Below are 515,778 nucleotides of genomic sequence, written 5' to 3' on the forward strand. Positions count from 1 at the left end.
TTATTTTTAGGAACACAATGCAAATTGGCATTTCTGTCTTGACTGTAACACTGATAACATCATTATTACCACGTCTGGCAACCAGAGGCAAGGTTTGCCCTAATAAAAGGGAGGACTCCCAGGGAAATCAAAAAGCTGCTGATGAACATTCTTATCTCTTTTCAGTAATTCAGTATTTGACAGATGCCAATAACCTGAATTCATCATGAGATACTGGGGTTTTTTACTGTCATTTCCTTTGTTCCTCTCATACAAATCACTTCCAACCCTCTCTTACTTTCCACTCTCAAAAACAAACAAAACCCTCAAAAATCTATTTCTTGCTGAGGTTCTCAAAGGTCAAACTTGGAGAACAAAGGGAAGACCATGCCTGTCCTAAGAATATTACAAATCAAGGAGCAGATTTTGTCTTTCCCACATTGTACTGAGTTGTAGTTTACTTTATCACTTGCTAAAAAACACAAGGGAACATGAGCCAGGGTAGGAAAGTCCATCCCAAGGCAAGGACATGCTACACCAAGAGTCTGAGCTTGTATAAGTCCCAGAGTAAAACATTATTATTTCATTAAAAGCTTTAAAAATTAATTCAACTTCCAGCTATTCTAATGTGCTTGCACAAGATGTTTATTCTAACAAATTTCCAGATTTAAAAAAAAATCACATTCTTTTTGTCAATACTTAAATCTTTCTAATATACTTGCATGGGAATGAAATGTGCCCGGCACTGAGCTCCTGAGTGCAATGTTTGCAGGGCTCAGGCCAGAGCCACTGAAGGCTTATGACTCACAAAACCCAAGCAAACAATCTCAGCTTTATTTATTCTCTGCTGCTGGGATTCAGCTAAAGCCTGGAAGTGTGGGACTCAGATTCAGTCAGAGAAAGAAACTGAGAGTTTCTAGCCGGGCAAAAAGCCTGGGAAAGAGCTGGGAAAGAATGTAAATAATTCTCTGTCTCTTGTTTTTCACATTGTTTATAGTTAAATTCTATCACTGTGCGTCAAGCACTGTACACCAATGCATTGCGTTGTTTTCACTTCAGAACCAATGGAGTTGGCCCTCACAAAGCTCTGTATAAAAGAGCAGTGTATTTTGAATAAATTGGAGTTTTACTCTCAGCAGCCTTATAATCTAAGTCTTCTCATTCCCATCCTGCCTCGACAGCGACATGGAAGAGGAAGAGATTTGGGGGATTTTAACGGGAAGTGCCTGCTGAGGATGTGCTGCCAGTGAGATTCCAGTGCTGGGATGTGAGCTGAGCCTCCCTGTGTCCTGTGCCCTGTGCCCTGTCCCTGTGCCCTGTGTCCTGTGTCCTGTGCCCTGTGCCCTGTGTCCTGTGCCCTGTGCCCTGTCCCTGTGCCCTGTACCCTGTCCCTGTGTCCCTGCAGCCTGGCGAGGGGCAGAGCAGCTCTGCTGCCCTGCCTGTCCCTGCCAGCTGCAGCAGCTCCGTCACCCTGGTGCCACCAAGGAAGGACCTTCTCCCTTGGCACTTTTTGGGGTGTCTCCCACCCTTTGCTCTCCAATCTGCTCCCCCAAGTCCATCCCTGAGCAGCAGCAAGGAGCATTCCTGGCCCTCAGGCAGCAGGGGTGGCACTGCTGTGACCCACAGGAGCAGGGGTGACACTACTGTCACCCATGGGAGCAGAGCTGACACTGCTGTCACCACAGGTTTGATCACACTCACTGCAGTCCCACCACAGCCACCAGTGACCCCTCAGAGGCTGTTCAGAAGGGATTTGCCCAGAAAAGCACTTTCCTTCCCCAAAATGCAGCCGGAGCCCAAGCAGAGCGTTGCAGATTTGGGATTTTAAGAGTTTTCCTAGTTTGGGGCAGTCACAAGCAGCCCCCCTGCCCCCTCTGGAGCAGCACAGGGCCAGCTGCATCAGGACTTCTGGTTTTGTTTTCTCCTCCCCAGGAACCCGAGGGCTGTGGGCACGGATGAGGTGAGATCCAGCTTGAGGCAAGTGTGACAATCCAGATTTCCCCCTGCTGAGACTTTCCCCTCCTGGACTTCCAGGGGGAGGTGGGCACTTGGCTGCTCCATAAATCACAGGGGCATTTCTCAGCTTCTCAAGTGCTTTTATTGCTGTTGCTTTCTTCAGGCTACTTGGGAGAGATGTTGAACACTGAAATATTCTGTTGTCACCCCTCCTGACGCATGGCCTGCCAGCAGTGCCACTTGTAGGCATTCATCACAGACGGGCCACAGTGCACTCGGTCCCTTATGTGAAATGAGCTTTCCATCAGCTCTCCCTCAGCAGAACCCGAGTTCTAAACTTCCTTCAAAATCCCCATTCCTCTCTGACTCCGTGAACATATTGTTCCAAACTGGCAGGAAATGTTATTTACGTCTTTTAGCACCAACAGAATGCTGAGCTGTATAAACAGCGCTTATTACTAATCAGAAGGTGCTGGTAATTAGGAAAAGAGACCCTCAGTTCTCTGTGAGCCTGAGTGGGATGAACTTTATTTCTATTAAGAGGATGAAGTGCATCCTATCAAACACAGCATCTGCAAACAATGATGCTCCAAGATCTCTGAAACCTAAATTTGGCCTCCAAGCATTTGGGAGGAGGGTGGAGGGGGATTGGAGCAAGCTGTTTGAAATAAATAGCCCTGAACTGCTTACAGCTCCTCAGAGGAAAATATCCCGAGGCAAATCCTCCTGTCCCCATTGGAAGCAGGGATCCAGAGCAGAGCAGCCTTGTTCCTCAGGTTTAACTCCAAAATGGGATTTGGATCAGGGAGGGAATGGGGAGGGCAGAGCAGCTTTAGGTTTCAGAACTGCTCAGATGAGTGAATTTTTCAGGATTTGTCACACACAGCTCATATCAAAGGCAAATGACTTAAAAGTCTGAAATTCCATCAGAACTGTGGAAGGGTGGGGGGTCAAATTGCAGTTTACAGCTCAGTGCCTGCAGGGGAGCTCACCTCTCACCTCTCCACTAATCTGGAGTGGTTTTTCACCCAGGACCATTCTGCAGATCCCAGATTTGCCATCAGTCAGGAAACCTCAATCCCACTATAACTAAAACTCCAGAGGATTAAAACCCCAAATTCAAACCCAGTCCAAGAGCAGATATACAGAAGCGGGGAAGTTAAACCCCTTCATTAATGTGAGAATTCCCAGAGTTCTCACAAAATCAGTTTGCAGCTGATTTTGTTACTGTGGGTAAGGTACAAAACAGGCCTTTGATTTTCTTCTCTTCTGGGAATATTTTGGTGTCAGAATCCGTGGTATTGATGATTCTGAGATTGTAGAAAGTCTCTGTCTGTCAGCCCCCTGCCAAAGCAGAAGCCATAATTGGTCTGTGCTGGTTTCCAGGTTGTTTATTCTGTTTATCTCTCACATGTTCTGCTGCCCTGCCCAGCTCTGTCCTGCAGGGCAGCGTGTGGGGCTCTGCCCTCAGTGGGATGTGACAAACATTAAATACCAGAAACTCCCTGGGCTGGATTTACAATAACGTGCCAATATCTGTCACCTACGTTGGACAGTGTGTCCCCAGCCTGAACCAACAGAAAAATGCCAACACCACAGTGAGACATGGAGGGTATGAAGAAGGAGAAAAAGGACAAGGCACACCCAATTTCCTCCATCTTGTCCCCTTTGGACCCCTCATCTAGAATCCTAAAATTTTACTTTTGCACCCATGGCACACTTAATTATTACTTATATCAAACACTCAGAGCTGGTAATTCATCCTGTAAGATTGAAAACTCTTTTCCATGGACAGAGATCACAGCCAGTGTCTCTGGGGGCTCTGTCCAGGGGGGTTCCTGACCCCTGCTAGGGTCCCAGACCTGCCAGAGGGAAGCCCTGGATTCTCACATTTTGGGAAAGGAAAAAAATCTCTCACTGAAACAATTGCTGTGATAGAAAGTCACACTTGTTGCAGCACTTATTTTGCTTTCAGCCCCAGGACAAGCTCTGCCACCACTGGAAAACTGATGGTATTTTCTCCACTTATCTCTTGCAGAAAACAAGCAATCCCAAAGTGGCAGCTGGCTGAGCCTTCCCTGCCCCTTGATGAAGAAGGCAGCACATTGCTGAGCTCAGCTCCTGGGAAGAAGCTGCCCTGTGCTGGAGACTTGTGCCACAGGCTGCAGTTCCTGCTCTCCCTGCCTCCAAACCCACTGCTGAGCCTGCCCATGCCTGCAGCACCCGAGGCAGAGCTGGCTCCTGGATGCTGACAGGGCAGCCCTAGATCTGCTTCTCCAGGAATCCTGAGAACACCTCCCCAGTCCCAATGAGGCCCAAGCTGAGGGAGGCTCCTGGAGCTGCACTTTTGGCCTCAGCAGATTATGAGAACTTTGCTGATGTGAACTCCACCAGGGACACGGAGAGCGAGCAGCTGGAGGGGTCCCTCTCGTCCACCATCGCCCTCATCGTCGTGCTGGTCATCCTCTTCTCCCTGGTGATGACATCCCTCATCACCTACTGCTTCCACAAGTGGAAACTCAGAGGGAAAAGACTGCAGAAAGCACAAGAGGAGTATCAGAGAGACCAAGAAAAGAGCGTTTGCCAAAGCACACCTGGACTTGTTTCATAAAAAGAGAAATCCAGGATCCACCATGAAGTACTCTTGAATTACCTGAAAATCATGAGAGAACTGCAAATTTGAAATTTCCAAGCAGATACAGCCTTGTTTTATCTCATTTCTAAGAGTTGTTAGCAGTTTGGAGATTTCCTACCGCTTTATTATACATATATATATATATATATATTTATACATTTAGTCTCATTTGTGCAAAGTAAAACCAATGCAATTATGTATTTTTAATCTCTTCTGTCATTTTAATCCTCGCTGGGCAAACTGTGGCAGTGCCAGTGAGGGTGGGCAGGCCCTGGCACAGATTCCCAGAGCAGCTGGGGCTGCCCCTGGATCCCTGGCAGTGCCCAAGGCCAGGCTGGACACTGGGAGGTGTCCCTGCCATGGCAGGGCTGGAATGGGGGGAGTTTTTAGCTCCATTCCAACCCTACCCCCAATTTTCAGTGTGTTACTGAACCAGTACATTTCAACCTGCTGCTTTCACTCTTTCCCAGCCCCGCTGGAAGGTGAAGAGGCAGATTTGGGGTGTCCCAGAGCAGCTCAGCTGTCCAAAGCAGGGCTGCAGGGGCTGCAGTGAGCGGGTCCCAGCTGCTCCTGAGCCACACTTCAGTGACATCTCAGTGCTGCCTCCACACCAGGGTTGTGCTGAGAGCTGCTCCTGCCATTCCCACGAGCGGATTAAGGACATCCAGTGTCAGTGGAACTCAAATTCCTAAGGGAAGAGACAGCATAAACTCCTTTTTTAAATTAGGCATCAAACCCTTTTTAAACCACCCATACCAATGAGTGTTTCTATTTCCATAGCCTGGCCTGTGATGTCACAGAGAAATGACAGATTTCTTGTGAGTAGCACATCTAAGTCATCTTTTCTAACCAAGTGATGGATGTAATATTAATAAATGTCATTGTTTTATAAAGTAAAAACTATGTGAAGTTGCCACCAGCCCCCTGCTCAAGTCTACAGCTTGCTTGCAATTACCAGTACTGCTGTATGTATTTTTAAACAAGCTATAATACTGTGATGATGCTGTAAACTTACCTCTGTAGGAAAAAAAATGTTCTATTTCAAAATGTCAGGATGAAGGATGTAAATGTTCTGAAAGTGCTATCAACAACAACAACGAAAAAAGAATTTTCACAGAATATTCTAAAGGATTCTGTTACGTGCTACAAATTTATTTTACAAGGGTATTTATGGATCATACAGCCTAGTCTGTGAAAGCAGTACTATTTTATTACAGAATAAATAAATGAATAAATAAGCAGTGAATATCCATGCCCAGAAGCTGGAAAATGTTTGGGTTTTTTTTAAGTACCCTGATCAAGTATTTGGGTAATCTGGAAGATGGGGGACCCTGACAGAAGGAATCCACTCCCCCTCATCTCCCATCCACACCCTGGTGTTGTCAGAGCTGCCAAAGATCTTCAAAATCAGTTGTGGAGGAAAAAAAAAGGACAAATAGTTGCATGAAAACAGTGCAAATATGGTGTTGATAGGATTAATACCTGTTTTGGCACCATTTAAAGGCAGAGCAGTCAGGAAAGCAGCCCCGGGGCAGGCAGGGCTGAGCTGCACACACCCAGGGGTGTCCCTCAGAGGCACAATCCAAAATCACTCCCTGAAAATCCGCATCCAGTGGTAATAAAATCACAGCTTGAGGAATGCGAGGAGATTGGAAAATGCTTGAGGGATGCAGAGCAGCACTGCAGCTCTTGCTGGAGGATGTGTGGATGGTTTGGGGGGACTGCACTCAGCTCAGGGCTTTGCTGAGAGCTGGCTGCAGGGGCAGCTCCACACCTCGTCCTCGGTGCCACCAGCTGAAAACTTCTGTCAAGTTCCCAAGAGGAAGTGTTATAAATGAAAATTTGTCCAGCCAAATTAATATGAGAAAAAATTAAAATATTTATTTTGCAATCAAATTCTATCTAGCCAGCCGCAAGGAAAGGACAGAGCCGAGCCCGGGGTCGGCCCTGGGTGTGCAACAAGGAGTCACCTCAGCAGAGGTTTTCCTCTGTGCCCACACACCTCCAGCCTGGCACAAGGTTTTTATAGGGAAAATTCCGCCTGAGGCCAAGATTTCGGCAGTCAGTCTTTTCTTCCATTCAGAGTCCATAGGTTAATAAGATTTTCTTTTGTGGTGCTGAAGAACAATTCAGTGTCAGGAGTTGGTGAATCTCTTGATGAAATTTATGGGAACGCTGTATTCCCATGGATCTGCCCGAGGATTTCCATGAGATCAGTGCCTGGGGTCCATCCTGTATCTCTCCAGCCATGGCCCATCCCCATCTCCTGGCCAAGCCACATTTTTTAATTGTAAATCGGGTTTCAACATACACCAGGTTTCGCCTGCGAGGGTGGGGGGAGTCCTAATACAAACGTGTATATTCCAAAAAATATTCAATATCACACATATCATATTAGAAATGGCACGAATTATATCTACTACACATAACAGGAAGAAATCAGTTCAGCTCCTTTTCTTGGAACCTCACCAAACTGGCTGTGGTAAAAAACAGAACTAAAAAAATACCCAAGTCTCCCCACACCCCAAGCCAACCCCATGAGGGGAATTTCTGAGGAGGCACTGAGGGGCTTGGAGCATTTCAGATTTTTCTGTGACTTCAGAGAAAAGGCTCAGGATTAATGGAAGGAGGCCACAAAGGTGCTCTGAGGGCTGGAGCCCCTCTCCCCTGAGGAGAACCTGAGCACTGGGAGCGTTCAGCTGGAGAAGGGAAGGCTCCAGGGAAACATTCCTGTACCTGAAGGGGGCCTGCAGGAAGGATGGGGCACAGCTCTCAGCAGGCCTTGTGTCCTCAGGACAAGGGAGAATGGCTTTACCTGCTGGAGGGTTGGTTTAGACCAGGTACAAGAAGGATTTTACACTGAGGGTGGGCAGGCCCTGGAATAGAATTCCCAGAGAAGCTGTGGCTTCCCCTGGATCCCTGAAAGTGCCCAAGGCCAGGTTGGATCACCCTGGAATAGTGCCAGGTGTCCCTGCCAAGGCAGGGGGGGTTAGGTGGCCTTTGGAAGGTCTGTTCCAACTCAAATTCTTCTGTGATCCTACACTGGACCAGTGAGACCACAAAGGTTTTCCTCAGTAGCTGGAAATCCAAATTCAAATATCCCAGAATTGTGGAATGGTTTGGGTTGGAAGAGACCTTAAAGCTCATCCAGTGCCACCCTTGCCATGGGCAGGGCCACCTTCCACCAGAAGAGGTAATTTGTGGATGCTCAGCTTTGTTGCCAGCTCATATCCAGGGAGTTAATGACACTGAAACTTCATTCCCACTCAGAGCTGGGCTAGCAGCCTGCTGGGACTGAGATGGAAGTTTTTCCTAGAGATACAAACTCCCAGAGCTGAAGAGATGGCTGGGAAGGAGACAAGGAATGAGGGAGCCAGGAGTGCAGGGTGGTTTTTTATAAAGCTGGAGCAAGTGGAAGGGAAAGTCACAGTGCTGCAGCTCATGGAAGCTGATTTTAATGAAAATGTGAGGAATATAAGTTTCTCCAAAGGGTCAGTTCTAAAATCCAACCCCCCAGAAGTGGATATCAGCATACACAGAGCATGAAACAGCTGAGATGGGAGAAACCTTCTCTGTTAGCACAGAGCAATGAACCCCACCACATCAGCAATCATCCAGAAGATTAAATCATCCAACTCTGGGTGGCACGAGAGCCACAAAGGCAAAGCTGCAGAGCACTTTGAAGAGGCAGATTGATTTGTTTCACAGCCACAGCTGCTTTTCCCAAGGAATCCCTCTTGAGCCACCCTGCTCCTTTCATGCCCCAGCAAGCACAAACCAGGCAGCAGATGAGTCAATATTCCTTGACCAGAGTTTTGAGGTTTCTTCAGATCAACAGAAAAATCTGCTGCTGGAGGGAGGAGCTCCTAGAAGGGGAAAAAGGAAGACATATCATCCACCTTCTTTCCCACACCCTCCCTGGCAGAGTTTTGGATCTCCAGCCTCAAAAAGTGCAGGATTAGAAAATAAATTATTTAGGGGCTCGGATCATTCATTCCATTGAATATCTCTAAGAGCTGCTAAAGAAAACGCTCAGCTCTCAGAGTCATTGCTGATAAAAGAATGAAACAACTGTAGTGAGCAGCAGGAAAATGCATCCAACAGCCATCAGCAAAATCTACTTTGATTTTCCAGAGGAGTTACCTGAGTTCTGTTTGTAACATTTATGCAAACAAGAGCTGTGCAGGCACTGTGTGTGAGCAGGCTGCTGCTGCACAGACAAATACTGTCAGACACATAACCCAAATAACTCAAGAGTTCAGGATTTACAGAAAGGCTTGACAGCAGCTGCAAAGAAATTTCAGTAGCTCTAGAAAGCTTCTGTGTTCTGAAAACAGAAATATCAACATGTGCATGGAAGTCACTTTTTGTGGGTCTGCAAGGGCTGAAATCTGTGCCACAAAATGACATTTTCATAGGATTCAGTTCCTGATCACCTCCTGTACACCTGGCAGCCCTTCAAGGCTCCACCTGAAATCCTGGGTGCCTTTCCCAGTGTTTGCAGACTTCCAAAGGCTCAGAGAACCACGGTGTGCAGACCAAAACAAGTAAGGAACAGAGGTGGGGCATCCATGAAGAGACTGGAAAGCAGGAGATTTAAGGGATTTAAACATTTCTAAGGATTCCAGAGCAACAGGAAGGAACAAGCAGAGTTTATTCATCACCCAGGTGCTCTGCAGGGACAATTCAAAAGGGGATGCTTTTGGAGGAATGTTTTTGATGGACAATTAAAGCCGTTTGCAAGGACAAGCAGCACTGAGTAGCTCAGGGCTGGGCTGGGCTCCCACTTGGTGCTTGACCTGCTCAGGATCCACTCCCAGGGAAATCACTCAGGGCAGATTTTTAGGCAGCAGAAGGCAGAACTTTGCTAACACTTCTGTTTATATCCCAGCATTTCCCACCAGGTTTTCCATTGGTTTGTGGGAAGTGAAAACAAGAGGCTAAACAGCCCTCAAGGACTCTGATAAACAACACAGAGCTCGAGGAGGGGAAACAACCCCATGGAATACTAAGCCCACTTCAGCAGTGAGGGCTCTTGTCCCAAAAAGGGGGAAGAAAATGCAACAGGGGGATTTAATTCTCTCTGCTTTGGCACAAAAATACAGTGTGGGTTCATAGATAGGGATAGCCCTCCAAGATTTCCACAGAGATGGGAATGCAGAGAAATCAGGAAATGGGAGGCTGAGGAGAGTCAGGCCATGGCTGGAGCAAGGGGCTGAGCCCCTGCTGCCAGCCTTGACCACAAAGCAGCACCAGGCTTTGGAGGCCACACTGAGGATGATTTCATTGTCTAACCCAATGATTCTCAGCATAATTCCATTTTTTTGGATGTGTACTGAACCCCAGATCCAATCTTTGAACAACGATGATTTCATCATCTTGAAAAATTACAACAATTTCCAAAGTATTTTCTTGCAATTCTTATCCCAGTTTTAATCTGTTGCTTTTTTTCTCTCTATCCTATATAGATTCCATGATTCATTTATTATCATTTCTCATCCCATTGGCATCCCCAGTCCTGCTGATTAATTTCAGTTACAAACTCATTATTTCCCTTCTATAAATATTGCATTTTCATTCTACTGCTTTTTATAGTCAACTTTGCTTTTTGTCCACCTGGGGCTCTCACTTTCAATTTACCATGAGGCAAAGCCTGAGCTGAAATGCAGTAATTACACCTCCCTGCCCTGGCAAACGGAATAATTTATTTTCCTTATGGATGGAAGCAGCTGCTCTGCAATCCCACAGCAATCCCACAAAAAAAAAAAAAAAACAAACAAACAAAAAAAAAAAAACCCAATACTTCTGGCTGGCCAGATTAATAATGGAAACTGTTGGCTTCTGGAATTTGAGAAACCTATGGAGATGGATTGCAATATATTGCAACATTTGCATTGAGGAAGGAGGAAGGGTTGACTCACACCCCAGCCAGGTAGATCTGGTTCCACCTGCAGGAATATTAAAGCAGCACCCAATCCATCACTGCCAGAGCAGCTCAGGTCCAAACCCATTGGAATTCTGGAGCTGACTGCCCACAGGAGGCTCTCCCAGTTCTTCACCCACTGGAGTTATGGTTCATTCAGTCTTTCCACTCTTGACCCTTCAGCCTTTGCCACAAATCCCTGGGATCCTCTGAAGGTTTGGGAAAGTTTCTGAGTGCTTCTCCTAGAAGTGTGAGCATGTCCTGAAACAGAAAGGAAACATGGAATGATTCAGGATTGTGTTCCTGCCATTTCTCATGGCCTGGAGCACACACCCAGTCACTCAAGCCCAGCCAGGTGGGCAGCACTCCTCCAACTCCACAACCCACAATTTGGTGGGTTTGAAAGGATTCTGTTTAAAAACTCTGTCCAGCAGCATGGCCCAAAAAGCAGGATTCTTCCCTAATGAGGAAGGGAAAAGCAGCTGGCCTTTCAGGGAAGCAGGGGGGAAAGTGGGAAAAAGTGAAGCCTCACCTGAGACTGAAGCTCTCCAATCTGAGCTATGGTGTGAGGAATAGACAAAATTCTGGAGACTGGAATTATTAGGAAAGAAAGGAATGTGTGGTACAGCACAAACTTCCAGCCTGCTCATCAACAGGGGAAGAGAGCTGGGAGCTGCAGGAAGGCTCCTGCCCCCTCCCAAGGAGGGAGAGAAGAGCTCTTCCTCCAGGAAAACCCTCCTGAAGAACAGCCACAGGAGACCCAAGGAATTCTGCACATTTCACTGCTCCCCCAGCTGCTCCAGAGGCACTTCCTGCCAACAAAGCTTCCATCTGTGGGACACTGGCACAGAGACAGGAATTCCAAGAAGCAATCTCAGAGTATCCCAAGGCCTCAGCCTCCATCACATGTTGCAGGTGTGGAATCCTTGCACATTCCAAGACTCCCATGGCCAAGGATGAGCAAAGAAGCCCAGTATGGGCAGTTCCCTCCTATCACATCATTTAATTTGCCATTTCAGCTTGGACAGCCCAGCAGAAAACAAACTGGGGAGAAATAATCAAAAGAGACCCAAATTCCAGGACTTCCTGGCAATGACCTTCAGCTTCCATAAATCAGGCATAAATCTCCTCAAATGACTTAAGGAGAACATTGGTCCCAAGCATTTTATTCATGAAATGGACCCAAATTCTATTTTGGTTTGCACTGATCTCACTGCCATATAATCAGGGAGAATCTGAATTACAGATTCTTTCATTACAGCACCTATAAAATGTAGCATAATTTTTTTTTTTTTCAACAATATTTGCTTACCCTGGAGTAAAACTTTTCTTCCAATTTCTCTTGGATTAAAGCACCTTCCAGCAGAGTCTTTTTTCGCCTGAGAAAGGCAACCTTGGCCAGCTCTGCTTCCTTCTGCAGGCAGTCAGGACAGGTTGAAGTCTCATGGATTTCAGCTTCTGTCACCTGCAAGAGGAAACGTTGATGCCATGAGCAATGTCTGGCCTGGCAACTTTGAGAACAATTAATAAAAATACACAGAGCTACTGTCTAAAGACAAAAATTGGCTTTTTAGGCAGTGGTAAAATAATTCTGAGTCATAATTCCATCGTCTATAACTATTCCTATGCTGACTGTGTGTAAGGCCTTAAGCAGCAGCCAGAGGAATTATGATTACAAATTATATATATACACATTTTATAAATAAATTAAGATGCAAATAAACTCTGGAGCCATTAGTTCAAACATGCAGCTCTGAGCCAGAATCCAACCCAGACTCTGCAGTTCTGTCTGTAAGAGAATCAGTGCTATTCAGTGATTCCTAGGTCAGTTTATCCACCATGAAATCTTAAAGCTTATTTAACAGCATTACACAAATCCCAGGGCTGGTGCTTTTATGAAATATCAATGGTTTTATCTGATCTAATTGACTCAGATTCCTTCTGGCTCCATAAACACATTAAATTGCTACAAAAGCAGGGGAATCAACCTAAGGCAGTCCCATCACAGACCTCTCTGTCCCCTTTTCCCTGACTTTTCTGGATAAAATGTTGTTGTGTGGAGCTACAGACAGAACCAAGCAGAAGAGCAGATGAAACTACTTTTCTCAGGGAATGTATCCCACAATGTAAGACAAGTAAAAAGCAAATAAAAAATTCCATTAATTTGCAAGGTGGGTTAGCATTAATAGAAATCTAAAAAGCAGATGGCTGAAATGTCAAAATTGTTTTAAAAGACAAGGAAGCCTGAAATAATTATCACACCAGAACTGACTTTTAAGTGTTATTTTTAGGTGCAGGGATGAGGGGAGGAGCTGGGGCATAAAACCCATCCTGTGATGGGAAAAACCCACTGGGCTGGTGACAAAAAAAAAGAAATTTGAATTAGCTAAAGATGATACAGAGACTTCTTAAGCAGGGACTGAGGTCAGCAAGATTTTATTGGAACTGCTTTTATCAATATTATCCAATACCTAAGAAAGCTGGGAGCACAGGGAGGTTTTGTCTTTGGAATTCTTCAAATCCTGGAGTCACAAAGACTTCACAACAAGTTATATGCAGAATAATTTGATAAATAATTGGGACAAACATAATCAGAGAAAGATGCTTTCTCCTTCAGCTGATCCAGGGCTTTTTATAAAATAAATGATGACCCCAGCCTTCTCAATCACACAAATCAGGATTTTATCAGCAGAGAATATTTTATGGTGGTTATTTGATAGCAACAGTTCTACAGTGATGTCTAAGAAAGGAGAAGGATAAATCTTAGGTTGTCAATCCAAAACCTCTTCCAAAGCCCTGAACCTGGCATCAGGAAGGTCTGCCTGACTTGATCCTGTTATTATGTCTCTTTCTCCAGTGGTTCTCCCAGAATTTAGGGAAAATCTCCCTTTCTCTCCCCCAGTACCTGTTTCACGGCCTCCCTGGTGTTTTCCAGCAGGATCCTGTTCATCAGCTGGGCAGGAACAGCACAGGAATCTCGTGTCTCAGCGTGCCTTGCTGGGCCTCCCCACTGCAGCCTGCTGCCCGTCCCTGCCTGCTGCTGCTGCATCCTGCTGCTGCTGCTGCTGCAGGAAGAGCTGAGAGCAGCCAGCTCTGCATGGGCCAGGACAAACCAACGGGGCAGAGCGTCAGTGCCTGGCTCCGGGAAAGAGGAATTGCTGCCCTTCATCTGGGCCACCTCACCTCTGCCAGGGAAAACCCAGGGCCAGGGTCAGGCCCTGCCTGCAGCAGCAGCAGAGCACAACTGAACACAAATGGGATGGGAGCTGTAGGAACCTGCACAGTAAATGGCTCTAAAATCAGAATTTAAACACAAGTGGGGATGGGAGCTGTAGGAACCTGCACAGTAAATGGCTCTAAAATCAGAATTTCAACACAAGTGGGGATGGGAGCTGTAGGAACCTGCACAGTAAATGGCTCTAAAATCAGAATTTCAACACAAGTGGGGATGGGAACTGTAGGAACCTGCACAGTAAATGGCTCTAAAATCAGAATTTAAACACAAGTGGGGATGGGAACTGTAGGAACCTGCACAGTAAATGGCTCTAAAATCAGAGTTTGAATAAAAATGGGGATGGGAGCTGTAGGAACCTGCACAGTAAATGGCTCTAAAACCAGAATTTCAACACAAGTGGGGATGGGAGCTGTAGGAACCTGCACAGTAAATGGCTCTAAAATCAGGCTCCAAAATCAGAATTTCAACACAAATGGGATGGGAGCTGTAGGAACCTGCACAGTAAATGCTCTAAAATCAGGCTCCAAAATCAGAATTTAAAGTGGGGATGGGAGCTGTGGGAACCTGCACAATAAATGGTTCTAAAATCAGAGTTTAAATAAAAATGGGGATGGGAGCTGTAGGAACTTGCACAATAAACAGCTCTAAAATCAGAATTTCAACACAAATGTGGATAGGAGCTGTAGGAACCTGCACAATAAATGGTTCTAAAATCAGAGTTTAAGTAAAAATGGGGATGGGAGCTGTAGGAACCTGCACAGTAAATGGCTCTAAAACAGGCTCTAAAATCAGAATTTCAACACAAATGGGGATGGGAGCTGTAGGAACTCTCACAATAAATAGCTCTAGAACAGGCTCCAAAATCAGAGTTTAAACACAAGTGTGGAGAGGAGCTGTAGAAACTTGCACAGTAAATGGCTCTAAAACAGGCTCCAAATATAGGAGGAAATAAAAAGACAAAAGGTTAATGGCACAGGATAAATAGATTAGCAAAGCAAGCAGTTAAATACTATGACATTAAATAAACTGGCTGTCAATAATACAGATTTAGCACCTTACTACCTGAAACTGCAACTTGCTAAACCCAAATTAATTAATATATCAAGAGAGCTCTTCATCAATAACTCTAAGGAGCAATTTGTAAGAAAAATTAGAGGCAGTGTCCACTGAAGTCACTCTGGAAACACCTCCAATAAATTCCACAAACTACAGAAAGGCAATTTTGTTTTTTTGGAAGAAATGCAATTAGAAAACACTTCTCACCTAAAGCTTCAACAATCATTTCCTAAATTCTTTATAAGAACTTATTTCAAAAATATCATTGCCTCTTTCATCTTCTCTTATCCTTCCCAGAAGCACATAAAAATGAATAAAATCGAGATTAGACTTCAGCTGGGCGGGTTAGGATGGATTTACAACTTCATTCAGGGCTTTTGGGGAGATTTTCCAGAGGCTTAGAGCACAATCAGTGCAGTATTTCATGGGGTTGGTGGGGTGGGGACATGGAAACTCTGCAGGTTTCCATGCCCAGATTTCCCCCAAAGTGTGGCCAGTTGAACTCCAAGGATTCACACCCAAATTCCTGCTGGGAGGTTGGGTTGTATCATTTGAACAACCCCTCCACATTCTGTTTTTTTTCAGATTAACTTCAATTTCCAGATAGGCACTTGGCATTCCAGTCCCACAACACAAATCCTCAAAATACGGAACAATGGGAATATAAAATTTCCCCTAAATTCCCTGGGATTTCTCCTCAGAAATACAGTATTTATAAAGGAGAAGGGAATCCATAATTAAAATTAAACAAAGCAGGAATTTTGTGGCTTCATGGACAAGACGGAAATTATGTTTAAGTTCAGAATTGAGCATCACAGAACAATTTACTCCTCCTAAGAAGATGAGGTATAAAAATTATTAAAAGGAAAGACATGGTGACAATTTATGGACACATAAATAGAAATGTAATTTAAAAAAAATTCTGAGGGTGTATCATAAATATCTGAGTGGAAACTACAATTTCAGTCATCAGGTGATTTTCCTTACAAGAACCATGTAAAAAAGTGGAAATCATGTGCCACTACTAGGTTTAATCACATTAATAAAATATTCCTGGCAGGTTAATTTATGCTGGACATAAAATGAATAAAAATATTAAAAAGTCATCATTGTGAGGGCGGAAAAAGACCAGAATAAAAGCATTTGAGTACTCAAAGGGAGAAGTAAAACACATCAGGTCCACTGAGCATTCAGTGACAGTTTAATACCAGCCTGAATAACTCACTTAAGGTTCTTCTGACATCCACGAGTACAATTTTATTAAGAATTGGTTTCTAATAATGCATAAATCCTGTGCTGCCACACACCCACCCATCTGCTCATCTGCACCTCCAGACTTCAGAAGAAACACTGGCAAAGGGAACAGCAATTTTTAAACCTCACTGCACGACTCAGTGCTGGAGCTACTTCATATTAACTCATGCTTAACAGGAATTTCAGAAAGGATATAAATTAGGGATCAAGGACTAGAATTTTTCTGAAACAAACCCAAAGTATGATGAGAAAAGTCTGTCTTTTAAGTGAAGTATTTACACATTCAGATCTCCCCCAGGTGTGGGGGGTTCCCCTGCCCAGGGGATCTCAGCTCTTGCTTTGGGGTTGGGTTTATTCCATGTCTCTCACAGATTCCCTCTTTTCCAGGTGTGATCCAGACCTGCTGCAATGCTCCTTCTGCAGCTGGGGTGGCAGATGTGAGGTCAGTGCAGAGAACCCCTGCCAGTGCCAATGTCTGCTCCACAAGGACATTTTCCTGATGTTTGGTTGCTCCAAATCCAGTGCTCCTTTCTTCACTGCAGGCAGAGGTGTGTGACAAGAGCAGCCCAAGTGACACCAGCACAGCATCAATGCCAGCCCCATCTCACCCAGCAGGAAGGTCACAGAATGTGAAATGTTTGGGCAGCAAAGCCCCACAAAGTGCACCAGGAAGCTGCTGTGATTCCAGCAGCCCAGGAGAGACAAGCTAATCCTCGTATCTGCATCCCAAACCCTGCTGAGGGGGTGGAACTCAGTGACCTCTGTGGGTTTTGTAGGTTTTCTCAGTGACCTGTGTAGGTTTTTACTCCAGCCTTAAGTGTAACATTTGAAATCCACAAGGAGGGAGTAGAAGAAAATCTTTATGAGTTTGCTTTTCCTTTGATGTCTGACTTTGATTTAATAGGAAAATTGACAGGCGTTTTGTTGTTATTATTCTCTACTAATACTCTTATTTTAAAGAGGGTAAAAAGTAAAAAGAGATAACTGCGAAAGGCAAAAATCAATAACTGCTCTTCAGTAAGGTTTTACCTCTGCAGCTCCAGATAGCATCTTCATAATTACCTAGATTAATTTTACAGTTTCAGATGAACATGCTGACAGCCTGACCAGCAAAGAACATGACAAAGACCACTGCAGATAACACAGAACTGAGAGAAACAGGCTGAAATGTCAGGCTGTTCATCACAAATAGGAATTAAAAGTGAGTAAAACTCCTCCAGCACAGTGAATCACCCTAGAGTCACACAACAACCTGGGCTGGAAGGACCTTAAAGCCCATCCAGTGCCACCCTGGGACACATCCCACTGTCCCAGGGTGTTCCAAGCCCCATCCAACCTGGCCTTGGACAGTCCCAGGGATGGGGCAGCTCCAGCTGCTCTGGGCAGCTTGTGTCAGGGCCTGCCCACCTTCCCAGGGAGCAGTTACAGGAACAGTGCAGAAAAATAAACAGCAAAGCAGATCATGGAGACACATGACAAAAGTGAGAGGCAACTTGTAAGCACAGCACCAGCCAGGGGGTTAAAGAGCCCCACCTGAATTTTCAGATACATCCAAGCTGAAGAATTGCCTTTTCCTGAGTACATTTTAAAGATGACTAACATGGAGCAATCTCTGTGGAACTGAGATTTTACAGTTGTGCTGTGATGCATTTGCCTAATAACAGCTCGTGCTACCACACTGGGGTGGAGGGACAAAGACAACTCTGATGAAAATTTCTCACCTCTCCTGAGACCAGTGTGTTTTTCTTCTTCCAGCCCACAAAGAAAACCATGAAAAATAAAAATGACATTCCAGAGCACTCCCACAGGCCAAGCAGAACCCTTTGCTCTCCCCATCACATTTAAGCCTATTAGTAGTAAGATGAGAAGGAAAGTCTTGAGGCAATAAAACAGCCCCTAATTCAGAGTACCCTGTGTGCTCAGTGCACACGATTCACTGAGCTGAGTGTGCTGAGGCGACTCACTGTGCAGCAATCCATTTCCAGGTGAGCTCATCTACTGCATTAAAAAACATCTCCAAGCTGCTGAAACAACACAAAAATTGGGGGCTACCAAGTGCTGAAGGATTAAGTCCAATAGAAACATGTATAGATATCAGAAGACAAAAGCTGCTGTGCTTATTTTATGGTAACATTCTGCAATAAAAAAAGGCATTATGATTGATTTGGGGATAACATGGCTGGGTACTGTGTTTGCATCAAAGAAAATCATGAACCATATTTTGTGCTCTTCATATGGATCATTGGAAGCACCAATGTACCTGAGGCTGCCACAGGGACAAGTGACAGGACAAGCAAAGACAAGCCAGCTCAAGATTGTGGAACAGGACTGTGGGACTCAGATTCAGTCAAAGAAAGAAACTGAGAATTTCCAGCCAGGCAGAGGCCTGGGAAAGAACTGGAGAAGAATGTAAATATTCTTTATATCTCTTGTTTTTCATATTGTTTATAGTTAAGTTCTATCACTGTGTGTCAAGCACTTTGCACCAATGCTGTGGGTTGTTTTCACTTTAGAACCAATGGAGTTGGTCCTCACAAAGCTCTGTATAAAAGAGCAGTGTATTTTGAATAAATTGGAGTTTTACTCTCAGCAGCCTTATAATCTAAGTCTTCTCATTCCCGTCTTGCCTTGACAGTGACACAGGACTTGCTGCCCATGCTCAGTGACCGCTCTGACTCCCCCTGCCAGCAGCACCCCCCAGCCAAAGGCAGAGCATTCCCCGGTGCAGAACTACAGGGATCTGCAGGTGGTTCTATGAATGAAATCCTTCAAGGGAAAACATCCTCAGCCTTCAGCTGTGGTTCAGTGCCTCTGAACTCATCAGTTCCCCTCACAGTCTCCAGGAATCGGTCACAGGACTCTGATGTATTTTAGGAAGAGTCTTTTGGCCAGGAGAAGCCTCCCTGGTGCAGATGAGCTGCTCCACACTCATGCCTTCCCTCGACTGCAGGAACAGGAATGCAGGAGAGGAGTCAGGAGCCCCAGCACTGCCAGGGTTTGGGAAGGAGCTCTGTAATTCACACCAGCCTGGAAGTGACCTGAGGAGCTGTTTTTTAGGACAGTTGGGTGCTTTGAGGATGCTGGTACACAAATCCCATGCCATGAAGCACCCAGGCAGGAGGATCACAGTGACCTACAAAACTCCAAGTTTGCTCACTTCCCATCACCATGTAGATTGAGGAAGATTCCCCGTCTGCTCCCATTATTTTTTGCTCAGCTACAGCTTTCTTGCTCTTTTTTCTTAATTAAAAATAGCATCTCTGACCCACTTTTTGACAGACTTTAGCAGGGCTTGCATCCCACCATCTGCTGTCACAGTTCCTTGCATAACCAGTACATGGAAATGGATCCTTCCTTCCTCCTTTCCTTCCTCCTCCTCCTCCTCCCTACACTCCATCATTATTTGGGTAAAGCTGCTCCATTGTTCCTACCAAAATTGGTGCCCTACTGCCTCCCTCAGCTTGGGAAAGGAACTAAAACAGGGCAAACAATTCAATTATCAATACTGTTGATTAACAAGGGGGAAAACCCATTTCACACAATAAATTCTGAAGTCATGTTTGCTTTGGAGGGAAAAGTGCCTGAATTTCCTAGTACCTCTACAGCAGGAGATAAAAAGCCTGAATTCAATTAAACAATTAAATGTCAAACATGGGGACATTTTTAATGTACTTTTCCAGGTTTTGTGGTAATGCATCACCAGGATAATGTCACTACATGGGGGGAGCATCAAAGCCATGTGAGATATGGGAGACAAACTGCTCTCCAATAAAGCATAAAGGAGAAACTTTGTACTTAATTACTTGGCTAATTAGCTGGCTTAAATTTTATACACAGGTTGTTAAATTAAGTCAAGTTTACATCTCCTTCCAAAAGCAACAATTACAGCCTCTGCTGAAGTTACCCAACTCACCAGCAGGAGTTCTGAGGGAAGATTTGTCTGACCTAATCCCAGTGTCTTTATTTTTCAGATCAATCCGTTTTCCCATGGCATCAATCCATTTTCCTATGGCAGCTCTTTCCATGGCTGCAGGATCCACTGCTTCAAACTCCTCCTCTGCAAGGAAAAAAGGCAACTTTGAAGACACATTGTGAGGAAAGCAAAGTGGGAGGCAAATAATCCTCCACTTGAATGTGCCAGTCCTCCCTGCTAGGGAGGAGAAACCCTGAGCCACAGCAATACACAGATGAGGCCACAGATTTCAGCTTCTGCTTTATCCCTCATCTCCTGCAGCTTTAAGGTCCTACCCAGCCCTCTTCAGTATTTCAAATCATGGAACTACCCCATGAAAAAAATTGTTTTATGGCCCAGCTACTTTTCATATATGGTAAAAAAGTGAGATAGCTGTAATTATGGGATAAAATTCTTCATTAAAAAAATTAAATGCAAATTTCTCCCTTTCTAGTATCTAAAAGGAACTTAAATGGAAGAAAATGTAAGACTATTTACAACAGCAGGTAGCGACAAAACAAGATACTTTTCATACATGGAAAAAAGTAGCTTGGAGAATTGTTTTTTAAGGGGCCAGCAGAATTTCAGCCTCACAAGATTACTAGGGAAGGATTTCCATGGCCAAGTCCTTCCCATGGAGCTGTCTGAAGCATGGATCTGGAGGACACTTTGCACAGCAGGGACATTGCATGCAATTTTCACGTTTATTTTTACTGATTCAAGTCCCCACTGCACTGAGTGACTGAAGCTGTGGAAGGCAGGCCCCAAGCAGGGAGAGCTCTGCATACCTGCAGGACTTTGGCCTGCCAGTGATGATGAGCTTTCCAAAGCCTCTGACGCAGCTGCCCCCTCCAAATCCTCTGTGGAACACCAGGATCCAGGTGTTTCACTCTCCTGCTCCTCGCTGAAGGACTCAAAGGTGTCCCCTGAATAGTCCAAGGCAGGGCTGCTGTCACTGCGGCTCAACCCCAGCCCCTTCCCGTGGCTGCCGGAGCTCTCTGCTGGGGCAGCTGCCATGGGACTGCACTGCAAATAAAAACCAAAACAGGATCAGTTTCACTGATCACTTACAGCAGCATGGGAGGTACATTGGGATGTTACAGTCACATCACAGCAGATTAAACAGCACAGCAGATGGGTAAAATCACAACTCAGTCGTCATCAAGCCAAAGCAGGATTAGAGCAGCACACGGTCAGATCCACCGGGTAAGCGTACAGTACTGAACATTAGCTGTGACACCTCAGCAGCATTCTTTTCAAATCTGTAGTGGATTGCAGTAATGCTTGGATAAAACTCTTCATTTTAAAAAAATTAAATGCAGATTTCCTCCTTTCTAGCTACAACAGCAGGTAGTGACAGAACAAGGGGGAATGCGTTGAAATGGAAAGAGAGTATGGATAGATGAGATGGTGGGGAAAAAACCTCCCAGGCTGCTCCAAGTAAAGTGTACAGTGGCCTTGGGCACTGCCAGGGATCCAGGGGCAGCCACAGCTGTGCCACCTCCCAGGGGACAATTCCCAATTCCCAATGTCCCATCCATCCCTGCCCTTTGGCAGTGGGAGCCATTCCCTGTGTCCTGTCCCTCCATCCCCTGTCCCCAGCCCCTCTGCAGCTCTCCTGGAGCCCCTCAGGCCCTGCAGGGCTCTGAGCTCTCCCTGGAGCTCCTCCTCTCCAGGGGAGCACCCCCAGCTCTGCCAGCCCCGGAGCAGCTCCGTGCTGGGCAGCTCCCCCACCAGGGCCGTGCCGCCCTCGGGGGCTCCGGGAGCCGCTCTGCCCTGCCCTGGCTCCCCCGGCCCTCAGGGACGGGCTCGAAGAGCTGCTCCTCGCTCCTCCGACACACCGCACCTCGCTCCTTACCCCGGCCCGGGCCCCGGGGAAGAGGCGGCCCCGGCGCTGAGGGCGGAGCGGGGAACGGAGCGGGGAACGGAGCCCGGAGCGGGGAACGGGGAACGGAGCGGAGCCCGGAGCGGGGAACGGAGCTCGGAGCGGGACCCGGAGCCCGGAGCTCGGAGCCCGGGGTGGGGAACGGAGCCCGGAGCCCGGAGCGGAGCCCGGAGCCCGGAGCGGGGAACGGAGCCCGTAGCGGGGAACGGAGCCCAGAGCGGGGAACGGAGCCCGGAGCGGGGAACGGAGCCCGGAGCCCGGAGCGGAGCCCGGAGCCCGGAGCGGGGAACGGAGCCCGGAGCCCGGGGTGGGGAGCGGAGCCCGGAGCCCGGAGCCCGGAGCGGGGAGCGGAGCCCGGAGCCCGGAGCCCGGAGCGGGGAGCGGAGCCCGGAGCCCGGAGCGGAGCCCGGAGCCCGGAGCGGGGAACGGAGCCCGGAGCCCGGAGCCCGGAGCGGGGAACGGAGCCCGGAGCGGAGCCCGGAGCCCGGAGCCCGGGGTGGGGAACGGAGCCCGGAGCCCGGAGCCCGGGGTGGGGAACGGAGCCCGGAGCCCGGAGCGGAGCCCGGAGCCCGGAGCGGGGAACGGAGCCCGGAGCCCGGAGCGGGGAACGGAGCCCGGAGCCCGGAGCCCGGAGCGGGGAGCGGAGCCCGGAGCCCGGAGCGGAGCCCGGAGCCCGGAGCGGGGAACGGAGCCCGGAGCCCGGAGCCCGGAGCGGGGAGCGGAGCCCGGAGCCCGGAGCGGAGCCCGGAGCCCGGAGCGGGGAACGGAGCCCGGAGCCCGGAGCCCGGAGCGGGGAACGGAGCCCGGAGCGGAGCCCGGAGCCCGGAGCGGGGAACGGAGCCCGGAGCGGGGAACGGAGCCCGGAGCGGAGAGCGGGGCCCGGTGCCCGGAGCCCAGAGCCCAGAGCTCGGAGTCCGGAGCCCGGAGCGGGGCACTGAGCCCGAGGAACGGAGCCCGGAGCGGGGAGCGGGGCACTGAGCCCGGGGAGTGGAGCTTGGAGCGGGAATTGGACCCCGGGGTGGGGAGTGGAGTCCGGGGCGGCCGCGGCTGAGGCAGGAAATCCGGCCCCGAAATAGCCCCGGGCTAATGGGATTGGCGATGTGCGGCACATCCCGTGCCAGCTGTGCCCCACATGGAATCCCCCCGGGTTTGGAAGGGGCTCTGAGGAGCTGGAGCGTGTCCGCCGCTTTGCGAAGGGCTGGGAGGGTGTGGGAGCACGGTTGAGCTTAATCCCACCAGCATTATCGCAAAAACGCTGCTAAAGGGCTGCCCCGAGCTGTGACACTGGCTTTTGCTAAAAACACCGCAGGGTCAGCCACAGCTCTGCTTTGCCAGAAGGACAGAAAAGGCAACAGAAACACCAGGGGATTTTTAATTTTTTTTTTTTAAATTTTTTTTTTTTACCTTTAGGACAGTGTATTACACCCAAGAAGATGAACGCAGATGGCCTTGGATATGGCACTTCATGGAAATAAGATGCAAAAAGTGTTCCCGGGTGTGAAAAACGCCAATCACTTGGTTTTTAAAACTTAAAAATTTAATAATAATAAAATTGTTATAAAAATAGTAATACAATTCGAGTAATAAAGTTCAGAGTTAGGACAATTACAAGGCAATAAAAAGCAAAGAATTACTGACATCTGGATGTGACACTAAGTCAGGAAAAGCATGACTTGGGAACAAAGGAATCACCCTTACACCAATATACTTGTTGCATATTCATACATCCTTCATGGTTATGCATACATTCTATTTAAAACAAGAAACTCTGTCTGTTGTACATCAATCCCCACGGCATCTTTGAGTCTGAGCAAGGCCTGAAGAAATTCGCTTTTTCTGATAAGAAGCCACAAATTCCTCTCCTTTGGAAGATTTAGGTGTTCCTCAAAGCAAATATCTCATTCCTAAAAAACAATACTTTCCCACATACACAGTCTCTATTTTAACATTATGTTGGAACCTAAAACTATATTTAACACACTCTTGAGAGAATCAATCCAGCATAACTTTCTAACATTACACATATAATATTCATTGTAACATTTGCGAAAAGCTAATCATAACATATGCATTTTTCACAAGGGCATGAAATCTTCCCATATGTTCAGGTACAATTTCCATAGGTTATGTCATGATAAAAGCAGCTCTTCTGTATTCTGAGATCTTGCTTTAAAACTGCTATTTCAGGTTAGCTGATATTACCTCTTTTTGTTTTGTTTCAGTGAAGTTTTTTTTTGTAAGAAAAGCTGATTCTTCAGTCCTGGGATGCAGAGTGCGTTGTCTGTCACTGGGATTTTATCTTCATGCTGGGTTTGGACTGCCTGGCCAAAGGACAAGAGGTTTTCTCTTCTCTCACGTGTGATGAAGTGCAGCAAAAGTGATCTTGTGTCTCTTGGAAGAGAGAGCTCAGTGCTGAGCTCTACATTAAATATAAAGAAGGATTGGGCAGCACGAGATGGATGCAGGAGAGTAATAAATCCATTGATGCAGTGGGGTGTAAAGCAGAGGGGAATAAACAGCTCTGCCTACACATGGTTCAAGTTTTAACATTCAGTTGTTTGCTGAGTGGGCTGCTCGGGGCTGGCCCTTTCCTTGTACTTTGCTGCAAGAAATTAAAATAATTTATATGGGATAAACATTTCTTGTACCTTTTGTGCCCGTACAGATGAGAGGAGTGTGTGTGTGGAAGGGCACAGCAGGAGCCAGCTCAGTGCCAGGAGCTCGTGGAGGCAGGAATCTGGAATTCTGGAATTCTGGAATTCTGTGCAGTTTGGATCAGCCAGACCTGCCTTGTGTCCTAAACCTCTCCAGCCCAGAGGTTCACCTTGCATTGGCTCCTCTGAGGTGTTTTCCTTCTCAAGAAGATACCGTGGCAGCCAGGCTGGGAGAGGTCAGGATCTGGAAGGATCTGGAAAATAAAGTGAGAGATTTCATGCCCTGGGTTAAAAACCACAGGGAAAAGGGCTGGGAGAAACATTTCCTTTTCTTTAAAAATCTAATCAACATGCACAGAGAATAACACGGAGTAACTGAGAATAACCCAGATCCCCACAGCTCCCACTAAATGCTTTGATTATTTATCATTGCCCATTTTTTATGGAAACAGTTGACATTAGATTATTAGTGACCTGGGTGGTATTTGATTTTTTTTCCCCCTGGAGGTTAAAGACTTTGTAGTTTCCTGTTCTAGGTCCTTTTTAAAATTCATTTTACAACATGAAAAATATATTGTTCCGTCAAGTTTATTTCTCTGACATTTATTCAGTGCAGAGTGTGATCCTAATATTAAAGGTTTTTGATTTGAAGCTCAGGACACAGACAAAGCTTTTCAGTGGTCTTCCCTAAAACAGGGTATTTCATCACTGCCTGGGAAGTTATTATGTTGGAACAGCATAATTGTTTGAAGGAGTATTTGTTTTTCAGGGATTTGTGGGTGATATTAGGTGGCTCAGCCCAGTTGTGTCACGAAGTATTAAGGTTGCTGCCTGCTGAAGCCATGGAGCTGGGCCTATATAGAGCCATAAATAATATTGTGGGAGAGCCAGTGACAGACTTTGACTCCAGCTCAACTCTTTATTACTTGTTATATTAAATTTAAACACAATTGTTGAATTTCTTGCTGTGGGCAAACGCTTTTTGATGTCTCCTTCTATTAAAGTTGTACTATCCCTTTTAGCCTGTGAAACTCACTCTTGCCAGGTGTGTTTCTGGAATAATCAGCCCCTCATTAATGATGCCAGCAGAATTAATTGGGCTGTCAGCAGGAGGTTGGGTATCCAGTTGGAGATTATGGGGCGAGGCCAGTGGAATTAAACACATTTTGACTGTGGGGAAAGTTCATGGGGCTCAATAATGAGATGTTCATGGGAGTTACTCTGTAGGAAAAGGCAGTTTCAGGCTGGAACACTTTTTAACTCTGGAAATATGAAGGACAAATGCAAGAACTCTTATGAAATTTGAAAGCATTTGTTGACAATTTGAGATACAGTCAAGGTTTTCCTCTTTATCAGCACAGAAAGTACTGCCAAGCAGCCCCCAGACACCATAAATCATCCAGGAGAGTGCAGAGGCTGAGAAGATTACAAAGGAAAGGCTCTGGGGCAGGCAGCACCCTGAGAAGTGATTGTTTAGGGCCTGCTGGATTTAAATTGGTCATTTCAGCTGCCATTAACTCCTATCCCTAATTAGAAAATGGATTGATCTTTGCTGAAAGTTGCTGGAGACTGGCAGGTGTCCCTGGCAGATCAGAGCTCTGCATACAAATGAGATGGTGAACATGTCCACTGAGTTTCAGAGAGGGAAAAGAAAAAAAATCCATATTTGTAGGCAGCTGTTGTTAATTTTGCTTTGGGATTGGTGTTGGAAACAACACTCCAGTCAGCAAGGCCATGCTCTGCCTTCCTGATTTTCCTTGTGCTTTCAGCTGGATAAACATCCTTCCTAAGGAGGTGGGAAAGGGCAAATTTTTATCTTCCTCCTTTGGTGCCTGCAAACTGCAGATTTCCTCATGAGTCCTCTCTTCTTGCAGGAGCAAGAATTTCAATTTCAATCACCCCGTGGGAAAACAGCAGAAAATGCAATAAAGTTCCACGAGGCAGCATTATCAAATCTCCATTCACAGGGATGGATATCCATGTGCATGCAAACATCCAGATCCTCACTGGACACTGAATTTCCAAACCACATCTTCCCCAACAGCCTTAAATCTTTTGTGTCTGAATAAACCAGTGCTGCTTGACAACTGCAGCCTGGGAAAACCTCAGATCCTGCTGCTGCCAGGGACACCCAGAGGGGTTGGTTTCTAGATCAGTTTGGTTTCTTGTCTGCAGCTTTGCATCAGTTCTTTTTGCAGAATTGTTGTAGAGAGTTATTGTAGATGCTTTAAATAGCTGGATGTTGGAGAGCAGTGGTTTTTCCTTGTTTTACCAAGGAATATCACAGCCTGAACATGACATTAATTCATGGGAAAGAGGAGAATCAAAAGCCCATCTAGTGAGGGCTTAAAATTCCTTCATTTTCTTCTCTCCTTTTATTATTTTTGCCTGATGATTTCCCTGTGGCACATCCTGCTGAATTCCCAGTGCACTGCAGTGGGAAGAGCTTCCAAAGGCATCAGCAAAGGCATCCCATGCTCTTGGCAGATGAATACTGGCCTTATGGATCAGTTTGCTTTGGTAATAGGTTGACTCTTTTGGGAATCTTTCAGCTTCAAGCTGATGAGTTATTTTGCCAGTTCAGCAAGTGCTTTAATTTAGAAATGGCAGCTTTTCATTCTGACTCTGTGTTTAGCCTAAAACCACAGAATTTATTTGTTCCTTAGCCAATTTCTTGAAATACTGAAGTGCCCTACACCTGCTGTGGGTCATATCAGCAAAGGATGTTCTGTTTTCCTTTCCAGTCTTTTGCTGGTGAAATATTATTCTACTTGAGAACCTGGATTGATTTTGTAGTTCAGAGAACTTTTATAATCTCTCCTGAGTTTAAGCTCATTTCTGAGAAATCTCATAGCCCTGAAGGAAGGAACATCAATGTTGCTCTGAGCATTTCCCTTTTGGGAAGGGGGTGACTTGTTTAGAGTGGTATTTTTTGGGAAAGGACTTCTCCCTTCATTTTCTGGGACCATTTGATAACTCCGAAAATAAACATTAATTTAAAGTTTGGACGCAGTTTGTGCCACTTTTGTGTGATATTTGAGGACTTCAGTGGCAGATCTCCTCAATAAATGTAGCTCCTATAATCTTAAACAGTGATTTTATTTGTGGACCACGCAAATTCCTTGGTGCTTTCTGGAACATTCCTCAGGTCTCTGTGCTCAGCTACTGAGTAAACCTGTCCTTCCCTCTGGTTATAAACAAAGCAACTGTAAAATTGGTAACTCTCAACTCTCATTAATAGAATGGCCCTCAGGTGTCAATTTTGGTCCCAAATTATGTCAGGCTTTCTATTAGACTTAGGAGCATGCAGATGCCTAAAATGGCCTTAAAACCCAATTAAGGATACAAATGGGAAGACAATTTCTACTGACTCATATAATTTTGAAGAACATTTAAAACACTGATTACTCTCCAAAGATAGGGAAAATAAGGATGAGTGCTGGGAAATCAAAGGCATAAAGAATAAATGGCTCCTGTAAGGTTGGAGTGACAGCCTGGATTCTCACTGGGGCACTTCTTGCTGTGACAGATGCATGTTATTCATTATTAAGCTTTGAAAATTGTCTAATTGCTTGTGGTATCATTTGGAGTGAACCACCTTTCTCATCCTCAATATGAGAACCTCACAAGTGCTGTGCTTTCCCCCAGGTTTCCTGAGCTCACTTGTGGGTATTTATGAAATAATTGTGCCCCATTTGAGAGGCTGAACCACCACAGCAGGAGAAGGTTGATGGAAGGAAGCTGGCAGTGAGTTTGGCAGGCAGGTGAGACCCTGCCATGCCAGGAGATTCCCAGGTGTGGGGATAAAGGGGATTTCAAAGTGCAGAGCATCCCAAATGTTATAGATATATATTATAATATTGGCTTTTTGCAAATATTTAAATGGATTCTATATGTGTGGTGTTAAAGTAATTATTATAATGATATTGCTTTTATTTCTGTTGTTCATTAAGCTTAGTGCAATAGCTGATATAAGTTTGCTTGTGTTAAAATGCCTGCTTGGATGGGATAACATCCAGTGAACACAGGATGAGGACACCTGCACAGAGCTGCCAGCTATCAGCACTCACTGTCTGAAGACAGTGTGGGCCAAGGCCCAAAAATTGGAGATTATAAGAATGGACTAAAACCACAGCCAAGGACTCCACATGCTCTAAAAAGGTGGAACTGAGGAGGAGCCATACTAAACAATTCTTGGAACATGGAAACTAGTTTTGGGGAAAAGTTTACTGTGCTTAATTGTTTATGAATATGTAAAGAGGCTGATGCAACAGAAATGGGATATAAAGGGTGTTTCCAAACTAGCAGGTGTGCTCTTGGCTGAGTGCCATGATAACCTTTGCTCTATGGTCCTTGTCTCCTATGGTCCTTTATTAAACTTTTTACATTTTCACAGGAGAGTGAACGTGATTTTCACACAAATGCTGTCAGAGCCAGCCCAGGTCTCCTCGGGGGAACCACAGAGGTCCCTTCTCTCTGAGATGCTTGAGCACAGCTGTGCTCATGCTCCTTCCATCTGACATCTCACTGATCTCTGCTGGGAGGGGGAGGGCTCTCCAGAAAGAAAAAGGGAGGAAATGAAGCCCAGGATTTCTGTCTGAGACATTTCAGCTGAAGGCTCCTGCCCTGCTCGGGCTGTGCAGGGAGAGCAGAGGCTGGTTCCCTCTGACTCCATCCAGAGGCACAAGCAGATTTCATCCAGATTTCCTGAGCTCTGCCTTCCCAGCCTTCCTCTCTGGGAGCTGCCAGCTCAGCTCCACATCCACAAGAGCCACTGGACCTTCTTGAGCTGTTTATTGAATTTCTGAAGTATCAGAACAGCACTAAACCCACAGACTCAGCTTGGCCCTGGTGTGTGCTCTGGAGTAAATCACCCTGTCCCATGCCAGGAGACCAAGGCTCCAGCAGAAAAGGAACTTGATGATCTGATTCTAATTAGTTTCTTGATTTAATGGCAGTAATTTTACTTTCATGATGGTTGCCATTGCCCCAGCTAGCAGGGATAATAGACTTGGTTTCCTCAAAGGCTCATTTCTGATGCAGCCTCTGTTGAATCTTAAGCAATAACAAGCAGAAGCCCACAGTTACTTCAAAATTATGGGGTTTTGGTGGTTAAAAATGTCATGTTCTCTCACCTGAGTTGTTGACTGGGAATTGCCAGTATAAGAAAATGAACAGTCATAAAATTAAAATATAGCCTTAGTTGACTCCATTTCCTTCTAAGATGATCTTTTTGTTTCCTTGCTGATTTAAACACCTGCAAGTTAAAGTCCTCTTGAAACCAGAAATGGGCAAATAAAATTTTTAAGGAAATTAAACAGCATGGCATGGGATGTGTTTACACCAGTAGAAAACCAGAATGACTCCACAAAAGATAATGAAAAACAAGGGAAATAAATGGACTGATCTTAATGACCTAATGGGTGAAATATTATTAAAGTAACATTCAGTTTTGGTTACCTGAACGAAAATGCTGTCAAATGTTACACCTGAGCTGCAGAACTATCAAAACTTGTAGCTTTAATTATTTTATTTTCATTTTTAACTTGTAAAAATTTCACTCTCCACAGCTGGATTAGAGTTGGATGAGGGATCTTCACTTTTCCCCCTCTGTGATTTGCACAATCCACAGATGGATTCAGCTGGGGAAAGTTGTCTGAAGGTTTTGCCTGCTTTCCTCCCTTCATGAAGGGTAATTCTACATCTCCCTGCCTTTGTCCTGCATTAAATGGAATTTCCCATTATTATTTCTTGTGCCTATTTAGCTTTCTAAATTCTTCAAACCAAGGAGTGCTTACAGCTCTGAGGCCTTGAGCTCTCCAATTCCTCATTCACAGAACACCTGCTGACTCCTGTGGCTAACTCAAAAGCCTCTGCTGGATTGTTCCTGAATTTTGAAAAGCAAAATACATTCACAGTCCTCCCTTAGTTATGAATAATAATAATCCAGACTCTGATCCACTGCATACTTATTTATGTGTTAAGGTGTAGCCATATGTATAGAGCCTTGGGATTAGCTTATTTTAAAAAAGCCAAATTGATTCAATGTTGCATTTTCCTCTGCTGTTCATTAAATATTTTGAAGTAAAATAATTGTAAAGAATGTATGAAGAATGTATGATGAAGTTCTGCTCACCCACCCAAGAACGTTCAGCAAGATCAACCTCAATATTTGGTTCCTCTCTCTTGAGTGGTGAAAGGAGAAAAGCTGCCCTGGCTCCCTGGGATGGATGAGGGCTGTGCAGGGATGGAATGCTCCAGAGCATTGTTATCACAGTGAAATACTGGGAGCTGTGCTGGTGGCAGGAATTAGTTTTATTTACAGCATGAAGAATGTGAGGATATTTGTTGTATTAGCTGTGCTGGTCAAAAGAAACAACTCCACGCTCACTGGGATAATCGTGAAGCCATTATTCTAAAAGATGGGCTGGACCTGCATTTCAGAGGGGGAGAATCCACTGGAGAATTTTAATAACTCAGACAATGTGAGACAAAAAAATATTGTGGTTATGTTTTACAGCACATTTTACTTTCCTTGGTTGAGATTTTTCATCCTGATGAGATAAGCTTCCTTTTAAAGCAAAATTTCTCGCTTTCCCAACATATCCACTTGGGAGGTTTCAGCCCCTAGGCTGTTTGATAATGGGATTGCAGATGTTTGCTTTTTTAAACAGATTACTGAGGTGGCTGAATGTGATATTGAGATTTAACAGTTGTTATTAGCACTCGTCTTCCTGCAGGTCCAGGGTGGGAATTTCAGTTTAATCACTACAACTCAGAGTTATGAAGTTCAGCTAAAATAACTATTTGCAATTATGTGGCTGGAGCCTCTTGAGAGAGTTAAAACTCACCTCAGACTGAGATTCAGTAAACAAATTTCCAGCCCTTCCCTTTCTCTCCAGGAGCTCAGGTGTTTATCCCCTCTCTGGCTGAGAGAGGTGATGGGGCCAGGCTGGACAGGGCTGGGAGCACCAGCGGATGGTGGGAAGTTCCTTGAGGAGACAGCCAGGAAATGCAGAGCATTTTGTTCTGGAATGCCTTCAGGAGCCCTTAGCAAGGGATTTAGAATTATTTGACTTGAAAATATGACTTGGTTAAACTTCCTGGATGGATGTCCCTGCTCACCTGAGTGGGGAGGAGATTCGGAAAAACCTTCCTTGATGGAAGCTGTGGCAGGTTTCCCCCATTTTCCTCTCTGCTCGCTGTGATGTGTTTTGCCCTTTCCTTTGGGGATCTGAAGGAAACTCTGCCTGTCAGAGCAGATTCCACCTGAGCAGAGTGAGAACTCAGTGAGTGCCCCACATATGGAATTAACCTCTGGAGAACAGCACTGAGCACCACCCTGCCTCACTCCAGTAAAACCCAGGGCCATTTTCTCCATGGAGCAGTGAAGAGTGAGGAGCACTCCCTGCTGACCTGTGGAAAATGGGACATTCTTTCTGGGAGGGAAGGTGTGGTGAGGACTGGGTGTCCTGCAGGCTCCAGCTCTGCAATTCCATCAGCATTTTGGATGGCCTCTGGAGCTCTGCCACCTTTGCATCCCTGCATGCCCACCTTGCCTGTTGTGCTGGAATCTCTCCTGTTTTCAGCTGGCCTCACCTGGAACAGACTGAACTCCAGCCACAAAGCAACATCCTCTGGATTTTCTTGTAGGAGACAGTGTTCTGCAAACCCCAGAGCTCAGTAAAACTTCAATTACTGAGGCAAAGACCTTGGGGAGTTTCAAATAAGGATTAGACAATTATCTGAATACGAATAGGTGAGATAAAAAGATAAAAAGGCTGTTGAGTTGCCTGCATCTGCTTATAAATTCCTCACCAGGATCCAAGGAAAGCAGAAATCCCACAAGCATTGGCGCCAGTGCTCTCCTGCAGCAGTGACTTTGGGGTATCTCTGAGTTGCTAAGAGATGTTTTAAACAGCCCTCATTTCTCAGGTTTTGCACTCTCTGTCACCCAGGTTCCTTTGTTGTGGGAAGAGATGATGCCTGAAATAGCTCAAACCCTTGGAATGCCTGTTCCCTGTGGAACAAGAAGGGTGTTGCAAATCATCTGGGGCTTAGCTGAGCTCCAAACAGGTTGATTTTGCTCATATTTTTAAAATTCTGCCTAATATATGTAGCAATTATTCCCTAGAGCCTCATGGAAGGGAGCAGGACCCCAGCAGACTCGGCACTACACAAATGCTACAAAATCTGGGGGAAGAGTTTTGGTTTTAGGTTTATCTTCCCCCAGGTGCCTGATAGTGAAATGTCCTTCTCAGAGGGGCAAAGGGGTGCAGATCTCTGAGGGTTGCTGCTGGTAAAAGCTTGGTTTGGTGTCTGAGTTCAGCTCCTGCAGTGTCTCTGTCCAGGTTCTGCTCCAGGGAGAAGCAGAGCTGGGATATCCAAGTGAAGCTGGAGTCCATGGAGGCTTTGTGGCTCTCCTGCCTACACAGTTCCCATCCCTCAGCCCAGCTCTGTCCCCCTGGGCTGTGCCAGCCCGGCTCCTGGCTGGGACCAAGTTGGAATGTGTCCCAGCATCTTTTGGGATGTTTCCCAAACACATCTGTCTGTTTTCCCCTCTCAGTGACAGCCCTGACCCATTCCTGGGCACTTCCCAGTGCCAGCAGCACACCCACAGGTCACAGACTGGCAGGGGTGTGTGTTCAATTCCCATCTGCCAGAGCTGGGGCAGTTCTCTGCTGTTCTTTGGGCAGTTTTCTTAATCTCTCCACAGCCAATCCTCCCTCCAGGAGATCTCTTCTGTTCATGGGCCATTAATTAATTAATTATTAATTATCTGCTGTTCAAGGCCAGTGAGGTTCCCTGCATGGCTGAGAAAATTCCATCATCCATGGGGAGATGCTCTGCCCAGGGGAGGAGCCAAACATTCCTACCTGGATCCAATCTGACCTGGGAACAGCACAGCAGCCTTTGCCCCCTGCATTCCCAGAGAAGCAGCTTTATCCCTACTGCATTCCCAGAGGAGCAGCTTTATCCCCACTGCATTCCCAGAGGAGCAGCTTTATCCCCACTGCATTCCCAGAGGAGCCCAGGCCCATCTCCCCCAGCCCTGGAGCTCCAAGGAAAACTCCCCCCTTGTGCAGATCCTGCTCCAGCAGAAGCACAGCTGGCACTGCAGGAGGGCTGAGCCCCCCTGGGATGGGGCTGAGCCACCTCCCTGACACACAGGGGGACAGGGCATGTTCTGATTCTGTCAGGGGTTTGTTCTCTTTTTTTGTACTATTGATTTGTATTTTCTTTTTGCTAATAAAAATCTGCTATTCCCACTCCCATATCTTTGCCTGAGAGCCCCTTAATTTCAAAATTATAATAATTCAGAGGGAGGGGGTTTACATTTTCCATTTCAAGAGAGGCTCCTGCCTTCCTTGGCAAAACCTGTCTTTTGAAACCCAGACAGTCAGCCAGATCCTCCTGAGGCAAAAAGAGGTTCCTTCTTCCCAAAATGGGAATCCTTTCCCAAGAAATGGGGAATACATTTCCCTGAGGTTGTGTCACCCCAGGATTTGTGACACACAGGAACAATTTGGTTCTCTCCAGCAGAACAATGTTGTTCCCTCTGGTTTGTGAAATGACACTCACTGAGGGGCTAAACCCACAGAAATAATATCTAACAATATCTAGTTATTTTAGACAAATCTCTATCTGAATTACCTGCAGACAGCTTCTCTCTCACTCTTCCCCTCATTTCATACATCATTGGCCAATCATGCAGCCATCTCCTAATAGAAAGGAAAGATTTCCTCCTAGACAAGGGGAAAAGAAATGAAAATATTACTTGCTTGCACAGATCATGTGGAGCAGAGAAATCAGGAAGGATTGTTTATTCAGTAGAAGCACCAATGACAAAAAATAATTTATAACCCAGGAGACACATTTTCCCTACAGATGGAATCTTGCTTTTATTTGTTGTGGTTGTTGCGCTGATGTAATTGTGATTTCCTGTTCTGTTGTTATCAGCCAGGAAAATTTCAGGGTTGCTGGATGGGCATCTTTTGTGATTGGAACTTGAATAGTTGTATTTGATTTATCTCTGAATAATCAGTTCCAATAATTATCTAATTGAGCAGGGCATCCTGCAGGTACCTCTGACAGGGTTTCCCTCTCCTTTAAGCTCTCCCAGCACTCTCTCCATGCCAGGACTGGTGACCTCAGCAGCTCAGGGACATGTCAATGCAGTGTCTGGGGGAATGAACTCATTTCCAGCAGCTCCTGTGGCAGCCAGGGCTCAGCACCCAGGGGATTTCCACACCTGAGCTCTCACCAGCCCCAGGGAGGTGCCAGGAGCTGCTGAGCGATCTCCTGCAGGGCACAGTCACCCAAAGGCAGCAGTGCAGCCTCTGCTGCTGTCCTGTTGGAACTCAAAATGTCCCTCAGACATTTTTGGAGGTTCCGGGCCCAGGTCAGAAGCGTCTGAGACCCTGGCAGGCAGCTGGAAACAGCTGTGATTTTGGTTTGGAACCATGGAATGATTTACCAACCTTGCAGGAAGAACAAGAAGTCACAAAAGTTTAGATGTTATAGTAGAAGTCATTACAAAGTAGAGGGAAGAATTTTTTTGTGTTGTACAACAGGGTTTTTACTTTGTACATGGAGGTCAGAAGTTTTAAGATGGGGGGATTTGGGCCTGCCCTGTCCTCCCTCTTTCTCCTTCCTTACCTCCATGTTCTTGGTGATGTTGGCACTCACAGATTGGTTTAGAGTAGAAAAGCACCATTTAATATAGGTAATAGGCATTGGGAAAAACTGTAAACATGTAACACGTAATGTACCATATAAAAGATAGAAAAGCACCATTTAATATATGTAATAGGCATTGGGAAAAACTGTAACCATGTAACACGTAATGTCCCATATAAAAGACAGCAGCAGCCCTGGTGGGGAGAGAAGAAGCAGTCGGGGTCAGAGAGGATGTCAGGGTGTGTGTGTGCCTCTGCCTGAGCTCTGAGCAAACCACAGCAGCCCCAGGAGAAAATCTTTTAGATAAGTTGCAATAAACTGCAATAAACTGAGGAGAGACTTTTCCAGCACACGGAGCCCTGAACCAGGCCTGGGTTCTGTCACCGTCCTGCTGCTCTGCACAGCCCCAGCCCTTCCTGCCACTTTCTTTAGGCTCAGCTCAATTCTGTGGAATTCCCAATTCACCCCCCCTGAAAGAACCAGGAATTATCAAATTATGACTTTTTCCCTACAAATGAGGCCACTTGTATATAATGAGTGTGTGAAAAATGCATATTTTATGATTGGCTTTTCGCAAATGTTACAATGAATATTATATGTGTAATGTTAGAAAGTTATGCTGTATTGATTCTTTACATTTTGTGTTAAGTGTAGTTTTAGGTTCCAACATAATGTTAAAATAGAGACTGTGTATGTGGGGGAAGTTTTTTTTAGGAATGAGATATTTGCTTTGAGGAGCACCTAAATCTTCCAAAGGAGAGGAATTTGTGGCTTCTTATCAGAAGAAGCGAATTTCTTCAGGCCGTGTTCAGATTCGAAGATGCCGTGGGGATTAAAGGAAACAGTTGACATACAACAGACAGAGTTTATTGTTTTAAATAGAATGTATGCATAACCATGAAGGATGTATGAATATGCAACAAGTGTATTGGTTTAAGGGTGATTCCTTTGCTCACAAGGCATGCTTTTTCTGCCTTAGTGTCGAGAGCATCTGGACTTCTGTAATTCTTTGCTTTTTATTGTCTTGTAATTGTCCTAACTCTAAACTTTATTACTCTAATTGTATGATTATTTTTATAACCATTTTATTATTATTAAATTTAAAAAGTTTAAGAATTAAGTGATTGGCATTTTTCACAAGTGTAACTGTAGGACTTTGTGCTCACCACAACTCTGATGTAACACTGAAGTAAAATAAATCAGTGTAAGGTCATATTTATTTATCCAAAGTCTGAAAATGCCAGAAAATTACCGGAGACTTGTCCATAGTTTTTATCTTTCCAATCTGCTGTTGGATAGGCAGCACTAGGAGGGGTGAAGCTCCAGCATTTCCTTCTATACAGATAAGATTTTTAAGGCCTCTGCTCCTGCTGGTGACACCTGTGGAGTCCTTTTAACAAGCCAATCCCTCAGGATTCCCAGCTGGCAGGAGCTGTTAAAACCCTCCAGCAGTGACTTGTGGATTTTGACAACTTCTTCCCATCGGCATCCCGCCAGGAGCTGCTCCTCAGGAAAAGTGCCTGGAATCTCACTTTGTTCTTCCCTCACCCTTTAATTCCTCAGAAATTTGGAGTGCCCAGTTACGGAAAGAAAGGGCAGTGCCCAGGGCTGGAGGTGGCAGTGCCAGCAGGGAGGGATGCTCAGGGAGCACAGGGGGCAGTGCCCAGGGCTGGAGGTGCTTACCTGGCACAGGTGTCCTGGCACGGGCAGTGCCCAGGGATGGAGGTGCTTTTTGCTGGGAATCAGGGGTACAGACCCAAATCTGACTCTGACACGGCTTTCGAGCTGAACGTATTTTATATTCTATCATTACATAACTCACATATTAATTATTAAACTTATATTGTTCTATTGTATACATTGACATGAGTTTCTCGCGATCTTTCTTAGGCCCCTGACCACAGTTTCTCATGATTATTCTTATGATTAAACAGTAATTATATTTAATTCCTAAACAATCATCACATCTAACAATTATATCAATTATCATGTACTAGCTACACGGTGCAGTTCTAGCAAGTACGAGTTCTCCAAGTGCTTAGGGTGTTTATTTTTCCAGGGCCTACTAGGTTTATTTTTCCTTTTAACCCTTAATCCCCATGATTTTAAAACACTTTTATTATCACTGGGACCTGCCCTAATCCCCTCCTAGCAACAACAAAAGGAGCCGCTAATTGAAAACCATTCGCAGCTCCTCCAGCTCCGCCTTCCCCATTTCCCTCCTGCATTCCCACTCCTATTCCTGCTGGAGGTGGCACAGAACTGGTTGGACTTTTCCACTTCCAGGGAAGCGGGATATGGAAAACCCCGGTGCCAAAATTCCATTCCTTCGGTGGGGGCAACACACGGTGACGAGCGAGAAATCAAATTTCTACAGCAGGAATAAAACACAGGGATATCAGCTCCTAGTGAGCTCTGAGGTGTAACTGATTCAAGGTGATTTTTACCTGGATAACATGGGTAATCCATGACATAAATATAAAGATTTTTTGTCTGAAAAGGTAGGAAAAAGATAATCTTGAAAGCTTAAAGTTGCTTTGGTTTCTGACTCTGTAGTTGAAGAACTGGAGGCTGAAAATCTGAAAGGGTCTTTGACACTTCTGCTTTGCCTACACAAGGTGCAATCCCCGAGTTAAACCCCGGGGGTCAGGGAACAAAAAGTCTGTTTGAAGATCTCCAGAAGATTCATCTACACAGGAAAACCTGAAAATATTCCAAAGACCCCCTGGTAGCACAGGAATGGTGCTGCCCTATGGGAATAAATCACATGGACTCCATTTTCTTCATGGTGAAAAGCCCCTTCTTTATTCACATAACTCGTTTTTTTTACAGTATTACAGACCTCGTGGTGACTCCAGCTGGTCAGTAGCTTTATTGCCAATTACTTTATTGGTTTGTAACAAGTTGTTATTCTGTATTATTCAGTATTCGTTGGTCACTGAAACCCCCGGGGTGTACGTGCAGGAAAAGTTGTTTGTGAGAGAGTTTTCACTTTTCTATCTGATGGTGTAAAAAGAGTTCACACAGGTGCTGGTTGTTTTTCACGCAGGAACAGGTTGTTATGTTAACCAACTGCTCACACCAGGATTGCTTTCACATGGGAACCTGCAAAGTGTTAGTATCAGAAGGGCAGCCATCGATTTTAACAGAGCAGGCTTGATTTTATAAGGCTTTTCTTTATAATTTTTCTACCTTTCTGCAACAGTGACCTTTTCAGCTTTGAACTAAAATTAAACTCAGACTGTTTGGGTATTTCACAGCCCTCTGCCATGTCCAATTGCTGTTGGATTGCCAACAGCATCCCTTGTCTGGATGCTCCCTTGAAGACCCCAGACATTGAATGTACACAAAAGCTGGGCCCACAGGATTTTTTTGAGAGTGTTGCTATTGATTGTTAAAGGAAGCTGTCCAGTGATGCCAACTTTTAAAAAGATTTGCACAAAATTATCCCCTTTCTGATGGTTTTTGTTTTAATGTTTGATAACATCTTGTGCATTTCTGCTTTATTAACTACAGTGTAAGTTCAGTTGAGTGGAAATTCAACCTGCTTAAGACATCAGCTGCCCATCACCTCTTGTGCATCATTTTTAATTGGCTTTTTGGCTGTCCTCATTAAAGAGATCCTTGAATTCCGAGTTGTTGAATGTTTGGAGTAGAGACACATCGGGATGTGCCTTTGCCCTGCTGTAAGGTTGGCTGCCCACATGGGACAAATCCTGTAAATCCCTGGGAATGATTGAGGAAATCCTGAGGTATTTCCAGCCAGCCAGGGCTGAGAGATGAGCTACCAAATCACTCAAGTGATGCTGCAAGTCCAAAGCTCCATTTGCCTTCAGGTAAATCCCCCTTCATTCCCACATCCAACCCCAGCTCTCTCAGCCCAGACCAAAAACCAACTTTCATTATTTGTTGTTGTGGGAAAAGCAGCCTCAGCCAGGCTCCTCCAAGTGCTCAGAAGAAAATGGACCTCAGTGAAGATAACAGGATGCAATTATTTCCTCCCATTCTCCAGGTTAAAGGAGTTCAAAGCCTCCTGCCAAGACAGAAATTCAAATGCAGGAGATTCCTGGAGGTGAATTCCATTAACACTTTGCTGCCTGCCCTGGTTGATAGCCTCTCTCCATGCACATCAATGTGAATTATTTTCCCTCCATGGGATTACCCTGCCTCACTTTGCAGGGATAAAATCCTGGAAACTAAATGGAGGGTTCTGTTCAGGGTCAGAGTGTGTTTGGGTAGCTTTGTGAGAGGTTTCTCTGTGTGTTTCAGAGGGCATTTTTACCCCATTTCAAAATATTTCACCTTTATTTTGCCATGGACTGTTGTGTGTTTCAATGTCATTTAACCACTTCAGGAGCAGATGTATAATTGAGTATAAAACTGTAGAATATCACATAGGATTTGTATAAAATCATGTGTTCTTACATAAAATAGGATTCCCTCTGAGTTCTGCCGGGATCAAAAGGGCTGCATGGATATTGGGATGATGGCTGTGAATTACCAGGTGAAATCAGGAATATTTTTCCCAATTTTTTTTCCTAATTCCTGCTGTTCTGACACTCAGCTTTCTTAGGCTTGCTGCTGCCAGGATGGAATTTTGCAAGCTTGTCCTCTGCCAGCTTTGGGGAGGTTTTAAACCAAATCCAGCTTGATTTGCATGAGAGGACAGTGATGGTTTCATAATTTACAACAACCTTGTTACCTTTGCCAGTACCCCTGCAGCCAAAACAGCTGGAGCATGGCACTTACACATTGCCATGGAAATAGCCCTTGGAGAGAAGCCTTTTCCATGTGAGGCTTGTTTCTCTTATTTAGGGAAATGCACATTCCTCTCCTGTCAATTTGATGTAGGCAGGAAGGTGATTAAAAATTCCTGTTATTCTCCAAGCACAAACTTAGAACTTCCTGATGTGCAGCTGCTCTGCCTTCCCTGCAGAAGCAGAGTCTGGAATCAGGATTATCGGGGGAATTGTTGAGTGAAGAGAGGCTCAAAAGGGAAGAGAGAATCACATCTGGCTGAGCAGGGAAACGGAATGAGATGGAGGTTGGGGGCTCATCCTTAGCAAAGAGAGGGGCACAGGCATGGCTCAGACCCATGGATTTAACCCCTCTGGGAGTTCCCGTGCTCAGATCCATGGATTCAACCCCTCTGGGTGTTCCTGTGCTCAGATATATGAATTTAACCCCTCTGGCTGTTCATGTGCTCACATCCATGGATGTAACCCCTCTGGGTGTTCCTGTGCTCAGATCCATGGATTTAACCCCTCTGGGTGTTCCTGTGCTCACATCCATGGATTTAACTCCATCAGATGTTCCTGTGCTCAGATCCATGGATGTAACCCCTCTGAGTGTTCCTGTGCTCAGATCCATGGATTTAACCCCTCTGGGTGTTCCTGTGCTCAGATCCATGGATTTAACCCCTCTGGGTGTTCCTGTGCTCAGATCCATGGATTTAACCCCTCTGGGTGTTCCTGTGGTCCCTGCTGGCTCTTCCCAAAGTCTGCCCAGCCCAGGGGCCTCTCCTGAGGAGCTCCACACCTCTCCCAGGTGGTGGCAGAGCTGATGGAGATGGAGATTCCCCAGGGGATTTGGGAATCAACCTCAATTCTCTGCATTGTTCAGACACAATAAATGTGATTTTCCAGAGGAGAGTCCTGGTGGCTTCTTTGGGAGGCAGCAGAAGCTGCTGGAACTATGTTCAAGGACCAAGTGAGCTCAGTCTGTGCTGGAAATTAGCTAATCTTTAATGAGTTGTTTTAATTAATGGTAAACCATGCCCACTTTTAGCAGCGCCAGTTCAGTTTGTTCACAACTCTAGTTGTTACATTGATCATTAAATCACCAAAACATTAAGTCTGCTAAAACTAGCACTGTTGAGCTTCAATAAGCAGAGCCAAAGGGAGGTGTAGGTTGGACATCTGGGATCTTAAATTTATGACTCTCTAAGGATGTTGGAATAACCAGAAGATGTAAGAGATTAAAGCCAGAAAAGTTGGAAATTCCTTGTCTGAGCTAAAAAGGACAGAAAGACTAAAGAATGTGGCTCACCTTAGCTTGAAGAGAGAAAAAATAACCAACAGAGGATTAATTATTAATTAATACTGATTATTAAAGAGAATTATGTGACTTTGAACCAATGAACATTCATTTCTTTGCTAGAAATATACAAATTAATATAAAAAATTTTTGCATCAGAGTCTGTGAGGAGGCTGGAAGTTCATCAGCCACACACAAACTCAGGCCAAGAGTAAAGTAATGCCTGACTTGCAGTCACTAAAAAAGACACTGCAAAGTTAGAGGAACTCTTTTTTTTCCTCAGTGTTTTCAGGGGATTTTGGTAACATCCATGGTTAGCTGTAGCCCAGGTGCTGCTGAACATTGCAGGTGGAACCAAAAATCAAACCCAGGAAGAGCTGAACCAAACCTTTGCTGCCTCAACGTCTTTGGACTTCAAACAGGGCTGGAGATTTTCTCTGGTTAGGCAGCTGTAAGTTTTTCTTTCCTTTTTTGAGATGCAGCTCCTCCAGAATTGAAAGGATTAGAAGCTTGAAATGCTGCAAATCTCCCAGGAGAACCTGCTCTTAAAATCTCCAGCTCTGAACTGGCTGAGTCTCTGACCCCCGGGGCTCTGATTATTTTCTGCTGAATTTCCCTGCAGCAGCATTGCTGAGCTGAGTGTCAAACACTGCTGCCACAGCTTGGCTTTGCAGCTGAGCTCCAGGCTCTGAGTGACCCTGGCAGCTCAAAGTGTGCTGAACTCCAGCTCTCTGCAGCACTGGGGCTCTCCAGAGCACGGCTCTTAGGCTGGGCAAGAGCAACTTCATTTGTATTTCTGGGTGTGCATTCCCTGTCAGACAGGAGAGCTGGGCAAGGTGCTGCAAAATAACCCAGCAATGATTTTCTGAGGAGCTGTTTGATGGGATAGGGGGGCTGTGGATCAGCTCAGTGTGAGCTGCAGCTGCCAGCACAGCAGAGAAGCCTTGGAGGAGGAGCTGGCAGTAGTTACAGGCACCTTCTCTCAATCAGGGCAGTGGAAAGTGCACGAAAACCCAATTTCACTGAAGCTTTAACAAGCTGGAGGCTTTCTGTGGGCTGCCAGGGAACTGCAATGAGCAACCTCAGAGCAAAAGGTGAAGAGCAATCATAAAGGTTTCGGAAACTGGTTGAGGAAAAGGCTGTGGAGATGCTGGAAATAAAGAGAAGAAACTTCTTGAAAGGAAAACATCAGTAGGGAAGACTCAGTGAGAGGTTGGAGCAGACAGAACTGGGTTATATTTATCAAGGTGATAACCATAACAATATGTTGGAAGTCTGGCAGGGCTGCTCCTAAGAACACTTGAAACACTGAAAATCAAGACAAGAAAATTACCAGCTAATTTCATGCAGGAACACATCCTTCACAGTTATGTTAAGAAAAGAAGATGGGATAATGGAGAAGCTTTGCTAAATGGCTTTTTTTTTTTTTTTTTTTTTTTTTTTTAAACAATGGAGATTTTTTTAAACAATGGAGATTTGGGACCCCAGAGCTGCAGGACAGACACAGAGAATACACAAAGCAGCAAAGAGAAGTTCTGAATAAAACACTCAGTGTGCAAAGGCCATGAAACTGGGGACAAAACCATGAAACTGGGCTTGAGGAGGCTGCAGAGTCTCCCTCCAGGCTGTTTATCCTGATTTCTCCCAAAACAAAGCCTGGGCAAACCCTGGGAATGTGGATGCTGTTTCATATTCCAGCCCCACCACCCAGGCTGGAATAAAAGTAGGACTCAACAGGCTACAAAACCTGGGATACCACAGGGATCAAATCTTTTCCTAGTGTCCCTCTATCCTTTTCCCTCAAAGTTACACCAGGGATGAATTTGGATCTGGAGATCTTGAATGTCCTGACAAGGACACATGAACACAAAGCAGTGAGCTCAGGAAAGAAAAGCAGCTGGGAAGTTCCTGAACCACAAGCTCTGGCATGTCCAGTAAAACTGAGCACGTGGAATTTAAGCAAAGGGAAATATTTATGGCCAACAGTTCACCAGACTGTGCCCACAAATATTTTAGGAAATTCAGAAAATTTCCATTCACTCAGTGTTTTTACTGTATTTTAATTTTTGCTCCATGGCCATTAAAATAAAATCTGATTGATTTTGAGTAGAAAAGGAAGCGAAATGGCCACATTTCCTTATATTCCTATGTCCAAAGAACAACAGAAAATGTTGGAAAACCAAAATGTCCTTCCTGTCCTTTTCAACCAAGAGGCCCAGAGCATTGCTATTTAAAGATAATTGATCAGAGCCAAACATCAACCTCTGAGTCTCTTTCAGCTTGATCATTATTACTATAACTGATGTTTTAATTTTCATCTAAAGCCAAGAAAAGTGTTTTATTCTCCCCAGCTGGCCCAGAGTTAAGGGATTGAATCCCCAAAGATGAAGTCATGGAGCAGTTTTCATGTGTTTCTTTATTCCCCTGCTCAAAGCCCTTCTCCTCTTCCCACTGATCTCTGACAGAATTCAAAATAATCAGAAAAGAAGATGAGGGTTTAAAGTGTGGCTTTGAAGTCTATGCCACGATCAGGGCTGTGGCCCTTCCCTCTCCAGCCACCTGAGGGGTAACCCAGATCCCTGAATTCCATCAGGGAACACTCTGGGAATTGAAATCTGTGCTTTCACTGGGATTTGCTCTGATTTCAGCCTGTGCAGGGAGGCTCTGCCATGCTCCCAGCAGAGATCAGACCTTGGCTGGGTCCAGGATCTTGCCAAGACCCACCACAAGCCCGAGAGCTCCAGGAGAGGTCCAAGCAGTGACTTCAGTGCCAAAAGAAATTCCTCTCAAAGAACCCAGCTCTGCCCTTGGTGCCTGAGTAATAAAATCCTCCCTGAGAGCCCTCTGACACCAGAGGGTGCCAGGCACTGGGAAACATGGATTTCGAGCTCCTTTTTTTTCTTACCAGCCCTCTAGAAAGACCAAGGTGAAAAAACACCAGGCTGGAGCTTGTTTTGCCTTGCCTGATATCAACATGTGGGTGACAGGAATTTCAGGTGCATACCCAGAAGTGAAATTCCCTCGTTTTCAGATCCTGTTCCCACTGAAACATCCCCTGACAGTGGCTGAACATTTGAAATGAAGGGGGATGTTTGGTCTGCAGATCTTTAATGATCAAAGTGTGGGCTGAGCATGGAGAAACATCCATGGGGCGAGTCTGTATGTGCTGGGATGGGGATTTACTGGCACACAGCGGGGCTGGGACTCTGGCATGAGGTTTTATTTCCCCTTTTATTTTACAGAGCTCCCATTTGGCGCTGTAACAAACCCCTGAGGTCTGCTGGAATGTCAGGCAGGAATCACCTGCAGCAGTGAGGGGCTGGGGGACAAGGACAGGGACAGGAAGCCATGGCAGAGACAGGCAGAACTGCAGGACTAACGGGGCAGCCTTCATGTGCTCAGGGGAGGCAGGTATGGTACAGGAATGAGTCTCAGCTGGCTGACATTTCCCAGCTGCAGAAGTGTCACCGCAGTGATGGCACTGTCCCCGCAGGAGGATGTTGCCAGGGAGGGCTGGTGATGCTGGCCCAGGCACTGTGGAGCCCTGGCACTGGGTTAAGGCAGAGCTGTGTGGGCAGTCCCTGCCCTGCCCTGGCACAGAGAGCTCTGAGCACGCCCTGGGAGCACTGGTGGCATTCCTGGCACCACCAGCAGCTGTGGCAAAGCTGGGCTCTGCCAGCTGCTCCTTAACCCAGGAGCTGAAACTGAACTTAGAGAGGCACAGAATTATGCAGGTTGGAAAAGCTCTCTGAGAACATCGAGTCCAACATGCCCCAGCACTGCCAGGTCTCCCAGTGCCACATCCACACAGCTTTTAAATCCTCCAGGAATGGGCACTGCCCTGGGCAATTGTGCCATGGCTGGAGAGACTTTTCCAAGATGGAATTTTTCCCAGTGCTCCACCTAAACCTCCCCTGGTGCAACCTGAGGGTGTTGCCCTTGTGCTGTCAGTTGTTATAAAGGAATGACCCCACCTCACAACCTCCCAAACAGCTCCAGCAGCCTCTGGAGATGTTCCTGCCCAGGATCAGGGAGCCTATGCTCTGTGCACAACTTTCCTTGGTAATGACACAGGAGACGTGGTTCAAGAAAAAAAAAATCCTCAAAAAATCCTCATATATCCAAATAAATAGCTTCAAACCAAGGGGACGTGGCAGAACATCCTCCCTGCCCCCCAGGGGGCTTTGCTCCTGCTCTGGGGGTGACGGGTGGGCTTTGAGTCACACAGGGACTGAGAGAAATCTCTGCTTGGCACGAGCTCCCCAGCCAAGCTTTTTCTGTTTATTGACTCCCAAATTGCAATCAAACCTTGGTTCTTGGTGAAGCCACTGCTGTCCCTGATGGCCTTGGAGAGGGGGTGGCAGCTCCCACTGGGGCACATTAAACTGGCCCTGGGACACACTGATGGATGGCTGGGCTGGCTGTTTAAGGCTTGATGTTCTTCCTCTCTGTCTTTAAATTGCTCTGGTTTGAGTCTCACAGCTAAAAGGAATCAATACAATCCACAAATGTGCATGTTAGGAAAAAAAGGTATAATAGGAGAGCACAAGGGGATGTCAGCTTTAGGGCTCTGAGACCCAGAAGCACAGCTCATCTTGTGGCAACTTTCCTTCCTCCTGCATTTATCCAGACTTTAATGTAGATAATTATTATACTTCCATTAATTGACCCTGTCAGCAGTGAGCAGAGGTAGCATGGAAGTTCTGGGATGGTACTCCTGGGAAATGGAACCTAACAAAGCACTTTCCCCTCTGGAAGAGGCAGGCATGGCTCAGGGTAGCTGACTCTGGAAAGATCAAGGAAACCCTTGGCATCAGGGATGAGTGGGCTGATCTTGGAAAGAGCAGGAAAAACATCCATGTTCAGTTTGCCTTCCCGTGGAGCTGCCATTGTCCCCATGGATAAAGCCACAAAGGTTTCAGCAGAGTGTTGGCTTTACTGGGTAAGGACAAAGTCACCTCGCTGTCATTTCTCACCCAGAGCCTGAGTCCTCCCCACGCTGCTGGTGACACACCCTGCATTTGTCCCTCTGTCCCCTGGGTGCTCCCCTGACCCTGGGCTGACTCAGCCCAGCCATGTGTACTGAGTGAGCACAATTTCACAACAAAATAATCGGTCACTTCTCAAAAAGGGGCAAATTTACTCAGCCACTTGGAAGAAAAAAGGGAAATGCAGCCTATAATTCCTTTTATTTACAGTGAGAAATGAAGCGTGAGTAAGATGATTAGAACTGTAATTAAACAAGAGAGTCAAACCCACAGATTGGCACAACATGGAGAAGGAGGCTCTTGGAGAGACAGCATCCTGAATCCTGAAGTATTTTTCCCACTGCAAGCCCCAGGAACACCTCTCCTTAATTTGCTGTCTACCAAGAAGCTCTGCCCAAAAGCCCCTCTGTTTACCTAGGAATGAAAGCTGAGCCCAAGGAAAAGGTCGAGTCAATATTCTCACTGAAATATCCTGCACACAGAGACATGCAGAGATCCTGAAATCTGAGCTTCATTACAAAGGGGAAAAAACAATTTCCTAAGGATGACAGGGGAAAAGTCCAGAGATTCTGTCTGCAGCCAAGTAAAGCTGGAGTCTGGCTCCAATCCTGAATTGCAGCCCTCTCTGGCACTTGCCAAACACCAGCTGAGCTCTGCAGAGGCCATGAACATCCTAAACCCATGTTGCATTTCAGTCCCATCGCTGCTCTCCTTCCTGGGTGATGCAGTTCTTGGCATGTTGTCCACAGCTCTCCCAAGCCCACATCTGAATTCCCTGGGATAGCTTTCAATGTCTTGCTGAGAGGCAGATAATCCACCCTTTGTCACTAGGGATTGATGCCTGTCTCAAAAAAAAAAAAAAAAAAAAAAAGAACAACTCCATTGCATCAAAGAAAAGCAGTTAGGAATAAATTTGCCACTGCTGACAAGCTTGACTGGGGCAGAGCTTTGTGTGCTGGAACAAAGAGTTTAAGACTCTGGAACATGTTTGGATTGCAGAGGAAATTCCATTGAGTCTCAGGAATGCACTGGATCTCTTGAGTTTGTAGATCAGCTCTTGCACTGGAGGAAGATCAGACCCTTACAGGGCACCTGCTCTACTCTAGAGTTGGTTCAGCAAGATCTGGGGTTTTTTTGAGGTGTCAGTGGCAGAGAGAAGAAACCAAATTTAGCACAGTGCCAAGGGGAAGACAGTAATTCCCAGCTGTGTCATTGGCTCTTTCATCCATGCAGGGCTTAAATCCAGTGTGCAATGGGAGCTGGGAAAGAAGGGTTCCAGGAGACAACTTTGGCACTTGGCAGCAGGGCGAGGAGAGCAGCTCTGTCCTGGGGGATCGGGAGCGCTGGAGACTGACGGGCTCTGCTCTGCAGCAGTGACAGACACGCTGCACTGCCTGAGCTGCAGAGATTAGTCTGGAGCTGTGAACACATCTGCTCTGGCCTTGCTCAGCCCTCCCTCCCGCTCCGGTCTGTCAATGTTCATGCCAGGCACTTCTCAGGAAGTTGTCTCCTTGGGAAAGGCAGACTGATGGCTGTTTGCTCAGGCTCAGAGCAAGGAGAATTTCTCTGTGTGCCTTGGGATGCTCAGGAGGCTGTTCCCATCCAGGGGTACAAACCACGCCTCCAAATTATTAAAAACAAGAAGTGCAGCTCAAATTGAGAGACAATCAACGAGAAGAATCTTGTAGAACAATTTTGAAGCTGAGAGTCATCACAACCTGCTCCTGGCTGTTCACTGGAACAGAGAAGGAAGTTCCTTGTGTGAGCTGTTTGTTCATACATCCAGTTCAGCCCCAAGAGTGACAGTGAAACTCTGTGTTCTTCACTTCCCTTCCTGGACTCTGCTGGAAGAGGACACAAGTGTCAGGTGATTCCATCACACCCACCCACTGAGATGACATTTTTATCTTCTTTCCATTAAAGCCATCCGGCCACAGCAACTGTGAAGGGAAAAAAAAACAACTCTACCAAACCTTTGCTTCCCTCACAGCCCCTCAGTGATTTTCCATCTCTGCAAGTGATCCTTTAATTAATGACACCTCTGCCTGGGAGCAGGGTGGGGGCCTGTCCCAGAGCCCCAGCACAGCGTGGGGAGCAGGTCATTAATCCAAGGCAAAGCAACACAACCAGGGATTCTAAAAATATTCAGGACACCTGATTGCTCCACCTGATTGTAGGATGGGGAATTGAGATGAGGAGAGTGATGGGCCCTGCATGCTGAGTGCTCGGGGCTGCTGCAATCACAGCCCCTGCCTGCTGTAAAACCTCTGGAAGGGGGAGCAGGGGCTGGAATTTTGTGTTACTGCAGCAGGATCAGCTCAGAGGCAGCACCTGTGGGACTCCTTCAGAAGCACAAGGGATGAGCTGATTGTGTTGGGTCCAGCAGATCCCTGGATATCCCATGGCATGGAAATCCAACACCAGCATCTGCTGCACTGCCTAAGATTCGTGGCACTAACATCATCACTATCCAGGGATGGCAGCAGGAAAAGGTGGAAGAAACAGCACAGATTATTTTCCATGAGCTACTTTCAAAACCTTCAGCTGCATGATTTCAGGTCTGACAGCACAGGCTGTAATTACAGTCCCAGAATCCCAGACTGGTCTGTGCTGGGAGAGACCTTAAAGCTCATCCAGCCCCTGCCGTGGCAGGGACACCTTCCCTAGCCCAGCTTACACAGGGATGTGCAACTCCTCACAGGGACCCTGACACCACCTCACAACTCACTTAAAAATCCCTTGGGGATAAGGAGAGTTCCAAGGGTTAAAGTCCACAGGAGCCCCTGCCCAGCTCTGCTTTCATTCCTCTCAGCAGCCTCATATCCCCTGGATTAAGCTCCTTGTGTATTTTTCCTCTCTGGGAAGATACTTCACAATCGATTTGTGGCAGTCAAAATTCTAAAATATAAGCAGGATGTGTTCTCCCTGAGGCTCTTTTTGAGACAGCTCTTTTTTGACTATCCCTCAAGTGAGGAAAACAAACTCCAAAGGCTGAATTCTTGCTGGTGTTTCGGCTGGCCTTGGCACCCCCTGCACATTCTTTGTCTCTCTGCTTCCCAAATTGCAGGAGCCAGTGTTTGGGCAGGTGCTGGGGGTGGAATTGTATCTAAACTCATCATCTCAGGGTATTTTTGGCAGCATTCTCCCGATGACACTTGTAGACAAGGCTCTGCAAACAGCCCCTCTGGCACTCAGTGTGGGTGTCTGGTAATGCCCCCTCCCACCTTCTCGCAGTAAAAATAGCACAAAAAATTGTTCTTTTCTCAAACATCTCCCCCCAAAATGTCATTTTCATCTGCATCACATGAGATTTCACTGTTTTCTTCATAGAGATTCATTGTGTTAGATTTTATCTGCCTGTTAAACACTTCCTAAGTGGGGAGTGAGTAATAAAAATGAGATTACAGGAATTGCTTGGTGGGGAACAGACCAGACCTACAATTTAGCTTGCTTGTTCCTGTAAGCTGAGGAACTTCAAACTGATCTGCAAATTGCAAAATAAATGTAGAAAATCACTTTTCTAAATTTTCAGAGCACAAAGCCTGTCCAGCACAAGGGTGAATGGCAGAATCAATGTCAATCTAAGGAACTCAGAGCAAGACCAAAAGTGTTGCAGATTTCTGTAGGAATTCTGGATTAAATGTGACTTCAAATGACAGCAAAAAATGGGTATCCTGAAGATGCTGTGGGGTGTACTCAGCAGTTCATCCGGGATGGGACATTGGTTTGGTGGCCTTGTACAGGACATGTGCTGCATTGTGCCAGTTCTGTCACCCATCTGTCCATCATCTTCCTTCCTTCCCTCCCTCCCTCTTTCCCAGCTGGAGGAGAGGTGGAACCACCCCTTCTAAGTCCAGTTCATTTCTGATCTGGGTGGGGTTTTATGCATTCAGCTTCTTCAGATGTACTCAAAGTGGATTTTCTAAGCTTCACACCGTGGTTTATTTTCTTCTGATACCTGCCTTTTCCTCATATCCTCAGGCTCCAGAAATGTAGATTTCAGAGAGAATATGGGCACAACCCATCAATGACTTGGGAAAAGCCCCCTGGAAGAAGTCAGCTCTCTTTATTCCCCGAGATTCCCGCTCAATCTGATCCCTATGGCACAAGTTTGGGGAGAACTGTGAGGGTGGCAGTGCCTGGCTGAACAGTGCAGCTGTTCCTTCAGCTCTTCGCATCTCCACATCCTTATTTCTTCCCTCATTTTTTTATTTTTGTCTTGTTTTTGCACTTTCCTTTGGGAAGAGGAGGAAGCTGCATTGCTATTCCACAGGTACATTTTGTGCAGTGCTGCAAGGTCCCCTAAGTGATTCCCACTCCGTTTATTTTTAATCTTATAAACCATCCTCATCCTTCTGCAAGCCCCAGGAGAAGCTACCGGGCGAGGGGAAAAACGACTTTGGATCACGTGGAGCACAAGCACAAAGCCTTAATTAACGAGCGCTGCCCCCACTAATTGCACAGGAGGAGCCTGTGCTGCTTCGCACGGGGAATGACAGGGAATTACAGCCCGCGTGTGTCTTCTTTCCTTGATCTGAGGTTGTGTGGGTTTGTACGAGTGGTAGAAATTATAGAATATGGAATAACACCCATGGAAGGTGTCCCAGCCCATGGCAGGGACTGGAACTGGATGAGCTTTAATGTCCCTTCCAACCCAAACCAGCCTGGGATTCTGATTATGGTAAAAATTAAAAGCTGTCAATTCTCATGCTTGATACAAGATCACCAATAATTAAAACCTGTAAATTTTCAGGCTCGCTACAAGGTCACCAACAATTGTAACCTGTACATTCTGAGGTCCTGAAGGGAATCTTTTGGCAATTCAAGGTTTGGGTTGGAAAAAACTCCTGGGAACAGGCTGTTTTTGGGGATGTGAGACATCAACACTCATGGCAGGAGTGACCAGCAATTCCAGCAGCTCCCCGGGATCCGGGCGGGGCACCCACGGGACACAGCATCGTGCTCGGGATCTAAAATACACGGCAAACAGGAGGGACAGGTGTTACTAGCTGTGGGAAGTGTGACAAATGTGCCTCCAACCCCTTTCTCCAGGGGAAGACGCTGTCAGCCTGCTGCCCATCCAGACAGCGCAGCTGATGGCCGCACGCTTTGAGGGGGAAAAAAAAGGTGTTTTTTCCTGATATATTCCCTGAGAGATCGCGAACGCCGGTGCTGGGAGGGGAAAAGACGCGAGGAGAGAGAGGGAGTGTAGCAGGATGGAGCGGAGGATGAAGGGGCTCCCAGAGGCTCCGGCAACATCCCGGAGTTCCAGGCGGATCTCGGGGGCTCCGAGCACATCCCGAGGGCTCGGGACACAGCCCGGGGGCTCGGGGCACAATCCTGAGGGTTCGGGACAGTAGGTCGGAGCGCACCCTGTGCTCTCCGGGCCCATTCTCCGGGCCCATTCCCGGCTCTCCGGGCACATTCCCAGCTCTCCGGGAACAATCCCGGTGCACATTCCCAGCTCTCCGAGCACAATCCCGGTGCACATTCCCGCCTCTCCGTGCCCATTCCCCGGGCCCATTCCCGGCTCTCCAGGCATATTCCCGGGGCCCATCCCCAGCTCTCCGGCCCCATCCCCTGCTCTCCAGGCACATTCCCCGGGCACATCCCCGGCTCTCCAGGCATATAATCCCGCGGCACATTCCCGGCTCCCCAGGCGCATCCCCTGGGCACATTCCCGGCTCTCCGGGCCATTCCCCGGGCCCATTCCCGGCTCTTCGGGCCTATTCCCGGCTCTCCGGGTCCATTCCCCGGGCCCATTCCCGGCTCTCCGGGTCCATTCCCCGGGCCCCCTCCCGGCTCTCCGGGCCCGTTCCCCGGGCCCATTCCCGGCTCTCCGGGCCCATTCCCGGCTCTCCGGGCCCATTCCCGGCTCTCCGGGCCCGTTCCCCGGGCCCATTCCCGGCTCCCCGGGCACACTCCGGGCCCATTCCCGGCTCTCCGGGCCCGTTCCCCGGGCCCACTCCCGGCTCTCCGGGCCCATTCCCGGCTCTCCGGGCACACTCCGGGCCCATTCCCGGCTCTCCGGGCCCGTTCCCCGGGCCCCCTCCCGGCTCTCCGGGCCCCCCGGCGCAGGGGCGGGCGCTGCCCTCAGCGCTGCCCTCAGCCGCGATGGCGGCGCCGGCGCGCGGCTCGGGCGGGGCGGGGCGGGGCGGGGCGCGCGCGCCCTGATGGCGGCGGGGCGGCCCCTCACGGCGGGGCCGGGCGGCCATGGAGCACATCAGCACCCCGAAGGTAACCAGCCCCGCGGGCCGGCCGGCCCCGCCGCCGCTCCCCCCGCTCCCCAGCCGCGGGACGGCCCTCGGCGCTGCGGGTGGGGGTCGCAGCCGCGGTCCCCCGGTGCTGGCGGCGCTCTGTGGGGAGGGGGTTGCAATGCTGGGCAGAGCCCCAGGTGGTTTAGGGAATTCTGGAATGTTTTTCTGTCAAAGCGCGGAAATTCCTCTCAGTCCCTAGGAGTGAACCAAAGGGGTGTTTTTTTTTTTGTTTTTTTTTTTTTTTTTGGGTTTTTTTTTTTTTTTTCTCCCATTGAATTAAGTCAAACAGCACCTCCGGGCATGCTGTAGGAATTGCATTTATCCAGGCAGCAGTTGATAATTTAATTTTATCCTTCACTGCAGTGAAGGTTATTGTTTCTCGCTTTATTCTGTAGGTTAGTTTGGGGATGCTCCTTACCCCCTGCTCTGAGGTGCTCTGCTGGTCCTGCATGTCTGTAGTGCCTTAGAAAGGGCAATATTGTATTTTATAGTTATATCTGCTGTAAAACACGACTGAGCCCAGGCCTCAGCTCTCCAGTTTATTTGCTGAGATTTTCCTTGTGTACTTAAGACATAAGAAAGCTCACACATTAAATACCCAGAACTAATCTATCATTAACTGCTAAAACATTTGTTTTCATTGTCCTTCCAGTTATTTTTTCTTATTATTTCTGCTTAACAGTGAAAGAAAAATTCCATCTGCGTTCATTAGGCAGCAAATAGGCCAGGAGAAAAATCAATCCAGTGCTGTAGCATATTCTATTATGTCTGTGCTGAGTTCTTTAAAGCTGTTGTTTATTAATTGGCTTGGTGTGGTTTGTGAAATACTCTTGGAGGCCAGGAAGTGAGTTACAAGTAGCTGCTAACAGGGAATGAGCCGTGGGAAGTCAGACTGGAGTGGGCTGTTCCTTTCAGAGCAACATGTTGATCACCCTGAACACTGGCAAGCCTTTCCTTTGCAGTTCTTTGTCTTGTTATTTCTGCAGCCTCACACAGCAACAAACTGTGATCATCTTGGCTACAAATCCAGTAATCCTGTTAGGGTTTGCTGGTGCTGAACCACAGCTGTTTGCTTAACCTTTATGGCTTTAATTCTCGGAGAAATAATTTGAGTTTATGGTGTAAGACTGGCTTGGTGTTGCAGGGGGGACTTAAAATTTTTTCTGTCTTGCTTCATGAGCTGTGTATTAGAAGTTGAAAGAATGGAGTTCAACAGGTGTGTAGGCAGTGCTTCTATCAAAGCTGGACTTGGAGGAATTTCTCCATGGAAAGGGTGGTCAGGCCTTGGAAGGGGCTGCCAGAGAGGTTTGGAGTGCCCATCCCTGCGGGTGTCCGAGGAGCAAGTGGATGTGTGCTGGGTGACAAGGTGGGAATTGGGCACAGGCTGGTCCCAGAGGGTTTTTCCAGCCTGGCAACCCCGGGGTTCTGTGGTGTTCTCATGCCGTGTTCCTGCTGCAGGTGGAAAACGTGAAGTTGCTGGATCGCTACGCCAGCAGGAAGGCAGCGAGCGGGACCCTGTACCTGACAGCCACACACCTGATCTACGTGGATGCCTCTGCTGAAGTCAGGAAGGAAACATGGGTATGGTGGGCTGCAAACACACCTGGAAAAGCTGCTTCAGGTCTCACAGGATGGATTGGATGGGGAGAGACTTGAAGGATCGTCCCATTTCACCCCTGCAGGGACACCTTGCACTGTCCCAGGCTGCTCCAGCCCGGCCTTGGGCACTGCCAGGGATGCAGGGGCAGCCACAGCTGCTCTGGGCACCCTGTGCCAGGACCTGCCCTGGAGAGAGGAGGGAACAATTCCTTCCCAATATCCCATCTATCCCTGCCCTCTTGGCAGTGGGAAGCCATTCCCCCTTGTCCTGGAACTGAGTGCTCTCATTTCCAGAATGAGCAGGTTCGGGAATTCCAGAGACATAGTGGTCTTTTAGAGCATTTTGGTACCAAATGCTTCCCAGAAACAGCTGGTTTAGAAGGAAGTGAGCACAATGGTGATGTGACTTGATATAGTTCACTCATGGAATTAGTGTCAGTTCAAGGAATATAAAAAAACTTCTGTTTTCCTATCTAAAACTCCATATACAAGACCTTTAAATGTGACTTTGCAGCTTTTAGAAGTGCAGATTTAGCCTGAAATGAGCTTGTTTTTTTAATTCTAAGGTGAAATGGAAATGACAGAATGTATTTCATATGGAGGTGAAAGGAAAGCAAAGTGCACCAGGTAAACTGAGCTGCACATCTGTCTCTGAAAGCAATTTTTGTAAATCTGTGGTTTTTCAGTCCTGCTTTAGTTCCCTGGGTTTTGAGTGCAGTTTATGTTTGATATCACAAATAAACTCATTTCCTGCTGCTCCTTAGCTGCAGGAAGCATAAACAGCTGATTGTATTACAAAAGTTTCCTACCTGCTTGCACTGCTCACAGCTTTATCAGTGACAAATGATGTTTATTCCCTTTTCTCCAGATCCTGCACCACCACATCTCCAGTGTGGAGAAGCTGCCCCTGACCACGGCTGGGTACCCCCTGCTCATCCACTGCAAGAACTTCCACGTGGCTCACTTTGTGATTGGGCAGGAGAGGGACTGCCACGACGTGTTCACCTCCCTGCTCAAGCTCTCCCAGCCAGGTGCTGGGGTTGGGAATGTGTCCTGGGAATCTCTGGAATGCTCCAAGCTGAGCCCCCTTGGGTTTGGGAGGGAGGGAGTGGGATCAGAATCAGCTTCCAGCAGCAGGGACAATGGCAGGGCTCAGGGAGCTGAGCTCTGTGGGGCAGGACGTTTGCTTCCAGATTAAACACAGTCTTGGGAGCTAAGATAGATGGAGAGGGATTGTTTACAGGAGCTTGGAGTGCCAGGACAAGGGGAAATGGATTCATGCTGAGGGAGCAGGGCTAGGTGGGCTATTGGGAATGAATGAATCCTTCTCTGTGAGGATGGTAAGGCCCTGGCACAGGGTGCCCAGAGAAGCTGTGGCATTGCTAGAAGTTCCAAGGCCAGGCTGGACGCTGGGGCTTGGAGCAGCCTGGGACAGTGGAAGGTGTCCCAAGGGTGGCACTGGATGAGCTGTTGCAACCCAAACCTCTCTGTGATTCTGTCACTCTCTGGCAGTGGGAGTGACGTGGTCTCCAATGAGGAACTTCTGGAGAGCTGTGCAAAGTTCATATCCCAAACCTGGCCACTGTCAGTCCCTTGTGTCACCCAGCTGTTGGCTGTATGCAGTTCTGCCCTTTCCAGCTGATCCAGGCATTCACAGAATTCCCAAATCCCACAAACTGGCATCTTGGCTGTGTTTCAGCAGCGTGGTTAGGCTGCTCTGCTGTGTTTGCTCAGTGAAGCCTGTGCTTCACCCTGCTCTGACTTGGAGTCACTCTTGCAGTGTGAGCCAGACACCCTCAAAAGCCTGTGCTCTCTTCTAGCTCCAGCTTTTTATTCCAGCATGGATGAATCTTCGTGCTTTTCTTGCAGGACAGCATTCCATTGAGCTCCTACCTGGCTTCTGCCTCTGGCAACCTCTGCTTTTGGGATGCTGGAACCTGTATTTGGAGTTGTGTTATTACAAGGATGTCATTTGTAGTTGCAATTTGTGATGGTGCCAGCAGGCTGAGGGAGGGGAATTAATGGCACCAGGCAGCTTCTTGCTGGCCTTCACACAGAGCTGGGCTGGAAATCCTGTAGGAGAAATGGGCTTTGCTGAATTTAGATGTTTTTCATTTTGATATTAAGCCCTGTGTCTACTCCCAGCAACCCCTTGTGCTTTTTGGAGTTTTCTTAGTTCTGAAGTTCTGCCTGTGATGACGTAGGTTTGTGATGTTAGATTTAAAAATGGTCACTGCTCTTTGGGGTTTGAAAATTGGAGGTTTGGGTAGTGCCTGAAGCATGGGAGGTGTCACTGCAGCGCCTCACACCAGTTTCCTTTGGTCTCTACTTAACTAAATGCTGTTGCTCTTTCTTTTCTTCTACTTCTGAATGGTAACAGCACATTTTTGTTCTTTTAAGATATCTGAGTGTGCTCCCTTCATGGATTTTTTGGCAGCGCACATCATTACTGATGATTTGCACATGTGTGATGGACAGCTCTGGCTTACCTGTTGGGTACCCAGCTGCTTTATCAGCCTCTGACAGGTTTCCCTCTCTCTGGAGCTGCCTTGGCAATCAGCTGGATGAGCTGTTGGTTGGATTTGCATTTTGTGAAGAGAGGGAAGGAGGTTGGGATGGTAAATGGGCACTTGACAGAGCCAGTCTGAAGCCTTTGTTGGGCTGACAGCAATATTCCAGCCATCCCTCAAGTTTTCCAGTCTCAGAATTTGTTGCTGAACCCTGACCTTACAGGTGTGCAGGAGCCATTGTATGAACTCTCCACAGAAAACAGAACTTTTAATCCATGTTTTCATGTGTGGCTTAATGGCTATGATGTAAATCCCATCTAACAGGCTTACTACATTCAGGAGTTCAGGATGAAATCATTAGCTTATGAGAAATTGCTTCTTCCAGCTTGGGCTAAAACACTTCATTAAAATTAATGTATTTGCCTCAGTTTGGGAACTGAGTATTGGAAATTCCTGAGGATTTCAGGATGAATTTCAGCACTTGGTACTGTCCCAAACCAAAAATCTGTAAAAGGTTGGGAAGTCTTAAATACTTTGAGTACTTCTCTGTAGCACTCAGTCATTGATTCCCAGAAGTTTTGGCCTCCCTGGATGTCTTTGCATCTCTGACTTGTTGATCTTTTTCTTTCTCCTTCCCAGTGAAACCTGAAGAACTTTATGCTTTCTCTTACAATCCTAAAATGTCCAAAGAGAGCCGGGAGATGGGATGGAAACTGATTGATTTGAAGCTGGATTACCAGCGCATGGGAATCCCCAACGACTCCTGGGAGATAACAGATATTAATAAGGACTATGAGGTAATTCCTGCCCAGAGGAGCCATGCCATGCACTATCTCCTTGTTGTTATTAATGACAGCCCTGCTGCTGCCTCTGGAGAAGAAGGAGCTCGTTTAGTCTGAGTCAAAGCACATCATCTTGATGGGGAGTTGCAGATGATGCTCCAGGAGAGTCATCTTGTTGTGTCTGATCCCCCTGGCAAGGGAGCAGAGTCTTGTTTTTCTGCAGAAATGTCAACCCATCTGTTAGGCAAAGCTTCAAGTACCCTGAGCTGCTTTTGGTATTTCCAAGGCCTGTCCCACCTGGCTGGTGACAAATGTGGAGGAGAGAGGGAAATGGCAGCAGTTTGGATTGGTGGGAAATGAGGCAGAGTGGAGAGGGACTAGGGAAAGAAGGAAGGAATAGAAAAACAGCAGTGGAAACCAGAGGGTTTTTTTGCTTTCTCATTTGGATCTTCTGCTACCTAAGGGCCCCCTGTCATTTCAGTCTAAGCTGCCTGCTGCTGTTATTTTCCCTGAAAGGCCAACTTGGATCTAAACAAGATAAAACAAAAGCATTTGTCAGCAAGCTTGTTCAAAATCCTACTCCACAATGTTTCCCTTTTTGTTTCCTCTGGGGCTGTGTGCAGTCAGACCTGGCTGTTGAAAAGCAAGGCAAGCAACTCCAAGAAAGACACCAAAATATTCATAACCCTGAATCCCTTTCCCTGGTAACTTTCTTTACTTTAAGCTGTGGGTTGAAGAAATACAAGCCTGTGCTGTCAGAGGTGACTGTCAGTTTTACCTGGCTCTGCCTGTGGGGGCCTGAATTGAGCTCTGATGGGAGAGGTGCTGTTTCCAGTAGCTGCTGTGGCCATCTCAAATCATCAATCACTTGGAGGTTCTGCTTACTGCAGTGGAACTCTCAGGTGCTTTACTGTTTCCTCACAGTTTCCAGCCTGTGTTTTAGAATTATCAAACGTGATGTCAAGCCAGGCTTGGAGAGCAGCTTATCTTTGAAGTCCATGCTGCAAAGACTGTGCTTGTTTGAGGAGAAAGGATGAAGCTGCTCTCTGAGGATTCCACCTGAGTTCTGGAAGTGCCTTTCAAGTTGCATAACATTTAGAGACAACTTTTTAAGTGGAGTTAATTTCTCTTTTGTGGAAATGAATTCTTGGCTGTGAGGGTGGGCAGGCCCTGGAATAGAATTCCCAGAGAAACTGTGGTTGCCCCTGGATCCCTGGAAGTGTCCAAGGCCAAGTTGGATGGGGCTTTGGAGCAGCCTGGGATAGTGGAAGGTGTCCCTGCCCATGGCAAGGAGTGGGATGACTTTAAATGTCCCTTCCAACCCACCCCATTCTGTGAATCTAATTTAGAAACATCCATCACATTTATGGATTTAAAGGACTTCTTTGAATCTGCTTTGTGCAGTCCAGTTTTTAGGTTCAGCTGCAGAGTTTATTACTTCCTGCATTGCTTTCCTGAATACTTCGTAACCTAATAAGCTAAAGATGAATTTTTCATGAATTTTGAGGTGCTCAGGAGCAATATCTGGTTTTTTTCTCTGTTCTCCCTCAGGTTTGCAGCACATACCCTCCTGAGATCGTGGTGCCTCGAGCTGCCACCAAGGCCGTGGTGATGGGAAGTTCAAGGTTCAGGAGCCGAGGGCGGATTCCGGTGCTTTCTTACTTACACAAGGAAAACAATGTTAGTGCTTCACTGCCTGCTGCTTGGGGGGAATGAGGGCTCTCCTTTTTGTCCAGTTCCCTTCTAATGAAAGGAAAGAATAAGATAATTATTAGATTTGAGGCTTTTGAGAACTGTGCTTCTCTTAATGGCTTTTATTCTGAGTCACAGAATGAGCTGAAGGCAAACACTTGGAATGCATCCAGAGCTCTGCCAAAAGCACAGAATTTCCAAGCTTCCTGTTGGGAATTTTTTCTTAATCAGCTTTCAGCAATTCCTTCTGATGTGGGGTTTTTAAATCTCCTCTTTAGCTATATTGAACAATGTTTTATCGAGTTATATGTTGACTTGGCTGGATTTTCTTAGTATTGAAGAAAAGGAACCACCCTAAAATAAATCCCCACTACTTCAGATTAAGTGATGGTTTCATTTTTTTTTTCCACTGAAGACCAGAATGTAAATTTGTAACTTTGCTGCCTCAGCAGTGTTTTAGATGCTGATGTTAGGAAAATTCAGTCACAGCCAAAATGTTGTTTTCCTGAGGAAGTGTGCCTTGACCTGGGCACTGCCTGGAGTTGTGCTGGAAACTAATGAAATTTCCTTAAAATACACCCAGTGCTGCTCTGAATGTGCAACAGCAACAACTGATACAGAAAACTCAAAAGAATGGTTTGGAAATAGAAACCAAATGGAAAACATGAGAAATTGCTGCCTTCCAGTACTTTCAGGAGGCTCATGGAAAAGAGGGAGGGGGACTTTTATACAGCATAATGACAGGGAAAGTGGGGGTGTTTTTAAACTGCCAGAGGGCAGGGATGGATGGGATATTGGGAATTAGGAATTGTTCCCTGGGAGGGTGGGCAGGCCCTGGCACAGGTGCCCAGAGCAGCTGTGGCTGCCCCTGGATCCCTGGCAGTGCCCAAAGCCAGGCTGGAGTGCCTGGGGACAGTGGAAGGTGTCCCTGCCCGTTGCAGGTCCTTTCCACCCAACCATTCTGGATTCCTTGAACTGCCCAGATTTAGGGTGGTGACCATCAGGCAAAGCAGGTGGAGTCTCCTCACCCTCACTACTCCAAGTTCCCCCAAGTTGTCGCTTTGTGAAACGTCCCGGTGTGTGTCCCCCACAGCAGCAGCTCCTCAGAATGAGCAGAGGGGACAGTTCAGCTGTGACTCTGCGGGGTGTGGGGCAGGAGGAGAGGCTGAAGCTGTGAGGCCAGAGGGCTTTGGGGAGGAGGGCAGTGGAGCAGGGGTGACTGTGTGTGTGTTGCAGGCCGCCCTGTGCCGCTGCAGCCAGCCCCTGGCCGGGTTCAGCGCGCGCTGCCTGGAGGACGAGCAGATGCTCCAGGCCATCCGAGAGGCCAACCCCGGCTGCCCCTTCATGTATGTTGTAGACACGAGGCCAAAGGTACCTCCATGGGCTCTGGGCTGCTTTTAAATCCCTTGTCTGAGTGTGCAGTGCTGTTTCCAGTTCATTCTGTCATAATTCTGGGTCGCTCCTGCAGCAGGAATGTGGGATCGGGCTCCTGGTTCAGGGTGTACAACTGGAATGTGAAGTGATCTGAGGAGTTTTGCCATCTGGAGTACCTGGGTTTGAGGTTTGTGTTCAGGATGACCTGATGGAATTGGCAGTTGTGAACCTGGCTGGGACAGTGAAGCCTTTTCCTGCAGAGTCTGAAAGGATAAAGGAGAGAACTGGACGTGGAGTTGGAGAGAAGCCTCAGGATTCAGTTCCACGAGGCTGAGGTGCTTTTACTGGCAGATCTGGGAGGAAGTGAAGCTGTGAAAAGCAATTCCTCCCTTTTTTTTCCCTTTTAAAAATAAGACTCATGATGGAGCTTAATACCGCTCAGCCCTACTATTTGGGGCTAGAACTTGAGAGCTGAGGGTTTATTTGAAAGGAAATATTTGCAAAATGAAAATTTTAATGACTGTCATCTTGAGGAACTGAGTTTAAAAACCAATTCTAATGATTCTCTTGTAAATGTATGGGTTAGGAGTCTTGTTAGAAGCCAATTAGAACACAAGAATTTTCATAGCACACAATTATTTAAAGGCAAAGATTTATTTTGCTCTGATTATTTGAAAATTGAGCTTTCTGACAATCTGCTTCGCTGTTCAGATCTTGCTGTTATTTACATAAACTTCTGTTTTATATAAACTACAAGTTTAATTAAACTATGGCAAGGGGAAGGAAGAAAAAGTCTTTTTGGGGAAAATAGGGAGTGTTTCACATCTTGCTTCAGTGTGTATTTTGTCTTTTAGTGTGACGTTTCCTAGAGATCCCCTGTTCTGCAATGATATTTGCATTTCTTCTGGTACAGACAGCTGCCAGTAGCAGAGATGTGCCACTGAAATCCTTCACTGGTGTCAATTTGTGCTAAAGCATTTGGTGACAAGGGGAGAATTTATAACTGGTGACACTTCCCTTCTAAGCCAACCTGTCCCACTCTGGCAAAACTGAGGCACTGGGGTTATTTTACAGTTCTAAAGGTGTCTGCACCATGTCTGACTATTCTCTCCCAAAAGCTGCCCAGATTGATAAGAGTTGGGGGGGTCGAGCTGCACTGTTTTCTGTCCCCACCAAAGATGTCCTGCTACCTCTTGAACTGGTTTGGGGACTGTTAGAGCAACTGGCTTCTTTTCTGCTTCTCTCTTGCAGTTGCTTTGTTCTTTCTCCTCAACTTGAATGTTTCTGTTTCCCTCAGGTGGCTTAATTTCCTCTGTGCATGTATGTTTGTGAAAATTGGAAATTCTCTTATTATTTCTATACCATGTATGTAAAAATGTTAAAAATTGCTTTCCTGTGCCTGTCTCTGAATTTCCCTAGGAAAACTCACAGTTAGGGCAGTTTTAGTATCTCTGATAGCAGAAACTGGGGGTTTATACTACCCTAAGCAGGTTTTAATGAGCCTCTGACTAATGAACTGCAGTAATTTTAATGAAACAGCTGAAAGAACTGTCTGGCAGGTGGGGAAGTACAGCTGAGTAACAGCTTTGTCCAGTACATTTTCTGGGAGATTTAAACAAAAAACAAAGGACTTGCAAAACAGCCTCTCTGAATTTTGTTGTGATTTTCTCTTCTGTTCCTTGAATTTGCCAGTTGAATGCCATGGCAAACAGAGCTGCTGGGAAGGGCTATGAGAATGAAGATAATTATGAAAACATTCGTTTTAAATTCATTGGCATTGAGAACATCCATGTGATGAGGAGCAGCCTGCAGAAGCTGCTGGAAGGTGGGTACAGCCCTGGGAGGGGTTTGTCTTTCTTACCCTTCTGGACAGAACTTCCTGCCAAATATCCAAATGTTCCATGCATAAACGTGTTCTGATGGAAGCAAAGTCAGCATCTTGCTTTGTTTGCTGCATTCAGGTAGCTGAAATTATTAATGCTGTTAAAATGCTTTCCTGCTTGACATTTTCTTTGTTCTTGTGCTTGATTTTATAGTGGTTCAAAAATTGCAACTAATACTAAAAGCATTCCTTGATGCATGTGCCAAATTAATAGAAAATGGTTAGAGAAATATTACATTTTATAGCTAATACAGTCATTGTTGCTTCATGACTTATTGAAAGAAAACCAACAGAGGTTGTTCAGAAATGCTTTTTGAGGTTTGCTGTATTTGGAGTATTAACAGTATTTCTGAGTTGAAATGCATGATCTTCCAAAGACTTGAGTCTCATACATACTTTGTTCTAACTTTTCATTTATTTCTGATTCCTTTTAACCAAACTCCTTTAAAATATATTAAATTAATGTTTTAATATATAAATATATGAAAATGCAGAGTAATTAAACTGATTGTGATCATAGGGAGGAATGCAAAGCAGGGCAAAAGAGTCACCTAAGCTTTGGGGATCAAGAGGGTAATGAGGCCCAGAGTTTCATCGATAGAATTTTGGACAATTTTGCAATTCAAGTGCTGCCATCCAAAATAGGAGTTTAATATTTTAGTACCCACAATAATGCTCATCTTTTTTCAAAATAGTTGGGTAATTGGTGCTCCCAGGTGGCCCTGCAGGATCCATGGTGACCTTGGACAAAAATGGTGCTGCTCCACCCAAAAGAGTGGCCTGATCACAACTCTGAGTCCTCAGTTGCCTCTTCCTGGCAGATTTTTTTTTTTTGTGGGAGAAGAGGCAAAATAAAAACTTGCTTGCTCCCATGTTCTTCTCCAGCAGTGATAAAATATTGTTCACTGGGGCTTATGGACTGTTCTGAACTTTATTACTCTTAAGTGTTCTCTGTGCTGGGTTTCATTAGAGCAGCTGAGTTGCCTTCAAGGTTAGATTTGTTATTTTTTGTCTCTAAATTAGAGAGAAATAAGTTAAAATCTTTGGGAAGTGAGTGAGTGGTTGTAGATGTGATAGTGATTTAGAGTGAAGTTACAGCTCACTGCTGAAAGAAACACAGCTGAATAAATAATGAGTTACCCTTTAAACAAAGAGCAGGAGGAGATTTCCAGAAAAACAGCTATTTTTTAAATTGTGAATTTTAGATACACAACCATTAGACAGGATGTTGCTGGAAGCAGTTAGAATTTTCAGGGGGATAACGAGGAGGCGCAGGGGGTGCTGTTCTGACTCTCTGTGTGCTCCCAGTGTGTGAGATGAAGTCCCCCTCCATGAGTGATTTCCTGACGGGGCTGGAGAACTCGGGCTGGTTACGGCACATCAAGGCTGTGATGGATGCAGGTGTCTTCCTGGCCAAGGTAAAGCTGCTCTCCAGCTGCATTCCAAAATGTCTCCTGCTGTGTTGGGGGCTGCTGCGAGGTTGGGAAGGTGGCTCTGAGGAGAAGCTGTTGTTCAGGTTGGCTTAATCTCTCCAAAAATGTTGGGTCGTGCAGCTGCTGGGCAAATACAGGTCCTGTGTCATGTGTTGTACCAGGGTTTTATTAGAGCTTATTTGAAACATCACAAAATGTGAATAAATTACCTTTATAAGCCTTTTTATAGTGCAAACAACTCCTAACCCTGTGCTTGTTATTCATCCACTGCTCTGCTTGAATTGAGGGGTTGTTTTGACTTTTATTTTTTCCTGTTTTGATGTGATGTGGGCACTAATTTTGATTATTCAACACAGTCCTTATTTCTGCAGAGCTGGTGGCTTTGCAGGTCAGGCAGAAGGGAGGAAGGAAGTCAGGAGTAGTATAGGGTGTGCAGGAAGTGTGTGGTGAGAGGAGTGAGTAGTAAACATTGGTTGTCTCTCACAATTTGCCCATGTCACGAGCCAGAAACTTTTATTTCTCTCCTGCCCTAAGTGGCAAAAATAATGGGATGGGGGCAAGTTGGCATCAACTCTTCTAATTTGTCTTCGGGTTCTAATCCCTGGGTGTCCAACTGTTTTTCACTCATCCACCAAATTTTTTCCTCAGAGGAAGAGCCTGGGAATCCTTGGCCTTCCTGAGATCACAGGGGCTGTTTTTTACCAGCCTTCTGCAGCACTTTGCTCTAGCTGGGGCTTCTCTTGATGGACTGGTGCATTTCCACAGGCCAGAGGAGGCCTGACCACCATTCCCCTGGGGTGTTGGGATGATGCGGGGAGGGACAGCCTTTCCCTGAGCTCTGTGCTGTGTCCCTGGCAGGCTGTGAGGGAGGAGAGGGCCAGCGTGCTGGTGCACTGCTCCGACGGCTGGGACCGCACGGCTCAGGTCTGCTCCCTGGCCAGCCTCCTCCTGGACCCCTTCTACAGGACCTTCAAAGGCTTCATGGTAAGGACATGCTGCAATTCCAGTGCCAGCAGGCCCTGGGGAAGGGCTCAGGCCATTTCCTGGGACAAGTGAACTACATAAAGCAGCTTTGGTTCTGTAACGAGCTGGAATTGCTGCGAGCAGCACGGCAGCAGCTGATTGACAATTCCCAAATCCTTGTTTCCTGCAATGTCTACATGGCAGCCACTAATGAGAGATCTCAGCAAAGGATGCAGCTCTGGCAGCAATCCACCAAAAAGTGCTGGAGGAGTTTGTCCTGCAAGTCTCTTATCTCCTGGGATTTGAAATTGGGTGAACCCAGCCCTGTCCCCTGTCCATCAATCAAATCTGCATAATTTTACACCTTTTAAAAAGCCATTTCATTTTCTGTTGGCTGTTGCTTCTAGTGCAGGCTTTTTCTTCATTTGCAGCCATCCCTGCATGAATTCAGGGCAATCTGTGATGTTTTTTCCATTCATCTCTGGTTAAATACCTGAAGAGTTGCTCTGTCTCAGGAGAGCTCCTTGAAGGAGTCCCTGAAATCAGAACAATGCAGATTTTGCCTTTTCCAGTGCCAGGACTTTCTTTGCATTCCATGCTGGTTTTATTGTTTCTATTTTTGTTTCTGGATTATACTGCAGTCTTTTAACAGTTAAAATTCCATCAGCACATGAAACATCTGCCTGGTCTCTGAACAATCCTGCTTGAACTGAGAACAGGATTTCACTCAGGAGCAGAAGTGACACAGACAAATCCTTGTCTGTCCTCATGGTTTGTAGGCACAAGTCCTCTGACGTGGGGTTATTCCTAAAGGAATTCATCAGCAGTGCAAGGAATGGAAAAATTCAAAAAGCAATTTAAATGAAGTTTTCTAAGAACTTTGTTGTGAATTTCTGCCCTCCTCCTCTTAATCTGGATGATGATAGCAGGAATTATCTTCAGATATGATCCAGCAAAGTAATGATGGATGCAGCTTTAGTCATGTGGTTCCTTGTGAGACATCTGTAAGGAAAACAGATTATTTTATCTTATTTATCTGTAAGGAAAACAGATTATAACAGTTATTATTTTCTATTTAAAAAATGCCACACAGTTGTTCAAATTTCATCCTGAACTCTTCATTATGCAGTTGTACTTCATATATTTCTTTTTGTCTGTTAAGCATTTGTTGAACTCCAGTTGCTGATTTATTTTGCTGAGTATCACAACACTCTTTTCCAAATTAAATAACACAGTGTAATATTAAGCTGTTAATTCTTTGAGCTCAATATATTTATATATTATGATTTTAACAACTTAGAAACTCTCTCAAAATGATAGTTTTGAAATGAGTTCTGATTCCAGCAGGGCCATTGCCTTGGTAACTGGATAATCTATAAATTACAGTTCCCATTAATTTCTGGGGGTATATTTATAGCAATAGGGTCAGCAGGTTGTCAGCTTTTTAGGCTTTAACATCAAAGGTTTAATTTTCCTTTTTTAATGAAATGAATGCTCTTTTCTTAATCCCCATTTTGAACCTGCAGGTCCTGATAGAAAAGGAGTGGATTGCAATGGGCCACAAGTTCTCACACAGGTGAGAGGGGCACGTTCCCCTGGGGGGAGTGAAACCAAAACTGTCTTCAGGTTTAGGGGATCCCATCAAAAATTGAAATGAAAAGGAGAAAGCATTGGGAAAATATTGGCATTGGTGACATAGAGCCAGGGTCTGCTAAGGCTGTTATTTCATCACTGTGTTTTTATTGCTTCACTAAATCATGGCTTGAATTCTGGGTGTTTTCCTACCTGCAAAATTCTATTATTTGAGGAGTGCTAATCATGGAATTACAGAATCACAAAGGCTGGAAAAGACTTCCAAAATCATGAAGTTCAGCCAGCAGCCAGCACTTACCCATGTCCCCAAGTGCCACATGCACGCATCTCTTGAGCACTTCTAGGGATGGTGACCCCGCTCTGTCCCATCCACAGTGCTCCAGGCAGAACTGGGAATTCTCCTGCAGACATCCCTGGGAGAGGATCTCTGCCACTTTCTCAGGACTTTGCAAAGTTCAAGCCATAGACCTGACCTGGAAGAAAACTGATGGCAAAGGGATGTTTTGTGGTGGGTGACAGAAGATTTATTCTGCTTTTTGCACCTCTCTAGGTGTGGCCACCTGGATGGGGACCCCAAAGAGGTGTCCCCGGTGTTCACACAGTTTGTGGAGTGTGTGTGGCAGCTGATGCAGCAGTTCCCCTGCTCCTTCGAGTTCAGCGAGCGCTTCCTGCTGGAGATCCACGACCATGTTTATTCCTGCCAGTTTGGCAACTTCCTGGGCACCTGCCACAAGGAGAGGGAGGAGCTCAGGTGAGCTGGGGCTTCCTGGAGCCAGCAGGCCAAAGATCCCTTGGAATGTCTGAAAAAGGGTGTGCTTTATGGAAGTGGAGATTGTGGAACGTAAGCATTTATCAAGATGGTGTTACCCTTAACCTACAGGAGAAAAGAATTTTAATTATATCCCAAAAACAATGTTTTGGTTGGGAGCACAACAATAACTTGCAGATATCCCTTCTGGACAGGAGAGTGTCCATTTTAATATCCTGTGCTTATAAAATCAATCAGATACAGCACAAAAACAATTCTTAGCTCCCTTAATCTAATCCTGCTCCCAACAGTTGCAGTTATTAATCCATTTGCTGCTTTTTTTAGTGATCAGATGTTCTTTGTACTTGCCAGAATCTTTGAGAAGACCCATTCCCTGTGGCCTTTCCTCTTACAGAGGAAGCAGGAGTTGAGAAATCCTTTGTACAGAGGATTTACAGCTTACAAAGAGCTCCAACCAAACACTCTACCTTTCAGTTTCCAGTAAGTGTCTCAGCTAAGAAGGGGAAGGGGGGAGACGCTTCTTTCATTGATAACTCAGGTTAAATCAAATAAATTTCCACTGGTTTTGGTTTGTTTTACTTTTCACCTCCATTCCTCAGGCATAAACTAAGAAGAGCAGTGCAAAGGTGAAATAAATTTGGATGCTGTAATTCAAAATAATATTTGTAATTTGGTGTTGAGAAAAGAGGGTGGGGCAGGGCAAGGGAAAGCAGAACTTCAGACAGAACCACACACACCCCCTGACTGCTTGCTCTGTCACATTGAAGTGTTTGAAAAAGTTCCTCTTTTTCTCCTTTTTAATGTATATTGAGGAAGTCTTTCAGGCAAGAATTTTGGTGCCCAGTTCAGGGTTTTTCCCAGGTTTTGTTTCTGCATCACTCCTGGGCCCTGCTGAGAGAGAGGGGGATGAAAATGGGATTTTAAGTGCTGTATGTGCAAATGAAAGTTGGGAGGTGGGGCTGATGCCTTGTGAAGGCTGCCCTAGAACAGAGGCTGGATGGAGCTAAAGAATCAAGCAGGAATTTATTCAGAGGATCTCCTCCATGGATCCACCTTGGGCAGCACAAGATCCCAGCCAGGGCTGCACCCAAGATGAACCAAAATGGTCCCAAATGCACGAGCGCTCCCGGGGCTCTCCCTGGGATCAGTTCTGCCCCATTTGCACCTTGGAGTTCATTGTCCCATTCCAGCTTTAGCCCAGGCAGTCCCATCCTGATTGTTTTTCTCTCTTCAGCCCACATTGTTTGTGCTCTTGGGGCTGAGATTTGGATCATTTGTCCTTGGTCCCCAGCTGGAGAAAGAATTCTTTTGTCTCCCTGCTCTGTGCAGAGTGCTCACCATCCCATAATATGAAGCCCAGACCCACACACCAAAGTAGAATAGAATCTGAAAAATATCAAATATGAGGCATCACCGGGGGCAAGATTAAGGAGTGGAAGATAAGCTGCCCAAGCTTCCAATAAATCTGCTATTAAAAAAAAAAAAAGTATTTTCATCCTATTTGAATATTTACTGCCAGTTTTTTTAACTTGAAGAAAAATTACCCGTTGCTACTGAATTGAATAATCCAAGGCTGTGACAGGTTTTAAAATTAATTCCTAATCTCAATTTATTAACAATATTAACTGACGTCTATCTGTTGGCAATGATGTCCAAGTGAGCCCCTGATTCCTGGTTTTGTTGCCTGTTCTGAGGTTCTGGTGTGGCATGTACAACCGCTTTGACAAGGGCATGCACCCCAAGCAGTGTGTGCTGGACCAGCTGCTGAGCTGCCTGGGCCACAAGGTGACACTGGAGGACAACGCAGCCGAGCTGGAAAACGTGAGGCAGGGGACTGCAGGACCCCGGGGGGTGGGGAAAGCTTAACTGACATTAATATTGGCCTTATCATACACATATTAAAATGGAAAATGTAGATATTGGCCATTAAAAATGAAATTGTACATGTATTTTCAATATATAATATATAATATATAATATATAATATATAATATATAATATATAATATATAATAAATATATAATATATAATATATAATATAATGATAATATAATATAATGATACATAAGTATTAGCCATTAAAGATAGAAATTGTACATGTATTTTCGATATATAATATAAATAGATATATATGACCTATATAATATTTATAATATAAATATATGGTATAAAGTTATACATATATATTATATAAATATATAGATTCTGGCCATCAAGTATAGAAATTGTGCATGTATTATATAAATATATATGATATGGAATATAAATATATATAACTATATATAATATAAATATGTAGTATAAAATTAAACACATATTATATAAATATTGGCCATTAAATTTAGAAATTATTCAGTATAGATATATATGATAAGAATATATATATTTATAACTTATATAAATATATTGTATAAAGTTAGACATATTTATAAAATATAAATATATAAATATTTTCCATTAAATATATAAATTATACATATATTCTAAAATATATATTCTATAAATATATGTATAAATGATACATATATAATATAAACATTTTAATTTAAGTATTGGCATTTATTTCCCCTCTTCCCATCATATAAAAACAAATCAGATAAATTTACTGACAATTCATGCAGATTTATTAAACAGCTCTTAAAACAATGTATGCAAAAATGCCTCTTCATATCTCTCCTAGGAAAGAGAATCCTGTTAAAGTTTTAGTTTAAAAAATATGAGTGGAGTTGCTTTTTGGGGATTTTTTTGCCATTCACTGTTGTAGGGCCAGGATCCAAGTCAGCCTTTCTCTTCAGATGAAGTACCATCCTTATTTTACTCCCAACATAAATACTGTATGTCCTGTATATTATTAAAAGCTTCATCACAATAACTCGTGTTTATGCTCTTTCAAGGTGCTGGAGCTTTGTTTTGTCCCTGTTCTTCAGGGGACTGCCAGAATCATTTGGCTGAGGTCAGGAGATGCTGACACCAAGGCAGTCTAAATGACAGATGAATCAAACCAATCAAACCCACAAAACCTCTGTGTGTTAAAAACCCCAAAACAACTCCAACAAATTAAAATACGGTTTTTAAAATACACCGGTGAGAAGAACATCAGTGTCCTTTGCTGGTGTAATGTGAATGCTGAAAACTCCAGCTTTATTAATGAAACACTGATGTTTTGTCAGACATGGCAGGATCTGTGTCCAGGTATTTCTGATGTTTGTGTCAGGCATTTGAGGATTTGTGTCCAGCTACTTCAGTGCTGGCTTTCAGAGCTGGGAAAGAGGCAGTGCCACAGGGCCGTTGTTGTGTTGACACCTGGTTTTTGTCCCTTTCTGGCATCAAGGTATTAATTATTTGTTTTTATGCCTTTCTATTTGTGCAGAAACTCCCTATCCTCGACGGCCCCTTGCCCAGCAAAGGCTGCACCTCACCCAAGGCAGGAGCTGCTGCTGCCAAAGCCCCAACTCCTCCTCAGGACTGTGCAGGGGGAGCAGCCCCTGTGCTGAGCAATGGCCCCTCCCTGGGGCACCAGAAGCACAAGGAGAGCCCAGCCCAGCCCCGGGATCTCAGAGCCTCCAGGGAGGATGGGCAGGCTCAGCACCAGGAATGAGCTCTGGGAGCTGCTGGGAGAAGCTCTGGGGAGCTGCTGCAGCCCCCATTTGCAGCTGAGTGTGAGTAGGGGTGTGCAGGGCTGGGGGAGCAGCTGCTGGGGGACACCTCCTGCAGCTCAGGTGATGCAGAGCTGCCAGGAGCCTGCCTGGCATTCCTGGGAACTTGGCTTTCAGTGGCAACACGTGCATTTCTGAGGGTTAGGGCTGCCTGCCAGCTCTGCTGTTTGAGGCTGGAAGAAATCTTGCCAATTCCATTGGAGGAGCTGGGCAGTAACTGCAGGAGGAAGAATGCAAATCCCTCTGTTCTCTGTGGTGGTCCAAGGTCATCTTAAAACCAGAAAAAAATTCAGTCCGTCTTCAAATGATAAAAACCCCCCAACCTTTCTTAGCTGTGAATGAATCTCTGCATGGACCCTTGCCTTGTAGCAGAACTGATTCATGTTTTGTTTCCTATGCATATTTGTTACACAAAACCAAGCCCCCTGTGCCTTCTCTGAGACTGTGTCCATGTCCAGCCAGGCCACTGCAGGTTTTGTGCTGGAGTTTGCAGTGTGCTGTTGGTCCTGTCTGTAGTCAGTGTTTGTGAGGAGGTTTTCTTCTGCTGCAGCTTCTCCACGGTTTTTGCTGTTCCCCTGAGTTCAGCAGCTTCTTTCCAAGCTGGCCTCTTGAAGAACCAGCTTTTGTGGGCCTCCTTTATTGATGGAAGTGCAGAACCAGCCCATAACACATGGATTTGTCATAAGAGGGAGGACTGGAAATGAGGAAAGACAGCAGAACATTTATGTGGAATTTTTCTTATTTTATGATCTTGGTTAAACTGAAGCAAGAGAAGTAACTCTGTTCCAAGCTGGAATCATTGATGAGACAGCAATTACAGATGGAGCTGTGTTCTGGTATTGAAATGGGGCCTAAAATGATAAAATCACTTGCTGAGTGATTCTAGGGAATATTCAGATTCCGGGAACTTTAGGGATGTTATGTCTGTTTCATGAACAGTATCTCTCATGGCAATGAACTTGGGAAGAAACAAGGACTTCTCTCCCAGGGATTGGGTGTCACAAGTGAGTGCTTGAAGGTCACCCAGAGAATCCTTGGGAGATGCATCAGCAAAAGCAGGTTTGATATAAAAAAGTGTGACCAAATTCATTGGCAAGGTTCACTCTGTTACTTTTTAAATGGTTAAAGCACACAGAGAAAAACTAAAATAGAGAATGAAGCAATCTAAAATCAACCAGTGTGGAGGCTGGGGATGGAAAATGGTCAGGATGAAAGAAAATGAGGGAGATTCTCCTGTTGAGTCACAGGGTTCAGAGTGCAGCATCCTCCCAGACTGAGCCCTGGAATTACCAACAGTTCAGGCCTAAAGGTTTCCTGGAATCAGAGAATCAGTAGCAGCACTTGAACTCAACAGCAGAGAATCAGCAGGTAAGGAACTGAACAAGAGGTTTATGTAGAATTCCCTATAAGCACAGCAGGAGCTCCCTTAGAGGCTGAACTCATAAATCCAAAATACTCCATAATCCAGGAGGGCAGCATTCCCAGCTTTGGCTCTGGCACAGCCCCAAGGACTGGATCCAGGTGTATCCCTGGGAAAAATTCCCCTCAAGTTCCCTGTTTACAGAGAGTTGCTTTTGTCAGAGTCACTTTCCAGCCTGGCTGCAATTTGGATCAATATCTTCCTTTGAAAGGTCAATAACAAAAGTGTTCCACTTGGGTCGTTATTCAGGCAAGAAAAATTAGGTTCTAGGGCTGGTGGCTAAACCCAGGAGTTTGTACTCCAGCCCTGGGAGCAGCCAATGTTCCTGATAAGCTCAGGGTGCTGCTTATCAAGGTCAAGGCCTGAGGACATTTCTGAGATCATGGTGTGGCTTTGGTGGCTTGAAGGATTCCAGAAAAGCTGTGCCTCTGTCCTTGTTCTGTGCTGAATTGCACAGAATCCCCTTGTGCACCTTTGTTCAGGATGCTGCTCTGCTCTCTTCTCAAGCTGTTGTTTCAATTAGGTGCTGCCATTAAGCTTTCAAATCAGTGTTTCTCTTTTATAAAAAGTTTGGAAGCCAACTGAAAATATTTGAGGCTTCCCAATCTCCAGAGAAAGTAGAAACATTCCATTGTAACACCAGAAAGTGCAATAACTCTGCTCATGTGCTTTTAACCCATGGTGAAATCACTGGGTAGATCCAGTGTCCAAAAACCAACCAAAACCTCCCTGAGTGGCTGTTCTGGGTAGGAAAATACCTATCTTATAAAGCACATTAAAGATCCAAGGAAAAAGAGAGCACAGAGTTTCTCCACTGACTGAAATGGCAAAGAGGAATTTTTTTAGTATTGAGGGTTTGTCAGACTTAAATGAAGTTTTTGCCAAGGAAGGAGTTGGAGCTACAAGAGTGATTGATTAAAAATTAAATCCTGGAAATACTGACCCAGGTGTGACTGATGGATCAGTCCTGCTTTTTCTTTCCAGGGGATAATGGGCATCATTCATACCCAAATCTGAGAGAAAATGGAACATGAAGCCAAGACAGGCATTTTTAGGACCAATTATTCTATGAATCTCCAGTTCTTTGAATATTATTAATAGTCTAATTTTCATTAGCAATCCAAAATTGGAGAGGGTTTTGATTGACTACTGAAAGACTTAAAGGTGCTATTGGTTAATTATTGTACAAATCCAGCTTGCAGAAGGCTCCTGGAAGTGTTTGTGTGGTGCTTTGCCTTTGGAATTGCCATTGGAGGAGTTTAATAATCTCTCCTTGTTCCTAAAAAGGTTGTCTCCACAAAACTCCAATGTTGCTACAAGTGTGTACAACCACCACAGGTTACTCAGTGTTGTAAGCTTGGAGTGATCTTGCTGCTTTTAACTCCAGTGGCAAAACAGAGCCAAATCCAAAAATTAATGTCTTTTAAACCTCTTGGATTTCATGTGTACAGGCTCAGGCCAAGGCTGCAGAGTATTAAAAGGCTTTCATGCTGATGCTGGAATTTAGGAGCTGGAAAAGATTCCAGGGTTTCCTCTTTTTCCATGAGCCCATGGTTTGAAAACAAATGAACGAGAAGCTTTTTGGTTTTGGTGGCAGCTCTGGGCTGTTTGAAGAGCAGAAGTGAAGAGCTGCTCAGAGCCCTGCAGTGTCCTGAGCTCAGCTGGGATCTGCTGCCCAGGAAAGCTCTGTTCCCTTCTCCTGGAGCATCCTGGAGCATTCTCTGCTGCCCAGGAAAGCTCTGTTCCCTGCTCCTGGAGCATCCTCTGCTCCCTGGAAGTGTGGAAGGAATGGAAAAACTGTTACTGCTATTTGGGATCTGCTACTGCTGGGGAAAGTTTCTGCAACTGATTTATTCCTAGGGGAACAGCCATGCTTTGTGAAGTCAGAAATCCTGCTTTTATTTGGAACAGTGCAGTTCTTTCCATTTGGATTCTTGTGACTGGGAGAACTGGGAGGGAAGAGGGATCTGATTTGCTGCAGATGAGCTCTGCTTGTGGAAAACTCTTCCTTTTTTGGAGCTGCTCCTGCTTCACCAGGACATTCCATGGCTTCACCAGGACATTCCATGGCTTCCTGCCCTTTCCCAGTGTCTCCTGTGCTACAACCAAGTGTAACCTTGTAGTGGGCCTGTCATATTCTGTGTTAAAACTACTCTGAAGCACAAGAGGGACTAATGGAGCTTCATTTGAAATATCTTAAATGTGAGCTTTGTTCTGTGTGTTCTTAAATTGGGGTTTTCTTTTGCAGTTGTCACCTGTGGAAGAGAAAATCCAATTGGTGCTGTTTGCTCTGCAGGGAAAAAGTGGGAATAATTGGATTGTCCATTGTTTTAGTTCTCCATGGCCTCTTTAGGGGTGAAGAAAAGCAGTTTGTAAAAGCTTTTAGGTCTGATTTACTCTTGGTCTGTTCTTGTGCTTAGTGATTGCCTTTCCAAGTTAATTCCTTGGAATGAAAGTCCATCTGCTCTGATCCAGAGCCATCCTGACTGGGATGGAGAAGGAGATGGGCTTGGAAGGAGCTGGGAAGTTTCAGGAGCTTCCTCAGTCCTGCAGAGTGGGATTTGGCAGGAGCTGAAGGTGCCCAGAGCTCCACAGGATCTCCAGGTGGGAATGTTGGTGAGGAGCAGCCCTGGGGGTGTTGTTTCCATCACCTCTGGGAGCAGAGAGCCCTCAGAGGTGCTCCCAAAGCTGAGGCACCCCCAGGAAAAGCCATGGAAAGGGAAGAGCTCCTGGTCCAGGCTCCTTCAGCTCCTAGCAGACTTGGCCTTGGTCAGGCTCAGGGCCCACAGGAATTTGCTGGCAGGATGCAGTGCTGCATATCCAGGAATGCCCAGGCACATTCCAAAGGGGTTTTCCTCTCCTCCCACCCCCTCTGCTCTGTGCTGAGGGCTGGGCTTGGTTTCATAGGGATCTCTCCCAGCTGTTCCTGTTTCTGTCCCTTCCTCACACACATCCAGGCATTCCCTGGGGGAAGAACCTGCTCTGAATGTCCTATTTTTGTTTAATTATCACACAGCACTTGATTAATTAGCTGAGGAAGCAGGGGATGGTAAAGCCTGTGCTTGGGACCAGGCAGCCAGCTGGGCCATTCGTTAGGGCAAGTTTGCTAATGACATTAATTACTGTGACCCCCTGGGAGCTGCAGGAGCAGGGCAGGACCAAGGGGTTTCTTTTTATATCATTTCTATGTTTCCATCTATTTAATGTAGCAGAAACTACTGGAGTAACTCGGCACTGGATCCCATCCTCTGGCTGGATTTTCCTTGGCATCCCCAACCTGATCCTTGTAGGAATGTCCCTAAAACCATGTGTAGTGCTGGCTGGGAATGTCCCTGTTGTTGCTTGTGTCTGTGTCACTGCTGAGGGGCATTTGTGGGGGGTGAGCCCCAGTTTGTGCCCTGAGGGCTCTGTGGGGCACTTCAGTTCCTGCACTGCTTGAAGCTGATCTTGTCTAGAGGAAAATTGTGTCTTTTCTCTCTGTTTGTCCCATGGAGTCTCTCTTGGATTCCAGGTATTTTTATTCCCTACAAAAATAAACACTTGGCCTTTTTAAAGAAAGTGGCTGCTCTGTTTATTGGGTGAAACTCAGAACCCCACATTTGGAAAGGTGGAGTCAGCTAAAGGACCTTAATTAATGAGGTGAGTGTGGAGCCACTTCCCCTCTACAGAACAGAAATGGGATGATCCCCCTGGTTTGGGGGAATGGGGAGTGCAGGGTGTTACAAACAACCCAAAAAGGAACATAACGAGTGGAAAAAAGGGAATGTAACCAATGGCACTGTATCAAATCTCAATGTCTTCTGCAAATTGTGCCATTCTGGGTCATTTTTTTTTTAAATTTAAATTTTCTTTCTGTGTTCAACCCAAGTGTCTCCTCAGTGTTTCCTAGCTCCTGGAGAGCTGTCTGTCCCTCACTCACTTGGCCACAGGTGTCTCCAGGCTGACTTCCACAGCTTTCTGAGGAGCAGCCAGAGCTTCTGGAAGGAGCCGACTCCCAGCTTCGTGGGTCCAGTGAAGAGATGTTTTCTGATGGCTTCAGAATGAAGAACCCACAGTCCAGCTGCTGATGGTATCTTGGAAAAATACTTTTTTATCCCAGTTTTTCAGTGATGGGTAGTGAGGTTAGAGATTTGAGTGCAGACTAACTCAGCTGAGATGGGAAAATGCTCAAGAGGGAGATTCCAGGTACAAAATTTCCCTATGAATCTGGGAACAGACTCCAGACCCAGTAGCCAGCCCCTGATGAATATCTTCCCCTTAAAAATGGGTATTTTCTATGTTTTAAGGGCCTGGCACCGGGGTACACTCAGTCCCTGTGTGTTCCTCAGGCTTTTCCCCTTCTTGCTAATTTTAATTGTTATTAATGCTGCCAGTGAAATCCTTCATTTACCTTAATAAGACTTGCCTTGCATTTAATTGGATTATTAGCATTAACACTGGCTAGAATTGATAAAGCTGCAGTTTAATTTGGGGAAAATTTGGACAAAAGGTGTGGTAATTGGAGTTTCTTTGGGCTGCAAACAGCTCACGGATTCCAGTGTTCTGGAATTTTATTTCCCTTCTCTTTGGAGAAGTGGAAGGTATGGGAGGGGGATACAAAACCTCTCTCTCAACAACAGCTCTTGGAGCTGTGGGAAAGAGGGAAGGGACCCAGTGTGAATGGGAATCAATAAAAATCTATAAATAACCTCCATGGATGGAGCAGGGAGCTCTGGGCTGGGCAGCTGTGGCTGCCCCTGGATCCCTGGCAGTGCCCAAGGACAGGTTGGACACTGGGGCTGGGAGCAGCCTTGGGACAGTGGGAGGTGTCCCTCCCCTTGGCAGGGCTGGAATGGGATGGATTTTAAGGTTCCTCCCAATCCAAACCATCCTTTTATCCTGTTTTACAAAAGGGAAGGTGCAGTGGAAGTAAAGAGATGAACTTCTGGAGCTTCAGTGCTGCCAAAATTCCTCAATTAATGACTCGTGGAGGAGAAGAAACATTACTGGATTCCTCCTTCCTTTCTAATTCTGTATTTTGTGTATTGATGCACCAAATAAATCGGGAATTTCCATCAGCAGGGTCTTGGCAGGGACGTGCAGTGCAGCCAAGGGATGCTGGGGTGCTGTCTGTGCCCTCTCCTGGGTAATCCCTGGATAACACCTGGCTAATTCCTGGCTAACACCGGGTGCACGGTGCTGCTGGAGGGTGAGCAGGCAGCCGGGAGAGCCCCAGGGCTGGGGTTTGGGATGCTGGGAGCAGGGGTGAGGGCACAGAGGGAGATTCCAGAGCCCAGAGCTGTGCTCTGGCAGTGACTCCTGGCCCAAAGGCAGGAGACAACAGCCCCATTCCCCAGCTCTGTTTTCCCGACCTTGAGCGCTGTTAGTAAATCCCTAATCCCTGCAAAATCATTTATTTGGGACTGTTTAGCTCTAAACTTTTAACTGCTTAGCCCTGTTAAATCCACAAGCTCATTAGCCCTCTTCAGCTGCGTTAATAACAATAATCTCTTTAATGGAAGCAACTCTGGACAGGATTTACCTTCCCAAAAAACCCATTGACTGGCATTCAGCACCCTTCTGCCCTCTGATTCCTGCCCAATTACCAGGGAGCTGATCAAGAGCTGCTTGGCTCAGGCTCTGTGCTCAGGCAGAAGGTGGAACCTTTTCCTCCTCATCCTTCCCTGGAGTTTGAAGCAGTGGGAAGCTCATCCCAAATGGGCCAGGTTGCTGTGTCACCCTGCCTGGGCTCCTGCTGGGGCTGGGCTGGCTCTGCTGCTGGGAATATCCCCCGGGATGGATGGAAAGGTTCCTGCTCCAGGAGTGTCTGGGCAGGATTCCAGATGGGCTGGAGAGCTCTCGGGTTTGCCTCGTTAGAACTGGGTTTAATCTGCTCCTTGTTCCTAAGATCTCTCCTGGTTAACAACTGAACAGCAGCAGCAACAACAAAAGAATAAGCAGTTTATCATTAATTTGCCATTCAAGGATTTTCCTTTCATCTACAAGTTTCCTACATTTCACATTTTCTAGTACTTCTGTTGTCTGCGCTCCCTTTTTTCCGTTTATAACACTGTCTTTTTAATGGCTGCTTTGATTTCTGTGGTTTGTGGAAAGGGTTTCCAGCCGGGCTTGCTTTTTGTGGCTGCAGCATCCCTGTTGTGGTTGCACCTTCCTGACACTCAGGAAAAATAACCCCAAACTCCCCTCTCCTGCTCCAGGGCTCATCCACATCACACTCCGTAATTCCATTCCTGCTGCTGGCTTTGGGGAATTGACCTCCATGAAGCAATAATCTATTTTTGAGTGAATTTGGAGAGGAAAACCAAAAGCCTAAACCAAATCAATGTTGACCATTTTCCTGCATTCCAGGCTTTCCATTGTGAAGCTCCAGAGCAGGAATGTAGTGGTGGCACAGATCAACACACTTCACAGAGCACCCTGATTTCTCTTCTTGCAGCAGTGGGGATTTTCCTGCTGGATAATTTGGGTCTCTCTCCTTATCTCATACCACGATAAGGCTGCCCCAAACCACCAGCCCATTCCTGCTCCATCACTGAGGAGTTTGGAGAGGGTTTAAAGGGAGCTGGATAAAATAGGATTGCACTTCCCAGCTGACAGCTTTTGATAAGAGCCCCAGTGCTGCTCTCCACTCCTTTTGTTTGCCCTGGGAGGTTTCCTGCCTTCCTGGGTCCTCAGGAAGCCCTGGCTGTGGTTCCTTCTGGCAGGTGCAGCCCAGAGCAGCTCAGGTGGGAAATCTGGGCCATCTTCAGGACCTTTTGTCCTTCTGGTGTCTAATAAATAATTTTGGAGGTTGCAAATGGCCATTTGTATCACTCTGAAGAGGGGGAGGGAGGGCAGGAGAGGGGTTAAGAGGGAATTTGAGTGCCTGGCAGCAGTCAAGGTAAGGTAGAGGCTGGTGCTACCCTGGCAGGGACCCCAAACCCCCTTGTTCCCTGCAACTTCTATGGGGAAACAGTGGAGAAAAAGCTTTGTGTGTGCTCAGAGGGGTCAAGCAGCCTCCAGCACCTGTCCCAGCCTCCCCCCACCCCGCTGCCCTCTCTATATTTACCCAGGGGGAGCTTTCCAAGAATGGAAGTGGTAAGATAAAACCCCAGAGGGGCTAAAATTAGCCCCGGCGCCCCGGGCTGGTGCTGCCGTGGCATTTCAGCTGTGAGCTGCACAGCTCTGGCCCCACACAGCCCCGTCCATCCCAGCCCTGCCACAGCCTCTCGCTCTGCTCACGGGGCTTAAACCACGGCTGGACTCCCCATGGGACCCCCCTGGCCGCAGCTGCTCTGAGCATCCCCCACGCCCAGGTAAGGTGGCACCGGGACCTGGCAGGGTGAGGGAGGGGACTGGACCCAGAGGGACAAATGTGTGCTCTGTCACATCCTCTTTTTGGGGTCTGCAGTGCTTGGACAGCTTCTGTCAGCTCAGGGGGTGGCAAAGCAGTGAGGGTGGGCAGGCCCTGGTGCCCAGAGCAGCTGTGGCTGCCCCTGGATCCCTGGCAGTGCCCAAGGTCGGGTTGGACACTGGGGCTGGAGCAGCCTGGGACAGTGGAAGGTGTCCCTGCCATGGCAGGGGTGGGATGAGATGAACTTTTAATTCCTTTCTGAACCAAACCATTTTGTGATTCCACAAATTCTGGTTTGGGCTCTCCTGGTTGAGGAAGCTCCCTCAGCTCCCCACACAGGATCTCAGGAACCTCCCTTTGGAGGTGCTGTTCTGTGTTCAGGAAATGTTACAGCTGCTCTTTTACTTTTCCACACCATTTCCCTTGGGGATCTAACTGGGAACACAACTGTCTTTTTGACTCAAAACTGCAGTAACCCCCAGGCCGTTCTCCATGAGGGTGGGATGATCCCAAAGCTCCAGAGCTCATCACCGGCGTGTCCAATGAGGAACAGCAGCATTAGAATTTCTCACATTTCTGTATAAATTGAGCTAATGGGTGACAGCCTGGCAGAGCTTTGCTGCTGTCAGACTTGTCCCAGTGCCCCAGCTGTGCTGGTGGCCTTGCTGAGATCCCGCTGAGCTGGTGGCCGTGTCCCCGTGGGTGATGGGGGACAGGTCCCCTGTGGCTGCCCCGGCACCGACGGGCTCAGGTGCACAACGAGGCCATTTGCTCACTTCTCCTTATCAGATAATTAACAGTTTGCTGCCGCTCCTTCGCTAATTAATTGCCCCGTGCAGCTCCTTGGCTCCTCCCAGGACAGGTCAGCCTGAGGAAACCCGAGCTGCCCCAGGGCTGCCGAGAGGTCCCTGTGCCCATCCCGAGCGTTTCCAGCTGCTCAGGTGCCAGCGGGGACATCCCATTCCTGTCCCCGCTGTCCCTCGGCTCCTGAGGCCACATCCTGTGTTCAGAGCCCAGGCAAGCTGCCAGGGTTCATCTCACTCAGTGTGAGCATCTCAGCACTTCCATCCTTCCTCCCCAAAATTCCTCAGCAGAAACATCCCAGACCCTTCTGCAGCCACGATCATCGGGCTTGAGCAGGCAGGAGGGAGGAAAACAATGGGATTCTAACACTGGCATCATTTGGGAAGGGAGATGCTGGAGGATGTTTGATCCCTAATCAAACTGACTACTTCACATTGACCTCATCCCTCAGGACTGGGGAACAAGGGGTGGAGGGACAGGACACAGGTAATGGCTTTCCACTGCCACAGGGCAGGGATGGATGGGAGATTGGGAATTAGGAATTGCTCCCTGGGAGGGTGGGCAGGCCCTGGCACAGGTGCCCAGAGCAGCTGTGGCTGCCCCTGGATCCCTGGAGCGCCCAAGGCCAGGCTGGACACTGGGGCTGGAGCAGCCTGGGACAGTGGGAGGTGTCCCTGCCATGGCAGGGTGGCACTGGAGGGGCTTTCAGGACCCTCCCAACCCAAACCAATCAATGATTTTATGGGATCCTGACTCACGTGCCTACTGAGCAGTGCCCACTGAGCTCCATTGTTCCCTCAGCCTTTCACCCACGTGGATTTCCTCACGTGGTGCCAGGTCCATGAGCACATCAGCAGCATCCTCATCAAACATTGTCGAATTTTTAGAGAATCTTCCTGATGTTGAGTATAAACTTGCACTAAAATGCAGCTGTCGGTGTCAGGGACTGGTTCTAACCCAGGGGTGGTGCTGGTTCTGCCATCCTGTAGATCTTTGGCCTCACCCTTTACCATGAGAGCGGCACATGGAGCCCAGACCCGACAAAACGACCCTGATGGACATCAACAAGATGTTCTCCCTGCTGCAGCCCAGGGATGACGAGGAGGACAGCGGCGACAGCGAGGAGCTGAGCCGGGCGGTGTGCCAGGACGACCACGAAACGTTGGCCAGGCTCCTGTCCCAGGACAGGTACAAGAGGCTCATCAACCGCAGGAGCGGCTGGGGTGTGCCCAGCACCCCCCTGCGCCTGGCGGCCACGCGGGGCTGCGTGCGGAGCCTGCGGCTGCTGCTGGCCCACGGCGCCCAGGTGGACAGCCTGGACGTGAAGGCGCAGACCCCGCTCTTCGTGGCCGTCAGCAACGGGCACGGCGAGTGCGTGCGGCTGCTGCTGGAGGCCGGCGCCAGCCCCGCGGGCAGCGCCTACAACAACTGCTCGCCGCTGCTGCTGGCAGCCAGGGACGGCCACGCGGCCATCCTGCGGCTGCTGCTGGAGCACGGCGCCGAGGCCAACGTCCGGGCCAGGCTGCCCGAGTGGGCGGCCAACTCGGCGGCCTGCTCGGGGCCGCTGTACCTGGCGGCGGCCTACGGGCACCTGGAGTGCTTCCGCCTGCTGCTGCTGCACGGCGCCGACCCCGACTACAACTGCACCGAGCAGAGCGTCCTGGCGCAGATCCGCGAGCCCAAGACCTTGCTGGAGACGTGCCTGAGGCACGGCTGCCACAGCGACTTCGTCCGCCTGCTCATCGACTTCGGGGCCAACGTGTACCTGCCCGGCGTGCCCGCCGGCGGGGCGGCCCCGCGCAGCGAGGGGCTGGAGCTGCTGCTGCAGGCCAGAGGTGACCTGGCCACGTGCCCGGGGCTGGACGGGCACGGCTTTGCTCTGATTCCCTCTTCCCAACAGCCACACGCGGGTTTTCCTTCAGCCTCGGCTGTGCGGGTCTGTGGCTGCCCCTGGATCCCTGATGTGTCCAAGGCCAGGTTGGACAGGGCTTGGAGCAACCTGGGGTAGTGGAATTCCTGCCCACGGAATGAGATGAGCTTAAATTCCCTTCCCAACCAAAGCCCTTCTGTGATTCCGTGGTTCCCACAGCCTGGGTTTCCCCTCACTTGGGTTACCCCCTGCTTTTCACCCTTGCTCTTCTTTTTGCTGCTCAGCTTGGGCTCTCCTGTACTGCCCAAGTCTAAAATCCTGCACTTATTTCCATGTGGGGATGGGAGATTTCTTCTCCATGCCCAGCCCTCGTGGGAGCTTGTGCCTGAGTCCATAGCCCCAGCCCCAGCACAGAGGTTGAGTTTTCACAGGATCATGGAATTTTCATAGGATCATGGAATGGTTTGGGTTGGAAGGAACCTAAAGATCATTTTGTTCCAATGCTGTCTGGTTTGCTCAATCCATGTCCCTTTCCTTCAGATAATGCTGGGTTGGAGGGCGGCAGGGTTGCGTGTCTTGAAGGTGACCATGTGATTTTCCTTCCACAGCTCATCCCAAATCCCTGCTGTCCCAGTCCCGGCTGGCCATGAGGCGTCTCCTGAAGCAGCCCAGCTGCTCGGCCACCCTTGGAGAGCTGGAGATCCCCAGAGCCCTGGCCAAATACCTGCAGCACCAGCTGTGATCGCAGCCTGCCCCAATTAAAACCTGCTCCACCTCCCGGAGTGAATCCCTGAAATCTGCAGAACCGCTGGGAATTTGTGGTCACAATTTCATTTTTGCTGCTGAGGTGTCTCCAGAAAGCAATGCCCATGTGGAAAAGTGGGAAGGGAACAGAAGGGAAGGTGGAGGAAGAACAGGAGACCTGAGCTCCTGATTTGCAGCAGAGGATAGAGCACAGAGCAGGATCTGATCCCCCTCGGTTTGCCTCAGACCGTCTTTACTGAGGGATTTTACACCTTTAGCTGATTTTGGTTGGAGAAGGGGCTGGGAAGGAGCGTGGAGGAATTCTTGGCTGTGAGAATGAGAATTCTTCCCTGTGGGGGTGGGCAGGCCCTGGCACAGGTGCCCAGAGCAGCTGTGGCTGCCCCTGGATCCCTGGCAGTGCCCAAGGCCAGGCTGGACACTGGGGCTGGAGCAGCCTGGGACAGTGGGAGGTGTCCCTGCCATGACAGGGGTGACACTGGATGGGCTTTGAGGTCCCTCATGATTCCACAATTCCCAGAGAAGTTCCCAAGTGTCTCCTCCACGTGGGAGGGGCAGGATTGGGGCTGGCCCTGGCCGTGTGTGCCCACCCCAGTGGGGGCAGAGCCCAGCACTCCCAGCTGGCAGCACAGGAGGGGCTGGGAGATGCATCCAGAGCCCAGCAGCCCCACTCCTCTCCCTGCCCCAGCTCTGACCCTAAACATCATCTCCTCACCCCAAAAGTGCTTCCTGTTGTGGCCGAGGGTGCTCTGTGACTGGGCAGGGCTGGGGTTTGGATTAAAAGAGTTCTGTTCTTGGTATGAAACTGTTGTGGCCTGTCTGGTGAAATATCCCATGTCGGGCAGCCCTGCCAGGATGGCTGGGAGGGGAAGAGGGAATGGCTGTGCATGGGGAATTCCAGGCTGGAGCGGGGCATCCCAGCACCACCTTTGTGTCCCTCCATCCCTCCCGTTCTGGACACCGGGATTGCCCTCACCAGTGGGGCTGGAGGTGCCTTCCCAGCTCTTCCCACAGCCAGGAACTGATGGATCAATGCTGCTGCTCCTTGGCAGCTCAGCGTCCACCCAGCAGTGGTGTTCTGGAGCACTTTGGAAGGGTGTCCCACGGTTCATTCCTTCCTGCCCTGATCCATCCCAAAGGGAAATGTTCCATGGCTCAGAGCCGAACACAGGCACCTTCCTGCAGGATTTACGGGCTTGTGTCAGGGGTTGTGGGATCTCTTCGTCAGCATCTATTAATTAATGAGGCTGTGGGGCCTCTCCCAAGGGCAGCATTAGGGCTTGGAAGCAGCCTGGACAAAGCTCCACAGGGCATGATGACATTGCTGCTGCTGGTCCCCATGCAGGTGCCTTCAGGAGCACATCAGGAGATGGCAGCTGGGAAAGGCTGTCCCGCGGGGACATTGCCACGCCCTGCTGTGGTTCCCACTCGTGGCATCCTTGTTGTCATCCTCACGTGGAGATTGGAGGGGCTTTTGGGATCTGGGGGTCCCAAAAATGGGGAGGGGTCTTCCCTACCGGGCTGCTCAGTTGGCTGTGGGGCTGTGGGTGTGAGCAGCCGCGCAGCGGTGGGTGGGTGGCAGCGGCGTGGCGCGGGTGACACGCCCGCGGGTGACACAGCAGGCGCAGGGAGGTGTCCCACGGCAAACACGCCGTGTCACCGGTCACACACTGTCACAGCCCTGGCCCCGCGGTGTCACAGACAGGCCAGGCCAGGCCAGGCCAGGCCAGGCCGGGCCATCCCCCCGTGTCCGTGACCCCGCGTGGCCCGCGGCTGCCGCGCCAAGGCCACGCCCCCGCCGGGGTGACCGCGCCCCCTGTCAATCAACCGCCAACGGGGCCACGCCCCCAGGGCGGGGCGCGCCCTGAGGCCACGCCCACTGCCCCGGGCCACCGGGGAGGACACCGGGGGCGGCCCCGGGGGGACACCGGGGCCGGCCATGAGGGGACACCGGGGCCGGCCATGAGGGGACACCGGGGTCCGGCCCCGGGGGGACACCGGGGGCGGCCATGAGGGGACACGGCGGGGAGCGCGCCCAGCGCTCAGCGCGACCCCGCCCGCTCCGCTGGGCCCAGTGTGGAGACCGCGCCCTCCCTCACGCAGAGGCCCCGCCCCTCCGCCGCCGCGCCCTGTCAATCACCGCGCCCCGCCCGCCAGGCCCCGCCCCGGCCGTCACGCGGCGCCGCCCCTGCCGCCCGCGCCGGGCGGACCCGCGGCCCCGCGCCCCTCGCGCGGCCGGGGCCGGGCCGGGGCTGGACCGGGAGCGGGGCCGGGAGCGGGGCCGGGAGCGGAGCCGGGAGCGGAGCCGGGCCGGGGCTGCCGCGGTGCCGCCGGTGAGTGCTGGCCACGGGCCGGGTCTGGGGCCGGGGCCGCCGCCGGTAAGTGCTGGGCACGGGCACGGGCCGGGGCCGCCGCTCCCCGCGCCGCCCGCCGCCTGGCCCGACCCCCTCCCCGCCCCTCGCGTTTTCCCGGATCCTCCCGAAAGTTGGGGAGCGGGGAGGGCCGGCCCGGGGGAGCGGCCCCGTGCGGGGCGGGGGTCCCTGAGGGGCTCCTCTGCGGGTGGAACGCTGCGTTTCATTGTTACCGTGCTGCTTTTTCTTGCTTTTAAACCTTATCTTTCATGGTCTGTTGGTCGTGGCTCTTTGCCCTCGGTGTACTTGATTTCCGCTTTCTTTCATTTTTATCTATTCTATTTTTTATCCTACTCCAGCCTCCCCTCCGCAGCAGTGCCGCGGTGCTGACGTGGAGCTGGAGAGGAATGATTCCCAAAAGGAATTTCTGTAATGCTGGCTCTGTCTCGTGCCCTTCCCCGGCTGTTTTCCAGCAGCCCCAGTTTAGGTGCAGGTTTGGGGTCATTTCACCCCCATTCTCCATCAGCCCCATTCCAGGTGCAGTTTTGGGGTCATTTCATTCCTTTTCCATCAGCCCCAGTTTAGGTGCAGGTTTGGGGTCATTTCATTCCTGTTCTCCATCAGCCCCATTCCAGGTGTAGGTTTGGGGTCATTTCATTCCTTTTCCATCAGCCCCATTCCAGGTGCAGGTTTGGGGTCATTTCATTCCTTTTCTAGCAGCCCCATTCCAGGTGCAGGTTTGGGGTCATTTCACCCCCATTTTCCAGCAGCCCGATTCCAGGTGCAGGTTTGGGGTAATTTCATTCCTTTTCCATCAGCCCCATTCCAGGTGTAGGTTTGGGGTCATTTCATTCCTTTTCCAGCAGCCCCATTCCAGGTGCAGGTTTGGGGTCATTTCACCCCCATTTTCCAGCAGCCCCACACGTGTCCAGTGCAGGCCTTTCTCCCAGCCCCTCTCTGCAGAGGCTTTGGAGGCTCCTAGGACTTGTGGTGGGCTCTGGCAGAGCTGGAAAAGCCCAGTTTGCCACTGGGGAGGTGGCTGTGCCAGCCAGCTACGCCCCAGCTGCTGCTTCACCAGTGGGACAGGTGAACGTGAGGAGTTATCAGCAATCCCAGGATTCCAGAACCATGGAATGGAATGGGTTGGGAGGGACCTGGAAGCCCATCCAGTCCCAGCTGTTCTGAGCGCAGCGATGCCAGATCAGTATAGAGGCAAAGCAACCCAGACCTGAGGAATAAAAATAAACCTGGAATTGCAGGTTTGCTGGGGGGCTGCAGGAGCAGAGAGCATCGTTTGGATGTATTTTTAATTTGGGATCTTTGGCTAAACACTTTGGGAAGGTTTCCTTGGCCTCCTGTCAGTCAGAGCTCAGCCTGGGGCATTACAGCTTGGGAGCACATTAGGATTTTATTGCATTTAATTTCTCCACCCTCACCTCTGGAAGAGAATCGTGATTATAATTGTTTTATTTCTGCTGTTCATGACAGCAGTCCAGGGTCAAATTTCAAACCTACCTCTCTGCTTCTGGGATAATCTGATCAGGGTATTCACAGTTGGTGTTTTTAAGGCGATTCTCTCTGGCTGGACAGATTATTTTAAAAACAACTGAAATCTTCTATTTAAAAAAGCCAGGGTAGTAAGTAAAGTGGTTTTTCCCCAGACTCGTGCGTAGGGGGGCTGTGTCCTGGTTTGGCCTCCCTCAGGATGCTCTTTGGAGCCTGGCATGAGGCCTGGGAGAGCTGGGAGGTGGTTTGGGAGGTGCTAGCTCTCACTTTAAGGTAGCCAAACCTGATCACCCTGGAGGTGAAAAATCTGGGAAGCTTTAGGGCATGGAGCGAGGAGGTGCAGGGGTCAGACCTGCTCGTCCCTAGGGATTCTAGCCGAGGGAGATGTGTGGTTTTCCTGCTCTGGCTAACTGCTACATTTAAGCGACATTCTGGTGCCTGAATTTTGGAATTGGAGGGAGATTTTGGAGGCTCCTCCAGCCGGTGAGGGAGCCCCGAGACTCCGGTGCCTTCAGCCGTGCCCCTTCCGCTGCCGTGTCCTCACCTGTGCCCTCTCCCTGTGCCTCAGGTCGGCGGTGATGTGTCCATCCCTGCGCCCGGAGCACCGCGCTGCCAAAGCCGCCTCCAGCTAGATCCAAGCCCGCCCGCTGCCATGGAAACGGGCAGCCCGGAGGAGCGGGACGGAGGGGAGCAGCGGCGGCAGGAGGGCGGCGACGCCCCTCCCGACAGCGCCGACGGCTCCGTGGTGGCAGCGGAGCCGCAGCAGCCGCCCCCCGGCAAGCTGCGGAAAACGGCCTTCAAGCTGTTCGGGGGCAAGCGCAGCATCTGCACCCTGCCCAGCTTCTTCGGCGGCCGCGGCAAGAAGGGGCTCAGCAAGTGCAAGACCCACGACGGGCTGAGCAGCGCTGCCTGTGACAAGGGCGGTGGGACAGGGCCGGACAGCCCCTCGGAGGGCAGCAGGGATGGGCAGCCCGGCCCCCTGCCCGGCTCCCGCAGCGCCCAGCTGGCCGTGGACACCGGCAGCAGGGGGGATTTGGGCCAGCAGGACGGCTCTCCCCCCGGGAGTATCGAGGGCTGTGACAAAAAGCCCTCTTTCCCCAGACCCAAAAAAGGGCTGAAAGGGTTTTTTAACAGCATCCGGCGCCACCGGAAGAGCAAGGCTGCCGAGAGTGAGAAGACAGAGCTCCCCGAGTGGAACGGGGACACGGAGGAGGCTGGGAATGCTCCTGGAACGGCAGTGGAGAGCCGAGGGGCTGTGGAGGGCAGGGGAGCAGGGCCAGTCACTGAGACCAGAGCTGGCCCAGGGGACTCGGGGGGTGACTCCAGCTGTGGTGAGGCCACGGAGCCCACGGGCCCCACAGCTGATGGAGGCACCTCCGAGGGTGGCACGATGGCCGTGCCAGGGAATGGGGACGTTCCAGATACAAAATCAGAGGCTGAGGCTGCTGCCTGCGCTGAGTTTGACCGTGAGAGTTTGCTGCTGGCCTTCCACCCTGACTTCATGGACAGCGAACCTCCCTGCCTGCACTCCGGGGACCTGCTGAGCCTCATGCTGGGGGATGTCACCTCCCTGAAGAGCTTTGACTCCCTGACGGGGTGCGGGGACGACATCGCCGAGCCCGACATCGCCGAGAGCAGCATCTCGGTGGAGCGCAGCCGTGACGCCGCCAAACGCAGCTCCTGCCTGGTCACCTACCAGGGCGGCGGCGAGGAGATGGCCATTCCTGAGGAGGCTGAGGAGTACCTGCACCAGGTGTGGGACAGCGGCGTGCCAGGGGACAGGAGCTACGGGGCCCAGGTGTCCAGCAGCAGCCTGGAGACGCACACCTCTCACGAGGCAGACGCCCACCCCTACGTGGGGGATGCCATGGATGGTGTTGACCTCCTGACTCCCCAGAGTGACCAGCAGGAGTCTGCCCCAAACAGTGACGAGGGGTATTACGACTCCACCACGCCAGGGCCAGACGATGAGGCTGGAGAGGAGCTCAAGAAGGACCGACTGCCCCGGGACAGCTACAGCGGCGATGCACTTTACGAGTTTGACACCCTGATGAGCCCCTCTCATGGGGAGGAATCCCTGTTCGAGGGCAAAGTCCCACGCCAGGGCATCTTCAGCTACTTCATGGACTTCTGCCTCCCTGCGGAGAAGAGCCTGATCCAGCAGATGATGGATCAGAAAAGAGGGCTGATGGAAACTGAAGAAGAGGGGCTTGCAGCCATTCAGAAAGAGCTGCTGTACTGGGAGCTGCAGAGGGAGCCAGTCCTGAAACGCCTGGATGTCTCCAGCAAGAAGTGTCCCCAGGAAAAGCAGTGCATTGAATGTAAAACCAGAGCAGCCAGCTCCATTGGCAAGAGTCAGAGTGGCCTTGGGAGCGAGCAGGTGGCCTCACATACCCCAAGCCGGGCTGTCAATGGTGGGGTTGCAGTGACTAGGGCTGAAAATCCAGAGTGGAGGGATTTTTCAGGGACTCTGTGTCTGGAAAACTGTTACAACAGCCAAAAGGCCCCCGGAAATTGCCTTATTCAGCTCACAAAGAACAACCCGGGGTTCGATGCAGACCTGGACTGTGGCATGTTCGGGGACTCCATCCACGGCAGTGTGTCCCCAGCCAAGGCAGGGATGTTCCCTGGGTTCAGGCTGCCGGAGCAGGAGCACGGCGGCGGAGCAGAGCCCACCCCTGGCGAGCCCCAGGTGGGCAGCGAGCCCGAGCACGCCGTGAGCTTCTCGCAGGCTCTGGTGGAGTTCGCCAGCAGCGGGACCCTCTTCTCCAGCCTCTCTGAGAGCCTGGGGAGCTCGGCCTCCAGCTCCTCCTTCACCCAGAACCTCCCTGCCCTCCCTACCATGGTCACCTTCGATGTGGTGGACGTGGAGCAGGACGGGGAAGGGGAGTGTGAGCAGCACCCGGAGCTGACCGCGGGCGAGGACATCGCCGAGGCCTTCGATGATGGCTATGGACAGAAAGAGTCGTTGGCTGAATGTGACGAGAGAATGTCCCTGGGCTTCTCCCCGGGCTCCTTCCAGAGCTGCAACTGGGGGGTGGCCAGCCTGCCCCGCCACCTGCGCCTGCACGGGCTGAGCCCCTCCATGCCCGCGCCGCTCTCCGTGGACCGGAGGAGCCGCTCGCTGGACACGGAGAGCCTGGAGTTTGAGCTGGCCGAGCCACAGGGGACCCGCAGCGGCCCCCAGCCCTGCCGGCTCTGGGCCAGGCATGAGACTGGCAGGAAGGACTCTGCTGGAGCCAGGAGGAGCAGGAGCAAGGAGGAGGGTGAGCTGGTGGCTCCCGAGGGTGGCTCGAGCTGGCCGGGCCTGCGGCACCTCCAGCACGGCGCTGACACGGCTCCCGGCGGCATGGAGCTCTGGGACTTCGCTCCGGCTGGCGCTGTGGAGAGTGTCTGGGAGCCATCGGAGCCACCAGAACCAGACACCGTGTCCCCTTTCCTGCCTCTCTCCCGGGGTGGCATCGGGGAGGCTCCGGAGAGGCGGCCCCAGGAGCCGGAGCTGAGCAGGCACCCGCTCCGGCCCTCCAACCTCCCCCTGCAGCCCGAGGCGAGGCGGGCCCGGGAGGCGGCCGGGTCCTTTCTCTTCCACGGGGATGTCCCCAAGCTGTCCTGCTTGTTACCCCTGGGAGAAGCAGAGCTGCCCCCGAGCTTTGGCTTTGCCTGCTCCCCGGAGCACCGTGCCAGGGGCAAACCTGTGGGCATTGCCCAGGGTGTGCCGCAGCATCCCGGGAACAGCAGCGGGGACACCGAGAGCCCGGAGTGCTGCACTGAGCCCCTCAAGGGCAGGGCCACCCTGGGGCACGGCAGCTGCCGTGGCACCGTCTGCAGTGTCACTGATGCTGAGTAGCTGCAGGAATGTCACCGTGTCACCCGCTGAGGGGCTGCAGGAATGTCACCGTGTCACCGAGGCTGAGTATCTGCAAGAATGTCACTGTCACCAAGCCAAAAGGCTGTAGGAATGTCACTATGTCACCGTGCTGAGGCTGCTCTGGGCAGGGGTGAAAGGGGAGCAAAGGGAGGAAGAAAACGTGGAGCAGTTTGGGGAGGACTTGAGTTGGAGCTGGGCTGATGCTCCTCTCCTGCAGCCATGCGTGGCCTTGCCCCTGTGGATGCTCTGGAGGTAGCTTGGAGCTGCCTTCAGGATTCCTTCATCACCACTGAGGCACTTTCTGGTTTTCCAGCCCCCTCCAGCACCAAGTGCAGCAGCAGCCCCTGGCAGAAGCTGGGGATGGACCCGTTGCTGGTGTGGCAGGTTGGGGTTTGTGCAGGCTGGGGGAACAGGCCTTGGGCAGACTTTTGAGGGGAAATGGGGCTGTTTTCCTCTTCTGGGTGAAAGGTTTTGGTTCAGACTCACTTTGAATGTCTTCCAGCCCAGGCTCAGTGTGGGGAGCTGGGAGGAAGGGTGCCACTTGTTCCAGAGCAAGGAGGGGCAGCTGGAAAGGGGAACTGTGCAGCAACGTTTTTATTTATTGGATTTGTCCTTGCCCCAAAGGGGGAAGCAGGAGCTTTTGTGTGTGTGCCGATAATGTTCTCCAGGTCTAGTTTCAGTTTGCTCAGAAAGATGTGCTGTCCATGGTGTCCCTTTGAAGAACAAAGTGTTGGTCCCTTCTTTGTTGTGGTCTGTCTTCACAGTGCAGAATTCCTGGTTGAAACCTTTCCCAGGCTTTGTCCTGGGCTCCTGGCCTCTCCAGGGCCATGGGGACAGGGATGAGGCCTTTGAAATAAGCTAAATTTGCATCATGCCTGTAGCTGTGAAGTGGCAGATGATGTTACTTTCTCAAAAGGAAGCTTTGTGGCTTTTTAATTTAATTTTTTTTACAGTTGTTTTATTTGCATAAACCCACAGGAGGAAAGTTTTGTGTTCCCCAAGGAACACAAAATTTGGGATGGACTGCAGCTACATTGGGCTTCACTCCTCCTGTCTGGAGGGAACAAAAAGCCTGGAAGCTGCTGGAGGTTTGGGATTTTTTTGCCTCTTTGGAGGAATGTGGAGGAGGGACACAGGCTGAGGGGACAGATTCTGTCCTGTGAGCTCCTGTGACATCTGTTCCAGGCTCCTGGTCCCTCTGTGATCCCAAACCCCCTCAGCTCTGATCCAAACCCCCAGGCCATGACACAAAGCTGCTTCCCTGTCCTGTCCAAGCTCTGTCTTCTGATTTAATTCCGTTACCAGTGATTTTTGTTTCCCCCCACCTCATTGCCCTTCCTCTATTTTTCTTTGCAGCAGACTTTGTAGCATTAAAAAAAAAAAAAAATCCCAAAGTAGAAATACTGGAGTTTTACCACATTTGTGGAGTGAGGGATGGCTCTGCTTGGGCCAGGCTCGATTTTCCTGCTGAGTCCTGCCCTGCTGGGTCACTCTCCTGCTGCTCTCCTGCTCCACATGGATGTGGCTCCATCAGTTGCTCCCTGCCATCCCTGGATTTCCAGGCACAAGGAGCTGGTTTGGGTTTGATGGGTTTTTTTCCCCCCACCAAGCAAAATGAGGTCTTGATATTCCTTTTGAGAAAAGATTCCTCTGCCCTGTCCTTGGATGTCTGGGAAGGGCAGGGCCAGGCTTGGTTCAGCCTCTGTGTGTGATGCGATTTTTCTGCCAAGGCAGAGCTGATCTATCTGTGCATCCACAGGCTCAAACCTGAATTTTTCCATGTTTTCCTGCCAGCCTGCTGCAGGGAGTTCCACGGGAACCTGCCGTGCCATGGCTCTTTTCCCTCATCCCTCTGGGACACTGGAGAGGATTTCCTGGGACACACCTGGCTCTTGGTGCCACTGCCACACCCCGAGAGGAGAATGTGGTGAGCCAGGGGAAGCTGCCCTCGCTGGGAGGTTGTCTCCCCTCGTTAGCACAGCTGCTAATGAACATTGGATATCCCTCCCTGGAGCAAGGACAGGGCCAGCTCTGTGCCCATCTCACCCCGCTCCCAGCACACAAACCACGGGCACACCCTGCTGGGGACACCACAGGGACATTGTCACCCCCTCACGCCCCTGGCTGGGTTTAATCCCTGTTTTATTTCCTTTCAGCATCTCACCAAAGGCATCTCGGGGGTTCCAGGCTCTGGAGCTTTGTTCAGCCAAAGTCCTGCTGAGGGCTGGGAATGTCTGGGTGCTAAATGAATGTTCCAAGGTGTCCATAGGATCCTGGGGTTGGGTGTAGGTACGAGGTGGGGAGGTTCAGTGGGAGCAATACAGCCAAGGCTTGGTAATCTGACTTTATACCAAAGGTTTCTCCTCTTAATTCGATGGGAATTCAATGAGGCAAATGTCTCTGGAATTCAAATGAGTTTTCCTAATGCAGTTTAGTCACTAATTTGCTGGATTATTGGCAGATTCTGCCCCGTTAACCCAAAGAAATTGGAATTTCTGGTGCAGTAATTCAGCCTGTAAATGATCACTGCAGTAGGGATTGGATTTCACTGCCTGCTGAGCCACTCTTCCCAAAAAACCCCACTTGGGATCCATGGGAACAAACCTGGGCTGGAGCTGGGTCAGTCCAACACTGCCTTACCTGAGGAGCTCACATTTGGGGGTGGTCACTGAGGCTTCTTATGCAAAAGGACTTCCCAACCAGAAACCACTTGGAAAAGTCAGGATCAGCAGAATGTCCTGCCAGGATATTTAGGGAAAACTTGAGGAATTTGCCTGTTCCTTGCAGGGAAGTGAGGGACTGGGGCTGTGAAGCTGTGGTGGAACCACTGCCATTGGGGTCAGCCTGCCGAGAGGTTCTGGGTTCCATTCTGGGGACTTGGGGGTTTTAGTTTGTTTGTTTGTTTGTTTTTATACATATAAGAAAACGGTTGATTTTCTCTATTTTTGTATAGTTTTGCATTTTATAATCATGGGGAAATTTTACAGCCTGTTCTTTTACTCGTGTGTCTTGTCTTTCCAAGTGGTGTGGTTTGCTTTTCCCGTGGATAAAAGGCCGTTCCTGCTGCTGCCATGCCCAGATCCCACCCCGCTCCCTGGGAATGTGCTGGGGCCTCTGCCCAGCCCCTCCAGCCCCTCACAACCACACTTTGCACACACTTGAGATGTCCTTAACCCTCCTCTGTCACATTCAGCTGTCCCTTCTTTGCTTTTCAGTGTTGTTTTTAATCTGAATTTGTGGATTTTGGTGATTTCTCCCTCCCAAGTGTTTTTAAAAAGCCCACAGGATTCAGCTGAGGCTTTTCCCGCTGTCTGCTGATGTTATTTTATCTAAAATTGGGGCTTTTCTTCAATCCCTGTGCAGGAGATGCTGTTGGCTGGTGCATGGAAATGCTCTTGGACAGGTTTTCTCTCCCCTCGGTGCTCCCTGGCTGAGCTGGGAGCTGGGATTTCACCCTGGTGCCTGAGGATTGCTCCTTAAATAATCCTGGAATTAGCAGGGCTTCCCCCTTCTCCTCCTCCTCCCTCCTCCAGGGAGCTCCAGCCCTGTGCTCTGGATCACTGAAACATCTCCCTGGAATGACACTGCCTTGAACTTTGGGATAGAGGAGAGGAGAGTTTCTGGAATGCTAAAATCCAGCCCAAAGCAGATTTCCCCCCGTTTTTTTTCCCTCAGTAGAGGTGGCAATTGTCACTGATTTGACTCTGCAGAGATTTTTTTTTTGTTTTGTATTCTAATTAATGACTTCTCACCTAATGGTGCTTCTAAAAGTTTTTCTGGATTGGGTTTGCCCCATTCCCCACAGGGATGGACGGGAAGGTTTCTCATTGAACATTCCTGGGGCACTCAGACCCACCTTCCACATTCCCTCTGCCCTGGAATTCTGGGCTCCCTCCTCTCCAGCTGGGGTGTCATGCTCTTCTCACCCACACTGAGTCACCCCAAAGCTCCATTTGGGTGAAGTGAGAAATTAAAATCCCAAAAAGCCTCTCAGTTGTAAGGAAATAATGACTGAGCCCTTGTCCTCAGCTGCCCCATCCCGCTGCCAGGCTGGCAGCTCCTCCCAGGTGGCCAACCTGGCTGAATTTGTTTTTTTTTTGTTTCCTTCCTGGTCTCATTGCTACTAGTCCTTTCAAGTTTTTAATGTATTGATTGTGTTTTAAAATGAATGTTCCTTTCACTGAATTCTAATGAATAAACTGCAGATTTTTAGAGAACATTGGATGTTGCTGGTGGTTTGGTGTTTTCATGTTTATTTTATCCTTGATTTAATGTTTTTCTTTCCCTTCCTCTTTGTCTGTTGGTTATTTGCCACTGAGGTGGAATTTTCCATGGGAGAAGGCAACAGAGACCCTTTGGAACAGGGTAAGACTCCTCAAATCATCATTAAATGAGCCCTGGGAATTATCAATCCTTTAAGGCTCCAAGGCAGATTTTCTCTCTTCTCTGGGTTCCAGCTCCACAGGGAGCAGGGATTCCCTGGCTGGGACATCCCTGGAATGGCAGAGAAGGGCTGGCAGGGATGGTTTTATCTTGGATCCTGCTGATTGTGTTCCTCAAGTGCCTCCCAGGATTTCCAAACGCATTGGGAGACTCGGGAGAAGAGTCCTGCCCTCCCCAGGCAGAAATTGAATTTGTGAGAAGCTGTAATTATCTGGAGGGCCTGATGAGCTGCGCTGTTAATGAGCCCTGGGGAGGCTCTGTCCTTTCCCCCTCCATCCACCGCAGATCCCGGCCACCATCGGGCTGGAGGGGCGGGCAGAGCTCTGCCCTGGGGGCTGCGAGCCTCTCCTCCCCTCCTGCAGCCCCAAACCTCCTCCCGCTCTTCCACACCCTCTCTGGGAATGCCGAGCTTCCATCAGAGCTTCCCCAGGGTTGCACCGTGGAGATTTTTTCCCATCCTGGATCTGTCCCTGCTTCATTTCAGAGTCAAACAGGCTGTGCCCTGGCCACGGGTTCTGCTCCTGGGCCAGCAGATGTGGCTGAGCAGCTGCTGGAAAAGCCTTCCTGTGCCTTCAGATACTCTCCAGGCACCTGAGGAGCTTTTCCAACATCCCAGTGCAAACCTCCCCCTGTGACCCCACAGAAAGGGCTCAGGTCTGCCCCAACCCAGCTCTCCCCTGGAGCAGTGGTTGCTTCTTAGTATTTTTTAGTATTTATCGATTAATATATAATACATATATAAAATATATAATTACATATATTTATTTTTGTATATGTATGCTTTTAAATAGATATGCTTTAAAATATTTTGATATTTATACATAATAAATATGTGTTTATATAAACATATATAATGACATATTTATATATATTTTCTATATATGCTTTTAAATATTTAAATCCATATACTGTTAAGTATTTTAAAATTTTTATTTCACTATATTGTTTTCTGCTGCATTTCAGCTGGGAATTACCCCCCTCATCCCGCTGTCCTGCCAGGATATTTAGGACAAACTTGAGGAGTTTGCCTGTTCCTTGCAGGGAAGTGAGGGACTGGGGCTGTGAAGCTGTGGTGGAGCCACTGCCATTGGGGTCAGCCTGCCGAGAGGTTCTGGGTTCCACTCTGGGGCCTCTGGGAGAAGCCTCCAGCAGCTCCCAAAGCTCCGGTGCAGAGGGTGTGGCTTCTCCTTTGGGCTTAAATAAGGTTGGTGTGGCGCAGGAGGAGCTGTGTGACACTCGTGTTGGTCACAGCTCTGGTGGCTTTTACCCCAAACTGGAGCTGGGGCAGGGGGCCTGGGGCAGCTCCATCCCTGCTCTGTCCCCGGGAAGCCTCCCCAGCATGGGGACAGCAAGGGACAATGGCAGCAGCTGGGGCCACCCCTGACAGAGAGCAGAGAGGGACCAGCACGGGGCAGGGGCCACCAGCCCAGCGCTCCGGTGGGGATGGGATCCTGAAAAACCCTGGGGAATTCGGGGAGGGAGGAAGCTGCCCAGGCAGGGCAAGGGCAGAGGGCAGGAGCTGATGGATGAGCTCTGCTGATTTTCCTCCATTTTAAACGTGGGAAGAGCCTGGAAGACAATCAGCTGGGAAAATGGCAGGGCTGGCTCAGCACTGCCAAGGTTGGAAAAGTCTGCCAGAGGAGCCAAAACAACTGTGGAAAGGCTGGGTAGGGGTGAGTGTGCTGTGCCTGAGGGTTCCTGGGCCATGAGCTCAAAATTCAGGCTTCAAACTCCCTGTCTGGAGCTGTGATCCCACCCAGCCTCCCTACAGCCTGCTGGGCCCTTATCCCAGGCACCCTCTCTGCATCCCAAATCCTTCCTGGCTTAAAGAACATCCCCCAAAGCCCCGGGGCTGCCTTTCCACATCCCACTTTGAGGTCTGAGCCTGCAGAAGCTGCAGGGGCATTTTCTCCGAGGTGCTGGCAAAGCTGGGGTTCCCTGGCAGGGGCTGGGGTTATCCAGGGGATCCTGACTCATGCCTGGGGGTGTTTAATTCCCAGTTTTCCGTGGTGCCAGAGGAATATTCCCCTTGGCTGCACCCCAGCTCTGGCAGGGATGGATGCAGGGGATACAGGAGATGGATTTCACCTGGCCCTGGGTTGTTTTCTCCTTCCCCCAGCACCTTCCCACTGCTGCACGTGGCAGTGGAGCGTTGGTGATGATGAGGACAGCGGGATCAGCTCTTGGGATGGCCCATCCCACTGGGAACGCTTCAAACCCTCAGCTCTAATTGCCTCCTTGTAAACACAAATTGACTCGTTTGCTGCAAACAAATTCCTGCAGACAAAACCTCCCTGGAAGTCGCTTGTCATCACAGGAATGTATCTCACACTTTGAAGTGTTTCTTTTTTTTTCCTCTTTTTTCTCCAAAGTGATTTGAAAAGCACCGACACAACAACTTTGCTCTGTGAGGGAACACCAGGGGTTTGTGGCACTGCCAGGGTCCTCAGGCTCCTGTGCCCAGAGGCTGCAGGGAACAGCTCTGCCATGGCCTGGTGACCTGTGTGTCACCTGTCACCCCTGGGGCAACTGGTTTAGTTCCCTATTTCCATGGATCAAGTGGAGCTCATGCCATGCCATGCCATGCCATGCCATGCCATGCCATGCCATGCCATGCCATGCCATGCCATGCCATGCCATGCCATGCCATGCCATGCCATGCCATGCCATGCCATCCCATCCCATCCCATCCCATCCCATCCCATCCCATCCCATCCCATCCCATCCCATCCCATCCCATCCCCAGCTGATTTTATGAGGTCAGTTCCCAGCTGGTGGCACAGCAGGGACAATCCTGGGATACCTGTCCTGGGGACACAGAGTGCCCCCACCTCACCGTTTTTGGGGGTTCCTGGGGGTTCCCCAGCTCAGCCCAAGGTCCAACCCCCAGGGCAGGCCCCAGCCCTGGGTGCCACATCCCCACAGTCGCTCCATGCTGGAGGATTATTTCTAATCCCTCTATTTTTAGAACAATGCTGAAATCTGTTTAATGCTGGAGGGATTTGGGAAAGAAAAAGACAAACAACAAAGAAAGAAGAGTAATTTTCTTTCTGATGCAGGAGCTGTGGGTGGAGGGGTTTTTTGGCTATTTTTATTTTATTTTCTGGGAGGGTGTCTCTTTGTTGAGTTGCATTTGTCTGTCAGAATAGAGGAGGGAAGGAGGAATTCAGCCGTAAGGAAAAGCTCTGGGGGGTTGTCCTGGCTGTTCTGGGCACGGCAAATTTCACAGCAGCAGTAGCAGCAGGACCAGGTCATCCTGCTCCCCAAAATTTGGAGCTGGCCAGGCTTTCCCCAGGCAGGGCGATCCCCCGGGTGGGGCAGACACAGAGCACAATGGAATGGAGCAGGAGAGGACCTGGGAGAGCTCAGATTTTGGGAATATCCTTTGGCAACACTGAGGGGAGGGGTGCAGGCGCTGGGGACCGTCCCTGCCCACCCTGAAGGGTTTGGTAACCAAACGCCAGCCCTGGGCAGGGATTGCAGAAACCTGCGGGGAATTTGGGGCAGGTTTGGTGCTGGGCTGACCTCTAAGGGACAGCTCCGATATTGCAGCTCACGGAACCCCAGAATCTCCGCGTTAGGAAAACCTTAAAGTCCATCCCGGGACACCTTCCCCTGTCCCAGGCTGCTCCAGCCCTGTCCAGCCTGGCCTTGGGCACTGCCAGGGATCCAGGGGCAGCCACAGCTGCTCTGGGCACCTGTGCCAGGCTTGCCCACCCTCACAGGGAAGGATTCCCAATTCCCAATGTCCCATCTAAATCCTCTTTCAGTTTAAAACTGTTCCCCTTTGTTCTATTATTATGTCCAGTGCTGACCTGGGTCTCCCCAGTTCCCCTGAGGCAGCCTGGCGTCCTGGAGCACTTTTTGGGGATGTGACAAGGGAGAACACAGAGATGAGGCAGAGCTTCACATCCCCTCAGTGCCCTGAGCCTTCAGCACCAACAGCTCCGAGTCAACCCAGTGTGAGGGGTCTGTGACACCCTGGGGACAGACGGGGAGGACAGGAGCTGCCAGGGGGCAGGGCTGGATGGGACATTGGAAATTAGGAATTCTCCTGTGAGGGTGGGCAGGTCCCAGCACAGGGTGCCCAGAGCAGCTGTGGCTGCCCCTGGATCCCTAGAAGTGTCCAAAGCCACGATGGACATCGGGAATTGGAGCACCCTGGGACAGTGGGAGGTGTCCCTGCCATGGCAGGGGTGGCACTGGAGGGGCTTTGAGATCCTCCCAACCCAAATCAGTCATTCTGACCCTGGAGAGGTTTGGTGGCTTTGGTGGCACCTGAATTGGCACCTGGGTGTGAGGGGACTGCAGCTGCTGGGAGCTGTGGGGGTTTGTGGGGTCTCACACCGTGAGGGGACCCTGGGTGCCAAATCTTTGTGACTCCCCAGGGACAGGGACCCAGGCAGGCACAGCCACCTCTGCGGCGTGCCAGGCTCTGGTGGCACCCGAGCCCAGCTGCTGTGCCCCCGGGACGGGCACTTGGGGAGCAGAGCTGCAAAGCTGTGCTGTGTCACAGCCCCTCACACCCACACTGCTGCCCCGTCCCACAGCACAGAATAGAGCAGCTGCTTTATTCTCTTTGGGATTGCTTTATTTTGCTGGGTTTTCTCTCCTCTGGAGCTCGCTGAAGGTTGGGTTGCGATGCAGAGCCGCTGGCAGCTCCCGCTGGGATGGAGGAATGCCATCCCACCCCAAACCCCAGTGTGGGCACCACAGCCCCCCTGACCCCCACTCCCCTCCTCCCGGTCCCCCCAGGCTGGAACTGGGAGTGTGTGGAAGCAGCCCAATGTCCCGGCAGGAAAGTTTGGACTCCCTGGCTGCCCCGGGACATCCTGGAGTGGAAGCAGGGCAGGAGCTGCCAGGCACCAGGCACCGGGCACCGTGGGCATCCTCCCTTTCCATGCTGCCAGCCAAAGAGCAAATCCTGTTTTCCACGGGAGGCGGGCTGGGACACGGAGTGCCTGAGGCAGGACGGGCTCGGCACGGATGGGAGGGAGCTGGAGGGGCTGGAAAATCAGAACGAGGATTTGATGTCCGAGCACTGCCCGCGGTTAACGAGGGATTGTTCCAAGCAGAAACTTTCCAAAAAAAAAAAACCACCCCAATAAATGAGGGGCTGAGTTCCTCAAGAAACTGCTGGAAGAAGCCATGGAGCCCCTCTGGAGCCGGGCTGGCAGAGCTGGGGGTGCTCAGCTGGAGAGGAGGAGCTCCAGGGAGAGCTCAGAGCCCTGCCAGGGCCTGAGGGGCTCCAGGAGAGCTGGAGAGGGATTTTGGGTTTTTAGCACTGGTTCCAGAGCAGGAAGCAGTGATGGAAATCTCCCAGGGCTCTGCAGGGCTGGGAAAGTGGCTGGTGTGAAGGTCAGCATTGTCTGGATGGGACCTGGAGCCGCCGTGGGAGCCCTGGGAGTGATTTACAGGAAGCACCTCTGAGATGAAGGAATGCCAAAGGCAAAGGAGACTCAAATCTGATTTAAAAGTGATGAAGGCTGTCTGTAAAACAGGAGTAGAGGAAAGAATTCCTACAGGATAAACAGAAGGACTTCCCTGCAGGGTCAGCCTGGGGAAAGGGCTTGGGCCCCTGTAAGGGCTGCTGAGAGCCACAATGACCCCAAGAGTGGCCAGGCTCTCCCTGAGCCCCAGCTCCCATCAATTCATCCTTTTTTTGGTCATGTCATCTTCCTCCTTCCCCACAGGATACCTTTGGAGACAGCCCTAAACAGCCTCATGTGGGACCACACCCAGGGACCCAGGAGCACATTTCAGCCCAGCCCGGCTCTCCCTGGGCTCAGAGCCCCGTGGGTGATGGATTCCCAGCCTGGTGAGAAGCTGCCTCATCCTCACTGGCGTGCCCTGCTTGGCCTGGGCCACCTGCCTTGTCCTGCTCAGGTACTGTGGGCCAGTGCTGAGGGTGCCACCCCTGCTGCCATCCAGTGTCCCTTGGTGCCACCCCTGCTGCCCTCAGATGTCCCCAGAAGCCCCTGAGGGCTGTCCTGGGGCCAGGCCAGGCTGGGGCAGGGATGTCACAAGGGCAGGAGGGTGCCAGGGATACCCCAACCCTTTCCAGAGGCCCCAAGCCTGGCTCCCTCCTCTTCTCCCCCCTCTGGGCAAGCACAGGAAGCATTCCTGGGCACTACCTGGCATCTCCCAAAAGTGAGCAGTGATTTTCCACCTCCCTTTCCCTGCTCCCTCTGCTCCCCGTGGGATTTCTCCTTCAGTCACTTTTCACAAGTTTGGCTCCGCTCTGACTTTTTTGTTTTTCCCTTGGGAATACCCCACCCACCACAGAGGGGCTTTGGAACCTGCTCCTTCTTGGAGCTGTGCTGGGAGCTTCTCCAGCCCCTCTGGGAGCTGGGCCTGCCTCCCTGCTGGGACAGGTCCTGCTGGGACAGATCCTGCTGGGACCAACCCCACTGGGATCAACCCCACTGGGATCAACCCCACCTGGGTGTCCATGCTGAGGGCTCGGTGCTGGGAAGAACTGGTGTTTCCTCCCTCAAACCCAGGTGAGATTGGGCACAACTCCTGTGGCAGCTCCCACACGTGTTTCCAGCACCTCTGAGAACCTTCCTCCTCCTCCTCCTCCTCCTCCTCCTCCTCCTGCTGCTGCTCTGGTCACTGCCCCGTGGGACAGTGAGTTGAGGCTGTTCTAGCTTTGATCTGGAGGTTTGTTCTGTTTGATCTGAGCTGTTTGATCTGATTCCTCCCCCCACACTCCGCTGCAGCTTTCCCTGTGCTTTTGTGCAACCCAGGGAAGTTATTCCGTGTGTGCCTGAACAGCCTGCCAAGGATGTGCTGTTATCTCCCATCTCCTTTTGGATAAACTATTTGTTTATGATAATAAGGTGTCTCTTGGTGTGAAACCAGGGGGAAAAAGTAAAATCTGGAAGAGAGCCAGGCCCAGGGAGGGAGGAGTGCTACTTTCTGTTGTTGTGTCTTCCCAAACAGCCCCAAGAGCCAGTCTAGAACAGAAAACTCCCTGGCGTGTGCCTGTAGATTTTCATCAAGGTGACACTTGGAGCTGGGAAGTGCCAATGTTTGAGTGCCTGGAGCAAAGCTGGGTTTTGCTGCTCCTACTCCACATCCCAAATGTGTCTCCTGCCCTCGTGGGGTGTTGGTTTTGCTGGGCATCTCCCTGCTCAGGTGCCTTGGGGGGGATGGCACAGCTCAGCTTCTCTGGGCTGCCACCTGCCCCAGCTCCGAGGCCCTTCTGGGGATGGGTTGTTGCACTTTGCTGAGCTGCATGTGAGAAAATCCCCCAGTTTTGACCCAAAGCAGCATCAGCTCAGGCATTTCTGAAGGCTGGAGCAAACTGCAGCTCTGCAGGGCCCTTCCCTGGCTGGAGCAAGGGTGGATTTGGGATCAGGGCAGTGCCCTGGCTGTTTTAGTGGCACACCTCAGCTGTCAGCCCCTATGCAGCGCCCATTTCCCTCTCCTTGAATCCTCTTGTACCCTTGGCTACCCTGGGAATATGTTTTGCTTTCACACAGCATCCTCAGCTCCTTGTTTTGGGAGTTCTGAGGCTCCTGAGACATCTGTGCCCTGGGGGAAGGGGAGGCAATGAGACCTGGGACCTTTGTTCATCCAGGGGAAGGTTCATTTCCATTCCTCTGCTCTTCCATTAAACAAAAACTGCCCGACTGTTTTCTGGCATCTGGCTCTAGGGGGACACTGAGCTCTGTGGAGCAGGAGAGCTGCAGTGGCCACAGAACAGAGGCTGTGACCAGGAATTTTTGGGACTGGGCTGATTTATGGACATGACACCACAGCAAGGAATTGTGAAGCCAAGGTCACCAAGGGTGTTATTGGTGCCTTGGGGTGTGTCAGCCACCACAGCTCCGCACTGGAGGGGCTGGATCTCCCCCCTGGCTGGGGTGAGAGGGACCTGGGGGATGGGGATGGTTCTGAGGGAGCTGGGGGTGCTCAGCCTGGAGAAAAGGAGATCAGGGGTGACCTCAGCACTCCCCACAGCTCCTGAAAGGTGCCTGTGCTCAGCTGGGGTTGGGCTGTTCCTCCAGGAACTGGCAGAACCAGAGGACACAGCCTCAAACTGCACCAAGGGAAATACAGGTTGGATGTTAGGAAAAGGTTTTTATAGAAAGTTCTGGAATGTCCTGCCCAGAGAGGTGGTGCAGTCCCCATCCCTGGATGTGTTTAAACAAACCTGGATGTGGCACTGGGTGCCAGGGTTGAGTTGAGGTGTTGGGGCTGGGGTGGACTCGATGATCTTGAAGGTCTCTTCCAACCTGGTGATTGTGTGAATTCTGGGGATGGGGTTGGGGATGGGATGGGATGGGATGACCATCCTGCTGGATGAAGGAGCTCCATCCATCACCTGCAACCACCCTGGACACTCCTGAACAGCTTAGCAGCTCCCTTCCTCCACAAGGCTTTCCTGGGGATTGTGGCTCCATCTCCCCATTGCAGGAGGAGCTGCCAGGACTCCAGGAAACCCTTCCAAGGTCTGGCTGGGAGTGGTCGTGCTGCTGCTGTGGTGTTTGAGTTTGCTCAGGGGAGAGCCAGGGCTGGGAGCTGCGGGGCAGGAACCTCCCCAGACACGAGGTGCAGGATTTGCAGAGGGTATTTGGCAGCTGAGGGTGCTTTCCAAGGTGGGTGGGAGACTCCCCATTGCTCCGAAGGCTTTTATTTGAAATCGGGTGTTTTCTGCATTGTGGGTTTTACCTCCAGGGCAGCAGTAGGTGAAACTCTGCGGTTTCAGAGTAGGCTGGATAAATAAAATTATTTCTTTCATGCTGCAATATTTTTCAGGCTACTGGGACCCTCCGTTCTCCCCTCTTTTCCCTGCTGGAGCTGCACCACCGCAGAGCCCACGGAGGAGATGGATCCTAGGGGGATATTTCTGGGGGATGCAGAGAGGAAAGGGCTCTTTGCCAGCATCCCACTGTGTTTGCCACCTGTCTGCATCTTCCCTTGTCCCAAGCGCTGGAGTGGCCGTGGCCGGCCAGGAGCTGTCCCGGGGTGTCCCGGTGGCTCTGCCCGGATCCCGGCGCTGCTGCAGAGGCAGGGCGTGATTCAGGCTGCAGAAATCTGCCCGGGGCTGCTCCGGCTCCTGCCTTTGGAGCCCGTGCCCATCTGCAGCGGGCACGCCGCGACTGGTCCGGGCAGAGCCGCTCCAGCGGGGGAATGGTTTGGCACCCCCGGCACGGGGAGAGCCCCGGGGCTCTGCTCGGGCTGCCCCCGCTGCTTCCAGCTCTGATCCCAGCCCGCCTCAGCGGGGTGGTCCCACAGGCCATCCCCTGTGCCTGGAGAATTTGGGATGAGCTGTGGCAGGAGGGTGTCCCTGGAGAAACGTCTCCTCACAGGGAGGGCAGCAAAGGATGGACACCGAGGTGGGGAAGTGGGGTTTGGGTCCCCTCGTGTCGCTCAGGGGTGACTTTGGCTGTCCCCTCTGTGCTCCTTCTGCCCTGCTGGCTCCCAGCACCGTTTGCTTGCCAAGACAGGAGAGCACAGAGAGAAAGGAGTGAGATTGCAGGAGGTTTGATGTTCAAAGTGCCCTTCCCAGAACCCCGGGCTGGGGAAGCAGGGAGAACGTGGGTGTTGCCCTGATCTTCCCTCGGTGCTGCTCCCCCAGAGGTGTTTGCAGGGCAGCTGCAGAGATGTGGTTTAGAGTGGATCCCACCAGGACCAGCCCCTCCTGGGCACGGAGGGGTGTCAGGGCAGCTCCTGGAGCCCCAGCCATGGCTCTCATCCACCCTGTGCTATTAATAACCCCTGTGAGGCTGCCAGGCCGGAGGAAACGGAGGAAATGAAGTTAATACAAGGAAATGTTTCCTTGTTTTCCCACTTGCTGCTCGGGGCTGGCCTGTTGCTCCCTGTCCCTGCCGTGCAGCCCGGGGTGTGCCTGGGCTCAGGGGCTGGGTGGTGCTTCTGAAAGAACCCAGCTGGGGAATGGGGATACAGGAGGGAAACGGAGTGTTAGGTGTGTTAGAGCTGCTTAGAAACAGGGAGAGGGCTGTTCTTTGGGGCAAAGGGGGGAAAAGGTGCCTTTCCTGGTGGATTTGGGGCCAGTCCCGTGCGGGATGTGGAGCCTGGGGTGATGCTCCGTGACTCAGCCCCGCCACCCTTCCCATGCCAGGAAATCCCTTCCTGCAGCCACCGGCACAGGCTGGGCCCTGCTCTGCCCAGGCTGAGCCCCCAGCCCCCTTCCCACCTCTGGGGTTATTCCTGCCCTTCTGCAGGTGCGTGCTGTCCTGGGATGCTGTCCCTGGGATGCTGTCCCAGGGGATGCTGCTGTCCCGGGGGATGCTGCTGTCCCCGGGGATGGAGTCCCAGGGGATGCTGCTGTCCCAGGGGATGCTGCTGTCCCGGGGGATGCTGCTGTCCCCGGGGATGGAGTCCCAGGGGATGCTGCTGTCCCAGGGGATGCTGCTGTCCCGGGGGATGGAGTCCCAGGGGATGCTGCTGTCCCCGGGGATGCTGTCCCAGGGGATGCTGCTGTCCCCGGGGATGGAGTCCCAGGGGATGCTGCTGTCCCGGGGGATGCCGCCGTAGCCCCGGCTCTGACCCCAGGCACACCTCGAGGCTTCACCTCGGCAAGCAGCAGCTTCTCCCGCAAATCCCAAAGCCTGTGGCGGGGCAGAGCACGGCTCGGCCTCTCCTCGGCGTGGGGTGGATGTGGGGGATGTGCTAACTCCTGCTGCTGTTTGTTGTTTCTCGCTAAGATCCTCCCCAGCGCGTTCCTGGGTGGAGCAGAGCCGAAGGATGGAGCTGGAGCCAAGGACACGCTCTGGGGTGGAAGGAGACTCCTGCAGCGGGTGCACCACGTGAAGAAACCTCCACAGATGGAGCAGCACATCAGTCCTCCAAAGCCAGCAAGAGAAACGGGGACATCAAGAAACACATCCAGCAAACTCTCTGCTGAGTTATGGAAAACCAGCCGGGAATTGCAGCAGGAAGGATCTCCTGGAGGCAGAGCAGCTCCAGGGATGTGCCCCACGCTCAGCTCTCACCTCGGGGGGCTCACCCTTTCCTCCAGGTTTCCCTCCCTGAGTTGATTTCCTGCCGTGGTTTGCCACCGCTGGGCTCTGGCCCTGTGGGTGACGCTGAGGCAGCTCCTGCTGGTCCAGGGATGCACCCCCAGGCTCCTTCCCCTCCCTAAAAGTTATCCTTGCAGAGAAGGAATCAGCAGAGCCAAGGACAAGGACAGGAGTCAGGCGTGGATTAACACGGGGTGGGTGCAGGGGGCAGGGGCACAATGACCCCTCATTACAGCACCCATTAATGAGCGGCTTTGGTAATGAGCTGAGCTTTTCTCTGCCCCATCCTGCAGCCACTGAAACGTTAAAAGGAGGCAGAACCAGTCTCTATCTCCTGCTGTGAGTGGGCCTGCCTTGCCTTATCTTATCTTAGGGAAACCAAACCCTGGGTGGTGGGTGCCAATGCTGGGGTGAGGGCACCACGGGCCGAGGGCATCTCCCCCTGCACCCCCTCCCAGTGGGGCTGGAGCCAAGGGGCTGAGCTTTATTTAAAACGTGCACTAAATCTGCTGCTGGGCCCTGGGATGTGTGTGCAGCCCACTGTCCCTCACCTGGCATCACACCGGCCGTGCCTAAAGCTGTCCCCATCCCTGCCCCGAGCTCGTCAGGGCCACCACACCTGGCCCATGGGCCCCTTGATGAATTAATTGGAGGCTCTGAGAGTGGCTGTTGGGCTAAGGAGCCCAGGAGCACCTGAATTTAAGCCTCCCCTGCCCAGTTGGAGGCGTTTGTCCATCCTGAGAGCCAGGGGGAGTACCAGAAGCACAGTGAGGTGGGAAACGGCCTGGGTTTAGGAGGACCTGTCTGGGTTTGACTCCCAGGGTGGGCTGGGGGCTGCAGGGAGTTCCTGGGATTCCCTGCCTGCATCAGGGCATGGCACCAGCTGCTAGCCAGGCAAAGCTCAGCCTGTGCCCACCTGGGAGCTGGGATTTGATGCCCAGCTCTGGTGGGAGGGTGCTGGGCCCCACTGTCCTGCCTCAGCTCAAATGCTCTGAACTGAATGTGAGAGAAAATGAAAGGAGACAAGAAACTGCTGGGACCTAATCAAGGTGAAAGTTTAGGAATATATTGGGAGTATGGAAGTGCTGAGCCCTTCTGGGCAGGGCAAGGAGCCTGCATAACCTGGTTTGAATGAAAAACGAGGATTAAGGAGTCTGTGAGCTTGTGCTGTCATGGATTTCAGGGCACTGTGAGAGTGGCAGGGACTGCAGGTTATGGGATGGGGTGACACTGTGGGTCCCTGCCCTGGGGACCTACCAGGAGAAGCTTATCAAAACCCTATTTTATCAAGCTGGGTGTTTTGTGAGCCACTCCTGACCTGACCCAGTCATGAATCTGAACCCCTGCAGGAGCCTGAGGTCCCCTGGCCAAGGCAGCTGCAGTTCAGTAGGACTGAGCTCCTCACAGGCACCCTAGCAGGGAGCGGTGGGGATGTCTTAATCACATTTAATCACATTTTCTGACTCCTCCATCACTGCAGAAACGTTGTTTGGGTTTCCAAGAGGCTGCTAATTCCTTATCACTTTTGTTTTCTGTTTTTTTTGCACTTCAGAGACATTTCAAGAGCCCTGTGGGGGTTATGTCCTTGGATGGCTCTGGAAGCAAAATGTCAGCTGGGGGAGAGGTGAGGAGGGAGGAGGGGACTGTGGCTGGGGAGGCCACCCCAAGGGCCAACCCTGCCTGCTGGGTTATGTTTAAAATTTCAGGGTTACATAATCTAAACTAGGGTTTAGGGGGGAAAAGGGCTGGGGTTGTGAGGTGTTACCCTCCTCCATTTGGACACATCAGTGTTACTGCCCCTGGATTTTGTGCTATTGTGGTTTTTGTTTTTCTTTTTTTAATGCATCCAAAGGTTTTCTTCAAGCCCAGCTTAGGCAGCTGTGTGACCCCCTCAGAGTCTCACCTTTCCTGGAAAAGGGAGGGACCTTTTAGCTGTTTCCCCTGAGGAGAAAACCAGGAGACGACACCACTTAATGTTCTGAGTGGGACTATTAAGCACAGTTTGGAGCAGAGCCCCCATCTCCCCAGTCCCAGGTGTCTGATCCCCAGGACAGCAGCTCTGTGCGTGCTTCCCGTGGTGCCAGGTGTTTATGGGATGGGGAGGGGGCTGGATGTGACCCCTGTGTGGCACCAGCAGGGCTGAGCTGTCCTTGGGAGGCAGCTCAGCCTCAAACGCTGCCCTGCCACAATGCTGCTCCATCAGGTGTTGGTTCCTGGGAGGAACTGGGATGGAATTTTGCCTCTGAGATTAACTCCCCATCAATGGGCCAATGGCACAGAAAGTTAAGGAGTTTCTTGCCGCCCCTGGTGAATTTCAAGTATTTTCTTTGGCTTTGATGCATCATGGAAACCATCAGAAAAGCAGGTGGAAAACTCTGCACTCGTGCTGCTCCAAGGAGTGATTGATATGATGCTCCCAATTACACTTAATTGTGGTTATCCTATTAACAACAGCCTCGTTCTGTGGCACACAGCTGCCTCTCCATGGGAAACACTGTTAACATAACTTAAAACACCAATTACAAGCAGCAATTAAATCCACTAAGCCTTGTCCAAATAATTATTTCATTTCCTTGTAATACTTTTCATGTTATGAAGGCAGCTTCTTCAAAGCAATCCTTGTATTTGTGTGATCTCCTGTTTATCCATGTGGGAACATGGGTGGAGAGCAGGCCTGGGTTTGCAGGGATTTATGGAGAGGGAGATGTATGGTCAGGGTGGGAAAACTCTGCCTTGTCCTGTTAAGCTTTCAGTGTTCAAAAAATGTGTGGATGTGGCATTTGGGGACATGGGTGAGCGGTGGCCTTGACAGTGCTGGGGGAATGTTGCAGTGGATGGTCTGAGAGGGCTTTTCCAGCCTTGGTGATTCTTGGTTCTGTGGGGAACCGGGCTGGTAACGTTCTCCAGGTGTTTCTGGTTTCAAGGGCTGGTGAGGTTCTCCAGGTGTTTCTGGTTTCAAGGGCTGGTGAAGTTCTCCAGGTGTTTCTGGTTTCAAGGGCTGGTGAAGTTCTCCAGGTGTTTCTGGTTTCAAGGGCTGGTGAGGTTCTCCAGGTGTTTCTGGTTTCAAGGGCTGGTAACGTTCTCCAGGTGTTTCTGGGTTCAAGGAGTGATTTGAAGCACCTGCTCAGGCCCAAACGAGCTGGGGTTGCCCAAGTGGGTTTGTGGCTGTGTACAAGGTCTCCTCTCCCAGCAGGGGAAAGAAGGGCTCTTCCTCCCTGAGACAGGGAACAAGAGAAGCTTGAAAAAAAACGACATCACAGAAGATAATGGAGTTAGAGCAACTCCATTCGGGAATCAGAACCCTGGATAAAATCGAGGTAAATTTAATTCCCACCACGTGGGCTGCTCAGTAGTGATGGAAGAGCTGGTGTTGGGTGTGCCCTAGGCTAGGCAAGGTGTCCCCTTGTCACTGTGGAAGGGATTTTGGGGATGGTGTGGCTGGAGCGGCCGGGCACCTTTTGGGGAGCCGCGCAGCGCTCAGCCCGCGGGGCCGGGGGTGCGTGGGACGGGCCGGGGCTTCCTCCGATTGTTCTTCTGGCCGGAGCGGGGCGGGGACACGGCGGGGACAGCGACCCCCGGGCGCTGCGTGCGGGCATCGCCCGCAGCCCCGAGCAGCTGCCGGGACAGCGGGGCGGGGCCGGGCGGGGCGGGCGGGGGCACGGCGGTCCCGCAGCGCGGCCGGCACCGCACGGAGCGGCCGCTTCGCCTCGCGTCGCTCGCCGTCGGTGCCGGGTGCGCGCAGCGGCGGCGCCGGGCGGGCCCCGACGGGACGGGGCTGCGGGGGATGCGCGGAGCAGCACGGGCCGCGCCGGGCCCCGGCGGCCGCCCCCCGAACCCCGCTGCCCGCGGGCGGGCGCCGGGGACGGCCCGAGCCCGGCTCGGGGGGGGCCGCGCCGCCGCCCCCTGAGCGCTCCGCCGGCCCTGCCGGGGCTCCCGGGCCGGGGCCGGCGGGGAGCGCCCGGCGCCGCCGGGAGGGCGGCGGAGCGGCTCCGCAGCGGGGCCGCGTCTGCTTTCACTCGAGTCCCTCGCAGGAGCTCGCACCTTCGGGCGCTTTTTAAAGTTTTATTTTGTTGGGTTTTTTTGGTATTTTAAAACTTTTTTATTTTTAAGCTTTTTTTTGTTGTTGTGTTTTTTTTTTTTTTTTTTTTTTTAAAAACATTTCAACTTTCTGACGCCAGCACAGAGTTTTGCCCCGATCGCCGGGACGGCGGAGCTGCGGCGCCGGGGCCATGCGGTGAGCGAGGTAAGAGCGGGGCCGGCACCGGCACCCCCGGAGCCGCGGCTTCGATGAGTGAGGTGTCGCATCCCTCCTCCTTGTGCTCTGACCCCCGTGTCACCCCGCGCAGGTACCTGCAGGACAAACCCTCCTGTCCCCCGGAACGCTCACAGAGCCGCGAAGTTGGGATTAGTTTCGCAGAACCTCCCTTTTTTTATATAACATCACGTGGGAATCTTTTCTTTGTTGGGCTTTTTCGGCTGCGTGGGAGCTGCTGAGGAAGCACCGGCTCGAAGCTGAGCCGGGGCCCGGGACTGGGTTTATTTTCCGCCGTGTGTGTCAGAATTGAGCGGTTTGAGGCTGGTTCGCACCCTGTGAGCTCCCGAGGAACTGGGTCGCTGCTCGCCCAGGGTGAATCAAGGCGCCTTTGAGTCCAGGGGAGCATTTCTGGGTTTTGGTGGGAGTTCCGTGCCTGGGAGCGTTCGCTTCTTACTGGTTTGAGTGGTCTTGGGGAAGCTGATGGAGAGAAAGTCTCACTCAGGTGTTCACAGACCCTGAGGGTTCCTGTTCCCACCTCCACCTTGCTGGGTTGGTTTTACACATGAGCATTTATGAGGTGAGGGATTTCAAAACACGGGGATTAATGGCTGATATCACCTCCCTGCTCCTCCCTGGGGTTTTGTTATAAAACAAGGCACGAGTCTTCCCGAGTGACGCCAGATCCCGGCTCCGTGCTCCGGCGGGGCCGGGCTGCGGTGCCCGGGCCAGCCCTGGCTGCCTGCAGCTGGTTAAACCCTCCCTGCCGGGTCCAAACCTACTGTAACTCTCTAAATCCAGTATTTATGGAATGCTGCTCACTCCCTTCCCGGTATCGTCTCCGATTGGCTTTGGGGAAAGTCAAATTGCCAAATTTAGGTCTGTTACAGTAAGTGCTGGAGCAGGTGGATGCTTTGCTGGAGCTCCTGCATGGAGGGTTTGGGTGCCCTGCTCCAGTGCTGGCAGCACGGCTCATTCCAGTGGCTTTTGGTGCCTCATTGACCAGACAGGGACTGGGAGTGCTGAATTTCTGCTCTGCCACCTCATTTTCCTGGAATTAATCTGATTTCTGTGCGTTGCAAGGAGAGCTGACCGGGTGTTTGTGTAGGGTGGCGAGGGCACACCGTGCTGCCCCTCATCCTTGGTGTCCAGGGTACGGACTCGGAGCTGCTCCGAGCCCCCCTGTGTGGCACTGAGGTGCCCACTGTGGCCTCAGGGAGGGCTCTGTCCTTCAGAGGGGTGACAGTGACCTCGCTGCCTTGCTCTCCTGCACACAAGGAGCTGTCCCAGAGCTCAGGAGCTCGTCCAGGTGGGACTCCCAGGAGCCCTGGGTGGTGGCATCACTGGCACAGGTGGAAAGACATGGTCCAAGGGAAGAAGCCGCTGGTGGGGAGGAGGAAGTCAGGTGCATCATCATAAGGGAGAGAAAATTCATCCCCTCCTTGAGGGAGCCTCCTGATAAATTCAGCTGGAAGTGCTGCAGAAAAGTCTGCTTTGGAAAGACGAATCTGGAAACTAAAAGCCACAGGTGCAACAAGTTGATTTCTGATCTTTTGCTCCGTTTTTGGTTCATCCCACAGCTGTTGTAAAGGTAATTTCTTCCCATCCTGGTTCCTGAGCTCAGGAGGCTCCTGCCCGCTGTTACTGCTCCTTTTCCTGAGTGCTAATTGCTCTCAGCCATCCTGTTCAGTGGGTTTTTGTTCTCTTCAGCTTGCAGCCTCTTCTGAAACTTCCAGGTGAAGTTTGAGAATGGATTTGCTTTTCAATTTTCCTTACTAAGCCTCAGCAATAGTCTGGGGCATCCCAATGATCTGAGTCGGGGAGCTGAAAACCCCACAGTTAATTACTGCGACCCAGTGCCACTCGGAGCAGTTATTTTTGCCTGTATTCCTGCTGCTGTATTTGTGTCTGCTGATCCCAAAGACTTCCCCAATATTTGCACTGATATCAGCTGATTTTATAGAATTCCTCTGCCTCAGGATGGGTGGGAGCTGCTCCCACCCCCACCCCTCCATGGGCTGGGTTCCTGCTGGCACCACGAGCCAGGGATGCCACCGCGTGTCCTGCCCCATGGCCCCCTGCCAGCCTTGTTTCAGGGCATCAGCATCACCAGCTTGGATTTTTGTGAGGTGTTTTTTATGAAAAGTTTGTTGTATTTGGCCTTCTTGCATCCAGCGTGCAATAGCTGTGGGGAGGAGGTTTTTTCTGGCTTGGTGCTGACATTAGGACACAGGATTAATTTTCCATTAAATGACAGATTTATCTGAGTTTTCTTCATTTGCACAGCCTGACCTGAAAACCCGAGCTGGAATTTGCCAGAAGGGGGCATTTTGCAAACATCACAGGATTTTGGTGGCGGGGAGATGGGCAGGGTGAGCTTGGCTGGAGGATTAGGCAGCGATGCATGTCTGGGAACTGCAGAGTTTTGGGGAAAATTCTTGTGCAAATAAACACTAATAAATGAATTTTGGGTCATTTAGGGCTTGAGTGCAAGGAGACCAGCTCCCAGTCCCACTGCAGCTTAATGGCTCCATGTAGCTGGTAAAATAATAAACTGTGGAGTATCCTTGAATTTTTTTTTTTTTTCTCTGAGGGAACTCTTTAAAAATGTATTTTCCAGTTATCTCGCAGTAATTGTTCCTTGCTGTAGGTTGAGCTCTGAGAGCTCTGGTGTTCTTGGTGAGGTTTCTCTGCTTTTCCTCTCTGGAAAGAGGGTGTGGAGCCCACAGCTCCATGTCCCCTCTGTCGGGAGGTGGTGCTGAGCTGCCCATTGCTCATCCTGACCCAGTCCTGCCCAGTAAAGCCAGGCCTTCTCTGAGGCACACCAGGAGCTGTGCTGGGCTCTGGGGGTTGTTTTTTTGTGTGTGTTGGATTTGGGGTCCCAGGCAGTGTGTTCAGCATCTCTGTCCTCAGCTCTTCTGTCCCCATCCCAGAGCCCTCCTTAATCCTGGCATCAGGGCTTGGCTTTCTCTGCCCTTCAGCCTTTACCTGCTGCAGGTGCAGGGGGGTTGTAAAGGCTGCTTGTAAAGCCCTGCCCTGGTGCCCACAGCTTGGTGGGAGCCTCGTCCCCTCTTCACCCCTGGGGAGAGCAAGGCAGAGGCAAATTAGGGGAGTGATGGAAGAAATGGGGTGAAAACCGTGGTTCTGTTTCTCTGGTTCCCTCCTTGATGTGCCAGCTGCTGGGGTGCAGTCTGTGTGCTAAATCCAGCAGGAAGGGACTGAATTGGGCCACTTGTGTTCATTCCAGGAGGTCTCATGGAGGTCCTGGAGCATCCCCAATGGTTCAGGATTGTGCTAAGCCAGGCTCAGGTGCCATCACCCCTTTCCTGAGCTTTTTCCTTCTGCAGTAAATGCTGATCTCTCTGCACATCCAGAGTGATGGGCTTCCTGGAGGGATGGGGAAGGTGTGCAGAAATAAAACCAGATTTTAAAAACACCTTCCTGCTACTCCTCCCTTCTTCCCAGGCTCGACTGCTTTCCCAGTTTCTTCCCTTTGCCCCCCTCGGAGGTGCAGGGCGATGGAGAGTGGTGGCTGTGGCCAGTTCATCACCTCGGCTCTGCCTCTCCTTCCTTCTCAGGGCACTCCTTGTGCTCTTCCCCTGCTCCAGCCTGAGCTCAGCCACCATTCCTGCTTTGCTATAGGAGCTTGTCCTTGGCTTTTCTCAAGGTGAGGGGCTGTGCTGATCCCTCCTTCCAGACAGATGCTCCAACACTGGAGCATTTTGGCTGCAGTTGCAGCCTCTGTTCTTGCTGCACCTGTGCCACCTTTCCAGGAGAGATGGAGAGATTTCCACGGGCCTCCCAAACCCCAGCCTGTTCCGTGCTGCTTTCCCAAGCACTGCAGGATAAGAAACATCCGTGAGAGAAAAGCCAGGTCCAGATGTTGCAAGAGGCTGCTGCAGTCATGGATCATCCACAGCCATTCCCGGCCTGGATGGCTCCTGTTCCAAGCCACTGGTGTGGTTTTTTCCCCCTTCTTCCCAGCTTGGGCTCGGTTGTGGTGCTTTCCCTGATGCCAAAGGAGCATCCCAGCACGGGCAGGAGCTGCCCTGACGCCGTGTTCCCGTGGCAGAGCTTTCCCAGGGTGTTTTCTCCCGGGAGCTGGCGCGCGCTGCCGCACAGGAAATTCTGGTTGCACCATTATTGCGGAGCCTATTGTTTGGGGCAAGGGCAGGATTCGGGCTTGCTCACATCCTCCAGTGTCTCGCTGTGCTGAAAGGATGTGGTGGGGTAGCCAGGGCTGCAGGAGGAGCACAAAGCTCCGAGCTGGTTTTGTGCAGGATTCACACTTAGCCTGGATCTCTTAGTTTCTGACCAAACCCGCCCCTCTGGTTTTTCATGGGAAACCTCGGGGTTAAGGAAAATTGGAGTGAGGGTTGAGCAGGGCACAGCCCTTCGTTGCAGTTTGCAGCGTTTTGCTGCTCTGCCCGCTCCTGTCTGTGAGTGGTGTGTGCTGGGCACCTTGTGTAGCCAGGTGGGGCGGAGCAGGTGCACCCTGAGGGGTGTAAAATCAGGATTTTGGGGATGCAGAACCCACCAAGGGCTGCCTCGGAGATGCCAGCACACGAGGGCTGGCTCTCGGGGTGTGTGTAGGCAGGCAGAGCACGTGGCAGCTCTGTTTTCACCTGCCACAGCCCCGTGGCATGACCAAGGCCTCCTGTTCACCCTCGGTGCCTCAGTTCCTTATCGGGGTGTTGGAGTGAGCTGCTCTGCCCCTCTGTGCTTTCCCTTTGCCTTTCCCCCTGCACTGATCTTTGTGGCTTAGATGCTTGGCACTGATAGCTGCCTTTCCCAGGCTGGGCTCTGCGGGTTGCAAAAGCTGCTCCTCACTCACCCGTGTGAGCCACAGCTCCTTGCAGGCTGCCCGGGATGTTTTGGCTGCCGGCAGGAGCAGGAGGATCCGAAAGCTTTGTTGTCCAGACTGTCAGGGATGGCTGCTCGCCCTCCTCGGATTTTTCATTCCCTTTTGGCTGCCATCCCAAAAGAGGGAAGGCACCAACCCAGGGCGGGTGTAAAGAGCAAAGCTGCACGTGTGGTGTTCCTGCCCTGCTGCGTGCCAGGGCAGAATTCAGCTTGGAGGTTCCCAGGGCTTTTGCCCGAGCTGCTCCCGCCCCAGCAGAGCCCTGGGCAGGCTGTGCTGGGTTTGTGGAGCAGGGTGGCTGAGCTGGCACAGAAAGGGACCCGAGCGGCTCTGTGCCGTGCCCGTGCTGCCACGTGCCTGGCAGAGGGACGGGGAGCCTGGCAGCAGCTGTCCTGTGTCCCCCAGCTGAACAAGCCACGCTGGCAGTGGCCGTGGCTCTGCTGCTCTCACGCTGGCACAGGGCACCAGCTGATGCTGTCCTGCTGCCACTGGGCTGGCATTGTCTGCCAGGGGCCTGCTGCACACTCGGGGCTTGTTTGAGAGAACCATTAATCAGTTTAAAGCTGCCTCGTGTCACTCGTGGCTGTGAGGAGTGCCTATTGTGTGAGGGAAGAGGCAGCGATGTCAGCGGCCGTCCCGGCACGGGACTGTGTCACTGAGGGGCGGTCACGCGTCCTGCTGGCCTGTGGTGGCCCCAGAGCCTCTGGAGAGGAGTTTGGCCGGGCACTTGGGCTCCACCACAGCACCCCCCAGCCTCCTTTGGCCAAGGCTGGGGCAGGCTTGGCACCAGGGCCCTGCCTGAGCTCGGCACTGCAGCTGAGAGCGAGAGGAGGAGGAGGAGGAGAGCGTTCAGTGGGTCTTTGAGTGTTGGGTTGGCACTGGAAGGGCACTTCCCATCAGGCAGCCCAGGGTCTGTTACCATCTTCCCATCCCTTCCTTGCACTGCAGGGAGCTGGACAATGTTCCTGAGTGCAGAGCACGTCCTAAACTGGACTTCTACCCTGTGTACTGGAGCTGGGAAAGGCTCTGAGAGCAGCACACCCTGTGTCCCTCTGCTGTCACACTGCGAGCATCCACCTACAGATAATGGGAAAGCTGGGACAAGCAGCAGGGCTCGGGGTGATGTCCTGGCATCTCCACAGAGTGCCCTGTGCTGCATGGGGTGGGTGATGGCAGCAGGATCAGGGTGACTCCTTGGTGTGGGTGATGGCAGCAGGGTCAGGGTGACCCCATGGTGTGGGTGATGGCAGCAGGGTCAGTTTGTCCCCATGGTGTGGGTGATGGCAGCAGGGTCAGTTTGTCCCCATGGTGTGGGTGATGGCAGCAGGGTCAGTTTGTCCCCATGGTGTGGGTGATGGCAGCAGGGTGAGGGTGAGGCCCCATGGTGAGGGAATGCTGAGCATGGCTGGGGTGGGTGCCTGGGAGCCCAGCTGAGCCTGGGGGATGCTCTCTGTACCCAGTGTTTTCTGTCTCTCTGTGTTTTCCAGAGAGATTTCACACACCACTGGCTGATGAGTTGACTTTATGTGGTGTAAGTCCTGCCAAAACAATTTCTTCCTGTTATTGCTGCTCCAGTTTTAGAGGAGTGATAAGAACCTTTTGCAGGGACCTGGCTTGTCCCAGGGGCTCTGCTGCTCTGAGCTGGGAGCTTTGAGCAGCAGTTCCTGGGGTGACTTTTCCTCAGTCTTCCAGTTAAATTTTGGAGTTAGATTTAGTTAAATGATTTAAGGAATGCCTGAGTATAGTCTGTGTAAGGTCTCTCCACAGCCAGGTGGATCTGATTCATTTTGGATGATATTTCCTATAAATTATCTCTTCAGTTGCTCATGGAAGTGGTTAATGAAGAGCAAAGAGCTTGGAGACAAGGCTTGTGTTAAAATGAGAGCTGAGACAATGTGAGGCTGTGTTTGGATGTGGATTGAGTTGTGGGGCCATCCCAGGTCTCAGCCCTGATGCCTTCAGCTGACAGTTCCTTTTGTCACACTGTTTTGTTTCCATTCCTGCAAAGGCAGATTTTTAAGGCCAGACCTTAAATATTCCAGTGGGAATGGGGGTGGATCTTAAACCCCCTTCTGCTTGGGTCTTAATTTGTTTTGAATGAACAAACTGAATATAAAGCAGAGAAATACAGAATCCTAGAATGGTTTGGGTTGGAAGGGATCTTAAAGAACATCTTGTTCCAGGCCCTGGATGGGCAGGAACACCTTCTTCTGGAAGGTTTGCAGGGCTGCAGCGTGGGCCTGTGCCAGGCAGTGCTGGATCAGCTGTGCTGACTCAAGATAAGGGAATAATTTTGGGTTTCCCCGGTGCCAAAGGGAGCTGGGAGGGCTCTGGCCACTCGGGGCTGAGCAGGCTGCACTCCTGTTCCTGAGAGAGGGTGGCTGGGAGGAAGGAAAACAGGAAAAAAAGGGTCACTTAGTCATGGGGTGAGGTGCTGCCCCTCTGCTCGGGGTGGCAGGGCTGTCCCAGCACCTCAGGTGTGGAGGGTGAGAGAAATGGGGGAGACAAAAGCCCCTTGTGAAGGCAAAGGTTTGAGCCACGAGGATTCTGCCAGGAAAAGGAAGGAGCTGAACTCTTCAGCTGGGCTGTCCCCAGGAGCCTCTGGCCAGGTGTGATGCTGGGAACTGTGTAAATGAGCTGGTGCTTGCAAACGGGGATCCTGCAGAAGGGCTCTGCTGCAGCAAGAGCCCAAACTTTGCTTCTGACCCTGCAGGGGTTGGTGTTTTCTCACTCTGGGATGCAGCAGCAGTGCCTTGGAGAAATTCTCCAAGGGCAGGAACTCTTCTGTGGCCTCTCTCTGGTCTGTTATTCGTCCCTGTGACTTCTTGCCATAATAATTAAAACCAAGTAATTAAATAAACTTTTATGAAGATAGTTAATGAGTTCCATTAGGTGGAAATATTTGCATAAAATGGAAGTAAATAAATGACATAACCTAGCCCATGTTTGACACAGCTAGAAGCAGTTTTCTCCAAGACACGGATTATTCCATAATTGCTCCTTAATGAAGTTCTTGCCTCCTTGCTCTGAAGGGTTTGCCCTTGTCCAGAGCACAGGAGGAAGCAGCAGTTATATGGAAGTTACATGATCCAGGCTGGCATGTTCAGACCCCTTAAAGCTCCTCTGTGATCATTGGTTTTACACCCATAAAGAATGAGGGCAATGCTACAAAGAAAGTCTGTAGGAAATACAGGGAGTCCATTCCTGTGATTTCAGGCTGGAACACTGTGTGTGATAATTACTCTGAAATTTTTCCAGGCACCTTGCTTTGATTCCTGGAAAGTCTCACCTTTATTTACAGCTACAGCATGTGTTAATTAAGTTAGTCGAAAACGAAGAATTTTATTTGGGAAGAGCTTTACTGCAGAATGCTGCGGGACAGCTCCATGGAACATGGATTGATTGCTGGTGCTCCTTGAGGCACTGCTCAGAAGAGCCAAAGCATTGCCCATCTTCCCTCAAACACACAAAAGGAGGTGCAGCTTGGGTTGGAAGCAGGAAGGAGCCATGGATTTAGGTGGTGTTGGAGGACCTTCCCTGGTTCTTTCTATCCCCTCTGCTGAATGAGGATGATACATGGGGAGAATGAATACTGAGATCCCTAATTTGAGTTTAGTTTCGTCACCTAAATATACATGTTGGCACACGTCAGTGGGAAATCTGATTTTGGTGTTACAGGCACAGCTTTCCCCCTGGTGATGCCTCAGGTTTCAGCTTTTATGTTTTTCAGATTCTGAGCTGCTTTAGTGTGTGGGTCTGTGCTTCATATTAGGGCATGGTGAGCTCTGTTCATAGAGTAGGGAGACAAAACAATTCCTTCTCTAGCTGGGGACAAAGGCCATGATCCAAATCTCAGGCCCAAGAGCACAAACAACGTGGAATGAACAGAGAAAAACAATCAGGATGGGACTTAATGGGCTGGAGCTGTAATTGCACAATTAATTCCAATATACAAATGGAGCAGAACTGATCAAAGTGAGAGACCCTGTGAGCGCTTGTGCATTTTGTGACTGTTTTGGGTTCACCTGGGGTGCAGCCCTGGCTAGGCTCTTGTGCTGCCCAAGGTGGATCCATTGAGGTCTGTTAATAAATCCCTGCTTGGTTCTTTAGCTCTGTCCAGCCTCTGTTCTAGGGCAGCCTTGACAAGGCATCACTGGGAGGGGCTGGATTGGGGTGTTTGGGGACATTTCCTGAGTGTGCAGGGGCATCTCTAGAGCAGCAACAGTCTGGAACAGGATCTTCTGCAGAGTCCAGCCAAGTAGCCAGATTAACAGAGCCTGCTGTTAATCTGCTTTTTTGCTGCTGGGAGGGCTGGGGTTCAGCCTCACTTAAATTGTCATTTCTAATTGTGGAGGTGTGGGGATGCCACATTTAAAGCTGGATAAATAACAGTTGGGTTTGGTCTGGTGGCTGTGAAGCTGCATTGCTGTAGAGATGGGTCAGAACTTTGTGTTCCTGAGTTGGAAAGGACCCACAAGGATCACTCCTGGCCTTGCACAGGACAACCAAAATCACCATATAACCCAGCTCCCAGATGAGGGGCTGGATTCATTTCTCTCTTCCTTTGCTCCTTCTCTGCTTGTACCCCCAGTGGAGGGGCAGCTTGGGAGGGAGGTTCAGTACAGGCTTCTGCCAGGCTTGGAACAAATGAAACAAGGGTGATGCCTTGGATGTGAGGGTCTCAGAGATTTCAGTGGGTTTCACTGATTTTCAGTGGGTACTTCATTCCTCCTCCTCCCTGCCCTGCTGGACCTGTGCTGTCACCCCCGGGGGCTGTGGGGCAGAGGGTCTCTGCCTGACCTGTGTTTCTGTGTCCACAGGCAGGACTGAAGCACTCCCCTGCCCTGTGCCAGGGCTGGCTCCTTGCAGCCCTTCCCAGCTGCTCTGTCTTTCAGGGAGATTATTTCTGGCATGCTCTGTCAGGTTTCTTGATTTTCTTGCTGCAGGTAGTTGTGAAAGAGCAGCTGTTCTGTAAGTGCCACTGCTGGGCTGGCACTCGCTGCCTGCTCCTCTAGGGGAGAGAGTGAGTGAATTAAGGACAGACAAGAAAAAGAGGGATTAAAGTCAATGGAAGGTCCCTCTGCTTCTGTGGGAATTGAGTTTTGCTCAGGTTTTCTGCTGGACAAACCCTTATTCTTTAATGTTTTCTTTTGTGAAGCACGTCTGTTGTTTCCTCTGAAGGAAGAAGGGGTCACTTTTTCCACACTGCTGACGTGAGCTGTGAATCACAGTGGTTTTGGGAAGGTGCTGTCGCTGGGGCCAGTCACCTGTCAGAGTATTTGCTGCCTTCACCCCACTGTCCTGAGGCATTTTGCATGTGCCAAAGGGCTGGGTATGAGCCCAGCTCAGAATGCACTTCTGCTGCTTCTCCAGGGGGCTGGGCAGGAAGGATTGGCTCCTTAGAGGTCTGGGTTTCCAGGCAGCCGTGGAGCCTATGGATGGGAGGTGATTTTACTACAGGAAGGAAATGTGTCAGCACGGAGCAGAGACCCAGCACATGGCCTGGAAACCAAGGGGGTTCTGCCTTGGTGCTCCAGCCACAGAAGGGCACAGCTCTGGAGGGTTGAGCAGGTTTTGTGGATGCTGGGAGCTCCTGGGAGCTGGGGCTGGTCCTGCCCTGCCTGTGCAGGCACGTGGAGCCTGCGTGGGAGTTCCTGCAGCAGCCGAGCAGGGTTTGAAACCCAGCACTGAGGAAACACGAGCTGGGCTGCCCTGGCTCACTGCACCCTCCACAGGGGGCACATCCTTGCAGAACTCATATCCTTGTCTTTACTGAGGATTTGCAGCCTCATGCCTGGCTGCTGTGCAGCTCCAGGGCTTTCCAAAGCTGTGGAGGTGTATCACTGCTGCTCAGCATTGGCTGAACTCTGTCTCCTAGAAAGAATTTAGGTTTGTGTGACATGAGCTGGCAAATCAAGATGTTGTTTTTTTGCTTGGTGGCAATGTTTGGATATCCACGCTGTGCAATTTCCTGCAGAAACTAGATATTGCCTGCACGTGTTCCCAGACTGTTTGTGTTTTAAAGCCTGGGTGAAGCTGCAGGTGTGCCGGGCTCATCCTTGGATCTGCAGCTCAGAGGGGATGGGCACTTTCTGGGTGACTGGCCCTGTCCTCCCTTGCTTGTAATTCTTTTGTATAGACCTTTGCCACACATGGCAATGAATTTGTTTGCTGTTGAAAAGGAGTCCTTGGAGAGACTGTAGAATATACAGAACACAGAAAAGGGTGAAGTAGAAAGGTGCCTAATACTCAAAACACAACCCCCAGCTCCTTGTAAAAAGATTCAGGGTTTGTTCCATAAATAGGGACAAAAGGAACCTTTAGCTGCTCCTGCTCTGCTGAGTTTTGATCCCTAATAAAAAGGGGTGAGCACCCTTGGGGGAGAGCAGGATGGGCAGGCAGAGGACACGGCTGTGTGGCCACCTGTGCCTGCTCAGCCTCATCCCTAGGGCAGGGGCAGGAGATGAAAAGCTCATCAGCAGTGATGCTAATTGGGTGCAGTGGCTGGAGTGAGCCCTGGAGCGTGAGCAATGGGAGCTGACAGCCCCTTTGGCAGGGCAAAGCCGTGCTGGGGATGGCCAGGCAGGGGCTGTGCTCCCTGTCCCTTCAGCTCAGCTGCTTTAGTGTCCCTGTGAGGTCGTCCTGGAGGGCTGGCCTTGATGAACTGTGGCTTTGAAGCCTTGGGTTAGGAGATGAGGAGCAGCTGGGCTGCAAAAATGCAGGATAACTCAGAGATGGCAGCATTCCCACCAGGGCATCCCCCACCCCCTGTAGCTCCTGCAGGGCATCGCTGTGTGCCAGCCTGGGCTCAGCGTGTGCTGCTGGCTGGGGTGCAGTGCCTCTGGATGCAGATAAGGGTGAGTTTTCGTTGTTGCTGTTGAGGGGGAGAGCAGCAGAAGAGTGTCAGCCTGTCTAGGAGGCACCTTGTGACTTTGGAGTGTTTTGCACCAACCTCCTGAGGGAAAAGTAAGGTACAGACAGGTATCAAACTACTAAAAGTTCTCTGTGTGACTCCTAAAAATGCCTTTCTGTGGTGAAAACCCCCAGCCTGAGAGCAGGCCAGGCACGTGGCAGTCACTGTGGTTTGCTAGAAACACCAGAGCAGTTCTTTCATGTGCTTAAAGGCAGTTTAGTGCAAAGGCACTGGCCTTCCTGAGCTGGATATTCCAGCATGCTGCAATGGACAGAGACACAGCAGGTGGCATTGGCCTGTTTGGGACATCAGACCTTCCAACAGCCAGAAACTGGATTGATTTTGTGGAAAAACAGTGCAGAAGTCTCTTCAAGGAATTGTTTGCTGCTGAGGGCAAAGTCACTTGTACACTTGATACCCGGGGCTCTAAAGTGAGTCTTGTCACCAATCTCAAAGCAGGGCAGGGAGGTACCTCACCTTGTAGTCAAAAGGCTATGCTGGATGAGGTGTGTTTTCCACAATGAGGTGCTTGGGGAGTAGAGAGCCAAACCTTGTGCTTGTATGGTTTTGTTCAACTGCTCTGAGGAAAAAGGGAAAGGAGGACAAGGGTAAATTCCACCCATGCAGCTGCCTGAGAGGAACAGATCACTTGGGATCTGTTTGGAGGTAGAAATAGGGCTGGAAGTGAGACAATGAAGTAGAGGTGAGGTGTTCTTTGACATCACCAGGGCCACATCAGGGAGTTGCTGAGTAACCTGCTGAAATGTAACCTGCTGAAATGTAACCTGCAATAATCCTTGAAAATGTTTGAGCAGAACGGGTTGCTGCCTGTGCTCCGAGTCTCTGCTTGTGAATTTGGGGCTGGTGTCGGCACTCAGCTCTTTGTTTCTAATCCTGATCTGAATGTGCTGAACCTACATTAGCACAGAATCTCAGACTGGGAGGTCTGTAACTATGGCAGTGTCCTCCAAACGTGACCCTGTGCCCTTCATCTCGGCGCTGGCATCGGCGGGCTGCCATGTAAGGTGGCACTCCTTTCTTCTAGTAGTAATTCCATGTCAAAGAGGAAATATAAATAAACTCCCCAAACAAAAGAAGCAAGGAAAAAATAATTCTTTCAAACATTTGAGCAGGAACAATAGGGTAGGATATGCACTCTCTGGGGAGGGCTAATGGCTGATACCGATAGGAGCGCAGTGCTGCCTTGCTCTGTACCTAGCTGGGCTCAGCGAGGATTATTTATAGCAAATGTTATAGCAGAAGCATGTGTGACCTGCAGGCTCCCAGCGAGGGGAAGAGCTTTCCTGTGCTGTCTCTGGGATACAATAGACAATTATTTAGACACTATCTTTGTCTCAAGATATAAACAATTAAACGCTGGCTACTGATTTCTGCTCTGATGTTCAGACCATGCTTTCTTGCTTAGGGATTTGTGGGGAAGGCAAGGATTTTTAAGAAACGTCACAGATGTGAAGTTCCTGAGGTGTCCCTACCAAACTGACTAATTTGGAATGCAGAGTAATGTCTCAAGCACTATGAAGTTGTTGTTTCCTAAAGGATGGCAGCCAGTGGTTCATTGTTGTTCAGCTGACATTAATGGGGTGTGGATGGGTGTAGACCCCTGAATCTGCCTGTTCCATTGTGTTTTGGCTCATCACTATGATATCAAAGTAACTACAGCTGCTACTGGATAGTAATTAAATGTTCTTACATATAATTAACTACTTTCAGTTGACTACTGAACAGCTTAAATAATCTACATGTAATGGCAGATATTTTGGTATTAGGTTGGTGACAGTTGGTGCCAAATAGCTGGAGAGGTTGGGGAAACAGCTATTATGCATCAAACCAACCTTGTGCTGGCAGATGACTCCACCTCCAGGCTCCCTCCTTTTCCTGGGGGTCCCTGTCCATCCTGGGCACCAGTACCAGAGGATCCTTTTGGATCTCTTCAGGACTTGCCTCAGGTTTATTTTCTGTAGAGCAGAAGAATTTAGAATTGCAAAAAAGAGGGGATGTGGAGGGTGCTGTTGCTGAGGCTCAGTGGGCAGAGGGTGAATCTGCATCTGCAGTTCCTGGAGCAGCAGTGTGGCTCTGGAGGAACATTTAGCACAGGTGCAGTGCCAGAGGTGTGTGGGCTTTGTGAGAGGCTTGGTCTGAAATGCACCTTCAGCAAGAGCTCATCTGTTCTGTTCATTATTTCATTCCAGTTGTATTCCAGGGATTTTATATCTCTGTGTTTTTATCTGGAGCTTCTGCTCAGCTTTGCAGAAGGAGCTGGGTGCTGGCTCTCTCCTTCCCTGTGTGTGTGAAGCTGATCCTGGCTTGGTGTAAGGTTTTAGTGCTCCGTGTGCTGCAGAGCCCGGGGCTGGTGCCCTGTTCAGCTGCCTGGCACCTCCCTGCAGTGCCAGCCCATCTCCAGTGTGGGGCTGTGGTGTTTGCAGTGAGCTGCTCCCTGCCTGGCAGCACCAGCACCAGCCCAGTTTGTCTGACAGATGCAGTGGAGCAATTCTCTCCCTTGGCTGCAGGCAAAATGAGTCTCCTGCTCTAATTTCATTGTGTTTAGCCATCTCACAAACTCTAAAGCTCCCTGAAATGGGAAGGAAGTAATGTTTAAATTTTACATGAGTGAACTGATTTACTCAGCCTGAAGTTTTGAGTTCTGTCCTTACAAATATAGGGCTGGAGCTATCAGTCTGTGCATCCATCCGTCTGCCTGGTGAATATTGAATTAGCAGGAGCACAAATGCAGGTCCAGGACTGTAAAAGCTTTGGCTTAAACCAGTGCAAACCGTGTAGGGCAGATGCTGCTGCCACAGGAAATGTGTTGTATTTGCCTGGGGTTATCTTGTCTGCTAGTCTGCCCTCAGTGATGGAGCAGACCATTGCTGCAGGGTCCCTTCTGCCACTGGCAAGTGGTGAAGTCGCTGTCCCTGGGAATATTTAAAAAGTGTGTGGATGTGACTCTTGAGGACATGGTTTAGTGCTCAACATGGTGCTGGTGGTGCTGGGTTGGAATCGATCTTGGAGGTTTTAGCTAAACTTTAATGATTCTGTGATTCTAAAACTCAGTGTTTGATAATGCCTGTCCACTCCCGACTGGGAAGGGATTCAGACTGCTCCTCTGTCTGTCTTCTGCTCCTAATGGAGGGGTTTAGCTTCCTGTGGAAGGGATTTTGCAGCGCATGTGAAATGCTGGTTCAATTCTTTGGTCGCTTCCTATGGGCACCGGCCCCACGCTCCTTGGGGAGCCCAGTGCCGGAAAGTCGTAACTGCGCTCGCTGATGGCCTGGAGATCCCTTTTGCAGATGTTTCACCCAGGTCTCTCCTTCCACCTCTGTGAAATAAATGAACAATCAAGCTGCAGTGCTGCCATGCCTGGCCGGGGCCCAGCAGCAAACCGTCCTCCTTGACCCAGAGGCAAAGGATGCTGGAATTTTGTAGGGGCTGCACTGGTTTGTGGGGTGGGGATCTGCTGGCAGGGATCTGCCAGGTGGGCAGGGACTTGATATCAGGCTGCATCCTCAGGGTGTGCTCTGTTAGCAAACACAGCTCTGCCCTTGATCCTTGGATGTGGCACCCAGCAAGTCTGAAACGTCTGTGGAGACATAAACAGAAAGGGGGAGAAGTCACGATTCTCTCCCTATTTGTTTGACCTAAATACACTGAAGTAACTGTACCCCCATGAAAGAGATAATTTCCTGACGCTGGAGAGCTTAACATCTGTTTCCTCCCATTTTTTTTCAGTGGTAGAACATGGTAACGGAAGAACTGGCGGGCTTTTCTTTCCTCTTTTTCTTTTGTATAGCAAGAGGCGCTGCATGCTTGGGCTAAATACGCTCCCCTAGAGCAGACAGGTTTCTCTCAAGGGTTATATGCTCATTTGTTCTCTATTTTCTCTCCTTCCTGCCTCCCCCCGCCCCTCCTGGAGAGGAGCGGATACAGCGAAGCCCAGGCAGGACTTCCTCAGCTCAGCCATGCCTTCTGGCAGGCTGCGCCGCGTGCCCTCTCCCTGTCACCCCCCTTCCCCGAAAAACAATGGCCAAAGGCTCCTTCTTGTTTGTTATTTTGGATCCTGCAGAGGAAGAGCCGAGTGGAAGATCATGTCCCCGGGGCCCTCGGTGCATTCCGGCTCCGGCAGCGCCCGGCGAGGCTGTTGGCGCCTGGGCCGCTCCGGCCCTGTGGTAGGGGGGACCCTGCCTTTGGAAGCAAATTTAGCACTGCTGAGAGGTGAGGAGAGGGATGGAGAGCCTTGGAGGGGTGTCTGGAGTCGCTGCTCCACAGTGAGTGCAAATCCTGTCCTTGGAACATCCAGCACAGCGCAGGTTGTCACAGTGCCAGGAGGAGCTGGGCTTTTCTACCGACTGTTCCGACATTGTTTGAGACCCCATCTTCTCCTTTGCTCATGGGTGCAGTGAGCCTCAGACCCTCTCTGGCTCCAAAACCTTCCAGGAACGAGCTTAGGTCTCTCCAGGTGCTCTGAGCCAGGTTCTGTGGTGGAGAGCACAGTGTCTGGCATGTGATCCTGTCTAGGCTGCCCCAAGGGCAACCCCACCACCAGTTTCCTCTTTGTTCCCTTCAAAGGTTTGTTGTTTCTCAGGGCCCCAGTCAAAATAGTTCTTTTGGGTCACTTGATAAAAGGGATTTACCATTTGCCTGGAACCTGGAATATGCATGCTCCAGAATCCCACAACACCAAGGGATCCTGGAAGCACAGAATGGGTTGGGTTGGAAGGAACCTTTGAAATCATTTTGTTCCACCCTCTGCCGTGGGCAGGGACAGCTTCCACTGTCCCAGGTTGCTCCAAGCCCCAGTGTCCAGCCTGGCCTTGGACACTGCCAGGGCACCCTCTGCCAGTACCCTCCTGGTGTTTCAGAGCACTAAATATATATTTTTAAAATATATTTTTATATATTTATATTTTATAAAAATACATTCTGCTTGTTGCCCAAAATCTGCAGTGATCTGAAGATTTCGGGGCCTGTGTGGTGCCTGCCTGGCAAACAGCCTGAACTGTGTGCTGTTAAATGGGCAATTTCTTTCCATCATTAGAGTCTCTTGAGGAAACTCAGCCTGGATCAGGCTAATCCTAATTTCCTAATCGATGCTTCCTTTTTAGTAGGTCTTGCTACCCTGCTGCCTTTGGACCTGGTGTCATGGTTTAGCCTGGTTAAACAGCCTGGTTTTGCTCTGCTTGTGGATAACCTGTGTAGGGCAGCTCAGCAGCAGGAGATTGCCCGTGGGAAGTGTCACTCCCTGAGGGGTGGCTTGTGGCAGCCCTGCTTGCTTGGGCCTGATTCAGTGTCCTTTAAGTCTATGGGAACTGTCATCTTCAGTGGGTGTTCCTTGGGCCCGTGCTGTTATTTCTGCTGGCTGGCAGCTAAATCACACTGAAAAGGAGCAAAATTGCTCTTACTCCCACCTGTATCATGCAGGAAGAGCCTGTTGCCAAGGGAATGTTGTGCAACCACGAGTGAGATACAGAGCACCTATTTCTTTCTTAGAGATAGGGATAATGCAAAAAATATGGAAAGAATTTGGAGGGGGAATCATGGATGTAGATACAGATGTTTGTGTAACACACCTGGTGCCCTTGGCTGGGGATTTTATTAGTCTCAGCTTATTCATCCCCCTCAGTGACCTGGAAAAGGAAAGTGAATTTTCAGAATGAAGGGCTGCTGCTTTTGTGACGAGAAGAGCAGGGCAAGGCAGGGACCCACACAGCCCCTGTGCACTGGAGCTGTAGGCAGCGTTTGCTTGATAGCTGGAGTTTTATAAAAGCATCTTCCCCTCCAGGTGAGATTCTGTGTGTTTTGGAGAGCAAACACATGAGCCTTTGGTCTCCAGACCTGGCTGAGCCACCCTCTGTAGGCTCAGGTAATCTGAGGGCAGTGGAAGAGGTGGAAGGTAATTGTGTTTTCTGTGGTTAAAGCCCTGCTCTAAGTGATGGTAGTCCCAGCTCAGCTGCTGGCTGGTAACTTGCTATGACTTGACATCTGCAGCTGCAGTTCAAGGAGGAGAAAAATAAACATGTGGTTGACAAGTGGTGTAGTTTTCTGACTAATAGCTGTTCCCAAAGCGTTTCTTCAAAGCCTCTTTTCTGTGAACCCCAGAAAGGTGAGCAGTGGTTCATCAGACACTCTTGGGGCTGCTTTCCTCCATACTCGGATTTTGTTTTGTCATGATGGGCCCAATGCCCCCAAGGCCACGTGCTTTGGTTCCTGAAGCCACCTTGGCCCTGCTTGGCAGGTGGGAGGTGCAGGTTTCCCCAGGCAGTGCTGCAGGTGTTTGCACAGCAGCGGATGCTGCGTTGCAGCTCCAGCAGGCAGTGCAGCAGAGCAGATTTTGGCTTCTGCTGAGGGAAGACTGAAGGAAGCTGGCTGAAATTTGCCTTGGGGGTGGGAGGTTTGCTCTGGGTGAGGCAGTGCCAGTCCTGGGGCTGGTGCTGGCTTAGGGGCAGTGCTGGACTGGGGGCACTGAGGAAGCTGTGCTGGGAGTTGGCTCCTGTCAAGGTCAGCCTTTGGTTTTAATGCCTTAAGTTTTAGTTTTCATGTTTTCCAGACTCTGTACTGCATTAGGATATAACTCTGAACTTCATATTAAAGTGTTAGCACGTTCTCCTCACAGTTCAGTCAGACAAAACAATCCTTTTCCAGCCCCAAAACTGAGGACACCGCTGCAGCTTCAGGCCCAGAAAGTGCAAAAACAGGGAATGGAGGAGAGCAATCTGGGAGGATGGGACTGCATCACCTGGAGCTCTAATTGGACAATTAACCCCAAAATGGAAATGGACCAAAACTTTAAAAAGTGTGAAAACTCCTGACTTGGGTCCATCTTGGGTGTAGCCTCAGCCAGGCTCTTGCACTGCCCAAGGTGAATCCTGTGAAGGCTTTTTAATAAATCCCTGCTTTATTCCTTTAACCCTGTCCAGTCTCTGTTCCAGGAGCCTCTCAGGGCATCTGTTTCAGTGTGTGCAGTCCTGCAGGTGTGACTGGGGGGAATTCAAACACCAACAAGGTGGTTTTGGAGATGAGGAGAGGTTCAGGTGAGGCTGTGGTGGGAGATGGAGAGGAGGAACCAAACGCTGGTTAGAGAATGGGTCTCTTCTCTGCTTAAGAGTGCTTGGGTCTGGCTTCATGGTGGCAGCTCTAATTTACATCTGCTTTAAAGCTGTTTAAAAAAAATAATACAACCACCCCTCATTTAATTTTAAAGCCACCCATGTGCCCTGTGATTCTGGATTCTGTTGCTTCTCTGGGGAGGGCTGTGCAGGCTCTGTCCCTTGTTATGGGCTCTCTTTTGCCTGCCACATGAGGAACAGCCTGTCTCTTCTGTGCTAGCATCCCTCCAAAGACTTCACAGGCAAGCCTCTTCCCTTTGAATCTTCTTTCCTCATGCAGGATCCACCCAGCCAAAAACAATAAAACATAAAACTGGAAAGAGAAAACAAACAAAAAACAAGGACTGTTTGTGATTTCTGTCTTTTGCTGCCAGTTGGCTGCATGACTTAAAAAGACTAAAGTACTCTTTTTTTCCAATCCACTCCTTCCAACCCATTCCAATGTGTGAGTCTTTAAGTTGCAGCAGGAATGTCTGGGAATAACTCGCATCCCAAAGTGACAGCCTGAGAAATGAGGAGCTGGTCTCCTCTTCAGGCACCAGATGGAGGAACTGTCCTGCTCAACCTTTGGTTTTTTGGGAACAAAAGCTTCTGTGGTCTCTGCAGGGACCCATGACAGCACAGCTCCCACATGAATTTCTGCTACAGGGTTTAAATGGAGGCAGGTGGTGCTGAGGCCCCAAAAGTGCCTGGTAAAGGAGGTTCTTTCTGAAAACCTCCATGGTGGTGGGAACAAGAGGCTGAGTAAAGAGACAGCTAGAGCAGAGCGGGGCAGTGTGTGGAGCATCAGCACTGTGCTTGGGCTGGGTAACTGGGGTGTAATTGGAGGTACCCACTGAGCTCTGTGACTGCATGGGTGTGGGGAAGTGGTGGCTGGGCTGGGGAACTGTGGGGTGTATCTGGCAGTGGGCATTTAGGATGTGTAATTGTAGGGCCTGTTTGGCTGTTTCCAGTGATGCTGTGCAGCTCTGGGGGTGTTTTAGGCAGAGCACATTCAGGATGTGTAATTGTGGGGTGTATTTGGCTGTATTCATTCAGGATGTGTAATTGTGGGGTGTATTTGGCTGTATTCATTCAGGATGTGTAATTGTGGGGTGTATTTGGCTGTATTCATTCAGGATGTGTAATTGTGGGGTGTATTTGGCTGTATTCATTCAGGATGTGTAATTGTGGGGTGTATTTGGCTGTATTCATTCAGGATGTGTAATTGTGGGGTGTATTTGGCTGTATTCATTCAGGATGTGTAGCTGATGGGGTATATTTGGTAGGGTACATTTAGGTTGTGTAACTGTGGGCTGTATTTGGCAATGTACATTTAGGGTGTGAAGTTGTAGGGCATGTTTGGCTGTATCCAGTGGTGCTGTGCAGCTGTGGGGTGTATTTGACAGTGCACATTTAGGCTGTGTCACTCTGAGGTGTATTTGGCAGTATTCCATCAGGATATGTAACTGTGGGGTATATTTGGCTGTATCCAGTGATGTGTTGCTCTGGGATGTATTTGGCAGTGTACATTTAGGCTGTGTGAGTGTGGGGTGTATTTGACTCTATAGTATCAGCTTGTTTAATTTTGGGGTGTACTTGGCTGTATTTCATCAGGAAGTGTCACCATGGGGTGTATTTGGCAGTGCCCATTTAGGCTGTGCTACTCTGGGGTGTGTTTGGCAGTGCCCATTTAGGCTGTGCCACTCTGGGGTGTATTTGGCTGTATCCAGTGGTGCTGTGTCACTCTGGGGTGTATTTGGCAGTGCCCATTTAGGCTGTGTCACTCTGGGGTGTATTTGGCAGTGCCCATTTAGGCTGTGCCACCGTGGGGTGTATTTGGCAGTGCCCATTTAGGCTGTGTCACTCTGGGGTGTATTTGGCAGTGCCCATTTAGGCTGTGCCACTCTGGGGTGTATTTGGCAGTGCCCATTTAGGCTGTGCCACCGTGGGGTGTATTTGGCAGTGCCCATTTAGGCTGTGCCACCGTGGGGTGTATTTGGCTGTATCCAGTGGTGCTGTGTCATTCTGGGGTGTATTTGGCAGTGCCCATTTAGGCTGTGCCACTCTGGGGTGTGTTTGGCAGTGCCCATTTAGGCTGTGTCACTCTGGGGTGTATTTGGCTGTATCCAGTGGTGCTGTGTCACTCTGGGGTGTGTTTGGCAGTGCCCATTTAGGCTGTGTCACTCTGGGGTGTATTTGGCAGTGCCCATTTAGGCTGTGTCACTCTGGGGTGTATTTGGCAGTGCCCATTTAGGCTGTGCCACCGTGGGGTGTATTTGGCAGTGCCCATTTAGGCTGTACCACCATGGGGTGTATTTGGCAGTGCCCATTTAGGCTGTGCCACCGTGGGGTGTATTTGGCAGTGCCCATTTAGGCTGTACCACCATGGGGTGTATTTGGCAGTGCCCATTTAGGCTGTGCCACTCTGGGGTGTATTTGGCAGTGCCCATTTAGGCTGTGCCACTCTGGGGTGTTGGGCACAGGCAGTGCCACCAGCGTCTCCACCACAGCCAGGGCAGAGCCAGCAGCAGCACTGGCAGCACCTCACACGATTAAGGAAGGGCAAAATGGCCAGGATGCATGAAAGGGAGATAAGAAAGGGTGAGAAGCCGCTCTGTGAGCACTGGGGCTGGTGAAGATGGTGAGGATGAGGTGCTGAGCAGGGGGTGATCCCTGGCAGGGGCTGTGGCCTGTGCAGGCCCCAGCAGGTTCTCCTGACAGGAGTGGGACCTGTGATGGCTCCACAGCGCAGGAATGGGACCTCTGGAGGCTCCACACAGGAGCAGGGAGATTTTCCTGGTAGGAATCGCACCCTGTGGAGCTGATTCCTGGCAAAAATTGTAACCAGTGGAGGCCCCAGACTGGAGCAGGTTCTCCTGACAGGAACCGGGGCCTGTGAAGGCCCCACGGGAGCCTGGGATGAGTGTGGGAAGGAAGGACAACCATCATGTCCCAGCCATACCTCTCCCAGTTCCCAATCCTTCTGCACCCCTTGGCGTGAGGTAGATCCCTCAGAAGATGGGGAAGTTGAGCCATGGTGGGTGGGGGTAAGACATTGTGTTAGTTTTATCTTTGTTTCTCATTATCCAGATCAGTTGGCAGTAAATCAAATGGACAGGGATTGGAAAGGGATAGCTGTATTTTTATAGCAGCCCATCAGATCTTCCCTCTTATTTCCCCCTTGCCTTGGTGGGGCAGCACAGTGAGTGGACATCTGGCAGCCCAAACACTCATTTCTGCTTCCCTAAGCACAGCTGGTGCCAAAAATGCTTGGCACAACCCCTGTGGCAGGGCTCTTGGAAAGCCAGATGACTGCTGTCCATGAAAAAGGGGGATGCTGGTTGTTTCTGCTGGCTGTGCTCTGCTTCTGTGGTGCTTCTGCCATCTGGGGGGGTCTCACGGGTTATCCCTTGTTGAGGCAGACATGGTGGCAAGGTAGAAACAGACTTAACTGACTGAATGCAAGGGTCATGAGATGCCCAGGGCAGTAGCTGCTGCATGAATAACCTTAGTTTTAAAAGAAATAGCAAATTTAAATGTTTTTAGTAGATACGGGGCCTATTCACATCGCTAGTGTGGCTCTCCTGCTGCTTGAGAGAAAGTGGAGAGTTTCTCTATGGTCAAATCCATGTCTTGGGGCCTCACTATTTCTCTCTTCTTCCTCCTGAGAGTAGGATTGGAAATTGAGGGAATTTAACCCTGTTGAGTGCCTGGCTTGTAGTTCAGCTTTCTAGACAGCAAACCCAGGACCAGCAGATCCATCCCCAGGAAGCTGTAATACTGAGACAGGGCAGATGTATTCCAGTGAAAGGGAAGCTTTAGGAGCTGAGCAGCTGTATTCCCACAGCTGCTTCAGAGTGGTTTCCATTGCTGCTCCGGATGAGGGAACTGTATTTTTAATCCTGTCCACTGGAACTCACTTGAGGGGAACGTGTTTTTTGTAGTGTTGAGTGGTGGCCAAGCAGCTTTCATTGAACAGACCAGTGCCAGGAGGGATTCCTGTGCTGGTGCCATCACTACTGTATGAAAAACCTGGCTTGGATAGTCCATGAGTTTTCTGATGTTGTAGTATTTTAGAGTTGTATTGCTTCCAGGAAAAGGCTCATCCTGACTTTTCTTTGAATGGCTGCCTGGAGAGACTGAGCATGGTGCCAGTTCCTGGCAGATGGGGATGGAGGAGATGACAGTGACATGTGCAGGGGCACTCATTGGAATTTCGTCTCACCTCTCTGCCATGAACTCTGATGAATTTCAAGTCTCTGCAACATGCTAAACGAAGATGTAATTCATGGGATTCTGAGCATGCTTTGTGGTAGCTTTAGTAGTGCAGGAAGTTTATTTGTGGTCACTAAACGTTCAGTCATTTAAAGCAGATTTAAGTAGCTTTAAAATTTATATAGCTTGGAAGCAAAATTTCAGCATCCCTGGAACCAATGGGGAAAACCACCACCGCCACTGGGATAAGGTTTGACTTGTGATGCTGTAAGAAATGTGTCTTCTAAAAGTTTTCTGCTCTAATTGCATTCCTTTGTTCTTTTCCCTTAAAGTCTTGTGAAGAAAGCAATCTGAGGACCATGCATCCGTGACTCCTGGAACCAGCCTGTGAGCCAGGGCGATGGAAGTGCTAGAGGGCCTCCAGCGTACTGCTTCCATGAGCATTCCCAATGGATGTGCCAACAGGATTTTCCAAGGAAACATGGAGGGAGGGAGCACTGATGCCTTGGAGGCCTGTGGTGCTGAGCACTGCGCCTCTGGCGACGCAGTCTCCAGCGAGCAGGAGGAAACACACAGGTATAAAAAGACAACCAAGGGCAGCCGGATCTGGAATTTCGTCAGACGAAGGAAAGGACTCTCTACAAATAAAGACAGGCCCCAGTCCATGATTTTGCTGGGAGTTACCTCTGAGGTCTCAGAATTAAAAAAGCCATCCTTCATGGACAGGGTACGCTCATCAAAAAAGGGAAGATCCTCCAGGACACCCAAGAACGTGGATTTGAGAGGTTCCAGAGTGCAGGACGTGTGTGACCCTGAGGAGGACCTTCATGGCAGCGGGCAGAGAGCTGTCTACAGGGTTAGGAAGCTGGGCGATGGCCGGAGGCCCTCCCGCCACTCCTACGCGGGGTACATAGAGGATTTGGACTCTTCTTTTGAGGACATAGAGCTGAACATCAGCATTCCTGAACTTGATGCCACTGAAAGTAAATGTCTCAGGGATATCAGTGGCAGATTACACAGTGAGGATAATGATGGTAACTGCCACAGAATACCGGCCAGGAAGAGCGAGTCTTTGAATTTTGAACACATTAAGAGTCCTGCAATTACAGAAGGGGACAATCAAAAGAGGTGTGCTGTGCTCCCACAGGACAGCAGGAGAGGAAGGAGCTCTGATGTCTGGAGCTATCTGAAAGGAATTTCATTAGCTAGCAAAGATAATTCAAAGCTCCCAGATCAAAGGGCTGAAACCAATTGCCAGAACTTAGAAAATACAACTGATCATTCCGCTTCTTACTTTGACTTTGATACGAGATGTGAGGAAAATCTCAGCCAGCGAAAAAAATCAAACGGTGCTGCCAAAGCCACTCACTTTGGGGGCGTAGTGAGGTTCTTAACCAGCGTGGCCGAGGCGGCTCGGCGGCTGCGAGGCTCCTCGAGGGCGTTCTCCCCCGATGAGAAGAGGCCTCAGCGCAGTTTCCGGGGCCGCAGGCAGGATGTTGCCTCCCCCAAAGAGGACTTGGTTATCGAGAATGAGAATGCAAAGGCTTTCTGCACGGTGGGAGCGTGTCTGCAGTCCCCGGATTCAGGCACGTGGGAGAACCTGAGCTTTGAGAGTTTGGCGGGGAAGGAGCCCGCGCAGCACTGCAAAACTGCAGACGGGCTGAAAGGCGTTGGTTCCTCTGGCCTGGACAGTGGCAATGACAGGTTTAATGAAACCTCACCTTCTCCCTTTGGGCCAGAACCATCCATGTCCCAGCTGGCAGAGCTTGCAGATGGCTCTTTCACTGAGCTGAACAGCAAAGACCCTTCTGAGGATCTGGCTGAACTTCCACAGACAACTTTGGCTGAACCAATTGAGGTCTTGGGCACTACTCCAGAGAAGACCCAGGTCATGGCCAGGGACCTGCCACTCTCTCATGATCTTCCTGTGAATAGTCTGGATACTGTGGACCTGGGCTGTTCTCCAGCTGACAGCAGGGACTTTTCTGCAGAAACTGAATTGCAGACTCACGTTCCACAGGCGTCACCAACTAAATTTGATTCTGGGGATGTGGCTTGTGCCCCAGTGGTTGCTAAAGACATGGATCCCTCTCTAGCAGTTGCTCAGGAGCTTTCAGAGACAGAACTGGATAATCAGGACTTGAGAAATCCTGAGCTGCCTTTGCAAAACTTGTCTGCAAGTGAGCTGGAGTTTCAAGACACAGGCAGTACCCTGGAGAGGGTCGTGGGCAGGGACCTGGCACCTTCTCCTGATCTTCCTGTCAGTAATCTGGATGCTGCAGGCCTGGGCTGCTCCCCAACTGCTGATGGTGCCTTTCCTGCAGTGACTGAGGCTCGGGCCCATCTTCCACAGACATCACTGACTAAACTTGATACTGAGGACATGGCTTGTGCCCCAGTGATTGCTAAAGACATGGATCCATCTCCAGCTGCGGCTTGGGAAATTTCAAGGACAGAACTGGATAATCAGGACTTGAGAAACCCTGAGCTGCCTTTGCAGGGCTTGTCGGGAGGTGAGCTGGGGATTCAGGACTTGGGCAGTACTCCAGAGATATCACAGGTTGTGGACAGGGATGTGCCACCTTCTCCTGATCTTCCTGTGCATAAGCTGGGTTCTGTGGACTTGGACCATTCCTCAGCTGCCAGTGGTGACTTCTCTGCAGCACCTGAGGCTCTGATCCACCTTCCCCAGGCAGCTCTGACTGGAGAGATCCAAGACACTGTCAGTACTCTGGAGAAGAGTCAGGTCACGGGCAGGGACCTGCCACCTTCTCATGACATTCCTGGGAACCTTCTGGATGCTGCAGACATGGGCTGTTCCGCAGTTGCCGACGTGGACTTTTCTGTAGTGACTTTTTTGAAGTGTTCCACAGTGAAAAGACAGGGTTTGGAACAGCCTGGTGGCCTCATTAAAAAGCGGGGAAGCACTTCATTTGTAGAAGAAAACTCTGTGGAGGTCATGGACAGAGTGGAAGAGTTTGACTGCAGTACGGAGTGCAGGCCCTTCCAGGTGCACGTCTCGAGGATTGTCTCTTCCGGACGCCTCAAAAATGGAAAGGTAGGAGCAGCTTTGTAAGGTTTTCAATAAGACCACACTGTTGTACATCTCAAAAAGCTGGTTTGCACTTGAAAGCATTTTTTAACATCCCTCATTGTGATTTGCAGCTAAGAAAGTCGTTCTGTTAATAGTGGCAGCAGACACAGCTCTTAGATGAGTTTGAGTCTGAGCTCTTAAACCTCCAGAGATGCTTCTCCTAAGATCCTACATGTGTATCAGTGTCTCTTGAAGAGGGTGTAGCAGTTTATGTATTCCTTGACACTAGCTTAAGTTTTGTTTTCTTCTCTGCATTTAGGTTCATTTGAAGTAGAAGCTCCTAAGAAGAGGGATTTTAGCAAACTGAGAGTTAAGTGTGCTGTGGACAAACAGAATTCATCAATTGCATGTTGACCTCTGTGTTTTCTTACCTTAAAGAGTTGGAGTGATGGGGTTGGGTGATGAATGAGACGTGGGCAATGCTAGTGGCTCCAGTAGTCATGGCAGGATGTTCCTGTCCGGTACAAGCAAGTCCTTCAAAGCCCTTAAAATCCTCAAAACATGTAAGTGGACATTGCATTTTTGGCTAGGTTCTGGGTGTCAGAAATCTGTCTTGTCCAGCTTATTGCTACAAAACCTCAGAAGTCCTGTGGAGCCAGTGTGAAGCCCAACTTTAGGGTTCTTTTGGGTATCTGCTGGTTAGCTGAGGATGGAATGAGGATTTTTTACTTTTTTTCAAGGTGCCAGGTAGAAAAATTACGTTGATTTGTGAAGAAAATTTGTATTTTCCTTTTGGGTTTGGAGAGAAAAGAGATACTCCGGAGGTGGTGACACTATTGCCTGTTGGAAAAGGGGTTGCAGTAACTTCTGAGGCAAGAGGGGAAGTGTTTGAAAATTGGCAGCAGATTAGAAATGCTGGAGGAAAAAATCTGAACTTCTGACTCGCAGCTAAAAAAGGCAGTAGTATTGTTAGTTATTCCTGGTTTTGTTTTTCTGCTCCATTTCTGTGTAATACAAAGAGTTACAGAAGCTCTCTGTGTAATTGCAGGCGCTCCAGGGCAGTGAGCAGTGGTTGGTCACTTCTTGGGGTTTCTGGAAGAAACATTTTTAGGAGGAGCTTGAGAGGGCTGTGGTTTCATATCCCTTCACATGGACTGAGCTGAAAATATTCTGGGCAGGAGCAAGATGAGAGAGACACGGAAGGATGGAGTGGAGCAGAGGGAAATACCAGCCAGGGACATCCCAGAGCAGCCACATCCCTGCTGGGAGGGCAGGGGCTGCCTGTCTGATCCCAGTGCTCTCAGGGCACAATCCCAGTGCTCTCCCAGCTCAGCTGTGTTAACAGGAGATGCCCTAAGTCCCAGCTCAGCTGTTGCAGCTTACTAACATGACCAAGAAACTTAAATATGGTGCTTGAGATAACCGGACAGGAAACCTCCCCCAAGTTCCCGTGGAGCGTGGTGATAGCACACGACCTCCGGGCTGCCGTGGCTTCCTCTGGCTGGGAGGGCTGGCTGGCTCCTCCTGGGCAGGAGCTGAGCAGGGGCCTGGGAAAGCACACAGCCCACCTGGGCTCTGGACACCTCCTGCACCCCAGGAACTGCTGCTGCAGGTCTGGCAGTGCACAGAGATCTGGTGGTGGCACCAAACCCAGAGCAAGGGCAGGCTGAAGGAGGGATCTCCTGGACAGGAACAGCCCTGGTGGGTGATGAGTGAGAGGTGGGGGTGCTCTCTGCCCTGGAGAGTCTGCCAGCAGCTCCAGTAACAAATGACCTGAGATACCCCAGGGATTTGCTCGACTATCTCCCATCAGGGAGCGGCACTCGGAAACACTTTACTAAAAATAAACATGGAAGAGGAGTAACTTCAGCCTGAGCGTGACAGTAGCAGCAAACTCCAGCCTCTTATTGTTTTAGGGCTCAGTCCATGTCTTTGCTGGCACCTGTTTCTCAGGACAGTTGCTGGCCCTGCTGCCTCCACTCCAGGCTGCTCTGATTAACTGTATGATTTGTATTTCAAGGGAAGTGCTCAACCACAGGCAGGAGAAGGTGATGCCAGGATGAGGTGGCTTGGCCAGGCCAGCTGCTCTGAGCAAGTTCCCAACAGTTTTACAGTGTGTGAGCAGAGTAGGGCAGAAAACATTTCCCAAACAACTTAAACATTGTCCCAAGAAATGCATAAAAGTGCCTGTGGGGAGATGGTGTGAGAAACTGAGGCTGGTGTAGCACAAGGGGTGGTGGAGTGGGATTTAGGAGATCATCTGTACATTGTACACAGTAAGTAAATCTGTTTAGTTGTACCTGCAGTTAATGCCCCTGGTTTTTTGCTTTCCTGGTCTTGTCTTTTAAAATTCTAATAATGTTTTGGGCAGGAGCTGAGTGATGGTATGGGCAAATAGTTTGTTAGGATTTGATCCTGGTGCTTTAAAGGAAATGGCATTGAAGCAGGATTTAATAAAAGCAGATGCAGAAAAGTAGAAAAGCACATCCCTGATAGTCGCTTTCAGACCCCATCCCAAATTCTCATGTGTTCTGGGAACTTGTGAAACAGTGGGGATAAAATGTTCTGAAGAATTGGAAGAACAGTAAAGGTCAAAACAGTCACTGGGAAATGCATTGCTCCATTCACACTGCTCAGCTCTGGAACCACAGTGCCATCCTTATTCTGAGACATGAGAAGTGGAGTAAAAGATGACATGAAGGTTTCACTAGTTTTTGGACAGAGTTTCCATATTTCATGACTCCACTGTAATGAATTATCTCCTCCAACCTCTAAAAACACCACTGCATCCCAACAGGGAAACTGCTGCTGCAGGAAGTCAGGCGTAGCCCCAGGAGTTATCCTTGAGCCTTTCCAGTAGCTTGAGATAGTGTTTAGATGGAAAACAGCTTGATACTATGTATTTTGCAATTCCAGCCTTCCATCAGGGTTTCAAACTGGCTGGTGTGTCCACGGACAGGGTTTATGGATGATTTGATCCCTCCTTTGGAGTGACATCAGGAAACGTTGCAAAACAGGCATCTGAATTCACATTTCAGGTATCAGTTTGGAGTTTTTAGGACCCAGAAACAAGTGCCAGGTTTATTTCTGGCAGAGAGATCTGCCATGGGGTGAGGTCCCTGCTTGTCCCAGGGCCGTGACCAGGAGCATCGCGGAGCCTCTGGGCTCGTGTCACCCTCGCAGTGGCAGAGCAGAGTGCTTTCACCGCAGTCTTCCTGTGCCCTCTGCTGGCTTGCTTGGGAAATAAGAGGTTGTTTTGATGGACCAGAAAGCCTTATCTATTCCTCGGGGTTCAGAATTTTATCTCCAAAGGGTTTGCAGGCTGCAGCTTGCTTCTGGCTGTTCTGCCCATAGACCCCAGTTGGGTTTGTGAGGCCGTTCTCTGGGGGAATTAGGATTGCCAGAAGTGTGCAAATGAGATTTTTACAGGCTTGTCAGCCTTGGCAAAAGCTGTGTGTCCCACAGGATGAGGTGCCAGGCTGATGGGATGCTGTGTTTAGTTTCAGGGCTCTGTAAGAGGCCGTGTGCTCCAACTCCAGCATCACTCCAGATGTTTTTACCCGGAGCAGGCGTTGAGGTTGTTCCTCCGAGTCCTGGACTCAGATCCAAACTGTCCCAGTGGCACAAAGTGGCAGAGCATGCTGCTGTTCGGAGTGGCCCACATGGACGGGGTGCTCTCAGGGTTTTTGGGGTTCCTGTGCCATAGGTGCTCCGTGTGGGAAGGCAGGAGCCTCTCCCTGCGGTGGGTCCGACTGGAAGCGCAGGATTGCTGATTTGCCTGGGTGTGCGCATGCCAGGGGATGGGTTTGCAGATCTGCTGCCTGATAGCTGGGGCAGAGCTCAGATCCTCCCACAGCTTTGGGATTTGGCTTTAGTGCCGCTCCAAGTGCCTTTGCACAAGAGGAAGATCGAGCAAAGTTCCCTTTTTTATCTGTGTCTGTGGAGAAATTGCAGGTGATGCCTGTAGTGACTTTTAGCTTGAGATTGGTTTATTGTGGGAGCAGCTGCAGAGATGGGATTGCTGAGTGGATTTATCCCTTCTCTCCCAGTGCTCAATGACACTGACCAGGAAATAGTATCTGGGAGAGTTGATCTTCAGAGCTTTCTTCATCTTCTGGTTATTCAGCTCTTGGGTTGTGTCTCAGCCTGCTGTAACAAAAGACTTTATAGCCCTTCCAAATTAAGAAATAGTACTTCACTTTCTAAATCCTACTGTTGCCAAAAGAATGCTGTATTCCTTTCTGCAGCGCGGTGCCATTTACTTGCAGAATGAAGATTTTGGATATTTTTGGCTTTTAATATGGTTGTGTCTGACAATCATTTTATTTTTAGAGGAGACAAAACCTCTAAAGTCTATCTGCAAGCTGTTCAGATTCTTGTATTCATAATAACCAGGAGGTGCTTGCAAAATCTTGAATTAAAGCCTATATTTAGTGCTATCTATAGTGGGCTAAGGCTTTTTGGGAAATGTATTTTTAACATCATCGGGGAAAGGCAGGTTGAGTTTGCAAAGCTGATAGGCTTTGCATGTATATAGAACCAGCCATGGAACACATGGATATTTCAGAATTCCATGTTTTTTTAAACTCGTGGTATGGCTTTCCTTTATCCCAATTCCCAGCTTCAAAATTTTAAACAGGGGATGGGAAGAGGTGCATCTGGGCACTGCTGGCCTTATGCTGAAGGGACTCTCTGTTGCAAATTCCCTGGATGGCAGGTTTTCTTTGGCTTTTACCTCCTCCTAGCTGTTTTCCAGCCAAGAGAAATGTGCTGGCTCACTGGATATGATGCTGGTGCTGGGAGATAGAGCCTTAATTCATCCACAGCTTTCTTTTGTGGTAATTACAGCCTGTCTGCTTTGTTCAGCATCTGTAAATGAAAATAACAGCCCATCAGTGGAAATGAGCTGCTGGAGTCCTGAGGATGGATCCACCAAACCATCCCAGGCACCCAGTTATTAGCAGGCTCCTGGAAGTGTGAGAGATGTGTCTCTGATTGAGCCTAGAAACCTCTTAGAGAGGAACACCTCCTGCTTGCTTCCTTTGACCTTTGTCAAATGATTCTTCTTCTGATTTCTTGACTCTAAGATTATGCTCAAGACTTCCATGGTGTCACATGTCACTGAGAATAAAATGAAAAGTAGGAGTTTGAATTGTGATGCTTTTAAAAAGAACATTCCATTCTGCAAAATGTCACTCTACAATTGTCATTTTTCAGGAACTTTTACTCCTGGAATATTGTAATAAAAGTTGGAGTGAGGAAAACACCAACATTTTTCTCCACTTAGCTGCAAATGCCAATTCTTTGGATTAGTGTTACCAAGAATTAAGGTATAACTGAGGTATTTGACCATTTTGTGGGTGCTTCAATCAATTGCAACTGTTTTATTCAAGTAGGTATTTTGTAGTCTATAGATGCAAGGACATGGTTAGCTGCTGTTGTCATCAGTGAGCTGCCAACCCGTTGGGCTGCTCTTTGCTGTTCCTTGGAAGCAGCCAGCCCTTGCTGGTATGGGCTCTTCAGCACCAGCTAATTCTGGGTCTGGGAATGGGAGAGTAGCCTCACCCCCTGTCTTGGTTTGAAAAGACAGGAATCTGTGAAGGAAGGCAAGAGCGTCCTGTGAAATGGAAAAGGTAAACACCCTCCCTCCAAATTATCACAATTTCAAAATTAAGAGGCACTCAGGCAAAGATATGGGAACGGGAACAACAGTTCTTTACTTGGAAAAAAAACTAAATTAAAAAAAATGTAACTGGTACAAACAAAACTAGTGATAGAGTCAGAAACCTGACACCCTGAGGAGTCAGGGTGTTGGGAATAGTCCAGTTAAATGGTGGCAGCTCCTCCTGGAGTGGCAGATGAAATGCTGCTGGAGCAGGAATCTGGAGAAGGGTGGAGTTTTTTCTGAAGATCTGGTGATGGAGTAGATGGACCTGGTCTTCCTCTGGGGATCCAGCAGAGAAGAAGCTGCTTCTCTGGGAATCCAGTGAAGTGGCTGCCAGTGTCCCAAAAAATGCTGATTTTTTTATCCAGGTAGGGCTGCTTGGCTCCTCCCTCTGGGTGGAGCATCTCACCATGGGCTGATGGAACTCTACCGGTCATGCAGGGAGTCATTAATGGCCCATTAACAGAAGATATCTCCCCGAGGGAGACATTGTTCATGGAAGAGATAAGAAAACTGCCCAACCTCCAACAGATGGCAATAGAACACATGCTTATCTTACAAGCCAGGACACCCCCAAAATGCAAAGCAGCAAGCAGGTCTCTGTCAGGGTCACTCCCAGAAGTTCCTGGGACACTCAGTGCCACTGGAAGCGTTGGGCTCAAAGCTGTACAAGGTCTGAGCCCCCTGCAATGGGGGCACTGGGGGCTGCACACCAGGGCCACCAGGTCCTGGCCTCGCAGTCAGAAACGCGCGGGGTGCCGATTGCAGCGAGCTGTGCTGCCACAATTCTGTGTGGTATTGCTGAGATTTGAGCGCTGTTGGTAAAACTCTTCTGTGCCCCTTCTCTTGGCAGCCAACGTCTCGCCCTCCGCAGCCGTGCCCGCAGGCAGAACCCTTCAAGGCGCTGGTGGAGCGCTGCCGCTCCGAGCCCCTCTCGCAGAGCACCCCCATGGGGCTGGACCAGCTGGGGGGGCGCATGCAGCACCTGCTCCGCAGACGTGGTGAGTGCCTCTTCTCTCTTGGCTATTTGGGTGTCACCATGCTGCAGAGCCATGGCGAGTGCCTCTTCTCTCTTGGCTATTTGGGTGTCACCATGCTGCAGAGCCATGGCGAGTGCCTCTCTTCTCTCTTGGCTATTTGGGTGTCACCATGCTGCAGAGCCATGGCGAGTGCCTCTTCTCTCTTGGCTATTTGGGTGTCACCCATGCTGCAGAGCCATGGCGAGTGCCTCTCTTCTCTCTTTGCTTTTCTGGGTGTCACCCATGCTGCAGAGCCATGGTGAGTGCCTCTCTTCTCTCTTTGCTTTTCTGGGTGTCACCCATGCTGCAGAGCCATGGTGAGTGCCTCTTCTCTCTTGGCTATTTGGGTGTCACCATGCTGCAGAGCTATGGTGAGTGCCTCTTCTCTCTTTGCTTTTCTGGGTGTCACTCATGCTGCAGAACCATGGTGCGTTGTAAATGTAGGTGAACCCAATGGGAAGAAATGATGATGTCTGACTCAATTCAGAAGGCTGAATGATTTCTTTATTATAACTATGCTAAAATACATGAATATACTATATAAAAAGGAAGATAGTAAAACTACATACTACTTTCTCTGACTCTAACACAACTTGTGACCCTCTTGCGAGAATCCAGCCCCAGGTGGATTGGATTGGCCATCAGGCTCAAACAATCCTCACCAGATCCAATCAAGCACTCCAGGTAAACAATTCTCTGAACACATTCCACATAGGAAAAACAAGGAGCAGAAATAGAAATTGTTTTCTCTTTCATTTCTCTCTGTGCACCTCTATGAAAAATCCTGAGAGTGAGAGAATGTGCTTGCCACAATGGTGAGTGCCTCTTCTCTCCCAGCTTTGCTATTTAGGTGTCACCCATGCTGCAGAGCTGTTGTGAGTGCCTCTTCTCTCCCAGCTTTGCTTTTCTGTGTGTCACCCATGCTGCAGAGCTAGCCAAGGGCAGCAGGGTGGAAAAGTCAGGAATGTGTTTTGCATCCATGCTGGTTACATCCCTGACACCAGGTGAGGGAGCTCCTAGAGCCACATGCTGAGGAGTTTCTTGCTGGCTAATAGGATCTTCTTGTGTACAATGTGTTTATGAAATAAGGCTGTTTTCTCTCTCTAATGTCTCTGCACACAGTCCCCATAATCTGGGTATGAGAGGATGAACAGGGGTTGGCACGTGATGTGTAAAAGTTGTTCAGCAGCTGCTGTGTGAGTTTGTATTTGGTGGTTTTGTCTTGAATTCTTGTTCTCTAAGAATCCTGTGTGGTGAGTACTCACCGAGTACTCACCATTTGGAGGTGGTGAGTGATGATGGATACTGAGATCACAACTCAAGTCTGATGTTTGGAAACACAAGAAGTGAGGGTTTTTTTTCCTCTTGTGCTTGGGTACTTTTCATGATGAAGGAGGGAGTCTCATGAGCCAAAGACTGGGGTGACCTCTCTGCATTTGTTCTGCTCACAGTGACACCAGAGAGAGCACCGTGGAATGTATTTGCTGGCAGGGTCTCGTGCTGGCTGATGGCTGAATAGATGATATCATTTTCTGTACCTCCTAATTAAAAAGATTGATAATGAGAGAAAGGAAATGATTTCCTGAAGGGCCACTGCTGGCATGAAGGATCCTGTGATTTAGTGATGGGCGAGCACGGAAGCGCTGCCAGGTTGTGCTGGCATCGCTCGGGAGCGCTCCAGGGATCCGGGTGGCTGATGGATGGTGGCAGCACATCAGGGTTCAGAAGAGCTGGGGAGGACAAGGCCAATTAGCTGCCTGTGCTGTTAATTGATGGCTCTGCTGTGGGGGTGCAGTGGTTCCCAGCACAGGGGGGGTCACACAGCCCCTCAGAGTGAGCATTCTCTGTTTGCACGCCGCTCCCAGCGCTGCTCCATCCATCGCCTCCTCCTGCTGGAACCAGCACCGTGCTGCAGCCTGGCTCTCCAAGAGTCTCCAAAGTGAAACGTGGGCTGCTAAAAATAGCAGCAGGCTGCCTGCATCAGCATTGAGGAAATAGGTCTCAGTGCAATCTCTCTCCCAACAACACTGGAAGAAAACCAGGATGGCTGCCCAGCCAGCCTGCAGCAGCATCCCAGCCCTGCTTGGCTTGGGGGTCTCCACTCTCCCAAAGCCTGGAACCACATATTCTGGTCCCAAACCTCTCAGGACTGACACAGTCTGAAACCTCTGCCTGCTGAGAGGTATGTCAGGAGATAGAAATTGAGAGTTGTGCATTTTTTAGGGAAGAACTCCAGAACGTGGCTGTTTTCTGTAGGTCTTTGCTCCATGACTGGAATGAGGAGCCTCCAGGTGCTGGGATCACCTGTGGGGATACACATACCACATATGTGCACTGCCTGGATTACATGTACCTGTGCTTGCAGCTGCTCTGGGGGCACCAGTGGTGCTCAGCTCTGTTTCATTTCCTCCAGCCCAGGGGAGGGGAAGAGCCTGATGGAAGAAGGGATTAAAATCCAAGCTTGCCAAATGTGGGAGGGAAAGCATTATGTATGGTCTCATACATAATGGCAGCTTCACCCCAAAAAGAGAGAAATAGGATGTGGAGCTGAAAATTTTGGTTGATTGGAAAAGTAGAACTCATTTGCCTCTTTTTCACAAGCTGCTTTGTGCCTGGGTAGTGCCATCTGTATGCCAGGTTGGGGTCTGGTGTGAGTGGTAAAGCAAGAGCAGAACTGCATCCATGAGGGCTTGGTCTGAAATGCTGGGGGTGAGAACCGGCCCAGTTTCCTTAAAAAAAAAACCCAGCTTTTATGGCCTTACCCATTTCTGTTTTGTGTGTAGATTGGAGGGGTTGTTTCTTTTGCAAGGCCTGGCATCCTGTGGGCCATGGTGAGCGTTGCAGCTGGGATTGCTGCAGGTGCTGCTGCTGGAGCAGTTGGGACCCAGGGCGCTGCTGCCCTGTGCACACTGGTGCAGGTGGATGAGGGGCTCCTGCTCCTGGCAGAGCATCCTCACACCCAGTTGGGCTGACCCCACCTCAGGATGTGGCTCCCAGCTCTGCCTTTTTGTAGTATCCAAGCTGCACTATTTCTCATGTATCCCAAGAGCACTGAATAAAGCACCTAAATATACTCTGTGCTCTCTTTTTCTGAAGGAGAGGTTGAATGAGTCTCTTGCAAACAATTTTGTTTCTTTCATTTAAAAGAACAGCCTCCGCCCCCAGCCTGAGCTAAAGCACAGCATTTATCTTTTGTCATTCCTTTTTATTTTTTTGTTCCCGTGGATTTTCTCCTGGCAGCTGAGAACGAGCAAGCTTCAAAGACCCTGAAGGTGCGCGGGAACTGCAGGAACGGTGGCCGTCGATGGAACCTCTTCAAGCCTGGAGCTGAGAAGCTGCAGATCGGTCGGGTAAGGAGCTGTGTGCAACTGTGTGCCTCTGCCTGCTTCAGGGCTGGGATTTGCCTGCATTGGGCTTTGTGTTTATAACAATATGCTTGACTAGCAGCTTCCTCAATCCCTGGGTTCTTCAGCCACAGATGGGGATTTTTTTTGGTTTGGTATTATTTTGTTGCAATAAAAGCTCAGGTGCACTGTCTTTTCCCCAAATCAGTATCCCTTCAGTGTACAGCAGAGGCTGTTGGACTGTCCCTGGGCCTCCTGTGCCTGTGGCTCAGTGCTCCTTGCAGGTGGAGGGAACTGTGACGTTTCACATCGCCTTCAGATCTGCTCCGTGCTTTTGATGGGTTTATTTTTTCTCCTTCCTTTTTTAGCCCTGTGTCCTTTGGGTTTGGTGCTGCTCCCAGCACCATCTCGGTGGCAAATTCATGTCGATGCTTCTTTCCCAAAGTGTTTTGCAAATATAGGCACAATCCACTTGGTTCTTTTTTTGTGAATGATGCTTCTAGTGAGGGAAATAAAAAACAGTTGGGGGCCTGGGAAAAATTCAGAAAAGATGGCAAAAATGTTATAATTTGTCTGATCCGTTTCCTTACTTGGGTGAGGGGTTGGTTTTTTTGCTGTGCTCTGTGTTTCAAGTCTGGAAGCCTTGGTTATTTCATGGTCTCGTTTTAGATTTCTAGTGCTCATGGGTCTGGTTTCACTGTACCCAACAGATCCGGGTTGTCCCAAAGCCGACAGATTTCCCAGCCTGCACTGTGATGGTATGGCAGAAGAGGTTCAGCCCTTGTTGTTCCTCTAGGGCACAGGAACAAAGGATGGTCTGGGAGGCAGGAATTTCCCTGCTGGAGTGGAGAGGGGAACTGACCTTCCTCTTGTGTCTCTGTGGCTCTTTCCCACCCCACTGCTGTCCTTTCTTACCAGACCTTTATTGTATTCCCTTCCCCTTTGATATTTGATGAGCTGCCTTCCTGAAATGTGATTTCCAGGAGGTCCCTGGCCTCTGTGTGTGCTTTTCCATCACAGTAAGTTGGCAGTGAGTGATGCTGACTTCTCCACCCTCCTTGTGTTGGGTGTTGCTTTCAAGGGAACATGTGCAGGGATGGACTGCTGCATTTTTGGTCACTTGTGACATTCTGGAATTCCATCTTGCATCACTTCTGTTTTCTTTGCCGAGTTTTTGTGGGCTGAGGTACAAAGGAGAGATAGATAAGGAGTTCAGCTCTTCTTTTTCTCTTCCTTCCCTTTGGGTCCTACCTCGCTGCTGAGACATGAACTGCTCCTTTCAACTCAGGAGAGCTGTTCTGGCTTCAGACAAGCTGAACATCTAAAGCTTTGAACAAAGTTTTCCTGGAAGATGAAATGATCCATATCCAATAAAGCTGTTTGTCCTTGGGGCCAGGATAAAGGCAGGTGACTGCAGAGCAGTGAAATACCCTGTTGTGCAGTGTGCAAGCCCTGCCTTGGAATGTCTCAGGTGTGTTATCCATGAGCTGTGTCCATGTTCAGGGTCTGGTACTGACCAGTGCAGGGATGTATTTGGGCCCTAATTAGTCACTTTATTACACCTTAGTTAATAATTTTATTAATCCTTTAAGAGGAGCCTTTCATAGCTGTCTTTGTGGCCCTCCTGGAAGCCAAGGTGCTGTTTTGACACAAAATTGCTCCTGAATTATCTGTGCCATGAGCATCCTGATAAAGCCAGGCCTGTTTCAGATTGCAAACAGAGCCCAGATTGCATCAGAGCCCCTTAGAGAAGCTGTGGAAAACTGAAACCTCAGCAAACCAAGCACCCTGCTGAAGTTTGGGAAAGGTTAGCTAAGAAACTGCTTCTCCTGTGCTGATAGCTGGGAAGGATGTGGAGCTGGAAAGGGAAGCGAGCTGCTCAGAAATCTGTGGGTGCTCTTTGGCTCAGACATGGCCATGCCAAAGACCTGTGGCCACCCTGAGGCAGAAAATTTGTTTTGGGGAGGTCTGTTCAGCTTGTTTTTAAGTCATGGTAAGCAGGCAGCTCTGAAACCTTTGGTTTATAAATCAGAGGTGCTGTGCAAGTGCTGCAGGAGCAGGATACAGAAATGTGGCTCACAACAGCAGTGCTGGAAAATTCAGCTGTCACCTCTGCCCCAAGCTCAGTGAAGATCTACAGGGCTGCACATCACCTCTTGGCCAGAAAGTTTCTGCTCTGGCAAGATGTGTACATTTGGGGTGACATTTGTGGGCCTGGGTGTCTCTGGCCAGGTGCTTTCATTGACAGCTGTCACCAGTGAGGTGGCAGAGCAGTGCAGAAAGCAGGGATTTGTCCTTCCAAGAAAGAGTGCCTGAAATCTGGGCTCAAGCTGGAGAAGGTTTTTATGGAGTAGATAAGGTTATTGTTCCACTTTGGAGGTGTGAATAAGAAACTGAAGCACTGAAGTGCATGTGGAGCCATACAATATTTTTTAAATTTCTCTCCTAATTTAAGAAGCAAGTAAAAATGAATAAGGTCAGACTTCTAAAAATTTTCAGACTTCTAAAAATTTTCAATCTTTAATTTTTTTTCCAGTGTACACTCTTCAGCCTGGAGAAAACTCTGTGTTAAAGCAGTTTATGTGCAGATCATTTTGGTTTAGCACTGAGGTCACTTAAAGCCTTTGCTTTTATGGGAGCAGTTTGGCACAATCAGAACCAACTTGCAGGAGGCCTCAAGGTGCCCTGAGCTGCTTTGCTGTGCAGAGATCACAGAGTGCCCTGAAAGGCTGCCCTGACAGGACCCTCAGCATCTCTCCTGCCTCTGATTTCCCCTCAGGCAGGTCCTGCCAGCTGGGATGTGCCTGATCCTTGGAGCAAGGGGAGCAGTGAGTTCCCTTCTGCAGCCCCACAGCGGTGCTGGGAGGTGTTTGGTGGTCTGGATGTCAGAAGCAGAGGGTGACAGTCCCATCCTGACCCAAATCACTGGCCTCTGCTACCCCTCGTGAGGAAACTTTAGCTTCTTGTGAGCTGCCCAGTCAAAATCATCTCAGCTTTTTCCAGAGAGATGCTCTGGGGATGTGCTCCAGGAGGAATCACAGAACCCCTAGATTGGAAGAGACTTTTAAGATCATTGAGTCCAACCCATGCCCTAACACCACCTCAACTAAAAACCATGGCACTGAGTGCCACGTCCAATCTTATTTTAAAAGGAGGGAGATTCAGTCCTTCCTTCCTGAAGCCTCCTCTCAATGTGTGTTAATTCTCTTTATCTTACCTGAGAGTTTTCATTTCCAGCCTTTAAAGATGACTGCAGCCATTCCTGTCCTCTGCTCCTTCCTTCCCTTCCTGCCCTGTGTACAAGGCACTAAAGCCCAAATTTATATGCTGGAGGATGCCACTGTTAATTAGCCAGACTGGAAACTTTGCATGAGAGGAGCTTCTTTGACATCCCTTATACTAATAATAGGCAGGCCTGCTGTGCAGAGGTGTTGAATATTCACAGAACCCACCCCCCAGCCTGTCCTTTCTCCTCTGGAAGTCAGGAGCTCTTTCCAGAGCCTGGTGGGGGGTTGCCAGAGCGATGATGGTGGATGTGCCAGTCTGCAGCTCCCCAGAGCTAAATCCCCACTGGCTGTGTTTATGAGGAATAGGAAATTCAGACAACGTGCAGCCTGCAGGAGAGCAGAGTGAAGGGGAAGTTGATTTGGGTGAGAATGCTGCTTGGTATTCAGGGCCAGCTCTCCTGCCTGCTATTTTTATCCTCTCACATAGTGCTGAGTGGGCAGTTTGGGCAGAGGGGGATTTTTTTCCTTTTGCCAAGTGTCCTGCCCTGTGTTCCTGTGTACTTGGGCAGGAAGGGGGTTGTGCAGGGGCTCCTGGGCTGCAGCATCCTGGGATGTGAGTGGGATGTGATCACAGCCAGGTTTTGGAGCCCCTGAGTCCCTGGGAACAGGCTGGGAGAAAAGCACAGTCCTGAGGTTTTTCTGGTGCTAATTAGTTTAAATATCAGTGTGGTGCTGCAAGAGGTTTATGTACACGTATGGAGGGCTGCCAGGAAAACAAATCCTAACTGAATCTCTCTTCCCTCATCTTAAACATGGAGTATTTATGCTGGCAGGGTATGTTGGAGCCATATATTTTGGGGAGGGCTGCTCTATATCTTGATAAACCTATTCTATTGCTCTACTTAGCAGTGCTGTGAAGTCTTTATGGAGTTTTTTTAAATTTTATTTTAATATATTTAGCAATTTATAAATGTTTTGTGCAAGTTCTGAAAAACCCTGTGTGCTGTTGTTCAAATAATTCAAAACTGGCTTGCTCATTTGAGGGGGAAGCAGGGATTGAGCTTCAGACTATGGCAGTGCTGTGATCCAGCCCCATCTGTCTGTGTGAGGAGTGCCCAGGCAGGGTCCCTGCACTCCTGGCTGCAGCACTGCAGCCTTTTCAGCACCTGATGTGGCTGTGGGAGCTGGCAGAGCAGGCAGAGCTGAGTGTGAACTGCAGGTCAGCCCTGAGCCCGTTTGCATCCCTCTCGCATGAGCGGCCCTGCTCTGGGCTCCCTCCCCAGGGACTGGCATGAGGAGCAGTGTAAAGCACACATTAGGAAGGCAGGAACTAGAAATGAGTGGTATTTCCAACCTCACCATGCTCTGGGTATTCAGAAAAACATTCAGCAGTGCCATGGTTTTGTGTAGAGCAGACTGGGGGGGCGTTGGTGGCTTGGGTGTTGCTCCATCAGTGCCATGAGCCAGGTGTTTCCCAGCACTCCTGGGGACAAACAGGGCTCCAGGGACTCTGAATCTTGCAGGAAGGAGAGGTTTGAAATGACAGATGGTCACCTTTGAGTTGTGGGTTTATGTGCTGGGGAGCACAGGAGAGATTTGGAGTTTCAGACTCCTCAGCCCTTCAGCAGTTATGTATAAGTCCATATTAAGAAGAATCTCAGCTTCCAGTTGGTGATGGTTTTTATAGTGCCATTGAACCTCGGGGTGTCTCTGTGCAGCTGCAGGTGGTAGGTACTGCATCCTACATGGCATTCAATGTGTGCAGGGGTGACTGTACATAATCACTTCTGTACTTCAAATGGAGCTCTCAGCCTAACTTTAAATAGCTCTTTGGAATGGCTCCTTTTTCCTATTGCTCAGTAGTTCCACCTTGATTGCTCTGCTTCAACTCATTACTCAGCTCTGTCACTGTGTTTCACTCTGGGATATGGTTTATACAAAAGAAGCTTTAATGTAAACTCAATTTGTGTTGCATTGCTAAAACCTTAATGACATTTTGCTTGGCAGCAGCATAGACTCTGTGGTTTGCCCTTCCCCAGTGCACTGTGTTCCCAGTAAACTAAAGGCCATGGTAGGTGTAGCATGAAAAATCCATGAGTAAATATTGGAACAAATGCTTTTGTAGTGCTTCCTAAGCCCTGGATGTGCTCGTGATTCAGGGCCACTGTGGTGTCACCAGTGTTTAGCTGAAAAGGAGCTAAATTTGGGAAGTTCAGGCAAAAGCACAGGTCCGAGCTCCAAAATGTCTTCTGCAGCTGCTGAGGTTCGATTCTGAGATGGATCAGGTTTGAGATGCATCCCAGAAGTGCTGCTGGAGCCACAAGGTGGGTGGATGCACCCAGAAGGTCACCAGAGGATGGTGGGGAGTGTTTGTGTGTGGTTCTCCAGACTCTGAGGTGGGCTCTGGGTGCTTTACTGCATCACCAGCCTGACATGGCCCAGGGCAATTCCCATGGGATCCTGGAGAGGCAGGAGCACTGTCCTGCTCCTGTGAGGAGCTCTGTGGTCCCACAGTGTCCAGAGCACTGGTTTGGTTCTGTTGATGACCTGGGAGGAACATTTGGGACGGTTCCCCTTTGCTGCTCAAATGAATGATCCTCCTGCAGTTTGCAGGGGGTGTGTTCATAAACCCCAAATTCAGAGCACCCGCCCACGCTGCTGAGGGTGGGGGCACCTGAAAATTTGGGCTCACAGGGAAACTGCAGCTGCTCGGACTTTAGCTCTGCCCTTGGCATTCAAGAAGCTGAAGTGGATTTGGTAACAAGCTGTCCCTAGTACCAAAGGTAGGAATAAAGGGTCTAATTTTGTCCCTGGTTTTGTCCTGCAGAATTTTGGAGGTTTTCACATGTGAAGTGAACTGGGATATTGACCCAACACTGTGCTTGTACTTGGAGTTTGAGATGAGCAGGATAAGAGGCTGCACAGGGGACTTGGGTATTCTGTCAGTGCAGTCACATGGCCTGCAGTGAGCTCCTCGATGGAGCAGGGGAAGCTTCATCTCAGAATGGACTGCACAGAATATAGAGAATAATTCCCCTAATAAATCTCTTTCAGTTTCTAATATCTAGAGAAATATATTATCCTGTTGTCCAAAAACCTTGCGAGATCAGTCTTTTCTGGACAAGAATAGATATTTCATGGTGGCTCTGCTGTGATAGGTTCAGGGATTGCACTGGCAAGGAGATGGAATAACAACTGGCTGCAGTGCTGCTGTTCCCAGTGTGAAATCCCATTTGCCACCCAGGACCAAGACAGGCTGTGCAGCAGCACATGCAGGGAGCATCCTTTGGGGAGTGGAAGGGTGCAGGGATTGCACCACTGTTAATCAGCAGCAGCAGAGACACAGCACAGAGGTTGTGGCCAGTGGGGACCACTTTTGGAGGGCCTTTGGCCACTGGCCTTGGAGCACTCTTGCTCTCAGCAGTGGGGTGAACCTCTGAGTGTGGAGAGCTGCTTGGGCACAGCTTCCATCCCAGGTGAAGCTGTTTTTCCTGCAAATCTCTGAGCTCAGCCAGTGCTGGTGTCCCCTGCGGGGCTGTCCCCAGGGATGCTGTGTGTCATCTGGGAAGCAGAACAATTGCTGCAAGCCAGCAAGGGGCTGCTGCAAGCTGCAGCTGGAGTGGGATGCCCAGGAAGCAGCTCCAAGAGGGTTGAGTCCCTGTGGGATGACTCCCTTTCCACTCCTCCTCATCCTCCAGTGCTCTGTATGGTGGGTGCTCCTTAGCTCTGCCTCTTGACACGTTTCCAGATGTTGAGGTGGGTGTAACCTTGCCTGGAGAAACAAACATGTCCCACCTCAGTCAGAAAGGGATTTGGCTGTCTTTTAGAGGGGACTCGCTGTGCTGTGGGGTACTTGGTGTGCCTGAGGTGCTCAGGTGTGGCAGTGGCTGTGTCAGATCAGTGGCAGCCTGCTGCTGGGAGGGGACTGAGCTGAACAGGGAGCAGCACAGTGCAAGCAGGGCCAGGCCTGCCTTGCTGCAGGTGTCTTCCAGCCACCTGAGCAGGCTGCAGCCAGGAGAAATCCTGCAGCAAGCAGGAAAACAGAGACAAAGGCAAATGAAGTGTTTGGAGCCTTCTGGTGGCAGTGATGCCATGGGGTGCCCTGTGAGCTCTGGACTGGTGATGCCTTGTGAGGGCTGACTTGGAGCCTGGAGGGAGTTTATTAAAGTAGGGATTTATTCACAGGCTTCAATAGATCTATTTTGGGCAGCACAAGAGCCCAGCCAGGGCTACACCCCAGGTGAACACAAAATGGTCCCAAAATGCACAACCGCTCACGGGGTCTCTCACTTTTATAAGTTTTGGTCTATTAATATATGGAAGTTAATTATCTGATTACAGCTCTAGCTCATGAAGATTTCACTTTCTTGTTTTGTGAAAAATACAAAAGCCAAAACTTGAAGCATCAGTGGCACTGGCAGTGCTGGCAGCAGCTGTGCTGGGGCATTGCCTTTGCCTTGGGAGCAGGGAGCTGTGTGTGCCACTGCTGGCTCCAGCACCTCTGGAGGTTCCCTAGGACAGGCACTGGGAGGCCTCCACCCCACAGTGACCCCATGGAACCATTGAGACACCAAAGCAGAGCTCTGTGAACATTTGTTTGGCATTTTGTTGCCATCAGAGCTGCTGCACTGTGTGCTGTCAGGTGTTTGCCTGGTGCTTGCTCTGTGATTCCCTGCTGGAACACAGCACGGCACAATGTTGTCCTTCCAGTGCAGGCTAAGAAAGATGTTTCTGGACTCTCCTCCCATCCCTGGCAGCCCAGGGATTTGTACAGTGAGAAATTCCTGCCTAGAAATGAGGAAGGAGAGCTCACAGCCTCTGTCCCTGCCCTTCACTGTGGCTGGGTGTGGAAACCCAGGGCACTGGGAATATTTCTCTGTCTTTTCTGGGGTGTCCTGACTCCCAGGAAAGCACTGACATTGACCCTCATTCATGGAGAAAACTTCCAAAACCTCAAGGTAAACTAGAAACCACAAAAGTGTGAAATAGATTGCAGAGATTGTAGAAAGTAGTGGAGTATGTTACATGGGCGAGGAACTTAGATTTTAGGATTTTTAGTATGTTATAGATGGGTTCAAGATAGAGGATATAGGGTGTTGTTTCAAGTTCATTTTACTTGCTTCTACTTCCATCTTCTTCTTGGGTTTAGGTGGTATCTTGTAATTGGGTAGAAAAATCCACATTGCGGGTCTTTAGGGGTCAGTTATTGGGTTAGAAAGGAAAATAATTGAGGTGTCACTTCTTAATTGGGTAGCTTAGTTTTTGATTAGGCTTAAAAGGCCTTGTAACAAGAGATTGTTGGCCATTTTTGTGCTGTTTTCCTGCATGCAGAGTCTGGTGCAGACAGCGTGCTGAAGTTTTGATAAGATAACCATAAACAGAAATTGAAGACCAAAAAAGTCCAATGCATCTCTAGTTTCTGACACAGAACTGCTCCAGGAGGATCTCCCCTGCCAGGAGAGCCCCCAGGGAGTTGCCCAACCTGGGTCTCCTGAACTCACACCTGGGTTTTGTGGGGTTTGAGCTGCTTGTGTGGCCTCCCCTCATTAACCTTGAACTCCACCCAGCCGTTGCTCTGTGACTGCCCTGGAGCCTGGGAGTGTGGGAAGTGATGTTGGATGAGGGATGAGGGGAGGACAGAGAAGGGAGATGTCCCAAGTGGACCTGAGCAATAATCCTGCCCAAATGTGGAGTTCCTGCTTGGGCAGCACCATCCTGGGAGTGAAGGAGAGACCTGGTACTTCCAAAACATCCTGTGCTAAAACAAAAATGGCCAATCCCCCTAGCTCAGTTGGCTGTGCAGACTAGGACAGTGTTCATCCCACCTTTACAGTGCTTTGCAGTGACAAAGTTCTTGCAGAAATGGATTTTGTCCCTCTTTGCCAGGAATTGAGACTTGGACAGGAAGAACCAGCAGAACCCTTCTGTACGCAGGATTTATTTCCATCCATTCTTTATTTAAGCCATCTCTTTATTTTCTAAGATATCTCACATTTTATTTTTAATACTGGACAAATACCAAATATTCCTCAAGAGAGATCTGTGATTGCAGCTCAGCTCTGACAGTTGAGAATAGTCCAACGACGTACTTGCCTCATCTGAAATGCTGCTATTTTGAGCTGTGCTTTTGTTTTTAGCCATCAGTGATAAGTTTGCATTTCCTGCAGATGATATTTTGGGTTGACGTGAATTGTTAAGGCCCCACTGTATAAAATGGTTTTCTTCCTGTGTGACTTTAAGCTTGTCTTTTCTGGTTTGATACCCTCATCCAAAGCAGAAGCAGAATTAAATCCCCACATCCCAGCTGGTCATCACTAAATAATTTGTATTACATCTTGCTGAAGCATTTTATAAGTGATGCTGCAGAAAGGCTTGTTTCCTGTTTTTTTTTTGTTTGTTTGTTTGTGGTTTTTTGTTTTGGGTTTTTTTTGTGGTTTTTTTTTGTTTTCTTTTCCTTTATTTTGGACTTAAGATAAAAGCAAACTGAACTTTGCAGGCACTTATTTGGAATCAGACATTTTCCAGCTATTATTTTGCAAACTATTAGAGCGGCAGATCATGAGGTGGGAACCCAGTTATGCAAACAAAGCCACGTCACTCTTGGCCAAAAATAGCTTCAGTACATGTGCAGTAAGGTGGAAACGAAGGCCTTTGGTGTACACAGAGCAAACAGGGAGGGAGGCAAGAGGGGAAGCTGCAGCTTTTTGTTTAGAGCCTCTCATGTTTAGAGCAGAGTGTATTTTCCAGAGACAGAGTGTTGCTGCTTGTAATTTCAGTGGGATAGGAGTTACTCCCTTCCTTACAGATGAAGGGGACTGAGGGTTTGAGGCATGGCACTCTGGTCCCAGGGGTGTTGGTCATTTTTACACCCAGGTCCCATGCAGAGCATGAAGAAATGCTGAAGGAAGGTTAAAAATGTTCCCTTTCCTTCCTCTGCACAGCATGGGGAAAACCTGGTCCTTGCTGTGTTCCCCTGGGATTCTGGAGAGCTCTGGGGGCTGGCTTCACATCTCATGCAGAGATGCTGCCTGGGCTTAAGTCTTCATCTCCTTTCATTTCAGCCTCATCCAGCACTGCAGTGCCCTAAATAATTTCGAGATCACCCCAGTGGCTGTTTGCTGTGCACTCAGGAATTTGCTGCCTGGGAGTTTTCTGGGTGTTTGCAGCAGGGCTGGGGTCTGGCTTCCTTTACAGTGCTGCAAGTTCCTCTCCACCAGCCTTAAAATAATCTTGTGTCTTCCTTCTGTACCATCAGCATCCTGATGGTACAGAAGGAAGCTCCCTTTGCAGTGATGTGGTTAATTGCAGTTTGTTATCGAGCTGTTAGGAGATGGTTTTGGGCCAGGAGAGGAGATAAAACAGGAACTTGGCTATGGAAAATGCAGCTGTAGGTGTGCAGATGTAGTTTCCATTGGATTAAAGCCTCCTTTTTATGGAGACTTGCAATTTCTTATCTCCCAATACTTTTCTGGGATGAGGCAGAAGGGGGCTATAAAGTTGAGCAGAGGCTTGATGCCTCCTGTAATGGGCAGACTGATTCCCAGGCTCATTCCCTATTCTTCACAGACAGTTTTTGTCTCAGAAATGGTGTTCAAATTATCTCTGTATTCATCCAGAACTGCAAGTGCCTATCAGAGCATCTCAATGGCTTCAGCTGGGATTCTCTATTCCTGCTCCTTCTCTTTCCAAAGGTGCATCCAAAGTTTTAGTCCTGCCAGAATTCCCAAACATGGGTTTTTATTGCTCAGGTCCTCCCTTCCAAGTTTTGTTACAGGTTTCAAGGTTTGCCTGGAGTGTTTTCCGTGCAGGACTCCCGTTCATGTTGCTGCTTAGGTTGTGCCAGTGGAATGTTGCTGAATTCCAAAATAGCTGCACATCAGCATGCACAGCTACACAGAGAGGGGAGATTAGTGCTGATTTATTGGCCTGTCAATTAAAGAGGAGCACGAGGATTCTCACTGCATGGCTGAGGTGAAGTGTTGTGGTGGCAGCAAAAGATCAGCGTTCTTAAACCTAACTGCTGGTTCCTACACATTTCTGTTTAATTAAAGTGTTCCTACATCCTGCACTCCTCAACATTAATTCAGGGATGTATTTTGAACCAGTGCCAGGGGAATACATTGTTATGGCATCCTCTTTCCACATCTATTAGCAGGAAGGGGATAATTGAGGAAATCTCACACAGATTTAATTGGAGACTGAGGGCAGGAGCGGGGAGGGGGAGAAGCACAAGGCAGAAGTAGGTCAGAAGTTGGGTAACTCTGCCTTGGCACGGAGCAGTGAGCAGAGCTGCTGCTGATGGGGGGTGACCAGGCAATGCTGGGGTGCCACAGGAGCTGCCCCCCATATGGCTTTGTAGTGTCCTGCAGCTGTGGGCACCTCTGCCGGGGTCCCAGGGACGCTGATCCCTCGGGGAGTGGGGTGGGATGGGGAAGGAACGGGGGCTGGGGCAGGATTTTGCAGTTTTAAACTCTGATCTGGAAGGGGAACATTCTGCTCCAGTTTGCAGCTGCCTGTGCTGAGGTGGGGAGCAGGGTCCTGGCAGGGCTGAGCCCAGGGAAGCAGGGTCCTGTTAGGGGTGAGCCCAGGGAAGCAGGGTCCTGTTAGGGGTGAGCCCAGGGAAGCCGGGTCCTGTCAGGGGTGAGCCCAGGGAAGCAGGGTCCTGTCAGGGCTGAGCCCAGGGGAGCAGGGTCCTGTCAGGGATGAGCCCAGGGAAGCAGGGTCCTGTCAGGGATGAGCCCAGGGAAGCAGGGTCCTGTCAGGGCTGAGCCCAGGGGAGCAGGGTCCTGTCAGGGATGAGCCCAGGGAAGCAGGGTCCTGTCAGGGATGAGCTCTGGGGAGCAGGGTCCTGGCAGGACCTTGAGGGGATGTGGAAGTTTGGCGTGGGAAGTGGCAGGAAAGCAGCAGAGGGGGAAACAGCACAGCGTTGGTGACTGGCAGACTCTTTAGCAGCTCACTTTTGGTGTTTGCCAGCCCACCCTGCAGCATGCTGGGTGTGGGCAGGGCTGGGTTAGAGCCCCACAAACAGCAGAGAGTCACAGCAAATGGGGCTGTTTTGTAATCCAATTTTGCTGACTCAATGTGTGACACAGGAAAACTCCCAGCTTGTGCTGCACTTGGGCAATCCCATCCCTGGCAGGGGCAGCACAGCACGGCCTCCACTCATCCCAGTTTCTCACACAGAGTGGCTGGGTACAGGATGTTTCATCTGGTTTGTATCTTTGGGGCTGTGCTGCTCAAGGCTCTCCCATGTCCCTTGGGATTTTTGGGTGACTTGAGGGGAGCCCAGCACTGCTGGGAGGTGAACTCTGGCCCTGCTGGCTGGGATCACCATGCCCAGGGATGCTCCAGGTGCTGCAGGATGCTCTGGGAGCAGAGGATGGCCAGGAGCAGAGCTGGCCTCGGGAAGAGGCAAGAGAAGGGGATTTTATCAGTCCTGTGTGCAGGGAGGGCTCAGAGCACCCAGAAATGGCACCAGAGGAATGGGCAGGGAGTGATCCCAGCGAGTTCCACCTGGGCACGAGGAGGAAATTCTTCCCTGTGCAGGAGAGAGAACCCTGATTGCCCAGAGCATTTCCCTCCCTGGGGATATTCCAGAGCAATCCTGTGCTCTGGCATGGCCCTGCTGGAGTTTCCCTCCCTGGGGATATTCCAGAGCAATCCTGTGCTCTGGGGTGGGCCCAGAGCCCTCTGGGGTCTCTTCCAGCCTGATCCAGGCTGAGATCCCATGGACCAGGTGCACTTTGCCATTGCCCCCATAACTGGAGCTGGGCTAATTCCATGCCTGGTGCCTTGTGCAGGCCTGGCCCTGTGGTTTTGCTCCAGGCTGGAAGTGGAGCAGCCCATGGAGAGGTGTCCATGCTGTGTGTTGGGCTGGCAAAGCTTGTGGCACCACTTGGGGCCGGGTCTTTTGTTTTAAGCTTGAGCAAACTGCAAGAAACAGCATTTACCCTCAAGAGTCCACACTGCAAACACAAACACTTTCTAACAGACAAAACATGAGAGGAAAAAAAAAAAAGTTTTGATTACAAATCTTGCTGTTGAATATTTTTACTGGCTTTCCTGAAAGCCTCTTCCATCAGCATTGCCAAGCTGAAGCATCAATAAATACAGTTCTGGCTTAGAAATTGGTATAATTTGGAAATGCAAACACACAGAAAAAGGTGGGGCTATTTACCTGGTTTTGAGCCTGGAAGGGAGGCTTTTCTCAAACTTTTACATCCAGTCACACAGAGCAGAAATATTTTCAGTTTATATTAAGGTTAATAAAATAAAGAAAAATTATTCTCATAATAGCAGCAGGTCAGAGGCTGTTTCTCAAAGGGGCAAAACCCTTGTGCCACTCAGGGCTGTGGCTGCCATGCTTCCCTGCCAAGGTTTTGGGTTTATTCCCCCATTCCTGCTTTCTAGGATTCTCCTTCTCCCCCACTGCAGGATGCTGCTGGGATGGGTAACCTGTGCATTTTCTCTGGCATGAGTTTTTCTCTCCAGCTACCAGTTGTAAAACCCACTGGGGCTGCAGATGCGCCAGCTTGTGCAGGAACAGAATGTACAAAATATCCACTCCTCAAGGACTTGGCTTTGTGTACTCCAGTGGCTGATGGCAGAGCGTGGAAAAGGTCTTGTTTTCTCCGGAAATCTTTATTCTTAATGTGCAGTCGAGACAGAGAAGCAGAAAAGTGTGTTCCTCTAAACCTAAGTTAAGAAGCTTGTTCAATTTTTAAACAGTTACATAAAGCCATCAAAGTCTGACAGGAGAGAGATGCAAGTTGGTGCAAAAGAAAATGGGAAAAAGAAGCTGAAATGGAGTGTTAAACTAATTCCCCCAGGCTTATACCTAAAACAGCCTTAACTCATCGATGAACCTGCGCCTGTGCTTTCATTTTTTTTTCCTTCCTTTCTCATTTTTTTCTTTGTCTTGCCAGCTGTGGTCTTCATGTTGCTGAACCGTGGCTAAGTGTGAATGTTTCTTGGGCCGACACTGCTGCTTTTACCAGCCAGCTCTGGGTCCAGATGAGCATTTCTGTGCTGCTCTTGGGGACACAAACCTGTGGACAGGAGTGGTGGGAATGGGGCCTGGCTGAAGCACAGGAAAGGATGCTGGGCTCCTGAGTGGTTTTACTGCTTTAAGTGAAATTCCCTGGCTTTGCTGCTCAGCAGCCAGGTGTGGGTGAGATTCCCTGTTTTTGCTGCTGCTCAGTAAACATTTGGGATACTCAGCAGCACAGATTCTCAAACCATGGTAGGGAACAAGTGCTGCTTTGGCCCATGGTTTAAAGCCAGCTGAGCCTTCCCAAAAAGATCTGTCAGTTCCTGATGGAGGCTTTGTCTCAGTGAAAGGGGGATTTGCAGGGTTAGCATACTGAGCTTGATGCAGGGATCACTCTGAGCACTGCTGGGGAGGAGTTTGGGGCCCATTCATGGGGGTCACATTCCCCCTTCCCAAGGGAAGGAGGGATGGTCTGCAGGGACAATACTGCAATCACACTGTGTGAGTCCCTCAATCAAATCTGCCTGGGAGAGAGCACAAGAAACAGCAAGCACACAAAGTTTGGGTGCTGTTCCTGCCCTCACTAGGTTGGAGGCAGCTGGAGCTGAATCTCTTTGGCTCTGTGCTGTCCGTGGACCTGCACTGGGGCATTCCCAGGAGCTCTGGGCACAGCAGCCTCCCCTGGCACTGGGGGAGATGCTGGAGGAGCTCAGTTCATACCTTGGCTGGGCTGTCACAGGATGGGAAGAAGAATTTCTTTGGAGTTCAGAGTCAGGAATTCACCTGCTGCCTGTGAGGGTCCTGAAGCACAACCATGGGCATCAGACCCAGGTCTGACCTCACACTGTGTTTTCCATTGATTTGACTTGAGCAGTGAGGTTCCTCTCTGACTCAGAGGATGGGAGGGCTCTTTGGATGCCATTTCCTCATCTTTAGAGTTTACTGAGCTTCGGTTCTGTTGTTGGTTCTGATGGTGTTTGTCACTGCCTTTACCAGAGCAGGAGTGGACTCTGAGCACCTCCCCAGCACCCCTTGCCCATTTTCTCCCAGATACTTCCAGAGAATCCCAGTATGGTTTGGGCTGGAAGGGACCTTAAAGACTCCACTGTCCCAGGCTGCACCAAACTTTGTCCAGGCTGACCTTGGACACTTCAGGTATCCAGGGGCAGCCACAGCTGCTCTGGGAGCTCTGTCCCAGCCCCTCACCACCTTCACAGGGAACAATTTCTTCACTTGTCATTAGACAGCAGATATTCATGAAGGGCTCTAGGATCACACCTCTCTGGCTAATGCATCGAGACGTTGCAGGTCTTTGAGTAATATTAATCTATTTATATCTACTACCCTGATCCTAGAAATCCATTATAGCTGGACCTGTCTAGACATGATCAAGGACATACTTTCAAGTGCCATTATTTTTCTATAGCATTAATATTCAAGCAGGTTTTTGTCTTAAGCAATGCATTCTGAAAGCTGCAGTCATTGAGGAAATTCATGGAGAATAAAAAGCAGTCCTGTGACAGAAAGAATGTCACCTCCCAGAAGTATCCACAGAGGGTGGCTGGCACGGCTGCTCTCACAGAGCTTTTCACCCTAGTGACTCTGAGCCATCATTCCTGTGAGGCTCAAGAGGCAAATGAAACTCAGAAAAGCCTGATGATTTCCTGCAGGTCATGGAGGAAATGAATTGGAGGAAATGAATTACCTGCTCTCCCCTCCTGGCCTCTCTGGAGGTTATGAACCTTTTTATTCAGGCTTTGGCAATTCTGAGGTCACATTCAATCTGGAGAACCTGGCTTTGGTTAACCCCAGCCCCTCACCTCCCTCACAGCTGCTGAGAAGGAGCTGTTCAGCTGGAAATAGCTCCCACAGTGTAATTGTGCCACTGAATCTTCAGGGAGTCCCACTTCAGGGGTGCTGGAGCTGGAGCTCTGCTGCTCTTGGGAGAGGGGAGCACTGGTGGGAGCCCAGAATCTCTGAGGGAATCTTCTTTACATGAAGAAGCTTCTGTCAGGAGTGGATGCATCTCCTTTCTCATGCACAACAAAGCTGTGGTCTCTGAGATGGATTCCTAGAGAAAGCAGCTGGGAGAAAAAATGCTCAAAATTCAGGGTTTGCATAAGTCTGCCCTTTAAAGAATGAGCAGGGTTGGAGATTTCCAGGTGCTCTCTGTAAATTGCAGTGTTTCCTTCCTGTGTTTGAGCTGTGTCTGCACCTCCTCTGAGCTCTCCTCAAGCTGCAGGACATCAGTGTTTACTGTAGGGTCCCTGACTCTGTGGCTCCAGCCTCAAGGTCTGACTGGGAAAAAAAAAAAATCTGTTTTCAGCACATTCAGAGCACGAAAACTTCTGTGTTTTCTGTGCTTGTGAAGAGCCACCCCTGTGCCTGCATGGCAGCATCCCAAAGGCACTGCTTGGGGTGGCAGGACTGTGATGAAAACAAGCTGTAAACAATTTTTTTTTCTTTTGCCTTCTCCTCACAGGTTGGGAAAACTTTCTCTCATGCCCAGGTTGCTGTATTGTGTTAGAGCTGCCACCTTGCATTGCTGAGGTGGCTGTAGTTCAGGGGTAAATAAAGTGCTTTTCACAGTTCTGGGGGCTTCTTTGGCATGCCAGTATGGAAACACAAGGAATTGTCATTAGGAAAACTCAAAATATTTCTGCTCACACAGCTTCAGGTAAAGGACTAATAATGAAAATGGGTCACAAGGGAGGCAGTTTTGGTATAATTAAATCCACTGGTGTTTGCTAACATATAAATCAGAAATATTTTATTTTAGGTGGGTGCAGTCACTGCTCAGTCAAAAATCATGGAATCCTGCTGGGTCTGCCACACAGCCTCTCCTGCTTTTAAACACCACAGGTGTTCCTCATGCTGCTCCTGGAATCTCCATTTGTCTCCTTCTTTCTGTTTTCTTGCTGTTAAGAGGAAAAGGAGAAATGTGGGGGAAGAAATTTTGTGGCCCCAGTAATTGTTGAAACATCAGCAATCATAAAGAAGAAGAGTATAAATGAAATATATTTCCTTCCTTTCCTACTGGGGCTCAGCTTATCCACTTTGTCACCTGAACTTCCAAGTATCCATCAGTTAAGAGGATGGAGATTTGCATAATTAGTGGTTTTGAGGTACCTTCTGAGATGCAGGAGAAGAACTCTTAGGTGTCTCAGCTCTTACCTAATGAGGTGCTGACAAAGAGGTATCCATGGAGACATCCATTATGAGACACTGTTCTGAAATTGGTTCTTTCCAATGCCTGTTAAAATGCCAAAGGGTTTTCTTCAGCATAATTTATCCCATTTCTTTGCTCCGTTTGTAAACAAAACCAGTTATGCCTGAATATGATGAGAACCATTAATTTTTAAAATGAGGTTGGCAAGCTGTAATTAAGAAACAGGGATAGGAGTGGATTTGGGAGGAAGGTGCTGAGTTTTTCAAGGTATCCTCCAATGTATTGATTATGGAGACCTGCAAAGGGCCAGGCCAGAAGTCTGCAGCCCTTTTGGTGAGGAGAGGTGCTGAGCATCCCCTGCAGCCTCGTGGAGGTGTGGGTGAGCAAATTCCAGCCCTCCAAATGGGTCCTGGAGATGATTTCCTGTGAGGAGAGCACCAAGCCATGCTCCAGGGCTCCATGGCCTCTTCCTGAAGGGCTGGAGTGCTGTGGCTTCAGCCCCTGGGGCCTCCAGCCTGGTGGGAGTGAGGGAATTGTTCAGTGGGAAAATAATCCCCTATTTCTGCAGCCTTGGCAAAGTGGGGAGCCAGGTAATGGGAATCCAGGGCTGCCCTGGCAGGTCTGGGACCCTGGCAGGGGTCAGGAACCCCCTGGACAGAGCCCCCAGAGACACTGGCTGTGATCTCTGGCCATGGAAAAGAGTTTTCAATCTTACAGGATCAATTACAAGCTCTGAGTGTTTGATATCAGTAATAATTAAGTGTGGCATGGGTGCAAAAGTAAAATTTTAGGATTCTAGATGAGGGGTCCAAAGGGGACAAGATGGAGGAAATTGGGTGCGCCTTGTCCTTTTTCTCCTTCTTCATGCCCTCCATGTTTCACTGTGGTGTTGGCATTTTTCTGTTGGTTCAGGCTGGGGACACACTGTCCAACGTAGGTGACAGATATTGGCACGTTCTTGTAAATGCAGCCCAGGGAGTTTCTGGTATTTAATGTTTGTCACATCCCACTGAGGGCAGAGCCCCACACGCTGCCCTGCAGGACAGAGCTGGGCAGGGCAGCAGAACATGTGAGAGATAAACAGAATAAACAACCTGGAAACCAGCACAGACCAATTCTGGCTTCTGCTTTGGCAGCGGGGCTGACAGACAGAGACTTTCTACAATCTCAGAATCATCAATAGCTCAGATTCTGACACCACAGCAGTGTTGCAGTGCTGGATTTTCTTTAATTTCTTCTCTTTACTCCCCTCTCTGTCATTCCTCCCCTCACAGCACTCTGCACTTCCACAGCTCCTTCCAGGCCTGGAAAAGATGCTTGAGGAAATCTGTGTGCTTGGCTTTCCTGCTGCAAGGCTGGAGTTCCAGTCTTCCTCTGTCAGACATCACTCCAGGCTTTGCCAGTGTGGGCTTTGGGATCCTGACACTGCACAGGATTTCTGTAGATCTCTTATCTGTTGTTACAGCAATATGCTGTTTAAGCAAAAAAACCAACCAACCAACCAAACAAAAAAAAAAATCAGTCTAACTCTACCTTTTCTCCTTGTCTTTCTTGTTTTCTTGAAGGGTGAAAATAGGAGTTTACCAAATCCTGCATGTCTGGCTTGGTTATTTATAGCTTGAAGCTGTTGGGATTTATTTTTGAGTCCAGCTAATGGGTTATTCTTTATTTGAGCTGTGGAAAGGATTGGAAAAATCTACAAAATATTAGAAAACAGACTGAAGTGCTGATTAAGGCATGTGCACACTCCTTCTCTGATCCCTGATTCTTTGTCCACATGAATACCTGGAGTTGTGTGTTCATTAAAGGATAAATCTCACTTCCTAAAGGGAAATCTGGTCCATGGTTTAGGCAGCATTAAGTGCTGTGTGCAGCTCACACTGTGCTGCTTGCTTATGTAAGGAAACTCATTGTCAGCACATCCTGGGAAGGCTTGCAGTGGAATTTGGGGGCTGGAACTGTGCTCCTGGCAGCTCAGGCAGGGCAGGGCAGCCCCATCACCTCTGCACAGCTGCTGCAGATCCACCAAATGCAGCGTGATCAGTGGGTGAGATGGTCCTGCAGGAGTCTAGAGAAGGTGGGATGAGTTGTTCAGCGTGGAGTTGCAGCATCTCAGTATTTGCACAGCAGGAAAATGGGCTCCTCATGGACACCTGGATAGGGGTGTTCTTCACCTAGGTAACTGAGCTGAGAATGAGGAGATAACAGATTGACAGATTGTTTCAAAGAGAGGTCACAGCCTAAAACTTTATCCTTCTCTGTCACCTCAGCCTTCCCTCTCTCCTGAAGTAGAGTTTTGCTGGGCAGCTCTCAAGCCCTGGAAATTTGCCAAGCTCCAAGAGCTGATGCCTCAGGTGAATAATTTCAGGCTGTGGTTGATGAACTGTGCTCCCTGTGCTGCCTTGGAGGGATCTCTAAACAATAACCAGAGAAGCGAGTCTAAATAATGGGCAGCTTAAATTCATCTTGGAGTGATTTGTTGCCCTGTGCTTCTCTCCGTGGAAATGTTTTAGGGGCTCTACAAGCTAATTTGGCTGGATAGCATGAGGTGAGGCACCTGGAATTGAGCTGCCTGCTCAGGCATGGCCATTGTGGACAGTCCAGGAGCTGGAAAGATCTGGAGAAAATTAAACAAACAGCTGCACGCCTCTGGCAACAGGAGCTTTGGGGAGAGTGGCACCAGGATCAGGGAAGAGACAACTCCAGCACCTTTTCTGCATAAAGGGACTGCAAGGGCTGTTCAGAGAGTGTCTGCCAGTGAAATTAGTACCCAAAGACCAAAATATTTATTTATTTTGGTGATCATATCAAAGGAGTGGGAAGCAGGGCCAGGGGCAAAAGACACTTGGCTGATGAGGAAAACCAGAAAAGATCTGAGCATCTTGGGGCATTTGAAAGAGCTGGGCTTCTATTTTCTGGCAGTCCCCTTTCAGCACAGACAGGAGGCATCTCTTCCTGTTATCTGAGCTATCGGAATATTCAAGTTGCTGTGCATAACACAGGCTTAAGTGGAAAAACAAAACTGCAAAACCAGCCACTTCTGCCAGTAGATTTCAGCCTGACATCGGTCTCAGGCTGACACTTTGGATACTGAGCTGCATGGAGAGGGAGGAGGGCTGCTGGAGCCAGTTTTGTGCTGAGCAGGAATTCTGGAAGCTTGGAGGAACTGCAGCATCCCAGATCTTTAAATGCAGTCTGACAAAATTCTCAGTGGGGAGCTCCCCCTACGCCAAAGCAGAGCCTGTGTCACCTCTGCTGTGCTCCTTCCCTCTCCGTCCCTGCGGATGCTGTGGCTGCGAGGGCTTTGATGTGCAGATCCAGTGACGCATGTTTCAGTCCCTAATCACAGCCAGGATGGGTTTGGAATAGGGGGAATATTCAGGGGGAATATTCAGGACTCCGGGTTGTACTGCTGCGGCAAAGGCAGGAGTGGGGAGGGAGAGGAGGACACTGTAGTGGGTGGGAGATTTTGGGTGAGGGGGAGCAGCAAAATGTCACTGGAGACCCCTCTGGGGTGGTCCCTTGCTGCTCCTGCAGCTCTGCAGTTCTCTGGTTGCAGGAATACTCTGCAGAGTTGAGAATAAGGACATTTCATGGTGGTTTCCCTATTCCCTGCATCACTGCCGGACTGAAGCATTCACGAGTCCTGAGTCAGCCCTCACCACCTACCTCCAAATTATAACACTGAGGGGGAAAATTGCATCTTTGTTTTGAGTGGGAATAAAAGGAATATGTTAGTTTGGGGTTGTTTCTCCACAGTGGCCTTTGGGCTGGAGTTCTTGTGTTGGGTTTGGCTCGTGTGTCTCTGTCCTGTGCTTCCCTGCCTCGGGTTTTGTTCACATCAAGTTCATGCAGACTGGTGGCACTTGAGAGAAAGTAATTAAAATTCAGCACTTGGCAAATACAGGAATTTTAGGGGATCCATGACTTGAGCCAGGCTTCAAAACCTGTCATACCCTGGGACCCCCAGGCAGAACTGGGTGCTGGCAGAACTCTGCTGGGAACACCCTGTGCTGGTAAGAGACTCAAATAACCAGACTGAGATTTTGATTGAGAGGCAGAGAATTGCTGAAGATCTGTGGGTTTGCTAGAGGCCCTCGATATCTTTCATGGGTTAGTCAGACAAAAGTTTCAGGACTAGATGTACCACGAGGCAGGGTGCTGTGCTCATCACAGGAGTGATCCTCTGCCTGGCTTCAGCTCCAGTCTGCAGCCACTATAATTTTTTGACCCCAAGGAGTGTGGCAGAAGTGCTGGTTTGGCACTGGGCTGTGGAGCACCTTGGAGGGGTAAGAGAGCTCCCTGTTTTCTTGCAAATCAGTCCATAAAGACAGCAGAGATCAGAATTTTTGACCCTTAGTGCTGCTTGTTATCTGAGCTGACAGTTTCCACAGGACTGGCAGGGCAGGGGCTGAGCAGACTCTTGTTGCCCACATCCCAGAGTTTGTGGCTTTGCTCCCCCAGCTCCAGTGGCACGGGAAAAGGGATTTTCCTTCACTGCTCAGTGCCCTTCTGCACCTCCAGCTGATGGCTTATCTGTCTCTCACCAGCTCGGCAGCACTGAGTGGGGTTTATGTCCCACTTGTGGCTAATGTTAATTTAGAACCTCTTTTCTCTCTCTGGCAGCTTCTGATTTGGAAATGAAGTTAATAGCATTTCAGGTAATTTAAAGACTCTGTATGTGAGTGTATGCCTGGTGGGAATGTGCAGCAGGTAGTTTCCCACATAAAGAAGGTGAAAGGCCTTTATGAAGGCTGGAAATTTCCTCTGCTTTCAAAACAAGCTTCTCATCCAAAAATAGCAGCGAGCTGATAGCTTGGCTTCTCCTTATTTATTAGCAGCAGATGCTGCTGATAGATGCAGAGAGTTGTCTGGAGGAGTGATGGGCACCAGGGCACTGAGGTACCTCGCTGATTGCTGATCCAAATCAGACACTCATCACAGGATCAGAGCCATGCATCTCTTGTGGGATTCCCAGGCCTGCTCCCATTGCAGGGAGAATGCAGCAGTGACAAGCTGTCATTGCTCTCAGCTGTCCAAATCAGCAAGGGAAAAATCCACCCAGAAAGCTCCTTTCTTGTGTAACAGTGATTAGCTCCTAGACCTGTGCTGGCAGATGTTCCCTATCTGCATGGGAGGGTTATGCAGAAATTGGGCCAGGGGGTGGATTTTGAGTTTTGGGACCCATCTGGGAAAATCCACATCCTTCCACTGCAGGATTGTACAGTTTGCAGGAATACAAAAATGAGTGAAACCAGGCTTGTGTTCCTGAACAAAGGTGCCTTTCCCCAAATGCCAGCACTGCCTGTGTAGCCTCTGCTCTTACTGAGGTCAGGGCATCATCCCAGTGCTGGTTTGCTGTTACTCTCCATAAATAAACACTGGAAGCTGCTGCTGTGCTTCCTGGGGTTTTTTTGGGGTGGTGATGTCCACATTCTGCTGTGGGGTGTTGCCTTCCTTGGCTGCTTTTGGGGGCATGAAGGACACAGCGCTGAGAAATTCAGAATGTGCTATGGAGTGAGTCCATCTTGCTCACAATGTAGAACTTCCTCTGCTGGCTCCCTGTACATGGATATAGGACAGAACAGGGCCATGGATATGGGATATGGCCATGGGTATAGGATGGAGCAGGGCCATGGGTATGGGATGTGGCCATGGGTATAGGATGGAGTGGGGCCATGGATATAGGATATGGCTGTGGGTATAGGATGGAGTGGGGCCATGGATATAAGATAGAGCTGGGCTCTGCAGACAAGGGGACAGATCCTGCCTGGACGCCAAGCCAAGAATACTCCTCCCATCTAATGGGATCCCCAAATCTTCCTTGTACCCCTGTTGGATGCCCTTTGGTTATTGACTGGTTTTATAATTGTTAACGTCATCCCTTTCCACAAACAGCAATTCCTCACACTCTTTCATGTGGTTCCTGGAAAACTTCTTTGTGTTTAGTGGTGCTTCATTTTCCATTTCCTCTAGCTCCCTGTTTTTCAGCTGATAAAACAAAGCACCCTCCTAAATTCCTGTAATTACAGTCATCCAAGCAGGCACATTCAAGGTGGGCTTAATAAGGCCACAATGGGTCAAGCCTTTCATGGAATCATTCAGGTTAGAAAAACCCTCCAGGTTCATTGAGTCCAACTTTTGTTTCTGTGAAAGAGGGAAATAAAGTCCTTTAGTTGTTCAGTACACTGTATGACTATTTCTGTGCAATTTGCAAAGCATTAAAGCCATTTTGGTGGTGGCCCAAAAAGGCAGAATGCAGTCATGAAAATTGAACCAAATTATGCAATTATGCAGTTGCCTACTGTTATCCAGCTCCTTGAAAATGAAACATTCAGGAGGAAATTTAACTGGTGGTTTTGGTGCTCTAACCTAGTTGTAGCAGGGCTTTTTGCAAGGCAGGAGTTAACTCACTTCATTTCCATTTGTTGTGGAGTTGGGTTTTTCCCTGTCCTGGCCAAGGTGCACCGAGAGTGACCACTGAACCATCAGGTGATTTGTAGAATAAAAATTAAAGAAATGGGTGTACAGAAAGGGTAGCAGTCATTTCATCCCAGGGATCCCATGTTCAGGATGGTGTGGTGGGACCAGAAATGAGGAAAATGGGATGGCAGGAACCAAACACACCTGGTAGCCCAGAGATGACACTGGAGCTCAGGGTCCCACTGCAGCTGTGTGGGCTGCTGGGCTTTGGGTCAAACCCACCTTTGTCTCTTTGGGTAGCAGAAAATCTGCAAATGCACCTTCAGTTCCCTGACCCCTCTGGGGATTTACAGTGAGGGGAACACATAGTTTCACCCCATTGCTCCCCACCTGGGCCTGCAGTATGGTCAGGAGCATGGTGAGGTGAGTTAGGGAGAACCACTTGAGCTGGTCAGAGGTTCTTCCTTCCTTATCTGATTTGGAGAAGGCCCAAACCCAGCAGTGGATCAGCCTTGGCTGGTGTGCACCACTGCTGTCCCCTCTGCCAGTGCGTGTCACAGGTTGAAGCCAACAACAGACAGGCTGGAGGAATAAAACCTGCAGCTGCACAGACAGGCTGTTTCATCACCTTTGTTCTCTTTTTAGCCACCTAACTATTCCTGGAAGAGCTAATATTAGCTCCCCCATCTATTTCTTAGAGGCTGGGAAAACAAGAATCCGATTGCATGTCCTGGTTTCCAGGTGAACTGCTGGCTGCTCAGTGCAGTGGGCTCTGAAAAACCTCACAAGCTCTTGCATCACCAGCTCTTGGTGTGGGGAGCCATTGAAATCTGTGTTGTGGAAGTGGCAGCATGAGAAGGATTAAAATTGTTGAGCAATGCATTTAATCCTAGCAACTTACTGTTAGGGAGGCCAACAGTACCCAGCTGGGTACAGAGTCATGGAACACTCTTGCTTCATTCTGCTGCACTCAAGCAGGTCCTGAGATGCTTTTAGTCAAGGCTTGGTGCTAAAAGTCAGAGTTTTGGCAGGGTATTTATGCAGGATTTGCCAGCTTTTCTTGTTGTGTGACTCCTGTGCCGTTGTGTTGTGATGCTAAAGGGCAGAACAGAGACAGGGAAGCGAGAGTGGCAGTGGGTTGCAGGGGTTGGGGTTTGTTCTCTGGGTGACATCCATGCTCTGATTCCAGGGAAGGGATGATCCTGCTCACTGCCCCTCCAGGCTCTGAGTGGGACCTGGCAGGTGTGTGAGCTCCTGCTGCATGTGCACGTCACAGTTAAAAAAAGCATTTTGTCAGCCAGACCCAGGTCAGGATGAGCTCTGCTGTTCTCCCAGAGCTGTCGTGTCACTGGGCAGAGAGGGGAGCGAGCAGTACTTTGCCTCTGCATCCCTCTGGCCCTTGGGGAGGTGGGAGCAATGCCGTGTGGAAGGGGGATGTGTTGTCCCGGGGTTGAGGGAAGGAAAGCTAATGTGAGATTTCCCTTCCCCGCAGCGATGGGCTGCGACTGGGGCTGCCCTGGCTGCAGAGGGACTGCTGGCACTGGAGCAGCAGCACAGCCTGGCCGTGTCTCTGCACCTGGGCTGGCCATGGGCTCCATCAGGATGTGCCTGTGCTGGCAGCAGTGCTGGGATGCTCAGGGAATACCAGGGAACCCCCACATGCATGCAGAGAGCACCAAACCCAAGGCAGGTGTGGGCCAGAGCCGTCCTTGCTGCCTGAAGAGAGGCTGGGCTTCTCCCATGTCGGAATCTGAGCTATTGATGATTCCCAGATTGTAGAAAGTCTCTTCTGTCAGCCCCGCTGCCAAAGCAGAAGCCATAATTGGTCTGTGCTGGTTTCCAGGTTGTTTATTCTGTTTATCTCTCATATGTTCTGCTGCCCTGCCCAGCTCTGTCCTGCAGGGCAGCGTGTGGGGCTCTGGCCTCAGTGGGATGTGACAAACATTAAATACCAGAAACTCCCTGGGCTGCATTTACAAGAACGTGCCAATATCTGTCACCTACGTTGGACAGTGTGTCCCCAGCCTGAACCAACAGAAAAATGCCAACACCACAGTGAGACATGGAGGGCATGAAGAAGGAGAAAAAGGACAAGGCACACCCAATTTCCTCCATTTTGTCCCCTTTGGGCCCTTCATCTAGAATCCTAAAATTTCACTTTTGCACCCGTGCCACACTTAATGATTACTGATATCAAACACTCAGAGCTTGTAATTCATCCTGTAAGATTGAAAACTCTTTTCCGTGGACAGAGATCACAGCCAGTGTCTCTGGGGGCTCTGTCCAGGGGGTTCCTGACCCCTGCCAGGGTCCCAGACCTTCCAGCCAGAAGGAAGCTCTGGATTCCCACACTCCCAGGGGTGTGTGTGCTCAGGGGAAGATGCTTCTCCTCAGGAGTGAATCACGAGTGGCAGTCAGGAGCAGAGCTTTTAATTAAACAGCTCCCTGATAGCTGGCACCTTGAAAAACACCGTGTGTGGCACCCCTTGGTGAGCAGTTGGCATCAGAGCCACCTGAGGCACTGGGATCCATTCTCAAGGACTGTGTAAAACCAGCTAAATAATTAAAACTAATAATAATAATGAAAAAAAACCTCTGACAATTCCAATGTTTAAAAATTCAACATTTTGATGAAATATTAAATGCTAATTATTTCCTTGCACTTGTGCTGGCACCGCTTCTCTTGATGTTGGCAATTTAGCATCACATAGCAGTAATTGAAGTGTATTGTCAGCTTTTGTGTTACATTTACCACCCAGGCCCCAAACCCAACACTCCTAAAGCCTCTGTTTGATTTTAAGTGTTGAATACTTTGAAGTCTGCTTTAGTGGATTGGTCATACTGCTGTGAATACCAAAGCCAGCTGGCTAAATGGCTGGTGAAAAATGCCCCATGAGGAGCTGCCAGTCTGAGCAGTGAGCACAGAGAGATGGGCTCAATCAATACACCAGACACTAAATTAAATGCAAAATGAGAGGGCAAAAGGATATTCGGAAAGCATTTTATGGCTTTCATGTTTTATGTGTCATTTTAATTTCTACTCAGTGTGGTTGGATTAATTATTTGATATTAAAAAAAAAAGGTGTTGAACTTGGCTCAGGGTGGGCAGATGAAAGACGTGACTGGCAGGAGAAAATGCTGCATAAATTCCTTTGTTTACTTGCTTTCCTTTCTGTGTGAGCATATGTCAGTGCCTTGTTTTTTTGGAATGTGGAGGGGCACAGGGTGTGGATAGAATCAGTAGAATCATAAAATTACACAACTGCTGAGTTTGAAAAGACCTTTAAGGTCATCCAGTCCAACCTGTTGTTTGAAGGCTCCAGTGATTTGAAACTGGAGAAACGCTTGCATGTGGAGATATTTGTCTTGCTGTTTCACTGTCTCAAAGACATTCAGGCAGCCTTCATGGACAAAGAGCTTTTTTTCCCTCCCACTATATCAGTTTATGAATCTTCACACTGTTCTGGCGTGCAGTTCCAGCTGGGATTTCCAAAGCAGGCAGGAGATGCACATGAATGCACATCTGGGAATAAGAGCAAGAGCCTTGATGAAGGAGAAGGATTTGTTGCCTCGTTCAAGGCATCTCTCAGCTCTGAAAGAGCAGCTCCAGAAGACATCAGAGTGGGAGAGGCAGTGAGAGCCCAGGGATGCTTTGGGATTCCCAAAGCTCAGCTCACAGTTTGGATTGTGGGACATGTTTTCAGCCTGGAAGTGGAACATTGAAGGCTGGCAGTAAATGCTGAGCTCTTGGGGAGAGAGCAGAGGGTCTGGGTGAGGATTCCCAGGCAGCTCTTCCCACTGTGCCCAACACAACAGGAGCAGCAGCTCCCAGCTGGCGTCAGGGGGCTGGGCAGGGGGAATGGGGTGTGCTGCTCACCACATTGCTGAGGAAAAACACTTCTAAAAGGGTAAAGAAGCAGTGGTTTGTCCTGGGAAACCTCCGTGGGGTGGCACAGGTGGGACAGATGGCAGCCTGGCCGTGATGGGGAGTGCCGGTGCCTCCTGTGCAGCTGCCCCAGTGCCAGTGTGTGTGCCCAGATGGGACTGGGGGTGCTCTGAGGGCACATCTGCGTGTCCAGGAGCACTGGATTCAGCTCCCTGAGGAGGGGTTTGCCCTCAGGAGGGGAGGGTGGGCTCCTGCCAGCGCTGGGGTTATGGTGGCAGTGCCAGGGTGAGGAGTGGCCTGGCTGGACTTTGCTGTTCATGGGGGTTGGGCTCTCAGCTTCTGCTGGGGCTGCTTATCCAGTACCTGCTTTGGAGTCTGGGGGGTGATTAAATTAGCATCTCCAGCCAACTCTAAATTCACTGGTAACTTTTAAAAGCACAGACAATTAGCAGACTCAGTGGGAGAAGCAATTTAATGTGCTGCCAGCCTGTGTTTCAGTGGACTGTATGAATATAGCAGAAGCGCTTTCCCAGCAAGCTTCACATACCCTGAGTTTGCAGGGTTCAGTAATCCTCCTGAACTGCAGAAAGCACTAACCTCCTTCAGGGAACAAATAATAAAAAAAAAAGGTAATTTTATCAAGGATACATGGCCCTGTTGTTCCTGCCAGTGTGCTCAGAGCAGCTCCAGTCACAGAGCTGATCCTCAGGGAGCTTGGCAGGTTCCTTGGTGGTCAGAGCCACGAGCCTCTGGGACTGGCACTGCCAGGCATTTGGGAGTCCTGCTGGAGGTATTCCCTAGGGAATGTCCCTGCTGGCACCATTGCCCATCCTGGACTGCTAAACCAAGAGCCACTGGGTGAGCAATACAACATCTTAGGGGGTTTGTAGTAAATCCAAATGTAAAACTCCTGCTGGAGGCAGTGCCACCATGGTGTCCAACAAGACATCCGCCCATTTTCTCCTCTTTATTCATCATTAGCACTGCAAGGACAGGCCTTTTGCTGGATGGTTTCCTTAAGGGCTGTTTGGACATTTTCCATTGTGGGTTTTGGTCAGAAAGCCAGATTTGCAACAAATTTTTGTTTTTGTTCTGCTATCTGGAAGTTTCTCCCTACTTTTTGAGGGTGAAAGCTGAAATAGAAAAATCAGAAAGTTTTAAGGCACTGAACTGTAATCAAGTCTCCGCACTTTGCTTTCAGATGAAAAATTTTCTTCAGAAAGCTCATTAAAAAAAATAAACAAAATAAACCCTCCACAACCAAAGGCAGCTTTAATATACGTGAGTTTTTTGTGCAAAAGCCATAATTTAGTGATCCGCTCTGTGCTGGCTGGGGCACAATGGATGTTTGAGTGCTCTTTACTTTGGGGTTTAACCTATTGTAGGGTTTTCTGTAGGCTGCCATTCATGGCAGCCCTCAACAGCCAGTTCTGTTTCAGTGAAAGAGAAAGGAGATATTGTAATTCCTGCGAATTAGTGGAAAATTACTGGAGTGCAAAATCTCTTACAGGATCGAACATTAAAATTATTACAAAGAAGTGAATGCTTGAAGAGCACTAAAGCTCAGCCCCTCTGCCTGGGCAGGTTTGTGTGGGCTCAGAGTTAATGGGGGCAGAGAACTCCTGGGGTGTCCCAGGGCTTGGCCCCATCAGGGGTGGGGGAGCAGAGCTGTTCATGGTGTTAAAAATAACACTGAAATACAGGAAAAGTGAAGGGAGGGGGAGAACAGAAAAGGGAAAAACTCATTTTGGGGATAGAGCTCATAATGAGCCATTTTACCTCTCCATGCTGCTTTTTTTTTTTTTTTTTTTTTTGGTGGCCATCAAGTCCAAAATATTCTGGGAAGTTTGTGTATCACCAGGAAACAGAGGCTGAGCATCAAGGAAGGAATGAAAGAATGTGGCTGTGATTGGAACAACAACTGTCAGGCCACAAGGGTTGAGCCTAAATATCAAATCCAAGCTTACTGTGCTGAATGTGAGGTGCACAGGACCAGCTGGAAGTTCTGTTTGAGTTTTCTGTGCCTTTATGACAAAAATGCCTGTGTATTAGTGAGGGATTAGAGTCATTTAGAGGTGCAGAGGAAGCCACTCCCTCCTTCCTCTCCATGAATTGCATGGGATTGATGCCTTGTGAAGGCTGACCTGGAACAGAGGCTTGACAGAGTTAAAGAATAAAGCAGGGATTTATTCAAAGGATCTCCTCAATGGATCCACCTTGGGCAGCACCAGAACCCAGCCAGGGCTACACCCAAGATGAACCAAAATGGTCCCAAAATCCCTGACAGCTCACAGGGGCCCTCACTGGGATCAGTTCTGCTCCATTTGCCCATTGGAGTTCATTGTCCAGTTACAGCTTTAGGTTATGAAGTCACATCCTTGTTTTTCTCTGTTCATTCCATGTTCTTTGTGCTCTTGGGCCTGAGGAGCATTTGTCCTTGGTGCTCAGCTGGAGAAGGAATTGTTTTGTCTCCCTGCTCTGTGAAGAGAGCTCACCATCCCGTAATACAAAGCCCACACACTACAGCAGCTCAGAATCTGAAAAATAGAAAAGCCAAAACTTGAGGCATCAGGGTCAGTGTGTTCTTAATGCAGGAGACTCCATCAAATTCCCCTTCTGGCAGAGCTGACACCTGGGCATTCCTATCAATTGGAGGGAGCAGCATCAAGGATTCCTGAACCCAAAGTTGTGCTCAGCCAGACACCGAGTGGGATATTAATATAAATAACTGAGGTTATTAATAGAACCCAGCAGCCAACATATGGCTGTGTAGTGGAAGCAGAGTAAAGCATAAGCCACACATTCCTTTTTAAGAACATGCATTCACACCTTTCCCTTCACACAGGATATTTTTGGGATGACTCCACAGTTAGTCTGCTCTCCCCAACAGGCTATTTTTATCTCCTCACAACACGGCTTAGTTAAGAAAAATGGTGTTTTAGCAACAATTCTGTACATTTCAAACCCACTCCCTTCCAAAATAAACCCACCCCAGCAGATGCAGGTGGGAAATGGCAGTGGAGTGCTTGGATCAGCACCAGGCAGGGGAATTTTCTGGCTGCATTTCCAGCCTCGGGCACAGCTCGAGCCGTGTTGTGCTTTTCATGGATTTCAAATGCCATTCTAGGGCCCGTCTGGCAGAGTGCAAGCAGGCAGGGGCCACGCTCCCATCATTTATCTCAGCACCTCTTTGATTCTGGCTTGGTTTTTTCACAGCTGAGACTTGGAGGAATCTCAGGGATTGTCTTTAGCCACGTGAGCTGCTTGTGTTTCCAGCAGCTTTAGCTTTGGGGGAAAATCTCAACACCTGATCTTGCAGCCTTACCTGGCTTACGGAAAAAATGTTGATTTCTTTGTTGAGGGACTGTATGTCCATCTGTATTCTGTGCAAATGGAGGGTAAACCACAAAATCTATTCCTGTAGGTGGGAGGCAGGGAAATTTCCAATGGCTGCCTGTATCACTTATTTCTCATGCCATATTCTTAACGTGGTTTAAATTGGCAGTTTAGAGGAATTGCAGGCTCGGAGGCGTTAGGACACTCATCCTGCCTGCCAGCATCCCTTTCTAAGAACCTGGGAAGATTAGTGCAGCGTAGATTTTTCCCATGTTGAAGTTTCTAAGGATGAAAAGCTCCATGTGGAATATATCTGTGCAACTTCAGTGGCAAATATTGCTAAGCACATTATATATAGATAGAAAAGTGCCTTCTTTAGGGACTGCCACAGACTGCTCCTGAGATAGTTAAGCAGACAAGTAAATAGTAAAATATGGGTATATTTAGCACTCCAGAAGGAGATGGATGGCGTTCAGACTTCACATCACACGAGCTCTTAAAGTCTTTACCTCTGTGTAATCCCTTGTAGTCAGCACTGATGTGGTGGCACATTTGGGACCTAATTACAAGCTCCACTGCCAATCCAAGTACCAAATGGTGAGGGACAGTTTTGGAAGGCAAAAACCAGAGGCATCCTGACTCATGGATCATGAGTAGCAGGGAAGGAGAGGCAGGAAAAGGCCGACACAGTTTAATGGGATTTGGATTAAATGTGGTTTAATGGGATTTAGGTGTAATTGTGGGTTTGAATGCCTGCCTGCCTCTCTGGTTTGTGCAGGCACTGCTTGGGTGGATGTATCCTGGTTTCCATCCACTTCAAAAATCACACTGGAGTGCCTGTGGTCAAACTGGGGATCTGACTTCACAGAGGCCCCTGCCAGGCTTGTCACAGCACATCCCCCTGGGGTGGTGGGAGGGCAGTGCCTGAAATGGTGGCCAGAGAGCCAGAGGGGTTGTGGAAAGCTCTGGTAACCTTTCCCACGTGAGTTCAGAACAGATTTTCCTTCTGGATTTTTTTTTTTCCTTCTTGATGTATTTTCCTTCTGGATTTTTTTTCCTGTTTGTGTCAAGCTTGAGGCCTTCCCACTTCAAACTCCCCCTCTTTTCCCCAGGCTCTTGAAAAGACTCAGGTGTAGTTCTGTCTGCCATGCCAGCCCGGAAAAACTGCAGAGAATATTTGCAAGGGTTATCTTGGAATCAAACCCACCACCTCACTTGGATAGCATCCATCTCCTCTTTCTTCCCTTCTTCCTGGCCTTTCATAAGAACGTTTCTGCTCTTGTTGAGGATATTCATTCACATTCATACCCACACACAAATTCTGCGGTGATGTAATGGTTCATTAGTGACAGAGAGCCTTGGGATTTTTAGCTAAAATACATGAAATGGTAGAGCTGTATTGCAGTTAGTGGAAAGGAGCTGAGTTGAGCTGGTTTTCATCTTGTTGTCTTCCTTCCAAGGATGTGTCCCACTAAAAACAGCACTCATCATTGCAAATGAAGGTCATGGACCCTGCTAGCTGTCCTTGGAGGAAGGCTTATGTGGAAACAAGTTCCAGCTCTCCCATAACTGGAGTAGCCGCATCACCAAATTTGGGAACCTCAGGTGTGGTACACAACTTGGTGTTTCTTTAAAATCCTTCAGAAGCAGTTTGTTGGGGAGCTTTTCCTCCCGTGTCAAACTGAGTTACTCCTTGCTTTGTCTCACTGATACTTTTATGCCTCGTGCTTTCCTACAAGCTCGGAGGTGTTGTAAGGAATGAGCAGAGCTGGCAGCCTGGCTGCTGTGGGGTGACACGGTGACAGCAACTCCGAGCAGCTCTTGTGCGTTCCTGGCAGCGGGGTGTGAACAAGGAGCAGTGTCCTGAAGTGGGGACATTGCAGGGAATCCAAACAGGCAGGGGAGTGACCCTGGCCAAGGCTGTGATCCCTTTTCTGGGCTGGCTCCCTGGGCTCTGGGGGACAGCTCCATTTGTTCCCACAAATTGCAGGGTCATGTTCCATCCCTTTCATTTCCAAGCCTCCAGCCACTAGAGGGAGAGAATGCCACATATTTATGGCTTCGTTTGCGAGTGGGGATGTGTTTAATGAAGGAATTCAGCAAGGCTTGCCAGGCAGTCCCAAAGCTGGTTTAACCCTTTCATTCATGACAAGGACACCAGCGAGGAGTTGTGGGCTGAGGGGAGGAAGCAGGGCTGGGAGCTGGAAAAAGGCAATGTCAGAAATTGAGTTTTATACGCTTCTGAAAGGGAGACAGGATTGAAACTTGCCTTTGCAGATTGAGCCCTGGAAGGCTGAGGAGGGGACTGTGGGATTTGGAGGAGTCTGGAAAAGAAAATAAGCTAGGAGTGAGCAGCACATCCAGTGGTTTGGAGAGCCACAGCCCTCGGCCTGCAGTGTTATTTATCAGGGGAATTCACATCCCTCTGCACGTGGGGAGAGGGGAAGAGAAAATCTCTTTGCTTTGCTTTTGATTCCAGAGGTTGACTCAAGGCAAGGCTCTTTCAGAAGGGAAACCTCACAATGTTTTAGCAGCCTGAAGTATTGAAAGAGAGGATTTCACTGGGAAATGTCCCTGGCTCTAAAAGTGAATAGTTCCAGTTAATAGAGAGGCTCAGCAAAGAGGTTTCCTTAGGCTGATGGAGCATCCATGCAGATGATGCCCCAGCTCTGGAAGTTCTCCTGGTGAGGCTGGGGCTGGTCTCAGCTGCTCCTCTCCCTTCCCGTTTGTTTTGCCCAGATGTGCCCTGGCTGGCACAGCTGAGGGCAGACACAGGGAAGCAGGGAGGGAAATGTGCAGGAGAAACCTTGAGACTGACCTGACCCAGGCACACTGGAAAAATGGGCATGTATGGACTAAATGTACATCATCCTGGTCAAAACACTCCTCATTGTCCTGGGTGTCCATCACTGCGCAGCCCACACTTGGAGAGCTGAGGTTGGGCTGCTCCAGGAGCCTTGCCTGCTCTGCTGAGTGCTCCTCCTTGCACCTCTGGGGCTCCCAACATGTCCTGGAAACTCAGACTGACTGAGGCCATGAGAACAGGGCTGGGAGCTGAGCTGCTTCAGCTCAGCATCCAGGGCCAGGGGTCACAGCTTGCATTAAATAACAGAGCAAGAGGAGCGCTGAGTGAATGTGAAAGGCTCCTCCATGGCTCCGTGCATTCCAATGAACTGTGGCCATAAATACCAGCTGCTCGTTAAGCCCTCACCTGCCTGGTGGAGATGAGAGGTCCTGGGGGACCAAGCTCCTTGCCTTGTGCTTTGCTGGTGGAGAGCCAGGCTGTAAAGTTGGTTTTGAGGCAGGAATCCCATGGGCTCGAGTGGAAGTTATGCTGTGCCTGGATCAGGCTGTGCCTGTTCACTGCTGTGCTTTCCATGGCAGGAAAACCAGTTCTGTCCAGGGCTTTGTGTGTGTCTGTGGGTGTAGGACCAGGCTGGGCTGCTCCTCCAAAGGCACTCAGCTCCAGTGAGATCCCCACGGGCTTTGGGAGGGGGAGAGGGGACAGGCAGGAGCTCAGATGTGAGTCTGGCTGTTGGTTTGGGACAGGCAGGAGCTCAGGTGTGAGTCTGGCTGTTGGCTTGGGACAGGCAGGCGCTCAGGTGTGAGTCTGCCTGTTGGTTTGGGACAGGCAGGACCTCAGATGTGAGTCTGGCTGTTGGTTTGGGACAGGCAGGAGCTCAGGTGTGAGTCTGGCTGTTGGTTTTGGGACAGGCAGGTGCTCAGGTGTGAGTCTGCCTGTTGGTTTGGGACAGGCAGGAGCTCAGGTGTGAGTCTGGCTGTTGGTTTGGGACAGGCAGGAGTTTAGGTATGAGTCTGGCTGTTGGTTTTGGGACAGGCAGGAGTTTAGGTATGAGTCTGGCTGTTGGTTTTGGGACAGGCAGGAGTTTAGGTGTGAGTCTGGCTGTTGGTTTGGGACAGGCAGGAGCTCAGGTGTGAGTCTGGCTGTTGGTTTGGGACAGGCAGGAGCTCAGGTGTGAGTCTGCCTGTTGGTTTGGGACAGGCAGGACCTCAGATGTGAGTCTGGCTGTTGGTTTGGGACAGGCAGGAGCTCAGGTGTGAGTCTGGCTGTTGGTTTGGGACAGGCAGGACCTCAGATGTGAGTCTGGCTGTTGGTTTGGGACAGGCAGGACCTCAGATGTGAGTCTGGCTGTTGGTTTGGGACAGGCAGGAGCTCAGGTGTGAGTCTGGCTGTTGGTTTGGGACAGGCAGGACCTCAGATGTGAGTCTGGCTGTTGGTTTGGGACAGGCAGGAGCTCAGGTGTGAGTCTGGCTGTTGGTTTTGGGACAGGCAGGAGTTTAGGTATGAGTCTGGCTGTTGGTTTTGGGACAGGCAGGAGTTTAGGTATGAGTCTGGCTGTTGGTTTTGGGACAGGCAGGAGCTCAGGTGTGAGTCTGGCTGTTGGTTTTGGGACAGGCAGGAGTTTAGATTGTGAGTCCATCTGTTGGTTTGGGACAGGCAGGAGTTTGGATTGTGAGTCTGGCTGTTGGTTTTGGAAGAGGGCCAGGCTCTGAGAACCCCCAGGCCATGCTGAGGGCCCTGGAGGCTCCATCCTGGGCTCCTGCATGGAATGTGCCTCCAGGCACCAGGGAGGAGCACAGCCTCAGCGTTTATGGACTTGCCAGTCCCTTGTGACCACAAAATGCATGACCCAGGGCAGCATTTATTGTTTCCCTGTCAATCTTCTCATGAACAGCAATGCTAAGCTCTAGTTTTCTTTTTAAAAAAAAAGTCTTTTTTGGCTGCAGATCTCTTAGTAGACAAATGAAATGAATTTATATATGAGCATTGTGCTGCTCGTAAAGCCCTTTCAGTTTCCAATTTAGTTTTTATTCCTTTTTTTAATCTCCATAGGATTTTCCCTAAATAAGCAGAACTAGGGCAGTACTAGTGACAGATGGATGTAAAGAAGACTTGGATGCTGGAGAGACTTTACTGGGCTTGGGGATCTGAACTGGGGTGCTTTCTTCATCACCCAAAGAGTTTAATTTGTCTGCAGATTATTAATTTTCACCTCTAAAGCAGAGGGCATGGCAACAGAGAGTGTTCCTTGGCAACAGACTCCTTAGGTTCATTAAAGCAGAGGTGGGAGGTTTGCAGAAGGAAAAAGTTGAGAGTTATTAGCAAATCAAATGGGTTGAGGCATGAGGAGTCTTGTCAGTCAGGCGGGGGTGACAGGAGAAGGAATAGTAAACAACATGCAAACCATCTTGAAGGAGATGTTTTGGAAGGAGGCAGATCCAGGATTTGCCTGTTTTCCTGCCTTCCCAAGGCTGAGGAGGGCTGGGAGGAACCTCTGTGTGTCTGGCAGACTGTGGGCAGTGAACTGAAGAGGTTACTTAATAAAAAAAATTGCTTTTTACAAACAGGATTCCAAACTGTGGTTTCCCACTAGGGCTTTCGTAGAAGTTCCAGTTTATTTTGATCCTCTCCAAAACTGAAGCTGGCATTTTGTTGGTAAAATCCCACAAAAAGCCATTTGAGGGGAGTCTGTGGGAGCGTGGCCATGCCCAATCCATGCCCAGTCCATGCCCTCCCTCCTTCCCCATGGAGCAGGCTGTGTGCCACACACCTCTGCCTGGAGCCAGATGGGGGCTGTTTGCACTGTGTCTGCTAAATATAAATACTGCAATTAATTAATAATGCCCAATGCACATAATTAAATTAGCAATAACTCGAGTTTGTACCAACATACAGAGTGTGCATACAACTGCTCCAGACTGGAGAAGGGATTTGGAGCAGGGGGAGACAGGTTTGGGCTGCCCTGTCTGTCCCTGCCAGTGGCCACTGGGTCCCTGTGGGAGGTCAGGGGAAGCCTCTGGTTCTCAGGTAATGATCTCTCTCCTTTGCTGTGGTGAACAGCCAGATCCCAATCACATCCATCAGAGCAAAGCATTGCAGGCACTTGTTCCAGTCCTATGGTTCTATGATTCTATAATTTATGACTGAAACTATCTTTGTGTCAGAGTTAGTTCAGGAGGACACTCGTATCTGGGCTTCTGAATATGTCATCTCCTATTAAAGAACAAACAAACTCCCTTGTAATGTACCATAAATAATAATAATACTTTGCAAGAGCCCGAAGCGCTGTGTTATTGCTGTGCTAATCAGGGAGGCACTGGGCCATTAGGAGAATATTCCATGGGGTTTGGGCTTTTTTTCCTGCAGGAAGGTACGTGTTTCATAGCTGTATAGCGTGGCTGATTGGTTTATAAAGCCAGGCTGAATAATTCCTAGTAGAGGTTAGACAAATTCCCCTCCTTTCTCATTAATTAACCTGTAGGATTTGGTGCCTGTTCTTTGCAGTTCAATAGAGACAATGACTGCAGGAAAATATATTTGTGCTCTCTGATATGGAATAAAGAACATCTGCCTTCTGCAGCAGTGAAATACCAGCGTGTGGCAGGGCTCTCCAAAGGGCACTGCCAACCTCTCCTGCCTCAGTGAGGAAATTCCAGGCTGAAATTTCAGTGGGGAGGTGCTGCCTGGGGGATGTTGTCCAATGCAGCATCGTAGCTTGGGAGGGAAGGCAGTGGGTGAAAAGCAAAAGAAAGGAAATCCCCTCATGGAAACAGCAGCAGGGTGGAGGAAAAAGCATTTTGGCAAAAGTTCCCACATCCAGAGAGTGGTTTAAAGCAAAACTCTTCCAGTGGGATTAAGGAAGGGAGGCCTTGAAGAGCTAAAGGAGATTTCAGTGGTGATGTGGTAACACAGTAGCAGGAAGAAAAGAGGAGAGGCAGGTGAAATCCTGCAGTGCTGCTCTCACAGGCTGCAGGAAAAGGAACCTTCATGTTTGGGATCCCAGGGCTGTGTTCTGGGTGTCTCAAACCAGGGCTCTGCTCCCAAAAGCTGCCCTGCAGTGCTGTAACTAATGGTGGCAGAGCAGGGTGGCTTGTGGGAGGACTGCATTGGAGATTGGATTGCAGTGGGAATGTTGGTAAAGTCTCCTGTGTGTCATTTCCATGCCTCCAGATGTGTTGGATGAGGCACAAGGATGGAGGTTATTTTTGCTGTTTCACTGTGGTGTGATACTGAGTGTGCTCCTGCTCATACCCAGTTGCTTGGCTTTTGAGTGGCTCTCCAGCTGCAGAGAATTAGGAGAAAATAAGTTCCACGTGGAAAAGTGGCAATTATCTGATAATTCAGGCAGTTGCTGCTACTGCAGAGGTATTCACTGCCCCTTCCTTCCCTGCCTTCACCTCTCTGCTCCCCTGGGAGGTTCTTGCCCATTATTTGTGTCATTGGCAGTCACAGGGAGACTCCAGACTGGGCTGGGCTGTCTGGGGGTGGAGCACCCCAGCTGATTTTGGTTCTTATTCTGGAGAGATAGAGAGACATTTCTGGAGGCTGTGACAGGTCAGATATGACCAAACCACAGCTCTGCTGAGACTGACCGGGACATTGTGTTATTGATGAGCAACCCTGCAGTTCTTCCTGGGGATTTCCTCTGGAGTGATCCCCCAGACAAACCACCTGAGCAAAGCCTCATCTCTCCCTCCCACACACGTGGTAGAAATCCCATTTTCTTGCAGGCTAAATCCCAGGGCAGGAGCCTGCAGGGCAAACTCTGTGCCCAAGCAGCACACACTGAAAGCTGCCTCTGTTTCCCTGTGGGCAGTGTGGGTTTTCCTACCAGAGCGGTGCCCTGGGGCACACTCCCACAGAGCTCTGTGACTCACGCCCAGCTCGGGGGTGTGCCTGGCAATATTTCATGTCTGGGGTGTGCTGCCTGGGCACAGAGCCCACTGTGCCCTCAGGTGTGCTGGGCTGCAGCATCCCCTGGCACACCTGGCACGGGAGCCAGCACGTGGTGCCCCTCCCTGGAAGATGCTTTGTTCCAGTGGGGGGAAGTGGAGAATCAGAGAGTCACTGAATATCCTGAGCTGGAAGGAGCCCACAGGGATCACCCCAGCCCAGCTCCTGGCCCTGCACAGGACCCAGAAGAAGCTCACAGGTGGCGTTTCCCGGCTCCCCGTGCTCTGGCAGGGACACTGGGCTTGGTCCCCTGCCCGCTGGCTGCCTGCAGAGTACTTTGCATTGACAATGAGGCAGCAGAGGTGCATTTTCTTGGCAGGGGAATGAGGCTGGGTTCTCTCTGAGGTTCCCTGTGCCAGAGAGAACGGCTGCCCCAGTGCTCTGGGCAGGATGGGATTTGTGTGCAGCCTGCTGCCCTTTCAGAGGTTTGGCTGATCTTGGGGCATTCTTGCCTTTCAGCACCTTCGCAGGGAGCAAGAGCTAACCTGGCAACTCTTGGTTTGCTTCTCAAATCAGCTTAGTGTAAACAAGGCGTAGGGAGTGAAACAGTGGAATATGAGCCTTATTGACAGGCCTGGTCAACAGCTGGCAGGAGGAGAGAAACTGGGATCATTCTGCTCGTGTGCAGCAGTCCTGCACTGGAATTGTCCTCCTCCTCCACATCCACATTCCCGGTTAGAGCAACAGGGTGGGACGTGCCAGACAAACCCCTTTCCCTTTGCACTGCCAGGGTGTAACTTTGACCAAAGTGAGTGCAGTTACTGGGATGATGCAGTGCATGGTTTAAAGCTGATTTTGTGCTTCAGAGGATCATTGTTGTATGTGGTGACGACAGGGCAGATCTCATTTAGTGTTTCCTGGTGGAAAGAATATTTACCCTTCAGTCAGAGATCATTGCTCTGTCTTCAGTCCAAGTTTCTGAGGGAAGTTTCAGGATGTCTGTCTGTCTGTCAGTTCTGCTATCCCAGCTCTCCCAGCCCCTGCAACTTTTGAGTCACTTGGTGAGGCTGTGCTGGTTCTGTCTGACATCCTGAGCAGGTGAGGTACCTGTGAGATCCGAGTTCCAGGGCTGCACAAAGCCGTGGCCATCACCTGCTGCAGGAGATGGGGCTCTCCCCAGAGAGCCCCTGACTGACAGCACATGCTAGAGTGGCTGTCAGAGGTGGGATTTTCCAACCAGAACCCTCCTGTGGATGGAAATAACTTACCTGGTGTTTCTGTCACTGGAAACTTAGGCAGAATTCCAAAGTTTGGACAGCTATAAGCATTTGCCTCCTGACTCCTTCTCTTGTCAGCCATCTCTGGGAATAATGATGGCTGTCAGTGCCTGTGCAAAAGGTGATGGGATGTGGCTTGATGGAACTGGAGCAGGCTGTGTGGGGCCCCAGCAGTGCAGAGATGCTGGGCATCATCTCTTCAGTCCTGCCTGCACTTCTGGTCTGTCCCATTCCAATAATAAGTGAAGACACCTAAGCTCTGATCCTGCTGAGTGGCACAGGACCAGCAGAAAGTGGCAGTCACGAGGAGCTGCGTGTTGTTCCCTGACTCAAAATCTCCAGCTGCAGGAAAATGTTGACTCTTCCAGAGGCCAGGAGCAAGAGATCCAAATGCCCTTCTGCCCTTGAGGCGTGGAGAAGAAACCTATGCAAACACAACCCTAAATCCTCTGCAGCTGTAACTGAGGAGATCAGAGATCCTCCACAGATTTTGCAGCATATCCTGTGCGTGGATCCAGCATGTCCAGTGTCCCCAGTGCCCAGAGCACGCTGCCAGCCATTCCCCACGTTGTCTCCACCATTCCTACCTGCCCTCTCATTGTCCCTGAAACCAACTGCAGGACTCAGCTGCCAAAGAGGGGATTTTGGGAATATTGCTGGGGCATTTTCCTGTACTCAGGGGTGTGTCAGTCCTTCTCCGGGCTGCCCCTTCCTGTGGGCACCGAGCCCCGGGATGGCGGCAGGGGCTGCGCCGCCGGCGCCGTGAGCGGCCTTGGCCAGGTCCTGGCTGCCAGCGCCGTGTCCGTGCCCACCATGGGGAGATCCATGTCGACGTGCGTGTCCCGGCTGGAGGATCCGCGAGGATGCGGCCCTGTTCCCAGTTGGCTCTACACATCCCATATGCTGCCGCCGCCTCTTCTAACCAGCGCCAGACACCGCGAGCTCCTCTCCCTCGACGTGGTGGGTGGCCGGATCGATGAGCAACGCTTAGCGAGCGCGTTTGCTTTCCTAACCGTACAGCTGTGGCCAGAAAGTGGGGAAAATCCGGGGCAGCAGGCAGGGGATGAAGAGCCGGAGTGGGGAGCAGGGCACGGACGCTGGGCGAGGATCACCCCGGGCAGGTGCAGCGCTGGGCCGGGCCGGGAGCTTTGCTTTCAGTGGGAAGGGGACTCATCCTTCACGTGGAGAGCAGAATGAGAACCTGCTGCCCTTTGAACGTCAGCAAAATCCCCAGCCCTTGCTGAGCGTGGAGCATGTGCTGGCTCTGCAGAGCCGGCGTCCTGCAGCGCTGGGGGCGAGGGTGACCGGCCACCGGCAGGAGGGCACGGGCGGGGACCCTCCCCAAGTTCGCATCGCTCCCCCCTCCCTCCCCTCGCTTCCACTCCCCTCCCCTCCTGCAGAGTTTCAAAGCACGGAAGGGGAAAAAAAAAAAAAAAGAAAGAAAAAGGACATCCCCCTCCCCTCAAATCCCTCGGTCCGTGACTGAAATAAATAAGCACAATCCCAGGTAGCGAGGAGGCTGCTAATAACGTGCTCCTGACAGGCACGGGATTGCCGGGCTGAGGGATGGCTGACTGAAAGCTCCAGGCTAGGGTGGGGGTGGGGGGGCTTCTTTTTTTTCCTGCCAGCTCTCGCCAGGCAGTAGGGATTTTTTTTTTCTTCCCCTCTCTGATAATAAGGACATCATCAGAAGCAAGATGCAGTGGCTAAGGGATGGAACAGGAATGGTGAGTTCAGGTAGCTATGTCTTTCTCTTTTCCTCTTATTGCAGTACTTTGACAGGGAAATGAACCTCCGTCCTATCTCCTGACTCCTCCTTTACTCCCTGTCCTTGAAACCATTGATCACTCTGTAGCCATTTTATAGACTCTGCATTCCCCAACTGCTGAGCAAAAGAAGAAATTAAAAGAGAGGCAGGAGGGTGGGCATGCCTCGGGGCGTGGGAGGGGGTTCCGTAGGGCGAGCCGGTGGGTTCGGCGGGGAGAAGCGGAGGATTTGCCCGCTTCCCCGGCGTGTGGGGTGTGCGGTGGGAGAGCACCGGAGGAGAGGAGTGCCGGCACAGGGCTGGCTCTGCCCGGGGCAGCCGGGACTGTCAGCCGTGCCCCTCCGCCGGATGCTGAGCGGCGGTGCGGGGGGAGCCCGGTGTGCCGAGCCCGGGCGCGGCCGCGGCAGCCGGGCACACGCCGGCTGCTCCGGCTCGGCCAGGGCAGCTCCCGCCGCCCTGCTCCTGCCTCGGAGGGCTGCGGCTGCCGGGGGAAGCGGGGCAGTTCCCCCAGCCCAGCAGGGCCCCTCCGCTTCATTCAGGAACTTGCCCGGGAAGCGATGCGGTTGTCGGGAGACCCTCCTCCCGGCCCGTGCTTCGCTCTGGCGTTCCCCGCACGGCTGGTGTTGGCTTTGCCCTTCGCTGCCTTCCCCGTGCTGCGGGAGGCTCGGGCATCGCTGCGGGCTGGTCCCGGCTCCGGAACCGCTCGGGCTCAGGCCGAGCTGGCGTCACCCGGCTCAGCCCCCGCGTTCCGGCGCCGGCGGCACCGGCAGATGCCGCCGGCAGCGGGGAGCCTTCGGGAGGGATGGCTGCCCGTTCTCCCTCCTGCTGCCCTGCATCCCCTCTGCTCCCCGCTCCGCACGCAGGCGGGCCCGGGGGCTTTGTGGCTTTGTGCTCCCGAACGGCTCGGGCGCCGCTGGCAGCGCCGTGCGGGGCGCCGGCAGCAGCCTGCAGTGAACACGGTTGTTCAGGGTCCTGTTCAAGGCTTCTCTGCCGCCCAGCAGCACCTCGGGGCTCTGCTGCCGCGGAGGGATGGCATTCCTTCCTCCTTCCTCCATCCTCCTTGCCCCGCACTTTGCCCCTATCCTTGTCGGGGATAAAAAGTGGTGCCGGCTGAGGCTCCTGCCTCCCTTTCCCTCCTCTCCCAGGTGGCTGCTGAGCCCCGCTGGGGAGGGGCTGGGCATGCTGCAGGACCAAGTGCTTTTCTAATTGACACAGCACAGGACTTGACACTTCCTTGTCCTCTCATCTTCACAGATTCCTTCCTTGCTGCCGGCTGTGTTATTCTGTTCTCATTAGTCCAATCTTTGCTTTGTTTTTGAGAGAAATTACAGTGGTTACTGTAGGCTGCAAGAGAAGATTTTTTTTTTTTTTTTTGGGAAAGTAAAACTCCATTAGTTGATTTTGAAGCGAGAATTTCCCAATATTGCTCCTTCTAACAAGGGAAAAGTAAAAGACAGAGCTGTAGTTCCTGTATTTCATACAGCACTTCAACAGCCTCAGCAGTGTTTGGAGATACTCTGCATATCTCCAGATAGCTGAAAAGAAAAAATTATTTCAAAGCAGCAAAGTGAAACTGAACCAAATAAGATAAATCCAGCAGAGATGTTTGGTGGTGAGGAGTCTGTTTCCCTGGGGATGGGTGGCCCGAGGGTTCAGGGGCTCCTGCCCGTGGAGCACAGGGATACTGGGAGCACCTAAAGCCAAGGTCCTGCCAGCACTTCGTCCCTACAAGTTCTGCTCCTTTAGCAAGACAAGATGTGTTGGTCCAGATGTCCTGGCCCAGTGCCAGTGTGGATAGCAGTATTCCCTCCACTGCAGATTTTCCTCACTGTCCTCACTCGTAAGTTATTTGAAATTTTAGTACTTCAGATATTGATCATTTGGTGGACTGTGCTAAACAAGTGAGTTATTCCACACCAGGAGTAGCTGCATTTCAGTAATTCAGTGGGAATATCATCAGCTCAGTCTGCTGGCTAAAATGTACTGTGGAACTATCAAGCATCTCTGCTCCTTAGTGAAAGTTGGCTGCTCTGTTCACCCAGCCTCCCATGCCATGCACAACCTCAGCCTTTCATCCTGAGCATCACTGGACCCATTTCCATGGGCACTGCGTCTCTGTTACGATTTTTCAGCTGTCTTTTTTTTTGCTCCAATATTATTTTCTCCCTGCTGCTAAAGACCAGCAATACACATTTATTCTGGCAGCATCCCTGGACTTTGTTCTGCTGAGGCACATTGGTCAAAACCTGGATTTTAGCCTGGTTTCTCCTGAATTCTGCACAGCACTGATTTATTCAAAATGCTGTTTTCTGTTGTTCTCAGCTTGGGTTCAAGACTCAGATCTGCTCCCTTTCAGAGTTACTCATCTTTAAGAAGCATGTCACTATTGCTTAACAAGTGCTAGTACCTTTTGTTCTTGTGGCAGGTGGCTTTTTTTTTTCAAATCAGCCCCTAAACCCAAGCTATTATTCCATAATATTAAGCTGTCGGAGCTTCTTTTTTCCCTCCTTTGCATGTGCTGCTTCCCATTTTTTAAACAATTAATCTTTTGCCGATTATGCTGGCATCCCACAGGGGTGTTTTCCATGCTTCACTGGTACCACGTTGCTCAACTCTCTAGTATCTGTTCCTAACCTAGAAAAATTAAACTAATTGTCATTGGTAGTGATGAGAATCAATCTGCACATCTGAGCAGTGTGTGAGTGCAATGATTATTTGGTTTGGCATTCTTCAGAGGGTATTGATCCAGCATGGTAATCAAATGAGTTGGATTAAATCAGGACAAAATACAGCCTCTTCTTGAATAGTTTTTTATCTGACAAGGACAGTGTTTCTTCCCAAATCTTTGTATTGCAAGTAACACAAGTGTGAATCTTCCGTGGTATTTCCTCACAAAGGCTCTCCTTTTGGGTTTAATGTTGTGCCTGTGACAGTCCAGGTGAGTGCAGCCATCACCTCTAATAAGTGCAGTCCCAGCTTTTTTCTTTTACAGCCATAAATAGTGATATTTTTACACTGCCTGTTGTTGAAGTACTTAAAATCAAACTTCGTCGATATTTTCCATTTTCTTGTAAGCAAAAAGTAAACTCTTGTAAATCATCACAACCTAAAGTATGGTGAAAATGAATTCAGTGAATCAAAGGACCAAGTGCTGCAAGTGGTGGAGATGCCTCTGAGTGGGGCAGGTCAGCAGCAGCATTTTTCCTCACTTATTCTTTTCCACTTGTCAGTCTGAAAATCACAGGGTATTTGGAAATACAAAGTACTCTTGGCACTCCATAATCCTAAAAGTCTCAATGTGAAGATTGGAAAAGAGAAGTAGAAAAAAATGCAGTTTGGGTTTGACTTTTGGTTTTGAAAGTTTGGATAGGCACAAGCAGCTGGTGGAGAGCAGCCAGGCCAGGGCAGGATGGAAAGAGAAGCTTGTGGTATTTAAGGAAAAATGGGACTGAAGAGGCCCCGAGGAGTTTTCCTGCAGAGATCAAAGGGAGCAGGGAGGGCTGGCTGCTGCTGGAGCAGTCCCAGACAGGCTCCTGAGTGCTGTGGGTGTCCTGCAGAGGATGCTGCCCGCTCTCCATGCCCTGTGGCCTCAGCAGGGAGGGATTTCCACAGCAGAGTGGGAAGTTTGGGAGTTTGTTCCCCCCTGTCACTGGAGGTCGGTGCTTGGCTTGCCTGAGCTCTGTGTGCAGTGGAGAATTCCGTGGGTGCTGCAGGGCTGTGGAGCCCCCAAAGCCCCAAGTCCATCCCACCAAATTCATTTCTTTGTGGGATCTTTATTACGTAGTTGCTGTTCAATTTTCCATTTCTCTCCCATTTTGGGGCTGCTTTAACCTTTCAGTTACAGCCTCCTGCTGGTGCTGCTATGCCAAATGTCCAGGTTAAGAAGGAGCTGATGCTGTGGGAAATAAAAATGTTTGATAAATCCATGCTCCGTGCTGATGATTGTCCTTGTGTCAGTGCCAGGAGGGGCTGGGAGGAATCCTGGCTCCATTTCCATGGAGTTCCCACCTGCTGGATAAGGGACACGCCGATAACTCCTCTGTCTCTGACATCCATCAGGGGTGTCTGGAAAGCCCTGGGAGGGTGCCATAGGCATAGGAGGCAGGATTTCGTGGAGCTCTGAGCAGGCTGTGCTTGCTGGGAAGCCGCACACCCCATGTGGTCACCATGTCCATCTGTCCCTCCTGCTCAGCAGCTCTGCAGCCTTTGCAAACCACAAGGTTTTTTAACTGCTGAGAGCCTGATTTCCTTGTAGCTCATCAAAGGGCTTTTCTTTTTTTAAACACTTCTTGAAAAATCTCTGAAATGCTTCAAGCTGACATCTTAATGTATTTATGACATTAGCTGCTTCTGCTCTGGAATGGTTGCTCTGAATCTCTTTGAGCCTGGCTGTTATTTTGAACATGACTAATTCCCTGAGTGACTAAGCTCTTAGATAATAGGAAAAATTCATCAAGTTATCTCGGGCTCCAATAGTTTCTATTGTTATGAAAAGACAACTTAAGAAAAAAAAAAATAAAGATGTTTATTATGTAATATGGGCGGGGAGAGGAAAGGTGAGTGTTGGTAGGGACTGGCCAGAGTGCTGTGTCTGGGAAAGGCAGGAGTGCAGCCTGAAGCCTGAAGTCTGGATGAGAAGTAAAGAATTCCTTGACTGGAGCTCTGGTGACTCCCACTGAAGCCAAGGAGTTGTGCTGTTGTAGAGAGAGAAGTGTGTTCAGAGGGGATCCCAGCCCCTTCCTCCCCATTCTGCCACAGTGCAGAATTCCTGGGATGTGACCCAGGATAACGCTGGGCACACGGTGAACTGCACCACACCTTCCCTGCCTGCTTGTTTCAGGCAGCACCTGAAGCACTCAGCACTCCTGCAGGGCTGGGTTCCAGGCAGCACAGCAAACCTCAGCTCCACCCCACTGCATTTTCCCCTTGGAGCTGCTGATCACCAGCACAGAACTGCCAATGTGCTGCTTGCAGCAGCCAGCACAGCACCAGGTGCCATCCTGTGCCTGTGTGTGCAGCTGTGTCCCACACAGGGGGATTGTCCCTGTCATCCCTCACAGCCAGGGACCCTTTGGCACGGCTGGGGTCCCTCTGGCATGGCCAGTGTCCCCTTGGCTGTCCCACACATTGTCACGAGGTGCAGGAGGGCAGTGCTGGTTGTTCCTGGAAGGCAGCAGCCTGTGCTCACTCTCACTGCAAGAAATCCCACTGAGCTGGGAGAGGGAATGGAGCTTACTGGCATTCACCTGAAAGGAAAAAGAAAAAAAAAGTAGAGAAAGGCTCTAAACTTCTTTTTTAATGCTGATATTGCTGATAAAAATGAGCGCGCTATGTTCTATTCATACACCTACTGCTATCCATCTGGAGTTCCTACTTCATTAGGTTGGCTTGCACTGTTTTCTTCATTAAAAGAGTGCCAGATTCAATAGGCTGTTCCCTCTCCTTTTTTTTGGGAGGCAGAGAGAGGGGGAGAAAATGATTTCTATGAAACACATCCAATTCTCTGGGTTAATTTGTGTGAAGAACATGAGACCCGTGGGTCAGCTTCTTAATGAGATGGTTTTTCCTTTTCTCAGTGTCTTGACAAGGAGAAGCCCAGGGAAGCCAGAGCCAAGTGTCTCAGGAGGGGGGTGAGGAGGCTGCAGGGAGCTCTGGCCGATTGCTTTTTGTCCTCATTCCCCTGCAGGTGCTGAAATGCACCCTTTGATTTCATGCCAGAGAGTTTCCCTGTGCCTGTGCAGCTGAATTTCTCTGGGTGACACCGACCCTGAATTCAGAATTCAGAATTCAGTTTCTAGCATGTAATTTTTTTTGTTTCATACACACCACTTTGCCCAGACATGTGCTGATGTGAAGATTCTGCAATTTACTGTCAGATTGCCTGGAGGGAGCACTTGCCTTCCCCCAAGGAGTGGATGTGGCTTTTATTTTTTTGCAGTTTGTGCTTTGTTTTCTTTACTTTTTTCCAGGCTCAACAGTGAGCCTAAAAGCTGAGTAATGAAATTAAGGAGTAAAGGTCTCTGTGTTCCTTTAGGCCAGGAGCTGGGTTTTTTTTCAGACAAGGAGAACTTACATAAGGTTGAAACGAGCATCTGAATTGGATGGGTCCTTTTAAACAGAACTTGCTCAGCCCCTGAAGTCTTTCTCTGTGACCAGGGTAATTGGTGTTACCACATCTGATTTCTGCAGGATTTGAGGCAGGTTTATCTTCTTTTTTCACCATTGGGAGTCTGAAGATGTTTCTGGAGTGCAGGCTGGAGTGTGCAGTAGATGCAGAGAGAGCAGAAAGCACTCTCAACACCATTGCCAGGGGCAGGAGATTTTAGTCTGTCTTAATGCTTTAAGTTCAAGTTAACTTAAAAACAGGAGATTTTTTTGTTCTCACTGCAATCCAGAGGAGCACAATGGACTCAGCCCCCCAGACAGGCTCTCTGTGCCATTTCAGCAGGGTCTGTGTAGTGTCCCAGGAGCTGTGGCACTGATTCCATGGGGACATTGCTGCTGTGGCTCAGCTGCTGCCCATCTTCTGCTGGAATTCTTGTGGGTTTTTTCATGGAATCTTGGAGCAGCGACCCAGAGATGCTCGGGTCCTTCCCTGTGGCCTCTGAGCTTTGTGCAGCTCTTGGCCAGGTGGTCATGCAGGTGCAGCTGAATTCAACCTCCAGCAGCACCCTCTGTGCTCTAAACATTGCAAAGTGGCCTTAGGAGCTTAATTTCTTCTCTTTCCAGCACTCCTGGCCTTGCCACAAGGGCATCTTGTGGCATGTGGTCCTTCCCTGCTCTCTCCCACATCCACCTTGTCTCCCCCTCCACTGCTTTGCTGGCTCTCAACTTATGCAGTCCTTTAGAAAGAGGAAAAAAGTCCTAAGTTCATGTGGACAGTGAGGAAGCTTTTCATTTGAGGGATGGAGTGGACAGGCAAGGAACTCTGGGTGACTAGAAATCTGATTTTTCACAGCCAAAATTAGGCCCAAGTCCAAGTCTCTACAGGTATTCCTCCATTTTGCAGTTTGGGTAAGAAATTTTAGGTGTTTGGGGATTTTTAAAGCTTCCCATAAAGCCATTCCATAAACATGAAAGATTATGGAGGTTTTTGAGGAAAAAATCTGCCCTTTGCAGCAGCTCTGCAGCTCACAGGCTGGTGCCTCCCATCTGGCCCAGGATGGAAAAGAGGGCTCTGTCAGTCATTCATGAAGAGAAAAGAAAAAGAGGCAACTCCCAGCTTAAGGAAATCCTCCTTTTTGGAAACATAATCATAATCTCACTGGCCTTTAATCTCTGAAACCCTGAGTTTAATTCCTGCCTAGATTTAGGAAAAAAAAATTTAATGGTTTTCTTATAATCTCTGCTGGAGTCTGTGAGTCACCCCCCATGGTGTCCAGTGTCACAGCAAGGTTTGTGAGCACAGGACACTGGGAATGGAGGAGCAGAATGGTGCTCACACACCCCTGGCTACCACGGCTGCCTGTTCCTTCTTGGGGGCAGGATTAATTCAGCTGGGAAGTTAAAACTTCCCTCAGTGTGCCACAAAGCTCTGGGGTGGAACTTGTGCTCCAGGCAGGAGTACAGAGGAGCTGAAGCAGTTTGGGGCTGGCAGTCACCAGCAATGTTTTCCCCTTGGCCATGCATTTAATTTTATTTATTTATTTAGCAATTTTATTCCTGCTCAGATTTACGACCCATACTGGTTTGTGTGAAATTTCCCCCCGTTCACTGAGACTTAACTCCTTTGGCCAAGGGGCAGCAGATTTGGGCTCCTCCTGTCCCATCCCAGAGCCCTGCCACACCACTTCCTACAGCGGCATGGCTGGAATTCTGTCGGAACTCAAAATGTCCCTCAGACATTTTTGGATGTTCTGGGCCCAGGTCAGAAGCATTTGGGACCCTGGCAGGCAGCTGGAAACAGCTGTGATTTTGGGTTTGAACCATGGAAGGATTTACCAACCTTGCAGGAAGAACAAGAAATCACAAAAGTTTAGATATTAGAGTAGAAGTAGTCACAAAGTGAAGGGAAGAATTTTTGAGTGCTGTACAGGGGAGTTTTGGTTTTGTACATGGCGGTCAGAGGTTTTAAGATGGAGGGATTTGGGCCTGCCCTGTCCTCCCTCTTTCTCCTTCCTCACCTCCATGTTCTTGGTGATGTTGGCACTCACAGATTGGTTTAGAGTAGAAAGGCACCATTTAATATAGGTAATAGGCATTGGGAAAAACTGTAACCATGTAACACGTAATGTACCATATAAAAGATAGAAAAGCACCATTTAATATAGGTAATAGGCATTGGGAAAAACTGTAACCATGTCACACATAATGTACCATATAAAAGAGAGCAGCAGCCCTGGTGGGGAGAGAAGAAGCAGTCGGGGTCAGAGAGGATGTCAGGGTGTGTGTGTGCCTCTGCCTGAGCTGTGAGCAAACCACAACAGCCCCAGAAGAAAATCTTTTACATAACTTGCAATAAACTGCCTTGAGACTGAACAACAGAGTCTGCTGAGCTTTTTTTTGAAGGCACAGGTTGGAGGAGAGATTTTTCCACCACATGGACCCAGACCTAGGGTGAGCTCTGGTAGAATTCTCTGGTTAATTAAGGATAAGAGTTTAGTGGCTCATTTTCCCAGGTAATAGAAGGTGGAGCTGGTGTGTTGGGACAGGACTCTGCACCTCACAGTCAATTGGAATTGTTTGTGATGAGGTAGAGCCCTGACCAGTCTAAATGAAACCCAGCAGGGTACAAGTCCTTGCCACAGGAGCATCTAACTCTCCAGACTGCCTCTCAGGAGTCTGTCTGATTTATTTTGTGTGTGTGGTTTGACATTTCTTCATGTCAGGCTTCAGTTAGTCTTAACAGTAGGAAATGCAACATAATGAAAACATGATCTTCCTTTGTAATTATGACACAATCTTTAGTCTGAGTTTCCTCTTCCAAGGTTAGGCATCTAAATTAAATCATTTCACTCTGCCTGTCCCAGAGTGGAGGTCGTTACTCTGCACAGGGATCCACAGCAGGACAGGGAACTGGAGCTGACACCGTGCGCAGCCCCATGCCCCTGGACTGTCCTGTGGGCTGGGACCTGTCCTTGCATGGGGAATCGAGGAGCTGTAAACATTCCAGCCCCAAATCCCAGCTGCCTGTTGCCTTCAGGGGAAGGCAAGGCCACCTGCTTGCAAGGAACAGCACGGCAGCCTGGTCTCACCCAGGCTACTCGGGCCACAGACATGCACAGACACCAACGTGGTGGATGGTCAAATGGCATTTATTATCTTCTCTCATGGGGTTAAATAGTCTAGGGGGACTTTGCTACGTCAAAAGAAGAAGGGTAGGGTCTTCTGGGATTAGTAAGGAGTGGAAAACGATTGAGTTAGGTGGGGTTGCATGTCTTGGGGTTAATGGATAACATATTGCAGGGTGAGGGGGAAGGGTCTTGCTTTCCGTCACATCCCGAGATCTTCCGTTCGCCTGTCCCTATCTACTACACTGCGTTTGCCGAGCTGCAGGAGCGGGATGTGCTAATTACTGGAGCCATCCATTGGAGGGAGACGTGGGCACAAGGCTGAGCTGGAGTGTACCGCACGGGAGGATTTGGCATCATGCGTCTCCTTGGCTTGCTCCAGAGTTCCTGCCTGGTAATTCGTGGCAGTGTAGGGCCCCTGTGGTTGCTGTGCGGGTGTCCAGGATTCCCGTGTCCATGGGATGGGTGCGATGGGAGCTGGAGCCCCGCTGCCTCCCTGGCTTGCTGTCCCTCCGCACACGTGCTGAAATTCCAACCTCATTTCTGGTCCCGCACAAGCCCTGGCTGATCCTGCAGCGCAAACCGCAATCCCCGAGGCTCCTGGAGCCCTGCACCTTCTGTGCACGGAGTGGTGTTTTATGTAACTGGTACAAATCTTCCCGTTCCTCCTTTCGCTCTGTACAGAACCTTACACCAAACTTCCCAGGAAGAATTCCATGAAGTTCAACTTCACCGTGGTTTTATGTAAACCCCTGCTGTGTAGGTGTGCTTTATCAAAAAGGCTTCTAAGAGAAGGTACCATCCATTTTCGTAGTAAAATTAACATTTTGCGCACGCAGAAAGCATGGGAAATTATATAAAGCAGCGAGTACTGTTGGGAATGGTGTGAATATAATTTAAATAGACGCTTCTCTGCAGTAAATCTGTTTGTGATGCTGTTACACACACAGAGCCTCCTCTGGAGCCCCAAACCTGTCCCTGGGTGAGGTGAGGCACCCGAGCCTTTCCAGCCTGATCTTTTAGGGGGTGTTTCAGCTGGGGAGGGGTATGCTGCGGCTGAGCCTCTCCGAGGTGCAGCATCCCTCGGGGTGCAGCATCCCCCGGGGTGCAACATCCCCCGGGGTGCAGCATCCCCCCGGGTGCAGCATCCCCCGGGGTGCAGCATCTCTCGGGGTGCAGCATCCCCCGGGTGCAGCATCCCTCGGGGTGCAGCATCCCTCGGGGTGCAGCATCCCCTGGGTGCAGCATCCCCCGGGTGCAGCATCCCCCGGGTGCAGCATCCCCCGGGTGCAGCATCCCCCGGGGTGCAGCATCCCTCGGGGTGCAGCATCTCTCGGGGTGCAGCATCCCCCGGGGTGCAGCATCCCCCGGGTGCAGCATCTCCCGGGTGCAGCATCTCCCGGGGTGCAGCATCCCTCGGGGTGCAGCATCCCTCGGGGTGCAGCATCCCTCGGGGTGCAGCATCTCTCGGGGTGCAGCATCCCCCCGGGATGCAGCATCCCCCGGGGTGCAGCATCCCCCGGGTGCAGCATCCCTCGGGGTGCAGCATCCCTCGGGGTGCAGCATCTCCCGGGTGCAGCATCCCCCGGGCTCCCCAGGGCAGGAGCACAGCAGTGGGGTCCCCAGAGCCCCCCGTGGCTCCCGTGGCTCGGGTTTTGGGGCCGGCAGCCCAGGAGGGGCCGGCTCCGTGGCTCTGTTTGTAATCCGTGCCCTCCCCCGCGCTCTGAGTGGCTCAGCTCCTGCAGAATGGCAGCCCCAGCCCTGGCAGGCTCGGTGCTGGCAGCAAAGCCTCCCGTTGGGCTCCGGAAGTGGTTAGTGAGCATGTGTGAGGTGTGCACCTTTGTTCTGGAGGTTTCCCAGCCTCTGCTGCTCCCCCTGCCCTGCTCTGCCTCCCCTGCAAAGCCTCAGGGCTTCTGCCTCGAAACCTCGCTGGCGCTTCCAGGAGACAGAGCCAGGGATGGGCTGTGCCTGCTGAGGGTCTCCAGGCCCTGGGGGGATGTGGACCAGCAGAACATCTCCACCGGGCTTCTTCTAACATTTCCTCTGGGCTCCACACACAGGCTCCCTCTGTGCTTGCTGCAGTTCAGAGGAAAAGATAAACTGGCCATAAAATCCCTCTGAATTCAGGCTGGTTGTGTGTTTTGGGGAAGTCGTTGCTGCTTCTGAGACTGAAGCTGGAATTTCCTGGCTGTCGTTGTAAGTTCAGGTTTATGTTTTGGAAAATTGCCTGTGTTGTTTTGGGAAAGGATGGTAGCAATAATAATAAATATTCCACATCTATTACATGTTGGAGCTAAATGATCTCCAAGGTCCCTTCCAACCTGAATCATTCTGTGTTTGCTATTCTGATTAGTCTAAAATGACATCAGACAGAGTGGCTATCCTAAAAATGGATCTTTGATTGAAAATGCAGGTTTGGAAGTGGGGATGAAGCAGATCCATCACCTGCATCCAGCCTGGCTTGTGTGCTAACGGGGCAGCCTGGGGCAGCTTTAAGCAGCTTCCTGTGATTTACAGGTGAAGAAAAGCTTTGCACTGTCCTCCTGAATGAGAAGCTCCCTGCCTGGATGGAGAGGGGCCTCAGATGCCTCTGGCTGGCACTTACCACCCAAAATACCCCACCTAAGGAACCCAAACTGTTCTAGTTTATAACGCTGCTCACCAGAACCCACCCTCTGCATCTTCAAATGCATCACAGCCTGCACGTGCTCCAGAGCTGCTCAGAAATGAGCAGGATGGTGCTGGCTGAGTGTTGGTGTGGCACAAACCAGGAGGCCATCGAGGGAGACCCTGTGATGACTCAGTAATGACATGGTCTCTCCCTTGATGGTGTTTGGGGTGGACACAGGACCCTCCTGTTTTTGAGGGAGCCCTCTGGCACAGAAAGAAAATGAATCCAAGCCTTGCATGAAGCAGCTGGGTTTGGTGTTGGTGTGAGTGGTGAGCTGGGGCAGGAGCATCACCCCCTGCCCTTCCCCAAACGCTGGTGCCCTGGAAGGACACTGCAGGACAGGCTGCCCTTGGTGCTGGGGCTGAGGGTAAAACTTGAAGCTGGCCAGGCTTAGACATGGAAGTCCTCCCCAGATTTTGCTGCAGGAGCACACATGAGGTGCTGTGTGGTGCCTGTTGGCCTCGTGTCTGTGTGGGAACGTTCGGAGGCGCAGCTTTCCTGGAAGGTGCCGTGCTCAGCCCCCGGATGCACATTTTAGTGCATTATGCATATGCATTGGCAGCATTTCTATATTTGTCTTTGTCTGGAAAATCATTTGCTTTTTCCAGCTGAGTGTATCTGCTCTGTGTGCGTTGTGATGCCTCTCTGAGGTACCTGCTGGTTCTGGGAGCTAAGATGGGGTTTGAGATAGCACCTGGCACCTGGACCATAAACCCTGAGCGTGTGTGTGTGTGATTTTAATGTAGGAATGAGCATTTCTGGCTGCTGCAGAAGGAATAAAGGTTCTCCATCTGTCCTCCCCCCCGCTTTTATAGATCTCTGTCTGTAGAGTCAGAATTCAGTTTAACTCTTAGGTGGAGACAGCCAGCGCAGTACTGAGGGGAGAGGTTATAGGATTCGTGATGGGAGAACGATTGCACAGAGCTAAAACGTGATCCCCCCTGCCCATGTCCCACATTTCAGCCTCACAGCGAATCCCCAGGTTACCACGAGTTGCCTTTTTGTTATTTTGGCCGCTTTGCTCCTGCTCCCCTCCCATCTCCGAGCGGGCTCCCAGCAGCCGCGGCTCTCGGGGCTGTGTTTTCCAGGGCGCTTTTAGGGCAGCCGCATCCCGGGGCGGTGCGGAGCGGGATGTGCGCGGCTCGGAGCGCTGGGAGCCGCCAGGGAACCGCCAGGGAACCGCCTGGGAACCCCTGGGAACCGCTCGGAGCCGCTCGGAGCCGCCTGGGAACCGCTCGGAGCCGCCCGGAGCCGCTCGGAGCCGCCCGGCCGGAGCATCCGCGCCGCCCCGGGAGCGCGGGGCAGAGCCGCGGCTGCGTGGCGCTCGCTGTCACGGCGGGCGGAAGCCTCGCGTATTTATGGAGCCAGCGCTTCCTTCTGCGTTTGAGTGACAGCCAGGATGCCGTCGCTGCCTGGTCACTGGAGCTGATTAGTATGCGCCAGGGTCCGCCTCGCTCCGAGGGATGCAGCCGCAGCAGCTTGCAGAGCTGTCACACTCACACGGGCTCCGTATCTGCACTGGCCTGACGAATTAAAAAGCGAGGCAGCCAGCGAGGGAGAGAGCCGGAGAGAGAGGGGGGACGAGACAGAGAGAGAAGCTTGCAGACAGCGCTCGCTCTTTTCCTAAAGGAAGGATTTTGCATCCCGAGTGCTCACTGGTTGTGATGATGCTTCACTTAGCGGGCTCAGAATGAGCTAGAGACAGCAGATAGGGGAGAAACTAAAGGCAGAGCACAAAGCATTACGAACCAACCCAAAACCAGGAACAGTTTTCTCCTCTATTCTAGCATGGTGGATGTATGGACAGTCTTACAGAGCAGAGGTTGACTTCTCCAAATCTGCCAGCCCCACACCTCGAACACTACAGTGTTCTGCATTGCACCATGACCTTGGATGTTCAAACGGTGGTCGTTTTTGCAGTGATTGTGGTGCTATTGCTTGTGAATGTCATACTCATGTTCTTCCTGGGCACTCGTTAAATGGATTTTTTCTCCTGAGCTGTTGGGGGCTACTACTACCACTAGCAATTCAACAAGAGAGCACGAGCGGGAGAGAGAGAGAGAGAAAGGCGAGAGAGAGAGAGAAAGAGAGAGAGAGATTTCTTACTGAGGGGGGAAACGCGTTGAGCTTCAACATGGCCTCGCTGTGATATGTATGACGTTGGTATTATTATCTCTCCCTAAATCTTTTGTCATGTCTTGTCTTTTAAGTATGCCTGTAAGTGTAGCTGCTTTTGCCGGGGTTTTAAATGGGATAAATAATAATAATGGCAATCCAATCCTCCGTGGTTCTGTGCTAGCGAGACAGAGCTGTGCTTCTTTAGGCAGCAGCAGAGTGAAAATGATCTGTCTGTGGTGAGCGCTGGCTGTGTTGTTTTGCTTTCCTTTGAAATAGAGGCTCAAGTTAATAATAAGTCATTTTGTGTGTGATTTCTAGCAAGCAGTTAATGTGCAATGTCTGTGAGAGTAACCATGTAGGTGCCAGGTGAGAGGTGCTGCTGTGTGCAATGGAATCGAGCTATGGGCATTTTTTAGGGGGGAGGGTGGTGGTTGAGAAATCCTATTAAAGGATTAAATCTTTGCTAAAATAACTATTCAGCCACAAAAAAAAAAAAAGAAAAAAAAAAAAAAGGAGAAATAGAGAAATTCTACTTACTGTATTTATTTATGCTGCCTTGATGATCTGATTTGATTTCTGAAGATTCAGCCCCAAAACCTCCAAATTCTATGTCCACAATGATGTAACCCAGCTCCTTTTTTAGAGATGTGAGAGGCACCAAAACATAACCTGCTGGGTTTTTATTCTGGTTGTACGTGGTTTCTGTCTCTGCAAATTGGGAAGGAAAGATCAAAGGGAGAAAGGGCAATGCAAGCTTTGTTTTTCTTTGCTAAAGCAACAGATACGGAGGGGTTGGGTTTTGCTTTGATTTTCGAGAGAGACGTGATTTTGTCTTGCTTTTGTTTTTTTCATGTATGTGTGTATATATCAAATTTTGGGGAATGTATCTAAGAAAAATCTTTGCCCACCTCAAGGATAACGAGCTTTTGAGATGGGTTGCTTTGCGTGACTTTATTTACATTGATTTTCTGGAAAATGAAGTGCTAAGTTGTGTATTATGGGCTTGCTGGAAAGGTGTCCAGCAGTTAGAGGTGCTTCTAGCCCGAAATTGCAATGTTTACAGCTTGCAAGCAGGGCTGGCGGGGGATCCAGTGGCAGCACGAGAAGTTTGGAGAGGATACAAAGGGAATATCTGAAAAGAGTAATGCCTTTTCCTCTGGAAAATATGTATCTGTTCTGTGCTTCTGTTAAAGATCGTCGGGATTTTTAAAATATATTATTTCACCCTTTAGAAAAATCAGAATTGCTTAAAACAAATGAAAATATCAGTTTGAAAATGTTTTTATCTTTGCTGATAGTCACTGGAATTTTATTGCCTTGATAATTTAATTTGTCCATGCTTATTCCAGCTGTCTATTGTTTATTTGATGTCCTCTGAAAAAAAAAAAAATCATGTAACTGATAGATAAAGACAAAGCTGGAGGTTACAGATGGAGACATGGAGTTATTTCCCAGTGGGGATTTGTGTGCTGGGAGTTAAATGCCGAGCAGGGCTCGGGAGCCGATGGCTTTTCCATGGTGGCATGATTAGAAACGGAGTTAAATCCCGTAAATTTGGCACTTGCAAAGTGCTTTTAGCTCTAAATAAAAGAAAAAAAATTCTCTGAGTTCCAGGGTGGGAACAATCATCCCCAAAAGTGTTATGGGGCAGTTTTAGTGGGGAGGAAGGGCAGGAGCAGGGATCCAAGCCCAGGAAGATGCTCCGGTGCCTGCTGGCTCCGTTTGCCCTCTTCACTTGTAGCTATCTGCAAGAGGTGCCTGCTTCACTTCACAGGGGACTGAGTCAATCTTCTTCCCAAAAAGAACCCAGGGAATAAAATTGATGCTGATGATGGTTTGGGTTGTTAAACAGCTGAAATTTGCTCTATTTGCCTGTTGGCCATCCTATGTCATTAGTTTTATAGGTTGCAGAATCTCCTGGAAAGGTAATAAATGAGCTGAGATCACCATGGAGAGGGAATTGATCGAACAGCGGCCAAAATCATCCTCTCAGGGGAACAGCCTTGAGCGACAAAGGGATTTGGAGGAGAAAGGGTGGAAAAATGAGCAAAAACCCAACCCCAAAACTGACCAGCGAGTTACAATGGGCCGTGGCTGTGCCTGAATGTTTATTTTCTCAGGGCTCTCTGGCACTAAGGTTTACCTTTCAATATGATTTCTACGAGGAATGCCCAGCACCTGCTGCGGTTTCCTGGGTGCATTCCTTGATCCAGAGCTCGTACTCCTGGGGAGATATTTGGGAATTTTGTGTGTTTGGTGGTGGATGTTCCTGCCATGCCCCACGGCTCCTTTTGCAGGGTCCCTCTGGTTCCATCCCTGGGGCTGCATGGGGAGCACGAGGGGCTGTGCACACTCAGCTGCTGGGAGGGAGCGCCGGGAGCTGAGCTCTTCCCATCACGGAACGTGCTGGGGAGAATTCCTGTGATTTTAGTACAGCTTTTTGCCTTTTATCCTCCTGAAGGCTGGTAGAGTTAAAGTAGGAAAGTTAATGCAGAGCAATAGGAAAAGTTGGCAGCAGAAAACTTTGTTATTGTGGCAGCACCGTTCTCGTTATCTTGGGTTTCCAGTTGGAATTTTGGTGGAAAAGAGAGGAAGAGAGAGGTGAAAGAGTGAGCGAGGGCTGCTTGTTCAGCTTGCTCTCTGTTTCCCACCCCAGGCCTCAGTGACCACCTCTCCAGCCCTTCCCCAGCCCCAGTTTTGTATTTTGGCCGCTGCCCTTTGGTGTTTCCAGGCGTGCGGGAGCCCCTCGGTCCTGCCGAGCTGCCTCGGCCCATGCTGAGCTCTGGCAGCTTCCAGTCCCCACTAGAGCCCTGTGCCACTAAGGGACTGTGCCTGCAGCATTCCGGGTGGCATTTGCAGCTGTGAAATTCCCTGGGATTGGAGCTTTCCGTGTCCCGGAGCTCCGTGGGACCATCGGGGTCACACTCGGGTCCCTGGGGGTGCTTCTGACCCGTGACTCCCCTGGGTTTCTTCACCTGTGTGGGGATGCTCAGACCCAGGAATGAGGCAGAGGGATTATTCCTTTAAAGGAATCAAAGTGCTGACCCTCTGGAAAATAAGGCCCCAAAGAAAAAGAATACGAATTTGTCTGCAAAAAGCATATTTGTGATGCATATATAATCTCTTTCGCTGCTTCTGCTGCGTGTTTGCCGAGGCTGGGTGATGGGAGACCTGCCTTGCTGTTGTCTGCTTAAGCAGGCTTCAATGTTATTTGCCACAGGATTCATGAAAATGCCTCTGCCTGTATCATAGCAACCCCGTTTCTCACAGTCCATAAAAAGTCCATTCCTCCCGAGCAGCAATCCGCTGTCTTGAAGATTCAGGCACCCTCCTCGGCATGGGGAGAGGGAGCTGTGCCCCTCTCCGGGTGCTGCCCCGAAAGCTGAAGTGTCGGGATGAGCCCGGCTTGTCCAGCCCGCAGGGCGCTTTTAATGCTCTGTCTTTAAGGCATATAAAGTGCTTTCCTTTCGTGTTTCTCAAGGCTTCCTCCCCAACCCTGGCTATTTCCCACCTCTGTTTAAAACCTCACATGACAAGTTGGAGGGGATGGGACAGCTCCGAGGTCTGTGACGCGGTGGCTCTGCCCTGTCCTGCCATTTGGCTTTTCCCCCGGGATGGCAGCAGCACAGCCCTGGCTTTTGCCGTGTAGGGAGTGAAGATCTGCCCCGATGCCAGCCCTTCTGTGGGGATGCAGAGGTGCTTTCTCAGCCCGTAGATGACTGTTATTAAGAGCTGCATGTTCACCTGACTCCTGCCCCCATCTGTTTGCATAATGTGGTTATATTTCTTTTTGGATCAGGTATTCAGTACACAGCCCAGCTGCTGTGTATAATGTCTGAAGGAAAATTGCCAAAAATCCATGTAAGTTTTTTGTTTTGGTTTGTTTTTAAGTTGTTTTGCTTCTTCGGGTTTTTTTTTTTTTTTTTTGGTTGCTTTGATTTCAGTTTGTGACTAGAACCCCTGTCTGTGTTGTCATTTCATTTGGTGTGGTGCTCGGTTTGTGTGTTCAGCTGGAGTGCTCCGTGTGCCGTGCCTGCCTGCATGTGTGTCCTGTGCTGCCGTGCCGTGTGCTCCTGTCGGGATGATGTTCTCTCCCAGGGAGGCTCCCGTGTTTTACATTTCCTATCTGGATTTTCTCAGCTGGCCGTGAGAATCGTGCTCAGCGTGTCTCCCCCAGTGAAACACTGAGAGAGATGTTTTGCTAAACACAAGAATTTGTCTGGGAGCTGCAGAGTCTCCAATAAGGAGAAGTTGAGAAGCTTGAGGAAAACTCCCAAATGTTAATAATTGTGTAAGAATTGTCCTGTTTAAAGAGGGTGCTTGTGCAGGGGCTGGCAGAGGAGAGTTCTGCCAGCTCCTGGCTTTGCCACTGATGTGCTGTATGGCCTTGGGCGCGTTCCTTTGTTCCTTTGTTGCATTGTGGCATCTCTTCTCCATCTGGGATAGGGAAATATCACGCAGTACTGAGGTGTACCATGCCTGGTGTTCTCCTGTGTGTCCCCTTGCTGGTTGTGCAGGTGGGGAACGTGTGTGTGCCCACGTTGGCCCAGCTCTGCCTACCTGGGTTTTGCCTGTTGGAGCTGTTGTAGACAGCAGGAGCTGTGGTGATTGATGCTTCCCACTAAAAATAGATGCTCCTGGAGGAAGAGCTGCTGGAGGAACCGTGATTTATTGTCTTTATTTTATTAGTTGTGGTTGAATTTTTTTCCTGAGTGGAAATGAGTCAATCTGCAAGCACCGACAGACGGCTGGGTTGGCTGTAACCAGCAAAGGGCCAGTGTGGCCTCTGCTCCTTATTCCTGGTTTTCCTGGGAATTACTCTGGCATTGTCAGAAACACCAGTCCTTGATGGGTGTTCACAAGGGCAGCAAGCCCCCAGAGCTGTGCTGGTGGGGACTGTGTTGGGCAGCCTGAAAGCTTCACCACCTGCATTAAAGAGAATTTTGGGGGATGAAGGGAGTGCGTGCGTGCAAGGATTTAAAGAATTAGGTCTGGATCTCAACTGACTCTGCTTTATCCACAGGGATATAATTTCACAGGAATGTGCTGCTCTGGGGAGCTACCCCTCATGCTATTGCAGAGCTGGGGAAACTGAGGCATGGGGTGGTTGCAGAGTGGCACATTTTGGGATGGGGGCTAGTGGGGCTAGGATCTGGAGCAAGATGCAGGGCCTGCCAGTGGGGGAATGTGTTTGGCACCGTGTTTGGGGTCTGGCTTGTTCATTTTTCTGCAAACCTTGCCATGGGGCAGTGTCAGGGGCCAGGCTGGTGCCGGGCTGGTGGGCTCAGGATGCTTTTGGGGGATTTCGGAGCCAGGAGCAGCCGAGTGTGGCCGTGCCCGTGTGAAGGGCCATGCGGCTCAGCGCCTGCCCCTTCCTTTGCATCAGCTGAGACATATATAACACAACGTATGGGCTGCTGGCAGCCGGCGTGGGGCTATTTTTGGCTGCATCTGTGCCTGGGCTCAGTCTCCAGGGATGAGCCGATCCCCAGCCCCTTCCCCTCCTGCGGGACCTGTCCGGGATGGGCAGGGCAGGCACTGACCCTTGCGGGTGCCGGGCACAGCCCGGTGCCAGCAAGGCAGAGCAGTCTCACCCCGCTTCAAGCAGCCCGGCTCTTTGTTTTCCCTTTTTGTCCCTGCATAAAGCCCCAAGTGGATTTTTTGGCTGCTCACTGTGGTGAGCTGAGCCCTGTGTGTGTTCCAGTGTCCTCCTGTCCTTCTGGAGCGAGGCTGTCACTGCCCGGCGTGCCCGGGGCTCTGTGCTTTGCCGGGGGGACTGAGGCTGGAATGTCCTTCCCGCTGCTCCTGCTTGGGAAGGCAGCGAGCCTGGCTGTCCTATGCCTGCCAGGGCCTCTGTCCCCTCCCTGCTCCCCTCCTGTCCCACCTGGAGTGGCGAGGGCAGTGGCTGGTTTGCAGGGATGCCCTGCCCTGTGCCGCAGAGCCCACAGCCTCCCCAGGCACCCGGCAACCAAACATCCAAAATCCCTGGATGTTGCTGGCTGGGTTTGCTCACTCCCGGTCCTCGGGATGTTTCCCCAAAGTATCCAAAGGGTTAAGCTGCTGCTGCTGCCGGTTTTGGGGGTTCTGAGCCCCCGCACGGGAGCTCAGAGCTGTGAGAGCAGCTGCAGCTCACGCCGAGAGATGCCAGGAAAGGAATGAGCCCAACTTGGAGGGCTTGGAAAGCAGAAGGGATGGGATTGGAATTGTGCATGGAGCTGCTCCCTTGTCCTCGGGCAAATGCGGTCTGGCCTCAGCCACACAAACGGCAAACCCCCAAAGATCCATCTTCTACCCCAATAAGAGTGGGTTAATTTGCTGGGCATATCTGGGGAAAAGTTTTGTCAAATAAAATTGTTCAATTTGGCAAAAGAATCAGCTCTCTCTGGCATTACCAGAAAACAGGATTTTTTCAAAGCATTTCTGTGGACCTCAATCCCCTGCTATTTCTGCTGCTCCACTCCCCTGTATTGTGTTCAGTAAATCTGACAAGGTTCTCTCAGTACGTCGTGCACTGAAGTTTCTGTTCTGATACCAAATTTAGGGAAGGCTTGTTATCTACAGTTCTTTCTTCCTGGGCTTGATAAGGTGCTGATTAATTTAATGCAACTCTCTTTCCTTATCTAGTTGAGCTTCAGTCAGTTTTAGTATAATCTTGAGAAAGCGTGATCAATCTTTAATGTTTGTTTTTAAGGTTTATTCCAAAGCCTTTTAGGCACGCAGAATGTTCGCTCTTTTGTGAAGTTCTAGGAGAATTAAGTTAAAAAGTAACAATTATAAAACTGGTTTTGAATGCAGATGAAACATTTTAGAGTTGTTCTGAAACAAGAAAGAGCAGTTGGCTCTGATGGAGTTTTAGGTGTTAAAATAGAATTGTCTTAACTCTGGTGCTGGCTGCGTAAGACAGGGAATATCACCAGAGCCCTTGTATGGGCATGAGGATGATGCAGGGCTGAAGGAGAGGGCCTGTTCCTTCTCCAGAGGTGTATTTCAGGTGAGAAGGGACAGGGACACTGTCACCTGGCCCTGTGTGGGGATTTGTCCCCTGCTTTTTGCCCGAGCACACAGGCATGAGGAGCAGGCAGTGCATGAAGCCGGGCTGTCATCGGTGCGGAGCTTCTGCCGTGATTTGGTGATCAGGGGCTGACATCTGGATAGATTTTCAGTCTCCTCTGGTCCAGGGGAGATGGATTTCTGTTCCAATGCCCAGCAGCAGATCGATCCAATCTCCTGGATACTGAGAGTTTTGCAGAATTGTCAAAAAGTCTTTCCAAAGGAATTAAAAGTGTACCCAGGCATGGAGCAGAGGAGCTAAACCTCCCAAACCTGCAGGCTGGGAACAAATTTGCTTAAAACTAACGGGCTGCCTTAGAATTAGAAATATTCAGGCAGGAGAATCTGGCTTCTTCAGTGCACACACAGAGCCTGGGAAGTGTGTTCCCAGGCATTAACAGGAGCCAGACTGTAGATTTATGGAATTCAGGGAGCACTGGCCCTGCTGGCCCCAGCACCCCTCTGCAGGGGTGGGTGCTGCTGAACCACGTGCTGAGGCCACCCCTGATGTCCCTCTCAGCCCACTGCCATTTGCAGATTGTCACGGGGTCCCCAGCTGCCACAAACCCCAATTTCCCAGCTGGATTTGAAGCTCAGTACAAGTCTGTGTCTGGTCCCCAGAGCCCGGGTTTGGCTGGAGGTTATCAGCAGCGTGTGCTCGGTGTTGCTCCCTTTGCTGTCTCCCTTCCTGGCTTCCCTGGTCCCTCCTGCACTGTGTTAGAGTTGCGTGCTTTGCCCCAGAAAGCAGTGCTGCTTTAATCTCTGTTTTCCAGCAGCTGCCAGGCTGTCCCTGTCCCTCCTCCCCACACGTGTCAGGGCACACACATGTACACTCGTGTGCAGGCAGCGCTGCACCTCCCTGTGGGTCACTCTGGACATGGGCAGGGAAACCTATGGATTAAAACACATGTGCATATGTTTTCCTTCCCAGATATATTTTGGAAAATATGAGTCAGCAGCAGCAGCAGCAGCAGCAGGCAAGAACATATTACATAATCTCTGGGAACCAAGAAAACCTCACAGTTTATTAGGAGGGAGGCTTTCTGCAAGCATTTTACCATAATTTTGGGGCCAGGCATTGGCCTGAGCCCCTTGGTCAGTAGTCTCATTTCCATCATATCCTCTCGTGTGCAATGCAGGGAAGCAGTCCCAGCAGCCTTGGGTTTTGTTATATTTTTAAACCCCCCAGTGCTGGTACAATCTCAGGGCTGTGCTGTTGGTAACGACTTCTCTCTTGTTCCTTAACATGTTCTCCTGCACAGAGTCTGTGATTTTCCTTTTTGGTTCCCCCCACTCCCCACCTCCTGCTGTTTTCTCTCAGATCTCGGCACTGAGAGAAATGGCACATGAGTGCAGCTGGAAATAGCTGCTGCCCCCTCCGCCTCCCCTCTGCTCACGGCCACCCACCTCCTCCACCTACTCCCAAATGGGAGAGTGAAGTCAACAGCCACTTTTAGCCCCGGGCTGCTGCTCCTCGGCTCTCCCCCTCTCCCTCACCGTGGGTGCCCTGCCCACACAGGATTCAGAAAGGCTCCATCGCCCTTTTAAGGCTCCTGCAGCTGGATGAGCGCTTGCCTGCCCCTGTTGTCACAGAGGGGATCTGGCTGGAGCATCAGGGATGAGAGGGATGTGCAGCTTGCTCCGTGCTGGCCGGGCAGGGAGAGGGAGCAGCAGGAATTACGGACGCGCAGAGGAGCACAAAGCAAAATCCAAGGGAGTCAGACAGCAGGAATGTCAGGGGTTTGTTGGCACGGGCAGGGATGGAGCAGGAGGCACGGAGCCCCGCAGGGCGGGTGGGTGCTCTCAGCTCGCCATGGTGCTGCATCTCCGCTCCTCCATCTCTAACGCCAGCCTGAATTCCGGGCTGCTCCTCGAGCCCCTGTATCCCTGCAGGATGCCCGGGAAGCCTAGGAGGGGAATGGGCGTTAGCAGAGTGCAAGGAAAGGAAGGAAAGGCCTCGCTTGTTTTTAATTCGCCTGATAAAAGCGAAAGGTTTTGAGCCACTTTGATCTCTCAGGGCAGTGCAAACGCTTTCGCAGTGCCTGAGCCCGTGGGTGCCTTTCAAGCAAAGAGAAAGCTCAGTTGTGGTTTTCCAATATCAAAGCCTTCCCAAGGAGGCCGTAAATTGCCACGCTCCATGCCCTGGCTGGGACAGTGTCTGAGCCCCTGGCTGCAGAGCACATTGAGAGAGACACAATTGGTGGTGACAGAATAACCTGTTTATCCAGAGCACTCTGTCTTCACCCCCGTTAGCTCTTGAGTTTCTGGTGTTCGGAGATGAGAGAATTTAAATCTTTTAAAACCACAAAAGTCTCTCTTACAACCAGAAATTCTAATGAGCTTAGCAGAGGGGGTGGGCTTTTCTGTCCACCATCCATCAGGGCTGTCCATATTCTATTGAAAAGCCTGTTTTGAGCTGTGTCTGCCCGGTGTTTGGGGTAACTGGGGAATGATGGGGCTCTCCAAGGGCTGGGGTCTGGGAGAACTGCCCCCCATTCCCCACTTCTAGCTGCCAGGGTGATGCTGCAAGGGCTGTTTCATCTTTCCACGTCTTTGTTTCACTTTCTGTAAAATGCACAGAAGGAAATTGCCCTTTCCTGTTCAAGGGTTTGGCAAGTGAGGATGAAAAGTGCTGTGTTGGAGGCAGGTGGGATTGGAGCAGATGGATGAAAAATGCCTCTCACCCTCTGGGGCTTTGCGGGGGCCCCTGGCAGAGCAGAGCTCCCACCCAGGAGCTCCCTGCTTTAATTTAAAGCAGCATCTTGAATTCCACCCGAGATCCCAACAGTGATGTCAGCAGGGCTCCACCAAAGATTCATTTGGCCTCAGATATTTTGCATATGCAGCGTCAGAGCTCAGCCTTCTGTTTTTGCAGCTAGAGAAGAGCTCTGCACCTCGTTAGAGCCTGCAATAATAATACACTTGCTCTCTGTTATTAATTCATCTAAATGAGGCTTTTTTGTTTCTCTAAGCCTTTTGTGGTATTTCTGTGCTGTCGAGAAATTAATCTGCATTAAGTAGAAATACCTCAGTAAAACGAGGAGCTTTGGAGTAGCTGTTCAGCCCCTTGTGGTGTAAGTTCTGGGGCAGAACCACTCAGGGTATCCACAATTCCCACCCCAAGCCAGCAAAAAGAGCCAGGAGAGGCTCATGGTGCACAAAGGAATGGCACAAAAGCCACCCAAGGCAGCCCAGCCATGCTCTGGATGCTGGCATGGCCTGGAAGTGCTGTCTCTGAGTGAGTGACATGAGTTCACATCTTAATTCTCAAATCTTTCCTTTTTGAGCTTCTGTGTTTGGCCATCCTCTCCCCAAAAGGAAGATTGTTCCCTGGGGCACGTTCCCTCCTGTTCTGTCAGGACAGGCAGGATGTGTCTGTAGTGGTTTTCTCAGCTGGTTATGGAAGATTTCTGTTCCTCCTTTGAAGAGGTCTCCCACAGCTGGAGACATCTCCCCATCACTGCAGTGGGTTTTGCTGCCCTTTTCGCCTTTCTGTTTCTCCTGCAGACAGTTTTACCTTTGCAGGGTTTTTCCAACTCAGGTTGAAATTCAAACGATAATAATACTTGACATTCTTCATCCCGGCATCTTAAAAATCTTTTCTGAAGTTTTAAAGCCTTTAAAGCCTTTGTGCTGTATAAATACTTGAGTACTTCTTCTATTTTTAAATGAAAATGGTGCCTGAAAACCCTCAAAAGTCAAATGAAGATCAAAGGCTTGGGAATACCAGCAGTTCTCTGTATTATTCACAGCAGCTCAAGACTGAGGCTGTATTGGCTAACTGCAAAGGGACTACTGTGCTCATAATGATGCAATTGTGGAATTATGGAATGGTTTGGGTTGGAAGAGACCTTAAAGCTCATCCCATTCCACCCCTGCCATGGGCAGGGACACCTCCTACTATTCCAGGTTGCTCCAAGCCCCATCCAGGGGGCATTTCCATGGATCCAGGGGCAACCACAGCTTCTCTGGGCACCCTGTTCCAGGGCCTGCCCACCCTCACAGGGGAGGATTTAGGATTTCTTCCCAAAACCTGCTCTCTCTCATTGGTCTCTAGCTAGCCTGTCCCAGCTGCTCTGTAGAACTCAAAGTTTTAGAGCTCAGGAGAGCTGGGCTTGGTGTCTGACATTGCTGCTGCTGCCTGGATGGAAATCCCATGTTTTATCATCTTGTTTTCATGTCCATCCCAGTGCAGGAATGGCCAGCAAAGGGCTGGAGCAGGGATAGTGGCAGCACTGCCCTTTTAAGGGGGAGCTGGCCTGGCTTTACAAGGTTTTCAGCAAAGTAAATCTCTTTTCCTGTAGCCCAGCCTTCCTCACTGTTTTCTTCCCTCCCTGTGGCTTCTGAGCAGGAGTCAGGACAATAGATGGAAATTAATGTCCTGGAGGCATGTGACAAGGGGATCCTGAGGGCTCAGAGCAGCTCACAAAAGAATTGCCTCTGATAAATGCTCAGGGGTTTCTGTGGGTTTGCTCAGCAGCTGCAGTCAGGACTCACAGTGGGGATTTTTACCACTGCTCAGGGAATTGTTCCAGGGCTGTGTGAGCCACCACCAGCAGCATCCTTGCTGGCATAAAAGGTAAAAATGGATGCAGAGCAATTTGGCCAGAAGAAGAGTGGAAAAAAAAAAAAAAAAGTTAAGATCCAAGGAGTGGCTGTTGAAACGCAAAAGGATCTAGAAAGCAAAGCTGCAAAAAATAAAAACTGAAGCGGAAATGAGTGATGTTTTTCCAGCATTGTGTAACTCATTTTAATTGCAATCCATCTAGAAATCTATTTGAGGCAAAAAATCAATGTAGAATTGTAGAGCAAAGCATTGGCCTTCCAGATGTTTGCAGCTTTCTGGATTGTTATTTTCAGCTTCCTCCCACAGTTTATTTGAGTCCCTCCTTCCTGGCAGTGGCCAGGGAGAGATGTCCCCCTGAAGTGTGGCAGGCAGGCAGTGAGGGCTGTCCTGGGGCTTTCTGCTCTGAATTTATCTCTTGTTGTGTCTTGAGGAGCAGCCTGGAGTGTTTTTGCTGCTGGGAACGGGGTGTTGGGATGTGGAAGCCCCAGGGTTTCTGTAGGGTCACCCCACATCTCCCAGGTGTGGCTGAGGGGTCAGGGCGGGCTGTTGTCCCCTCACAGGAGTTCTCCTGGGCAGGAATTCTGTCTGAGTGGTGGAGCTGGGGCCCTGCTGTGCTCTTCTCTCTGATCAGCTCCTTTAAATCCATGGGATGGGATCGTGTAGCACAGGCATGGGAGCTGCCTCATCATCTGGAAGTTCCTTTCATTCACCAAATGGATTTTCCCAGCCTAAGAGACTGGTGAAAGTCCATCAGTGCTCAAGTCTTCTGGTAATTCAGCAGAATTAAGTCCTTACTTTCAAAGATGTCATTCCCAGCAGTCTCCTGAAAGGCCAGCATGACATTTCTCTTGGATTTGGTGGCATTTGTGAGGGAGGTTTTTCCTTGTTTCTGGTCCATCCTCAGCGTTGGGCTCTGCTGAGGGTGCTTTGCTTTGAATCCAGTTTTGGAAAGGGCCTTGTGGAGACTGCCCAGGGATGTGTCTGGGCAGAGCTGGGGCTGCAGGAGGATGCCTGTGCTCCTGGAGGGAGGGAGGCTGTGCTGCCATGGCCTTTGGAGTGTCCCTTTGCTCTGCCTGGAGATGGAGTCAGGCAGTGAGGCAAGGACAGAGTTCCCCAGGAGGCAGCCAGGCTCCTCAAAGATCACAGAGCAGCTTCAGAGGCTCTGAGACAGCATCCAGGGGGCAGCTGAGCTTCCTGACAGCCAGACACTGCATTCCCAACAGAATGGCCCAAAAGCAGTGGAGTCCAGGTATGGAATATCTCCCCTGACCTCCCTGCTGGCTTCCAAGCGTGTCCTCCTCACCGTGTCACTCTCAGGCTGTCACTGCAGGGTGTTAAGTATGTTTGTGTTTAGAATACTGGCTTGGAGCAGCAGAGAGAAATGGGAACACGGTTAGGATGAGTTGGGATGAATCTGGTGGGATTGCATGCAAAGGAACCATCCTCAGTCTGGGAAGGAGAGAGGGAAAGGGAAGATTCAGGCTTCTCCAAATAGAGAGAGTGCAGCTGGAAGAGGGGGAAGGATACAATGCAGGAGGTAAAACTAAGAATAGAGGAGTGTGTTATAAAGGGAAATCTGGGGCTGGAGGTCAGGACAAATTAGAACATGCAGAAAATGTACTCCACTAGGCCATGGATTTGTATTTCTGGAAAATAACTGAAGTATCTTCACGTGGGGTAGTTCTCATGAGATTATAGAAAATATCAGAACAGGTTCTCAAAGAGACAGTCTTCCTTTGGTCTGTGAGCAGAGCAGAGGATTCAAATCTGGCTTTTGGAGCACAGAGCCCTGTGAATTCCGAGAGGCATGGCTTTTCCTGCAGGCACCTCTGGGCAGTACAGCTTCATGGAGGGGCAGCACCACAAGGCTGTGCCCAAAATACAGTTTATTCTGATAATGATTGCAGAGAGGGGCAGCAAATCTCCCCAGGACAGAGGGAGTCAGGAGTAGAAGGGCTCTGGAAATGGGCTGTGGGTGAAGTTCGAGCAGGGGAAGGCAGAGTTTTATTGTTATTACCAGGAGTGAATTCAAGCCTTTAACAGATGGGAGGATTTGCCAGTTCGGCTGTGCTGGAAAGCTGGGCAGTGGGGACATCCATCCATCATCCATCCCTCCATCCATCCATCCATCCATCCATCATCCATCCATCATCCATCCATCCATCCATCCATCCATCCATCCATCCATCCATCCATCCATCATCCATCCATCCATCATCCATCCATCCATCCATCCATCATCCATCCATCCATCCCTCCCTCCATCCATCCTGGCTGCAGTGTCCTGTGGCCAGCAGTGCTTTGGGAAGCTGCTGGGCTGAAGGTCAGGCTTTTCTTTGGTGGTGCTTTGGTGCAGGCTGTGGTTGGAGGTGCCAGGAGCTGCCCATAAACCTTGGGTTTGGCACTGGTCCTAGAGAAGCAGAATCAAGTGAGTGAGATCCTGCAAATGAGTGTTTTGATTATTGCTTTTGAGAAGATGGATGGAGGTGGATTGGCTGCAGGAGCAGGATTTATCTTGGCAGTTCAGCAGCCTGCCCCAAGCCTTCCTGGTGTGTGGTGTGGCCAGAAGTGCTCTGGATTTATGGATGACCTTCGGAAGCACAGCCAGTGCTGGAGGAGCTGGGGTGCTGCAGAGACAAGGCCACAGAGCCTTATCTGTGTCCAGCAGCTTCAAGGTCTCATTTTTAAAAAGGCTCCTGTATTCATTACCAAGAGCATCGGGTTCTTCTTCTAACATAAAATAGGCCTTAATTCTTAGATAATTCTGTTACATCCTGTGCTACATATTCAGAGTCTCTCCTCACCTGATGTTGGTGCATAAATACAGAACTTTTCCCCCATTTTCTCTCCCTGCAGTAGCTCCAGCCATTTTAAATCTGTGAGCTGGAACTCCAGGGATCTTGCTCATCCTGATGGACCTAAAAGTGGAGCACACAGGGGACATTCTGGGAGTTTGGCCATGAGCCCAAGACCTTTAAAATCATGAACCAGATTCTTGGTTAGCTAAGACTTTGGAGCCTTCCAGTGTGTTAGGAAGTCACAAGATTTTTTCAGCTATCAGGTTTTAATTTTTTTGTCCTACACTGCCCTGCATTGACATAAGATACCAATAATTTTAACCACTCCACTTCCTGTAGAATCATTTTGAAATTAAATTAAATATATTATCAGTTTGTGGAGACAAACATAATTTTCTTTGGAGTCTGTATTAATGAATATGGCCAGGCATTTGTAAGCTGCTTTCTACACATGCTCATTACCCATCCACCCCAAGAAAGGCTGGTTTTTACTACCTGATGTATTTATAAGCTAAGAATATAAATATAGGCTGTGACATGTTGCAGACGCACACAGTGTGAGCAAGATATTGATTTGCAGTCCCACACAGGAGAAATGACTTGCCCAGGTGCAGGGGGGTCCCAGGGCAGTGTAAAGGTGACCCTGTGTGCATGCAGGGACTGTTGAGCTGTGGCAGCTCCAGAGACCCACATCAGTGGGTTTGGGCACCTGGGTCTCAGGTGGCTCCTCTGGGCAGGGCTGTTGCACATCCAGACGGAGCTGGCTGCTCCCAGATTCCCACGGAGATGCTCACCATCCACTCTGACTCACATCCATGGCATTTTATTGTTGGGTTGAAGACTGTCTAAAAATTCCCTGGCATTTCTCCAGAGAGAGTGCCAGCAGCCCTTAAACTCAACTCATTTCCTTCCCATCAAACCACGGAGCTCATCAATAGCAATCTCAGGCTCCAGCAGGGAACTCGGAGGTGGGTGGGATTTGCCACCCTCCACAGCCTGGTGGTAAATAGGTCATTACCAACACAACAGCAGGAATAAAGCACAGAGGGGGAATTTGGAGATGGAGAAATGATAGTCCTTTCCCTTTGGTAGCAGGTATTTTTGCTGGTGCCAGCAGAATGATTTAGGGAATTTTTGCTGGTTACTTTATGGAATCAATGAACAGCATCTTATCGTAGGTTTGCATCTGGGGATTGACAAATGCTCAGTTGCTTTTGCACCTCTGTGGTTGCTTTATTAACTAATGGGATCTTAAAAGACAAGGTGAAGCCCAGGAGCTCCCTGCAGACTGGAGCTCTTACCAGTTCATTGGAGCCTTTTCCTAGCAAGTTGCTCTCAGAGCCCTTTTTTTCCAGCAGGAATGTCACATGTGATAGAGGGACTCAAAGGGGCCAGTTTTACCTTTAAAGTCTAGGTTTAATTTTTTTTCTGTTAAAAAAAATGTGTTTCGACAGTTTGTCACATCGGCTCAGCCTGCCACGTCGTGGGCAGTGAAGTGTTAGGAAGGAAGAGCACAAAGTATTTTGATGAAGGATCAAGTCAACTCTCTAATGTTTTTTGAACATCTCCTGTGTTGACCTTGGTCCACACAGACACCCGCCTGCTCCTGCAGCTCTCCTGGCTCCAGGAGAGCTTCTGGAGGTGCTGAGGGAATTGCCAGGCAGGGTTTGGGGAGATGGCAGGAGAAGTTCTTGCGGGAGGTCTGTGCTTTGCAGCAGAGGCATTTGCCAGCTTCTCCCGAAGCCTCCATCCTGTGTTTATTTTGGAGCTGAGGAGGAGGGAAGGAGGGAGGGAGGCATCATCATCCTTTTGGTAGCTATGGAGAGTGGGGAGGGCAAAGTCTGTGGAGCACAAGAGCCCCCAGATCTCCACGCTCAGCTTCCAGAAAAGCTCAGCCCAGTCCCTCCTGTTGGGCTTGTTTTTATCACCAGACAAACATTTAATTATTTTACCTTCACGCTGCCGCTGAATCAACTGAGAGAACTACAAAAGATAATGCACTTCTATTTTTATATCTTATACTAATGAAGCTCAGGCTGGAATTTTCCCCTGCACGATTGGCTGGAACAGGGGTGGAAAAATTCCGAGGGAGAGGAGGAGGGAGCGAGACGCTCAACATTTAGCAGCGAGCATGGCTGTGCTTGGAGCAAACCTGCAGCACTCCAAACACTGCTGGAAAGTGAGGAGAGCAGCATTTTCTCCCTCTGCAAGGATCACAGAGGATGTTTCTCCGTGGTGAGCGATGGATGGTGGCAGTGACACTCCAGGACTGCTGCTGGCTCTGTTTCTTGGCAGGGTTGAGCACCAGGGCTGGGTTTCTCCCCTGCCCCCTGCCCCCAGCGTGGGCTCACTTGCTCCCTGGAAAACATCCCCTGGGACTTGGCAGGAGCCGAGTGCTCCATCAAAAGTTCATTAATCTGTTGAGTTGGAGCCACACGGCTGCGTGCAGCCTGCTGGGAACTCCAGCACTGGGACAGGGTGCACCAGGCTACATCAGAGAGAGTGACAAATGTGTAGGGGCTGTAACATGGCTGGGGAGGCTCAGGGCTGGCCTGCGGTGACACGTTAATCTGAGGTGGCGCGGCGGCGGTGACCGATGGCCCCTGAGCTGGATGGGTGTCTCTGGAGAGCTCGGCTTACCCAGAGCTGCTGTTTGCAGCTCAGCACTGAGATGAAAATCCGCCCTAAAGTCTCCATATCTGATAAGAATTTCAGTGCCTGGCAGCAGAGATTTGGCCTCACTGCTGGGAGTCAGCCTGGCAGGATTTGGATTACAGCTCTGCTGGGATCAGCAGTGGGGTCTGGGGCTGTGTGTGGAGCAGCCTCTGTGAGCCCCTTTCTGAGGTGAGAAACTGCTCCTGAACTGCTCAAAGGCTCCCGAAAGAGTCAAATGAAAGGATTTGACATTTTCTTTCATTAAAAAAAAAAGAGAAGGAGTAATCAAGGCACAGTCGTGCATGGGTTTGTTAATTTGCTGAACCGCAGCGCTGTCAGTCAGTGGGAAATGAGACACTGGGTTTTATTTGGGAAACATGAAGGGGGAAAGTCAAGTAGAAATCCCAAAGAAATAGCATTTGCATAGGTTTTCCAGCAGCTGACTTGAGCTGACCCAAAGGATCTGAAGGCCACGAGTCCTGAGCATCCTTGTGGGCATTTTGGGGGTGGTAATGTTAAATATCTGCACCCTAGAGAAAGCAGCTGCAGTATTTTAGTACCTGAATGCGTGTTTCACAGGTCAGACATCCTTTGAAGGGGACAAAGAGGATGTGGTCCAGTGAGGAAAACTAGGAATGAGCTTGAAGAGTCACCCTCAGATCCCAGAAGGTCCCTGTAGAAATTTGTCCTCTTGAGCAGTGCCCAAATGTGGAATGGTGCTTTATAGTGCCCATAAAAATAGCTGTTAATAAAATTAATCTGGGAGGGAAGGGCAGCACAGAAAAGAAAGATGAAATTTTACAGCCCCAGCACTGAGTAGATGAAAAGTGTAAATCCAGTGGTAGTGGCTGGAAAGGCACTGTTTGACCCCAAGGAGTGTCACAGCTTCAGTCCAGCTGGACAAGTGCCACCAGCACCATCACTGCCATAACTCCTGTCCCTGTGTGCAGACCTTGGTCAAGGCCAGGGATGGAGCTGCCTTGAGCCCAGGGGTTGCCCGTGGTGTCCATCAGCAAATTGCTGTGGCACCACCCTGGGCAGGGCTTCAGGCTGCCAGGGAAAAACAGCATGGCCATGAGGGCAGGAGGAGGGAGAAAAAGAGAAACCACTTTAGTCTATTCATGGGAAATAGGGACCTACATGGAGGAGATTTAGGGAAACTGTACAGCCCAGGAAGATGGGCACCATGATTCCCTGGGATCCTGAGGTTCATCTGCAATGCTGTTCAGCTTGAAGGGTCCCATGACAGGTGATTCCAGATTTTTAGGAGAAGTTTTATCTCAGAAATGCAGAAAGAGCTTTGAACATTGGAACATAGTTTCCCAGAGAAGCTGTGGCTGCCCCATCCCTGGAGGTGTCCAAGGCCAGGTTGGAGCACCCTGGGATTGTGGAATGTGTTTCTCTCTACAGCCTGAGCAAGATGAGCATTAAGGTCCCTTCCAAACCAAACCATTCTTTGCACTCCTCCTTCCTTTGATGACACAGCTGGGTGCTGCCACACCTTTCCATGGTTCTGTGATGAGGAAAGCTGGGAAGAGAAAATGGCAGCAGGTTAGCATGGGAACCAGCTCCTGTGCACTGGGAGGACAAACCCTGGGAGCTGGGAGGGACAGCTGGGTCTGTGATGGATGCTGATGGCTGAGGCTTCCCTGGCTCACAGGAACAGTTTGTGCCTCTGGCCTTTTAAAAATTGAACCTTGAAAATCTGGAGGAAATAGACTTTTTATCTGGTTAGTGTTTTGGACCTATAAAAGTGGAAGTCATAATAGCCTGTAAAACATTTGAGGCAATTTGGGAATATGGCATTCCTTATTAAACTCCGTGGGTTTTAGAGACTTCTTAGGTTTTCACAGTGGTGCAGGCTGTGACCTCTATAATGTTCAACAGGATCCTTGAAAAATTGAGACCAATTTAACAAGAATAGCTGCTGCTTTGGTGCTCCAGCTTTTCCATTTCTTTCCTGCCTGGAGTTAAGTTCATAATGGTTTAGCAGAACCTTTTTAGTTGCGAAAAAGATTATTGTGGTCTGGGCATAAGGGACTACTTTGTGACAGATATTTTAGCAGAACCATTTGTCCATGGCTGGAATAACAAAGTGAAATGTCACAAGTACAATATTTTGAAGGTCAGAAATCATAACTCTTTGCATATTTTCAAGGTTATTTTTGCCCAGTGTAACAAAATATACTGTTATTCGGGAGTTTGAGGGATTATAAACCTCCGTGGATAAAGAGGAGACCTGGCAGTTGTTTACAGCTGATGTTTCCTGATGTCTGGGGGGTGGCAGAGTGTTTGTACTAGAACTAGAGATCCCAAAATGCAGCAGCAGGGATGTTTTTCTGTAGCTGGAATTTTACTCTGTGTCTGAAAATCCAAAGCCTCTAATGGTTTAAACTGAGACCTGGTGCACATCAGAATTCTGTGGCACTGGGATGTTTCCTCCTCTGGGATGCCAGGCTTGTCTTTTATCTCATTTTCTCTTTATTCCTGAATGAACTTCGCCCAGTTTGCTGCACCAGGCAGAAGATGTTGGTGCTGTGCTCTCCGCAGGTGGGATGCTCTGTGCTCTGCAGTCTTCCCTGGAATTCTGCTCCCAAATCTCTGTGTGTTTACAGGGTGAGCAGCATCCCTTCCATGTATGTGTCTGTGGCTCTTGGGAAGACCAGGCAGAACAAATATTCCTGTATTTCCTTCACACACCAAAGTCCCTGAGGTGGCATAAGCATGGGGCTGCATTTCTCCTGCAGGAAGCTCACATGAGCTCTCCGAGGCTGCAGGACACTGTGCCACAGGAGCTTTTGCTCTTTAACCTTCCTCTGATGAATAATCTGTTGGTGTTCCATGCAGATGTGAAGTTTTTTAGGGATCCCATAGCACCTCCCTTTTGCCAGTATTGCCTAATGAGGAGTCTGAGCTGAGAATTCATTGCTCCAAGACTTTCTTCCTCCTGATCCCTTGTGAAGGTTGACTTAGAACAGAGACTAGATGGAGCTAAAGAATAAAGTAGGGGTTTATTAAGAGGCTTCAATAGATCCACCTTGGGCAGCACAACCCCAAAATGGTCACAAAATGCACGATGGCTCACAGGGTCTCTCACTTTGATCAGTTCTGCTCCATTTTCATATTGGAGTAAATTGTCCAATTTCAGCTCCAGCTCATGAAGTCTCATCCTGATTGTTTTTATCTCTTCAGTCCACGTTGTTTGTGCATTTGTGCTCTTGGGCCTGAGATTTGGATCATTTGTCCTTGGTGCCCAGCTAGAGAAGGAATTGTTTTTTCTCCCTATTCTGTGAAGAGAGTTCACCATCCCATAATAGGAAGCCCAGACCCACACACTAAAGCAGCTCAGAATCTGAAAAATATAAAAGCTGAAACCTGAGGCATCACTCCAAACCCTCCATCCCTGAGGCTGATCCCTTGCAAAGCCAGAGAATGAGCAGCCTTCACCCTCTAGCAGTGACTGCTCAGGGCTGGTGTGTGTTTAGAACACAGAAATCAGTAGGAATATGTAAGAAGGGAGAGTGATTTCACTCAGGTCTGGCTGTGGTCATCCCAAAGCTATTCCCAGGAATGCCACAGGGCTGTCCACAGAAGGACATGGGTAGGAAATGATTTGTTAAAAAAATATGGATATTGATCTAGTACCGATATCCAACTGTGATGGACAAAAACTCCCTAACAGTTTAAAGTTAGAAAGTGTGTGTTTATTGTTTGTGGGGTCACTCCCAGATACATACCGCACCTTCCAGGTGATTACAGAGCCTTTTTATCTATACAAGTATTAAATACCCAAAATACAAATACATATTCATCATTTTGGTACATCCCATTCCCCGCTTGGTATGCCAATCACTCCCAAAGCCATTCAGCATGCGTGCTTTGTCCCTTGAAATGGGTCGGTGTCCCTTTCATGGGGAGGGATCCCAAAATGAGGAAGTCAATGAAGTCTTCCTCGTTCTGACCTTTCTACCTTTTAAATGCAAAAATGACAAATTAACTCTTGGTAGAACTCCCATTCCTTGTCTTCAGTTGGTTTCAGAACAGAGGAGGCCCACAATTGTCTTATGTTCCTAAAAGCTATTTGTCAGTTTGTGTATTCTTCATTATAAACCCAGCTAAATAAACATTGTGCTGACAAGCAATCAGTTATTAGTTAACTACTAACTCCTAACTTCATCAAGGCCTACTCATTTATTATTATTATTTTAATTAACTCTAGTAAGGCTTATTTCTAACTAAAATCTTAGATAAAAATCTCTAAAATCTCTAAATTCCTTAAAGTTTATGTTTCAGAAATGCACTGGAAAATGAAATGGAAATGCAGAAATTGCTCACCTTATCTCTCAGTTAAGATCCCATCCTCTCCTGACATCCATGATCCTGGGTGTCAAGGTTTGGAAGACAGCATTGAAGGAATGCCTTGGGCTGAAGCCTGCTCGGGCAGAGAGGCTTTCCTGGGAGGAGAGGATCTGCCAGGCTGGGAGGGGATGGATGCTGGTGCTGCTGCAAACCCCAGTGTCTGCCTGTTCTATTGCTTGACTCCTCTGCATGGTCTGTGGGAATTATCCACGTGCCCTGGAGTCAGTGGGACAGTCCCAGCTTGGCCCAGGGAGCTGAGCTCTGGTTGGGAAGCAGGGATTGAATGGTGTCCATTAAAACTTGACCAGCCAAGGAAAACCTGCTGGCCAGGTTGTTTGGAGGAGAGGGGAGTGAGCATGGTGAGGTGCTCTGAGGTGAATTGCTCTTCCACAGTGTGGAATGCTGCAGACTGTGAGATCCTGTGGTGATGGAAAATGGGGAAGATCAATCCAAGATTGCAGGGAGCCCTGGCCAGGCTGCTGTTCCTCCCTGGTGGAGGATGTGCCCTCTCAGCCTGGCCTGGTGCTCACCACAACCACCACAACTCCAACATTCTTGGCTGGTTTGCCATCCACCTCAACATCTCCTTGGCCTTCTGCCTCCCAGCTGGATCTGAGCATGGTTTCCTCTGAGTTTAATAATTTGTGAGGCTGCTCTGCTGCCCTCACCAGGCTTGTGGCTGATGTCTGTGGCTGCTTCAGGGAGAGGTGATGTCCTTCCTGTGTCTGCAGCACAGCTCTGAGAGGATAGATCTGGGTGGCACAGAGGTTTTGGAGGTGTGAACTGCTCCAAAAACTTTCTTTGGGCCCTCAGTATATTCTGTGCCAAACTCTTCAGCAGTCAATGGAAGCTGAGTGAGGAATTGCTGTTGTAGGACCTTCATCCCACTCGTGGTCCTTCAGGCACACACAGACAAAAAATCTTCTATCGGTGTTTGCAAATTACTGCAGACAGGAGCTTACAAGCTCAGAGCAAATCTCTGTTGCTAATTTTTCAGAGGCACCACTGAAAGAAGGAGAACTTCATGCAAGACACTAAAAAAACAAAAGCCAAAATAAAGGAAAGTCCTTCCAGCTTTGAGTTCCAGAATTACCCTGATGTATCAGCTGCCCATGGTTTTCTCTGCAGAATGTCCCTTGGGTCCCTCTGAGTCTGGAATTCTTTCCAGCACTGAGGATGGGGAGTGGAGGAAAGCAAGGAAAGCTCCTTTTCATCCAGAGCTGTGCCACAGGAGGCTGAGCATCCCCAGGGCTCCAAGCCTGGCTCCGGTGCCTTCCCACGGGCACCGTCCCAGCTGCCAGCTGCTCTGCAAAGGTTGGCATCTGTAAGGCCTCCAGTTTAAAAATAACAGAGAGAAATCTCCCTTCTGCAAGACCCAAATAAAAAGAGGATGGTTGAGGTAACAGTGATTTAAAAACTCCCAGTGCTGCCTGAGGCACTGCAGGGAGGGAATTGCAGGACCATGACAGCTTTTCCCATGGACACCAGGTGCTTTCCTTGTCATCCAGCTGGGGGAACCCAGTTTGCAGTTTCATTTTCATTTTTCTTTAGGTTTTCTTCAGTTTCTGTATTTTTCTTTAGAATTCTTAGGCTCACTCTGTGCTTGTCAGCCCCGCTGCACTGGGTTTGCAGCAGGGATAAAACAAGTTTAGGAGGGTATGGGAGAAAGTTGTGTTGTGTTGAGCTTAATTTCTGTTAAGAATCCACGATGCTGGAGAAAAGGACTTTCTATGCTGGTTGAAGCAAGGAATTTGGGATGAGATGCTGTAGAGTGCTCAGAAGCTGAAAATGCAGTGTTGGTAGCAGCTCATATATCTGTGACCTGCTGAGCTGTGAACCTGCAGCACCTTCAAGGAGAAACAAGCTGGGTTTTGGGGTTGGAGGTATAGATAAGTAATGCCAAGTGATGCTTTGCAACCCTGAGGGAGGCCAGATACAGGCATGGTGCTGCTGCCTTGTTGCTGGGATTTCTCTGTGAGCCTGGAAAATATGAGGGAGGGATGGAGGGATGGATGGATGGATGGATGGATGGATGGATGGATGGATGGATGGATGATGGATGGATGGATGGATGGATGGATGGATGGATGGATGGATGGATGGACTGAGGGATGGATGGATGACTCTGTGAGTGTTTTCACCCAGGTGGAGGAAGCATTGCACACACCTTGATGGCCTTGGGAATGAGGAGGTGGTGGAGGCCCCTTCGGATCCTGCACAGTGACATTTCCAGAGCAGCCTCGCACTGCAAACTCCCGGCTCTGTCCGAAGCAAGTTCCTGCACGCTGGCATCATTTGCATGCATCAGGATACATCTGCCTTGCCCAGGAAAGCTCTGGCAACAAGAGCACTGCAGCTCCCAGTGCAGGGCAATGCTCAGATGGAAGCTGCTGGAGAGGAAATGTAGGAAGAGCAGTGAGGGGACAGGAGAGATAAGGGGAGAGCCTGAGCTGGCAGAAAAACTGGAGCTTCAGTCCCAGCTTGGAGGGGCTCACAGCTGTGCCTGCCCAACATGGGGGGCTTGGAGGGAGGCAGTGACTGGCAGAGCATCCAATCTGGCCAAATAAAAGGCATTAACTCCTGGAGGGAAGGATCAGGCGAGTGTTCCATCTCTTATCCAGGAGGTTTGCAGTGGAGGTTGACAGACATGTTTGGTAGCTCTGAGGCACTGAAGCAGCAGTAATGGTTGAGGCAGAGCTGAGGAGCTGCAGGGAAGGGTTGTAGGCATGTGGCTGGTTTTGCTGTGCTGCTTCTCGGTGCTCCCTCCCCAAGCATGTCTCTTGTCTCCTTGAGCTGCTTAGTTTTGGTTGGCATTCAGTGTTCCCAGGTTGGACACCGGAGCAAGAATCACTCCTGGAGACTGGCAGGACTAGAGCTTCCAACATTTCCACGTGTTCCAGAGCTGCAGGAGCCTGGACAAGCAGCACTCCTCTGCTGCTCAGTGGCTTACAGGAGGGGAGAGCTTGCTCTGGGGAGGCAGATCCTCGGATCTGTGCTGAGGACCCAGAGCAGCTGTGCTGTGTCAGGTCACTTGATCTGAGCGCTGCTGAGTCGCCAGTGACGGCGCCTCCAGCTCCTCGAGCCGTGTTCCTCTGCTTTAACCTTTGCCTGCCTGTCCCCAGCCCTTCCTTGGGGCAGGTCCTGGCCTCAGTCACAGCAGTCCCAAGGGTGGCAGGGACTGTGTCCAGAGCAGGGCCTTATTGGCCCCTGACAGGCAGAACTGCATACTCACACCCACTGAGCAGTTCACAGGAGTTTTTGGGTTCTCTCTGTAACAAAGACATTGAAAGTCCATAAGCCCCACTTTGTATAAGGGATTATGGCCTGAAGCAGCTGGAATCAGATCATGGCATTATTGTGTGTGGGCTGTACCTGCACCTCTGCATGTACAGGGCTGGGAGTGCATGGCTGTGGCCCCTGGGGCTGTGTGCATGTTGATTATTTTTTCCTGGATTTTTTTTTTTTTTGCTTGGATACTCACTAAATGCCTGGGAATTAACCAAGTATAGTTATATCTTGTTGCAAATTTGGATAACCTGTCTACTTTCTTCATTCCCCTTAATTCTTGATCTCCCTTGTTATTCTTCCCTTTACCAGGAATCCTGCAGGAGTAGGTAACCCAATCCTACCTTGGCACAAGAAGACCCAGTCCTGATCTCATTCACTCTCCTAAAATCCACAAATTAAATCTACTGGATTTAGCATATTGACATTGATTTCCCAGCTCCGCTGGTGCTTTCTGGATTCCCATCTGCTTGAAACTGGACGGAGAACTATTAATTCAGGAAACAGCAATTTGGGCTTGATGGGGATGTACTGACCTTAAGCCTTCATTAATATAATTAGTGCCCTTGGTTTGAGGAGGGCTCTCTCCACTTGGACTGTGTGACATGAAAGCTCTGAGTCCCTCTGACCTGAGGTAGAGCAGCGGGCGTGGGGGCATGGGAGATGCTCTGCGCTGTCAAAAAGTTGTTTTTCCAGAAGCTGAGTCTCTCTTGTTATAGGTTTCCCATTCAGCTGGGCTTTGGAGACCAGCCTTGGTTTAGCATTTCTGTTCCTCACTGTTTATGTCTTTTTTGGGGCCTTGATTTATGTAAGAGGAAAGCGAGTCACTGCACAAACATCAGCCTGTGAAGGAAAGTTTCTGGAGCTTTTAGCACAAGGCACAAATGTTTTTCCCCAGAGTTTGGAGAGTATTTTGAGGAGGGATTTGAGCTTGAAGGAGATGCCAGAGAAGGTTTGAAAGTATAGAAAATGTTTTCTTCTTCCCTTAGGTGCAAAAACGACCATTTATTCAAGATGAGAAAAACTCCTGCGGGTGGATTGCTAGAAAATGATGTCAAAGGCTGGAAAAACTTGGCAATGGGGATCTTTTTCAGCTTGATTTCTTTAATGGCTTGATGAAATTAAATTTTCTTAATGTGGATACTCCTGGAGAAGCTGAGCTTGCCCTCATAACTTGCTCTGGTGAACCTGAACGTCCCTTTCTTTCCCTTAAAATCCAGAGGTGTGTGGGTTGGTTCTCATTACACAGCTGTGCTGAGCTGTGGCATGGCTGGTGCTGCAGTGTGAGAGAGGAGGATCTGCTGAGTGGGAAGCAGTCCCGGAGTAGGAGGAGGTGTTTGGAGGTGGCATTATGTGGGAAGCCACCACACCTTCTGCAGGGACATGTTCCTGTTCCTTCTTCAGGATTTAACACAAGCCATGTATATCCTTCTGCAGAGAAAGAAAGGGAAAAGGGTTAAAAATGTCATATCTGGCTTCTCCTTCCTAGTGAAGCGTTTCTAGGTGCAGGGGGAAGGTAGTTGCCCTCAGCAGGGTGGGCTCTTCCTGGGGTCTCTGCTATTTCACATGATGGAGAAGCCAAAATTCTTTCTCTTCCAGTAAGTGGAGGAGAGGGGGCTCTGCCTTGACCTGCTGGTGAGAACCTGGCCTTGCCTTCCTCAGGAGCTGGCTCAGCCAAGTGCAGGCAGATCCCTGCTTGCTTTCAGGTTTTGTTGGCTGGGGGAAGCTGGCATTTTGTTCTGCTTCTGAAATACCTTCCTTATCACAGTGCTGAGATTTGGGTCTAATTTTACCCAGATAGTGCAAGTGGACTATTTAGAAGCCATAAATGTTCCTGCAGAGGAGGATGTGGAATATTCCCAGGGTTCCAGCAGGGCTGAGGTCCCTGACAGCACAGGGCAGCAGTGTGAGGCTCCCAGGGACAGCAGAGCCTGCTGCAGCTTCCAGGACAAAGCCTGGCTCCACCAGGGGATCAGAGGCTGGCAGGGAGCTGACAGTGTGACATGGGCAGGAAAAAAGGTATGATTGAAGGATGGATTAGAAAAAGGATTTCCAGGAGAGATTAATGCCCTATAGCAGACAGTGGTGCAGCCTCACTTGGACAGGGGCAGACTGATGGGCAGCATTGCACAGGAGTGGGACTGCCCAGGGACGGGCAGGGGGATGAAGGATGTGTCTGCAGGTGGGCACAGAGAGCCTTGGCTGGCCTGCAGGTGCTGCTGGAGCAGGAGCTGCTCTGGGAGTGCTCTGAGGACAGAGCTGCTGAGTAGAGCTGCTTCAGAGCAAGGAACCAGCAGGTGTGGGATGATCCCAGCAAAATCCAGGATCCTAGGAGGAGTGTCTGATCACCAGGCAGGAATGTGATGATGGAGAAACCTCCCTTGGGGTGTCACAGGGCTGCAAATCCAGAGGAACAGAGGCTTGGGAGTGGAGATCCCTCCAGGCAGGGGGTGTTTGGGACCCCTTCAGAGCAGCCTGGTCACTGCCATGGCTCACCCTGCTGCTGACAGCAGTTTGTGCCACAGGCTTTAAGCTGGAGAAAGGTTTATTAATAATTATTGATAATTATTTGCAGTGAGTGCCTGGGGCTGGGCCCATGCCTGAGCTTTTTTGATACACTCTCAGTTTAACCTGTTCTGCTTCACTTTGATTCTTGCCAGGGTCCTAAATTGTATTTGTTAAAACATCAGGAAAATGGAGCTTGTGCTCAGACTGACCTTCCCAGTAACTGGTCCTGATGTCACAGAATCCCAGCAGGATTTGTATTGGAAGGGACCTCAAAACCCATCCAGTGCCACCCCTGCCATGGGCAGGGACACCTTCCACTGTCCCAGGCTGCTCCAAGCCCCAGTGTCCAGCCTGTTGGGCACTCCCAGGGATCCAGGGGCAGCCCCAGCTGCTCTGGACACCCTGTGCCCCCCACCCTCACAGGGAAGAATTTCTTCTCAATATTCCCTTTCAATCCACTCTCCTTCAGCTTAAAGCCATTCCCCATCACCACAGATCCTTGCAATACCCAGGTTTTTAGAAGTTTTTCCAACTTGCACTGAGCAGAGACGTCAGAGCCTCCATCAGAGAAACAATCTGGCTGCAGCACGTCCCAGCTCTGGCACTGTTGGAGCTGGTGCAGGGCTCTTGCCCACGTTCACTTCCAACATGGTGAATTCTGTGGTGCTAACGAGTGTTGCTGGGTTCCCATGGCAACCCTTGCGCTAATTAACGCACAGTAGCCAGGGGAAAAAAAAAAATCTGTCCTTACTGATGAATTAATTGGACAGGATTGATATGGGAGGAAGAGTTGGGAATGGCCACTCCAAAGGTGTGTGCAGGGATGGGACTCTCACTGCTTTGGTAACACAAACCTGTGTTACCCTGACCTTGCAGCTTTCAAACTGAAGCCTTGCTCACCATTTGGAAGGAGTTTGTGTTTTGGAAGGAATAAAATTATCCTGACAAATGTCTAAGAGCATAACTCAAGCAGTTACGCTTTTTTGTTCCTTTTTTTTTTTCTTATTATTATGACATTTTAACTCGGGTTTTTTTTGGTGTTTAAAAGATTAAATAAAGCCCAAGTCAGTTTTAGAAGTTAGATGCTTGAAAGAATTGGAAAATGCACATTTAAAGACTACATTATTTTATGTCAGGAAAAAACCTCCAGTTCCTGAGGACTCCTCCCAAATTCCAGCCCCCTCTGCTGGCTCTCGCTCCAGTTGCCCTGGTAGCTGCAGCTGTTAGAGATGGGCCCAAATGGAAACCATGGATCCAGCCTGGTGTTCTGAAATGCAGAGGACATTTTCCCTTCCCAGCGTGGTCCTGGTGGTGGAGTGGTGGCTTTGGAAGTAAATCAGGAGTAGGGAAAGCAGCTCCTGTGAGCTGGGCATGAGTCACGGAGCGGGTTCCCATCAGCGGTGACAATTAAACTCCTTCAGCACTTTGTGCACAAAGCACTGGGCTAAGTCACAGTGTCCTGGCAAAATTCTTCTTTGGATAATTGTCCTCGGACTTACTGAATGCTCCCCTCCTGCAGTTTTAATTAGCTGGAGCTGTGGCTCACCAGCTCCTGCGTGGTGACAGCCACGACTAACAAACCTTGGTGGAGACTTGTGATCCCACGACTGCCTGCCTCGGTCCTGTTGTGCCTGCAACAATTACCTGCAGCCAAAAGGAGCCTTAGGAAATAATGACTCTACTTTAGGGCTCTTTAATGAGATTTCCAAACTCTCTGCTGCCTTCAGCACTGAGAGGTCCCGGAGTCTCAGCTGTTGGCACTTGGGGGGTCAGACATTTGCAGGTGGGGAACTGAGGGGTTTTCCCTGGACAGAGTGGTTGATACACTGGGGCTGCTGCAGGAGAATTCGGGGTGTCATCAGCAGGAAGAGCTTTGGTTTTGGCTGATTGGTTATGTGTTTGGCTGCTCTGGAGAGCAGGGACTGAGTGGGGACGGTGCTGCCATCCCGAGCAGCCCCGAGGAATCCCCACGTGTGCAGCAGGACTAACAGGATAAGGACTGAAGAAGATTCTCCCACGAGATTTCAGCCTCACCCAGTCTCTGAGCACTGCAAGGTTGTGCCTTTCCTTGTGACAGATCTGTGCTCCCCTGGGAAGTCTGTCCTTAGGTACCTGTGCCAGGTGACAGCGTGCACAGGTCCCCTTTGCTAGCCACAGCTGCCCCAGGCTCTGCATACCTGAGACAGCAGCTTTGGGTAGACACACGAGTTCCTGAAAAATGCATTCCCAGTGTCCAGAGCTCACAGAAAAGTAGGAGCATTGATTATCTCTTTCCATGGTTGCCCCTGTGAAACAGGAGTGCTGCATCCAGGAAAACTTTCCTTTCCCCTGGATAGCTGCTGCTCCCTGAGCACACCTATGCCAAAGCCTGATACCAGCACCTAATCTGGATTTTAATTCCTCCAGCTCTACATGCAAAAAAATATTCCTAGTTCTTCTTCTGAGTGACCCCAGGGGCTTTGTCCAGTGCAACAGTGCTCTAAACTGGCACTAGTGATAGTGCAGACACCTTTGTTGCAATATTCTGTGGTATTTATCTATCCTTACTTAATTAAGGCTATTTTGGGCACTAAAGTGCTTCGAAACATTGACAAATGTCCTCTGGATTTACTGGCTGGTGATTTGAGTTGTTAAAAGTTGCTTGAGGAGCTGCATTTCTAAGGAGTGTAATAAATAACAGAGATGGGATTATTTTTGCCTTTTTAAGGTGAGAAAGAGGATGTGTCCAAGTACTTAGGTACCTTTTGGGACAAGTGAGTTCCCAGAAGGGTGGAGAAGGTGAGGCTGAACATCCAAACAGCCACAGGCTGCTGGTACAAAAGTGTGGAAGGATTAGAAGGAATTGCCTCAAGTTTTTGGCATCACTGTGTTCCTTCCAGGAGGGAGACTGGGGCTGCTGGGGGTAGGTGGATCCAAAGCTCTCATGGTCTAGAGAGTTCTGGTTCCTGGTGCAGAGAGGGACTCTCCCCTGGCTCTGCTCCCTCCAGCCTTCCTGGACTGCCTTGGGAAAATTCCTTAATTGATTTTCTATTTCTCACCTTGTTGATCCTCTGTTTAAAATCCTTTGTTGGTGTTTTCCTTTCAGATGGTTAAAATGGAGCCTTTCTCCATTTCAGACTCCCAGCTCTCCCCATTATACATAACTAATACCTCTCTGGAACTATTGAAGCTGTGTTAGCAGGCTCTGAAATGGGAGTTTAGCTGAGCTTTTAACGGGTTTAATCTTTTCCTGGGTATTAATCCTTCCAGAACCTCTGATAAAATTTGTTGCTTTTTCTCTGAATGCCTCCCACGCTGTTGATATCTGTCTGGAATGAGTTGCTTGGTGCAGAACAAGCCATGGAGGGGGGAACGTTACAGCCTCCCATGGATCTTGCTCCCATTTCAGTGCATTCCCAGCTCCTCTCTGACTCCTTGCCACTCTGCTCCTGTGGTTCCTTGCCCTGGCAGCATCTCTCCCATTTAATATGGGTTGGAATGAGTTTGCTCCCTGTTTATCAGATGTTTTTTGGTTCTCAGATGCATTCCCAAGGTTTGCCTGTTTGATATCAGCAGAAAGTATCAGGGAAGAGCATCACCTCTTCCACACTGCTGTGGAGATGGAAAGCTATCAAAGACCACAACAAATGTTGGCTTTGGTTTTTGTTGCTTTGTGCTGCATCATAGGATCCTAAACCTGTGTGACAGCAGACTCGGGCTGTGATCCAGGTTATCAAAGACTGCAGCTGAACTGGAGGGGAAATGATCCTTTTTTCCATCATGTTGGTGTGGAAACGATGCCATCTCCTGTGGGTAACAGCAGATATGGTACAGCCTCTCCCACCTGTGTCAGCTCTGGGAAACACAGGATCTGAGCCAGGAAACCAACCCAACATAAACCCAAGGAAAAATCTCTCCAGGCTTTTGAGATGTCCAGGTTCTCCCTGACTCCAGCTGTTACAGATGAAATAGGAAGGAGAAGGGGTTTGCCCATCATGCCTGACCACGGAGGCACTGGCCCAGCTGCTCATCCCACGCCTTGGCCACGTCTGTGGCCACGTATCTCCAGTGGCAGCTCCTTTCCATAGCTCTTCCTCTTGGATGCACACCGTGGCTGCCCCAGCGCTGCAGTTCCAGGAAGGCAGCTCCTTTCTTGAGCAGTGCTGACCGTAAAAATGATTGTGCAAATTTGTGAGAGTAGGATAATTTATCGTTTCCATGGCAGTGCTGGGGGAGAGAAGAGCACCGAGGAGTGAGCTATGGAATAGCAACAGAAGGCTGGGAGACACAGATCACATTCCATCTTCCCTGTTTCTTTTCTTTTGAATGGGTCATAAAACAAAAGCAAATGAGGCAATTGGAACTCCCTGTCCACTTTCCTAGGGCTTGTTTAAATGAGGATTTACTTCAACTAAAAGCTCCTTAGAGCCACTTAATTCTTCCAGGTGAAGTAAATATCTAGGCCAGTAGTAAAAATTCCTTACAGATGTCTTCAGGAGGGTACTTAGCAAGCACTTTCCTGAAGAGAACATCTTGAACACCTTCAAAGAGCAGAAACAGTTCTTAATGATGGCACATTTGATAGTGAGGCAGGACTTGGCATAGCCTTGGGGAATATTTGGAAGTTTCTCCAGTGTTAGAGAGAGGAATGGAATGGGCTGCAGAGCAGTGACTGTACATGCTCTGATTTTCAGCAATTAGTCAAAATAACTCTAGCTAAAGTTTTATTTCAGAGATCTGGGCATATTTCACTATCAATTAGGTAATCTCCTGTGGTACTGCATTGCAAAATCCCTGTGAATTCCCTGGGTGGATCCCTTTGCCATGCTTGTCCCTTCCATAGCGTGGTTAGTATGACCTGCCCACCACATGGAACATCTGAGGGAAGCTCACATGCTCAACTTCTGCTTTTAGATGAGAAAGGAAAACCACACTGAGAAGAGCTGGAGATTGTCCATTAGGTCAGAATCTCCCACCTTTGTTATTTGATCTCTTTTCTGAATATTCCTGTCCTAGAAGTGCCAATCCTTTAAGGCATCCTATCCATGTTCTGCGTTGGGAAAACCTGGGTCTGAAAGGAATAATAATTATATACTGGATATAACTGAGTGTAAACTGCTTGCCAGGCAAATAATATATGGAATAGCTGAGGCTGAGCCTGAGTGGATCCTTGGATGGGAATTCCTTGGACTCAGCCTTGACAGCTCCATTTGGGCATGTTTCAATCCAGACCCAAGCTCTGTGTGCTCTCAAATCTCTCTGTACCTGTGTGTGCCAACCTCCTGGACTGCCATTTATGCTTTACTCCAGTTTTGCTCTAAAAATGGAAAGCAGCACTGGAATTGTCCATCAGCCACAAGAGCTGTGTGCTCCTTGAAGGAAGAGCCCGAGGTGTTTGATCAATGTGGGCTGCCAGGTGTTCCCATGGAATTTGGTGTCACTCCTCAGCGAGGACAAAGCCTCACACGAGGCTGGCTGTGCTCAGTTGGGTGCAGGAGGATTGCAGGAAAATCCCAGCCTCTCCCAGTCCTGTCCAAGAAGGGAACAGCAAGAACCTCTTGCAATTTGGACAGTGTGGGGGATGGAGCAGATGCCCACTGCTCCAGACCAGGAATGCATCACCTCCATCCAAGAGCTGCCACTGCCCATCCAGTGCTGCTCCTGGAGACACCTTTCCACCAGAGGCAAAGTGGAGATGCTCTGGAGGTCTGACTGAGAGGGAAGTTGGTTGTTTTTCTTCAGAGCAGGAGCCCAGCAGTCCAGGAGGCTCCTGGATAATTTCTGAACTGAAGCCAGAACAGGACTTGCATTTACCCTGCTCATCCCAGGCACTCCATGGTGTGGTGGCATCTGTCAGAGGCTGGGTTTGATGACCTCAGAGCTCTTTTCCAGCCTTAATGATTTGGTAGCTCTGTGACTGTGAGTGCTCCTGGCTCGAGGGCTGTCCAGCTGCTATGAGTGACCAATTTACTGCCAGTGGTTACCCCAGACATGCAGGGGGAGGGAGCCCAGGCCAGGCAGGAGCTGTGCACAGGGAGCCAGGGAGGATGAGCAGAGCCCTGCTGTTCTCACGGGAACAACTGCAGGGTTCTGTAGATCAGGCAGTGGGACAAGCCAGGGAAAGGACAGAGGGAAAGGACAGATCTTCCATATCAGCACAGCCATGGGTTAGATTCACATGGGCTCTGCTGCTGCCAGTTCCTCTGGGGTGAATCACATCCCAGAGGAGCTGCTTTCCACCCAGAGGCTGCCAGGGATTTTATACACACTCCATTTGCCTTTCCCCTCAGCTTGGACAGTTGTTTTTTTCAGGTTTAGGGTTTTTTTTTAAGCTTAAGTGTTTTGAAGGTAACATTTTGGTTCACCTTTGGAGTTGCCATTTGACTTCTCTGTAGCACGTTGTGATTAGTGATTAATTGCACAGGACATGTTGTGACTCCAGCCCGTGTCCTGGGGTGCTTGTCGCAGCAATGATGCACTGGGTGATTACTCACTCCCCTTAACCTGACAGCTGTATTTCTTCCCCTGACTGCTTAATGACCTTGGCCAGGTACGTGCCTTGTGTTTTGTTGGAGGGCGTTGGGGATGTGCAAATTTTTCTTCCCCTTGCGTGACCTTCATCCTGCCTTGGGATGAAGAGAAGGGAACTGTTCCATGAACAGATGGAGCGTTATTTCTAGAGGAAGGTGGATAACACAGGAAATTATTCATTCAAAACCCCTTCAGACAACTCAGATGTTTGCCCTGAGAGAGTGTTGCAAATCTTAGAGCAAATACCTGCTCACACAAACTATCCAACTATCTTGAAAATTTCGTGTGAATGTGGAAGTCATCCAGTCCTAAAGCAGAACAGTGCCAGGAGACTTAACTGAGCCATTAAGGAAATTAGGAATAAGCAGGATTTTAAGCAGTAGCTACAGAAGAGATACTTTGTAAACCATGTGTAGGCAAGTTAGACTAAAAAAGGTTGTCAAGTCATAGCAGGTAAAAAAAAATAATGTGCAAACCAGTCTGGGGATGGATAACTCACTGCTAAAAGCAGCAAGGTTTGCTGCAAGTGGTGCTTGGCTCTTGTTATTCCTTAATGAATCGAATCTATTAGCCAGGGAAAACATCACGTTGTCTTGGAAAACAAATCATATTTGGATGCCTCTTCCCCTGCATTTGTACCCATTTTAACACGAGCACACTAATTATGCTGTGGAGATGATTTTGTTATGGCAGAAATGGAGCTGAGTTTGCAGCTGTAACTGTGGAGCTCTGGAGTGCTGGAATAGGTACATGGGGAGAGATGCCTTTTAATTCCATTGCCTTTCTCTTTAGTATTTGTATCCCCGTGCTTCACAGAGTGCTTCTGCTCCCTTGGGTGCAGAGGCAAAGGCCCAATTTGGGGGCCTCAGCAGCCTCCAGGCTCCCATGGATGCCAGAGGAATGATTTGAGGCATCATGTCCACGGCCCAGTTTCTACACAGATGGCAATGGGCTCACAAATTCCCAGGCTTCCTGACATGTTTCCCAATGCACAGGGAGCTGCATGAGTCATCTTGCTCCAGCTCTGGTCCTTTTGGATGGAAATTATACTTTTAAATACATTCTGTGATTACATGCAGGGCAATGGGCTCGTTTGGAGGAGCTGGAATTCCAGCCATTAAGTTGAGTGGCTGCCATTACGTCCCGTGTTTGCCAACAGATAATGCACAGACATACTTCATCTGTGACAGCTTTGCCCTCTAGACTTTGAATAGAATTATCTTGGTACAGAGCTGATCTCTCCAGCTCCATCCAGGTGCTCATCTCCTTGCACCAGGCAGCAAATGTGACCTCCTGACGAGGTGAAGTGGGGCAGGGAAGGGACTTGCTCGTGTCCTGTGCAGCAGACCTGGAGAGAGGGGAAAGGGCAAATTACACAATGGATGAGGTGACACTGATGTGTCCTGCTGGAGTCCCTGCCCATCCCACCCCTCTGTCAGGGCTTTCAGGGCTCCTGCCAGAGCTCTGAGCTCGCAGGGTGTGGGGCCATGCAGGCAGCTGTGGGGTTGGGAGATGGGAGCAGGAAGATGTGGATGCTCATGGCTGTTCCCACTGTGCCTGGATTGCTGCTGGCTCCATGAGCAGCCCAGGGGGCCAGGGGGGAACTCCTGGGTCAGAATGTTGTGATGGCTTGGAAAAACACCTGCTATTACCTCTCCATCCTGTGGAAGTGTCATCCAAGCCACGGCAGCTGAGGTAGCAGGCTGTAGCCAGTGGCTGCCTTGAGTTACTCCCATTGAAGGTGACATTTTGGCTGTGGCACTTGTCCATGAAAAGTGAGAATCCATCAGCCATGGCTTCCTGACGAGACAGCCTGCCCAGCCAGCACTGCCCCTTCAGCTTCTTGGAGGCAAAAGGGATGGGAATAAGAGCATGATGTCAGATCCCAGCTGGATTGTCACTGCTGGAACCCAGGGACAAAGGTGCCTGTTTGCTCTCTCAGGAGCTGGGGATGGAAGGTGAGACGTGGGGGTGAGATGTGGCTGCTGTGAGGACCTGAGCTGTGCCTGCCTGGGTTTGCTGTGCCCTTGCTGCCAGCATGGGGGTGCTGGATGGCAGGGGCTGCTCATCCCTGTGTCCCTCAGGATGCCCATGGCTGCTTTTTGCTCCTGGAAATCACGAGGAAGACTTGTGGTTTTGCTGGAATAATTCTCACGAATATCATAATTTTGGTGGCAAAAAGCTTTGTCTGGCCGTTTCTTATTCTGGGTGCTCATCTTGGTTTTTGCTACTGGAAGTGGAATCAGTGGGGTTTTTCACTGGGTGGCTCTGGGTTTGCACAAGAGCAGCTGGATGGGCTCTGCTTCCCCCTGGCTTGGGAGGAAAGGCTTTCAGTGCCCCTGCAGTCACCCAAAGCCCAGGCTGGTTCCTGGGGCCGGGCTTTGCTTCTCCAGCCATTGCTCCTTTTGTGCTTCCTTTAATTCAATTTTCTGTGAGCTCAGGGTCTGTGAAACAGTTTGTAGATGTCATTCCCCTCCTCTGCCAACAAGCCCCTCTTGGACTTTGTTAGATGGGAGCTGCAGGGACTTACCCTGAGAAACCAGGAGATGAGAAGAGCAAATAAGGAGCCCAGGTGGTGAATTTAATCAGTGTAATACATTCATCTGGATTTTAATCCAGCCTGGGCATTGATTTGCACTAATAACAGCCACCACTTTTTAGGTTCCAAGTTCTCAGTACTAAAAATATCCTTTTTTTAATATTATCATGTTAGCCTCTTACAACAATACCAATATATGCATTATTGAGGATTCCTGGGGATGTGTTTAATACATTGTGGTCCGACATGACACAGTCCAGGCCTCTGCTTCATTATTAAATGGGGTTTTAGAACACATGGCAGTGACTCAGTCACGAAGGGGCTCTTGCTGCTGCTTCCCTGTTCCTGGCCATCCAGGAGTGATGTTCAAAGCCAGCTGTGTCAGCTTTTAGAGGACAAGGTATCCACACAGAATTTTGTGAGCTCTGCTCCTGTCACTTTCTTGGATCTGGGAGAGGGAAGTGGCTGCACAGGGTGCTCCTGGTGTGTGTCTGTGCCATCGCTCCTGCTGGGGACAGCTGCATGGCTGAGCTGTGTGTCACCAGCTTTGGGCTGGCTGGTGGCACTTGTGCAGCTGCAGGGATACAGATCCCATGTCTGGGATGAGCACATCCTTGTGTTGTGTTGTTCCCTTTTTAAGGAGTTGTGTTAAATAATTCAAACTAATGGGAGTCATTTGTGTGATTTTCTCCTTAATTCTTTTCTGCTTTGGAAACTTCCATGTCCAGAGTAACAGGTGACATACATTTTAACATAAATATCCTTTAAAAGGAGGGTTACTCTTGCTTTCCTCAGAGCAATGACAATTTTATCTCCTCTCCTTGCAAAAACCATTTGGTCACTCAGATGAACTCAGTTTTCCCACAGTCTGGTCCATGGCAGGGAAGTTGCTTGCTTTCCAGTTCGAATAAGGACAGGCTTTAGGGGTAAAATGAGCATGGATTTTACATTCCTGACATTTCCAGTCAAGTCTTGGTCCTCCATGGAGGGGTTTTGAGGCTGTGGATTGGCTGCACCATGGGCATAGGGATGCTCAGGATGGTGTTGGTGCTGTTTGTCCTCACTGTGTCCCTTAGCCCTGGGCTTGGCATTCCCCAGCAGCACCTTGTCCTTCTCTGTACATTCCCAGAGCTGAATTTATAGCTATTTAGTAATATTTACATTTATTTAGTAATATTCTCTTTGCTGATCTGCCTTACTCTGTCCCTTGGCTGACTGTGAGAGAGCCAGGTCCCTCCTGGTGCTGCCGTGGGCTCTTCACAGTGCCTTGATGTTCCTGGGCCCAGTGCTGGCTGGGCTGGGACTTTGTGGAACTGGGAGCACCCCTTGGGAATCCTGGCTGCTCCCCACTCAGCCAGGGAGGCTGGACTGGGTGTAAATCAGAGCTCCAGCCCCCTGCTCAGGAGGGATTTCAGTACAGCTCCAGGTCTTTGAGGCTGTTGTGGCCTTGGCTTGGGAATGTCAGGAGTCCCTTCTGGGGGAGGAGGCTGGGATTTGTGTGAGTATCTTAGGTTTGGATCTTGGAGGGTGTTTATGGTTTGTTGCTGAGTGCTGCAGTGAGGGATCAGTGCTGACAGCCCCTGCCAGCCCCGAGCCCACAGCCCTGGCAGCTGCCCTGGCTCTGCTTGCTGAAGGTGCTGCTTGCCCCGCAGCAGGGCAAACTTGGACTTCCAGCCCCAGTCTCATCATTTATCTGAGTTAAAAGATGATGGCAAGTGGTTATTTGTGATTTGTGATGAGGCAAGGGGAGATTTGCTGTGCCCCACGCACAGGAGGGGCTGGGGGGAGATTAGGGTGACGTGTGCTCCATCCAAAGAGCTCACACCTGCGTGGGCTGTGCTTCAGTGGGGTCCCTCTGCCTCATTACCACCTTCCATTCTCCTCCTCACTGCTGCCAGGGTTTTACTCAGCTCTCCATCCATGGCCCTGCCTCGTGGCTGCTGTTATTAATAGGAATGACATGGGCAATACTCAAAATAAGGTGGAAAATGAGACTAATGCCATCCCCTGGGCTCTGCTGCTGCAGCCTGGCTGAGGCCAGGTAATTTCCTATCTGCCAGGTGAAATCTTCCCAAGAAAGTGGAAGTCAATGAAAAACAGAACAAGGTTCCTAAGGAACCTTTCTGTCTGTACTGACTCTCCCCATAACATATAGATAAAGAAAAGATAGATAAAGTTTCCAACCAAGTGTGGCAGCCTTCCCAGAATATGGGATATGGGAGACTCTCACTCCAATCAGCCTCTTTCAGCTGAAATCCAGTCATTAGTTAAATTCATCAAGGAGCTTGAAAGCAGAAAGGGAAATTCTTTGACTTGTGCTTAACCTTTGGGTGATTGCACCTCTTGAGAGAATGAGCAAATCAAGTGGAGCTGCCCTCCCCTGTGTTTGGTGAATGAGCCATGGGGCCATTCACTGAGATTGGGCATTATTCACTTTGTAGAATTCCTGAGGAGAGGTTTAAAAATAAACACACCATCAGAGGGACTCTGGGGAGATTATGCAAGAGCAGAATGCAGCGGGATGAGCTGGGTGATGCTCTCCTGTGCTCTGCTCCATCAGCTGAGTGGCCCTGTCCTGGCTGGGAGGAGCAGCAGGGTGTGGGGCTGAAACATGGGATGCACCGCTGCCCTCCTCACCCCGTGGGCACGGCTGTGCTGGGAATTCATGGGAGTGGGTCCCAGCAGAGCAGTGGGGGGGTCTGGGGGGTCCCAGCAGGCTGTGCTGTGCTCTGCCATGGAGCAGGGTGAGGTGTCTCCCCTCCGGCATCACCGGGAGCAGAGCTGTGCTCTCCCTTGGCTGGGGCTCCCTGGAGCTCTGCTGGGTCCTGTCCTTCCCCTGAGCAGTGGTTGCTTTGAACAACAGCTCTGTGTATCCTTCTTTGAATCTGTTTTGGCTGCCTCCATCGTGGAAGGGCCGGTGAACGCAGTGTGGGAAATGCTATTGTGATTTTACAGGGCTTTTATGTTGTCTGAACAAAGGGCAGCTCTGTACAAGGAAAATTTGAGCAAATGGCATCCACTCACCACATTTCTCCCTCCTCCCCTCACAGCCTGCTCCTATTCCTGCATCCTGCTCCTGTGGAGGAGGACACAGTTTATGTAACACGGATTTCAAAGGGAACTACTCAGAGCTCTCATTTTTTACTGTTACAACTCTACTGATGCAGTTATAAATGATCTAATAGAGAAACACCTTCCTGCCTTAAAGATTATTCATATTCCCAGAGACCATGGTGCTGGAAACTTTGAAGTCCTTGAAGTTTTCTAAGGACACAATGAATGATGATAGATTTATTTGGGGTTTTTTGGGAATGTGGTTCTTCATAAAGTGCATTTTAGATTAGTAGGAAGCTCTGTGCTAAAAAGGGTCTTGGAATCTTGTGGGTTTGCAGTGATTATTTATCCCTGAAAGAGGAATGGACAGGTGAGAGTGGTTTGAATGGCCCTTTTGTGAATATTTCAGTCTCCATGGACCACTGAGCCCCTGATTTCTTCTTCAAGTTGGCCCATAAGAAGCCAGTAAGTGTTGATGACTTGGGAATATTTAGCAAAACGTTGCAGTAGCAGCTGATTTCACTCAAAGATGTTTAATCCTTGACTGCCTCACTGCAGGCAGGGGCTGAGGTGGAGCAGATGTTCTTGTCCAATTGTGCATCTTGGCTTGGGAAGTGAGCAGAGCCAGGGAAAATGCACCAGACTGGAGGCATTGGCTCACCCATTCCCCGGAATAATTTTCCAGTTGATTCTGTTGTGTGGGGCTGGAGCAAAGTCCCTCTGCAGGGGCACAGCTGGGTCATGGCTCAGGGATTTAAACCCTGCAGTGGCCTGGGAGGAGTTGGAACCCCTGGCTCTGAGGCCACTCTGTAAATGTGCTTTGGGGAGCCATCCTAGGTGGTGTTCCTGGGCTTTTTCCATCAGGATGTGCTGTGATTACAGGCTATGAGAGGCATTTCCCTTCCCTTCCTCTCTGGCTCCTGTGGATTTGCTCCAGACCTGCTCCAGTAACAGGGTCAGACAGATCCCACCAGCTCCTGTAACAGGGAACTGTTCCTGTTACTCCTTTTATTCTTTCTTTTCCTGGTTACTTTGATGGGGACATTTATTTGACCTTGATAAAGGTGCCACAAAGGCATGGCCAGAAAAGAAAGTTGTAAAATCTGGAGTCAAACTCCCACTTTTGAGCACGTACTTTTTATTCCTTGGAATCTCCCATGGGGCATTAATGACACCTTTAAGCCCTTTGGCTTTGGGAAGTGCAAGGGGAGAGGGAGACAGTGGGGATCTTTGGCCAGATGGACCTTTCTGAGCTTTCCCAGCACAGATGGGGACAGAGTTCAGCATCCCTGGTATGTGCTGTCAGAGGTGGGGCCTTGCAGTTTTTACTGTTTGTTGTCATTTTATTTTGGCAGCACCTCGAAAGTAATTCTGTATTTCCAGTGGCCACGTTCTATCCTGGAAATGCCACCAGGCGGGAAGAGAAAGCAAAATCCTTCCAGCCCTTCAGCAGGAATGGTTTCATTCCTTTCCTCTGGCTTTGCTTGCTGGTGTAAAGCACTCACCTGCTGGGCTGGGATGCTGGGAGTGCCTTGAAGGAGCATCTCTAGAAGGAGGGTTTGTGACTGAGTTCTTGGAGGTTTGCTTGGAAACCTGTGGGGAAAATCCCTGGGAAGGCTGAGGGTGTGGTCCTGGTGGTTCAGGGATCATACACCCTGTTCTTAGTGTGCTTAAGCTGTGCATGGAGTTAGAGAGAGCCTTGTCTTTCTGCCCTTTTTCTTCTCCTCATCCAATTCATTTCTTTGTGGTGCTGGGATGTGGAATGGCCTCTCCTCTCTGTGCCCTGGAATTTCCCTTTGCCCGTGGTGTTTGTTGGACCAGTGCCTGGTGCCCAGCCCTCACAACATCCCAAGAGTTACTCTTCTCTTCTGCCCACTGAGAAAGTTTTTCCTCCACCCCAGAAAGTGCTCTGCAGGCTCCTGTAAAGCAGGAATCATTATTCTCAGGTCTGTAGTTCCCAAATGCTCCTGGGCATTTCTGCACTGATGTTACGAGGTGAAAGCATTGAGGAATTTTCTCTTTGGGCTCTTGACTTTGAACAAGCAACTGACAAGAATAATTGGTTTTAGTAGGAAGTAGGACTTGCACCTGGCAGACAGGCAGTGTTCAGGGGATGTCACACTGAATGTCCTTGTCACCTGCTGCATTTCTTCTCCCTGCTTCTCTTTTCCTATGGGTAGGACACTTCCCCAAATATCTAAGTTCTAATTTTTGTGAAATTACAAGGCTTAAGATTTTGTGAATTCCTCTGGTGGGCACAGAGAACATAACTTTATTTCCACCAACCTTCGCCCTACAGAAAACTGCTATATCTGGGAGAGTGTGCTTTAATATTTCACTATTCCTGTAGGGATTATTATTCTGTCCTTTGCTTTTGGTAATGGCCAAATTGTAGATGGGATGAACATTAAGATGTGGAAATGTAAACTTCTGCCTCAGCCAGTTAAACACAGAGTCAATTTGAGGGCATGATTCACCTGGCTGGAAGGTAGATGGCTGAAATAGCTGGGATGAATCACACTCCAGATGTGTCTCTTTCTCTTCACTGGCTATCAGGGAGTCCAGATGACTCCCTCAGCTGCAGTGTGGGAGAATCTGACTTCATGGCAGAGAAGTTCTTTCCAAGGTCTTTGGCTGAATATCTCTGACCACAGAGCCCAGCTGTGAAGCTGAGACGTGAACTTTCTGGAGTGAAGAGCTCCTGTGTTGAATTCTCTGAGAAATAATATTTCATGCTGACCTTTCTCCAGTTTGCCATCTCCTGCTGCTGCAGATGTCAGGTTCTGTCTCCATAACCCTGCCCTGAGAGAGCTGGACAGCTCCACGGATGCAGCAAGATGTTCTGCAAGATAAATTAAAGTGGATCTTTTCATTTCAGGCCCTGACATTCTCTCAATGGGCTCAGCACGTGGGATGGCTGGAGCTCCAGTTCTTGCCATCCTTTTGCTGCAGGCTGAGTTGGATTTATGTTCCAAAAGGGCAAGGTTTGCTTGCAGGATTCCTGGGATGTGGATCCCTTCCTTGAGCTGAGAGCAAGGGCCAGGGGCTGGGCAGGACCAGCCCCTGCTGGCACTGATCAGTGAGAACCAAGGACTTGGAGCTTTTCTCCTTGAGCTCAAGGAGCACCTTGCAAAGCCACCCCAGCTCCTGACGTGCCCTGAAAGCACCTTGCAGATTTGTGTGCTAACAGCACAAAAAGGCTGAGGTGTGACCCCCTGTCCCTCTGTGTCCCTTGCTGTCCCTGTCAGCTCCTCAGAGCTGGGATTTGTGCCTCGGGCTCGGGAATGGATTTTTGCAAAGTAGGCTGGGAGGATTTGAAGCACAGTCCCTCTGAAGTTTGGGCTCAGTGACGTTTCTGTGGCAGTTTGTGCCCAGAACTGGCTGTGTGTGAAGTGACAGCAGAGGCTCTGTCAGCTGAAGCAGAAGCAGCAGGAACACGGCTCCTGCGTAATAGCTCTGTTCCTGGTTCCTCATCAGTGCAAAAGGGACTAAAATACCCAATGGCATTAACCAAAGGAACAAGTGTCAGGCCAACCCGATTCATTTTTTGACAAGAAAACTGATTTTCGAGCCAAAGAGAACGTACTCTACTGCATTTACTGATAGAAGCTGAGTGCAGGATCCCTGTGAGCCACGGGTGGGGGGTGGCCATGGGGAATGGGGGACATGTGAGGTGTTACTGGGAGATCTCTGTGACACTGGAATAAATATTTCATGCTGTTCCACAAATCTCTGCTAAGGTCCCTTTGGGAATAGTATTTGCAATTCTGGTCATCTGTGTTCCAGAAAAATGCAGGCAGGGTACGTGGAAGCCTGAGAGGGCTGGTGAAATGCCTGGGGGAAGGAAAAGCTGGGGGCTGGAAGGGCAGAACTTCCTTACCTGGGAAACCACACCTGGACAGCATCTATAAATATGGCAGAGGGAAGCACTGGTGAAGGAGAAGAGCTCAGTCCTGGCAGAAGAACAGATAAATGGTACCTGGTCTCAAATGTATCGTGGGGTTTCTTCAGCTCTGAAGTCTCATCCCTTCCAGATCTGTCCTGGGGTCTCTGTGCTTTAAACTGATCCTTATTTATGAAAGCATCCAGGAACCCCAGCTGGGAGCAGAGCAAGGGGTTGTGAGGAGTCACTGAAACACCTCTGAGCATCCAGCTGTTGCCCTGGGATCAGAAATCAGTCTCTTACTTCTCCAGATGTGGCTCCCCTGCTTGCTGAGCCCAGCTCTGGGGCGAGCTGGGGGTCCATCACCATCTGACTGCATCTGCTGCTGGTTCAGGTGGGACCCTCTGGTGCCCAGCTCCCTCCAGCTGTGTCTCAAAATTCCAGCTGTGGGATGACCCCTCACTGAAGCAGGAGGTGCCCACAAGTTCAGCCATCACCTGAGGGCTTGGTCCATGCCTTGGTTTTCTGCCTGGTGTCCCAGGACCTTGTGAGGCTCGTGTGGACAAGCCCCTGTATGACACACAAAGGGGACAGGTTTCTTCTACAGCTGATTTTGAATTAGAAGGGACAATTTGTTGAAGTGGGGGGAGCACAGCTTTACTTTGCTGCCCACTGACTGGATCTGCCTGGGTTTTGAGGATGAAAGGCACTGCCAGGTTAAGCCTTGTAGGTCTTGCTGCTTTGTGTGACTGATTCTACAACTGGCTGGAACTGCAGCTCTAGCTTCCACCCCAAGGAGATCAGATTTGTAAAGGAGAGCCAGTCCAAGGCAAATGGTAAATCAGGCCTTTTAATCTGTTGTCTGGATTGTCTGGATGACTTCAGTGTTCTCTGTTGATGCTGAGAACCTGAAGCTGTGCTGGAAGGTCTCCTTCAAGTTCTCACTGTGCAGGCAGTGATTAACAGGGGTTTGGGGATGCCAGACTTGCATTAAGGGCTTCTCCACTTGCATACCCCCAGCGAGGGGTTATTGTCTGTGTGCTTTGTGTTCCTCCCCCAGCTGAGGGGACTCTGTGGCTCTCAGAGCCTCGCCACAACAAGGTCTGGAATGGTTACAGGGTTGAGCTCTGTCCCTCTGAGCTCAAACTGGGACTTGGAGGCAGCCCAAGTCCATGGTCAGGGTGTCTCAGTGGCAGAACTAATGAACCCAGGATAGCTCTGACAGGCTGATTAGCACATGGGGAAAATCTGTGTTTGCTGAGGCAGCCTCAGTGCTCAGCACAGAATGCCTGCAGTGGGCAACACATAAACACAATTTATTACTCTGTTAAAAACACACAGCTGTCAGTCAGAGGGACAGGGGGTGTCCTGGGCATGGATGGATGGCTGGTGGTGTGGAAGCCACCAGTGTTGGGGTGCTCCATCCTGCCAGCAGGGAGCAGGAGTTTCGTGGCTGTCACAGAGGAGACCGGGGCTGTGCTGGTGCCCTTCTGAGGCTCCAGGAGCTCCACAGGCAGAGATGTTCCCGAGGTCCTGTCAGACACCAGACTGGCCTCATTGGGTGTCCAGGGTCCACAATCTGCTCCTTGCAGACTGTCACCACAGTGCTGGGCTGTGCTCCAGGCCAGGGGCAGGTCAGCAGCGTGCCACAAGTGAGGGGTGTCAGTACATCACCAGCACTAAAACAGGCAGCCTCCAGTTTCAAAAAGAGCCTTTTAAACACGTGCACTAACTTTGCTTGGGTCTGCATGGAAAGCTTCCCCAATTCTCTGACATTTCAACTGAAGTGAAAATTCCTTTGAGGGACACCATCTCTTGTTTTTGGGACTTGCACGTTGTGTCAGGGGATTTCTCCCTGACACGTGTGCCCGTATGGAGGTGGCAGGGGTGGTGCCAGGCCTTGGGGGACACGGGGCACGGCGCCTGGAGCTTGCCTGGCACGGCTGGGAGCAGGATGAGGGCAGTGGGAGCGGCAGGGTGGAATGGAAACGGGGTTGGGCTGCGAGCTGCGCTGCGGGTGCTGCTGTGCATGTGTGGGGCTGGGGCCGCGGGCGCTCCTGACTGTGCTTTTCTCTCCCCAAGCTGATCAGTGGTGGTTCCATTGTCAGTGCTGAGGCAGTATGGGATCACGTCACCATGGCCAACCGGGAGTTGGCGTTTAAAGCAGGAGACGTCATCAAGGTCCTGGATGCTTCCAACAAGGACTGGTGGTGGGGTCAGATCGACGATGAGGAAGGATGGTTTCCCGCCAGCTTCGTGAGGGTGAGTGACTTTTGCTTTTTGCTGCTCTAAAGAATCACTGCCGCTGCTCAGGACATCAAGAACTGAGCTCTTGCTCTGTTTTTACTGTTTATTCTCACCGATGCTGATCCCCACTTCTTTGCCTGTTTTCTATCCAAAAACTGGGGAGCAAAGAATGTTTCTACTTGCTGCTGCCTCCCCAGCACACAATTTTTTCCCCTCTGGTGCAGCTCTTGTGTTTCCCCCAGCTCTGGCCAGTGCCAGGAGTGAGAGATCCATGACTGGAACTGGAGCTGGGCTGCCCAAAAAAGTTCATGCTGTTACTCTGACCTGGACTAACAAATTGTGTTTGGTATTTTGGGTATACAAATTGTGTTTGGTGTTTTGGGATTTTGGTATTTTGGGTATACAAATTGTGTTTGGTATTTTGGGATTTTGGTATTTTGGGTATACAAATTGTGTTTGGTATTTTAGGATAACAAATTGTGTTTGGTATTTTGAGTCTGACCCTGCAGCTGGTGGTGGCAACAAGTCTGGATAATGGATTTGTTTCAGGTGTGATTGAGGTGAAAACCTTCTTGCAGAAACACTCTCACCTCTTGTCACTAGCACATCTCCTCTGTGCTGCAGCTGGAAAGGCTGAACGAGAACAATCTCATTTTATTTGCTTAATTTAAACACTGAAATATTCTGGGCCAGTTTAACCTCTCAAGTGCACTGACCAGTGTTGATTTCTTTGTGGTTCTGGGGAAACGATTTAACAGCCCTTTGGTGTTGTGTCGCAAACAAACTGTCTACAGAAGGTTTAAGAATAGTCTGGAAAACACTGTCCTTTTTTTTTTAAAACACACCAAAAAACCAATCGGACCAGTGTCTTTAGGGCCCCAACCCATGGATCATTTGTCTTGGTTGAACTCCCCATCTCTCCCTACACTTTTCAAAGGTTGGGGGGATGGTTTTAGAAACTGTGGGGAACAAAGGAGAGGGGATTCAGTGAATCTCAGACAAATGTCTGGAACAAATCCTAGATCCTCAGCCTTGGTGCTGGGGGTCAGAAGAGCCTGACCAGGCAGGTTTCTTGCTTGTTCTGCCCACTATCCCAATGAGAGCAATCCTTCCATCAGCTCTGCAAGGGCTGGCTTGGCTGTTCCACCTGGGAATCACTTGTTGGGGGCAGGCAGGGATCAGACACCTGCCCTTTCCCCTCCCAGAGGGGAGCAGCGCCTGGCTGTGCTGCCTTAGTGAGAATTGATATTTAAAAACAAGAGTTCTGGCTCATTTTATCTGCAGGTCTTGAAGGGAGGCTGGAGGGGACGATTTGCCCCTCAGGTTTCCAAAGCAGCTGAATAAGGAATGAAAGAACTGCGAGAAGAGCAGATGATCACTCACATCATGAGCAGGCTGCGTTTTTCTCTGTTGTACTTTGAGCCCTGCTTTTTTAAGATGATGCCAGAAAACTGCCTGATTTAGCCTGGGTGGTTCTAGTTTTACTTGCAAAATAATTGCTTTTCTTTATATCTGTATTTCTCTTGTGCAAGCACAGAAGGAAAAAGGAACAATATGCTGCATAGCATATGAATAGTATTCAAGTGAGGGATGTCAGACAGACCAGACAGGTATAAAGCCAAGTAGGATTAATTTCAGGATATTTCAGACTTCAGGCCTCTTGTAAGTACTAACAGGAGTGCAGGAGAAGATCACTGCACAGTTGGGCTTCTCTCAAAGTCCTTTGAATCACTTCTGAGGACAAAACTGGGCTGGGAACCCAGTTTGCAATGAGATGTCTGACGCTTCTTGCTCTCCAGCCAGATCATCTGAAAACCTTTGGCAAAGCATTTGGCACTCACGAAATCTCATAGCAGGGAACTTCACATTTGCAAGTGGAGAGGAAAACAGGAGCCTGCTGATTCCCTTGGCCTCCTTTACATGACAGCCAGGGGTGGCAAACAAAAACGCTCCTGAATTCCCTGCACACACAGCAATTGTTGTTTCCCTGCTCACACCTGCACTAATCCTCTTAGTAGCTTGGGATGTGGATAGAAGGAAGGTGGGGAGAGGGAACCACGGAGCTTTGGGAGCTCAGGAACTTTCAAGGAGAAACTGGATGGATAAAGCAATGTTTTTCTAGGGGAAGAGAAAGTGCAGCATAGGAGAAGTAAAATTTGGAGCCAGCAGGGGAAGGTGAATGATTTCTGCAGGGAGCTGCTGCACGCAGGGAGAAGGTTATGAGCACCCCTAAGTCAGAAGGGTGGATAAGAACTCCAAAACTCAATTTAAGACCCAGCAACGAGCTGGGTTTAGACAGGTGAAGGTGTCTGTGATGTATTTTAGCCTGTTCTGAGCACACTGGACACCCAGAGGGTGCAGCTGTGGTGGCTGCACAGTGTCTTTGAACATCCTGTCAGCTTCCAGTGGTCTGACAGGTTGGGAGGTACAACTGAGAAAAGCCAGCAGGACTTTCAAACGAGATTTCACATTCTTGTGGTGGTAATGCCACTTCTTTCTCCTCTGTGGATGGCAGAGCCTTGGGCTGTCTGTACATTGTGGGTTAGAGATGAGTTTTTGCATAACCAGCACATTGACACTGGCTCAGAAAAACAGGAGCAGTGTAGGGAGGGATTTACAGCAGAGAATAACAGTCCAGGGCTGCCCGTGGATCCTTTGTTGTACCTTGGGGTCTCCTTTAGAAAGCACAGTAAGCCTCAAAACAAAGTTTTGATTGCAGAACCCCTCATGAAGGCTCCAAAACAGCCCAGGTGAGACACTCCAAACACAGGAAATCAAATGGCTTAATCTTTGGGCTCTGACATATTTCCACTGCAAGAGAAATAAAAAGAGTAAAGCTTATGGATGCTGTGCAGTGGAATCTCTCCTCAGAGACGTGGCAGAGTGCCCCTGTCCTGGGCAGAGAGGGGGATTTATTCCTGTGCAAAGCTCTCCTTAGTCTCTTTGGATACCAGACTGAGCTTGCAGAATATATTTCTCACCTCAGCAATGCTGAGTCTCCCTTCCTTATGTTACTAAGCCAAGGTAAAGAGCAAAACTGGGGCTGAGGAGCTTTTACTGCAGCTTCTTGTTGTGCCTGGTGACTGAAGAAGGGAAGAAATGGTCCTGCCAAGGAGCAGGGAGGGGCTATGAAATCTTCATGATCTTCTCTTCCAGGAGAAGGTGCAGGGGTGGAGAAGTGCAGGGGTGGCAGTGCTCCATGTTCTCTCTCACCACTGCCTTGGTTCCCCCAAGTGTTGTAATTTTAGATTGATTTTCCTGCTGAAAAGCTGCCTTTGACCCACTTTATTTTCTGCTGCTAAAGGAGAAGTGCTGGATAAATTGGAGTGAGCTTTTAAGGCACTGTGGAGAAGGAGACTCAACCCAGAGCGTGGTCCCAGTGCCTGGCAGGTTGTGCCTTTACTGGGCAGGTGGGTTTAGCTTTTAGCTGTGCCTGCTCTGTGTTGCAGGTGTAATTCCCCATCTTGCTGCCCCATCTGCTTGTTTTTGCCTGTAAAATCTGATTATATCTCATTGAGTTCATCACTCACCTGGTTTTTCCCCACTGCAGCCCCTGCATTAGCATTCTCTCAGAGCCAGGGGCACCAGATTTCCCAAAGAAAGAAGGGGGAGCTGCCTTTTTCAGAGCCTTCTAAAGGAGATTTGATTTTCCTGTGGCAAATGCAGCTTACAAATAGCTGTGCTGGAGGGAGGACCCAGCACGGGCAGCACTGCTGGGGACAGGCTGAGCTGCAGAATTTGGGGTTTTCTAAAGGCAAGGAGCATTTCAGCACCCCAGGGCTCCCTGTGCCACCTGCAGCCCAGACAGGTCCCCCAAAGGGTCACACCGTGCCCTTCCCTGGACAAGCTGGTTTGGAGGTGCAAAACCAGAGCTTTGAGGCCTTTCTTGGAGTCAGGCAAACCAGGCAGGAATCTCCAGAGCCCCTTCCAGGCACAAACCTGCAGAGCCCTTCCCTGGCCCTGCCCTTGCTCAGCCTGGCAGGGCTCTGCAGTGAGCCAGAGCCTCTGCTCTCCCACTGTGTGTCAGCAGGGATTGCCTTGTGGGAAATGGGAGGGCTGAGCCCTAATTCCCAATGTTCTCATGGATGTAGCAGAGCACATCCAGTTTGCTGCAGTGTCCAAGCAGCTTTTGGTCCCTGCTGGAGCTGCAGCCCCTGGGAATCTGGTTTGGGCTGCAGGGGTCAGGGAGAGAGCACAGGGGCTGTTCTCTGGAGCTGTTCTTGTTCACCTTTGGGGACACAGAGCCTGAAGCTGTCCCTACAGAATCCCCCATTTTCTCTTTCTCCAGAAATGAGTGAAGGGTCTTTCTGACCTTGGGTAAAGGGAATTTCTGAGGCTGGGAATGGAGAAGGGGAATTTCTGAGACTGGGATTGGAGAAGGGGAATTTATGAGGTTGAGAATGGAGAGTTTTAGAGAGGAGAGGAAGAGCTAGAGAGGCTTTGCTAAAGTCATGGGGAGTTGGAGGGAGGAAGGAGAAGGTATCAAAGAGCCTGTGGGCTGGAAGGTGACAAGGACGTTGAGGCTGGAACCAGATTTGTGAGGGAGAAATTCAGGCTGTGTAAGAAAAGAGTGGCAGGACTACAAGAGAGGAAAGCATATTGCTTCAGCTGCCTTTCCTTCTGCTGCTAGATGTCTTATTCCTGGTCCTGGAAGAGGATCCAGGAGATGCTCTGTGCTTCCCAGCAAACTGCATCCCAGCCCCATTCCCAGCAGACTGCATCCCAGCCCCATTGCCAACAAACTGCATCCCAGCCCCATTGCCAGCAAACTCCATCCCAGCCCCATTGCCAGCAAACTGCATCCCAGCCCCATTCCCAGCAAACTGCATCCCAGCCCCATTGCCAGCAAACTCCATCCCAGCCCCATTGCCAGCAAACTGCATCCCAGCCCCATTCCCAGCAAACTGCATCCCAGCCCCATTGCCAGCAAACTCCATCCCAGCCCCATTGCCAGCCCTCCCAGGCTGGGCAGGGCCGGGGCTGGCTGGGACACCCTGGGGACACCCCGGGGACACTCCGGGGACACCCAGCATCTCCTGGCAGTCCTGGCTCCTCGTGGGGCTGGGCAGGGGAGCACCTGGCAGAGCCCAGCAGGGGCTGAGCCTGGAGCTGCTGCTGCTTTACTCGTGCAGAGCTCTGCACCACCGGCCCTCCTGGGCTGCAGATCCTGGGATTTGGAAATCCTGGGAACTACCGAGCTCCTTAATCCAGTGGGGAGTCCAGCAGGGGAATGGACGTCGCTAAGGGATGGGACAGTGCTTGGGGATGTGACACTGCTCAGGGATGGGATGTGACACTGCTCAGGTGTGTGACACTGCTCAGGGAGGGGATGGGACACTGCACAGGTGTGTGACACTGCTCAGGGATGTGACACTGCTCAGGGAGGGGATGGGACACTGCTCAGGGATGTGACACTGCACAGGGCTACAAACAAGGCCCCAGCCCTGGAAGCAGCTCCAAGGCAGCAACAGGAGCAGATCCTGTGGGAATGGAGCTGCTCCACAGAGCAGGGCAGGGTGCTGGGTGGGAGGGAGTCCTGAGGCTCTGTGCTCCCATGGATTCCTGCAGGTTGTTGGAGCCTCTGGCACTGTAACCCGTGGCACTGCCCACTTGTCCTGTACAATCCAGATTTCCTGGGATAGCAGCAGCTCTCTGAAGGATGTGTGCATCATTAATCTGCCACATTGGTTAACTGGGAGTGAGAATCCAAAATGGCACATCAGCTGCTGGTTTTGTCCTTGGGAATATCCAGTGGAAGCAGGTTAATCATTGAGCTGGCTGGTAAAATGTTTGCTTTATTGTGGTTTCTGATCATTACGAGGTGATCAGGCCTCAGTGCCTGTTGAAGGAAAAAGTCCTCTCCATCCAGTGCCTGCACTGAGCAGGGTAAACCTGCAATAATTGCAGGTCAGTGGTGCTGGCCCAGTGCCACTGGGTGATTTTGGGCACCATTTGGGTAAAGCTGCATGCTGATTAATTGTATTTATTGAAATTTTACATCATAGAATCCCAGACTGGTTTGGGTTGGGAGGGACATTAAAGCCCCTCCAGTGCCACCCCTGCCATGGCAGGGACACCTCCCACTGTCCCAGGCTGCTCCAGCCCCAGTGTCCAGCCTGGCCTTGGGCACTGCCAGGGATCCAGGGGCAGCCACAGCTGTGCCAGGCCTGCCCACCCTCCCAGGGGACAATTCCCAATTCCCAAATCCCATCCATCCCTGCCCTGTGGCAGTGGGAGCCATTCCCTGTGTCCTGTCCCTCCATCCCCTGTCCCCAGCCCCTCTCCAGCTCTCCTGGAGCCCCTCAGGCCCTGGCAGGGCTCTGAGCTCTGTCAGCACCTTGTCCCAGGTCCCTGCCTGTGTCAGGCATGCTCTGCCCCCAGGGAAGCTGTGCTGCCTCTCCCCAGTCACCTCCTTGTCTTCCACTGCCTGAACATATTTTCCAGGAATCTGCTCTGTGCTCCTGCTGGGCACTGAGGTGAGCCTGCCTGGCCTGTGGTTCCCTGGGTCTTCCTTTTTTCCCTTTCTAAAGGGGTATCAGTCATGGAGAACATGAATTAGCACAATGCAACCATCAGCTCTCCGTGGCTCCCAGAAGTGGTCCTTAGGGAAAAGGGCCTTTTATGTGATTATTTTACTTTTATCTGCCTCTGCAAGTTCTTGCATTACGCAAGAGCTGGTCATGACTTCCCAATTAGGGTTGAATTTTGGAATAGGACTCGGAGCCTCACTATAAGGCTGTTCCTCTCCACATGGAGGGGCCTTTCAATGGGAAACATCATGTAGGACCAGCATTATGCAACTTGATTTTTTTTCCTGTCATTTTCACTGATTTCTTTTAATTAATTCTTGACAGAGTGCTCAGAATGGCTCTCAGGGCTTGGTGGTTTGGCTGCTGGGTGTTTTTCATGGCCTGGGGGAAGCCCTCCCCGTGCTGTTTTACTTTACAGTCCCTGATGTTTTTCATTGCAGAGATGTTTAAAGAGAACCTGGATTTATTATTGTAGGGTTCCCTGGAAATCCCCACATGGATGGCAGCCACCCATACTGAGCTGGGAGTGCTGGAGAGATGGGATGAAACTGGGAGAAAACAAGAGTTCTGCAGTTTCTTTTCTAAAAATGGAGATGCTTGCCCTGAGAAGGACAAGCAGCTGTGCCTTCGTGTCCCTTTGGAGAGATGGGGAGCAGACAGACCTTTTTCCTGGAGTGTGATCTCAGCTGTTCCCCACAGGAAGGAGAGAAATTCAGGCATTTTGGGGAGCCCCATGTGTGTGAAACAGAGGGCTCACCCTGTGAGAGGTGTGTGGGAGTCCAGGGCATCCCTCTGGCTGCCCTGGCAGGTCTGGGACCCTGGCAGGGGTCAGGAACCCCCCTGGACAGAGCCCCCAGAGACACTGGCTGTGATCTCTGTCCATGGAAAAGAGTTTCCAATCTTACAGGATCAATTACCAGCTCTGAGTGTTTGATATCAGCAATCATTAAGTGTGGCACAGGTGCAAAAGTAAAATTTTAGGATTCTAGATGAGGGGTCCAAAGGGGACAAGATGGAGGAAATTGGGTGTGCCTTGTCCTTTTTCTCCTTCTTCATGCCCTCCATGTCTCACTGTGGTGTTGGCATTTTTCTGTTGGTTCAGGCTGGGGACACACTGTCCAATGTAGGTGACAGATATTGGCACATTATTGTAAATCCAGCCCAGGGAGTTTCTGGTATTTAATGTTTGTCACATCCCACTGAGGGCAGAGCCCCACACGCTGCCCTGCAGGACAGAGCTGGGCAGGGCAGCAGAACATGTGAGAGATAAACAGAATAAACAACCTGGAAACCAGCACAGACCAATTCTGGCTTCTGCTTTGGCAGCGGGGCTGACAGACAGAGACTTTCTACAATCTCAGAATCATCAATAGCTCAGATTCCAGCAGAGGTGCTGGGCTGAAACAGGAGCACCTGAAACAGCAGCTCTGTCCAAATTGCTCAATCTGACATTTCAGAAGTTTTTGGGCAAGGGCAGCATCTCCCCAGTGTGGCTGTGCCACCTGCAGCTCCGTCAGTGTCAGGGGTGCAGAGGATCCAGCCTGGGCTGGTGGCACTGGGACAGAGGCCACAGTTAACCCTTGAAGTGCCACCTTGCCTTGGCCCAGCCTGGCCCAGCTCCTCCCCAGGGCTGAGAGCTGGAGGTGCAAACCCAGCCCCAGGTGTGTCTCACCAGAGTGCTGCTCACGGCTGAGAACAAGTCTGGGATGCTTTTCAGCCCATATTTCAACAGCTCCATCAGTTTTCCCATGATTATCCCTGGATTTGGGTGGGAAAACTTCCTCCAGATGCAGGGACTGGCCCAAGGTCAGTGCCAGAGCTGCCACTCCACCTTAAATTTTATTAGTCATGGTCCTAACTTAAATGATGCCCTGGAAGAAGGATCCTTGCTGGAATTTCAGAGAACTTCAGAGGTTTAGATGGAAACAGGAGTGTTTGAACAACACAGTGGGATTCATCCTTCCATCAGCAGAGTACAGGATGGAAACACCTTCAGCTTCCTCTGGAGCTGATAAAATTGTTTTTAATCTAAGGCAGAAGTCATCTAGACTAGAACTGTATTTTTTTTCCCTTTGGGAGCATGGATCCTAGCAGGAAGGAGCAAAAATTTCATTAAGCAGGAAAGCAGGACCCCTGAGATTTGCAGATGAGGAAGGAGGGAGTGTTCCTGCTGTGCACAAAAGGCAGCCTGAATTCGAGGAATCATGAAAGTTTGTAAGTTTGCTGTCTGCCTTGGAGTCTCAAAGCCTTTAGGATTCATGACTCAGGCTTATACACACATGCCTTGTAATGATTAGATCTTTTTGGCTTTTTTTTTAAGTGAAAATCAAATTTTTTCTCATGATCACCTGACTCCAGGAGGTAGAGCTTTAAAAATATGCTCTGCTGCCAGACTGGCAGGAGTGTCATCAAACTTGGTAACAAGCTGTTCCAGTTGGGTTTGGGAAGGCTGCAAAATCCTTTTCTGTAGGAGAAGAAAAGCAGGGGGGGAAGTTATTTTAAACTTCATCCAACAGGGTTTAATCCCCATGCAGGTCCTGCTGGATTTTCCACAATTGTTTGCTGGAGGACTCCCTGTGCCATTCTGTCCTTCCCAGGACACATTTTCCCTTCTCAGGGTGCCCCTAGGTTTTCCCAGCACTGAAATTGGTGGCATTGATGTCAGTAGCTGGCCCCTGAGGTCACGTACCCCAAAAAGGTCATTGCTCAGCAGCAGCACTTCTTCTAATTATTTTTTTTTTTATTTTAAATTTGTTTTTCAGCATAAACCACTGTTCGTGTTCATGGGGTGTTGTTGTGCCTCAGTGGACCCCAAACATCTTCCAGAGGAGGGTGGGTTTGCTGAGAGAGACACTTTTCTATCCAGCTTTTGGGTGTTTTTTCTGAACAAGAGACATTTGTTTCAGTGTGCCAGGAGAGGTTTTCCATGCTGGGTTCCACTGTGTTTGGTGGGATTGGATCACCAGCTCCCTCACAGTGACCCAGGGCTCAGCCAGGCCTCCCAGTGCTGATGGAAATCCTACAGAACCCCTTTAAGATCCCCCAGATTTGCAGCATCATTAACATCCTGCTAAAGAAAAGATGGGTTCGGGCTTTTTGATGGTGTTTTGGGTTTTTTTGGGTTTTTTTTTTTGGCTTTTACAACTCCCTGTGGGAGGGCAGAACGTGGGAGCTGCAAGAGGTGGTTTAGCAGAACAGCTGCTGGTTGGGAATGCAGGGAAGGAGCAGGGGCAGGTTTGGAGATTTTACTTTCCTAATTTACAGGAACACTGCCCTTTACAATCTGTGCAAAGCCCAGTTTAAACTGAATAATGGGAAAGCAGGAAACACTATTAACATTGAAAGGAAACCTGAAGATCAGGTTAATGATGCTGCCTGGTTTCCTTGTACTCTGTGTGTGGACAGTTCCACTGCTCATAGGAAAATGTATTTTTAGGTTTGAAAGTCCCCAGGGTTTGGGGGACTTCAAACACTGAGGAGGAGAAGTTGCTTCATTTCCATCACTGAGGTGAGGTGGTCTGTGAAAGACAGGGGTATTTCTGTCAGCTCTAAGCTTTATTTAATGTTTGTTTACAAACTACCCTGAGCCCAATTTGAGTCAATCAGAGTTATTTTAAGCAGGTTTTGTGGGAAAAGGTAACAGAAGGAGCCCTTGATCCGTATGGTGTGTGCAGAGCACAGGCTGGTTCAGACACACAGGGGAGAGCTGGAATTTGCAATTTCTATGGATGGTTTTTATTTGATATTGGAAGGAAGCTTCAGTGTGCTGAGAACACACAAATCCTTTTTCACTGCTTTTTGTAATTTTCAGTGCCCAGTGCACCTGTCCCAAGCTGCCCTCAGCCCCCAGGTTTGGGAGACTTCCTCAGGAGTGTCCATTCCATGGGCTTTGGGGATGCCATGGTTTGGGGATCCCAATGCTGGGGTGCCAAAATGTGGGATTTGCCCGAGCCAGAAAGGCTGTCCTGATGAGGAAAGCTGCTGAGAAATGGGATCAAAGCTCCTTCACAGCCCCTGGCCTGGGAGGTTACAGAGCTCCAGAAACACAACCCAGAGCTGATGGGCACTTCAGATCTCTGAACCAGCCACATCTCCACCTGGAATCGGTCCCTGGGAAGGGCTTCCCCCTGCTCCCAGGGGATGTTGTGTTCAGAGAGACCCCAGCTGGAGGTGGCAGGAGCTGGGACAGCAGTGCTTGCCACCAGCACTGCAGTTCTCCTCGGGCTGCTCTGTCTCCCTCGTGTCTGTCTCGGTCAGGAGCTCTTGGCAGCATTCATTCATTCATTCATTCATTCATCCTGTCACAGGGTGGTTTTATATTTGGGGTCAGAGCAGCCAGCACTGCCAATCCCCAAGAGATGGGGAGTGTGTGGGGAGTGTTTGGGGCTGGTTGCACCAGTGTGGAGCAGGGCAGTGTGGGCTGGGAGCTCTGTGCACACCCGGTGGGGTGAGCGGAGGTGGATCTCCTCTGGTCCACAGCCGGTTGGATATGAGCCAGCAGTGTGCCTCGGTGGCCAAGAAAGCCAATGGCATTGTGGCCTGCATTAGGAATTGTGTGACCAGCAGGAGCAGGGAGGTCATTCTTCCCCTGTACTCGGTGCTGGTGAGGCCACACCTTGAGTGCTGTGTCCAGTTCTGGCCCCTCAGTTCAGGAAGGACATTGAGATGCTTGAGCACATCCAGAGGAGGCAACGAGGCTGGTGAGGGGCTGGGAACACAAACCCTGTGAGGAACACTTGAAGGAGTTTGGGTTGTTTAGCCTGGAGAAGAGGAGGCTCAGAGGTGACCTTATTGTTCTCTACAGCTTCCTGAAGGGAGGTTGCAGACAGGTGGGGGTCAGTCTCTTCCAACTGGCAACTGGCAGAACAAGAGGACACAGTCTCAAGCTATGTCAGGGAAGGTTTAGTGAAAAAAAGGTTCAGTGAAAAAAATTTTCACTGAAAGAATAATAAAATACTGGAATTGTCTTCCTAGGGAGGTGGTGGAATCACCATCTCTGGATATGTTTAAAAAAAGACTGGACTTGGCACTTGGTGCTATAGTCTGGTTGTGGTGTTAGGGCATAGGTTGGACTTGCTGATCTTAGAGGTCTCTTCCAACCTCATGATTCTGTGATTCTGTGATTCTGTGATCCAACACCTCTCAGAGCCGTGCAGCCTGAGCCAGCTGCTGGGAATAATCCCTGTGCTGTCCCTCTGTCCTGCAGCTATGGGTGAACCAGGAGGATGGGGTGGAGGAGGGAACCAGCGAGGTGCAGAATGGCCACCTGGACCCCAGCGCCGACTGCCTGTGCCTGGGCAGGACCGTGCAGAACCGCGACCAGATGAGAGCCAACGTCATCAACGAGATCATGAGCACCGAGCGCCACTACATCAAACACCTCAAGGACATCTGTGAGGTACCTGGGGCTGGGGACAGCACATGGGGGCTGGGAACAGGACATGGGAGCTGGGGACAGTACATGGGGGCTGGGGACAGCACATGGGGCCTGGCCTGGGTTTGTCCCCACTACACCAAATACCTCGAGGACATCTGTGAGGTACCTGGGGCTGGGGACAGCACATGGGGGCCGGGGACAGCACATGGGGCCTGGCCTGGGTTTGTCCCCACTACACCAAACACCTCAAGGACATCTGTGAGGTACCTGGGGCTGGCACACCTGCCCATGGTGAGGGCGTGGCAAAGGTTGAGCCTGGGTTTGTGCCTGGGTGATTTGGGAACAAGCTGGAGTGTCTGAGGACTGTGTCTAATGGAGGAGCAGCATCTGTCAATATGTATTGACAGTTCTGAGAATTTCCTGCTGGATCTGATAATTCCTTTAGTTTGTATTAACCAAAAGTGCAATTTCCTGACCTTTATTCCATAGCTCTTTGACTAAAACATGATGAGGTTGAGATCCTTCAAGCACTCCTCTAAATTAAAACCCAATGCCATCTACTTTTGAACTTGTGATTGAGGAAATTAGGTTGTAATTAAACCAATCAGTTAGCCATGTCATCTGTGCCTTTCATGTCGGGTTCACAATTTCCCCTGGCTCAGGATGGGCCCCATTTGCCTTTTTTATGGCAAGACTGAGGGCAAAATGTTTCCACCATGTGAAATGAAGAAGGGAACCAGCAAGCAATGGACTTTAGTGACTGACCCCACAATTCCCCAACTTGGTTCTTGTTCACTAGGTTACAGTTAACCTCTACAACCCCTCAAGTTCAGGATTAGTGCCCTGAGCTGACCCAGAGGGCAGAGCTTGTGGTGCTGGATGTTTGGGAAGGGGAACACGTGGCTGTGCCAGAGAGGTTGGACACTGTGTGTAGAGACATCCTTATCACTGAGAGGCAGAAGTTCCTGAGCACTGAAATCAAAGTCTGGGGATGGCTTTCAGCTCATCCCTCGCAATGTTTAGGATTTAGTGAGCCTGTGCCCAGTCAATGTGGTGAATCCCCTTGGGAATTGTGCTTAGAGGAATGTCTTCCTCCCTTCATCCTTGCTGCTTTTCTCCCAGCAAGGCAGAGCAGCCATCCAAAAAGCATCTATGACACTTTTCAAAAATGGAAGAGCCTTGGGATTTCAATTTGGAAACAAATGAGCTTAATTTCAATGTGCTATTTCAGTCAGAGAGCTTTGCATTGGAGAAGGGAAGACTGCAGACACTTCTCCACATATTGTTTCTTTTCCTGCATTTGCACTTTTCTGTTGGAAACGAAAATAAAAAAAGCAAAAATAAACCTTAACTTGCATCTCTAGCCATAGCACCATGTTTCTGCCAACTGGGATTCTCAGGAGGTGCAGGCAGGTTCAGCTGCAGTGAGGAAACACTGATTTACTGCCCCTAATGATGTATCCCAGACAGCAGAAATCCAGAAAGCTCTCTCTTTTCTCTGTGTGATGCAGACTGGGATTGAGGGGATAAATCTTACCTGCAGGTAGAACACCAGGAAATGATTCAGCTAAGCAGGGAGGAGGACTGAAGTGGGCATTCTCATCTGTGGAACGATGGGCTGTGCCTTTCTGGAGAGAGGCTCATTATGCTCAGTTTAATCCAGCAATCCCTTTACTGAGGAAAGCTCCCAGAGCTCTGTCAGCCAGGGCTGGCACAGCGGGGTGTGAGCAGGGCTGGACTGGGAGAGCAGGGCTGGACTGGGAGAGCTGGGCTGGACTGGGAGAGCTGGGCTGGACTGGGAATGCTGGGCTGGACTGGGAAGGCTGGGCTGGACTTGTAGAGCTGGGCTGGACTGGGAAGGCTGGGCTGGACTGGGAGAGCTGGGCTGGACTGGGAGAGCTTGCCTGGACTAGGAGAGCTGGGCTGGACTGCCTGGGGGAGTCAGGCTGGACTAGGCTCCCCATGCCCCTGGTGGGGTGGGCAGGGCTGTTGATTGTGCCATAGCAGGAGCAGACAGCAGACAGAGCTGCTCTGATAGTGGCACATTCCCCTCTTCCCGGGGTTTTCTGTTTTAGGGTGTTTTAGGTGTAGGATGAAGGATGTGAGGTGTGAGAGGGGATGGCAGAGCAGCTCTGGCTGGGCTGAGCCTGGTTTAGTGCTGAGTTTAGCAGTGTGTGGTTCTTCTCTTGTATCTGGGCTGCAGTGAATAACAAGTCCTGATAGCAGTGAGGCACCTGAGGATGGGAGGTGGTTCCTGGAGGGTGGTGGTGAAGAGCTCTCCCATTGCTCCCCTCTGCTTCAGGATGCGTTTCCACTCCCTGCTCCTGTGTCACTGCATGCCCTGTTATTATTCCCAACACCCATGGCACGAGTCTGGCCAGGCAGGGAGCTCAGGAGCTGGCCAGCACCGGGATGAAAATTCCCTGTGCCAGCCAGGGCTTGTGGGAAGCAGCTGGATTGGAGGGAATTCCTCACCACAGCAAACCCCACTGCTCCCATGGCTTGCTGTGGACCAGTATCCAAGTCTGGCTGCCTGGGAGCAGCTCTGGCTCTGGTTTGCCTTTCCAGTTCAGGCAGTCTGAGCTTTGCTCCTGTGCTGGTTCTGGTTGTGTGCACTTCAGCACCACCCTCACCAGAGAGCACTGGGTTACAGCCCAAGGGGTGCTGGGCCTGCCTTGGGGGTGGTTCCAGGGCAGTGTAAGCAGCCCCAAACTGGCTCAGAGAGGAAAAAATGTGGAATATTCTCACAACTGCCCTTGAAGTTACAGCCTGCAGCCTCTTTCTTCTGTCCTTCACCCTGCTCTCAGCCAGACAAGAAGGATGGATGGATGGATGGGTGATGGATCAATGATGGGTGATGGATGGACAGTTGGATCCATGGATAGATGGATGGATGGATGGATGGATGGATGGAGGGATGGATGATGGAGGGATGGATGGATGGATGGATGGATGGATGGATGGATGATGGATGGATGATGGAGGGATGGATGGATGGATGATGGAGGGATGGATGATGGAGGGATGGATGATGGAGGGATGGATGGATGGATAGATGGATGGGTGGATGGACAGATGGACAGATGGAATCACCAACTCTCCTGGCTGTCTCTAAGCCCACTGTGGGGTGAAGAAAACTTAGCACTTAACCTCCTGCAAATCCTGCCCAACTTTGCCTATACTTCAGGGACTACATGGAAAAGTACTTTAAAGTCAGACAGTTTGGCAGCTATTTTTAGGTATTCATTGAGCAAAACACTCTCCAACATCTGCTCATCAGTCAGCTATCCCTTCTCAGAGCAAACCTGACGGGTTGATCAGAAGGAAGATGACATTGTTTTATGTAACAGAAGTAAATTTACTGGAAAAACTCCGCAGCAGCCTCCTCTGCTGCGTGTTATGGATGAATCTTCAGTCTCCTTTTCCTGTCCTGTGCTGGAAACCACCTTCAAAAGCACAGAGAGGATGAGGCTTGGGAACTCCTCACATTCCTTTATTCTGCCTGTGATTTCAGAGGTGCCTGCACAGAAATGTGCTGCTTCAGCTCCTCCAGACACGTGATTCCAGAGAAATGATGAAGCAGCACAGGGAGGGTGAGAATAGTGAGGATGGGAATTGCAGCCAATGGCAACCCTGGGGCTGGGAGATGTTCCTGTGTTCGGGAAGGGAGGGATGTCACGGAGCACAGTGAGGGGACACTGCCCCGTGGGCACAGGAGGGATTTCTCCTAGCTTTCTCCTTGGGTTTTTTCCAGGCTGTTCTGAGATTGGATGGTAAACAGGAAAATCTGCATGGAGAGGTGCTCTGTGCCATTTCTCCCCAGTTTGGATTTTCATTTGGATGCCCTGTGACCATCCCACAGAGTGGGAAGCAGCCTGCTCCCATTCCTCGTGGCCTTGGAAAATCAGAGAGGGAAACCCAGGGAAATGAGTCATCAAGGAGCTCCTGGGGGAAGAGGGACCTAGATTAGGAAGTATGGAAGCTGTTCCATAACCCAAACTTCTCAGCTGAAAAAGCCAGGAAATTCAGGGTGACGGCATCCTCCGAGCTGAGCTGCACGTGGCAGAGGTTGGGTCCAGGCCAGGTCGGCCAGAGTTGAATTTCTCATTCATGCTTGAAGTTCTCCCTGCCAGGAACCACATGGTGAGGCTGAAGGACAGTTCATTGCAGGGTTCCAATGTTCATTGTGGCCCAGCAGCTGCATGTTACCAGCTGGCAGTGTGACTAAGCATCCCGAGTTCCCAAATTTAGCCATTCCACTGGAGCTGCTGGCATTTTCTTCACTTCATTTTTCCCCTTCCTATAGAAAAAAGGCAAGCAAAGTAAGCAAAGTCATCTCCTGATAACCCCTGTGTTGTTTCTTTCCACTCAGGATGCTGCAAAATGGACCAGGCCAGTTGCAACATCTGAGATTTGGCCTTGCAAAGTTTCTAGTCTAAATAATTCTGGTTAGATTTGATGATCCTAAAGGTCTTTTCCAGTGTTAACAATTTTGTGATTCAGTGATGATCATCCTGGCAGGTGAAGTGTGGGAGCATGAGGGGATTTGTTCAGAACCTTCCCACCCTGCAGCACATCAGCTGCAAACTTGTTGGGGGTGCACTCTCCGTCCCCTCATCCAGGTTGTGGATAAAGATATTAAACAGAATTTGAAGATGCTATTAAACAGCTTCCTTGCCCTGATCACTGAAAAGAGCTGAAAAGAGAAGTCAGAGCAGGCTCAAACAGCCCCTCGCAGCTTTCTGTGGAAGCTGTGCCACTGGAAGGATGGGGAAGCAGCAGTGCTTGTAGGAGACCTGGGCAGGAGGTGTTGGAGGCAGTGGGGTTTGCAGGAGCAGGCACCCAGCACTGAACACCCCTCCTTGCTGCCCTCTGCAAATCCTTCTTCCTCATCTCACAGGGTTACCTAAAGCAGTGCCGGAAGAGGAGGGACATGTTCAGTGACGAGCAGCTGAAAATCATCTTTGGGAACATTGAGGACATCTACAGATTTCAGATGGGATTTGTGCGGGACCTGGAGAAGCAGTACAACAACGAGGACCCCCATCTCAGCGAGATCGGACCGTGCTTCCTGGAACACGTGAGTCCACTGGGCATTTGTCCTCACATGGCATTCCCAGAGGAGCAATAATTACCCTTGACTCCATGCTCCTCAGAAGGCTGATCAGTCATTATTAGTATATTTATTATACTGTATTATTATACTGCACTAATTTAGAAACCCATTGCCCTTACAGTCATGATACAGGTGGACCCAATTGGTCCTTGAATCCAAACATCATCACCATTGGCCAGTTAAGAAATCATCCTTTGGTAAACAAATCTCCCTAACACATTCCACATGTGCACAACACCAGGTGCAGCAAGTGAAGATAAGGATTGTTTCTCATTCTTTTCTCTGATCTTCTTACAGCCTTCCCCAGGACACTGCCTGGGAAAGCTGTGCCTGTTCTCTGTGGCCAGAGGCCACAGGCATTGTCCCTCCAGAGCTTGGGCTGGGGAGGGAGAGAAAAACTCCAAAGGCAGGAACCTCTTCTAGTAACAGATCAGGGTCTGCCCTGTGGTTCTCCATGTACTTTGGGAGATACAGAGGTGGGAGAACTTGGATATGCAGCTGGATAACCCCCAGTACATCTGAATCACATGGATGAGAAGATACTGGAGGATTTTGCCTAGTCCATCCTACTGTTCCACAAACCACCTCCTGCAAAAGCTGATATATTGGCCAATGTTGTAAATATGGCAGAAAATGTCAAACAAATGCCAGCCCTGGAGCTGGAGGCTTTCCTGGAGGGAGAGGAGAGCAGGGTATCAGAGCTCACAGGTGCTGCAGCTCCTGTGCTGTGTCAGGGCAGCAGTTCAACTGCTTATCAAGGAGACTCCTGATAAACATTCCTGAAACTTCAGCAGGACATCCCTAAAGAGTTTCAGAGCATCTTTTAAACATCCCTGGGCCTCTCATTGGGCTTTCCTCTGAGAAGGTGCATGAGGTGTTATCATGGCTGGTTTTTATCAGAGCCTGAAAAAAGCAGCATCACATTGCACCTATGTGCTGGGAAGATGTAGGAAATCTTGCTGAGAATCAGTAACTCAAATGTCATGACTCGAGGCTGTGCTGTCAATTCATTGATAGTGACAATAGCAAGAATTGCTGCTGCGATTTGGAGGAAGATCTGACACTTGCCTGTCACCAGACAGGGGCTGAGAGCTGGCTGATAAACTCCTGATAAATTGCCCCTGCTTAACCATTTGGGAAACCAAGGGGTGAGGATGTTTAGATCCTGTTTGGGGATCTCCAAGGCATTTTGTTCCTCATTTTATTCAGGAAGAGAGAGCTGTCAGTGCATGGCTGGGTCAGCTATAGGGATGGGAAGGATACTGGATCCCTATTCCCAGAGAAGCAGCTTGTTTGGACCCTCAGGGATTGAGAAGTAATTGCTGGGCAGGCTGTCTTGGCTAAACAGAATCTGTCCTTTTTTTGGAAGGCATTGACCACAGTTCAGTGGAACTGGCTGGTTTGCAACACCTGCCTTTGACCTGGGCTGTCTCAGAGTTATTTTGTGGTGCTGGGCTGTGCCCATCTCCTTCCCAGTGAAATCCTTCTCTGGGATTGAAATCCTTTCATTGCCCTGTCTGCATGGGTCAGGTGAATCAAGCCCAAGTTAAAGGTGACAGTCTGTGGTCAGTGAAGGCAGAAAAAGGACATTCCAAGAAAACAGTCACCAAGAAACTTGTTAGAACAGTCGAAAATGTGGAGAGACATGTGTGAGTGGGTTTTTTGTTTGTTTTAGTGTTTTCTGGGGCTCTGTTCCTGGGGAAATCCACATAGTGCCATGGATTCCCCATTGGTAAAGGGAATTTCAAACATATCCAGCCCCCAGACACTTGCCAGGTGTTTCAGGATCTTTCAGGGAAAGAGCTGTAGAAATAACAAGGTTATCCTCTTGACTTACCAAAAGCTGGGTTGTGCCTTTAAACCCTCCCTGCATGATTTGAAGCTGAGAAGAAGCACAGCTCTGTGCAGGACTCACAGTAACACACCTGTACCTGCAGAGACCTCAGCCATGTGTCAGAGCACAGGTCCCTGTCTGCAGTCCCTCCTTTTCCACCACCTCTTCCAAACAGGAGGAGCACTGTAAGATCTGTCCTTGCTCCTGCTTGGGCTGTGCTTTCTTGGAAATGCAGACTGGTTTGGGTTGGAAGGGTTGAGTCAGGGAGATCATTTTGTTCCAGACCCTGCTGTGGGCAGGACACCTTTATAGACCAGGATGCTCCAAGCTCATCCATGAACACTTCCAGGGATGGGGCAACCACAGTTTCTCTGGGAATTCCACCCCAGGGCCTCCCCACTCTCCCAGGAGGAATCTCGCCCAGTATCCCTGTTGTGGCAGGAGTTGTTCAGAGTGCTGTGACCTTCCTGAAGAAGCGTGGTGCCAAAGACACCTTGGGGGCACAGGCACATCTGTGCTCGTGCCGGGTGATTTCAGCTCTTTCGGGATCCGGGCGACGCAAAAGGAGAAATCGTGTGGAGATCCAAGGAGAACTTTATTGTGCTCCTTCCTTGAAGGGTTCAGTGACTAAGGAGCCACTGAGGCAGGGAAAGCAGGGGTTTATACAGGAGGGGCAGGGCAGAGTGCTGGGGCCAATGGCATAGATTGAATTTGCATGTCACAGCAAGGCATGCTGGGAGAAGCCTTTTTCTCACCGTGACAAAGGAGGCTGCCTCCTGAAGGGTTCTCCCTCCAGGGGACGGTTGTGGATTCTCTCCCTGTCGGCCCACCAGCCTCCACACACCCCATGGAGCCCTGCCCTTCCCAGCCCTGCCTGACCCGTCCTCATTCTGCCTTCACAGCAAGACGGCTTCTGGATCTACTCCGAGTACTGTAACAACCACCTGGACGCGTGCATGGAGCTCTCCAAGCTGATGAAGGACAGCAGGTACCAGCACTTCTTCGAGGCGTGCCGCCTGCTGCAGCAGATGATCGACATCGCCATCGACGGCTTCCTGCTGACGCCCGTGCAGAAGATCTGCAAGTACCCCCTGCAGCTGGCAGAGCTGCTCAAGTACACGGCCCAGGAGCACAGGTACCTCAGCAGGCACCCCCGGGCTCCTGGGCTGCTTCCCAGCAGGGCTTGGGGATTGCTGTCCAGGGCTCCTTCCCACCCAAGGGTTGGGGTTTTCTCTCCAGGGCTCCTTCCCACCCAAGGGTTGGGAGTTTGTGTCCAGAGCTCCTTCCCACCCAAGGGTTAGGGTTTTCTGTCCAGAGCTCCTTCCCACCCAAGGGTTGGGGTTTTCTGTCCAGAGCTCCTTCCCACCCAAGGGTTGGGAGTTTGTGTCCAGAGCTCCTTCCCACCCAAGGGTTGGGAGTTTGTGTCCAGAGCTCCTTCCCACCCAAGGGTTAGGGTTTTCTGTCCAGAGCTCCTTCCCACCCAAGGGTTGGGGTTTTCTGTCCAGAGCTCCTTCCCACCCAAGGGTTGGGAGTTTGTGTCCAGAGCTCCTTCCCACCCAAGGGTTGGGAGTTTGTGTCCAGAGCTCCTTCCCACCCAAGGGTTAGGGTTTTCTGTCCAGAGCTCCTTCCCACCCAAGGGTTGGGAGTTTGTGTCCAGAGCTCCTTCCCACCCAAGGGTTGGGAGTTTCTGCCCAGTGCTCTGTCCCACCCAGGGCTTGGGGTTTCTGCCCAGTAATCCTTCCCAACAGAGCTTGAGGTTTTCTGTCCAGTGCTCCTTCCTAACAGAGCTTGGAGTTTTCTGTCCGGTGTTCCTTCCCTACACAGGGCTTGGGGCTTTCTGTCCAGTGCTGCTTCCCTACAGAGCTCCAGGTTTTCTGTCCAGTGCTCCATCCCACCCAAGGGTTGGGGTTTTCTCCCCAGTGCTCCTTCCCAACAGGACTTGGGGTGTTCTGTCCACTGCTCTGCCCCCCTCCCAGGGCTTGGGATTCTCTGTCCAGCTCTTGTCTCTGTGACATCCTGGATCAACAAGAGCAGGACAAAGGGTTAGCAGACAGTTCAGTCTTCTCAAAGCAGCAATTCTCGATGGAGACACACTCAGCTCTGTTCTAATCAGACATGTGAACTCATTACCCTTGGATGTACTTTCTGATGCTACCAGTTACACTGGAAAAATTACCTAATTAGCATTCAGTGGTCTGAGAGGCTCCTTCCCTGCTCCTGGGGAGAACCTGGGCACAGCGAGTACAGGGCCAGGGTCTGCAGCTGGAGCCTGATGTGGGCAGAGCTCCAAACCTGCTCAGCTTTTCAGCCCAGTCCCATCTCTGGTTTTGCCATGGAGTTTGGGTTCAGAGGAGCACCCGCAGTTTGATTGCTTCCCAAAATTTCCAGGATCTCTTTTGCTGCTGCTGAGGACAATCAGCCTGGCTGCCTGACACTGTGAATCAGGAGCAGTGTCTGTGATACCACTTGGGATTTACTGCTGTGAAAATAAGGTGAAAGAAAAATCAGGCCCTGTAAGAGCAGATTTGTTCCTACCCTGCCAATTTTCTTACTTTTTCCAAAACCCATTTAAAAACAAGTGAGAACAGAAAAGACCAGAGATGTTTCAGAAACTTCTGCAAATGTTTGATGGCTTGTTTTTCCCAAGCCCAGAGCAGAAGTGTGCTGTGAGCAGATATGAATTGATTTGCTTTGAACTCACCCACAAGTCTGAGTGATTCAGGGTAGCCATATGCCCAAAATCACCAATTTGGTCAAGTTTTGGCTTCAGATCCAATTCCTGCTTTTTCAAAGACCAAATCAAACTTGGAATGGACTCGTGGGAATCTTGGGGTATCAGAAAGCAGCTCTGGGATCCCACAGGTTGTGGGTTTTCCCTTCAGCAGCCATGGGAGGACTAGCTGGGAGCTCAGATGTGGCTTCCCAACAGGAGGGTGTTTAAAATGACCATCTGTGAGTTATGGGAACCACAGCAAAGGGGGGGATGTGGGCAGTGTGATAACAGCAGGGTTGGGTTATTTTGGGAGCATGTTTCTGTTCCCTTTGGGATGTTTGAAGCTCACCATGTTGTTAAGGAACCACACAGAGTCGTGTTCTGAGGAGCCTTGGGAGCTCTCCCGTGGTCAGCAGCAGCTGGGTGACTCAGCCTGGGGGCTCTGTGGCACTGGATTGCCATGGACACCCTGTTTCTTCTGTTCTCCGTGCTCTGGGAAGGGAAGGCAGGGTTTGCAAGGTGAGGTTTGCTCACCTTGCATTAGGAGGTGTAACCCCTGAAGCTCTGGCAGCACGGGGAGGAAACCTGTGGCTGCACAGGGGTGCCATATCCAGCCCTGGAGTGAGGCAGAACATGGGAAAACACAGGATTCCCAGGGAAAGCAGGGATGTGAGCTTCATCTAACAGAGGAACATGATCCCCTTTTTGCTTTTTTCCTTCCTTTTCACTACCACCACACCTGCAGAGCTGTGGATTTTCCCTGGACCAGGTCAGGGCAATGCTGAAACCAGAATCCAGACCACACTCCCCAGAGATAGCACGTGATGCTTGGCAAGGATCTAGACTTGGATTCTGATGGAGCACTTGGAAGTGACCACTGCAGCCCCAGCAGAATTGACAAACCATTTATTTACCTTCATCTCATGGTTAATGGGATCCTATTATTGCTTCATGGCCAAATGCTCTGCTCCTGTTGTTTTTTTCTTCTAAGTTTTTGCCAGCTCTGCCACAGACGTGGGCTGGGAGCCCAAAAAGTTCAGTCCTGAGCCTTTTCTTCATTACAGCATGACAGGAAAACATTGCTGGGGTTTTCTCAGTGGAATTAGGGAATTAGCATTCCCAAGATAAACGGCTGGCACCGTCCCACTCTGCATGGAGGCAGGATGGGGGTGAGCTCAGAGCCTGCCTCCCTCCTTCCCTGCCTGTCTGCAGCCTAGTTCGTTTGAATTTTTCACAAAGCCACATCTGTTCACCTCTTAAAGATCTACTCCAGTTTAAAATTAATTAAATATAGGACAGTCCTAAGTGCAGCTTGCTGGAATCTTTAGCATTCACAGAACAGAAGGGAGCTGGAGTTGGGAATGTAGGAGCATGTGAGGAGATTCTGCCCGGGAGTCCCTCCCTTCTGAGCATGAGGATCACTGCTGGGAGATCACTGGTGACTGTCTGCAAACCCTGCACCTCTCACTGCCTCTCCAGAGCCTTCCTGGCTGTAGGCACTTCCCTGTTTCCCCGTAGAACTCATGGATGTTCTCCAGGCCACCCTGATGCCCTCTGGCACAGCTCCTTTCCTGCCTTACACAACCAATGCTCCCTTCACACAAAGGGAAGCACAAGAAGTTCTTCATTGTGTAGCACAATCCCTTCCATCCCTGGAAGTGTCCAAGGCTGGGTTGGATGGGACTTGGAGCACCCTGGGACAGTGGAAGATGTCCCTGCCCATGGCAGGGGGTGGAGCTGGATGGGCTTTAAGGTCCCTCGCCACGCAGACCTCTCTGTGATGGATATATCAGGCAGCCCATTCTCTATTTTCCTGTATTTTGCTGAAGGCTCAGACCTGCTGTCCTGGAATTTGTGGGATTATTTTTAACCACACCTCGATTTTTGACATAAGAATTTAAGAACCAAATGAAAACTCAGCTCAAGATTTCATCTGAGCAAGGATGCCAAAAGAGCAAATAATGTTTTTTGTATATCATGGTGTGTTTGTTTCTTAGTATTTATCCTGTTGGGAGCACATGGAGAGGGGATCTAATTCCCAGTATTCACCCCTCTTTTAGCTGTCACCAGCACAATCCTTAGCAATAATCAATAAAGCCATTCCCCCTGCAGCTGCCCAAGATGGCAGTTTTTCTCATTAGTCAGCAATCAATAGCAGCCCTTAAGTTAATAATACATCGTGGTGGTGCTGTGGCAGCTGGCCTTGCCTGTCTTCCCAATGGAAATGAACGTTGCAGCTCCTTGGAATGGAAAAGCAGGCACAGGGCAGGAATCAATAGCATTGATTTCAGCATCACTTTTTGAAAAGACTGATCATCATCCTCAGTGGCCCTGGCAGGAGCCTGTTCTCACTCTGTTACTGCACTCACAGGGCCATGCAGGGAATAAAAAACGAGTTGTTTGATTTGCTCACCTGAAATCTGCAGTGAGAGTGAATTCCACGGGGTGACTGCTCTGGGAGTGGCTTGGAAAGTGCTCTGGTCTTTGTCTAAATGAGCCCTTTACTAAATGTTCATTTTAAAACCAGAAAAATCCAGGTCGAAAGACAGAGGCAGTAGAAGTGTTCAGCCTGTCCTTAGAATGCTCTTCAGCTGGGCTCCTTGAGGCTGTAAAGGGCTCCCCAGTGCTCAGCTGGTAGAGGCCAGACTGGGCTCCCAACTCCGGTATCCATCGAGCTGCTCCGTTGTGACAATCCAGATGGAAAAATCCCATCGTAGCACTGAGGGGTCACCCCTGCCCGTGTCCCTTTGGGCTGTGAGGTTGTGACAGGCTCCTGGGCATGTCCTGCTGCCTTTGATGGCCTTTCCCTCTGTGTCCAGTGACTACAGGTACGTGGCCGCTGCCCTCGCCGTCATGAGGAACGTCACGCTCCAGATCAACGAGCGCAAGCGGAGGCTGGAGAACATCGACAAGATAGCTCAGTGGCAGGCCTCTGTCCTGGACTGGGAGGTACAGTAAACCTGGCCTGGCAACCTGGAAAATTCCTTGGATTATCTAATAACACCCTGTAGTTCATTTCCCACAGTTTGGGATGAAGCCTGGGGTGGAGACGGCACAGTCGTGATTTTGGGGTGGTGCTCAAACGTTAATGGTACCCTAAAGAAAATCCAGTTCCAGTTTCATCATTAGCAACCTGGAGTGGCTTTTGGGGTTGCAGTGCTGGTAGTAGGTGAGACTTGGAGCAAACACCATGTGCATTCTGCCTCTGTGCTGTGTCACTGGGGAGGAGGGAAGGAAAGATGTAGCAAAAAGCCCTGGAAATTGCAAGAGGTTAAGAAAATGAAGAAAATCCTTCTGGTGGTTGCTTTATGACTGGAAGCCAAACTGTTAAACTGGAGTTAAAGATGCTATTTGCATTTTATAAATGACATCCCACTTAAAGATATTTCTGAACCAGCCCTATGTGTAGTGATGGTGTAATTAAGGAGCTGAGAGGCACAGGGAAGGCAGAGTCAGCAGAAGGATTCCTCACCAGCAGGCCTTCAGTCTCTACATTTGTGCCATGTGTTTGGAAGAAAAGCCATACTAAAATTATGTTCTTCCTTTCTTTTCATCCCTGATTTTTAAAAATCATTGTATGGAAGTAATCCATAAATAGGGTTTTGCAGCAGATTGAGGACAAACGTTTTTGTAAATCCTCTCGCTGTTGTCATCAGCCCATGTGTTCAGCAAGGAGATAATCAGAGTGATGGAGCAGCCTTTCGGCTTCCTCACTTGTGAAGTCTGAAATAACTCCACATTCCAGTCGTGGGGATCATACTGTGGAAATGAGTGTATGGGAAAGAGGCGTTCATCCTTTAATTCTTTTATTTCTGGCAGAGATCTGGGAAGGCGGGGAGGAGAGGGAGCAAAATACAGGTGCATCACCTGTGTCCTCCTTGGCTGAACTAGCTTCATTGCTGTGATGGAGGATGGAGGTTTATCACCCTGGATCTGGTGATAAAACACACAATAAAACACATAAATGCAGCAATCAGAGCTGGGATTGTAGCTGGCTGGGAGAGCAGAGAGCACAGACAATGTGTCTGATTGTTTTACTGCTCAGGAACATCTCTCACTGCCACGCAGACTCATTTCCAGAATGAGGAAACAGCTCTGCAGGAGGCACAGGAACATCAGCTCCACGCTCAGCCCTGGAGTGTGCCATGGGATGAGCTAATGGGGGTCATTTGTGAGGAGCTCTGAGACCCTCACTGTAAATAAATCTCAATTAAGACCAGATCCATTCCAAGCCAGTGAATATTCATGTGTGAGAGGGAAGCCAAGGTGACCTCCACACAGGATCTATGGAATAGCAGTTGCTTTTTCTCTTCCATTAGCTCAGTTGATAATTCATTTTTATTTAGCCCTGTCCTTGATAATTCAGTCCTGCTTAGCAGTACCCATTCTTTATCTCCATCCCATCCTCAGGCACTTGCCAAATTATTCTTCCAGGCTTTTTTCAGCTATTCCAGATTTTGAGCACATTATTGCAGCAATATCCTTCAGCTTCTCATAAAATAGCACAGCCTGCTGCTGGTGTGCTCAGAAATGCCATGGGAACACAGCTCCTGGTCAAAGCAAAACACCCTCCTTGCCCTTTTTATTCTGGATTTTGGATCAAGAAGAGGCACAGAGTTTTGATGAGAAAGTAGAGGCTGAGAGCTGAACCCAGCAGAGGATTTCACTGCTGATTCCTTCCTCTAAAGCAGTTCTGAATCACCAGATCCAGCCCCCACTGCACAGCTGTCCATGAAACAGCCAGAAGGATGCACAGAGACCCAAAATACCCAGGAGTGAGCCACAGTGTAATGCAGGAAGAGAGTGGGAGAAATGAAAAGATTGGATCTTATGGGAAGTGCTTAGATTTGCTGAGAAGTGTGCAGGTGTTCCTTAGGCACTGCAGACCCCAAATCCCACTCGGTGGCTGCAGGGATGTCCCCAGGACAGGGTTGGCTCCTCACCCACCCCCTGAGGGCTCAGAGCTTTGTCTCCTGTGCAGTTTTGGGGTACAGAAGGGACCTCCTGGTGTGTGTCCCCAGCCTCTCCAGGCTGTGGGGAAGGGACAGTTCTGGTTTGGGGAGAGGAGCACAGCTCCCAGTTGGTGCTTGCTGTCAGTGCTGTGCTGCCACAAGGCCTGTCCAGTCTGTGTGGAGTTCCCTGAGCAGAGGGAGGAACCCCCAGCTGGAATTCCCAGCTTTCCTGGCCCTGCTCCTGCTCTAATCTGACTTTTCTGTACCTGTTCTGTCCATCCCAGTGACTCCAGAGCACAGGCACAGCACAGCCTTCCTGAGACCCCCTGGAAACAGCAAGAAAACAGGAACCAGGTGTAAAAAATCACCAGTTCAGTCTTTTTTCCACAAGAAATGCAGGCAGGGTGCAAGATAGAGCTAATCCCAAATTCCCACCACGTTGGCACTTCACGAATTATTTCAGTGGCTGAATGTTGCAGCACGTGGAAATATTTCATTTGGAGGAATGTCTGTTTTTCCTCAGCATCTTGAGACTAATGATGCTGATTCTCTGCTCTGAAGTTGCGTTTTTGCTTCTAAATTTACCCATGTTTTTTCAGGAGATGGTGGAAAAAGATATTTTAAAGAAGAAGGGAAAATTCCCAACCAAACAAAAAACACTTAGTGAAGGAGTATCTGAAATGTTCTCATGTATAAAATGTGTGCTCATTTTCTTGCAAGTGGAGGTGTTGTTGGGAATGCTGATTCTAAAACAAATAGGAAAGGTAAGGGTGTGTCCAAGCTGCTTTAAGCAGAGGGATTTTATTGAATCCTATATTTTAGTCATCATTTTTATCCCCTCTATAGGATAAAAATTTATCACATGCATGGCCCCATGGTGGTGAATATCAGGGTGAGTATTTGAAAACTGCAAATATCCTTGAGTTGACCAAAGCCAGAGGTTTTCCCAGGAAATCCTGTAAGCAGGATCTGATTGTTTATATTGCCAGTGGGACCAGGAAAGGGTGGCCTGGCACAAGGGACAGCCAGGCCTGAAGTCTTATGGAATTATTGGCAGCTTTGGCATCTTTAGCCAAGTAATGACTGAGCAGAATTGTAAGGGAAGATCCTGATCTCACCGGCTGCTGTAAATCAGGAATAATCCCAGTCACTCTGAGATGAGTTCCTGTGTAATTTGTGGCAATGTGGGCTTGACTGAGAAGCCTGGCTTGGTCTGCTGCCACGTGTGAGTCACTTATTTATTTTATAACCTGAATTCCCAGCGTATAAACAGACCCAGAGAGGTGCTGCCCACAGCAGTCCTCCAGTGCCTTTTGTCCTTTGAGCTGGTAATGGCTCAGAATTTGGGGCTTCCACCACCTCCCACCGAGCCCTTTCAGTGCCTTTCAGTTCTGAAGTGTTCCCTGATGTTCCAGCTCCATTTCCCCCGGCTCAGCATCGTCCCCCTGCTCGCAGTGACACACCCTCAGATCAGACCAGTGACATTTAAAGGCAGCAAGGCAAACCAGCACACAGAGCTGGCTTCAAAGGGGCAGCCAGAGCATCCTGGGCAGCCTTCGCTGCTCTCTCCCTCCCCTGTTCCTGCCCTCTGAGGGAGCTCCAGCCCTCCAAGCGTGGTGGGAATAGCTCCACACACACACAGAGCGGGATGAAAAGAGATTTCCACAAAGCCCATCATCATTTCCAAGTCTTTGCCAGCCCCAGGGCTGTATTTACACCCCTCGGGTACATCCCTGCCTTCCCCTCTGCTCCTGGTCCTTTCTCCTGCCCTCCAGATGGGTACTGTGAGCCCGAGGAGCCCTGTGTCACCTGTGCCACCCGTGTCACCTGTGTCACCTGTGCCACCGTGCCCAGCTCGCTGGGCTCTGCTCCTAGGCAGATCTGGGCTCTTTTGCAGGGCAGGGCTCAGCTCAGCCTCCCCGAGTGCCCTGTATGGATGATGTGGAGATGGAGAACAGGTCTGTGCCTCAGCACACCTGGAATTGCTCAATTTTATGCTTTTTCACACAGCTCTTGAACTACATCAAAACAAAATGAAGCAGCAATCACTGCAGCAGTTCAGGCTCCCTCTCCAGCTCTCCAGCAACACTTGCTTCCCTTTTAGCCCAGTTTTCTCACAGGAGGGAGGTGATGTGGCTCCCCTTCCCTGGGAGGAGATCTGTGGAGGTCCCTGATCTCACAGGGGACAGTTAACCAGGTTTGGCAGAGGACAGAGCCTTGCTCATCAGCCTGGATGGGTTTGGACTTGCTATTTAAACAGATTACTTTGGTTTGTGTATATATTTAGATATTTCTGCCAAAGATTCCCATGGGTTGCCACTGTGGCAGCTTTCAAGAGTATTAAATTTCCATGAAGGGAGAAATATATAGATATTTGAGAAATTTAATGAGCGTTGTCCTTTTAAATGTCTTCTCATTCCTGTTATTTACGGGTCCTTTAAATCAAGACTTGCTGCCCTTAATTATGTAATCTATAATCACTGGCCTCAGCCTGATACTGCATTAGTGAATCCAAGAGTGCCACGAAAGGAAGCTGCCTGTAGCCAGCAAAGTGAGGACAGCCTGATGAGAAATCCTCCTGGGAAAAAAAACCACGGCAGGGACTGAAATGGAGCCTTCTTTTTTCTCCTTCTTTTATTTTTTCCCCCCCAGCAACAGAAGGTATCAGAACTGAGCTTGTTGAAAAGGACAACATTTCACTGGCGTTCCTTTTTGTGATCTCAGTGTAGCCCCGGGTGCTAATCAGCCTGTCAGTCTCTAATTGCAGAACAGCAGTGTCAGGCACTAGAGAGCCCTGCTGGCTCCCTGGGAGCTGAAAGGGCACAAATCCCCTCCTGGTGCCCAGCAGGGACAGCACGGGGCCGTGCCAGGGTGGGCTGGGGGCAGCTCCGGTGGGCTCCGAGCATCCCCAAGCCCAGGGATGTGTCTGGAGGGGGAGCAGCTCTCAGTGCCAGCCTTTCCTTGGTGTCCTGCTGTTCCCACTTATTTATGACACTCCTGAACCTCGGTGGTTCCTGCCAGCTGCCCATCACAGAGCATGGTGCTCACTGGGGAGCTGGGGGTGCACATCCTTCCAGGCAGGAGCAGCGCAGCTGACCCCAAGCTGTCACACAGGGGTGGCCTGGGGACTCCGTGTGCCACGGCAGGGCTGGGGGGAGTTCACATCCAGCCCAGAGCTGGCTCCTTCTGCTCCCAGAGCTGCACACCAGGGACCGTGGCTCTGGTGTGGGGAAGACAGGAGGCAGCTTGCCGTGGCTGCACTCTGGATGCTGCAGGATGTGCATGAAAAGCCTGGATGCTGGGAAGGGCTGAGGGGGTTTTTGGAGGCTTCTGGGTCAAAACTCAGGTTGGAAAAGGTGTCAGGAGTCAGGGTTCCTCTTGGCTATTCTGCTGCTTTGCTCTCTGCTGAACGTCTGCCAGTTCAGAGCAACTAAAAGTTCAGCCTCTTCCTTTTTCAGCAGGGTTTATCTTAACTGACAGAAGGATACAGATGATCCGTCCTCTGTGGGAGTTGGAAAAAAATGGAGAGAAAAAGGAGATTTTTTTTTTTCCCTGGTTCTGTACAGATTTGGAGGCGTGGGACTGGGGCAGACATTTGGGGAAGTCTGCCTGGAGCAGGGATCCAGGCGTGCTGGGGGAGCCACGGTGGCAGTGGAGCTGAAAAGCCAATGTCCCTCTTTGCCCCCCACCCTGCAACTGCCCCCTGAACCCCTCAGTGGGGACCAGGAGAAGACAATTTGTGCTCTTCAGGGAGGTACAAGTGTGTCAGGACAAGAAAAGCCTTTGGAGTTTGGGAGTTTGTGCCCTGCGGCTCCGCTGTGGGAATTGGCACAGCAGGGCAGGACCACGGACACGCTGCTTCTGACAGCCACGTGCCAGTCCCAAACTCTTTGCAATCTGTATTTCCCAATTTGCTCACCCCAAGTGGGAAATCAGCTATTTCTGGCCTATAGACTGGATGTAGAAATTGTTTTCCCACATAAGAAATGCAATACAAATCCCATCATTTCGGATCTGGATGGTTTTGGCTTATGTTGCTTGCAGGGACTACACAGTTTGGATTCAGCTAATCAAGTAGAAGTGTTTACAGAGCCCTCTGTGTGTCCTCAGGCTTCGGATGCTACCACAGGAGTAAGAGACAAAGCTGGCTTGCTATTTTTAGCAGCCAGCCTCTCCTAAGCTCGCCCCCTCTCCTAAAGCTCCCATCCATAGGCTTGTGGGAATCTTCTTCATGTAAGCTCGTGTGTAGCCAGGAAATCTCACAGTTTCTGGGGCTGGTGTGTTTTCTTCAGGGGCTTCTTGTCCTGGGGCTCATGTCCCCCTGAGCTGTGGCAGCAGCACTCGGTCCTGGGCTCTGGCCAGGCTGAAGTGGGACCCTGCTGAGGCACTGGGTGGGCACAGCCCATCCCTGTGGGCAGTGACGCTCTGTGTCCCTGGGAAGCCACCCCTCGTTAGCCCCTGGGGCAGCACAGGCACCGGAGTGAGGCAGGGAGGTGGATAAAGCCCTGGCTGAAGCCATTTGGAAGTCTGTGCTGCAGCTTGGTGATGCAGTGACTTAATGAAGCTGCTGCTGTCACAGGGCCTGGGGACACAGGCGGTCGCTCCCAATCAATGCTGAGAGGTTAATTACACATTTACCTGAGCAGCAGTTTGAAATGCTCACCACGCAACCAGGACTGGGGGGGACTCCTGGCTGCCTTGGCACCTGCAAGTGCGAGCAGCACCAGAAGTGTGTGTCTAGCTAGATGCCCCCCATAGCTGGCTGAACCTCGACAAGCTGTTTGCTGGGATTTTTGGGATGCTCTCGTCCCAGAAATCAGTTCCAGCTTGGCATCAAAGCCAGAACTGCAGTAGTTCACAGCCAAAAAGGAAAAAGGAAAAAAAGCTCTTGTCTGTCTTGCTGCTCCGAGTGCTCTCCTGAGTGCTGCTCCTGAGTGCTGCTCCTTACCTTTCAGCTGGAGCCATCCTGCCTCCTCCCTCCGCGCTGCTCCGCTGAGATGCCCACGGGGCAGGTGGTGGTGAATTCACCCATTTTTAATAAATAGGTTTTAATTAACTTTTTAAAAAGTCCAGCTCATTCCAATTAGTGGAGGGTGAGTGCATTTGTTCTCTCAGAGAGTGGGAGAGAGAGCACTGTGTTTTCAAGACCATCTGCTCATGAATCCTTAAAAAAAACTCGGAGAGGAAAACAAGCGTTTGCCGGAGGCAGGGAAGGGTGAGGGCACTCTGGCAGCCAGCAGGGAGGCCTGGGCAGCCGGGGGTGCCTGGGGCTGCCACAGGAGCCAGGGTGGTCCTGACAGGATTTTGGAGGTGGGGAGCTCTAATGAGCTCTGGGAGAAGGGACTGGCAGTGCCTGGATGAGTGAGAAGAGAGGCAGCAATCCAAAGGGCTGAGTTCTGGCAGCCTCACAGATGGGGAACTGCTGCCCCAGTGTGTCCCAGGCTTTTGGAGCTGGCTGGAGATTTCAGGAGGAGAAGTGCTTTGGGTTGCTCTTCTAAAGGGAGGGCGTGCAGGGAGTTTGGTGCCCTGAATTCAAAGTGCCTCCAGGGTGGGCAGGAGGAAGGCGCTTCGTTTTCCTGCTGCCACCAGCACCTGCAGCAAGATCCAAGGGTCTGGGGGTACCTGGAGAGGGCAGTGGGGCAAGTGTCTGGGGCAGCTCTTTCCCCATTGCAGTGTGAGCTGCAGTGACCATGTTTCAAGCATCCACACCTCCTTCATTTATTCCCCTTCCTTCAGAATTATCCCCCAATCCCAGTCTCTGGTCCAAAATCAGATGGGGTGGCTTTGACAGCTGCAGAAGGGCCAAAATCTTAATAAATTGCTGCTTCTGCCCATCATGCAAAGACAAACATGTCAGTGCAGTTGACCCAGCCTCGTTCCCTGTGCCCTCCAGGGAGACGATATCTTGGACCGCAGCTCGGAGCTGATCTACACGGGAGAGATGTCCTGGATTTACCAGCCTTATGGACGGAACCAGCAGCGAGTTTTCTTTCTCTTTGATCACCAGATGGTTCTCTGCAAGAAGGTAAGGACACAGCTAAGGGCATGCTGTGGGCAGGCTTGCCAGTCCAAAGTGGTTTTCAGGGCACGGTGGCTGTTGGCTGCACGTGCAGGAGAGGGTGTGGAGAGCCCTGAGGAAGGACAATCCGCATGCTCGGGGTGGGGAGCACTCTGTGATAGAGGGATTTTTGTGCTCATAGCAAACCCAGCCTCCACTTGCTCTTTTCATGCCTCTATCTCATGTGCCCCTGGTTTGGCTCGTTGCCTCCCTTCTCGTTTTAGGTTTTGGCTGCAGTGTATGATCTGGGATTAGATAGCCCTGCAATTCCTGTATGAACTACAAAACCTGGCACTGGGGCTGACAGCCCAATTGCTGCATTGAGATGGTGATGAGCAGCAGCCAGGCTGTGCTGGGTGTCTGTGCTGGTGCTTGGGGAGAGGCTTTTCAAGCCTCATCCTCTTGTCTCAGCTGTGCTGGGTTTTACAGGGCAAAAACTGGAGGAAGCCATGGAGAAGGAGGGAGGGCAATGCAGGATGCTGGTGCTGGTGTGCTGTGATGTTAGTAGCAGCAGGTGAGCTGTGATCCACAGAAACTGTGTCCAGCAGCAGCTCTGGTACCCATGTGTCCCACTGAGGTGACCCCAGCTCGCTGCCACCACGCCTGTGTGACACAAAGGGACAGAGCTCCTCAGTGCTGGCCGTGACAAATCAGGATTTGCTGTCACTCCCTGCAGCCACACAGAACTGTGCAGGGGGTTGTCCGGGACAGCACTGTGTTCCTGTCACAACTCCTGGGCTCAGGACAGGCTGAGCCTGGCACCCTCTGAGGAGCCCTGGCACTGTGGGAAGGGCATGGGTGGGGATGTGGGTGGCTCCTGACTCAGTGTGGCATCACTGCCCTCTCCATGGCCCGGGCACTGCAGTGGGTGGCACTTTCTTCTCCTGAGTCATGGCTGACTGAAGTTCTGCCTTCTGGAATGCCTGTGCTTGTTTTCCCCCCTTGTTGCTTTCCCCCCTTGGCCAGCCCTGTACAGGAACATCCACAGAGCAGCAGTGGGAGCTGCAGGGAGCCTGGAGGGGCACAGCTGCTTTCCCTCTTAATGCTGACCTCCTGCTCTTTGACTGTGACCCCGAATTTCCCATTCAAAAGGCAGCATCCAGTCTGGCTTGTACTGGGTCTGGTGCAGAGAGGTACTGAGCATTCCCTTAACTCTGGGAAAATCAGGGCTGGGATTCCCATGGTCATCAGCACGAGTGGACAGTGGTCAGCAGGTCACAGCGGGCTGCTGGGGGCCTGCAGGGTCCATCAGAGTTCAGCCAGTGTTAGTGTCTCACTGTCCTCCTCCCTTCTGCAGGAAAAGGCATTTTGGGAGGTGTGGAGGTGCTGCATGGAAACCCCTGTGGGTTGTGCAGGGGGTCTGGGCCTTCCTGGCAGCACCACTGGCTCCGTGTCAGGACCTGCCAAGGCCTCGTGGCAGTGTGTGCCCACCCAGCCCTGGGGTGAAGGGCACAGGGTGGCAGTCCCTGGCACAGGGTCAGACCCCACTGCAGTGTGTGTGTCTGTTTCCAGCATCAAACTGCAGCTGCTGCTTTTCACCCTTGGGCTAGGAGGGGAGATGAGGTTCCAGCTGGACTCTCCCATCCTGATCACACTTTCCTTTATTCAGAATGAGTGTCCAAGTCTGGAGTTCAGAGGAGTTTTAGCTCCATTTTGGGACCACACATCCCATATATAAAATAAATGTGGGTGGTTTGTAGTCTGTGCTGTCTTGACCCCCCCAGACAGATCCCAAGAGGCAGGATCAGCTCTGCCTCAGGGCTGGGGCCACTCAGGGAGGCACCACTTACCTCGAGGTTTGGGAAGCTGGGGCCTGCCCTTCCTTATCCCCTGCTCTAAAACTCAGGGGTGGAATATGATCCACACACCCCTGACAACAGCTTTGTAACCACTTAGGATGGCACATCTCAGTGAATCTTCAGAAAATCTGCATTTATGGGTTTTCTTCAGGTATAATAAATTAACAGGTATGATACATCTCTCATCATGACACAGTCTATATGAAAAGGCATTTTAAAAAGTTATTACGGTGATTTTTATTTTTGTTGGCCCAAAGAGATTTTTAATAGAAATAAGGAGGTAGTTCCTTATTTAAATATGCCACAGATGTTTCAGTTTGATGAAGGCATGGGAGGTATCCTGAATGGTTTAGAAGGCAAACACATATTTCAGACTCACTCCTCCAGATCTTACTTCATTTACCTGCACATCCTCCTCTCCTCGCTGACCTGTGAGGGTGTTTGCATCCCCTGGTAATTCAGATGGATCCTGTGGGTGGGGAGATGATACAGGAGTTCTGGTGAGACAGAGTTTTTTTTTTTTGTTGGACACCTGGCCAGGGCATTTCTGTGAGGGGCAATAACTCTCAGGGTGATCGTTCCTGACATTATCACCTGGTTGTTGTCTGTTTTTTACATCTGCTGCAAGACTGGGAATTCCTGAATGCATTTCCATGAGCACCAGGCCTTCAGGCAGATACCTGGGTTGGGAAGTGAGTGATTACCCAGGGCTGCACTCAGATGTGCTTGGCAGATGTGATTTCCATCACTGTGGGTGTACTGAAGTCTTTTTTTTCCAAGCAGAAAAGCTGCACTAAGGTTTCCAAGGGCTGCAGCAAGTGGAGAGCTGACACTGTGGCAGGCACCTCTCCCTGCTGGCAAACACCTTGCAGAGCAACTTGTGTGGGCTAATTTTCACAAAAATAGTTTCCAAGCTTTACAGATAAGTCTCTTTGGCTTAGGTTTTGCCACCAGAGACAGTACTGGTCACTTCTAGCATCACCACTGAAAGCTTTGCTGGTGCCAGGCCGTGAGGAGTTTGATCAGATGAAATGGCCTTGTAGCTATTCCAGGGTTCAACAAACTGAGTGCTGAAACACCAGTTTGGGTGCAGCAGGTCCTGATCCAGAGCCACTGGCAGAGCTCAGGATCCAGGTTGTCCTTGCAAAGCCAGGTAACTTCCAGCTGTTGGATCAGTGTGAAACTCTCCCAGTGAATGTTTCCTGAACCACAGGCTGGGACACTGCCGTGGGCATGAGGACAAAGTGGTGCCTTTTCCAAAGAGCTGGTTGGATACCCTAATTCAGAACTGCCTTTTGGGAAGGCAGAAGGGAATAGGCTGGGCAGGAACAAGCAGTGCCTCAGTGTGCCTTGCCATATGTGTATAATCGGGACAAAAATGCCCGTTCTGGGATGCTGGCTGTAATTACCAAGAAATGAAGGCAATCCTGGATGATGGTAACACTAAAAGATGTTGCCTTAAAGGCACAGGGTCCACTTTCCTTACCACCCTGAAGTTGAGAGAGTTTGACACAGAGATGCTTTAGATTTGCAAATCATGGTGTTTAACATCCAGGCCCGTGACACACAGCATTAATTGTGATCACTCTGGGGATGCTCGAGGTTCTTAGCAGATGAGGATCTTTTTTCTGTTCTGGGTAATAATTTGAATTCCCCCAATGGGCTCCAGGGCACTGTGGCATGAGGCTGGGAATGACAGTGTGAAGTAGGAAGGGTTAACAGAATTACTACTCTAAATTCCACTTTTCTTCCACCAATAGCTGAGCAGACCTTGATGGGACCCTGTGTTTAGTGTTTTCTGACAGCGAAGAAAGATCAGTGACTGCATGAAACACATTTAGTTTTCATTTGTGCTTTTTATGTGTCTCTTGTAATCAGGAGGCAGTGCAAGCTCCCACTTGTGGTTTATTGCTGTTGCTGTCTCCCCTTGAGCTGCCTGAGCAAAGCAGGTTGGATGGGAAGCAAAATGAGACCAGTTTAATAGCAGTAGCCAGCCAGCCAGCCAGAAATAGAGGTGCTACAGGAGATGGAGTAAATAAAATACTCCTGTCAGACTCCATTGCAGTCCAGGTTTCCAAATGGGAAGATAAAAGAGACATTTCTGAGTCCTTTCAGTGGAAGAAGGTTTAGCTCCCATGTAGCTTCTGTTGGAAACACCGAGGTGATCTTTGCACCAAAACAACAGCCCTGCTTTTGTTACAAGCTAAAGAGGGCTTGTGGGAGCAGCCCAAAATCTTGTTTGCAAACACACAGCAGCCCTGGGACAGTTCTTATTCTTTGAAGTGGGTTTTCAACTTCATCAGCACCTCCCAGCTCTTCTGTTTTTCTCCCAGTAACACAGATCTCCACATTTTGCCACATTTTGGGTCACCCCAGCCTGCAGCAGGTGGGGAAATGAGTCAGGCTGGGTTTCAGCAGCTCAGGAGAGACTCAGTGCTGCCCTGACAGGCAGAACCTGCTGCTGGAGCTGGGGTGATTCCTGGGGTGTCCTGGGTCAAGATTTGGTCTCTGAGGATCATGGTGGGTCCCTTCCAACTCTGGACATTCCATGATTCTATGAGGTGGGCATGGAGACACCCAAAGAGAGCACAGTGGCGTGGTCACAAAGTGTGACATGAAGTTTTTAGAGAGCAGGGTTTCCCCAGCCCTGCTGACAAACCCCTGTGCTCTTGTCCAGCTGCTGCTGGCTGCAGGCAAGAGGTTTCTGTGGGACACAGGGCATGGAAGGGAATTTGGGTGTTTCACAGGTCCCTTGGCCAGCAGATAGCCAAGGAAGGCAAGTCCAGCAATTAAAACCAATTATGAAACAGCACTCCAGCTTTTAGGCAGGGGTACTCCAGGGAAGAAAACATCCCTGTGAATGGTCCCACAGCCTGGAATGCTGGGTGAGCCTTTGCATGGCTGTGCAGGTGATGGGCCCTGAGCAGTGTCACAGGGGCCCATGACACAATGTCCTAGGGCCTCATGGCACAGTGTCACAGGGGGCTCATGCTGACCTGGAACCTGGGGGAGCAGAGAGGGAAGAGCAGGGTCCAGAGGGACTGGGGGAGCTAAAATCCAGAAAGGGCTGAATTTGGAGTCCTCCACCTCTGTGTGGGTGTGTGGGCAGGGATCAGGTTTAGCCTCCTGTGACCATACAGATTTGCAGGATGCTCTGCAAAACCCTCTGTGCCACACTTACTCCTCCTGGAATTGCAGTGGGTGTAAATTTGGCCCACAGGCAAACCTCCAGAGCTGAAAACTTAACCCTGCTGCTGTGGCCTTTCATCAGCACCATGTGAAGCCCCTGGGAGCAGCTGGGCAGGCCAGCAGAGCACTGATGTGGCTGCACAAGGGTTTCCCATCTCCTCCTGCCACCAGTCCCTTGGAGGGGCGCTCGCCCTTGCCTGGCTGCTCTACATCCCCAGGGATTGGGCTCGGGGTGGGAGAAGGCACCAGAGCTGTTGCACAGAACCACGCAGTGAAAACAGCACTGGCACACAAACACTCCCAGCCCTCCCCTCTCACATCCACACCGCAGCTCCACGGATGCCGGGGATGACTCCAGCGCCTCCTCCCCGCTCAGGAGACAGACAGCGCTGAATTATTTGGCAGGGATGTGCCGACCTCCCGGCACAGCTGTCCTTGTGCTGGAGGAGTTACGTAAACCCAGTGTGAGAACCCCAGCCTTGCTCTGGGGTCTCATGTGGTGGTGAAATTCCTCCTCCAACCTGTGATTCCAAAGAAAAACTGTGCAGGCTCTTGCAGTTCGGTCTCAAGGCAGTTTATTGTGAGTTATCTAAAAGATTGTCTTCTCGGGCTGCGGCTGCTTGGTCAGCAGCTCAGGCAGAGAGACACACACACCCTGACATCCTCTCTGTCTGCTGTCTTCTTCTTCTCTCCCCCCACCCAGGGCTGCTGCTATCTTTTATATGATATATTACGTGTTACATGTTTATAGTTTTCCCCCAATACCTACTACCTATATTACAAAGTGCTTTTCTACTCTAAACCAATCTGTGAGTGCCAACATCACCAAGAACATGGAGGTAAGGAAGAAGAAAGAGGAAGGACAGGATCAGCCCACTTTCCTCCGTCTTAGAACTTCTGACCCCCATGTACAAAGTAAAAACCCCCCTGTACAGGTGCTAAAACCCCACTGTAAAATACTAAAAAAATTTCCCCTCTACTTTGTGATTACTTTTACTATACTATCTAACCTTTTGTGACTGCTTGTTCCACCTCCAAAGTTGGTAATTCATTCCATGGTTCAAACTCAAAATCACAGCTGTTTTTCAGCTGCCTGCCGGGGTCTAGAATGCCTCTGACCAAGGCCTGGAACCTCTAAAAATGTCTGAGAGACATTTTGAGTTCCCACAACCCAGAGCAGCTCGGCTCCCGGGGCCACTCCTGCCAGCTTTGGCGTGGGAAGCGAGTGGCTGAGAGGGTTTTGGGAGGTGGTGGTGACATCCCTCTGTCCCTGATAGGATCCATCCTTCAGCTCATTCCTGCCTGGGCTGAGCAGACCCCATTTCCCTCAGCCCAGCTGCTGTGTCCGAGGGTTCAGAGCAAAGCTCGCAGGCTCTGGCATCCAAACTCTTTAGCAGGGCTTGGATTTATTTTCTGATATCAAGAATATTTAGGACAAAAACACTCCAAAGGGTTCATTGAGCTTTAGGGTCTCATTTGGACTGAGGAGAGGCCCAGTGTGGTGCTGCACTGGGCTTCACCATGTATCACTGTTACTGTCCCATCTGAACACTCAGCCATTCTAGGGTTAAATTAAATGGACAAATGCTACAGAAAACTGTCCCCTTGGTGTTCATGAAAAGCAGGCTGGGCTGCTTTCATCAAAGAGTCTCTGTAAGGTAAATTAGACTTTAAAAATGCAGGCTTGGAATCTTTTTTTAAAAAGTCAAAGAACGTTGAAAGCCTTCATGACTAAAGATACCCAAAGACATGGCAAAGTGGCAGTGTGCCATGCTCTCATTGCTCACGGCAGGCTGGGCAGCAGGAAGAGCAGGCAAGCAGGAAAATCAGGACAAATTCCAGGAGTACATTGGAAAACTCAGCTCCTCTGCTTTGCAGTCAGTGCCCAGGCCAGTGGGAAATCACAGAGAGGGGGCTGAGACCCAGCCACAACTCAGTGCAAAAGGCAACTCAGCCTCTTCCCAACCTCTGCTTTTCCCAGACCATGAGCTGGTGTTGGGGTGCAGTTGCTGTGAGCCCTGGCTCAGTCTTTGCCTAATTCCAGCACCGGCTGTTCCCTGGGCATCACCCGTCCCCAAGGGCAGGGCTGGCCAGGCTGGGTCTGTGTCCAGCCTCATCCCTGGCTGGCTGCTGTCCCCTGGGCACTGGGGCACTCATCTCTGCCGAGGTGTCTGCAGGGATTGCTGCTTTTCATCCCTGCCCAGACCCCCCCAACAATCCCACCCACCATCCCTGGCAGCGCTGCAAAGGCTCCTGCAGCTCTGGCAGCTTCAGGGCCTCCCCATTCATTCCTTGGGGAACCTGGGCAGTGCCAGCACCCTCTGGGGCAGAACCTTTCCTGTTACCCAACCTAACCCTGCCCTAGCACAGCTCCAGCCCTTCCCTGGGGGCTGTCCCTGGTCACAAGAGATCAGAGCTGCCCCTCTGCTGCCCCTTGGGAGGGTGTCAAAGACCTCACTGAGGTCTCCCCTCAGTCTCCTCCAGCTGAACAAACCAGGTGCCCTCAGCTGCTCCTCCAGGCCCTCCAGAGCCTTCCCCATCCTCGTGGCCTCCTTTGGATGCTCTCCAATGGCTAAATGTCCTTTTTATATTGTGCCCAAAACTGCCCCAGCACTGGAGGTGAGGCCACCCCAGCCCAGAGCAGAGCAGGACGATGCCCTCACTGCCCCAGGACAGGCATGTCCCTCATGGCTCCAGGACACTGCTAATGTTCTGTAAAGCTGGTGGGGACGGAGTGCTGATCCCTGTTGGAAGAGCCTGTTCCTCTCCTCCCTGTGCCCCTCAGGCTGGGCTGTGCTGCCCACGGCCTCCTCTGCTTCCCTGGGCCCTGTCAGCTCTGATCCCAAGGCATGGGAAGTGCTGAGCTGTTCCCACACAGCTTTGAGCTGTTAGGGATCCACCATCAGAGCCCCTCACCGACTACTTAGAGCTCCCCATTGATCTGTACAATAAATAAATGTCATTATCCCACGGTAGAGATGGGGAAGGGCTGAGGGAGAAATGTCATTTCACCTGGAGCCCCAGGAGCTGCCCTCACAGGGCCTGGCTGCATCCATGCCCTCAGAGCACATCATTCCTCCCCGAGTCATTCTGAAACTCCTTTGCCACTGGAATCTGCAGGGTTTGATAAACGGGAGCACCAATAACCTACATATGCAGTGAGGAACTTGTAATGGATTATTCTGTGGCTGGCATCTCCTGTCCTGTCAGCTCCTGAGAGGGATCTAATGACTCACGGCTGGAAATGGCTCTTTCCCCATTTGTGTTTCACGGATGATTTGCATGAGAAGTCGAGTGTGACCTAGTACAGAGTAAACCCTCAGCTTTTCTCTGCTGAGAAAAGGCATCATCCTAAATCCAAACCCTTGCTTGAGGCCTCCTCCCCCACCCTGTACATCATCACACACTCAGGAGTTAACAGGAAGAATATGAAGCTCCTGGAATGCTGCACACCTGGGGTGAAGCTCTGGGACCAGGCCAGGTCTCGTTTCCTCCTTGGGTGCCCTGTGCTGCTGAAAGCCCTGAATGGCTTTTGGTGATGCCATTTTGCACTGGTGACTGCAGATTGTCCTCTCTGTCATTATTGTTCTTTTTCCCCTTGAGTGTCCCAGGGGCTTTTGACCTTTCCTCTCCCACAGGCAGTGCCAGGCACAAGGACCTCTGCTCTGGACTAGTGGGACAGAAAAAAAGTTAGAGATGAAAGCTTGAGAGCAGGAGAAGCAGTACAGAAGACAAGCAGGACTCAAGGAACTACTGAACAGTGATTTACAGGTGCAATCCTTCCTGCAGGTGTCTAAATCCACTCCAGCAGGAGCATAATTCATTGTGGGAGCCCATCCCAGTGTCCAGCTTTGCAATAGAGCTCAGCCTTGCTTTCCTCATGATGGCCACAAAGGAGATTTCTTTCCTTCCAAGCACAGTTAGATGAAGTCACCTTCCCCCTTCCAGGAGGGGACAGTGAAGGGGGTGGGAGCAGAGGGGATGGCCCAGGCAGGTCCCAAGGCAGGGGAGCCCTGAGCATGGCCGGAAAGCCCAGCCCAGCACCTGGAGAGCAGAGCTGGGGGGGGCTTATGTAACCTGTCAGAACTTTGCTTTGTGCTCCTGTCAAACCACTTTTTTTTGCTTCATCTTTTCCTTGTGAATCCTTAGTACAGATTACGTGAACAGACTGCAGAGCATTATTCAGAAGAGCTTAATTAACCTCAGCGAGGGGAAGAAAAGGAAATCGTAGAAGCTGTAGGGTAAAAAAAGATCATATTTAGACAAATAAGTGCAAATGACCCAGATGCATCCATTTCCTTTAGAGGCAGGCAGGCAGGCTGGATGCTCTGCAGAGGCTGCAGGTCTGTGCCACTCTGCTCCTGCTGCTGGCCCCACACTGCCCCAGGTCCTGCTCATCCTACCTGCTCCCAGCCCTGCTCCATCTGGCAATGCTCTCACACACCATGCAGCTGCAGAGCTGGGCAGGACCCCGGAGAGCAGCTATTCCCTTTGCAGGATTAAGCACGCTCAGATCATCTCTGATGGATGTTTGTCTAACCTTCTTTTGAAAATCCCCCAGGAATGCCATCCCAAGACTTTCCTATTTTGTCTGTTCCAGGGTTTCATCACTCTTCCAGATAGAAACTTTTATCCCCAAGTTTCTAATCTTGTTCTCCCCGGGGTAAATTAAGCCAAGCCACAATCAAAATGGAGAATGACTGATCACCAGCCTCCTTAAAAGAGGATCAGCTTTCACATAGTGGAATACCAACAGCACATTCCTTTTTAATTATGGCCTTTCTAGATTAAACAGCTCCATTTCTTTAGCCTTTGCCCACTGATAAGGTTTTGAGAGTCTTTTGGGGGGTTTCTGAATTTTTTTGGTCTTGCCTGATTTAACTACAAGAAATAATCTTGTGTGACATTCAGAGCTGGCCAGTGCAGAGCAGCCCATGGCCATCCTGGCTGAGCCACAGGCAGGATAATAAACAGGACCAAACAGACAGAGCCAGCCTGTGAACAAAGCTATATCCTAGACATTAAGAATTTCTTCATTTCTCTCATTCTAATTATCTCATTTATTCCTGGATAACTGCTGGAACCCTGGATGCTGAGAATTTTAGACTTTCTGTGCTGAAGGGCATATTATGAGAGAATACTACATTTGACCTGAGGCACTGGAGAAGGCTTCCAAAATAGAATGATAGAACTGGGATTATGGGTGTGGAGTCTGAATAGAAGTGTGTGACATCACAGGGTGGAAAACTCAGAGTTTAAGGGTTTAGAATATAGAAATATATATAAGGCAAGATGGAGGTCTTAGGGCAATGGCTAATTGTTCTTTTTCACCTTCTTCTCCATGGGTTTGGGTGGTTTTGTGTAATTGGACAAAAAGTCTACGTGAGTGATTAGTTATTGTGTTAAAAGTGAAAATAATTTAGGTGTCATTTCTTAATTGGATAGTTTAGCCTTAAAAGACCTTGTAGAGAAAGATGATTAGCCATTTTGTAGCTTGTTAGTAGAATGCTGCAGAACTCATGACATGTAGGACAGAAATACACAAAAACTTTTGAGCCCGAACACGAAATTCCATCTCTAGTGCTTCAATGCTGACCTTGACAGAGGCAGAAGTTAAAGAATCAACATTTGGTGGTGTCCCATGTGAGGATGGAACTCACAACCTTCAGACATAACCAGGAACAGGGACAGCATTCCTGTCCTCACAGAGCCAGGGCTCATCTCAGCTTCTGCAGCAGATAAATCTCCATTTTTGTGCACAGATCTGCTTTGTCCTCCTGCCACGCAGTACTTACACCAGGCTGGTGGAACAATCCATTTCCCTCCTCAGCCTCACAGTGCTTTCCTTAATCTCATGTTTTGTTTGGCTCCATGGATATGCTGGGAAAAGGACAGAACTGTGCTGGACAAGGTGGTGTGAGGAGCAACAGGTTCCTGTTGGAGCACTGCTGCTGCACCTGGCAGAGAGCACATCAACACCTTCATGACCTCTGTGCTCCCTCAATTTCTATCCTCTTGTCCACGTGCATAAAAAGCTCCTTAAAACAAGGTTTGGCCTTGTTTGCTGTCTGCTGTAGGCCTGATGAGTACATACATTTTTTTGAGCTCAATTACACTGCAAGGTGTTTGAAGAGGGCCATGCTTCACTAAGAAGCTGAGTGGTGTCTTTTATTGTTTAAAAGCTGTGATAAAATAGCCATGGATCAAATAATTATTGTGCTTCCCATATTATGGGTGTTAGAATTTAGTCAGTTGGGAAATAATATACATTCACTGAGTGTTGGCAAGAAGAAGAAAGCATGATAATAGGAAATGCTGAGCCCATTAAAATGGAATTATCCAGTTTCAGTTGTTCATCTCTGGACTGAACTTTCTGGAGCCAGCTGTGGACGAAGTCCTCCATGTCCAGGCACGTGCTGCTCATGAGTGTGGGGAATAAAATGTCTCATAAATTCAGGGTACCAGTGCAGAATTCATGGCCAACAAGTGAGGAATGCACCTTCTTTTGAAGGAAAGCATTGGGAGAAAAGTTGATTCTTCTGGAGTCATTATTGAATTCCTTCTCCCGTTGACAGTGGAATGGCAGACAGGAGCTTTGTGCTGTTGCCTTTCCCTTGCTCAGCTCGAGGCCAAACGTGGCATTTCCCCCTCTGCAGCTGAGCTGCTGCTCCCCCCTCCTGCATTTCCCCAGCAATAAAAAACCTGTGGGGCCATTTGATCTCCTGAGGCACTTGTAGGATTCCATTATCTCCTCGCTGCTCCTTCAGGAACTCCTGGGCAGCACCTTTACCTTCACATCCAGTACTCAGCAGCTCAGGAGCCTCACTGGAGACAGGGACAGTTCCTGCTGCATCCCAGGAGGAGAAATGTGTGGACCAGCTCAGTCAGACATGTCCAAACCCATGGACTGTCCTCTGGAAGCACAAAGCTGGTAAAGCATTCACTTGGCAGTAGCTGTTTAATGTTTTCTGAGTCAAAATTGGGAAGATAAGAAGGGGGAAATGTGTTTAGTGTGTGTAAGGAAAGAGCCTGTGAGTTTCAGAGCTTGTGATTGTTGATTCTTGAATACCTTATGAACAAATCTCTCCACAATCATGAAGATTTCCTGGAAAGGTCCACAGGATCCATCCTCACAGGAGCATGGTGTGTTGGGTTGGTTCTGGAAGTTCTCAGCAGCAGTGGGAAGGGGGATGGCTGCAGTGCAGCTGATGTAAGGAGCTCATCCCTGCTGCTGATTTGGTATCGGGTGGTTTTGGGAACGTGGTGCAGATAAATGTTCTCTGTGAGAACAAGCCCCAGCCTCCCATTAGGCACCTGTGTGGTACTGACTGATTGATCAGGCTCTGCGTGGCTCTTGCAGCCTTTCCTCAGGGGGAAACAAACAATTTCCTAAGTTAGGACTACACTGAAAAGATTTTCTTTTGCCTATTCAGCCTGAAATACCTTTTTCTTATGTTTTGGACTATCACTATTTCAGGCCTACACCAGAGGAAGGTTTTTGTACAAGTTACTAGTTAATGGAAATGTCCCCCCCTGCCCAGAGCATTCCAGAGGAAAGAGTCAGGATTTAAAGCCTGTGAGCTTCTGGCCAGTCTTGTGATAGTTAATACTGTCTGGCAGATTCATGAGCAATTTTGCTAAATCATTATGATGTAAAGTTTATTTTCTAAGATTAATTTATTTAAAATAATACCTACTGCTTATCATGAAAAAGCCTCACTGCTAAATATTATTTGAATAAATAAATGTTGTATATTGCCTTCGTTTTTCCTCTCAAATGAATCCTTTGACATAGCATTTATCTTTAGGTCATTTTGAAAAATCCAAAGGTATTTTGGTTAAATTTATTTAATATACCTAAATATTAAGAGACTTTTGAGAGTGGTTAGAGGAAGGAAATCTTAATTGTGTTGCTGAATTTGGTTTTAAATAAATTTAATGACCTTGTGTGGCCATGACTAGAGAAATAACATTCTGTTTTCTGATGATCATCTTTTGTTATCTGAGATAACAGGCACAGAGATGTGGGGCCAGTGGGGAATTTACTTTTTCCTTCCCCGACCAGAGAAATGAGCTGTTGCTGAAAACTGAGACAGGAGATGAACGTGAGCAGGTTTGGTTGAAAAGGTTATAATTATCAAGGAGAGAAAAAGCCAAAAAACTAAGCTGGATCAAGAGGTTAAATCCAGGGTGGGATGAGACCAGAGGTAGGTTAGGAGAACTTCAGCTGAGCCTCAGGGTGGTTTCTCACCTGGGCTGTGTAGGAGTGGGAGTGGGCCCCCAGGAGAAGGGGCAGAGACCAGCCCCACCCAGGGAGTGGGAATGTGTGTGGAAAACAGGTCTGGGCTGTGCTGCCAGAGCAGGGATGGCACAGCCTGGTGGGCCCCTGCTGGGCCTCACATTTCTCACCCCGTGGAGCAGAACCTCCCACATGGAAATGCTGGAACATGCCACCTACTCAGAGGCATTTCTTCGTGCCTACAAACTGAATTTTGCAGCTCAGGCATGTATTTTGTTCCTCTCTGCCTATGGTCTGCCTTGTTTGTCCAACAAGAGATGTGTTCAGAGGTGAGGCTGGAAGGATCTGACCAGGTTTCACCATCACTTCTTTTATTCAGCTCTCTCAGGAACTGAAGGATCTGACCAGGTTTCACCATCACTTCTTTTGTTCAGCTCTCCCAGGAACTGAAGGATCTGACCAGGTTTCACCATCACTTCTTTCTCTCCCTCAGCTCCCCCAGGAACTGAAGGATCTGACCAAGTTTCACCATCATTTCTTTCTCTCCCTCAGCTTTCCCAGGAATTGAAGGATCTGACCAGGTTTCACCATCATTTCTTTCTCTCCCTCAGCTCCCCCAGGAATTCCCTGCTGAGCTCAGGCTCTCCATGAGATCTCCTCATGATCCCTGTCTCCTTTTCCCTCTGCAGGATCTGATCCGAAGGGATATCCTGTATTACAAAGGGCGCATAGACATGGATAAATATGAAGTGGTGGATATAGAAGATGGGAGAGATGATGACTTCAATGTCAGCATGAAGAATGCCTTCAAACTACATAACAAGGAGACTGAGGAAATGCACTTATTCTTTGCCAAGAAACTGGAGGAGAAGTTACGATGGCTTAGAGCTTTCAGAGAAGAAAGGAAGATGGTAAAAGAAGATGAAAAGATAGGTGAGGAGTGTGGAAATGAATCTGAAAAGGAGGCTGTTGGTAGTGTTTAATTTAGGCCCAATGTGTGGAGGAGCCCTTATTTTCTTTGTGGTAGAGTTACAGTTTAACCTTGTTGTAATGTCACTGGTTGCTCTCCTAGTCATAAATAGGTCTCTTTCCAGCTCAGTTACTGTTCTTTTTGGCCCTCAATAAAAAAATTCTGCCCATAGCTCAAGCCTGGAGCTCTGTGGGTGTGTGGGAGAGGGAAGTCTTTGGCCATCCACCTTCAGGGTCTCCTGGCTGCATCCTCCTGCTCTGGTTAGGGATGTTTCATGCAGAGGGGAGGCAGCAAAGTCAGTGACAGCCCTTCCCTTGCACCAGCCCCTAAACTGACTGTGACCAGTGTCAGTCCAGGCTCAGTTTGTTGCTCAGCTCTAAAGCACCGGGCATATTTATGACACTGTATAAATAAAAATGGCTCTAATCTTAGTTTTCATCCAGCCCCTGCACAAGTGAGATTAGAAGGAGGCCAAGGAAGAGTTGATTTTCTGTAGAACACCCAGAGCATTCTGAGTTTGCAAACAGTGCAGAGCATCCCCCTCCCCAAAAGGAAATGAGGCTTTGTGAGCAACCTTCTGAATTGTGTTTGCCGTGTTCCCTTTTCCAGGCTTTGAAATTTCTGAGAATCAAAAGCGGCAAGCGGCAATGACAGTAAAGAAAGTCAGTAAGCAAAAAGGTAACCGGCAACACGCTCTGTGCCTGGTGATGTGAGGGTGGAGCGGGCTGGGCTGAATCCTGCTGGGTTAGGATCCAGCATCCCCTCAACTTCCCCCTCCCTTCTCTTTTTATATCAAATACCGTTTGTGCTTTGTATCCTTCCTTAATGTATCTGTGGGCCAAATTAATCTCTGGTCGAAGGTGGTTGAAAGCCAGTGGAACTGCACCAGAGATGAATTTGATCTCGTGTCTCCAGTCTGATGTCCAGAAGCTGTCCCTGGGGGCAGAAATCTATCTCAGTTGTTTATCTCAGGCTGAAATGGGAGTGAGTGTGGAGGTGTGTAGAGGTTCTGCTAATTCCCAAAGTCTCCCATTAGCAAAAAAAAAAAAAAAGAAAAAAAAAAGAAAAAAAATTTGCTAAAATGCTGGAACTGGGGAGGGAGTACCCCTTTCCTGCTGCTGGAAAGGAAAGGGACACTCTTGTTTCCCTGGGGCTGCCTGTAACTTTTTAAAGACAGCACAGTAGCATCAACTCTAGGAAATAAAGTATTTTAGTAAAGACACTGTACCTCTGGAATGTCAGATTCATTTCCCCAGCCAGGCAGGCTGCAGCCAGCTGAGCAATGCCCTGCCTGGTGTTAGGCAGAGCCTCAACTGGCCAAAGCCAGCGTTAATTCTCTCTCGCAATAACTCTTGCAGCTACAGGTTTTGAAATACTCAACACAGAGGGAAGGTCAGAGAGCTCGTTCCTCAAGTTCTCCAAAGCTTCACACAGTTGTGGATGTATTGATTTGTTACCAAAGTACCATAGCACAAGTAGGCCTACAAGTGGGTTTTGAGAGAGCTCCTCAAGGCTTGGCTCAGGTCAGGTGCAGGCAGGTCGGTCCCCGCTCTGTGCAGATGTTTTGGGGGGTTTTGCAGAAGCTGAAGGACCTCTTTGCTTTCTGCCTCACCTGTGTGTTGTCTACTGGCTTTGCTGGTCCAGGAGTGGTTTGCCAGGCCAGCTGTGAACTCCTTGGTTTGCTGTGTCTCTCCATTGTCATCAGTCTTCTCCTCTCTACTAACTTCTTCTGTTGTCTCCTGAGATGTTCTCTAAAAACTCTCCTGGCCAGATGTTCTGAGCTCAGAGTGTGCACACCCAGAGCAGGCCCAGGTGCCTCACACTGTCCCCGTGCCCTGTCACAGCCCCTCAGCACCTGCATGTCTGTCCCTCAGCACGGGAGCATCCACAGGGCTCGTGGAGCTGCACTGGGAGAGAGCCTGACTTGCATGACTGCCGTGACAAAGCGAGGTTCAATTATTGCTAGCTGTTCAGTTCATTATATTATTAATTAATAGAGGTATTAATTAATAATTGTACTGTTCAGCCAGTAAGTGACACAGTTGGGAGGTGCCTGAGCATGCCTGCCAGTATTCCCACGTAAATTACTGGACTTGCATCCTGACAAATACAATCTGCCTGACAAGACTTGTGTCTTACACAGCAATTGCTCTCTGTCTGCTCTTTGTCTTTCTCTCTCTTTCTCTCTGAGATGAAAAAGGAGGGGTTGTTATCTTGGGCTTCTCGGACTATGAAATTCATTAGCTCCTAAAACAGCAGTCAGCATTTCTGGAGTGAAGAACAAGCTTAGGCTGTGGCACTGGCAGTTCTTTTTATGGGATTAAGTCCTCGAGCCAGACAGAAGTTCAGTCATACCCCAGCACTGAGTTAAGCGCAGCCTGGTTGGTTTTAGGGTGTGAAATCTGAAAAACAACAAATAGAGTCTTTAAAACAGTAGCTTTATATTCTTTGCCCTACCCTGAGGTGATCATAGCCCAGTCTCAGGTTGATTAAATTAAATATTGACACTGAGAACTCTTAGTTTTGTTACTCTGTGGTTTGTCCTGTGCCCAAGACCCAACGAGAGGCACGAGGCTGCCAGAGCAGGGAGCTGCTGGCACTGCTCAGAAGAGGGAGGTAGGAGGAAACTCCTGAGAGCTGGCTTTTGGTGACTGATTTTTAAAATCTTGCCCTATGCATTTCACAGATGTTGACAACGTTCTATTTTGCCAAGAGCTTGGCAGCACTTGGGGCTGCAGGTGTGCCTGTGCCAGGGGCTGTGCTGCTGCCTCTGTCCCCCCACAGCACCACTGGAGCCTTGGAAAAGGGCTTGGAGCTGCTTTTGGAGCATCACTCGTACCTAAAAAGCAGGGAAGGCCTTCAGAAGGAGGAATAGGTTACTGTATTCAATAGATTAATTAATTTAAATGCAGGATGGTCTCAGTGGCTGCAGCAGGGCTTGACAGCCCAGCAGCTCGAGGTGCTGCCAGCCCGGCTCCTGTGTCACAGGATGCCTATTACAGACTTGTTCCTAGATAATCTCACTTGTTCCCTGCACCTCTTAAATGGGAAACCATGGTAATTCCCCTGTCAGAGAACACTTAAGGAAGAGAGAAAAGCCATGAAGGAGGTGAAATGGAAAATGCAATCAACTTTGTTAGAGGTGAAGCAGAAAAACATTTTTCAAATAGTATAAACTGCTGCTTATTTCATGCACTGTTGTACCACACCTCCCAGAAGTATTGCTCTGGAGATGGCTGGCATGTGTTTGAGAAAGAGGCATTTAGACCTCTGCTGGCTGCAGCAGGAGAGGGGGAGAGCAGCTGAGAGCAGCAGAAGAAACCTTTAAACTCTTCTTTTTAAAGGAACAGGACCTTTATCCAGGTGATTAAGTGGGAGCGCTCTCCGAGTGTTCTGAGAAGTGTTTGATGCCCGGCTGAGGGTGCTGTGTGGGGCAGCAGCCCCCTCGTGGCTCTCAGGTGTGCCCAGCAACGTGTGCAGGGCCAGGCTCCCTGCCAGACCCACCTAATGCTGGGCAGCAGCCCAGGATCTGCACTCCTTCTTGGATTGGGCAGAACATCATATTAGACCAGGTGCCTTAACACAGCATTCAACCAATTTTTGGTCTTCTTGAAGTCCATTAGACATGCAGTGGGTGGGTGCTGCTGGCTCTGCACCTCAGTGACAGAGAAAAGGGCTGGTTGCTGCTGTTTGCCTTTTGCATTGATTGTTCAAGGTTTTGCCTCTTGGTTCTGCCCTTCAGTGGCACTGTGGGAACTGGGAATAGAATTCAGTGTGGTGTCTCCTAGAAATAGTGAAGTAATGGGAGAAATTTATTTGCTTTATCTTAGAAAAACAAGCAAAGCCCCTCCCTGCAGCCCCTAGCAGGCTGCAGCCAGGCAGGAGGGCAGGTTCTGTGCAGAGCCTGGGTCCCACTGGGCACCACGAGGGTGGCACTGGCCTCTTCTGCCAGCACTGTGCTTGTCTCTGACTGAAAGAGTGGAAACTGCCTGGAAAATGGATCCCTTGTGGCTCTCCAGTCCATTCTTAATGTAGACAAAGGTTAATCGAGGGTAATTTTCCCATTTCTAAGCATTTGAAAATGGAAGCTCATGGAGTGCCTCCCTCCATGAGGGGCCTCTGTTCCCTGGCCACTTGTGATCCCCCCCTCCAGGGGTTGGTGTTTGCAGCCTGCAGAAACACTCTGATCCCCAGCTCTGTCCACATCTGGCCCCTTTCAGGACAGCCTATCCACAGAAGGGGTATTTGTTCATATTCCTAGCAGCTGCCAGCCAGTGGTGTCAGGGAATTAAAGGTCCTCCCAGGAAGGAGACTCCATTCTTAAAGCACCATTGCCCACTTCTGGAAAAGGAAATGTCTGTTGAGATTTAAATAAGTGACCTTAATGTGAGCTGGGGGTGTGTCCCACCTCAGGAGAGCTCTTGAGCCCCACACTACACCCAGCGCCTCTCCCTGCCCTGTGCACCCTTTCCCCAGGAGATGCCTTCAGCCCTGACAGGTCTTTGGGATGAGGTAAGCAGAGATTCAGTCAGCATCACCTGAGATGCTGCCACTAAACCTGCCCTTGAGCACAGCCATGCAAACCCAGGAGGGGTTAACTCATCAGCCAGCATGAACTGCCTTGGCCTGTCACCAAACACCCTCTGAATCACTGGATTTTCCTGTTAATTTATTCCTTTCTGATCACTTGAGCTCACAGCCAACTATGTCATAAAAGCCCTGACCCAGACATGCAACAGCTTCTCTGACTTCCCCCACTTCTGCTCCCCCAGCAGCCCTGCACAGCACAGCTGGGCAGGACAGGGCTGACCAGTGGTGACCAGGGTCCCTCCCCTGGTTCTCCTGGCTCTTTATTCCCATTTTATTGCATCTTCCTCGCCGAGGAGATTGACGTGGCCCTGCTGTGCTTCCCCATCGGTTCACACGTGTAGGCACAGCCTCGGGGGATTGCAGGAGCCTGAGCATCCCAGCCCAATGCTCGGAAACAAAGAGGGGTATTTGCATTTTTGGATAATCAGGGTCACTTCCCTATTTTCGCAGCACAGGAGGTGAAGGAATGGAGCTGATTGTGTTGTCAGTGGTATTTCCCCACAGATTCAGGGTGATCTCAGAGTTTAGCCCATTTCTTGTAAAATCCAGACCCTACCAGTGCTCGGTGCTGTGGGTCCAGAGGCACCATCCCACTGATGGCATCTGGAATGCAGCTGGGGTGCTCAGCCTCCTCCAGAAACCAGTCAGATCTACCAGCTAAGGCAAATGAGGAATAAATCCTTGGCTGGGGGGCCTCTGAGGATGGTACTGGTGGCACTTGGTGAGCAAGTCCCCCCCAGGCAGTTTTTTGGTGAGATGTTAATGGCCCTTGTGGAAAGAGCCAAGGTGTTGACATCAATGACATGTTGAAATTCCCACTGAAGTAAGTCTGTGAGCCCCCTGCACCTTGAGTTTGGTGAGGGGTTTTAAGAAGGAGTTGCTCCCCAGAAGGTGAAAGCCATGGAGTGAGCTGTGTGATCAGGGTGCTGGGGGAGAGGGAGGCTCTACAAACACAGGATTGCAGGAATTCGTTTTCACCCAGCTCTGATGGATAAAGCCCCAGTATCATTTATTCCATCTTGCCTCGATTAGCTTTTCTTATCACACGAGGAATCATTATCTTAATGTGTGCTATAATGACATCAGGCTGCAGTAGCAGACTTGATAAATAGACTCCAGAAGGTCGGGTTAGCTCAGTGTGTGTAGGTAGATGTTGTGGTTGTCTGGGGAACATCAGGACATGAGATGACTGTTTCCTCCTGCGTTTCTCAAACTGCAGCCAGCCCTCTCCCTCCTGAACAGAGAAGGGAGGTTTGTGGCTAGAAAAGGGTGCTAAGGCATGTTCACCATCCCTGGGAATAGCAGGGTCTGGAGTGAAATCCTGGCTGTGTGAAGAGCCGTGGCTGAGGCACCACTGAAATTCCTCTGGAGCTGGGCAAGCGTAGCAAAGTGAGAGTTGGGTGATTCAACAAGGAGGTGAAAAGGGAGGAAATCCAGCTGGTCAGGACTGCCTGGGCAGGCAGAGGGTTCCTATTCCCAGCTCCATCCTCACCTCAGGGACAGCCAGCTCCAGACACATCCTTTGCCAGCTCTGCACATGGCCCAGGGAGTGGTGGGGCAGTGCTTTGAGATCCTCTGTTGAAATGTGCTGAAGAGGGCAAAGGGCTGGACCCACCCAGCCAGTTGTGCTCTTTTCTTTAACTTAAACTCGTTGCTGTGACAGGAATAATTAACCATAGAACAATTAGTGCTCTGGAGGCATGTCCATGGCTTCCCCACATGTGGGGTCATGGTATTCAGGAGGAAACTGAATCGGTGGGGTTTTTGAGCACCCCCTGAGAGATGCAAGTTGGCTGAGCTGCTGTTGAGCTCTGAGGGAGCTGGAAGTCTCCTGGCCAGGGCAGAAATGCCAGCAGGGGTGGCGATGTCATTGTCCCCTCCCCAGCTCTGGCTAATGAGCAGCATGAGACCTGGACAGCAGGGTGGGGGCAAAGCCTGGGAAATATCTGATCTAAGGATAAGCTAAAATCTCCTAGGTGGAGGACGGAGTAAACAGCTTGTAAGGCAAGTTTCCATGGTTGTGTGGAGGAGATGTGCGTGTTCTCCGTGTCTGTGTCGTGTGAGCCCGGGCAGGGGCATTGTCCTGCTGGATGATCCGTCTGCACGAGTCCCTGTGGGTTGCCTGTGGGTTACCAGCATGCTTCACGTGCTGCTGAAATCGTGTTGTAGCCTCAAAGAGAAGAGACACTTTGGGGGAAAAAAAAAAAAAAACCAAAAAAAAAAACCCAACCTAGAAGGGCAAAATGAGACAGTTTTAAATCTTTTTAATCGTTTCATTCTGAGCTGAGAAATCCAAAAGGCTCCAAGTGACGTTGCCTGGTGCTATAAAAAGACATGATTTCAAGTGACAGCGCAGCATCTCTCACCAGTTTTGTCTAGCCAAATGATGAATCTGGGAATTTTCTTGTTCTCCTCGTGAGCAGCTCTCGCCAGCCCCGCCCTGTGAGCGATCCCTCCGTGCAGCTGCAGCCGCGCTGCACAATGAGGCACAAACCAGCAGAAGGAGCTCCAGCTCTGCCCGTGGGGTGGACTTGGCTGCTGGGCCTGAAATCGTTCCTTATCCATTGATTCTTCCCTTTGTGCTTTGAATTCCGCTCTCCACGCTGCCCAAAATTGCCTTGGAAAAGAGCTTTGCTCATTTCTTTCTGGTGAATTGCAGCGGAGTTATGGCTTTGCATATTAAAAAAATATCCATCAAGAGACAATTTTGCACGATGGCCCCGAGTTGTGATGAGGGAACAAACCACTTCAGAGCAGAACAGAAAAATACCTGCCTGCCAGACCTTTCCCAGAATTGCTCCTTCTTAGGATTGGAAGATGTGCAGATTAAGGTGAATCTTGCCCTCCCAGTTTCTGTTTTCCAGAACATGGGTGTGTCCAAAAAAAAAATGGAGAAGTCATTCTTGGGGCACCTCAGGCTATGGCAGAGTGCTGTCTCACACTTCCACAAGGAAATGTGTTCTGGGATGAGCAGAGCACAGTGGTTTTATTTGCATGTCCCACACACGGCGATGGTGCATGTCCTTGAGATCCACAGGTTTGATCCTTCAGGCCATTGGATAAACAAGAGAAATGTGAAACCTTCAGCTCCTTATACCAGTAGAACCAGCGAGGCGCTTTTGGCATTCATCCAGCCCAGATGTTGATGCCAGTAGCCCAGATGTTGATGCCAGTAGCCCAGATCCACAGGGCACACCTGTGGGAAGAGCTGCTTTATGGAGGGAGGGGGAAGGCTGTGCATGGGTGTGTTTCAAGCAAGGACAGACATCTTTCAGGAGTTTTGGAAAGAACTGAATGGGGTTTGGTGGGGATCTGGCCAGGGGAGTCTGCCCTTTTCCCTTTTGGAGAAGACAGACTGTGGATTCCATTCCTTGCAGTAACTCCATCACTGTCAGTGGACATCAGCCAGACTGTCCTTTCTCTACTTCTTCAGCTTTCCAAGTGCACAGCATTTTGCTGATCCAGGAGATTTCCTAGCATTTTGTATCGTCATTAAAATACATTAGTTCACTCTCCTCAAATTAGTTTAGAGGCAGTAAAGAACCCAGCCACAGGATGCCAAAGCCATGGGGCCATGTCACTAAAGCAAGGTGGCTTTAAGGACTTCCAAAGCTAAAAACAATTTCTGTGTTCCCCCCCACAGTAGCAGCTTTAGATTCACAGCTCTGCTGTTGTAGAACATGAGTAATTTTAGTGGCACGAGAACTGTGTGAGGTAATTTGTGATCAGCCTGAGAGCCAAAGCAGATTTATTTCCCAACTCTAGACATGTAAGGGACCTGTAACAGATCCTAACATTCCCACAGATCCTAAAATCCCTCTCCAGTCTCTGCCGGGAAAATTGGCCAAGGACTGGTGGTCTCCAGGAGAAGGTTGACACTCCTGGATGGGCTCAGGGCTGGAGTTTGTCCTCTGCAGTTGGTCTCATATTGGCCAGCCTGGAGATGGGCAGCTCGGAGCAGGACAGTGCCAGGAGAAGGGATGGGAGAGGTGGGCAGAGAGGAACTCAGTGCCGTGCCCTTGTGGGTTTCAGTCACACAGTGATTGAAATTCAAACTGTTCCTTGGAGTTCTGTAAAAGGAGGGTGGTGCAGAATTTGTGTCAGGTTTCCTGCAGCTGCCCCTGCCCAGGTGTGACCCCAGCACAGCTCTGGGGCTGCCCTCAGCTCTGCAGGTGGGAGACAGGGCTTGGGAAGACAGGGTAGAGAAGTCCTTGATGAGTGACTATTCCAGCATGCAGGTACAGCTGCAGAACATCTCCAGGTCGATCTCTCCAAGTAAGTTTGAACTGCTAATTGTGATGAATTTGTTAAAGGTTAATGAGTGTGAATCGCAGAGCAGTTTTTGCCCACTGTGAGGAATGATCTTGCTTATTCTCTACAGTGGACAAAGAGCTGTAGAAAATACAGTAAAGAAGGAGAAAACAGTTAGATGTACTCAAGACATTTCCATTTGGTCTGAACCTTTTGAGCATTGGTAAATTCCCTAGCAGGGAGAAGCGAATCAATTCTCTTCCCTAAAGACTCTTAGCCCTTACCCCAAAGAGGCCCTGCCTGCCAAGCAGCCCCTGGCCCAGCAGTGTGGTGAGCTCTGTGGGTGCCCTCGTGAGGCTTTCCCTGTGTGTCAGTGCCCGTCGTGTGCCGCCGTCCGTGCCCGGCCAGCGCTGGCGTGTCTGTGTGTGGTAGGAGCCGCATTGCTGTGCACACCTTGCTCTGGTACCTGGGTGCTAATCACCATATTTTGCCTTCTCCAGCACCTTCCCAGCCGAGGATCTCAAAGTGTTTTACAAACATTAATTAATTTAGCTTCACAACCCTCCTGTGAGGTAGGTGGGGGATGCCATCCCGCTGTCCAGATGAGGACACTGAGCTGCTTGGGGACAGTGGCCTCGCTGCTGTGGTTAAAGCCTGGGGAGGCAACGGCCCCCTCCTGCAGAAGGAAGAGCAGTTCTGCATGATCCAGAGATGGCCAGAGCTTACAGCAAGCTGCTCCACAGCCCTGCTCCTCTCTCCTTCCTGGAGTCATGGTTTCCAGCTGGCCCCACTGCCCCGAGGCTGAAGGAGGGGTTGTCTTTGTGGGGAAGGACATCCAGACTGTGTCACTGTGCCCCGTAGGCTGCACTTTGGTGGTGACACACATCCCTTCTGTTCCACTTCAGTCACCCAGAGCCACCCTTTACACACCATCCTTTACAACAGGATGCTGAAGCCCCCTCATTCCGTGGGAAAGCTGTAAGGGCAGCATCCCCTCTCCCCGTTCCTGCACAGGAGCCATGGCTCACCTGTGTGGGAATTGAACACCTCAACCCTAAAAGTGTAGCCTTGCCAGTCCATCCATTGCTCCCAGTTTGGATTGAGCAGAATCAGCCTTTTCTGCGTTTTGTGCAGCCGTTTTTGGGCTGAAACCAGACTGGTCAATTGAGAACAAACCCTATGGAAAAGTCCTGAACTGTTCTAAAGAACGAGTCGCCCTCTGTGTGGGCGCACCCCCGCAGGGTAGGGCTTCTTCCAGAGCAGCCCTGCTCCGTTCCGTGCGGGAACCGGAGCGGGGTGCTGCTCGGGGTCGTGCTCGGGGCTGGCCAGAGGGGCATGCTGGGGCAAGGCCGTTCTCCAGGGAGAGCTGGGAGGGAGGGTGAGCAGGAGCTTGGAACAGGAGTCCTTAAATCGGAGCGGGATGAGCTGGCCTCGGCGGGGCAGGGCCTGTCCCAGTTCTCCTGCTCACACGGGACTTTTCCATGAGGGCGGGCAGAGCTCTGCCCAACAAAAGTAAAGGATCCTGTCCCAGCCTTGGATCTTTGGCTTAGGGAGGCAGCTCGGAGCTGAGAGGTCAGGCAGGCGCTGAGATTGGAGATTGGCCAGCCCTGGCACGTCCTGGCGCGTGGGACCGGTTAAGGAGCGATAAGGAGCGATGAGAAGCAGTAGCATGACGAAGAACGACTATTGACCCAATTGCTCTTTGACTGATCTGTTTCTTTTTCCCCCCAATCATCGATGCAGGTGTGAGCTACTCCAAGTCGGTTCCTCCAGCCTACCCACCACCCCAGGATCCATTAAATCAGGGACAATACATGGTGACAGATGGCATATCCCAGTCCCAGGTCTTCGAGTTCACCGAACCCAGACGCAGCCAGGCACCATTCTGGCAAAACTTCAGCAGGTTAACACCATTCAAAAAATAATACCTAGAGAGATGGAGAATTTTAACTTAAAAGAACTAAAATTTAAAAAATAAAAATAAATAAAATTATATTTATAGATGGACCTTTTTTCGGAGAAGCACTGTTGCAACTAAATATATATACATATATATATGTATACACACATTTTAAAAATAATAATATATATACATATATGTATATATATAGAAGGACCAAAAACTTTTTTTGTTGTTTTTGGGAAGTAATCTGCTACTAGATACTAGGAAGCACCAATGATTTCTAACCATGTGACCTGTTTTATTTTATTTTATTCCATTGGTTGGACATCTCTTTTTGTTGTTTTTTTCTTTTTTTACCCTGTTTTCCTTCATTTTCATCCGAGTCGTCACTGGCATCCCAGAATGCTTTCTCGCTTGTGTGACTCCGTCATGGAACTTCCTCATGGACTTCATTGGTGTATATTTTCTTTGATTTTATTTATGGGGGGGGTGTTGTTTGTTTTTTGGAGTGCTGGGAGGTCTCTGCTCCCTGTCCCTCCCCCGGCTGTCCCCAGTCCCCAGCCGGGGCGGGCCCGGCTGTCCCTGTCCTGCATCCCCGGTCTGACTCGTGCCTGTCTGGATGTGCTCCCTGTGCTCCCGCTCCGCTGCGCAGTATTTCTCTGGCTTTAACTGTTCTCTCGTGGGCAGGTGAAACCCAGCAGAAGGGCAAGCAGCTATTTAGGAAGTGAGGGATGGGTTTTCCTCAGTCCATCTTTTGCGTTTTTTTAAGCACTTGTCTTTTTCTCAGTTTGGTGTGATTTGTTCACACTCGGAGTAAGACGGAGAAAAGAGAATCAGGGGCTTTTCTTCTTTTTTTGCTTTGTTTCTGTGGGCTTATCTTTGATTTATTTTCTTTTCAAGCTGAGACATTTGAAAAGCCCACTCCTATCTTTGTTTTCCATGCAAAGATAAAAGCTTAAAAACCGATGGCTTCATGCCTCCATTGCAGAGAGGAAAATTGGCTCCGAGGCTCCGAGAAGCGGCCAGTTTTCTGTCTTCAGGAACTAAGGTCCCATCCTTTGGCCACACTCAGCCTGCACAGCAGCACCTAACGAAGCACTAATTGCCATTTGCAGGAGCAGTGACCCCAAAAGTGGGCTGCTCTCAGTGCCTGCCCCACGCCGAGTCCCCCCAGCTCTGCCCCGTTAGCAGAAGGATCCTTGCCCCAGCCCTGGGAGTGCCCACCTGAGGTTAAGCCCGAGCTGCAGAGGAGCTGAGAGCTCCTTGCAGCAGCTGTGGGTGAGGCTGGGCAGCGTGGCCGTGGCTCTGTGCCCAGTCCCAGCTGCTGCTGGTCCAGTCCAGGCCCCCCCGTGTCTCCTGGAGGGGTCAGGGCAGTGGGCCTGGGGTGATGGACCAGCCCAACCCTCCAGGTCTCTTTCTCTCTCTTTTTCTCCCTCTGGAGATTCCCAGCTCTATTTTTAAAGACCCTTCCTACAATTTCAGCTTTAAGTACATTTGTTTGCAAGTGCAGGAGCTTATGGTTAAGCTTGTAAAACAGACCATTGTCAGGAGGAGGATTTTTCTTTTTCCTAGGGCAAATGAGACTGTTTAACTAGATTTAGAAGATGAACTTGAAATCTTTTCAGAGCTATTCTGCAAGCTCCTTTGAAAATGTGGGATGAAGTGATTGATCAGGGTATTTGTCATTTTCTTTGGAATCTGATCCACCACATAAGCACCCCAGGACAAAGAGTGTGGAGATATATTTTTTGGCTTTTTTTTTTTTGTTTTTTTTTTTTCCCTGAGAAATCCAAGTGAATGGGAAGAACAGGGAGTGTGATTTCATTGTTTCCATGGAGCCTGGTTTTATTTCAGGGCATGTCACAAGGGTGGCATTATTTTTATCTAAATCCAAAAAGAATCTCTCTTATACTTTTGAATAATCTAGAAACTATCAATAACCAGCAAAGCCAGATTAGTGTTTTGGAGAGGAGGAGTGGCCCTCTGTGACAGGCAGCAGGCAAACACCAGGAATCCCAAACAGGAAGCAACCCAGTTTTATATCCGATATTATTTTTATGCTCTTTTGTATCTTTGCATTTTTATGGCTAGATTTTAATGTGGGATATATAGCAAATATTGTTTTGTTTCTTTAACAGAGTGGGTATTTAAAGCAGTGCATGAGATGGGTTCTCATCAGTTAACTGAAATGTTTTACTCTTTGTGTATGGCTGGAGAGAGGCAGAGAGAGAGAGAGAGAAAGAGAGAGAGATTCCAAAATGTTGTCAACATGATGAAAATTTCACTTAGTCCTTTTGCCTTTTTAATTGCTTAGGGAAAAAAAAAAAAAACAACCAAGTAACAAGCACATTAGTTAAGCCTGTTCATTTACTGTTTTGTGCCTCAGAGAGTGAGAATGAGACATCCATAATTTTTATGAGAAGATGCTTCCTAAATATTCAGCACTAGGAAAAAAGAAACACCACCGCCACACCATTATTTGCATCATAAATCAAGATCTGACAAGGCCACTTGTTGGACTCGCAGCTTCTTTGTTAAGTGGGAAGCCCGCCCGGGCAGCGCCGCTCGCGCTGGCGCTGGCACAGCGGCCGCAGGGACGAGGGGCTTGGCTCTCGGGCCTTCAAGAAAGCTCCTCCCCTCCATAAATTGCCAAGGTGCTGCAGGAGATGGAGCATTGGCACAAAGAAGAACCAGCACTGGGTCCCACTTGACCTGCTGTGGCTGTCCCAGCAGGGAGCAGGGCTGGAGCGTGTGTGACAGCGCTGGGAGCAGCGCCCATGCAGACGGGGGTGACTTGACTGAGCATCTGGTACAGACTTTGCATTCCAATGCCAGACAGGAGGAACCCACTTCCCATTCCATATGCAGAAAAAAGAGAGTTGTAACAAACTTACATGTTTACGGTATTTCTCTGGCTGAATCTATATATATATATATATAAATATATATATAAAAATAAAAAGAAACCCTCTTCCCTAGGCAAATGACATGCATTGCCCTTAACCTAGACACTAGAACAGAGGATCTAAATTCAAGACTTTCGCCTCCCCACCCTCTCCAAAAAGTCAAACAAGAACCAACCTAGGTGCATCTAACAGTTGTAAATAGAAAATACTACATAGAGAAATATATTTGAAATTTGTTTCAGTTTCTGGATGGGCACCAGCCGTCCATTGCAATGTTATTGATAGTACACTGTGGTGCTTTGGGTTTCTGGTTTTGTTCTCTTTATGCTCTGTCATCTTTTCATTGCAGCTACATTTCAGGGAACATGTATATTTAGTAGCTATTGTAAGTTCTGCATGGCATCACCAAGCTTATTTTTCCTTAAGAAGAAAAGAAGAGTCTGTAGGAGCTTAAAGGCACTATGACGACAGGGACTTGTAGCAGAGAATTAAAAAAAAAAAAAAAAAGGTTTTTAAAATTCTAGTTTGAAGCCAAATACTGATATTTTAGTGCTTTTGGGGTTTTAACAGTAAGAGCAAAAAAAGAAAAAAAAAAAGAAAAAAAGGATTTTGGTAACCCAGCTGATCCGCACTTGCCAGTTTTATTATTTTGTTTATATTGGACTGTTTGACCCTGTCAAACAAGTGTCAAAGTTGTGTGTATAAAACAAAAAAAAGTGTTTTAAAAGTGTTGTAAAGACACTGAGCCTTATGAAAATATTTATGGAATTAAATAAAAAGAAGTGAAAAGGCATCTGAAGGCATTTTAAATCATTTTCCTCAGAGCGGGGTCACCCTTCTCCCAAGGCTGAGCATCGGGTGGGGCTCCAGTGACCACCGAGACAGCCGTGTGCCACCAAAAAGTAGGATTGTCCCGGAAAAATGTCCCTGCCCTTGCTTTGTGCCCTCCCCCTGAACCGAGAGAACTGATGAGGACAGAATCCCTGGCAGGGGCTGCTCGAGTGCAGCTCGGATCAAACGCGCCTTTCAATCCTTTCTGTCCCCGCCGTGCCCGGCTCCCAGCCCGCGGGGACAGCCGGGCTCTGCGGACACACACCCCAGATGTGAGCAGCTGTGAGCAGCCCAGATGTGCTGTGAGCATCCCAGATGTGCTCTGAGCACCCCAGATGTGCTCTGAGCAGCCCTGATATGCTGTGAGCACCCCAGATGTGCTGTGAGCACCCCAGATGTGCTGTGAGCATCACAGATGTGCTGTCAGCACCCCAGATGTGCTGTCAGCACCCCAGATGTGCAGTGAGCAGCCGCAGGCACAGCTCGGAGCCTGTGGAATAGAGCAGGGTGGGATTCCAGGGGAGGGAGCCGGGCCACACCCGGCTCTGCTGCAGAGTCCTGGCCCTGGACAAGGAACGGGGGATTATCCCAGACAAGCCAGGTGCTCTCTCCAGCCCCAGTGGCATTTCCCAGGTAAGGCAGGTGAGCTGTGTATTTCTAGATAGCCTAAAAATGCCATTAGGACCAGGAAAAGGGGTTGGGAGCAGTGCCTGTTGTCCCACAGTGCTGCTGGAAATGGTCCCAGCCGGATTGCTCCGTTTTCAGGGAGGGCTTTCCTCTCGTCCTCTCTGCCCTGGGCTCTCTGTTGGGGTGAGCAGTGAGCAGGGTTCCACCACACATCCCGCACGGGTGAGGGAACCAGTCAGGGCAGTAAAACCCCACAAACCCCAAGGAACTCTGCTCTGAGAGGATGAGGGAGAGGAGAGAGGCAAAGCGGGGCCGCACTTTGAGCAGCTTCAGGAGCAGACTCGCGCAGACCTCAAACATCACAGCTTCACATCTGCCTCCCGCTTCAGCAACGCTCCCAGCCGAGCTTTTATCTCTTGCTTGCCTTGCTTGCGGTGGAGAGCACGCTGGGGCTGTGCTGGGGTCCCCTCTCCAAGCGATGCTGTTTCCCTCAGGGTGTCCCTGGAGTCCCCGGGCAGGAGGGAACAGCGGGGCAGCGCAGCCAAACTGGAGCTCCGTGTGGAACCTGCTCTTGGAGAGCTCCTCTGGCAGCCCGGCGGAGTTCTTGGCAGCGTTTTGCACTCCCCAGGTTTGCGGCAGGGCTGTGGGGAAGGATCCGCTGGGGATGCGCAGGAGCCCTGGCAGCAGCTCTGGTGCGCTCTGGGGGCAGGAGCCCCTCCGAGGCTTCCTGAGCTCCCGAGGAGCCCCGGCCCTGCCCGTCCCTCTCCCAGCCCCGCTCGCTGCTCCCGCCCTGGAACAGCCTCCGTGGCCGGGAATGCTGCTGCCGCCTGTAGCCGCTGGCCAAACCCTGCCTTTGGTGCGATCTGTTTGGTTTCAGCTTTTCCAGCCAGCCAGCATCCAGCTGCTCCGAACTTTGCTTGCATAAAACAAAAGCCAAAACCAAAGAAACCCATTCCAAAGCCCCTTCTCTTGTGGGGAGGGCGGGGGTGTGCCAGGGTGGCAGGCCGGGGTGTGCCTGTGCCTCACCTGGAGCACAGGAACGCTGGAAGCATCCAGGGGCAGGGCGGGGCTGGCTCCTCTGCGAGTGAGCGATGTGTGTGTGACATGGCAGGAGTGTTTGGGAAGGGCTCTGTGGCAAAGCCAGCTCTGGCTGGTGTTACAGACCAGCTTTCGCTTTTTAAGGAATGAAACTTTCAGTCTGAGTGATGGTGCAGGGATTACACATCCCAATCACCCCAAACAATCCCATTTTCTTGTTATTCTGGAGCTGAGAAGCAGCACCAGGTTCTGCACTAAGTGCACCAGCAGGGCAGCATCCCAAAGCATGTAATGCACCATCTGTGCTGGTTTATAAGGAGTGACTGAAATTGCATGTGCTGGGGAGATTAAATCGGAATAAGTGGCATTTTCAGAGTGTTTCCAAGCCCTGTCCGCCAAGGGTTTTACAGTCAGCTGCTAAGGAAAGACAGGAGCTGTTAAACTACAAATATAGCCCCCAAAGCTGCAGGTACAAATTGTAAAACTGTCTTTATTTGTCTGCACCTCCCACCTTTGCTACAGAAAAGAGACAGAAGGTATTTCTGAAATGCTTTTAATGTTCACATCCTTTTTTCTTCCAGCTCTCTCCAGGCAAAATTCATCCTGGTGAAGATTTGCACCTTCTCCTGTCAGAGCCACAGGAGTTTGTCACCTCTTGGAGGTTTGACAGATCTCTGTGCTCAGCCCTTTCCCCAGGCTGAAAATGGCTCAGAAGTTTTCCCTGTTTCAAGAGCCCCTCAGGGCACATCCCCAAATTTCCTTCCAGCCCCTCCCTGTCCAAAACCAGGGTGGCCTGTGTGTTGTCTGAGGGACATGGAGCACTTTTCTGATACCAGCAAAATGAGACAGTGAACACTGGGGAGGATTTGTTTTCCACTATGAGAGCGTGTTAAAGGTGCAAGCCTTGCAGGAACACTTCTCATAAAGAAATCATCAGTGCTGCAATCAGTGCCTGGTCTGGGCATCCAGGTGTGACACCGCTGGCTGCCACAGCTCCCAGCTGGGGGAGAGCTGGGAATGGCACTTTTGGGGGAGAGGAGGGGTGAACACAGAGCTGGGGACACACGGGGCTGGACACAGAGCTGGGGACACACACAGAGCTGGGGACACAGAGCTGGGGACACACACAGAGCTGGGGACACACTCAGAGCTGGTGACACACAGAGCTGGGGACACAGAGCTGGGGACACACACAGAGCTGGGGACACACTCAGAGCTGGTGACACACAGAGCTGGGGACACTCAGGGCTGGGGACACTCAGGGCCGGGGACAGGTCCTGCACAAACAGAGCTCTGGACACACAAAACTCTGCACACACAGAGCTCTGGAAACAAGCAGGTCCTGTTCACCCACACAGAGCTCTGCACACACACAGGCCCATAACATACACCTAGAGCCTCTCTGGCCTTAGTCCTGTTTCACTGCTGCATGGGAACAGAAACACATTTTTTGCCAGGATCTGGTTTTTCCACAACAAATCCTGGCACTAAATTCACTTCAAAATAACCTCTGAGAATCAGCTCCAAGACACTCCGGGCTGCCTTCATGGCCAGCCCTGGGAGCCAGTGGAGTTAACTTCAGAAGAGAAGTTCCATTCTCAGTTTTTCATCTAGAGAAGCAATTACAGGATCTATTGGTGTATTTGCTTCTCTTCTTAGCTCACCTTTACAAAAGCCCTACAGCTTTTATTCAGTAAATCCTCAGAGGGTGTGGATGTGCATTCAAACCTCTGCAAGGTCATAGGAAATCAAAAAGCAGCTGGCCCTTGCCCACAGTGTGGTCTGCCCTGGGTGGAAATGGTTTAGGACTTAAGAGGTGCCTCATCCTAAAGACAGCAGTCTTTAAGTCTGGTTTTACAGAGGCTGGGTTGATACCCTGAGCACTGCAGAAATGCAAGGGGAGCAGCAGGTTTGAACAAAGAAGTCATTTACAGGAGTCAGTCACTGCTGCTGTGTCACAGAGTCCTTTGTCATTGCTGTTCCTCCAGCCTGGCCTCCCCAGATGAATGGTCTGGGCAGAGCTCTGCTGAGCTGCACTGCCCAGGCTGCTTTAATGCCAATCTGATGCTGCTGACCTGGACATTTGATAGCTTTTCCTTCATCAGTCACTCCTGTGCAGGGAGATTTGAGTCTGAGGAAGGGTCTGAGCACGTCTTGAAGTGGAATTGCTTTCCACACATTTGAGCCATCACACAAGTCCTCTGCCCTCTGTGTGGAAGCTGGATAAAGCAAAGTGCCATTTGTCTTGGTTTAAACCCTCAGCAGCCAAACTGTGCTTTTCTGTGCCAAAAAAAAAGAGCAGCCTGACAGCACCAAAGTTCAGGTGACAGGAAAGTGAGTGCTTTTTACAGAGCCTGGTTTTTACACAGCCCTAAATCAGCAAAGGACAAGACAAGCAAATTGCACTGATAGTGCAATTGTCAAAATCTCTGTCACTTGCTGCCTTATCTGTCCTAAACCAGACTGTTTGTGTTTTGTGATTTATTTTAGTTGATCTGTGATTTATTTTTTGGCCTGGCTGGAGCCCAGCTCTGCTGTGTCGGTGTCCATGGCCAGTCAAAGGGGGCTCTGGCGTTCCCAGGGGACACCCAGGTGACACAAACACCTGGGACAGTCCCCAGGAGCCCTCCCACTCCCCCAGGTGCTTCATTCCCGGGTGGGGCTGTGTGCACAGGGAACAGGGAGGGATTTTCCCTGATCCCACCAAGGGGAGCTATCCCCGCCTGCCTTAACAAAGCCTTATCCCGCAGGCTTTCTCAGGGAATATGTGACCAACACTCTGCTTTCCTCAAAGTCTCACTCCCCCACAGATCCAGGGCAGCACGAGAGGAGTCCCTGGCCAGCCCTGCTGCTGCGGTGGTTTCACGCAATTCAGAGGAAATCCCGAATCTTTGGACCAGGAAAGGAGAATAGGAGCACATACAATAAATACCTGTAACTGCTGGGAGCCCAGAGGAGGCCGTGGCCTCTGGCCCTGCCCCAGCAGGGATTGTTCCCCTTCCCCAAGGACTGAGCAGGCTCCCCCAGCCCCGCTGCTCCTGCTGCATCTCCTGCTGGAGGCACCTGCTGCTGCTGGGACAGGGACTGGGACACTCCAGGTTTGTACCCCAGCCCTCCCTGGCTGCCACGCCATGGCTGGGGAATTCCCAGCCTGCTGGGCAGGTGGGGGCAGAAGGAAAAGGATGGAGAGAAGGAAGAAACTTTGGCTGGCCCAGGCCTGGCACGTCCTGCTGGTGCTCCCGTGCTGCCAGGGGGCCTGGCCCTGTTTCTCCTGTCTGGATGCACCATTAAAAGTTTGATTTTGCTGCCTGCTTACAGCTGAGTGGTTTCAGCCTCCACAGGGCTCCATTAAAGACATCCCTGGCTGCGTGGGGGTCCCAGGTGGGTTTGTGGAGCAGGGGGGTAACAGCACTTCCATGGCAAAGGGAGATGGGTGCTTGGATTCTGCCGTCCTTGCACCTGGGACGTGCTGACTGCTGGTTTCCAGCACAGGGAAACCTGCCTGAGGTGGCAGGGGCTGAGTTCTGTCCTCTCCTGCAGGCTGCAGAAGGAATCAGAGCCCTCTGCTCCCAGAGGCTGCTGCAGCAAAGCCCAGAGCTCATCCCACTCCCACACAGAGCTCCTGGGAGCGAGGGGTGCAAGCAGGGTTAGTGGGGGTGGCTGGCACTTAGGGATGACCAGTGCCCAAAAATCCAGAGATAAGAGCTGTGAGAGGGAGAGAAACCTGCTCAGCACTGGGCTTTGTCCTGACTCTGTGATTCTTCTGGCTTTTCATAAAAAAGCACATTGGTGGCAGGTAAAAGGGGATAAAGGCCACACTCCCCCTGCAGCAAATACAAGCAAAGGCTGATCCAAACTGCTGTAGAAATGCCAGTCTGAATGTTTGAATTCCCTCCCATGCCAGCTATAATCCCTCTGCCATTCCCAGGAGAGATTTCAGTGTGCAGCAGAAAAAGGGCACTGCCTTCAGTGCCAGGATTATCCATCCCTGCACCAAAGCACATCACCCTGCTGTTAACACCAGGGGCTGTTCCCTGGGATCTGCCAGGTGTGCAAAGAGTCTGGAAGACAACAGAAATGTTGTGCTGGGCTCCCCGTGTGCCAGTGCAAACAGATGGTTCCAATGAACAGCCGTGGCTGGGAGGGTTTCTATCCAAACCTTGTGGGGGGGATCCTTCAGGTGGAACTGAGCATGGAGAACCTGCCAGCAAAGCCAACAGCAGCTCTGTCCAGCTGTGCTTGGAGCAAGGAGGCTCCAGGCTGGAAGAAGCCTTAGCAGCCAGGGCAGAATTAATGACAGGGGAATGCTTGTCTAGGTAAAATATATGGAATTTAAAAAAAATTTGTTCCTTTTGACTTGTGGCTCGTAATGAATTAAAGCTGCTCTGGAAAAAAACTCTTTTTTGTTTGGCTCCAGTGCTGGAGCTGGGGAGGACTGGGCTGGGCTGGGCTGGGGTGAGGTGGCCTCAGGGGCATCACTCCAGGCTGCTGCGGCCAGCCACAGAGGGCTGGGGGCTCCCAAAACCCACACTGTGATCCCAGTACTGCTACAGGGACATCTGGGGACACAGCACAGGCGAAAGCCCCTGGGTACCTCATTCCCACCGGGCTGGGTGTCCCCAGGGGCCACCCCAAGCTGGGCTTTGTGACAGCACAGCCCCTCTGGGGCATTTCTAGCCACCTGGTCCTGCAGGGATGGACACAGAGCTGGCTCCACAGGCTCTCTGCAGGCTCTGGGGAGGCACCCTGGGCGTGCAGGGGCTGGGTCAGCTCTCACCTCTGGGTTCAGGCTTCACCCACAGCTGAACAGTGGGGCAGGAGCAGGGGGATGCTTTGGTTGGCCTTCTGAGTGCTGAGGAGCTGGGTCAGGGTTTGCTCTTGCTGGGCACCCACAGATTCCCAATTTTAATCATGGCTATGCTGACTACTCCCCCTTTATCCTCACTCCTCCAGATCAGTCAGGGTTTTACTCTGGGCTTCCAGGATTTCAGCCTTTCTCAGGAAATAAAGCTCCAGTCTAAGCACCACAAGGGTTTCAGTGCAGCTTTGCCCCTTCAAATCCCACCCTCCCCTAAATGTCCAGGAAGAACAAGGCTGCTCAGGCAGCAGCCAGGGAGGGAGGGGATCTCAAGTGCACTTTATTGAGCTAAAAATAACTTTATTCAAGGAAAACAAAGTCCACATGCAACAAAGCTGCGAGGGGATGATGGCAAAGAGATGATGGCACAACAAACCAGGAGAAAGTTCCTTTTCCCAGACTTTGTGCTGGAACCACAGGAGGGGTGAGGTTCTGCTGCTGAGAAAGAAAAGGTCGTTGGGAAGCAAGTGTGTTATAAATGATGTCCTCAGGAAAGCTGGAGTGCAGCAGAGCTCACATTAACAAGGCAGAATTAAAGAGGGGCTCCATCATATGAGCCTTACCCATGGTTCTGCTGGCTTCTTACACAATTAAACTCTGAGCTTGGGGCTGCTCCTGTGGCCTGTTCCTAACCAAAGCTGTCCCACTCTGGCCCTGCGAGGCACAGCTAAAATTAGCTGGGCAAGAATTGCACAACCCAGCCACAAATTAGCAGATCCAGAGCGTGATGCTTGACATTGTCCCAAAGTCCTCAGTTCCCACTGAAAAATAAAGCTGGTCTGGAGACTTGGACTTGGCAGGAGAAGGGAAAGCTCAGAATAGATGTCGCTGCCTGCTCTGGGTACGGAGAGTGCTGCCTGAATGGTTTAATTAGCTCGTGTTAATGAAAAGTAAATTTTGAACACTCTCTCCTCCAGATTCTCATCCTGCCAAATGTTCAGATGATGCACTTTCAGATGGTTGAGCTTCTCCAAAACCCCAAACAGTTGGAAGCTCCACGGCAGCAACAATCCCAAGGTTCAGTGCTTGACATTGCTTCCATGCCCATCAGGGCAGGTTGTTCTCAGGCTGGAGACCCATGGGAACAAGCTCTCCTTGGTCCAAGGGCCAGGATTGCCTTTTCCTCTGAGCTCAGCTACAGAGACCCTTAATGCAGCCCCACGTCAGCCTCACACTACTTCCCAAAATCAAAGCTGACATGGAGATAACCCAGACTGGTTGGAGAGTTGAGAAATGTCCAGCAAAAAATACCTGAGAAGAGCCATGACAGGCAAATTTAGGTTTATTTCAGTGAGGGCAACACCCATTGCCTGGCAGTGCCTGCCCAGCCACCTTTGCTTCCATCAGAAATAAGGGAGGACAAATCCCTTCCCAAGTATTTTTTACTAAAGCCCATCTTCACTTAAAATGGCAGAAAAATTAAAATGTTTTCTTTCCAAATGAGCAATCTGTACTTTTATTTTCCTCTTTCTAAGGGCATAATTTTTACCCTCTGGCTGTGGGTCAGAGGGGGAGCAGGGGAAAAAGGGCTTTTCTCCCCAGGAGCAGCAGAGCCTTTGGCTTTAAGAAATCCAGGCAAAGCTGCTGAGAAAGTGGTGCCAAACCTCACCCATTCCAGGGGAACCTCTGAAACCATCCCCTTTGCCTGCTGCATTGCTGGTTTGATTTCTCTTCTGTCCATCTGTGCTCAAAAAAACACCTGGAAAAAGTTCCCCAGGGAAGCATCCAGAAGAGGACCTGTGCTTGAAATCAATACAAAAATTCAACACCACTGCAAGTGCTTTTGAGAGGAGACACCAACTCCATTTCATTTCTTTGTCCCCATTCTCTCTCTAGCTGTGATCTCTGACGAAACAGTGATGAGGGGGTTTCTGACAATAAAATGAATCCAGGGAGTTGGGCTGCTCCCTGTTCCTGGGCTCTGACTGCTCCCTAAGTGTTTGTTCTTAATGGGGGGAAGAAAGATTGGCCCTTTTCTTCTCCAGAGTGCTGGAAATGCAGAAAATTTGTATTTTTGATGCATGCCAAATTCGGCAGAACAAGGAAGAATTTGATTTTTGCTTTCAGGCAACATTTGCTGTATCACTATTTCCATTTATTTGTGCAAGTGTCTTCCCTACTTCTGCTTCTGCTTTCTACTGGCAGTTCATAAAAAGCAGATAAGAGAAACTGCTTTTAGTGCCTGCAAACTAATTTTGTGAAATCAATTAACACATTAATGAATTTAAGAGTGTTACCATTTCCACATTTCTTCTCCTTGATAATGCCAAACAGTGGAATTGGAGGGTAAAGATTTGCACAGTTTGTTATTGCTGGGAGCTTTGCTAATTATTTTTTCTTGCATTTCTGTCCCAGGAATGCCATCAAACCATGGTGAGGAAGGAAAAGTACCAAACAGGGTTTAGTCCCCATGTGAAAAACACTTGAGAAAATTCAGGGAAAAGACATCCTAGAGGGAAATCAATCAACCACAGCCCTCCAGGGCCTTGTTACTCCCAAAGTGTGAGAGCAGAGATGGTGCTGGAGAAAGCAGCGGAGGAGCAGGAGGGGAGGAAAGGAAAATATCCCCCAATACATCATTGCCATGCTGGTGAAGTCAGAGTTCAGCACAGCGAGGGCTGAGGAATTCCTGACCCAAACCCAGCTCTCCCCCTGCTCAGTTTCCTCATGACAAAGCTGCAAGTGAATTGTATTTCCCTTCACTTCCCACCTGGCTCCACAGCCTCTCTGCAGGTATTTCCCTGTCTGGGGGGAGCAGGAAGCCAGATTCACACATATAATTATTTCTTTGTGCTTCCTACAGACCTGGGGGCTTGAGGTTGCTGAGGGAGAAGGGGGATTTGCCTTCCCATGTTTTTTATTTTAAATAATTCAATAAAAACTCTTCCAGCACTTAGAAGGGAGTTGTTTCCATCCTGATACCCCGATGAAACACAGCCAGCAGAGCATCCACAAATGTCACTCAGCTGGAAGGAAGATGCAAAGAATGCAGAGGGAATTCACAGGGCAGCGGTATTTTCCTTTCAGTGGACACACACATCACATCCATCACACAGGGAGAGAATTCATCCTCTCCTGGCTTTGAGGGAGACAATTCCCAGCACCAGGGGTCCAGGACAAACACCTGTACAGCAACAGCAGCACCCCTGTGTCCCTCCCAGGGGGGAGGATCAGAGCAGGCACAGGCAGAGAAGTGCCTGAATCCCCTCCTCCATCCAGGATTCCCCTTTTGCCAAGTGCCAGGCTCAGAGGGAGCCAGGAGCTGATGTGGGAGAGGTGGAGCAGAAAAATGTGTGGGGTGAGTGGAGCTCAGTGGTGTCTCATCCCTTCAGCTCTGATTGGGACTCTCCCAGTTTCGGTTGCGCTTCTTTGAAATGCTCTGGGAGCTGGGAATGGGGGAGCTGAGACTTCCAGGAGCTGCTTCCTAAAAGATTGTGGCTCGGGAGAGCTGCCACGGGGGAATTTGGCTTGAAAAATCTGCATGACATCATAGCTTGCACCCAAAATAACAGGAAGAAAACCAAATTTCCAGCAGGCTCAAAGCAGACCATTGATGCTGCAGCCTCTGAGTCAAGGCCAGATCCTGCCCCTCACTCCCAGGAGGAAAATGGGGCAGGAATTGCTGCACAGTGGGAGCAGCAATGCAAACCCCAGCAGGGTTTGGGGCCCCCAGCCCTGGCAGGCAGCAGGAGCAGCTGGGAATGTTCCCTTTGCCTGAGCAGCAGCACACAGGCAGCCCCAGCTTTGCCAGGACGCCCCCAAAAAGGAAATCTCATATTGGAGCTCAGAATAATTCAATTAAATATTTAACAAATATCCATGAGAGGATGGCTCTGCTGGGAAGACCCCAAAGGCTCCAGGTGCACCAGGCACCACCCTCTGAGAGATAAAAAGGTGCAGGGGATTCTCTGGGAGGAGGTTGCAGGGTCAGCTCTGCGGGTTTTTCTTTTTTTTTCTCTTTTTTTTGGCCTTGCATTTTTTGCCTTTGTCTCTCCTGTGTTGGGTGTCAGCCAAAATTACTCCCCAGAGAAGAAATGTAAGCTCCAATCCAGAGTCCTCCAAACAAGATGAGCACTTTGATCTCACCTTTGGAGAGGTTTAATTTCTCCTTCCAACCCCAAACCAACAACCTGGTTTTACAGCTTTCACTACAGACACCTCAAATCTTGCTTTTTAGCAGGTGAAATCTGCCTTTGGGGGAGGAGGGCTCTGCCTCCACAGCCCAGATTCCACAGGCTCCTGTTCCAGAATTTCCTCCCAGTTGCCTGTAGGATGCCCCAGGTCTCGTCCAGGCTCTCAGTCCTAAACCAGCACTGCTCCAGGGCTGCTCCTTCCCAGCTTTTGGTATCTCCCAGCCCCTCAGGGCTCTTTAAGGCTGAATTAGACTGTCCATGGCCCTAATTAATCCTTCAGCTCTCTGGGAAGCAGCCAGGGCTTTTTTAACCCGTAATCCTTCCCCGTGGCGTCCACTCCCTGCTGTGATGTGCAATCTTCAAGAAATCTTCTTGGGAAGAAAGCAGGACAGGCACCTCCCCCCTGCTGCTCTTAATTGCTGTTAATTGCAATGGCCAGAGGTGAGGGGACACTGCAGGACACGGAGATGCAGCCTGGGCTTGGCTTGGGGGGCTCTTTTCCCAAAGAACACGGGGAGGGTTGAGGTACAACCACCACCTGTGGGGATTTCTGAAGGGCAGGAAAGCTCCACACATGGGCAGAGCCATGGGTAAGACCTGGAAGAGTGAGATCAGGAACATCCCATGCTGAGACCTCTCGGGGATGCATGCTGTGGGATTTTTGGGTCTGCAGTGCTGGATTAAGCACTTTTTGACACAGAGATTGGGGCAACTGAGAGGAGGTTTAAAAACTTTTATTCCCTTTTCAGCCTCACGTGAAGGGTGTGAAAATACAGATGTTATAAATCATGCATTCACAATCAGAAGTTACTATTTGTTAATTACAATACACTGTAAGTGTTTCTTGGCCTATCAGTTTTTACCACACCATGCTGTAAATTCCTTAAACCTAAAAATCTAAAATTAACCCTCGTAGTTCCTACTTTCATAGTTCTATTTCTCTAAAGCATGTAGTCTGATTTGTAGAGCTGTCCTTTGTGCCCTGGATTGTAAAATAATGTGTGTGTTCAATTCCCATCTGTCAGAGCTGGGGCAGTTTCTGCTGTTCTTTGGGCAGGTTTCCTCATCTCTCCACAGCCAATCCTCCCTCCAGGAGATCTCTCCTGTTCATGGGTCATTAATTATTAATTATCTCCTGTTCATGGCCACTGAGTGTCCCTGCATGGCTGAGAAAATTCCATCATCCATGGGGAGATGCTCTGCCCAGGGGAGGAGCCAAACATTCCTACCTGGATCCAATCTGACCTGGGAACAGCACAGCAGCCTTTGCCCCCTGCATTCCCAGAGGAGCAGCTTTATCCCCCTGCATTCCCAGAGGAGCAGCTTTCTTCCCCCTGCATTCCCAGAGGAGCCCAGGCCCATCTCCCCCAGCCCTGGAGCTCCAAGGAAAACTCCCCCCTTGTGCAGATCCTGCTCCAGCAGAAGCACAGCTGGCACTGCAGGAGGGCTGAGCCCCCCTGGGATGGGGCTGAGCCACCTCCCTGACCCACAGGGGGACAGGGCATGTTCTGACTCTGGCAGTGCTGTTTGTACTATTGCATTTCTTTTTCCTAATAAAGAACTGTTATTCCTGCTCCCATATCTTTGCCTGAGAGCCCCTTACTTTCAAAATTATAATAATGCAGAGGAAAAGGGTTTACATTTTTCATTTCAAAGGAGGATCCTGCCTTCTTTAGCACAACCTGTCTGTTCAAACCAAGATGCTAAAACTTGGTTTCTACTTCCATTTCTCTCTCCACAGTGTCTCTCCTATTCCATGGCATTTCTAAGTCAACATTTCTTATCTCAAGGTTTCCACACAGTTGTCTGCTATGTGAGCATAGGTTGTCAGGCTTTCAGAATTCCCTACAAATTCATTTCCCACACTGCAGGGGTGGGAGTTGGACTGGGTGATCCTGATGGGTCCTTTCCAACAGAGCACATTCTGTGATTCCATGACTCCAGCAAACCACAGAACATCCCTGCCCCTGTGGGAAAATGAGGGCAACACCTCCACTGGGATGCAGTTTGGGATCCCAAACTGCTGATCCTGGCAGCTGCTCACTGGCCTTCAGAGGGTGTGGGATGGCTGGGGCCGGAGAAATCCTACAAACCAGATGTGTCCATGCTGTCAGAGCATGGCAGGAGGCAGGGGCTGCTCAGCAGCTGAGGGTGGGAGCTGCAGGATCCCCTGGGGTCACTTTGGGTGGCTGCCACCCCTCGCTGTGACGCCGCCTGTCCCAGCAGGGCTGTGGGGACGCAGCCAGGCCTGGCTGCTCTGAGTGCATTGATTAATTTGGCCACAATTAATTAGCTCCAGCACTGCTGTGGGCTGTGACCTCCCAGCACTCTGCCAAGCCCAGAGCTCAGCTCGTGACACAGGACAATTCCAGGGAAAGGGTGAATCCCAGGGGAAGGTGGGCTCAGGAGCTCCAGGAGCCACCCTGTGTCCCCAGCCCTCAACAGCCCCATGGGAACAAACAGCTCTGCTGCTAAAGAGCTTTAAACTATTCTTAGGAATAGTTTTCCCATTCCTCTGGAGTGACAAAATCAGGAAGTGATCCCATTATCCCATTCCACAGCTGTGGGCTCTTATTGCTGCAGGGGGAAACCTGGGCCTTGCTGAGCACTGGGCCTGCACTGCTAGACAGCTCAGAAACCAAACAAATATTCCATGTTTGCACCGTCAAATTAAGAAAAGCCCTGCTGCACGTAACTGTTTCAGGGAGAAGTTGAACTGTCAGAAGTGTGGTGCAACTTTGGCACTGCTTACCCACCCAAGAGGCTGTTCAGACCTTCAGACCCTGATGGTTCAGCAGGAAGCCCCAGGAGATTTTGTTAATACCAGAAAGAAGTCATGAACAGAGACCTGCAAGTGCAGCCCCAGTTTCTAAAGCAGCATTGAGAAAAGTTAGGAACTGATCCCAGACCAGAACTTGGCTTCCCTTGGCTCTATCAGCACGGTGAAGAAAGCCAAAAAACCAGAGGTGCAGACCTTGGACTGCCAGTGCTGACACTCCTGCTGGCAGGTGCATAACAGGGTCCCACCAGATCTGTCTTCAAAAGAAAATACTTACTTTTATTTCTGAAAATAGCCTTGGAGTGAAAGCTTTGTGCCCTGCAGAGGACACATCTAAGGGTACCTGGGCTTTCCAAGCAGAACAGGAGATCCCTTTTCTTTGGACATTATGGCACCTGTCCCATCTGCCCAGCAATCCTTCTTGGTTTTTGACCCACTCGCAGTGCACAGCTGCAGGTGGGCACTGCTAAGTAATACAAATTATCTGTGTCTCTGTTAACCCCACCTTTGGCTCACAAACTCTGTGTCTGTTGCAGCAACTCTCCAAGACAAGAAGAGATTTTTGGTGGATTTTTTGAGGAGATTTGGTGGATTTTTTGAGGAGGTCGGGCCCCACCTGTGTCCCCAGGTGTGAGGCATTCTTGGGGCCAGGGTAGATTTGGGATTCAGCTCACGGGGTCGGCAGCCAGGGCTCTCATTATGCAAACAGCTCTGATTAGCACCACGGCCAAGGCCTTCTGCAATCAGGCCAGCTTATGGCTTTAGGCTTCCCACTTGAAGTTAAAAATAGTTGGCCTTTGTTTTACTGCCAGCTTGGGCAGTGGTGACCTTTTGTGTCTGCGGAGCCTCTCCGGTAACATTTAGAGCCCCTTAACATTTAGAGGATGTACCCAGCCCCACTGAGCTGCTCCTCTGCTCTCTCCACTCTGCCTCTTCCAGCTCCTGCTGCTTTCCTCAGGAGCAGCCCTGCTGGGGAGCACCAGGGAGTTCAGACAGATTTGGAGCTGTCAAACCACGCAGCCACTGGGAAATGCTCCTCTGGCACTTCCAGCAGGTCTGGGCACGGCGCCTGTGCTGTCCCTGTGCTGCTCTGCACACCTCAAGCTGAACCTGGCTCCCACTTTCTTCTTAGAAACTTCATTTTGCATCCTCTGAAATGCAGAATTTCCACACATCCTTGTAGCTCCCTGAGGGATACGCTGAGGAAGGATCTCTGTGTCAGAAGAACCCACACCCAGTACTCATCCAATGCCCATCCCTCAACCTCCCCACTGGGAATTTTCAGGCCTTTAAGGGGTGAGCTGCCATGCAGAGGATGTTTCTTTATGCAGGCTGGGAATATTTAAGGTTTGGCCAAAAAGGAGCATTGAAGAACATCAGTTTTCATAGGCAAACCCCAAACTTTTGCTGGCAGCACCAAAAACAGGTGAGTTGTCCCTCAGGCAGGAAAAACCTCACACTTTGCAGGGAGCCACTGAGGAGTCTGATAAGGAACATGGACAGGAAGAAGTTGAACCAAAATCTAATAATCTGGTATTTTTACTGACCACAGGAAATGAAATTAAAAATACAAAGGCATAACACACAGTGCAGACAGTGGCAGATGCCTTTATTTTGTCACTTTAAAATGTGTCCATTGGAAGAATTTTCTCAAAGAACCCAAGTGAGAGAAGCATTTATGAGAGCAGAAAATGCAAGTCACCTTCAACTCATCCACCTACAATTTCCCACCAGGCTGGATCTTCTCCAAGCAGCTGGGAGCAGTGGGGACCATGACACGTGGTGGCTTCATGCCCCAGTCCATGGCTGAAGTTGGTGCTGCTTTGAGCAGGTGAAGCTTCAGAGGCCCCTTCCAACCTGAGAGGCCTCAGTTACCTGGAGAGGCTCTTAGAAACTCTAATTTCAGAATGTGGGAAATGGATTTGTAGGAATTCTCAAAGCCTGACAGAAGGCTCTCATAGTGTGAATGTGTATGCAAAGTTTGAGATGAGAATAGGACAGACATTGTCACGAGAGAAATGGAACTAGAAACAAGTTTCAAAGGATGGCTCTACAAATCAGACTACATACTTTGGAGGAAAAGAACTATGAAAATGCATTGTAGTAGGACCCACGAGGGGTAATTTTAGATTTTTGGTTTTAAGGAATTTACAGCATGGTGTGGCAAAAGCTGATAAGCCAAGGAACACTTACAGTGTATTGTAATTAGGAAATAGCAACTTCTGATTGTGATGGTGTGATTTATAACATCTGTATTTTCTCACCCTTCGCGTGAGACTGAGAATAGGATAAAAGTTTTTTAAATGCCTCTCAGTTGCCCCATCTCTGGGTCAGAAAAGGGCTTAATGCAACATCAGAATGCTGCACTTGCCCCACATTCTTCTGATTTTTGTGCTCTGCCCTAACGGTCACACCAAGAATTCTGGAATGCTGTTTCCAAGAAGTTTTTCTGCTCCTCCTGCCCTCTGTGGGATGAGCTGTTCCCACCATCAGAGGGAGATGGAAGGGCTGCATCCCTGTCCTTTGGAGCTGTCACAACTGCATGTTTGGGAAATGAGGGGTGCAGGCTCCAGGGCTGCATCCCTGCCCTTTGGAGAGGCTGTAACAAAATACCTGGAAAATGAGGGATGCAGCCCCAGAGCCAGGCTTGGAGCACTGCATCCCTGTCCTTTGGAGATGTTGTAACCAAAGTCCTGGAAAATGAGGGATGCAGCTCCACAGCCAGGCTTGCAAAGGCTGCATCCCTGCCTTTTGGAGATGTTGTAACCAAGTGCCTGGGAGATGAGGGATGCAGCCCCAGAGCCAGGGCTCCTGACAGAGCAGCTGAACCCCCCTGTCCCACCAGCCCCAGCAGCACCTCCAGTGTCCCCGGGTGCTCCAGGCAGCTCTCAGCTCTGGGGTACAAATAAAGACTTCAGGGAAGGATCCCCCCGAGCTGGGCTGGAGACTGAGCCCACACAACATCCTGAGCCACAGGACCTGTGAGTCAAAGGAAATGGGAATGACTGGGAGAAGGATTAGGAGTGGCTGCAAATGAACTGAATTTGCTGAATTTGTTGAGTTTTCCTGAGCCATCTTGCTTGGGATCAAGCATGCAGCAGAGCAGTTCACACAATTCTTATTGCAGGTCAAAGCCAAACAATTCTGTGTAATTAAATTATTTTTTAAAATCCCCATATCCTTCAAAGCCAAACAATTCTGTGTTATTAAATTATTTTTTTAAATCCCCATATCCTGTCCTTGAATGTGATTCTGACAACAGCAGTGGTGGAAATATATCAGCCATTTAATGTAATTCCTTTCAAAGAAACAAGAGTCACTTCAGTTTCTGAAACAAGCCCAGGAATAATTTTCTGTGGGAGGAAACAGACACTGATTATTTGCTGTCATTGACGCAGAAAAACTTCCTCAATAACTCCTGATGCATGTCAGGCATCAGCCAGAACAGGATGGATCTCAAGAGCATCTCTAGCAGAACTTCTCTGAAGAAAGATCTTCAGTTTTTTCCACTCCTAACTACTGAGAAAATATAAAACCAAGCAATGTTTCCACTAGAGAAAAGAAGCAGAACATGATACAAGGAAAAGACACTCGATGATGAAAACAGAAGATGCTGAATTAATTCTGTAATGTACCAGTGCTGCTTTCCAGGAATCAGGGACAGCTCAAGAGATTCCCATTATTAGGACAAAGGTTAATGCATTGCAGAGTTTGCTCATTTTTCCTTCAGCACAATGAACAGTTACAGATGTGGATGAAAGGATTTGTGGCCACTGATGCCCTGAACCGATGAAGTGGCCAAGTAGTTCCCAAAAGTGTCTGGCACTGCTGGGAGAGGAGCAGTGTGTGATGCCATGGGAGCATGGGAACTGCAGGGCTGGGATTACCCAGGACATCCTCAGCCTTGGTTTGGGGACTGCCAGGTGGCACCTGACAGCCCCTCTGTGCCCCTCTTTGGGCAAAACCCTCCCAGGAGGTTCCCACCCACCTGGGTGACTGTCCAGATGCAGTCAGGATGCTCCATTCCTCCCTAATCATCCCAAAAAGCTTCCAAACCTTGAAAGGAGAACTGTGCCACACAGTTTACACCAAAGTGGAGAAAACACAGGGATTGCAAGAGGAGCCACACACAAGGAAGCAACAGGTGACAAGATTTTAATCACTTGTGTAAAGCACTGAAAAGTCCACGTGGCAAAGGAGCAAAATGATCAGGGGCTCAGTTTGGTTGGTTCTCCACCACCTGCCATAACCAGAGTCAATCACTTCCACAGGGAGGAAAAGGGAAAAAATAAATTTAAAAGAAAAGGAAAAAAAAAATGAAATCAAGACAGAGGGAAAAGGGGGGAAAGGGTTCTGAATTAGACTGAAATGCTGAGCCTTGCCTGAAGACTGGCCCAGAGAGTTTCTGAGGGAAGCTGAACTAATTTCTAGAAAACACAATGGCTGAGCAGCCACAATCCACCTGGCAGGATCTACCTGGGCAAGCTGCACCTGGGCACAACCTCATCTGAGGGCCAAAGCCTGAATTTTTATAAAGCCAGCTGGCAGTGCCTGCAAAGAGCCAGCCCTGGTGGGTCCCTTCACGTGCAGCACACTCAGGCTGGCAGCAGAGTGCTGGGCTCAGGTGCCCCCGTCTCCTGTCCCTGCAGGGATGTGTTCTTGTAGGAACAAGGCTGTCGAGCCAGGTTTTGGGCAGCCCTTCACTCACTGCCCTGTTAGTGAGGAGCTCTGGGGTTTTTTAATCCATTTTTAAATCCATTGTTTTGGAGAGGAGCAAGCAGTGAACAGCTGGGCTGGGAAAGCTCTGGGTGGACAATACTGCATTAAAACCCAAAATCCTCGGGCTCTGCTGCACACCACCAGACTCCACTCTCCATTAAAATGAGCACTTTTAACTATTTCCTTCATCCTTGGCTGCCTTCCTGAACAGCTGATTCTACAAATCAGCCCTGGAAACAATGAACCTCCTGCAGCAAACACAAATGTAGGGCTCAAAAGCAGTGAGAGGGGAAAAAAGAAAAATCAAAGCTCTTTAAATACCATCCTCTGCAAAGTTCTAAGGTCAGTTTGCCCTACAATTCCTAAAGGGAACAGCCCAAAAGAGAAATAGATAATTGTGCTCCGAACAAACCTCTTCTTTCCACCTAAACATTTTTGTTCTATCCACATCCCCTCTCAGTTTACAAAGGTTTACTCAGCTTATTCCAATTCCTTCCTTTCCATAGGCATGTATTGCCTGTTGCCTTGGGAATTCTTGAGTTCTCAGCACACTTTATTTCCCAGAACAGGGCACGAGGACTTGGTGAAACTCACTCATAGGCTGGTAAACAGAATAACTTTTATTCTATTTCCAAAGTGACTGATAAACACACAGATTGCTGGAAGAATTTCTGAACTCTGATCTGAAAATCTTAAACCACTGCTGGCTGAAAGCAACTCTTGGAATTCTGTCTGCTATGGTGATTTTGCAGGATAAAAACCTGTGCTCCCTCCTGTCTCTCCATGAAATTCTGTGCTGAGCTGAGGAAGCAAAGAGCACCCACTGTGCTGCAAGGTGATTTCTGATATGCAGCATTTTAATTATGAGCAGAAACGGGTGGATTTAAAATGGTAATGCTGCATTCTTCTAGGAACATCTGGGTGAGGAAATCTCCTCTTTAATTAATAATATTGTTGAGTCACATGCTGCTTATGTACATTTATCCAAGGCCCACTCTGCACTTTATTTAGAGCAACAGATTGAATTTTTTTTCACCATTGTCCACATTAAAAAAAAAAAAAATATTTCCCTCTTATGTGGATTAGCTTAACATATAATGCAGAATCATTGCAGGGCTTTCCATTTTCATTACAGACTCACCTTCCCTCTCAATTTTCCCTGTGAAACAGGAACTCAGCTGTCCTAAGAGCTGTGATGTGGGAGTCCAGAGCTTCCCTCTGGCTGCTCTGGCAGGTCTGGGACCCTGGCAGGGTCAGGAACCCCCCTGGACAGAGCCCCCAGAGACATTGTCTGTGATCTCTGTCCATGGAAAAGAGTTTTCAATCTTACAGGATCAATTACAAGCTCTGGGTGTTTGATATAAGCAATAATTGTGTGGCACGGGTGCAAAAGTAAAATTTTAGGATTCTAGATGAGGGGTCCAAAGGGGACAAGATGGAGGAAATTGGGTGTGCCTTGTCCTTTTTCTCCTTCTTCATGCCCTCCATGTCTCACTGTGGTGTTGGCATTTTTCTGTTGGTTCAGGCTGGGGACACACTGTCCAACGTAGGTGACAGATATTGGCACGTTCTTGTAAATCCAGCCCAGGGAGTTTCTGGTATTTAATGTTTGTCACATCCCACTGAGGGCAGAGCCCCACACGCTGCCCTGCAGGACAGAGCTGGGCAGGGCAGCAGAACATGTGAGAGATAAACAGAATAAACAACCTGGAAACCAGCACAGACCAATTATGGCTTCTGCTTTGGCAGAGACTTTCTACAATCTCAGAATCATCAATAGCTCAGATTCCAACACTGTGGGAGAGGCTGGGTTTGCTCAGAGTGGGGTGACAGTCCCTGCATTGGCACCAGCAGAGGTGGCAGCCCTGGTGAGAGCTGCATGGCAGTGGGCATTGCTGGGCAGGGCTGCAATCCCTCCCTCCAAACCACCACAGCTCTCCCACCTGCCTTGACTCTGCTGTTTAAGGATAGACAGGGCAGAGGAAAGAAAGGATTTGGGGTTTTGTCTCCTTGCCCTCTGCTCTGACCCAGCCCTGAGAAGCAGCACCATGCCCCATGCTGCTGTATTTCTCACCATTGACTGTTCTTTCTCCAAAAAGCTTGGGAAGCAAGGATGGGCCAGGCTGTGGGTTTGCCCCTGGGCTGTGCAGAAGGGTGGGAGCAGCAGCAGCCAGGTTCAGCTGTAGCTCCCTGTGGGATCCTGACCTGTCTGCACTGGGCAGAGGGCACGGCTGGGCACCAACCCCCTTCCGCTTGCACATCTTGACTTTGGAAGTTCTCTGTAAGCAGAGCTGGCCAGTGAGTCACAGCCACTAATTCTCCTTCTCACCCTCTAAACAAATCCATTAATCCAAGAGCTGCTGGCTCTGTGCTGAACTCACCTCACCCCATCTTTAGTAAATGAGATTTCTTGAAAAAATTTTCCAGCATTCACCGTGGTTTGGTCTGCAATTTCCACCATAAAAGCACAATAAAAATAGATGGTTGAGAGCATTTCAACCTACAAAGCACTACACTCTGATATTTGTTAACAATTCCATGTCTTTTTCTAGCAGGGATTCCAGAAACTTCCTTGAACACAGTAAACAACTTAAAGCCCAAACTGAGCAGCCAGGCAGCTCCTCCGTTTTGCAGGGATACCTGCACAGGTTTTTTTACACAGACACAGCTGAGCCATTTCTAAACAGTTTTTGCATAAATCTGATTTTGTCTACTGGAGGAAACCACAGAGAAAAAAGAGGAAAGACAGACAAACAGGAGGACAGTAAGTGCAAACTTGAGCAAACTGCCCCAGCACAGAGGTGACCACGAGTCTCAAATCTTCTAAATTTTTAGTAAAATGTGGCAGAGCCCAGACAAAAACACCTCCTGCAGGTTAGTAAAACCCTGAGTAAAGGATGCCTGTAGGTGCCTGTGCTGCCAGTGAGGAGGGGGCTCAGCAAGCAGAGCTGTGGTTCCTCCATCCCTCCAGGAATTGCAGGATGATGTGCAGGATTTGCAGGTGCCTCGGTGCTTTATCTGAACAGGTGGGAGGATGTGTAAAACAACCAGAACCACGTGTCTGCTCACAGCCAGTGCACAAAAACAGCCAAAAGTTCTGGGAGTTGTTCCTGCAGGAATTGCAGCATTCCTGCACCAGCGTGGCCTGTGGCAGCACACAGATAACCACCAGCACTATAGTTACTTGGATTTCCAGCCTGGATTTCTGCCCGCTCCACTGTCACACACATTCCCCAGTGAATCAGCCCCCAAGGGGCTGCCTGGAGCTGTTCTGGAGGTGAGGCTTGGAAGGAGAACCCTGGGGTCCTCCACGATGGCCGTGGTTCCTCCTATGGGCCTCCCAACCCATGTCCTCTTGATGCCTTCAGTCTCAGTTTTCATGTTTTCCAGACTCTGTATTGCATTAGTATCGAACTCTGAACTTCATATAAAGTGTCCTTTATATGAGCAAGTTCTCACAGTTTAGTTAGATAAAACAATTTGTCTAACTAAACAGATTTCCAGCCCCAGAACCAAGGACACCGTTGCAGCTTCAGAACAGGGAATGGAGGAGAGCAATCTGGGAGGATGGGACTGCATCACCTGGAGCTCTAATTGGACAATTAACCCCAAAATGGAAATGGACCAAAACTTTAAAAAGTGTGAAAACTCCTGACTTGGGTCCATCTTGGGTGTAGCCTCAGCCAGGCTCTTGCACTGCCCAAGGTGAATCCTGTGAAGGCCTTTTAATAAATCCCTGCTTTATTCCTTTAACCCTCTCCAGCCTCTGTTCCAGGAGCCTCTCAGGGCATCACTGTGACCCACAGATCCCCTCCATGGTTCTGCTCTGACCCTCAGGGCAGGTCCCAGCCCCTGGTGCTGCTCCAGCAGCCCCAGCCCAGCTCCTTCCCAAACCTCCTCTCCGGTGTGGAATTCAAACTAAAATTATCCAACACCTTGCTTTTCACAGCCCAAGGGAGAATTTCTCTCCTAAAGCAGTGTAGAGCAGCACCTTAAGTGCTGGTTATTTGCTGACTTTTGAGTCTGCAATGTTCAGCATCTAAACTGGGGAGCAGGGAGCAAGGATTTGGAGAGCCCCTGTGGAGACACACGGCCCCTGACATTTCCAGGCAGTGGGAATGGAGCTGGCATTCTGCAGGGAGCCCTGAATAAAAGCAGGAAACCTCCTGAGCTGCAATGTCTCCATTTCAAGTGGAGTTTATCCCCTAAAGTCTGGCTGATCCAGCATGGAGATCCAGCAGTGGGGCTCTTCAGGAGCCACAGAGGGTCTGGGATCTGGGATCATTTGGATATAAATGGATTTTTTGTGCCTGGCAGTGTGATCCGTGCTGAAAGAGAAGGAATGTGAGCGAATCTAAGCAAAATCATAGAGCTGAGCCCAGACAAAATATAGAGGGTTAGGATGTATTTGCAGCAATGCAAAAATAGATTCCAGAGGCTGAAATGTGTCTGCTAAAATTATATTTTTTTTCTTACAGAAAACTTCCTTCAATAAAATTCTGTCTGAGATTTTTGGTTTGGTTTTTTTTTTTCCTTCAAACAAGACTCATTTCACGCAGATATGGATGTCTAAAAAAAAAATATTTTCAATCTAAACTAGACATCTAAGCTTGCTTTCTAAAGGCAAAGCAAAGTTCTAAGTTGAGAGGCAGTTTCCAACCGCCCCCTCTAAATGTCACTTCAGCTTTTTGTATCCTCTGTTTTTAAAATTAGCACTGGGAGTGTAGTACATCAAATATCTGCCCCAGCATTCCAGAATGGTGCTGAGGTCAATTAATATCTGTACACTTCCCTTTTCAATTAATTTCTGCCCAGTGCTGAAGAGGACAAGGAGATGAGCAGGAATTAGAGGGCATTTGAAGTGAAGTCTGAGCTCAGAATTGTGTATTTGCACTCAGGCAGAGAATGGAAATAGTAATGGGTGACCTAAGCCTCCCCTCAAGATTAGCCACTGCAGCAGAAACTCTAAATATAGAAGTGAGCAAGGAAAACTGAGAATTACTCATAAAACTTATCTGATGCATACCTGGTACCTCCCAGGAAAGAATGGGGGTGCTGCACACCATTGGAAGCTGTTTAGAAGCTGCTCAGGAAACTTTTGTGAGCTGAAATGAAGAGGTAAAGTTGCTAAGCAAATTATTCCTTTGACTGAGACTTCATTGTTTGAATCCCTGCAACATTGGAGCCAGGTTTTAAGGAAATGTTAATTGTGGCCAATTTTGTAGCTTCGCTCTGCAGCTTGCTAAGAATTTAAATGTCACCGTGTGCCTGAATGTGCTTTCTGAGAAATGAAGCTCTCTTGAAGTCATTTAAATTCCTAATCTTACTGAGCTTAAATGTTGTTCCTTGAAGTGCAGGGATAATTTAATGAAGTACAGAGTATTTCTGCATGGCACATCCAAAATGTCCATCTCACCAATCTTTTATCACATCCATTTTCTGTTCCCACTCCGGTTTGAAATGCAGTGACCCCGAAATGTTGGAGCTGAGGTCCTCAGGGCAGTGAGCTGTTTATCCTGGATTTTAGAGAGCAGATTTGGCCCCTCTGGGGATCTGCTGGGAGAGTCCCATGGGACAAAGCCCTGGGGGAAGAGGGGCTGGGATGATATCCAAGGATCAGCATTTCCAGGCTCAGGAGTGGCACATCCCAGCAGAGGAACAGAGCCCCAGGCACACCCTGAAGGCAATCAGGGATTGGGGAAAGGAAGGAGAATCTGACACTGGAACATCCAAGGAAGCTGGAGGTCACAAACCCATGGGTGAGAGGCACCTGTGGCTCCTGAGGGAGCTGGAGCAGCCGAGCCACTTCCCATCGTATCCAGGAATTTGTGGCAATCCAGTGAAGTCCCACTGCCTGGAAAAGGGGAACATGAGCCCACTTTTAAAGAGGGGAGAAAAGGAGGAATTGGGAATTCCGGGCCAGTCAGGCTCACCTGTGCCTGGCAAGAGCACAGAGCAGATCCTCCTGGAAACTCTGCCAAGATCAGGGCACCTTCCACTGGACTGAGCTGCTCAGAGTCCCACCCATCCTGCTCTGCAACACATCCAGGGATGGGGAAAATATTAAATATTAAAATATATTAAATATATTAAATACAATTGTTTGTATAATCTATATGTTATCTATTTATATATAATATTAAATATATTAATATATAATGCTAAATATTAAGTATAATATTAAATAATATGAATAACTAAATATTTAAACAATAATTTTAATAATATAACATCATAATTGTATTCATTTAAATAATTAAATATTAAATGCTGTGCATATTAGACATATTAATATACATAAATATATTAAATATTTGTATTAATATGTAGGAAAATATTTAAAATATTAATACGTATATTATATATTGAAATCCCTATGTCATTTAAAACCTTCACTGTAAACTGCCCACCTGGTTGCTGGGGATATTTCTGTGTCATTCATTCAGTGTCACAAGGCTCATGATGAAGCTTGATTAGATTAATCATGTAAAAAACCTAAAGATTTTGCCTATTTATCTCATTTTTTACCTGTTTGTTTAAGTTGGAAAAATGAACCAAAGAAGAACGCTGGGGACTTGCCTGCAGCAGCTCATTTTTAAAGTGCAATTTTCCCTCCCCCTGTCCCCCCTGCTCCTCGGGAGGGATCATTTTCCTGCAGTGCCAGGGGCACAGGCCAGCACAGCCGCATTTCTCCCCCTGAGAGAGAATTCCCCAGCCTGCTGTGCTCCTCTCAGCTCTGCAGCTGGGACCAGGAGCTCTGGGGACCCACAGGGCACAGGGAGGTTCTGGATTTATTCAGCTGCTCCAGGTGCTCAGCAAACCTCAGCTTCCCTGCAGCATTCCCAGCGAAATTCCAGGGGCTCTGCCCTGAATCCTGAGGCACAGATGGGTCTCACAGCTGGCTGAGGATAGCTCTGATGGACCTTCTCCTGCTGGCTGGGGCACTTCTGAGCATCGTGATGGACTCTCAATCTCAGCATCATTCAGGAGTGCTACAGAATTTCTGAGACAGAGGGCATGATTTATGTCTGGAGTGAGAATTGAGCTACCCCTCAGACCAGGCCTGATAAACCTTGGTGGGGCCTGGGAGCCTTTGATGCAGTGAAAATCCAGTTGTGGTGCAGCTAGAAATTATGTTAACTACAAAGTAATCAGCTATCCGAGTGTGAATTAGAGTAGAACTACAGTGTAAAAAGTCTGACCACCTTAAGGCAAAGACAAACAATGTTAGCTGCCAATGAGAGTGCCTTTGTAAACTGTAAACTATATAGAGGTGTATAAAAACTGCCATCTTCTCTGGAATAAAGGGAGAACGTTGCATTGATCATTTTGGTTGGATGTGGGTTCTGTCCTGTCCAGCTTTGCTGTTTTATGAGGTCCCTGGCTTTGCAGGAGAAAGCAGGGAAGGTGCTGAGGGGTAAAAGATGAGCTCAGAGCAGTTTGCTGAGGATGTGTGTCCTCCCAGCAGAAATTTCTGTGTCAGGTACAGGGAAGTGATCAGTCCCTGGCACTGTCACTGATGCCCTCAGGATTTTAGCTTTTATATCTTTCATATATTTGTAGCCCTGCAATTCTTTAGTGTATAACTCTAAACTCCATATACAACGTGAGCTGCTGCTTCCCCATTTGGGGCAGACACAGCAATTCCTCTCCAGTCCTGGCAATCAAGGACTCCTCACTGACTCGGGCCCCAGAGATGGAAACAAAAGTGAGTTGGGGGGAGCAAACTTGGGGTAAATGACTTCATTAGCTGAAGCTGTAATTGGAAGATTAACCCCAATATCCAAATGGACAAAAAAAAAAAAAAAAAAAAAAAAAGTGTGAAAACCCATGGTTTATTTTGGGTGCAGCCCCTGGGGGGCTTTGTCTGCCCTAAATGTACCTGAAGGCCTTTCAATAAATATAATAAATATAATCACTTTTTTAATCCTTAATTTGGTCTGGCCTCTGTTTTTAGGTAGTTCCAACAAGGCATCACAGGAACAGGGAATGCCCTGGAAGCTTCCTGGGCTGGAAGCCAGCCTGGCTGGAGAGCTGGGGTGAACAATCAGCCTGAGAATTACCCACTGCAGCTGTCTGGCTCCCAGTTCCACACTGTTGTCACCGTCGTCTAGGTGGGAATGCAGGGCACACTTCACACTGGAGAAAATCATTAATAAATGTCACGAAAAAAAAAAAAAAATATTACAAAGCTGCACTGAGGCCTCTGGTGCTGTCTGAGCGTGCTGCCAGTGGGAATTTGAGTGTGGTGTCAGCCCTCAGCCCTCGGGATCTCCACTGCTGGTGGCTCTGGCCGAGGGAGGAGATGCTGGGGAGGGTGGTGGTGGTGCCAGGGCAGTGGGCACAGCCAGCAGGGCATCAAGGAGCAGTGCCACCTCAGGAGGAGGGCAGTGATGACCTTGCTGTTCCTATTTAAGAGCTCAGGAAACTCCTTTACAGCTGAGCTCTGTCCTCCCAGCCCTGCCCAGTTACCCCAGCAGTGCCTCACTTCCCACCCTGCTTCCCCGTGGCTTCTCCTCAGCTCATCTCTAAAATATTCCATGGATTTTTTGGGCCAGTCCCCACCCCGTCCCCGCTTCCTTCCAGCCCCGCCGGAGCCGTGCTGGCAGCCCTGGAAGGAAACTGGCAGCGTCACAATGGAACTTTATCAGCCCAAACCTGGAAATATTTCCTTTCAACGTGACCCCAGGTCAGTTCCCACACCAGGCTGCTCGTGGCCGCCCTCTCCTCCTCCTCCAAGTCAGTCCCGAGGTGTTTTGGGACTGTCAGCGACCAAAAAGGGGCATTTTCCCTACCAAGGCAAAGCTGAGTTTAAAACACAAGGCTAACAAAAAATCCCTGCCCAGGGACTTATCCAGCCAGGAAGGAACAGGGGGAATTTTGGGTGCTGAAACAAAGGTGAGCTAGACCTTCAATTCATCCCTGGATCCTAAATTCATCCCTAGATCTTCAATTGACCCCTAGATCTTCAGTTGATCCCCAGATCGTAAATTCATCCCTAGATCCTAAATTAATTCCTAGATTCTAAATTCATCCATAGATCTTCAGTTCATTCCTAGATCTGTGATTCATCCTTAGATCTTCAATTCATCCCTATATCTTCAATTCATCCCTACATCCTAAATTCATCCCTGGATCCCAAATTCATCCCTGGATCCCAAATTCATCCCTACATTCTAAATTAATTCCTAGATCCTAAATTAATTCCTAGATCTTAAATTCATCCCTGGATCCTAAATTCATCCCTAGATCATCAATTCATCCCTACACCCTAAATTCATCCCTAGATCCTAAGTTAATTTCTAGATCCTAATTTCATCCATAGATCTTCAATTCATTCCTAGATCTTTGATTCATCCTTAGATCCTAAATTCATCCCTAGATCCCAAATCCATCCCTACATTCTAAATTAGTTCCTAGATCCTAAATTCATCCCTAGATCTTCAATTCATCCCTGGATCCTGAATTCATCCCTGGATCTTTGATTCATCCCTGGATCCCAGATTCATCCTCGGATCCTGAGTTCATCCCTGGATCCCAGATTCATCCCCGGATCCTGCCCAGATCCTGTGCACAGTGGGGAGGGCAGTGCCTCCTGGCAGCTCCATCCCCATCCTGCCAGGGACAGGAGCACCAAGGCTGCACGAAGCCACCCCAGCTCCTGCTCCTGCCCTCAGCCCTCCTCTCTCACAGCTGCAGCCAAATCCCAGCTCTGATGCAGTTTCCCCTCTGAAGGCAGCAATTTATCCCCAGCTCATTCTCAGATCATTTTCTCCCCTGTAGATGAATCCAGCCCGGGCTCCTTGAGCACCCAATTCCCTCAGTCAAGGCAGGGATGCTCTGCTAATAGAGGCACAGGGATGGAAATTGCCACACAAGTGGGAACAGTTCTCATCCTTTTAATAATCTACCAGCAGCACAGGTAGAGATATTCCTAAACTCTGATTTTATCACGATGGCATCAGTATCAGAGATGTGTTTTTCCTGAGGCTAGACAGGAGAGAAGGGAAGATATTGTGTTTCCTTGACTACCTTTCATCTGCCCTTAAAAACATAATTTCCCTTTATTAGCTGGTTTCTTTGGTTATTGCAAGTAAAATAACACATCCTGAGCCCTGGTAATAACTTGTATGTTGGTGCCCTTCCCCTTTCTCTCCCTGCTCTGCACAGATTTCCTGGTTCCTCTGGTTTCCTCCTCCTCCTCTCCATGCTCCTCTCCCCACCTCTCCCTCCACATTTTGGAGGAAGTTTTGTTTTGTTTGTTCACAAATAGGAGGGAGAAAATATTTAATGAACAGGTGATGTGCAGGGACAGATTTTGACTAATTGCCAAATTTCTGTAATAGCAATGATTTTTCAGCTGGAGCTGGGCTGGTCCTCAGGGGAGGTTGAACCCTCCAGACCTAAATTGCTGCTCATTGATCATCCCACCCCAAAAATCCTCTCTGTCTCCTCTTGTCCCTGGGAACAGGAAAAGCATGGAAGAAGCAATGAGCTCTGTCGTGTTGACACATATTGAGCTAATTCAAATTCAATAATTTTGTCCAGATTGGAATTTAAAGATATCATCTCTTTTCTTTTTGGCTGTTCTTTGAAATGCAGTAGTTTTGAATAATCACTGTTACTGCTCTTAAATGATCATTATCTAGCACAAGGCAAAGCTCCAGGGGGCATTTAGGGAGTACAGACTGGGAAATGAATCCACCTGATCCTGTCCTGGCCCAGCCCAGATGTGCTGGCAGCACAGCAAGGACAGCAGGTAAACTGTCACAGGGGAAAGAATCCTTTTTTTTTTTTTTTTAAATTTTTGTTCTTCAGCCCACAGAAAACCATCTGCAGGTTCACTGAAAATTACTTTTCAGGCAGTCAGGTCCTTTAGCATTGAAATTCTCGATGTTTCGTCCACTTGGAGAGAGAGAAGCAAATCCTGGGTTTTGTCTGTGCTCTGTTAATCCCAGGCACTCTTCTCCTCTGGCAATCCTGGGAAAATCAATTTCTGTCTGGAAAGATCATTGCTGCTATCAGCTCCTGCCATATTCCAGGTGAATCAGAGGGGCCTCTCCATGTTTTCCCCTGGCCATGCTGGCTCTTCCAGCTCTGTGCACATCATGGCCCTGCTCAAACAGGAATTGCTCTAAAAAACTCCCTCATCCCTCATCCCTTGGGCTCCAGGGGCACCCACACCCTCTGGATTTCTGGAGAGAACTGAAAAAAGGTGCTGGTTTTTGCACAATGCCTCCAGACTGACCAGGATCACACCAGTGAGATATTTAAAAATACAATTATTTATAAGCAACATGCAAATGGAGACCTTTGTTACATATATGCTCCACAATAGTCCCAGATGAATTTGCCACCATTCCCCTTCCAGTGCCTAGATAAGAACATGCTGCTGTTCCTGTTGGATGGAATGTCCTTCCTTGGACATTCTCCATTTTAGAGTGAGAAATCCCACTTTTGGGATTGGGCATTCTCAATTTTAGGGTGAGAAATCCCACTTTTGGGATTGGACATTCGCAGTTTTGGGATGAGAAATCTCGCTTTTGGGATTGAACATTCTCAGTTTTAAAGTGAGAAATCCCACTTTTGGGATTGGACATTCTCAGTTTTATGGTGAGAAATCTTGCTTTTTGGGATTGGACATTCTCAGTTTTGGGATGAGAAATATCGCTTTTCGGATTGAACATTCTCAATTTTAGGGTGAGAAATCCCACTTTAGGGATTGGGCATTCTCAGTTTGCCACTATTCCCCTTCCAGTGTCTAGATAAGAACATGCTGCTGTTCCTGCTGGATGGAACATCCTTCCTTGGACATTCTCAATTTTGGGATGAGAAATCTCACTTTTGGGGTTGAACATTTTCCATTTAAGGATGAGAAATCTCACTTTTGCCTCTGGGAGCCTGGCTGGGAAAGGTGGGTTTTTCCAAAGAAAACCTGCTGTGTCTTTGGAGACCTCATCTTCTTCCTTGTTCTGCAAGGACCCACCCAGAGGGCAGGAAAATTGTTAGGATAACAAAACTGGGGTTTTCCTCACCTGAGTGTTACTCTTTAAATTTCAGATAAGAGCCTCGAGGTGGTTCTGCTGAGGTTTTTGTGCCCTGCTAGAGAGCACAGACAATCAGCTGGTGGATGTTCCCACCAGAAGGAGCAGTGGCTGCACTTGGAGCAGCACAGAGGCACACAGTCCAGCTGGGCTGTGTCAGATTATGCCCTTTTCTGACCCAGACATGGGCATCTGAGAGGTGTTTGAAAAACTTTTATTTCATTGTCAGTCTCATGTGAAAGGTGAGACAAAACAGATGTTATCATTTACCTCATTACAATTAGAAGTTAACTATTTCTTAATTACAATACACTATGAGAGTTTCTTGGCCTATCAGCTTTTGCTATACTATACTGCAAATGCCTTAAAGCTAATCATCTATAAAAATTCAATATTAAAAACAACACCTTAATACCTTATAGTTAACTAATCCCTATACAAATACTAACAAATTTACTTAAAAACGATAATATAATAAAAGTTTTAAAAACTTAAAAAACTTTATAAACTTTTTCTACAAACACATTTCCCACAGGGCTGCACAGGGATGTGGGGATGCAGTCACAGCAGGGACAGCCCCTCACTGGAGGTCCCACCTGGGCAAGTTTTGGGGTCCCCAGGACCAGCAGTGGTGCCTAAATCCCTTGATCCTGCTCATCCCTCCTTTACACCACTCAGCTGCCCAGCCTGTATCCTCCCACTGCTCATATATGAAAGATGAAAAACTGCAGGAACAAACCCAAACCAAAATGTGGGCTGTGGATTTGCCCATCCTCAGCCTGAGGGTGCTTTTCTGCCAGAGGACTCTCCTCCAAGGCATGCTTTGTGTTCTGTCAGAAGCATCCCTGCTGATTGGAGTGGCTCTGAGATGATCCCACAGGAACCACTGCATTGGGGAATTTCCCTTCATAATTCCAGATCTGATCATTGAGAGCAGACGTGATGCAGACACAACTGGAAGTAAAGAGAAGCAGAAGTCAGGCCCAAGGTGAAGGCCAAATACAGGCAGATTTCAAGACAAAGGAGCTGTCATGGGGTTCTTTTTAATAAGTTACTTTTCCACTCAGGAAATCCTCAGGTATTCTGTGACTGATCACTGGGGTTGTGAAGGGCATCCCAGTTTGCATCAGCCTTGAACAGGAAGTATATAAATGAAGATTATTCTTTTTTTTTCTAATTCTAAGATCTTGTAGCAAAATCACACATTTGTTTTTCTCTGTTTTAAGCTTCCTGAGCGAATCTGTTGAGGCTTTATTGAAATGCTGTTCAGTTACATCTGACCTGCTGTCACTGTACTGCCACAGCAACTGGGGGTGAATCTGACACACAGGGCTCAGAGCAGCTCCTGCTTCCTCAGCCTGTGACTCCTTTGTGAGGGAAAACCAACACGTGGAATTTGTGAGATCTCACCTGGGCTTTCCCCTTCTGCTGTGATGGCTGCAAACATCCCTGTCCCATGAAAACTGAGCCTCTGGCACACCCTCCTCTCTGCAGGACACCAGGCAAACACGAGTGCTCGTGAGACCCTGCACTAGGAGATGCTCAAAGCAACGTTCTTCCCAGTGAGGAAATGCCACACTCAGGGTGTGATGAGCCATGGTCTTGGTCTGAACAGACAGGTGTCTGCTAAGGAAGGCAGGAGCCACTCCTGAAATGGAAAATGTAAAATGCCTATGAATTATTGCAAATTTGAAATTAAGGAGCTCGTGGGTAAAGCTATGGGAATAGGGATAACAGTTCTTTATTAGGAAAAATAAAAAATACAAATGCAATAGTACAAACAGCACTGCCAGAGTCAGAGCAGCCCTGTCCCCCTGTGGGTCAGGGAGGTGGCTCAGTCCCATCCCAGGGGGGCTCAGCCCTCCTGCAGTGCCAGCTGTGCTTCTGCTGGAGCAGGATCCTGCACAAGGGGGGAGTTTTCCTCTGGAGCTCCAGGGCTGGGGAAGATGGGCCTGGGCTCCTCTGGGAATGCAGGGGGAAGGAAGCTGCTCCTCTGGGAATGCAGGGGGAAGAAAGCTGCTCCTCTGGGAATGCAGTGGGGAGAAAGCTGCTCCTCTGGGAATGCAGGGGGCAAAGGCTGCTGTGCTTTTACCAGGTCAGATTGGATCCAGGTAGGAATGTTTGGCTCCTCCCCTGGGAAAAGCAGCTCCCCATGGGATGATGGAATTTTCTCAGCCATGCAGGGACACTCACTGGCCATGGACAGGAGATAATTAATAATTAATGGCCCATGAACAGAAGAGATCTCCTGGAGGGAGGATTGGCTGTGGGAGAGATGAAGAAACCTGCCCAAAGAACAGCAGAGAACTGCCCCAGCTCTGACAGATGGGAAATAGAATTCACAACCCCAAACCATATCTTACAACCCAGGACTGCCATGAAAAAAAGCAGAAATGGAGAGAAGAGACCCCTGTAAGGTGTGGTGGCCAGCCAGGTTTATCACTGGCTCTGCAGTTCCCTACAAGCATTTGTGGGGATGGGGTGAATCCCCTCCAGTTTGGTGTCTTGCTGCAGCTCTGCCCTGGGCTGGGCTGCTGGCAGCAGGGCCAAGGCTGCTTTGGAGGCCCTGACACCTTGTGCAGTTGCTTCAGTGAACCCATTCTCTTCTAAAAGAAGTCCCATTCAGCCCCATTCTCTTCCATAAGCTCCCATAAATCATCCTTCCAATGTGTTGTAGAGATAGACTCAGCTTTGCAATGTTGATCTTCTTTGGGATCCCTTTAATTGCAATTTTCTGGCTGGCAGTCTCCCTGCCAATAATCACAGGGGAAAGAATGGTCACAGAAGGAGGAAATTCATTCCTGTGGTGAGTACAGAGGAAGAGTAACAGAGGCAAAAGTTTTTAAGCCCTCCTCCAAACTGTGCTACACATACATTTCTTTTTTGCAGGGCAAACCACTTAACCTCTTTACCTGTTTGTCCTCATCTCCAAAATGAGGAAGGCAGAACTGACCCAGTTCTTATTATAAAGTCAAATGGTTTCAAAGCATTTTGAAGTCATTAAATAAAAGGCCTTGCAGAAGGACGATGCGTTGCTCCTGCTGCAACACATAACAAGAGGTAAAATAGGAAATCAAGGGAAAGCTGAAATCCCTCCTGAAGCTTTTAAAGGTTCAAGCTCTGCCTTCAGATTGCAGTGTGAGAAGTGTCCTGAACATGCTACACATATTTGGGATGAAGAAGTAACTGAGTTGACAAAAAAGCAGCTGCCTGTCTCTGCTTGGAGAGGCTTTCACACCTCGACAGCAGCTCTTGCCTTGGTGACAAACAGACACAGGTCTGGGGGAGGTTTGGCTCCTCTCATGAAGGCTGCCTCAGGTGAGGATCGGACTCAAGGTTTTGTTTTGCATTTTCTTTTTCCTTCTCCTTGTGCAGCTGAAGTTATTACACCACAAAGCTGTTCAGGACAGAAGAGTGGTACTGAAAAAGCAGTCTAGAGGTACAGGGGGTTGAATTCAGCTCTTGGACACCAGAGCAGAGCTCACATGAACAACTTTTAGAGGGTTCTTGGCTGCTCCATTGTGCCCAGCCTTGCTGGAAAATGAATATTTAATGCTCCCCTTCAGCCTCAGCCACATCTGCCTGCATTTGCCTTAGAACAAGGCATTGCTGCTGCTGCTAGAAATTAATTTTGGGATGTGTGGGTGCTGTTAAGGTCAGGATCTGGGTATGAGACCTTGACTTGTGTGTAAAAAACACCCTTGAAAGAACTGGTAGGAATTTCTAACTGGAGGGAGAAGCTGGAAGAGTTGGTAGGAACTGGAGGAAGCTGAGAGAGGCAACCCCAAGATCCAGATTTTAACCTGAGTATGAAATGAAATGAAATGAAATGAAATGAAATGAAATGAAATCTTGTATGATCAAATCAAGACCCTGAAGTTCAAGAGCAGGAGCCACACAGATATTCATTGCAAGCCCCAAGACAGCACAGAGACTTGGTGAAGCTGCTCTGGAGGCATTTAACAGGAGGAAAAGATGATCCTAAGATATGGAAAAAGAAGCCAGCTTCTTCTGAATGCCCCAGAGATAACCTGAGCATAATTTCCACCTGGACACAAGCCCCAGATCTCCCTCTCTGGTCTCTGCAGAGCTGACCTGGTGATCCTCAGTGCATTTATTTCAGTGGGATTTACATTTTTAATACAGTTCATTGTTCTCCTGGTGGGACTTCAGTGTTAAAGTGTTTATTGGTCCTGAGGAAAACAGCCAGCCATGACAGAGGAAAGAAAATGAAATGCAACATTGATGCTGCTCATCTACAATCCTCCTGAAGGAACTGTGTCTGTTTTTCTGTGAGCAGGAGGTGTGCTCTGTATTAGTGTCCTCAACCCAAGACCAGGATTTCGTTCCTCCACAAGATGCTCCCTCCTCTCTCACTTCCCCTCTCCCATTATCAGACAGCATCTTGGGCAGGAAAATGTTTTATAGGATTCTCATTTTTCCTCAGAGAGAGGAAGACAATTATGACTGTGTCTCCAAGATGAGAAGCTTTTCCTGTGTATCCCTGTATTTAGCTCACTGGAGGCTGCTTTGTTTAGGCTTTGGGGTTTTTTTCCAGGATGTTGTCTGCCACCAGGGAATCTTGCAGCCCATGGATCACACAGCTTGGGTGCTCTGAAATCTGACCTGGAGCCACTTGGTTCAGAGCAGGGGAGTTGCTTTATCCGTTGCTGGAAGGATGTGGAATATATTTATAATCACTGTGTGCAGCAGCATCTCCACCCTATTCTCACCAGTAAACACGGAACTCAGGGCAGTTCACCAAACAGGGCCTGCCAAAAAACAGCCACAGCCAGGAGTCACCTCAAAACAGGCTTTTCATGGGAATTCTGCACAGGGCTGGGGTCAGGCTCTGGTGTCACCCCTCTGTTACAAGTTCTGGAGAGCCTCCAGAGGCAGGGCAGTGTTTGGAGCAGGATGGAGAAGGTGCTGGGGTGAGGGGATCCCAGCAGCAAGGAGCAGAGCCCAGGCTGGGCTGCAGCTTTGGAGGATTTTTCTGCACAATCTTAACCCATCTTCAGAATCACTTTGATGGACAACACTCTGGGGCTTTTTCAGCCCAAATGATTTTTAAATTGTTGAGATGAAGTGAGCCAAATACCTCAGATGACATTCCTGGGCGGCTGGAACTTTGGTTTCTTCCAGTTGGTGTCAAAACCTAATATTTGTTTAAAGCCAGGCTTTATAGTGCTCGTTATTACATTTAAATATTTCCTTTCCATCTCAGGGAAGCTGCCAGCTCATCTTAGCCAGATGTGACTCCTGCAGCCTGAAGTGATTGCCTGGCCACATGGAGCCCATTTCTGGGACAGAATGAGGAGCTCTGCAGAGCCAGCCAAGGCTGAGGAGCTGCTCAGGGCAGCAAGTGCTAACAGGATCATCTGTTCCAAAGCCAAAATCACCATGCAGGGAGCAGCAGTGGCTTCATCACCCCCGTGGGAGCTGAGGGCTGGCCTGGCTGACACACAGGGGACACCCAAGGGAAGAGGGGAGGGAGAGATCCATGTCCCTCAATCCTGCAAAGGAGCTGGGTTATTCCAGCTCTGCTCTGCTCTGAACAGGTGGTTTAGTGCACCTGAGGCACCCTTAATTCCAGGAATTGATCTACTAATCAATAAACAGCACCAGGGATGGTGAGCACGTGCTCTTGGGGCTGGTGGGGAACCACCAGAGGACATTGGGGAAGGGATAGTGCCAATGGACAGAAGGAAACAGCCCTCCATGAGGGATCAGACAGCTCTCTGTGAGGGATTAAAGAGATTTCCATGAGGGATCAAAGAGATCTCCATGAGGGGTTAAAGAGATCTCCATGAGGGGTTAAAGAGATCTCCATGAGGAATTAATGTGATCTCCATGAAGAATTAATGAGATCTCCATGAGGGATCAAACAGTTCTCTATGAGGGGGTTAAAGATATCTCCATGAGGGATTAATGAGGTCTCCATGAGGGGTTAAAGAGATCTCCATGAGGGATTAAAAAGATCTCCATGAGGGATCAGACAGCTCTCTATGAGGGGTTAAGATCTCCATGAGGGATCAAAGAGATCTCCATGAGCAATTAATGAAACCTCCATGAGGGATTAAAGGTATCTCCATGAGAGATTAAAGGTAGAGATCTCCGTGAGGGATCAGACAGCAGCAGAGGTCGGTGGGTGAGGTGTGATGTGGGGGATCCCCCAGAACAGGCCATTCCTGACAGCTGCCAACCAACCTGCAGATCCTGCCCAGAACCAGTGATAATTGCTTTGTGATTAATGTGGAATGTCAGGAAATGTCACTGTGGGGAAGGAAGGGGAGGATGGAACGTGTAAGTGGAAATAAATCCTGTGGTGTTTTTAGATCAAAACAGGCCTTGGAAGTCCTGTGAGCACTACATGTCTGGAAACAAACAAAAAGAACGTACTGCAGAAATATTATGGAAACCTGATACAGAAATGTATAAAAATACTAAATATTAAATAGATAAAATACATCCCAGGTCTCGAGAGATGTTCTGCAGTTCTGCAGGCCCAGCCCTAAGGCTGGCACAGCCCTAGGGGGTCTCAGCCACCTCCAGACCCTGCACAGAGGACAGGCTTTGGAGAAGCCCCTCTTGCAACCAGGAGACAGCTCTGTGCACAAGAGCCCAAAACCTCTTTGGGAGGAAGGCCACAAAGTCCATGGCTGCTGTCCCAGCTTGAAGAATTCAGTGTTTATTCCGTTTCCTTCTTCCACGTCAGTGATAAAGTTCTGGTACATCTTGGAAGGCGCAGTAATCCCATTTCCCAGCTGACCCAGACACACAGCCATACAAAAGCTGGAATCTACCTTGAAACAAACCCAAAAGCCTGACACCAGCACCTGGCACCTCCACGCAATTCCAAGAGCCAGAGTCACCAACAGCTGGAGTCAGCTCAGCTCTCCGGCTCTGGTGTCAGCTCCCCACAAAAATCTGGGAGGCTCCAGCTCTGGGAACACAAACCCAGCCCTGTCCTTCCCTTCTTCCTGTGGAGCAGAACGTGTTCCAGCTCCTGCTGGAGCCACAGCTGAGATCCCAGTGTGCAAAGCTGGAGCTGCACCACGCTCCATGGGAAAGGAAAGGAAGGGAAAGGGAAAGGGAAAGGGAAAGGGAAAGGGAAAGGGAAAGGGAAAGGGAAAGGGAAAGGGAAAGGGAAAGGGAAAGGGAAAGGGAAAGGGAAAGGGAAAGGGAAAGGGAAAGGGAAAGGGAAAGGAGCATCTTTATGCCTAGCTGATCCATGGAATGAAGTTACCCCAAAATCTCATCCCAGTCAGGAGCTTGGCAGGGCTGCTCACACCAGGGGAGACTCCAGGCTTGCACAGAACTCCATAAAAACCTGGGAATGTTCTGTCCCATGGTGTCAATCACTGCACATTTGGCTCAGGGAGCAGATTCACCAACAAAGGCAGAACACTGGGTTTGATCCTGATCTCAGACCCTGCAAGAATTCCTTTGTTTCTATAGCTCCTCAAGAAGGGCTCTGTGTGTCATTTGAAGAATATCTGGTTTATTTATTTCCCAGCTTTTCATCCCTGCTCTCCATTTTTATAGATCTATTGGCATAGGAGCTGGATACTTCAGCAAATGAGGTTAACCTCTGACCATAAATTACTGCTCCCTCAGGAGGAAGTGGCCATAAAAAAGGAAACAGCCACAACTCCAGCGGAGAGCAGCAAAGGCAGAGAGAGCCAGGGCTGTACAAATTACAAAACCACCAGCCCCTGAAACCCTTACCAGGGCTGGCCATGCAAATAATAAAGTGTGACATAAACACACACAAAACTGGACTCAGCCTGGCCAGAACAATCATTCGGATGCCAAGAAAAATAAGCAGCTTTCCCATTTTCCCTGGAGTTTCCTATATAATGGCTCTTGGGGACAGCACGTGGCCAAAGACCACAGGCAGCTGAGGAGAGAAATGATCTAATCATCTGTAGCATTGCTTTTAACTGTCATGGCATGCAGGAATAGAGGGCACAACAGCCCTTGGTAACAGTGGCCAGGATAAAACCTGAGGGTTTTTTCCACTCTGGTGAAAGTGAAAACCCAGTCAGGCACAATATCAGGTGTCCATTGTGATTTCCATGGCAGAACTGTGGGCTCATCCCACAGTCTGTGGCTGGGATTTACCTCTGAGAATTTACATGCTCATCTTGGGAGTGTTTAAAAGAATGAGAAAGAGATAAACAACTTCTTTCTCTTTAACTGATCTCTGAGGCACCTCAGGCTGAGCTTCAGAAAGTGGAGGGACCCTAAAATTGCTGCCACTGGGGTGAGAAGTTGCACAGGTGAGCTGATGGAAGGGAGAGGAGAGAGGATGGAATTCTGCAGGGCTGTGGCTGGGGAGATGGGGTTCTGGGTGAGGGGTTCAGGTCTCTGCCTGGGGCTGTCCTGCACAGGTGGCTTCCTCAAGCACCCTGCACAAAGTGTGAGCCTGGGTGAAAACAAAACTGAGCTCAGCACAGGAATAAACAGACCCAGGCACTTGGAAATTTGTCTCTCCTAGATAGCTTCAAGAATGCTTTCTGCTCTGCTTCTCATTTTCTTGGCTAATGAGGAGCTCCCTCTAGTTCTCTTAGAATATATTGTGGGTTTACGGGGGCTAAAACCTTCTCCACATCAACATCTGGCCAGCTCCACCACTCCTTGGGTTTTTTGTTCCATAGGTGCAGAGGAAGGAATTGCTTCTTTTATCAGCATCAAGTTAGAAACTCCATTGGAAAATTTAGAAAGTAATAATAATAAGGTGAGAGGGAACAGCTTCAATACCAGCAATGGCTAAGAAAACTGTGAGTTTCCAATATGAGGACGGGAATGATGTAGGTCTTTAAATTCAAGGAGGTGAAGAAGCAGCAAGAGCTGCACTGAGAGCTGTGAGGAGCAGCAGATGAAACCAGCAGGTGTCATGCTGGAAAGAAGGCAAAGGAGAGGTTCCTGTGTGCACCTTGCTCTAGAAAACCTTGCTCTGGGTGTTAAAAGCATCACATGCCCTCAAGGGGAGCATGGGGAAGGTCACAGCAAAGAAATCAGGATTATTCAGCCAAAAGACAGCACCTCTCTGGCAGCTTGGGCCAGGCTGGAAAACCAACCCTGGAAAAGACAATTTCCTCACTGCCCTCTTAGAAGCCTCCAGTCTGAGCCCCTGGCAGTGGGGTGGTGCAGTGGATGAATCTCTGACAGGATCCACTGTGGGTGATCTTATGTTCTGAAAGGTTTTGGTGCTGAATGGAGACATCACTGCCAGCTGCCTCTCCCTCTCCCATTCCTGGGTTTGGTTCTCAGCTGAGCCTTTATTTCCTACTATCCTCAGATATTCCCTGCTATCTTCAGATATTCCCTGCTATCCTTAGATATTCCCTGCTTTTCCACAAGCATCCACAGGCAAGGTCTTAAACCTGCCTGTCCTCCCTGGCTGTGCAGAAGGCAGGAGGAATGTGGGAGCCAAAGGGAAGGTTTGGTGCCTTTCTGCTGGGAGCAGCTCCATGCCTGCAGCCAGGGCTGTGGAGGCACACGGGGAGCTGGCTGCTCCCATGCTCCTGGCTCTCCTCCTGATTTCCAGCTGCTAAATTGCATTAAAGAAAGGTAGGGGTGCAACTGAATAACAGGACTTTTCAGTGGGAGCAGCTGCTATGACTGCCAGAGGGATGTGGCCCTTGGAAAGGAGCCTCATCTAGGGCAGGGAAGTGCTCACACTCACTGTTAAAGTGAGATCCACGCTTTCCCTCCTTTTCCAAACCATTTTCCCTACCTTGTTTTTGTGTTTGGTGGGGGTGGAGGAGTGACATCAGCGCTGCTGTGAGATTGAAGCAGTAAATAGTTCTTTATCACCACAACATTGCAGACCACTGCAAAATTCCTGCAATTGCTGTGCAGGCCAACACTTGCAATAAGCTACTGCCAAACTGGATGGCAAAAAAACAAAAATTAGCAGCTTTCCCTTGTCATCCAGAGGCACTGCTTTCTTGATTCAAGGAAGAGGACAAAGAACAGTGAAATCACACAGAACTGAGCTGTGAGGATGACATGACATTATTTGTCAAAGGGACTTCTAAAATCCAGCCTGGCTTTCCAGGGCGAGGAGAAGGGATCTGACGGATGTTATTATTTTGTTAAGGAAGCCATTATTTTATTACATGATTTTGTCTCAGCAACAGTGTGGCCAGCAGGGAAGTTCTCAATGCCACACATCCAGTGCTGGGGACAGTTCAGGAATGGCATTTTGGAGCTGGAGCGTGTCCAGGGAAGGGAAGGGAGCTGGGAAGGGGCTGGAGCACCAGGAGAGGCTGATGGAACTGGGAAGGAGCTCAGCCTGGAGAGAAGGAGACAGCAGTGGCTGCCAGCAGGCAGGAGGACACCATCCCTGCCCCACTGCTCTGTGTGTGTGCAGGACCTGGACAACAACAATCCCACCCCGTGGAATGCCCCACGGAGCCACAGTTCTGCAGGAATCCCCAGCACCAGCGGGACAAATGGGAACTTTTTGTTTGTGGCTCAGAATCACCTGGAAAACTCTGCCCGGCCGGGTGCTGGCACCTCTGACCCCAAAGCACTTCCCAGCCCGTATCCAGCCCAACCCAGAGGCTGAGGGAGCTGGGAAGGGGCTCAGCCTGGAGAAAAGGAGGCTCAGGGGGGACCTTGTGGCTCTGCACAGCTGCTGACAGGAGGGGACAGCCGGGGGGATTTGGGATCTTATCCCAGGGAACAGGGACAGGAGGAGAGGGAACGGCCTCAGATTGTTCCAGAAGAGACTCAGGTTGGATATTTGGGGAAATTCCATCCTGGAATGGGCTGTCCAGCCCTGGCACAGCTGCCCAGAGCAGTGGTGGAGTGCCCATCCCTGCAGGGATTTAGAGTCACAGGGATGTGGCACTTGGGGACACAGGGCAGTGGTGGCCTGGCAGTGCTGGGAAATTTTGGCCTCTATGGTCCCTGAGGGTTTTTCCAACCACAATCATTCAGTGAATCTCTGATTCTGTGATTATTCAGCCATCAAGCTCTAGCACTTTGATGTTCCTGGAGCAAACAGAAGAACTCTTCTAGGAGAATTTCCAGTGTTTTAGCACAGGCTGATAACTTCAGTCCACAATTTGGGACCAGCAGCCCACTCAGACAACTCCTCTGTCACTCAATTTTATGGCACAGACATGTACAGCAGAACAACTTTTCATTGTGCCAATCTGCACAAACAGAAAACACAGAAAATGCTTTATTATTAAAACAATTTCTGTAAAACAGTGTTAGATTTTGCTACAGCACCTGGGTGCTTTCATGCCTATTAAATTTTAATACAGCAGATAAAATTGGCAGAAATTACCTTGTAAAATGCTCCTTATTACATCTCTGTGTCAGTCTCTGTCTGCCAGATTCTGCTACCTTGATGCATTTTGAAGAGTCCCTTACTCCTGAAATAGTCTCATGGAAGGGGTGGGTGCACTTCAGTGTGCCTCTAACAGAGCTCCAAACCCTGCAGGACTGGAGCAACAAATCCAGCCCAGGTGGGGAACAGAGATGTGCTAAATTGCACCCCACCATTGCACACCTCCAGCAATCACCTGTCTCCTTGGAAAGGAGACACGTGGCAATTTTCAGATCCCGCACCTTGCCTTTTCCACAGGAATTACCATCACCTTCACCAAGGAAAGGGGAGGGATGCTGCTATCAGAAATTACCAGTCCAATCTTCCTGCAGAGGCTCTGGCAGTGCTGGTGCTGCCGAATATTGGCTCCAGCAAGTGGAAATGGGAAACTCTCCTGAAGGAAAAGCTCGCAGGGCAGCTGATTTCCTGAGTGCTCTGGGATAATGCTGGGAAGGAAGAGGCAGATCCTGGCCTCGGGACACCCCCACAACCCACGGTGCTGGCAGCAATCCTCGGTGGCTCTGCAGCCAGGGCTGCCTCAGGAGGAGCTGCCAGCTCCATCCTTCTGCAGGCTGAGGGTGTCCCCAGGGAAATCTCACCTGCCCAGTGCCAGTTCATGGACTGTGAGCAAACCAGGGGAGCTTGCTCCTCTAAAAGCCACTCGTGATCCTGCGGGGATGGTAAATGAGAGCACTGCGGCATAGAGTAAGGGTGACACACTGTGTGGACACAGAGAAGTGCAAGTCCTCCCCTCCTGCCCAGATTTTTTTTCAGAGGTTTGGTCCTTTTTTTTCAAAATTTGAGTGAGGACTGAAGCAAAGCCAGGGCAGTCCCAGTGGAGATCCCCTTTGGGCCCCTGCTGAAGAAAGGCTGAGGCTGCACTTTCACACCAAGCACTCCCACCTTGGATGAAGCCAGAGCAAGGAGCAATAAATCTGAGGATGTCCCCATATTCTGGAGAAGAGGAGAAAGTTTTCTGTGACCTACTAATTGATGCCACAAACCTGAGTAACACACAGCAACCGAGCAAATGTGCCTTTAGTTGCAGAAAATCCCTCCAGAAAATCACACTCCAGCAGCCAATGTGGGCTCAGCATTGCCTGGAGAAATGCAGCAAGTCTGGCTCAAGGAGCTAAAGCTCAGAGAAAAAAAAAAAAAAAAAGATGAAGCAGCAGTTTCATGGTGTGGTTTAATTTTTAAAGCAGGCTGTGAATTTAACCCTTATCTGAAAAAAGTACAAGCTAAAAAGGTGGATCTCGACCCTCCCTGCCAAACACAGAGACTGAGCCAAATGCTTGGACAAGGAGATGATAAGAGAAGAAAGCAGAGATGAGAAATGCACAAGCCAGTCCTCAGAGCCCACCTTGCTGATTTTTAAATCCTTGTTTTCCTACTGAAAGCCCTTGTTATTCCACCTCTGTCATTTAGAGTGGGAAATCCCTGCAGTATTTTCATTCCTCCTGATGACCAGAAGACAAAGAACCTCTGTACAGAAGAGCCTTGTGGCACTGTTAGGGATGCCATGACTTCTATAAAATCATTGTTTGTTCCTTAAAGGTTGGGAGATGGCAGGTGCCTGGCCTGCAGAGACCACAGAGTTTGGGAGCTTTAAGAAAAGAAAATCAGCTTTTTTTTTGCCCTGTGAGCTTCACCTGTTACTGAACATCATGGGCAGGAAGAAGCAGCATTCCCAGCCATGGGACACAGATTTTACTGGAGTGCAGACCCAGCTCAGCGTGCCAGGGCCTGTTGGGCTCAGCCCCATGCCAGGGTGCCATGGGAGGCAGCAGTGCCATCCTTGTTCTGTTTTATCCCACAGCACATTCCCTCCTTGCTGGCAAATGTGGGGTCCTGCTGGGCTGAGGCTCCTTGTTCAGGATAACCTGAGCACCCAGTGGCTGTGTCACTGCAGGTATGGAGCACAGCTCTGATGGGAGCATCTCTGATGGGGGAATCCTCAGCCCAGCTGTGCAGACCAGGAGCAGGACACGGAGACCCAGTGGCTCTCCCAGGAGCACACAGGTGAGCTTTGGAGCAGGATCAGTTTGGATCCCACCACTGAATCAGGGAGATGCTTCCTCCCACCCCACCTCTGACATCCCACTGAGTCTGAGTCTGCTGAGGTAGAAACTTGGGGAAGGGAGAGAACTGGGAAGAACATATCTGATTTATTTACAGGCCAAGCAGCAGGACGCACCCGCTGGGAACGGCAAGGTCTCACCAGCCTTTTTCTTGGGAAAGAGCATCCAAGAAATGTGTGCTTTATCTCTGGAATTCATGGGCAGAGAGTGCTGAAGGAAGGGCCTGAGAGGGCTGGGGACTCCTGGGGGACAAAGGAGGGCCTGTTGTCTCCAGCTCCACATCAGGCTGCTCCTGAGCGCTATTCCTGGCCCTGCACTGACTCACTCGCTGACCTTGCTGAGAAAGGCTCTCACATCCAGCCCTGCCTGCCTGCAGAGGCCATCACGGTCTCCTCCGATTGGATTCCATTCAAAGCATGGATGATGAACAAATATGGAATACTGCTGCCTTCCTTCAACACCCAGCACCTGGGGTGAGCAGGAACTGGACAAACAAATGAACCCTGCTGTCCTCCTATGAGCTCTCCTTGCATTTCCTTCTTAATTTTCCAATCAACTGTGTCCAAGTCTTGTTTTTGCTGTGCCCCAGGGTTGGACCAGGTCCTTCCAGCAAGAGGAAACACCACAGCCTTGAGACAGGTGCCCATTTACATTCAGAGCTGTTCACAGCTGCTCTTCTCGATGTGACACCTGCACTCCAGGTAATAGGGCTGGCCTTGGTGGGAGGGGGACAAAGCAGGCTGGTGGGGCCAGGACACGTTTGGGATTGCTGTTTTGAGGTCCCAGCCTGGTGGCTGCAGCTGCTGACCTGTGCAAGGACAACACTCACAGCTCAGCCTTTCTATTGCATGTGGGACACAGGCACCTATGGAAAAAAATGCATGGTAAACAGATTCATTCCCTCTGGCACTTCACTAATTCCAGCCTGTCCTGTCAAAGGTGAAAGGATTTTTAGAATCCAGTTTATTCACTGCTAGTGATGTCTCTTCATGTAGGTTCAGAGCCAAAACTCATTAAGGGCAGTGGGAATCTCCCCATTCCCTTCTTTTCACTCCCACTGGCTCCAGTTCAAGCTTTTATTCAGTCCCTCTTGGCATGGACAATGCAGATCAGTGATGGCAGCTCCACTATCAGGGTCTTTGTGCCACCATGTCTCGTTTCTCAAACCTCCAGCACAATGTCCACTTGTCCTCAGCAACTGCTTCCTTTCAGTTCTCAAAAATAAATAAGTCCATGGAAGAAACATTTCTTTTGGCCCTGTGCTGGCTGAGAGCTCATTTGCAGACATTTTAGTTTTGGGAGACAGTGTCCCTTTGATTCTTCCCATCATCTCAGCACACCAACCTGCTATTTTTGCCTCGTGGCTGCACTGAGTCATGGAGCTCGTGCTGGTTTGCTTTGGAGCCAGTGCACAAACCAGGGATGATCCCAATGCTCGCCCCATGGAGACAAGGAGCATTTACTTGTGGAATCTGACAGAGCCGTGGCAGCCCAGCCACAGGAGTGCTGGGCATGTTCCTGTGGCAGCTGCAGCGGGGAGAAAGAGCAGTGCCAGGATTAATGACACTCACAGCACTGCTGGGTGGGGACTGGGACAGCTGGGGCTGAACTGGGACATCTGGGGCTGAACTGGGACAGCTGGGGCTGAACTGGGACAGCTGGGGCTGGATGGGGACTGGGACATTTGGGGCTGGATGGAGACTGGGACATTTGGGGCTGGATGGGGACTGGGACATTTGGGGCTAGATGGGGACTGGGACAGCTGGGGTTGGATGGGGACTGGAAGCTCTGGGGCTGAAATGGGACATTTGGAGCTGAACTGGGACATTTGGGGCTGGATAGGGACTGGGACATTTGGGGCTGGATGGAGACTGGGACATTTGGGGCTGGATGGAGACTGGGACAGCTGGGGCTGGATGGGGACTGGGACATTTGGGGCTGGATGGAGACTGGGACATTTGGGGCTGGATGGAGACTGGGACATTTGGGGCTGGATGGAGACTGGGACATTTGGGGCTGGATGGAGACTGGGACATTTGGAGCTAGATGGGGACTGGGACAGCTGGGGCTGGATGGGGACTGGAAGCTCTGGGGCTGAAATGGGACATTTGGGGCTGAACTGGGGCATCTTGGGCTGGATGAGGACTGGGACATTTGGGGCTGGATGGGGACTGGGAGCTCTGGGGCTGAATTGGGACATCTGGGGCTGAGCTGGCCTCTCCCCACTGGCCGTGCAGGGCAGTGCTGGGGGGCACATCTCCCCCTGCTCCAGATGCTCTCTGTGGCTCCTGCAGTCACCAGGGGCTGAGCAAATAGCCAGGAAGGCTGATCCAAACCTCCCCCCCAGTTTGGATTACGCAGCAGGAGGAGGGACAGCATTTATAACATTGGCATTTAAACCCTTCAGGGCAAGCACTGGTACCTGGTAAGAGCTGAGTGATAAACTGGTGCCATTCTGGTGCCAAATTAGAGTTCACAGCACAGGACTCCAGCCTTGAGCTGTTGGCTGAATTAACCCCAACGCTTCTGGGATTGACATGGATGGGGTTGGATTAATGCAAACCACTTGTGGTTTTCCTGCCTTGCCACTGTCCAGGCCTATCTGTGCTTTTTCTCCCTCTAAGGCTTCTCTTCCTGCACTTCTGTTATTTGAATCACTTGAATCATCTTGCTGGAGACGTGGGCAGGAACCTCCAGTGGGGAGGGAATGTCTGCAGAGCACCAGGACACAAACCATGCTTCTCATTCCCAGTCTGAGTGGTAAGAAAATCCTGCTTTATCCCCACAGAGGGAGAAAGAGTAAGAAGGGAATCAGAATCCAAACTAAAATAAATAAAACAAGCATTCTTGGTTGCTGGCTGAAGCCCATTTTTTCTCACACTTTGAAGTTCATACTCTGGCAAAGGAAAACCCTGCACACAAAATCTGGCCTCTGGTTGGGGTCAGTGCTGGGAGAAGGTCTGGGAGAAGGTACCTCAAAGGGCTGGAATATTTTCCTTACCTGAAATGCTGTGTGTGGATGAAACCTGGCTCAGGAATTTCTTCCCCATTAGGTGGATATCTTTGTCTTCCTGCCACAGACTCTGGCAGAACAAAGCAGATCAAACTCTGTGCCTGTCTCCTTTTGTTGATGGCTATTTATTTTCCTTACCATTGCTCTTGTTTTCTTCCCTTGGCTCAGAAGTCTGGCTGCTGCTCCAAACCAGTTAATTCTCTCTAAGAGCTGTATGGGCCCAAGGCCTACATTATATTTATAAGCTGTAAGGATCTCCCCAGGCAGACTCAGAAATAAAGGATTCGAGTCAAACAGCTACAAGGAGATGCTCCAAAACAACCTCGGGGAGGAAACACGAAGAGGTGGAACATCAGCCATTCCCCCATGCTGAATTTTAAGGGAACACACCAGCTCCTGCCATGGGAGGGGAGGTGAATGTTTTTTATCCTTTCATGTTTGCAGCACAAGGAGGAAATGCCCTGCTTTCCTCTGCTGTCTGAACGTGTGTTTGAGGAGTTTTCACTCAGGCTGATGGAGGCAAGAGCAGCAGGACAGGCTGGGGCTGGGGCTGGATGGCCACGGATGCAGCAGGGACACACCTCAGCTGGACAGGGAGGGAGGGACCTGTCAGGATGGCAGGCAGGGATGGAGAAAGGGTGACACCAGAGGAAAACTCCTCATTCTCGACAGTTTTTGTACAAAAATAAAATTTCTTTCAGTATATTACTTTGCTGGTGTTAGAAGTGACTGACAGGCCTCTTCCAGCTTTGAATTATTCATAAATAACTTTTTTTGTTGTTTTCCCTTCTTGCAAAAAGCAGAAAGTGGCAGGGAGGCTCTGTCAGTGACGGTGTGTGCTTCCTGTCCCTCCCTGTGGCACTGCCACCCCACAGAGGACACCAGGACGTGCCCATGGCCCTGCTGGTCCCACAGCTCCTGTGGTCCCAGGCCCTGAGCGCTGCTCTGGGCCTGAACAAAGCTGGCCAGGAAATGCTTTTCCCAGCTAGAGAAACATTTTGTTCCCATTCTGTGCTTGGGCCAAATGGGGTTTTCTTGAGGCCTTTTTTTCTTTTTCTAAACAAAGGAATAAGTAAGTGAACACGTCTGCAAGGAGCTGATGGAAATAGCCAAAGCTCAGCCAGTGGACTTGTTGAGGAGTCTGGCAAGAAGTGAAAATACAGTTTTCTAACCCAAATCAGGCTCACCACTCAAAACCAGACCTTGCACCCAGGGCATCACCAAGTGGCAGGCAAAGCTGGGATGGTTTCTGGGATTACTTTCCCTGGAAAGTTCATCCCTAGCAGAAGTCACCCTAGCCAGAGCACTCCCACAGAAGGTTTCTGTTTTGATAACATGCCATTTTCCAGGGAAAAGTATTTTTATCTGAAAGCTCTCCACCCTGTTTGCCCACAGAGTGATGATGTTAACTTGGATTTCCATCCCCAGGGCCTGGAGGATGCGTGTGCAGGGCACTCAGCCTGCCTGGGCTGTGGGGAGAGGCACACCCAGCCCTGCAGCTTTCCTGGGAATTAGGGCAGCAGTGCTGGCAGTGCTGTCCCTGGCAGGGATGTGGGGCTGGGCTGGACTCTGTGCCCTGGGAGCTGATGGCTTTTCTTCTGTTTATGGCTCAGGGAGCACATCCCATGTGTAGCCAGCATCTTGTCTGTCCTGGAGGTCAGAAATGCTCCAAGGCAGCCTGGACATCAAATAAACAATAGCTGAGTTCAGGGGCAGGCAGGGTTTCATCACAGAGAGCTGCAAGGCACCTTGGCAATGTCCTCCCTTCTTCCACCACCTCTTCCAGGGGCAGGACATGGGACATTGTCCATCCAGGGAGAGGACAAGGATGTGCTTGCAGCAGACCACAGTGCCAGCCTGGGGGTGTGCCAACTCCCTGGCCCTAAAGGCTGTCACAGGCACTGGAACTGAGATCACCAGCCTGGAGAAATGCCCTTCCATCCCTTGTTTTGTGCTCTTTGCTTCTCGTTCCACAGGCAAGGCCCAGCTCTGGGAGGCCACCCCAGCTCAGCTGTGGCTGGGGGTCCCAGCTCTGTCCAACTGCTTTGGAGCCCCCAGGGAGAACAATTCCACCCTGCAGAGCAGAATCTGCCAGGGTTCTCTGTGTGCACCCCAGTGCACCCAGCCCAGCACACAGGGCAGAATTGCCCAGCTAAAATTCAGCATTAGGGGCTAAACTGTTCTGGCTGAGGGAGGCAAGCAGGCACCTGGCAGAGGGAGTTTGTGAAGCAGGGGCTGAGTCAGGAGAGCCTGGCTCTGACTCTGCTGCAGCTGGGCCTGGGAACCAGCCCAGAGCTGGACAACTCCACCAGGGTTACAGACATTTTACCTTTAAAGCTAAAAGCAGCACAGGCTGCAATTCCAGACCCAATGCACAGGCATTCCCTCTGTCCCCTTCCATGGATGAGCACCAAGAGAGGGTTTCCAGCTCTGGAATTGTTCTGTGCCAAGCTGGCAGAAGGCATCAACATGACACAGCTAATCCTCTGCCAGGAAGGATGGGAGATACTACAAAGGGTGACAGGGCATTTCCTGGGGTCAGTCTGGTCCCACAGTCTGCCCTGCCTTGGTCCTGCAAAGAACACATCCCATATCCTGGAATTCCAGCCAAACTCCTGCAGGTTACTGCAGGAATTCCCATCCCAGTTGTCTGGGACACAGACACGGCAACCTTCACTCCCCCATGTTGGGATTATTTTTATTTAGTTTTATTTAGTTTTATTTGGTTATGGTCACACTGCTACAACTGCTGGGTGCCTTGCAAAGCTCCAAGTGCCTCATGAAGAAGGGAAATGACCTTTTCTAGCCCTGCTCCTGCTCCCCTGAGCATGGCAGGGCTGGTGTTTGTTAATATTGGTAAAAAGTTCTGAGCTCCTTGAGTGGAATATCTGTCATGGAAAAATGAGCTGGGTTATTATGAGGAGTTCTAGCCCAGTTAGCCAATGGCTTTTCCCGTCTGCGTGTGCAGAGCAGACTGCTGTGCCAGGGAACTCTGCTTTCCTTTGGAAAAGCTCTAACAGGTTGCTTCAGGCACAGGAAGGTGCTCAGGAACATATTGTGCCCTTCTTATAACTTTAATTTTGCATTTTGTGAGGGGAAAATAAAGTATTATAAACTCAGGACTGCATGACCAGGTTTTTATACTGAATTCTTTGTGAAACAATACACTAGAGGCATTTAATTTTAATTAAAAGATCAATTAAATTTATCAACGGATAAAAGATTATCTGGGGCATTTTACACAAATACAACAGAATTTATTACCAGTTGATAAGTAACCTCTAATTAATTTTTAAACACTTCTCCACAAATCAGAAATAAACTACAGTCCTATAATTATGTTAGAGTTTTGATTCTCCAGTTAAGCTCCTATGGAGCTTTACTTTTACTAGCTGTTCTTTACTATTATCCATAATTATTTAGGATTCCTTTACTGTAACCCATATCTGGGGAAAGTTGTGTGTTCTAAAAACTAATTTTAGGCATAGAAAAAGCAATTTTCCTTCTTGACAATGATCTGGACATTTATATGAAGATTATGTTCATAAAAGCATTCATGATTTAACACTGCGCATGAGAAATGAGGCTTCTTGTTCATAGACCTGGGAATATCTGAGGCCTGTGTTGAGTTTCTTGTTGATTTTTAGACATTTCTACACCAGGTATCAATCCTGACCTGGGAGGTGCCGACTTGCCTTTGGATTTGTAACTCTCAGAACTGAACCTGCGTCTCCCTTTGCTCCAGTGCATGGCAGTGGAGAACTCAGAGCTGTTGAGGGTTTAGATTTTGGACTAAACTGAGGTGTGAAAAGGGCCTATCACTAAACCCCATGATCTCCATCCAGTAAAAGTGTGGGGAACTTCTGGCTCTGCCTTTTCTTTTGCAAACTGAGCAAGAGGAACAAAAAATTGCAAACCAACCCCATCACTGAGCCACAGGGACTGGCAGCGCTCTGCTGCAAGGCTCTGCAGGTCCTGCAACACCAGTGTCCCCAGTGGCTCACCTCTTGGGATTGGCATTCTTTGGGTTATTGGGATTATTGGGATTGTTAGGATTATTGGAAAGGACGATCTGTGGGGGCAACTGTGGAGCTTCCAGCACTCTCATTACCAGTGCTTTTACATTAAAACCCAATATCTGATATGTACATTGAAATAGCAGAGCAGAGCTCCCTCCTGGTCGCCTCAGTGCTGGCTGCACTTCCAGAAGTGTCCCTAAAATGCCCTGGGACATCTCCTGTCACCAGTTTGTGACTTTCAGAGCTGAGGCCGTGCTGGCCCGGGGGGCTCCTGTGGCTGGAGGAGCAGCCCTGAGCCAGGACTGTGATTTCCAGGGTGGAGGAAGAGGAGGGACATCCCCGTGGCTGGAGTGCCCATCCCCTGACGTGGTGCCTGGCATGGCAAGGGCAAAGGGGCAGGGGCAGGCTGGGAGCCTCGAGTGTGGGTGGAGCTGGAGATAATGCCCAGGTGAGAAACCCGTGAGGGATCAGCCGTGTTTTACAAATAATAGCATTGGGATTCCCTGAAGTACCCGATGCAAACAAGGGATTCTCTTCATGCCCCAAGAGCAAGGGAGGCACAGCAGGGCAGGGAGGGTGGAGGTGGCATCCCAGCAGGACACGGTGGGCAGCAGAAAGAGCCCAAACTGCTAAATACCGGCTGAGGGGGGCACGGAGAGCAGGACACAGCCTTCCTCAGCTGGTGTCCCCTTGAAATACCGGCTGAGGGGGGCACGGAGAGCGGCTCTGGCAGGACACAGCCTGTTCCTCAGCTGGTGTCCCCTTGCCGGTGTCCCGGAGCCTGAGAGCGCCGGGGCCGGGGGAGATGCCACCTCTGTGCCCCTGGGGGAAGGTGGTGCCACCTGATCCCCCGACCTCGGTGAACGGAAAGAACAATTTTACAGGACGGGCAATGCCGGCAAGCAGCTGGAATTCACTTCTTTGCCCCATCTCAGGCAGCAGCAACAGGAAACCCAGGAGCTCTGTGAAATGACAGGGAGGGAGAGAGAGAGTGAAGTCCCCTCGCCTCGGCTGGTGACGTCTCTCCTTCCTCCTTTTTTTTTTTTTTTTTTTTTCCTGTCCCTATAAAGAATCTCGGGCTCGCATCAAACTTCCCTGCGAAAGGCGAGGCGGGCGGAGGGGAGGGGGAGAGCAGAGAGCAGAGCCAGGGGCTCCGGCCATGCCCCAGCCCCGCTGCCCGCCCGCTGCCCGCCCCGGGCAGGTGCCCCCGGGCAGGTAGAGCCAGGTGGGCTCCGGGCAGCTCCCCCTGCTCCTGTCCTGCTGGAGATCTGTCCTTCCTGCCGGTCTCCGCGGCACCTGCACCTCCCTGGAGAAGCCCATCTCGGAGGAGGCTGTGCGGCTCTGCCACCTTACCCCAAACTCCGCGCTGTGCGAGCAGCCGCGAGCAGCGAGCGCAGGAAAGTTTTTGCCAAACTTTTTTCCGGTGTTTTTGCTTTGCTTTTTCACGCCTTGAGTGACTCTGCGCCAGCCAGGAGGGCTGGGGAGGCTTCTGAGGCAGAGCAAGGTTCCCCCCGGACACGCCAGGGATTGGAGAAACGGGGGGGAAAAGGAATACGGTCATTGCGGCAAGGGGGTGAAGGAAAAAAACCGAGAAGCTCGGGAAGAAGGGAAGGCAAACACAATCCCGGGATGAAGCAGTGAATGGAAAGAACCATTTAACTGGGATCAACAAGTGGGAACTCCTGCGCGCCCCGTCCTTCCCCTCCCTGCCCGCTGCGGCTTGCCCGAAGTTCTCGCCGCGGAAGGAAAACTTCTCCAGCGGGCTCGGCTGGCTCGGGACACGCTCCAGGACCGGCCCCGGGATGCTGCCCCGGGCCAGCGCCCTCCTGGCCGTCTGTGCCCTCCAGGGGCTGCTGCTGCTGCACGGTAAGAGCCGGGCTGTGCCCGGGGTGGCTGGCCCGGGGCTCAGGAGAGCGCTCCGCGATGCTTTCTCGCGTTTCTCCTCGCTTTTCGTGCTCCTCCGGCGGCCCGCTGAGCTGTCACCCACCCGAGAGCCCCGGTGCCAGCACAGGTGCCACCGCTCCGTCCCCAAAGCCTCAGGGTTCACACCTCCGTTAAAACTGGTCTTTGGAAACAGAGGTGCAAAAACTAAACCTCCTTGAAGGTGTCGCACATAAAGGTCAGATTTTAATGGGTGTTCCCCCTCGAGGTTTGGCCGCTTGATTAGAAATAGCGTGAGTGTTCACTAATTTGTGGCTTTTTTCTCCTCGATGTGGGAGGGTTTCTGGTTGTATTTGATCACTTGAGGCTTTAAAAGCAGGAGCTGTCTGGGAGCACCTGGGCTATCCTGCTGTCCTGGGGCTCATGCTGGACCTGTGGGCACAGACATCACAGGCATTCTCTCTGATATTCCAGTCCTGATTCCTTGATATTTCAATTTTTGTTCACGTGGTGCTTCTGCACTGCCTTCCCCTCTTCAGTGCAGGTGCCAGGTTAGATCCCCTCCTCTCCAAAACTCATTTTCCTCTGCAGCAAACTCCCTGTCCCACCGGATTTATTCCAAATTTTTGCTGCTATACGAAAAGCCAAGAGGCAGGTTAATGAGATTTGGGAGAGCTTTTCCATCTGCCATATGACTTTTCATTATCTCATTAAGCATGAGGATTTTGCTGGATTACTGAGCTATTCGTTCATGACGGTGCAAATTGTGTAAGGGAGATGGGCTCTTGTTTATTGGGGAATTCCTTCTGACAAAAAAGGACTTTTTCATTTTTTTGGGTAGTGGATGTATTGCACAGCACGAGGCTGTTGTTCTTCAGCCCATTATATTTTCATAGTTAAGTGAATAGCTTCTGGAAACACTGTGAAGCATCACTGTCCTTGATTTTCTTGGATTCGTTCAGGGATTTAATGTATTCCTCCTGCAGAAAGGGGCAGATTGGCAGGCACAAGCCCTGGGGAATTTCACATCTTCCCCACAGTTACCTGCAGATTAAATAACTAAGCCTGAGGTTGTGCTCCAAAGGGCTTGTCCAGCTTTTCCAAGAAAAGCTGAAGCAGCAAACCTGGCAGGTGGCAAGGAGCCCCTGCAGCAGGAATCCTCGGGATTCGTGGCATCCCCAGGGAATCTGTCCTGTGCCAGGCCAGCCAGCAGTGCCCACACCTTGGGCTGCACCTGGAGCAGCCCTGGCAGGGTTGCTGAGATGTGCTCCAGCTGGCTGACACGTGCAGCAGCAGCCAGCTGCGTGGTTGGGAGCTCTAACCTCTGCACAGTCTGGAAAAGCTGCCTGAAATCCAGTGTGGATTTCAGAGGCATAAATCACCACAGAATTTGGTGGATCAGAGAGGGATAACAACAAGGGATTGGGAGATGGGAGAAAACGTGGTGTGCCCAAGTGTTCCTGAGGCTCCAGGGTGAAGTGGAGCACGGGGAGTTCAGGGGGAAAATCCTGGCTGGACATGCTGCCCACATTTCAGGGCTGCTCAGGTCCTTACTCACCAGGTTCCTTTCCTAATCATTTCGGCCCAAACGACCTTGGAATTTGGTCCAGATTCCTTCTGCCATCAGTGCCAGGCACAGAGGAGGCGAGGAGAAGGCAAAGTCTGCATCCCGTGCCAGAGGGAGGGAGGCAGGAGCATCCTGAGCCCGGAGGCGCAGGCTGCTGAGGCACCTGGAGCAGCGCTGCGGGTGTCAGGAGCTCGGCTCATCTTTGGGAAGGGACAAAACACCAGCACAGCCTCTGGGTGCCCTCCTTGGGCTGGAATCCAGAGGGAGACAGGGCCAGGAGGGCCGAGGATTTGGGGTGGCACTGGTATGACTCGGGAGTCAGCTCCTCACCACCTCACCCCCAAAGTTCCTCCGCAGCTCAGTGAAGCTCTGCCCGACCTCCCAAAGCCAGGATTTATCCCTCAGCTGTAGTTAAACCTTCCCTGGGATCTCTGTGGCCAAAGTTAGGCAGGGCTGTGCTGAGGAGCTAGGCTGACTCTGATTCCAATCCAAACAATTCCATCAGCAAGGCAGAGAGAAGGAAAGTCCAGCCACTGTGAAAGCTGCTCAGTACCAAGGTATCAACTCCTCAGCCACTTTTCCTTCCAAGTTCATCTCCAGCAATGAAACTGATGAAATTTGGGCCATTACCTTTATCCAGGTCTCCTTTGGAGAATTCCCGACTGATTTGTTGCTTTCAGCAGGGGGAAGAAACCATACCAGCATCATCCCAGTGGTTTCCCACCTCCCTCTAAAATACAGCTCTACATACATCTTTAAATTTCCCCATTTAGTTCCCTGGGTATCATTAAATTTCCATTTTCCTTTTGCTCATTGCTCGGCTTCTTCTCAACTCCTCAGAGCACTTCTTGCTGCTCAGAAATGACCACTGGTGTGGCAATGATGGTGCAGATGCCAACAGCTGGCACAGGTTTGAGGTACAGAGTGGGATGGTTCATAACCAGCCCTTGCAAAAACAATCTGCAAAGAAATTCTTACACCTGAAATTGTGCGTGGAAAGCTCAGTACCTTTTACCCACTGACATATCTGAGCAGTCCAAGTCACTTTTTGGGTATTGGAATAAACTCAGCCATTTCAGTGATTTAACACTGGAAAGTATTAAAGATTGAAGAATAAAAATCAGGTCCTGCCCAATGGCTTTGAAATGAAAGCACGTTTGAAATTGATTTTTCTGTTGTTGTTTAATGTTGCAATGTCTTCTACAAGTTGATTATACTGGATGGGCAATGAAGCTTGCTAACACAGAGATTTAAATTAAACCATGGATCAGGAGATAACGCTTCAGGCGCTCGGATTCCTCCCGGTTTTCCAGCCGGGATGGCCACAGAGTGCAGCAGGATGAGGGTGGCTGTGCCAGAGCAGAGGCACCGAGGGGTTGTTTTCCCAAAAAACCTGTGTCCTAACTGGTGTTATTCCCAAACATTTGCTTTACTGTGGGAAAATGTTATAAAAAGCAGAGGAGCATTTTTTAGGCTGGTGATATATGAGCCTCCTGCTGAAGCTGCCGCATTCAAAACCAACTGGAAATCTCTTTATACCAATTCAGCCATTTAAGGCAAGGAAAAAAATGTAAAGTATTTCTGAATACTCCCTGAACTTCTAAAAACCAGTATTGTACCCAAAAAACACTGAGAAAACCAACCAGATTGTTTGTTGAAGGTTTCTGCTGTAAGAACATGCAGTATTTTCTTTAAAGCTTGTACAAAATATTTATCTGTGGGCATTGGTTTGCTCTGAGAGCAATGGGGTTTATTTGGGTCATTTCTGCCCTTTCACACATTCCCTGGATTGTTCATTTTATGCCAAATTATTTGTAAAAAATGACAGATCAATCTACTGCACTTTGAATTATTATCTGAGATGGGGCTGAATACTTATGTTCGTAATAATATAATGGAATAATAATAACAGAATAGTAATACTAATAGATAATAAATAATATTATATAATAGATAATATACATAGATAATAGATAATAATAGATATTATCATATATAATATATCTTATTGTATATTATAATAGCCAATATATAATATATATTAAAATAGATAATATTATATCATATATAATATATAATTTTTGTCTAATACTATATAATAAATATAATTTATAATTTAAAATCTATATTATTTGTATGTTATAATATATAATATATAATATATAATATATAATATATAATATATAATACATTACATATGTTATATATTATATAATATATATAAACTATCATATACATAATATGTGATATATAATATATAATATGCTATTATATCAGTTAATGGTAATTAATAATAATAATAGAATATTTGTGTTGTCAAGAAATTTATGCACACAAGCAAAAGGTTTCCAAGCCCCACAGGAGATTCCTCAGGCAGGGGAAGGTGATCTGAGCTTTTCTGGAGCTTTGTCTCCCAGGTCAGCAGTGCAGTTTGGAGCAGGGTGAAAACCCCGTCTGTCTCGTATCTATGAGGGATGATTCACATCTGGTCCTTCCAGAGACATTTGCAAGGTGTGATGCAGGAAGGGTCACTTGGTCACCAGAAAAAGGACAGGGGGTACAAGGGAGATGCTCTGAGTTCTCATTGCAGGAGGGTTTTGGGGGCAGCAGCACCCCCTGCACTTTTTAAAGCTACACAGGAGATTTCCAGGAGGCAGCGTTGGACTTTCAGAGAGCACGAGGAGCACCCTCAGCCCCACTGAGCTTCACATGTTCACTTGGCACTTCCTCTGATCCACCTTTCCTTTTTCCAAACCAGCCTGATGTCACTGGAATGGCCATTAGGAGTGGGAGTAATTAAGGGATATTGGAGTATCTAAACAACAGCTAGGATTGAAATAAATGTGTCCAGGTGCTTTCCTTCAGAAAGCAGCTCCGATGGCTGGCAGGACACGAGGACTCCGAGTGCCCATCAGGACATTCCCATCCAACTGTCCTTGGTCACAACCCCAGGACAGCTGGCTGCCCAAAAAAAGCTGGATAAAATGTGTGTCACAGAGAACTGAGCTCCCCGTTGGGCACTCCTTTAATTTTTCTTATTAAGGCTACAGAGAAAAGAGTAGAAGCTGCCAAAATCCGCCAGTCAAGGTATTGATCTGGAAATGGCATTTAATAGAAGGGCCTGCTTGAGGCTCCCCAGGGAGCAGCACCCCGGCAGCAGAGCTGGCATTGTCAGGAGCAAGGCAGGATCAGCACAAATCACAGGGGCCAAGGTTTCTGCACCAGCTGTGAGCTCAGAGGCTCAGCCAGGAGCTGCTTCCTTGAGGAGTGGGGAAGGAGGAAGGATCAGGAGCAGCCTGATCTCCTGAGGCTGTGATGAGGGGTGCCCATTTTGTGGGAATTGCTCCCTGCCCAGCCGGGCTGTGGGAATGGGACAGGGATTGGCACACGGAGGGAGCTGAGCTGCTGCCCTGTGCCACTGCTAACTTCTGTCCCTCAGCAAGAGTGAAACACAGCTTTGCTCTCTGATGGGCAGGGAGCAAGCTGGGAACTATTTTATGATGGAGAGTGAGTGAGTCCATGGACATCTTCATGAGTCACTGCAATACCCTGTCCTCAAGCCCTTGGATTAGTCTGACTTTGCAGCACATACTTTTTGTCCCCACTACATCCTACTTCCCTCTCCTGCTCTCCCCCCTTTCCTGGATGTCTCCTAAACACCCCTCAGGGCTCAGGATTCCTTGAATTTTTACATTAGGAGAAGCCAAGAGGAATTTCCCAGCCCTTCCACACCAGGGGTTTGCACAGTCTCTCTTCTCTGTCCCAAAATGAATTTTGCTTTTATAATTCTTTCTGGTGCAGAGATTTTTTTAAAAAAGCCAAAGTGGGACTGCTTGAGACCAGCAGCTGAATCTCTCATTTTCTGCCAGCTCTTTGTGTTCCACTGCTGCACTGAATTTTTACAAGAAATAATTTTTGCAAGTCCCCCCAGTATCTGGAAAAGCAGGAGGGGTCACATCTCATATATGGGGTGTGTGTGACCAGGGTTTTTGTTTTGGCTCTAAGCAGGAAATTTTAGCACTGAGTCTTTGACTGAGCAAGAAGGAAAGAACCTCATCTAACCCTGCAAATGATGGAAGTCTGAAAAGTCACTTTTCCTTTGTGCCCTGCAGGGAATGGCAAAAGCACGTGGCCCTCAAAGTTTCAAAATTCAGCCAAAACCCAAACTGAGGCCCAGAATGTAAAGGAAATATATGGACCAGCCTTCTATTTTCAGATCACTTGCCTTTGTCTTCTTCATTTCCACATAGGTTTCCTTAGATCTTCCTGTGTTTTTCTGAACTGTGGGAACGTGATTGCCAAGGAAGTGGAGAGGGGAGCTTTCAGCCCTGCTGGGATTGTTCTTGATTTGAGGGTCAAGGAAGCCTGACCCTGTCATTACCTGTTCCATTTTTACAAAATCGCCACCAATCCAAACCACCTCAGCCAAACTCTTTGCTTCCTTAGAGCCCACAGCCCAGAAATTGCTCACCTGGAATTCTTCCTCACGGATACACCGGGGTCAGATTGCAGGAAAGGCTCCAAGCACCTCGGGGCTGCTGTGGCCATTCCCCTGCAGCCGTGAGGAAAATGGGAAAAAAAAACCCTGACAAGGGATCCCCACAAACACACACACAGAAACAGCTGAGCTGTGAGCTGTTCATCCTGTTTGCTCTTCATGCAGAGCTCATTAACTGAAATCAGGGCTGAATAAACTCCTTCAAGAGTCAAAGCAATTTCCTCCCAGTGCCCAGAAGCTGCAGTGGGGATGGGATGTGGGGCTGCCCAGAATTTTCTCCTCAGCTCCCTCACAGCTACTGAACAGGGCTCTGTAGCAACAGGGATCATCCTGAAAGCTGCCCCTGAGCCTGCATTTCCCTGATTTTTGGGCTGAGCTGTGCAAGGGTCAGCGTTTCAGACCTTTAATGTGCAGACACCTCCTACAGAGTGTCCCCCAAGAGCTGTAAAATGTGATTTTCCCCTCTGCTTCTTTGCTCAGTGATGCAGCTGCCAGGAGCAGCTCCTGCAGGAGCCAGCACACACATCCCCACAGCAGCACTTGGAAGCCCTTGGTGTGGGCATTCCTGCTTCCAGGAGAGGAAAAGCCTTGGAAGAGTTTGTCCTTCAGAGCAGGGAGGTGCTGGAAGGAGGGAATAAAGCTCTGGGGAGTTTCTGCTGCAAAACTCAAGTTCTCTCTGCCTTTCCTTGCAGAAAAATGAATCCCACAGGTGCCCCACTGGGTCACTGGGAGGGACATCCCCCTCCCCTTGGGGAGGGTACCCACTGCTGCTTCACTCCTCGGTTAATAATGATTTACAGAGAGAAGGGAAAGGATTTCAGGAGCTTCCACTGCTTTGCTTCCTAACCCAGGACGCGTATCAGGAGAAAGAATAATGCAGAACACAGGTGTGGGGAGAAATGCTTTCCCCAGCTCTTTCTGAGGCAAGATCTCTTTTCCCACCTTCTTTTGGAGACAAGATCTCTTTTCCCACCTTCTTTTGGAGACAAGATCTCTTTTCCCAGCTCCTTCTGGATGTGGACAAGGCAAGGCAGTGGTGTCAGCTCTCTCTGCATGACACAGCAGCGCCAAGCTCGGCTGCTTGGAAGGGGTTTCTTACAATTAAAGAGTGATTCAAGACAATGTAAACAATGATGTCAGCCTAAGGACCTTTAAAACACAATTTAAGCTATTACACACTGTAAAGCAGAGAGAATCAGGTAACCTTTTGGCCTGCCACATTTTTTTCTCTGGAAATGGATCATGTCTGAGTTATTTTCATGTTTACACACTCGGGGCAAGCTTTGCCTCTCACTCACACAGGTTTAAAGCTGTGCTTGGCTGAAGACAATAGCCTGTCTTTGAATTGTCCATTGTATGGCTGAGAACATTTTTTTTCTTCTGGCTATTTACACATTTTGTGGTGGAATCTGAGGGAAATAAAAAAGACAGACTGAATGCTGCTCCCTCTCTGCATGTTTTATAAAGGTAGAGATCTTACTGATCTTTCTGGAAAAGTCTTGATTTGCTTCACTGTGAGAAAGCAAAATAACCTGCTTCTTTTCCAGTGGTGAAGGAAAGCCAGAGTGTGGCTGAGCCTGCAGCAACCCCCAAGTTGTGTGAGGCAGCCCAGGAACCCTTCCTGCCATTCCTCACATTTATTTTGGCTGCACAGATCCTCTTCTGCTCGGTCCTGGAGACTCCCATGCTGTAAACAGCTTCCCTTTAGTCTGGGCAGATTTTCTGTTGACTAAGGACAGAGCAGAAGGGTTTGGCTCAATAGGAATTCCCAGAGAGAGTGATGCATCCCTAAATTCCTGTGTCAGCATGAAGGGAGCAGAGTGTGGCAGGAGGGACTGCCTGGGGCAGAGCCTGGGAGCTCCCTGCCCTTGGCACATCTCGTTTGGAGTTTCTCCCAGCTCATCCCACCCAGTGGGGACTTTTCCAAGGATATTGGCACCGTGGTTCTCTGGGAAAGCAAGACCAGGTGTTACCACGAAGGCACTGATGATTCTGTGAACAGTTTTATTGCTTCATCCCCTGATCCATCAGCAAGGAGATAAACCAAGCCTGCAGAGTGATGCATTTACAGGCTTGGAATGGCTGTGGTGTTCTCACGCTTGGAATGTTTTCTCCTGGCTTTCCCGAGCAGACATGAGCTCAGTTCTCTGGGTCAGTTTGGGCAGGAGCAGCCCTGCTCTGATGAGAGAAGTGCAGGGTGAAATCAAAGACCCAGCATGGGACAATTCCTGGGATGGAGGGACTCCCTGGGAAGGGGAATTCAGGAAAACAGGAGACTGCTGAGCAGGGCTTGTCAAAGGTTCCCTCATCCAGCTCCAACAGTTCCCATCAGGGATTCTGCCATTGCTCACAAGGCTGATTTCTCCTTATTATCCTATGGGATTGTTTTGATCTGTTCTATCTATTCTGATCTCTCGTATAAATCAGCCATTTTGCCTTTTTAATTGTTGTCCACTTTGTATTTGAAAAGTAATACTCAGACCCACTTGGTGGAATGCCATTATTAATTTAATTTGATAAGTCATGAAGTCCTGAAGCCTTCTTCTGGTTACTGAATTTGCTCTCTCTTGAACTTTGTGCATAACTATGGTGGCTATATTGCTATTAAAAATAAACTACCAGCCTTATTTCCTAATGTTCTGTGTGGGTGTCAGAGCTGGTGTACAATATCAGCCAGGGCAGGCTCCCCAGACAGGCACCACGACATCCCACAGGTCTGCAAGCACGGGCTGATGCTCCCTAGAGAAAGGTTTCCTTTCTCCCATCCCAGGAATATGTGCCAAATTTGTTTTAACATTCTCCAGGACAGAATTTTTGGCTTTCTGGTGGATTTCTGGCAGAAGGACAAAAGAAGGGGACAGGAGTTTTGTCTGGGTATAAATCTCACATTTCATTTGCCAGATCTGTCCAGCACTCAGGAGAAAATCAGGGCAGTAGAGATGAAAATTCTGTGCTCAAAGTGAGATTAGTGGAGAAGCTAAGGCTGAGCTGGTTTTGATTTCCATGGAGGATTGCTGGCACAGCTGCTGTTCAAGGCCATTTGCCCTTCCACTGCACAGTATCTTTGTACTTTGAAATTAATGTAGGCTTTGAAATACTACCTGCATTTGTGCTCTGGCACTGAGCAGTGCCACTTTGAGTTTCTCCCTCTCTGCCTACCTGTGCCAAGAATGATCTGTAATCCAGGGTCCAGCACTGCACACTCTGTATGAGGGAAGCACCAAAGCCTTTGTCCAGTGGCTCTGGGATGTTTCTGATAGAGTGCAAACTTTTTCATTTTGCATCCCTGGAATAGCAGTGATAGATAATATTGATACATCATCCATGCCGTCACTGCTGTGGTTCAGGATAATCACTTCACCTGAATCAATCACGAGGCTAAAGCCTTGCAGAGCCTTTCTTGGGCTGCTGGTTCTTTAATTCCAAGCTGACCAATACATCTGGTGTCACCAGAAGTCTCCTTCAATTTAGAGCTAAGCTAACCAGACTTAAAGAGAGAGAGGAGAGCCCAGAGCAGCCCAGTTCAGTCATCTTTCCTGTTTTAAATTCTTTTGCTTATCTCAGCTCTGGCCTCGCCATCTGCTGGTAGTGAAAGCAGGGTAGTGACACTTGGGCGTGGTGGGATGTAAGGAGAGTGTCTCCAACTCTGATCTTCTGCACTGGAGATGATAAAGGAATTCTCAGGATAAAGGAACTGAGAGGAATTCTCAGCATCCATAGGGCAAAGGTCTCCCTCGTGCTCTTCAGTTTAATGGTTGGTGTCCTATAGGGTGCATTGTACTGCCAGCCTTTGAAAGGCTGCCTTGTTGTTTTGGTTGCATATTGTTCTGAGTTAAATGGTAGGAAAAGAGAAATTGCTGCCACCACAACATTCCCTTATAGGTCTATTCATTATTGATCCCCAGAGGAAGTGGAGAGTTCCCCTGGACAATGGGCAGATATACAAACGAGCATACATTAACTTTCTGTGCTTGTACAGCTCATTTGGGCTGCATTTCCTCCACATTCTCAGGAGCACAAATTCAGGCATCAATTGGTTTGATGTCTTCCTCTGCCTTGAACTGCTGCCTCATTAGACATTCTGGGTGACAGGCAGCCCCTATTAACCACAAAACCACAGAATAACAGAACCACAGAACTGCAGAGTCACAGAGTCACAGAATCAGAGTCACAGAATCACAGAACCACAGAGTCAGAGAACCACAGAATATCCTGGGTTGGAAGGGACCCACAGGGATCATCCAGTCCAGCTCCTGTCCCTGCACAGGACACCAATCCCAGCCTGTGCCTGAGAGCTTTGTCCAAACTCTTCTTGAAGAGAGAGGCAGAGGCCTGATATAGAAATGCTTTGGGCAGATGTGATGGAGCACTGAGTGATGCTCTGGACTGGGAGCACTGGGAGAAGAGGGAGCAGGCCAGGTCTGTGGGGTTTGGCTCTGCTGGCCTGGGGTCGTGCTCCAAAGCAGGGAGCTCAGGTGAGGCTGAAGGGACCCAGCTCTGTCCCTGCCCTCTGACAAAGACCCCAGGGGCAGCACTGACTCCAGCTCAGGGGCTGCAGCAGGGTGGCATGGAGGAACACCCAGAATCTCTGGAAGGAGCAGGCTGGGGTGATTCCAGCCCTGCTCCTGCACTGCTCAGTGTGGGTGCTTTGCTCCCACCCTGCACTGAAGCTTGCAGGTGCCCCCTCAGGCTGCAGTGCATTTTGGCTTTGCATTCCTCCCTGCAGCACAGGTTTTTCCTGCCTTTGTGCCTCTGCTCTGCTGGAAATCAGGGAGGTTGGTCCTTCCCTTCCTCCCTGGAGGGATGCAGCAATCAATGTTTGGAGGAGAAAAAGCAGCTCAGGAGCTGCAAATCAGGAGATTTGCTTCATCTTTCACTCCCACCAGCCGAAAAAAACCCACCTGGAGATGCAAGGACAGGGAGGAATTTCAGGTTGTGAGGATCAGGACTGGGGGCTGTGCTGGGCTTGGCTTGAGCTGGCAGAAATACCTGGCAGGGATGCTCAGGGCTTGCAAGGCTGCATTTTTTTCTGGAATTTCTCCTACTGTGGAACCTCCCTCAGCCTCCTTGAATGGTGAAATATCCATGGCATCCACACCCACACCTGCACTGGTGCAGAGGCTCTCCAGCTGCAACCACATCCCAAGAAGCCTTTTGGTTTTCATTCTGGCACAGAGGGATTTGCAAAGCTAATTTCCAGCCCTGATCTGATGGATTCCCCCCCTGAGAGGCTCTTACAGTGAGAGGATTGCAGCTGAGGGCTTGTTCTCATCTCCCCCACGCTGGAGGTGCCTCTTGGAGAGCTGCTAAATGAGCCTGGAGTGCCACCTGGGCTTGTCAGGAGCTCAGGAGGAGTTTCCCCTCCTCCTTGGAGCCCTCAAACAGCACCTTGCTGCTTTCAGCAGTAGAAGCAAGGTGATTACAGGCATCAGACTGCTCAAGGGAATATTGGGTTATTGGACTTGAGAATCCAAAGGAGAAATCCCCCTTCTAGGAGCTCACTTGTTCTGGAATCTGCACATTTTTGGGGAGAAGCAGGAAATTGTAGCTAAGCAGCATCCAGCCAGGACTCAAAATTCAGCCTGAGTTCCTCCTTGCTTTTGCAGTCTGTTTTTATTATTATTATTATTGTTATGATTATTATTGTAATTATTAGTGCTGCCATTTTGACACTGTCCTCTCTCAGCCATGGATGTTTCCCTACAAAAACTGCACCTACCCAAACTAAACTACAGCTAAGGCTTGAGTACCTTAAGTACCAGCTCATTTTTGGGCCCAGCCCCTTGGATTTACACCCTCAGAGGGTGGGCACAGCCATGAAGAAAACAAAAGATGAATAACACACAGATACAAACAAGACACCCATTTACACCATCTTCTCAAAGCTCAGTATCAAAGCCTTAGTGCTTATATTAATATTTGTTAATATTTTGTCATGAGGAAGGGTGGGATGAAAGAAAAAAAGAGACATTGTCCCTCCTTGGAAAGTGCTTTGTTTTTCCCAAGCAGCAGAACTTCTGGTATTTATTTTAAGAATACATTTCTGTGTCCAGCAGGTCTGGAAAATCTTGGGAGGAGAGGACAAAGGGAGGCCAGGAGGGGTCAGTGCTGGAGCTGGGCTTTGTGCAGGGTCAGGACTGGGCTTAGGGGCAGGCCAGGGATGGATGGGTTTATCCATGATGGGTATCAGGAACTCCTCACCATCCTGTAGAAAAGTTTGTGAAACCAGCCCAGCAAAGCTCCTGAATCCTCAGCACTCTTTAAGACACTGCTTTGCTTATACATGACCAATATTCTCTTTTCTCTTTCCATGTGAAAGTGATCAAATTAATGGAGAGTCACAAAGTTGATCTGTGCATCCATTGATAGAATTGCAACTGCTTCATTTCCTACCAAGCAATTTCTCTCACTGAAAAGGGAGCACCAAAAATGAGTGTTCACTAGAATATGCCACTCTGGCCTTTTAATGAAGCTGAAAATTCATAAGAAAAGCAAAATTCCTGGGCATTATCAGCTTCCATGGCTGATATTCTCCTTGTCCCTGAGCAATCCATGTGCTGGGTGGGCTGCAGTGCTGAGGGACAGTATCTTTGTGCTCACAAGAAGCATATTCCCAAGCATGTTGTCTTTGGCATGGCCAGTATTTTATCTGCCAGAGCCAATGTTAATGAAAAATTCCTGAAAAATTCCATGTTTCAACACAGCAACACTCTGATGGGAATAACAATCTCTCGTGACCTGGTTCAAAAGCAGATATCAGGCAGAATACAAAACAGGGAGGTGTTTCTGACCCCCCTGCCTTGAATTTGGGGGTTTGGGGCTGAGTTTGTGATGCTTGCCTGCCTTTAGGAGTGATCTCAGCACTGTCAGGTTGTGAACTCCCTGTGGGATGTGCACCCAAAATCAGGATTGTGCTGTCAGAGCCACGGGGCTGGTGACACTGAGAACTCCTTGTGTGGCACAGCAGTCCCAGCTCTTTAAAGCACAGTGGATTTATGGCAATTTGCAGGGAAATGTCTGCACAGGAGGGGTGTCTCCTTCTGGGACAGCGCTGGCATTGTCCCTGCTGGGATCCCTTTGACACAGGGCAGGAAAATCTGTGATCCATCCCAGCAAACATCAGCCTGGATGGTTTGTCACACATGGCTTCATCTCCTCCTTGCAGCAGACTGGAACATCAAGGTCAGGCAAATAAAGCTGGAGAAAAAAAAGCCCAAGTTCTGACTAAAGTGGCCTTAAATCACTGCCACAACTGCAAGGTGACAGGACAGGGAAATGGAAGGGACTAATTCACCTTGATTTACATGAATTGGGTTCTCACAGGTGGATTAGGGTTTCTGAGCCAGCCCATCCTCCCTGCCCTGGCAAAGCTCCTTGTCCAGGCGGGCAGGACAGGCCAGCCAGGGCTGTGGGGCTGGGGACATCCCAGCACAGCACAGAGAGCCCTGCCCAGGACACCTGCAGCAAAGCCCAGGGGCCTGCTGGGTCTGGTCAGGGAGTGTGGGTCACTCGAGAAGTGGAGAAAGAAATGAGTGAGCTTGTCCAAAAGCAAGGAAAACCCCATGGATCCAGCCTCTCCACATCCTGCAAGACCATGGGTCCTTCTTGCTCCACGCACACTTTGTGCCCCACAGGGCAGAGGGCAAAGGAAAACCAAGACTTACAACTGCCAGGCCTCCAAGTGCAGCGTGTTCCACAGCATCCCCCGTGCCAGGAGGCTGGGGAGCAGTGGCATTGTCCCCTGCAGGCAGGGTGGGTGGTGGTGTTTGCTGTGCCTGCCTGGTGCCCCGGGGACAGGCACTGACAGCACACAGGTAAGAGCAGCTGTAATTCCTGCTGTGCTCCAGCACACAGACACATCCCTGGGTGAACGCTCAGCTCTCGGCCCCTGCAAGGTCCCCTCTTGCCAAAATCCCCCTCCTCGGAGATTTGTCTCAGTGGCAGCAGCTCAGTGAGAGCACAGGACGTTCCTCCCGTGCAGAAAACATCTGTGCCTGCTCCGAGCTGCTGCCTGCACTTCAGCTGGGGAGGATGCTGAGGGAGGCACAGGTTCTTGCCAATCACGGACTTGCCCAAATATTTATCTCTGCTAAAACCAGTTTTGCTGCTGAATGCAGCCCAAGGTTGGTTCTGATGGGAGATATCAAACACAATGCACATGAATCAGGGACGGCACATCTGGCACTGCCTGTGTGCTGGAGGAATATAAATAAAGAGCCAGCAAGCTCCAGCTGCTGAGTTATTTGTCCTGAAACAAGGCTGCAGCTTCCTACCATCACCAGCAGTGCCAGGAAGGTGCCAGGGATTACCTGGGGCTGCTCTGTGGTCCCCATTGGCACTTGCACTCCTTATTGCACAAGGGGCTCCAGACTGAAGGATCACCATTTCTTTGAGAAGGATTTAAATGAGTGATGGAAAGAGTGATGATGGGGCAAAGCAGGGCAGCGCTGCCAGTATTCAGAACATTTCTCTGATATTTTATTTCTGGAAGTATCTGATGCAAATGTTCTTTTCCTGGAAAGATTCCTCCCCTTGCCTGCTTCCCCCGCCTCCCTCAGAACGCTGGTGCCAATATTCCTGCTGCAACTTCCTTGCTCCCAGGGGTTTCCTGCTGGAGATTTCCCTCCCCTCTGGCCTGGAGCTGGTCCCTGCACTGCTCTGTGGAAGGAGGGAATGGCCCCAGCAGTGCCTGGGATGCTGGCAGGTATCCCTGCAGGATTGCAGCTGGTCCTGCCAGCACAGAGGTGCTCTGGAGGATGGCTCAGCCATTCCTGGGAGTCTCTGATCCTCTTTTGCAAAGTGTGAGCCTGGCAGGTGCAGGGAATGGCTGGATCCATGTGCAGGGAGACATTTCAGCACGTGCTGCATCCCACTCCTTCCCGTCCCCTCAGCCAAGGAGCCCTGCCCAGGATTGTGTCCAGCTCTGCTAAATGGACAAGCACAACCTTCAGCCAGGCAGAGTTTGGCACGAAGGCATGGACAGAAACCTTGGAGCTGAGGCTACAAATCTGCAGTGCTCAAAGGGTCATTTTGATCACTTCAGAAAATACCCCCTTGCAGAGCAGCCCTGGAGAGAGGCTTATCACTTTAACTTCCCTGATTAGCCCGGGACACCAACTTTAGGCACTGTAAAAACAGTGGAGGTCAAATTTACTATGGAGGGCAAGGACCAGTGACTCAATTTTCCTTATTCTTTATAGGCACTTTTCACCTTGAAGAACAAAAGGTCCCAAAGTCACAGAACGTTTGTTCTTGAGTCTTGCCAAGCCTTTTCTTTTTTAATAAACCATCATTAAAATCTGGGCCCTTTGCCTTGACAAAAGAAAAGAATATATTTGTGTACACTTAAGTGACAGGAAAGAGCCTGTGAGGCAGGCCTGGTCACAGATAAAGGAATTCCGGACATTATTCCTTGTGCTCCAAGGGGTTGTGACATGGGATTTCCTCTCCAAGTGGTAAATAGCCCTGCAGTTGTACAGCAGGGTGGGGCCACCTCTGCTTTCTTTAAAACCAGGAGAGATGAAAGCGCTTTAGGAGAAGAAAGAGGGGCTGGGTGAATGTGCACAATGAATCCCTGGGAATGGCTGGGGGGGAATCCACCTGCTCCAAGCTTTGTCCCCAAAAACTTCCCAGGGGTTTGAGGTGCTGCCAGCTGGGCTCTGCTTTGGGAAGAACAACTCATGGCACAGCAAAATAGATTTAACTGCAAGGAGTGGCCCCAAATCTCAGCACCTGGGTGTGCGGGAGATAGGTGGAATCTGTGGGGAAATGGGTTTGGTTTGGGATGACTCTGGATCCTCCTGCCTTCTCTGAAAGCTCCCAGTGAACTCTGTGGGCCACTGGGTGCTTGTCCTGGGCTGGAGTGGGATCAGAGAGGGCAGTGGGGCAGGATCCCACAGCTGTGAGCTCCTCGAGGAGCCTCACCAGGATCTGAACCCAAATGAGGCAATCAGGATTCTGCAACTGGAGGCACCTTTCTGTCTTGTGCCCAGGAGTGGGTGAGCGCTTTTGTAAGAAAACAGAAAAGCTGAAGTTGCAGATTTTATCCTGTTCTCATTTTAAGTTGAAAAACTTCAATTTGGGATTATCCTTTGCATGGAGGGCTCACCAAAGTGTCCTGAGGTGGGTGAAGATGGAGGGAGAGGTACATCACTCACTTGGTGAGGGAGACAAGAACACCAAGCTGATTTTGTATTTGGATTTCCTTTCCTCCCTATTCCTGTGGCTATCCTGGAGGGTCAGCAGAGCCTGCAGATCCCAAACCTCCCAGCTACAGCCAGGCTTAATGAGAAAGAGAAAGATTTGCACATTACAGCTCTCCAAATCCTCAGGATTCACGTCTTCAACAATAAACATTCAATCAGCAGTGGAACAGATAAATTAGCATTTTGCAGGAGTTTGCAAATGGCAGGTTCCTACATGAGCTTTTCATTGCCTTCTGCTTGAGTGTAGATATCTGAATTTTTTTTTTTTTTTTAATTACAATGAGACCTCATGTCAGAACAGGGAGGCACATGATCAGGCTGGAGAATCCCACCTGGAACATGGGAATGCCAATGAGCTCGAACTGCTGCTTCCAGCTCAAGGTCCAGTTTGGATGTGCTGTGAGGATCTGGTTCCACTGGTGAATAAAACCCCAGGGGAGGGCTGGAGAGGTTGAGATCGTGGCTGTGTTCTGCCCCCACTGCACCTCACTGACATAAGAGATTGTGTCAAGCGGTTGAAGTCCCTACAGAACACAAGGAAGGCTCTAATCAAGTTCAGAATTCCAAGGAAAAATGCCAAATTTTCCTTCTTTCTCTGTGCCTCCTTACCAACCACCTACATTTTTCTGGAAACCAGGGAAAAGAGAAAGTTGCCCTGTTGGCTGCAGGAATAAAATACCACAGCTAAAATTCCTCTATGGCTGCTCTGAGGAGCAACAAAGACAACAAGAGATGAATCACACAGAGAATTACTCATTTCCAAACAGCAAACAGGTCATGCTCAGCATTGTTAACTCAGGATTGTCACTGCTGTGGGAGTCTGGGAAGAACGGGAAAATCTGCCCTTGATCAGGAGTGAAATTATGGGAATCAGACTGGAATTGCTCAGGAGTGAAATGATGGGAATCAGGCTGGAATTGCACCCAAATATTGGCACTTCTGCCTCAGGGTGTGGGGCACTCACACTTCAGGATCACTACAGACTCCTGCTTTTCTGATATCCTGGTACAATCCCTTAAATCTCATCAGATAAACTGTATTTGATTGCTAAAGGCCAAACAAACAACACTGAAAAATGAACAAACAGAACCCTTTCTAGAAAGATTTATATATTAAATCTTTCTAGAAAGATTTATAAAAAGCTAAACAGGTCCAATACTGAGCTTAGGGACTCGTGGTGTTAAAATAACTCAACTAAGTTAAAAACACAAAAAGTGATCTACTGTCCTTCCTCCCATGGTGATGTGAGCACGGGAGTTTCTGTTTCATCACAGGGAAAATTGTTCTTTAACTTCAGTGCCATTGTGGGGAAACATCCCTTCATTTCAGTGCCACCACAGAGTAAGCTTGCAGGGGAAAGCGTCCCTTAATTTCAGGGCCATTGTGAGGGAAACCTCCCTTAGTTTCAGAGCCATTGCCCCACGCCAGGATCTCTTCCTGCTGCCTCTGCCTGGCTTCAGAGGGCTCTTGCCACTGCACAGATGTTCACATCAGCACAGCAGCTCCTGTGAACAAGCTTTGCAGGACTGGGGCTTGATCTACAGCTCTTTTTACTCTCCAGCAGTGTTTTTCTCCCCCCAAAGCTGCTCCCATGCTTTGGCCTTGCTCTAGAGCCCAAAAGAAATGCCTCACAATTTTCCTGAAGGCTCTCTTTATTCCGATGGCTCCTGTTTGAACCACTGCTATGCAGTTAATGCTGCACACTCCTTTCTACCCTGAGACCTTCCAGCCAAGGGTTTTACAATTTGGCAGCAGAGGTTTCAGCCTGAAAATTCATCCCTGTTTTTTTACTCTCCCCCAAAAGCCTGTTTTCAATTGATATAAACATTTTGATAGCTTAAGAGTGCAACAAAATGCTGAGCCTCCCTTTCCAGCTGGATCCCAAGAGTTGTTCCTTTCACTCCAAGTGTTGCTTGTTGTTGGCTGTGCCAGTGACTGGGCTTGGCCTGGCCTGGCCATGAAAATCCAGGCACCTCCGTAACCTCCTGGTGCATCCAGGGAAAATTCAAACCCATTTTTATGTGCTTTTCTAGCAATTCTGTCTGCCTGCAGAGGGTGTTCCTCCCCCTCCTGCCCTGCCACACCTCACAAACACCCCCGTGCTCAGCAAGGGGCAGCAGGTACCTGTTGGTTTCCTTCAGCACATGCAGAAACCCCTCAGAGCCACAGTTCACCTCTGTCAGGCCAAAATTCATGTGCAGCACCAAAATTATTAGTGATTAAACAAGACAAGAGGGAGCAGAACTCTGAAAGAGGAACCCCAGCAAAGGCTGGCTCTAGCTTGATAAGCTGTTTGTTTATTCTGCAGGGTCTCAGATCTGGATTTCATTTCTGGGATTAGTTCTCTGAATTCTTAGTGCAGCAAATCAAGGCTGTATGTGTGGAATCAGGATGGAAGGAACCTTTTTAATTTAATTGCTTGCATGGATTTGCATTATTCTTTCATCTCCCACCTTGGTGCTTTTCTCCTCCTGAATTCAAATAGTGACATTTTTCTTTCTTGGTGACATCCAGTTTTCATTTTGCTTTCATTCAGTGCTCACTGAACTTTCATCATTCTCTTTTTTCTTAGTCATTTCCATATAGTTCTGTATTTCTTACCAGGGCTTTGGATCCTCTGCAAGAGACAGGCAGGACAGAGATCCAAAACCTCCTCATTTAATTACTTTTAGAGTCATATTTAATAGAGTCATATTTTAATTATTTTTAGAGTCATATTTGTTGATTTCGTTAACTACCCAGCACCCAAATGAATTTTAATGTTTAAAGGGCAACTGCACATTTTTGTCTGTCTATAAGAACTGCAAGAAACTTTTGGGATGAAGAGGTGAGATTTTTAGGAAAAGCAAACAGTGGCGTGGTTGTTTCTGCTCTGAAATCAATATTAAAAACAGAACCAGTTTGGGGTTTCATAAGAAAAAAAAAAAACTTTCATTAGGAAATTATAGTGTGGCAAAATCCTGCATGGAAAGTGGCTGGATTAGAAGCAGTTTTCCAGGAAAGCTTCTCCAGCCAGGATGGTGTTTCCTGTCCCATCCCAATGATGCCATGACCTTGTTGTTGGGATGGAAGTGTAGGATGCTGGAAATACCACGTTCCTTGGTGGAATCTGGGCCCTGGATCTGTCTCCCACTACCGGGGGCTGCCCTAAATATCCGGCTATTTTTAGATGAGTCTTTTTCTGTTGCTGCTTTCCATAATAAGAAAAACCTTTGAAGGATTTGTGTTTTTATCCCTATGCACAAGAGGAATTAAAATAAATAAATAGGCCTTAAATATTTAGACATGAAGAGAGAAGAATTTCCTGCCCAGCTTTGGCCGAGCGGCGTAGGTGGCTTTAATGTGACCCGGGGCTTCTCCCGGTACCTGGCAGTGTTTGCTTTTCTTGGAAGCAGCTGCAGTAAAGCACCTTTAAAATCAGGATCCCACAAAGCAAATCTGCTGTTTCCAGGTCACTCTGCAACCTCCTTCTCTGGGCCACAGTTTTTCCAGATGAGGAACTGATGTGCTGCAACTCAACTAACCTGATAGAGAGGGAATGGCTCCAGGCACAGCAGAGGAGTCCTGGGCACCCCCAAATCCACCCAAAAGCAGGATCTGGCGCTAAAAACACAGCCTGGCTCTGGGCATCACACCTGGACTATCATCCACCTGCTGCCCCTTCTCTGGGCTGCCCCCAGACACCAAAAACTGCTTCAGCTCCAAACCTTTGTGGGTCAAGTGAGCTCATGTGGGAACCTGCGGGGGACAGGAGAAGGGATTTTTGTCAACAGGCAGCCATGCTATGCAGACTTGATAAATATGTGCAGGGCTAATTCGAAGCAGATTCCTGCTTTGCCACTAGCAGAATTCCTCCAAAGCCTGCCATCAAAAACATTATGTCACAGCTGTGGAGAAGCCTCACAAACAGGGGAGAAGTTGGGGTCACGTCAGGGTAAGAGTGTGGTGGAGGCTGAGGAAGTGATTGAAGCCCTGCTCCACGGCCTGATGGAGTTTGTCATTAAGAAGGATTTCACCAAATGATTTGCAGCCAGTTCCCTCAGCCCTATTGGTACTTTCCAGCTTAATGCAAAGCAGTGAGGAAACCAGACCTAGTTAGGCCAAACTGGCCAGGGAGGCTGCAGGCACAGGGTAACAAAAACTCGCCTGGGGCTGTGGAAATGTAACTGAAACCGGGCTTGGTTTTAAGGAGATGGTTAGGTTCCCTCTCCCTATCTCAGCAAACAGCTTTTATCTTGTCTCCCAAAATAGCAACCTGCTATCCTTCAAAACAAACCAGAAAAAAAGGGAAAACCTCCTGAGACAGGCACACAAAGCCGACAGAAGTGGAACACGGAGCTGATCGAAAACAGATTCCGGTGTCAAGTCCAAAGTCAGCTTCAGCCCATTGCTTCTTAATGGGTAGAGCTCAGAAACTAAGAAAACAAAGCAATTACCCACTGAGCAGATTTTACTGACACTGAGCATTCACATGTTCCTGACACGTCCAGCCCCTGTATTTGTTCAAATCCATCTCTGTTTAGTGTGGCACATCAATTGACTTGACCTCAGGAGGCTCTGGCTCATTTGCTTCTGGATTTATAGCTCAAGGAGAAATGGTCCAACAATGCTAACAGGGGTGGGCTTTTGTTCTGCTTCACCCTGCCCATCCACCTTCCCTGCTCTGATTTCAGCTCCATGCCTCTCGTGGCCTTCCCCTGGCCTGCTCCTTCTGCAGGTCAGTGATTCATCACACAGGAGGACACAGATGTTCTTTACAAAGAAGCCTTTCCATGCAGGCTCATTTTTTTCTTAGAAAAGAGGGCTGGGGATGAGGAAAGAGATGGAGAGGAGGAATAAAGGCCAGAGAATGGGGATTGCCTGGGTTCCACCACGGTTTGTGTAGTGCTCCCTATGGGACACAGCATGTCCAGGGAGCAGAGATCACTGCTGGACTCACACCAGCAAGGCTCCAAGCAGGAAACCTCAGGGAATGTGGCCTGAGGAAAGCTGGGATCTCTCTGAGCAGCTTTCCCATAATTATCTGGTGTTCCCTGGGCACTCATGTTCCTTGATGGCAAGTCGGGTTTAGCCCCGGAGCACGGTCAGAGGTTGTTTGCAATCCACCCTCTTGTCATTCAGCAGAACCTCACCCAAATTCCTCTGTCAGCTCTTGCCTTTCTTGGAAAACATCCCCAGTCCTCTCTGAGGTGTGCTTTGGGGACACTTCAGAGTCCAGAGCTGAGATATCCACTCTGCCTTTGAGGGAGAACAAAGAAGTTTGGAAAGGGAAAGGTCCTGTACATCAAGGCAGGCCCTGCTTGGCCACTCAGCAGGACATCAGAGAATTCCCAAATGTGGCAGCTGGAGCTCTCAGAGATTGTTCCATGTGGAGAACCAGCAAATGTTTTCTGAAGGCCATCTCCCAGCACTTTATCTCCTCTAATTCTAAATATTCTTAAAGATAAGGCTGGCACCTCTGCTTCCTTTGGGAGGTGAATTACACAGGCTGATGGAACAACCTTGGGAAAGTTTTCTTTCCTCTCCCCAGACTCTTGCCAACAGAAGGAGCAGATAAATGATTGCCCTTGGTATCAGACCTGCCATGATTCCAACCTCTCCTGATAACCACTCCCTTTTCCAACAGTTTTATTATGGCAGCACCTAAAGGCCCACTTATGAGCCATTTGTGATAATTCCCATCCATTGGACTTAAATTTTATTTTTCCAGATCTTGTAAATCTCATTTTGAACAGGGTTTGAGGATAGGTAGTTACAGGGGTTTCCAACACTCTCATGTGCAAGTGGATGATGGAACAAGAAGAAAATTTGGGAATCATGGATTTAGTCTGCAGATGGTGGAGGAGGGACATGAGTGAGCATCCTCCTGATCTGATACATCCAGGCAGAGGCTGAGTGCTGGCAAAAGAGACTGAAAAATGCTTTCAAAGAAATACACATTTTGCTAAATCACAGTGTCAGGGATTTTGTAACTTCTCTCTCTTCTTCTCTGGCCATCTTAATGTCTCTCCAGGGGATCCATGTTACAGTTTTCCAAAGCCTTGGTCTTAGGATGAATTACCATCATATTTTAGTATCAAAGGAGAAGCTGACACACAGGACAATGATTTAGTTGATTGGGTATTTGGAAATACTGTTTCGCTTGATTCTGTTGCTTTGTGTTACATGGAAAATTGCTCTGGAAGTGAATGTCCTAAGAACTGAAATAGCCAGGCCAGGTGAAGGTCAAAGTTAGCACCCCTCAAGTGGGACTTCATTTGGACTTCATGCTGGGCAGTGCTTTAATTTGTGTGCTGTGGCCCAGTGAAATTTCATTTACCAACCTCTTTAACCTGAGAAAAGTTCATTTGCATCTGTTTGCTGTGAATTTACTGGAGCATTACTTTTCAACCCCAAATCTGTGGTTCTCAACCAAGTCTGGCTGCCCTAAATTACTGATGGAAGTTGTGTACTGATTAAAAATATCAGGGAATAGGTCAGCTCTCTCCAACCAGGGCAGATTTTCCACACGTGGGAAACCAACTGTTGTATTGAACTCCGGCAAAAATTTCAGTTCCCCACTGACAGCAGCTTGCATGGAAACCTCAGGGAAATCCCTCCTTAACATTTTCTGGTGCCAGTTTCAATCCTGACCTCTGCTGGCAGCTGGGCTCAGTTAGGAGCTGATGCCTGCCTGGGTTATTGCATTGCCCCTAAACACTGAAATAAGGCAGTTTCTTATCTACAGAGAGATAAAACATGACTCAAATCTGTGTCCCACCTGCAGTTCATCATTCCTGGTGCACCTTGTCCTTTCTTTGGCAAGTGCCACCACAGTGAAGGAACCACCACAGACATTTCCAGTCTGCCAATACCTGGGCAGTGATGTGATTAATAAGGAAAAAATTAATATAAATCTATCACAGCCACACAGAAAAGGAAAGGGTTGGTGGTTTTTTTTAAATTCTGATTTCTTGTCACTTCAAAAAGAAATTATGAAGAAGGTATAAAAGTGCATAGAAAACCTGTTGAAAACCTCTCAACTACTGGTCTAACTTTAAAGAATTCCATTCTCCTCAACTTACCAAAGTGTAGGTAAGCCTTTTATTCCAGGTTAAAAAGTCCAGTGTAACGAGTGAAACTGGGTAGGAACAGGAGGGAAATCACTGGAATCAAGAGAGATTTACTGCTTGTTTTTGCATGGGAGGAGCTGGCTCATCTCAGGATGGATTTCAAGAGTGACTGATCCTCTCTGTGTACATGAGTAGGTTGGGGAATAGTTCTTGGAACTGAGTCAGCCCAACAATTGCTTTCATTATTTGCAGCTGTACAAAACAAATAAGTTTGAGAGAAATTTTGAGAGGTGCCAAATCCAATCCCATTGATGTGTGAGTGAGCAGTGTTTAGTGCTGCACACATGAAACCCATGAATTACTGCTGATGACTCCTCAGCCTCACCTGTCACCTTTGCTAAATGAGCAGATCTGATGATAACTCCTCAAAATAATCAAGTAATTAAACTAGAAGTGTTTTAATGCCTTCCTTCCTTAGCATCCACAGCTTTGTCAGTAACTACTCGCCACATACAAATTACCTGCAGAGAAGGATTCTAATTAGATTAAAGGCAGCTCAGTGCAGAGTTTAGACAAGCTGGAACCACAGCTTGGTCCAGGTCTGGTGTCTGTCGCTGTGAGGAACAGCTGGGCTGACAAGCCATAAAAATCTCCAGCTCACATAAACCACCAGGAGTTCACCTGGGGGGACAGTTCTGAGTTGGCACAGGGACACAGGGAAGCCTGGAAAGAGCCCGGGGAGGCAGAGATAGATCAAGGGACCTGCAAGGATCATCCAGTCCAAACCCTGGCCCTGCACAGACTCCTCAGCAATCCCAACCTGATTGACCAAATCCTCCTGCAGCTCTGGCAGCCTCGGGACTGTGCCCATTCCCTGGACAGTGCCCAGTGGGGAAGAACCATTCCTGATTTCCAGCCTAACCTTACTCTGACACAGCTCCAGCCACTCCCTGGGTGCTGACCCTGTCACAGGGAGCAGAAGTTGGTGCTGGCCCTCCACTCCCCCTTCTGAGCAAACCTTCCACCTTCCCATTTTCCTACGCAGTGCTCTGGAGAAAGGGAAGAAATCTGGCTAGGTTCACTTCCAGAGAAATGCTGGAATAGCTCTGGAGTGCAGGAAGTGCTCCCTGAGTTCCCTGGGAGGAGGTGAAGGGCTGGGGTGGGCAGGGGGAGCACGGGGTGACCCAAAGGCAGCTCAGAGAGCTGTGCCCAGCTCTGGCTGGGGCTGCTCCCCAGGAGGACTCATCCCGCAGCCCCCTGGGTGCCCTCACTCCTCCTGACTCCCAGCTTTGCCTGAGGAATGTGCCCTGTCCTGGGGATGGCCAGTGAGGAGGAAGGAAAGCTATGTCTGGAGCGCTGATGAAGTAATCCTGTCTGGGAATCATTGGAAACACTGATCTGCAGCCCTCCAGCTTTTCTCAGGAGACCATGCTGGGGGCAGAGGCAAAGACAGCTTCATACTTCACATTTTTGGATTTTATTTTTTGTTTGTTTCTCCCTAGAGTATTTAGGGCTCCTTTTTTGTGCATCTGGTTCCCACTGGGTCTGCATACTTCCTAATCATGGAGATGTGCCAGGTCTTCTCTTTCCCAGAGGAATTGCCATAATTTGGATCAAGAAATAACAACATTCCCAGCCTTTTTTCCATCAACATGAGATTACCACATTTCCTAAATACTTCAAATTGTGCTTGAGTGCCTGGCAGATGATTGCAGATGTTGCCACCTCCTTTCCCAGATTTCATGTTTATTTTCCATGTAGATCCGAGTTCCTGGCTTATCAGCCAGTCCCAAAGTGAGGACATGTCCCCCTCAGTCCCCAGCTCACCAGCAGCACGGGCTGGTGACATCCCTGGCACTCCCTGAGACTCTCTGTGGTGTCAGAGGGAAAACAATGGCCCTGATTAATGAGCTGCCACTGCCCAAGACCAAACAATTTTGACCTGGAGCTGCTTTCTGTGACCCCTTCCCATAAATCTGCAGCTGATCCAGAGATCCAGATCACAGACAGCCGGGAAAAGCCATGGCATTGGAATTCCAGGGGCTGCCTTGGAGCAGGTGCAGGTGAGCCCCAAAGGTGATGTTTGGATTGCAGAAAAGGCAAGGAAAGGTCACAGGGTTTGTGTGTCAGCACCCAGAGCAATCAGGTGGCCTTGCTGAAGGGTTTTGCTGATTGCAGGAGGAAACCAGGGTGACCCTGTGCCACCTCAGCAGGAAATGCTGATGCATCTGTGGCTGAGGAAAAGCCTTGTAGGCTTTTCCTACAAATCCCAAAAGCTGGGCCAAAGCCTTATCTTATCTCCAAACACTTTCTCCACTTAGCAGTTGTTTTTACTTTGCTGTTGTTGACGTCTCCCTGCTCCAGACTAATGATTTTATTTTTCGTTGTTGTCACTTTGGATCATTTACACTCCAACTGCCCTGAGCCACACACAACTTCCACTTGCAGCAGGCACAGAGGAACGGGTGGGAACTGCTCCCCTCTCTCGTGACTCAGCTGAGCAAATCCTGCCTTCCCTGGCCGGGAAAATCAATGGAAACAGGAATCCTGTTGCTTTGCCAGAGATACTCTTGGGTTAAAACTTGCATTTGAATATCCTGAAGGAACCTTTGCCATCTCTCCTGATGAGTTTGTGATTGCTAATTTAATTTTGGACAAACTTCTTCAGCTTCTGTAGGAAGGGGGGACTTTGGCTCTGGCCTGGAGGTTCTCAGCTCTGTGCCCACCCACAGCAGAGTCACCCTGGGGGATTCCTGGTTATTTTAATGAGGAAAACCACAGGAAGAGAGGCTTCTAGTAACCATTCCCCTCAAACAAACAAAGGAAATAGAGAATCTTTAAAAGCTGATGAACCATTTTCCTTAAAAATAGTTCAGCTGGAATAGCAGGCAAGGGAGAGAATCCTGGCCAGAGGTGGTGAGAGGCTGAACCCCTTCTCACCTCCTCCTCTAGGAAAAGTGGTTTAGCACAGTGGAGATGCACAGGAAAAGATGAAGGGTTTAAATCTTCACTGACAAATTATTATCCTCAAAAGACACAAGGAGAATTGAGAGAGCAAATAACATGACCCAAAGCAGCTCCCTGAGCACAGGAAATGGGAGAGGCACTCAAACCACATTAGGTCTAGAGGGGAAGTTTTCCCCAGGCAGTTCTGACCCACACATTCCCCACCTGCAGCCCATCATGGGGGCCTTTGCCCTCTGTATTGACTCAGTTCCCATCAGGGCCTCAATACAGAACTCACCAGCCAGCAGAAAAGCCAAAAATTGGGAGTTTTTTCTCTGACTTAAAGCCAAGACCTTCCCCACAAGAGCCTCCCTTCCCCTTTGCTGGGAAAGTCAGTAACATTTCATTTATAAGATCTTGCATTGTGCATAGAGAGCACAAAACATTTAATTAATGTCTAGGAGAATCAAAAATCTTATGTCCAAATTCACAACAAAAGGAGGCGTGGAGATGGGTCTCTTTAGTTATTTGCTACTGTCTTTTTAAACCTTTAAAAATAATAGAAAACCACTTGAGTGTAACAAGTGAAAGCTGATTCCAGGAGCTGAAGACTTAATAAAAACATCAAATATTGCAAGGCTTGTGATCCAATAATGCTGGCAGTGTTGTGGTGCCTTCTCTTTTCATGGGGGTAACCTTGAAATAAATCCTAAAATTATTACAGGCCATTGGTTTAAACACACATGGCTTTTCAGTGAATCCCTGAGTTCTCAAATTCCAGCAAAAATAAATTTCCTTGGGGATGGAAGCATGAAAATACCCTTTGAAAGGGGCACCTGCTCATTTCAAGGTATGTCCATGCTGTGCTGGTGATGAGGTGCCCTGGTAGCTCGCAGGGGAGAATATTGTCCTTTCCTGAGTGTCATTTCTCAGCAGGGACTGAGTTTGGAGGATCTGCCTTGCCCACATTTTCCTGGGAGGAGGGGAGGGGACAGCTCTGCCTCTGCACCATCCCAGTCACCAGTGGTCACCTCTCACTGGTCACCAGGGCAGGGTGTGGTGTCTGGACAGCCCCCGGTGCCCAGGGTGTTCCTGGAGCTTCTGGTCCAGGCTCTGCCAGGCAAGCACAGCTCCATCATCAGGAGCATCCTCAGCAATGACAAAACAGATTTTAAATGCTGTGTGTCTGTCACCTTCCTTCCCTGACTCAAATCAGCTCCAAACTCTGACTTCCAGCCCCTTCCAAGGGGCCCTGAGCTGCCCTGGGTGCTGCTCTCTGCACAGTTTACACACGGGAACAGTCCCTGGAGCTGACCCATGTGCACAAAGCTGTTTGTGTGCCCACGCCCTCGTGCCATCCCTGCTCTAACCTGCCAGCACAGCACTCTCTGTTCTGCCCAGCAGTCATTTCCTTGTCACCTGAAGCAGAGGCTGTGTGGGCTCTGTTCCCCCAGCTCTCCCTGTGAGCTGTAAGGATCTCCCCAGATCCTTAATCAGGGATCATATTGCCTGAGCTGTCACTGAGCCACACCCAGGCACTGCCAGTCTCACAACCATCTGTGAGGGCTCTGCCAGGGAGAGCTGCAGTGCCCAGAGGATGCCTGGAGGAAGGCTGTTACAATTAGGAACAGAGATTAAAAATACTTTTTATCCACACTCGCTGCTGGGCCCAGTATGGAGCATCAGGCTGTGCGTGGGAGGGATCTCCCTGTGCCAAGTGAGATGGAGTTGGAAACCATCTGACAGAGAGGTGAGGGAGGTCACCCATTACCCTCTGCCTGGGGAGCCTCCCGTGTTTAATGCTGGCCATGCTGCAAAATCAGATTATCCCAGGAAAAGCCGTTTTCAATATATTTTTCTCCCCTGGATAATGTATCAGTCAACCTTTCACATTTTGCTCCTGAGGATTTGTGGTTGTGCTGTGTTTGCGGTTTTCACCGCCGAGCGCAGAATGTTAAAGCCTGAACTGGAGGTAGGAATGGACTCCCAGAGTCAGAAATGGCACAGTGAGGCTCTGGGCAGAGGCTCTGTCCTCACCTGGGCTCTTGCCAGGGGCATCTCCAGGCTGGAGGTGCTGCTCTTGTCTGTGCTGGCAACAGCCAAGGCAGGCAGGGAGTGAGGATCCTGAGCAGAGATGTCCCTTCCCAGAGGAGCCTGTCCCTGCCCCAGGCTCACACAGGGGATGTGCTGCTGAGAGCTCTTTGTGGCTCTGCAGGAGGCAACGAGCTCTCTGCCAGACCTGCAGGATTGTCACTCCAGCATCTCATCCCAAACCATGCCAGGGTATTGAGAGAAGAATGTTGCACCAGGAGAACACTCAGAGCAGGGTCAGCTCCACAGGGGATGGCAGGGACAGCTGAGGCACCCAGGACTTTTCTTGTGGCTCTCACAAGGAGCTTTGCCATTTTCATGAAACAGTAATGACTGCTCACTTTAATTTTATATCCCTTGTAGCCCGAGAGCATGACCAAAATTATTTATCAGGGAGGAGAGGATGATGTTTTCTTAGGCCTGGGCATTGGAATTTGGGCAGTGCAATCAGAGCACTTCAGCTTCAGCAGGACCCAGCCCAGCAGGTCTCCCACCCCACCCTGGGCAGGCTGTGGGTCCTGGCTTTAGGGACAGAGGTTGGGGAGCAGGGCTGTGGAAAAGAGGAGGTGCACTGCCAGGAATGTGCTTGATTCTCCCTTGCAGCATCCTAACACCTTTATAAAGGCATGAATCTCTCAAACACAGACAACAAATATGAAAGTGGAGCACATCCTTCTTCCTCATCCAACACACCCTGGGGCTGTCCCCAGCTTTGCCTTCTAAAAGTCAAGTCTGGCTCTAAAGGGACCAGGGGAGATTAGGAATATTGTGAGGTCTCACTCTGCCAGTTTGGCATTAGGTGTTCTGCCCTAGCACAGCCTGACCTTGCCCCCACGACTCCCTCTGTTTTGCCCTCAAAATGTTCTTTTCCCAGCCCACTCAGCAGTGGTGTGGTAGAAGGGGCACAGTCCTTGTTTATATAAACCTTCTGTCACCTGCCAGCAGAGACCAGATGTGCGTGGCACAGAAATTCTCCTCCTGTCCTCTATGGAGTAGAAAAGCACTAAAATTCCACTTTGCTTATTCTGTTCTTCAGCTCCCGAAGCCAAAATAAACTTTGGGCAAGAAGTAACTCAGAAGCAAAACCAGAATAATTGAAAAATACTTTTCTTTCTCTTAGCAAGAACAATGTCAAATGTTGTAAAAGCCCAAAGACTTTGCAGTCAGAACAGAGCTCAGGCTCTGACCCCAGACCCTCTGACAGTGCCACCCTTGCTCATGAGAGCTGCAATCCAGAGGCACCAGCTGAGCCCCCCTTAAGCCCTATGAACAACTGAAGGCATAAGAGGAGATAAATAATTTTGTTTCAAACCCCAGTATTTTCTAAGTCCTGGCTGAAGTCACAGCATCAACAGCCTGGAGCAGACCCTGGGAGGAGCAGTGTCCTGGGAGAGCAACAGGGACCCAAACCCCCCTCAGCTGGCAGATTAATGGCTTTTGACAGACAAATTTGAAGTTGTTGGCCATATCCTGGAGCATTTTTGCAAAGCTCAGCACAGTCAGTCTGAGGGGGCTGTGAAATGCCTCAGCACCACGAAAGAGCCTGTGCCAAGGCTCAGCCCATTCCCAGTGGGAACTGGCTCTGCCTGGAAGCCAGAGGGGACTCAGAGCCAAGAGCAAGGGTGAGCTTGCCTGGCAGGGGCTCCTCCTGCAGAGTTTGGGGCTTTTTCTGTTGGTTCTCAGCTCAATGTGATGCTGCTCCCTGCGTGTGCCATCCCGAGGGTGTTGAGGAATAGCAGTGCTTCCCAAATGAATGGGAACTGCAGGGCTGGAGCCTCCAGCTGCTCTGTTTGCCCAGAATTTCATGGAATAGCAGTTTGGAGGTGCTAAATAATGTCACACAGAGCCACTGGAGGGAGATGGGGTTGGACAGACTCCAACTTCTTGTTCTGCAAAGGACTTTGGAGATGGAGCAGCAGTGCCAGCGCAGGGGGAGTGGCTGGATCTGTCTCTGGTGGCCAACACTGGTTCAGAGTCTCAGCCAGTGTCGGAATCTGAGCTACTGATGATTCTGAGATTGTAGAAATTCTCTGTCTGTCAGCCCCGCTGCCAAAGCAGAAGCCATAATTGGTCTGTGCTGGTTTCCAGGTTGTTTATTCTGTTTATCTCTCACATGTTCTGCTGCCCTGCCCAGCTCTGTCCTGCAGGGCAGCGTGTGGGGCTCTGCCCTCAGTGGGATGTTACAAACATTAAATACCAGAAACTCCCTGGGCTGGATTTACAATAACGTGCCAATATCTGTCACCTACGTTGGACAGTGTGTCCCCAGCCTGAACCAACAGAAAAATGCCAACACCACAGTGAGACATGGAGGGCATGAAGAAGGAGAAAAAGGACAAGACACACCCAATTTCCTCCGTCTTGTCCCCTTTGAACCCCTAATCTAGAATCCTAAAATTTTACTTTTGTACCCATGCCACTTAATTATTAAAACTTAATTATTACTGATATCAAACACTCAGAGCTTGTAATTGATCCTGTAAGATTGAAAACTCTTTTCCATGAACAGAGATCACAGCCAGTGTCTCTGGGGGCTCTGTCCAGGGGGGTTCCTGACCCCTGCCAGGGCAGCCAGAGGGAAGCTCTGGATTCCCACACTCCCAGGGTCTGTAGGAAGGAACAGGGTCTCCAAGGGCAGGCCAGCACCATGGTGTCTGGGCTGAATCCCCTCTGGAAGGGCTCTGTGGTGCCATCAGATTACTTGGCCTCCACTGAGATCCTGATGGCAGCTCCAAGAGCTCCTGGAAGAAGCCAGAGACTCCAAAGTAGGAGTGAGTCACTCCCCACACTGATGCCAGGCAAAGAGCAATTTACTGAAATCAAGCAACTCAGAGATGAGAGTAGAGAGGTGGGGGCAGGAAAATCACTGCTTCGTGCAGCTGAAAAGTTAAAGCCTAGTGTTTCTCTTTCTGCCAGATATGTTATCTCCCTGTCTGCTGCAAATAATGCCCGTGCTGGGAGCCCAGTGAATATTGCTGGCTTATCGAGTTTGAGGCACAGGAGAAGAGAGAAATTTGAAGAGCAGGAGGGGAAAGAAAACACGGCTTTTATATCAGAGCTTTGGAAGTGGAGATCATTATCAGAGCCTGATTTCTCCTCTCCTTGATTATGTTACTTTGAATTTGGACAAAGTAACCAGCCTGGCCAACCTCCACTTCTGGTTCTTCTCAGTTTCACTTTCTGAACATTGTCTCATTGTAGATGAACACTCAGATTGTCCCTGGGGACAGTTCCACGGCAGGAGACATTTCCTGGGCCAGGAGATGATGAGAGAGACCTTTGTCACTGCGGTCATTAATGCCCCTGGTCTCAGAGACCTGGCAAAATCACAGATTCCCCTGGGAGCATTACCCTAGCCACAGCGCCCACAGAACCTGGGGTTCAGCTCAGATGCAGGATTTGGGAGTGGTGATTTGGGAAACACCAGGTTTTCAATTTGCCTTTAATATCACAGGTGCTTCACAGAGCTGTTCCCCAGAATTATTGTTTTCTCTTCTCATCAATTAAAATGTAATGTATGAGCTCATCCATCAAATTATTTCCCAGGGACCTGACTCCTTCCACTTTTATACGTGTGCAAAATCCTTTTGACACAGATCTGTTCTTGTAAATCTGCAACAATTCAGTAATAAAGTTGGCTCAAAATACTACTGGCACAAATGCAGGTGCTCAGTGTCAGAAAAGAAAGAGAGGAATAAAGGAAACAAAAACAAACTGAGGGCATCTCCTGACCAAGGATAAATGCAGCACTGTGTGGGCCCCCAAATGAGGAACTATTTACAAAACAAAGAGTTTGCCTCGAGTGCATTGTACTGCTCTGAATAGCCCGTCTAAACTAATGATGGTTTCTTCTTCTTTTTTTTTTTTTTTTTTTTTTTTTTTTGGGTCAGGTCTCGCTGAGGAAGAGCTTCTTCAAAAACCGAGGCTGAGCATTCCCAAGGACCAAATTGTCATCTCACCAGGAGACACCCTAAAAATAAAATGCTGGTAAGTCTTGCTCAGAAAATGCAGGATTTTTGTCCTCGTGTTGATTGGTTTGGCCCAGCACAGCTCCAGGACAGAGCAGAGCCTGATGCTCGGCCAGCTGGGAGCTGGGGCTGTGTGGAGGGAGTTGGATGAGCTGTGACAGAGCAGGGAGGAGAGTCTGGGGTCAGCTTGGCCAAGTTCTTTGTGTTGTGCTGTTCAGGGGCCCAAGCAAAGCCCTGAGTCAGCACAGGGGAGAGCTCACAGGAGCGGGATGTGCCGTGCTTGAGGACATGGCTGTAAATTCTCTCTGAACTAGGGGCAGATTCATCTCCTCTGCAGCTCAAGCCACTCCTTTGCTCCCTGTCCATGAGGAAACAACAAACAAGATCACCAGGAACTGCCACCTAGCCCATCACAGACACTTAAATAAGCAGCAGTCACGGTGTGCACATTCAAAGACCCAGCCAGTTTAAACATAACATGTTATTCAAATCAAATTTAACCAGGACTTGTGAAAAACTAAAGTGCTGCTGCTGTAAATCACAGCAGCACCTCAGTCCAGGCACGATGTGTGCCACCAGCCATGCAAGGACCAGCAGGATTTTGGTGATGACAGGGAGAGGATGCTCCGGGAATGGGGATACATCTGACACATGAAGAAGGAGCAAACCCAGAGCAGCTCCTCTGCTGTGCCAGAACATGCAGCAGCTGCTGGGTCCCACAAAAGGCCTCAGACAGGGATGGATGGATATGTTACTTGTTCTGAGTGGGATTTTTACACGTCACTACTGCCAGAGGATGTTTCTCAGGTTTTTCTCTGAGTGTGTTGTAGGAAAAAAGCTCAGGGTAACACAAACTCTCACAATTTTTCTCTCACACACACACATGGATTTTACACCTTCTTGCAAGGCCCCCTTGTCTGGCACCACTACCTAGATGGTTTCCTGCAACAGAAGTTACTGAAAACAGGAAAAAAAAAGCAGTGAGAAGATTAATCTAAGCTTTAGGTTACACTGACACATCCCCTCTGATTTTTGTCCCAGACTATTTAATCCTTTGTTATAGTGAAAGGTGAATGGGCTCAGACTGTGTAAATTTGGGATGTCTTCTGGAGTGCAAGGCAGCTTTTTTCCAAATCCCTCCAGCTTGCCATGTGGCTTACGAGGTCAGAACAACCTTCCAGTGGTATTTTTAGCTTGGCAAACAGCAAACATAATGGCAATAAAGTCTAAGCAGTCCTTTAACATCTCAGTGGTGCTCTCCATAAAACCTGTGTGGACTCAAAGACCCTGAGGTGACCCAGGCCAATTAAATCAACATTTCCCAGCAGTTCTCTATCCCCCACCTTTCTAATCTGGAGGAGCATCCTACTATTCTTATATCACCAAATTAATAAATAATTGAAGGAGTTATGAGCACTTCAGTCCCACACTGCTTTATGGCTGCAAGCAAGAAATCCCCAAGAGAGGTCTGAGAAACACAAAAGGATGTGAGCATGGGGTGTAAGATGGGACCAGGGCCTGGAGCACTTCAGCTCCTTGGCTCAGGAGATTCAAAACCTGGGAACAGAAGTGGTTTTTGAATGCAAGATTCCCTGATCAGCCCCTCTGGGGATGTCTTCCGTCCTGCTCCTCTGCCACATTCACAGGTTAGCTCCTGGCCCAAGGGAGCTCTGGAATTCTTTGTGCTTCCAGGGGCATTTGGGGTGTGTGGGGCACAGGATGGGACAGCAGCCCCAGCAGGTCTCTGGGAATGTCCATTTTCCCTTCAACTCCAGGCTTTTGAGGTCCTTGGCCAAGATTTCCTGGTTTGTGGTAGTGGAGCCAAAGCTGCTGCTGCCACTCCCCTCTGGCAGATGTGTGAAAATCCCAAAGCAACAGCCAAAGGATACATTATCCACCAGGATAATGTATGCAGGGGGGGAAGAATTAAGGAAGCACAGGTGTGAACTCCCAGTGCTGCCCTGCAGAGCCACCAGAGCAGAACTGGATGGACACCAGAGGAGGAGTGAGTGGGTGACGAGGAGCAGGGACACGGTGACGTGCTGGGAGCTGTGTCTCTGTGTGAGCTGGCTCTGTTCCCTATTCCAGGCCAGCAATCCCAGTCCTGGAGTCACCAGTGACGTTGGTAGGGTGGGCCAGGGCTCTGGGTGCTCGGAAGGACAACGGGAAGCGGCTCTGACGTGGGGTGGGGCTGTCCAAGCCACCAGAGCATCCAAGAACAAGGGCGAGGCTGCTCAGCAGAGAGGATATTCCCACTTTTCCCTGTGCTCTCCGTCAGCCTTGTGCTGGCAATAACCTCAAGAGCCCAGCTCCATGTCCGCCTGCTCTCCAGGAAGGCGACAGAGGGACGGGCAGGAACGAGGGCCAAGAGGATGTTTGTGGAAATGTCACTGGATGTCCTGGCAGACGTGCTCTGACTGCACCTATTGCACCACTGGAGCTCTGAGTTCTTGGCTAGCTGGGAATTTCACACAGAGACACACTTTGGGCTTTGCCATCTCAGTCAGCGTGTCTGGACTGGATTTCTCCCTGGCAGCACGGAGCTGGGGAAGTCCAGGGGTTCTCACTCCCTCAGCACATGCCAGTGGGAATTCTCTGAGTGAGAAGGGGCAGCCAATCCCCCTGTTCTCGAGAGTACACACACAGCTCCTTCTCTCCAACACCAACTTCTTCCCCAGGAAAATCCACAGGAGATTAGCCCCAGCCTGCCAGTTTCCGCACTGAAAACCAGTTTGCTACAAAAAACACCATCATCTTCACCTCCTAGGCCTGTGTGGTAGCTCTGTCCATCCCCAGAACCCTCAGAGAGAGCTCCAAGAGCTCCTGCTGCTTCTGATGGTTCCAGCACCTCCAGCTGTGACTTAGATCAGCTGGGAGCTCTGGGTCCTGCAGCAGGTGACATCCAGGACCCACTTTTTGTCCTGAATTCCATGGAATTGCATTTTTCATGAGCTGTGCTTGGACATCTGGCAGCAGAGGAGTCAGGTAGGAGGAATGTGCATCCTCTGCCCTCCTGGCTTGATGTTCTGGCTGTTGTCACATGGGAAATTGGAAAAAATGTGTCCTGAGCAGATATTCCCAGATTTGTAACCTGATTAGTTTCAGCCTTTCACAAAAATCAAGACTGAGTCACTGCTGATTAGGCAAGAAAGGTGATGAAAAATTACATAAATATCCTTCTCTCTCCATGCAGCCTCAGTGCAAGAAAATATACATTAATTTAGCCGTTAAAATATGCAAATTCCTCCAAATATGCAAATTCCAAATAAAATATCCTCCACCTCGAACAAACATATAATTTTATCTGATGCTTTGTAATATTTGAAGTAGTTAAAATACAGTGTTATAAAAACAAACTTGTGTTCAGGCGGTGTGTTAGAAGAGAAATTAAACTTTTCTCCAGGAGTTTGCTGCAGCTCCCACGGAGTATTTCAGGAATGTCTGGGGAACAGTGTGGGGTGATCCAGCTCAATTTCTGATGGGTGGAAGCGCAAACACTCAGCAACCTTCAGAAATTTTTTGGGAATGACAAGGGTAGGAGCACTGGGAACGGTTGGCCAGAACGAAGCCCCAGTTTTGCCTGAATCCTGTGTAATTTGGATGTGTTGTGCTGGCAGGGGAGCCCCGTCTGTGAGCTGGCAGCTGAGGGAGGACAACCCGCGGGTGCACGTGAGCAGCTGCCGCGATGTCCCCGGGCTGAGCTGCAGCCAGCTCGTCCTCAGGAGAGCCACGGCCAACGACACTGGCTACCTCAGCTGTGCCCTCAGCAGCACCCCCGAGCACCAGGGGCTCGTGGCCAGGATCTATGTCTTTGTCCAAGGTAAGAATTCCACTTTTTAAATGGTGTTGGGCTGTGGGAGCTGCGTGAGGCAGAACGAGCAGTGCAGGAGCTTCCACCTCTCCGCTGGCCCAGGATGAAGCAGCAGCTCTGGTGCTCTGAACAGACCAAACCCATCTGGGTTTTCATGGCAGCTGAATTCTCAGGGACATGGATGTGAGAACCAGAGATTACCCAGCCTGTTCAGTTCCAGGACTTGAAAGCTGGATTGTCCCATCAGTTTTGTGTCCCAAGTAACAGATTCTTCCTTAGACATCCTTCCTTTTAAGACTAAACCCTTCAGTCCTAAAGGGTTTTGCTGTCACAGTGCTTTTCCAAAGATTCATCCTTAATGCTCAAGCCCTCTCTCTTTCCCTTCCTCCCCAGGCGTGGACCTTCCCAACAGGATGCTTTGTAATTCCTTCCCTCCTACACATTTGTCCTTACATCTGTGAGACATTCCTAGCAGAGCTGGGTGACTGCATCGGATATATTTTTCTGTAAAAAATGCCCCAATGCTCATTTTTATTCCCTTTGAGCTGCCTCTGCCCCACATTTCAGAATCATTGAGTTCAGATCCAGGAATTAATGGAAGCAGGAACTTCAGAAGAGCACGGTCCTCTGTGATTAAGTGAATGCAACCTATTGAACCACCATTCCAATAATGGGAATTTTGGTTAGAACATTGCCCCCAAATGCTGAGCTTTTTTCAAATCTGCTTGACAAATGCATTACTAAACACTGAATCATCTTGAATCTTCCAAACTGAGATTGTGACTCCTAAGATGAAGCTGAGCTGACTTCTAGTGCCTTGAATAGATAACACAAACTCCTCTGGTGCTGGATAGGCTCAGCCTTCACATCCCCACAAATACTCATGTGAATGAATTAATTTCATTTTCCTAGTAAAAGCTAAAATGTGGTTCTTTGAATCGTCTTACACAAATGCTGCAGAGGCAGTGAGTTTGTCTGATGGTATTTGTGGAGTGCTGCAAACCTACACCTCCAGAAGACACAAATCTTTGCTGTCAGCTCTGACTCAGGGTCTCAGGGTGTTGCCAATGATGGTGAAGCAACACAAGGAGTGATTTCCATCTCCCAGGGGACTCTGATATGCCCACACAGCTAAATTCAGCTTTTGCACCTCCAGGTGAACACACCTGATTGATTCATGTGGGTGACACTTTCCTGCCTGTTGAAAACAGTCCCTTTTTACCCTTATCCTGCTTTCCCAGCAAGTTTTCCTCTAATTGGAAAGTGGCTTTTTGGCATTACTTCTTAGTTCCTGAAGTCATTTTTTTTTCTCCCTTTCTATTTCCTTTCTCTGTTCTTTTCTTGGTGCTCTGGTTGCTTTATCCACCCTGGTTCTTGTGCTGAACTGTTTCCTTTTCCCATTACACCCAGCTCAGATGCCCCAGGTCCAACATTGTTAACCCAGCCTGTCCCAAGCTCCAGGAAATTCAATTCTCTGTCCAGACTCAGTGCCCTGGCTGCCTACCCAGCCCTTCATTACTCTGTGGCAGGAGCACGTGCAGGAAACCTTGTGGATCTTTTGGGACTGCCTGAGCACTTTCCTGAAGAAAATATCCCAAGTTATGAAATGCCTCACCAGGGATGCTCTTAGAACAGAGCTGATCTAAAAAAAAGGCAGGATGTCCTCCTGCTTGCCAAGGTTCTCCTGACAAACAGCACAAAATCACCCTCTCAGGTGCACTTTAATTGTGTCCAACGTCCTCCCTGCTCTAAAAGCTCTTACTCAGACTCCTGTGCTTGAAAAGCTGTGGAAGGAAAAGTGGGTGGAAAATCCCCTGGCTTGTCCTGTGCACCCAAAGCAGGGCTCTGCCCCAGCAGCTCAGCCCAGGAGCTGCAGGTTCCTGCTGGGATATGGCCTGCCAGGCTGAGGAAGCTGCTTGGCCCTGCAAAATTGAGCTATTTATGCCTCAGCATGGATCTGTCCTCAGACCATGCTCTTCCTGCCATTCAGTTCCTGTGGATATTTGTTGGAAGCCAGCAGGCTGTCCTGGGGATGAGGAAACTGCTTTGGACTTAAACAAGTAGTTCAGAGCACACCTATGGCTTTCTTCAATGTTTAAACATGCCTTTTAAAGGAAATTGCTGTGACAGTGTCTAGGCAGCACTGAGAAACCCATCAGCTGTCTCCACGTGAGGGAACTCACAGATCCCTGGCAGTGCCAGACAGGGGTGAGCCCCAAAGCTCATCTCTGTGGATGTTTTATGGAGAGAGCAAGTGCTCAGTGGGGTGATTGTGAGGCTGAGCCAGGTGGAGACAGAAAATGTGGAGCCAACCCCTGAAGGCTGGAGATTCCTCTGAGGCTACAAGCCATTTTTGCTAAAAAAGGAAGGGGAATGGTATTTTTCCCTTCATTCCTGGCTGGCTGCTCGACACCAAAATGAGAACATGATTGTGTCGGAAGCCCTGATATTGGCCATCATTTCCTGTGCTGCCTCCTGTTCTCCCAGCCTCCCTGGAGGGGTTTGTGAGTCCTGGCAGGACCTGGCACTCACAGCTCTCCCTGTGGGGTGGTGGAGCTGTGACCCTGCACATCCCTGGGGTCAGGAGGGGCAGCTGCCACCCCTCAGCTGTGCTTGGGCACTGAGGGAGGCACAGCTCAGGAGCTTCATCCTGAATTAATTGTCCCCGAGGCCTTTTCTGCCTCCCGCTGCAGCTGCAAGTCCCAAGGATCATCATTAAAAAGGAAGACAACCCCTTCTGCTGTTGCCCATCTCCCTGTTGGAAATACAGAGTAGCCCAGGGCTGGAACAGAAATAGTTGGGAGTTCTTAACTGAGTTAATTCTATCTCAGTTCTGAGGGATAATCTCTGCAGGGAAAGGCAGGGTCTGGTCCCACACTGCAGGGGCAGCTCCATGGAAAATGCTGCCACAGCCACCCAGACACAGCATCTGCTTCCATCTGCCTTCTGCAGTTACCCCTCCTGACCAAGGGACACCTCCTGTGAGAAATATCCTCATTTACTGCAGCCTTTGGGATCCCCGTGCTAAGGGACAGGCAAGCTCTGTGAAAATACAGACAGTTCTTTTGACAGTGGTCCCCTCAGTGAGTTATCCACTGTGTTCTAATACTGAATCCAAAATACAGCACTGTTCCAGCTAGAAAAAAACTATCTCAATCCCAGAAAAAACCAGGTCAGCATCCACCCCTTATTCCATATCTTTTCCACAACGCCAGGTCCCACAACCCACATTTTCCAATACCCCGTTGCCTTTCCTCTCTCACACATACACACAGATATCATTCCCAGCACATATAAAATTTAACATGGCTTAGAGAAGGAGATAAAAAGGGACAAATCAAGCAAAGATTCATTCCACCTTCCCAAAGGGCTACCCCAGGCACCAGTCTAGACAGGAGTCAGGACTTGCAGCTCTCAGCTATTTGAAATACTGTTAGTGTCAGCAAAGTCAGAGTCCTGGGGGGGGTCAGCTGGAAGAGCTCCTGGCTCAAATCCTGCCTCAGCTCCATGTTCCTCCAGCAGCTCCTGTGTCACAGGCAAGGATCTGCTGCACATTTTGTACCCCTGAGTCAATGATCAGAGGAAGGAACGAGCCCACCCAGTCCTGCTGCCTCCACCTTGTGTGACTCCAGTGCTAAGGTCACTGGAGCTGGGCACATCTCACCGAAGAGTGTCTGCATAAGTTCCTCCAGGTTTCCAAGCTAGGATTCCTGCCCACCCCCAATGGCATTTGCTTTGCCACAGCTGCCGGGCTAAAAGAGGCACCTCCTCAATGTATGGGGCCAGCAACATCCTTCAGCACCTTTTATGCAAAGCAGGCCTGTTATTCTATTTCTTGAAATAATTATGGCCATGATAGAGCTGCTTCTCAAATAACTGCTTCAGAAACACCAGTCCCACCTCCTCTGAGTGCAACAGGCAGAAAATGCTCTGTGTGAGTCCCATGCTGGCTGCCCACAAGGGGCTGAGCAGAACAAAGTGGATTCCCCCATTCCTGCTCATTCCGGTGGGTCTTACTTTGAACACACAAACATTTTAACAGTGAACAGTTACAAACAGTGAACATTTGAACAGTGTGTCCCCACCCAGAGCCATCAGCTGCTGGTGTTTCACCACCTCAGTGGTGGTGTGAGTGAGGAACACAGGACTGAGGGAGTCATTTGCTTCCACATGTTTGGTTCTCAGCTCTGGTGTTTACAAGAGCAAAGGAAATCCAGAAGATGCTCCCACAGAAAATTTGAGTTCTGGCTCCTTTTAAAGGAAGGAACCATGTGGGAACCATGAAGACACCAGCCACAGTGCAGTCTTGCCAGGAGTGCAGAGCATGGACTGGAAATCAAATTTGAAGCAAGACTGACATTTTTATGGGAGCATGAGTCCTGCTGAGGCCATTCCAGAGAGAAAAGGGGGATGCATCCAAGCACAGCTTGTCCTGCTGGAGCATCTCCCTGCTGGTCAGCTCCACGGAAGGGCAGGAGTGAAGAGTGTGGTCCAAAAGAGTGAGGAGAGGTGGTCCAAGTGCTGCAGCAGGGTGGAGTTCACAGCAGCCGCAGCCCAGGGATGAGCAGACACATTGGCCTCATCCCCTTCCCACCATGAGTTATCTGAAGAGGCTGGAAGTGCATGGAAGAGCCCCTCAGCTGAGATCATATTTTGTTTTTGATGTTCTTTGAAGCTGACTCCTGCCTCCTTAATCCTCTTGACAGTTCGCAGAGATAATCTGAAAGTGAGAAACAGAACTGCAGGGCTGGGTGACAGCTTTGGGCTTCGGCTCACTTTTCCCAAGATTGTACCAGTGGGAACAGAGCTGGAGCTGCATTTCTTCTTTCTTTGAGGCTGCAGACTTGCTGCCAGACCTGGGCCAGCTGAGATAGGCAGCTGCTGAGCTGTGTGCCCTGCAGATAAAGTGGCTGTCCCTGCCCACAGCAGTGCTGGGAGGGTTGGCTGTACATCCCAGCTCAGTGTCAGAGCACAGGGAACACAGTCTGTGCCCTAGGGAAGGACCCACGAGGATTGAGGGCTGCATCCAAGGGAAAAACAAGATGCTTTTAGCTCTGAATTAAGTCATTCAGTATCTTCAAATCACATCCTGAAGGGTCTCACTTTAAAGCAGAGGAGACTTGAAGGACGCAATGAGTGAGCAGTGCCAGTTCAGTGACAGCTCCTGGCAGCCCAGCAGGGAGAGAGGATCCCTCCTCATGGATCAAGAATTTCTAAATGAAAGTCCAAAGGCCAGAATCACACACACTTCTCCCACTGCTTCCTTCCTGGTTTTTATCCACTCAGTAGCTGCTAATTGCTGAGCCTTCCCCAAGGTGGGAGACTTGTTCTTAATGGGACTTCAGGTAAAGCTGGGGAGTATTTTCCACGTAGTCAAACCTGCCTAAAATATGGTGGGGGAGTCAGAATCTATAAATCCTTCTGCTCCTTGAAACATAATTCTAGATAAAGCATGGAGGCTTCTTTTTCTGTGGTGTTTTGTTGTGGTTTTTAAAAAATAAATCTTTCCGTTTTGCCTTTATTTGCTTGGCAGCAAGAAGCATTTTGCTTCTATGATTTTTGAAGTTAACACTTTTTAGAGTAATATTTTTTTCTCTACAAATATTCCTGTGTTCATAACAGTAATCTCCAGGGGAAGAATGCATTTCATTTGACCAAAACAGAATGCTTCATGTTGACTCAGGATGGCTTCTGGGGGTTTTGTAGTCACTTTTGTTTTGCCTAAAGAGAAAATATTCTGCTTTCTGTTTAATCTAAACATTCCACCACCAATTCTTTTCATTGGCCTGCCAAACTGAAAGGTCTTTTATTTTTCAAAGATCCAGTTTCAAAACAAGTGCCTTTATAGGAGTTACTCCTGTACCTAGAGGCAGCTTTGATGGGTCACCAGGGGGAATTCAGCAGGCCAGTCTGTTTCCTTGTGAAGCTTTCCAAAATGCTCTGCCCAAAGTGTCACTGCATTGCTAATGCTGCTATTACTGTAAAGAACAGCTTATAAACCTCCTCTCGATGCTTTTTGACCTTGATGAAGACAAACTTCATGGAGGATTATGTCAAAACGTGAACTTAAAGAACCTGTGAAACTCTGCCCAGGCTCCCTAGCTTAGGTATGGCTGAGTGCAGAAAATAAATTATAAGGGCAAAGGAATTATCTTTATCTGGAACAAAGAGAGAGGCAAAATGAGAATGTTGAGGAATTTCACGGACATGAACAGCCGTGAATGGCTGTCCTCAAAGGCCATGTAGTGCTCAGCATCCTCCTGGGCTGGCAGCACCTGAAGGGAGAGGCGATGTCAGCTCCGGGGCTGTGAGACAAACACCACCAGACAAATCGCTGTCACGGTGCAGGAATGAAAAAACCCCAAATCCTGTATAAAATCCTCTGTGTGTGTGTGTGTGTGTGTCAGGACGAGGTTTCAGAGGCACAGACTCGGAAATAAAGAGCTGTAGGAGAGATTGAATCTACAACATGCTGAGGGCAGCGCTGAGGGGTTGAAGCCCTCGGCTCCAGGCTGTGGAGGAGTGAGGGGACAGCTGAGATTGCCCAGCTGGAAAGACCCTCCCAAAGCTCATCTCGAGCAGCAATCCATCTCCTCATGGACACTACGAACATCTCGATATGAGGGGCTTCAGTGCCTGAAGGAAAACAATGTTCTTGTCAACACTTAGAGCTGCTTTAGTGCGCTCCGTGCTCGCTGTCTGTCTGTCCCCGGGGCCGGGCCCGTGCCGCCCCAGCCTGCAGCCACGGCTTCCCTGGCTGTGGGTTCGTGTTCCTGCCATCCCTGCTGGGCAAACAACAGCACCCTGGCCTGCCCGAGCTTCCTGCAAACTTCACGGACCAGGGGAGCCATAGTCTGAGACCCATGGAAGGAGCCTTTCCCCTGTCCCGAGCTGCAGCTGATAAAGTCCCCAGCGCGCTTCAGCTCTTGTCTATCTTCACGTCTAACGAGCTTTGCAGCCTGCAGTAAATCATTCTTTTTAATTATCTTCTGGGAGTTGCTGGGTGTTTCTTTCTGGGTGAAATTCATAGGGCATTTCACCTTCCCAGCTCAGCAGGAACAGATGTGCCAAGCGACAGGGAAATGCTCTGTTTTCATAGGGGGTTTCTTTGCTGAGGAATTTCCCCTCAGAGTTCGGTGCTGGTGACTGTGGAGAGGACACCTGCATTTCCCATGCCGCAGCTCTCCAGATTGCAACACTTGAGTGCAATTGATTTACACCACCTGGAACTGGAGATCTTCCTCCAGGCTGAGGTTATCATTTTTAAAGAAAAGTGACCCTGTCCCTTTTGTTTCAAGAAGTTCTGTCTCTGAGAGACTTTTTTTACAAGGAGTTAACTGATTGCTGGTGGACTGGAGGTGGTGAGCATGGTTGTAAAGCTGGCAGTGACACTCCTGATGTTCCAGCAGATCATTTTTCCACGCCACCATCAGTCTGAAACTACTGAGGGGTTTCAAGAAGGATCTGGTTCTTTGTCTGCACAAACCATAACAAAGGTATCAGCTGGCAGTTGATTAGCTCAGAATTTATCCTTTGCCATTGTGTTAAGCCCCAAAGCTGAACCACTTCATATTTGCTTATCTGCTAAGTGAGCAGTCCAGCTGCCTGGAAAGTGCTGGAAAGTCTCCCCTTCCCAATGGTATTTCCTTGCTCCTGCTTAGGAGGGGGTTTGGAGCAGCTGCAGCAGGACACACAATGCTTGAGCTTTTTGCTGTGTCTTGGGGCTCTTTAGTGTTTGATGACTGAGATATTTAAGGCTGTCCTATCCCTGGAAGAGTCCAAGGCCAGGCTGGATGGAGCTTGCTGGATGAGTGAGCTGTGATGGTGGGAGGTGTCCCTGCCCATGGCAGGGATGGAACTGGATGGGCTTTAAGGTTCCAACCCAAGCCATTCTGGGATTCTGTGACATTGTTTTTTCCTTTTGCACAGAGTTCCACAGTTAGGGAGGGAAACAAAGCCTCCCTGGCCTCAGAGACAGACCCAGGTGCTTGACCTTCCCCTGCAGCTGCCTGGCCCTGTCACTGTCCCCTGATGGCCAGAGTGCAGCCCTCACCTCCTGGATGGGTTCTCATGGCAAACCTGTAGCAGGGCAGCCCTACAAGCTGCTGCGACAGCAGCACCCCCATTCCAGGAGCTGAAATCACAGAATATTCCAGCTTGGAAGGGACCCCCAAGGATCATGGAGTCCAGCTCTTAAGTGAATGGCCAAACAGAGCTCAAAACCACAACCTTGGCTTTATTAGCACCCTGCTCTGACCAGCTGGGCCAGTCCCAGTGGCTCTCACAGGTATCCATCCACAGGTATCCCACCCAAAGATATCCCCACCTCTTTAAGAGCTCTGATATTGCAGATGGAAACAGGGAGGGAAAAGCCCTTTCATAGGGAGAGAACTCTCCAGGCTTGGGTATAAACTGGACAAAGCAGTGAGATAACACAAGTCACTGAGATAACACAAATCACAGCTATCTGCTCTAGGATACCTCACTGGCTTAGCAAAGAGGAGAACCCATAAAATGGAAAATCTTTTTCTCCTTTTTAAACACAGTGAGAATGATGCCCAGAAGACCCAACACCCACGAGTGATTAACAATCACCACAACTGAAGCCATCCTTTCCTTTTCCTGATCTTTATCACCCAGAAACTGTCTCTTGCTGCTCTTAAGTGCATGATGATTTTAAGATACCATCAAGATTTCAAAGAGTGATTGTAGAAGGCCAGATTTATCTAGTTTGGCTTCTAATTCAGATTGTAGCTTATCTGGGATAGCTTATCTGCAGTCCCTGGTTGGACATGTGGCAATTCAGGAGCAGGCTGCTGTTAAAAATCAGTTAGGACTGAAATACAGCTTCTGGCACGTGCCCTGCTTCCCTTCCCATTAGGTGAATCAGTAGCAACATACCTGTCCTATTTGCAGCTGGAAAAAGGTAGATTAATTTCAGATCTCTTGTGAATCTGAAAATTTGGTAGAGATAAGTCTTGGAGTTTGGAAAAGATGGTGGAGAATAGGGTTAATTTTATTTTTTTCTGAGCAGGAAATATTTTTGAGACATTTTATTCTGTTTTGACTAAGATGCATCAATTATTGCACAGTTCAATATTTTCCTGCCTTTTAGGATTATTTCATATTTGCTTAGCTGCCTTCTTTTGATTTATGTTACTTCTTAAACAAACAGTGATATTCTGAAATTCTTTCTAAAAATACTGGCAGAAATAGTTTTAAATTCAGTGCTTCCATCTTTTCAGTCAAAATTTGATCTTGAATTGTTAATAGTTTGGTATCAGGAAGCAAATTGTTTCCCCATCAAATTTCCTCTTTGCCTGTATCTTTATCCATCCATCTTATACCCTTTTCCATCCATTCCATACCCTTGTCCATCCCCTGTCATGTGGCACATTCCTTGTTCTTTCCTTTTCTCCACAGGACAAGAAATAATTGTGATTACATTTCCCCTGATGCCTTTTTGCACTTTGTTGCAAGTACACAAAAATCTACTTTCTCTGCTTTTTCCTATCACAAATAACCCAATGATGTTCTTTTAATTATCTGGTGTCTTCTTTTAAATAGAATAAAAATATTGTCACATTTGATACCTCCCAGTGTGGCTCAACTGGAGAGCAAGACTGAAGAGGGATTAAGCTGCAGGGATAAACACTAAACACATTTTAATAATCTGACTCAACAGGAGAATTTAGAATTTTTGGGAAAGTGCATGAGATACTGGACTGAGTATAAATATTTCCTATTTGTTTTGGGGCTTGGACCAAACTACAAATTTATGGTTCAAAGATTAGGTTTCTCAGCTCAAGGCTTGATTAGAACCAGGGCCTGCCTGACCAGAAAGTTCAGATGTGTATCTGAAACTTCCTAAATGTGGTGAGATTAGAGATCTAATGTTTTAATTCTAATTAATCTCTCTCACATAACATTTCCTGCAATTCCCTTATGCCAAGGCACAACCAGAATAAACCAATGGCATGGAAGAAAAGCTGGCATAAAAAGACAGTGCTAGAAATTAGAGAAATCATCCAGATTTTGGGTCTTTATCTGCCTTGGGTTCAGTGCTCATGCTCAGCCCCTTGTCCTGGGTGCACACATGAATCCCACATCCCTGGTCCTTGCACAGTGCCCTGAGTGCTTTTTGTAAAACACCATCATCACCTCACACGTGGCCTGTCACACACACAGCTCCAACCAACACTTGCTCTCCCCCTGATGAAGCCCATGGTTCCTTTTGTCTGCTAAGGACAAAATTCCCAGGTCTCAGGGCTAAAATGAAGCTCCAAACCCCACAAAAGGCAGTATGGCCACTCTGACGTGTCCATCCCTGCCTTGGTGTGGTTGGGAGTGAAACTGGGGTGGGTTGTGGAGCAAAGGAGCTCCAGCTCTGCACCAAGCTGATTTTCTGAGGGTTAATTCCAGCTTACAACCCTTGGGCACTTCCATGACATTCCTTAAGCAAAAGTTGTCATCAGTCAAGAAATGCATATTGATATCCCCAAATAAAGGACAGGGGAGCTCCCAAGGCCCAGAAGTATCTTAGCATCCTGAGCTGGTAACCCCTGCAGTTTTCATGTGTCTGCACAGAAATGTGCTGTTCTGGACAATTTCTGGATGAATGTGGGGCTAAATGCAAGGAATTGGTCACTGGATCCAACCCCAGTGGCAGGATGTCACTGCATGTCCTGACCCCAAAGAAGCCTTTCTGGGCAGCTCAGTGCTCACACTGCTGTGCCCTTCCAGTGACTGAGCAGTTTTCCAAATCCATTTTCTCTTCCTTGCAGACAACAGGAATCCATTTGTGGAGATGCACCCGGAACACCCCGACATCATCTACATCACGGATGATAAAAGAATAGTGGTGATCCCCTGCCGGGTCACCTCCCCAGACATCAGACCCAAGCTCACCCAGGTAAGACATGGCTTCATAGAAGCTCAGTTCAAGGTCTGGGCTGCCAATAAAGTGGGAAAACCAAAAAATTTAGATGTATAAAGCTGGGTAAATTCCATTAAAAATAGCAAAGAGCCTGAAAATCCAGAAACATGAACCTGTTCTCGCAGTGTGTTACTGTTGAACTGGGTAAAAAGATTTTTTGGGGATTAGGCTGAGTTTAGCAAATTTGTTTTTGTGTTGTGGCTTGGTGTTCCTCCATAAAATTGGCAGAAGTAGATGACAAAGCACTGTTTTCTGTTAAAATTCCTTGCATAACACCTGGCTCTCTCTGAAAGGTTCTCTCTTTATACCTTGAACCTCCTTAGAACAACTGCCCATTTTTGCTTCATTTCATCAATTCAAACCAAGTTTCAGCCTTGGGAATAGATGGCTCCAGCATCTATCCCTTTGGCAGCAGTTCCACCTGAATGTCAAGGTTACAGCACAGTCTGTGCAGGCCAAGGCTGTTTGGGATAATAAAAATGGAAATTTAAGGTCTGGGCCCTGATCAGTCAATGGAGTCACTCATTTAAAGGGCTTCAGAACTGCTCTCCAGAGTAGCCTGTCATGGAGTGAGGAACAGGACAGCAGTCTCCTGGATCCAATCCTGCATTTTACGTCAGGAATTCTGTGCCCTTCCCTCCCCCTGCCAATCTGATAGCTCAGGAAATCCTAAAGGGAGCAGGAGCTCATCCTGTGCCCCTTTTCCAGTTCTGGAGGGACTGTGAGGGATGAGGCTGTTCTGGACATGGCAGAGAGGGGTCTAAGCACCTCTGCTCCTCGTGGCAGTTCCATGCCTTCGATGTCCCCTTCTCCTGGGAGGCAGCACAAGGAACCATGAGGGACTGGGACAGGGCTCCAGCTCCTGCTGGGACCCATAGCATGCTCCCCGTAGAGGTGCAGAGGGACAGCAGGAGCCTTTTGGCTTTGGAGATCTCTAATGTTAAATTTCAGCAGCAGCGATTAAAGAGGGGAAAGAGGCTCTTCTCCAGTTATCATTTTAGTCTGGACAAGTGTTACCACCTTCCTCCTTGGCTACAAAAATGAAACATCCCTCTCTGATTTGAGCCTGCTTCACCAAATTCATGGCTGGAGCAGTGCTGATGACCCTGGCAGCATCAGGGTGGCCTTGGAATTCCCATCTCCACGTTTTTTATTGATGGGCAGCCCTGCTTTTCCTGCTTCCCATCTAAATCCCAGTCATTTCTCCAAACACAAACTGCAGCCTGGCTGCTGGAATGAAATCTACACCTAAATCTCTCCCACAAAAAGCTGTCCCCAGAAGGTTTCCCCCTCCAAGACTGAGCAGCTGGGGCTCAGGGCAGAGATTCCCAAAGGAGCTGGGAGCTACTGGGATGGTGGCACCTCGGGAAGCTCCGGGATCCAGCTGTGGAGCTGGCTGGGATCCCACTGATGCCTTGCAGTGCCTGCCTGGACCAGAGCCCAGACAAGATAAAGAGATTAAAGTGGGTATTTATTAAAGGCCTTCAATAGGTTCGCCTTGGGCAGTGAAAAGCCAAAGACACACCCAGGATGGACGATGGTCACGAGTTTTTCAGACAATTATAAGTTTAGTCCATTTACATATCAGGGGTTAATCCTCTAATTACAGCTTCAGGCAATGAAGTCATATTCCCCCTGTTTGCTCCCCCCCAATTCACTTTTGTTGACACTTTTCAGGGCCTGATGCAGTAGAGTATCCTTGAATCTCAGGCCTAGAGGGATTGTTTTGTCTGACCAAAATGTGAATACAGTTAACTCACACTCTAGATAGAGTTTAGAGTTTTACACTAATGCAGTACAGGGTTGGAAGGATATGAAAGCTGAAGTCCTAAGGCAGCACCACAGTGCCGAAGTGGCGGCTCCTGTGCCAGGAGGAAGCAGGGCAGGACAGGGGCGGAGGTGAGCATGGGGGAGGAGAGGTGAGTCAGGCCATCAGACAAATTTAGAACATCCTCTCCTTCCAAATTTAATCTCCGGGAGACAACTGGAGAGGGAGGACAACACTTCAAAGGGAGGAAAGCCACTGTGATTTCCTTCGAGCAGCATTGACGCTTTTTTGTTTGATTGTTTAAGTAGGTATTTGTGAATATTTTATGAAGATGTTTAATCTGTGTGTGGTGTTGAAAAGGGCCTCCTGAGTAGGGTTATATTTTCTTCCCCCTTCCCCCAGGCATCGGGGAGCAGAGCTGCCAAACCCTGAAGTTCAGCTTTATCACATTTTATTATTCTTGTGGAAAATGGACTCTTTGCCACCATAAATTAAGTTCCTTATGTTACCATTATACTTTTAAATCATTGCACTCTCTTGAAACATGCTCAGAGAAAGGTATCTCTTGCTTATACTAAGCAGATCCCAGCTATCTCAATATAGCATCTTTGTTATTAATAAACTCATGCTTAAGACACATAGCTCAGGCTTTTAATTTTGCTCAATGTGATTTTTAATTCAGGGCAAAAAAAGCTTTTTCAGTCATGTCAGATTTGTTTAGTCACTCATCTGGTTCAGTGTGCATTTGCCACTTCCAGCTTTGACCTTCATGAGTGCTAAAGCATGATTAAGCCTCAGGTTTCAGATCTCTTTCTGTAATTTTTCCTATTTTTCCTCATGGTTCTAAACAGAGATGCCACAGCTTGATTATTTCAAAACCATTTACAAGAGATCCTTGTTTCCTACTGCTGTCAGAACAAATGCTGCTCCAAAAGACAGCGACTGTCTGGCTGTCCTCTCTTCCCCATGCAGCATCACCAACTCCTCAGCCAGAATTCCTTTGGGTTTTGTCCATGCTGGAATTGTAACAATTGACCCAAACCAAGGCCAGCCTGGTCACTTGTGTGTCCAGAGCCCCAAGCTTCAAGTTGTATGGAAAAGGAGGATTGTTTAAACTGAATCCAATTTAGCTGCCCTGCCAAACTAGAGTCCTGACTGCTGGGAGACAAACAGGAGCTGTACACAGCAGGGATGGGAGCAAAACTGTTCCATCAGGGGTGAAATTCCTGCCTTCAGTCCCTTGTTAGCTCCCAAAGCTAAAGCAGGGTCTCTCTGAAAAGAACTTCCCCTTGCCTCACCTTTGAGCAGCCAGGATATGAGGAGGAGGAGGAGGAAAGCAAATAAAGTTAATTAACATGAGGTAACTTCAGGCACACTGAGGTTTGCCCAAACGTTTCATTTTTTGGGCAGAAGTGTTGTCAACACTCCCAAAGAGCATCCTCAGTCCTAAAGAGCTTCCCTGTGTCCTGCTGGGAAAGCCAGAATTACCTGTGCTTCCATTCCCCCACCTGCACACCTGAAATGGGGCATTTCAGGGAGGTCTTTTAATTTCACATAATTTTTTGTGCATCATAATCCAGGATTTTCAAAATTTTTGGAAAGTAAGTTGCATTCCTCTAGCAAATAGAGGATTTCCCTGTGTGTTAATAATAACAATAAACTGATTATTGCCCTCAACAAAAGCCAAGCTGCTCAACACTGATATTGTCCAAGGGTAGACAAAGGAGGGTTCATTCTCATTAAATAAATTTTTGCTCTGGTTTGTTTTCCACATTTGCCTTTTCAATTCTCACTTCTTCCTCATAAGAAGAGCTGAAAGTGTTTTTTAAAGAATCTCAGAACATTATAAGTATTTGTGAATTTAGGACAAAAAGTGCCTTAGTCCCTTTATTTCTGTGATTTACACTCCTAAATCACCCAGGCTGCTTCCATGGAAATCCATGGGGTGCTCTGAGAGTGTCTCCCCACCTTCTGTGGAATAGAGAGAATCTGGGGAGTGCCCACAGACCAGAACTCATAGATAACCACAGGTGAGTTAGTGAATAATTCTGGTTTTGGGAGAGTCTCACTTGACACATATTTTTAAAGTACAATGAGGAAAATTTGTGGTAGCTCCATGTGGCACTGGGAGGAAATACCTCCGAAAAGATCACACCCCAAAATTCATATAAGATGGGCATATAAGAGGGCTTTTCTGTTTGCTCAGACTGCTGCTGCTGCAGATCTGTGTGCACAGAGACCCCAAAGCCCGGGGGAAGGTCAAAGCCCTGCCCTGTCCCTAAGGCAGAGCAATCCGAGGGGAATGGGATTCTCACTCCTTGTCTGTTCCCTTGCAGTACCCTTCTTCTGCAGAGATCAACTTCAGGAAGATGGTGTGGGACCCCAAGAGAGGCTTTGTCATCCCCTCCCACTCCTTCGTGCCCTCTGGGATCCTCACGTGCTCGGCCCAAGTCAACGGCAGCGTCTTCAACTCCTACTACATGGCCCAGAGGCTGGGTGAGTGCCAGGGAGGGCACAGAGCCTGAGTCACTGGCAGCTCCTGGGTGCCATTCCTTGCTTAGGTTCAGTTCTGTCTGATAGATCTCCCTGGGCTGCATCTGTAGCAAGTCCAAGCTGGAATGCTAAAAGTAAACTTGTTCTTCCTTTTTTTTTTTTCCCTTATTCAATAGAACTTGGATTGGAGCCACTCCTGGTTTTGAAAAATGACCAAGTGCTGAGGTGGTACAAAACAGGAGTGTTTTATTCAAACCCCACCAAGGCTTTGTTTGCTTGGATTGAACTGTATTTACATTAAAACAACTGCTGGGTCAGGACAAAGCAAACAGCAGCTTGCTTTTTGCTTCTGGTCATTAACCACGTGTGATCATCGTAGAAAAACCTCACTACACTGATAATTCACACCTTTGCTTTTTATAGATTTTCTCTTGGTGATTTACTATACCATTTCCCTTGGATTTACTGCTGAGCTTCAGCTCATAATTAAAATCTGAATTTGAAGCAACTAAACATTAAATTTTTGAGTGCTGGGCATTTATATGAAACCAATTAGAATTTATTTTTCTTTTGTTTTCCATGTATGTTCTTTATCTCCTCATATATCTTCTATTTACATGGACTTCATTCCCATTAGCTCATGACATCTTTCTATACAGTCAGCACTCAGCCTTGAACAACAGGCTTGTAAATTTGCGTGGCAGCCAAATAGAAGTCCTGTAAATCTCTCTCTTTCTCCTTTTTATTCCTTGTTGGAGTAATTCTTTATTAAAATTATGAATGCAAACCTACAAAACTTCTTAGGCCATCCGTCTGCAGCTCAAAAGAACCCAGGAAATCCCTTTTTGTTATGTGTTACTGTCAGTGGCCAGGTGTGGTTTTGGTATGGGCACCAAAAACTGATGAAAGTTCAGAGCTGATGTATTCAAGTCATTGATAAATGTGTAAGAGCAAGATTTGTGGATCCCACTGGGGGATTTGGGGATTCCACTGGGGGATTTGGGGATCCCATTCTGGGAGGAAAGGGAGCTGGGCAGGAGAGGGCAGAAGAAACACATCTCATGTCCAGCAAAAGAGGATCCTCTCATTCTGAGGCCCTCCAAAGGAGGAGTCACCTTTGGAAACTCTTTTCTGTGGAGCTGATGAGAGGGTTGGAGCTGTGGCACGTGGAAGAGCAGCCATTCCTGACTGTGTCCATGGGAGCAGGGATACATTGGTGCATCCCAGACTGATGCAGGGAGTGCTGCTGGTTACAGCTTTGCCTCTTCCATTGCAGAGGGTAGAATACAGAACCTGGCTCTGAAGGCAAGTGCCAGAAAGCTGCTGGTTGGAGAAACTCTCAAGCTGGAGTGCAAAGCAGAGACCTTCATCAACGGGCGCATTGAGTTCATCTGGACGTGTCCCCGAGGCACAGTGAGTGCATGGAATCCCTGTATTCCCCCTCTTCCCAAAATCCACAGGGCTGAGAAAACCTAATTATTACTTACTCTGAAATTATCCAACCATTTATAAGCCTATCATTGACTGAACTTTATGTCTGGATGAATCTAAAATGTCTCTGCCCTACTTGAACCTGCAGATTAAGCTGCAAACTCACTAAAAAAACCCTGGCAAGAAAAGCCAGGAGTGTTTCCTTCTTTTTGGGAAGAAAAACTCCTTCATTCCTTCTGTCCTGGCTGTCTCAAAGTGACAAGTCTGAAATGCAGGTTGTAAGCTGTCAATCTCCCCATCTATTTTGGTATTTATGAAGTAGGAAAAAGCACAGGAAAACACAGCTGAACCTGTGGAAATCATCCCCGAGAAATGAAATGTAAATTCTGAGTCTTGAGCTTTCTGTTAGTGCCAAATTTGAAGTAGAAGTAAGAGACTTAACATTTGAAGTGCCGAACCCTCTCACTTCTCCTGAAAAAAAAAAAAAAAAAAAAACAACAGAGAGGAATCATTTCCCAAATCGGTTCATTTGTCAGAGAGTCTATTCTTGGGTCTGTTTGGTGCTGAGAATTAAAATTTTTTTTTTTCTTTTTAGTTCAGCAAAATACTCCTTGTAAAGAAGCATATAAGCCTTTTGGGAAGGTGTAAAATGTGATTCCTAAAAACTGATTAATTTTTATTTGTTTCCTTAAAAAAAAAGAATGTCTGAGTTTGTTTCAGTGAGGAAACTACAGGAAATATAGCATAGAATTTATAGAGGTCCAAGCACTACAGTTTTACTGAATGAATTTGGTTTCCTGAACTCCATATGGTGGAAAATATTAGTTTTCCTATGAACTCTCCTTATATTTCTAACATTATAAATGTAAAACTTCCTGGCCAAATCTCTGGGATCAAAAATCCTATCGAAAGTGATAATGTTTTCTAAAATTCCCCAGGAATTTGCATTGGCACTTGGCTGTCATAATATATTATATTTCTGTCATAATATATTTATTTTAGAAAGCAGGAGGTTTTTAATACAGAAAAAATACTGACTGTGACCAAAATAAATTTTAAAACCCTCAAAACCAAACCCTCGGAGCACAGCTCTGACCCTCCAGCAGCTGGGATTTGGTCCTGCAGAAGGGCTGGGATGCATCCCCTTCTTTACCTGCCCAGAATTCAATACAAAGTGCCACATTTCCACTCTGCTTCTCTCTCTTATTAGACTTGATAATGAAACTTCACACAAGAGCTCTTCCTGCTGATCTGCCTTTTATATTATTTATTTCAGTGATGGGGAGATGTGATTGTTTTGATAGGAATCACTGCTTTCTTTTACTGGCAGCCTTGGAAAGGGTGAACACAATAATCCAGTTTAGGCTGCTTTTTGACCCTGTTTTTTGTGACTCCCAGCACCCTCACCCCAGGAGAACAATGGACCAGAGTGATGTCGTGTACAAAGTCGGCAGCAGCCTGATAATTGAAAATGTCACCATGGAAGATGGGGGCCTGTACATCTGCAGGACATTCAATGCCACCAGGCTGGAAGCCAATGTCACTGTCACCGTGTATGGTGAGTGCTGCAGCCAAACCAGGATGGACCAGGAACCAGCAGTGTTCAGCTTAGAGGATAATGCCAGGCTGTAAAATCTGTTCATTGAAATGGCACTAGGGAGAAAGTCAGCCACTTATAACCTCTACTTAGTCAATGAGAGTCAGCTCCCATGTTTCAAACAAATTCAAGAGGTACATTTAGATGGGATATTGGGAAGGAATCCTTCCTTGGGAGGGTGGGCAGGCCCTGGCACAAGGTGCCCAGAGCAGCTGTGGCTGCCCCTGGATCCCTGGCAGTGTCCCAGGACAGGTTGGACACTGGGGCTCGGAGCAGCCTGGGATAGTGGGAGGTGTCCCTGCCATGGCAGGGGTGGGAATGGATGGGCTTTAAGGTCCCTCCAACCCCAAACCAGTCTGGGATTTTGTGATGTTTGAGGGAGCTGAACTGTTTGAAAAAGCTGGCACCAAGTGTGGTTGCTGAGGCCCTGGAAAATTCGTCCTGTGGGCTCCACATGGACAAGAGATGCCCCAGGCACTTCCCACACCAATCCAGGGGTGATGCAAATGCATATCCTTGGCTTTCCACATGAATTCCTTCATGTGAGAGCAGCCCTTCATGGCTGGGCTGCATGGGGGAGCTGAGGGAACTGAACCATTTGGTTCTGTGCAGGTCTGTATTGGAAAAAAACCCATGTGGGAACAAAGCAATCACAGGTGTGAGCTCTGTGCTGTGGCAGAGCTGCCATTCCAAGTCTCCCTGCTCATTTCTCTTCCCAGAAAAGCCCTACATCACGGTCTCACACAAGAAAGGGCCTTACTACGAGATTACCTCAGGACACAAGTCCCTGAAACTGGCTGCCAAGGTGGATGCCTTTCCTCGGCCCACTGTCACCTGGTGAGTGCCCCCAGCAACAGCAGGAATGCCTGAGTTCCTTTGGGAATCCTGTCTGGAATAGATCACCACCATTCCTCAGCACACAGGTCAGGGATGGGAGCTGGGAGTGCTCAGAGCTGTGGGCTGAGCTCAGCTGAGGAGCTGTGGCTCTGCTCTGGGCTCCTGAGCTCTGGGAGCCTGGGCCAGCCACCCCTCATTCCCAGGTATTATCATCACAGCTTTAATTGAAGGGGTGGGACCACAGTTGGGCTAAAAACGATTTATTGCTCACATCAACATCAGTCTCAAAGGCCATGAGATATAAAGAGCAAGCAGTTGGCCACCGCTCACAATAGTCACAAGTTCTTTGTTACAAGACAATATAGAACTTTCTGATCCAATGGACAATTGCACAAAGTTTATTTTGCTTTCTAACCTATCACCTTTGCTCACTTCTGCTGCACTGTGGATACTTTTATTCAGTGGATGAAAGTACACACAGATGCTTCTATTATAACATCTAAACTCTCAGCTTACTCTATACAATTATATTACTACACTATAAACCCTTCACCATCTCACCCAATACAGTTTCTTACTTACTTAAGGCATATTCTTACTTACAACTATAGAAACATAAGTTTATAATTTTTCTGCTTAATGTCTGTGTACTTTATTTTTACATCAATCCAAGCTTCTCCCAAGGCTGCAAATCAAACCCTTCAGTGTCTGTGGAAGTTTCTGTCTTTCCATTTCCCACACCCAGGCTGTGTTCTTTTCCTAGCCATGCAAAAAATGTCCCTGAAGGAAAAAAAAGTGTGTTTCACTTTCCCTGGACACAGAGTGATTTCGGAGATCCAAGGAGAAAGCTCTCAGGGAAGGGTTTCCTGCTTACCCCCAGCAGCAGTGATCAAGCCTGCAAGGGAACAGGGGCTAACAGGAAAAAGATATTTATTTTTAATATAAGAAATTGTTTCTTTCCAGAACTTTTAAATAATGTCCTCCAATCCTGTGCCAGCAGATCCTTGCATTGAATCCTCCTGAGCAGACCAAAGGCTTCACCAGGAGTGCAATAGATCTGCTAAACAGGAGAGGCAACCAACAGCAATTCCAGGAGATATTTGAGTCTCTCTTTGCCCTTTCATCACTTTTCCTCTCTCCTGCTCTGTCTTTAATGACCCCATCCAGTGCCTTTTACATCTTTAACTGCATTAAATCCTGTGGGACAGCTGGCAGGGGTGTGCCTGTCCTGGCAGAGAATATGGCATTTCCCTGGAGCACCTGCCCTGGGCCAGCTGAGAGCCTGGCAGGCAGAAAAAGGATGCTCAGGGCTGGCCTTGCTGCATTTTGTTAGCAGTGAAATAACATGAAATCCTCTAATTTTAGTGAAACAGTGCCAGGAGGTGTTTTTAATTGCTGCTGTTATTTAGGGATGGGGATGTTTTGGGAGCTGAAGTGGGGACTGACCCCTTCTCCCTGCCAAGCCTTTGCTCCTGGGCTCAGCGTGCAGCTCTTTGGTGGCTGCCTGGGACCACCAGAGCTGCCTTCCCTTGGAACCCCAGCTGTTGATGTTGGAGGTCTCTCAGAATGGTTGTTTTTATGACTGCAAAGGAAGTTTCCAGCATCCTCAGGCAGTGGGAGATGCCCCAGCCTCCTTCCACCAGGCCCAAAGCTCCGTGTGTGGCAAAGCCTGGCCTATTTCCTAACCATAAACCTGTGTGTGGGGTGAGCAGTGACGAGGAGCCTCTCCTGCAGATGCTGCTCTCCTGCCCTGAGGGAATATTCCAAGCTGGGAATTCCTCACTGACCTCCCTATGGACCAGCCTTCTCTAGGTTACAGAGTTTAACTTTTACAGAAGCAGTAAAGGCCCACAAAGACATCCTGAGAGACAATTTTGCTGAATTAATTTCTTCCTTTAAACTGGTGACACACATTTTGCTATTCCATGATTGCCCACAATGGGTGTTGCCCATCCAGCTTCACTTGGGGGCATTTAGATCATAGTTGAGCATGTGAGAGGCACTGTTCATTCAGATAAAATAAAATAAACCACTTTTTTTCCTGTGTGGAATGAATCCATCCCACAGCACTGGAGATGGTCTGGTGTGGAAGGATAACAGGAATAAATATCCAATCCAAGCAGTGATTCTGGACCTGCATTTCCTGTGCTGGGATGACCCTTCATTCCTCTAATGTGGGTGACAGGGTTTCTGAGGGTCGACAGGGACTTGACAAGCCTTGATGGAACTTCCCAAACAGGTACAAGGATGGCAAACTGATCAAGGACAACCACACCTGCTATGAGCCAGATCCACTGAAATACAGACTGGGAATACGAGATGTGAGACCAAAACATGCTGGGAACTACACCATGGTCCTGAGCAACCCCAAATACGGCCTCTACAAAAACCTCACCATGCAGCTGGTGGTGACAGGTAAGGACTTGTTGTGTGTAATTCCTTCTGCTGGGTTAGTTATCCCATGTTGTGTGATCCTGCTGCGCCAGTCAGCAGGAATGGGTGGCGCTTCCCAGGGTTTAGCACTGCCCAGAGATCATCACATCCCTCAGGAAGCACTGAAGCCCTCATTTCAGCTGCTCTGAGAAGTTGGTGTGACCCTGAGTCTTGCAAGTCCCTTCCCCTGGGACACTGCACCTCCCACAGCCACAGCACTGAGTGCCAGCTCCACACAGGGAGGTGGAAATGCCTGGAAAGGGCACAAACATCACATTTTTACAGCAGCTTGGGAGGATATTGAGCAGAGAGGTCTTGGGACAAGTTCCCAAGAGAAGGGCTGGAAGTTTTATCCCTTGAGATTTAAAAGCAACTTGGGCAAAGCACTGGAGAACATCTGCTGGGACAGGAAGGGTCCCAGTGGGGCTGAAGGAAGGAACTGGAGGAGCTGCCCTGGCTTTTATGTCTGTCCATCATCCTGCTCCAGATCCATTTTCTAACTCTGTAATTTCTGTTCTGTCACTTCTCTTCTGGCAGCATTTGAGGGACAAGTTCTTTTTCAGGGGAATTTGAAGAAAGCCATGGTATGCACTGAAGCAGGTTCACATGCCGTAGAGGGAAAATAGATATTGGAATGCCACTTATTAGCCTGCCTGGGTGGATAATGCAGGGCAGAGCCACACTGTCTCTTTGCACATCCACTGCCTCTTTTAATCCATTGAATTTGGCAACAGAGATTGAATTATGAGGCCAAGTAGGAGGTCAGCAAAAGTTAGCTCTGCTTTCGCTTTATATTTTCCACTTGGGCAGTGAGTGGTTACTGAAACAGGTTTGCCCTCTTTACTGGAGTGAATTCTTCTTACCCTCTTTACACTTAAACTATTCTCAATTGTCCAATTTTTATATACTTATGTATTGTTGCTTCCAGCGGTTGTGTTTTTCTCATTTCACCTTTCAGAAAGGAAGAATGCCTAAAAAATAGAGAACTTGTCACTTAAGTGCATGTGACCTATTAAAAATTTTAAATAACATATGATAGCTTAAAAACCTGAAATAAGACATAAATTAATGGGTAATTTAGGAGAGGAGGGAGCCAAGAACATGCTCATGGTCAGGTCCTGCAGCTCAGCTGAGCAGGAGGAACGTGTTAAGCTGCATAATTTGTCCACTTGAGATTGTTTTTCCACACAATGGTTTTGCCTCTTCAGAGAACGGAAACGTTTCAAAGGAAGAGAAAATTAAGAAAGATAATAAACTATCTTGTCAAGGTAAATATTGCTGTTTGCGTGCAGAAGGGAGCGTTTCCTTGAGGAGCCGCCGCTCCCCAAACAGGCAACCAAAAACAAACAGAGCCTTTTTCTATCAGCAAGAGGCTATTTCAGGATGAAACCACACCAGCACAAGCTTTTCATGTTCATGTTGTGTCCAAGCTTGGGGCATCCCATCCCTCACACAGTGCTGCTCATCCTCAGCCTTTCCAGGGATCAGCCCAGCAAAGGCTTCATCAGCAGTAATTATTTAATTGCAACCCCTCCATTCTTCAAAGTCCAGCAGCTGCAGGGGTGTCCCCAGCTGTCCCATGGTGATGCACAGGAAAACCACAGAGAAAACCACAAGTGTCCCTTTTCTGGTGACAGGAAGTCAGGGAATGAGAGGAGAACAGGGAAAGACCTGCCCGGGGTGCCGTGGGTGGAAGCTGAGGCTGCAGACAGGGAGGGTTTGCTTGGCTGCAGCAGGGTTGGCACCCAGCACCCAGGGAATCCTGCCATCCCTGCAGCACCCAGGGATCCCTGCCATCCCTGCAGCACCCAGGGATCCCTGCCATCCCTGCCAGGCTCTTCCCTGCAGCACCACCCTGATGTGCTTTGTGTGAAGCATTCAGCCCAGGAGAGACTCATTTTACTGAGATTCATGTGGGTAGAGCCTAAAAGGGCAAAATGGGCTCTTGAAGCTGCTCCAAAATGCCCTTTCTCTTGTGCTTCCCATCAGAGGGCAGGGACAGCGTTTTCAGGAGCTGCTTTTTCAGATTTGGGCGTTCCTTTCAAGTACACTCTGAAGCTCCAAAGTGAAAGCAGATTGGAATTCCTCCCTTAACTCTCCACAAATAACCTGGCACTTTATCTCCAGCCATCATGACTTATACCTGGGTATCACACCTGAATATATTAAATTGCTTGGAGTTTCAGCAGACTCTGAGACAAGAGAAGGAGACCAAAGCACACTCTGTAGCCCCTTTCTGCAGGGATTATCTGAAAGAAACCACCTCTGAGCTGGAGGTGTGATTAATGTCTCTGCTCAGAACCAGAGGCAGCCTGCAATTACTGAAGATGGGATTTGAACACAGGGATTAGTGGAGGTGATGGGAAAATCCTCTTGGGCTTCAAGTGGACACATCAGTCCACTTGGATGGAGTATCAGTTTGGCATTGTGTCTAAAATGTGGAGCCTGCACCTGATAAACCTCCTGCTGAGTAATAACCACATACCCTGAGAGTGAAGAGCAATTTCTGTTTGAATAACAGCATTGCTCCCCAAATCCAGGGCCAGCCTTTCATTTCAGAGGTGAATCTAAGAAAGGGAGTGAGTTCTGATCCACACTATTGAAGAGAAGAGGAAAAATTACATAAGCAGACTTTGGAATGAGGAGAGAAATGCCATTTGAATGTTTTCTGTTGCTGCATGGGGACACTGCAATGCAGAAATGATCAGTAATCACACAGCCCCCTCTTCTGAGAGTCTCTTCACAACAATCCATCATTAATGTGCCCCAGGTACTCAGCTGGCACTCAGTGTGCTGTGACAAAGCCATCAGCTGCATTTTTGTGCTGGGTGCAGAGGAAGTTCAAAGTTTAAATTATTGTGAATTGTTTTGCACAAACAAAGTATAAACAGCAGCAGAGCTCGCCCTTTAGATTGCTCTGTATTAATTTTGGCAGTGAGTTTATTCACTAATAATGGCAGCAGAGGAGAACCCTTTAAGCAGGATGAGAACAAGATCAGAAGTGCCCTGCCTGAGCCCTGTGGGCAGTGTCTCTCCTGACCTCACTGCTGAAGCTTTCCTTGGAGTCACCTCATGGGTATTTGACTGGGAGAAATCCCAGAGTTCTGCCCCACTGTGGGCACAGGGTGTTTCACTCCACAGGAATGAGTCAAACATTAGGAGCTATTTCCCCCAAAGTTCAATTTGGCCACAAAAATGAGGAGTACCTGCAGAGGGATCAAGTGGAGAAGGAGCAAAATGGGCAAATAACTCCAGAGCTGCAGGGTGGGAATGAGAGAAAAAGGTCCAGCAAGGAGCTGCCTGGCCTGGAGGAGAATCGTGCTGCTATTCCAAAAATGCCTCTGTAAGAAGTGGCTTAGCTGTGCCTCTGGTCACCCCTGCAGCCGGAATTTATTCTTGCAGGAGCACATATCTCCATGTGGAGTCACCTTGGCTCATTGTAGGACTCAGGTCCCCAGGAGGTAGCTGATTGCATTTTCAAAACACTCCTTCTTTACATATTTACACATCAAACACTGCCCAAGAAGCGGCGGGTTGCTGTGGTTTTGTTTTATTTGATTAAATTCTTACTGAGAAAAGCTTCAAGAAAATAATGTCCTGAAGAATTTGGAAGGGAGGGAGCAAGGAGAAGGAACAATCCTAGCAAACAGCTGGTGGCTCAAAATCTGAGCCAGCTAAGGAGGAGAAATGTGGGAGAAAAGAGTTATTCCAGGCTGGAGTGCAAAGCAGTCTCAGAACTAAACATAAACAACGCCCTCAAATCTATTTCTGGCCAAGCAGACTGTGTTTCATCCTCACCCTTGTCCAACTCATCTGCATCCATCAGGGCTCCTGCTGAGCCCTTTTGGAGCAGCCAGCGTGCTCTGGCCACCACCTAGGGAGTGAGGAGAGTACTGAAGCACGAGTTAATTCAAAAGTGGGATGAATAAGCTCCTTCACCACTTTGCCTTTCTTCTTTGTCCCAGAGTTTCTCTCCTGTGCTCCCTCAAGGCTCTTCCAGCAAATATTGCTTTGGGTTCCAGCTGCTCCAGCCAACTGAAGTTTCATTCCCTCGTAGAGTCCTTGATCCCCCAAGCTTGTGTTGTATCTGTAAGAAAAGCAGGATTAAGGGCTAGAAATAACCTCCACAGCAGGCAGCAGAGACTCAGGCTCCTGCAAATTCCCCCTCTCCTGGGAAGGGCTGGAACAAAAGGGGTGCAGGGTACTGGTCACACCTCAATTTGTTACCAGGCAGGAGCAGCTCCACAGCACTGAATGATGCACACTGGCCTACTCTGCAGTCAGGCCAGCTCTTCATATTTTGGTTTAAAAATCAAAGGCAATTCTGTGCCTGACCTTCCTTGGCTTGTAAGGGATGAGTGGACATCAAAGGAGTCCCCAGTGATCTCCACAAAAGCCAAGAAATATGTGGTAGAGAACAAAACCCCATCACCTCCCCCAGAAGAGAGAAGGGAGAGGGGAAGGAGCCTTGGGGATGAGCTCAATGCATCTGGGCTATGCCAGGGCAGAGGAAAATTGCTTTTAGGGTGGAGGATCTCAGCTCCAGCCAGTGCAGGAGACATCCCACAGTCCCTTGTGTGTGGAAGGGTCACTGAAATCCCTGAGCTGAACACTGAGAAAGAATGATTTTGGATTCTTGGTGAAATCCAGCTGATGTTCAGCTGAGGGACTGAGCCATACAAATGCTGTCCCTTCCCCAGGGTCCTGCCAGGGCTGGGTTTCCTTTCTGGAGCACATCCAGCTCCTGCCCAGCTCCTTGAAGGAGGAGCCACTCAGAAGTCAAAACAGAAAATCGAATTTTCCACCTCCTGAGCCAGCTGAGCTAAACTAGAAATCCCAAAATAAAACCCATCCAGCCACTGTTCCAAAGTGTTTTCAAGTCCAAGGCTTTGCTTTCCTCCTGGGTTCTGGAAGCAGTGTCTGTAGCCCATGGATGCAGGACACAGTGCTCCAGTCCATGCTTCCAGCCTCAGTCATCAGGCACAGGAGGAGAGAACCAAATTTTTCTGGGGAATTTATGAAAGAAAAATGCAGCAGCAAAAGGAGGCTGCAGCAACCCTTTCCTGCACATTTACGAACAAATCCTGAAGAGTTTTCTCCCTGATATCATCCCAACCTGTACACTTGCAGCTCCCAGGAGAGCCCCTGATGAAAAAGTCAGATGAGCTATTTTCATTTTGCTGGAAGTGGCCAAAGCAATTTTAGGAAGAGGAAGGTGGGGGCCTGCTGGAGCTTGCCAGAAGGATCTGAAGCATTCAAGTCACGTCTTTGCAGCAGCAAGCTCGGTCTGACAGCCCCTAAAACCCACAGTGAGGGGGGAAGTGGCAGCTTGTGCTTCCCATGCTGTCCCTCAGCCAACCTTGCAGGTACATAACTGATTTTTGGAAAGCAGGCAAAGGGGATGGAGAGAAAAATCCTGAAAAACTGCCTGTTCTGCTTAAAATGAGCAGTTCTTTATTACCCATTTCCTTCTGAACTCTGTAAGAAATAAGATTGGGAAAGACAGATGAGAGAAACCACTTTTTTTGCCCCAAAGCTGCATTGGGGGTGAATGACAGCTCATGGAGAGCACTGGAAAAGAGATTTCTTCCTGCTCTAGGAAGAGAGAGACATCCACAGATCAGAAAAACCCACTCTAAGTACAAGTCACCAGCTCCCCAATTCCCACTAACAGTGAATCTCTGATATCATTTGTGTAATCCAATTGCCCAGACTCAGCTGCCCCCTTTTTGCAGTAAGACCACTTGCTTCCCCGAGTCATTAAACTGACACCTGGCTGGTCCTCCTCAGTCAATCCTGATTTTTTTTTTAAGTGGCATTTTTGAAATGTCTGTAACTAAAGTCAGAATATGGATGCCTTTTGTTTCCATACCTCTAGGTGCTATTTTATTTTAATTAATATGGCACTACAAACCAAGCTGCACTGCTATTTTAACACCAAAACTCCTTGTGGAGCAGATCAGATTCCCTGTGATTTTTCTTAATTTTTGTTCCTCCAGGATCCAAGTGCCTGCTTCTCTCCCAGCCCTGGCATTCCCAGCCCATTCCAGAGGGTCACAGTGGAGCAGCTGGAGATTAGGCAGGGGCACAATCCTGTCCCTAATTCTATTCCTGGCTGTGGTGTCTGGCAGAGAGATTTTGGGCACTGTTTTCAGCTGTTTCCTCACAGGTACCATGGGGACAGGGCCGTGCACCCACCTGAGAGCAGCTGTGGGTGCAGGGCATGGGGAAAACAACCAAACAGCAACAATCAGCCCCAGAAAAGCTCCCAGCCAAAATCAGCCAGGCTCAAACACAGTGCAGTGGTCAGTCTGAAAACAAAGTGTTTTCAGATCATTTCACTCAGTGTTTTTCTTTCTTTCCTTTTAATAAAAAGAAAAGGAAAGAAATGTGAAATGAACTCAAACAACTTTGTCATTTTGGATTTTACTTCAGGGGGAATTTCACCCTTTCCCAGTCCAAGCCTGCACTAGGAAGTTCTCTCTCTATCTTACAGAATATTCACTTGTATTTCCATTAAGTACTGTGCAAACATCAGATAGAAGGCTCCCAAGTGCAAATATTTCTTGGATTTTGGGAAACAGAAAAGATAAATAGAAAACAACTTGCAGCTCCATCAAGGGTTTTAATGAAGCCCCCTGTCCAGCAAAGTATCTAAGGTTGAGATTAATGCTTCACTGGCCTCTCTATGTTATTTTAATGATGTGCTTAATGTGAAAAGATTTTCTGAAGCAGTTTAAATGGTTGTGGGGAAGGTGCATAAACAGCAGTTCAGTCAGAGGGCACTGAAAGGAATGCAAAGTTTCTCTACAATATGCAGAGAAACTTTCTCTGTGCTGTCCTCTAGATTTGGATGCTCCTTTGGGTGACAGGTGTAGAACCCCTCATGGCACCTGCAAGGAATTTAGAGAGATAAAATCTTGCAGAGGGGTTCATGTCCTAATCCTTGTACATATTATCTGCTCCTAATGCCACAAGCTGGAGATAACAGCAGCGAGGAAGGTGAGATTTGCATAATGCTGATCAGTTTGAAACCTGCAGTAAGCAGAAGTGCTGTTTTGATTGCATTTCCCAGTGCAGCAGCAGCCAAATCTTTAGTTATTCAGGTCAGCTCTCACAGCAGCAATTGCACCTCTGCAAGGCGAGCTGGGGATACAATCACACTTGGAGCCAGAGAGGACAAAAAGCCATTTCTTTGGACACATTTAAAGCCATCTGCACAGCCCTCCTTCCCCACACAGCCAGGGACCAGAAAGCTTTTAAGGTTTGTTTGGCTTCTGCTTGAGAGAGCTCGGCCTGGGGAGGGCCATGGCCAAGGGCTGGGAGAGGCTGAGGGGAGCAGGTCCTGGGGAAGAGGGGTGGGCAGCCACAGTGGGATGGAGAGGGAAGGAAGGGATGGAAAGAGCTGCTCTGGCAGTGCTGGCAGAGGATCTGTACCCCCAGCCTTGCCCACACTGGGCACAAGTAGGGCTAAGGGTTTGTGTATAGTCCCTGTGCTGCTCAGTGAGCAAATGTGAGAGAGAGAAACTCTCCCTCAGTGATGCCAGGCTTTGGGCTCAAAACCCTCTGCAGGCTGAAGTGAGAGCCTGTCCACAGGGGACACTGTGCAGGTGCCAGCCCTGAGGAACCAGCCAGTCTGAGCCAATCCAAAAGGCCAGTCCCACCACAGAAACCAGTTCTCCTCACAACTGTTAGCATAGGTAAGTTCATGACTGTAGAATTCTGAAAATATGGTATGAGATTGGCAAGAATGCAGATACACCACAACAGGGATTTTAACATTCCTTTTATACACTCTACATTACTACAAACCACCAGAGACAATGACAATTTTCACTAAGGAACTTTTAAGCTATTAAAATCAGGTTTCCATCACCCATGGAGGCAACTGCTGTAAATAGGATTTGGCTCAGCAAGGGGAAGGGCAAAGCTTCAGCTGCCTGCAGGGGCATGGTCAGAGGTGAAATGGCCATGGCAGTGGGCAGCGGGGTGGAAAGGTTTCATCCCAGGAAATATCCCCTGTAGGAGGACCCCACTTTCACCCCCTAAACCCTCAGTGCTCCAGGGCCAGCACCCTGCAGGGACAGGGGAGCACTGGGACATGGGTAAGAGCCCTGTCCTGTCCTGTACAGGTGAGCAGGGTCACCTGCAGGTTGACACCACCTCCACCACCCCCTCTGCAGGAGAAAGACACAGACACTTGGAAAAGTTCTTCAGTCTTTGAATTTGTGCCCACAATCACCCCACCCTGTGTTATGTGAAAGAACAGATGGGGAGGCATTTCCCCTCACACTTAAAAAAAATAATTGCTTGATCATAAATACTGACTATTTCAATTGATGAATCATTTGGACTCATTTTTAGGTCTCAAGTCATATTTAATAGTGCTATAATTGTGGCATGAAGAATTCACTCCTCACTCATGTATGTTCTCCTTGGAGTTGGAGCAAGTTAAATTATTATTTCTTTTTTAGAGGGCCAATTTAAAGGACAGTCAAGCAAGAATATAGAAAAATGTTCTGTTATTAAATGACTGTGATCAGTCCTTGTCTCCCCATGCTCTTTCACACACACAAACACCAGTTTCCCAAGTGTGTAAAGCTTTGTTTTCACAGCCCAAACAACAACACTTGAGTAACCTTTCACATACCACTTGTGTAACCTTTCGCACTGAACTTGGAGTCTTTCTCCAAGTGAAATCACACTTGTGAGGTCAGGCCAGCCATGAGATCTGAGACTGAAAAGAGAAGCATCCAAGATAATAAAAAATGTGCTTCCCCCTTCAGGGAGAAGTTACAGAATTATTTTTATTATCAGAAATAATTTATTGATGGGAAATTAGATGCTAGGGAAGGAAATTCACCGTTAGTGCCAATGGTTTGTCCTGTGAGTTGCTCAGGAATCTCCAAGCACATGGAATCCTACGGCTCAGCTCAATGAGAGCCACACCAAACAGGGGCCAGCATTTGGGTTTCTCAAGGGAAATGTTCATCAGGACCTGCTGAAGGTCCTTTAAACAGCCAGTGTTTTATGACAGGATGGGACATGACTGAACCTACTCCAGTCAATGCTTCCATGGGGTGGGGAAGGAAATACTGATGTGTTTTCAGGCACTGGTGAGGTCAGAAGACCTTTCAGAGCCTGACCATGAGAAATGCCAAGTGAAAGTCCCAACAAGACATGGGATCAGCCTGGTCAGTCCTCTCCTAAGAGAGCTGGAAGACAAAAAAGACTATTTAAAAAAAGAAGAGGGAAAGGGCTCAAGATTGATGAGGTGGGCAATAGCTCATATTTACATATCTGGGGCCTCCCTGACAGCAGAAAAAATAAGTTAGCCCAAAAAATAGAAATCTAATCTAAATTCACTTCCCAGCTTGTCAGAAGGCCTCGGTGCAGAGCAGCCCCTCTTGGCTACACAGGGGTGTCCCACAGAGGGACCCCACCAATAAATCTGTTTGATTTCCTGTTATGAGAAGCAGACAAAGAGATATGGCCAGGGATGGGCAGAGCTGTCTGCACAAGGGAAGAGCCTGTGCTTTCACCCCAGACTCAAACTCACCCTGTCCAAGGTTAGTGAAAGTTCAGTTCACTTTGGGGCTTTTTTCCCTGTTATTTCTCCTTTTCGTGCCTTCCCGTGGGAGCTGGAAGGAGACAGGACAAAGCATTTCTTTCCTGCTGGCAACGAGCAGCCCTGAAAGTGTCACAAAAAGTTTGCTCTTGAGAGATTTCCAGTCTGAGGGTGTGAACTTGAGGCCCCTCCAGATGTGAGTAATGCCGTGACATTTTTAATGGCATTCACCGTGGCTGGTGAGAATTTCTTCACATTTCTCTCCAAGAGTTTTCCCCACACCACTCCTTCCTCATTCTCTTCTCCCCTCCATCCAGTGCATGTTACACACACACAGAAAAGGAAAGACTTCAGGTGAAAAAGATGTTTTTTCCCAAAACCCTGAGGACCTGGTGACTTTCAAGCAGCTGCTTGAAAAGGTTCCTCTAAGGAAGGGAGATCACCCCTCTAGTTCCATTTTGCCCACAGTCCAGGACTGATCCTGATCCTACAGCCGAGGTGTGACCAAGACATGTTCCATGGCATGAATTTTCCAGAAGTCCAGCAGGTTCCCAACAACACTGGAAAGGGATTAGGATGAATGTGGTAGCATTGCAATGTGTTTTGTGAAATACCACAACCAATACCCTTGTTTCTGTGAAGGAATATTTTCAGAACTGCTGGGAATTCCCCACAACATCAGGAGCCTCACTGGATCATCACTTCTCCCAACAAAATGTTTCAAAACCTTTTATGGATTTAAATTTGCTCATTTGAATTTTGTGGGGTTTTTTTTCTCTAGAGAGACCCAAGATCTATGAAAAGGAAACAGATTTTGATAAGGTTGTGAAGGTGGAATTGAGAAGCAAACAGGAAATTCAGTGCACAGCAAGCGGGAATCCTGAGCCCAGGATCGAGTGGAAGTGGCAGCCCTGCAGCCTCACAGACACCCTGTAAGTGACTTCCCTGTGGATGAACATGTTCCTGAACAGCTGGGTATTTCCAGTCTGGTTTACTTTCCACTCCATCCTAATTATCTGAGCTAAAATCACAAGCAGAGTGAAGATCTCCAGGGTTCCGAGCCCAGCTGGCATCTGGTTGTGTTTGTGCACTTTGTGTATTACCTGGATTGTGTTAAATAAGTTTGAAGTGACTAAAGATCTTTGAATTTTCCTTTACCTTGACCAGCAATGCCCCTCTGACTTTCCCTAGCCCTGTTGAATGCTGTGAATATTTAACAAAGGAAAACCAGCAGGATTTGTGGGCAGAGCTAACACACCTTTTGCCCTGCAAGAGCTTCTTCCAGAGATACCTGGTGAAGGCTTGGCTTCCTTAAATCCATATGGGATTCATGGCACTTCCCAAGGGCTGTCTTCACTCGTGCATGCTGGGCTCAGGCTCCTGTGGCAGCCTCCTGTGGTGTCTCTGAAGCTGGGAGAGGGAACTGTGTCTTACTGGGAACCCTTCTGTGATGCAGGCTGAGGTGTGAACACGCAGCAAAGTCACTGCTTGCCAGGGAAAATCAGGATGCCTTTGGAGATTTGCCTAAGGAGACATTCCCTTTGCTCCTGCAGCTTCCTGAGCAGAGGGGTTTGCAGAGAGGGGCCTGGGCTGATGCCCATTGCTTCCCTGGTAGCCCCTGGGCACATGCAGGAGCCTGCACAAGTCTGGCTGTGTCAGCTCCTCCCTGCAGTGAGAGGGATGAAATCAGGTTTTCCACCCATTAAAAAAATGAAGACAGATCTAGAAAGCAAGGGAGAAAATTGCTGGATAGTGCCTTATTTTCTCTACTCATTTATTGCTGTGAATGGCAAGCCATGAGACAGGAAAATCAGGGAGAATCCTTCCCCAGGTGTTCTGTCCAGCACAGGGATGTTTGGGTGATCCAGCCTCAGCTTGGGAGTGACCTGGTGTGCCTGCCCAGGGAGGTATCCTGCAGTTACACTGCTCCTGGGGGAATAACCTCAGGGATTTGATGGCTTTATGGGCACTGCAGGGCAGCAGGAGACACAGGGCTATGCTTGGGAGGGGTTCAACAAGAGCAGGGTGGAAACACCACATGGAAACAGGTTCTGCATCCTCTAGGAAAGCCACAGAGGTGACCCGAAATCTCTTCCAGACCTTTCTGTCTAGGGGGAGAGAATTGGCCATGAGTGCTGAATTCAACCAGATCCAAACCAGTGACCTGGTAGCAAAGGACCTCACATAACCCTTGTTGCAGCTTTTTGGCTCTCTGATCTTATCAATTTAAATACAATCGCAGAGTGGCTCTACCTCTGCTGGCCCCAGGGGCAGCCTTATCTTGCTCCAGCAGAAGCTGGAGGAGGATTCCTGTGGGAAATGACACAGCCCCCATTTCCTTCTGTTGTCTGACTTCCTCTCTCTCTCTCTTTCTCTCCCCCCACTCTGCCTCAGCAGTGCCCTTTGAATCCCTGAGCACCAGCATTGTTCCTTAGAGCTGGGATGTGATTTTACTTCCTCTGAGCTTTTCCCCTTCATCCTTAGGACAGGATTGTGCCTTGCAGGAAGTCCCTCAAGATCTTCTAATTAAGGCCCTTCTGAGAGCTGCAAACCCTCCCCTGGCCCAGGGTGTTGCCCCTGTACTTTGTGTGGCTTTGACAAAGCCAAGGCTGATTTATAGAGGGATTTTTTGCAGCATCAGCCCTTGGTCAGTGCCTGTAAAAGTCCATTTTACCTCCTGAGATCCTGTGATGGGCTCAAAGCCTTTGCATTTTTAGGAATGAGAAGTGCTGTAGTTTTCCTAAGCTGAGGAAGACAGGGAAGTTTTTGGCCCTGGATGGTGCAGCTGGACCTTCCCACATGATGCGTTTCACACTCTGCTCCTTGCCCATTTTCCCAAATGAAGATTGAAAAGTGTCTCCTGTGGAATGTGCAGCATTAAAGCATCTTTCTGCTGTTCTATCCCAGTATTTATCCATTCTACTCCCTCAGCCCACACTTCCTCTTGGAAGCTGAGCACAGGCAGACACTCAGCAACATCCACCTCCCCACAGTTTGGAGTGACTGGCATTTTGAATTTGAAAATATAACTTATATTAGCCAGATAAAACTCACATGATTGAATTAATTGCCTAGTATTTTCCATTTCTAATATTTGCAAAGATTGGGGGGGTTCATTGCTGGTCATGCACTGATTTTGTTTGCCCCTGTCAAGGTGCTTTGTAAATAATTTTGAAATGTTGCAAAGAAGGAATGGAGGATTTTTGCAAAGTAACAGACTCCAGCAGCAACGATTTTTAGGAGTATTTAAGACCTAAGATTATTGTATAAGATTGACATTTTCTCACTCCAGTTCTCCTCCCTGCTTACCTTGAACATCATCTCTGCTTCTCCACCTCCAGATGCAATCCCGAGGGGCCAAAAGTTGTGGTTTGGGAGAACACAGTCATAGGAAACAAGATCAGAAGCATCGAGAACACCCCCATGAGGCAGGGGGATAAACCAAAGGTATGTGTGGGATGGCCTGGGGGTGATGTCAGGGGATGCTCATCCCAGCTCATGGTTCCCAAGCTGCTGAGGGTTCTTTGCATGCTTGGAATTCCCCAGCGCTGGGATCATCCCAGATCTCTGCTCTTTACAAGTGCTGGGGTTTGGGAATGATGTCACCCACCCTATTTAAACTCTCCCAAGACTTCTGGGTCAAAACCTTCTGTGTCTCCCTCAGTCTTGAGAAAGTGTGGGAATGGTTCAGTTCAAAGGGTGCTGTTATGATAAGGACTCTGAGTTAATGAAACACTTGGAGAGTTGTTGGTCCTGCCCCCCTTTGTCCTGCCCTGTTTCCTCTACTCCCAGCAGCAGGAGCTGACCAGGTGTGTGGTCACAGTGCCACAGGTACCTGCTCTGATTGCCAGAGTGTGCAGGTCTCAGGTTGGAGCCACTTCCCGGGAACAATGAAGGAGAGAAAACCTTCCTTGGACACTTCCCAGCCTGCTCCCCCTTCCAAGAGCCCTGGGATCACCCTGCCTGTGTGAACTGCAGAGATCCCACCAGGAATTACCTGTTCAGTGTCCCCCAGGTGCCTGTGGTGGCACTGGCTGATGTTCCACACGTCCAGGCTGGGAATGTGCCGTGGATTCAGGGCCTCCTGGCTCTGCTGGGCTCTGGCTGGGATTTCCTGCTGGACTTGAAGGGTTGCTGGCTGCAGGAGTGTCTTTGCAGCTCCAGGTTTGGAGGTGGATGTTGCAGATGGTTCAGTGTCTGATCCTGCAGGGTGCTGGACGCTGCTGTTCCAATCCTGGTTCACCTCTGAGCATGGGAGAATCCTTGAGTTAGTCCCGTGCTTAAAGTTAAGCACAAAGCTAAAGTGCTCTTCTGGACTGGGTCCAGACTAAATCAGCATCTGGCAGGATCAGTGCCTCAGCCATCTGCTCTTTCTCAGGGAGAATTTCCAGTTCCAAACATAATCCAAACCAGAGCTCTGAAAACATGGAGCTTGGGCTGGGAAGGAGAAAATCAGTGTTTGCCTCTCATTCCTGAGTTTTTCCATTGCTGGGAGTATTTATAAAGTGGATTTATTTAGATTGCATAGTGCCCCTTAAGCTCTGGCTTTAAAGTATTCTTTAAGATTTTTACATCTTCAGTAAAAGCAACCCCCTGAAAGTACTAAGTATTCATAAAAATGGAGGTTGGTAAAATTTACCTTTTTTCTTCTTTTTCTAAATTTCTTAACTTAAAAGAAGAAGCTTCTTCTTTTTATAAGACTTTTTGGTTGCTGCTTGGGCTGACAAGAGCTTTGAGACTCTCAGAGCTATTGTTTGTCTCCATATATATTATATACATATATATATATATATAAAATCAGCTTTTACATATTTCATTATTAAAGTTAGGAGCGACATAATTTTACAATTTATAGTATACTCATTATTTTTCTGCCTGGCTGAAAACACAGTCTGAGGTGCTTCCTATTAATTCTTATGTCCTGATTAAGATTTATTCAAATTAATTTAACTAAATTATAGGGATCTCAGGTTTCACTCCCTGCGTACATTGCAGACAGTTCCTCTCCTTTCCCCTTTCTGAAGTTCAAGACTCTGTGCTAATATTATAGAATATCATTTTTAAAATGTCTCTGAGGAAAAAGTCTTCAGACTTTTCCTAGAATTTTATCAATTGTTATTCCCACCAGGAATGGAATAGACAGGAACCAGCATGTTCCCGCAAGTAATTCACCGCACTGACCAAGGAGATGGAAAAATAAAGATGCTGGAGTCTGAGCTTTCAGGAACTGTGTTAGGAGCCTGGGGTTAGCTGAGGCTGGGGATTTTCCTGTGGGATTTGAGCTGTCCCATGAGCACTGGAGTCTGGGCAGAAGGTGGAATTCATCTGGACTCTAGGATTTGTCAGTACCCAAGAGTTCACCCTTGGGAGCTGAGGCAATAAAAGCCGGTCCAGCCTCATGTGGAAGCTTGCATTAACTGTTTAGAGCTGCTAAAAATATGGAATAACTCCCCTGGAATCACCAGATCCAGAAATTTGCCCAAAGCAAGCTGGCAGGGCAGCAAGCACAGGTTTTTCCAGCAAACCCCTGGTGCTCTTCGATCACATGAAGCTCTTCAGACATCTCCTGACAGAAGTGCCATGTAAAATTGAGCTCTCCTGTCATCATCCTCATCATGATTATTCCATGAGTATTCCACAGATAGAGAAATGAATTTCACCTCCCTGCCTTCCTAAGCCTGAATCTCACTCCTGAGGAAAAGCACGAGGTTATGGTTCAGGTGATGATGCACTGCAGTGAAGTGTTGGTCAAACAGTGGTTGAGGCCGTTGCACTGTGGTAGTTTCATTTTCCCTGGGGTTTGGAGTCCACGTTGAACTTCTCACTTTGGGAGTTAAAGCACTGCATGGCTCCTCTGAATCTGCTTTTTCACACCAGGTGTAACACCCGTGACTGCAGGAATTGCCTGACTTTTCAAGTCACAAGGAGCTAGGTTGCTATTTTATTTTCTTTCCTGTTAGCAAAATAACAAACTGGCCTGAGCTTGGGACCAGCAGAAGGGAATAGCAAGACTCATGCATAATTCAGCTCTCTCTGGGGGGTTCTTTTCATCTCTTTTCTCCCTTTCATGTCTATATGAGAGTGGCCAGGCCACGTGGGTGTTTCTGCTGGTGAAATTCACAACCACTCAAGAAAACTGACCCAAAAAAAGCCAAGTTTAGACCTTCTGAAGGAACAAAAAGTCCCTATTAGAGCAGTGGGATGTGTGTGGTGAGAAATGTGTGAGCAGCTCAGCCAGGCTGTTCAAATCTGTCGCTTCCAGGAGCTTCTCCAGCCCTGTCACACCAGGCTGTGCCAGGGAAGGGGACAGGCACAGGGAGGGGGTTGGGACACAGCAGCCACTCCCTGGGGATCAGCCCAGGTGTGTCAGGCACTGTCCGGGCACAGGAGCACGTGGAACTGTCCTTGGTGGGTCTGCTGAGAGCCTGGCCAGCAGCAGGGACATCAGAACTGGCCCTTTGTCTTTCCTGACCGCCTAAATTCACAACTACTCAAGAAGATTGACCCAAAACTGCCAAGTTTAGACCTCCTGAAGGAACAAAAATAACAAAAAATCTGCAGTCACTGGAGGAGGGAGGTGGTTCTCAGGACCAGCCAGGATTTATCCAGCTGCTCCAGGGGCTGGAGGGTGGTCAGTCCCTCCATCCCACGGTTAACTCCCAGTTAGCCCAGTCCCCAGCCCAGTCCAGCAGCTTTCCTGACCCCCCCCATGCTGCCACCAGCTTTGCTGACTCTGAGGGAGGCACTGGCTGCTCCCCTTTCCCAGGGACAGAACACCCCTGGCAGAGATGGGAGCAAAGCTGGAAGTTCTCAGCCAGCTCCCAGCCTTTCTCCTCACTCATCCTCAGTCCATCCTTTAGCATGTTTTGAGGGAATGAACTCCAGTCGTGGATCAGGACTGTCAGGCTGTGCAAACAAGTGCTGTGGTGTGCCACTCAAGTGGATGGATTAGCAGTGAGGTGACAGCTTTCTGTGCAGGGTCCCTGCTGAAGTTCTGTAATTCCATCTCCCCATAGCCACCTCCAGCCCAGCTCTGCCAGAGTCAGACAGCTGAGAAGTTTTCCACCCACGTTTTGCACTCCTCATCCTCGCCCACAGAGAGCTAACGAAGTGAAAGAAGAAGGATTGTTAACTGAAGCTCTCGGGTGGGGAGGGATTAGACAGAGGGGAGAGAAAGCAAGCAATAGCAAGAGATATCAATTAATGCTGGCTCCAGCTTAAGGAAGGTCTTGTTGCTCTGTCCTTACTACAAGATGTCTTAAAACACTCACAGTGCAGGGCTGGGGAATGTTATTTGGCTGCTTCTAAAATAACTTATTTTTATCAGTTCAGGAACATTACATATGGACTTTAATGAACTATTCCATCAGGAGTTTTCCCAGCAGCAAGCTCTATTTACTTGTCAGAGCTGTTCTTCACAAATCAGTCATTTTATTCCTTTGCTTATTGAGCTTTAAACTTAGTTTATTCTTTCCTAGTAATTATTTATTAGCTAATAATCCCTTCCTTGGGCTCTCAGTATTGGGTGGCCTTTAGGTTAAGTAATAGGAAATGGAGTCCTTCATTCCAAATCCAACCCAGGCAATGCAGCCTGGGATGTGTTTGGTATGCAGTGAGCTCCCAGGATCCCATCCAGCTCCCACTAGGAGATGTCTAGACATGACATGCCAATAATTTGTTATTAATTAGCCTTGTGCCAGCGCTGCCTGCACAGGAGCTGAGGGTGGGACAGCTCCTGTGTCACTGCTGCTCACAGGGCCAGGGAAGCTGGAAACTGCACATTTCCAGGCTGTAAATAGTTCATTGATGGCATTTTCACTGCAGAGACAGAAAGTTGTAAAGCAACTGCAGGTTTCACATCAATCATTATTCAGCTCAGCAGAGAGTGCTGTGCTCTGGGTTTTCTGAGAAGAAGCTGTGGGGTGAGGCCTGCCTTTATCATGGAATCACAGAGGGGTTTGGGCTGTGAGAGACTCAGAGACCCTCTAGTGCTACCCCTGCCATGGCAGGGACACCTTCCCCTGTCCCAGGCTGCTCCAGCCCCATCCAGCCTGGCCTTGGGCACTGCCAGGGATCCAGGGGCTGCCACAGCTGCTCTGGGCACCCTGTGCCAGGGCTGCCCACCCTCCCAGGGGACAATTCCCAATTCCCCAAATCCCATCCATCCCTGCCCTGTGGCAGTGGGAGCCATTCCCTGTGTCCTGTCCCTCCATCCCTTGTCCCCAGCCCCTCTCCAGCTCTCCTGGAGCCCCTCAGGCCCTGCAGGGCTCTGAGCTCTCCCTGGAGCTTCTCCTCTCCAGGGGAGCACCCCCAGCTCTCCCAGCCTGGCTGCAGACCTGGAGCAGCTCTGTGGTCTCCTCTGGACTCACTCCAGCATTTCTCAAGCTTTTCTACCCTGGCTATGATTCCAGGAGTGGAAAATACTTCTCCAGGTGCAGGGACTAAGCACACACAAGGATTATCCCCTCAGAATTTTTCCACTGTCTATTAAAGGTCCCCAGATTCTGGGACTGTTCCGCTGCAGAGTGCAACAGTTTGCACTGTTAATAATGGGGAAAGATCCCTGAGTTTGGGTGCTCAAGTTAAAACCATTTTTTCATTATAGATGGCATTTAGAAGAACAAAATCTTTATCCCAACCTGCCACTGTGACCAAACACACACAGATTTCAAATTTCAGCTACTAAACCAACTTGGATTGGGTTAGTTTGACCACTAAGAACTTTATTTCAGATGTTGGAAAGATAACTGGGCTCCCAGGCTCAGGGATTTGCCCAGGAGCACACAGCTGGATTGAAAGGTTGATAGAAAATTATTCCAAGGATTTGTCTTACAAGAAAATCACTCAAAATCCTGAATTGCCAGCTCTGAGATCAGGTGCAGATCTCTGCTGGGTGCTGTTGGTTTAGAAGTCACAGTCTGGAGGGCTCTGGGAGGTGCCAGCTGTGGGCCCAGGCAGGGAGGTGCCTGATCTCTGGTGCTCAGGTGTGTAAGGAGCTGGGATCCAAGTGCACAACAATAACTGGAGCATCCAAACAAGAAAATTACTTTCTCTCTATTCCCCAGTAGTTTTTTTCCCTCAAGAATTTGTCTCCAGATTGTTTCCCACTGTCATTTACCATCTTTTTCACCTTCATATCTAGACACAACTGAGATTAGCTCCAATGAGGTCTTGGGATAGCTATTTGCTCGGGTTTTTTTGGGGTTTTTTGTTGTTGTTTTTTTTTTTTTTTTTCTCTCTGTTTTCCCACTGCCCTGCCAGACTTTTCCTGAGTTATGGAGTTGGAGATAGCAGCATCTGTCTGTGTGTGTGTTCATGAGCATTTACCTCTGGGCCACCAAGCAGCCTGAGGCATTAGTGTTTAGAAGAGCCACAATGTCACTCCTAACACTTTGGACATGTCCCAAAATGGATATTTTATAATTTTGCCTGGCTCTACAGCGTTACCCTCCACTTCCCAGCTAGAGCTGTCACTTAGGAAGACTAATTGCTGTTAAAAAGCTGTCCAAATGTATCCCCTCCTGTCCTCAGCACGTTCATTTATATTGGCTTTTGCTCTTCCCAAACATGAAATCCTCAGATCCAGCAGCCATGAGGAGAAAGATGTTGGTCCTGATTCAGCAGCAATTCCAAAGTGCTGCTCAGGGCTCTGAGCATGTGCTCCTTCCCAGCCCATGGCACTGGGCCACTGCTCCAGGACCAGCACCAGGAGAAGGAGCAGACTGCTTTTATGGCAGGCTGCTTTTATAGCCAAGGCAGAGCAATTTTCACAACATAAATCACTCAGGACTGCACAGCTCTTTCTGTGCTGGACACCAGAGGGACTTGGCTTTGCTGCTCTCCTTTTTCACCCCTAAATTTGGGGGTTTCCCACTCTTACCATGAAAAGCAAAGACTTTTCCACTCAGCCCTTATTCTGCTGCAAATGCTCACCATTAGAATGTCAAATACACATGGGATCAAAACCTTTGGAACTCATTTCCCTGCAGGATTTAAAGTGCCAGATCTCAGCAAATCTTAAATAACTCAGAAAATTCATCCCACACAGCTCTAGCCACACTCATAGAGCAGCTTTAGGAGGGGTAAAGGAATGTCTTGTGCAAGTTTAGTTTAGGATATTAAAAAGAAAGTCCAGAGATGCTTCTGTGCACTTCAAAGAGCTCTCTGGAGATAAGGACAAAGGGCCAGAGGGTGTTATAAGTTTTGATTCTCAAAGGCCTTAGAGAGGATGGCAAAGAAAGTGATATTTGTTCCAAATGTGAGGGCTCAGAGCTCCTCAGGTGAATGGCTGCAGGGGAAGCAGAGGAATCCTGCAAACACATCTCTGTCGTGGTGGCTCAGGCCCTGTTTTCCAGCTCACACTCCAAAGGAATACAAGGAATAATTAAAGGCATGGTGTGTGGATATTCCTGTGGGAGCCTGAGAGGTTGCACCGTGACAGGGACAGGGCAGTGCCACATGGCAGGGCCTTGGGAGGTTAAAGGAGCACAAGTTCTTAAGGACATGTTTGAGCTCAGCCCCAGGAGTGACAGAACCCCCTTCTTTCCTGATGTGGTGAAGCTCAGGACAAGTGCTCCTTCCTTCTCCACGATCCTCCCATTCTGCATTTGCCAAGTGTTACAGCACTGGAAGCTTCTCCAGAGCTTCTTTCCTCACTGAACGAGTCCTGTGCAGCTCCAAGGAGGGGTTTTGGAATCAAGGGGCTCCCAGCCCAAAGGGGCCACTCATTCCCTCCCTTCTCTGAGGGGAAAATGCTGCAATACTCTTTGTACTACATCCACAGAAATTACCTGCTTCCCATGCAAATGTGGATATTCCCCACATAACCCAGAGTTGAAAAGCAGGAAAGGGAATAGATGGTTGTGGGACTGTGTTGGATGGCTCCTCCAGGCCCTTCACTTCAGCTTTTTGCTTGATGTTGTCACACAAAGACCTTGGCAGTTTCTCAAGAGGACCCTGTTTTTCATGGGTAAGACAGGGAAAAAAATAAAGGGTAAGGTTTAGGAAAGAGGAGGGAAGAGAATTAGCTGGGCTGAGATGACCAGAGACAGAAACCAAGTAGCAGCACTTGTCTGGGACATTTACCCATTATTAACTAGAAATAACTTTCTTAACAGCTTTTCTACCATCACACACACTCTGCCACCCTCAGAGCCATTCCTTGTTTTCTCTTTGTGGGCAGATCGTGAGCACCCTCACCATGGAGGACAGCAGTGCCTCGGGAATCTATTACTGCGTGGCTTCCAACAAGGTGGGCGAGGAGGAGCGGAGCATCGCCTTCTACGTGTCAGGTGAGCAACACCAGCACCTCCCCACAGGCAGGTGCTGCTGCTCTGAGCTCCTTGGGAGGCTCCCGTGGCTGCTGAGTGCTGGTTCAGACTCCTGGTTCACACTCCCTGTGTGCTGTTTTTTGGAGCTTTCCCAATCCAGCAATCCCAGGCTCTTCACCCCACCCAAGGCAGGTTGGGCATGTCCAGGATCAGCCCCAATGGCCCTTTGCCCTTTGCAGCTGCAGCCCTGAGTCCCTCTCTCTGCGCCTTAAAGCAGCACTGGTGACATTTGAGTGCTGTCCTTGGGAAATCTCTGGCCTTTCTGGTGTTCCAGAGGCCTGGAGCCTCTCCCTGAGCCAGGAGAAAGGTTGTTCTCCAAGGAAATCAGCAGCCACACAAAGGTGAGCAAGGCCAGGATGCAGCCCAGTCCGGGGCTGGTGGCACTGTGACACTGGAGCCCTGCCTGGCCTTTGCAGTGCCCTCTGTGCAGGGAGGAGGTTCTCCAAAGAACACAAATCCAAACAAATATCCGCTGAACCTTCCAGCACAGGAATTCTTTAGGAGTGAGATCAAGACCTACATCATGCTTTCAGGAGAGATGGCAGTTCAAAAAGAGAGGAGAGTCCAAGGACAGCCTTGTTCAAGTGTTCACCCAGAACAAACTGAAACATTTCTATGCTCACTTTCTGGATGAGTGGATGTTGGCTGGCAGGATTTGCATCAAAATATCGATTTTTAGAACAAAGAGTGCAGAAGTGTCCTGGAAAGTAAATGTCTGATTCTCACTGCTTGGTTCCTTGCCCACGAGCAAGTTGGGAGGGCATAGCTCACTCATGGCAGGGATCTGCACTCCTGTGCCTCTCCTCCCTCCTGGGTTGACTCCATTGCTCCAAAGGAATCCAGCACCTTTCAAATCCTTTCAGCCAAGAAAGGGCTCACCAAACTTTTCCCATTGGAGTTACACAATGTGCCAACAGAAAAATGCCATCCAACAATAATGAAGCAGGAGCCACACAGGGAAAAGATTTCACCTCCATTAGAGGTGACAGGAGACAGAAGAGGCTTTCAGCCTCCAAAAGATATTTCCTGAAGTCCTAACTCTCATTTACTCAAGGAAATGCCCTTCAAGGTGCATTTTTGGGAGACAGAGCTCAGGTATAAAAGGTCCCCAAGAGTCCAAGGCAGGCTGAAGACCAGCTATTCATTTTACACCTCATCCCTTCCAAGTGTTGAGTGTCCTGCTGGGAATTCTGCCAGCTGCTGTGTCTGGGTGGGTTGTCCAAGTGAACACAGAATTGCCACACTTGGTGACTAAACCCAAAGAAATAAGCCATGAGCTAAGGTCAGATCCACAGTGTTAGATCATCCAATGCACCTTGCACAACTCTGGTTTATTTTAATAATAAAGTTATGTAGGGGTTTTTTCCACCCACGGTGAGCTAATATTTCAAATTTTTTATTTGAAGATCCATCTAGTGATGTTTTGAGACACAAGTGTTTTAATCATGTAGTTTGAATGAGTTAGGAAATTAATCACTGGGTGAAGTTACTGACAGTGGTTATGGTGGGAATGTTCCCATTCACCCAAGCAGAGCAGGAGGTGGACAGGCCTTGGTCAGCCAGATGTATTCCATCCTGGGAAGGAAAACTGGGAGTCTGCACCATTCTGGGAAAGAGGCATATGCTGACCAAGCATGACTGGCTTTTGGAAGTGCTGTGTTTAAAAATAGTGGTGTTTATGGATTAGAAAGGAATGAAAACTTTCTAAATGTGGCTGTCCTGGAGCTAAACTAGGTCATGCTGCAGCAGTGAACAGCAGCAGTGACCTGCTCTGGGCTTCCTCCACAGCAGAGTCCTCTCTGAGTGCTGCTCCAGCAGGGCCAGGCTGTGGGGACAGCTCTGCAGGTTGTCCTCACACCTGGAACAGCTGGAGCAGCTCCAGGTTACTCTGCCCAGGAGTTTTCTCCTGTCTCAGTGTTGAGGGACATCCAGGGACAGCCTGAGAGGTTCCAGGCAGAGGAAGCCCAACAGCACAAGGCTCTGAGCTGGTCACTTCATGGTTTTGAGGAGGTTCATTCTGTGCAGGTTGAACCTCAGGGCTGAGGGCTGGGTAGAGCTTGAGAGCACACAAACAACATGTGAGACTTTGGGGCATCTGGGAAATCTTTGTAGCATTTCACAGCTCTCTGCAAAGCAGCTGCAGTCGTGGCACCCCTCAATTAATTCAGCAATTTGCTGATTTTAAAGACCTGCTCTCCCATTATCTCCTACCAACAAACAAGCTGCTGCTCCCTGAGCTGCTTTCAGACCTTCTGGCTGAATTGGGCTTCACTCACTTTGCCCTGGTAAGAAATCAGAGGATGACACCGAGGCTGAACTCCCTCAAATCCCTGTTCCACTGGGGCAGGGTTGAGATGTTTTTCTAGGACATAGCAGAGTGTTCCAGGGATGCTTCCTCAGGTGTTGTCCAGGCTGTTCTCTGGGGATGAGCTCACTTCAGTCTGATGTTTTCACCACCACCACCTTCATTTCAGAAAAATTAATTTATCCCTGTGGAATAATTGTCAGCAACCATTTTGTTTTTCCACTGCAGAACCCCCACAAAAACTCCCACGGACACCAGAATTAGCACTGGGCTCTATTTTTAAATCATTTCTCTGCCAGCAGAGTTCATTTCATGAAGGGTCAGCAGGGTTTGGAGATCACTCAGAATCCAAACCTTATAAGGGGTCCAGAGTGATGAGAAATCTCATCATGCAGTGACAGCCCCTCCTGCAGATGTCCTGACTGTCACTGTCCTGCTGCAGCCCTCTGCAGTTTCTCCTACAGGGATTTATCCATCGTGTCCTGGCCCAACTCTTACTCCAGGATTTTTGTTTTGTCCAATCCAATCAAGATCTGACCCTGCCTGCCTTTCCCACCCCTGCTCTGACTCCCGAGTTCCCATTTAAGCCTTGGGTGAGGCATCAGATGCTCAGAGATGTCATTGTCCACCTCCAGCTCCAAAGGACATTCCAAGCAGGCTGCAAACTCCCCAGTGCAGGGAAGAGCTGCCCTGGTGTCTCCTGCAGGGATTCTCTGCCATGGACAAGTGTCATTTAATGTCATTTAATGTCTAATCTCTGCTCTGCACCTTGGAAAGGGCAGCTCAACAGAGCTGCATGTCCAGAGTAAATAAAATTCCAGCCTTTGTCTGACTGCATTACATTCAGCAAAGTGGGATCCCACCCATCTGAAAACTCAGAATGTCCTGGGAATATAAATGAATTATGAGAAGAATAACAAATAATAACCATAGCCCTTTCTTCAGGGGTTTATCTGATTGCCAAAACAACTGAGAAAAATGGAGTTAAAGATTTCTACCCGAAAGAAAATATTGCATTTCCAGCAGGAGATAAAAATCTGCTCTCAGATAGCAGAACAATGGATGAAGTGGGCTGTTCTAGGATTTTGTGCCACTCCAAACTGCTCATTCCCAAGGTGTTGACAGGATTCCTGACAAACACCACTGTTGCAGATAGAGGGGCTCCCCCTTCCCTCCATCCCTATTCCTGGTGGCAACCCCCCTGCCAGGCCCAGGGCTGGAATTTGGGTAAGAGCAGAAGTTTTGAATTACACAGATTATTGTGCAAAGCACAGGAAATGAAAAACAATTAATTCCTTGTAAATACAAATGGAGCCAGCCTTGCCTTTGATTTATGCTGCCTTTTTACCTCCCCCCAATGGCTCTTTTCCCTCTTTTGCCACGGAATCCCACACGGTGGAGAGGGAAATTCGCAGCTAGTACGCTGTAACACAACACCAGAGACAAATGTTTGGTGACTGCTGATAAAAAGGAAAAGGCCTCGTGGTGCATTCTTTCAGCCAACTTATTAGGAGCCTTCTAAAACACAGTATCTGTTCAGAGAAAGGAAGTTAATCACTGCTCAGGTTCAGGATTATGTAAGCAAAGCTGTCTGAGAGATGAACTGACTTGAAATGTAACTCCAAACTGCACTCACTCCCCTGATAATCCAGGTAGGAGGAGAAAAGAGAGAGGAGCGCATGAAAAGATAGAGCAGAGCAACTTCTTTTTCCTCTCTTTTTCCTTCCACTGCAATGAAAATTAATGAATATTCTATTGGAGCTGAAAGAGCTGCTTGAAAGGCAAACAAGATGGGAGAGAATAGCACAGGTTCTGGCTAAAAATATTCAAAATGCTAAATAAAAAATATCAGGAGAAGGAATGATAAGAAAAACAAGCCAGGTCTCTGCTCCCAGAATGTTAAGTTGGTAGAAAAAAAAAGAAACCCTGGCAACTTTCAAGTCCCGCAACAAAACAAAACTATGGAGCATCCTTCAAGGCTCAGAGCTTGGGAATGGACACATCCCATTTATTGGAAATTTGCACCAAAATGCTGCAGCCGAAGCTGTGCCATGCCCAAAGCAGGCTTATCCCAAGGGATGCTGCACTTGTTCCATGTCTTGGCTGGAGAGATTCAGATGTGAAATGCTGCTGGAGCCACAGCCCAGTGTTTTCACTGGCTCTCAGTTTGCCCGTGTGGTGAGGTCTGGCTGGCCTCAGACATTCCCCCCGTGTTGAGAAGCAGGATTTGGACATGTTGGCAGCACAGGACATCTGGAGGGAGCAGTGTCACACACACAGCTGGCACCAGGAGAGAGCAACTGAGCCTAACAATACCCTGCAGAGAGCAAACTGCAACTCCAGCACAAGGAAAGAAGAGAAAAATAACAATTTCCACAGCTGTGACCTGAGGGGGTCTCTTCTCTTTTTGGATCTTTTGTGAAGTATTTCTGGTGCCAGTCTTTAAAAACCATGAAGCAAAAGCTCATGGGTTCTACTCCAGATGACTTGGGAAGAAGAGAGACTTTTTAATCATATCTGAAAGCTCCTCCAGGGCTCTGTATTTTATAGAATATGTGCTTTATTATAAGGCAGATTGGTTGTTTCAGCAGCCTCTATTTCTGCTCAGCTGTAGCTTCTGCAGAACTTTCTGCAGTGGGAGCCCCTGGCCAGATTCCAGGTGGGATTTGCAGATGGCAAGTGCAGTGCACACTTGTTCTGCTTTAACTCCTGGCCCTCTCAAAGTCCCAGCCTGCTCATCCTGGCTTGAGGAAGCATCTCACCAACAGCTTGGCACTGAATCATCTCTCAGATTTAGGGCAAACCTGTTCCTGTTCAGAAGGTGGCCCAGAGTGAGCCCTCCCAAGGGTCCCATCCCTGGTAACGTTGATAAGAGGCTCCTCACAACACTCAGTTGCTTGAAAATCCGGACTGAACAGACAGCAGAATAATTCCAGATCACTGTAGGAATCCATGAATTTACAGTCAGGTGGATAGACCCCTAAAATTAACAAAACCCAAAGGCAATAAAGTATCTTCCAGCCCCAATTTACTTGCAGGTCTCTGGCAGCTACTGCAGGGCAGGCTCTGGCCTTCCACTTAGTTTTTCTTGTTTTCAAATGGATTCAGTTCACCACTTCAGGAAAATTTGTTTTAATTTTTTTTTTTTTCTGCAATGAATAGTTACTAAAAATGTAGCAAGAAACAGCTCACTTGTTCATGGCTAGGTCAGAGTCATGACTCAGAGCATTTCTCTGCTAAATATAAGGTCCTCAAGGACTTAAACATCATTAGATCAGTTAATCCACCAGTGATCAAGTAAATATCCAGCATTCACATATGATGAAAATAAATATTGGCACAGTTGGAATAAGAGAGAGTTGAGGAGACTCTTCAGTGGGGAGGAAGGTGTTGCTGCAGAGGGATGGGAATGGGTTTCTTTATTCCTCTGCAATTAATACTTTCCAGCCCTGATTGTGGAAAGGGAAGAGCTCACAAACACACTTATCTACTTGGATAGAAACAGCTCCTGATTAAACTCTCTCAGTCCATTAACTCCTTCTATTTATAAGCTTTCAACTCATTACTTGGAGGTGGGCTGATTTGGAATGCTGAGGGCTGGACTAGCACAGGTTAGCACCGGGCAGTGAGAGGAACTTTCACTTCCCTAACTCCCAGCTCCAGTGCCTGTTCCCACATTTCCATGACAGAGGGAGCTGGGGGTGCTCAGCCTGGAGAAAAGGAGACTCAGGGGTGACCTTGTCACTGTACAGCTCCTGAAAGGTGGCTGTGCTCACGTGGGGTTGGGCTGTTCCTCCAGGAACTGGCAGAACCAGAGGACACAGTCTCAAGCTGCACCAAGGGAAATATAAGTTGGATATTAAGAAAAATTTTTGATGGAAAGAGTGATGAAGTTGTGGAATGTTCTGCCCAGGGAGGTGGTGGAGTCCCCATCCCTGGGTGTGTTTAAACAAGCCTGGATGTGGCACTGGGTGCCAGGGTTGAGTTGAGGTGTTGGGGCTGGGGTGGACTCGATGATCTTGAAGATCTCTTCCAACCCAGTCCTTCTGTGAATTTTGTGACTGTGCCTCATTAAACCTGGCTTCTTCCATTACTGCTGGAAATTTGACCCTCAAGTAACAGCCTGTCAAAGATCTTCTCAGCTAGGATTTGATTCCAAACATGCTTTCCTTTCCTCCTAGATGTGCCCTCTGGGTTGCAAACATCCTCCCAAGTCACAGCCATCGTGGGGAATGACGTCCAGCTGACCTGCCGGGCCTCCAAGTACATTTACACCCACCTGGCCTGGTACTACCCCTCCTCAGAGCCAGCTCCCAGCCACTCTGTGGTCAGGAAAATGGACAGATATTCCATCTCTTTGACCCTGCTCATTCCCAACGTCACGAGGGAGCAGAGTGGCCTCTACAAGTGCAGAGCCCAGAACCAGCAGAACAGCACGGACACGCTGGAGCAGCAGAGCCAGCTCCTGGTCAGAGGTACGTGCCAGGGCAGAGAGGCACTGGGACATGTCCTAACACAAACCTTGTGTCCTGCTCTACTTTGGTTTTGTCATTTGCTCTGTGTAGATCGACAGCCTGACATGGAGAACACTCACCCAGCCACTGCTGGGTTTGGATAAAATATTTGAGATCACGTAAAAGTGATTTTAGCAGCATTTATCTTCCCAGCTGCATGCTGGGTGCAGATTTAAAGTTGGCTGAGGACAAAAAGCATCACCCACCATTTACTGGCAGCACAACTGTAACTTGGGATGCTCACCTCATATCTGTATGTCTTGGTACCCACTCTCAGCTGCCAGGATGAGATACCTGAATAGACTTGGACCCAACAGATCCCAAATGTCCCTCGGCAAGTGTAAAATCAAGTGACATGTGCTATTTATTCTGGGTAAGAGGGATGTACTTTGTTATAACAATTATTTTCTTACTTATACCCAAGCCCCCAACTCTTTCATTTCACTGAGATCCTCCACACTGGTTCTGTTGGCTGTGGGAATACAAAGGGCAGGACACTTCTGCCAGTAGAAGTCACTGAAAATTAGTGAAATTTCTTCTGCTTCAGAATGAAGAAGGTGGGTGATCATCTCTAAACCTCTTCAGAAGAGGAGGCTGCTGGCATGGGGAATGGATAGATTTATTAACCACCTTCCAGTGGTGAAGAAAACAAAAGCACAGAACTGGAGTGGAACTGAGACACACAGCAGCAAGTCAGGGAGCTGGAGCCAGAGTGCTTCAGAAGCTGAATTAGCCAAGGATTTTCAGACTGGCTTCTCTGGCTCAGGAGGCACTGCAGGGTTTGTGAGCTCTCAGTGCTGCCTTCAGCCCTGGAGTGAACGAGCACATTCCCTGTCAGCCTCCCAGCCCCTTCCCTCCACACACAGACCCAGCCACAGCCCTGACTCCAGACTGGGAGGTGATTTATCTCCAGGCACACACAAACATCTCCCTTTTCCTGAGGCAGAGAGGAAGGGAAGGAGTCTCACTCAGGTATTGGGCAGTGATAATGGCTTGGCTGGTCCCCACAGCACCAGGGCCACCTGTGAGCATCACCTGCTGTGAGGCACCGGCCTTGCTCTGCTCTCTGCATTCAGGCACTTCCCTTTCCTCTCCCCTGGCAGATATTTTTATTCAGCCAGTCAGATTCCCACCTACACACACACCTACACAGCACAGCTATGGGAAAAACACAGCTAGACTGTGAATACATCCATGGAGAACTGGAATTAGGATCACGTTCTTGTGAGGATGACTGGGGTCTGTCATTTGTCTGGCACATGTCAGGCAATTCTTGTGGAGAACACAGATGGAAATGCCCCTCCAAACCAGCTTTCCTTCCCCTATTCAAACATTTTATATGTTCTAATGCCTCTCATCTTCTGTCCTCACTGCAAGTTTGGGGTATATTTTATGCTGTGTTTGTGATTTTATTAATTGCTGTCCTGCACTCTTTATAAATGAACATAAAGTGAGTATTACCATAGTTTGAAGTAAGGAGAAAACTGCACTCCTGATGGAGGATAAAGAATCTTTAGAACTGTTTCCTCTTTTCCCCCCTCCTTTCTCCTTTTTGCCTTCACTCTGCATGTGCACCACCCACTCCCTGTCCTTTGTTTTCTTCAGAGGATGAGGAGTTGGAGCTGCAGCCAAACCTAAGCTCAGGCAGTGTGAAAATAAAGCAAACAAGCTCACCCACTCCTCCCAGAACCTTTGGGGGGATTTTTGATCGACTGATCAACCAAACCTTTGCCACATCCAGCCCAGAGAGGCCGTGGAAGGAGGGGAGGTGAGGGAAGGGCCCCCCAAACCTGACTAGGGGCTCTTTTATTTGTGGCTGCAGAGAAGGCGGCACCGTTTGTGATCCAGAACCTCACGGACCTGGAGGTCAACATCAGTGGTAAGATCCTGCTGGAGTGCAAGGTCAGTGGGACTCCAGAGCCACAGGTCACCTGGAGGAAGAATGGCTACCCCATCTCAGCAGCATCAGGTGAGGTCCTGCTGCCCAGAATTGTTTGGAATGTGGGATAATGGACTGGCAGGGCCACCATGACACAGCACCTACAACTGTGCCCATGACTCAGGCACACACACACAAATCCAAGGATGCCAGGGCACTGCAGGGGTCTCCAGCTTGGACTTTGAGGTCAGAGGAAGCTACTGTGTGCAGAGCCAGCCCAGCACACATTGGGATAGCACTGGGAAATCAGGGAGTGCTGCTCAGGCTGCTTGTGTGGGACCAGAGTCTGGGCACAAAACTGAGCCACAGGGTGCACCTGGGTCTGACAACACAGGCCTGAACTCTCAGCTGTCCTGGCCACGATAAACTGCAGCAAAGTCACCTGGCAGAGGGGTTCAGGGGTTCAGGTGTGTGAAATGTCCTTTATTTCCCACAGCACAGTGATGGGAATGGGCTCTCAGCTCTGTGGGATAGAGCCACCATGGGCAGGGAGCCTCAGCTGAACCTGCAGCCCCTCACCTGAGCCCAGGTGCCTCCCCAGCTCTGTGCCATAGAATCAGGGGATGTGCTGAGCTGGAAGGGACCCACAGGATCATCCAGCCCAGCCCCTGGCTCTGCTCAGACCCCGCAACAATCCCACCCACCATCCTTGGCAGCGCTGTCCAAAGGCTCCTGCAGCTCTGGCAGCCTCAGGGCTGTGTCCATTCCCTGGGGAGCCTGGGCAGTGCCAGCACCCTCTGGGGGCAGAACCTTTCCTGATACCCAACCTAACTCTGCCCTGGCTCAGCTTCAACCCTTCCCTGGGTGCTGTCCCTGTCACAGGGAGCAGAGACTGGAGCTGTCCCTCAGGAGGATGCTGAAGAGTGCACTGAGGCCTCCCCTCAGTCTCCTCCAGCTGAACAAACCAGGTGCCCTCAGCCCCTCCTCATAAAACCCCTCCAGATCCTTCCTCATCCTCGTGGCCTCCTTTGGATGCTCTCCAATGGTTTCAAGTCTGTTCTATATTCTTGTGCTTGAAACTGCACTGGAGATGAGGTTGCCCCAGTACAGAGCTATGTCCTGAGTCCTCCCATAAATCATGGAAAATCCCATGTCCATAGCTGGTCCTGTGACTTTAATTTTGCAACTTGGACTAGGTAGGAAATCTAGGATCATCCATAATTCAGATCAGAATGTTCTGAGAGAAACTCTTTATAGTTACTGAAATTTTATAAATAATTCTAGAGGGACAAGCATGTAACTCATCCAACCAATGGAAACATAAATAAAATATTTGGAAGAAACACCTCAGGGTAAATATTTCAGCACAGTGCATGGCAAGTTGTGTGCAGTACTCTTGTTAACAACAATGGGATTCACAGGCAGAACACCCAGAAATTCAAAATGTCCTTCCCTTTTGGATTGCAAGCCTGACCCATTTCCCTGTTTCTTCCACAATCATCCCTCAGTGAAACAGAAGAACTCTCAGTGCAGTACCACCAACCAGGAAAAATGAAATTGGGAAAATTAAACGTAGAGAATTCTCTCATAGGTCATATCTAGGCAACCTCTCTATTCCCACTGCACCTGGCTGCCTGTGAATCCAGGATTGCTTCACACCATTATTTTTCCAAGAAGTGCCTAACTTCTGTTCCACGTTCCCCATGTTAGAAGTCTCATCCCTTCCCACAGCCTTCAGTAATTCCACTGAGTTCCCATTTTTCCAAGTGTATCTTCCTGCTATCAGACACAAATCCTGCATCCCTTTGCTAACTTCTGGATTAATTTCCAGGCTCTACCCACTCTAAATCAACAGCCATATTTACTGTTGTTTAAATGATGCCAAATAATATCCAGGTATTGAAGTGGAAAAAAAAGTCAGAGAAAGTTTGCCAGACCAGGAGGAGCCCAGGGTTAAAATGTGTCCTCACACCAGAGCCTGAATGGATGGGAGCTCACCTTCAGCTTTGTCTCCTAAAACCATTTTTGGCAGGCAGATTATTGTGCCAACATTAACCAAAATGCCTTGAAACAGGAATTTCCATGGAAAACAACACCCTGGTGATTGAGAGAGTGAAGAAGGACGATGAGGGGCTCTACGAGTGCCAAGCCTCCAACGACCTGGGCCAGGACAGCACATCAGCCTTCATCAAAATCCAAGGTGAGCCCGAGCTGAGGGCACAATGCCAGTGGGCTCACTCAGGGACTTTGGACACATTTCCAACCTGGTTGTACATTGACCTGCAGGTTCTGAGGAGAAATCCAACATTGAGGTGATCATTCTGGTGTGCACAGGGCTGGCTGCCACGCTCTTCTGGCTCCTCCTGACCCTCTTCATTCGCAAACTGAGAAAGGTGAGAGAGCTCCCACCCTGCACGGAGGCTGGGATCTGCCTCAGCTCAGTGTAACTGCAGAGTTTAGGGACAAATGTTTGGGGCAGATGGTAGAAAAACTGGGTAAAATGTCCCTGTAAAATTGAGTCCTGGATTTGTGTTGACTTCTTCAGAGAACCCTTGCACTTGTGAGGTTTCCAGCCAGTTCTGTGGAACCATAAAATCTGGCTCCTCCCTCTTTATGAGTCAAACTGGCTTGTGAGAATACCAAAAAGTACCCTAAATCCTCTAAAATGAGGGTTTGATTTCAGCACTTGACTCTAAAGGATATTAAAGAAAGATCCCAGGCTGTCTGCTCTAGAAATGAGTTCAAACCACACAGCTGATTTTATCTCCTTGCTCTTTTTTCACCTCCCTTTTGTGACTTAAAAAGTAAACTTGCAGTAAAGTTTCAAGGAATTTAGGTCGGTTTTGCTGAAACAAACAGCAAACAAGAAAGGCAATCAGCTCTCTGCTCTGCTCTCACCAAACTGCAGTCTCAGTGCTGATCTTCAATATTTGAGTAAAATTTCCCCTCCTCTTGCAAACACAGGGATTAAATTCACATTTTCATCCTTAACCTCAGTTTAACAGAGCAGTGGATAACACTGAATTTTCTTTTACAATTCACTCTTGTGCAATTCTGCTCAAAGAACCCACCTAGGCAAAATTTCTCACTTTAGCAGCATCAGAAATAGCAATTTCCAGCAATTTTAAATTGCAATAAGTTGCAGCTATGAAGTGGAGAACTGTAGAGAATCTACACTGCAGAACAAAACATGGTGACAATGCCTAAATATGCAGGAGGAAGTGCAGCTCCTGCTGTTCCATGGAAAATCAGTGATTTCCTTTGGCTAATCCAGGTAGATTTTGTGTTTCCCAGCATCAATCACTGCCTCTTCTCAAGAGCCACACACAAACATTTGTGTCTCAGCTGTAGAACAGGAGCAGGAAGCTGCAGTGATGCATTCCTGGCTCAGAATAAAAGTGCCTGGAAGGCAGGGAACTCCCCAGGCTGCCAGACAGCTCCCTCCCTTTGGAATTGCAGCGTAAATCCCCTGAATAATCTCTCCCCACCCTGTTTGTAGCCCGATGCCACAGATATTAAAACAGGATACCTGTCAATTATCATGGACCCAGAGGAGATGCCCCTTGACGAGCAGTGTGACCGCCTGCCCTACGACAGCAGTAAATGGGAGTTCCCCAGGGACAGGCTGCGCCTGGGTGAGTGCTTTGGGGTCACAGCTGGGGGGAAAGATGATCCCAAATGCTTCCCAGTGGCAGTGGAGATGTTGGATAACCCAGCAGGAGCTTGTCACAGTGCCAGGGTACTGCCACCCTTGGATCTGGGATCACAGAGTTCAGGGTCAGCCTGAATGGAGGGTGAAATGAGGGATTTGGAAAGACTGTCAAAATAGCTGCCACCTCTTCTCCTTGGAAAAGGGAAGCCAAACTCTTGACAGGGAGGAAAGGTACCTCCAAGTGCTGTTCCTGCCAAAAGTGTGATTTCATCCCCATGGAGGAAAAAGGAAAGTGAATTTTCTTTTGAAGAAAGCTATCAATTCATCAAATAATCACTTCCTTATCAACCATCAGAACTCAGCTTTGAACTGTAAAAAGCTGTCATGGAAAAATGAGCCACATTTCACTGAACAGCTCAGTTCACTGGCTGATGGAGTAAGAAAATGCAAAAAGCTGGCTGTTTTTGTACAGCGAAACTGTAACATCTGTGTGCACTGAGGAGTGCAGGGAAAATATCCGTATTTGTGTGCTCCTGGTGCTGCAGCTGGAAAACATGGAAGGAGGAGAGGACAGAATAAAATCACAAAATCTGAGATGATGGTGGGACACAGAAACTGGCAGAACCAAAAAGCCAGACCCTGGGTCAGAGCCCTCAGAGCACACCAGGTAACACAGGCAGGAAAATGCAAATGAAAGGGAAAAGAAAGAACAGTTATCATCCTAAATTCCAGTTAGTGCAGCTTTTCCATCAAATCAATGTCAATAACTGAAGTATTAAAGGGCTGTGACTCCCTGAGTGCCTTGCTGGCTCTCTCCATGATTCATGAGAGATCAGGGTGCCACAATTAACCCAAGCTCTGCCTTCCCTGGGCTCCAGGACAGCCCCAGGTAATGTTTCTCCCCTCAATCCGTGTAGGTGTCAGCTCTGCTCTCGGTGAGTGCAGTGATTCCCCCTCCTCTGTTCTCTCCCGTGCTCTATTGCATCCAGGCCATATGGATAGAACCCCTGCGTATCCATATGCTGCAGGATGTGACTCAGGCTGCTGTGACTGGCTGTGCACTCTGGTTCTCCTGCACAGCTGAGGTTGCATGTCCCCTCCTGGCTGGTGCAGCTGGGCTCACTCTCGACTCTTGCTTCTCTAGGTAAAACTCTGGGTCATGGTGCTTTTGGGAAGGTGGTGGAGGCGTCTGCTTTTGGCATTGATAAATCTTCAACCTGCAAAACAGTTGCCGTAAAAATGCTGAAAGGTACAAAAATCCCTCTGAGATCCTCCCCACGCTGCTCAGGGGAGCTGGGGGCAGCGAGGCCACAGCTCAGCTCGCTGTGTCCTGCAAGGAGTGGGCTTCCATGTGGGATCAGCCATCCTGGAGGGATGCAAGGGTTGGAAATGACAGCAGCTCCGTGCTGCACTGCTGATTGAGGCTGGTATTCCTCAAGGAAGACAACAGCAGCTTCCAGCTCTGTGGGGTGAGGAGGGAAACAGATTATAGAGTGTAATTACATGAGATAGCCCAAAATTGGAGCTGAGCCTTCCATCCCAGCCTAGCCAGATGTAGAACAGTTCAAGGGGCTGGAAAAAAACCCAGTGCCAGGGGAGTAAATTAGAGACATCTTGCTTGCAATTATTGAAATGAAGGGAAGCTTTCCCGTTGGGTGGAGGGAAGGAGGGACCTCGGAGCCTGTTCTTGCACACCGAGCCTGCACACAGCGAGCAGTGAACCATCAGCCACAGGCTGCTTGCTTGGGCAGGGCTTGGGGCTGCTCCTGAGGGGGACTCCAAGGGCTCAGCTCATGCTGCCGTGGCCCTCAGGGCTCCATCCTGCTGCATGACACCATTAACCCCTGCCATGCCACCAGCAAGTGACTGCTGCCACGGGACTTGGCTTTTGCTGCCAGCTGCCTCTCCTGGTGCTCTGCTACTCCCATCTCTCTGAAATCACAAAAACACTCAGTTATCACCTCTTTGGACCTCCTTCAGGTCTGGTCTCCCCCCTCTATTTTCATCCTTCTGATCATTTTATCTCCTGCTGTTATATTTTCTGTTCCATGCCCATTTCCAGACCCCTAAAATCCCCTAGAAGTCCCTGATTCAGACATTCCCATCTCCATCTCCATGAAAACGTGCTGCCCTGGACAGCTCTGGGGTTTCATCCCTTCCATGCGGCGCCTCCCAACTGATGCTCATGTCAGCTCTGCCCTGCCAGCACATATTCAGCAATATTTGGCAGATTCTCCCTCATTTTACACCTCCCTCCCCCGTGGAGGCAGCTGCCTCCTGCTCTGGTCTGCCTCTCCCCAACTAACGTGCCCATAATTCATCACTTTCATGAATAAAGCAGATTCTCTAGTGCCAGTTAATCCATCCAGGGAATTAAAAAGGCTCTGGGGATGCCTGCATTTCTGCCATCTTCATGCAGTATGCTCTGGATCAAAGGCTAAAATTCAATGTGCAGAATTGTCTGAAACACTTCTGAGCTGGCTGCATCTTCCAGCATGTGCCAGGGGACACCAAGAGTGATACCACCCATGGACACACCAAACACTGAAGGAATCTTGGAATAGCTCCTTCTTTATGACACAGTTTGGAGAAAGATGATGGGGAATTCTACAAACAGATAAAGAGGTTACACCTGTCACACCAAATGATTCATTGCATAACTGTTTCTTCATATTTAAATCTTACATGATGCAAAGGCAAAGAAAACAGTCCAAAGCTCTCCTGTTAAAATACATAAGGGAAGTTTTGGAGACAAGGCTGGGAAGATAAAGCAGCACCTGAACAACCTTCTGGTCTGAGGGTGCCTGCCTTAAAATAATGTCACTGGCCAGCCAGGGCCTCCCCTGTCAAGTTCATGGCTCACACACAGATCTTAGAAAATTAATTTCTTGGGTCAATAAGATCTTACAGGCCTGAGTTTTAGTAATGCTGTGTGTTTCCTGGGACATTTTGGGACACAGCTTCCAGATCTGTGGATTCCTCCTCACCTGCAGTGGAGAGTTGTGAGGTACTGTAACCGAGTCCTGCAGAGAGGAAGGGACACGTTCTGTGAGCTGTGGGGGCTTGCAGAGGTTGGCTTTGCTAAGCTTGCAAATCTGAGTCCTGGCAGAGGCTCTGTGGGATCAGGTTTGGGGAAGGGACCATAACCCTCCATAACTCATGCTCAAGAAAGGAAGAGTCACCCAAAAGATAAAGTGTTATCCCACTCATAAAGGTCAGCAGACAATGAAACGGATGAATTATTATCTGTGTGAGAGTCTGAAAAGCCCAGATACTGCAAGGAACCTGGGTGGGTTTTGTTTCAGAGGATAAACAGGATCTTGCTGTGTCCTGTTGAAAATATCCTGTTGTGTAAAGATGATTTTTTTCCTGTTTATCTTAAGCAGAATGTGCAACTACTAATGAATGCAAGGCTCTAATGTCTGAGCTGAAGATACTCATCCATATAGGACATCACCTGAACGTGGTCAACCTGCTGGGAGCCTGCACCAAAGCTGGAGGTGAGGACTCTGCAGTAAATCAGGAGCAAAAAAGAAAACACTTTTCAGATGTTTTTGAATTTGGACAGTTTGGAAGTGCCTGTGGTGCAGTCAGTGCAAGTACAGCATTTCCAGCTCTCTGCTCACAGGAGAGCTGCTGCAGCTCCTGAGGGATGTGGCCTCATCCCACCCAGGGCTCCTGAACCTCTCCCACCTCCAACCTGGTGTCACCTCTCTGTTCTGTCTGGAGGTATTGAAAGGACGAGAACATTGGATTGCAGTGAGGTGCCCAATTCCTCCCTGTGGGCATTTCCAGGCTTCTTCTCCCTCTCCTTCCCTGCCTTATCAGGAAGGTGCTTTTCCAGGCTGAGCTGGGCTCCCTGAACCTCCTCTTTCCCACACAGCAGTTTCTGCTCTGTGGGCAGGAAGCCTGGGACAGCCCTGGGTGCAGCAGGAGCAGGGGCTGAGCTGGCAGGACTGGCCCTGCATCATACAAAGTCCCATAAATGTCAGACCTTTGTCACTCAAACATCCCACTCCTCACTGCTGACCTCCAAAATCTTCAAAACCACCCTCAACCAACAGGTTTAGGTGACCCGAGGGCAAGGGAAACCCCAGAGTGACAGAAATGAAGGCGGGAAATCAAGAGAGATGGTGCACAGATCTCTGGTCATTTGGGACCCCAACACCATCAGTATCCAACAGTTGTTGTCCAGTCATGAGGGAAAAGGAAAATTTCAGTGCGGGAGATCTGGGAGGGTGCCAGGGAAGAAATCTTTCCTCCAGCAAGGTGGTTCCAGTTCCTCAGGAAACAGCAACCAGCAGCCAAGGATACTGCTGGGGTCTGGGAGCTCCCAAGAACTGTAGCACTCCAGACCCCAAAAATTTGTGTGGGAGCAAGGGGCAGCAGCTCCAGCTGAGGGATTTGGGGTTCAGATGCAGCAGCCAGGAGCCTTTGCTGGGTGTGTGAGCAGAGGGGCTGGGACACTGGGAATGCTGGAGACACCCCCGTGCTCCCCTGAGGGGGCTCAGGACAAGCACGTGCCTCAAACCTGGCGGCAGGACAGGGCTCGGTGGTTCTTAACCCAAGGTTCTTAACCCAAGTTCTGCTTGCACAGCAAGACGCACCTCAGGGCTGATCAGAGGCTCTGACTGTCCCGTTTCTGAGAAACTTTTTCTCCTGGGAGTTCCTCAATTTGCCATTCTCCCTCCTGCCCCGTCCTGGGTGGGAGGTGACCCTCCCTCCTCCCTGCCAGGCCCTGGGACAGCTTTGGGGGCAGAGTCGGGGGCAGAGGGGTGCAGCAGGACCTCCCAGGGCATGGAGCAGCTTCGAGGCAGGCACTGCTTTGTTCTCCTCCAGCAGTGCAAGTGCAGACTAAAGAAAAACAGCCTGGAGCTCCAGAGGCAGACGCTGATCCGAGCTCCTGTGAAATTCCAGCGCTCCCCCCTCCCCGTTAGGCTTTATGTAACCCTGTATTCCTGATGGAGACTGGTATTAAGTATGCACATACATTATTTTAACAAGGTATCAAATAGCAGAATTTAACACTTTGCCGGAGTGTCTGATGTTCAGCAGTCAGAACTAATGCAGTGTGTGCTTTACAATGAGGGAACAAAATACGGGCAGGCCATGTCTAGGAAGCGTTTCAAAACCGTGAATAAATCACTAAGCAGAGCTTTAAAGCTGTTCTGGAATCTGCATTTCCTCAGGGCATCCATGAGGGACATTGGATATTGGGTTCTTCAGAGCCAAATCTCTTGAGCACGGCCAGATGCCAGCGCTGAGCAGAGCTCTGGGGTCAGCACTGGAAGCACTGAGATTTGGGGATTTGGGGTTGGTGGTTTTGCAGCCACTGCAAGGTTTTGAGGCTCGTTTCAGCTGCAGCAGAGGAACTGGGGGTCCTGGAGAGCCCCAAGGTGTGCACTCAAGGCAGCAGTGCCATAGAGCTGTGTAAGTGCAGAACCTGCAGGAATCCACAGGGAACACCACGGGCTCGGTTCTGCCTGCAGGAATTCAGCATCTCCCTTTCTGTGCTCCCAAAAGCTGCTCCTCTGCCTGTCCCACGCTGTCCCGGGGTCACTGTTCCCTCCTGGAGCTCTCCCATGCAATGCTGGAGCAGGAGCCGACTGCAGCCCTGCTCCTGCCCGGGGGGATGCAGGAATTCCAGCAGGAACCCTCCTGAGCTCCTTCCCCAAGGCCAAGTGCAACTCTCAGCACTTCCCCTTTGAAGTGCAAACTCTTCAGTCTGAACCAGAGACCTCCAGAGAAAAAGGTTCTGGACATGAAAGCCTCGGTGTTTGGCATTGATAATATTCCATGTTTATCCACATCCCAGTCCCATGGATGCACTTTATCTTACATTTGATGATTACAAAAAATAAAGGTCCAGAATGCAGCTTTTCCCTTCCCTCACACTGCAATATAAAAGCATTTCAAGCAGCTCTTAAAAACCTGCATAATTGTGTAAAAGTAGCACTGACTCTACAGTTGTTTGTAGAGGGATAAAGAAGAAAGTGAGAGCACTTTCCAGGCTTTCAGAAACTTCAGGCTGAGTATTTTTGCAGCTTTTCATTTAGATCTGTCTATGGCCCTGCATACTTTGATTTCCTCTGGTGGCATCAGCTCCACCCAAAACAAACAATTGTGAAGCCAGCAGAGAAAATGAAAACTGCTCCATGTGCAGAGCAAACCAACCTTAACAGCATCTGGGACTGTGTTGATCATCGTGAATTTCCTTGTTTATAAATTAGGAATAAATACCAACTGTTACCATCCAATGGGAAAAACTAAGAATGTGTTCCCTTCTCTCCACATCCCTACTGGTTGTGTCACTCCTGTGTTTCCTCATTTCCTCCTCTGTATAACAGAAATGCCATTTATTTTGAAGAGGATTTGGTGGGATAAATTAGAATTATGTGCTTTACGGTGCTTCAAAACTCATTTGACTTTCACTGACTTTTTTAGGTCCTTTAATGGTCATAGTGGAATATTGCAAATATGGAAATTTGTCCAACTATCTCCGAGGGAAACGAGGAGATTTCATTGCATACAAGGTATGAAAATGAGACTTCTGTCACAAGGCAGGGAATCAGCAACCACTGACAAAAGCTGGATTTGCTCTGCACTGGCACCAAGGCAACTGGATATTTCTATGGGCACTTTATTTCTCTCCACATTTTAATTTGTACAAGAAAGAAGAGGGATTTTTTTCCCCTGCAGGATCTCACTGCTGTCCTCTTCTAGCATCTCCTAAAGAATTAATTGCAAATACCCAAACACTCCAGAGCACTTGAAAGAGAAGGAATTACTTCTGAGACACTTCCCAGAACAAGGGGGGCAACAAACTAGTAGTGAAAAACTGGCATTAACTGAACTAAGAGAAAGTGAACCCTCCCAAAATACAAATCTGGTTTGGGGATTTTTGTTTCTAAGCCCCAAGTGAAAGCAGTTCATCCTTCCCCCATCTGCTCATTCCATCCTCTGTCCCTTCCCCTGTGCCAGCCCTGAAGTCTGTGCTGTAACAACAGCCTGGCTCATGGATACTCCAGATCAAAACCAACCAAAGGGTTGGGTTCCCAAACAGCTCTTTGCATGCACACAAACATCTGTGCCAGCACAGACTGGGCTGGGATGGGAGCAGGACAGGAGTAGAAATCAGGGCTGGGGAGGGATGGGAGTGACTCCTCCTCATGAATACCCAGCTCTGTGACCCCAGCCCTGCCAGACACTGCAGCCTCACCAAGACCATTTTCCCAGATGACTGCAGTATTATTAGTATTGTTAAAGCTATTGTGTGCAGGCAGCAAAGTACATGACTTTGTGTGGGTGAAGGAGATTTTCCTGGTGCACTCACTCAGAATTTCTTTCTCACCATTGTTGCCACGAGTTGAGGGCTGGTTGTGCCTCATTCCCCAGCACAGACACGTCAATGCCCATCATGCACTCACCTTGGGGGATTTTTAGCATCCTAAGACAGCAAAAGAATGACAAGATTGAGGGGATTTTTAGCATCCTAAGACAGCAAGAGAATTACAGCCTCTCTCTGCTCACCTCTCAGTCTCACCCAGCCAGCTTTCAGCTAACTCTGATGTGGAATATTGCTGTCAGTGAAAGGGGAATAATAAATAGGAATAAGTAGGAAACCAGGCTTTATTAATTTATAATCAGAACTAATAAAGCCTAGTTTCCTATTTATTCCCACTTCAGGAAACATAATTTTCAAACATGCTCATCTTCAGAGGACCCTTTCTCCTTATGCCATTCTGTCACATATTTTGAATCCTCAAGCATTGCATCACACAAAGCTAAAAATCAGGTTTATGCCATTTCTAGTCCCAGGAAAACTCTGACCAAGCAGAGAAGAGTCTGGATGAGTCCAACAGTGATTTGACTGAACTGATCAAGAGGCGCCTCGAGAGTGTGGCCAGCACAGGCAGCTCTGCCAGCTCAGGATTTATTGAAGATAAGAGTTACAGTGACTCAGAAGATGATGAAGAAGGTAAAAGAATGCTACCTCATCCCAAATCTTTTATTGGAAAGACTTCTGTCACTTGGCTAGTGCCACACACACTGCCACACATTTTACAAGCCCTTATATGGCTTGGCTTGTTCCTGAAATCCCAAATTCTTCCTCTTGCCTGTTCCCACTCCCACTTTCTCACAATAAGAGAGCTTTGCATTGTGTACAAAAGCTGCTCCTGTTGAGTGAGAGGAGAAATAGGAATGTTTTACCAGACTTGTGAGGTCACTCTGTCCCTGGGCTCTTGTCTATAAAGTTTCCCTCACTCCCAGCCTGAGGTGTTTTTTCCCCATAGCTGAATGAGTGACTAATGGATGAGGGAATTTTGTTAACCATCTGATCTTCTGCCTCTGGATCAGTGGTTGCTCACCCAGAGATGTAACCCTGCAGACACCCAGCACTCAGGTGTGGGGCTGGGACCATCAGCACACAAGTGGCACCAGTGCCACCCAGCTCTGGAGCTGTTGCTGCAGAGTTTTGCCACGTCTCTGATCTCTCCTAGATGCTGAGGATCTGTACAAGAGGCCCTTGACTCTGGAGGATCTGATTTGCTACAGCTTCCAGGTGGCAAAAGGCATGGAGTTCCTCGCCTCCCGAAAAGTGAGCTCATTCAGACTTCTTGCAGAGTATCTGATGTGAAAAAACCCAAACACCCTCTTGAGTCTGAGAAATGTGCTTTTTGCTCTTCTGTTAGAGTGCTGGAGATCACGTTAGCTCTGGTGGTTAAGCAGTAATTAGCGCTGAAGGGGTTGTGGGGGAACATTCATCATCTTCTTGGCTGCAGGGACTGGCATCTGCAGCAGGAGGGTTTAGATAGAAGAAGTGAAGTTCTCAGAAACCGAGACAATTTGTGGAGTTGCCTCATAAATAAATGCAGAAAGGTCTTGTAAAGAAAGCTCCTTTTAGTGTGGTGAACACCACTACTGAAAATGAGGAGGGATTATCCAGTTATTCCTTTAGTTTGTCAGAGGTGTTGGGGACTGTCAGCAGAGTCAGCACTGCTTGGATAAACAGGAAGCAGTTTGTACCCTGTGGAACAGCTTTTCAGGTAAATTCAGCGTAATCCGCAGACCAAATGTGAACACAACTGAGCCTCAGTCACACACAGCTATCAGGGTTTTCCCAGCTTTTATAGAGATGGGGCAGCTGAGAAGCATTTTAGAAGATTTTATTCTATTATTAGTCTCAATGAATACTGAGGCACTAGAGATGTAAAACTCAACACCCTTCCATCAGAAGCTAACCTATTTCCTGGTTACAATACTTTATAAATGCTTTTCAGCCTATTAGCTTTTTCCCACAAGGCTGCTGTTTCTTCTAACACCAATCACCTATATTTTTACCCCACGTATTTTTCCACACGTGGTCTGCTACAATGCATCTTTCACAGTTCTAATTCTCCAAAATATCTTATCTTTTTGCAAGGCCATTTTTGAAACTTGTTCCTTGCTCAGTCTCTCTCTCTCAACAATGTCATATCTATTCCATGGCCTTCCTAAACCAGCACACCTTATCTCAGTGTTTGCATACAGATGTACAGGACTCTGTGAGCTTTCTGTCAGGTTTTGAGAATTCTTTACAAATCCATTTCCCACACCAGGGAAGCCCCCAGAAACCCTGTGCAGGGTTATCCCATCTCATACCCTCCTGAACCTGCACTGGCAAATGTAGCTGCAGCTGCTTTTTGGCCTCTCCAAAATTTCCTAGGGAAAAATGAGAAAATAAGACTCTCTTCCTTGTTGTAACTGAAAAGTTATTTCAGACAGAAAAATCAGAAAACTGACTCTAATGTTGGCTAGTTCCCTGAGTTATTCCCTCTTTTGCATATCCCAGTGTATTTGGAGCAGATTCCCACTCATCCTCTGACCTGCTCCCAGCACAGTTCATTTCTTTCCCCGTTCCCAAAGAAGCTCTCCTGCCTCCAGCTGGAGCAGGAGCTCCTTGTCCAGCCCCCCGTGACGCTGTGTCCTTCCCTGGCAGTGCATCCACCGGGATTTGGCAGCCAGGAACATCCTCCTGTCCGAGAACAACGTGGTCAAGATCTGTGACTTCGGCCTCGCCAGGGATATTTACAAAGACCCCGACTACGTACGGAAGGGAGATGTGAGTGCAAGGAGCTTCAGCTCTTACCCTCAGGCTGGGCTTGGGCAGATCAGAAACAGCAGATCTGGCAACCTGTTGTGTCTCTGGCTTTTAGGCACGGCTTCCACTCAAGTGGATGGCTCCAGAAGCTATTTTTGACAAAATTTACACCACGCAGAGTGACGTGTGGTCTTTCGGAGTGCTGCTGTGGGAAATATTTTCTCTAGGTAAGAATGGTTTCAAAACCTTTTTTTCCCCCCTAATTTATTGCTGCCTAGCTAAGAAAAACTGTTAACAAAAGGTGATCATTGGGGCAGTGCTTCTGTTTCACTGAGAACGAGTACATAGTGCAGACCAGGTGTAAAATAAAGCAAATTTCAATGAGAACTCCACCTGACAAAGGACATGAAAACACTGGGGAGAGGCATCAAAAATCCAAAATCCTGGACCTAACATTTGTACCCACTGAAAGCAACAGAGCCCAGAGATAAAATGCAAGCCTGTGTGGCTGGGAGGAGTGGGAGATTTCTTGTGGAGCAGTGAAGAAGTTTTCTATCAAACCACACCTGCTTCAGGGAGCCTCACAGCTGCAGAGTCACCTTGCTGTGGGCACCCTGGCTGCTGCTGGTAGCCCATGCAATGTGAGCCCACATGATATTTTATCCCAGCTTGATCATCCACCCCACAAAATCTTAAGATTTTTCTAGGCAGGAAAAATCTCTTGGCAGCAGCTGCTGTTGGGTTGGTGCAAGGAGCAGTGCTGGGCTCAGCCAAAACCCTTTTGGCAGCAGACCAAGGGTAGAACGTGGGCTCTTGTGGCTGCATCATTTGCAAGCCACAACATTTCTAAAAGAATAATAATGATGTTCTTTATGTACTCGAGATTTCATCCCAGGATGCTGTTAGAAATCTCAGCCTCACTGAGCCCTGGTTATTGTCCAGCAGATAAAGCTGTGAGACCTACACAAGCAGCCCTACAGACGCTTGGACTGTGCTGCTCTCAGATTCTACTTGCAGAGGGGCAAGATTTGTTTTCCTGAGGGAATTTAGGAATGTCAGCTCTGGCTTTTTAATCAGCATTTGCAGACAAAAGAAAACAAGAAGTATTGTCAACTTAAGCTGCTGGATTTTAAAGCAAACTCTAATCTCCTTCTATCTTTGGTTCATGGATCAGTTGAAATTAATGATTGGGCTCAAGATGCCAAGTGAAAAATGCAAAGTCTGGAGCTGTTTCTATCCTAATCTTTACTTAGGGCTGGCTGCAAAATCGTAACCTGCTCAGTCCAAGTCTTTGATTTGGACTTTTCCCTACTCCACATCTGCACACCAAGCAGAAAGTTCACACTCGAGTGGTTGAAACAAGTGGCAACTGCTGCTTTCCCTGGGCTCAGCCCTGTTTTTTAGGGTGTTGTTATTTTGGGGTAAGAGCATCACCCACTGCAGGTGTAGAAACAGCACAGAAAGGCAAAGCTGCAGAAGCACCAGGAATGCCCTGGTTTTATCAGATTATTCAGGAAGATCAGGAAGATGCTTCACCATCAGCATCTACAGACACACTCAAGGGACAGGGCTCTCCACTGGGAACCAAAGGGATGGAATGCTGATGAATCCAAGGGGCACTGCAGAAACAAACTTTGTATCGCCCCCAAAGGTCCTGACAGAATTTAATAGATGGCCTTTAATACTGAACACTAATACAAATTAAAATCCAGTCAGTAAAATTCACCTCTCTTTTAATCTATATTTTAAAAAAACAGTTTATCTGGGTTCTTTTAGCCCCTTTCTTGGCACTGTCCCCTTCTGAATTTGGAATCTCCCAAATGGCTCCAGGGGCTGCCACCCGTGCAGCAGCCTCTGCCCTGGCTGTGACGTAGATCACAAACTGCTTTTTCAGTTGGTGGCACAGGCTCAAAATCAGTCATTTTCTCTGAGAGGGTTTTTCATCCAGCTCATCCAGGCATGCCTGTGGTTTGGCACTGCTCACATCTGCAGCTCAAATGATAAATATTTAATTAAGGATTTGTGTCACTGATTGAATTCTGTCATATAAAAGTTTTACAGATCATTGAGAGCCACGAGATGGAAGTTATTTGTCGTTGCCATAGGGTGTGTTTTGGCTCCCATTTACAGCTGCTGCTCTCACTGGGTCCCACAGACTGAGCACCCTCTAAAAAAGGGAAAAATACTGATTAAGAAAATGCAGAGTGTAGTTTGTGTCGTGAAGGACAATAGGCTGACTGCAGAAAGGCTGGCAGCCTGGATCTGCTTTGGTGATACACAGGGAAATCAGGACTTGAGGGAATATTAATTTCCATCTGGGACTGAGTTTGCAATGAGCTTTAAATTATCCCAGTGGGGTCAGAACACCTCATGTCAGGTAGTGTCAGCAGTGTTTAACACATTCTGAAATCACTAATGGTACAGAATGTTGGTGTCTCCTGGAATTTCAATGTGCACTGTTCCAAAAGCAATCAGAGATAATTATGTAAACAAGCAGTTCCTGGTAGTAACATCAGCATCTCATTATCCCACTAAAATAAAACCAAGATCAAAAGAGGGCTCCCATATCCAATGCATGCCACATCTTTGAGCATTTTGAATGAGATTTCCCCTAAGGAAAACACCATGTGCAGGCCTTACACCATATGTTCCAGCCTACATTTCTCCTAAGCTGTCTCAGCATTCCAAATCCAAGTTATTAGACTTATCCCATAGTCCAGATAAAGACAGTGCTGAATGGAAGTGGGGGAGTTCCTTGCTTTTATGATCTGAGCTGCCTCCAGCTGGTAGGAGGCCAGCACTGGCCAAAATATAAATTACCAAAAGATCCTGCAGTCAAAAATAAGTAATAGACTTATGGAATGTTCAGAGGTTGGAATGGATCTTCAAGATGACCTAGTCCCAACCCCTCCTGCCATGGGCAGGACACCTCCTACTAAACCAGGCTGCTCAAGGCTTTATCCAACCTGCTTTGGAACACTGCCAGGGATGGGCCATCCATAACCCCCTGGGCAGCCTGTGCCAGAGCCTCACCACCCTCTAGTGAAATATTTCATCCTAATATTTAACCTAAATGTCCCTTCTTTCAGTTTGTCCCTGTACTCCTTGTCCTATCACTGTTATCCTTCACCTTCCCTGTATTTGCTCTCACCCACATCTTGCAGTTGATCTGATCTGTGATGAAACCAGAGAGAGAGAGAGCTCAGATTGTGAGAGCAAGTGGGATTCTCCATCTGTGAGATGAACAGTTAATTCCCAGGTTACTCGGAGCATAATGACAGGCCACAGGCAAGACTGGGAAGGAAAATCTGGGTATAAAGCAGAAATGATGGTGCTACCTGTCTCCAGCTTACATAACTCCAGGAAACACTGTCAGTCCTTTGCTCTGGTACTTGCACATCCAGGAAATTCAGAAGTGCTGTGGATAAGCATCCCTGGGCTCTGGATGTCCTGGGAGCCCATTTGTGCTGAGATTCCTCCTCAGGCAGTGCTGGGATCTTGGTTCCCCAGTGCAGGTCCTGCCCACTGAGCAGTCAGGTTCACGGAGTAGAACAATTCTGGAAGCAGCCACATTTTGGCCCCTTCTTCAGTGCTTTATCCAAAAGATTTCTGCTGTTCTCATTGTGCCCCCAAGTGCACGGCACATGATGGTGTTTGCAGGAAATATGCAGGAATGTTATAGACAGTAAATCATACACAGATTCCTCGAGGGCTGGATACAGATTCCATTCAATCTCCCATGTAAGACTTGATGAAATTGTTTCCAAATTCATCATCCAGCCTCTGGGATGCCAAAATGTCCAAGACAAGGGTTGTGCTGCACAGGAAGCATTGGCTTAAGGGAGAGGGAGGGAGGGAAGTTATAAATCTTTTCACTTTATCCTCTGTAGGTTCAGTAACATTTTAAATTTCAGCTTAGACTTCTTCTGAATTTTACCTGTGAGTTCTGGATTACTCAGATGCCAGAGCACTCTCCCAGACTTTTGTGGGAGTTAACAAAAAGCTCCTTCACAGTATTCAACCTCTGCAATGCAATTCCAGTTGCCACAAACTGTCCTGCCAGGATTCAGCCAACAACTGAGTGGCACTCAAGGTAAACAGCATTGCACACACAGTCAGGAAAGAAAACAAGGCTGAAAAGCTGGAAGGTCACTGTCAAGGGAGTCTTCCCTGTAGGATAATGCATACCCAGCAGATGGTGAACCAGGAGAGAAGCAATTCCACACATGGGATTGAACCAGGTGCCCACAGCCCCCTCTGCACATGCTCAGGGGTTCTAAGGCAATGAAGGATGAACAGGAATTACTCATTCCATGTGTATCCACTCAATGCAGGACAAATAGGGTAACAGTTTGGAAAGTACCAAGAAACCCACTGAATGAGCTGGAACTTTTCTACCACTGTCCAAGAGATACTTTAAAGTCTTAAACTAATAAAGTTTATTTCTCCTCTGCCCTATTTTACCTTGGAGTGGTCCTGACTGTATCACAAATGCAGAGGAGACAGCATGATTGAAACCTCTGAAGGGACAGAGTGAATCTGTAGCAGGTTTCCAAACAAAAAATGCAGATTTTGAGTGACTGCAACTCCTTCACTCGAGCTCCTGCTACTGCCAGCCTCTGGGTGACATTGAATGCTCAGCAGACATCCCCTGGGCTGGGACACAGGGACTGGACCATGCTGAAGCCCTGTCATTTCTCCCACCAGGTGCCTCTCCATACCCTGGGGTGCAGATAGATGAGGATTTCTGCCGGCGGCTCAAGGAAGGGACCCGGATGAGATCTCCAGAGTATTCCACTCCCGAAATGTAAGAGCTGCTGGAGCTTCTGGGAGCTGTGCACCTCACAGGAGAGATTGTGTTGAAGTGGGGAGCAGGGGGAGACCACAGCTGGGTATTTGATGTTCAGTAAAGCTGTGATTGAGTATATTTTGAGTGTCAGACTAATGCTAAGGACAGCCCAAGTCAGCCTGACCTTTGCCAACAAGATGATCAGGTGCCCCATGTCAGCTGGAGCTCATGGAACCCAGACTGTGACAGAAACCCAGTACCCATAAGCAGTACTTAAAACAGCATCAGCAGGGCCCAGGAGTCAGACTCTAAGCTGAGTGAAAACCAAAATCCTCCAGGCACAGCCAAGGTAGGAATATGGAAGCAAAAAGCATCCCACATGGAAACTAAAACAGAACTTCAGCATGTGGAGATCTGAACCTCTTTTAATTCAAAGACCCACAAACCAAGCACCAGGGGAATGAAAGTTTGGGAATAAAGCTCCCATCCTTTCCTATTCCTAATCCCTGTTTTTTTTCCTGCAGCTACCAGACAATGCTAGACTGCTGGCATGGGGTCCCCACGGAGAGGCCAACGTTCACCGAGCTGGTGGAGCGCCTGGGGGATCTCCTTCAGGCCAACGTGCAGCAGGTACAGCAGGGCCAGCCCCTCTGCAAGAGATGTGGATTTGGGTGGACACCTGTGTGCATGGGCAGGATTATTAAACACCAATATAATATTTCACTTCCTAGCACAGCTCACTACGAAAATGCCTGCTGGGATGAGTAAAGACAATGTTAACCACTCAGATGTTAACTTTACTTCTGTTTTTCTTCACCTCCTGAACTTTGTCTCTCATTTCCAAGTTTATGTTCACCAGTGCTCTTGGGAGCTTTGCAATTATGCAGCTTAAAGCACAGAAAGTCAGATATGTAATGATTAATTTTATACTAGTTAAACCAGTCATTTTCTTCTTTGGTAAAAACAACCAGATCAGTTATGCAATTGTCAATTTAATTGAAGAAGAAATCAAACACTCTCCTCCAGCTCTTTCCTGTTTGTAAACAAATTTAGTGGAGCTGAGTTGAAGAGGACTCAGTCTGCAATATGAAGAGCTTGTGAGTTTGATTCTATAACCAAAGTAAATTGAGGAGACATAAAAATCATGATAAGGGAATAGGGCACTTAACTGCTTCTCAAAATTAAAAACAAAAAGAAACACAGGGAAATTTGGACAAATTGTTTCAGGAGCTGAAGGCAGAGTCATTCCTGAGGATTGCTGCAGGGGGGTAATGACAATGCAGAGCTCATTACCATGTGCAGCAGCAATTCCTGAGAAGGACAAGAAATTAAATCCTTCCAGGCTCCATTTAAAGGCCTGGCTCTTCACAAGATCCCAAGCTGAACAAAACCAAGCAGTACATGGGCCATTGCTTCTGACCTGGACTGGAATATCTGAGCCCATGTTCAGCCATCCCACATCACAGGGCTCCCAAAGTGTCCCAGCTTCCTCACAAAGCCTCCTACATAGCAGATCTTGGATGAAGTGTGCATTCTAACTTCCATCACTTCCACAGGGTGTGAGGAACAGGATAATCACCTTGAGCAAAAATCACGGTCAAGTTAAAACACAATTTAGTCCTTTCTCATCACAAAGCTCTGTAGGATACAGTAACCTCTCACATCTGAGATGCAGCACAAAATGAACTTTACCAGCTTCATGCGCTTTTCTGTTTTCAATTTCATAGGATGGCAAAGACTACATTCCATTGAACATCACCTTGTGTCCTGATGGAGAATCCAACTCCAAAACCTGCCCAGTGGAAGAAAACTTGAACAATGGAGTGAATCGCTGGAGTGCAGTAGAAACTGGGTGAGAAAAGCAGATACAGGGTATGGGGGAAAGAAACATTTCACTGGCTGGTGTCCTCCCTTAATATGGCTGGTGAAAGAATCAGACAAGTTTGTCAGGATGTTGGTTATTAGATGCAGGAGGTGACAAAAGAGAAGTGGTCCAGGAAACTGGACTGTGTGAGGAGGTAACTGAGCTACAATGGGTGCAGAATCTGCCTGGGCTTTATGCTGACCCCTTGACTTTCCTGCTTTCAGTAACAACAGCAAGAAGAGACCCCTGAGTGTGAAGACATTTGATGAGGTGCCAGTGGAAAAGGAGAAAGTGATGCATGAGGTAAGAAAGGTGACTGCATCCTTCCCCAGCAGGTTCACAGATCACTCATCAGCAGCATCAGAAACACTCATTAGAACTTTTGGAACCTGTTTGCTAGGAGAGAACTTTAAATCAGACAGAAGATTTAGCTGTGGCATCTCACACCCAGGGCTGTGTGACAACAAAGAGGGACCTGCATTTCTCTTAACAAACAATTTAAAAAGAGAAGCTCACGTGCGATTGCCCTGGCTTTCATCAGGGTAAGGGGCTTTATACGACATATTTCAATATGTTTTTCCACCACAAGAAAGTGGCAGCTCATTGAAATTAAGCTCTTGGAGGGAAATGTCCAGAACACATTCTGGCTGGCCAAGACAGCCAATCACTTGGTGAAGGTGTTCAGTTCTGGGTTGACAAGAACAGGATTCAAGATCCTGATCTTGAGTCCCACAAAGGGCTTTAACCCTGGATTTTCCTTACTGCAGGTGAGTACATTTACTGCCAGTTTAATGACATTGCAGGGTGGGAAAGTGTTAAAGGGTTTAATTTTTGCTCCAGGAGAAAACAAAGGCTTCCTTTGTTACAGAGTGAGGGTTCTTCTTGTTGGCTTCCTCTGAAGTTGTGGGTTGGATTTTCTTATTTAAGAGAATCCTCGAGAACAACTCCTGAATTCCCTCTGTGGTGCAGGCAGCCCCTGGCTGCAACTCCATGTGTTGTCCCCACTGCTGCCCCAATGGCACCTTCTGTGTCCCTAAGGAGGGACCTCTGCAATGCACAAAGGCTCCAGGGGGATCAAAGTTTAGGGAGAAAGCCTCAATCCCTCAGGAATCCTCCTGACAAGAGTCCCTCTTGGACAGAGCCATTCCTCAGAGCAGCTCCCTTGGGAAGGCTCAAGTCTCCAGCTCCAACCTGTCCTGGAAATATTTCATGTCCTTGTCCAACACGGCCTATTTCTCATTTGTTCTCTGCTGAGCACAAACTGAGGCCCATTATTGCCTTGTATTTTCCCAGATGGAATTTCTGCCTCTTTATCAGGGTATCTCAGGGATCAGAAGGCTTAGAATTTTCCCTGGTTCCTGCATCTTTCCTCTTGCAGGATAAAATCTGTCCCTGTGAATCACACACAGACATTTGCTAGATCAGTGCAGTCTGAAGAGATTATTGCTGCCAGCAGGAGCATTACCTGCCTAAGAGCTCCCTGTTTGTGGCATTTTCAAATAAGCCTTTACACGAGGGAGTAAAAGTTTCCAAAAAGGGTGATAATACATCAACAGATCAGGAATGAACATGATGTTTCAGCAAGGAACTTCTAAATCAGTGTGTGATCTGCTTTGGACAAAGTCAGTGTACTTTGGTTATTGAAGTTTTCTTAATTATCAACCCTGAATAGTCATTAGGTCATTATTTCAAAGAGCTGCCCAAAACTATCCAAGTGCTCCACCACACCTTCCTGCCATTGTGCAATTATCTGCAATCTCTGTGGAGATTCTTTTACCAGAGAGGTGTAAGCAAAATGCAGAGCAGCCCTCAGATAAACTGTTCCTAGACCATGTGTTTGAAGGGGAAACAGTCAAGATAAAATCCAGAGACAAACTGGGTTTTACTGAGGGTTTGACAGACCTCATTAATTCAGGATTTCAATTTATACTTCATAAACTCACTTATAAACTGATCTTATTAACAACTGATAGATGACCAGAGCTTGTATAAAAAGTCTTTTTCTTGTTATTTATTGTTCGATGAGATTATTTTTTATATCTTGATCAGTTTGACTGTCAAAATAAGACTAAGTAGAATTTCTCTTCTATGTTGAGGGCTTTTGCTGTCTTTGTTCTGACAAATGCACAGATGTGCAAACTTTCCAGCATCACAAAATATTTCAAATGCAAAGAAACACAGAACATTTAACATTATTAAATAACTTAAAATGAGGATTGTGATGTCTGTGTACTTGTATAAACTTAGCACAAAGTTTAACTAGAGACTCGAGACTGAGCTCTAAGTGCAGCAGAAGCACAACCCCAACTTTAATCAAGAGAGTTTTGTTGGACAGCTCATAAAAAAACCCATAAAGGCCAGGAACAGCTATCTTTACAAAGCACTTGCATTTGCAAAATGCTGATGAACTTCACTTCCTTCAAATCCCAGTGTTTCTAATTGTGTATTTCCAGTGGGTATTTAAGGAGCTTTTCCTTGGAGGAACCCAGCCAGAATTATTGGATATATTCTTTATGAATCTCAGTCTATTCATATCTCAGCTATCCTACAAACATGGTGCCCATATGTCATGCTTAATATCAGTTTCAAATTTGAAAATGTCAAATTATTTTTTGATCTCTTCAATTTAAGGGTGCTCTTTGGAAATACAGATCAAAAACTTTAATGTCATAAAAACAAGGGAAATGTTCCCAGGCTACAGAGCAACATTATCAGGAACACTTGGATAAAAACTGATAACATAGGCCTTGATAAAAGAATATTCTGAAGGATTGGTGGCTCCTACAGCAGTCCCAGGTTCCAGATATCCCTGATGTTCCCTTCCTTTTGCTCCTCAGGAGTCTGACAGTGGGATGGTACTGACCTCAGATGAGATCAAAAGCCCCAAGAGGTTGGAAATCCGTTCCTGGCCCTATGGGATCATGGCTCTGGCGTGAGTACTCTGGGGGATTTCTTTTTCAGACACTCCTTCCTTTTAGAGAAATGCTTTTGAAATATGCAGTTTTGTTTCTGCTGCCAAAAGGAAACCTCTGAATATCCAGGCAAGCTAAGAGGAGATGAACTCTGAATTTCAGCCCCACAACCAGAAAACCTTGCTAATGTGTTTTAAGATCAAGGGGTGGCAGATTCTACAAATGGGAGATGATAGGAGGAAAAAATGAGAATATAGAGGTGTAATTTAGCTGTTTGTTCACTGCCTCCCCAGTGTTGTCTCTTAGTGATGGAGCAGAATTTGAAGAACTGGATTCATTAATGCAAAAGGTGACATTTGTAATTATACCAGTGTGTATATTTAAGTCAGGCAGAAGGAGTGGCATCTTTGCAGCTCATGGGATGTGAGTAAACTTAAAATGCTTGTGCATAGCAAAGAGCAGTCCAAATACTGCACAGCAGTGCCTTTACCAGAGCCCTGATTGCTGCACTTGCTTCATCATCACTCTGAGACAGAGCTGCAGAGAATTCCCTAAATCCCAGCACCCCTGTAATCCCTGGGTGGTGTTGTTCACACCTGGTTTACCAACAGAGGCTGGGACAGGGTTTGCTGTATGTTTATCCACTCAAAGTACAATACAGAAGACTGAAAGCAGGTTTTTAGCTTTTTGCTCACAGTTCTTCATATGTCAGTAACAACCACACAGGCAGAGGTGACCCAGTAGTGAAAAACTTCTCCACTTTCCTAACAGGAACCCATTTTACTGATTCAAATGTCAACATGTGGAATTTCAAAGAATAGCTGCCCAAAATATTTAAAAAATTATTATTATGTAGAAATTAATTCCTTGTCTATTCAGTTAATTAAGCTAATTACTACTTGCCTAGAGTTTTCTCTGAAACCTACTGAGATTTGTATGAGCTCTCTCTGTGCTGAGGAACTCCATGACCTTTCCCAGCAGAGCAGTTGCTTGCTCTACACCAAGTCACCCCTTTTCTGCATTAAAGAGAAATGAGGGATGCAAAGAATCCTGGTGCACTTCTGGATATTCTGGGAGAGTTCCCAGGAGAGGGCATGGTCAGAGTGTGGCAGTTCTGGACAGGCTGACTCTCACTCAGAGGGAAAAGCAGATGGAAAGGGCTTGCCTTGTCTTTTGATGCCTTAGAAGCATCAATTCCCTGAAGTTTGAAGGCAGGAAAGGAGGAAAAGGGAGAAGGAAAGGAGGAAAAGGGAGAAGGAAAGGAGAAAAAGGGAAAAGGAGAGGAGGAAAAGGGAGATTTCCTAAGGAAAGGTGGACAACACTAACAGGAACATTAGAATGCTATGGATTGTGCTGGATGGCAGTGTGGCCTCAGGAATGTTGTTGCCCAGCAGTGTTTTGCCTGTAGAAGTGTCCCAGGGCTGGACCTGGTGGGATTAGCAGAGATCCTGATCCATTTCCATGTTTTTATCCCCTACACACACCCAGAGCATTCCTGCCAGCACAATCCATTGCTATGGAGACCAAATGGCATCAGCTCAAAAAACAGGAGCTCAAATGTCAGGAGCTGCATTACTGTGATGCTTCACCTGGGCTGATTCACCTCTTTCCTGCATGATGTCACACTGACACAAATCCAGCAGCCTCCCTGGTGGGATTTATCCCTCTGAGGATTTCTGTCACTCACCCCTGACAGCCTTTCTCTACTGCATTTCTCCTGTCTGGATAAGGGGTTGGCAGAGGAAGGTTCCCTCTCTGCCCCTTCTAGGCTTTCTCCTGAAAATGTGAAGAGTCAACATCCAGCCAGATGTGGAAACACAAAAATTTCACAACAGCCTGTTCTTTAGAGATTTCCAGGAAAACCTTCTGAACTGCCATCAGGGTCACTGGGAGTGACTCAGGCTCTGTGGGGGCAGTGAATCCCCAACTGACCCCACGCCTGGGCTCTCCCCACTTCCACTCAACACTTCCATGAGGATTCCATCCAGCACGAGGTTGCTGAGCCTTTCTGTGCCAGGCAGACCCTGCAGACCATCCCAGCAGAGCCTGCACCAAGCTGAGCTGTTGTCTTCTGCTGCCATGGCACCCACAGATGTGTGGCTCTCCCTGGCCACATCCTTCCCTGAGAGTTTGAGCTCCAGCTGAGAAAGCTTTTTTGTCAGCTTTTTTTTTTTAATCTTGCAGACCCTCCTTGGCACAAAGAGCAGCTCCAACAGTGCAGAGCAGCCCAAAGCCCTCTGGTTTGAGGACAGGACACCCCTGGGTGCTCCTGCATTGACAAGTGGACAAACAAGGCTCAAAGCCTGGGGAATAATCTAGAGGGGTCAGAAGGGAGTGTGGGTTTAACAGGGGAGATAAAGTCACCCTTGTTAATGGTGTATCTGTCTCTATCAAAAACATTTACCCTGGATCCTTTTCAAAGTCTTTCTTTTCTAAAGCAAAACTGTTCAAAGGCTTAGCATGTTTTCTAAACCAGGGTGGCTGCATTTATTATTTTTGCCAAAATCTCACTGTTTATTTATCCTGCATTCACTCCTCTGTTGAGTTTAAAATTTGCCAACAACACACACCATGGAGTGTCAGTGTCAAGAGTTTAGAGAGGATGAATCTGATACTCTGGGCTTGGGGTCACTGTTAGGCTGGACCAACCAAGCCTGAGCTTTTCCTCCTACTAAAATAGAGCAGGAAAGTTCTGAGTATTTTATGCTGCTGAAGTAGAAAGTCACAGCAGTAGCTGCAGTGAGAGAGGGAAAGATTGGCTGGGATAACAACACTGGAATCAGCATTCAGGGAAGCACAGGGAGCACAGGGGATTCAATGCTGGGCTGACTGGTGTCAGCTTCCATCTCACAGTATTTTCAGGTTACTGCCAAGCACTGCTTTAAAACCCTCCCAGAGACTCTATGATCAAGTTATTAAGATGACAAAAGGTTTGGTATCTGCTCAGTTGTCCTCCCGCAGCTCTTCCCCTTCTCCCCCCAAACCCAATCATCCTCTGTTGCTCAGAAATCCCTGATCTGGTTCTGGCCCAGGTCCACAAGATCAGCTGAGGCTCAGCTGATCCTCTCTGGGCTCTGGATGCTGCACCCACATCCCAGCACTGAGGGCTTTGCCTTTGCCAAAACAAGCTGGGCCTAAGGCAAGGCAGCAACACTGAAATAATGGATTTTGCTCAGCAACAGCAGGCATTCATGTCCAAACACACAGAACACAACAAAAATACAGCTAGGATTGGGCTGGAATCCTTTCTCACCTTCTCAGAGAAACAGGGCATGGAAATCTGTTTGCTCCAGGACAGAATGGAGCTCAGAAATAATAAATATATTTATTATTGTGCCATGCAGCATCTTTCACTGTTACCTGACCTGAGGCCTCCAAACTAGAACTTGGAATGAGTAGCTACTCAGGAGTTACGTAAACCACTTTTTTTCAAGGTTTATGCACTGTGCTTAGAGTAGCAAGGACTAGAAGGGGAATTGTGAGAAGCTGTGGATTTGACTGCAGTGTTTTCCATCCCACTGCCTTTGGACAGGGACAGCTGAGCAGCCTGGCTGCACATGTGAGGGTACACGAGGGTGGCTTTGGCCTGGGAAAACTTTATTACCTGCACTTTGTGTTTGAAAGTGCTTCCAAACAATGAATTCCTGTGCTCAACCCCTTGAGTTCTCCTTGCCAGCAGAATACTGATGCACTGGTGTGCCAGAGGGGAGCCCAGGATGAAATTCCTCCTGCACAGCACTCAGTTGAAAATATATTAAAGCAAACTGTGAATCAGTCATAGCTATTAGGAGGAAAAAAAAATAACCCTTTTATTTCTTTAATTGCTGAAAAAATAAAATAAAAGATAACCACTCTTACTCTGAGCCTTATTAAACACCTTTGAAAGCTCCTACAAAGCCCTGAAGTTCCTACATGTTATTAGGAGAGGTAGTCGTGAGACAAACTGCTCTACTTGGCAGCAATCAGCCCAATTTCTCATCTTTCCCTAAACACAGCTTCTGAACATGGCCAGGTTTCCTACATGGACAGAAAAGTCCATTCGTTTTTCCTACTGAGAGCAAAATACTTGGGTTTTTTATTGCAGAGCAAGAGGAGCTGCTGCACTTGGGGCTGGAATCCCCCTTTGCTCAGGGTGATTTTCTTGCAGCCATCCTTCTTTCTCCACAGTCTTCTTCAAGTCATTGACCCCAAAATGGAGATTAACAGAAACTGTCTCCTTTTCACATAAAATAAACATCTCCACTAATGGTTTCCCAGCTCTTTGATGTTTTCAGTATTTTTCTACCTCCAAAATCTCTGGTTTTGTACAGTAGGAAGAAAAAGCCTCAGTAGGTCACTCAGGCCTTCAAGCTACTGCAGGATTATCCACTGTGCTATCTTCCAAACAACTTTGGTGCCTTCAGAAAACAAAGAAGTTTGTGGAAAATTATTTAATATTCAGGCTGTGTTCCCAAATAGGGCATTTTGTGCAAGGACAAACGAGTTCTCAGGGTGGTCACTGCAATTTGTGACAAGTTTGGGTCAGTGGGCAGCTGAACCCCAGCTGAATGTTGTGGGATTCCCACTGCTCCTCAGTGCTGGGCCATGCTGGGAGCACTGACAGGGGAACCTGGGCTGGGACAGGTCCAGCCCAGAGCAGATTTATCCAAACTGATTTATCCACTTGTCTCTGGTGGGTTCCTGCAGCACTGTGGGGTCAGGCACAGCAGAGCAGTGAAGAAAACACCTGGTGGGCAGGGCAGTGCCAGCTCAGGAGAGGCCCAGAACCAAAAAATGGCCAGATTTTCATGAAATTAGTTCATTACATAACCATCAGTGACTCCTGGAGCTGCAGAGTTGTGTGCTTACCCAAATCCAGCCCCTCCCTGGGGTTCAGGGAGAAGGTCCCTGCTTTACACAGGGCAGGCCAAGTGGCCCAGGCCACCAAGGGGCTTTTGGTGATGCTGGAGCCCCGAGCACAGCCAGGGCAAGGCTGGGCTCTGAGGGGCTGGGGCAGCTGCTGAGATACCAAGGACAGATGGAAAGGGATGAGCAGCCTCATCCCCAGGAGCAGCATCTGTACATGCACAGCAGGCACTGGCTGTGACTGCAGCATGAGAGGGAAAAAGGCAAACTCCACAGAGAGCTTTAATTAGGAAATGCATTGAGATGAAAGGAATAGTATTGGAAGTTAATTGCATTTTGGTCTGCCATTAGATAGCAAGTGACAGTGACACAACTTCCTTCTGACCCAAGTCACCAGCTCTTTGGAGCAGAGAGGAGATGGCGGCATTCAGGAGTCCTCCAAACCCCAGCCTGATCTCAGCAGCAGGCAGAGTTATTTATTCCCAGATATCCAAACTCCCAACCCACAGGGGCAGGAACCCCACAGGAAAACTTGCTGGGGGTCTGCAGGCGGCTGAAAATTTCCCTTTTAACCCTAATAACTCAGAGATATGCAGGTGGGGGGAAAAATTAAAGTGATACTTGTGGGAAATGAATTTGCAGAGAATTTTTAAAGTTTGACAGAAGGTTTATATAGTATGTATTTGTATGCAAACTGAGATAAGAAATATTGACTTAGAAATGTTATGGAATAGGATAGACATTGTTGAGAGAAAAACAGAATTAGAAATAAGTTTTAAAGGATGGTTTTGTAAATAAGACTAGATACTTTAGAGAAATAGAACTATGAAAGATGTATTGTAGTAAGACTTACTAGGGGTAATTTTAAATGATTGGTTTTAAGGCACTAACAGTATGGTGATACTCTCAAGCTTCTCCCTGTTTTCAGGGAGAATTTAATACCTGGCAGATTGGAAGCCAGAGCATCCATGGAATTGTCTGACATGAGCCAACAGAACTGAGTGACAACAGGAGAATCCCATAAATAAACGAAGTTGTGCTTACATGTCTCATGTCAGGGAAGAGTTTCTCTGCAGAGACAAACTGTGTGTGTAGAGAATGGGCAGCTGCCAAATCTGTAGAATACATAAGGAGTTTCCACTCATGCTTCTCTCTGGACAATGAGAAAAAACTTACTTGTGAAAGTAGAGGTGCTACATTTTTTGTTGAAGTTCTCAGGGTTACTGTTTATTTTAGAATTTCTGCTCTGCCACTCCACAGCTTTGGTTTCAATGCCTTGTGCAGGTCTGAAAGCACAGAAACAGCAGCTTTGTTCTATAAACTCTGCAGCAATCCTAGAAGCCAGGCTCATTCTAGGCATGCAAGATGTGCTGGGCTGGCTCTTACAGCTCAGGCTCACTTCCCAGAGCTGGAGATGCAAACCTGCCATGGAAAGCCAGCCCAGCACACCAAAACCAGACCCTAAATTAACCAGCCCATGTCCCAGTGCAGCTGATCAGAGCTGCAGCTGTGTGTTGTGTGCAAATCTGGCTGCACATGAGCTTCATGACTGATGTACAGAGCACCAGCACACATTCTGTAGGTAATTCACAGGTGGAGCCCACAGGCTGCTCCTGTGCCTGTAGAAACAGGAACAGAAACCAATGTTGTACTCCAGCCAGTGCTCTGAACACCTGGAATCTTTCCAGAACTGGCAAAAATTTAATTTTTTTTTTAATATAGTGACACTGGTTCTGTCAGCCAGTGGCAATATCTGCAGCCTGTGGGAAACCTGAAACTTTGACAGGTTCCAGATTCAGAGGCAAGAGAACACAACTTGTAAAGTGCCAGCAGCAGAACCCAGCAGGGCACATTTACCCTTTCCAGCTGAAAGGAGCTGTGTGTGGCCATTCAACCTGCTTTCTCTGCTGTACCACCCAAAAAACATCACACACACAGTTCCTGTCCTGGATCTGCTGTTTTCCTATTCATGGCTTTTGCTGCCCTCCCTCCAGTTGCTGTGTCTGGCTTCTGGCTGTTGGTTTGTTCCCTGGAGCAGGAACTGGCTCTGCTTTCTTCCTAAAGCACCCCAGTGAGAAAATGAGCAGCTGCTGGGGACTGGAAGCACTGCAGAAGTGCCAATAAAATGAGTGTAATGAATTCTACAATTATTTGATGAACTGTTGACTATTCAGATTTGGTTTAGGGTCATTAAAATGTAACTTGATACTACTTTAAACACATATGAAGTACACACACAAAGTGCTTAGGCACTGTCTGATTTTTAATGCTCCCAAGGACATTCAAGCCATTCTGAGCTGAGGCTTGAGCAGTGCTGTGATGAGCCTGTGCCTGAGGTTCCCTCCCAAGAGTTATGGGTCCTGAGCAAAGTGCAGCAGCTCAAAAGCCACTCTCCCACTGGGATCCTTTCGAGAACCCCTCAATTATCCAGGCCTCTTCCAATGAGCTGCTCAGAAACCAAGGTTGACAGAATGTTCTTTTTAAGGCAGCCTATGACAGAAAGAATCTTTTGAGTTCTCCACAGCCCTTGCTGTTCCTCAAGGTCACCTTGTGACACAAGTCTCAGGGTTCTGCTGCTTTTAACCCTGAGGCTGCTCCCTGTGATGGAAGTTGCTCTGTCCCACCCTCCATCACCTGGAACAAGGGAAGACAGGAAACAAAAGCAGATGGAATGCTGCAAAGCACTGCCCTTCAGCAGCCCCTGGGTCAGGAATGTTAAAGGGCTGGAAAATATAAAAGGCATTTTGCCCTGCACTGCCTGAGCTGTCCAACACACACTCTTGCTTTCAGTATAGGTTTAAATTAGAGTCTGTCAGAGATTATTCAGTATTTCATCCCTTATTATGCTTCAAGAAAAGTCACAGCCTTCAGTTCTGCTTTCAGAAAAGTCAGATTTTACTGACCTGTGTCAGAACAATGAGGGAGGATATTACTGTGTGTACAGGACAGGTGCCTTTACAAGTAAGAGATCTGTTGTGCACTGAAATGTGGTGAGCTGAAAGGACATGGCAGCAGAGCTGGAATTACTCCTAAATCTACTTTTAAAACAGAGTTATTTTAAATAGCTCAGTTCCCTCATCCAGTCAGCAAAATGTCATTGTTTTACAGCATGCCATAGAGGTAAATTGATATTTTTATATATTTACTTCTTAAAGCAATCATTTTGACCATTGATTATGGAGACAAGGTGGATACATCCCAATGTTTGTTCCCAACAGGCGGAGAGCTGTCAGCAGGAGCAAGGAATCCATCCTGGCTGACCACGAGACTGTCAAGTACCAGCCAGCAGTGCAGGTGGAAGAGGACACCATGGACTTCCCCCTGGAAGACTCTGTCCTGCTCCCCATGGATCCCAACCTGGAATGCCACAGCCCTCCTCCAGATTACAACTCTGTCATGCACTACTCGGCCCCCCCAGTGTAAGCAGTGCCCCTCACAGGCTGCAGCTCAGCCTTGCCAGGCTCTCCTGTGCCCCCAGGGAGCCTGGGTGAAACAGAAAGGAATTCTGCTGGATAATGCTTCACGTGTTTCTTCTGGCACATCTCAGATGGGATTAGAAACAATTTAAGAGCATCTTCTCTCTTCTCTTTAAAAGCCTACTGCGAGATCTGCAGTGAATTAATGACATTCTGTCTGTCAGAGTCACAGTAGGAGCTGTAACCCTGAACTCTGCCACTCCTTCCCCCTGCCTGGGTCTGTTCATTGGCACTGCCAGATCCACAGGTTCCTGCATTCCCATTTCAATCCATGAGGCTGGGAACACAAGATTCAAGCTGCTGGCCCTGACACATCCTGCCGGGATTGGTTAGGCTAGTGCTGGAAGGGATCTGTTGAAAACAGACCCCACACATGAATGTTTTGAGCTTGGAGAAAAACTGAAGTGCCCTTCCTAACTTGGGATCTCACCTCCTGTAAATATTCCTGAAATATTTTGCAATGCCCAGAGGATACACTCCTAAAGAGGGCATGGCCCAGAGCAAGCTGGTAGTGCTGGTGTGCCTGCTCTTTGGGCCAGCAGGGCACACAGTGTGGTTAAATCTGATGCCCTGGGCTTTCCCCTTCTTCAAACAGCAATTTATTCTGCAGACATGCATTAGGGAACCTTGCTGGAGATGCTCTGTAATGGTTGTAAGGCAAAATGACTGCCTTAAGTAAGAACCTTCTCAACTCAAACAGAACCCCAGCTCACACACACGTTTGTGTGAATGGCAGGAAACTCTCATTACCATCATGAGAGTTACACAGAAACTCACACACAGCCTTGAGGCACCAGCAGGGCAGCAGCATTTTTATGTTTCCTTTCTGCACACAGGCTACTTACTAAAACAACACAAAAAACAAAAAAAGCATTTCCTCTGGATTCTGTGGGAGTGCCCAAGGGTTTGACCTTGGGGATACTCTCCCTGTTAAGATGCAAGCCCGTGTGACACACAATTCTCTCTGACTGTCTTGCCAAGGTAAATACTGGCACCATATGCAAAGCCCTTCCTGGGTTCAGAGTAATTCAAAGCTTTTGTTGCAGCAGTACTGAAGGGATCACAAATTCTCACGTGTGAGACATTGACAGTGGGTTTGCCCCTGCCCCAGAGCTGTGGGTCCAGAGACTGTTACAAGTGTGCCCACGTGTCCAGGTGCCCTGTGCATCTTCACAGCAGCCTCACAAATCAGCAAATAATCCTTAGCCTTTCATGTGCTCTGTAACAATCAGAGTTGGCTTTAAAATTTAGGAAGGGAAAGGTCTCCAGGTTGCAAGGAGAAAAAAACTAGGATGAGCAAGATGTTCACTGACAGCGAGGGCTGTAACCTCCTGAGTTACAAACTGATCTGTAAATGGCTCTCTGTGCAGTTTCCTCCAAGCTCTGCACAGCCCTTTCCTTTTCTTCCTTGATTTGACTTCTTCAGTGGAAAAAGAATTTTTTCATGATTCAGACTAGAGGGGGATGAAATCCAAGCCTTGCAAAACAATGCTGTTACCTTGGCAAAGACAGCTGCACGCCCTCGCAGCAGCGAAGGAAGTTTTCTGGATGAGTGCTTGCAGTGGGCTACGCTGAAGGAATCACAAACAAGCCTCAGGTATTATCAAAGGGGAAAACAAATCTCCAAACCCACACCACATTAACTGTGAACTCTCGAGCATCTGAAGGATGGGCTCTGGGGAACTGCACTGCTTCTTCTCCTTGACTTCAGAGTCCCTCATGAATCACCTGCAGTCCCTCCAGAGCCCCCTGCTCACAGTGCACCTGCTAGATAGGTGTGGGCTGTAGTTGCTTTATGGTCATTTTGCACTGCTTTGTACTTTAGTACCTATGTATTAAGTGGAGCTGGTCATAGAAGAAACTACTGGGACAGAGTTCTGATGAGCCCCAGGAAGCTCATTGGATTGGTTTTTCATCAAACACTATTATCTATCTCCAGCTGTGATCAATCAACTGATAGATCAATCAATCAGTTCTTGTGGAAGTAAATTACTGATGAGGCAAAGGAAAGGAAGGTGCAGACAGTGTGTGGGGCTCTGCTGTTGATGGTCTCATCTGGAGATGTTTGTTACTGCACCTTGAGCTGGAGGGTGAGAAAATGGCGTTGGAAAACCTTCACTGAGGAACTTTGAAACGTAGGAACAGAACCTGCACGTGTGCTCTGTGTTTTGAGGGAGAATGGGAAGCTCTGCTGAGCTGAGCATGTGGCTTCCCCTCCTCTGAAGGATGAGCTGCAGGGGTTTCTCCAAGAGCAGAGGCACAGGAGCACGTCCGGGGAGCGGGGCCCAGCGGACTGTGGGGAGCCAGGGCCCTTCTGGCTCTCAGTGACAAACATCAGCCTTTCTGTGCCCCCTGAGATGGTGAAACAGGGCACAGGCTCCAGTGCTCGAGATATTGCAAGCCCTGGTTGCACTGACACCCCAAAACTGAGAGCTCCTCTGCAGCGGCAGAATGAGAACGTCCTGAGCAGATCCAGCAATGGAAGGGATTGACTGATGTTTGGGCAGCTGTTTCCAATGTTATTTCATTGAAGATTTTTTTCCTCCTTATAGTAAATGTAACAAGCAAAAGTATTGCCTGAAAAGTATTATTGAACATATTCTATTTTATTTACTAATATTTTGTTTGTCCTTCTCTCACCTCCCTTAATTTAATTTTTGTTCTCTTCTTCCAACGATGTATATAGTGTACCCTGTAGCAACAAATATAGTATTTCATTTATATGGTAAAATTTGTAACATTTTAGTCCAAAGAGAAAGAAATACCCAGATGTAACAGAGTTAAGTATTGTACTAAACATTTCACTAATGCTTGCAGGCCAGGCTCCAGTTTACAGTGCCCCACTAGTGCCATGGCACAGCAGCTCTCTTGGCTGGGAGTGTCTCTGCCTCTCACTTCTTCTCCATGTTATTTAGTTTCAGTTAGGAAACAGGAATCTGGAGGAATTTGGCAGGTTTATCTCATTCCTGGAAGCATCACCGTGTGCAGCTCCTGTTAAAGGGGAGGGATTTCCACTGCCTGGGTTTTAATTGGAGGCTGGTGGATTGACTAGAGGATCAGAAGGGGTAAATTGTTTAAATGATGTGATGTTTATTATTTTTTCAGACTTCTCAGGGATTCTTTCTCGACTCTGTCTGCCAGCTGCTTTCTCTAACCTCAGTGGGATCTGTACTAACATGTACCTTTGTTTCCATTGATGGTGCTCACCCCTACTGGCTTTGTACTCCTGGAAGCCCAGAGAATCAGGGCAAAGGAGCTCAGAGCTCTCCACGGAATTGTGTTGTCTCTTCTCCAACAATCACCTCCCAGTTAGGTGTCCAAGTGCCTTCACCTGTATGTTCTTGTTCAGGCTGGTGTTGTAACAATCTCCTGTCTCCCCTTTTCTCTACTTTTCATCTGTTTCTTGTTATTTGCTCTCCCAGTCCCTTTGGATTGCTTCGCTCTGCCTTTTCCCTAAGATCAGGTATAGGATCATTTCACTGCTGTTTATCCTGTGCTTGCAGAGGCTGAACTAGATAATCTAAAGCGAGACTTTCACATTAAATCCTCTATATATAGCCAAGGAAAATTAGTTTGTATTAGGTTTGTCTGTAAGTCTCTTTGTGTCCTTCCCTGAATAGGAGAAGCTTTATAATCTACTGATTTTTCAATATTGGTGTCTGGAGCAAAATGAAGGCTGGTGGCTGTGTGAATGTGGTCTTTCCCAGAGCCCTTTCCTCAAACAGTGAGGTTTCTGTAAGCTGCTCCCAAGTTATCTCCACAAGAAGGGGATCCCCAGCAAGATGTACCCCAAGTATCTGCTTGGGATATCAAGGAACTCAGATAAAACTCGAAGTCTGAGTAATGGTGTCAAACAAACCCCCTGACTGCTGCAGGTGAGCACACTTGGGGCTCCTGCAGACTTCAGCTGTTCTGCCTGACATCCCAGTGGCACAAACCCTCCCTCACCCATCTGCTTGACAAATGCCAGCACACCCCAGAGTATCCAGGTGTTTCTCACATTGGATTTGCTCTCCTGTTCACTGCTTCACAGGCATGTCAGCTGCCATGGAAGTCTAGAACTGGCCAGGCTGGTTCCTGACTTTTCCCCTTCGTGTCCTGCCTCACTTTGCAGATTCCATCTGGCCTATCCCAGCTCTGGGGATGTGGGCTGGGCTCCAGGATCCCTAAATCCCACCAGCAACAACGGGACACACCAGGAACTCTTTGCAAGCAAATAGCTACAGAGCAAGATAAGCATTATCAGGTTTCCCTGAATACAGGAATTGCTCAGGATCAGTATCATACTCACAGATCAGCCTAGAGGTCTTTTCTTATCATACAGTGAACTAAAAACACAAAAGGCAGCAATAATTAGTTTTTTCTTTCCTGAAAATGTAATGGCCAAACACTGGGATCCATTTTGCTGGGTTTTTACTACACCACAAAAGAACAGAAAGAATTTTGCCAAAGTCACAGCACCATCTTACACAAGTAAAATTCAGGGAGGAGTTTGGGATTTGGTCCTCTCAGGAGTCAGGCAGGGGGGTGTGGAGGTGTTGAGCCCAAGCACGGGGTGGTTTGTTTGACATTGTTATTTCCATTTTTGTGAACAAAGAATGGAAAATCTGCTGGCCTGGGTCAGTTGGGATCACAAGGGTGACAGGGAGAACAATGTGGGATGCACTGAGCACTGTCCTGTTCTCCTGGTAGCACTATATTAATTTTTCCTTAGACCTTGAGTTGTCAAAACAGCCACTGAAAACTGGGAAAAACAGTGACTTGGGACCTACAGAAATAAACTAAGGAAAACTGGGAAAAGCCAGGAACTTGGGACTTACAGAAATAAACCAAGTGCCATGTTCAAACCACCAAGGAATGTTTGTCTGCCATGTTCCTGTCTGTCTGAAGAATGTATGCACTGAAAACAACGCTTTCTTATGTAGTCAAAAATTGTACTGTATCTATTAACCAAAAAAATAAAAAGATTCTATATTTATACAGCCCAGGGCTCCTTTGTGTCATCTCTTGGTTTGAAAAGCATTGTCCTTGAAGCAGAATAAAAATAAATAATGCAACAGTTTTGAGAGACTTTTGCAAGGCATAGATCTCATCCGAATTTCTACAGGGGGTTCCAAAGTTAGGACAGAGGCTGCCACACTGCTCAGAGGGAACTGCCCACTGTGTTTGCTTAAAAGATTCAAAGACCTCTGAAAAAAATGGGCAATTTGCTGGAGAAATGCACCAAACCAGTCTCTGCCAAGAACAGGCTGTGGAACACAGACATTGTGTCTGGTTACTTCAAAAATATCTAAATAAATGGGGCTGAGAGAGAAGAGAGAATCACAAGGGCAGCCCATGGTCACCAAAGTGTGTCAGTACAGAAATCTGTGAAGATAATCTGCAGAACATGAGGGCATCTGGGGCTTTTTCAGCCTCAAAATTCCAGAGGTTGTGTTGGATTTGACTTGCCGTAATATTCTAAAAAGAACACCATTAAATAAATACATCCCTATACATTACTGAATTCTTTTTGAATAAACTCTGCACTGTTGAAATACGGATTATTCCATGCTCTCCATTTGTAGTGAAGGCTTAACATTCAGAATGCCAAGGGAAAAAATCTCCCAGCTCCATCCAAGTGCAGCAGACCTGCTGCCATTTTTCTCACCAGCTGGCTGGTTTTTCTGGAATACCATTCCTATTCCTCTTTCCACTTTGGTGGCACAGCGGGTAACTAACAGTAGAAAAAAAAAGATTTTCTTTTTACATAGTGACAAATACCAGTTTCTACTCATTGCTTAAAATAAATACTGGTATTAGGAAACAAGAAAAAAGAAGTGTGTTAGGATTTCAGAGCCATTCTTCCATTAGCAGCCTTAAAAGTTATCAGGCTGTGTATTTTGCCCATCACTTTAAACACTATGAAGCACTCAAGTCACTTCAAACATTTTAGTTTCTCTTCATTCCCTGTTCCAAACACTCCTAGAAATAAGTGTCTAAATTATACATGTCATTTGAAATGCAGCAATCTCCTTTCATCCCCATAATGAGCAGGAACATTCTTCTCTGTAAACTGAAGAATGTTTTAGTTCCTTACATAAGGCGTGAGTCACCGCGAGCTAGAGCCGCCTTCCCGCGGAAACCGACCCAGTAAAGAGGGGAAGCAAAATATACAAAATTAACTCTGGTTTGCTTTTAGCACTAAATGTGAATTATTAATCACACCCAGCTTGAGTTACACTTCTGGAAGGGACCGTGTTACAGCAAGGCTCGGAAAGGAATTTGGGGAAAAAGGATAACGTTGGGAATGCAGAAATGGAAGTTTTGTTCTTAGGATTTGGCCAGGGGATGTAACTTCTCCATCTCTTACTTTTGCTTCATGGGATGGAAAAGATTTTTGTTTTTACAGTAGCAGCACGTAGAGAGGCCAGGTCAGAATATTTCAGCCTGAAGTATCGAACCTTGGTGGCTTTGGGTGATAAGAATCCCAGGAGAAAACAGGGACTAGCAAGAGAAAGATTTAGGATTAAGATATACAGATTTGGTGGTGGTGACATTAGAAAGCTGAGAAGCGAATCCAGCTTATTTCCAGTCAAGTATTTTTCCTTCCTCAAGTTAATCAGACTTGAGAGGGTTTATAAAGTGCAAAGGTTTAGAAAGAGTAGAAAACGCTGTTCATTTTCAGTGCTTTGGGACACACTGAGGCCATGAGCGGTAGATGAGAAAGTTGTGTCAGTATCCCACAGCTTCCAGAGCCTCCCAGCACACATTCCATGGCCAGTTCATGGTGGCACATGGAATGGCTGCTGCTGGCTGCACTGGGATGAGCTGGCTCTGTGTGGAGGGAGGAAGAAGCCCTGCAAGGACCATAAAAAATTGTTCTTTTGTCAGCACAGTCAGTGAGGAGTGGCAGCTGTTCCTACAGCCTGATGAGAGTCATTAAAACACCACAAGGAGAAACTGCTCTGTCTAAACTCCTCCAGGAGGTTCAGGAACCAGAACTGAATCCCAGGAAATCCCAGGTGTGGCAGTTGACTCCACCTCCCTCCACGAGGCATAAAGTGAGACCTGTCTGTTCCTCTCTGCAGGCAGTGAAGATTTTACTCCTCATCTGCACCAGCCACAAGGGCAGAGTAACATGGCTTCTAAATATTCCTGGTCCCGATTTCCTCAAAGAGCCTTTCAGAGAGGGCTGTGGCTCCCAGGAAGTAACAGGACCAAAGCTGTCATAATACCAAATGTCAGGATCATTAAATAAATTAGAAGAGCCTCCCATATTCTTCTTGTGAGTTTGCCTCTCATGATGCTTACCCTGAGTGTGTGATCTACACAGAACCCCTGGGGCTGATTCCAGCCTCTTCTTCACCGAGCAGAAATAGCACCCAGTAAAGAAAAAATATTTCCTCTGAGCTTTAAGCTGTTCACCTTCTGGGACCAGAGATTTTTTCTTCAGAGTGTGAGCTGACCATAGAAGAGATTAAGAGATGGAGTTATGGTGTCAGACATTCCCAGGCCCGTGAGCACATGGGAGGAGCTTTGGCTGAAATGAGAACCTACAGCACTCTGTGAAAAATGAGTAATCCTTAAAACCCAGCATTGGAAAGGGTAGGAACAGACGTCCACAGGGTGCTCTTGGATAAATCCAGGGTATGGATGCTACAGGATTAAGCCCATCTCTTGCATACTTTTAGGGCAAATTGCAACTCCACAGGTGGTTTAGTCAGTTTGGTGATGTCATTCAGAGTGATCTGACCCATCCAAACCAAGATAGAAATACTCTTTCAAATATTAAGAGTGACATCAGGAACCTTATGACATTCACTGAGGACCAATCATGCACTTGAGAAGGGCTAAATCCTCTCTGTGACACATTTTGGGGCTGACTGACCCTGCTCTGTGCAGGAGGGTCGAGTTTGGACCTCTTGAAGTCCCTTCCAGCCTGAATATTCCAACAGCCAAGTCTGAGTCACTGTTTCATCCTAGCAGACAGTAAATCACCAGGATAACCCCCAGCCACATAGGCCTGGCTTTTCCAAGCAGTGGAGATGGGGTTGGTGACTCACCTGGAGCCTCTGCAGAGCTCTGGGAATCCTAGAAAGTGGAGTCTGCTAATAATTAATTATTTTTTTGTCTGTATCCAAACAAAAGATGTGGCAACAGTGATCTCACAAGAGTAAAGTGAAACAAAACAAATGACATTCTTCTTGTGTAAAGAAAAACCTAAGTTGGCTTTTCTAAGGAAACTCCCAGGCAATTTTATCTCAAAGTTTCATAGATACTCTTGTGCCTTTTGCTTTTTCCTCCTGCTCCTCTGCTTCATTTATCAGTTAAAAAACAGCACTCGGTGTTCTCTCATGACAGAACTGATACATTTATCACACCTAAATAGTGACATTAGACAGTAGCTACTCATGTCCACTTTATTAATTGTGAACTGTCCACTTCCCCAGATCTCTTTCAGGGAAAAGATTCATAATGCTATGGATTCTCTGGGAAGTCAAGTCTCCAAAATTAAGTCAAATTCCTGAAATCATTACATAAAGTTTTTTAAAACTTGAGTCTTCTCCTTTGCAGATAAAGCAGGAATTTTCTCTCTGATGTTATGTGGGGGAAAGAGGCCCAAGCACTTGTCAATAATACACTGATCCTTGTCTGAGTCAGACATGATGAGTGTTTCTCCTTTTACCATGATTTTTTCTGCTTATAGTTGTTACAGTGAAAACTTTGTAATTTCTGACTTTTCCCTCTTGTCTTTCTTTCTTCCCCTGTAACGTTGTTAAAGAAAAATTCAAGCCTGACAGCAGGCATGATCAAAGAGACCAGGAGCATAATGAAGTCCTTGTTTTCCTACTAAAGAAAACTCATCCCTGGAACTCTCATATGTAGGGCTGTGCCTTCTGCCCTTCCAGGAGGAGCAATATTAGCAGGACTTTTTAAAGCTAGGACTACACACTCAGTGATCCTCGGGGGCAACAGAACAAACCTGGCATCTCTAGACACTCGTCTTAGAGCAGCAGTTGTTATTTTTAAACTGGACCATTGTCACAGTGAATTCCTCAAAATCCCAAAGGTTAAGTTGTTTTTCATAACTATGCATTAAAAAAACCAAACCAAAACAACAGGAAAAAAACCCCAACAACCAACCAAGAACTTTATTATTTTCTGGGAGAGTTTTGACCTTTTATTCATGTACATTTTTCAAAGCCAGCCCTGCACTGTTTATGCCCCAAGCTAGAATGTCACAAGCCATCTTAGCAGGGAGCAGAAGCACAGAGACAAGCAGGGTAAAGCAAGGAGAGCAGGTGGAAGGGCGTGAGGAGCAGTAGTATGGGGGACTGAGGTAATGGGTTCCTTAATCTTTTCTGCTGAAACATATGGACAGGATTGCACTCCTCCCTTTCCCCAAAGCCTCTGAAACAAGCACCAAACCCCTCCTGACACAACGTCGAGATGGGAGCACAACACGACCTTACAGCTCCATGAGGAAGGACAGGAGGGTGGAGTGGAGCCAAGCCCTCACCTCCCCAAGCACTGCAAGAGCTGGATCCAAATCTGGCTGTCACAAAGGACTCCTGGCCTGGCTGATGGATTGTTTCTGAATCCAAACTTCTCTGGAGGTTACAGCAGCAATTCCTCTTTGCTGTCAGGATGACTCAGACGCTGAGACCTATTGACTCAGCATCCCTCCTCTGCTGAATGAGATTTTCCTCTGTGCTGATGAAACACTCTTTGGCCTTGATGTTACTCTTTGAATCTGTGAGATCCCAGATGCCTTCAGGATGTCGCAATAAATGGGAAGTGCCAACAGATTGCAAAGGAAAGTGAGGTTGTCTTCTCCTTTGCATTTGGACCATTCTTTCCTTCCAGGAAGGAAAGGCAGGAACTGAGGAGAAAATAGGTGCTGTTCTTCAAGTGATCTTCTGGAGCTGGCCATGGTGCATTGCTTCTCTCTGCTCTGGGAGCACAGACCTGCATCTTACTGGGGCCAGGTCCTGCATCAAACCTCCTCAAAGAGCCACAGAGGAGTACTGACCTCACAACTCTGTGTCTCTGGAAGCCAACATTCATCCCAGCCATGGGAAGAAAGAAAATTCCTAGCTGGCAAAGAGAAAAGCAGACTCCAGATGTACTCAGGAACAAATTTTACCTATTCAAAATACAGGCAGAAATTTTCTCCAGACTTCAGCAGATCACAGTTCTCTAAAGAAAAAATGTAATGTATTGTTTCCCTAAATTATGGTCAGTAATTCCCTCCTCCTAGCATTAGCCCAAGGGTGGCACAATTAATGATAATCTATTTATTAAGTGTTCGTTTAGTACACAGGTGCCAGGGACTTTTTTATTTCAGTAAGACTAACATCCATCTGTTTTTCTGGTTTAACCCCATTCAGTAAAGAGGAATATTTTAATGGGCTTAAACACCAACTACTCACTGAGTAATTTGTGAGTAAATACCAGTTCATGCTGCCCTACTCCAGCTTGATACAATGGGAAAAGACCTGAAAAGGGAAAGTAAGAACTCTTGGGAGCTGGAAAATCCATGCAGGGGCAGCAAGAACTCAGTGGTGTGACATTAATAAATTTTGCCACATCCAGGGTTTAGTTAAGTCCCCCTGACCACCACCAAACAGACTTGCACTGATATCTGGATTACTGCACAGTCACATCACTTGATTCCCACAGATTCTGCAGAAAATTCTGTCCTGCAGAAAATTCCCTCCTTTCCTGCTTCCATGCAAAGTGCCCCAAACAGTGCTGCAGAAGAGGGGTCATCACTTGGAGGGAAATCCAGAAACAGCTGCCACAAAAGCAGCAAACCAAATCAGACCATCAGAACCTGGCCTGGCTTTCTAGTTTTCCATTGTTTTAGTTCCCCACTGCACTTGAGAGCTAAGAAATTCAGGAAATTCAAACCAAACAACAACACAGGGTAGCACATTCAATTTTCTTCAAAGGTACACGAAGGCTGCAAAATGTGAACACAGCACGAGTTACCTCATGAAATATCAAAAATGCCAATAAAGGACAGTATAAATCCCCAAATGAATTCATGACCCTCCTTTTGTTTTCAAAGACTCTTCAATGTGAACTTGGAATCTGGGAAGAAACACTGCACAGGCTGCATTTGCTGGGGTTTATATTCCCACACTTCAGAATCCTCCTCATCATTCCCAGTACTCCATTTGGGTTGGGATCAGTCTTTGCTGCTGCTCTGGAGGGATCAGGAACATTTCTGGTTATTACTGATAGCAAAAGATTCTCTCCTGAAAAAACAGACACAAGAAACTTTAGGAGATCAGGGCAGGCCTAGAGCAAGGACAGGCACAGGGGGACTTTGGAATAGGTACAAACCCAGCTTCCAGAACTTTTGCAGCTGGTTAATTCCTCCCCCCATCATCAAATGTGATTGTGAAGTCATACCAGGATGAAATTTAGAAAATTATCCTGCAAGGCGACAACTGGAATCAGGTTGGCAAAACCAGCTTTTATTGATAGAAAGTAAAAGCTCCAAACTTGAATTTTTGCCATAAAGGAAGATGTTGGGAAAGACGAAAGTTTGACAAAAAAGTGTCACAGGTATGTATGCTTGGCAGAAAGATTTTTGAATGTAGAACCTGAGAATGAAATAGAGATGGAAGCAAGTTTTGATATAGAAGAAAAGAACTGCTGAGCCAGTCTTACTGGATAACTGAGAAGGCAAAGGGTATGTTGGTTAGAAAGGGTTTTTATGACTTCGAGCAAAGGACAAACCCACCTCCAACAGAAGATGTTTTTACCAAGCAGAAAGATTCCACAGGCAAACAAGACTGACAATGTTGCAAGTAGAAAAAAGGTGTCAGAATTTTCTACTGCAAGAAAACTGCAAAACATCTTCTAGCTTAAACTTAATGAACTAACTCATGTGATTGGAGAATAGTAACATGAATATGATAATTATAGTAGTTATGATAGGCCATAGGTAAAATTAAGGTATAGATTGGTTCTTCTGTATTAAGATGCTCAGCAAAGAAAAATATATAATGCAATGTAACCAAAATTAAAGGGTCTTCAGACTTGTCTGCAGCTGGAGCTGACAGCTGTAGGTGCAGGACACAATAAACTGCATTTTGAAGAGCTGCCTGGAGTCCTGCATCTCTCACTATGGCTCTTATTGGAAAATTTCTTTTTCACATAATGATTCTATACCTCAGAGGAATAGAAGGGAGAACTAGTATTGTACTTTTATTTTAAAATCTACATCTCAGAAGTGACAGGAAGCATCATATGAAACATTTCCAGGGTGAAGCTGAAAGAAAACCACTTCCCAGACGTTTGTCACATATGCCTCCAAAGAATGTTTGTTAGAACTTCATTTTAATGAGGGATGAAAGGGATTGCAAAGAGAGTTGATGAAATTTTAAGACAGCTTCAATATTTACATTTGCTCGTGAACATAATTTGCTCACAGAATGATTGGAAAAGTTATAATGGCACTTCATATTTCAATATTTTTGTGTGCCACACAGATAGGAATGTGTATACATTTGAAAAATCATTTCAATGCATCATCACTGCTCCTGTGTCTTACAGGGCTGAGAAAATGTGTAGAAACTTAAAAATTCAGTAAAATACCAACTTTGATCAACTGAGAGTAGGCACTACTTGTAAAGTGAGGCACTCATCTTCACAGGACAGAGAAATTACCATAGCTCTTTCCTGGAAAAGTTATGGATTATGGGTATAGATTTATGAAGTTGCTCAAACTTTAGTAGTTTTTTAGATGAAAGAGCCTATGGAGAGGAAGGTTTGGTCTGTGTTAGATGATGTTGCAGAGGAAAACTCCTTTCAGGAAGATTTGCAGAAGGCAAATAAGAATGTGCTGGATTTTTCCAGAAGAAAACATTAAAATCTTCAAGTTTTCAGGCTGGAAAATCTACCTAGAGAATTGGATAATTGACTTTTTTAGGAAAAGTGTAAGGTTTGACCCCAGCCCCTTCAAGGCACATCTAAAGGGAGAGAGGCCCTTTGTCACCCTGCAGTTGAACTCTGCTTCTGACAGGACAGACTCAAACCCTGCCCCACAACAGCTGGGCCCACTTCATTAAAACAGCTGAAAAATTACAGTGAAAGGGCTGGGAGAACTGAGAACTGAGGGTGTGTAAAGAAACTGAAAGCAAGACTGTATGAGAGTAAAAGACTGAACAAAACCCCTAATTATATTACTCTAAAAGTGCCAAGTATCTTAAAAATATTAATTTTGGAAATCAGAGGAACTGGAGGCTTGCACTATTTTGTTAATTTTGTTAATTATGCGATCATTTCTGCTGAAACGTGCATTCCTCTGCCAGGTGTGTCAGGATGCCACCCACAGCACCAAAATATCAAACCAAAAGTACTTTTCTGAACAGTGTGGCTGAGAATTCTCTGATAAGCTTTGACAAAAGTCAGACTGGGGAAAGGGAAGGCAGGAATATCTGTAACCACCTTTGCAGTGTCCATCAGTGCACACAGAGCCCTGACTTCTGCTTTGCTCCTGTGCCAGCAGCCTTTGGGCTGTTCCATCTTCCCTCTGAAGAAAAGCCAGCAATAGAAAATCCCAGGAATGGCTGGCAGGGAGCAGGCAGCAATCCTGGCCTTCCTCAGGATCCCCAGAATGCCAGCAGTGTTGAGATGAGTCAGAGGATTCCTGGTTTTCACACCAGTTTTTGTGCACAGATAAAATACCTTTAATTCAGAACCCTGGTGTCCACTGAACAAGAATGGAATGGGTGCAAGGGAATTCCAATCTTTTCCTTCACTCCACAATGTCTTTGCTTGCAGTCTTCTTGCTGGCAATGTTTTTGTGAGGGTGCCTGGAGGCTTTTGTGCAGGCAACAGCAGTTTGTCATTTCAATATCCAGTCCTGCCTTTGGAAATTATTAAAATCCAGGACATCTTTGGAATGGGAAATTAAATGTGTTCTCCAACAAATCCCTAAAACTGCTCATGTTGCTGGCAGCTATGTTAAAACAAGGGTGTTCAAATAAAATTCCTATTAAAAAAAATTGAATTGAACTTTTCAATGAAATTAGATTTTCCTGAAATTTTATTAGCTGGCAGGTTCATAAACTACAACAGAAACTAAGCAGGAAAACCAAATCATTCTTTATGAGCTATAAAAAGGTAGCAAAGGGGACTAAAAAAAGCGAATCATTTGAAATATTAAGTCTACAAAAGGGAGTTTTGTCTTTCTGACAGTAAATGGCTCCTACAGATTTGTTAAGGCTATAAACTCATAAAATGTAGAGTAAAATGAGGTAACAGCTCCATTCCCATCCCAGTGCAGGAGAGGATTTACAAGTCCCCCAAGCCATCCACACCCTGTTGGCACTGGCTTTTCCCAGGATTCACAGGGAATGGCAGAGTGATCCCGGCAAACTGCTCAGGGAAGAGCAGGAAAGCTGGGATCCAGCTCTGCACAGCAAATATTCCACTGGGGAATGGCAGCCACCAGCCCTGCCCTAGGCATGGCTTTTGCATTGTCCCCAGTGTCTGAGGTCAGAGGTGTGGCTGGGGGTGTGTTCAATTCCCATCTGTCAGAGCTGGGGCAGCTCTCTGCTGTTCTTTGGGCAGTTTTCTTCATCTCTCCACAGCCAATCCTCCCTCCAGGAGAGCTCTTCTGTCCATGGGCCATTAATTATTAATTATCTCCTGTTCATGGCCAGTGAGTGTCCCTGCATGGCTGAGAAAATTCCATCATCCATGGGGAGCTGCTCTGCCCAGGGGAGGAGCCAAACATTCCTACCTGGATCCAATCTGACCTGGGAACAGCACAGCAGCCTTTGCCCCCTGCATTCCCAGAGGAGCAGCTTTATCCCCACTGCATTCCCAGAGGAGCAGCTTTCTTCCCCCTGCATTCCCAGAGGAGCAGCTTTCTCCCCCTGCATTCCCAGAGGAGCAGCTTTCTCCCCCTGCATTCCCAGAGGAGCAGCTTTCTTCCCCCTGCATTCCCAGAGGAGCCCAGGCCCATCTCCCCCAGCCCTGGAGCTCCAGAGGAAAACTCCCCCCTTGTGCAGGATCCTGCTCCAGCAGAAGCACAGCTGGCACTGCAGGAGGGCTGAGCCCCCCTGGGATGGGACTGCTGCCACCTCTCACTCTGGCAGTGGTTTGAGGGGTTTTTTTTTTGTTTTTGTGGGGTTTTGTTCAGCTGGGGTTTTTTTGTGGTTGTTTTTTTGTTTGTTTGTTTGTTTGTACTATTGCATTTGTATTTTTATTTTCCTAGTATAATTTCAAAATTATAGTAATTCAGAGGAAGAGGTTTTACATTTTCCATTTCAAGGAAGGCTCCTGCCTTCCTCAGCAAACACCTGTCTTTTAAAAGCAAGACACTTTGCACATTCCCCACCCACACATCCCAACTCATTTGGGTCTCGATGCTCCCTGGCTGGAGCCAGGCTTGGCCAAGGAGCTCCACCTGGCACATCCCTGCACATCCCAAGCTCTGTCACACACCAAGACACTCCCCATGATCTAAAGGTCCCTCCTGGCCTTGAAGGTCACAAACAAGCAAATAAATCTTGGCTGACTTCAAAGAATTTTCTTCCACACCTTGCAAGATTAAATCCTAAGGGATTATTTTGCCTTCCCTCCTCCTGCATTTTGAGTTAAAACCATTTTGTTCACCTGCTCTTCTCAAAGTGCCACTCAGTAATTCAAACCACACTGCTCTCCAGAGCAGGGAAAAATACCCAGCTTTCTGTAAGGAATTTTGTAGAGAAGAATGCTCCAGTCTGAAAAGCACTGGAAATTAGATTGTTTTAAAAAACTTAATTGCAACTACTCTTGAAGGGCAATACTCAATTCACCATCATTGCACACACTCCTCATCCCTCCAGGATCACAGGCTGGAAACTCTCAGTTGCTGCTCAGCAGGTGAATCCATTGCACTGGGAGCTCATAGGAATATACTAAATATATACAGCTGCCTCTATTTATGAGCTTGGTTCCGTGGCTCTGGACTTACTCAGCAAAATACTCCAAACAATGGCTTTGCCTTTGGGAATTGGTTGCCATAAACAAAGCAAAGAGAAATGAAACAGGCTGAGATCTGGCAGTCCTTTGACCAGGGCACAAGATTCAAACGTGTCTAAAATAATTCCATGTCCCTAAATAACCAAGAGCATCTCCGAAGCAGTGTTTCAAGTGCTTGGAAATGAAGTGAGAGGCTCCTTGTGGAATCTATGGATTATGGAAGAGGATAAATGGTCATTCAGCAAGGTTTACATCCTCTTATCTACAGGACTATATGGTAGAGATAGTGTTATAAGCTTCTTGCTGTCCCCTCATTAATAATGCCATTAATGCTAATACAGATTAATACTTTTACCAGAACAATCTTCCAGAACAGTTTGATCATGTTTGAAGAGCAATTTCAAGCCAACCCCTTATTTTCCTAGATCCTGTGAGAGGTTCTGACTCTGCATCAGCTCCACCTGCAGCTTTCCAGGAGCAAATGTGGGAAGAGGAAAGCTGGCAGGGCATAAGAGGTCCAGACACATTGCTGGTTGCTGTTCCTGCCCAGTAAATGCAATTATAATTCCAGATAATAGCACAATTGCATAGGGGCTGTGATGGGAAGGGTTGCTGTGAAATAACCTCTCCAAAGAGTGCATGGAACATTGTCTTGCTGAAGCTGAGGGTCAGGCTGCCCTAACTCCCAACATTTGTGCATGTTCAGCAGTGACTCATGGAATTATGAGCCAGGGCTGGTGACCTGCAGGAATTCAGTAAAAGCCAAAAGAGAGCTGAGTATTTGTGTGGGTAATTAGAACGTCCACATTTAGAAGGGGTCAAAGAAATACTGTATTAGAGGAGAAATAAAAATCCATTAGGATTCAAAGTCAGAAAACATGACAAAAAATTCCCAGAAGTTGCTTATTATATTTTTTTTATCCTATTGGCAACTTTTTGCACCTTTCCTTGAAACCTGTAGTCCTGGAAAATGCTGGGTATTAAATGTAGCAGCATTTGGGACAAGGAGTTCTTTTGGATAGGTTTGAATCCTATGTTCTCATGTAATAGGCAACTTCAAAATACTCATTGTGAACTGAGAGCTAAAAGTTCTCACCTACATGTCCTGACAGTGAAGAAATAACTTTCTCAGAAGCATCAGTGCTTTGCTCTGTACAATGGGAATTGTCTGTACAACCTGGAATAATCCAGACCCGTCCCAGTGCTGGGACACTGGTCTGGAGCAGTCAAGGAGCATTTGCAGAACTCCAGCACCATCCACTCCCTTTTCCCTGTATTCCCACACGGATACACACAAGGTTTTCAGAAGCTGACTTCTTCAAACTGGAGGCCACCATTTGCTCATGGAAGAGCACCTGGAATAGCAGAGGCAAGAGCACTGGGAATGCATCCTTGCTGACATGAATCCCACCCCTAAGGCTCTTCCTCTGATTCAATTCTTCCTTCCCTTGTGTTGAAATCAGGCAGACAAATGGAAGAGCTGCACTGAGGAGAAGCTCATCTGCACAGGGAATCACTCACAAAGCTATTTAAATATCATCTGCTCTGGCATTCCCAGAGCTTGGTGCCAGCTCAGGACAGTTTCTCTGGGGAACAGCTCAGATTTGCTCCCAAAATACAGATAAGCAATCAGGGAATGGTTGGGGTCAGAAAGGCCCCTAAAAATCATTTGGTACCACGGGCAGGAATGACACCCAAACCCAGACATAGTCCTGCTGTTCCAAGATTTCTCTCCTAATGTTTTGCTTTGAAAAGCCAGGTGTCTATGAAGAAGGGGAAGGAGCCTCCTTTGAAATGGAAAATGTAAACCCCCTTACTCTGAATTATTATAATTTTGAAATTAAGGGGCTGTCAGGCAAAGATATGAGAATGGGAATAACAGTTCTTTATGAGGAAAAAAATAGAAATGTAATAGTACCAAAAAAAAAAAAAAAACCACAAAAAACTCACCACTGCCAGAGTCAGAACATGCCCTGTCCCCCTGTGGGTCAGGGAGGTGGCTCAGCCCCATCCCAGGGGGGCTCAGCCCTCCTGCAGTGCCAGCTGTGCTTCTGCTGGAGCAGGATCTGCACAAGGGGGGAGTTTTCCTCTGGAGCTCCAGGGCTGGGGGAGATGGGCCTGGGCTCCTCTGGGAATGCAGTGGGGATAAAGCTGCTCCTCTGGGAATGCAGTGGGGAAGAAAGCTGCTCCTCTGGGAATGCAGTGGGAAGAAAGCTGCTCCTCTGGGAATGCAGTGGGGATAAAGCTGCTCCTCTAGGAATGCAGGGGGCAAAGGCTGCTGTGCTGTTCCCAGGTCAGATTGGATCCAGGTAGGAATGTTTGGCTCCTCCCCTGGGCAGAGCAGCTCCCCATGGATGATGGAATTTTCTCAGCCATGCAGGGACACTCACTGGCCATGAACAGGAGATAATTAATAATTAATGGCCCATGAACAGAAGAGATCTCCTGGAGGCAGGATTGGCTGTGGGAGAGATGAAGAAAACTGCCCAAAGAACAGCAGAGAACTGCCCCAGCTCTGACAGATGGGAATTGAACACACCCCCGGCCACATCTTGCATTTCCAACCTCAGACACCTGGAGCCCAGGGCTTCCTCCTGATGGATTTGCTGGTTTCCACACCCCAAGGCTGGTACAGAAGGCAGTTCTGGAGACATTTCATTATCACAGCCATTTTGTTAATTCTCCCAAGAAGCTATCTATTAATTTGGCAGCTTCCCAGGAATATTGATGCAGGAACTGCCAGAACTGCAAGGTACTGTGCTCAGGAACTGCTCTACAAACCAGCCTCTTGATGGGTTTTGAGTTTTCATCCTTTCCAGGAGACAAGAAGCCATCAAGGAAAATGCTGTGATTAATGTTTTATACACAGCATTTTGAGGAAGGGGTCAATCATGTCATCAACAAATCTCTATCCTATGGAATCACAGAATATCCTGGGTTAGAAGGGATCCACCAGGATCATCCAGTCCAATCCTGGCTCTGGCCAGACCCCCCAGCAATCCCACCCTGGGCATCCCTGGCAGTGCTCTCCAAAGGCTCCTGCAGCTTTGGCAGCCTCAGGGCTGTGCCCATTCCTGGGGAGCCTGGGCAGTGCCAGCACCTCTGGGACAGAACCTTTTCTGATACCCAACCTGAGCCTGCGCTGGCCCAGCCTGGGTAAGGGAATGTGTGAGCAACACCTACGGGGGTTCAGTGTTCTTCAGGCAGCACACACAGTGTGGTAATTCAGTCTCCAAAACTGCTCATTGCTTTCATTAAGGAGTGGTTCCTGAGGTTTTTTTCTGACTTAAAATAGCTTTGAAAAGAACAAATCCACTGAGCTAAAACAGACTTAATGGCCTCTGTTAAGTCTGTAAAAAGTGGAGACACGATTTGCTCTTACATCACTGTAAATCAGTATGAGCCACCAGAGAGTTTGCTCACACAAGTAAAGGGAACCAGACCCTCATTTTAGGTTCTCCTGACCATTTGTGACCCCTGTTTTCAAGACCAACAATACACAGCCTGGTTTCAGGCATTCTAATCGACCAAGGCTTTTATTTTTTATGTTAATTTATTCAGCACTCATAAAGTCTTCCTGTGGTTAATTAGAGAACTCACTGGAGCCTGTCTAAAGATTTTATAAATATGAACACATTATCTCTTATTGTATCTCCTTTCCCTGCCTATTAATCTCACAACAATTAAAGTAAATGTTTCTTCAAGAAAAAATTTTCTAGGAAACTCCATGCTAAAAGGCAACAATTATCCCCAAGTTAATTCTTAAGGGAAAGAAGAACCCAAAATGCTACAAAACCAATGAAAAAGTGGTAGAGAGAGAACATGTTAGAGAACAAGCTGCTCATTTTATACCAGGACGTGATGTTACACCAGTATGAACATTAACTATAACTGGAAAGAGATTAAATCCCAGTTTGGATAAATGCTTTGACCATCCCATGACACTGAGGAGCTCCTTTAACTTTGTTCTTCGAATACCCAAGGTCTAAGTAAGCAGAACAAATAGTGGAAAAACTGAAACCAAAATAATTCATGGCTTTTCCTGGATATAAATTTGATTCTCCAGTAACTCAGCTCTAGTGAGAAAAAGTTCAAGTTCAAAGAGCTTCCACACCTTGAAATAGAATAAAAAAATCAAGACCTTCAAGGGCTTGTGGCTGAGGAAATGTTCTGCAAAACAAATCAATCCCTGCTGGACCAAATCAATCCTGGCTGAAGCTGCAGGAAGGATCCCATGCTATGGAGCAGCAAGAATGCTGCTGATAGGAACTGAAATATTTCTGAGACTTTCCAAAAATTATTGGAGACCACACTCCAAAAAGTGGCATGGGCATTCCTGATGGATGGTTCTTTTTCAGCACATTCTGCAGCATGCTTGAAGGAGGTATTTGAGACAGGAACAAGGGAGGGAATATGCAAAAGAGCCATTATCAACATTTACTTGCTCTTCCACAATTCAGTGGAGCAGCATAAATTAAATTTAGCTCTGAGAAAAGGCTTCATGCAGAATCCTGAAGAACTCAGCTCCTCTCAATCAAGAACTCTTGTCTTAGTGAGGATAAAGATCAAATATAACTAATATTTATTCTCTGGAATGTAACCACAGACAGTGGTTGACTTCATTAAACAACTTCTCTGGTCAATTCTGATTTTGTGCATTTAAATAACTCCACAGATGAGTCAAATGGATTCAAGAGAAATGGCCCTGAAAATTGAAATTGCTCCTTGAGTAACTGAACGTTGCTTTTGGAAATTCCCCTGTGGTTTTACATGGAGACAGAATCTTTCAGCACTTCCTGATCTCAGCTGCTCAATAGTGGGATTTGTTCAAACACTGCTGTGCTCCACTTTATCAACACCATTAAAAGGCAGAATTCTTGCATAACCTTGTCTATCTATCAAAGACTTCACCTCACTGGGGAAGGAAGTTTATTCATCTGAAATCACCAAATTTACAACGAGACTGGGTAAAAACACATCGAAAAAGAGAATCCTCACTTCTGTCATTGATTTTTTGCAGTGTATTTCATTTACCTGATCAGTACAAAGCATGCAGTTGGCTGGCAAACTGCTCAAACTCATTTTTCCCCAGTGCAAAATGAAGATTTTTACAACACAAACAGTCCTGTTAATACTGGGAGCTAGGCTAGATTAGATTAGATTTAAAGTCTTGGAAAAGAAAATGAGCCTCAGCCACAATCTTGACAGCAAAATAACAATGTCTAAGTTTATGTCGGCTGTTCAGAGCCCACAAAATAAACACTGGCCTAATAATCTCATTAGGAACTAATTCCATGAGCTGGCCATTCCAGGGATGACCTCATTCATAAACAATCCCAAGTATTTATTGCCTGCTTGGGCTCTACACTGCAAATATCAGATGAGAAAGGAAAAGGATAGGTTTGAATTACAGTGCATAAGTAAGTTCTACTGCTGTAATCCTACTTCTCTGCTATTTTTATAATCATAGGAGTGTTCTATTTCATTTTCCCCAAGGTGAATGGCACAAAGGCATATGGAATAAAATGAGTTTGCCTTCTTTAGGACTATTTTATCATCTTACCTTACCAGACGAATAATGCAAATTTCTTATCTCCTGCATGGCAAATCTTTGTAGCCTTTATTCTACATTATTGTGGATGTAGCCATATACACAGTCTCATACATACAAATTTAAACAGTGAGAACAGTATTTGAAGACCCAAAGAGCAAAAAAAATGAGGTGGGTGATGTAAAAATAGTCCTGATTACAAAGGCAAAGAGCAACATTACCATAAGGGCAACACTCACTCAGAATGTGCATTTATATTAATTCTTTTTAATAGATATTTCCTCCCATTTGCTTTCATTTCAGAAGCTGAATTTAAATTTCTTCTCTGTATTTGCTCACAGAATAAAAGTTTGTCAGAATTGTTACTCACTCTGTTACCTCTCAGGAGAAAAACGAGTCATTACTGAACCAAGTGCTGTCCTGGAACCAATAATACTTTTTTTTTAATTTATCCATCCCTACCTAGCTAATAAATCATTACAGAAGCAAACACAGATTCAGAATATCCATCTAAACAATTAAAGAGACTTGTTCCAGTGAGAAGACACTGACTGAAGTTCTGGGATAGGAAACTGTATCCCCAAATCTGCCACTGCAGCAGGAACATTGACAAGACTGGGGGAGGGATTGAGTACTTTGACTCCCAGCAGTGAGAGGTGAATGTTCCTGGGGTTCCATGGCCAAAGGGAATCTCTCTGCTCCCAAAACCCTTGGCATGTGCAGTCGTGCAATCAGTGGGAAACAGCAGAAATAACCAGGGGAAGGAATGACCAGGGACAGGAATGAGCAGGGGCAAGAATGAGCAGGGGCAAGAATGAGCAGGCAGGAATGAGCAAGCAAGAATGGGAATGACCAGGGACAGGAATGAGCAGGGGCAAGAATGAGCAGGGGCAAGAATGAGCAGGCAGGAATGAGCAAGCAAGAATGGGAATGACCAGGGACAGGAATGAGCAGGGGCAGGAATGAGCAGAAGTAGGAATGAGCAGGCAGGATTGAGCAGGGGCAGGAATGAGAAGGCAGGAATGAGTGGGCAAGAATGGGAATGACCAGGGACAGGAATGAGCAGGGGCAGGAATGACCACAGCCTTTGTCCCCTGACACCCCAGTGATGCCCCCAGCACCAGGAAGCTCAGGAATAGCTCTGCAATACCTCCAGCTCTGGAGAACAAAGCAAATCTCTGCCAAATGCTATCCCCAGTGCTGACCAGAACCCTCTTTTCACCCCAATGAGCAAATTCTGCTGCTTCCCAGGGGCAATCCCTGTGGGCAGGGAACTTCATCCAGGCAAACCCCATCCTGCTCCAAAGGTACCTGGGTACCATTTCCAAAATAATTACATTTAGCGCTTGTTATTTTTAGGGCACAGAGGAGTAAAATGTGTATTCACTTGAAGCAAAGCAGCATTTATTAAATGTCGGGAGCGCTTGGGACAGGTTTGCATCAGGAATGTTTGTCCCGGTCCCTCCCAGCGGAGCTGTCCCGAGCCCGCAGGGCGGCGGGTGCGGGGATGCCGCAGTGCCGCCCGGAGCAGCGCTGCGGGAACGCTGGGCTCCCAGGGACATCCAGCGGTGGCTCTGGGAAAGCCATCCCGGATCCCTGGTCCTCCGCACTGATTCTGCCGCACAGAACCCGGAGAGCTCCCGTGGGATACAGGATTCCCTTCGCTATTGCCATGCGACAAGGCAGAGTTCTGCAAACCGCAGCGTGGATGGATCAAAAATTAAAAAAAAAAATAAATAAAAATTCAAGTAAAAAAGCCAGGAGCAGCTTTGAGAAGAGGCTTGCAGGGGCTCTGGGCACCCAAGAACACCCAGCACCCAGTGCAGTGAAAGCTGCCCAAATTCCGGGCTAGATTTGCATGTTTGATTTAATTCCTGCTGTTTGCATCCCCCCATGGAGGCTTCCTGACAAATGTTAGAGCACCCCTTGAAGCTGTGCTGCTCCTCCTTGGTCCCTGCTCAGGAGAGATTCAGAGGTGACAATTTGGCCTCTCCCCTGGGTCAGTGTGATCCAGACTCGAGGCTGTTCCAAGGCAGGAGCCAACAGCTCCTCCTGACACACAGGGAGATTTTAAATAAGCACAGAGAAAAGGATGGCAAATCAGGGAAAGACAAGAAACCAACAGGTTATCCACCCTCCTTCCCTGACAGCATGGATCTGTTCAAGACACTAATTCTAAATGGAAAAGGTCAAAGTCAATTATGATAATAATTTTTTTAATGGTAGAATTAAGAATTTTAGCCTGATATGAAGAAGCCCAAGCTCAAGCCCTGTCCTTCCTGTTCCTCAGTCCTCATTCCCACAGATCTACCCCCTGGCACTGCAGCTCCCACGGCCTGGCACACTGGGGCTGCTGGACATTGCATTCCCAAAGGAGCTTTGGGCCTCCTTCTTTTAGAACTTTTGTGAAAATAAGTGAGAGTGAATTCAAATGTTTATCAATACCTTACTTGTCATTTTTGTGCTGAATCATTTAGAAAGTCCAGCTCCCTTCCTTCAGGAAAACCCAGTTTTCCCAGGCTTTGCTTTGCCTTTCTCCTACAGAGCCACGATGGGTGGAATGTTCTCAGTGTTCTATTACCCAGATCAGCAGCTTTAGAAGTCCCTTTGTATCTTAGATTAAATGTCCTTCTTCAAGATTGCAGGTGGTTAAGTCACTGTGGACAAGATATTTTAAAATTTTTGTTTACCTCTTAAGAAATTTTGGAGGGGGAGAGAGGCAGGAAAGGTTTGAGCTTGGAGGAATTATTTTTTTCATTCAGATCTTTATGCTTAAGAGACTGGGAGGTTTTTGTCATGAAGTGTTCTAAAATTCCAAACTCTTAAAACAGTGATTATATTTAATGAAAATTAGGCTACTGTGACCAGTGACCTACCTTAATATCTAATAATTGTGTTAATTTTAAAACATTGGTTCAAAATAAACTTGTAGCTTCAAAGAGAAGTGAGAAGTCAATGAGAAAGCTCTTGGAGCAGCATCACCACTGTAAACAGTGAGGTCCAAAATGGGCTGAATGCAAAAATTCACATGGAATGGCACAAAATAATTTCTGAGGCCCTGAATTCACAGGGGACTTTAATTTGTTGGGTTTGGGTTGGTGATGTTTTTCAAAATTGTCTTCTAAATTGTAGAAAACTGATGAGTAATATTTAATCTTCATGTTTGGGGATGGGATTTAAAAGTGCCCTCTGGACTGTAACTAATTCAGTGTAACACAAGCACAGTCAAAGCAATGAGAATTCTGTCCTGACACTGCCAAACTGGCTGGGGGAGAGTTCAGGTGGAAACTGCACCTTCTGTGCTTTACAATGGGCTTCTTTATTTCAGTTTCTGAACTCTTCTGTCAAGGACTTTGAAGACAAAGGCTGTTAATTGAGTCTAGTGGTATTAGGGGGGAAAAAAACCATAAAGAAGACTCCACATTTACTTTATCAAAATCTTTTGGAGTAAAATGAAATCTAATTAAAGTAAAATGGCCCGAAGAATATTGCTAATAGTAAATGTCTTTCTTTCTAGAACAGCTGGGGCTTTCTTTTAGCAATTATTCCAATATTTATTGTACTCATAATCATCTAGCTCAGATAAGTCCTCCACTGGTGGGATGTGTGATATCTCTTTGTATTTTGGGCTCTTATAATAATTTAAATGGTTTTAAAACCCAAAGGAATTCACTCATGCCACAGGTAAGAGTTGTTCAAATGGGAGTTCTTTGTGTTTAAACTCTGTGAAACTCCAGATTTCTCCTCAAAGGTGAACTGACTTCAAACAGACCTTGAGCAAAGCAGACAAAGTGAAGTTCCCTCAGATAAATATGGCCCATCTGGAATTTTGAGCTATAATGGGCCTCAGAGGCTGGAAATTAAATTCCTCCCTCTGGAGGGGACAGTGTGTGCTGGAGCCTCATCCACTCCCAGCTGGAATGTTAAAGTGACCTTCTGGGGGACTCCTGACTGATCCCAGGCACAAACCAAACCCAGGCTGAGCCGTGCTAAACTCCCTCTGCCAACAGCAGCTTTCCCCATTCCTCCCTGGAGCAGCTGTTTCCATGCAGACCCCCTGGATCCATGGAGGCTGATGTTAGCTGGCTCCCCTGGCTCAGGTTTGATCCCCATGGCTTTGATCCTGTTCCTTTGGACACACTGCTGTGCCCTGAGCCAGGCTTTACTCTGGTGGAGGACTGAGCACTGCAGCTCCCACCCAAACCTTGCTCTGCCAACAGCTGCAGCATCCAGGAGCTGCTCCAGCATTGAGTGAACCTTGCAGACTCCAGATTTGAGGCTCCTCAAATACAAGATTTCTAAAAAACACCACAAGCCATTAGAAATGAAGCCTTTAAAACTTTAGGAGAACCTGTAATTGCTAAAGGCACCTATCTGAAGTCTTGGGGAGTGCAGAGGGGCCAGCTCAGCCTTTGCCTCCACCCCTCTACAGTCAAAGAACTTTAATCTGGCCAGATGGAAATATTTCTGACTCGGCCATTTAGCTTTGCTGGTGACAAACTAGAGAGTGCTTGTCAAGCTTAGCCCTAATCTGCTGAGAAAAGCTGCCATGATCACCTCAGAGGAACTTTCTATCAGTGTTATGTGGAGTTACATCTGAGCAGAGGTAACAAAAGCCAGTTGGGTTCATTGTGCTACCCAGGCTGTTAAATAAATTGCTGGTCAGCTTTTCATCTCTAAATATGAAATTATACAGCACATCATCTGTCCCTGAGGAGCAGCCAAAGGGTTTGGGTATGGCAAAGGCACTGCTGTCCCAGAGCTCCTGTCCTGTGGGGCTGACACTGCTCTGACAGCTTTGGGTCAAGAAATCCCCCCATGGTGAAAGGCACATGGACACACCTGACAGGTCAGATGCCAAAATCACAAATATTCTATTCTGCACAGTTTAAGTGGGTACTGAGTACTTTGTCACCTCTCAGTACTTGTCTCCTTATTTATTTTTTTAATCTGGTTCATAATATATAATATATAATATATAATATATAATATATAATATATAATATATAATATATAATATATAATATATAATATATAATATATAATATATAATATATAATATATAATATATAATATATAATATATAATATATAATATATAATATATAATTTTTTAAATAATCTTGTTTTTAATTAACCTTGCAGGGGAAATTTTGCTTTCTGGCCTTATTGAAATCCATTGCCTAATTGGAACGTCAGGGTTGTCATTGCTTCATGCTGCACCCTCACAGGCCTTGATACACTCTCATTCCAAATAGTTCAGGTAATCAGTGTTCTCAGATTCTGTAAGTTCACAAAAATTCTTGTTTCTGATCTCTTCTGGTGAAGAGCAGAAGTGTATTTACAAATGCACACAAACCAGTCCACAAAACATTTTTTGCTACCTGGTGGTTCATGAAAAAATCTAACTTGGCTGTGACAATTCCAATTCTATCATTAGCTAGCAAAAAATGAAAAATAAGATTATCCACACATCTTTCAGTATTGAGTAACTTTAAAAGAGTTTGGAAGATGTTTTATCTATAGTTTGTTCTGATATTATAGTAATTACATTCTTCCAACAAAGCAGGCATGAAAATAAGAAATCCCTCCTATCATCACAGTCCCTCAGACTCCATCAATGCCTTTTGGTAACAGCAGAAAATTATTGCCTGTGCCTAAACCCTCGGTGGCTCTGAGCAAATTTCATGAAAACTTGGAGCTGTTGAAGATTTTCTGTCTGAAATTGGCCTCCTGTAATTTAAAAAGTAACGAAACTAAGGATAGCTTAAAACCATGTTGAGGAGAAAGACAAGGTTTCCTGTGCAGGAACTGAATTGCATTTGGAGATCTGTGGATTAGAGGTGAAGATGCCCTGTCTCTACCAGGTGAATATTCCAGATGTGACAGCACAATTGCATAGGCAGAGCAGTTTTCAGTGATTAATGCTTTGTCCTTTGGCACCACCGCTGCACTTCAGCATCTCTGAGTTGCCCATTTAAATGCAAATGGCCTCAGTGAAAGGGCACTTCCATGGCAGTGCCATAAGTTTAGCAGGAGTTCCCATTGTGATGCTCCTTAATCAGGGCAACTCCTGCACAAAGGTGACTGACAAGGCAGCTCCTTTATCCCCTGGTGAAATCAAAATAGGTCACTCCATAATTCCTGAATGTTTCCAGGCACCAAGTTCAACAAGGTCTTTGAGAATGAGATAATTCAGCCAGTTCTGCAGCTTCCCTAGTTCAAGATAAATGTGTTCCTTTATCTTCAGGTTTTTTACTATTACTCTTCTTAATGATCTGGATTACTTCTCCAGTTTTAAAGATGTACATTTTAAGTGACCTGGCAGATTTCACATCCTCCCACTTCATCCTTTGGATCATTTTTGCCTCAGATTGAGCCAGGTGCAAAGCAGTGATTCTGTGCTAGGTACAGACTCTGCTCTTGGTTCTGTCCACAGAGAAAGAATGGGGAAATAGAAGGGAGTTGTTTCTGGATAACACATTTAAATTCTTTTTACATTAGCTATTTATGTGTTCATCAAACATTTATTCAAAGTAATCAGGAGAAACAACTTCCTTATCCCTGGAAGCACCACAAGCAGAGTTAAATCTTTGAGGAACAAGCTATTGCTGCCACTGAATCACTCCCTAGCCTCTGGTACTCAAGCCCTCCCAGAAGCAAACTAAACCAATTCCCAGATGCTCCCAGATTCCAGCTTCTGAATGAATTTCATTCCAAGATGTAGTTTATTTTCCATGGTTAGGATGAGGCTCTGATGTAGAAGAGATTTTAGCAATGCACTGAGTCATGCTGGGCTCTAAAACCTCTCTGGGGTGTTCTGCTGGTCACTAAACTGATAAACCAGGGTGACTTTATCATCTCTGAATCCCACTGCAGGAGTTTGGGATCCAAGTTTCACAGAGACAGAGGCAAGTAGAAAACCAATCTTCTCAAATGCAGACACAGAAAGGTTGAAGGAGATCCCAAAGCAGAGGACATGTGGGTAATTTCATCCAAACCAGAGATTTCAATCACTTCAATTTGGCCCTACTAATTACTCCAGTACAAGGTTTGTTTTGAAATACAGGATGAAGGGATGCCCCATGAAAATAAGAGACTTTGTAGATAACACTGACCAAAGAGATGTGACAGAGCTGTTTGAACATTAACATCATTCACAAATTACTTTTGAGGTTTGGAAATATTTGTTTTCTATTGGAATGTAAGAAACTCTGTGACTATAACTGTGTTAACCTTCCTACTGCTCCAAATGCAGTCTCCTAAAAGGGACAATTCTCCCTCAGGTGAAGGAAAATATGGGTTTTAATATTCATCCATGGAATTAACTGCATCAGTTTTAACTTAGAGGAGGTGGGACAGGATGGACATTGCAGACCTGGAGGTGGGACAGGATGGACACTGAAGCCCTGGAGGTGGGACAGGATGGACACTGCAGACCTGGAGGAGGGACAGGATGGACACTGCAGACCTGGAGGTGGAACAGGCTCCTCTGGCTGACCATCCAAGAAGGGAACTGCTCCACCCACTACAGCACTGCTGCCTTTTGCTAACAACAACCTCCAGAGACCGAGGAGGCCAAAATTAGGCAGAGTAGCTCAGCTGACCCTGGGAGATATCATCAGTGTGCAGCAGGCAGCTCTATATTTAGTTGCAGCTAACGTCACTTGTCACACATGGGGATGCACTTTACCTCCACGGTGTGTTTGAGAGGCAGATAAGCTCTGCCTCATTTTGTATTTGTGAATAATTCTTTGGGCTCAGCTGCATTCCTCATTTAGCAGCAGAGGAATAGTTGAGGATTTCAAGTTGGAGAGTGAAACAGGACTTTTTGTAAAGACACCAGGCCCTTATTTCTTCCTCCCTCATCCAGGAGCCCGAAGTCCCCTTGGCAGCTGTTTGGCCAGGGACTCATTTCCCTGGAGCAGGGCAGTTGCAGGCCAGTGTGACTAAGTCAAAAGCACAGATTGTGTTTAGCCTGTATCAAATAAGCCAGTGGTCTTGAAGTTAGGCCTTCACACCCCAGGAACAACTCTGCCAGGTCCTCTGGCCCAGGAGAGGCTGGCTGTGATCCTTTAACACCAGTGCTGCTTTTCTTACTTCAACAGAAATGATAAACAAGCGATGCTTATTCCCAAGAACCTCCTCTCCTTTCCTGGCTTGTCAGGTCTGTGCTTGCTGCAGTGCCCACTGTGGGGAATCACTTGGTTCAAATCCTTGGATTTAGAGTTTTCCTGGAGCTCCTTCAGTCAGAGCAGTCCTGCCTGACCAGTCTCTGTTCCCCCCTGAAACCAGCATCAAACTACCCAGGGCTGAGCACTGTGACACACTAAAATGGATGGGTTTGTATCCAAGCGATATCCAGACACCAGGCTGCCAATTGCTCAAAAACAAAAACCTGCTTTTTAATATGGAAAAGATGTTGGCATTCCACAGCAAGTAAAGGGGAAGTGGGGGGCACATGAGGGAGCGAGACAGATCAGCAGGCAGAAATTTGACTGAGGCAAGGTTGTTAAATGAAATGTGAGAATTGAGGATGCAAAAGAAGGAGAAATGTCAGAATTTAATAGAATTTACTCAGACACACTCAGGAAGCAAATAAAAAAGTAATGCAAATGCTCAATCTTCTCACCTATAAAGTGATCCAATGTACTGCCTGGTGTTTATGTTTACTCTTCCACTAAGCACTGTTGCAAACCTCTGGAATCTCTGTTCTTTTAAGGTGATTTACTGGCTGGGCCAATGGCTGAGGATTTAGTGCTTTGGGAATTCTGTTCTTTGTTGTATTTGTGTTCTTGCTCTGTAGTTTCTAAATGAAGGTCACTAATGCAACTCTTACTCTAGAGAAGTACAAAACTTATTTTCTCTAGAAAGGACAGCAAACGCTGCAAATAACTCCACCTACAACATAGCTGGCAGTTGCTACTGTCAGCCTTAACAAATGTTTCTCCAAAAGACATTATGTAGATATCATTATGTATAGAGATGCATAAATTAGTGACCAAAATTAGCTCAAGTAGCTGATAGAGAAAAATATTTCTTGCAGGCAGGGTCAGCATTTGACTGGGCCAAGTTCCAACTAAGTTTAAACAACTCATTTAATAGGAATTAGTAAACACTTGCAAACAAACCAGCTGAGAGCTTTTGTTGTGTAGCACAGACACATCCAGGAATATTTTTGTCTTACATTTCCCACTGTGGATCTGCTGTTTCTCCCACTGTGATTATATCCCTCTGCCAGGTGCATTCAGCTCAGGAAAACAGGCAGAGACAGGCCTGAGTTGACTGAACTGTTAGTCCCTGTAAGAAAAACTTCTCCAGATTTCAGCTGTCTCAGATGTACCCAGTGTTCCAGGCATATTTTGCAGTGCTGCTGGTTTTCAGCTAAAAACAAAGATTAAATTTGGGGGTTGCTTTAAAAAATAGATTGAAAGTACTGAAATAAAACACCTTGTTGTCTCAAAGTTGTGACTTTGAGAGTTGTGGCTTTCTGGGACCTCTTCAGAATTCAGTGCTTAAGTCTGGTTCAGGCTCTGGGTGAGTTCTGAACTCTGTAATGCCCAAACAATTTAGTGATTGGAATTTCTACAGCCAGACTTTGAAGAGGAGACAGAAAATCAAGTGTTTTGAATGCAGGGACTTGCCACCATCAGTCACCGGGGTCCCTCATATACCAAAACCAAACACTGAGCACAGGTTGGTGGCTGTTTTCTGTGCTGTGCATGAAAGCAATTCTGTCTTTTGGATGGTCAAAAAAAACTGAAATGAGGAATATGACAAAGGAGGAGCACAGTGTATCAAATCTAGGATGCTGCTCACCCCTGCAGCAGCACAGCTACAGATTGCAAAAACCAGAAGATGTTGGCCAAGATGGCTTAGAGCTGGCAACATCCATGGAAGCAGAACTTCAGAAGGAATATAACTCATGTTCTGAGGAGAACAGCATGAAAGGAAGATTATGTGGAACAAATGATGCTGGGAATGTGGAGTGAATGATCAGGATGAAGGGGAACACAAGAGTCATCTGAACAAGCACTCATTCAGGACAAACAATGAACAAGCAATGAACCAAAAAAATGGTAAAAATACTAGAAGTTCCTCTCCACTACAATTTAATTTCTTCACCGTTTGGTGAGGGTTCAAACCAAAACACAAGTGAGTGAATGCTGCTCACTGTGTGCTTGTGTCAGGCTGTCCATGAGCTGCAGACACAAGATCCAAAATCTGTGATTTGAATGTGCTGTCTCCCTCCACCAAAGGTGCTGGAATAGTGAAGCAAGCCAGAAGCTGAATAATGAAAAGCAATCTAATTTTCAACGTCTTATTTTTTCCCTTTTCCTTAATATTGAGCTAAATTAGAGCCGATTTTCTCCAAATGTACTCTGATGTACTGTCATGTTCCCAGAAGTTAGTTGGCTTTGTGCTTTTGCTGTTTTTAGATGTTTTTGATTTGGGTAGTTTGTGGGGTGGTATTTTGTTTTGTTTGAGGTTGTTTTTTTTTTCTTTGTTTTGGATTTTTTGGTTGTTGTTTGCTGGGTTTTTTTAACCAAGGAACTAAAAAGAAGTTTCTTCCACAGAGATATTGGAATTTGTCCCACAGTCCAGCTCTTCTATCACAGAATTTGGCATTCACATCCCACAGTAACATCACACAGATCCACTGTGAACATGGCTCCAAATAAATGCTTTATGAGGGTACCTCTAGGTACCCCTGCTGAAAACAGATTTTGCTGGTCAGACTTCTCTGCTCAGCTGAGTTACTCAGCCATGTGTAAGTGATAGCAGCAGAGGGTTACTTGATTTAAATGCAAGTATTCTGATTTGCATCTCCTAATCTCGATTTTGAGAAGCTGTGAGTCAAGCGGGTTTGCACCACTTGTAGTATTTACAGATTGCCTGCACAGTGTGAAGAAATGTAGACATTCTTGGAGAGTTTGTGGACTCAAGAAGACTCAATCCCTGTTGAAGACTTTACTTTTGTTTCCTAAAAACCCTCCTTTCAGAAGAATCACAATTATCTAAATATTGCTTTCTGAAACAAGTTTTCCCACCGAACAGTCTTCTAGGCAGAGGAACACTGAGTTTGTGGCTCATCCATCTGCATCCTGAAGGAATAACCAGAGGAAAATGACATCTCCTGTAAGTGCAGCTGCACCCAGAGGCTTCCTGTGTCCCTAGCTGCAGTGATGCTGGGCACTCTGCAGGACTGGGACCAGTCCAGGTATCAACATTCCTGCTTTGCTCCTCCATGGATGCCATGCCCTGGGCATGTCCCTGCAGTCTGAAGTATCAGTGTGACACACACCCAGTCCTGTGTCCCTCCAGGCACAGAATTCCTCCTGGGAGCCCCTCAGCAGCTTGGCTGCCAGCAGGTCAGCTCCAGTGGCAGAAAGAGCTGAAGCACAGCCAGAGGAGCCACTGGCTGCTCTCAGAACACCTTCCCAGCACTGTAATGAAGAACTTTGTGCGTGTGGTGAGTGGTCGTGGGAGTCAGGTCCTCACTTCAAAGCTACCCAGGGGAAAAGAAAGGCAACTCCCCTGGGAAAGCCCACAAAAAGGGAGTCTGGCCTTGTCAGACTGTAAAGTACAAAGGGTGAGTTCCTCAGGCACAATGCTCCTGGCAATTCCCACCTCCTGTCTCCCAGAGCTTCTCTAAGTGCTCTATGCTGTGACAGCTGACTTTGAAGCAGCAGAGTCATGAGTGACACAGGTCCTTACAGCCCCTGACATGGACATTGCCATTATGTAATCTGTATGCCAGCACAAGTTTATTTTTACAAGCATTTCTGTGCCCTCCATAAGCACTTGGCAATTACTATGACACATGCTCTATGATCTGAGGACACGGGATTGAAAAGGACATCACTGGTTCACAGAGTGCAGCCTCCTGCAGATAATCCTGTTAATGAGTTAATCAAGCTTTAATCTGGGACTAGGTACAGAGTCTGCCTGTGCTGTTCCTGCTGGATTCCATTCTGGAGCCCATTCCTGAGTTAACAGGAGAGGTGTGGAGCTGGGGGGATGGACACTGAGAATGTTCTGCATGGGCAACAGGCAGGGAAACGCTGCTGCCTCCAAGAAAATTGCCTAAATGGGAAAAACTCTGCAGGTGTTCCCTGATCCTCCGTGCCTGAGCAGATCCAGCCTGAGCAGCCAGAATGTGTCTGGAGCTGAGGAGAAAGCAGGTTCCACAGAGCTGCACTGCACAGCCCAGAGCTGCTCTCCCTGCAGAGCTGTGCAGGCTTTCAAGAGATGTGGGAGAGGAGAGGATTTTAGGGAATGGCATCAGAGCTCTGATGGGTCACGGTGCCAAAAGGTAACAAATACGAAGCATCCACTTCATAACTTTTGTTTGCTCTTCTCTTCAGACTCAGAATTGATCAGAACAATTTTGCATCAAAATTTTACTTTCATGGATTCTACTTCACTTTATATCAATTTAATTTGATACTTAAAAATTTTAAAACTTAAATTTAACTTTAATTTAAAAATTTAAAATTTTAAATCAATTTAAAATCATTTCAAGTCTGAAAATTATGGGGCTTTTTTACTCTTATGTTTATTTTTACATTATTTTTTCTATCAACAGGACTGGTGCTAAGAATAACAGATGCAAAGTGGGAAGGTGTTTCAGTATGCAAGAAGGCATCTTGCTCTAGAAAACAAGAAAATATTAGTCAAAATAAGCAGCAGGCTTTGCTTGATCATTGTTTCTTTGTTAGAGATCATTTCAGCTTTAGTGTTATTCAAAAAGTAGAATTAAAAAATATCCAGCCAGGCCTTCAGCTTATACATCTCCAGACAAAGTTCTTTAGTAGTTGAAATCAGTGTTCAGGGACAGTTCTTTGTGCTGTTGGTTCCTCCTCACCCAACCCCCAGACAGCCTGGTGTAGGCAAGCATCAGTCCAAAGACTGTTTGCAGACTCCTCCTGGTGACAGAATTTTGGGCTCAGTGTTTGCTCATGTCCACCCAGCCCAGACCCCAGGAAGAACCAGACTGTACAGAACAGCAGGAGTCTTGGTTTGCACTGAGACCAGAATGTGATTTTCTAGAAACCAAAAGTATTTCATGAACACATGTAGAAAGAAGATGATGCAGCTGCGCCCTTGCTATAATAAAACTTACTCTTTCTCATGTAGATGAACATTCATCTCATCCCATGCAAATTTAGAAATCTTTGGAAACACAACCTTTTAATCCAAAGCAAGGTTAGGAATAAACATTTCTAGGAGTGGTACCAGTATGTCCCAAGGTTTGTAGCACGGCGTAAGGGAGCTCACAGAACTCAGTGACTATGTGGGAATAACTTTCCCTCTGGAGATGGAATGTAGGTGAATAAAAGCCTGGCCCAGGACTTTCCATGACACTGAGATAACAAGCTGCACTCACAGAATAAAACCCCTCTCTGACCTCAGGAGTTCAGAGACCCAAGAATCCATCCCATTCCAAAGGGAGGCTGCTGCTATTGGATTTTCTGCTGAAAAGGCTGAGTATCCTTAACCTTAAACAAATAATTGCTTTCTGTTTGATTTTCTTTGGTGGTATAAGAGGATTTGATTTGAAAGCTTTGAAGGCCTGAGCTCTGCCCTGGGTTGGCACTCCCTCAAGCTGGTGATGTCCTTCCCATCCAGCTCTTAGGTGATGCTTCTGTGAGAAGTGATGCTCAATCAATTATGTTCTCTCCCTTTTTTCCCTCCCACTTTTTGGCTGCACTATCTATTAGACTGTGAGCTCTTTGGCAGGAGGAATGAGAGTTACCATCTGCCTGTGCAGTGAGGAGCACTCTTAGATGCAAAAAAAAAGAGAAATGCTTATGATAGCTCATCAAAAGATCAATTAATGTTAAGGCAGAAAACACTGA

General features: G+C 48.7%; 8 protein-coding genes and 1 long non-coding RNA gene across 25 annotated transcripts in view; 7 read left to right on the top strand and 2 right to left on the bottom strand.

Annotated features, from left to right (window-relative positions):
* Window positions 1–5,831, top strand: part of LOC110467891 (uncharacterized) — a 10,805-nt gene extending 4,974 nt beyond the window's left edge. The window contains exon 2 of the long non-coding RNA XR_002464936.3: window positions 3,974–5,831. This is a non-coding gene — a long non-coding RNA (uncharacterized LOC110467891). The remainder of the gene's footprint in view (window positions 1–3,973) is intronic.
* Window positions 5,832–8,009: 2,178 nt separating this feature from the next.
* On the bottom strand, window positions 8,010–437,061 carry C4AH8orf48 (chromosome 4A C8orf48 homolog). 3 transcript variants are annotated; one of them, XR_014952469.1, is made up of 7 exons: window positions 21,207–21,570; window positions 20,779–21,016; window positions 19,952–20,095; window positions 13,399–13,586; window positions 11,806–11,958; window positions 10,492–10,754; window positions 8,010–8,436 (listed from the first exon to the last, which is right to left on the bottom strand). XR_014952469.1 is itself a non-coding variant. In XM_085570820.1 (7 exons), the coding sequence occupies exons 3-7, from the start codon at window positions 21,005–21,007 to the stop codon at window positions 10,650–10,652; spliced, it is 819 nt and encodes a 272-aa protein (XP_085426946.1). In that variant the 5' UTR covers window positions 21,008–21,455; window positions 253,874–253,910; window positions 436,872–437,061; the 3' UTR covers window positions 8,010–10,649. The 3 variants fall into 3 exon arrangements, 2 of the variants coding, with proteins under 2 accessions (XP_085426946.1, XP_085426945.1); XM_085570820.1 differs by adding exons at window positions 253,874–253,910; window positions 436,872–437,061 and having other exon boundaries at window positions 8,010–10,754; window positions 20,779–21,455; XM_085570819.1 differs by having other exon boundaries at window positions 8,010–10,754.
* Window positions 35,609–52,365, bottom strand: LOC146763300 (uncharacterized). Of its 2 annotated transcripts, none has more exons than XM_085570814.1 (2): window positions 51,017–52,365; window positions 35,609–48,074 (listed from the first exon to the last, which is right to left on the bottom strand). In XM_085570814.1, the coding sequence occupies exon 1, from the start codon at window positions 52,217–52,219 to the stop codon at window positions 51,239–51,241; it is 981 nt and encodes a 326-aa protein (XP_085426940.1). In that variant the 5' UTR covers window positions 52,220–52,365; the 3' UTR covers window positions 35,609–48,074; window positions 51,017–51,238. The 2 variants fall into 2 exon arrangements, with proteins under 2 accessions (XP_085426940.1, XP_085426939.1); XM_085570813.1 differs by having other exon boundaries at window positions 35,609–48,077.
* LOC110467890 (phosphatidylinositol-3,5-bisphosphate 3-phosphatase MTMR8) lies at window positions 52,433–75,721 on the top strand. Of its 3 annotated transcripts, XM_085570779.1 has the most exons (15): window positions 52,433–52,470; window positions 53,949–54,071; window positions 54,656–54,716; window positions 54,958–55,120; window positions 57,239–57,396; window positions 58,933–59,061; window positions 60,310–60,444; window positions 62,140–62,272; window positions 63,638–63,747; window positions 64,621–64,746; window positions 66,252–66,301; window positions 66,869–67,069; window positions 67,439–67,567; window positions 68,782–68,908; window positions 70,458–75,721. In XM_085570779.1, the coding sequence occupies exons 5-15, from the start codon at window positions 57,280–57,282 to the stop codon at window positions 70,683–70,685; spliced, it is 1,485 nt and encodes a 494-aa protein (XP_085426905.1). In that variant the 5' UTR covers window positions 52,433–52,470; window positions 53,949–54,071; window positions 54,656–54,716; window positions 54,958–55,120; window positions 57,239–57,279; the 3' UTR covers window positions 70,686–75,721. The 3 variants fall into 3 exon arrangements, with proteins under 3 accessions (XP_085426905.1, XP_085426904.1, XP_021380979.1); XM_085570778.1 differs by lacking the exon at window positions 54,656–54,716 and having other exon boundaries at window positions 52,433–53,856; XM_021525304.3 differs by lacking the exon at window positions 54,656–54,716.
* ASB12 (ankyrin repeat and SOCS box containing 12) lies at window positions 79,251–83,737 on the top strand. The gene is made up of 3 exons (XM_021525323.4): window positions 79,251–79,458; window positions 81,290–82,135; window positions 82,779–83,737. The coding sequence occupies exons 2-3, from the start codon at window positions 81,325–81,327 to the stop codon at window positions 82,910–82,912; spliced, it is 945 nt and encodes a 314-aa protein (XP_021380998.1). The 5' UTR covers window positions 79,251–79,458; window positions 81,290–81,324; the 3' UTR covers window positions 82,913–83,737.
* AMER1 (APC membrane recruitment protein 1) lies at window positions 85,148–94,874 on the top strand. Of its 3 annotated transcripts, none has more exons than XM_021525303.4 (2): window positions 85,148–85,265; window positions 87,358–94,874. In XM_021525303.4, the coding sequence occupies exon 2, from the start codon at window positions 87,442–87,444 to the stop codon at window positions 90,634–90,636; it is 3,195 nt and encodes a 1,064-aa protein (XP_021380978.1). In that variant the 5' UTR covers window positions 85,148–85,265; window positions 87,358–87,441; the 3' UTR covers window positions 90,637–94,874. The 3 variants fall into 3 exon arrangements, with proteins under 3 accessions (XP_021380978.1, XP_085426872.1, XP_085426873.1); XM_085570746.1 differs by lacking the exon at window positions 85,148–85,265 and adding an exon at window positions 85,397–86,064 and having other exon boundaries at window positions 86,161–94,874; XM_085570747.1 differs by lacking the exon at window positions 85,148–85,265 and adding an exon at window positions 85,397–85,820 and having other exon boundaries at window positions 86,015–94,874.
* On the top strand, window positions 110,058–308,963 carry ARHGEF9 (Cdc42 guanine nucleotide exchange factor 9). 8 transcript variants are annotated; one of them, XM_021525292.4, is made up of 14 exons: window positions 110,061–110,337; window positions 133,771–136,496; window positions 142,991–143,138; window positions 146,397–146,506; window positions 247,579–247,758; window positions 259,480–259,671; window positions 264,551–264,730; window positions 267,503–267,735; window positions 272,133–272,262; window positions 280,159–280,290; window positions 294,240–294,483; window positions 295,130–295,198; window positions 305,105–305,264; window positions 307,651–308,963. In XM_021525292.4, exons 2-14 carry the CDS (start codon window positions 133,839–133,841, stop codon window positions 307,655–307,657), a joined length of 4,443 nt encoding a protein of 1,480 aa, XP_021380967.2. In that variant the 5' UTR covers window positions 110,061–110,337; window positions 133,771–133,838; the 3' UTR covers window positions 307,658–308,963. The 8 variants fall into 8 exon arrangements, with proteins under 8 accessions (XP_021380968.2, XP_077642698.2, XP_021380966.2 ...); XM_021525293.3 differs by lacking the exon at window positions 305,105–305,264 and having other exon boundaries at window positions 110,058–110,337; XM_077786572.2 differs by lacking the exons at window positions 305,105–305,264; window positions 307,651–308,963 and adding an exon at window positions 303,862–304,343 and having other exon boundaries at window positions 110,058–110,337.
* Window positions 201,970–202,242, top strand: LOC144247115 (uncharacterized). Its single transcript, XM_077786580.2, has one exon. It carries the CDS (start codon window positions 201,970–201,972, stop codon window positions 202,147–202,149), a length of 180 nt encoding a protein of 59 aa, XP_077642706.1. The 3' UTR covers window positions 202,150–202,242.
* LOC110467886 (vascular endothelial growth factor receptor kdr-like) lies at window positions 360,764–485,376 on the top strand. 3 transcript variants are annotated; one of them, XM_077786582.2, is made up of 30 exons: window positions 360,764–361,531; window positions 393,796–393,892; window positions 397,491–397,693; window positions 408,469–408,596; window positions 412,725–412,884; window positions 414,158–414,294; window positions 415,711–415,870; window positions 416,629–416,746; window positions 418,986–419,161; window positions 429,529–429,679; window positions 432,089–432,194; window positions 439,930–440,038; window positions 446,564–446,857; window positions 448,719–448,865; window positions 450,850–450,975; window positions 451,062–451,168; window positions 452,275–452,410; window positions 453,572–453,676; window positions 455,814–455,927; window positions 458,872–458,960; window positions 460,240–460,405; window positions 460,929–461,026; window positions 462,407–462,529; window positions 462,624–462,735; window positions 467,216–467,315; window positions 467,822–467,927; window positions 469,025–469,149; window positions 469,386–469,464; window positions 471,999–472,093; window positions 480,137–485,376. In XM_077786582.2, the coding sequence occupies exons 1-30, from the start codon at window positions 361,468–361,470 to the stop codon at window positions 480,339–480,341; spliced, it is 3,936 nt and encodes a 1,311-aa protein (XP_077642708.2). In that variant the 5' UTR covers window positions 360,764–361,467; the 3' UTR covers window positions 480,342–485,376. The 3 variants fall into 3 exon arrangements, with proteins under 3 accessions (XP_077642708.2, XP_077642707.2, XP_085426871.1); XM_077786581.2 differs by having other exon boundaries at window positions 360,765–361,531; window positions 455,811–455,927; XM_085570745.1 differs by lacking the exon at window positions 453,572–453,676 and having other exon boundaries at window positions 360,765–361,531.
* The last annotated feature ends 30,402 nt before the right edge of the window (window positions 485,377–515,778 follow it).

The sequence above is a fragment of the Lonchura striata genome, chromosome 4A, assembly GCF_050655825.1.
Source record: "Lonchura striata isolate lonStrDom1 chromosome 4A, ASM5065582v1, whole genome shotgun sequence".
NCBI lineage: Eukaryota > Metazoa > Chordata > Aves > Passeriformes > Estrildidae > Lonchura > Lonchura striata.

Coding starts and splice junctions, on each gene's coding strand:
- LOC144247115 (XM_077786580.2), top strand. CDS start 201,970: ATGGACAGTCTTACAGAGCAGAGGTTGACTTCTCCAAATCTGCCAGCC.
- C4AH8orf48 (XM_085570819.1), bottom strand. Junction 20,096..20,778: donor GGCAGGCCAAAGTCCTGCAG/GTATGCAGAGCT, acceptor TTTTCCTTGCAG/AGGAGGAGTTTGAAGCAGTG. Junction 11,959..13,398: donor CCAGGGAGGCCGTGAAACAG/GTACTGGGGGAG, acceptor TTCCTCTTGCAG/GTGACAGAAGCTGAAATCCA.
- ARHGEF9 (XM_021525291.4), top strand. CDS start 133,839: ATGGAAGTGCTAGAGGGCCTCCAGCGTACTGCTTCCATGAGCATTCCC. Junction 143,139..146,396: donor GCACCTGCTCCGCAGACGTG/GTGAGTGCCTCT, acceptor TTCTCCTGGCAG/CTGAGAACGAGCAAGCTTCA. Junction 267,736..272,132: donor TACACGGCCCAGGAGCACAG/GTACCTCAGCAG, acceptor CTCTGTGTCCAG/TGACTACAGGTACGTGGCCG.
- LOC146763300 (XM_085570814.1), bottom strand. CDS start 52,219: ATGGGCCCGGAGAGCCGGGAGTGGGCCCGGGGAACGGGCCCGGAGAGC.
- LOC110467890 (XM_085570778.1), top strand. CDS start 53,755: ATGGAAAGGGTGGTCAGGCCTTGGAAGGGGCTGCCAGAGAGGTTTGGA. Junction 59,062..60,309: donor ACTTACACAAGGAAAACAAT/GTTAGTGCTTCA, acceptor TGTGTGTTGCAG/GCCGCCCTGTGCCGCTGCAG. Junction 67,070..67,438: donor AAGGAGAGGGAGGAGCTCAG/GTGAGCTGGGGC, acceptor TGTACTTGCCAG/AATCTTTGAGAAGACCCATT.
- ASB12 (XM_021525323.4), top strand. CDS start 81,325: ATGGAGCCCAGACCCGACAAAACGACCCTGATGGACATCAACAAGATG. Junction 82,136..82,778: donor GCTGCTGCTGCAGGCCAGAG/GTGACCTGGCCA, acceptor TTCCTTCCACAG/CTCATCCCAAATCCCTGCTG.
- LOC110467886 (XM_077786581.2), top strand. CDS start 361,468: ATGCTGCCCCGGGCCAGCGCCCTCCTGGCCGTCTGTGCCCTCCAGGGG. Junction 446,858..448,718: donor GAGCCAGCTCCTGGTCAGAG/GTACGTGCCAGG, acceptor TTGTGGCTGCAG/AGAAGGCGGCACCGTTTGTG. Junction 451,169..452,274: donor TCATTCGCAAACTGAGAAAG/GTGAGAGAGCTC, acceptor CCCTGTTTGTAG/CCCGATGCCACAGATATTAA.
- AMER1 (XM_021525303.4), top strand. CDS start 87,442: ATGGAAACGGGCAGCCCGGAGGAGCGGGACGGAGGGGAGCAGCGGCGG.